The sequence below is a fragment of the Bombus fervidus genome, chromosome 11 (genome assembly GCF_041682495.2).
Source record: "Bombus fervidus isolate BK054 chromosome 11, iyBomFerv1, whole genome shotgun sequence".
Taxonomy (NCBI): Eukaryota; Metazoa; Arthropoda; class Insecta; order Hymenoptera; family Apidae; genus Bombus; species Bombus fervidus.
The window spans coordinates 7452638-8025285 of NC_091527.1; the positions used below are offsets into that span (position 1 = coordinate 7452638).

Below are 572648 nucleotides of genomic sequence, written 5' to 3' on the forward strand. Positions count from 1 at the left end.
TTTTAATCGCGGTTGATGGTACAAAATAATTTACGCTTTAATGCTTCGTAGGATTTACTTTTTTTTTTTTTTCGTAATTTTAAAAAGCCGACACGTCATTCAAAGCAGAGGCAAGGTAAAAAAGTAAAGAATCCCACGGCTTGAACGCTATGTCGTGATCCTTCTTCTTGTTCTTTTTTTCCATCGGACCGATTATATTTCACCCTCCACTGGGCGTCCTCCCTCCAGTCAGGACTAGTGCGTGCGGCTCCAGGTAGTCGGCTCCGTTCTATCGTACCTTGCATTCCCGAATGTTACGTCTGCGGGGTAGTCGCACCACTTACATACGTCTGTGCATTACGGCTATACCTATATTCGTTTCCGTGAATTACGTATCGCATAGGTTGGAAAAGTGGCCAAGTAGTGGCCACCTTCTTCTACTGAAACTCATAGCGGGCTTCTCCGACGTTGGCGTTGCTGGTAATCATGGCAATTAAGTAAATGAGTTCTGCGTATAGGGACGTCGATAACAAGGGCGTCACGTAGTTCGGGAGGTACAGAGTGGTTTTGCGACCGTATCCAATTCAACCCTTGCGAGTCTTTCTTTTTCCGTTTCCTACACTCGTACGTTCGCCGCGCGTTACTTCGTCGACATCTTTTCCTTTTGTTTTTGTCGTAACGACAGACTGACCGACGCCGTTGATCTGGTGGTTGATAGCCCTATTTCACCCCACCGTCCTTACACTCTTCGTCAACGAGATTGATATCGAGAAGTTGAAACGACCGTTGCGTTGGCCCTTTTATTTCCAGCGGGCACATCGGCCTGTTATTTCTCTCGTTGCGAGTGTCGATTCGCCTCTTTCGGCCGGCAATTTCGTGTTTCTTGCCGCGCAATTCACCGGGTAATTTGGTAATTTGGTTTCGACCCTTCTCGCCCGGTCGAAGAAGAATTTGGTCGGTTAGCGGTGCGGCTGGTATAATTATTCGAGAACGAGCTCGAAGGCTTTCTGCTCGGACGAAAAGAATACGCTTAATCGCGGACACGAAGAACGCGAGTAATTTTCCATTTTACTTAATGTCTTTTCAACTTCCAGCCTGATAGTCGTCTAAAAATAGTTGGCCACCACAAAATTAGTTCGAGATCTTCGAGGCTGCCGGTGTAACGGGCAACGGCGTTCTTTTCCAAATTGCACGGATGTAGATAGAAGAAGCGAAACACGAAAAGTCGCCAGTGAAAATGTAACAATAAACAAGTACACGCAATTACAGAAGCACACGAATTTCCCAGCGCGATAAATATCATTGGCTTGCGCGGTGTAGCGAAGTTGCGCTCATTAAAAGTGGTCTATGTTATTACGAGGGATTCGACAATACTCGTTTCTTTGCAGGCGGATTCTGGTGGCGACGTGGGGGTCATGCAGCCCCGACTCTAAATAGGCGGGTTGGATTTTATGTCTTGAGGAGTGTGGTACCAGTGGCCCGCGTTTATCGATGCACGACGTGCTGAAATCCCCGTTTATTGTTAATTAATGCATTTAATTGTTATTTCATGCGGAATAAGTATGACGCATGCAGTCCATTACGGGCAAGTTTGTCCAGAGGAAATTGCGGAACAACTCTGTAAAAAGTATCTCTCACCAACTCATTTGGCGAACACGCCGCCCGAGATGACTTTTTTATCACCTTCGTACCGCATCGTTGAGAACGCCCATCGCGCGTTCCTTTCGTTTTTGAAGATGTAAATTTTCTTGCTGGCTAATGTTCGAAGAAACGCGTTACCTAACTGCTCGGTTCGTGGCGAACGAACACCGAAAGTTCGGCTTGCAAACTCGTGCTCGTATTTGCCAAAAGCTAAGCTAGAGATCATCGTGCTCTGTTAATTTTTTAACGCCCATGTTTGATTTATATCTGAAGCGAACCGACGTATCCCCATCGATTGAAACTTTTATGGTATTCCGAGATATACATCGTATTATTTCTGGTATCGTTCGAAGGGAAAGGACGTCGATTGTACAACGTCGTTGTAAATTTTTAAAAAGAGCCATCTAGAAAAGAAGGAGCGGAGCTGCGTGATATCCAACCACGGAATATAAAACAAGCCGCACGGCGTACCTTTCTTCGTGGATGTCGTGTCCGGCCATTCGACCCTGCATAAATTTTCGTCAAACCAATTTCTTCCGACTGTTCTCTCTTGAGAGAAGCATTTCTTTAAAACGTCGCTGCCTTACCTCGTGTTATGTGCACAATTCGATACTAATCCCATACAGATCAGAAGACGAATACGAATTTTTATCGTTAAATTATTATGTACTATCTCGTCGTTGTATTTTTTATTATTCAAAAAGGGGTTACACGACGCTCGCCAACATTTAATTCAATTTCATCTAATTTATTTCACAAATGCGACTCTTGCATTTAGCCGTAATTAATTTGAACGACGTGTCTTTAAGCAAAATGCTGTATATGTAAGGGACGATTTAGAAAGGCGCCGTTTTGGACACATTAGTCTCCCTTCATCCGGAAAATAAGCGGGTAGTTACACATGCACGATGCGTGATTTACAATGTCAGGCATCTTTAAAAGATGGAGTTCTCTCTCCTTAATCCGACACGCGTTATTGCACCTAAGGAGGAAGTACGTATCTTCCAGCGTTCCTCCTTCGTTCGTTCCTTCGCATCCCTGCTGGTAGGTCTTCAACCGCATATATCCTCTCGGGGTTCCTGCGGGGAGCAGGCTTCATTACGCTGCCATAAATCACGGCCAATGTACCTTATACGGATCGTACCACCGGTAGGCATCGCACTATTATTAATTATCATCTCCGCGCGATATCAATAAAAACAAGGGTCTGTGCGCTAGAAGAGTCGCGTTTGAAAGGAAAACAGCGAAGTGTGATGAAAACCGCGTCGACGGATATCACAATATTTTATCCACGAAATTCTACATTCAAATAGTTTCACTCGTGACCGGTAGAATTATCGTGTTCTCAGTTTTTACGTTAACTGTCAACAATCTGAAAGGACATTTATTTCGGTAAACGTGATGGGAATTTATCTCGCATACGGAATTTAGCGAAATAATGCTCGCCCCTGAACGGTTTTATCAACGAGAGGACGCGAACTAGACTTCTTTATTTCGCAGGAAATTCTCATTAAATCAATCAATCGATTCGATCGGTTGCCGAATTACGTTGACGAATATTTGTCGGTGTGCATAAATCAGCGGTGCGTTTGACCGTGCACACATTCTTTGTTGCTTCGTCACTTTGACAAAGGGGTTTACATCGGTGAGTGCGATCGGAAAGCACGTGGAGGCCGGTCGCGATCAAAATATCATTATTTCCGTTTTACACCCTTCGAAACTCGATAATGCTTTCCCGTAATTGACTCGCCTCAATGAATGACCGCGGCATAGGTACTATCGTCATTGTGGGTAATGACAGGATTAAAACAACGTTCGGACCAATCCGGCCGGCATTTAATTATTAGCGGTGCCTCCCACCCGCGTGACATCGGCCCCCGTTGCCAGACATATATTCAGAATACAGCATTTTATTGACCAACCGGACAATCGAAGCGCATATTTACACATACGAGCGACGTGGTTCGCGTGAGCTTCCCTCTCGATCTATAATTGGAATTTAAAACGTTCCGAAATCCGGGGATTAAACTACGCTTGCACCGCGTTTCATCCAAGTTCCCCCTGCTTGTTGATGCTTCTTCTCTCTGAATCTGGTTATATAAACGCTAGTGGTTGTGTCGCGTGCTATACATTTGCTCGTTGATTCGTTTAAAGCGATGGATCGGCGAGATTCGCTTTTCAGAATCGAAGCGTCGATAAAATCGTCGAACGAGAACGAACGCCAAGTTTCTCGTATCAAACGAAACTTCTCTCTCGTTGATTAAAGATTTCAGTCGTCTTTCAGGATCTCTGGGAAATTCGGTTATACTAATGCGAATCGCGTTCTTACGCGAACAAGGATAACGTAGTCTGCGTTTTCGTCTCCGTGGCACGGTCGAGCAGTGATTATCGCGAGGAAGTGTACGAAAGCTTCATTACACCGGTGGTTACATTATGCGAGGCACTTGAAACGGCCAGAACGAGTACAGTGAACCGCAAGGTCGTCTGTAAGCATCTGCATTCGTCAGTTTCCTTTTCAGCTAGCTCCTTAGTACGCGAGAAAGCTGCTCTAAAGGGTCGCTACTACTCGGCCATTGCGCAATTAGCGTCACCGCTGGCTTTTCTTTTTTCGTACTTGCTCCAGCGAGTCCATCTCGGTCCGCTCTTTACTCCCACGGTCAACACGCGGAGATGCGCGCATTCACTGGATATATACACACGCAGAGAAGGAAGGCCGCGTGTTAATTGCGGGTCAACCCTCGTTTGTCCAACGCTGGACCGATGTCTCTAATCTTCCAAGCAGGAAAAACGAAAATACGAGAAAGACAAAACTAGGCCACGGTGACCGAACATTTTTAAAGACGTAGAACCCTTGCATACGAAAATTTGTTCTAGCGCGCCACCCCAATCCACGCCTGGAGAAGCTTTCGCCCTGAAAGCTTGCAAAGATACGCTTCAACCGGAGATTTCCCTCTCTGTGTTTTTCTTTTTGCCCTCTCTTCTTCCTCTCGGAGAATCGCGACCACTTAATTTCATCTCCGCTCCCCATCCCGATGGTAATATTTTTCTTTTCTGCCCTTCTTCGTGTCTATCTTACATCGTATCTTTCCAACCTTCCATTCCAGCTTATTTTCGATTCTTCCTCCGTCAACGACTGTTAACAACATCTCCCATGAATCCTCGTGTTCGTTTTCTTAAAGAAATTATTTCCGCTTTGTTGAAACGGTTCGTGGAATTGTTTTTAGATCTTTTGTATTTACTCGTACAAAGTACCAAGAATTGACCAAGGGGTAAATTTTATCAAGAGAAGAAAATTCTACTTGTGGACGAAGGGAATAAAACGGAACATCGAGGAAACGAAATTGCCACACTGTTTGTATTCGATATCAGACTCCAAGAGTTTACCGTGTTTAATTTATATAGAAACGTTTCTCAAGGAACTACCAACTATTTAATTAAAGAGCAGCTTAGCATAGAACAAAACGCTCTGGTGTCGTTGGCAAAATTTAATTTAAGCTGAGAAATATCGCGAAGTTATGATTAATCCAAGCGTTGAAAGAAGAAAACAAGCTTTTATGTACCAGTACGTTCACGCTACTCCGCCATCGCGTCTGATTTTCATTAATATCGATCATCGCGACTGCTCAGTCATGCGGTTCTTGTTTGCATCCAGCTGGCCGTTTCTCGCACCTTCAGCCCTGGACGTTTCATTTTCCGAAGCTTCGCGAGATTTCCCGTCATCCGTTGTCTTAAGGAACGATAATTAATTTCTTTCGCTTTTACCTTAATTAATAATGTTTCATTGCTTCAAAGTTGATGGTAAGAAATCTCAATGAAAATTCACGGCGAATTCATTCCCTTTAGAGCTCCTTAAGCGCTTCTTTCTTTAGGGAAATCTCCGCCAAGATTTTTCTCCTGCTCGAGAAGCCATTTTCTCTTTTTACATAAAAAACAATATTATTACCCTGGAACACCGGGGTTTTCTAAGAAGCTTCTGCAAGCAACGAGAATCGTTTCGATACGACTATAATTATTGTGTTCCGTTTGTCGCGATCGCGCGTACACCGACGAACGTTGGGAATTGGGCTACATTTGCAACTAATTAGCTTCATTTTCGTCGCAATCGTATCTCTTCTTCGACTGTTTTTGAAGTGGAAGAGGAGAGAAAGGGAGGAAGAGGGAGGGTGATATGTAGAAACGTATATCTAATTAGATCGCAGTGGATCTTTTTTCCGATGAAAAATCACTCCGCAGCTTTCACGCGTACGCGAAATTTTCGCTCTAGCATTCGACGATTTCGAAACTCAATCTCGAAGCCGATAACAATGTAATTTTGATTGGATTTTCGGTCGCGTGATTCTCGGCCGAACGTGGAATTTTGTATGGTAAATGCGTCGAGAATGATGAAAAGTTTATACCGTGACAAATGATTTCTCAATGAAATTTACATTCATGCTAACCGATGCATGCTTAATGGAAAATATGCGCGCAAAATTGAACTTACGATCGAGTTATCTCTGTCATTCAGTGTTACTATACATTACTTACGCGCGTTTGTTTCCGCCGATCGATTAATATTTAAATATCAGCACCAGGTCCTTCTTACACCTATGTTCAACGATATTCAATGAAGTGATGTTCGATACGATATTTCGTTCGAGCGACGTCTTACAAAGGATAGGGTGAAATCACATAGACATGGAGTGAAATTGAATAGTAAATCGTTTATTAGTACGAAGGTGTGATAGTGTTTCGAGTTAGCCTTGGCCGACATTCGTGATTAGAGTGAACCTGTGATACCATAAGGTGAACGAGTGTGATAGAGTTTTTTTTTTTTTTTCTTTCTTAAGTGATGTAAGAGATAGATGTTAGAGCTAGTTACCCTGTTCTGCGAGCTGGTGTTCTCCCCATCGATCGGGCCGATTTCGCGTGCTCTTTTACACGATCACGTCACGATTCACCGACTTTCGTGTCTCATCTGCTCTTCCTTCGGACGATCGATCTCTCGCCCTTTTCTATTCACCCGCCGATTCACCCCTCCGAGCTTCCTCGTCGTCGTTAAATTGCAAGGCGGCACGATGGAAAAGGAGAACGTCCGTGCAAGCTAACTTTCAAGAGTGCTACTTGTTATCTTTCGAGGTACTCTAGTGCCTATGATTTTTTTTTTCTCTGTCTTCTTCTTCCGTTCTGCCTATATCGCTAAATCGCAGCTAAAATTAGCGAGATTGAAGGGGAGGAACGTGACACCTCCGTTCTCCCGTTCGAACGTAACAATAAATTAATAATCTCGCGACTCGTATACGCGTTCAAAAAGGGAAAGAGATCTTCCGCTCTTTCGTTCGTTCCGTTCCCTTCTTTCTTAGATATCTATAAGTACTTCCGCTTTTCTTTGTTCTCACGTAGTAGATGGCCGGCCAACGAAATTTTTGGAAGGGACGAAAAAACGAAAGAACGAAGTCAAACTACCCCAGTCTTCACTTTTTCTCGTGGTCGCGATACGCAACAGCGATAATAATGACAATAATAATAATAATAATAATAATAATAATAATAATCGATACGTTCTACACGCTCTTTGTTAATGTCAATATAACAACACTTTCGACTGCGACAAAGTACTTGGTTGCGAATATAGAATTGCAGGGCGGGATACAACGGCATATCCCTGTCTCGTTAAATAAGAACAATGATAATAAATTAGGTTTCGTCGTACCTACTGTACACGCGCGTGTATATATACTTATATATTGTATATATAAAAAACGGTCTTGAAAAACGTTTGACTAACATGGACGTAAAATCGTACAAAAAGCGTTTGTCCCTCTTCTAGTTGTGTGGTGCGCGCCCATTTTTTGCTTTCACGCGAGTTTCCACGTCGAGAACCGATCAAACGTGACTCGCCGTTTTCCGTTTCTTTCCTTCTTTCTTTCTTTCTCCTTTCCCCTGACTCTCTCTTTTGCACTCTTTGATTGTACGCATCTTTGATCGTACGTGACTGGTCGCGCGCTTTCGTCCCTCGCGATAAGTACGTGTAACACCACCTACAGTTCACCTTTATTTTCGCCCGTGAACTCGTTCCCTCTCGCGTATCCCTGCTGCTCTCGCGGATCGATATCGTCGAGCGTTTTTCGCGGTTTTGACATCGCGTGGAAAAGAGGAACGGCCGAATACCACCGAATATCAGGTCATTAGAATTTTAAATTTCCCGTTGTTGTTGCGCCAGATTCAAATGGAGATTAATGCACGGAGAAACAAGAATCACGAAAAGTATAGTTGTTGCGAAGTATGTTAGGTGGTTAGTGGTTATACAATCTTACAGAACAGACAAGGGAAGATAGATTTCGAGAGTGCAAAGGTAGTCGAGAGGGTAGCTTTCTCCCCGGGCGAACGTGTCCAATAGCGTGCTCGCTAAGCACACACCTCATTTCTCGGCTTGTACATATAAAATTATATTTACAACAGAGTGATCTTTTCTTTTTTTTTTCTTTTTTGTCGTGAGGTATTCGCCCTACATGCATCTAAAGAGTGTACAGTATCAAGAAGCAGAAGGGAGATTGGCGAGAATCTAAAAGAACCGCTTATTTCCGTCATTGTTTCATCTCGTTCTTTCTCTCTTTGCTCTCGCATTTTGCCGGCTCACTCTTATGTCAGCTTGTACTCGTGCAACTCGTCCTCGGCAATATACGACGCACTCCTCGTTATAAATAATTTAAAAATTATATATTTTTATATATTAAATCGTTTCTCTCTACGATCTTCGTTCTTCTTCTTTTATATTTTGCTCGCCGTTCGGCCACACATACACGTCACACACGCACGCACACGTGAGAAAGTTTGATAACGATATGATACAGCTATGCTACAACGGACTGATTCGGACGCTTCTCTCTTTTATTTTCTCTCTCCATCTCCCTTTGCTTCTCGCATATAGTATTTACACGGGGTCATTCGCGAATAGTTTATTCGTTTGTCTTACACCTATAGTATGTATATCTATGCTTGCTTCTCTGTATATATGCATATGTACCAGCGTGTGCCTGTACAGCTTAATAAGAACACTGTTCCTTGGTTATCCGTCTCACCTTGGTCTGTCTCTCTGTCAGCGTGATCGAGGTGCATCGCGAGCGGAAAATCGTGCGACTACCGGCAGTTAAGAGCCTCAATTCTGATACGCGTGTATAATCTAGAAGACGCGCGAACGAACGTTAATAAGAAATTACAAAGGGAAAAATAATAATCGTTTCTTATGACGGGGAAAGAGCAAAAGGAGATCAAGTCTAGGGAGAATATTATTAACGTAGCTCGACGCGTATTCTTTCGTTCCTTCCGCGAGCGCGCTTCCTCAAATACGATTTCGGTTTCATGAAAAGAATCCTTTTACATCTATATGCAAAAGACGACCGGCTACCACAGTTTGATCCGTCGTAGAAGGATACATCGCGACACACGACGAACCGTTGTCTCTGTGCTTGCAGATTATCTTTCGTCGCGGGATTCGGCTTTGAGAATGTAGGACGAGCTAGAAAGGGCTTGCAGAAGGAACACTATATATTCTCTCTGCAGAAGCATCAAGGCTTCCGCGAAACCCACCTCTCGTTCTTTCTTTCTATTTCTCTTTCTTTTTCTTCCCAATGGTTCTTCTGATCGAGTACGCGTCGCGACCTCGTACAGGCATTGCGAAAGTAGGTGCTCCCTTTGATCGTCCGAGTTCAAAAAGCCCACGCGTTTCTGCGTTTCACACTGTCCGGTGTACGACTTATAATCGTAACTTGGTAATTGACGAAGGAAAATTGCAACTCGATTAAGTGTACGCTTAAATGTTTAACGTTACTCTGGTGAACCTACTGTAGTGTGCGTGTATGGCTACGACACTCGTTACGAGCCTTTTGTTTCTCTCTAAGTGCGCGTTTGAAAGTGTTGGTTAGATGCTATTTTACAACCTGATGCGATGTTATGTGTGTGGAGGTGCCCGCGTGGGACGAATTATACTACTAACGCGTCGTATCAAATTAGTCGTATGAAACCAGTTGTGGCTGATCCCTTTAATCGGGGGCAGTGTTCGCGGTATTATATATTGATATTGCGATTCGGCAGTAAATCGGATCACCCGCCTCGTTTCTTCCTTCGATTCTAATTTACAGAATCGTCAGATGGTAGTCGCACGTCTCGCACGAAATTCGTCAATGTTAAAAATCATCTCTACTTTCGTATAAATTACAAACTAGAAGGCTAAAAAGTCGAAGTTACTTAGTAGCTTTGGTACCAGCCTGAGTCTCATTAGATTACAAATAATTTGTTAAATAGTCTTACTAAATCACTAAGAGATCACTGTTTCCGTTAGTGTTCTGTTTTCTATAATATAATCGTCGCGTTTATATAGTCTCCTGCTATTGCTCTGCTGATATCTCCTCCGTGTTGTGCGAAAGTTCTTCCATGTACTTGCAAAAATCAAAGGACAGACCAACAATAGACCAAAAATATTAAAGTACTCCTTAGGATACTCAACGATACGTCTCTTAAAATATTAAAATACTTTCTATATCACGCGCAACAACGAAAAAAGAAACAAAAAGATGACACGCCGTCTAGTGTATGAAAAATAAAATACTCTCGTTCATAGTAAAAACAACAAAAAGAAAAAAACAATTTACAAAATAAATACGCGAAAGGAAACACAAGGTCACTACCTTTTAGAGAAGTGTTACAAGCTTGTTTCGATCGGACGATCGAACTACCATCTAAGTTTCCTTTTTTTTTTTGTCTCTACTTCTTCTTCTTCGCAGACTTCTTCCTCTTTGCCTTTCGTTTCACGTATATTAAGACACGATGTAGTCCGCGGAATGATGGGAATGATGAGAATTTCGATGCTTGTCCTTCCTATGATTCGTCCTTGAATTACTGCTGCGCGTGCCGGTAGTTCCGGTGGTACCGGAAGTATGATGACTGTAACCACTGTCGCTGCCGAAACTACTGTCCGGTTGACCTTGGTACAGCCTACCGGAGGATATCTGGTTGCTGTCGCGTGCCGCATAGTACACCGGCTGCGTGTACTTATCGTCGTTATACAGACGGTCTGTGGGTTGCGAGTAGGTGTCCGAGTATTCGCCACCTACTTGCGTGTATACGGCAGCGGTGTCCTGGTTTTGTAGTCCGTAATACTCGGCGCCGTATTGCGCCGAGTACTTGTACTTGTCGTTTGACTTGCGAGACCTCTCCTTGTTGCTTCTGCTTTGGCTCGAATAGTGATGGAGAGGGCCGAGCACCGGCACACTCTCGTACGGGTTCTCCTCAACCCTGAGGGCTTGCGTCGCTGGCATCGGTGGCACGAAATATGGTAACCTGTGGGCCACCGATGGGACGGACTGTTGTCGTTGATTGCTATTCGATCGGTTGCCAGCTACACCTGAAATTATTTGCAAACGTTAGCTGCGTCTTTGAAGCCTGTACTCAAGCAATACACAATTTAAGTTCGTAAAAGCTCACCCGCGACGCTAGGGTAGAGCTGCAGTAACGCGTCCAGCAGCATCCCCTCGTGGAACTCTCCAACATCGTGATTCTTGTCTCTCCTATGCCTGTCCAGACTTCTGGGGCTCCTTCCTCGTCTTTCTCGCGGTGGCCTGCCACCAGCCGGACAGGTGCCCCAGGTTGGACCCGTCGAAGTGAGCATCCTCGCCTCGGACGGTTCACCCACGGAAAGCTCGTCCTCGGCGAACTCGTCCTCGCTCGCCGGTTTCGACGACGAGGGTCGATGATGATGGCGGTGATGATGATGAAGACGATTCCGTGCGTTCAGCTCGCTCTCCTCGTCCGTTTCCGGATGGTCCCCTGGAACGAATGAATAATTCATAAGTATCGGTGCATGAACACGATAATTAATTAGACGCCTCGTTAATTAATTAACAGACAATCTCTTTCGCGTGTCAAAGTTACGATCATCCGGCGTGGAAATCAAGTGGAATCGACGGGCGTGCTTTCAGTACTCAGCTGGGTAATCGGCGTCAGAATTAATTAGTTAGAAAGATCTGCCATTGTCGTAGCCGTTGTTTTATTTAAATGCGAGGACAAGTTTGCCGGGAGAATAGCGAGTAACGGGGCGATTGTTAAGCGAAAGTCTCCACGGAAAGCAAAGCGTGCTGTCGTCATTAGTCGTCGAAACACAATCTAACAGGCACGATGCATGCGACGCGATCGACACCTTGCCGTGTTTACAATCGCGAAACGTTGCCTATTTCTGTTTCTTTTCTTATGCCCGTGCTTGACGCAAAGTTTTTCTTTCTTCCGTTATTCGGTCGATCGCAGTTTCTACTTTTGCATTCGATAATTGAACCGCGTTACCTCTGCGATTGTTAACCGATCGTATTGTTGCCGGTACTTGGTATCAGTTCGACGCTAACGAGAATAACCGTCGTTTATATCGGGGTCATTAAAAAATGAAGGAACCACGGGTAGCTTGGTGGTTAAAAATCAAAACAGCTATTTTAACTAACGAGCTGCTAGAATGCTACGTCGCTATTCGAGTTTGTATTTTCATCTCTTCAATTATATACGGTCCATTCAATTTCACGTTTCGATTCTCTCTACACTTTTCGTTCTTTTTTGTTCGATCCATCGCATTTCACGCAAAAATGTGAAGCAATATAGAAAGGCGCGCAATACGTTCGATAAACTTGACGGTTGACGATTATCAATAAGAAAAGTGAAACGTACAAAGCGAGAGCGTTCGATTGGCATGCCGAAGGAACGCGAAGAATCGCGAGATATTTCGGTGCCATTTCGTAAAAGCAAAACGCGAGCGGAGCACGAACGAGAAGACGCTTAACGTTAAACGAAAGTTTATCGGTTCGCTCTAATCAACGTTACAGTTTTCTGTTTGACGATCCCTCGAGACATCGGAGGTGTATCGCCTTCGCTTCGTTCTACACACAACGTCCTTATTTACACAGAGGAAAAAGAGCAAAACGATGAGAAAACGATGGAAAAACTGGAGGATGCTTCACGGATTACTGCGGTTGCACTTTTAATCTCCGTTATTTTATATCTTGGCGTATTTATCATCGGTTTAAGCGATAGCGAGTAAACTAGGATTTTCCCAGGGGATAAAACTTGAATTCCGCGAAGCGAAGTGGTATTCGTTGTCGGGCGAAATCATTTCGAAAGCGTAAAATATACGTTCCCTTCGAACAACAGCTGCCAGTTGCATTCTGTTCCTCCATCGGCCCGCGCGATTCGAGTGCCGTACAAAAACAGCCAAGGTCTCCGATGAGATTCGACCTAACTTTTTAATGAAAAAGGATCCGCGTAGATAAGAGACCACCCCGCGTGACGTTAACCAAGACAAATTATTCCGAGGCAGCGCAGGAATACGATCTCGCATAATATCGCGTATGCTCGTGTGTGAGTATACAATAAGTTAGAAGCGAGGCGCATCGAGTCGCGCAGCATGTAGTGTATTCGATTACTCCGTCCTCGTCAAACGTCGAAAGTCTCATCACCATGCTAATTAGCTATCCGACTAATGGGAAATATAAGTCAGAGGTCGTGTCACGCTTATCTCCTTGCACCGAAGGTCGGGCGGTGAACGGAGGAATAGATGTGGAGTAGCGTGGATCCCTTGCGCGACACCCAAAGGACCAGGCTATCAAGATACTCGCCACGTGAAAGGAACAAGATACACGGGGAAGAAGATGAACAGCTTCCGATTCCGTTCTGACGGAGATTAGACGCCGACCCGGCTAACTTCATCGCCGACAGTTCGTCGAATTAATTGGGAGATAAGCGAGCAGAGAAAAATGATAGCAACGAATAAATCGAGCGTTCTTTCGTCAACCGTGTCACGCGAAGAGAGAAAATTCTCTCGGCAACGAACAGCAACGAGGAAAACTCTCGGAAAGTTAGAGGAATAGAGGGTGAACTTTGTTTTCCCTCGCCAATATTTGGAATCGTGGTTTAGCTTGGAGAGTTAGGAAAGGTAAACAACGCGATTAATCGAGAGGCAAAGAAGAAGAAGAGCTGGAAGAAGCTTGCAATTCAGTGTTAGCCAACAGCAAAGAACACCCAGATTCAACTCTCTATCGTGGATTAATGGCGACACGGTGCACTCGAATTCTACCTACGTTCTGCCTCAGCAAGATCGAGCCCGAAGATCGCGCGCAATTCCTCAAAGTCTTCACAGCTGTGTCTCATCTAGAAGGAGATCGTGTAATTGACGTTTATACGCGGAACGTTAAGACGTTTACCAATAGGAGATGAGGAAATTGGAATATCGCGAACCGAGGAATTTCATTCGTTGTGTTACTTACCGTTACTGAGCTCCTCGTAAACAGGATTGTAGAGGTCCTGCGACGTGTACGGATCAGGCCCAGGACTGCTACACACGAATACGCCTCTGTTGGTGTCCTTCACGTCCAACATCTGTCGTGAAAAATAGCGAATAAAAATAATTAAAATCTATCGCGTTTCCAGGTTTTTCGCTTGCTTTTACAGCTATTACGCGCGTATGTTGAGAGGACGATTCTTCGCGCAACGAAAATCACACGCATGTCACGAAAATTCCGTTGTATCAAGAAACGAGCGAATTAGACCAGTGAAGTTCTTTTAAAAAGTTTTGCAAATTTTTTTAACTTGTCACTTGCTATCGACGTATATACTTCTGTAAATTTCGAAGATATTTAGTCAATGTGTTGGGTACATGTTAAAGGTTGCTTCGAATGACAAACTAAATGTCTACTAAAATTAGCGTAATAATCTCAAGGAGAAACAAGAGTCCCAGGGAGAATAGTAGTAACACGGTTTCATTGCGTTTCCTCTCGACGATTAACTCGTTCTTGCCCTTAAAGACCCTCGAGATCATCCACGCAAGCTGTACCTTCGGGCGAGCCCTGATCGAAGAAACGCTGACTCGGTGCGAACCACGCGGAAGCGAGGGAGTCGTAAGTTAATCCTTAAATCGACGAAGATCCTGGCTTGGGCAAATAATAAAGAACGATCTTGACGTCAGTTTTATTGGACGCTAATTTTATTTCTCCAACTACTTTGTCGGGCAAACATAATCTGATCGCCCTACCTTGCAACGACGTAGAAAAGTTGCGATGAATTCAAGAAACTTGGAAGCAGTAATTAATTCCTCGAATCATCCGCTCAACTCGACGAAGAATTCAAGGAGTAAGAATGGCGGAGCGACTGTGACGAGCTGATCGATATGGCATAGCATGATTTAATCTTTACTTTCTATTAACGTAGATATCCTGAAATCCTGAAACAGAGATCCCTAGATAGGTAGCTTCCAGGGATCTGATATTCGTGCACCGATGAATTCTACCTAATGAGGGGATAACTGTACGCGTTAACAGGAATCGAATAACGTATTCGGTCGACAAATTGGCAAAACGTAACTTTGCCAAGTGAAATTTCTCGCTCGCAAAGTTTCCAGCTTCTCTTTACAAGTTTTTACGAGATACAAGGACGATGTTCCGGTGTGAACGAACGTCGAGTGGTTGGAAGGGTTAAATCGCGCTGCTTTGTAACAACGCAACGATGACGGAAGAAGACAATAGCGTGAAGAGGTTCAAGCACTTTCCAAGTACTTCCTAATAAAATTTGATGGAGCCGATTTTCCGCCACTGCATGTACGTAGCCATCGTCGAGCTGGTTTCTTTGCAATCTACGGAGCCACGTTTCGTGCACGGAACGCGTGGAAGATTGCAAATTAGTGGTTGACAACGTTCACGCAGCGCCTGGTTGCCTGTTAGCCCGAAAATTGCTTGGCAATTTCGCGAAGAAAATGGAAGGCGTTGAACGTTCTGCGATCGGGTATCCGGAACGAACTCGTCGTCCTCGTGACCTCGAATCGCCGAAATCGAGTTACTCCGGTAATCTAGGGAATCACGAGGGAGCCAAGGCAAACGAAACCGGTGAGCTTCCCTCGAATGAATTGAAGTCCCGCGGGCGGCGATATCAGCCACAAAAGAGAATCACTCTATTATATTTGCTTCCTTTTTTTCCGTATACCGTGCACTCGAGGGCGTTTCTCCCTTGGTCCTTCTGTCTGTCTACTCGCATCTCGTCTAATCACGCGTCTTGCCCTTCGTCTTCTAACTTTCTTTCGATTGCCTTTCTGACTACTCGATAACTCGATTATTGACCTTTTTTCACAAAGGTTCCTCCGTTGAACGAGATAACAGACTACGTGGAAAGTAGTTCAAGTTCCTTTAATATACTTCTACCTTCTTTGTTTCATATTCGAAATTCATTCTCGCAGTTGATCTTCATTAACACAGTTTGCAAAGTCATAGCAGAAGGTGCGAAGAATCGGCTCGTGATCTCTTGCGAGATCGCGATTACATTTAACCTGGGCGCGATCGAGATGCAGCCGGATGATAGACGGGCAGAGCAAACGCCCGAAGCTCTTTGCTCTGAATACAGATTCCAGGGGGGCGATATTATCGTCGCCGAAAGAGGATCACTCGATTACCGGCGTCTCGTTTAGAACGGCGGCTCCGGACGAAGGTAATTGTCGCCCTTAGCGAGTCATGGCTCCGGCGCACCATGTACCTCGAGGGTTCTTTCTAATAGCGGCGCATCGCGAATCGAACGATTCCTCCTTGAATCACGTAAATTTCGCGGAACTCTCGCCGTTTCGAATTTATCTAAAACTGCGAGAATCTTCTGTGGGAAGGAACGTACAAAAAAAAAAAAAAGAAAAAAGAAGAAGAGGAAACTCGCACGGAATCAACGAAAGCGAAAAGATAATCGATTTCAGCCGGCAGCTTTCAATTTCCCCTGTAAGGATAGCCTGTTATTATTTCCAAAGTGGAAACGATTTGGATGTTTCGCCGATCAGCTATGGTATCGGCGCGAACGGTAAACACTTTCGTGGAATAATAGCCATAAATTTGCTTTCCGCGTGATTCGCGTAATATAAGGAATCTCTTATATGCCTTTACTATATACAACGAAAGGAAACGAGGAAAAGAGGGAGAGGGGAGAAGAGGATGGAAAAGAGATGAAACGAAAGGGTTACGAAGAGATGAAACATTATAGATAAAGAGTGAAAGCGGAAAGCCTAGATCAAGCCACGGAGGCGCAAAAGAAAACACGAGAAAGAGAAGGACGAACGTTGAGTGAGATTGAGATAGAAGCTGAAGCCATCGTATCCAACAGCAGGAAGCAATATGTCCGTACCGTAATAGCGTGGAGCACGGAGGTTAATGGGTTGTCCCTAACGCGCCTAACCTGCCCCACGTTCTCCGTGTGTCTGCTCATCGCGCGTCTGATCCACCTAGCCGTCACATTGTATCCTGATAACGCGTTCCTCTAATCGACTAATTTACTGCATCTCTTCCAATTACCGGATATACTCGAAGAATACGACGCTATCGGTCAGCCTGCCGATTCTACGAACCGGACCACTTCCATTTCCTGACGTTCCGTCGTGTCGTCCCGATAAACGTAACGAATCTCATAAATTTTGACACCACACGTCCATTAATTATGACCGATCTAGCGCTATTTGGAGCGATCCGAGTCACATCGATCGTGCACGATTTCGCGGACAAGTACGTCGAGTATTCGAACGATTCGAATATACGATGCTTCGATACGATTGAACTTAGCGTATCCCGATCGAATATTCGCGCAAGCGTGTTCCTCGAAATGAAGATCGACCGTCGTTCTGACCAGGTAACGGTAGGACGTACACATGATAGCGATGGTCACGGAACGTTACCGTAACCTGCTAATTGTTAGTTACGGTGACAATTGCATTAGCTTCCTAAGTTCAATCCCTCCTTTGCCCGTTGGCCATCGTTATATCGTCATTGCTACGATGCTAGCGCGGTTTCGTGGCCTAACGACGTGCCAGGATATGGATTAGAGCGGCGTAATTGAGCCAACAACAGGTGGGACAGAGAATCGAGGGCCAACAGCCTCAAGATTGGATATTTATTGGCTTATCTGACGCGGTCTAACGAAAAAAGATCGTTCAGTTTCGAGGTGGGCGAACGATCGAAGGTTTCCAGGATGATTTAAGTTAGCTTCGAGTGCGTCAGAGATTCTTTTATGGAAGAATCGTTCGAAACGAAACGTCCGAGTTTGCGAACATCGAAACACTACGTTCGATGGCTTGCAACAGCCCTGGTTGTTGGTTAACGACGTGGCACGACATCGATCGTGATTAGCGATCGATACAACAACAGGTGGATATTAAGACGTTCGACTGCCGGTTGCACAAATTATTTTGTTATTCGACACTCGGTCTACGTTTGAATAGAAACTTAGAAATTCGAAAGGAAAAGAAATCTTGAAATTTCGACACCGGTTGGGGATAGCGCAGAAACAAGGACAGTTTCCGAAGGTGAACTGTCCAAATTCGGGCGCCACAAGGGGAAACGGAAGATGTATTCGAACAATTAAATTACGTTCGAGAGAGAGATCATGGCGCGGACTCCATTTGCGAAATTAGAGAGGTTCGAGGTTGCGCAATCGGTCGGAGAGGCAACGGTGACGCGGCACAATGGTAACTCGTCAATCTTTCCCTTGATTTCTCTTCGGCTTTCCTTTGGCCTCTTTTTTCCTCTTTGCTTCCCGTCTGCCATTTTCTGTCCGTGACGTCTCACTCTTTTTCATTGACCCTCTTGTTCTTTTTCTTTCTCCATCCTCCTCCTTCACGCGCGTCTTTATCTACGCGGAAAAGCCTTTCACCTCCTACCGGGCCTCCTCTAAAAAAGGGAAACCGGACGTACATTTTTCATTCCCTTTAGAAAAAGTTTGAACACAGAAGTGGTTATTCCGTGTCCACGTGTATTGTGTCGGGAGACGATAGGTCCGCGCGCGAAAATATCTTTTTCATTAGACATAGCCGGCGGTCTCTATTGTCGCGTGGATTACGTTCGCGTTGTTTCGAGTCTGCCACGAGAATCTAGCATAGATTTTTCGCGTATCGCATCGATTTTCTTCTCTTTTTCCGTAAATCATCGAGCGATTCGCGCCATCGATCAAGATTCAGCGCGCGTTACGAGGGATGCGGGGGATGGGATGGGATTGTGGACCGGGTCAATAACCACTCCTCGTCAAATTTTTCAGTAAAGTAATTTTATTTTCTCAAACTCTCCTCCTTTTCTCAGTACTTCAATATATACAGAACTTTCTCTGTTTGTCGTATCTTCTCGCTGTTTTTCTATCTCTCCCTTTAATTCTACTTTCTCGAACCCGTTCCGAAAGTTATTTACAAGACACAGCTTACCGTACACCGGCTACGGTAATTGAATAATACGTAACGACAATAAATAATAATAATCTGCGCGACGATAATAATTAATCGCGATAATCGTCTGCCGAACGTCTATACAAACGAGAAACACAAGCGTGTCCGATAACTGCGTTCACACGGGTGCACAGTTACTCACGGACTCTCCACCATCTGTTTAATATTTTATATTAATATACGATTTCTCTTTCTCTTTCTCGCTGTCGCGTAAGTCTCTGTCTCACTCTGTGTATATTATTTACAATTTGCCAGTTGCACGATCTAATCTATTTACAACCATGGAGTGCATCTAGACGCCGTGCTCACACAACCAAAGATGGATAGTAAGGCCTTCAGTTCTTATCCCTTAAGCTTTCTTTTCTATCCTTCCCTCTCGGCCCCTTGCAATTTATACTACCTCTCCCCCCTTTTTTATTCGATCTACAGCATACTTTTAAAGAAGATTGTGCAAGCACGGTCGCGTAACAAAATAAATACTGACTAGTCGGCGCTAGTGTCTTCGCCTCGTCATCGATGATAGCGAGCAAGAGGAACGAGAGCTTGGCCGACCAATGTGAACGAAACAAATAGGAAAAATCTACGTGAAACGGAATGGCCGGCGGCTCTCTTGCTCGTGGAATGCAAAATAACGGAAGAAAAAGGACGACTGTACTCTGGCGCGAAAACGCGAATGAAAACGAAAGAAAGAACGTCGAGGCGGTGGCTCGTCTAAGAGGAACACGCCTCGTGTCATTTGTATCTGTTCGCTGAACCCGGAAAGACACTAGACTACCTTAAGATGGAACGTACCTACGACGAGTTTATACGGAAAACGCGGGGGCCAATGATCGTGGCCAACGATATCACGGGATATGTAAATAGTCTCTCGTTCCCGTGATCGGGACGTTCGAGAATGCTTGGAACTAGTCGGGGACAGACATCCGAGACAGAGCAGTCTCTATAAGAAGATGTCGTTCGCGAAAGACATGTGTCACGTGGTCTGTACGTTCAAATAGATGTCCTCGGGCTTGCTCAGGAGGTTGTGTATCTGTTGCATGGTGCAAAGCGGGCACACTTCCTCCTCCGTGCCCTCGGCCACGATCCTTCTGGCTGTGCCCGGCGCTTTTCTAGATCCAGAGTCCACGATGTACGAGTAACCGTCCGAATCTACCGAGTTCGACCTGGGCGAGGACGAACGGAGCAACTTGGGCACCTTGAGTGTGCTTATGGTTTCCGAGTGATTTCTCGAATCGTACCTCGTGGACTCCAGTTCCGTGTCTTTGAAATCGATGTACGAATATCCCTCGGAATCGACGGACGGTCTTCTGCCGTTCGAAGCGTCATCCCGAGATACGAGTCTTTGAACAGGTTGCGTCTGACCGGAGGAATTGACGGATATCTGAGAACGATCCGAGGGTATTTGGAGTCTGGGTCGGTGGGTCGGTGTGATGGGAAGACGAGAATCTATCGGTCGACTAGATGATACGCAACTGTTGGCCAGATAATTCTCGTTGGTCAGGTTCGCTTCGATGTCGGAATAAGTTGAGATACAAGGAACACCGGGTGTCGGAATGGGGGGCAGAGGCTGTTGGCTGGTGATCAGGGCGTTCTGACTGGCCAGTAGCATGTGACTATTTCGAAGAACGTTACTGCCGTTTTGCAAGAGCGGACTGGTCGCGGTGATGCATCGCGAGGAAGGCGTGTGCGTGGCTATCGAAAGTGGAACACCCTGGGACTTGGCGAGCAGAGCTCGTGGCGTTCGATATCCGCCTAAGACCGCCCTCGAGGGCTTGTCCTGGACGCGAAGTATCGCCCTCGGGTCCCGGTAGTCGAGATAGTCGAGATGATGAGGCGCCGGGGCGCGCGCACGCTGCAACTGCTGCGGCTGTCGTTCCCTTAGGCTGTGTCGCTGATCGGGATTTCGTACCTCGATCGTGGGCGCCTGGTTAGGGTGATGGCTGGGCAGGTGATTCTGTCTGTGATGCAGCTGCGAATGCGTCACCGCTTCCGGCAGGTCCTCGTACAGCACCGCGCCACCCGCACTGCCGGTTCCACCGTGTGACTGTCCGTCAGCCAGCACTCGACTCCGACCACCGGCCGCGGCTGCGGCTGCGGCCGCTGCAGCTCCTGCTGCGCTCTTGCACGGTAACAGGTTCTGCACTTTCCGCTTGTGTCTGCAACAGAAACCCAATAACCGCCGTTAATGCTATGTGATTCGTAAACCAATTTATTGCGAGGACTAGATGCAATTCGATGACGGGGACATCTAGTAACACGCGAAATACAGTCGATAGCAGCTCCAAGAGTAAATAGACGTTACTTGCAAGTCGTATCGTTAATAGTATAAGTCGAGTCGAATAGTCGAGATAATTTGAAGGTAACTGGGCAGTGTCATTGACGGTCACGATCACTCGTACATCACCGGCTAGATAGACGTGTCATAAATGTACAAGATAACTCGAATGTTTCATCCTGTTCATGCAAGAGAAAAAGATTTATCAAACGCGAATAGAGGTATTCGAATAGACGAAAATCGGAAGCAAGTGAAATATCACGATTTCACTTCGCTTCTACCAGATTGAAAATCGAGCGACATCGAGGACACCGGCGGCAGTCGACATACTTTGGAAAGCTATGTTGATATTCTACTCGGTTGGCTCTCATCGATTCGCTTTTGCGCTCGTTTCCTTCCCTTGGGTTACGTTTAACCATCGACGTACCAGATTAGTCGGATGTTTGTTGCGACTGTTTTCGGTCGTGAAGTGGTTCGCGTCATTGTAAAATATATAGTTCGAGGGTTTGTCTGATATTTCATTTTATCTGAGCTATATTCGCGGCATAGGTAAACTTTCCACAGACATGTCGCCGACGATGATAAAACGTCCTTGGAATTAGAGCGAAATCTCTTCTGCTGGTGAAATAAACCAGAAAGAGGCAAACAAATTTACCAGCGTTCGTAAAAAAAAAAACAAGATCCAGGAATTCCTCGTTAAGGATACCTCTATTACGGCCTGTGACCAGGTAGATCTTGGTTTCATCTACGTCTCTACGGAAAGTTGTTCGGTGGATGGTGGGACGTGGAAGAAGCTCGATTTGCGGTGCGCCGTCAATCTCGCCTTCCATCTTTCGAGGCGCACCCGTATACGAGCAGAGGATCGTCTCACGGATGGACCCTGGTACGTATACGCTGGCGTGGGTACGCCGCATGGCAAAGTAGTTTACCCTTCAAGTTTTAATTATCTAATTAACTCTATCAGTTCGATAATATTTGCCCGTGTAATTAAACCACCAACTAAGGTTAACAACTTGTGGCGCACTTTCAATAGTAGGTCGTCGAGGTGAATGGCTCGACCGAACCGAGAACGTAGTATATCTGTATGTATTACGCGAAAATAGGTGGTAAAGGTATAATAAGCGATTTAATTACCGAACTCCTCTATCTTTTTCCTTTGCGGCCAAAGGTTGATCGAACGAACAGATACAAGAGACGAAGGGAAGTCGTACCTTGCTTTCTCTATTACTCGTAAAGGCTGCAAAGGAGGTATCATTTCCCGAAAAACGACCATGATTTTGGTCTTAATTCAAGGGACAGGATAGTTACCTAGCCGGGTAGTATAATGAAGGTCGCAAAGACGTGGGGGGGCGGGGGGGAGCAAACAAAATTAGTTCGAGAGGTGGTCGAGCCCTAAAAGATTATTCCAGCCCGGGCAAAGAGCCAGTTACGTCGTAAAACAGGAGGCAAAGGCGGTTTAAATGAGAAACCCAGAGAGCGAGCGAGAGAGATCTCCCTTCCGGTTCCGGAGAGAACTCGTGGCAAGCTGAGGTCGAGCCGCAACAGAGCAGACGTTCCTCGCGGACGTTCGTGGTTTGATGTGCTTCGTGTTTCACGGTCCACGGTCCGGGAGCTGAAACCATCGTGGCAGATTCACGCCGAGCCGGGTCTGGACAGAGAGACGAGCGTAAACTAGGTATTCCTCTGCTTCCTCTGCCGGCAAGATTTCAATTTGCCTAATGCCGTCGACTGTCAGCCATAGCGCGACCGCACTTAGCGATGCTCTTAACGCACGCAGACCGCCAACACGCTCCGTGAGCTCTCTCTCCTCGTTGCATAGCTGCACGCTTGTGGCACTTGCTTCGTTTCCCGATGAAAGCTGCGTACTAGATGCACGTGGAAATGATGGCACCCGGTGCAGTTTGGTTCTCAATCGTACGTCCTGTTTCTAAACGGATTCATCCACTTCCCTCGCCTCGCTCTCTACTTTCAGACGTGTGGTTAAATAACGTTCAATAGGCAGCGACTATTTTGTTCCGCGTGTGTAGGACTCAAAGTAAATCCCGGAAATCTCTATGCCGATACGATTACTCGAACGATTGTCAAGGATATCGCGTGCGTCTGTTGGAATATTACGGCATTTCAAAGACTCCGTCGTTCGACGAATCACAGAGAAGGCGAGTCGTAAAGCGCATATTGCATGAGAGACACTGGGCCCGTTGAATGCACCTGGAATAGGCTAGTCGTGTTCGTGATCCCGTACCCGTGCTAAACACGGTATCGCGAGCTTGCGGTCGTATAACGGACCATAAAGCGCTTTGTGGAGTGTCGACCCTTCGAGTATACGCGCACGCATTCGTCCAAGAGCTTTCCCCCCACCCCTCGGTGATCGTGTTGGACACGCGCAAGCTCGTGTTTGCGTTTCTCCCTTTTTCTTTTTACCTATGATGATTTGCGAAAATCCACGTACCTCGACGCTATTGTTCGTGATATCAGAGTTATTGGATTTTCGCTCTGGAAAATTCTAGGGAACCCGTTAATTAATAGCTCATATAAAACAGGCAAAGTTCGAATTTGCCCTTTGGGGATGTCGAAGAGCCGCGCAGGGATTCGTCCTGATGAATTTCAAACTGGAGCTCCCCGTCGTGAAACAGCTTCCACAGAAACAGATGAAACTTCCGGCGTTTCTAATCAATTCCGGTGGGCTCTAGAGCGGTCAAAATCCAGCCCCTGGCTTTTGTCTTTTAGCTTCTCTCCGCTCTTTATATTTCTCCATAAATAGTGTAACGAGTTTCCATTAAGCCTGAAATCTGTTCCATTTTCTTTTACCATTTCTTTGCTGCTTTCTCTCAACGACGCTCCATCGGCCATCTTCAAATGGATTTCATTTGGTTCTACCGGAGAAGCTTCTTCGCGATTAGTTTCCTAGGCGCTAGCAGGAAGAAGAAAGCATCGAAGCACGAGGAAAACGTAGACGGCACACAAGCGTGAAACAAAGAGGGTTGAAATAAAGGGATTCCGCGTTGCGTAAGGAAGTCGTGCGACGTTGAAACGCGTTTCAATGGCGATCAGCTTCTTTCTCGCCTCGATCCTCGGTCTATTTCTTCGGAAAGCTGCGCTTCAAGCTCCAACGAATTCTCTGTCGACCGAACAGTGAATAGGTCGTTTAAGCGAAGCTTTTAACTCGAGCTAATTAACTGCCTTTTCTATGTTTCTATCTGGTTCCGACGCGTGCAGCTGGATAGCGCCTTTCGTTTCGTTCTGTCTGCTTTCAAGGCTCGCTCTTTCTCGCCATATTACGCGTCGCGCGTAACCAGAAACGCGTGATTATTGCAGACTCGCTCGATAATTCTCTCGCTCATGTCTCCCATCCACGAATGAACAAAGAGATCCACGCCGTGTAAAGACTCGCTCTATCCCCGATCGAACCAATCAGATTTGGAAAGTGAGGCTGATAGGAACAATGCAAAGGAAGAATTTTATTAGAAACGAGTCAACTTACGGCACTTTCGACACTTGCAAAAATAACAGAACATTTAAAATTACGTTTTTACGTGGAAGGATACTCGATCATTGCTATCCGTTCGAAGGTATGCGTACATGGTAGCTGGTAACCGGAAGCACGAACCGGTTAAACCCGAGCTCGTGGAGCTCGGTGTAGCGACCCTCGCCGACAAGCGCATAGGATTTTGAAGTTTACTCGCCGCTGCAGTTTCTCGTAAGCTTCTCGAAACTACAAATTTTGCATATCAATGCGCATAGATACATCCAGCCCCAGCCTGTCGACTCGATAAACGACTTACCATACCTCGCCTCTCTCCACCGATATCCTTTTACCTTCCATAACCCGCAGGATTCCTCTTCCCAGTCGGTAATATCGTTGCTCCTCCGCTATTCGTGGATATACGGGGTACCGCCTACCCTTTCCGTGTTACACTACCGTAGAACGTTTTGTACGAATGACACTACGTCCATAGGAAATTCAATCAAACCAGACGACCTTTCGTTCCGAGAATTACTTAAAAATCAATGTCCGCACGATACACGTATCACCGTGCAAAAACTTAATTACACGTGCTAGATACTTCCGTACGCAAACGATATATCAGACTTCAAAGTTTATGGTCCCTTCAGGAGAGACATAAATCCCGACGATTTATCTCTGGAGGCTCGACGTACGCGTACACCGTCGTGCAAAACCAAATCCGACCCCCATGTCCAAGTTGTACAAGCAGGGATATTGTTTTGCCGCTATCGCGACGGTCGTAGAACGGTACACACGCTTATCAGGAAGGGTTACCATGGTGGAGGCATTATTTCCGTCCGGTCAAGTGACCTCCCACGCGTTGGTTATCGTCCACGAACTGATCCGGGTCCTCGGCGTCTCCGACTGCCCTCCCTGGGCTCGTCCATGCATGGACGACCCTTTATGGCTACGGTATACGTCGTGCAACGACCCGGGCCGCCGTTTTCTCCGACGATCGTAGATAACACGGGGACAAAGGTGGCATCGAAGAGAATCGCCTTCTTTCGTTTCTCGAGCTCGCCTGCACAGGGGCGAAAAATGCTCGAATTCAGTGAAGGAATAGAAGATATGAAAGGGAGGCTGGTTTCGAAGCTGTTGCAGAAGTTCTCGAGGGGACGATGGGTTCGCGATGCCATTTAATATTTAACGGCGTAACGCGCCGACACGAAAATCTCTTGCCGTTGGTACTCGAGCACCGACCAGGAGGGGCGAGTAGGGGGTGAGGAGTCGATGAAAGTCTAAAGGGGCAAGAAAGTAATCTCGAGGGCTGTATACAGAGGCGCGTAGGTGTGTACGCGCACGTGCCGCAACGTGCGGCACCGCTTGATTGAAACACCGCGGATATTTAAATTGCGAAAGTTTACGAATAAATTTGTGTGCTAAGGTACTTCTCGTCGTGCTGCTTCTCCGCCCGAGTTTACCCTGCTTTTTTGGGATTTACCTAATGAGCTGCTGCCCGCCGCCGAACAAATACAACCGACTCGCGCCTTCCGCACCACCGTCCTGTGGAAAGCCATTGAAAAACGTGCGGATTGTCCTTCTATCGAGTCGCTTAACGCCTGCATGTTTCTATCGCTTCTATAGCGACTTTAAGCAAGTCCAATACGCTTAAATCGCGCTTATTCGCAGCTCTAAATCTGATTCGAAAGAAAGAGCGTGAACGTTAGAGAACTAGAGCTCGATAGAACAATTCTTAGAGCGGACTTAGTATCTTCTCGATTTCACCATCGATTCGATTTTTCAAGAATCGTCCAATATTCAAGCAGCAAACGTGGTAGTTTGCGACTTAGCCGATGTGTTCAATAGGTAGGCGGTGGCAGGTGCGAGGGTCATTGAAGATGCGGAGAAGTTAGCAAACGGGAAGGCGAGCGAGAGTTTGCCCAACAGGAAGAGATACTAAGGGAGCGGCGTAGCAAGGGGGTTAGTAAGTGAAATGGAGCTTGATTAACCAGCCGTCTGACTATGAGGCTGTAGCTCGAGTGCGGGTCGAAACAGGACGGAGGATGGCGCCGTAATGATCTCAAAGGTACTTGGATTCGCGTGGAAGGTGTGCAGTCACGTCAAACGTCTCTGCAGTTGTAGAATGTCCCTCGAGTGGTCCCCACTTGGCATAACCAGGCACATTGTGCATTACCAGAAGATAGGCACGTAGATAAAGTGGAGACCCCTTTGACGGAAGACATTAACGTCGTTTCAAGCATCTTCGGACAGATAAGGTTGACCAAGTGGGCTGTTGGAACTATTCTCCCATTGTTCTTTCGAATTCGAAACGATCGACTCTCCGACAGGTTTACGATACCTTTTAAAACTAAAAGAATCTACAGGCTGATCTTTGTTTGGATACTCGAGACAAGATTAACGCCGTTCTAACGAGAGAATCGAAATATCCATGATGTTCTCTCGTCTGCAGGGCGGGTTGGGGCGCGTGAAAGGGATGATCGACGAGCACGGTGCACGAGGTCACTGTTTGTCGTGGCTAAAAGCATCGGCAATATTATATGGATGTAGTATCGGATGTCCTGGCGTCTAGCATATACGTTTCCCGGTGTCCGATTACCGTTTACGTCCCGAAGGAGCATCATCCTCCGATTTCGAAGGATAACGCGGATCTCCTACCTTCGAACGGAGATTGCGGTCGGATGAACAGACCGTTTCCTTTTCGGCTTTCCTTTCCTCTCGCCTATACTCTTCCTCTCTCGCTTATCTCTTCTCTTGATTTTGTACGGTCGATCGATGAGACGCGTTTTACAAGAAGGACAGTCCGGTAACAAACAGAGAGATTTCAGTGGAATCGTGGCAATTTTAAGGACAGTACGATCGAAGAGAAGTAAATCACGTTACAGAACGTTACTTGGATAAATCTTTTCTCGTTCGATGCTCGCTTTAATGCTATACCTCGCGCGATCGCCTGTTTCTTCTGGGAATTCTGACGGCACTGTTGTCAGCTCCGGCATTGTTGTCGCGGCAATATTTGACGCGTGGATGGAAATTAATAAAAATCCAGATATCGTATATCAACGAGGCTACGTCGATTTTTATCAGCGGGTGACTTCGATGGATTTTCACGAGAGCGATTCAATCTTCGTGTCTGCGTGAATATGGGTCAAGGGCCGAGCGGTTGGTTGGAAGGGAATTCGCATTTCAGGAGCATCACGTTGACGTGTTGGCAGACTTTAATCGCATCTGCAGCGTACGTTCAGCGGCCTGTCACTCGTCATGCTCGAGCCTCGAATTCGATTTGCTCGTCCCGCACCACCTCGTCCCTCCTCTTCTCTCTCGGTCGCATCGGCTCTGTCCCTTCGACCAGAGAATATTTCTCTCCTCCTGCCATTCCGGTCTTCGCTGAATATTCAGAAGGCGTTCGTTCGATGGATGGCTTAGCGGCGCGATAAGAGGGAAAAAATCGGGAGAAAGAAGCCGAAAGAAAGAAGAGGAAGAGGGTATTCCGATAGGTGGAGAACGGGTATTATGGTTGGGAAGGCGAGGAAATTAGCTCTCGCCAGTTTTAATATCCGTTTTATTTTATTTCGAGCCAGGATGCTCGACCGGACCCGTTACGTTGCGTGGCTTTCTTCTCTCTTTCTCGGCTCGCAGGATGCCGATATCTCGTGAAGGTATCGTCGCGAGGGATCACGAACATGGAAGGGAGAAGCGAAATCGAAAGGGTGCAGAATTCACCGACCAATTTCCTACGTAAGGATTATTTTCCGCCACGTAGAAATTTAATTTTCGTACGCCTTGAATCTATCAATTCTACGCTAAAGCTGGATCTGTCGACGTAACTCGAGACAGCGCTCACATTGTCGATGTAAGCGGCAGAGCCGCGCTGCTTTATCCAGCTTATAGTTTAATTAGAATTTTTAATAATGCGCTGTCATGCTTCGAATCCACTTTCGCGTTCACAGAATATGCACGATTCGATCTTCGTGCAGATACTCTCAACGACGAAATGAGTGTTCCACGAATCGGACGCCACTTCGCAGTCTCCTTCTATCCGCCACTGATGTAAATTCGTGAAATTAATTTAAGTAACAAACGTCAAGGCGAGTCGGTTGTTCCCTCTTAACGTCGTTCCGCTCGCTTGTATTTCTTGAGATTACTAAATAGACCGTAACCAGAGGGTAAGTTGGACGCGCCGCAACAGAGGTAAATCACCTCTAAATGATCTTCCATCTCGTTTGTTCTCTCTGGCTTGGTACCCGACGACCGGCCTAAATGACGATCTCCTTTGAACGAGGTCAGGTACGCTGCCACGGCTTCTCATTATTGCTACGTGAGGGAATAATTAAGCGACGAAGAGATTAAGAGGCTCGTCAGTATTGCCGTCCGCGCGGTCTTTAATTCGTCCGGAGGATTTCTATCTTTATGCTTTCCTGCGCGAATCGTCACCCTCTCGAGACCAACCGGAATTGCTTTGTACTCGCAAGTACCTTGGAAAACCCTGTCGTTTCCGACGCCGTTGAAACAAGTTATTAACCCAAAAAGTGAAAACAATTTCAGCCGAGAGTTATCAGTACAAGGAACTATATTAGATAGGAAAACTCGTTTGCAGCGTTGCCGTAACGATCGTGTTACTTCGACTCGTCGGTCCCTTTCATTTTTCCAAGAGACGAGAGAAATCGAGTAAGCGGCAGCGGCATCGCGATAGCTGGAAGACGAGGAACGCTGCATTAACGAGAACTTGCGAGTGTCTTCTCGAGAAGGTTCAACTCAGTCTGAATTCGATTTTCCGTCTTATCTCGCCTCGCTGCCACGAGTAGTTAGCATAATTCTGTTTATGAAACTCCACCAATTCTCCACCGTTTTTCCTATTTCTTCCCTTTTTCCGCTTTACTCGTCGCTTCCTTCTTCGCCCTGTTTTTTCCCCTTCCCATTATCGTGCACTGCTCGCGAGAAAAATTTTCGCTCGGCAATGTTCAAAAGACCCAGAAACGTTTTCGACGGCGTGCTCGATGCGCGATCGCGATCGAACCCAGTGTTTTCCATGCCGTAATCACCGTCGATGAGGTGCAACTACCGATGTAATCGAATTCCATTCGAAGCCGGCGCTCGGTATTAATTCAATCAGTAACTTGCCAAAGAACTACTCCCGTCAAATTTCCATTTGTCGCACAGTTGTGGTCGCTGTAAACGCGTGTGCGCGACAAATGCCAATTTTCCGCGGACTCGTAGCCGGCAACTACCGTTAATCAACGTCCTATATATTACGAATCTAAATCGAATAAACTCGTTACTAGCTACTTGTGTAACGGGAAATATCCATGAACGCGGTCTCTATACTCTTGATGAAGCACCGGGGGGGTTCATTCGTTGCTTTTACATATGGTTACAAATTGATTTTCAATCGAAACGATCGGCAAAATACAGGACAATACAAATAAACGTTCAGACGTTTCCGATCCCGGCGTTTCTTTTATGTACGTCGTCCATGGATTCCTTTACGAGAGAATATCAAGAAGGCGATATAGTCAACGTGCCAAGGACAATACGAGACGACGATACGAACCATTCTTGCCTAATTGGCAGGGAACCGAGACCTTCTCGAGGTTTGCTTCGATAACCAAAGGAATTCGGGTCTGCCGGAAGACGGTGGTCCGGCTCGCCTCTGTCTCGACGTTTCCTCCAATGGCCTCGAATTCTGCACGGGGAGTAGAGTGCAGGATCGAAATTGCCGGCGATACGCCAATAATTCGCGAAATGCAATTGCGCAGCCTTCGTGGCGGCCGGACCACCCGATACAGTTTGGTATTGCTTGTCCGCAGCACATAGAGTCTGCGGTGCAGGCAGATCAGGACGCTCTATGGGGCTCCATCTCGGGTGCAGCGTTCCCCTGAGTGCGGTTCGCATACTCGACATAACATAACTGGCGTAACGTCGCATTAGAGCGGCCGCGCGTCGCTGCATGCACCAACTAATCGACGCCGGTGCGACCGGCTTATATTAACGCGCGCTCAGATCCCGTCTCTGTATTAACACAGAGCTACACGCTATCGGAGCATGCACTCCGCGCCAGATATGCAAGCGGACGAATACCATCGACGCGCAGCTGCATCCCAACCGCGCTTCCTAGCCCGCCGACGATCGGCGCCTTCGCGGATATCCCTGGCCCCGTCTATGAATATGGATGTCCCTGTGGTACGGCCTCGAATCTGATCGAAACGCGCGCTGCATCTATCCGAATTTCACGTTACTCCACTTGCTGCTACTGGTATACGTACAATTTTGTTCATAAGTAATAGCACACCTGCAGAAAGCGACGTTAACCGTAAAAACGATTAAACGAATATCGAAAGACTCAAGAGCTGTTTAGTTTGGAATTTACGCAAAGGCTGTAGAAACTTAAGTACATTCGATGATCGTTCGTATCTATCGCGGTTCATTGACACCTGACATCTCGTACCTTTCATTCAGTGACATTTCGCACGTGAGAACAGAGGTTTTTTAAAGCAACGGTCGCGGTTACGAGGCGACGACCTGCGTAAAATAATAATCTAAAGTATCTAGGCTACATATGTACGATTCCGTGTTCCGCCACGTCATTCCCGTTGCTTTCTCGCAGGAAGAGCTCCTTTCCGCGACACTCGACGCTTTTTTCGTCGGCTGTTCCGCGCGCTGGTTGACGATTTTCTTTCCCCAATTACGAGCTGTGAAAGCCGGGGACAAAAAAAAGTCACCGGGTGAACGACCGTCCGCGCGAAAGCGTCGAGTGCGCGAATGAAAACGTAACGAGCCAGCTACACACATTCAGCCGGTGAATGGAGTGTGTGGAAACGGCTCCGCCGCAAGAGTCACAGGTGCGCGGAATAAACAAGCGAAAGAGAGGACGGAGGTTACAATTTCGGCTGCAACGGGCGGCAACCGTCGAAAACGAGGCGCGCACCGTGGAAATCCGCGCGACGTTTATGCACGTACAGCCTCGCTGGCCCTTGCAAATGAGCCAGACCGGGCCGGGAGAGAGAGAAAGAGAGACAGAGAGAGAGAGAGAGGAACAAGGGATTGAAAAGCAGAGAGACGACCTCCTGCGCGAAGGGGTCGGAGCTGGTGGAGAAACGGCTGTCTAGCATTCAATGGCGATGTATGCGAGGAGACAATGACGATGACGTAATTATAGCTAGTTAGGGTAATATTCCAGGCTGCGAAGCTGCAATGGAATGGGATTAGAACGATGGTAGTCCGGCGTGTTTCCTCCGCTGCTCCAGGGATTCTCACTCTCCTTCGCTATTCGCGGACCCATTGTCCTCGTTGTTTACGTCGATTAATGCGTTAAAAGCCATTGATGGCATCATTGTTGCAGTTTAAACGTTACGCGTAGCTACTTCTCAGAGGAGCGCAAGATTATGGATTTTTGACTGTTGTAATTTGCAATCCTTGAAGCGTATTCGATCACAGATATGAGAAACCCTGACTGTTCTCTCGAATGCTGCGTTCACGAGCATATCACTGCTAGAATGGAATTATGTCTACTCGCTTAACCAATGGAGGAATCCGACCGTAGGCCAGGGTTACAGTTACAAAGGGAACGGAGGAAGTGCTCGATGCACCACAGCTCGAACAGCTGCTATAAGGTGCATCGTTTCAGGAACAGAATCCGTTCATAACGCGGGCCACGGTTACCTCTCAACACTACCTTCCGTGAATTGGCTCTCCACCATCCAATCTAATCGAATTATCCGTGCATCGTTCAAAGCCTCTGTTTCTCGTCGACAAAGTGGAGCGTAATAGACTTTCGATTCGGGCAATATGAAGATGGATCGCAGGCAAGAAGAGGAGAAGAAACGATGGAAGAGAGAGAGAGAGAGAAAGAGGACCTCATCAGAGGCGATTACACCGCGAACAGCTCGCGTCTAGAAACTGACAAGCCATTCAGGGATCGTAACCTTCCACGGTACCCGGTTGAATCGACGTCACCCACACGTACAGAGAGAAATCCGGCGGGTGTCTCCGACGTCTGGCACGACGAGCTCATCCTCGAGGGCGACACTTTCGCTGCGTTGAATGCTGCCTCTCCTGACGGCCTGTCATCACCAATTATAACCCATTCAGGGCTGGCACGGGTTAAATTACCCATGGACTACCGTTTCCCCCTCACGGGTATCCGCTGCTCTGCATATACAGAAACAACGAGCATGATTCACTGTTCCCTGAACGAGGCATCGTCCAAGTCGAGGAAGGCCCGGCCGAAATTATCGAGTGATGTACGCGTTCCGTGCAGCTACGCGTATATGCACCGGACTTGGCCGCGTTTCGTACCTCCGTGTACGTCCGTCTAATGGCTCCGCAGAACGCTCACAATGGGCCCTTGATTACGCGCAATATCGGGGACGCGTAGCAAAACAAACGCAAGTGAAAAACCGGAGGAAGCGTAAAGAAAACACGAGCGGCGGCAGAGAGAACAGGCTTTAAAGCGCGACCCAAAGTGGTGGAACGGCAACTAATTCCCGGGTAAACAGAAGAAAAAACGGTTGAATCGGTGGTGGGTGACGAGAATTTTTGTCTTCGCTTAATTACCAGCCGGTGTTCCATGGAACGACGAGCGAGGTTTCCCGGCAACTCGAATAGCGACGCCTCTCATTTAGCAGGATCTTTGTTAAGCGGTCCTGTTATGAGTAAATCGTCCATCCCTTTAAGTACGTCCTTCTCGATTTCCTCGCTTTCAATTAGCTCGATGTTCCATTTTAATTTACTCTGAATGCCCCCGGGTACCTTCGAGCAGAAAGATTTTCGAGACGTGACGCAGAATCAGCAAAACGCGTCACGACGATTTACACCGCGAACGCGTACGTTTCCCAGAAGATTTAATTCTTGCCAACCGGGTCCCTTTAACAACGAGTCTTGCGACGTTCGCCCCGTTTCTTACACCGGCTGCGTTCCCCGGTAATATCCGTAAGTGCATCCCGCGATTTTCTTGCACGTGCACTTCTTACCAATGTCTCTGGCTCGCAACAGAAGCCAGCTCCGAGTCTTCCTGCCTCTGCGATCGAGAGGGATGAAATAGAGGGGTGAGAGAGAAAAGCGGAAAGGACTGCACACGTTTCCAAGACACCCGAGGCACAACGTTAACAAGCAACGACGCCATCGTCGGCCATCGACGACAGCGAAGACGAGTAAGTGCACGGCGAATGCAGCGGCCAACTAGACCGAGTCGGTTCAGACACCGGCCACTCTACATAATTGCTGACTGTTGTATAGTGTGTGAGTGCTGTATCCCCTCTGCGACTTGGCATCAGCCTCTACATCGTCTCTGGGGGCAAGCGTATTTTTTTCCTGACATGGGACGTTCGTACGGTCGCAGTTACGCAATGTTTGGATTTAGGCGAAAAACACGCACAAAAAAAAGGGGGATGTTTCGCGACCTAAATAGCTAGAAGCTAGCCAGCGCAAAACAATCTTTTAAGCAAAAGAGGCATAGATTTCGTTAGGGGATTTTAATAAATTTGCTATAGTATCGTTTCGGGAAAGGTCCGTCTCGCCTTTTCGATATGGTTCGCGAGAGAATTCCGGCGAGAACGAGCGCGGTACGTCCCGATGGAGCGAGTAATCGGATTTCCCCGAAATAAACGCGCGCGCCACCGAAAACGGGAATGGAAAGGGATTCGGTAACCGCTTGTTTGCCATGCGAAATAACCGGGGCTTGTTTGTCAGGCATCGTGTACAAGCCGAAACTGTGACGACGCCGGCGGGGGTTGGGTGCAGTGGGTCGCAAGAACATCCGAGAGAAGGAAGAGAAGAGTTTCTCGCCTCGTCGGAGAAACGAACTGTACAGAGAGGACAGGAGAAAGCGAAGTGCTCATGCAATGCAGATCGTTAAAGCGTACCGGCGCCCGTTGCGCCGGTGACCCGAATGTGGCTTACGGAGACAAAGCGAGGGCCAAAAAGGTGTAGGAAGATAGAGGAAAAAGGAAGAGGAAATAGAGGAAAGAGTAGCGAGTGGCCCCCGTCCGTTTCCTCGGTCTCGCGATTCCCTGTTTCTCGTTTACATCGTCTCTCGAATCTGTGCCGTGGCAAGTGGAACGTAAGTAATGCTACCCTCCCACCGCGCAACTGAGAAATATCGTTGAACCGACCGTTCCCTGGACTGTCTTTTTCTGCCCCTTTTTCTCCATTCCGCCGGCTTCCAGCATCGCGTTCGTCGCCACTGGCTCGCGCGACAATTCGCCCTCGGAACAACCCTCTGATGTTTATCGTTATTACCACGGGGGCAATTTCTGCCCGGCCAATCGAAGATTCGAATTAACGAGTATGCACGCCATGAGGAAGCGGGCTTCGTTTCACCGAAAAGCTTTTTCCTGCCTCGCGAACGACCCTCTGAAATCCTATTTTCTTCTAACGATCCGATTTGGCGAAGAAAGCGAACATTAGCCATTGAGTGGAAAGGTACGGTGATGGGATTACCGTCGTCTGATTCAAAGCCTCGTCGAAGATCATAACTCGAATCCCATTGGAATCGATTATCATCGATTTACAAAGAAGTCGTTGGAGGAAAGTAACATCGAAAGGCAGCTAAAAAAAAGTTCCATGGGACTCGTATCAGGCAGTTCGATCCGATTTTAAGTGTCGGATCACCCCTTAATGGCTATATAGGGATGTGTTTTTTCCCTCAGACGGCCGCCCGTTTCGTTGGCGCGAGGTTTCGCCAGGATTTCGCAGCGAGCATTGAACGCAACGGCGCGTTTACGCGAAATGGAGGCGTTACGAGCAGAGTTCTGTCTAGACGTAGTTTCGTTCCATAAGGGATAGTTACCGCAGAAAAGGTGCGCAAAGGCGGCCGATAGTCGGCTGCTCGGGCGAAACACTGAAAAATATAGGTTAGATTAGGCGAAGAGGTATTGCCGGGAACCTCGTAGCATCGGGAGACTGCCGGTTAAATAAAGACTACGGGATCTCTTCTCCACCCCCTAATCCCCCTTCCCTCGTTCGCTCGGTTCGACGCGACGGAGGCATTTCTTTCAGATTTTAAAGCTTGCCACGCCGTTTCTCTTCCAAGGATGGGATAAGGAAAATAAACGAGGGAAAGAGGGACTATTCCGTGGCCGCGGGTATCGATATCCTCGAGCGGTTGTCCCCGGAATGCGCTTCCGCGTGAGACGATGCCGATACAACGGTCGGGACTAGGGGTGGGATCGGTCAACGACATCAGAATAAAAATTATCGCGTGGCCTTGCGTCAGTTACGCAACGCGCTCGTTTCTTCTATCATTGGTACATTTATGTCCCGTGTACAGCAACATTTTTATTATTGCGAAATATCCACCAGTTGCGATCCATCGAGATGTTTATTGCCAGAGGAAATGAAAACGAACTCGTCGTGTCTAGATAGATGCTAGTTTTAGATTGTAGCTGCACATGAGCCAATGAAACTCATATTTTTGTGCATTGGAATATCAACTTTGTTTTGGTTTGCTAAGTTCAAAGGTAAACGAATGGACAGAATATTATCGCCGTTATTTGTAATCGTCAACCGGAGTTACATTTGACCTTTTTATAATAACACCGGTCGATACAAATGGACGAACGCGCTCTCTAAGACAGTCATTATAGCGAGTCATACAGTCGAATAGCGAGCATAGAGTTGAACAATAGCATTGAACGAGCGACGATTATGTACTTGTACTTACAGTGATTTTAATATACACTGACTATTGCAATTTTATCATTCGTCTCTTTATCAAACCAATCAACACGTTTAATACCCACGTCAGGATTAACGACAGAAATGTGTTCCATTATTACCAGGAAAAGGATATTCGATACGTTTCGTCCTTTGCTATCAGCCTCTGTCCAATTGTCGCTATAAATAATACCGACTACTACTGTCTTCGATCCAATACAAGCTACAACACGATCGAATAATTGCCTCCGCAATAACTCAGTCGACGCTGACCGACTGATATCGTGGCTCGTTTACATCACTTACAATTTGTCGCGACGAGCGAATGGAATAGGTTCGACGGTTAAAAGCGGGAGAAAATCGGTTCTCGACGAATCGTCCGGTTCGCGTGGCCGTTTAAAACAACGGCGTCGAATTATCGCGAATTGGTTGAACGACTGCGACGACGCATCGGGTCAGGCAGGAAATAGCATAGCGGCGTAGGCAAAGAGCGACGACGACGACGACGACGACAGCGAGGACGGAACGAACATTCATGGGACGAAGAAGGGAGAACGCGGAGATGGGAGTGAACACGGCTCTGATTAGCATACAAACTACGCGTGGTCGTGTTGGTTCTCCGCGTTTGCCTGGAACACGAACAAGCCGAGAGCGTTTCGCTCTCCCGTCCCTGCGCTTCTTACGCTCCTACACTAATGCACCGGCTATCCAAGATCGTGATTAAAAAGACACGCGCGATTTCGATCAAGGAAACGGTGACCTACTGCGTGGAAAAGTAGGCGAGTTTTACTTTCACGCTGCAGGGAAGAAAAGGCAAAGCAATCTTGTGTTTACAGGTTTATGGACACAGGTTCGTGATTACTTTTACTGCGATATATCCATACATGGTGAAAGTTCAAGTACGACAGGGATACTTTTTATAACGTCGTGCACCGAATAGAGGTAACGCGAAGAGAGGACAGTTTGTAGTTTATCGACGTTAAGGTTAAAGTTATTTAGTACAATCGTTCGAGTGGCTTTTATAAATTTTTTATAAATCAATTAAGGAACAACAAAGGAACAATTAAGGAATTCCAATGAATTTTTATCCTTTGCATATTCGGTAGAAACGAGATGAAGAATATACGTTAACTCTTGAGACACCAGGTAGAATAGCAAGGTTTATTACACGAGGAAATGCACGTGTCGTTCGGCGCGTTGGGTGAGCTGAAATGCTGCGAGGCGACAGAACACGCCGTTTGCCGTCACGTCGAGGAGAAGAAGCTGCTCCAAGCACAATGTAGAGGAAGATACCACCCACAAAGTCCGGCAACTCGACGCCGAGAGTCGGCGAGTCGCAGAGCGGTAACACTCGAGATACCACGCTTGTGGGCTACGATAATGGCCGGCTATTACGATAAATTGAAAAAACGGAATACAACAGAGACTCGGTTGTGCAAACAGACGTTGCTTTCGAATGGCGTGGAAACAAATTATCCACGTGGACGTCCAGTTGATCGAGCGCGAAAACCTTGTGGAATAAAAAGCTGCACTGCTGTACCTACATCGCCGAGTAAGGTCGGGGCCACACGAGCGTTGAAACGGCGCGACGTCCGTCGCGTGACGTTCGTTGTAGAAATATACTGTCCTACGATGCAGTCCACACGCTAGCAACGTGCGTCACTTCGATATACAACGGACGTCGTTTTAACGCTCGTGCGTACCAGGTCTAAAACGCAATGATTCATCTTGCTCGTAACAAATAATACACTCGCGAGAATTCAGGAAAATTCGACGCGTGAAGAATCTCTCGATTTTTGGAGAAGAGAGGAAAAGGGGAAAATAGGAGTCGCTCAGTACAAATACCAGAACTATCAATAGAGATATCACCGAGAGCTAGCGATAACGAATGTGCGTTACGATAACCGCGCGAATAGCGAAGCACACAGGGCCGGCATTGTCACGACCGGTGGACTTTCGAGAGGTTTGTGTCGATAAAAATACAACAAGCCACCGGTGAATCCTGAATGCGGGCCTCTGTCCGATCCAAAATCGTCTTGGCCCGCTGCCGATCTCTCGGCCAGAGTTCATCGATCGTGGCATCATCGCCCGCCGCGTCTTTTTACCGGCGACTCTCCCGGTGCACGCGAAATTAGTCGTCGTGCCTCTTTGCCAAGCAATTCATTTCGTTCCGGCTTTTTCATCGATCGATACCTCGACTGATTTTATTTTCAATCGTGGGAATGTCTCGAAAACACGCGGCGCAAATAAACACCAAGCGTATCTAATTCGAAGGTTTCGGTATGGAATTGGAACGTCTTGAAACGTTCAAAGTGCTATTTTATTGTCTGAGATACGGAAAATGCGACTTATTTTATTTTTACCTGTGATTTTGAAATATAAGAGTCGCGTGAATTTGTTAAAATAAAAAACGCGTCGAGCTAGACCTAAACAAAATTTCGCGCTTTATTCCTGAAAATTGCTTTCTTACGCGCCGCTGCGAGAGAATGTCCCAATCTCTGCGAGCATTTTTTCCCAGTCGTATTTCATATTTTACTACGTCGAGCGGACGACTTGCCGCATAAAGCAACGAGAGACAATGTCCGAATGGAGGTAAAGCGGGGCCCTGTAAATCTCGCAGCCGCGTTTCTGCGGTGAATGCATATTTCTTCTCTGTACGAGGCTCGATAGTCGCGCGGATCTGCGGCCAACTTGCTTACGCGGGCACAAAAGCGAGGGAGTTCTGTACAGCCGCCGTACCGTGTCGGAAATTATCAGTGTAACGTTGTTCTCTCGTTACCGGCGCGTAACACCGTCTCGACGCACGCCATTCCTTCAATGCCCTATTTCTGGCTAATTTAGGATTCCCTGAAGTGCGTTTTACCTTCTTTGGCCCTTCGTCCGCCTCGTCCAGGAAAGGCTTCTTTGTGATCTGACTTTCTCAACATTGTTGCAATTCTAAGACGATTCTTGTCAACGAATATGGTATGGTGTATTTTATCGTTTATGGTGTATTCTGTATTCTGTCGTTGTTGACACATGTCGCACGACTTAAGCTGTTCTTACAGTTGCTATTAAAAGTACTCGACTATCGTATTTATTACGCCATTTACAGATACTAATTAGATCCAAGTATATTAAATCTGATTTAGTAGCATTTTCGTGCGAAGATTAAACGTAGAATCAGATAAAAAAATTAATGTTTTGTTGTAAAATAAAGGTAGGTACATTTGCGAAAAGTATATTTTTTCGTAACCGCTGTAGTTACAACACGATTAAGCAATTCTAACGATGGTAACGAGCTATGGTTCGATAGTTCAACGCTCACTGGAATGGCAATTAGCTCCGCTTCCTGCATACATTTTAGATTCTTTTTACTATGCATTCGCGAAGCCTATCTGATTAGTTGTTGACAAACTTTCTATGACAAACGAGACAAATGACAGGGAGCCTGGAGTAGGGTTGGTAGATTGCGCGTAAACGAAGCAACGATGTCATTTACACGCGAAGGCAGTGAAGCGAAATGACCTATTTTGGGCTAATTTAATGGTCACTAGAATGTCAATGACGCGTTCTTCCTTTTTTCTTCGTGGTATCTACCAGACGTTTTCTTGTCCCTCCTTCGCCCTCTGAATGGCCACTCGAACCCTTGAAATATGGTTACAACCCGAGCGACCTCGAACCTCGAACACGTTACGATGCCCAGCCGGAATGAAACCTAGTCTTTATTACTGTGGAGTCACAAGCTCCTCCACGACGCGACCCTGAAGAGTTTTATGCCGTCAAACATAGCGTTTTGTTATTTTCTATCCTGTCCTATGTCGTTCTATACCGTCATCGGAATTACTTGTAAACTCGTAGAATTTTAGAATCTGTACTCACTTCCAGAAAACGACGGACACGATCGCTGCCATCAGGAGGAGCACCACCGCGCAGGTGATGATTAGGGCAGTGCTTTGTAGCGATGGATTCGTGTGGTAGGATGCATCGATCATCTGGAAACAAAACAGATCGTTCGTTAGGTAAATCGTGCGATTTATGATTGCCCTGGTATTAATTTACTTCGTAATGAATATTTACGATCTTCGTTCACTGTATTTTAGGATATGTTAGGGAAAAGTGTAGAGTGAATATGAATAATAGCGATGAAATATTCGTGCCATTAGAGGCATCTTAAAAGCGTGTACCGGTTTTAAAAGCTGTACAACATCGACCGATCCCTTTCAACGAATCATTGATATCGCTAAAAGTTATAGGAACTTCGTTATAGTAACTTTCGTGGTATTGATTTATGCCCTCGCTTTCAACAAGATTGTACGCGAACATAGCTTTTTTGGAAGTTGCATTCACTTTCAGGTGCATACGATATTTCGAAGAGTTATTGGATGCTTTTAAATGGTTGTTCAGATCATTGGCCTCGATAGATTTTTTAATAAGCGTTCAAATTATTAAAAAGCCATTTCTGCAATAAAACTGCAAATAACTATTTCTCGCTACCGATCGATCAACAGGACGTCGTTAGCGTTTCCTCGACAGAGATAGCAACTCGGCCAGTTACGAAACCGGCGTGTAATCACGACACGGTCGAAAGCCGTATGACGAAACACTGTTTCTCGTACTATGCGGATGCGGTAATAGCGGAAAAGGCGTATTAGCAGCCGTGAAACCGGATTTATTCTTCAAACGTTGCACCATTGTTTTTCTCTGCCAAACGCTAGACACACGAATAACGACAGTCAAATCAACGAGAAAATCTAGCGCGCGAGAATCCAGCTCGGAAAACACGAGATTCGCATGTAACGTCGTCTAACATTCTCCGCGAGAAATGCGCCTAGACGAGGGCGGCCCTTGGAAAACACACGCGACACGTGCCTGGTTTGCGCGAAGAGGAGGCAGGGAGAACAGGGCGTCGGCTGGCGGCGTTTTACGCGCAGCTTCGGTGAAAAGGGAAAGTGATTTTTGTTGGAATTTCCATGGCGGTGGGGCGGAGGCCAGATTTCCGGTGCCATTCTATCGGCTTTCTTCGTCGGTTCGTGGCCATTGTCGCGAGATCCGTGCGAATCGATCGATGCGTATTATGAGTACGAGACTCATTGACTTGGAGGTGCGAAACGCGTGGCTGGAAAGGGATGCTGGATAAATGGAAAGAACGACCAGTCGCTTTGGGACTGTGGATTTAATACGTATCGATAAGCTACCCCCGCTATGGCCCCGCGCCCGCCCTATATTATACTCGAATCGCGCATGTTTCGGGGGTTGGCGACGCGCCAGCGATGCGCTCGATCGTCGGACGATCGCGGGCGAAACGATGTTCTCTTGCGAATCTTTGCAATTGGAAAAATCTATTTCCCTTCTTAAAATCGTTCCAAGAAATTCAAGAGAATCGGAACCAGTGCGGAGCAAACGAGTCGTTCCATTTTGTTTTCCATATACATAGGAGCCCGGGAACAGTGGCGATTCGATGTACATCGATAAGTAGACTGCCTCGCCGAGAGTGGGAGTATACGCGCGATGGAATATTGTGCTACGTGTTGTTTGGCAGCGGTCCAAGAGAAGCAGCATTTATCAAAGGTTTCGTTGATGAGTGTATGTGTGAGAGTCTCGATAGGATCGCGGTTTCCCCGTGCGCGCGAGCATGTAAGTTGCTCTTTGTCGAGAACCACCCCATCCCTTCCACGCACTTAGAAGCGACTCGACTACGCGATTCTCTTCCTTCTCGCGGTGGCTCATCGCTCATCATTACGGAGATATTAATGGCGTCAGCTAATGGATTCAGCCGAGAGCTTAGCAGCCGGCTGGAGAATTCCCTACGCCCGGTCTCCACCACTTTGCGTCGCGTTTTTCCTCACGCAGAGGAAATAAAGCCAACGGAGATGATGTATCGTCTGACTGAGAACGTGATTTCCTCCCGAGATTTTGGGACGCGCCTCCCTTTCCAGACATTGTCCGTCGAATGCTCGTGTTTTACGCCACGACGTCGAGACGGTACACCAAGGGTTCGTACGTCCAGGGACGATAAGAGGAGAAAAGCGAAGGTGGCCAGGCGTTTCTTCCCTCCTCGAGATCGACTCACTTTTATCGGAAACCGACGCAGAATCCGCAGGCAGGCGACGTCCTGTTCGATAAAACTGTGGAACTGAACGTCAAACAGAACGAAAGACCTGCCTCTGTTTTCCTCTTTCTACCCAGAAAACCGGAAACTTGTGGGTCGTACGAAAGATAAAAAATAGGATTTCTGTTAAGTTTTCCAGGTGCATGCGATCGGCACACGCGCACCTCCGCAATATTCGATAAACCCGTGCATCTTTCGTACGACCAAAGTACAGTGATAGGAAGCGTTCCACAGCCGATCGTCCACGATCTTTCATTCTACATGTGTAACTGCGTGCAAGTCATAGAAAGAAACAGTAGCACAAGGCCTATATCAAGTCGGAAGCTGGACGTCCAATTAGTACGGAAAAATACTGCAAGTAATTACGAGCTTCTGAGAACTAAGAGGAAAAGAGTAATCAAGCGGCGGACAAAGGATGCACATAGCGTTGTTAGGTTCGGGATGGAACGTAAGCCGCTGTCAGGTTGTTACGATACCCTTCCCGAAGGGAAACCATACGTTTCCTCCGCGTTGTACACGCTACTTACGATTGCTCTGATTCAGCATCGCCCGGTACAGAAACCCGTAACCCGACTCCAGATCCAATTAATGGAATCCTAGAGCATAGTGGAGCGCGTGGCCCTACGAAATGCAATAACGACCTTACGTTTCCAATGGAATCGTATCGCGGGGGGCTGGGAACGCGTCTCGGTTGTCGAACTCGGAAATAGGGTGACTGGTCCGCGATGATTTCATCTCGGACTAGCCTTCTTGCGAAAGTGAGTCATCAGAGTTCTCATCGATACCCGATAATGTCGATTAATTTCGGTTTAGCTACTTAGTATCGTTTGGAAGAAAGAGCGGCACAGATTTGTAATAGGAACAGGACTGTTCCCCTGGACGAGACTTGGAAATCTGCGTCTACTCGGCGGTCGAATGGTAAACTCGCTAATCTCCGACATAATCTACTTAAACAACTACTCGGGAGAAGGGTCGCTTCGCCGAATTATACTTCAGGAAATCAAGGCTCTCAGACGGTTCTTGGGTTTAGGCCCGAAAGTTTGCTATCGGATTAACTCCAAGAAATCTCTCGCCGCGGTTTGCAACGCTATGTGATAGACTGCACAGACGATAGTCAAGCAGAACGTAGCATCACCATTGGGAAACATAACGTTAAGATTTCTCACGTTCTTCAGTCGATCTAGAACACGCGCTAGATCCAGATTTCCTAAAGTTTCGAAATGTATATGAAAGGTGGAACTGATTAGTCGTTGATTCGTTCGCGCGAACTGTACAAGAAGTAAACGTAACAGCATCGATTAGAGAATTCCATCAACCAGACACCGTTAATGATAGACCGACTATGTCATAGTTCTATATTCGTTTATGGACTACTCTAGCTCTGTGTTTTCGAGCTGCTATCGTAGATTTCGACTAGCACGGACCTCGACGTCGTCCGTTTCCTCTATCCTCTTCCGAGTCCCTTGAAATTCCTCGTAAATGCGCGAGACGTTTCGGTGCCTCGTGAACAGACAGCAGCGCCTTATCTGCGAACCTATCCTGCCAGTTCAGGAATGCGCCGCGATGATGAGAACGTGACAGAGAGTTACAAACTTGCTGCGTTTACTTGGCCGAGTATCGTTTATGGTGACTGTAAGAGCGCTTTGTATGTGTTTCGTTCAGAGGATAAAGCGTATTTTACGAGTTCGTCGTGGCACTCGTAACTTTCAATGATAATATTTACGCTGTGGCTTTGAAGAATTTACGATTAGAACGAGCAAAGCATGTTTCGTTGTACGTAGACGTTGAAGAATTCAACGCGTGCACGCACATGTAATTCGCAGATATCGCGGATCAGCGTTGACTCTGATACGGAACGAATTAACAGGTAACAAAGCGTGCGAGATGGACATTGAAAATGTCGCAACCAGATAGCGAAGCAATTAAGCGAACGCTTCCATTTCCACGGCGAAAATTACTTGGAGATTCTTGGAAGTCGGCATATGCCCTGTGCGGGACACGTTCATCCTGCTTTATGACTACCAGTTTATGATGTCCTTCGTCGTCGAGCAGTAAATGCGGTCGTACAACGGCGAGAACGCGTTATTACTCGGTACGCTTAATTTGCATAGCGACACACGGACGTTGCATCGCGTTGTCGACCGCGGAGCTCGTTGTTTTACGCACGGATTCGTCGTTTCCCACGGATCGAACGCGAAACTTAGATCGAGCAACGGAAACCGGTTGCACGATCGCTTCTCCGACGAACTCCAATGTTTGGCGAACGAGTATAGAGGTCCCACGATAGAAATTAAAAGGCCGCATACATAACCATTAGACGTGCCTGTTGCAGATTGCCCTCCGGTCGGATCTGCTCGGAAGCTATCAGAGCGACGAGCGTATATAGGCGAGGCGATCAACGCTGGAAATCAAAGCGAGGAGGTATCGTTCGGTCTCGAGCTCGTCGCAGGTAGAGTCAAGGGGAATATCAGATCATTCGGCGACGCAAGGGCGCCTCGGTGGTTTCGTTTCCATCGAAGTTTCGGCCTCTCCCCGCGCCAGCACAGAGAGAACAGACACAAACGGTTTCGTGCCATCTTGATTCCGCGGCAGAGTCTCTCGATTAATTAGCGTGCCGTGGTTAATGAAGCCAGGCCGAACAACAGGGCAAAAGGGGCGAGTTTGAGAGTTCGCAAGGGCCATAGAGGAAAGGAGAGTAGGAGAGAGAGAAAGAGAGAGGGGGAAGGAGAGGAAGCGTTTCTCGGTTCTCTCGGCCTTGTGGAATCGATATCGCGTAATGCGATCTCTTTGGTCGAGAGCGCGGATATTATGTTCGTCGGACTGTGCACGTATCGTCCACTGTTCGAGGGTGGAAAAAGGGGGCCAGAGATTCGAAAAGCGCAGTTCATTCCGGATATAAATAACCGTTCGTGGCCGGTGTAACGTATATTTTAATGTCACCTCACGTGACGTATATGCCCGCCGCTTAAAGCGACCGCTACTTTCCAAAAAGCTCCTCCTCATTTATCATGCGAGTGATTCAGCAACGGGACGCGGCCAGTTTGAATTTCACTTGATTCCGGTTATTAATGGATTCGCGGCGCCCCGTATAATTCGCCGTTCGACGCTACGATGAACGTACATCGTAGTTTCACCGAGCTTTTCCCACCATCGCTAGAAGAGGGAGGACTCGAACACTAGTCTCGCTCAACGTCGCGACATCGCTTTTCACATCTCGCGTCGATTTCCAACGGGAATCGAGGTATCCTACTACGATTGGCAAAAATCGACCCGCGCGTTATAAAGGTGTCGCATCGACGTAACTATCGCGGAATTACGCCAACCGCCATCCCTTCGGTCCCTAAATCTCAGCGCCACGAAATAAATATGCGCATAACAAGGGCGTGGATGTTCCCCTGGTGCGTATGAACATGCATGAGTCTGTAAAACATTCGATTTGCAAGGGAAACATTAGCATGAACGGCACGTTCGTAACAATAGCGGGAGACGAGAGCAGACGCGACGGCACCGGTTGGATCGGTCAATCGAAAATCGTCTCTCGTTGATTTAACAACTATCTGCTGGCCGTATACAGCCCGAATGGGGTCTGGCTTGGTCGCCACTCGTCACCGGAACACGTCTCCATTCGACTGGGACACGCTAATTACGCATTTGTTCAGGAATTTGCATGCGTTACGCCATCGCGTTACCAAGAGTTTACGTGTCCCCGCGATTCGTCGTAACGATTCGTTACGAGCCGAACGATCGCGCCGGACGACTCTCGAGCTGGCTCGTCCGATTCCTGTTGTCCCGGAGGGTCACGATCGCCACGTTTACCGTGCATTTGTTGCCGTGTCGCTGGCCGAAATTGTCCCATTGAAAATCGTCTCGTTAGAGCAACGATTCTGTCCAACGCACCCCGCTGAATCGCTGATGTTCCGTTTTTTTCCCCTCTGTGCGCTCTTTCTTCGTGACGATGGGCTCGCCTAACCAAGTCTGGGATATTCGCGGCATATTCTACTGATTGCTACCGCTCTCGTCTGCCCACCGACGGGTCTATACTACTGCGCGAAGTAGTCCGTAATTCAGAAAGAATAACCGGTGCCTTCTGTAAAAGCGGCCAAAGCAGAAAACGAGACGAGAGATTCTTCGCAGGACGACGGCAATTCTAGAACAGTCTCGCTCGTATACGCCTCGGGTCTTTTCCAATCAGCTCGACGCTCTACCCTCTTCGAGACGAAGATTGCACGCAAGCACGAGGTTGATTCTCGTTCCGGTGGTCGTCGAGCGTCCCGTACACGGTCGCTCTTCGTTGTTTCGGCCCGCTGCCGACCGACTATTTATCGAGCAAATATTTCCCGGTTATTTTTCCATTCCGTTTCTTCTTTATTGTTTTCCAATCACCGTCCGACATCGATCGCTCCTTTTATCCACGAGGAACGCGGCACGCTCGCGTCTCTATTGTTCCGACTGTGTGTCGTTCCCTCGCGTGTCTCGTCCCTCCGCCGACGAGTAATTTGCAGAGAAAATTGCTTGCGAAACATTTTCAACTGTCTCGATGCTGCGAGAAAAAATATTTGCAAGGAGGATGAATCGATCGTTTTCCACGATTTCCTCGCATCGTATCCTACGATCTTCGCGATGCGACATCGCCGTTGTCAAAGAATTATTTATTATAGATAATATCGAAATTGAATCCGATGGAAAAGAACGTCTCCACGGCTTACGCATCCACGGGAAACACCGGCCGTTTTTCGTCGACGGATTAGCCGACAAGCAGAAGAAGCAGGGGATCGTTGACGAGGGGAGACGAAGGTCGAGAAGCGAGAGTGGAGTAGCTTCCAGGCGGTCGAATGATCGGAAGAAACCCTTTTTATCTCGGGCCGGAACGAAAGGTCGGTACTTGGAGCGCTCTTGTTTATTTGCCAGCCTCCCTCCATCCCCTGTCGTCCCCTTTTATCTCTGCGGATTCGTCGCGACGAGAAAAAGCCGAACCAACAGACGCGTAAAATCCGTGTACGCTTTCTTCTCTTCGTCTGCCTCGTCGTTTTCTCTCTCTTTCCGTCTTTATTCTCTGTTACATCGCTTTCCACGCTACTCTCTTCGCGTCTCAATAAAACAACGCGCGTTTTACTACCGTTGTTTTCTCCGCTGGCGACGGAAGAAGTTCATAAATATTTGATGCGCGTAATGAAATGTCATACAACTGGCGCGAGCCCGCCGCTTCGATCGGATTCAAACGAGATCGAACGTTAAACGACCACGAGACTCGTTGTTTTCGCCGAGGCGCCGCGCCTCGATTAATTTGCGTCCTCTCGCTCGATTTGCCGCAAACGCCAGCAACTATTTGCACGTCGATCGTCCCGTTGACGGTCGTTGATAAAAACGTATTTATTTCGAGCTGTTCGACGAACGTTCGCTGTCGATATGCTCGATGATGAATGGAATCCAGTCGCTGCTGAATATTTCCATAAATATGCCCCCGTTCTTCGCGATGCTTGTCACTGGACCAGAGTTTCGAGTCGATTCTCGGTACGCGGCCCGCGAAACTCCCAGTTTTATCTTTAAAATATCTGAAGTCGACTCGGGAAACGTATGAATAAATCATCGTGAGTACGCGAGGATGAACGACGTTTCGAAGGGATATCGAAGTCGAATCGAGTCTGAGCTTCTTAATTCCTTTTGGAAACAATCGACGACCAAGGGGCTGCCATTTTTTCTTTACCCTCGCCTCCGTCGGGGTTAGAAAACGCCCGGGGCGACACGTTCGCAGAGGGAGGCAGATGACAAAGATTATGTGCCGGAGCAGCGTTTAACCGATCTCAACATTCCGAACGCGGGTTTAATATCGACGCGTCGATGAGTCTCGTAAATCATTTCGCCGTTAATGAAATTCGAAGACGACGACTTCACGCAGAGTTTACGACGACTTTCCAGTTGATCGTGACGACGTCTACGACATCTTGCCTCTCCATTCCCTTTTGAAAACCATACTTCACCAGCCTATTTCTACGTTTAGCAGAGAATCTCCTTTATTGATGGGAAACTTGTTCGAAACGAGAGAACTTTCGTCGATTCTCCGACCCTTCGTCGAATCAAGTAGATGCACGATTAGCAACGAAACAACACTCGAATCGTTCCAGTCTTCGACATTATCGCCCGGATCGTTTCAACCATTAGATGGCACATTATTTGGAAGAGCTCGCGGAACGGCAATTCCAAGCGTATAATATCTGGTCCCCCGAAATGGCGCAATATCATAGGGGATGAAAGCACGGGGTGGAGAAGACAAGACAGGGGGATGCTGTGTGTAGGAGTGTTTAACGACACGGAGAGCAACATTCCGGACGTGCTTTAATATCGCCTACCGTTTCATTCAGGACGCGCGACGCTTCAGGATGGTCTACCCTCGCCTTCTACCCTGTTAGGTATTTCGCCTAAAATCTACTCACCCTACCTCGTCACAGTTAGGAAGATCCACTAACCCTTCTGCCAGCCACGTGGCACCCGTGGGGCGAATTGTTTTTGATATTCGAAACGGAACGAATTGCGGTGCCGCTTCGGTGAATGCTTCGCGGCAACCCACTCACCCTTCCTGCCTCCTTTTACAATCCTGTCTCTGTTGCCTCTGGCTGACTCGCCGCCGTCCGAAGCAGTCGGAATTATCGCGCACGCCTCCGGGCTTTGGCCGATTTTTCCACCGGCTGTCTCGACGAGAATGAAAATTTGCTGCTCGACGATGGTGTCTCGAGCAACCAGGTTTTCCTTTCAATTAAGTCACTCCGTTAAGATGGCAACTTAGTTAGCTCTGTGTTCCACCGGTAAACAATGTTTCTCCTTTCTCCATTTCCTCGGAGGTTTCACCCTCTGGTATCGAGGTTGCTAGCATTTCTATCCTATCGCGTGTACGCTCGTGAGTTTCGAAGAAAGAGGGTAAAGAAAGTCGACGTTTCGACGCTCGAGTTCGCCGAGCTCATCGCCGGATACCGATAGCGATTTTTATTAGGTTCGACGCGAGGAGAACAGAAGAGCGATAACCTTCTTATATCGTTCAAACGCGTTATTCTCGCAAAGCAAGCTCCGCGTGCTTTCGTAGCTTATAGCGACGCAGAGAATGAGAGCGGAGTCACGAATTCGGCTCGCTGTTGTGGAAAAATATTATTCGACCGAGATTCCAGGGTAGCTGGAAAAATGCAGCGAAAGATTGAATTCTGCGTCAGCGGCCGCGTACGGAAGACACGGGCTTCGAGTGGGATGAAATTTTCATTTGGAAAAAGCTCGTTATCTCGTACGTCAGCCAGAGCCGAGAATCGGCTAACGTTGCATTAATATTTCCCACTTTATTTCGAGGAATATTTACTCGCTAAGGGAAAATAAGTCCGCCTCTAAGCGAATTAATTATACCTCTGTCTTAACGCAGCCCGTAGTTGTTACCTCGGCCGGCTCGATTAAATCTTCCGTGCTATCGTTACCATCCGTTTCTTACCGCGTCTTTTCCTTCCATTTTCATCCGATGCTCCATTCGTTTTCCCGTCATTGCCCTCGCGTCGCTATAAAAATAATCGTAACAGGCAGAGAATGATAAACTGACGAAACGAAGCTGGTCTTTCGTTTGTCGAGTTTCCAGCGAAGTTCGTCAAAAGCGATTGCTCGCGAGCAACGAAATTACCGGAAGCGCGGTTGCTGCCGTGCGTGGCTGGCTTTCTGTATCGGTAAGCTCTATAACGAGCGGTAAGTCTCTATTCACAGGTGCGTAACGGGAATCGAAGACAAATGAACCTTCTCCATGCAAAGTCTCTCTCCCTCTTCGCGTCCGTTTCTTCTCATAGACTACTGGAACGAGGTTATCGAGGGAGAGAAAGAACGGCAAAGAGAGAAAGAGAGAGAATGGGGAGGGGAAGAAAGCCGAACAGTCTGTAAATTGAACGATGTTATTTGCCAGGAAATGGAAATCTTCGCGAAGATGCACGCTCCTGCAATCTCTCCTCTTTCTGTTAATTTCTCGTTTGTTGTAGACTCACGAAGTAGGAAAAAGAAGAAAGTCGGTGAAGCGGCGACTCGAAAGCCATAGTCTGTAGTCGATGAAAGCTCGGCGAAAGCGTTTAGCCAAACTCGCGTTCTCGAGTGGGGTGGAATATTCGTTCGTGAGATTCGAATATCTTCCTGGTGAAAAATAGAGTGCTTCACCTTTCTCGGTCGCTTCTTTTCTCATCGATCTCGCGGCAACTCTTTCGTGTAATCCATTCGCCGGTTTCCAGGTTAACAGAGAGGGACGAGAAGGGAAAAAGGAGGAGGGGGAGCGCGTTTTTACAGGCTTGTTCGGCTTCTTTTCGAAAGATCGACGCCCAGGAAAAGTTCCAATTTCCCTTTTATCGGGGATTCTGTTTCATTTCGGGCGTCGCACATAATATTCCCCCGAACCGCGGGATTAAACGGCGAAGCCGAGAATTTCCTTTCTTCGCCGTGACACCCTCGATCGTGATCGAAAAATGAATCCAACAATGGCGACACCTCGACTTCGTTACCCCTCCGACATATCAAACTATTCGAAAAACCAATCTCCCGTGAAAATTACACGTAGTTTCCAGGGAATTTTCATTTAATCTCGGGTATCGATTATTCGTTTCGCTAGCTGATCTCTCGTTCTAAGCCGTAAAATACATTCAGAAATTTCCCTTTGCCATCTTACAATCGAGTCGTAATTCATAATGATTTAAAATGTGTCAGTTTTATCGGGAAGATTCGCGTTGCTCACCGTGAACCGGCAGCATACGCGGCCATCATTTTCTCTCACCCTCTCCTTGTCTCGTCAGTCGGCCGCCGGGGTGGCCATTATTTAAATTTCGTCCCCGCTGATTCATCGTTTCAACGTCAATCTCTGCTAGCTCCGTTCACCATGGAAATTTATCTACCGCGGAACGAGAGAAAGAGGAAGAGGAAGAGGACGAGGACGAGGACGAGAACGAGAAGACGAGACTCGTCTCGTCATCCTCGGAAATCGATCCGATGGTTCGTTTCGAGAAGCTGCTCGTCCAGCAACAGAAGAACCAGAGCCACCCAAACTGTTTGCGCGTCATCCTTTCACAAAAGGGTTCGCGTGGTTTCAGCTTTGATCCCTGTGGACAATGTTACAGGCTTTCACGTTCGTTGCTCGCAACATGTAATTTTCTCCCACCTTGTACCTTCCCAGGGTGAACCGTTTCTCGTAGATGGGTAGACCCGCGATATCGCCGGATTCGTTTGCTTTCGAGTGCCGAAACGCTTAACCAGACGCGCTCTTTACACCGCTATCGATCCACTAACCCAGTAAACGATGTATTACCTGTGTCAATATCAGTCAGAAGCTCTGCGGCTTACACAACCGGTTAACCAGTGGCTATTATTGATCTTAACAAGAATTCCGCGCGTTTGCCGATGCATATTGAAACGACGCGTGCACGCGACCGCGAATTCGCGATTTTCTGCTTTCAGAGCAAACGGCGAATTACCATCTATTCAAAGTCTACGGGACAAGGGAAACTAGAACGTTGGAATCTCGCGAGATCCAGAACGAACGATGCGATTTTCCGTTGGAAAGGGGCGGTCGCCGTGTCCAGCTCGAAGAAGAATCGAATATCGGATGAGAAATTCTTGTCGTCGACGGGATTAGAAAGTTTTTTGCTCGGCTGGAACGGGTAGGTGGGCGGCACCCGATAATGAAGTAATCCGAGGAAGGAAACGGTAGCTGTCGCTGCCGGATCCTCCTTTTTCACGAACGGCGACGATTCGAGGGGTGGACTCCGCGTCGTTCACGTCGAGGTTCGCCGTGTGTGACATTCGAGCAGCCGCCAAAGGGATCGTTAGGCCGACCAGGGACACGATTCTCATCGAATGTATACATTCACCCTTTAATCTAGCCCCGGCAGACGATGTCTGAACCGGAACGGGGTGAAGCTATGGCTCTGCTATTCCCTGCGTTTCACCCCTGCACCGCACATTTCGATTCTTTCTTTTCTCGTCGGATTGGCCGCGTTTAGCAAGATCATTCCCGACCAGTTCAAAGATAGGAGAAAAAGATTCTTTCTCCTATCCATCATATTCGAACATCAGCCTAGAAAGGCTTCCACTTTATCATCGTTAAAAAAAGAAGGTTATCCATTCAAACACACGCACCCAAGAAATTGAAAAAAAAAAAGGAAAAGAAAAATGTAGTTTGGAAGGGTCGATTTAAATTTATATAGCCGCGAAACAGAATCAACGATATCACCTGTGGTCCCGTTGTTGCCTCGAGTCATGAAGCTTCCCTCCGGAAAAGCCCGGAATAACCCAGCTTCTCGCTAATCGTAGCTCTTTGATACCCTTGCCCTGGGAAACGATCCCTTTTCAAGGAACTCTCGCTTTCCCCGGAGGAAACGCGTTCAGCCGAGAATGGATGACGCGGTCTCGTGCTCGCCGCGGCGGAACTCTCCATGGAGTTTCGAAGTAGCCTCGTTTACGGAGTTCGACGCGACATTAATTCCCGGGCAACCGCGGCCTTTTTCGCACTGAACCGCCGGAGAATCTGTGCCATGGTGACACGAAGGCCGAATCGCGAATGAAAACGGAGCGAGCGCCGTGAATATCAACGGTATTAAAGTTTAAGCCGTCCTTTCGTTTGATGCTCGGCCGGCAGCCGCGAGATTAAAGCGCGAAACCGAGGAGGTCTGCAACGTGGTGAAATTGTGTTTTAAACAAAAAAAAAAAAAAAACTCGGGCCATGACTTTAACGAAGACTCGAGAAATGGGAACGTCGCTGCGAGGAAATTGATCGTTGACTAATATTCCACCCCCTTTTAACACCCGATAGAACCGTTCTCTCGTTAACTATCCGTTAATTATTTAACGCTTACAACGTGTAAAATTCCAAAATTCTTGAGAAAATTTATTAAAACATCTGTCATTGTTATTATTCCGTTTGAAGTCGATTCAGATTTCAGCAGACTCGTCTGAATGTCCTATCTAATTTATTTAATATTTTCGCAGGAAGATTCAAAACGAAGCTCGATTGTATTAATCGTTCGACGTTGGAGAAACGTTGGTACGGTTACCGAGCAGCCCCTCGTTAGTCTCTGCCGCCTGTGACGAAGGAAGTTGGGCGTCGTTCGAGCGTGAACGGAACTTTCGAGGATTTCGAGGGACAAAGCTCCTCCTTATCCTCTTTTCGTCGTCGCCCTCGCCACTTGTTTTCGCCGATCGTCTCGTTTACCGCAACCTCTGGGAATTAGACATTAGCAGGGATAGAGAAGAGGCTGGCATATTCGATGGGACGCGTTCGTGCTTCCGGTCGGAAAATTAAACACGAACCCTGCTTGTGTGCGCGTTGAAACGATATTGTTCTATGCTGCGCTCTCTGCTATCGGTTAATGAAGGTATGGCCTTTCTCCGACCCTGTCATCGACGCTGATTTCACGTCCTGGAGACGTTCCGAATTTCGTCGTCGCTTAAACGAAGGTTGAGAAGAATTTAACGGAGCTACCGTTCCTATTCCAGCGAAAAGAATGTTTCTGTTAGCCTAGATTTAACATTCCTGAGGGATATTTCGCATTTGGCTCGGTCGATCGTCACGCCCAAGGAATCCAAGTTTTCTAGAAATTTCTAGGGACAGAGAGGTAGCTCGTTAGTCATTAAAGTTCGCGCAAGTGTTCATTAAGAGTTAATGATGCCATTAGACGTAACCTAGGGCCAGGATCGTTAACGATGCGCTGTAAGTACCGCGGAACCAACCGAGTACAGTCGGCGTGGCGTTAAGCGTAATCAAAGTATTCCAATGCGGTTACTTTCACGAGAAAACGAGGTAATCGTTTTTCACCGACGACGATCCTTCCGGAAAGAAGTTGACTCTGGTGCGCTGCGAATGCTTTTATTTCTCGAGCATTCGGGAAAAAGAAGCAGACGACGTTCGCGCGACGCGATTACCATCGTCATTCTCCACAAGATTCAGGAGATTCCCAGAAACGTCGCCTCTTTTCTAGCCTCTTCTTCTTCCCTTCGAAACGCGTTTCACTCCGTTTGGCACGTTTTGACGCGCGCCACGCTTCCGCGTTGCTCTCGTTTTGTCCGTTTTCTCTCGCTTTCCCCCGGAAGCTGCGATTAAGAGACACGTGTCTAGACAACGAATTTCTTCCATTGCTTTTCTCAAACCTCTATTCTCGTACAACTCATTCCTATTTACGTTATCCTATAGCGAAATCCGTCAACGTTTTTGTTTCACGATTATCATTCCAATTAAGGATTTTATTCTTCTCTCATCCTCCTTCCTTCCGCTTGAACAATATACTTCCTAGAAAAGCTCACGTGCAATTCTCTTGCGCGATATTATTGACCTATCTTCCAATTTTACGTAATGCCTACCTTTCGCACTTTCGCCGATAAATAGCAGCGCGAATTTCACCACCAGACCCTGCAAACACTCGTAAACACGGGATGCGTATCAGCAGATCCTAACAAGCAGGAGGGCAGAAGGAATCGGAATCGAAACACGAGGTTCCTTAGCACGCGACCGATTTTAATGGACCGCAGAGTTTCGAAGGGTGGAAGCCCGCAAAATTTTTCCGCATGACCCGGTACGAAGCGACGACTAACGACGCCAGGGACGTGGATCCTGGGTGCAAAGGGTCGTTTGGTTCGCGCGAACCGAGTCCATGTCGGTCGGTGGAGCGCTCGGCTCAGCGGCTGCGGTTTCGCTACACCCTCGTTACGATCCCCGACCAGTCCTTGATTATTCCGGATACGCGTAAACACGGCTCGTCCCGCGAAACTGGAGAAACCGTAAACCTCGTCAACATTTGGACTGCCAGCGATCCGACGACGACGAACCCCCGTTAACGCCGGAATTCTCTCGCTGACCGCAAATTCTCTCGCTGCACGCCCCGTTGCTTATTTTCCGCTGAATTATGGATACGCGAAACGAGTTCTCGAGGAAATTTCCACGTCGTCCAGAGGATGTGCGTTCAGTCGCGGGGAAATTGCTCGTGTAAAACGTGTAGGAGAAATTTTTCGTTCTGCATTTTATCGGACGAGCGAACGAAGCGGAAGCATGGAACGAAAAGTGATTATTTTTCCCAAGGGTTGGTCGTGACCCGTGTTCGTTCACAAGGTCGAGAAAGTTTTCACGTACTCGTTTCCACGGATGCGTGCTGTGTAAACACGCCGCCAGGCGACGACAGGGAGTCGACGCAGGCCTGCACACTTTTCTGGTGTCTGGCATCTTCTACGATTCCGTCTTGTTTCTTTGATCTAATTATAATCGACTGTTTGGTCCTTATTTGACATGGGAAAACCATGTCCTCTTTTTTTCCTGAAGCAACGAATGCGGAGGAACGTTACCCTTTCGGTCGTAGAGTAGCACGTTATGCACGAGACCTTAAAGCGTGTAATTTATAAATCCCGTAGATACTCGACACGAGTTTAGAAGGATTTTGCCTCATAGTCTATGCTACGTCGCTTATGGCGATAACTTCTCGTATCTATAGATTATCCGACAATCTCGTGGAAGTTTTACTACGGTGTTTTACTTCCATTACTACTCTTTAGCGTTAAATTGTGCTTCCAATGAACGAAGCTGAGCCCTCGCCATTTGCCTCTTATCTTAATGAAATCAAGAAAGTTATAGATGGTTCGAGCATTCGTGTGAAACACGATCTTTATTGTGAACCTCCGCGTTTCTATGCCTGGACTGGTAGAACCGTCCAGTTTAAAGCTATACACAGTACACGCAACGAAAGAAATCTTTATGAAACGACCAGCGTCTTAGACGCAGTTCTCTCTAACGCCAAGAAAATTTTCATTTCTTTTAACGAGAAATTCTCTTCGTATTCGAGTTCGCTTTTGTTTATATTTCTCATATTGCGAGAGTTAAATATGCCCTAAGTTCTTCTTCAAGTTCCATCGAGATTATCGCGTAATACTTTCCAGAGTCCCTTTACGAGAGTCATTGCCGCAGACTAAACAGTTTCGTAAGAAACGACCACTTGAACCGCATCTTTTCAAGTAGAATCTCTTTTATTCTGGAACCGAGACAGGCAAGTTCTATCATGCGGCGTTTATTCCGCCGAACTCACCGTTCGTTCAAGATGATTCTATCTTGGTGGGAAAAAGGGGTGGTTGCTGTCGCGGTCGATTTATCGCGCCCTTTCAAGGACAAGGGAGCGATGTTATTACGCGGTCGGGACGGTTATTGGTCGCCTTTATGTCGAAGTAAAACCCGTGAACAGCGATGGAATCGGGCGGAACGCGGTTATTCGCGGATATAATAATGGGGCTAACGACGCGAAGCGATATCAGCTGCCGGGAAGAATCTCGGCTAAGGGCTCTCGTCGATCCCCTTCTTCGTCGCCTACGCCTAACGAAAGAATAAGAGCCTCGACACACAGCCTTACCATATATACCGCATTAAACGTCGACTTACCTCGAGTTCGCACGTTGAAATCGTATTTAGATAGCTCTTGAAACATTAAGTTATCTCAAAATCGTTCATAATTATGGATACCTATATTTCAAGGATATTAACGAGAAAGCTGTGACAGTAAAAAAATTGTTTGTTCGATTGTTTAAAAAATTGTCACGTTTGCTTTCGTCTCGTGCTGGGAAGGTTTGTCGGTTCGTTAAGCGTGCCACGATCCTCGCGTGATTCCTACCTAGAGAAATCCCGGAAAGACCAGCTCCTATCGTCGAAAAACAGGTCTTCCCTTCCAACGAGCTAGACAAACAACAACAACGCTATCTAAACACGTTGTCGAGCCAGCTCTCCTGGTACATCTTCCTCGTCTCTCGACAGAAGATTAACTTGACGCGTGACGCTCACATTACAGCAACCTCTCGTCGTTTCTACCTCGATGTTTCTACGGTTCTACCGTGCAAACAGCCGCCCCGGGCTTCCGACGCTTCTTCACCCGCAACTACCGTTCACCTACTCTGTTCGAACGCTCCTCCGATCGTACGTCTTATCGTTTGCAGATCGATCGAAATTTCGAACGCGAAAACCGTCGAACGAGCAAGGAAACCGATAACGCGGTGGGCTGTGGCGGATTAATCGGTGATTTACGCGTAGTATGCAGCGACGTCGATGATTTACCGCGATTTTCCGGGCAAACTTAACGCGTTCGCGGGATACGCGTACGTGCGCGCGCATACCGGACGTTTCAACCGGTACTTTACGCGCTTACACGCTCGCTGATTACGTCACGCTCGATCGCAGCTCAAACGGACGCGATACTTGCCATTTAATATCGACTCTAATCCGAGATAACGAACACGTAGTTCGCGCCACGGGTATCTGCTCGCTTTCCGTTTAATAGCCATTTAATAACCAACTGGCTTACACCAGAGCCGGATTTATTGCGCCGAGATATTTCTCCAACTATCGCGTTTCTTCGCTTATCAAACCTTTTGCTTTGCTACGCGACGATCGGAGGATAAAAATAAATGCTCGGTAGCAGGAGAAAAGTGACTTTTACGTTTATCCTACGTGGAACAACGGTCTGTTTCCTTGCTCGTTTTTCTTGTTTTTGCTTCGTTTGACCATCAGACGTGGAAAAGCTTCCAGGATCACGTGTTTCTCTTTGCGGGGGATTTAGTTGTGACATCTTGATGAGATACGTTCGTTATTCGCAGAAGAAGCGCAGAGAATGGCGGATGGATTGAAAAGCGGAGAGGAGTATGCTAAAGAATTCCTAGGTACAACGATATGCCGCGGCACACACGAAGCGGGAAAATATTACGTGCGTCGCGGAACGAACAGGGTAAATCGGTGCTTTGTATATACGCTGGAACAAAGCGTGTAACTGTCTGCCTCGAGGTTTTATCCTCAGTGCGATGGAATCTTCGGACCAGAAGGGAGGACGACAGAAGACCTTCGCTGCGATCAAAGGATTTCGCTTCCTGCTTTACTGACTCCACTCTATCTCCAACGATATTGTGATTTTTCAATGGCCATGTTCATGAGCATTTCACGAGCTCCAATTTGATGACCGTACAGCGAAACATCTGCTCTTAGACGGCTCCAGGATTTCCATATCATTTGGTAAATAAGAAGGTGGTAAACAGTCGTCCAGGTGGAGCGAATAAATTCGATAAATAATCGTGGAAATTAGCGTGGTGTATAGAGGCTCTGGTTAGCGAGCGCCGGTTATTGCAGTAGCCAAATCGGCCGGACCCCTGGCCACGAGTCCTCGGACAGACTGACAGGAAATCCGGACCATCGACGAAAGAGAAGAGGAAGAGACACAATCGGTTCGAGATAATCCGGACGAGAGTCCTCTGTCGATACCCAGGAGGAGAACGTCGACGTCTGGCATCGATTTGCTATCCGGACGCTCGAAATGACGATACGTTCCATCGAGCTCTACCCGATAAACGAAACCAATTCCACTCTTGCTGTAATTAACCGTAGCTGCAGCAACGATACAGCACCAGCCGGAGGATAGCCCACCTCCGCTGCCGTCGCCGCGAAATCGACAATAACTACCCCTTTTCTTCCCATTTTCCAGGCTGGTTCACTTTTTAGTCCTCTCGGCGTGCTTCGTCGCCGCGCAAACTTCTGCCTAGGGGAACGCGGGCATTCTTTCCCCCCCTTCTCATCTTTCTTCGCGTCCCTTTTCTCGCTTTTCTGCCTCGCCACTGCCACGCTGTTCTTTGTCATCCCTTCGTCCCCACCTATCGCCCCCAGCACACCGCCAGAAACAAAGCGGATTCCCAGGCGTAATAAAGAGACTCGCTCGATGCAAAAACGCCATCATCCAAGACTTTTTCCCTTTTCCACCCTCCCTGCTCCGCCCCTTTCACCCTCCACCCTCGATGTGGCCGCTCCTCGATCGAAGGTTACCCGAAAGGGAAGCGACCCCGATCTCGCCGCGACTTGCGGCTAGCAGTTTCTTCTCGTTTCCTTTTCTTCGTTCAACGGCCGGCTCAGCTTTCTCCGTTTGCGCGTTTCGAAGCCGCGCATCCTTAAACGCGTTGCTTTTCGTAGCCAGATGGTGGCGGATGCGATCTCGCGCGACTCATAATTCAAACGCAGAGTCGTCCAATTGGTCGCACTATACCGCCGCATTATACCGGAGAGTTAACGTAATTTTTCACGGTGGTTGATAAAGAGGCGGACGCTGGATAGCTGATGGTTCCTCGCGTACAGAGAGCCGTCATTGCCACCATTGTCGTCCTCGAACACGCGAAAGGAAGAAGATATTAATTCTGAAAATATTCGCTGCAAACTATCGCTATATATAAGTGGCGATAGAGTAGAAAGGACTGACGTTGCCATCGATGAAAGATGGCGAAGAAACGCTCGGCTAAAAGCACGAAGTGAAGCAGCTTATTAAATATCGCGTAATAAACTCGAAACGACTTACAGAAGTTGTATTCGCCAACTGCTTTCTAATTACTGTCATCCGGTTCTCGTCCTCCGCCTGTATCTCCATCTTTTCAATTCTCTTACGCTCTTTACGACGATTTCCTGCACGACGACTTCTTTCTCTCCTTTTCTCAAACGAAGCTTCTTCGAAGTTTCCCTTACAAGACGCATCCTTTGATATTAAGCGTAGGAAGATGTAATTTCGTTCGCGGGTATCAACCGGGACAGGCAAGAATCGTCGAGAGGGAGAATCGTAATATGATTCTCGGAACAAATCGACGGATCGTTGGTAGCTAAAGACCGAGAACTGAAAAGGCAACGCCTCCCAGTGCAAGCCCGCAGATCGAACGTCTTAAGAGGGGTTGGAACGCGCAGGGGAAGACAAAGACGGTGGCGAAACGAGAGACAAAGGGTTCTCGTCGTTCTAATTTCCAGGTCGCGTCATGGAAGCTGCAGAAGCTCGGTCAAGGAGCGTTGGAGGACAGACAAAATGTTTACTGCAATTTCGGTAGTTACTGCTGGCGCGAGAGGGTGTGCGGGGGGGATAGAGAGGAGCGAGAGAATTCAATTAAGGACGCCCGATGCGTTTAACACCCCGTAAAGCCAGACGAGAGGTGGCAAAAACCAGAGCGGGGCTTTCCTTCGAAACTCGCGGGATTTGCATGTGCACTGTGAAACGTTGGCAACCCCCTACCCCTAGCACAGCAGCGGATGTCTCGTTCGGCGGAGGGCAACCGTAAGCTGGCGTAGCTTACCCGATGGTCGCCTACCTCGTGCCGCTAAATAATTATTTTAGATTAAACTCTCGCTCGCTGCAAGACACTGGCCCGATATTAAAGTGATTTAATAGAACGCGGCCGGCGCGAAATTAGAAATTATAAATGGCCGCTGTTCGCCGCTGTAAATAACGCGAATTTTACGGGCCAACCGATTCGCGATTAAAACGATCGTACCTCTCCGCCTTTCCTCGGTTCGTCACACCACCAGCATCCTTTCTCTCCTTCCCGTGACCCGTCCTTTGCTTCGCCGGTTTTTCCCTCTGGAAATTCCCGCGAGATTCCGCAGGCCGTTTAATCGAAACGAAACGGAAGATAAATCTCGAGGCACGGCGCGGCCGGCAGATCCTCCAATTACGCGTAATGATGTAAAATCGTCGGGCGATAATGGGTCCCCGAGTTCACGACGCTGCCGAGACACGTGTTCTCTATTAATAGGCCCGCGCCGTTTTTATCCGGCCAGCGCACCGGTCTTCGCCACGCGGCGAGGAAAAAAGTCGAGAGAGGAAGAGGATGGGGAAGACGATGAAAAAGAGGAGGCGCGGTGGCAGACCGATGGCGCCTGTCACGGGTAAATACAGTTTTTTAACGGGCCGCTAAAGACAATAACAGAAACAGCGCGTCGTTCTATCGTCCGTCCCTCTTTTGTTGGTGCACCGAGAGAGCAAACAGAGAGTTACCTCTCGATCCGGAGCAACAGACCGGAGGAACAGCAACCCGAACCGATTACTCTAACCAACTGGTCTCACTTTTAACATCCGTCCCGATGATCCTACTCCCCTTTCTCTACCCTTGATTCTCCTTTGCGTTTCCTTTTCCCAACGTTCCGTGTCGCCGGCTCGGCCGATTTGCTCGACGATAAAGCTTAACGAGCGAGAGCGACGCGTACACTAAGCTCCGTTAGAGTCTCTCGCATAAATGAAATTTTAGAGAGCGTGTGCGGGGATTACGGGAGGTCGTAAAACTTGGGCATATTTTAATAACGAGTTACCTCGTTAAAAATTATAGAGCCAGAGCCGGGAGAAATCGTTTAATTGGTAGGAACGAACCGCGCTCGGTATCACTGGTGTGCTATCACGTACCGATTCTCCGATTTTCTTCAAGACGGAAGAATCCTCAGGAATGGTCGCGCGACGACGATAATAAAACGAGCGACGGGGATTAATCGAGCCGCTGGCTAAGATTTATCGCCGTGAAAGAGGAAAAATGAAGCCTTTTGGTGTCCACGGCATCCACGGAGAATTGTAAAGGCTGGTTGCGGCAAACTACGCGTCGCAACTTATTCGAAAGTTACCTGTACGGTGCACGAGTGGAGAATATTGGCCGAACTACTTTAATTGGAATTCTTTCCTCATCTTCCGAATCGTTTCCAACCGAACGGAAAGTTAGAACTGCTATACGTGTTCCCGGATCGCTGTTAATAGTTGCCTTTCTTATTTCAACGTTTAAACATGGTACAGTCGGAACGATCGTTTTTCTCTTTTAGGAACTTCTATCGCCGAGAGCCGAATTCCAGAGGGATATTTTGTCAAGAGATGATTTCTCACGAGAAAGAAGTTACACGACGACGAACGAAGAAGAGAGGAGGAAAGCACGAGATCTCGTTTTTGTCCCCGCACGTTCCCGATTCAATTTGCTGGCGTCGGATAAGGAGTTCCGGAATTTATCCCGCCTTAAAATCCCGTCCTTTCGATATGAATCGAGCAACCGTGGCTCCATGCTCTTTCTTCCACCGGTTCTTTTCTGCCACCTGTTCCGCCATTTCGACCGCCCTATTCAGGAATTTCTATTCCACCGGACTCATCAAACTCCCGATTCCGGTGGCCGCCGGTTAGTTCCATCGGCTTGGGTTATGGCTTTTCGAGGAGAAGATTACTTTGCCTTGCTCGTGTTTGACGGTTCATCGTTAGGATACAAAATGGAAGTTAAAATGGAATATTCGAGTAGATACTTTCGGATGCGTGGATTACGCCGGGGAGTACTTGATAGGTGACGAAGGTACGCCAACTTTCTCAAAGATGGATGACCGAAGCAAACCAACGTAAGACTTCAAGATCAAACAGGAGAGTTATGAATGCACGGGACGAGTTGTATCAAGAATTAACGAACGCGGTGATGTGCCACGACGCGGCAATCCCTTTACAGGTTCAAGTACGAAGTTGTACGAATCGTACGAAGTTCCGTAAGGAAGCTCGATAAGAATCCTACATCGACGTTTTCGCACGATCGCTCGCCAATGATCGAACAATGGTTTTGGTCAATTGGAGAATTCGCGAGAATTCACGAAACGTTGTAGGAGTAACGGGAGGGATAATCGAAGGAATCGAACTTACCGGAATGGCGACGCAATCTTCGATCTCGGTGAGGGGCTCCTCCGAGCAAAAGGTGCCGTCGGTGAGGAAGGGTGGCCGAGGGGGTGGCGGCAACTGGAACTCGGGGGGTGGCCCGGGGCACTCAGGGCACTCCGTGCTCTCCAGCGTTTCCAGCTCCTCCATCCTCCACCTCAGCGTGCTGAAAACCACATGGAAAATCAACGCTCGATTAATCTTATTGACAGAACTATTAATCGGCACGTGGGAGAAGCTTTATCTCCTCCCCAAGGCTGCGCCGCCTCTCGTAATTTATTCTTCCTCTTTTCCTCTCGCGTGTAGGAGTAGCTTCCAACTAGCGCGGCATCGATCTTTTTTTCACTCTTTTTCTCTCCTCCGAGCCCGAGTTGTTCGCGGGTCGAACGTTTTCCCCGGAACCCTGGAAACCGAGTTACCCTCGGTGTTCCTCCTGTCTATCCTTGGAATGCCGTGCAAAACGCCTGCACGGAAAACAATCTACGTGCGCTTCGCGGAAATCTCGTTACTCGGTGGAACAGCGATCGTACGTACGTGAACCGGACGTTCTTCTAACGAGAGACAAAGACGGAGAGCAAAGAACGAACGAAGAGGAAAAAAGAAAGCGTCGAAGAGAAGCTGCGGAACGGAAGGGACAGCGCTGGGCCGTCGGTCGGATAAACTCGTTAGCAACGGGTATCGTCGAGGGAAAACAGGCGGTGGCTACGGCGGTGGTCTAGGCGAAGCAAGGAGAACCGGAGCACGAGACTGGAGACTCCAGGCTTGAGAGAGGGAGAGAGAGAGAGAGAAAAAAAGGAGAAATGCCGGTTGACCGAGAAAGTTCGCGGCCGGGGGTTAAATTGATAACGGGCCAGGCTCCCAACGGCGGCCGGAGAGTGGATTTCGCCGGCTAATTAAGAGATACGCGTCTGGTAGCCGGTTCTAATGGCCGCTGACCAGAGAATAGAGAGAGGGGAAACTCTTGACCGGTGCAACTCGTGCGCCAACGGGGTAAATGTGTTATTTTTTCTACGCACCGCATGCACAAACGCACACACGTGTCTATACACCGACTCATGGGGGAGGTATCTCGTTAGCATAGGAAGCACCTTTGGGTCAAGTCGTTCCAGCCGCTGCCGACTAGTTGTGGAACGGTCTCCATCTAGTCGGTATGCTAATACAGGGACTTAATTACAGTCTCATAATGAATCAGTCACGCCAGCGGTTCGTCTGCTCGCTACCTCCCATTCCTCCTCCCTCGTCCGGGCACACACGATTGTATTCTCTTGATTAATTGTTTCGGCCTCCCCGTAAGCACCGACGCCGCGACGTTCTAGCCGAGGATACACGGCGTATATCATCGAGACGGAATAGACGATCCGCCGATACGACGCCACCTCTATTCGTCATCCAACGCGTGATTTCGCTGATTGATTCCTCCCCTCATGCACTCTGACTTTCTTTAATCGACGTAGCGATACGCTGACGGTGAAAGCCTGCCGGAAACTCCGTGGGTGGGTGGCACGACGCGGCAGTACTTTGTGCGATGAGTTTCGTATTTTTTAACACGCGCCAAGTCCAATGTAGCGAGGTTCTCCGTTTCTCGTATAATGAGACTGTTCTTGTTCAAGTGGACACCGGCTGCGGCGTAACTCTACGCTTCTCAAGCCGTTTGCGTATTCGAGGAACACTTGCCCGTTGGTAGCTCGTTCGAGTCGACAAGTGGAGTGACTCACGAAAAGGAGACGCAAAAAAATACCCCATTAGGGCTTGGCAAAACAGGGGACCTGTTAACCTTCGTCCGTCATACTGTGAGTTTCGACTAACGATCGTTCGAACGTTTAACTCGATTCGTCGCCAGTTTAGGAAAACTGAAAAAGAAACATCCAGCAACCCTTTCCAAACAAACCCTCGGAAGGTTAGATGATTTGTACGAAAGCAAAGTTCGAAACAGCAGCGTGGAAACAGAGCGAGGCTCCACGATGTCGTTGACATTCGCTTGGAAACGACTTTGCACGGAAGTTAGGGCTCGTTCGAAGGTGTAACCAGAAGAGCGAGAGAGACGAAAACGGCGAAAAGAAAAAGGCATCGATGATGAAGAGCGTGTCGGGCCAGTATTTTGCACGTGGCGTAGCTAGACTAGAGGCAAAAGAATGGGAAGAGAGAGGTGGATCGAATAGAGGGAAGTGGGGGCGAGCGCCGTGTCGGTGGATGAAGTCGAGGAAGCAAAAGAGGAACACGTCCGCGCACAGTTTAATAAACGCAGCGTTCCTTCCGTTCCGTTTCTTGGCTCGGCCGATATTCCAGCTCGACGCTGGCGACGTTGGAACCCCACGATGCGTCTCCGTTTCTCCAGCATCCACTTGCTCGCTCTCAACCTCCGTTCTCCTCTCATTCATATGCAGAGCAGAATGCGGACGAGCAGCCAAGCGAGCGCCGTGAAGCGCTCATCTCGTTTCTGGCTCGGTTCCGCGTTCACCAAATCTCCAGTTCGCGTGATTTTTATTTAATTCTGCCCGATACAATCCCTTACGGCGTCGCCACGCTGCTTTTCCAGCGCCGCTTCTCGCCGTGCTACGGATCGCATTCTGTTCTCGTGTTTTCACGAACGCCGAAACTCAACCGATGGAATCTCGACGTGAAAATACGATTACGCCGTACAATTTCGAATAATTTCGAATTCCTCCGTTGTATCCGCGCGAGGTTAAAATCGTGGTCGGCGAAATTTGCGCCACCGTACATTGGGACGGAGAATACGTTGCGCAATTTGCCAAGAAACCGAACGTCGCGAGAGATGTAGTTTACCAGCGCTTGCACGACGAGCTTTTCGCACAACGAAGGGTCTGCGGATCAAAATATACAAAAGCAAGATAGGGGAGTGGTGGTAGACGGGGAAATTGAATGGCGGAGACCGGCACAATACCGTCTCGTGGAGCCTATCGGTATTTTCCAGGCGAACAGGAAACCGCGTCTTCCGCGCGTTAAATATTCGTCGGCCGACGAGGCCCGATGGGATTGCGGCTTTTCGCAGATAGAAAAACACCGTCTGATATCCACCAGCGTAAAAGCGACCAAACACCCTTACCCTACCTTCCTCCCTGTCTCTGTATTATAAGAAAAAAAAAAAAAAAAAGAACAAAGTTTGATACCAAGTTTGATAAATTTAAGGACAAGTTACGAGCCGTAAAATAGAATTATCGAGAATTCGGCGTCCGAATGATAGAACCGCGGCAAAGAACAATATGTCATCCATTGTATTTCGAGGCAGAAGAGGAAGCATCGTTGACGGGGCAAAAAGTCAGGCTGAAGCAAGAATTTATTCGAGGGTTAATTGGAAGTGTGCCGCGCGATTTCGCGCGATAAATCTCACCGGTCGCGTCTAGGAGCCACGAGGGACAACCTCTTTCTCAAAATAGTCTGGAACAACGACCAAGGCTGGACTGGAGCCGGACCGCGGCTGAAAATTCGGCCGGGCCCCGGAATTAGAAATGATGCGCGAAAAACAGGAAAGTGGACGTCGGTCTTAATGAAATTGTGCGCTCGAGAGTGGCCGTTCCTGGAAAAAAGCGCACAGTCCGGCTCACGCTCGCTGTACCGACACCCGCTACGCTAATAAATACGAATATACCAACGGCTGGTCTAGCCAGCGGTGGCTAATTTTGACGGAGAGAAACGCGATTTGGAAGTATGGCGATGGCCAGTGAATAAATAATACCGATACATGTACATAGTAGGAAGAACAGGCCAGAAGTAATTATCACGTTAATTAAGTGTCACTATAAACCGCTGCGTCGAAGCGATAAGAGGATTACGCGGTGAAAAAATTCGAAGCGGAACGATCGTTGAAAGGTAGTGGAGAAAGTTTCTGTAACTAGATTATGTTGGCGTATAAATTAGAATCTGGGCAAAACCGCATCGTTTGGAATTATACAACGTAACCAAACGATCTCGACGATCTCCCTCTTTTGCAAACAGAGATTTTTTAACGTCTCCGTGATGAAATGACGAGAATTGAGTGACTTTTGCCGCATGCTCTTGGCCATGGCCCAAAACGAGCACGTAAAACCGTGTCTTCGCACCACTGACACGCATGGTAATTTCATTATGAAAATCCGACGAACCTTACGCGTTGGTGAGCGACACGCAGGAAAATATATTCGCTGTGTGACGGGACTGAAACCGTAACGTGGAAAAAGAACGGCGGTTGCGATACGAAATAGCGGACATTCGGTGGGACGGGGCGAGATTTCGTGAACCGCGTCGCGCGAAATTTCATAACGTTGCCGCCCTTGCACCGAAATTCACCGCGTTCACCATTTTCCCGAAACGAATGTCGCCGTGACTCGTATTTATAGTCGACCGTGGCTTCGTTTAACGTACTTCGTTGGGCAACGAACAGCTTTCATTTACGAAACGAATCGCCATGATCGATTAAACGCGAAGCATCTTGGAAGATTCAGAAAATCGATCGTTAAAATTCAACGACGAAACAGGGACTCGATTGGAAATTTATAGACGACATAAAAATGTTTGGGGAATGAAACGGTATCGGCTCATTCCCATGATAATGAGTTCTAGCAATCGCTTAAATAACCAATTACTGTGAATCAAATACAATCTTGCAACGTTGCGGAAATTGCGTTAATTTATTTTCGAGATTGTTAACTACCAAAATTTTCGTATAATCGTTTAAAAAGGAGGCTATGGAAAAGACAAATGCCTGCGCGTTCATTGATCCATAATTTAGCTCTTGGCGAACAAGTTTTGGTGAAAAAAGGAAGAAGGAAAGAAGCAGAGAGAGAGAGAGAGGGGGGGGAGAGAAACGGTTTCCCCAGGGACGGCGAAAGTAGACGAGATTAATTTGGAACGTCTCGAGATTTTGACGCGCGATTCGACGCCAGAAACTTTGGGCGTTAATTATTATCGTTGCGCTCTCCGGCTCCGGCACGGTATTTCGTTTCATCGCTGCATCCATCGTTACCAGCGGAGAGAGCAGAGAACTTTGAAACATTTACGAGCAACGTCGATTCGACGAGCTTCAAAGTTCATCGCGACTACTATAAGCTGCAGGCAATGGAAAAAAAAATGTACGAGAGCGGACCTTGGAGCGTAAAGTACGGTTTCAGTGACGCGTTTCTTCCTTCGCTTATGTCTGCTCCAACAGACAATTACAGCGGTCAGGAATCCAATACTTTTTGCTCCGAGAACCGCAGAAACGGCGTTAATCTCGTTCGATGTTCTCCAGCGAAACAACGGTTTGCAAGTGCGTTTGGTCTGCGTGGTAATTGCGCAAATACGCTCGTTAACGAACGAGAATGGAAAAGGTAGGAAAGAGAAAGCGATAGAACGCCTAACGTTTCTTCTGTATAGAGCGACGAACGAATAATTTCCTGTCGGTGGTTAAAAGCAAAAACAAGCAAACGTTTAATTGCAAACAATAAAGTAACTAAATCGTCGTACGAGTTAGCACGGCTGCCGTTGATATTGTGAATAAAGAACGTGAAACGTATACGGTGCGTTGGCCTAACGCTGTGGAAACGTCGAAGCGCACGATCGGAAATCGGCTCGCGTAGGCGTGCAGTCTGTCGACAGGGGACTGGCATTTGCGTTTTCGGTTGGCATACGCACGGCGAACACCGACCAGTGTCGCATTATTTCAGCATTAGCTTCGCTTACCGAGCCCCGTATCCATCCCCAGTGGTTAAGTGATACAAACTCTACCAACGCACGCATTCCCTGTTCCTGATGCACCCAATCCCTAGCTGCACCCGATACACGTCACAAAGATGATTATTGCTGTTTGCAAACAGCCGGCACGCCGCTAATGCCAACGATGGTGTCGACTTTATCGTCTCGTTCAGCCATCTATATACGCTTTTCTCTCTGTCATGAGAACACTTACGGGTTTAAAAGTATTCCTTATCTTCTCGACGGCACAAAGAGCCACGGATTCGGAATATCATCGGAGAGACCATAAAGGCCAAAGCTGAACGTTTTTGAACGATATTCTCCACCCACAGCGTTCCCAATTTGTCCGCTTTCTCTCGCGTCCAGAGACTGCCATCAATTGTTATCCTCGCGAACGACGCGTGGCGTACTCGACCCACGCTGAAGATCCATTTCGTCGAGCTTCGAGGCACGCGGTCCCGATTTACCATTCTTGGCGACTCTTTCGAAACTCTGCTCGACCGATGGAAAATTTCCACCGACTTGCTCCGCGAATCCCAGTCCCGTGAAATCGTTCGAGGAGCTCGCGACTCGCTCCAATTCAGCGCGTAGTATGGTTACGTTTCAACGATTCTTTTCTTCACTCGCCGGCGGAGCTAATCCGGAGTGGCAATTAATCCCGGAGGACGGTAACCGAGTTATCGGTACGTCTGGCGTTGCTGGCGAGAAACGAGCGAAACATATCATCCCCCGGAGCGCTTCTTCTTAGTCGACGACGATAAAAGGAGCTCCGGTGTTCTATGACGCAATGTTTAATGCAACGTAATTCTGCTACGTCATGCACGCACGGGAAAGGGAGAAAGAAAGAGCAGACTTGCGCATGTAGCCATGGTGCACGGTCACGGGAACATAACTCACGCGGAAAAGACTCAAGACGACCTCATCTCTATGTTAATCTTCCCTTCCCCGTGGCCCAGCGGCGTTGTACCGACGCGCGTCTCCTTCTTTCTTCCCTTCTTTCTCGCGGCTCGTTTATACGAGGATCGCCGATTACCGGCTTCAACTGGTCGGACCACACCGAACAACGCGACTCGCGGAGGCTGAACGTTCGCGAGATGCTTGCTGTACCACGCGAATAAAGATCGGAATAGGTGTTCCTTGGCGCGCGACTGGTATGGTTGAAATTGGCGATAATTGCCGAGAGCAAGTTGCCAACGATGAAACCCCTTCGCGTCGACGCGACCGTGTACCGGCTTATTATCTTGCGCGACATTCTGTGTCGCCAAGGAGCCTCGTCGCGCGTATGATAATGCGATCGCCCATAATGGCTGATGAATTTGCACCTTAAGTGGCTTTATTTTGATCGAACGAGGTCGGGCTGGTATAATGAGTGGAAATTAAGATGGAACGACTGGGACAAGTCCAACGAGTAGGTACTTTTCAAGACTGGCAAGAACGAGTGCGACGCCAAGACATACAGTACTTGTGGTAACAAGCGAAGAAGTTAATCCGCGCGAAAATTATTATTTAGCGACTAGAGGCTGGCTACGCCACGAGGCGCTACAAAAAGCTCGAACAACACGCTGTAAGGTTCGTTTTATGTCCTCGCAAAACGTTCCCATAGCGAACTACACCTGGCGTGTAATAAATATTTATCGCGCTATAAACGAAAATCGTATCGATCCACGCCTGGAACGCCTGTCGCGCGAATTCCACATTTTCTGTCCATTTACCAGTGCGCGTTAACGCGCGACTACCAGCGCGGAACGTTCAACTTTCCACTGACGGTTTTTGCTCGTGTCTAACCGCGACTCTGCCGCGATTTCGAAGCTAGAACCGAGGCAGTGCGCGATTCCAGCGTACCGAGGCCATGTTTAACCGCACGAACAGCTCCTGACAATGCCTATTAGCGAGTTGCGAGAGGGCAGACTCTCGCACGAGAGCATTTTTCGTATCATCTGATAACGAGGCAGTCGCGTTCCTTGTGCACCGGCCCGGACGCGCAATTATTCCAACCGAATTTTCGCCCGGGCCCCGCTCATTATGATTATGCATGCAGCCGGGATCGTTTCCGGCAGTATCTCCGCGAGAAAATTGCTGCAACGTGCGTAAGGGACGTTATTTATAGGTGGACGCGGACGGCAGGAAGGGTGGCGGTGCGCTTACGAAACGAAGGGTCGAGCGAAGGGCGCGGCTACGCCCGCAGCACTCGATTATTTCTGCGATGGCAGCGCGCGTGCAACGACCAACCCTTTCTCTGCTTCTTCTCTTTTTCTCTCTTTGTCTCTTGCTCTTTCCACTCGCTGCTGTCCGCCTAACTTTCGTGCGATTCCGAATCGGCCGTGGTTCGCTTTTAATTAGGGGACACCGACGAATTTAATAATTCCGCCCTTGAATGGCCGCGCGACACCGGCTGCTCTCGATGATCCTCCGGTTCGTTTCTGTCTGGCCTGACCTGCACTATTTTTCCTTTCTTTTCCTTCCTTGCTTTTTTTTTTTTTTTTTTTTTAATTTATTGTCACTGTTTCGTGGGATTGTGTCTCTTTTAAGAGGAAAAGAGAGAAGGGAGAAACCGTCGTTGGGAAAGTTGCCAAGCTGAGGCAACTTTTGTACCGAGGAACTACCGGTTGAAAGGCAGAAACACCGATAATTCCTCTAATCGAATAACTAATCAACCTTTATGCCTCGTTCTTCTTGATGGAACGCTTCCGTCGTTCTCTCCCCCGGCATTAATTCTCCGTTAGAAGATCGTAATCTTTTTACGAGATTACGACAGGGTAGGAGGTTGAATAGGTGCGGACGCGAAATTACCTGCCGCGTGAAAAGGCTTAAAGCGACCCTGACTGCGAGGAGCGTGTCTGGCGTGTAATATTTCACCGCTCTACTTCCTAGACGCGTGTAATACCTGCGGTGCATCGCGCGCGATCTGCCCCGTCTAATAAATAAATAATGGCGACAATTTCTTCTGCGGGGGATCCAAGTTTCTTCAGGATTTAGGTCTCCTTGGGGCAGAGGTGGACATACAATGGAGGACGAGATGAGAAAAAAGTAGCATCGAATCGAGGAGAAGAAGAGCCGACAGTCGGATAGGACGCGAGGTACCGAAGTATTTATAAGGCCAATAAGCTATCAGAAAGCTATTAAAAGTTTTCCGCGATCCAGAAATAACCTCTGCGCCCACCGTTATTCCCTGGCGGGTGATTTCTCTCTTTCGTAACATTTCCCAAGATCCGTCGGAGTTACGCATTGCCGCGATGCGTACCGTCTCACGCACAGTTTTTCCCTTTGTTCCACCAAACGTCTCTCCTTTTCCAGACACGTTACCCGACGTCGAATCGAGGCGAAGGATATCCAGGAAAATCGTACGTTCTCTTGGATACCTCACCTTCCGCTTTCAACCCCATCGAATTGCAGACGATGGGATATTTCGAACTCATCCAGGCAATTTTTCATTGGATTCCTTTGTACCCGAGGATCGTTCCGCCGCGTCGACTCTTCTTTTCCGTCTTGGAAATTTTCCTCTTCGAGTTCGTGGCAGTAAAAACAATAAAAACCCAAGATTCCCGCTTATCTCAAAATGGACGGATTCTATTATATTCTGAATCATGTACGTAGCTAGGAAGAAAGAACTATACCTGCTATTTATTATACCGTCTGTCAGTATTCGAAGATAAGAAATATCATCGATCCTCGACGAGATAGATCGATAGCGGCGCCTGTGAACGAGCAAGAACGTAAGCGCGAGCGTAGGCGCCCAACGTACAATAAAATCTGGGCATGGCCGCAAATAGCGGTCAGGGGGAAAGAAACGTGTAAATTCGTAAGACTTAACGATCCGTAAATCTGTGGCCATCGGGAAATACGCGGGCCGCCTACGCGCTATAATTTTCCCTCGTAACGATCCGCGTTCGCGCGAATTCGCAAGTAGACGACGCGAGTCGTAAATAAAGCGCGTGTAAACGACGTTTGTCACGGTGTCCTATAAGTCTTCGCGATTTAATACCAGCTCGATTTCTTTCTTCGTATCGTCTTCGACCGACTCGGTGTAAAAGGCGTGGAACAAGAAATCGATAGGAATCTCCACCGCGGAGTGCAGCGATCGTTCGTTCTCTCCCGCGAGATCGCATCGAGATCATCGATATCGATCGCTCGAGTTTCGGAATAAATTTATGAAACGCATTACGCGCAGTCGTGGACGATTCCGCGCGTCGAGTGCTCTTTAAATATTTGTAGTTTGACGAGTCGCCATCGATTTGCCGATGATACAGCGACAGAGAGTGTTTGTAGACACGCGAAGACAGAAGAGAGTGCGCGATGGGGGTTAAAATGACAGTCGGCAATCTCGCAGGATCATCCCGTCTCTCAACCGGCATCGATACTCTCGTCACGAGTGTCGCCAGCGTGGAACGCCGGTGTTCAGCCTCCCAGAAACTCGCAGCCCTCGAAACTGTCGCGAAACTCCCCTGTTCGCGGGCCATAGAAACAAAGTTCGCACCCTCTTCGGTCAGCGGTTGTACGAAGCAGCGAAATACGACGAGGGTCGTCGGTTCCCACCTCTCTCGTTTCGTTTCGTTTCCTTCTCGATTGCAGGCTTCATTCCGCGTCGTCGTGGATATATCGTTTAGCGCTCGCGATCAAACGAATCCGGCGAAACGAATTTAGAGGGCGAACGGCTGAAAATCATAGCCGTACACGGTAACGGGAGAAAATCGTTCTACTCTGGCATAAGTTAACTCAATTTTCCAATATCGAAGTTTAGCGAGCGACCAGGGAGTACGGCGTACCCCGGGCCACTTTCGCCAAACTCCGTCGTTAAACCGTTGGCCCCATTACCGATATTGCGCCCCGCGAACCAACGCCATCGTATTTCCATTTGACGCGGATCTATCGGTATAATTTCACCGCTGGAAAATTCGAGCGTGCTCCGCGGCTCGTTCGCCTCGCCCCTTGCGAGTAAAGCATCGCGATAGAAGGGAAGGCAACGGGACATCTAAAACTACTCTCGGCCACCCTCCTCCACTCGTGCGTCCTCGTAACCACCCTCGTAACTTTCTTCCATCCTTCCTTCCTTCCTCTTTCGGCCGTGGAACGTCGTTACACGCTCCATGGGGAGAACTTTTGCACGCACGTGTTTCGCGTTTCTCACCGGCGCGGTGCTTTATTAAACCGAGACCCTCCGGCAAGGGTACCGACTTCCAGAGAGTCCTCCCCCGCTAATCAGGTATTCGGTGACACGAGGGTGCGGGAGCAGGTGTCGCCGGCGTCTGAGCGTTGCATGCCGGTTCGCTAACCCCTGCAAGATTTCGCTTGAAAAGTTTACGATCGGAGAACCTTCGTTGCAGTGTTTAGCAATTGGAACGTCGGTTTATCAGACTTTAACTGCTGGCTCGTTAACGTCTCGCATTTTTTACCAACGCTGTTCTACCGAATCATCGAAAACGAGGAATTCCAGCAGACTCGGGCAGCGCTGTTCGTTCCCTCGCGTTGTCAATTGAGTCGTTTAGTTTCCAACCGTTATCTAGCTAGGTATTTGCTCTAGAAACGAGAAAACATTAACATTCCTGCGTGACGTGTCAGACCGACGAGTTTCAATGACAATTAACATTATCGGGAAAAAGAACAATTCAAACGTTACTTAGCGATAACGACTATCGCCGTGGGTATTTCGGTATTTCTTGTTTGCGTCATCGAGGAGAACATGTGGCTCTGGGCGAAAAGTCGACCCGCGTGGCTCGATGGTACACCGGCTGTGATGTGCTTCCATCTGCCGCTCATCCCGTAGACTATCCACTGCCAAGAGCGCGACCAGCTCGTCTTTTCGAGCGGAGTTCATCGTGGAATATTTACGCGCAACCGTGGATTTATTCAACGAATTTGACGCTCGATTATGACGCGCCTTCTCTCCGCCAAGCAACGGAAACTTTCCCACGATTTTGCCAGGGAAACGAAGGCGGAGAGATTTAGATGCTGGAGCGGTCATCGAGCTCGTCTCTCTCGGATTAACGCTAGAACTACCACACCAAATTGACTGATTTCATAATTTTATTTTAAAATTCCTACTTCATGTTATTTTTTTTTCCGCAGTGATGTCATGACTTTCGCAACGATAACTAAAAGAATGATACAATGAATTTTATTTTGTTTTTTGTGTATTCAAACTGAAAATAATTTTGTATCAAAGCTATTTATACCAGTATCAGTCAAAATGATATGTACTTTGCAAAGTGCAAAAGGTCTTGCGATCTGTTCATCGAAGCCCGATTGAACAGTTTCCTCGTTTTGTACAATTTCCCACGTGTTTTTTAAATTTTTACCGCGAATCATTCGATACTACGATATCAGTTATCAGAAAAATTCCGGACTGATCGTTAGATCGCTAGATGCTATCACTAGAAATACCACAGCAGACGAAATGACTGGTTCTACAATTTTATAAATGTGTGAACCCTCGTTTGGGGATTCCAGATGGATTAATAATGCTGAAAATGTACTACATAACATGGAATTCCTTCTGTAAGAAACTAATAAATCAATAAATATTCAAATATTCTATTATTACGTATTTTTTAAGGACCAAACCATTTTGACTGGTTTTGGTTGAAATAGTTTCCTGTTAACTATCGGTAGTTCTAGTGTTAACGCGCTACACGATGCTTTGCAACGAACACAAACGAGTTTATATTTCCAGCTCGATTTTGGCTGACGCGGTATCGTCTGTTCTACTGTATGTATATACGAACCAGCAACTTTTCCAACTGCGATCGCCTTTAGAAATCTGATTCCAATCGAGCTACCCTGTCTGCAATTAGAGACCCATTGATGTCCATCAATATTTAAGCTTTGCAACGTTAGAACGATTTTCACGATACATACGCATACAGTTTTCTTTCTGCCTTTAATTATCGACGCGTGATCGTTTTCGAAAAAGACATACGCGCAAAAAGGAACGATCGAAATTCGAAGAAGGAACGGGCGCAAAGTGATGGGGAGAAAAAGTGACGTTCGCAGAGGGTCGAGACGCGGTTTGGTGCGCAGTCAAAATAAACCGTGCCGCGTCTCGAACAGAAAACGAACTCCCCCGGTGCTGGTCTGGCTCGAATTTTCACCGTGAACTCTCGCCCCATAAGTTCCTAATAACTGTCAGCGACAGGCGCGCTCGCTACACCACCCGATCCTGACCGAGTTCGTGGGAGTCTCGAGATTATTTCTAATTTCATCTCCGTTCGTTCGGTGGCATGACCTCGTGCACATAGAGAGCAACTCGCGTCGTTCGTCGTAACTCGTTTAAATCGTATCGCGGCGGAAACGTTCCTCTTCGAGCGTACCGGCGAGCACGTTTTAACGGTTGCCAGTCCGAAAAGTATCACGATACTGCTGCTTCGTTCCGACAGTCACGGTTCCGGTAATTTCGCAAATGGAACGAGCGCATTTCCGGCGCTGCCTGGCCCCTGGATTCGCTTAATTATCGCGATGAAAATTCTCCATTACGCTGGGTAATCGAGAGTAAACATACCCGTGATTCGATGGAAATTAACCAACAGGTGAACGAACACGAGCCCTCGTCATTGAAAAGGCCGAACAAGCAGAGCCGAACTGAACCGAACCGACGACGGTGTCGATTTAATTCGTCGGAGAAGGAACAAAAACGAAAAAAAAAAAAAAAAAGAAAGAGAAGAGGACGGCGAAAAAGCGCGAAAGAGTGCGCGGGACCGTCGACGCGTATTTCCGCGGTAGCCTGTGTTAATCTCGCTCGACGTTTCGCTGCGAGTCGCGAATATCGATCTCCGTGGCACGTCGACTCTATTCAATCCTCGTCGGAGATGCTTTATTTGTTTGCTCGCTGCATTAAGTTCTGCCTTTCTCTGCCACCCACGAGACACGCGCTCGCGGAATTTTTCTCTATATCCTCCACCTTTCCGCCTCTCTTTTCACCGTTTCGCTCGTTTTTCCTTTCATGCGCCATCGTCCGCGCGCGTCTCACGTTGAATTGGATCCGCAGCTCGCAGAGATATCGTTTTACGTTAACCGCAGAAAAATGTCGGTCCTCCGAATCCAAGCGAGATACCACGCTCGCGCTGGGAACTCGTCGAATTCGCGAACGGTAACGAAACTCCGCGTCGCTGTGACGCAATCGTTAAAAGAAAGACGCTCGCATGGAAGCGTTTTAAATTGAAATAAAGTACTCGTTGCGTAACGCGCCATGATCCCGACGATGGATAAATTCGAAAATTTTCACATCCAGCGAATCCGACGGACGCTTGCGAATCCAAAATCGATTTATCGAACGACTATTGCCATTTCGTGCTCCAACACGATCGTAAGGCTTTTACGATCGGGATGATATCCGGCGGAACAGCCGGTTTTTAGAATGGTATCCAGGGTAATCCTCTTGCGGGAGAAAAATCTCACGGAACGGTGGCAACTTTGCGGTCTCTGTATCGGTCGAGGTCCACGTGCCGACGCGATATACACCGATCGTAATTTGCACGCACCTCGGAAACCTACGTTTTCAGTGTAACAGGCTTTCAACCTCGACGATACGGTCCATTTCCCGACGCAATTACCGTACCACTCACGCACGTTTTCACGAATAATTGTAGCCCCGTCCGTTCTCATATTCTGTCGTCGCTTTTACCAGCTATTATTTCGAGCTTGCAAAGAGCAATAATGAGAAGGATGCCTACCTCAAAAATTCGGGCGACACCTTGCCGATTTGCTAGCAGCGCATTTCCTTCGAAAATACGGACACCCTTCTTCTCGTAGCTTGCTTCCCCGCGCACCACTCGTATCACAGCAAACACAACGATCTTTCTTTACTCGCAAAATGATATATCCGGTGCGCCAATTTCGATCACTCTGTCGCTTGCTCTCACGAATCACTGAAGCACCGTAAGCGTGTCTCAACGGCAACGATCACTTTCCTCGAAATCCGTCGACGACCGTTCCTGCTCGTCGATCGTGCGCTCGTTCCGTTTGCGGAAAAGTTACCGAACGGCGGCTCTTTGTGCCGAAGAGTCGTTACGGATCTGCACGGTAGACGAAGCAACGGGGTCGAGCGATCGCGAGCCATACGCTGTCAACGAACACGATGATGAACCGGAACCACCGTCGTCGACAACGTTACACTACTATTCCTCGCACTGTCGATCATTCCCTTCTCTCACTCGTAGACACGTCGAGTATGCATACGCACGGAACCCACCATAGGAAACCTCACACCGTTTCGCACAAGTCGAAGACTTCCACGGGCACGATCGAGCTCGTATCCTCCGGTGTCAGCTGTCCCCTTGCGCTTCCGACGTTGCTGCGGAACATGTGTTCATGGAAGCTCGAACGCACCCGCGTGACCGAACACGAAACGTTCCTGCACGCCAGTCTCACAACCCTGCAACACCTTCCAACTCGTCAAGACACGCGCTATCTCTCGCGCTACCTCTCGCACTAAATTCTCAACGACTACGCTCGCTTGTCAGCGGCGCGCGGCACACTGTTGCTCGCCGTTTCGCCCGACCGCTCGGAGGCTTCGTTTCGTTTCTGCCCCCACCGTTCCCACCGAAAGCTTCCTCTACCACGTTGCCAGCTACCCCCATCCGATGCCTGGTCTCCCTACTCTCGTCGCGTTGCGCTACCAACCCCCCACTCCTTCGGGCCGCGACTCTTCTTTCTTCGTATTCTGCGTGGCAGACTCCTTTCACGAGGGTGAAAGCGAGATCGCCAAGGGGTGGAGTGGCGATGCTACACCGGACAAGGATGGAAACCGGTGTCGTCCTTTTACAGCGTGAACACAACGGTGACTCGGCCTGGAAAAAAAGAAGCTGCACCACGCAGGCAGGAGGGTGCACGCAACGAGTCCAGCTTCTCTCCGTGGTTTTACGTGGTACGCCCTTTGCTACGAGCCTGCACCGTGGTGCCCTCCACCGTCCCGTGCTGCCTTCACGGGGGTTGTTTCGTGTCGACGAGCTGACACAATGCGCCGACGAGCCGCTCACCGGGTTCAATGACAGGACTCTCCGTGTCGGGGTAATTCCGCGGGGGCTGCAACGAAACAAAGTCGTCGAGTTAAGTGACGCGCGTTGTTGCTGTTTGCACTGGCGAGCATTTAGCTCGAGACTATACAGATGATTTTACTGTCTGTTCTTTCCAAGAGTCTCTATTTAACGTCTATCGCGTTTCGATTAACCGCGCGACACTGTAAGCTCTCTTACTAGTTCGGGTTCGCGTAGGCTTTCGCGAAGGATTTGGGAGGATCAGAAGTTTCTTTGACGAAACATCTGTAGCTTATCGTAACACTGACAACGAGATAGCGAGCATAGCGTGGCGTGTGAAAGAGGAACGGAACTCACGCGTAAGATATGGGTCAGGAGCACGGCCAGCTCAGCGTTTCTCCTATCGCGAACACCTGCAATCCTCCTAGGACCGAACTGCGAGCTCTCGTCGTCGGAATATCCAACTCGCGTCGTTAGCGTAACCACTCGTTCCCCCTGTTGTTGTCAATCGCGATTTACGTCGATTTAACGGAATAAAGTACAACGCTCTCGCCTAATCCAGCGATCCCAAGTTTTCCGGAAACCATCAAGCAAATGTCTAATCATCTCGTAGCGTGCGAGCGCGGTTAGAGAGCCGGAGCGGCGGCTTGCTTTGACCAAACACTTAACCACGCGTTCCTACGCGCATATAAACGCAACAAGGCGGACGTATCGTGAAAACGCAGCCGGAATTGCCGACCATGTTCCAGCGGTGTACCGGCATATTGGACGGAATTAATTAAACGCTCCTTCTCCAAACCCCCTCCCCTACGCCTGGCCAGCGTAGGCGTATTTACTCGATGGGCTTTGAGGATCGGATTGCAAGCGCCCCGTGAGAGAAGGTCCCGTCGTTTGTTCGCTCCTCCTTTCCATCCGATCTCTCTCTTTCCCTCTTTCCCTATCCTCATCGCACCCCCTGTCCTCATACGCTCATCGTTCCTCTCACGGTGGTTGCATGCTTCCAGGCAGCGGTATTTCGAGGCCTAGCGGGGACTACCGGCGGACATCCGCAAATACCGCCAACGAGTATTTAGAAATCCTTTCGTTCGGGCCGATGGATTGCGAAAGGGAAGCAGAGTGGCCCCGGCGCCTGGCGTCGGTAACTTCAAACGGGCTTTGCGAAACAGGTTGATGCCGAAATAGTCCATTGTGGTTATCGTATTACTCGCGATATTGTACTCGTCATCGACCTGTTCGCTGGTAAATGGTCCGCGTTTTGCCAGAGGGTTGCGCGCCTTCTCTCTGTACCTAAACCGCCGCGCGTCAACCGCAGACGTTGATGGAAAGAGTCATCGGTGGAAAAAAGAAGCGAAAGAAACGAATAAGGTCTTTGGAGAGCGGGTAGAGGCGGATAGCGATCGGATTCCGCGGAGCCGGGCCAGACTCGAGCAGATTATTCGTCGACGATGCTCGATGGGCGGACGCCGGCGCCTACGCCGAGCGGCGACAGCTTTTCTGGAAGCGCTCCAACCGAGGCTTGTTTGCCGAACGCCGAGCCGAAAGGTGATGCAGCGAATTTTCCGAGTGTTTGCTAAACATCCTTCTGGAGCTTGTGCACCGTGACGGCGAGTGGATGCTCGTCGACGGGCCTTCGCGTGTCGCTGCAAAGGCGTTAATGCATTCCGTGAGAAAGTGGACACGGCTTGACGGAAACCGTGGTACCGTAAGTGGTCGTTGCCGTGCTCTGTTCCGCGATTTATCGTCGGTAGGAACGTTGCGTCGTAAGGAAGGATTCGTCTTGCTTCGCGAGGCACGACAATGCTTCTCTCGACACGGCAACGTTAACAGCGCGATTCGTGCGGGTAGCTCGTATTTGTATACGAGATCGTTCGCGGAATATTCCTTTTCTTCCGAAAATTAGCGAAAACGACCAGGACAGCGGAAACTTTCGAACGTTATCAACGTACCTCGACAGACGGACCGAAATCGATGCTTTGGTTAAGAGTTTTAACGCGAACAAATACGGTTCTCAGGCTGGCCGCACCAGTAGATTTCATAGTGAAGGAAGATTGCGCAGTCTGTTTGCAAGGGATGATGCATCGTTCGACAAACACGGGTAATCTTCGTCGGTTTTCGGGCGTCAGAAGTTTGTTTAACCTTCCTCAAAAACACGCGAGATAGCCGGTGTATCTAGCCGGGCAAATAGACCGAGGAACTTGTCGTATCTCTGGAGAGAGGAACCTTTCGACAAAAACACGCGATAACCGCGTCGAGCTACGTGAAGTTCGTTGCTCTCGGAAATTCGTCGGAAAAACCGGCGATAAAGCGCTAATACCTTCGAACGACATTCTTTCGCCGTTGCTGGGAAGCCGAAACAACGCCGGTGAGCACGAAACTCCCCAACACGAATCACAAAGTATGTATACTCGCTGAGTTGGACTCGACCGCGCTTTTCACCGACTTTCCACGGTTTCTTCCGAAACTCATCGTGAAACTTATCGACGCGTTATCGGTCGACGAACTCCGCGTTCAACCGCGTGCGTTTGCTCGACCGAGGTGATCAACGTTCTCGATTACCACCGATGATCGTTACTTGCTTTTAAATAAACATGGGACGCGTCGTGGAGAGTTACGACCGATTCCACGTTCACGTTTGAACGCGATTACCACAGCAATGGATACGAACATCGTACCAGATCGTGTAAAGACGATAACGGGAACGTCGATAAGATTAAACAGCACCGGTACAAAGAGCCGTGCTGTCCCGAACCCGTGTCGACGCCGAAACGATTTTCCCCGATGCTGTTCGATCTTCAAAGGCGGCACCGTGTCAACCGGAACGCTGACCCAACTGTTTGTCGTGTTCGTGAAGGAGACGAGAAGGGTCATTAAAATATCGTCGCTATAAACAGCCTGACTCATGACGACCCGCGCACGCGCTACCCTGATCGCGACAATAAAATTGATATTAATGGAGTTAGGAGCGGTATACCTCTGGTAATTCATCCCGGTCATTTACAGAGCGGTTTCTTTAACTCCTTTGTCAACGTCGATGAGAATCGTATTCTACCTAAAGATCGTATCTCCCCTTGGGATTGTTTCTTTATCTTCTTCGATCGGTAATAGCGTTCGTAACTTGAATCGTCGTAGATTTTGTTGCTTAGAAATGCTAAATAAACTATTCACTCTTCCTGACATCTGCGATATGAGATCCGTTAGAAGAGCGTGCCAGATTCCATGAATTTCCTCTGGTTGACGTGTTAATAAACGGTCATCGCGAGAAACAGTTGCGATTTTTCTTCGTTCTGAGTATTCGCGATGCTGGCAAAAAGCGGACAGGTTGTGTAACCGATGCACCGGTATCCGCTGTTCCTTCCACGTGTTCTTCGCTCGCCGCGTCTACGCGCATCGTACCTACACGCAACGTGACTACACGCACAGTGATGGTTACGCGAACGTCTCCGTATGGGTTCCGAGGCGCAACTGATTTATGATCCAAAAAGAAATTACGAACGTAGGTGGACGATGATTTATCGCCCGGGAATAAATTGCGTATACCTTCGGCTGGCAGGGGTCGTCAGTCCGCGGAGTGCAGCGCGAACGTAGTCGAACAACGATAAACGCGAAGACTGTCCATTGAGTTCGCAGTGCTCGCTATCCACTCGTTTGGCCTGATAACGGTTTCTACTCAAACGTCCAAGGGAAATTTCTCGACCTTTGCTTATTACCGTGTTTATTGCCTTCGACGATGGAGAATCGCCGATCTATCTCCGCTTTCACCAGTTCGTCGTAAAGCAATCTCCAAGAACCGAACAATCTGTCCTCCGCGTTTTTCAATTCGCTTTCCCGACGACTAAAATCGAAATACGACGACCGAAAACTATTTCAGCGCGTCGGGATACTTAGAATTCAGTTGATAGTGACGGATGATTAATTCGCGAACGGTCGAAAGGAAAGTTGGGAATACTGGTGGTTAATCAGCACGGCGCAAAGTGGCTGTTAATATATCCGTGGAACGCGCGACGCGATCGTGCGCAGGTTTGGTGCGACGTTGGCGAAATTATTTCACGGCGAGATACGCGCCGGCAGCTCGTACGTTCCGCGGTCGCATACTCGAAACGTCGCCGCGAATTTAAACCTCGAATTCAGCGGCACGTGCGCCCGGCCAGGATTACGACCGGAGAAAAACGAAGATACCGCGGCGAGATACGCCGCGACATAATTCATTCCGCCGCGTTATATGAAGTAGCTCTCGTGATGAATTTCAAAACGTCCGGTTGCCACGCGCTCGGGAAATATACCAAGAAAAATGCGATGCACCGCCTCGCGTTTAGACCCGTTCCTTCGCTTTTCCATTGTTCTCGTTCTTGAAAAAAGGAGAAACGGGCTTGAAAAGGGCTGGATGCGTGATGAACAGGCGGATTTATTTCCAGGATTTCGAGTTACGCTGTGACGTGAACGTGACGTAACCGAAAATTTCCAGCTCGTACGCTGAATTTTCCGAAACGCTATTGCCGTTATGCTCTCTAGAATTCTTCCATCTAACCTTTTTTTTTGGGGGCATAGAGCTTGGTATCTTGTAACTCTGTTGCCTTTATTTATACTAAGTATACTAAGTATTCTAGCGTTTCACGTGACTAAAACGGACGAATTAAAAAATTTACCCGGGGCTAGGTAGGCGAAGGAGCAAAAAACGAGACCAGAATGGACGATAAGTCGGTTTTCAACGAGCGTCGCTATCGGCGGTCCAATAGCCGAAACGGCAGTCGCGTTACGTGGAATGGAAACTTGAAGCGTGTTTACCTCTAACCGTCGTACGTCTCATTAGCTTATCTCGACATGGAAATGCTAGGCGTTGCAACCTAGAAACGGCCCCGTTGCTTTTTCTCCACGCGTTTCCAACGCTACGAACTTCGACGAGGACCGGTTCTTTCATATTCGTTCGGTGTGAACGCCGCTTCAACGAGGAGAAACTTACGCATCTCGTTATCCAATCTTTCGAAGGAAGATCTCTCAAACGGTTCTCAACTCGTTCGATTAATTCCGAATTCGTAATGGCCAACAACCTCCGACAAGCATTTCAATCCTCCGATAAATCCGTTTTCCGCGTTATATTCCCACTGGGTCGCGCGCGATCTCTCGCAGGAAGAGCTCCGAACAACAACGCTTCTGTCATACTCGGCATGTCCAGATCGCGAAAGGTTGGACGAGCAATTATAACTTCGCCTCGGTCTGATCTAATTCTCCGAGAGAAGCCATTCGAACAGAACGAAACGGTTAATGAATCATAATCACGAGTCGTTAAAGGGTTACGATGACCCAGCTGAAAGGTCTGCCAGGAAAACGACGCGAGATGGTGGCATGAAAGGCGAGCCGGTTTCAGGACCGACCTTGACGATGCTTAGGAAATGACGGCAATTATCGCGAGGACCGGTTGCTCGCGAAACGAAAGGAGACTCACATACACCACCGCGTCTCCACTTTCCTCTTCTTCTCTGGATTCCGACCTGGTCGCTTTACGCTGCCACCAATTAACCCCCTGTGGATCGGGGTGACCGTAAATTCATAAATCCATCAGTCAGAGTCCGGAGGACGTCTTGGAGAGCTTTGGACGCGATGAGTGCCTCAACGGGGTGCCGGAACACGGAGAACAATGCTTTTGGATTTCGAGACGAAATCGCGCATCCGCACTCCTGTGAGTTCGTAACGCTTGCCAGTCACTTGCTGGCTCCATATCCGTTTTCGGATGTGCGAGTCTTCTGGGAAGCTGGTTGACCGAGTCGAGACAATTTCGTCACAGTTGCACGTCGTACCCGGAGGCCTAATCGATGGTCGACCGTGCAACAATACTTACGGCCCTTGTTACTACGTACGTATTATAGTTTAGGGTAGTCTGAAGGCAGAAAGTTGAAACGTCGGCATTTATTCGAGGCCCGGTTTATTCGGCTACGGTTACAGCGAACGTATGCGACGTATTGTCGTTCCGAATTTGATACGTCGAAGCAGCGAAATATACGTACACACGGCTCTAAATTTACGCGATAAGAAAATATATTCTTCCACGATTGTATTTTTATTGAACGTACAGACTATGTTGTCAACAATGACGAGGTTTCCTGTGAACGTTTATATACGTCCACCAAGGTCCTAAACATTGACGATCAACGCATCGGTAGTAGGTCTTAAAAATAAATCAAGCGATGACGTCGTATCGAATAAAAAGAGAACAACGACAATGAATAAAGTTTAGTTTTAGTTTTTCTAGAATTGATCGCGTAATGGATTTCTATGAATGCGTGTTATTCAGACGCGTCTTATTCGTTAGAACTCCAATTATGAATCCGCCGTAGCCACAGACTAGTCCTTGCAACGAAAGAACGTTTATTGTCGCGCACTTCGTTGGACGCAACTGTGTAACGAAACTCGAAGGTGTAACGATTAAAGCTACGTTTAATTAAAGATGCCAGGCGTCGCGAGGAGATTCTCCCGCGGGTACACGCCGAACGACCGTGGGTAATTCGTGGCTTTCGCGGCTGGAAGGAGAAGCGGTAGAGTTTCGCCGGGCGATGAAACCGGAAAGTTTTCTAGAAGTTAAGAGTTTCGGCCCGGAGATCGCTCTTCACTCGGATTAACCGAAAGTAACCGGCAGCACATCCTTAATTGGACCATCGTTCTTGCACGCCTACCGCGCGCCGCTTCTCGCTCAAACCTTCGCCACACGTTATTTAGAAAGCTAACAAGCAACTAAATCCTCGCTTAAACGAGCTCCCACGATCGAGCGTTTACGCAGTGCGGAATTTTTCCTTCTGTGTCTTCTCTTCCCGTTCATTCTACCACAGTTGGCAAATTTTTTCGTCAAGAATCATCAGGATGGGAAACGCGCGAGAAGAATCTGTCGACTCGAAAGCTGCGATCAACGTCGAAATTTCCACGAAGCTTTTCGCCTACTCGTTCGATACACGAGCGTCGCTACTTAATCGGCCGTGAAGAAGCCCATCCACTCGGTGAATCCGAGTTCGAGAGCCCGTCTCGTCCCCATGATCGAGGATACCGGAGCCCTGCCACGCAGGAGAAATCCCTAAAGATCGATTCGAGCGTGCGAGGCTTCGCGCCTCGCCGTCACTGGGATCGGCGTACTCTCTTAACGCTTTAATCCCTTGGCCGTAGCTCCGGGGTTTGGGACCGGAGGCTCCTGGTAAGAAAAAGAGGCTTTCTGCCTCTCTCGCGCGTTTATCTCGTTCGCCCTCTTTCTCCAGTCGTCCCGAATTCGTCTCGGAATTCCCAGTTTCGTACGGAAAACCTGTTTATCTCACACTCGGTCTCGCACCATGCTCCTCCCTCTTTGTTTTTCCAGCGAGGCTACTGATGCAGCGGACCTACTCGCACTCGGGATTGGTCCACGATCCACAGTTTATAATCTGGTCCGCTTTGGGAGACGTCAGTTGGCACGCGAGCCCCTAAGGCATCCCCTCGTTCGACCGTCGACGGGTCGATCCTCGTTCACCGGGATTGCCAGATATATCGAAGGGATGATATCTGAATTATCTTCGTAGGCCGGTGTTTGACCGTGGAGGTCCGTTAAAACGTCCGAAAAACAACAGGCAGCGAGGCGAACAGTTGGGTGAGACGCGGAGATAATTGGTGGTCAGGTATGCCGGCTCGTTCGATCCGCTCCGATGCCTATATTCGCTTCGCTCTAACTCCCTCAGATTTGTATTGTTGAAATACGTCGACTCGTTAAAGACGCGCACCTCCTTCGGTCTACACGTACGTGTACTTTGTTTTAACAGTACGCTCCTTGTTCCTTTGCGTTCGCTGGCGCATTTTTCCCCTCGCTGTCTGATTATTGCATCTTTTAAATAATTCTAAGAGAAATTTCCAAAGCGTATCCTTTCCACGTATCGGGATATCGTTCATTTACATGTACACGTCTGTTCGTCGTTTTCTCGATCTGCATTTTGATAGCCAAGGAAGAGTTGCGTTAGCTTTAAAATGCTACGGCGAATCCTCGTTATCCGTCGAAAGCGATCAAGAATCAGCGATTCGTAACGCGAACAAGAGTGCCGGATTCGGCTCGTAATAAACGGCTTCGCGTCGTCCAGGCCGAATGGAAATAACGCTCTCGTTCCAGGAGGCTCGCAGGGCTTCTCGTTTATTCGGCTACCACGCGGGCTGTCGTATTTGCATATACAGAAATTCATCGTAAAAGACCACAACAGAGTCTGCGCAAACATTTCGGAGTGCATTTAGGCAGGGCCCTCGTCTACAAACACGTCCCCATACAGCGGCGTCGGTGTAAACGCGTCTTGTACATGGATAAAGCCGTCTCGTTCGAAAATCCTGTGTAAACTGTGAGCGGTAAACGGCTTCCTGGGACGATGACAGGGGCCTGCTTCGATGTCCCCTTTGCGTCGTGTCCGGAGGAAACGTTGAAAACACCTGCATCCAAAACTCGAGCTTCTTTAGCCATAGAACAGATGTAGAGGACACATCGAAAGCTAACTATTCTGTACGTAGTTGCGAGAAAATGCAAATTAATGTCGACCGCTATGACAAGTTTCGTTCGAACGTTAATTCGTATTCGAAGAAGTTCGTAGCACGTTACTTGCTCGACTTGCATTCACGGGACTCGACGTAAACGGTGTAGCTTACCAGGTTTGCCGCAGGAGGCCAAGAATTATTAAAGCGTTACGGTCATTAATTATCCGGAGATTAAACGGATTAGCGGTCGAGATCGGAGTTAAGGGAACGGGAGTATGTTCTTTGAAGAGACAGCACGCGGCTCCGAGAGGAGATTGAGCGGTCTTCATTACTCGCCGGCCGCTCATTATGCTCTCAGCTTGAGGTCCTGGCACCTTCCCGCCTGGCCGTCACCTTTCGTGGCTCGTATCGGATCTTAGCTTTTCGGGTATCTCTCCGCCACCTTGGCGGCTTCCTTCATCCGAACCTCGCGTCAGCTTGCTAAACGATCGTTTAATCCATCGCTCGTCTATCCTTCTATCCGGAGAAGCAGCGACTCTATTTCGTTTAATTCTTCCTCGAGAACGAACCGTTTCTCTGGTTCTCGTCGAATGACCGTACGGCCATGTTCCTTCGATAATGAATCGTCGTAACGAGCAATGCAGAGCTGAGCGAAACGCCAGACAATTATCATCGACGAAAGCTCGAACGCGGACACGTTCGATCGAATATCCTCGTATCTGGACGCGGTCTGGAAATGCCGGGATATGCGAATAATCCCGGTCAATTTCGTCGATACATGCCGCTTATGAGCCTGCAGCTAGCTCTTGCCGCGCATAATTATCGTCGGCGTGATATTCGAACCGTTGGCCGAATTACGTTTCCGTTCGTTCGCTCGTTCGCCTGCTGTCAATCATTTCCAGAAATCGTGCCAGTATTGACAACAAGCGGATTTCTCGAACTGCAGAAGAAGTTATCGTTCGAGTGGCTGCGTGGAAGGTGGCTGGCGACCAGCGAGGATGTGTAGCGAAGAAAAGAAAGAAAAGTGAGCAAGCGGAAGAACAAAAGGAGAGGACAGACGCGCACCTGACCAAAGAGAAACAGCGGACAGACGAAGTAGCTGACGTGACAAAACCGTGGACTTGTTCCCAAGGCCGAAGCCGAAACGCACGCGCGTACACACTGTTACACGATTCCGCTCCGGCCAGCATGGGATTTGCCTCTTCCTCTCTCTCTCTCTCTCTCCTTCTTGCTGTTGTTGCTGTCGGTTCCGCCAACCTAGTTTCCCGGGGTTCGCGGCAAATTTCATAATAGCAACGGGAGAACCGCGGGAACCTCGATGTTGATTGTCCATCCCGGCGATCCAACTTAATTAAAGAGTCCTCGAGTGCTGCTTGACGCTGCGCCGACCAAAGTCACCAGGCTGAACCGGACGGTAAATATTGAGTTTGCGTCGGGCAGAATGTAGCCCGATCTCATGCGAACGTAATAGTCTCCCGATCGAACGTTATTATGCGCCCGATAGCGTGGTTTTCTGCGTGATAAAACGAATCGCGCGAATATGATATTCTCGACTAATGGGAAGTTGTTGGAAAAAATGGGATATCGTAGTTACGCAACGTAACTCGGTATATATCGTACTTTGGAATACAGAAAAACGCGGAAGGAAAACAGCTTGTTATTGTTTCGCTCGTAAAACTACATATTTTCCTATATTTTTTCGTGTTGCTTTGATTTCGATCACACTCGTTCTGAGTCAGCTGGTACAATAGTCCGTCTTCCATCGGTTTCCCAGTTTTCATACATTCCGACAACGAATTCGTCCTGCGAATCGAATCGTCGAATTCCAGTCTCGTCTGAATCTCGACAAACGAGTGTGCGTAGATAAAATCGCATGCACACGGAGCTTGGCGCGACCGTGCAAACGCGAGCAAACGGAAGAAACTCTCGAGTCAAGCCGGTCTATTCGAACGCTTTATGCCACGGTAAAGCCCGTAAAAGGTTCCCTCTTTGGTCGCGTTCGCGCACATCCACGGCCACCGCGTATACCTTATAAGCGAACGCGCGAAGGAGAAGCTCGTGCCAGGACGAGGGTCCGGAGGAAAGGCGGACGCCGAACGGGCCAGGAAACGGAAAACACGAGCAGCCATTGTCGTGGAAGACCGTGGCTGGCCATAATCTGAAACTCGCCGGTCCATTCACCTTCCCGGAAACCTTACGTAAATACTTCGTTATTTATGAAAGGATTACCGGAGGCCAGTCTATTCCGCAATAAATACAACTTTCTCGACTTCTGCCAAGTATCGAGGGATTTTCGAGGTATTCGTTCATCGACGGATGCAAAGTAGAAACAAATACGCTGCGAAGAGTAAGTTTGGACACCGAGATGGACGAGCCGACATCGTGTCCCTGCGAAAGAATAAGGAACCGAGCGAGATCCGGTCTACCTGTCTCGGAAGATTCGTGTTTCTAGCAAGTCTACCTTTCCAGCGCCACGTACAACCGCTTTCTTTCGGCGATAACTCGTCCGGTACGTGCGCTACACCCTTCACGGGCCACGCCATTAATATTCTGAACTCTCTTCTTCGAGGGTTTTGGATCAACCTTCTCGACGTTCCTGACGAAAAGAATTGGCCGGTCGCGTACGTGAGGACACGCGCTGTAAGACCGACAGACCGCTTATCCATCGCGAACAATTTCGTTTTTGTCACGTCTGTAAGACTCCACGGAGGGAAAGGGACTGAATTACGACGACGCGACTCGCTTGTGATTTATATAATGGAAGATGAAACAAACGCGATCAAACGTTAACTTTATTTTTTTGACCGTACCTCTGCACGGTGTTTCGCGCTGAAATCGCGTCGGATTGCGGCACACCTGGCCCATAAATTCGGTATCATTAGATCCTCTAAATATCATCCGGACTGTTGGAGGATTCACCTCGAACCCTATTATTTTTTATGACCGTTATTATCCCTGGAATAACCTGGATGGTTGGCGAGTGAACGAGGACCGTGGCGACTCGCCTCTCTTTTAGAACGTTCACCGAAATCACGAGTCCGGATACACCGAATTTCGTTTTCGACCGAATCGATCGACCGTTCGAACAACGACGCACAGACTCGATTTGATCGGATTGCGCGCCGTTTTTCGATTTTCCATGCGAATCACATCGATACACAGCCACGACACGCAACGAAACTTTCCCCCTTTTTCTCCGTTATCTGGCGCACGTTTTCTCGAACAATCCGCCAACAATAGGTTCGTCATTTTCAGGTCGGAAGCTCCTACTCATCCTACTCATTACCCGAACCAGTTGAAACACCCGAGCGACACAGTGGCTTTATTCGCGTTTAAAATAATGTCGCGTTCTATTGTTGGCCGTGTTTGCCGAGTAATTATAAATTTCCCTCGATGGCATCTGTTTCTTTCGTCGAAGGACGCCACGGAATCTAACGATTTCGTTGCGCATTTAATCTCAAAACGGACGAGACAAATGCCTGACGCGAACACTCGAAACAACTCTCGCTAAACAAGAGAAGAACATTCGACCAATGGAAATTTCGCCGTTTGTATAATCGGACAAACAACGAGGTCGCAACGTTGAAAGAAACACCATCGCTGGAACTTACTAATTTTCTCGACGATGAGATGGTTCGTTTAATTAAATCATACCTAATATCATGTCGATCCACGATAGGTAAAACGCGCAAGGAAGATTGGGACAGCGCAGGGAGAGGAAAAATATAATAAAAGGAATCATCGTCGTCGTCGTCTAAGGCGCACGTGCGAGTACGAATATACGAAGCCCCTGTGTGTTTCTCCGTTGTCTCTGGGCAAAACGTGCGAACCACGGCGACCGACCGAGTATATACACACCGACAACGATAATGCCACGGCTCGGGCGAGAAGCACGTTCCCGAGTTCCTGCTGGTCAGATATTTGTAATTTTCTTCCTGGTCATTGGCGACCGAGGTGGACTGGCTGCGCGTGCACGTGCGACTCGTTGATTCCCAAAGAATCTTCCATCGAGGACACTCCACCGTGATACTGTCCTTCGCTCTCTTCCGTAGCCAGCCACTTACCAATTGCCATCCTCGTACAATATCAACGCCTGACTGTTTCACGCATAATTCGTCCAACGAGGATTTCTTTGAGAAAGAGTACAAAGGTGCGGACAGTTTCTTTTTGCGACGAAATACGAACCTTAACCGATATCGTTGAGGGGGAAACGAGAAGAAGATCCAACAATTTGCAATGGAATTGGTAGTGTATTTCAGTGGACGTTTGTTCGCTCTGTGTAGCTCTGTCTCTGTTTAGGTAGTTTGCCGAAGCGTCATCGGGAGACCTGGCAGTTTTTCAGCGGGTCTCCGAGAAAGTGACAGTCACGGAGTAGTAATCGATCGGCCACGCGTTAAAGACCCGATGTTCCTCGAGTTGTTCGGCCCGCTAATTACTCGACTGTCCTCGACAGGCTGCGGTTTGAAACCGAGAGAGCGGAGGCGAAACGAGCGACGCGTGGAAAGTTCATAGCTCCGGCTTCCTTGACAGGAACAGGTGTCGGCTGCACAAATTTCGAACAACAACCAGACCAACTCTTCTCTGCCTGCTCCTGCTAATGAGATGCACCGATAACATCCTGTTCTCGTTAGCCGGCCAGGGAAAGACGCGTCTCGCTCTTTCAAAAGTGTCGTAACCCATAACGGAAGTTAGGGAAGAGGTTTCTTCGTGTTTTCGTATTCCACACGATGCGTATGGTTATCACGGGTTCAGATTTGGCGGCCGAGATTGTACGAATTGGTTCAACCGGTCCTGGGTCGACGCGACGTTTCCAAGAAGTTTCGTTTATCCCGGCTCGATCTCGTTTTCGTTCGTAATTCGTGGTTCGTGTGAGAATTGTACGGAGCACGATAATTTGTATCGTCGAGGACTATCCTGGAGAATGATGTTACTGGGAGCTAGAGTTCGGGAGAAAGATACTCAGTCGTTCACACGTTGCACGACTTACAGAATGCTTGATATTCAGGTTAGATCGTGTCGTGCGATATCTATCTACTATCTAGTATGCGATACACGACGATTTAATTAGTAGAAATTCTAAACTTCGCAATAGATGGTGAACGATTCGATAAACTAAGAAGTGAAAATCAAAGAATAGAATGTGAATGTGAAGAGTAAGGTTGAAACTTGGAGACAAGTTACGAGACAGCGTTCAGATCGAACATATAACACGTGAACTTTATCGATAGAGGACCGCACGTATTTTCACTCCAGAAAGATCGTGTTCCGCGATTTCTTTCCGACGAATTCCTGGACGACTTTCGAGTATCCGAGTGTCATCGGGTCGACAGAGCGCCAGGGACTCGTAATTCCGACTAGGAAGCGGTAGTTTCGAAACGGACGGCAACGTTTCCCTTTTCTCGTCAGGCCAAGAGGTAACAGAAGGTAAGGAAGTCTCGTTTCGTTGGTCCGAACCGGTCTGGATTTTATTTCGTGCGCGTTTGTCTTCCGCTCGGATTACTCTCGCGGCCATAAGCGGAAGATAAGATACCGTGCAGGATACCTACGTAAGGACCCCGTGACATATGGCGGGCGTACTAGGTCTCGCTTCTCTTTCTCTCTTCGTCCTACCGTCTCTGTCGTCGTTCCTTCCCGGTTGCCTGACTTTTCTCTTCGACCTGCTGTCCTCGCCAGCTCTCTCCTTGTCTGCCGTCGACCAGCGGACGCGTTCGACCTCTCGTTACTCGGATCTCGTTCTATCGTTGACGAGCTGCTGCACACGATCGGAAGGAAGTTCACACGGATACGCCGATTCCTTTCAGGAAGGACGCTCCGAACGGACCGAACATTGACCAGCGAGCGAGCCAGTCACAGCACGCTCGATTAATAACGAACAGATTTAATCGATGAGATTTCCCGCTTCCTGCAAGTTCCGCGCGTTTCGTGTTTCCTACGTTCGGTCCCGCGTTTATTCTTTCCGACAGATCGGATGCTTCCGCTTTCTCGGTTAGTTTGGGCAGGTGCGCGTCTAGACGAAAAATATGTTCACTTGCTGTTACTACAATTGTGGCTAGCTGTTGTGTTCTCTAGGCGCGTCCAAATCAACACAATTTTTCAGAAATAAAGAACTGTTAATTTGCAAGTGTTGCGAACAAAATTATATATCATATTGTACATCCTGTGAAGCGCGTTTATGCGATTTCAAGCGTGTCTGCCACGGGATAATCGACACAACCTTGTGTTTAGAGCCAATTTCTCAAAAGGAAAAGTGGTCGATGTTGAAAGAAGGTAACAGTTAGAAGTAACACGTTATCCCAGAAGTAGGCGTGTCCAGAAGGGGATACCACAGAGAAATGAGAAAATTCTAGTTTCCAGGTTCATCGTCTAGCCGGGACCATGACCGATCGTTTCCGCGACGAGGTAAAAATCGGGGAATTGCCGTAACGCGATAATGACATTATCAGGTTCGACGTTGACTGTTCCAGGCCTGCAGCTCGGGGCAAGCTGTAATTTGTCGGAGTGTATCTCGGATCGAAAGCAACGGATCGGTAGCACCAGGCCGCGAATAGGCGGAGAAAGTCTCTCGGAAGCGAGATGTCGGAGATAAAGGAGGCGAGAGTAGAGCGCCTGTTGTTCCACGCTTCACCTCGTCTTCGATGCTGATTTTTCTTTGTCCTACGGACGCCTCGTCATCGGCGTCCGGTCAGAAAAATTTTAATGGGCTTCTCGAGAGCCTACGTTGTCCGAGGTATCGCGCGCTAGAAGACGTATCTCTCGCTTAAACGACACGATATGGCTGCGAGCGATCTCGAGCACGGGCTTGCACGCGACCGGTTAACCCACAATCACGGTGAAAACGCGTTTCACATTGTTTTTCGGAAAAAATTCCGATCCTATCTCGCCCGACTTTGTATACATAGCACAGAGCTAGATAGCTATAGGACTGGATGTATTCTTGCGTCGCTCTTCCGCAACGATAAACCATGAGAAATTGTGTTTCGAGCACGGTGGTTAGCGAAAATTTATGCGTCCCGTGTCATATTTTCGAGAATCGCCCGAAGAGGGTTATCCTCTCTCGCCCTTCATCCACGCCAAAAGTTGCAGTGTGTAGAATGCGATAAACATAGGAACGCAGCGTTGCTGTTTACGGACAAGCTGTGTAACATTTTTTACGTGCGTAAATATCGAAATAATACGCACGCTCGTGCAACGATAATGTTTGTTTTTTTAGACAACGAAAAAAAAAAAAAGATATATTCCGAAATTAATGTACTTTTCAACGAGGGTGTGGGAATCTTGCGGGCAAAATTGCCAGGCAAGGGTACGCGAAGCAGGGTTGCTTTCGTAAATTGCCCTCGAAAACAAACTTTTCGCAGAATATTAATTCTATCGGGAATGTTTACGCACGAAGCGGCGGCGTTTCGGTCGTCGAAGGAAAAATTCGAGAATTTTCGTGGTACAGTTTGGTCCGGGGAACGCGTACGAGCCTAGTAAAATACAATAATAACGCTGGCCGGTAATTGGAATTCCGGCATGGACGTTTCCGCGACAGAAATAATATTTCTTTCCGGCGTTGTAATTCGTTACAGCCAGCAGCGTGGTCATGGCGTTATCTTCGTCTGCATGGAGGGAGCCGCGTAAAAAAGGAATTAGAATCCGCAGAGAGGTCTAGTTTGAAAGCAGTCGTGCAGGGTAGAAAATAGAAAGGATAAAGCGAACCGCAGAAAGAGAGAGGAGATAAGGGCGAAGTGAAACGCGAAGGCGTAAGAGAGAAAAAGAGAAAGAGAGTCGGACGAACGTGGCTAGTAAGCATCGCGTAGGTCGGCACCGGGAGGAACGGCCGGAACAAAAACGTAGCCTTTATTGGTCTTTGTCCGCAATTGGAACGCGATGCTACGGCGCGATGCGTCTACACCGGATGAGATAATCGCTTAATTACTCTCGATACCGTGCTCGTACTCGTACGCACGCGAACCGTCCGCTAACCCAACTATATACGGCGCAACACGAAGAAGATGAAAAGAGACGAACACATAGAGTTTGCTCGGAGACACGATTCAACCGAGTCACGGTTTCCACAGCATGGTATCGAAATTGTTCGCTTTTCGAGGAAACGACGCGAGCAGAAGGGGGTGGAGGTTAAGGGTAGCTTTAATAAATACTCGTGTTGCGTGAGTTCCGATCATAGGCACACCCTAGTCGATCGTAGGCCACGCAATGCAACGAATGGTATTATCAGCGGGAATGTGACGAGTATCGGTGTCGCGTTTGCACGATCCCTGGATTGGTTCTTTCTGTTTCAGCGCCGGCTGTCTAGTCTGGTAATCACCGGTTTCGCGTGTTAATGTCTTCATGCAGAAGGAGAATAAGTGGGATATCCCGGGGGCCGACCGGTTTACCACATGGCATCGTTTCCTAAAATAAGACGTTTCCTCGTGGCAGAGACAAGGGGAACGTCACGCCGTGTCTTTATTAAAGCATTAGAGAGCTGGCGATCTTGCTACGAATCGCTGACCGAAATAATTACACGCTTCGTTTCTCCCTTCTATCGTACGATAGATCGCCGTACGGCCGATCGCGTTCTACCAGTTACGCGGCCCATTAATAACCGGTGTCTGTTGCATGATACCCGTTTGGTCCTCCCACGCGAATTTAATACGCTCTCGCGCCTTTTCGCTTGTCGCGTCTTCGACAGTTACTTACTCGACACGCACTTGGCAGCGGAACTTGTCAGATGTCCGCTCTCGCTTACCTGAAACATAAAAGAACATCGTTGCGTTATTTATCGTAGCGATCGTCATGGATTAACACGAAGCTTATTAATGTTTCGCGAAGATCTGCAAACACTTGAGACGATGTGGAACGTTATCGTAACAATATTCACAGGAAAATGCATGTGTAAGGGACTCGACCATGAGGAAATCATCGTTCGATCACGACGACAGCAACGAGTATGTACTCGAGAGTTCCGCAGGCAGGAATATCAGAGGCAACGTTAGTTAATTCAGCGTAGTCTGCGGGCGGTTTGCTAGCCACGCTCGACAGGAGCGTGCGAGACTTGGACATACGGTAAACACGAACCGGGGTATATGGTTGTCGCGTGGCTTCGGGCCACGTCTATCTTTCAGTCAGTGACCCCGACTCCGGCCAGTCGGGCAACTTAGTCTTCTTCGAGGCGCACCGATACAGCTAGCACGATAGCTACCGTGTCGCAACTGGTCTCGATTCGTATCTCTTGAAACGATAATAATCGGATTCGCAGTTTGATGGCGTTTTCGCCACACGAGCCAGAAATCTTTTCTTCGGAACAGGAAAATTCCGTTTACCGTTCATCGAGTCGAAATCGAGGAAACCGTTGCCTGGAACAGTGTCGAGGACGCGTCTGCTACTCGTCAAAGGAGAGACATTGCACTGCCTAGGAGCAAGAAAGAAAAAACAAACGATCTCGAGGAGACGTAACAGAAAGACGTTGTATCGGCGGGAGAGTCGGTATTTGCAAATGAGAGGTTCTTTCGTAGTCGACGGGACGCGAAGGGAAATTTAAAGATGCACGCGGAAGAGCTCTGCTCTTTCCATCGAGCTTTGTCTCCGAGATTTTCTTTCCTCTCCGACCTCGTTGCAGTCGAAACGGAGATAGACGTTCCGCGGTAATAACAATCGCGGAGAAGTTTGTTCGGACATAACAGGAGACGAGCAATTAATCGAGTTATTCTTTCGCAATTTTCACTCGTTTCCTTTGGAATTTCAAGTGGCTCGAGAACGCGTGCATAAAATCGCGCGGTCGTTCGATAGACCAAAGGAAGCTTCTTATCGAGCAAAGAGAGAATGAGAGAGACGAAGTTATTCGCATCTCGACGACTTTGTCAGTCTAATCTGCGACATCGAGAAATAACGCCTATCACCTTGGCTATCCCATTTCCAGACTTTCTTCCTATTCTTCGAGGGCTTTGAGTAAGTACCCTGTCAGGAATAAGGAGAGTTTTACGTCGATGGTTCTGGTTCGAATAAAAGTTCGTGGAGCACGCTGAATCTTATGTCACTTCGTTTTCTTCTATTTTATCGAGGATACTCCTAATCGAACAAACATGTTTCAATTTTCGCTTGAAACTCTTCTACAGAGTGCATTCATATTTTTAGACAACCTCGAGACAGATTTGTGGCAAAAATTACGGTTCGCTCGATCCTCACACCGTTGCCGGTCGATTGGAGAAAAAGTTTATTGCGACAAAAGCAGCGGAAAGTCGAGGATTTTCCGAACCGGCATCTGGTTCTTCGTTTTTCTTCGGTTTGCTCGCGCCGCAGACCCATCGCGTCGTCGGAATAAATCAAGATATTATTCTTGCGTTGCCGGAGTATGCAGCTGCAGCTAGATTCAGCGACTAAATTTCGCTATAAATAACACCAGCGACTTTTCCATCTTTCGAACTCAAGAAACTTCGCGCGTTCCATCGTCCACCAACTTCCAATTTCCCGTCTAATCATCTTTTTCTCACTCTTATCGCGATAAAGGGTCAACGAGTTTCATTCCACCTCCTCTTTTTCTCTAACTTCCTCGTTGTTATTTGCCGCGCGGAGCAGATTTCCCGTTCGTAAACACAGAATCTTCTTTCTACTATCTCCAGCTACAACGTATCATCCACTGGAGAAACCACGACAACGAATTCGCAGCTTCCACAGATCCGAGATTGCGTGATAACGAATTACTAGGTACTAGAGATTGTTCCTTCTGTTTTCAAAGGAAACCTCTTGCCTCGGTCGACGTACGTACGCGAACATGGAGCTCGCACCTAGCATGCATCGAGCCCTAGGGTTGTTTGAAATTCCGCGGAGATATCGGCGTTACGTCGTTGTAATAACCCGACGGACCAACGCGTATTGTCGGAGCGTGCGTATGCGTGTCTGCTACGTACGTGGACTACGAACTTGTGACACGAGTGCTCGGATTAATCGCGCTCTATGGCCCGGTGTAAGATTTCGTCTGGAAAGTTTGTGAAATAAATGGGCCTGAAACCGTAACGATACGTAGATCGTCTGGGGGCGGGGGGAGGGATGATTAATCGACGAGAATAGTTTGTCTTTCAACTCTTTTAACTTTCGTAATAAAAGATCTTAACACAAAGCGACAGAAGTTATTAAGATGCACGTGATTCTTTGTTATGAAAAATTCATTCGTAAGAAGATCCTGGAAGAAGATGAGGTAGGAGACGTTTCTCAAAGAAACACACCGAGAGACCTTGGGATACGAGCTCTTGGAAGCGGACGTTCTTGACTTTCTCGAAGGACGAACACGAGAGGTACAGTGCGAACGAACGCTAATCCCATTGTCCTCCTTAGAAGCTGACTGCCGAGAGCCGCTAGGATCTTCTTTCCGCGGAAGGAAGACGTACGCGCTTCACCGGCGAATATACGTGTGTTACCTGTGGACAGGTAGACCGCGATGTACATACGTCGACGCGAACACGGCTGCGCTCGTACGATATTAGGCCGATGTTTACATTTCTATCGCGTGCAACAGCCACGGAGGAACAGCATCATGTAGCTTGTTCTAGACAGGATAGAAAAGAGCTGCGGCGTTCGTTTCTGGGATATTTGTGGCAAAACAAAAAGAAAAAAATCGCCTGTGCAATCACGGTGAAGCGTTCCATTAAAAATGGCGGTTATGATTGGTAGAAAAATGTTATTAAGATGAAGAAGGAAGGACGGCCGTGTCAGAGCATTTCCGTCTCTCGGTGTTTGATATTTTCATGGATGACGGCGTCGAGCTAAGACCGCTGGCGAAGAACAGGGGCGTCTGCCACTTTCCCGTAGAAAATACTGCAGCGCAAACTAAAACTCCGCCGGAGATCGCTGGCCTCATAGTCCTGTCTCGCTTACTTATGTATGAAAGTTACGTGGCCCGCGTTCAGTTCCGTCCTTTCCTCGATCCCCGTCCGCCTTTCCTCCACACTGAGCAAACTTCTACGTTATTCATACGCCGTGGATGAACGATGAGTATCTGTCCGCCGCGTCTACTTCTGGACAACTCGTCCATCGGGGAAGGTCGTCGGTTGAACTTCGCGGAAACTCGACGGAGTCACGGACTTGGTCTTCAAGGACAGGCTGCACGAGACCCAGGTGGAACAGAGACACCAGTTTAATCCCCTTCCGTGAGGAAAGAGCACCTCTCGGAACGTAGAACTGGGAACACTTTCAAGCAAGAGCGTTCGTGAACGCGCTTCGTCAGTTATTCCACCGTATTGTTTGGAATGACGTGTTTGCCTAGCGGTGAAGTGTTTCAGAAAATTAAGTTCCCAAGAGGTAGAGACCACTTTGGCTTTTTTAACGACTCAAGGCTGTATTTTTTCACCGTTGCTACCTTTTACAGCGATTCTGAAATTACTTTTATTAAAGAAGTTTAGTTGAAGAAGTTACAACGTTTCGGCAATCGAGTAGCCGATGTTAACGGCGAAACGATTTAATCCGTGAACCGGTCAAGTGGCGCTTTCGTCATGAGAAGCCACGCGCGGTCAACGTGCTCTGCATTTTCAGCGAGGCTTTACTCGCCGTACGTGGCTCGACGAATTAACGAAAGCAAACAAACTGGTCAATCGGTAGAGTAAGCCGATCGATCGTACGGGTCGTCGGAGAGAAAAGTCGAGTCTGTTGGCGCGCCGCGAGAACAGCAGACACGCTTCTCCTTAGATTGTCCGAGGGTGGCTCGGAGGAAGAGGAAGTGGCATTCTGGGTAAGGAAGAGCCTTGTGCGCCACAGTTAGCCGCAAAAGTGCATTAGCGTCGGTCGTCTGGCCAGCTTCACGGAAGTAACGGCTCGTGATAGCGTTTCCGAAGCGAATGGCGAATTTACGGAAAATCTGATGCGCCTGTGGACCGGTGGCTGAAGACTTCGCAGGGTACAAGGAACGGAATCAATTTCGAAACAAAGTTTTTTAAATATCTTGTTCCACTTCAAGTTTCTGACACCGTTTTCGCTTGCAAATTAACGCCTTGAAAGCACGTATGTATGGATGGATATTCACACAGATTAAAAGTCATCGAATATCGAATTCGACGAGTATAAAATCGGGCGACTCGAGCGTGGATCCGCGAGAAGAATAATCGGTCTAGACACCGAGCAGGAAACAGAGACGGTCGTGTCTGTGCAGCCGCGGTGCGCGAGGGAAGACAACGAGGCAGAAGCCAAATGTCTGCTGCGTACACGGGGGATGCTGGAATCGAAAGAAAGGACAAGGAAGAAAGAGGAGGCAACAGCAGCAGCGACGAAAAAAGAAGAAGAAGGAGGAGCTGAAGAAGAAGAAGGAGATGGAGAAGAAAGGAAAGAAGCAGCGGCGGATAAGCAGAGAGCAACGTTACTGCCGGACAGAGTGAATTATGGGACAATTAGTTCCGGCAGATATATAAGCCTCAGACACAGAACCGGCCTCTCTGTCTTTTTCCTTGCTTTCCTCGTCCACGATTCCGTTGGTTCTCATACCAGCAAGGGGGTAGGTTTCTGGTCTTAAGGGACGCAAAGGGCAGCCCGGGGCTTTCGTTCGGTGTCCACGCGAACAGAAAGCTAAGAAGAGCGACTGGACGACTCATTAACCACCGTGCTGCGCCGTTCTTTGTGTCTGCTTGCAGTCTTCGCCGGCCCTTGCCGCGTTTTCCACCTTTTTCCATCCCTCGTGTTCCGTGTCTCGAGGATTCCGTTTAAACTCGTTCGAATTGTCGGCCGCGAGGTTCTTAGTCGCGTTTCCTGCCGCTCTTTTTAACCGCTTTCTTCCATCGAAGCAACCGTAAGAGAGACACCGAGCTTTTCAAACGTTAAAAGACGTATCTTTATCAAGTATGTATTCATACTTCACAGGGGGGACGTAGCAATAGCTAAAGCAACGAGAGACAACGTTGAATTTCAGGCTCGAGCGAACACTGATGCAGTTTCGGACATGTCGAATCGAGTTTTGGCGGCCGCGCCGAGCCGCGGAACGAGCAACGCTGGTGATTTTCACGGTAGCACGAAACCGTGCAGTAGAATTTTCGATTTCTCGTCTGGATGGCGCGACCACCGACGGAAAAAAATTCCGCGCGAACCGCAGCGTCCCGTCGCGCCGACGAACCAGCGGATTCGGATTCGTTGCGGTCGAATCTTGTGGTGGCTGGTCGAGAATCAGGTCGTGTAAATATAGGGGCTGTCGTTTAACGAGCCGTGCGCGCCGTCTCTGTTCGCAAACGAGCGCCGTAGTTTCGGAAGAAAACGACTCGCTTCCGCCGTCCCCGAAACGGCTAAATTTATGCGTCGAACTGGATTAAAGCCGATCGAATGTTTGCCCGCGCGCTTCAAACTTAATGGAACGCGATTGCTTCCTGACATCTGGAAACGTCGTTCGTTTGGAAACCTCGTGCGTCTCCATTTCCAACGTTTACGGATGCGAGTCGAATAAAAACACGAGGGACGGTTGATTAAACTTTATCGACGATATCGATTTTTAATCGAGATTTGCTCCACTTATAGAGCGTCACTTATTGTTAACAGTTATCTACTCTCCTATCCAATCCAATCTTCATCCGCGTATTAATTTATCAGAGAAACGCGATAAATATACCATAAGGGGCGTCTTGCCCCCTCATAACGACAACGTAGACATCACGCGAGCGTAATCGAGAGGAAGCTCGAAACGAAGCACGATTCACGTAAAAAGCATTTTCATATCTGTCTGGCGGAGCCAGGGTAGATTCCACTCGCTCTCCCCTGGTATTCTGGTTGCAATAAGAGAAAGGCGGACGCTCCTATAGCTCGTTAATAGGACGCACCTCCGCTTCAGGGTGGCTCCGGGCTTTCTGATTAATGGCCGTGCTAATCAAATAAACAATCCTACATCTGTCGACCGAATGTGTTACCAAGCTGCGGGTATATAGTATATATCCCTGGCTCTCCCTAATTCTCCCTTCCACCCGAATCGGTCAAAAGAAGCCACGGTTTGTTTTCGTCCCCCATCCTCCTCGACACCATTCGTCCTCGTCGGATCCGCGGTTAGAACGGGTCGAAAGAGACCCGAGCGAAAGAAACCGATAGCGGAGGGAAAAGATAGACCGGAACCGCGAAGAAAAACACGGCGTGGCCTCCGAGTGGCAATTAGAAGGATTAATGATTCCGTCCTGGGGACGACGTCGTTCCATACGGCTGTGTTCCGTTCGACGTGTTTGTCGGTCGGCGTTTGTCATCTTCCAATGGCGCACAGAGGCAACAGCCAGCGGGTATTGTAGCGATTAGACGGGACTTGTACACACTGTGACCGACTACCGTTCATAAATCAACGTTCCTTCCGTTTCACGCCGTAGTCCACCTTCGCGGATCCATGGCTTGTAGTCGTGTCAGCGAGACCAGTGATAGTCGTGCTCGGTCCTTGCTACAAGCTTCCGTACTTCCATTGAAAGATGTGCGGTGGATAATGGAGTTCGCGCGGGAAGCGCGGATGTTACGCGCTTTCAACGTTCGCGACTTAATCTTCAAATAAATTACACCTTACGCGAGACGTTTACAATTGCGCGCTTTGTATCGCGCCAACGGATACACCACGGATCCTTCCATTGATCCTTTCGTCGATCAAATCGCGCGACAATATCGCCAGTTCTGTGTCTCTTCCTGCTGTTGCTTCTTTGTCGGACAAAGGGACCACTATACCAGTTGCGTGTTTATTCGCGTCAAGGCTAGGCGAAGCGCACACGAATCGCGACGCACGTCTTCCAGCAAGACCGCGCGCATAAGTCAATGTTACGTTCGTTTAACGTCTCGTCGTTCCGCCGAATGGGACGCGGCGTTCTCGACGCGCTATCATCTCGTCTTGCGATTCTTTCTCGGTGCGCTATGTACGGCGTGAATTGGTCCGGCGACAAGATTCGACGAGTCAAGCAGAAACGTGACAACTCGCTATACTCTTCGAACGAATGGGAATCAGATGCTAGGAGATAAACGTTTAATCCCTGGCTGAGAAATATTCCATTCTCATCTTGTTCTCCGCTATAACTTTCATTTCATTCTTTCGCACAATATAGTTGATACGTTGCTCCATAGACCGGTGATTTTACGGTGAGCATCAGGTAGAAAATAAAGGAGATCACCGAGAACCATACTCGTAAACGGGGCAATTTTCACGGTTCCGACGAGCGTATCGGGACGTCTCTGTTAGCCGAGCTCATCGTGGAAAGGCTGCCAGGTCGGCGCGGTGGCGTGACGTCTCAGTTCGCGACGACGTACCCGGAACGAAATTACCGCGGGGCACGTTCCTCCGTCGAGCTTAAAGTAGATTTATGAACGCGGAGATCAACGCGGAACGACGATATATGGGTAATCTCGGGAGCTGTTGCAAACTCGTTCAAAAGTGAATACCAGCGAGAGGCGGTCGCCGAATTTCGCAGTGAACTCTCTACCTCTTAACGTAATTTCTTATCGATCTCTTTGACCCGGCGGTGATGCCTCGTTGCTCGAGTATCGAAGATTTCAACCCGGCTGGATCGATGCGTCGGTGGAAAGAAGGATTTCCAGTTGGAATCTGACACGCTGGATTCTTGTTGCTTCTACGTTATCAGAGAGAACAACGTTATCGCATGAACGTGAGGCAGAAAGCTACACGGAATTGCCGTGGATCAGAGTGTGCTCATTTCCTCCGCTTCGCGCGTAAATCACCGACGTTATGGCGACGCAGTCACCGATCCAAACGTACACACCACCGATCTGTAGGATCGCGTCCCGCTCACACCGACACGCAGGCAAACCGAGGAACACCGCGACGCGATCTCGGCGAAGATCGATGACGATACGTGGAAACTAGGAGCCGGCTGGTTATACGAGTGTCCAGCTGTCGCGGTCGTGTCACGGCTAGCTACATCTACACGAATTTAGATATTCGAGACGATCGACTTAAATAACTTGTTCCGTGCGAGCACATTTTACACGAATTCTTTTGTCACTGTGACAATAATTTTGAAATAAAATTCTTTAGAATTATTCAAAATATTGGACGATCGCTCCAGTTGCTTTCGCAATTATAATAACGATTTTTCTATTAATAATAGTCCTCGTCTTACGATCCAGTTAATTATCCATGAAATTATTCTTGTTTCTCAACATCAAAGATCAAGATCAAACAGAGTTTAAAATCTATTAAACGCGACACCGAACTTTCTTTTCGCGATAGGGTTTTCCATTCTACGCGTGTATCTCGCAGAAGCTTGATTTTATCTCGCCTTCATCGTGCTATTTCGGTGACTGGCAAGGTTCGACGATGGGCGGGCGCGTGGACGCGAGCGTGAGCGTTGCTCGCCTAACCGTGTCGTACAATTTAGTAATGAACGTTGTAACGACTGGTCCAGCGGCGTAGCTATTTGCGTGGGTGCCGCGAGATCGACGACAGTCGGCCGGGAATCGGGAATAATGTATTACCGCTGTTCCGTGCGACGGGGCGATTTGTAAACGTATCTGCTTTCCGACTGCCAGCTGAACGATCTATTAAGTAATAGTCCCGAGGAACACGACGCTGTCCATCCGTCTGTTTCCCGACTCCTGTGATCCCTTGCTGTCGCGTCGGAGGATCGTAAACGGGTGAAACGATGAAACGACGAAACATCGGACGAGTCTAAACAAGCACGATCGAATTAACTACAACGAAAATTCGGAGTCGACGAAAGCGAGAAGCCCGCTGGAGCGTACGCGTTCTCGGAGACAAGCCAACAACGTCGCGAGTTGTCTCCCAAAGCGGGATCAGGCGCACACCGTCGTTTGCCAGTGACAGTGCCGGCTAAATATACTCCGTGAGGCGTTTAAAACTGGAGACAACGTTTTGTGCGCCTCCTCTTTGCTCCGTCCCCTACGACAAAGTATCAGCGCCTCGTGTACACCGCCACGTGAACACGCGCGAGTCACGCGCACACCGAGTATTTCCGCGAGTTCTCGCGATTGAATAGAACGTCTGGAAGGACCAGGTACAGCGCACACCGTACATCGCTCGCAGTTCCCACTCGTTCCTGGCTTTGTTCCGCTCCAACTCTCGCGCCATCAGTCCATCCTACAGTTTCCACGACTTTCACGGTAAGCACACGCGACGTTTGTCTTGGAATTGGAGGAGGATCTGTTAATTAACGGCAGGGTTGAATTGGAAACTTCGGATTAGAAAGTTCGGATGGCACTACGGCTGAAGAGAGTATGTGGGTCTGTGACCCGGTTAAACCAGTCCACTCGGCCCTTTTTCAGACTTCTTCTGGGTCGACTTCTGTTTGACCAACGACCGTTTCGCCAAGTGGTTCCTCTGAGTCGGTACCTTTGAGTGTCGCGTACGCGCGGGGCCGATCTTGATAAGATTCACAGATGCCTGACCGTACACACGCCGACGAAAGGCGCTTTTCTTCGAGCCTATTGACTCGTCGGGATTGGTGCGACTTCGAAAGGAACTTTCGCAAGCCTGGAAACTGGCAAAGTGTGTCACGCCCCGTTCCATCGTTTTGTAACGAACGTTCGAAACCATAAACGGCCGCGCATGGAAGATTGGTTGCGTCATTCTCGTGAATCTCGCTGGTCTCACGGAAATCGACGCTGTCGTCGCTGCGAATTGATCGCTCGTACGCGGATCCAACAGAGCGGCCGAGTGCCGATTAATTCGCGCGTCGCTCTTCTAGTAATCGTAATAATAATAAGCATTTTGACGGACGCGATGTTCATCGCGAGAGCGTCACGTCAATCGCAGATCGTTCGCGCAATGACGGGAGAGCCATGCGTGTCGCGCGTTGGAACAACGGCTCGTCCGCGGTGGCCCGCCTATAATTAAGCTGACAAGCTTTGACGACGTACGAGGGCAGGAACAATGGCCGCGCTAGGCTCCGGCCTGACCGCAGAACGCGTCGAGTAAAGCGCGTCACACGACACGATGCGGCCGTGTCGCGGCCAAATGTACTCCGTGGAGGCTGGCCGCGACGCCGTTATTTCGAATATCCGTCAGCGATAGCCCTGACGCGACGCTTTCAAAAATACGCGCGACCTCTCGTCTCTCAACGACCAATTCCGACCTGTTCCCGGTATTTGCTGTCGTTTCGTCGCGCTCCCGTACGCTCCATCGTACGTTTTATCGATTTCGAGGTAGCGGAAAATGGAATTGCCAGCCGACGGCTGACAGAGCATTCCTCGTATACTGGAAGAATCGATCACAGCCTGGTTTTCCGTATCGAAGTATCGTTAATGTTTCTTTAAACAGTGACCAGGTCAGAAATAAATAAGCGACGAGACGCGAATACATCGATCTTCCGCATCGCGCGTAGGTGGTCCCGGGGGCTCTTGCCTGGATATAGCGCTGTCGGTCGTCGATCGATCGCGTGTTCGCTTGGATTCCCGAAATGGCATTGCTCGCGACCGTAACGAAACGTGTCATCTTGCAAGATTGGCGGACAACTCGTTCGACTCGCGTGACGTTTCCGGTATGAATACGACTTTATTTCGAGCTGGCTGGTATTTTAGAAGAGAATCGCATCGATCCGATGAGAATACGGCGGGTGATAGATAACCTTTCCACGTATCGCGATTCATGCATCCGTAATCAACAGCGATTAAGAACGGAAACGAATCGACAACAGTAATGAAACTTTAATATTCCACCCGACCTTTCGTCCAGAACTTTCTACGAAGATCGATCGTTTACCAAGAATATTCTTAATACCTGGCGCATAGAAAGCAGGCGAGAATACGACTACCTGCAACATCTAAGAATATACGAGCGAACTTCAGTCGTAATCGGATTTTGCGTAAATATCGCAGCACGAGAATTGCCGACATACACATAGCCACACAAAGGTATCTCGAGAGACACGATGCATTTTTCAGAGACTTTAAATATACCTTGGATTGTTCGCGAGTGGCGAAGGTGAATCGCATTCTGTGCAAGATTAATTCCTTTTTTGTAATAATACTGCGAGCCACGGAACTTTCGTCGCCACGAATCGCGTACATTCTCAAAACACAGGTGCTTGCGTCTGGACGCTATCGTTTGACTTTGCACGCGTTTGATCGAGCCACGCGTAAAGAAAATCGCAAGCAATGCGTGGAGACATTTTTATGGTCCAAAGTAATTGATACGACATACGACGAGAAAACGACGCGAGGATAAATGGAAAAGTAATGGCAACTAATTCTCAGCACCTCGGAGAGCGAAAGTCGATGTTTCTTTGCGTGGAAGTACTTTGCGATGTTGGTGAACTTTTTCTCGGCAAAGCGGAGCCAAAAAGTCGGTGAAAAAGCGATATTACAGGAAAACAGGAAGCCGATGTCGATGATTAATTGCTTCTCATTTACGCAAGCTCGTTTCCGTTAACATCAAAAACCAATCAGCTAGAACTTTCGTTCTGACCTAATAACTTGCCACACTATCAATCCTCCCTTGCTGCTCGATCAGCTTCCAATCAGTCAGAAGGAGTCAGAAATAATTGATTAGAACCTCCTTCTATTATGTCCACAAAGTTTCCTTAAATCTTTGTTCCGCTTCTCTCTTAAGTTATTATCATTTCTCCAGCGAACGAAATCCAAAGACGAGTAAAGTTAAAGAACCTTCGATGTTCATTTTCTGTTTAACAAAATTACCGCGACACGGAACGACGGTTTCTCTCGGTTTTACTGACCGGACTGCATCGGCGGAAACAGAGAAACACGGAGAAGTAAAGGGAAAGATTCTGGAACGCGACGAAACCGGAGCAGATTTTGAAAGAGTGCGACGTGGATCGTCTACATCGAAGAAAGGGCCTAGCGGTCGCGACCTCCCGCGATTTCTATTGTCGAAGCGTCGGGCACTGTCGGAAAAAGAATCTCCGGGAACGAGGGACAAAAGAGGTGTCTGCCAGGAGTCGGAGACTGGGTAAAAGCTGCGAGAAAGCGCGCTGGCTCTTGGCAGTTAAGACGAGCCAAGTTTTCCGCGCGTGGCACTCGATTGTTTTTCCGTGTGGAACACGCCGCCACCGGGCCAATAAAACCGCGTCGCAGCTCCGAAGCTTGGACACGAACGTTGGTTTCTGTGGCAAGTATAAAACCGTAAGAAAGACCGGCTAATCCTCGTTCTACGACGTGGTGCGACGAGCCAGACAATGTCTCGGATTCTTGATATCGCGCGGAAAAAAGACACACGCGATTGTCCGGATAAAACGTATAGACAAACGTCTTTAGTTTCGTGTCTTTCGACCTGTCATCGTGACAGCAGGAACACGGAGTGGCATTGTTCCACGTGCAATCGAGAATTCCTGACGCGTGTCAATAAGAAAGATGTTTCGACCAAAGAATGTTACTTCTACGTCTGCTAACGAGAAAGCGTTTAGGCGTTTGTACATTCTTTCCTTTGGTCGATTAGTGGAACACGGCAAAATTCGGACGAATCTCTCGAAAGCATCTCGTTCGACGAGGATCCTCGATGCGATAGAGTCGCTCCGAAGAGGATTCCGAGGAACACGACGAACGCACGAGCGTAGACAAAAGGTACTTTGTCGAATCTACCTGCTGAGTCAGTGTTGCCAAGCGTTCGTCGTTCTAGGACCACTGGTTCGAGCCACTACGCTCGTTCCTGGCCCACCTACGTGGATCTTAGGAACTGGTTCTGACAACTTGTTCTAACGATATCTAAATACGGAGTGTAACGTGTCGCGCGGAAGGTATCGTCTCGTCTCTCGTCGCGTCGCTGCTCTGTTTGCCCGGAGCGGCGTGCAAATAAACGCCACGTGCAAATAAATGCGACGCCTCGCTAACCCAGTAACATCGACATTCTCTCATTGTCGTCGCCCTTAATCCTCGCAAAACGCTGATAACCGCAATAACTTCGATTCTATGGTTCCGAGCCGGCTTTATCGGCGATTCGTGGTAATAGCTGGCAATTATTCCAGCGGCGGTAGCTCCAACTGAAACCAAAGAGGCGAAACGGTGAACGTCGATTTTAGAGAGATAGGCGATTCGAGGAAAAGGAATCGCGTGCAGTTAACGAGAACACAGCCCACTGTTACGTCGAGAAACCAACGGTTCGTCCCTTCCAGCGACACGAAGTTTCTGGGTTTTCCTTCTCTCCGCGCCCTTTTTCCCTCGTGTAAGCTAAGAGTCGTTAAGCCCTCAGCGATCATGCGACTTCTTAGTTCTTTCTTGATAAGTTCTTCCCCGTTTCCCTTGTACGTTCCCTCGATTCGTGTTCGCCGATTCGAAATATGCCACTACGTTACATCGAAATGGCCGAAAACTTTGCGACGAGGCAACCCGCGCAAATAAACCTTCGAAATCTCGTTAACCATATCTGGCCTCTACTTTGTCATCAAGGGAAGCTCCCTTTGATCCTCGTTTAAGGACGTTTAAGTTGCTCGCTTCGTTAGGACCGCGTGATTTTCTCCCGTGATCTTTCATCTGTATTTCCAGTTCGCTCATCTCAAGCGTAGATGTCGAACTTCTAGAGATTCGTATTTCTATCTACTTGAACTTTGATATTCGTTCGATGCTATTCGTTTCGTGGAGAGGTAAAGGTTCGTTCGAACCCAGCCTCGACTTTATCGTGTTCCACGTAAATCACGTCTAAGTTTGCGCGAAAAACATCGCTCGAACCACGACTTTGTTCCACGACTCGATCATTTATGCTCTATATTGATCCGGTGCGTCATAAGCCGTGACGAATACAGCGTCTATGACGTTCCGGCTCGATTGAATATTCTACGAGCGAAGGAAAGACGTCATAATGCATTGGCCATCGGAGACGTTCGCTGGATGGCCAGCTATTTCTGCATCCGCAGACATTTCAAGCTCGTCCTGCTTTTCCACGCGATCTTTTGACACGCTCGCGCGTCACTCTACGTGTCGCAAGTAATTTCTCGGAAATTATATCTCTTGGAATAGAGCGTCGTTGCCCGCGGGATTGCGATTCGACCGCGAAAGACACGTATCTTTTTGCCCGACTGGCCAAGGAAATTGGGTCATGATTCTTTGCCGCGGATCTGGGCCAATTAGCCCACTTTTCGATCCATTCCTCTTTATTAGCCGCCGTTATTTGCACTAGATGAGCATAATTTATGTCCGAATTCGTCGCACTCGTGGCAATTTTCGAGTGCACCACCGGCCGTGGTTTATTATCGTCCCAAATAATACGCTGAATGCACTGCTAGTAGAATCATATTTTTTCGTAATTTTGGAAAATTCCCCATTCCTCTTCGTTGGAACAAGTACACACAAATATAAATCTCATCATTTCTCAAACGTAGAGTGTTCGTTCCAGTGTATCATCATGTTAACTCTAACTTTGCCACGATCCAAGCAGACGGCATACGACCGCTCTTGCACGCTTTCGTCGAGATTCCAAGAACCGCCATCACGAAGTTGGCAAACTCTGACAAATCGATTAAGAGAAGTGGCGATTCGAGGATGAGTTCGATTAAAAACGCGGGACGATAATAACGTGCGGGAAGATAGAGCGGCGTTCGTCGAGATTCTTCTTTTGTCGGGATCCGTGGCGGAAAGTTTCCTCGCGCGACCGCAATGCGGACTCGCATTACTATTAATATTCCGCTCATCGATTCCTCGCCCATTCATCATTGTCTTCGCTTAGTTACCTATAATCCAACTTTCCGCCGGTGGCGGCGGGCTCGTTAAAAATTTCATAAGAGCGTAACTCGCCGCTTTGCTTTCTTTATTTTTCGTCTTGGCCATGGACGGACCTTCGTCTAGCTAACTCCACGCTCCGTGAAATATGTACGCGCCCAAGCGGGATAAAAAACGAGCGAACGGACGCGGACGAGCGGGCAACCGTGCCGCGATAATGTATTAATAACGAGCTCGTTCCACGAGGACCCCGTTTCTTTCCTTTTTTCCCCTCCATTCCGTTGGATCGGCGTTGGCAATATATTTCTCGTTTCACGGGACACACCCCCGTACATAGACGCGGCTATTCTCTAGGAGGCACCGAGGAAGCGACCGCCGCAATCTGAACAGGAACATTAAGCGAAATCAATGAACGCGCGTTCCGGCCGTTCTGAATGGCCGATCAATTATTCAAATGATCGACCCGCACGTGATTTCCGCGGAGTAGAACGGCAGGTGACGCGAAGCGGTCGCCATATGCGAGTAATGTTCTCGCGGAGAGACGAGACTCACCCTCGACGAACACGCCAGTATCCAGCTGTCGAAACGATACTTGCCTTTACGGCGCTGCGACATAGCTGTCAGGACGTTCCACCGGACTGACGCGGTTACAAATTGCTGTAGAGCTTTTTTTAGAGTCAACCTGCTACCCTTCGCTGAGGGGTGAGGCGGTCGTTTAAACACTGCGGAAAATCTTCTGAACGCTTCTCCGTCGATGCAACTTCGTTAATTGTAACGACAATTTTTTTAGAGCGCAGTATTATTTGGTTACGCCACTGGATTCGAAATAAGTGGAAGCTGTACCTTTTTCTCGATTTCAGATTATCCCATCCCCTCACTGGCTTATCGTATTGCCGCTCGAACGATCGTTGCTCGTTGTTCTCATGCCGACCCCGGGCTCCGTGGCCGCCAGCAATTAATTATGCCAATTGATCGAGTGGGGTATCGGTCCGGCACGGTCATGCATGTTAATGTGCGAAAGGACATCTGTTTCTCCTTTCCGTGCACACGCACGCTGCTCTCCATACTCGCTATGCATCCAGACCGATCGCAAAAACGTAACTGCCTCCGCTTACGAAGAAAAGTCTGGCCTTATCATTCTCTAACTAACTCTGATTTTTTACCAGTATGCGATACTAGTCACTGATATACTAGACACTTTTCTACCGTTATATGTAATTTACAAGCATGTTAAAAAAATGCTTGGAGTTTGGATTATTTTATATCGTGTGACCACTAAATGGCTTATTAAGAAAACAGTCGAAAGTTCAACGAATAATTTTAAAAAGGTATCGCGTACGCATTATTAGCGATAAATTTTGTGTCATACGTTGACAAAAAGTCAAGATTTGTTTTTGTCGCAAACGCGCGGATAATAATGGGAGCTGCCCTTTGGAGAGGTGGCTCGATGATACCAGTCGGATCGTCGGACGATATTTTTTCATATTTTCCCGTATCGTAGTGGAAACGCCATTCGCCGTGGTAATTTCACGCAACGTGTGCAAAAAATATCATGGCTGATTCGAGCTCGTTTCCGCTTTTAATCGGCCACTCGACGGACCGCTCTTCACAGGACGGTCCGGTTATTTTGTCGGTTTAATCGCGGCCGATGAAAACAAAAATTCCTCCATTCCGGCCAATTGATTTCCCAATTGTCATACGGCGATCGGTAATTGGAAAATCGGAGTTGCCCCCGCGAACGTGGCGCGTGTACATACGTCGCACGATGCGCACGGTACACACACGCCTATGCGCGCATAATGCGAGCACATGTGCACGTATCTGGCCGTATTTGTAGTGACAATGCCCGGGGAGAGAGAGGAAGAGAGATAAAGGGGGAGAGGGAGCAGTTAGGAGGCAACGTATGGTCGGTGCAATCCCGGAGATCAGGTGGATTCACAATAGTTTCATGGGGCCGGCTAGGAAGTCCTCGAGCCTAGGGACATATGCTGCGGATTTTTATGGGGGTCTGGCTGGCCGTGGCGTTGCCATCCCCCGATTTCAACCCTCGCCAGACCCTTGCCACGCGAGCGAACCCATGCCAGTAAGGTCGTTTCCATTGTACCAGGACAATTCGCGTCGAGACGCGGGATCATCAGCGCTCATTGTCACCGACTAATCGAATCTGGCACCGACCGAATCGTTCGCGCCAATCGCTCGAACGTGCTCAAACGCCATGCACGCCGTCGCGTCCACGTTTCGCCCATTGGGACAGGATTGGCAAATATTTCCTGACGTTTTTTTTTCTGTCCGCTATTCATCGACATCCTGGGAATCGTTTGTCGATAATTTGACGTCGTACACAAGCTTTTACGCGGATATTATACGTCGACGGCTACCACCGCTTGAATTGTTTCTTTATTTCTGTTAAATAGTTGTAGCTTTTTTTGACTGTCGCTCGTACTCGACCAAAATGGTATTGTACGAGCATTCGTCACACACTTTTCGGTCGAAAACCTCTAACGAGTGTTTGAAGAGCATGTTACGCGATTCGTTGCGCTCTCGAGGCCACGCGACACCATAGCCGAAAAATATCCGCATGGCCTCTTGATTCGTCGAAATACCATGGTGGACGCGTGCCACGTCGTGCTGATCGTGTTACTTGGCGTGGGAGAAGTCAACGAGACGGTCAGTTTACCAACGCGTATGCCAGGGACACGCTTGTCGACACGATGCCACGCTTCCGTTCGCAGCCGGTGAAGATCAAACGAGTGGAAGCCGGCTGTCTGTCCTGTGGGCGCGACGCCTGGCGTCTTTGATCCGATCGGTAGCGACCGCTGCTGCGTACGACGTGCGTCGTGACAAACCTAATAATCAGCCTACAAGTCTGTGCTCTGTTCAAGGAAATAACCGGTAGTCTGAGGAGAGTTGGAACGGCGCCTTCGTGGTCGGCGTTTCATTTGAAATTTCTATGCAAATAAACTTTCTAACGCGAAGGCTAACCATTACATTAGAATATTCCGTAGTCGTAAACTAGAAGATTCATGGCGAATGAGAAAGAAATGGTAGGAAGGAAACAGGAATCATGAGACAGGTAAGCGGATGGGTAAACCTGATAGGCTAATGCGTCCCCTTCCACGTCCGTTTTATTCCCATTGATCGTAGAATAAGGTGCGCCGTTCGTTACAGACGCCTCGTGCAATTTTTCCGATAGTTAACCAATCGATCCAAGATGATGTAGCCGGATGAGCGAATTGACAATGTCCATCGGGACAAAGGTAGAAAAATAGCCCTGGTAAAAAATCTGGCCGTTTGGAAGCTCTGCGTACCTCCATAACGGGAATGACGTTAGCCAAGTTATTCGGACGGCAAAGTTGTCTTTGTGCGGACTAACGAGCGCAAAGAAAGAATGAAAAACGCACGTAGCGTTGCACAAAAGCGCCAAAGCGTACTGGTAACGATGAAACGTTCGCTTGTAAATAACAGCAGAAACGACGATGTGAAAGCTGCGATTCGGCCGACAAATCGAACTTTAAAACGTTTGGCGTGCGACATTTTTGCGGCCTTCGAGGTCGCAGTGTACCAACCTCCGGTCAGTGGAATTCCGTCGCATTCCACGCGGCGTACACGTCGCCATATTTATCGGCAGGTGTGCGGGATAGGCCGCCAAAAAATCTACCATCCGCGTTCGTGCGAATGTAAACCGCGCGCGTGTACTAATCGCGACAGAGTCGATGATTCTAAGAGAGATACGACGCGCGCGCAACAGCGAAAGATAAACGCGTCGACTATCGCGCGGTCGTTAATAAGTCCTCAACAGATTCCACGGAAGTGGCTCGTTACGATTTTTACGCGGTTTCGCGACAGAATGAATTTCTATGGGGGTGCAAGACGCTGGTCTTGCGGTGTACAGGCATGAAACATCGGCAGGGAGCCGATACGCCGCGCTCCTTTATGGAATATCCATGGAAGAATGTTATGGAAGTCGGTGGTGCTTAACGAGCTCGGGCTCTACATATACGTACTTCCTCGCGAGCGTGCAGATCTTTCTCCCTTTCTTTTTCCCCGCCGTTCCTCTTCCTGCTTCTTCGATCGCCCACCCTCCGAGTGCTCGCCGGTCCGGTGAGGCGCGCGGCGTACACGCGCATACACGCTCCTCGTGCAGGAATTCTGAATGCTTAAAGGCTGGCGTATTCTGCGCTGGACCTTCCCGCATAATACACAACAACGCTGTATAATACGCTTCCGCGTGCGGTAGCTATTAAACGACTGGTTACACGGCCCGATAGGCGGACCATCGTTACTTCCTGGACGGAGAACAGACCGGGGTGTTCTTATTTCTCCTCTATTCTCTTTCACACGTTTTCCAGCTCCGATTAATCGGTCTATTCAATTTCCACTGTCTCTCTTTCGTTGTCCACTATACGTAATGCATAATCTGAGAGATTCAAATTCGCGATTGAAAATTCAACGCTTCGACGGTGCACCAGCAATTAGTCGTGTATAATCCAAAACGTATCCGAAATAATTCGGTGCGGTTGGTGGTGGTTCGGTGGCCGCGAGCCGGGATTCCATTTATTGAATAATTGGTTACGTGACCGGACGCGGCGCGGTCGCAGCCGTGAATCGGAGATGTTCCCGGGAGAGCGGAGGCAGTAACGGGGACTCTGGCCACTGGTTCCATCGCTTCGGCCGGTTCTCCGTCCCCTCGCAGCGTATCTGTCTGTAGCATCTCCGTCTCGGCGAAGAAGCGTTTCCGAATCTCGAGAGCGACTCGCCGGCCGAGGGGTAACGAGATCCTCCAGCCCTTCTCTTCGTTCCTGCCGTGGAACGTGCCGATTTTATCTGAGAAACTCCTTTCATCCCCTTCATCCTGCGATTCGACTCACGTATGGTATTCCTAGGTCGTCTCTTGGTTAACGGGCTCTCACCGGTCCGCGTCACCCTTCCTCGCCCTTTCGAGCTTTCACTATTTACTCCTGGAGTCAGAGATCCTGTAGATTCCGGCCGGCGATTATATTCGACGCGCGGACCGTCGAATCCGGCCGTGTGTCGACTAACCGATATACCCTGGAACCTTGACCAGGGACCCTTCTGCCGAGGGATCGCCTATTGATCGCGAAATAAATATCTCGATCCTCTTCGATCCCGAGGGAAGCAGGTAGGCTCGTACGCCGATGGCGAGCCCTTTCTGCCGTGCACAATGGGCCGCGACGCGAGAAGAAGATGGAAAGCGTGATTTTCGTCGATGGAATCGTGGACTCGATCGCTCCTGCTTTGGCGCTTTGACGCTTTGACGCTGGTCCTCGCTTGACACGAAAGGTGCATTACGGAGCGCGTAGAACGGAGGGTGATGGTAATGGCGCGTCGGGAAAGAAAAGGAAAAAAAAATATCGTTGTAGAGCTGCGAGAATTTTATTTGCGCGGTCAGATCGGTTTGATCGAGAGCACGAACAACGGTGGTTCGTAGGTGGTTCGTGTATATAGTATATACACGCGTGATTCGTCTATTCTACGCGATTCTACGGAGACACAAGGAGTCGTTGGAGGATCGATCGTCACCGTATTCCAACCCCCAGCAGCTATCTGTTCGCTTGCGGTTTCCATCCGCGGAGGGTAACCCTAGGCGTAATCGACCTTCGACACCGAAGCTAGGATCATTTTGTCCTCGATATCTAATTTCCTAGGATCCCCTATCAGCCGAGTATCCCTCCACGACCGTTTCCTATTTCCCAGGAATTTTCACCTGTTTGCGCTCTCTCGGTTCGGTCTATTCTGTTTTACAAGCTCGTACGAGTGCCCCTTCCGTGTTCCATAGAAACGTGCCCTCTCGCGATTGCAAAGGCACGTCTATTCACAGTCGAAGTTAATAGGTTATCAACGTGAAAAGTTAGATGCATCGATCCTAGCTGCAATCTTCCTGTCGGTGTTCGAAGCGAGCGTATCTTTTATTCCGCGATTCTTCCACGTTGAAGGGTTTATTCCACTGGACGATAAAGCATCGTCCGAAGCTGTACGGCGCCACGACACGAAGTACGTCGTAACAACGATTCGAAGCGATTCGATGTTTCCCAGGAACGTCACGGTTCTCGCATTCGGAAGCATTATTCATCGTTAGCTAGCTTCGCCGAGACTCGGTCGGCTAGCCGAGCGCCACGCGGTGAGCGTTTCTCCGAGGTCTCGTCATCGAATTATGGAAATGCGCTTGGCACCCATTCTAATTCTTTTTTATTATTTCCCAGCTGAATTTTCCCGCTATCTCTATGATAATGCGGGGCCAAGAAATTTTTCCATTCTCCGCTCGTCCCGGACAACCCTCCGCTTCCCAGTTGTCGTCGTCGCTGTTCTATCACGCCATCGTTGCATTATTCTCTCGCCACGACGCTCTATCACGCTCTTCCTGCGTCCGTCCTCTCGTGGATGCCCGCCGCGCGATCTCCCGACGCGAGCAGAGTCCCATTGTCTCCGCTCGATATATCGTATCGCGTCGAACCCAGCGGTCGTTCTCGTTTCTCGCTTTCCGATGAAATTTCTTCGCCGCGCAACCAATCACCGAAACAGATGACACGGTCGTGCCGCGTTAGCCGCCGCGCCATCGATCTTCGACTCGCCTTTCGGATATCCGGGTATTTTTATCGATGCTGCACCGGCTAGGCCGTGCACGCCTGTACTCCATATCTGTGCGTTCATCTTCCGCCCCGTTGTTTCCACGCCGGATTTATGAAGATCGCAAATCTCACCGGTGTACGCAAAAGTCGCCGATAAATTACGGATATCCTTGTTGCGCAGTAACTCTCCGCGAGCAAAGAGAGCCGGAGTTTATTACCGATCGAGCCGACGGAAAACCGGCATCTGTCTTCCGTGATCTACTCCCATTCGCCGGAATTTGATAAACCGAGATTCAAAGCCGATGTTCCTTCGGTTTGCTTTTTACGTCGTATCGGAGCGCCGAGGCCTCGTATCCTTGTCGCGAGATTTATCAACGCAGTTTACGTTACCGCATGTGCGAGATCATCGAACACGTGGACGTTTCGGCGACGAAAGCGCGAGATAATAAGGGGAATTATGGAAATCGGGTTCGAGAATAAGATTCTAAAAATATATAACAATGCGCGTGATCGATCGACCAGCACAATTTTTCCTGCCGCACGACGTCGTCGGTTTCGAATAATCGTTGTTTCGCAATGAGCGCATCGGTGTCACGGAGCAACGACGTAATTACATAATGCGACGTTATCCTAACGTGGAGGATTCATCGAGCCGTGACATCGACCTTCTCTCGCATCGGTTCCTAGCGATGATTTCTTTGGATTGTCCGCTGCCGTACGGCCACCGCGAAACAATTTTCCGGCAATAATATCGTATCGGTGCCGCGTGATTAAGCGCTTTATTAATCGTGCAGATAAATTCGGCAACAGTCGGAGCAGCCTGTTTGCGCGTAATATTGATGCGGTGCCGATCGATATCGAGCAATCGAGTCGACCGTCTGTTAGCGGTTAAGGGGGATGGCGCGCGTAGAATCGGAAGCTCTGGCCACCCCTGGGGGATACGCCAATGGTGATATATCAAATTATTGTCAAACCGGTAATGTTATTGCCACGCTAACGATAATCGATGGATTAGCGACGACTATTATCGCAATAACCGATATCGCTGGAAAATCGACCGAGGTGTCTGCCGACCGCCACTGGTAATCGCTTCGTTCGCCTTCCATTCCTTCGGTTCTTGCTTATCGGGATATACCGCACTAATACCGCGTAATTTCCGTTTCTGCGAAAGCGCGACGAAAACAACGCGAGCAGAATTCGCTGAATTTCCAGAGTTGCCAAGCATCTGAACACCATCCCTTGGAATAATTCGGATACATCATCGCGAAATACCGAGCGCGTAACTTGGAACGAGACAGAAGATGATCGACGTTTCCATCGATACGTATTCGGCTGCAGGCAGCCGTCGGAAGTGCAGCGAGTGCACGGGTTGCTCGGCTCTGACGTTAATCCAGTGCCGAAGCGGAGAACACAACATGCGTTCGATGGATGGAAACTCGGGCCAACCCAATTTTCCATGATTCGTCGAAAAGCTCGTCCGACCGAGGAACGGACAGGGTCCGAACGGTCACGTCAAAAGTTCGAAACAAGTTGCCCGATATCGCTTCGCCAGATCCTTGTTATATCCGGACAGACGCATTCCGGCTCGGAAAGTTTCTTTCTTCGCGGTACAAATGTCCAGTCGTGTACAACTTCCAACGTGTAAATATCCAGATCCAGTATCGCGCGCGTTTCCGACAAGTTATTGGAAACGACATAAGAGCCGAGTTTCTCCGTTCGTACCGTCGATCAGGGTTTTACGATCGACGAGCGTCCCGGATTCGACGAATGCGTGCACGTTCACGGAATCGAGCTATCGAGTCGGTCGCGTGACACGGGCGCGGACGTTGCCTGCCAGCGTCCACGAGATTGCGGAAAATTATTGGAAATCCGTTTCTCAGGCCGCGCGACGCTATCTGCGTGGTAATAAATTTCCTCGGCCTTCCTCCAAAGTTCGTGCGTCCCGCGATCTATCGATACCGTGACCGATCGACCGTGTTCCACCTTTGCTTCCATTGGGACGATTCGTAGCCCCAAAAACGTTTCCTCTTTTCTTTTTATTCGATTATTTTTCAAAATCGTCTCGCTTTCGTACGATTTCGCCTGATAATGGAATTAATTAACCACAGGCACGGCAGCAAAGTTAAAAGGAGATAAGTCACGAGGCGAATCGCATCGGTTTTCGAGGATCGAACGTGTCGACGACGATCGAACCGTGTTGGTACGCGTTGGTAAAACAAAACGAAGCAGCGTGGAAAGACTTGCTGTCGCGGCTCGATAACGTACAGGGAAAAAGATGTTTGCGGATCGTGTCAACTGCACGCTATTTCCAGATATTATCCAATAGGTGGAAACTGAGAAAAGTGCTGAGAAATTAGACGAGGGCAGAAAATCGCACAGGTAAGATCGAAGATTGCTTCCTCCTTTTCACCGATGCAATTTATGCCAAGAATTTTCGAAACGACGTGCAGTTTTAGCTGCAACTGCGAGAATATTGAATTCCCTTGCGAGTTGCCTTCCGATTTGCCCAATAACGAACTGAGAACGTCTGACGCGATCAGTCGCTTATTCGAAACACTTTGGAACGAGGTCAGAGAACCTGTCGTTCCGATCGTGCTGCCAGAGTTTATCGAACGTTGCACCAAGTAGTACCATTTACAATAAAACGTCCAATAGTTACGTTTCTCTTACGCTCCATATACTTTCTCAGCAATAGCTGGCGAGCGTGCCACCATCGACCGCTCTGTCCTCTGTTCTCCAACGTACGAACGAGAGACAATGGCTTTCAGCAGCACGTTCCTTGCGCGGTGGCACTCGAAATGCCGAACGGCTGAAAGAAACGAGCTGGTTCGGGGCTGTTGGTGATTTATTCGCGGGAATTAAACGAGCCGGCTTTGTAATAGCCCGCGTTCCAAGGCGAGCTCGTAATTGCGCGGAAGAAAGACGAATTCTCCGGAACTAACGAGGCCCGGGTCGCGCGCGCTGCTTGCCTAAACGATCGGATCGGTTCGTTGGAAACCTATTTTCGAGCAGCGGCATACGAAACCGCGGCGACGCGCTCCACCGACCGACTCTCCGTAGACTAATAGGACCTTGAATATTTTCACGAACCCCTCTCGTCTCTTGTCAACCAACTGCAGCCAATTTACACCGCTCCTTCGACGCTTGTTTGTCGCGAGGATCGTGGGTTGGATAAAGCGATGGGTTCGATGCTTTCGAGGCTTCCGCCCCGTCGCTGAACTTTCGGCAAATGCCAAGCTCGTGGTCTATACGATCCTAGCTAATGACCCGGAATCTCCTAATACAAGTTTTAATAACGACAGACATTCTACGAAATGCGTCTCGCGTCTGACATTATATCTCGCAGCGAGAAACTATAACGTTAGAAAATTCTTAATGTGATTCGACTTAGCGCCAATATGGCTGACTACTCCGAGCTATTGCCGCGGGTTGATCGACAGAAACGCGATACCGCGTTCCGCTATATCTTCTCTTGTTATCGGTGTAGGAAAAATTGAAAGTCGAAAGATTGGTTTAACTCGATGAAAAAAGCTGGTACTTTTAGGGGCACGGACCGATGAAAAGTAGATTTCGGTTGTTGCCGCGTCATCCACTCGGAAACGAGTTCTGTTTAGTCGACGTTTAGACTGCCTCGGCTCGGAATATGCGGCTTTGAAATCGGGTTAATTCCTTTCTCAAACTTCCATTAAACGAGATCGTGACAAAATATTAGGTGGCTTAACGGGATGTCTTTGTACACTCCGTTTCTTCGATGCTTCGCGTAAAATTCGCGCGAGCTGTTTTCAAGAAACGATATCAGGACTTCTAAATTGGCGGTGCAAGAAGCTTCCAAGGATAAAATAGAGGAAAATGTACGTTTAGCTTTCTCTTGAAAGGTCTTGTATCTTCGGGTTTGTTCTCGGTTGAAATAAACAGGGCAAAGTAAAAGCTGTACTCACGCCAGCGTTTCAGAAACGAAGAAATTTCCGAGCGAAAACTTGTCAAAGCTAAGCTTTAAAAGAAACACTTGTGCTTGTTTGGAAGGGGAAAAGTAGCGAGAAGCCTGTCAATGAACGACTCCCGATCACCGCGGATTGGCTTTCAAGCGTCGTGATATCGTTTTTATCGCGCCTGAAACTCCCGCGAAATGAACGCGTGGCTGTGAAGAACCTTAATGGAATTACTTTCTGATTCGTTCCATCAAAACCAGACCGATATAATCGATTTGCGATAGACCTTTTTACACAATTCAAAGACTGCGTTCTACGTGCGTCGAATCTCACCGTACAATTTAGCGAAAGCGAATCGAGAATTAACGCGTTACGTTCATCATCGGGACTCACGTAATGGCATCTTTGCAGCTTTCGGGGACAGGTGTTTCGCTGGTGAAAGAAGTCCGAGTTGTCGAGGCTACCTCGCAGCCGTGTCGGTATACATCGTGAAATTAATTGTCTCGCTGGTTGCGACGATTATTCGGTTTCTCGAAGCTGGTGAAATTAAAGCGAATCTTAGCCGCTTTTTTTCGCCCGACCTCTCCCTTCGAATCTATAAATCGAGTCACGACCCGCTTCCTTTTTCGTCTCGTTCGAATCACCGCGACGATCTTCCGTCGCTTCATCGACCTTTCCATTCATTCCAATTACCGCGAAAAGTACCGGCTTTGTTCCGGCAAAAAGTGGCCCGCTCGCTCGCACCACGCTGTCGTTAAAACGTCAACGATCGTTCGTCATCGACCATTTACTTGGTCCAGTTGACATCCGCGAATCACGGTTCTCGATAATCATATACAACACGGACATAAAACTTTTCAATCGGCAAGTGTTGAAATACTTTTTGTGAACCGATGGATATTCCGATTTAAAGACCCGTAATTTTCAGAAGCGCAGCTTCGTAAAGTAGAAACCCGCTTCTTAATTACTACAATCTGCTGCTGTTTCATTATTGTTATTACGGCGAGTTGCTTGGAAAAACAATACGAACGACACGGGACGGACGTGGGTTTTTACGGCGATGGATCGTTGTCGCGGCGACGAGATACACTCGATGCGGCGCGACGATATCTCGAGGTTGTACTCGACGATCTGCAACGTGGTGAATTCAGGCCGGTCGTTGCAGCGCGCTAACAGGAGCGGTGCTCACGCGGCGAGAGTGCAGATGCTGCCTCAGCAGGATCGGCTTTGCTAGTTTCTCGCGTGGTTTCTTCGCCACTGCTCCGTTCGGCGTATGGATACACCGCGAGTGGAAAAAAGCTGGGAACATCGTGGCACACAGCGAGAACACGAAAAAGAGCGAACAGGGTAGCAACGAGGGCATCGATCGCTTCTTCTCGAGACGTCGTCTTTGCTTCGCCTATCGATAACGTACTGCATCTGATTTCATCGCGAGGAGATCGATAGATGAATCGACGATGATTTAATTAATACGTAATACGCGCCAAATTCAAAGTATTTTCAACTTCATGGTTGGAAGAAATATGTAACATAACGCCGATACTGTATCCACTGTATGCTTTAGATATTTATTTTGTATTTCGTTTGTTTGTATTTTTCATTTCTTGTTTATTTGTTTATATTTTCTATTTGTTTGTTAATACCAGATTTACTCGATTTCACAGCATTCCTGAGAATTCGCCAAACAATGGAAACTTCGGTGGTTTCGTGGCAACACTACAGGTGATACACGGTACACAGAGTTCTGTGTTAGGGTATGGAGAATTCGAGGTTGATGGAAAGAGTGCACCTCCACTTGTCCGTTTCAATAAATAATCGACGAATCGGGTATGAAATTTGCAAGAGACAATGGCACGATCGGAAGAAACGTCTAGACGGATTAATCCGCGGAAATGCGTAGTCCGATCCAGCTGTCCCTCGGCCGGTCTCCGGCCGAAACGAACTGCGGGATTAGCGAGGCGTTGAACGAGCGCAGGCTGGACAAATAAAAAGAACCGAGAATCTCTATTCGGAGAACGAATCGACGAGCGTCGGTGTATCGGCGTAATCTATCAGGGAAACTCGTTCTCTCCTTCTCTATTTTCCCTTCGGTACGTTTCTCTTTCCGGATCCGGCTTTCGGTGGTCGCTCCCCAGAACGCGAGAGCCCAACGAACGTTCACGTTTCAGAATCTCCGAGCCACTTTTCGTCCACTTGGTTCGTTCGTTGGTACGAGCGAGTAGGTGTCGACGGTGGATCACTGGTTTCTCGACTGGTCAGCTCGTTCCTTTTCACCCTTTCTACCGCGCCACCACGTTTCGTCTAGACGGCCCGAAGAGAAGGTGGGAAGGTGGAGGCGAGCATCCCACGGGACTCAACGGAGGACTTTGGATAATCCTCGTTTCGCTTCGCCTAAGCGTCTCTCACTTATCGGACTTGCATCTCACCGCCTTCCGTGGACATCGGATCTCTCTCGACTCCGCTGTCTGTTCCCTATCGGATCTTTACAGCCGCTGCTACCGCGCCGATTTGAATGGATCGAGCTCTGCCACCGGTGAAAAGCTCTCGCGTCGAGCTATTTTTATCAACTATTCCCGAATCAATTATTCCGCCGCCTCTTTCCCCGAGATTTCATACAAGCGGCCTGGCTCGCTCTGAAAGAAGAGATTTCGCGAAAGGAATCTCTTCTCAATGGGGGCAAAATCTCGCAGCCTAGGCGTGTAAAAGTAGAATGAAAAGCTTCACTATTCTGGCCTTCGGCCTTCGCGAATCAATTACCCGCGCGTCGATTTCATCTGGCGTCGTAAAGCGACGCGAGCCTGGGATTCCGTGTCATTCAATTTTTGTCCCGATCGACTTTTGGCTTGGTGACAAAACCGTGCACGCGTAATCGCGCCAATGCCTGACGGCAGAGGGCCGTGTCGTAAAACGTTTGATAGGCTGTTTCACGGCGAGCGAGTGTCGTGCAACGAAATGGCCTCGCGAAGAATGGCACTCGCTCGTTTCTGTTAGGCACCTCAGACCGACAACGTGTAACGTGTAACCTCGTCTCGGCCAAGACGAGCCGTGTTTACTGTCTGAACGTAAACCAACACTTTGCTTTGCTTTTACAACGCATCTCGCTGTTCCTCTCTCGATCACGTCACGGATACGAAACGCGCAACGACGTCTCCGTGGGATAAACTAGCCAACGACGTAAAACTAAACAAGGAATGAGTTTATCGTTACTCGAAATGAAATTTCGTCTCCATTTCGTTTCCATTTCTTCTCTCGCGTACATCGGAGACTGTATTCAAAGCGAGCGACCTCCTGGACAGACAGGCAAACAGGTCACGCGGAAATTCTGCGACGAGAAAACGTTTGACGAGTCTGTGAACACGCTCGACGTCAGAATCTGCGAGTTCCTCTTATTCTCGCGGCTCAAAGCCGCTGCTTCGAAACGCTCCTCTTCTGCTCAAACCGTCAAAGACGCTGCGATATATTTGCAAGATGCTTCGGATTTTATAGCAAGACGTTGCTATCGTTCGGAAGAGACACCTCGCGTTGGTCTACGACGGTTCCTTCGGTTGCCGCTTTGTGAGATTTAGAAGCGCGCGCGTTTGACGCGCGTTGAAAAACAGCTTCGATCCTCTTTTCCTATGCGAACTAAGAAACCGGAATGCACATACACACGCATACACGCGATGACTCATTTGGAAACCACCGTGCGGAAGGGAACAAAATTTCTCAGGACTTGAATTTTCCGCAATCGTAAACGCGACGTTCGCATAATCGAGCATGGAACGTGAAACAGGGCGTTTCAGAGGAACGCGATTAGAGTACCCGGCAGTTTCTCGGCGGGCTGAGACAGCTGCGGGAAAAACACAATCGAGTCTGTGCCGCGCGAACGAGAAACGGGGCGGTGGAGAAAAAGGGAAAAGCCGCGGGGATAACGAGAAAAGGAGAAGGTGGATCGTGAAGCGGAACCTTCTGGGATTCGTATTATTCTTTCGCTGAACATCGTTAAGAGAAGTAGAAAAAGAGGAAGAAGAACGTGGCCGTGGCGTGGTTCCGCTGCCGAAGATACCTACATTTCATGGATACGTCGTGTTTATCGTAGTATAGACCGACGATGATCGGTCAGCGGTGGAAAGCTGCAGTTAAGAGAAGACCATAACCACGCCTCGATTCGTAACGCGATAAAAATCGAAGAACGAATGGACGAAGAAAGAATCGATCCACGATACGTTCCTCTGTCGGAGAATGGAAGCTACCGAGCCGACTAATCGAAATTAATAGGCGAACCAGCGTGAAACCAAGGATAATAGCCCCGGGTTCTTTCAGCACCCGTGAACCACCGTGCCACTCTCAACGAAACTTGGTGAATTTATCTTCGACACGCGCCTCGTTAAAACGATGCATCGCGGAAGCGTTAATTAATTAAGTTCGCCGAATCGTTCGTTTTCGACAGAGTGTCCGCTTGTGCGCCGGACAAGATCGTCGAAGGGTAACCGAGCGTGAGACCGGAATGTCGTTGGCAAACTATCCTCTTCCCTGAAATATCCTGCTGACTCACACCGGCTGGTCTCGCGAGAATGAATCTTCTAATAACGCTCGTCCACTTCCAATTTCGGTGCCGGGCTTCCCTTTGAATCTTCGGAACGATTAGTTGCTCTCGCTCTGTAATTAATAAGTAATCACGAGGTCGATTCGAAGGGTGACGCGGCCGTTCTAACTCGCGCCACCTTCGCGCGGTATTCAACGCCGAGAAAAGCCAGCCGCGCTCCTTTCACCTCTTTTCATCTTCTCTTTCCTCGGCCGTCGCTAATGAGCGAAACTCTCTCGGTGCTTTTCCTCCGGAGTCAATGCCGACACCCCTTTTCGCGCTGGTCCGCTTGTTGTATAACCTTTTATCGCGTCAATGAAAGCAACACGTTTACTCGGTGGTTTACAGTCGCGCGGGTAAAGCGGAAGTAACCGCGACCACTTCTCTTTATCTCCACGCAGTTGCGAATGGGTGGCCGCGACTCCTTTCGCTCTCGACAAATCGCCACCCCTTGAGACATTCAAAATTCTAGCAGGGTTTCAAAGGGTTTCCCGACTGTCTGTTCGGGCAAAAGCTCCTTTCAATACTTTGAGATCCTTCCGTAAGTTAGCTTCGAGGCTCTGTACGTGTAGATGAATTGGGAAGATCGAATGAAGAGAAACGATAGCCGTATGTATGGCACTCTTCCATCGATCTTCGTACGCAAAAGCGACATCGAAAAGAAATTTGAGGAAATTGTTTCTGCACGAACGTCGCAAGCGTCGAAAGTAGAACGTCTTTCACTGTACTCGCTGGCCTATTCCGTTTCAGGCTTCCCGATTTTCCACGAACAATACCAACCACCCCCTTTCAGACAGTTGCACCGAATATCTTAACTAATCCTACGTTCCTCCAGGGAAGATGGTAATTCTAGTACGTTTTCGAGTACGATTGTAAATTGCACCGATCACGAGGCCAACCACGCCTGACGGAGAACAGGGAACTCCTCTATTCGCCGCGGTCTGGTCGCGCAAGTTCGCCAGCCAAGGGGAGGAAAAGTGAGGATCGTCGATCTTCGTTATACGACGGTTCCGGCCAACGACGATTTCATTCATCGATCGTGGGAGTTCGCTTCCTCCTTCCTCGCTCCATCCTGCCCGTAAATGGCAATGTGATTTAGGCAAGCACGGGTCCAAGGGTGGAGTCCGAAGTTGCCGGTGGTCGGAATTCAATTAAGCCTTAAGTGTATCTCGAAGCTATCGCTCGGCAAGGCTGTTGGATGACCGGAGACATTCCGGTTGAATTCGCGAGTCTAGCTTCTCCATTAGCGTGTGTGTCGTACGGCGTAACGTGGTTACGCTTCCACCCAGGAAAACGCGCGTACGTCGAGAGCGACGTTTCGTTATCGACTCGCACGACCACCGAGTTCTCCCTGCTTCTGCCTCAGGTAATCTACCCTTCGTCGAGGAACATTCGCCTTATCGGTTATGGTCGAAAAACGACCGCATATAAGGCCGTTAGTCTACAGGCTGGAAGTGCCTTATCGATTCGGAGGAATATTATCGATACGAGTGGCCGCGATAGCTTAAGAAAAATGTTCTTCATCCGCCGTCTTCGAGCACCGCTCCCAAATTCGTGCAAGTTTCAAATATTTCGAAAGTCACAACTATTGCTCCGTATAGAATACAAACTAACGGTACCACGAGCTTATCGAGAAGCGCTAGATGCAACGATACAAAGTTGGAGACTTGCGGCGTTGTTTCTAATTAACTTGTTACTCGGCCAAGTGAAACACGGCGAGATCTATGCGTTGGTAATTAACGCGACCATCTCATGTGTGTCTCTTTATGCATGGCAAACGGGGAATGGAGTAGGTGGATTCGTAGACTCGCGGTAGCTCGCTAACAAGCGTTCAAACACTACTCTATCAAGCTCTTTCCTTCATTTCCATTGCACCTACGCTGTACAGGCAATTCACGCAACACGCCCATAAATATTTTTCCACTTCTCGTTGGGTGAAAATTCTCTAACCTTGAATTCTCTCACGTTCTGCTTCGCATCTTACAAAATTCTCGTTCAACGTGCTAAGAAAGTTTCATTAACTCTACACCTCGGTAACACCTGAGACCCTCGAATTACGACAGCTTCGTCAAACACCTTCGTAGACTCCATTCGATGGATCCAGCTTCTATCGAGCCGTCAGATAGCAGCGGATGGGCCTGACGTCTACATCGGAGAACGGAGGTAGGTCCAGTAGGCGGATCAGATAGCCAGCGCGGTGTATGGGCGATAAGCACGTGAGAACACGCGAGACTGGAAGGTAGAACGAGCTAACCTGTACCTGCGACTGGTAGCTCGCGTTTCAGTCGGGGCGGGTTATTAGCGGCGGCAAATGGGTTGACTTTGCTGCGCTAACTACGTTACGAGCTGTTTTGCGAGGATCGCGTTACTCTGTTTTGTAGCGACCTTCGGGACGTGGATGCGCGTCCACGAGTATTCAAGTTCGACGGCGAATCGTCTACGTGATTCTATTACATCCGTTACAGATCGTATCTAAACGCTGACCATGCTGGAATTCTCGATCCTCGAGCGGAAGTGGCTACCGTGTGACACCACGTGAGTCACCTGCTTCTTTCTACAGGTACAATTCCAGGTAAACGATGCAAGTTGATTTTGCTGCGCGGAACAAGCTACAATTTATACTACGCGCATTATGGGAAGGTTGCGAGGTATCGAAAGTAAAAATTAAATCGAAAGTAAACACTCGAAACAGATGGTTCGAGGCGGACGAAATTTCTGATAAAGCGGAGGAGGAGCCGTATATCGGAGCTTTTTCCCAAGCTTTTCATCTCCATCAACCGAGATTCTCGTTTCAACCGATCAGCCGTGCAGAGAGAGGAGAGAAGAGTTCGGAGCCTCGAGAGTGACACAGTCGATAATTACTTTTTATTTCGTGTCTCCGTCAGCGTTATTTCTTCTCCGTTCACGCGGTTCGATCAGCATCGCGGTAAATGATTTTGTTCTCGAATATCCCCACCGACGGCGATTAAAACGTTCGCGCTTACGCGAATCGGTCGATTAATCTTCCTTCCCCTGCTCGTAATTAGTTCGCCTTTTTGCGCGTCGTACGAACTCGACTACGCCATCTTGCGCTATCAACGTGGTGAAAGGAACGAGATCTAACGAGGATCTGATCCTCAAAGGATCGAAACGGAGACACAGGACAAAGCGTGGAGCATTTTCGAGCTTCGTTACTCGTATAATCGACCCGTTGCGCCTTATCAATCGAATTACCAGGGATACAGATACCATAACCTTCGGCTTAGCTCGCGCGCACACTTGAAAGCTCGCTCGAGTAAGCACTCGAGTGGTGAAATGGATTAGTGCGATTGGTCTCCTCGAACGTTTCGCTAGGATAGTGGAAGCTCGATACGGATAGCGAAACGAAATTCGATGTCGCTGTTGAAACGAGAAAATAGTCAACGAAATGTAAAAATAGAAAGATATTAAGGAGAAGCTCTCGTTCTCCGGTATATTTTTTTCTCCATATAAAAGTTGTTCAACGTGTTGCTTGTATGTTCGTATATGAATTACGTATAAACGAAAAATAATAACAGTAATCCGGAACGAGCCCCATTCAACGAAAACCTTCGGAGCTAAGGGGCTGAAAGGCCTCTTGATGAAATTCAATCCGCGATGTTCAACAGTTTCCACGCTCGTTTCCGCGGGAATGCGTCGTAGCCCGTGTTTCGTCCCGCTATTAAAAAATAGCAGCTCGTTACGAATCCGAGACGCGGCCGGCGAACATTTAATTTCGCTGTTCTCCCCGTGCGAGCGAACCGGCACGGCGTTACTCTTATCTTTATTAACGCGGATCATCCCCGTCGAGGCGTTCCTTCGCTCGTGGAATATTCCGTGCTCGTTCCGCCCGCTCGTACGCTCGATGGCTCGCGCCTGTACTGCAGCTTCTTTGAGTTTCTACCTATGTAACGAGAGATTCTGGGCCGTTCCTCCAGTGCTGCTCCACCTCCGACTCTTCCTACTCGTAATACTTAGCCGCAAAAAGAAAAAAATAAAACACAGAAGATAGAAAAATAACGTCGGGACGTCGCGTAGAAAGGAACGAAGAGGAAACGAAGGGGAAACGAAGAGAACGGGGGCGTGTGGGTTGGAAGGCGCAGCTGGGGTTGAGGCACGCGAATTGCACAAAGAGCATCCACGCAACACGGCTCGCGCTGAGCTTCTTTCAGGTACATCCGATGAATTCTACGCAAGTGGTAAGCTCACCGCTGTCGACCGGCAGATACTTTGTATTTAAATGCATGCAGTAATAAAAGACTCGTCCGCATCGGCACGCCGAGTTTTCCCGCTTTTCCTTCGTCTTCTACTTGCACTGTGCTGTCGGGATTGGACAATTTCGCGTAACGAATTAATAGAATCGTTTGTATTTTCGGTGGTCTGGTCCGGTTCCCAGGACCATCTCTGTATTATTTCGAAATTTCGATTTATCTTGGCAAAGGGAAATTCAATTTTGTTCGGCGTAGTCGCTGCCTAAAATCACGTAAACGTTTACGAAGCTCGTGAACCGATTTGATCGGGTCTAGAACGAAGACAGGGTCGGTTTGATTTTAATTAATAAAAACAAACAAAGCGGCCTCGAGAATTCTGGCTACAGCGACCTGGAGTAATGGAATTTTTAAGCAAACGAGCAGAAATTCCTCAGAGCGACGACCGCGAAGCAACCGCGCGTCAAACCGCTCGCGGTGCAGCGCGAATTTTCGAGCAAACATCGCTGTAAATTAGCTCGCGTATTTGCTCTGTTCATCCGGTGGCCGAGCAGGAAACAATGGTCGAAAGCTCATTCTACCGCGGCAGCGTGTTTTCCTTCTGCTGTTTCTCCAAGTAAGCTGATCAGCCGGACCAAAGGAATTCAATTTTCGCCAAACAATCTCCTTCGTTCGATTTTCACGATGGAAAAAGATTCGGCAAGTTATTGACCTACCTATAGCAAGGCCGACCTTTCTCTTTCAACTACTGACGTTTCGACTCGAGAAATGGCACTAGGTTGCAGCGTTTAATTTTTAACGGGACGTCTTAACAGGTGTTTCTTGCATTCTAAATCAAGCACTCGCTCAGCCGCACGGTAGAAAACTTTCTCCGCCGGTTTCCCGAGGGAACGAGTGGCAGCAAAAACCTTTTCTTCTAACGTGAGTCTTCGCGAGCCAGTTCGTAAGCGGACAGTAGTGCCGTATTAAAATCCGACCTGTCTCGTGTAAAAGATCGTGCTCGAGATCGTTATCGAACGTCTGGCGATCGAGGAATTCACGGTCGTGTCGCGGAAATAGCTAAGCATAGCTCAGATTTTATCCGACAATAAGAATGCTATCAAGTTCTGTTTTGTTAATTCTCTCTGCACGAGAATCCAATTCGTGGAAGCAGAAAGTGTACTGTTACGGCTGATGGTGGATTAACGTTTGGTTAAAACGACCTGTTTACTCGGGCAGAAGACAAGTAGCGTAAAATGTCGAAAGGTGGGTATCTGTACGTTTTTCTGTCTGTTTAAAATCGTTTAGAGGCGTCGCAAGAAGCGGGACTAGTAGACAGTAAACTTTCGTTCGTCGGAAAATGTCAGCGTGGATGGAGAAGTTTCGCCGTCTACTTTGCAGAACCTCGACTTTGAGTTCGAGTAATTTTATTCCTCCTTTTTCCCTCTTTCTTTCTCTCTTCGTTCTTGTTGGACGCAAAGAAAAGTGGAACGACGGCGTGGCCATACCGGGAGTATTATCGACGTTTTGTACTTAAAGCCGCGATTCACGTTCCACGAAAAATCCCCGGGAATTCTCGAAACGTTTCCGCCAGAAACCCGGCTAAACTACGACCACTGCTGAAAGCTACGGGTAGGAAGGGAGTTGTAACAGTCGCGAGGAAACTTCGCCTGCCACCAAAGACAATGGAATTCGACGAGGCGTGCCAATTGACCATATCGACGTGATATACGTGACCATCCACCGAGAGGAGCTACGGAATCTAGGTCAAAGGAATCCCTGGATTATTTCTTCTTAGAAGATTTCGCCGAGTTGGCCGAAATTCGTTCGCGGTTCACACGAATACCAAGGTCCGCGAGCATTCGTTGCAACGGACGCGAAACTCGAAAATTTTCGTGCGCTAAGACCGGATGCGCGGTATATTACAGCGGAACACGAAGCAGCACGCTTCCGATGATTGGAATTCCAAGGCAGTCGTATAAACGTTCACCACGGTACTGGCAAACAGTTAGCGAAATGGAATTACGAGATGAATATAACGACTTCAATTTCCCTGGATAAACCGGAGTTATCCCGATGCTAGGAAACCTGCAGCCAAGGAATGTGTTTCAGAGTCGGAGCTAACTGGGGAAATAGTTGGACGGATGCAATAAGATGTGACTATAGATGTTTGGAAGGATCACGGTAAAAGGGTGAAGGGGTGGTGGTTTGAAGAGGACTAAAACTTAGGATAAACGCGTCTATCGGAAATCGGTAATTTACTTGCAGCCAGTCACTTTAATACACTTATCGAGATCGCGCGAATACTCGCTAAAATAGTAACTGCGAACGATTTACTAGTTGTAATCGTTAGGCGGGACAAGTGAGGCGAATAAACACGCAAACTTTCCCATTTCGTCTCCGTTTCTGCCTCGACGTCGCAACTTCGGCAAACAGTGGCGTGTATAGAATGCGAGAGTGAGAGAGAGAGAGAGCAGGAGAGCAAGAGTCGGTGAAGGGTAAACACATGGAAGAAGTACGATTCGAGAAATACGAGGAAATTGAAAAATCGCGAAAGAAGAAGATGCGAGCACAACGAGCGGGCGAGCGACTTGGCTCCGAGCGAAGCGAATTCTACAACCGTTTGGCTTCTTTTCGAAAGCTCTTCCAATTTTCCTTGTACACATCCAGCAGCGCATGGCCGGACAGGAGCTTGGAGCGAGATGGCTCGGAAATAACGCAGCCAATCACGTATAAGACACTTCTAGTTGGAACCAGCGAATAAAGAGAGAAAGAGAGAAAGGTCATGGCCCCCTTAGCAAAGTCGCCTTCCTACGGCATTACTTTTCTTCCTTTGCTGCGGAATCGATCTCGCCAGGGTTGACCGACAAATCGGCTTTTCCGTGCCGCGTAGCCAGACGTCTATGAACGCGGCAGGCCACCTTTAAGCGCTAAACTCTCGGGCAATTACGATTGATGCGATTACCAAGAGCACCAACGGAAACGGTGCTTTACCTTCCTTCTCTTTCTGCGAACGGTTCCAGAAGTCGAGCCTTAATTACATCTTCAACTGATTACCAGCAAACTCGTGCGTAACACGCTTTCGAAACGTTCAAATTTATCCGACCGCAAAATTTATCCAAGATGTTCGTTCGTTCGTTCGTTCGTTTGTTCCTTCCGCGCGTGTTTTCTCGCTACCTACATCCCTCTCGAGGATAAAAACTCTATCCAACGAGGCTATTTGTTCCGTAAAATGCTAACGTTCCCTGATAGTTTCCCCGATTCTTCTCGTTACAGCGACGCGAAGCCTTTTTCCGTGAAAATTCCACTGCCGACTAGTAGAGAAGAAGGTTAGAGCGACGAGGAGGAGACGTTCGTTGACAAATAGCCAACGATTATTGCCAACTCAAGTCCTCGAATGACGAGACGCGATGAAATTATAGTATCGCCACGACTCTGACAAATTATTCGAGGATGACGCGTCCCGTTGCTTCGTTCAACGTCACGACGCCCGTCTTGTCAATCGCCGCGATCATCTACCGCGCATAAATCTCGTACGAGCCGCGGATAACGGGTTCGTAGCCCCGTCGTTTCTTCGTTGACACAAGGCTGCGGAAATTAATTCGAGAGTCAGAAGCATCTGTCGGGAATCAATTTCCAAGCCACGAGGGGCTATTCTTCCTCCATAATCGGTGGCATTAATCGCGCGCCACCGGCAGAAAAATAGACGCGACGAGAGGAATGGCAGGAGCGTAGGCGCGTGCAACATCTGACAACGCATTAGCCCGACCATCGGCTCCACAGACGTTAGCCTCCGTCTCGCTTAGCTTTCGAGTCTATCTACAGCGAGCGTGTCACTGGGCTGTCAGAACGTTCGCGGCGACATTATATTTAGATGGTGAAGCACTCTCTGAAACGCCTCGTCAACCAGCTGTCAATGGACCGATGAAACCGAAAGCGGGTCTCGAAGCTCGGATCGCTAATGTAGCAGCATCCGCTAAATCCGTGCTAAAAATACAGGCTCTCTCTGGCGCGCGAATTCGCGCCAGTTCCCCATCTAGAACCAAAGGATATTAAAGAACGATCGGTGGAATCCATTTCGGTTTGTGAATATTTCAATTCGGTGAATCGAAGTGAGCCAGATGTATCGGGGTGGCCGACACGCCGGATAATACGATTTCGGTGAACGAACCGCAAGGATCGTAGCGCGAGTGGAGGCGGCTATCGGCTCGGATGCTGACCGAAACGAAGCGGATCGAGGCCGACGGAATAAAAATTTCACGCTCAAGTTTATTTTTCTTTGCCGGACGATGTAACTCCGACCGTGTACGGAATACGAATCCAGATGTAATTCCGATCTACATATAGCAACGAAATTATTCGCCCTGCGATAAAGGGATGCGTATAAAACTTCCATGTCCCATAAAACGCGGTTTAAGCACGGAGGATTCTATTTCGCCAAGATCTTACGAGCCGATCGACCTCGGTATACGATTTCTGGTTGGTAATATGCACGCGCCCAGCCGATCCCGTAAGTCGCGCGCTATTTATTTACGACTGGTCGAATATTTCGACGCGATGCGTCTGTAATGGGCCGCGATTTATTACGCGGACCTGGTTCTCGTTTACGCACCCCCGAACGATCATTGCGTACGACCCTGTTGAAATTACTCGTGCGAGCTCCCGTTCGTTGCTGTACCTTCCATCCGAGTCGTTGTTCGCTCTAACGCAAAATTTTTTCCCTGGGTCGTTTATTTGCCCCGCGTTGGGCCAAGCTTCGACCAGGGAAAAAATAGAAAGCTTTTAGCCAACCTGGCTGGAACTCGAATAGCTCGTGTTCATCATTAATTCAAGGACGCGACGATCCGCCACTTCTCGTAGCTTTTACGCTCGCGGAGGCCGATTTTTGACAGACAGTTGACCGCTTCTTCCGCCACGACAGCCACGGTCACGAGGACTTCGTTACTCAGCCGAGCACGACACGAGGCGACGGATTTCGTCGTATCATCGTGGCGCTCGTGAGCTCGTGCTGACCTTTTCTCTACGAGGTGCTGACAGACGGACGCGACGATTAGAGCCGGCTGGTTAAAATACCGACACCCAGCCAATAGCACGGAATAGAAAAGAAAGAGGAGCTCGTGAACGAGATCCGTCGTGCGCCAGATCTTCGTTCTTCCGAGAATTCTCGCTTCCCGTCCAGCCAGCATTCGTTCCCGAGCGAATTGAAGTAATCTGCGCTCGTCCACGCCTTTGTTCCTACTCGAAACACGTCAGGTATAAAGGAGAATATCCGGTTAACCGTCGTCAAAACGTTTTCAAGAGAAATTCAGAGTATTCGTCGTATTCAAAAATTATCTTAATTTTTTGAATTAAAATTACTCTCACTTGGGCTACACGTTCGTCGGCAAGTTTCGCGAAATTAAACGAGAAAACGCTTAGTCGGTGTTTAGACGAGGAATAAAGGCAGAGGGGACCGGCTGGCAAAGCACGCGGCGGACGTTCTCGAGTTGGTGCGTTGCAGCGCGCGTTTACTTTAAACTATTTGCGAGAAAATACGGTTCACTCGTCGCGTAATAGCGCTCGTAGCTCGAGAAACAAATCCGACAGCAAGGCGAAACCGTGACCAACGCGGCATGAACGCGGCAAATGCAAATACTGAAAATCAAATTTCTGTCGAAAGCTCTCGCGCTCCCCATTCGATCTCTGCGGCCATCATCTTGCATCCGCTAAGAGGTTTAGGATTTTGCGCGTATCGTTGCCTCCTCGCCTTTCAGCGAAGAACTCGTCGTTTTACGTAAACCAATATGCCGAGGCCGTCGCGTTTAGCTCGAGATTACGCTCCAACCGGCACCGCCGGGAAATTGATTTTTCGTCCTCCCTTGTTTCCCGCTTTGTTCATCATCTCGACAAAGAAAGGAATTTCGTCGCGCACCGGATTCGAGATTTAGCGCGATAGTCGAGCCTACGGGAACCATGAAGGATATTAAGTTTTCTTTCTTTTACGATGCCGCCGCCCACCTCCGCGACAACCACCTTTCCTTGCGTCGCCTCTTTTACGACTCTGCTTGTCTTTACCGTAAATCCCTCAATCCCGCGGGAGTCAATTGACTTTCTCGCGGGTTACGAGGTGCCGAGACCTTCGTCCTACAACCACCCTCGTTCGAGACTTCAAATCCTCCGCGCTTGTCTGTTCGTCCGTGTGCCGCTTTTTCGGCTCAGCCGTACGTCTGGTAAACACGTCGTAAAATCGTAAAATCGGTTGGTAGCAAGGCAATGTTACGGTAATTACAGGAACAAAGAATTTCCTTTGATTCGTTACGTTGTATATACGCTAGGACTAGCCACAAACGGAGAACGTAAATAGGGCAAATGGAAATGCAAATAAACAAATTACGTAAACGATAGATATACAAGAGGTGCGAGGGCGTAGCAGTGACGTTAAGCGATCGTAATGAAAAATGAATAGACGCGTTAGCTCTGTGGAGATTTCCTACTGCTATTTCGCATTTCAAATGACCGTCGACAACGGCAACTGGCCGCGGAAGGATCATTTGTACCGCTTGAACTCGCGCCTCCGATGTCGCTGAGGAATCAGCATTTTAAAGCCGACTGCTTGAAAAATTCAGTTACAGAACTGCGAAGAATAAATACAGACAACACACTGCGAAAACACGAAATTTGCGCAAATGTACAGTGCAATCCCCGACGGTAAGATCAATGACTGGCAAACGACTATCGCGCAATTGTAATTTGGCAAACGTACGCTCGGATTATATGGTATAGCAAAATATAAAATCATCTAAAGGTCCAGTTACGTACAATTCACGGTAGACAGGTTCCTTCCGCCCCAATTTTCCGCGTTTTCTTGACGATCGTGTGCGTGGCAGTGGAGAAATATCCCACGGATGTGACGTCGTCACCGGGCACGATGCCGGAGACAAGAGAAGGAAAGATACGGAACCGGAGAATGGAATGTAAGGAGAGAAGTCGTGGCGAAGAGAGGCGAAGGAGAAACGTCGGAACGGTTGTAGGCTTGGGTCTGGCTGACTGAAGCGAGGGTGGTGGCCGGGGGCGCATTTCCTGCGTTATAGTGGCTGTAAATTTCATATGCGCATTCCGCTTCAGCCGGTTCGAGCTTCTCCCGCTTGCATATACATATCTACGTGCAATCCGACGCGGTAACGGCCACTGGCTGGCTCACCTCAATGAAAGTCTCCTTCCGCGAGTGGTTGAATTTAACCAGCTCCCTCGAGAACCCACCGGTTTCCTAAAGAGATCGCCTCCTCCCACGTCTGGCTGGATGGAAAGAAAATTTTAGGTAACGCTGCTGGCCTATCGTTCCCTTTATTCACAGCTCTTAAAGGCGGGAAACGACTAACGAACCGCGCCACGCAGGATAAAAAGCCCGGCCGCGCATTTTTCCACCGCGATAATCGTACGTTCCGCCGAACGATTCCACCGGCTACCCTTTTAAGGGAGTTCCGTAAATTGGCTGTCTTAATTGGCCTCGTAGGTGTATCGTTCCATTGGCGCGGCGAAAGGCCGCACTTTCGTGCCTCCGATGCAGATGTTTCGATCGTTCGGCAGGTAAAGATCGTCCGCGTTCGAGCAAAGGCAAGGGGAAAGAATAGGAAAGGACAAGGGAAGAACGATTTATTTTAGGGGTTGGACGCGGTACGAGGCGTTGCACAGGGCAGCCCCTGTTCTCTTTTCCCCGGTAGAATGGAAGGCAATTTAATTCGCAGGATTCCTTCGATGCGTGACGTACAGCCGATCGTTAATTTTTAATTCAGCCGTTCTTTATTTCCGCGTTATTCTCGGGCAGATTCGGCACGCGCGGCGTTATTTTAATCCCCAGGGCGGCGGAACTGCCACCACGGGAGCAGTCTCGTGCCGCGGTATACGAGGGGGTGGCGACGACAAAAGGGAACCGGGTTAGACCCATAAATTAGGGGTACGAAAATTTCGACGGGAATCCCGTGTGTCTGCGTGCGCATGTGTTTTTTTTTTTTTTTTGTCTAGCCACGTTCAGGTTGCACCGTCACGTCTCTCCGTTCCGCGGACAGCGAAAAATGTTGCTCTTTGCGCTTCCGTGACTCCGTCACGATGAACTGCCGCGTGCCTTTTTTTCAAAAACAAACGAATCCGGTTTCCTGCGTTCGCACGTTCTCCACGCGCTATTTTCCCGATAGCCATTTCAGTTTGCATACAAAAGAGCAAGAGCACAGGGGGGTTGTAATTTCAATACACCTTTTTAATTCAGCTGTGCGACTTTAGAAAGTAACTGCAAGTTGCTCGGTGCTGAGAACTAGGCGAAATCCCCCTAACATCTCCCCGATCGGTCGTCGATGCACGGATCGACCGAGAAGCGAAAAGAATTTCTTGAATATTTCATCGTTCTGGATCGCATCCCACGTGGAGACCGTACGCGTCCACCTAGAACCGAGATCTCGACCTTTTTTCGCGCGAACAAGTCGATCCCTTATTCAGAATATCTTGCCTTCGCAGTTACGGAGGTGTCTAGATCGCATGCAAATTTCGTGAAAAAACTGCAAAAGCCCGACTCCACGCCCTAAGAAAGTATCTCGGATACCCTTTTCAGACCGTTTTCGAGGTTCTTTCACCCCAGGACCTAACCCCTCAAATCGGGATCTTTTCTTTTCACCTTTATCATCGCATCATCCACTTTACGAACTTCTCTCGTTTCGCGCATTCCCCCTTCGATACCGCTATATACGCCACTCCCTCGCCTTGCCATTACGAGTTATTATGGTTTACGGTAACCGAGCAGTATCGGCCGCAACCCGACCGGCATTATACGAGATCTATTCAGGATACAGATAGGTGAACGGCAACTAGTATCTATTATGCCAGCCGTTATTACCGACGCGAAGTAAGTATCTTCCTCCTGACGTAAGCCGACATCGTAACAGTACGAATCCGGTTATCCGGTTATGGAGCGTACGCGCCGTTAACAAACGATCTCCCTGCCAACGAATGTCAGAGAAAGAGAGAGAGAGAGAGAGAGAGTAACGCGCACGACCGCGAAGAGCAGTTCCACCGGTGTTATTCTTCAAGGGCTATTCGAGTTCGCGTAAAACCGCGATTAACGGCGTAAACCGACGAGTTTTACGCGCCTGTGCACGAGCTCGAGTATGATGTTCAAGCGCCATTCAGACCGTGTATCGCCATTAAAGATCCGACTAATCGAGGAAACCAAGAGTTCCGTGTCGCTTTGGTTAGCTTCTTGAAGATAGAGATTAGACGTAAGCGTTAAAATCCGATCTAGGCTACGGCGTTCTTTTGCAGCCAAGAAGCTTTTGAAAAGTTTCTAGAATGAAGAGCGAGTTGGAGAGTCCTCGCCAGTGTCCTCGATCGCGTATGGAACCAATCCCACGCGGACCATAACCGCTGCCGATATGCCGTTGTTAGCTTTCCCGTAACGTCTTCGATCGAATTGACTTCTGTTCCCGGCGTTATTTCGTTTTCCACGAGGATAGACAGCGCGTCGTCATAAAAACGGAAAGACAGGGGAAAGTATCGCCGCTGTGAATCCACCGTAGTCAGTAACGATTACCCGGAGTGCAGTAGGAGAGAAGAACGACTCGAAACACGATTCGGTGAAATGAACTTTGAGTTGGATCTAGTCGATAAACGGAACGGATTTTAATTCTCGTAAGATGGACGTCGAACGGTAGCTGTTGAAAATCCGCAGAAGATTTCTCTTCGATGGTCTCACGCTAGTATCTATACTCGTTTACGGGGGCGTTTAAGTAGCGCGCGAAAACAGATCACGATCGAACGATAATTCTCGTAAATCGAACAACGCGGTGCCCTTAAGTACGATTCCGCTTTTCAACTTCATGCATATGCACGAGGGAGCCTTCCGCCGTAGGATCTACGTTATCGTGCCATAAAAATGGTAATTCGAAAATAGGAGATATCAGGGAATCCTAAGTGTGGCGCGTTTCACCATCCTAGACACGATTATAATCGAGTTTTCCGTGGCTGACAGCAGTTCAGCGAACATCGGACTAGAAGAAATTAACGACGTCAGGTAAGAGAGACGGAGGAGATCGATAGCGTACAACTACGGTCTGATGTCTCGCACGGAGAAGAATCGCGGCTGTCTGCAGCTCGATGGAACGGTCGTTACCTCATCGACAGTGTCCATTACGAGGGTCGTAATAGCCGAAAGTGTGCCGGTAGATCGTGCGTTAGCCCGTGGCTTGTTCTCCAACTTAGCCGCATAAAGGAACACGTATAACCATCACGTACGAATTATATTCGAGGACGATCGCGCGACAGCGATAATTCCTGCCGTCTGAGAAGTTTAATCGAAACGTACACTCTCGACGGCTATGTCTTTACGATGTGCCCGGCACGAGTAGTCGTATCTTGCGCCGCGCCAGAGCATCGAACGCCAGCGTCTGCACGCACTGTTTTAACTGCAATTTCAACCATCTACCATCCCCTTCTACTCTCATTCCCTGTTCCTTAACTTCCCCATCCTCGTTCGTTCCTCGTTGTTCCCCGCGTCGATCCAACCCTTCCCCTTTTTGTCTCTGGTTCTCGCATCTCGGGGTTCGGTCGATCGGCCAATTATAACGGCACGGAAACTTCTTAGTTCGAGGCTGTTTTCGCAATTACGTAAACGCAGAGGCAGACTCGCACCTTTCTTTCGCGAGTCGGTCGGCGCGGAGCACGGAAGGGCATACAGGCACAGAGAGCGGAATAGGCGGACGGAAAGAGGAAAGTTTTGTCTTCGGGCTAAGGAGCAGCTCCTTTTGTCGAAGGAATCAAGAGAGCTCGTTACCGATCTTCGCTGCACGGAACGATGGAAGTCACTTTGCCGAGAATCGGTCGTCTTACGGCACAATTCGCGACAATAGAGCCGACTGTAGCCCGGAACAAGTTTCTTCCTTGCCGCTCGACTCCTCTCGGAATAAGAGTCTGTCTCTCGATTTGCCTCCCTTCGTGATTCTCTGTGTGTACGTTAACTTCGTTACGCCGGGCACGCTTCTCTCCCCGATTCTATCGAGCGTGTCTCTGTCGCGCTCCGTCTAGCACGAATCCAGAAATTATTCGATCTTATTTATCCTGGTGCTCGAGAGTCGACTGGAGACGAGGCGCGACGGCTTCTCCGCTCGTTCGTCGCACGAACCCTGGCTGTCGATTATTACGAAACTTTCCAGTTGCTTCCTGATTTCTTCGACGCGAAGGCAAAGCGACACGGTGCACGGTTTTTCGAAACTCGTTTGAAAGAAAGCGTACATACACAAACGAGTGAATTCGAGTAAATTCAAAGGGAACTAGCGACAAATTATTCGTATTTCTCTCGATATAAATTTCATTCGAGCATTCCCCGGGGCTTGGTATACACGCGGGCAACGTACGGTTACAAGGCAACAACAAAACTTCCCCCGCGACTCACCGTGCCTATCGTCGTGGCTCTCGCGTCGTCTCCGTCCTCCTCTCGCCGCTTCGCTTCGCGGTAGTGATCTATTCCTTAATGCATGTAAATGAGATGCGATGCTTGCCAGGGGTACTCGTTGAAATACCAGAGGCCGTCTCTTGCTCTGGCAACTGCCGCGAGACAACGGGCAACGAGACGGAGAAGATGGGGCTTGTCAGCGAACGTAAAAGGGGGATAAACGAGGAAACCGAGGGAATTTCGAGAAGAGAAAGACACCGTCGGTGGTTAACGTTCCCGTTCGTCGACCAGGAGGCGGGCTACATATCTACGCGGAGAATGTATCACGAGGGATATGGATCACGGTAAATTCGCGGACCATTGCGACGTGGTCGTCCTCGTTTTCTTCGACTACAATGCGAGGGCGGTCGGCACGTGTCCATCTGGACGTAAACTCGTTGCCGAATCTGCGACGGTTGGCGAACGCAAAGAGTGTACGACCGAACCCCGAATCGAGCTCGGTCTTCTCATCGAGTAAAACGACCGTTCCGAGAATTCGTAATTTACATCCACCGTCCTCGAATAACGTGTCCTACGCTCTTACCCCTTTTGGCGCAGATTTCCCCATCGTACAAATGAATTTCCGTCCTTGTTCGTTAGAGAAACGGTGAGCGCCGTTGCAGTCTATACGATTTCTTCACCTTTATTTGCTTTTTGTTTCGTTGCGATTTACGCGTAACCGGGATCCTTATCGCGGTCAGTTTTCAAGAGTTACAATCGCCGTTGCACGATCGATTCACGGTGTTGCGAGTTTTTTAAATCCAGGTTTGCCGATTTGTCACGCTATCTGATACTTTGCATCGAAATACTTCAATGCGGCTCGCGTGTTTTGCCACTCGTAAATCGCGAGAACCGGTGAGTATCGCGCGCCTATCGCGATTTCGCGTTGCCGAGAATGTAACAACAAACAATGCCGCGGACAGAGGGTAGAAGGACGATCCCACGTGGATCGACCCAGATTATTCGCAACCAGAAGCCCGCTACGTGTCGGAGGAATTTTAATCGAAAATCAACCGCGAATAACGGCCGCGATACGCGAAATATCCCGACTTCGCCGGTCGGAGAATCGAACTGGCTGGATTCCCGCCTCCGGGTTGGAATAGCGTACAAAAAAAAAAAAAAAAACGAAAAAAAATAAAAAAAGACTAGAAAAAAAGAGGGGTACTTTTTTCTTCGCCCTTTGCAGCTGAAATTCCCGTGGAATTAATTTTTACCCGGGGCTCGCGTAATTCTCGCACAACGGCCGGGGCAAATTAAATTTGAATTTTTTCTCGGCGCCGTTATCATGAAATGTGTCTCCCAAAAGGTGAAGCGGCCCGCGTATGAACTTTTGCGGCGGAGTTAATCGTAACTGTTGCTTTAGCGGGAACGGACCGCGGATAAAAAATTCACCACTCACCCCGCACCGTTTAAAGGAAACTTTTGCTCCGCCGCGGGAAGGCTGAGTGGCCTACGCGAGACGCGGATAATAATTAGAATTCTGTTATATCCTCCTTGTTAACGATGATCTTGATTCGTCCATTTTTTAAAATCTTCCACCGTTAACACTCACGTTAATCACGGAGTAACCAAGGTGAAACCAACGAAAGAAATCAGCCTTTTATAACTGTTACGACTTACGACTTGGACTTCTCGCAATTCCGTTCTCTCCGATACCGTTTCCCGGTTTGAAAAACGGCCACGGGAAGCTGCCATCGTAAATCCATCCTCGTTAATTTTATTTCGTTCCGCCGTTTCACGAGGCCGGTCCGTAGCAAGTGAAACGTGGCGCTTGGTCGCACCGGAGAGTGGGGCCACGACCACGCAGAGAAATCATTCGCGCGAACTGCGCGTAAACGCGGACACGAGTGTCACGCACCACGTGTAAAACCGACCATTAACTGCCAGGTAAAGTTGTTACAGTTCGCGTTTCGTTGCCCCATAATTCATGGTTTCGTCGAAAATGCCACCTGTCCCTTTGCGGCAACAACGGCGCTCGATCCCACGGAAACGGCGATGTTTACCGTGCAGCCACTTTTTATCCAACCATCTAGAGGGCGAAAGGTAAAAAAGACACGGGGGTGGAGCGACGAAGAAGCGCGGATCAATTTCGATCGCGGCGAGGGGTGAATTTCATCGAACAAAACCACAAGGCGAGCGCGAAATTACGCGGCCAGTGCATTAACAACGAATGCATCAAAAAGCGATAAACGCGTTTCTATTCCGCGGCCGAGACCCATTGTTTCGGCGACGCGTAAATACGAGCCGTGGCTCGCCCATCGAACATTATAGAAACGTGGAAAAAGAGAAAGGCCGGCTTCATAACGTTATTCAGTGCTTGTTTATCGACAGACACTGCATACGGATGGTGATGGATGTGTTTTATTTCGAGCCACGCGACCCTTCTTCCCCCGAGAGAAAGAAAGAACGGGAAGAAGAAAAGGGGCAGGAGATGGGGAACGGAGGAGGGATAAAGCAAGAACGAACAGAAGCAAGCAGAGGGTGCGAAGGGGAAAAAGTTGAGCGGAACGAGGAGGCACGCGGTGATGGATTGGCTGGGGCCAATCACCTCGTTTGTATCCATTTGCGCCGAATATTGTTCCTAACATCTCTTGGCTTGTGCCTTTTTTCCATCCGACGAACGAGACCTCGTGTGATTCATCTTGGCGAAAACAGACGAGAAGCGGGGTAAACAGAGAGAAAAAAAAAATCATTATGGACCGTTCCTTGGCGGAACAATGAACGATGACAATGGTAAAAGAATCTGCGGCGTCACGACGGCGTATTATCGTCTAATCACGATTAATTGCTACCATCGGATCGTCTGCCGGTTCGATGGTAAATCTATCACCGTGAAACTGGACGTTTCGTTAAGAAAATCAGGAGGCAAATTAGGACGAAAAAGCTTGCGTTGCTATCTGCAGCCTCCCTAAATCTTTCGGTCTGTAGAAGCGAAAAAGATCGATCGGGAATGCGGTACACGACTCCAATGCAACAACCAGACACCCCGTTTTATATCTCGTCGACTCGGAATAGAATTTTTCGCTTGTTTGTTTCGCATAGTTGTCGCGGTATGGTAATTCCGAGACATTAGCATAGCCGACAAGGTTGCAAAGTTGGATGGAAGTTTCGTGCGCGGAACACCGAAGAGGGTTGCCCTCACGGGACAAGGGGAGCGTCAAATAGGCCGAGAATGGCCTGTCTAACGTCTGCAAGACGGGGGTGGAGGGAGGTGGAGAGTGGCAGCAGGAGGCGAATGGAAATAACACGGTGGAACGCAGCCGGAAAGGGGTCTCGTAGTTACCAGTTAACGAGTCGACTGATTGTCTATAAAACTTACTAACAAACTCTCTTCCTCTTTCCTCGTTCGCTCGAGCGTGTCTCTCGTTCACTCTCGCTTTCTATTCGCGGCTCTAACTACCATTCCCGGTGCGACCGTTATCACGATCTTGGGATAAGGCGGGGAGGACAGGAAAGGCCGTCTTCTCGAACGACCCAGACAACTCGCTGCAAATTGGAAAATATAAAATGCAAAGTCGCCCTCGATTACACCATCCTTCCGACCGTGTCTTTCCGAGGGTCCTCGCTCGATCAGTGTTCTCACTCTCGTCGCATTACCCTCGTAGTCGACCCACGAGATCCTTCGGCAATCTATCCGTGACATTATCTCGAACATGTTTGCGAATTCGACTTTCGATATGGGCGCGATTCGAACGACGTTTCGCAATACCTTTATTTGCCAGCTGGAAAACGGTGACGGGGAGAGGGACGCGGCTGCGATTGGCAGGACAAACATCGGCTCGAAGGGCAAACAGCCGAGCAGAAAACATTTATATCGGCGCGATCCTGAGAGAACAAAGAGGAAAGGCAGACGTCTGGTGTTCGATGGTAACGAGAGGAGACAACGTCGACCTGTGCCGCATCCTGTGTCTCTTGAAAAAGTCTAAAGTATGCGAAAATTCACTTATTCGACGCCAACGGGACTAGAATGGCCAGGGACAGGCGAAGGGGAGAGAAAAGGGACGAAGAAAACCGACGATGTTGTCGCATCGTCTTCCCTTTCTTCTCTTCTCTTTCGTCTGCGATTCTCTCTCTTCCTCCGATTTCATGCAAAGCACTGCTTTCACGGTGCGGTAATTTCATTTTCGCAACGAACTTACAGCTCCTCTTGCTCCCCCGTCTTTCACTGTTATTTCCCCCTTTGGTAAAGCCACCCCTTTCCTTGTCGAGGGTCGAGTTAAGCGTACACTTTCATTTACATGACCTTCGACCAATCGGCAGACATTGCGTCGCGCGTGGACTGATGCGTCCCGAGAGGTCCTTTCACGACGTCGCGACGCGCAGACATCCACCTTCCAGACAGGCTGCTCGCAATGCTTTCACCGATGCGACCCAATACATAAACGCAGCTCGATGCTTTCGCATAGCCTCACGATTTTTCATTTCGTCCATTTCGTCGTTACGATGTCCACCACGCCATTTTGTAGCTAGCTCTCATCCGTAACGTCTCGTCGTCACGCTGCTCTACTGTTTCAACGTTTTCTTCTCGTGCATTTCTTGGGAACGCTACCTGCCTGAACGCTATGAAAGACGGTGGTAGAAAATGATGGGATACACGTGGTGGAAACCTGTTCCCGCGTCAAATTACGGCATCGAATTAATGTAAATTCGCGTAATCGTCTGGACGCAAAGCTGATGTTTTGTTTATGGACGATTACGCGCGTGGATCCTCCGCATCGTGGATAATCGATTTCGCATAATTTAGTGCGCACGGGATAGCAAAGTAATAATTTACCTTTAGGATACCGCGATACTTTGTTATACGTGTTTCATCCCTCTTCGGTTTAATTTAGTCATTCGTTACACGAACGGGAGATTTCTTCGAAGCAAACATAAAAACGCCACTCCTCGCGTTTATAACGCCTCGGCGTGTTAAAACGTAACAACCTCAAAACACGATAGATGGTGATTTTCCTTTCCACGAAGTTACCATACGGAGTTATAATGCATATATTCAACAGAGTCTTTGCTACGTTTGTGGGTCGGATTGCGTCACGCGTGTAACGATCTATCACACATTTGTCGTCCCTCTTGCTTCCCATTTGCAGACATTGTTTATCGGGCCGAAGAACTCCGAAACAGACAGAAAGGCGTTATCAGAGACGTAGTGGAGAAAGAGAGCCGATGGTTCTTTGTCGAATGCAATCGCGATGCAACGCGTCTCTCGTCGAACGGCCAGCAAACGAGCCACGAAACACACACGGGCCACGACCAGAGAAAATTGACCGATGGCAAACAAAACGGCGTGGATGTAGGGAAAACAGAAAAAAGAAACAGAGAATCTAAAGAGCTACGAGCCTCAAAGGTTTCGCAGCCGGCGAGGCTGACGGGTTGTTTTACATGATAATTTTTTACCGCTTCGTCCGAGATAACTTCTAGCGAGTTAGCTCGAGATATCCGGCTCGACTGATGCACTCGCGGCCAGACGGTTATCATGCAAAATTATGTTAACGAATAGGATTAATTATGCGCCGGTATCACGTGCCTGGCCATTACCATTACTAATTGCTATCACGAGGGGTTCGCATAAATGAAAGGAAGCCTCGCTTTTCCTTTGCCCTTTCAAACAACTATATTTTACGAGCGTCTAGTGCAGCAACTTCAGCGCGCAGCTCCTCCTCTTTTTCGCGAAGGAGATTGTTATAGGGGAACTAGCTCGGTGACGACCATCTCCGAACTCGATTTATTAAATCCGACATTCAGCCATCTCTGTCGGAGAAGCTACGTTAGTTAATGGAAATTACGCCTTTTATCAAAATCTTGACGTCGAAACGTCTACGGGATAAAATTGTGTGGGAGAGAATGAAGAAGACAGTGTAACGGGGCGGTAGATCCTCCACACGGCGATATCGCGCGAAAGTGCGAAGTTGTCTGTTACTCATCGATTATGCAGCATCTCGCACGACTGACACCGCAACGGAAGGCGGTAGGGAGTTAGATGGCGGACAAAGGGGGTTGGAGAAAGAGAGAACCGGCCTCGCTCGTTCGATAGATACGCGGAGAAGGACGTGTCGGTCGATTAGTTTGGCGCCGCGCGACTACAATTCGAAGCTCGAACTCGTTCGAGGATCAGACCGTAAATTAACTTCCACGCCGTCCGACGCAATTTTTCTCGAGAACGCGTTTCCACCTTACCACGTGAATTCAATATTCGTACCCGTTTGACAGGCTACAGTTCCGGATACGTCCTTCGTGGCGCACGAAGCCGGCTAACGTTTCCGTGTAGTCTAAAACATACGGCTTTCTCTCCTCGCCTAATTTATATTCGCAGCCCTTGCGCGAGCTCAAGGGATAGAGCGTAGGGGAAGAGAGTCGTTGAACTTCGGGGATGGAAATATCCCGCACCGTTGAACTTTCGTATAAGATACATCGCAACTGGGAAAAAATGCGTATCATTTGCAGAAAAGTGGGGATCCTGAATAGACTTTGATTCGATGTGGAACAGTCTGTATAAATAATTCCACGCGCTCTATATATCACGAGCTCTGTTCTATCGCGACCCATCGCGGCCCTCACCCTCCTGCGTACTTTTGCCGGCAAGGGTGACGCGGAAGTTTTTGAGCAGCATGACTTATGCACGCAGTGATTTTGAAATCCCACGGCAGAGCGAACAGAGAAGACGCGAGGCTGAAAAGTTGACGGTGCCAAAGTTTATACGCGTCCTTGCGTAAAGCGTCGTTTTCCAGACTTGCCTCCACCGGCCACAACATAATGCACGCCGATTAAAAGTTGCCGCACTGGGTACATCTGTACTTATTAAAGGAGGCGCGTTACATGATGTAAGCCTATTCGGGGACGGAAGAATCGCCGGTGTTTCGGGACACTGTCCTTCGATAAGTCGATCTAATCTAGCAATTGGACGTCGTGGTGGATGAAACTTTAAATGATTTGTGGCGAGCGACCAAGAACTTTGAACGTGAATAATATAGTTCGCAGATCGGATGATGATCGAAGCGGTACACGTCGGTACCGCTTGAAAATGCCAGTCAGGCGAACGTGTTCCCTGCCTGCAGGCGACATTGATTATTCGATAAGAGGAAAAAAGGCGCCACGGTTTATGAGATAATCCTATCCAGTCGACGATAGAAAGAGAACAGAAGCTCGGGGCAGACTTTGCGATGGAGAAGAAGGCGAAACGAACGGAACTACGGGGTTGGAGGAACAATATCATAAGCGATTCGAGGCACGCTCACCAGTCCCATCCTCCCTACGACTCACCCACCCCTTTCCACCTCGCACCCCACCGTCAGACTTTCATCCTTGGTCCGACCGCTCTTAATTCCTCGAACGTTTATCGAAGACGTTCCGTCGAAATGACACCTCTGTTTCTGCACCTCTTAACAGAGATCCAAACTTACCCTTCGCAATCGACTTCGAACCACTTCGCCGAATTTAAGGCCGTCGTTCGAATCCCCCGCATAGCAAGGGAATTCAGTGAAGCTGGTGGTTTTATACCGATCATCGACCATTCCTTCTCGATGCTTATTCGTAATACCACGTCCCGGCGAAGCTGGAATTCGAGCTGAGAAAAATGCCACCGCGAGAGCGAATGTACGCGATGGAGATCGTAATTTTCGAACGAACGGGTTTTTCCAATAGCTCGCTGATTCGAGTTTCAAGTTCGAAGAGACAGCCGAGTGGTAAAGGGGTATAAAACCTTAGAGGGAACCTTAGAGGGATCGTACGAAAGAGAACATGTAAATTCACCGAGTTCCATCCGAATATTCCTAACGTTAAAGATAATTCCGACCAGACGAAAACGATATGCATTCGTTTCCTCTCTATCTTTGGATATTCCAAGTCTGTCGTTCTCGCATCGAAGCTGCGACTTTCATTCGCGCGAAACAACTTTCGATCTGGAATTCTCTGAGAACCAAGACACGTATCGTATTTCCGATATCGGCCGCCGCTACTACGCCGACGGAAAACGTCCGAACGATAATCCGGGCGCAACCGGTGCAAGCCGAGCATGTCCCGTTTCTTCGAACGAAAAATACGGGTGAAACTTATATGCTATAAGTCTTTATTCTCGACCGTGTCGTGGCCCTGATATCATTGCGTGGAAATGTATCCGCGGAAAAAGGTGACGAACTCGTAAACGTTTGCTATGCGAAGAGAAGCCTGCGCGCGCAAGAACCCGACCGTGTCCATTTGTAACCCGCTATTTCGCGGAGGAAAGTTGGAAAATACGGTTGAAATTCTTGTCGACGACGCGAGATAAAACACTCGTCGATCGAACGTACGGTTAGAAAGAAGCATGAAAAGCGGTCGCTTGGTTTTACTCGAAGGAACACCGCGAGCTTCCATACGCGTAGCGCTTTGAAAACTTTCCATCGAGAGACGAATTCTCGTCGTTTTTGTTCCATGGTTCGCAAGTCACGTCGCGTTTCGCGGAGGTTAAAAAACGCGAAATTACGATTACGACGTAGGCGGAATTGAGATTCTCGCGCGGGTTATATCGCAACGCACGGAATAAGCGTGACTCGATAAGCCAGATGAGATTTTAGTAAACTACTTCGTTCGTGGATGCTGTGTATATACAAACGACTTTCCACGGGGTACGGTACAAAAGGGTGGGCGGCGTATTTTACGCTCGCAAGCTGACAAGTTGTGGGGTGCGGTTGCTCGGTGAAAAACATCCCTTAAAAAATATCTCGTTAATGTGTCAGAGGGACTGTAATATGAACGCACCTCTCAAATATTTGCCGTGTATAATTTTCATTAAAACACGCTGATGGAAGCGAGGGCAAACATCGTTAAACAATGAATTATTTCACGAGACCAGTGAGCGCGATCGAATTTCCTCGAAAATTAAAGGGTCGATGTACACGTTCCCACGTATTAACGTTCCTTTCAGGCCCATCTTCAAAGCGTAGCAACGTAACAGCACTTACCGACCCAGAGATCGATTACTTAAGTTCTTAAGTTGAACCGTGCTCGTCGAATGGTCTCTACCAGCCATCCTCGACGACTATGGAAAAGCCAACATTTGCCTTTCTACTTTCCACGTATTTTGTCCATTACCTGGAAAATTCGACAGGCATCGTGAACTTGCACGAGCCGATCATGCGAGACGAAATGGTGAAAAATGCGCGAAAGCTGGAAAAGCTAACGGCGTTAAAATGTTCTGCTTGATTTCAGAGATCCTGCGAGTGGAAAGGCGTAAACGGACTAAGGGCTGGCGCTTGCTTCCAGTCAGCCGAAAAAGACGAGAACGAGGGGTTAGAAAAAAAGAGGAGGACGCGTAAAGCACCTCTTCGGGATACAATACATTGAAGCGTGAAGCTTCAAACTTTCAGTAGCAACGTAGTCGGGTGTACGTAAGAAGATGCAAGATGGGAGAAAGAAGGTTGGAGAAGGGTGATAATAGCATCGGAACGGCGAAGGCTTTGGGCGGCAGACATGCAAGAGTGTGAACGACCAACATGCATGAGCAACCCAAGAATCCTGAAAGAGCGTGCAGGCAGAATGAAAGAGGGTGAGGAAGTGGAATCGGTCGGAGAGCCGGAACGCGCTATCTATCGGGATACGGTAGTCAATCGATATTCTAGCCGTCGGTCTGTACGCCCCGCTGGAGATGGAGTAGGTACACGTAGGTATGCCACCGAGGTGGCCTCCGTCTCCATTTTCCGCCCTTTTCTATCGCCGCCCTTCTCCGGGCTGCGCCAGCTGTCTTCACGGTATCCGAACATGCTCTATGTTGCTCGCGTAATATCAGCGGGAAAATCGATAAGAACGGCGCGAGAAATGTTTTATTTCGCGTTCGGGCAACTCAGTTTCATTGCAATTAAATTAAACGAAATGTTAGCGATTCGTCAGCATGAGTTCCTATCGTTAGCGCGATCGAACGTTCCCGAAATGCGCGCAACGAGACTCGTACGGATGCAGGTTCGTGACGCCTGTGTTTCGTGCGTCGCTCGATAAAAGGCCTGGTAATCGGCGCGTGCGTTCGAACGAGCTGATTAATCGCAACGTTAATCACCGTCTCCAGTTAACCTGTCGTGTTATTGCTTTATAAAGCCGTTGGCGAACGTGTATTTAGCTTTAGTTGCACAGACAATATTCTTTAAAAGTCTCTACAGCGAGATCCTTGCTGGTAACGCGGCGTTCTTACGTCTTGGAAATTATTAATACCGTCCGGGGTCGGAAGAATTTTTAATTTCAACATCGCTGCAACTTCTTGCCTGCAGGAGAACGTAAAAGACGCCGCGCGTTCTACTCGTAAGCCTCTGATACAGAGTGAATCGTTTCGAGGTTCTCGCATAAAACCACGCCGCTTTGATGACACAGACAGTCGCTCACCTAGGGGAGTAGTCCTAAAGATCGGGCTTTACGTTGTCGCGGTTACGAGAACCCCCTTGCTTCGCGAGGACCAGAAGAAGGATCGTCTTAAACATCGAAGCGTATCGCCGACATAATCCGGCAAGACAAAGGATCAAGCATTCGTACTCCCGCGAGAGACGAGCGAGTGCGAAGGAAGAAAGAACGCAAACAGCAGAACGTATAGAGAGAAGACAGAGACGGTACAAGGAAAACGAGATGGAAGAAAACCGCGGGGAAGAAGCAAGGCGGTGTACGAGTTGTTCCGGGGAAGTGGGGTCTCGGGTAAGATAGGGGAGAGGCTTTCCCGTGGGTCGCCAACAAAGTGGGAGTACTCATAAAACCTGGAAGCATGTGATTTCCCCCAGGAGGGGCAGAGGTGGAATGCTGTTCTGTTCTTCCACCCTTATTCTTCTTCCCTTTTCTTCTTCGCTCGCATCATCCTACCGTTTTCTTGGCACCACACGTGGTTCGATTCACGTTTTACAGTATCTCGTATAAGTAGACTAAATCGAGACAAACGTTCGTTGCGTTATTCGTCCAAGAAAATTCTTCTACTCGCGTTTTCGCTGACGAATTTGACCTCGCGTCTCGGTTCTCTGTTATGCAAAATACAAAATTTCTTTCTTATCTTCCTTTCTATGTGGAGTCTCGATTCGAAGAAATTTCCAGGTCTTTCCACTGGTTTACGCGTTGCTACGTACCAATGTATTCTTCTTACAAACTCTATTCCCCAATTCGATCGTCGAACGTTGGAAATTTAGGCTAAAAGGTTCGAATCGAATAAAAATGTTTTATCACGAGCACATTTCGGTCGTGAAAACGCTTAGGCACTCGTAAACTACGTTTCAACGTTAATGAAACTTTCTCGGTTCCCGTTCCACGGTGCTCGAGATTTTCGTGCGTTTTCTCCATTTTATCGCTATGTGAAATTTACAGCAGTAACAAGCAGCGGTACGTTAAAATAATTATTTGTAAGATATTTCGTAAAGCTCTCGTCGATGTACGAGCGCTCGGACACGCGTGCCACGATGAATTTTTGAATTCCGCGTAATTCAAGCAGCTTTTTTCTTCGATAGCCGTGTCGGTCGATGCTCTTCTGATTAAATTTCATCCCCGTGTGTCCCTTGACGTACGAATAAATTAATACGAATCGCGGATGAGTTTAAACATCGCGCGACAATTCGTCTGCCTGCTCGTCTGTTGGAAAACGAAAAGAAAGAAAAATCGAGAGGAAAAAGAATGGCGCGGCAGGTAGACGTCGCTCGGATCGCGGCTGTCGAACGAATAAAACAGCAGCATGAAAAAAAGAGGAAGGAGACACGAGGGTTAGCTAGAGCGTGGCGCAACGATTCAAAACCGTGAAATGCTCGCGGGAATCTGAAACGCCGCGATGTTTGCAATTAAAGCCGATTAAGCGCTCCCTCTTTTCTACTCAATTCCCCGAGTAGTCTCCCCTTAAAAGGCGGGAGGTTTCGCGCGCTATCCACCGACACCCTTTCCTCTCCCCCATTCGTCCCTTTCGAACCGACAGACCGACATGTATTTCGAAATGGATGCAAATTTACTGTTGCGTACCTCTTGCTCTCTCGAGGGCGAAAGCTTCACGCTTTAACGATCCTTTTCCCTCCGCGTACCTGCGGAACGCATTAATTGTCCGTTGGTTTCGAGTCCGCGGGATTTTCGTCTCGCATTAAATGTAAATCGGATTTCCTACTAACCTCCGCAAATTACTTTCTTCGACCCCCAGTCTCTCTCTCTCTCTCTCTCTTTCTTTCTCACTTACTCTTTGTGATATGCTTTAACTGAAACGTTCATCTTTACGTAAATTACCGACTCTCTTCTAACTTTATCTCGTTTCTTTCCCCTCTCTTGTACGCGAAACGTGAAAAAACGTTGGCGCGAGGATCCCCCGGTGAAACGTTCGTTGAGTTCGAAAACGGATCGGGTCATCGAGGAGGAAAACGGATGTGTTACAGAGCAAACGTCGATCCATCGCAACCGGTGTTCATCGTTTCGGGAATTTAAAGCGCTGGCTGTCGATATCGCGATAACACGATGCTCGATAGGGTGTACGATGAAAAGCTGGCTCTGTTCGAAACTTTCTCTGCGATATCCACGATAAGCTCGCTTCTGTTTGAACGTCCACCCGATGAGAAAAGTCGGCAAGTTTCAATCGGTTGCGCGACTTCCATGCACATAGCACTTACACGCGACAGACCGTTATATCTGGCATGTACACACGGATTCTGTGGCACGTATGTACGAGACGACAATAGTGGATGGTGAACGACGGTAAAATACTTTTAAAGAGCGTCGTGCACAATGGCGCGAAAGGAAGAAGTTAAAGCGTTCGTACTTGGCCGATGATAGAGGAATCGATGGAAGTGGATGGTCGTTTTTCGTGGCTCTATCTCGAGATTTTTGTCAATCTTGTTCGTCCTATTTACGAGCCGTTCTTCTGACACAATGCGTTCTACGGCCGAGGGTCCTTGTCTCGCGCAATGGCATCGAGCTCGCGGTCGCCGTTAGCTTTTTAACGAAGCGATTGATTTCGCGTGTCTTCTGAACTGTGTCGCGGTCGTTCGCGTTTCATTGAAACGGCTATCAAGAAAGGACGCAACATAGGTAAGTACTCAAAGATATCGACGCCACGACGGTTATCGGTAAAATTCGGAATACCAGGGTTGACTCAATTTCGCGGAACTTCCCGTAGTTCCGTAACACTTCCTTGACTCGATCTACAATTTATCGTCTTCCTAATACACTTGCGCATGCACTTAGCAAGTTCGCAGACAGGATTTGCATACATCGGCAATGAGAGAGAGAGAGAGAGAGAGAGAGAGAATGGAAGAGCCAGAGAATGGTACGATGATTCGCATACACCAAGAAACACGTTCTGCGTACGTGTACACGTGCAGAACACTGGCTCCGTCTTCAGTTTGGCCCTCGGTGACGGAAATGACTGACCGTACGCGAGAAAACAGATCAGAAAAACTAACAAGGCCAGCGTGCAAATAAACCCCAGTCCCAGCAGGAGAATATAACGCGTATTGTGTCGCACATTGTGACCGTATGCACCAGCCGAGATGCCTCGGCACAGCCGCCTACCTCGGCCCGCACGAAATCTTACTGGAATATCGAAAATTAATTTATTCGACTATCTATATTCAACGCCTTGACGAAGCCTTGAAAAAGTTTCGACTTGATGAATTTACGAGAAACGGATAATGTGTTGGTACGACCAAACTGCGACGATTTATAAACGCCACGTCCTGCTATATTTACACCGCCATTTGCCTCTAGTTGAGGCTCCGAATATCTCCGTATATAATATATTACGTCCGAAGTAATTTCACGACTATGTACGTAATCCGGGTCAGCTGGTCGCTGGCCACCGTCTGGTGTAATTAATGATCGCTGTTGGCGTGACCGAGACCCAGCTATAACCACAGAACACATCGAAAACGTTTACTATAGTTACTTAAGCTTCTTCCCTTTCACGAGAATTGCTCCTCGAATCGAGAGGACCTCATCGTCAGACCGCTGAGGAGCCGGCGCATACCTTTGTGCCGGCCACTCCAGCAACTTGATTCTTCCACTGTAACTTTCTCAAGCAGTTCGCCACCTTCTTGGCTCGTCGACTTCCAAAATTGCGGAATTCACCCTTTCGTCTGCCCTTTCCGAGCTTCCGGCTCTCGGAATTGTTAAGGAACCGTTCTTCGTTCTCTCGCTATACCGAGCCACGATCACTCGTCAGAATATTAAACTTCCAGCTTCGAATCCCTTTATTCGCTGTCTATAAGATATTCCAAGGATACCGAATCCAGCGAAACCGGGATAGCCGCATCCCCCGGTGGCGCGAGTCATCGATAACTCCATATCGAATAAATACGCCGTGTCCCTTGATATTTCTCCGTGTATTCCTATGCGCGCCTACAGCCGTATGCTTACAGACAGTGCAGAGAGTAGACCAGCGAGTGTAACCGCGTACTACTTCAGGGTGATGTTCGGTGAGTGTCTACGCCAGTGTGTGCAGTACGTTTGCACGGTCGACGATGTGGCAAGTCTCGACGCAAGATACACGAGCTATAAGACGCTCCGTGGAGACTTGTACGTGGTCGGTGAGCTCGCGAGTATGTGCACGTTGGGATATACATGAGGAAGGCTCACGGACCATTTCCCAGGAAGCCGTGCTCGGGTTACGGAGCTACCTACGTCCCGTGCTGATGTTTCCGCATCTTCCGCTTTCCCTCCGGTCTCTCGCCAACACGAGAGACGAACGTTCCCCGTGCTCTCTTTTTTCGCATCACGCGACGATGGATAAACTTGCGCTTAATGCTTCGATCTTCGCCAAGATACCGTGCTGTTCGATGTAATTAACGTCAACGTTTGCACGACGCCGGCTGGATGAAAGTATTTGGCTCGCGATCAACCGTCGCTACAACCGTTTAAGCTGGATCCTGGTGTCAAAGGCTCGTGGAACGGGGCGAAGCTTCGGGAAATAGGTTATATATTGGCTTGGCCGGATAAATAAGGGAGAGGAGGATATTCGCATCGTTTCCATCATGATGAGCGCAGTTAGATGCACGTTAAACGAAGATAATTTCCTTAAATTCGCGGAGGTTAATGGCGACGTAACTGTTTTATGATCCTCCTCCGAGATTTAGGAGACTCGATTAAAACGCGATATCTCGCAGTGCTCGCGAAAATACATAGGATCGCGATAAAGTGGTTTACGTTCTTCGGAAGTAGACGCCCTTTGGTCGTTCACCGTCGTAAATGAACGACCAATTGGGGCCGATGTAGAACGTAACGCTTCGGCATGATCTCGAAACATCTCGAATCGATGGTTTCATTGCTTCCTTAATACCAGAACGAACGAACTTCGTAATTCTATTTTGAATCGTTGGCTAAGATACGATCGAAGCGAATGGCTTCTTTACTTTGCTACAGCGTTGGGATTATGTTTGTTCGTTTCTAAGAAGCGGCAACAGAGTTTCTCCATAAATGGAAGGAAAATGGAGTAACTTATGGTTCACTGAATTCACACGTAACGGATTTAATTGGCATGAATGCTCGTGTCTCGCCACTTAGCGCGTAAGTGAACATCCGCGCGAACGTAAACCTAGGTAAACGCACACTTTATACGTGCGAAAGACAGAGTCGCGCGGCGTACAATTATATGCGAATGTTTGTACACGGTGACGAGGGTAAATACGCTTTTATGCGTATATCTTACACTTCAAACTTATAAGCGTGGTCTGTACGTTTTCTAGAATCCTCTCTCCGACAGTCCATCGCTGAGCCATCGATCTTACCGAACGACCTCCCCGCCCACGAGTCTTCAAACGCGTTAAATTATCCCCTGATCGACGATCCTCGAGACAGCGAAATTAAATTTAGCTCCGGGACGAAGATCGACGGTTGTGATTCGGATGTCGCGAATAATTCCACGCTTCTAAAATTTATCGTCAATTAATGTCGTAATCTTTTCAACGATAAGATTTTATTTACAGATGGCCGATACAAATGTCGATTGAAACCGGCCTTAATAGCTGCAGTCACTTCGTTAAGGCGTTTTAAACGAATTATCCCTACTGTAGCACAGTGGCAACGTGAACGTCTCGTTTTTCAACGTTGTTACCAGATACGACTGCCGGAATTTGCCTGGAATTAACGAACATCGAAGGCCAGGAATATCGTAAACGTGGAAGATAAAATTCAGTTGAACGAATCGCGGTGGCTGGATAAATCGATCGATCGGCGAGTAATCAGTCACGTTGCGGAATAATCTGCTTCGATCGGGCGATCGAGCGTTTGGACCTCCGACCTCTGTAGCTTCGTACGACAAGTTACTAGCCACGTATTACCGGAGTATCGGAAGATCGTAATATGCCTTTCGAGGTAAAACAAGCGGTTCAAATACTCGAACACGATCGGAGCGCCGTGAAACGAGCCGTGCTTCGACTTGTAGCCGCTTGTCTATTATGCGCCGCTACGATTTACAAGCAAAGACTCTCGAGAACGCCTCTCTGGATTCCAGCGCAGTCTTTAAGTCGCTTTCAGCGGGAAAAGAGAGAAATCGAAGTGGAAGAAGAGTCAAAGGATCGAGTTCGCGCGAGACAGAATGGAAGTGGCCGCGGCTCGATTTAAGCCGACACCGTGAAGAACATTCGAAAGCGAAAAAGAGGCAGAAGCAAAGGGTGAAATTCAAGAGAAACGAGTTCCGCGAGAATTTTCCGCGAGAGCTCCGATATCTTTCGGTAGAGGCTGTTCGTCGCGAAACATCCAGGAGTGTTATGCAGTCCGGTTATTTCGAAAACCTTACGAGTATAGAAAACGGAAGAGCTAAAACGAGGAGAGCAGGGTTCGAGCAGAAAAAACATTCGGGTGTGTATGTTAATTCGAATCGGTTGGTATATGGATACTCGAGAAGGGTCCCCTAGAGCACCAAATACAAACGAAATAAAAGGGAGAAAAAAGGAAGAGGTAAAGAAGAAAGTCTATAAAGACGTTCGTCCAGGACCACTTGACTTCAGACAGCGTGGAACACCGGAACTCTGATTCCCAATCGTAAAAGCGGAGGATGCGAGAGCTAACCCATTCCGAGGGGAATCTATTCCGAGCCTACCAGAGCGAAAGAAGTAGGTACATTGGTAGGAATGAACAGAGGCAAGCAGAAGCAGAGGCAGCCGTGCCAGATGCCAAATTTTACGAGTTCTCCGGTTCCATCTCTCGGCGAAGCCACGATCCCTATCCACGCTGGTCTCTCCTTCATCCTTCCTTTTCATTCTCTTTACCTCCTACCATTTGCCGCGGTCAAGCGGAGTTTCACTCATAAATCCTAACGTAGTCTGGCCCTGTACGTCGCTAATCCCGATGCGTGCGATGCCAGGATGCCAGAAGAGCAGAGGGCGAGAGTCTGACTCTTGGCAGAGAGTCAAAAGCCTCCCCTGCTGGCCCACGACACCACCCCCACGCCATCACCCCTCAGGCTAGACAGCACGAGGACTCGGTTTCGCGCGCCAGGAAATCCTCGTCCCAGGAGCACCTAGGGTCATCTTTCACCAGGATTTATCACTAGGGCCGCGACACCGCACCGAAATTCCCATTCTCTTTCGTTGCGTGGCTCTCTTGAAAAATTTGTAACCATCGGGACATCCTGACTTTGCCTTCGTTGTTCCGTTACTCTCGAAACCGACCATTTAGATCTCACCGTCCCTTGGGAAAGTCCGATATTATTTTGGAACATCTCCACGGCTACGGGAATTGTCAGCGCTCCGTGTAACAGACACCAATTAAACGTCGGTACATCAAAGTTTTGTCGCTTTAATTCCATAACAATTCGTCTGTAAACCGGACATTCTAGATTATTAGAAGGAGTCAGGAGTTCGTTGAAACTTCTCGCGTTCGCTGTGATCGTACTTCACGCTAGCAGACATCCACGAGAAAAGCTAGCACGTGTACGCTGTCAAACGCAGAACTGACAAGCCACCAACCACGTGTGGTAGGTGCACGTGACACGGTACAACGACAGGGGTCACGGTGCACGGTAACCAAGCTGCTTCTGTATCGCGGTCAGCTTCATAGTTGATATCCCGGTGACCACTGGCACCACCACGGCCGCAACCACCGATCGAAACTCGGGAGGTCAATGTTAATCCTGAATTAATTTTGCGAAAGGAGTTTCGTCGTTTCTCTTCCACCTTGATTGAGCTGTACTACATCGTGTATATCCGTAGTTCGTATAAAGTAATTATTTTGTAGCTTCGACGATACGTTTTTCGCAGGAAAATCACGGGCCAAGAGCGTAGAGGTATGAACGCGTACGTTTATTTCGTCGAACGATAATCAAATTAGCAGAGATTTTAATTTTCCTTTCAGCGCTTGAATTTCGAACGGAATGAGTTTAGCTGGATTGGGTAGCGACCTAATCCATCAGGTTGATCGTATTTCCGTTCAGTGGTCCTGGACGTGTTGGCGTGCATTTTAATCGACGGAAATCGTTGCAGATCGAAGGGGAAATCGAAAATTGTCACGAAAATGGAAACGATAACTACGAGGACATTTTGTTTTTTATCGTATCGTGGCTTGGAGAGTTTGAGAGAGGATATCAATACCCAACACGTAGAATTTTCAACGCAAATCGCAGTAACGAGAGCTTATAAATACTGTTTCACTCGTGCAATTGTATTAACAATTATGTAATTGCAGTGTCAATTGCATCGGGGACGATTCTCAGCTCCGTTGGGAATTTTTTAGTTCAATTTCATCCTGTCATAAATGTGCTTTAATCGTTGCACATGCTGTATCGCATGATCATTAATGAATTAATAAAAGTATCGTGAAAATGGGTCGGTTAGATGTCAAATTTTGTACTTTCTAACATTTTAATAGGCGACTTAACAGAATTTTGACAGGATAAGAGCTTGAAAGCATGGCCAGGACATGGTCTAGATCTGGTCTTATCCAAGGTAGCAGAATGTCTCGTTAATACTTCAACTTGTCTCGGTATATCGCATAGGCTACGTATGTCAGCCGACTCGAGATGGTCAAAAATTTATCGATCGACGATGCACCTTATCGAAGCGTCGTCGTCGCGTTCAACGTCGAAGAACGTTCCAATCGAATTCCTAACGAAGTAAATTTCCGTCGGCCATACCGTCCAAACCACCGCGACAAGTACTTGTTCCAAGCCTCGCGAAACTTGAGTGGAGCTAACGTGAAAGTCGAGCCACACAGTTCCCGTCGCTGAATTATCGATACAAGTTTAGCCGGTGGCAAAAGCATCGAGTTCCTGTTGGATGCCAACGGCATCCGTTCTCCACCTGGGAAGGTATAGCGGCTCGTTTAGGGGTGCTAGGACGATCGATCGTACGACAAAATAGCGGTCGAGGCAATCGGTCCGCTGACACACCTGACAGGTAATACCGGCTGACGAAACTTATTGCTAAGTCCGATCGAATTGTAAATCAAGTCTCGTACTGGGAAACGTCTCCATTAGATCGGAGCCAGCGGCGCCTTCCAAGACATCGAACGTCTCGGAGACGCCACGAGTTCGCGTGTCCCCGTGTTATACGCCAGCTCGAGCCAGTTCAACCCAATTCACGTTCGGGATCAAATCAAAACGCCAATCGGGGCTCGCGTTCCGTGCAAAGTCGGCACGTACGCGTCATCCTGCACGCCATCGCGATTTATATACCAAGGGGAATGCTTTCGCCTATTTTTTTTTCATTCTACTACCCCATGCAGCGCATCTCGACCATTTGATGCGTATTAAACTGTCGTCCGGCGAGGGTCGCGGTCGGATTGGCCATACCGTTCACCGCCGGAACGAGCCCGAACGAATTTGCCGTGATATGGCGTGCGGAACGCATCTTTCGCTCGGGAACAATGGGAAGGAATATAAAACAGGCTCGTGCTCCGTTATTACCGTTTCGAGACACGCTTTTCAAAAATTTCAACCCACGCTCCGCCGCTTTATATTCCTCCTTTGTTTCGCGTTACCGATTCCGCACGAACGGATGTTTCGGGGAGCGGAATATTTCCATCGACCGAGAATTCGGTTCGTAAATGACGAGAGAGCGAGATTGTTATCGAGGCGAGGCGGCAACTTCTGATAACTAGTAGCTAGCTGAAATCGTTGAGTTCGCAAAGGCGTCAGTGACATACAGCGCGCAAGTTACGAACAGCCGCGGACCGCAACACTTCGTACTCTCGCGATATTTCGCGGAAACTTGCTGGCCGAAATCCCGAGAGATCAGCGACGTTATTGTAATCGTCGCTTGGCGCAAATTAACGTAGCTCGAGCCCAACTTCGACGTAATCTAAACTTCGCCGACAACCTACTTCTCCGTTAATCCACTCGCTCGTAAGTTGGGTCGCGTCACTGCGCGCGCGAATGCGTGCTCGCTTTTCGTTAGGCTAAAATGGATTTTAGCTAATAGACGACCGTTCCTGACCGACTAGATGGAACAGTATCGTATAATCTAATGGAATCCGGTAGAAGGGACAGATCGAGCCATCGCTTCCAACTCACAAACTAATAATAATTCAGTATAATTTCGATTATCGATAACCAGCTTGATATACACACCCTTCCCATTGCTTTCCATAAAGCCACCGTGTGTTTCAATCTGTCCTCGCCATTCCGCGCTCCCTTTCACACCGATAAACGAGCTCGTTTTCCATTTCCTCCTCCCGTTAACTTCCTTTTTCCTTCCTCCTCCTATCTTCCCATTATATAATATTGGCAAATATTTCCTGTCCCACCCTCTCTCGTTCATTGTTCCTCTTTCTTGCTCGAACGATCATCGAGTTTTCGATCCAAATGAAATATCGTTTATTTTCACGCGTACGTCACGCATCTCTGCAATACAAAAGGAAACCAATCGCCAGGAAGCGACACGAAACGCTCCACAATCCACTTATCCTACCGCTAAATTGTATCATCAAACTTCCGGTAAGTTACGAGCGACCACTCAACGCGGTTTCAAGCGTAACTCTAGCGATTAAGCCGCGTAAACCAGCGAGTAACGCGTGCGCTGTGGCAGTGACCTTTCTAAACGAGTTATCGTCGTTCGGTTTACGCGAGTTAAGCCAGTCGGTGAAAAGCCAGCGAGCGGCCGAAAGTACAAACAGCGAACGGAAGAGAAAAGACGCGAGGAGGTGGAGGAAAGTCGAAACTTTGGCGTAGAAGGGAGACGCCTAGGACGCTTTTCAAATATCCTCAGGTTCCCGCAGATCCCACCGCCTCTCGCTTGTCCGGACTGTGATGTACTTGACGTACAGCTTGTCGGATGGACCGGTTCTCGGTGTCCCAAAGGATATGCGCGGTTGCACACAGTGTGCGGCTTCTAACTCTATTTCGCATGGTACAGCGTTTCGTAACTCTGCAAACAATGTTCGTTTGATTATCCGGAAGTTAAGTGCATTAACCATCAAAACAGATCTGGTCAGGCCAAGAGACGGGAACAGTTCGAGCATACACGACACAAAAGTTGAATTTTCAGTCGTAGATAAATAGACGTTTCGCCAACGTGTTAAAGTTTTTGCCTCTACTCGAACGCCTTTCACGTCGGTTCGTAAACGTGGTTCGTGTGTTTATCGAATAACCATCCTGCATCGTATCGTATCAGCGATTAAATTACAAGGGACATCGAGGAATTCCTAATGCCTGAAAGTGGACACCTATTTATCCAATAGCGGAAACAGGAGAGACGCGATTGCGCTGCGAGGCAACGGAGCGCGAGCGGCCAAGCTACGTACTGCTCTTAATTAACGGAAACAGCCGCGCAGAATAACCGAAGAACGAAGTGGAGCGTTCGAGATTATTCGAGCCCCTCTTCTCGTCATTCCTGGTGAACGCTCGCTCTTGTTTGTACGTCGGAGGAGCACGCAGCGGTTTGAGGATTCGGTAACGAGTTAAATACGCTCTGGTTACGTAGCCGATAATCGACCAACAAGATGCACTCGACTGCGTTCCCGCTTCGAGCTTCTGCGATTCCACGGAGCCTGTTGAGTTTCAAGCAAAGGGAATGCAACGCGTATATCGATTCGCAGGCTTATCCGTTATGCAAGCGCGATTTCTAGCTGCCGCGTGCTCGATTCTCCAACTACCACCACCTCCTTCCATTCCTCACCTCATCTCGCTCCCACCGCTATCGAGTTCCTCCTCTTCAGGAGGAATGCATAATTTAAATGTCCCGCGTCCTAGTTTCCTCCTCCTTTTCGAGAGAATCGCTGATTGCTATGCTGGTCCTTCCCCGTGAATTACAGACACCCCTTAGTATTCATACTTTCCAACTGGCAGGCAGCGTCGCCTTCCGCGCCATCGGGGAGATAACTTTAAAAAGCTTCGCGTCGAATTGCGCATTGTCCGCCCGAGCGATCGGTGATTCGCGAGAAATGAAAACTATCGTTGGATAAAACTGCAATTTATTTCCTGGTACAGTTTCCCAAGCGCCCTGAGTCGGATCCACCGTCTTTCTCGCTGATGAGATGCACGGTACGCAATTAAGTCGAAGAGGAATTCCCGACGCGCGTCCTTGCAACTAACGGCAGCACGATTTTCTTTGCCGGTAAATACTGTTCGCGAAGCTACTCTCTCTTAACTCCGACTTCCAACGTTCCAACACCCCACACAATCGGGGTAACGATCGTTCTCTACGAATTGGTCCGGCGAGGCTGCTGGGAAGATTGTTGCATAATAACGAATTCACGGGTAAATGAATCGATTTAATTAACGAAATCACAAGACCGTTCGACGCGTTCGTTTCGTACGTGTCTCTCGTGGGGAGAGTTACTCCGATAACCCAGATACTAGTAACGTTACGTAACGACGAAAAATTATCCGACTTTTTAAAGCGTCCCTTCCAGCGAAACGATTGAAAGCATTTGCGAGTAGCAAACGCGTTTATCCATTCTTCGAACTCGTTGCCGACAGCGTAGAACGAACGCGGTAAAAACGTAACGAGAGTTGCGACCAACGATAGTTATCGATGAATCGTTCCAGGACACCTTGCACACATGGGCCCCAGGAGGACAGCTTGGATTCTCCCTGGAACTACGGTCAACCGTAAAGTCAGTTAGGTAAGCCGCGCCTTTAACAATGGCAAGCCACGCGCCATATGCGTCCCCACATGCTGCGTGGTGTCGTCGTTCTGGGTTGCACTTTCAGCTTATTCGTACCCTACACCAAGTAGGGTTACGTTCCTCGAGGGTGCTGCTTTTTTTTGTACCATCCACTACCAAGGGTTGCACGTATAACTAAGACCGTGCCAGTAGGTCACGTCGTTTGCCACGCGATTCATGACTTACCGTCGATGATCATCGATTACGTAATCCCCGTAATCGAATCATGTACGGCTTTTCTTCTTCGAAGGAACTCTTTCACCGTAACATGTTGTTAACTATATAGCAACTTTTCTATATCATTCGGACAACTAATCGGCCGGGAATCTTTTCAACTGGAACGAGTAATTCCGATACGGTTCGATAGTAGGTCATTGTGTTTGCCCTCCGACACGAGAAACGTCACGCAAAGAATACCATTGAGAACGCAACGACGTGCACCGTGATAACGTCGTTTTCGGGACCTTTCCTTATCGAGGAACTATGGCGACGCATATTCATAAAGCGTATATCTTGGCACGGGTTGGTGAATTTATGAACGGAAGGTCTCTCGTTGGAGATCGGTCGTCTAGATCGCGGTATCGGTCAAGGAACGGGCGTGCTTCGAGGTCCCCCTTGGCTCTAAAATATCACGCGCTAGCAGGAGGGTGGATGAATCGGGTAACACGGGTGTATGAATCTCCGCGACGAGGCACGATGGGGGCGAAATCGCATTCGAACCAAGCTAAAGCCAGCTATGTATTCATGGGCATAGAGGAGACGTAGTAGGTGTGAGTGTACGGCAAAGTGTCGCGGTGTCGGCTACTGTTAGAGAAACAGAGACAGGGTTCGAGAGTCGGAGGGGTGGGTATTACTGTTGTGTCGCAACCTTTATACACGACGATATCTCCCGCGCATGATAAATCTCCCGTCGCGGTTCAAGCCTCTATCGTATCGCCGTAGCTATTTTAATATTTTAAAGTTCTACCCTAAATGCGCAGTATATCAAAACTTCTACCATAAATTACCGACTCGTCTCTTTCCATGGTCCCCTGCACCCCTTTCGCTCGCTCGTCCTTCCTTCTCTTCCATTCTCTTTGCCCTCTCGGCCACACACACGTTTCGCACTTGCCCTTTCGGTCTACACTCGGGAAAATTAACGGCCAGCGGCGTCGGTGACGTTCACCCGGCCGCTTCCGGACAAAATATTATCCGCGTAATGCGGAAACGCCGACCGCGTTCGGTCCCTTCATTGTTGCGCCCCACCGCGGCTTTTCAATTAATACGAGAGGATTCACCTCCCACTGTTTTATGTTCGCGATCAAACGCGAGATTCCATCGAGAAGCGCTATTCGATGGGCTTTTCTATCGGTGATTATCAACACACAGAGCAGCTACCCTGGAATGGGGTCAATTTTCAATGCTACTTCTACACTTTCAGTGGATCTTATTTGATTAGCATCTGCGATAACAGCGACTGGTTTTCGTCACGCTGCTGATCGCTACACCCGATTTATTGTCCTCGTTTCGTCTCACTTGTCTTCCTCGTCAGGCCGCTGCTCATATCGAGCCGTGTGCTGCAATGCGCAATTGGGAACGATGCTACGGAGAAACGACGATGGATACTGCAACGTTAATTAGGAAAGCCAACTTTAATTACTTCTCGCTCGAATTCGAAGGAGCTCAGAGGAAGCGTCACCGTTTCGCTCTTCCGTCCCGCATTGATTGTCTTAACGATCAGTTTTGTTAGAACACAGTCGCGACACCTTTGGAGAGACGGAATAAATAGTCTGGCGAAAAATTAGTACACGAACGACTGCTCATCAAGTAAGCCGAGTGGGTAACGTGTAAGAAGTCGGTCCGAAAAATTGCCTGCTTGTCGGAGCAATCGTGAGTCACGAGTCGGGTTTTACGAGCGTTAAAATTAAGGGAACCTCGGGCCGCTTTCGTGCATACGAAATCACTTATCGCGGAGCGCCGCCATAGAAAAAGATAGGGTATGGGTTAGAGAGAGGTTGGCAAGGACGAAGAGCGGAAAGGGCTGTGGAAATGGAAGTCGGACGAGGCGATAGGTACCTGCTCTGCGTTATCCGAAGGGTGAGTATTAAAAGCGATAAAACAATACTCGAAGTTTCGGGCCGACAGCGTCCATTATTGCCGCCGAAACTTTGGTGTAACTGGAACTCTACGGATTGGGGCGAGGCCTAGCCTCTAGAGAGCAGCTCGAGATCTACGTTGAATTGCGCCGTTCTCGAATCGCTCCCACTTTTATTGGGAACTTAATACCATCCTATTTACGCCGACAGAGGGATGGAGTGGGTGGAAATGGATGATCGATCCATCAGGTTACTCGGATCGCTAAGCATACACCAGTTTACGAACTCTGCCGGCGGCTCGAGAATCCCAGGCATACGAAACGAAGTCTGTACACCAGCGGTGTGTAATGGACGCGGTGAAATCGATTAGTCGCACGAGGAACGTACGACGGATCGTCCGGGGCGAGATACAAAGGTCTCGCGAAAATCAATCCTGACTTCTAATACAGTTGAAGTATGGTATCTACGGACCGAACAAAGCCACGACTCGCCAAGTATCGAAATAGGACCAAAGAGATCGTAATTTCGTGAACGTTGATGGGTGTTCGCGTTTCCGAAAGATGTACCAGCTAAGAAGTATAAAGGGAGTTATTATCTGCTGTTCTCTTCCATCCTGGAAGACTGAACAGAGAGCCGAGATAGCAGGCAGCGGCGTTCAATGGGAAGAAGCACCCTCTTCCGGCATCGACCTCGAAGGGGTCTGGCTTTTTGCGTATTCGAGTCGGAGGACGATGGCGAGGCCGTTAAAAGGGGGCAGAAACACCTTTTAATTCCCTCCGCTGAGACGCGCGTTATATTTTATCCGGGGGTGTTGTCGCTATCAATACCGACGGGGTTTCTTCTCTCTTCGCCTCGACCTTTACCCTCTTTACAATCAACCCTTATCTCACCCTCCACGTTTTCTTGCTCTCATTTCTTTTTTTTTTTTTCTTCTCTCCACCCTTCCTCGTACCTTTTCCACCTTCCCAACAGTCTATTTAATTTAAATAACTTTAAAAAGTCTTGCCACCCCCGCGGATATCAGATTTCCGTCGCACGCCGTTTCGTTTTCTCGTCTTTCGTTCTTCGTCGTACTCGTCTGGAGAATACGCGCAGGGGGCCGCGGTTTTATCCGGGTAGGCTCTGTCTCAGACTCTTTGTCTGCCTCCTCGTTGTCTGCTTTTCCGAGTTTTCTGTCTTTCAAGCTTACTCCTCTCGTTTCTCCTCCCTACCTAGACCAGCCGAGCTTTTATTCCCTTATTTTAATCTAAAATAATTCTACCAATAATAACTTCATCTCGGCAGCGCATCTTCTTTCGCGCTAATTCTCGCGCGAAAGCAAGAGACGGAAAACACCCTGATCTCTCGGTAAAAATAATACCAAACGCGTCACGCTTTGTCGTGCGCGTTGCTTTAATATTCAATTGAGGGTGTTGCGATTCGAGTGTCCTTCTAGGAATCCATCGAAGACGTACGTGAACGTGAAGTTTTATAAAACGAGACTGTCGAATGAAATTCTCGCCGTTTTGAATTCTGAACATTCGCGAGAGATCCCTTACAAGACTATTCACGGCTACTAAAGCACAAATGAACGTTTGTTCACGTTGTGAATCGTTCTTCTTTTAGTTGTTCTTCTCGCTCGTGAATTCAGGTACTAAAGAAGGGAGCTGGATGAAATTTGTTAAGGACAAGGACCGATCGATAGATCATCGAAATTGACCGTGCAAGAATGTGGCCGTTTCGCGAACGCAATATCGATTGTGGCGTCGGTATCTTGGTAATCGGCCTTGACGAGAAAGTTCATCGTGGAAACGACGGAAAGCACAAAGTACATCCGAGGAAAATTGCATTCCTTAGAGTTCCCTTCCTGACCCAGCCGAGAATCTGGTGAACGCCAGGCATCGTTGAAACGCTTTCTACACGCTTCGCTGCTCGCGCTTTTCCGCTAGGAGTCGAACTAACATTCGAGAGCGCTGTCGAGACCTTGGACTTTTCTTTGCGAAATTTTCTTCTTTGTTTTCTCGAGATACGCGTGAAAGACCTAGTCAAAGACGATTGCTTGCTTACGCTCTCTTTAATTAGTTACTAGTTATTCGCGAAACAAAAGAATTCACCAAGGACCTTGAAGGCGTTTTTAATACGACGCCGCGATCGGTTTAGCTGGGAAACGAATCCCGGGCAACGTAGGATCGAAACAACTCGCGAATAGATAATTAAACGTTTGGCAAGTTTGCTCTGCCATTTCAACTACCCTGTTAATGGTTTCGCTTCGCTTCATCCTCTGTATTAAACGCGTTCAACAGCCATACGAATTACAAAGCGACTATCTTTTCCGTCCGCTAAAGCTCGAATGACACACGAGTCATTGGCATCGCGCCGGAGAAAGCGTTTATCGATCCTCGGGCTAATTGCTTTGTCGAAGAAGCGCCATAATATCGCGGAATTATTGCTAATAATATCGTTCGGCGTTTTCGTCGACGAGATTTATGTGAACTCGATCGAATAAATCGTAAAGGGGAAAGGGATAAAAAAAAGTGAACGCGTGGTGCAACTTGGTTTCGTAGAAAACTAGAGTTGCCAAGTGGAGAACGAACGAATTCTCTGCGGTTCCGAGTAGTCTCAAATCGTGTTATCTGTTTCGCGAGCGTTCGGTCGGGAGTGATTCCTGTGGGAAAGTAACCGATCGAGTGTGGCGCCGGGTGATTTGTGCGTGCAACGACGTGCAACTGCAAGGTGAAAGTAACAGACAACTTCGGACGGTTCTACTAATAAACTTTGCGGCCAGATCCAATGCACATTCAGTTCGTTTCACCGTTTCACGAACAACGCGTCCATTGGAACGTTGTTTTATCCTCTACTTTTTCGAATTTGCGTTCACAGAATTTTCTCGTCCGTCAGAATTTCGTTCTTCTACGTGTAAAACAGCTTTTCGATTTCTGACGTTTGCCACTTGATCCTGCCTTTAATACGCAAACGACGCGAATATTAAATTCGATATCAGCCACGAAACATGAAAAAGTCCACGGTCCAAGAACTGGATCTTCTCTTCCATTACAGGTCAGTGGAGGGTTCAAAGAACAACTTGGACTAGGTGTTTGAGACTTCGAACGGAAGAATCGATCAAACGCGGCCGTGGAACGAATAAAGCTGACGGCACGCTAAAGGCTGCCCTTGCCCTTTGCCCGGCATACTGAGAGAAACACCAAGGAGACAGATCCCTGTAATCTGCTACGGCAAAGGTCGATAAATAGAGGCTGCCAGTGTGAAAGTCGGATCATCGTGAAACTCGGCAGATAGAATATATAATCGAAGTCTGTAATTTGGAGACCGTAATAACCTGACAATTTCGCAAGTTATACGTTTTTAAATATTCAACTTTTCTATAGGTACGAGTCGATGATGAGCCGAACACGAGCGTTAAAATGCTCTGACTGCTGTCTCAGTAAATGTAACGGAAACTTTTCTAAAATTGAAATGGAAATTTTGTCAGAAGTTAGCGAGATAATGAAAAAGGTGTACGCAATGGAGGGCAACGTGTCGTAAAAGGGATAAACAGCGTGCTAGGCTATGAAAACGCGAAACTTGTCTCGATAGCAAACAATGAGAGTGCAGAAATTCGCGACGGAGTTTGATGAATCGAAAGAGGTAGACGGCCAGAGAGGGTGGAGAATGGGCAAGGATGAAGAGGTACAGCGGCAGTTAGCCTACTATCTAGCGTGTTTATGGTAATTCGGGCCATCCCGTTGACCCAGGAGTAGCATGCATATACATCAGCCTCCCTCTTTGACGCCGATCTATCCAGTCACTCTCCGGCAACCAGACCCTCTTGCACCCTCTCTATTCTCTCTGGAGACCAAACAGTGCCTGGCACGCCCATGTCTACCTCGTGCAACCTTCACCCTTCTCTTCCTTCTCACCGTATCGCAGCCTGACTCTCTCACCCGTTTCCATCCTCTCTTCCTCTCTCGTTCTCTTTCAAATTCGCCAGCGTGCAGCACTCTTTCGATTCTCTGTAACACTCCTTCCCTTCGTTCTCCCGAATGCGACACGAAGAGCCACGCAATTTGGTTGGCGGCCAATATTTCCATTGGCTGGACAAAGACCTCTCGGAACAAAGAGGGCTATGCTGGAAAATTTTTCTGAGATTTCAACGTTTTCGCGAGGGAGGAGATGGAGAAGAAGGACAAAGAAGGGCGAAGAAGCAAGGATTTTCTCGACGTGAGCTTGGACTATGTCACCGGAAAAGGTTGGGGACATTTTCGGTGGTCCATTGGAGTTATTGGCAGAAAGCAAAACTCGAGGAAATCGTTCACATAATGGCAAGGGGTGGACGATCGATGAAAGTTCAAGAGCGTTTCCGGAAAGAGCGCTTCTCATTGGGAAGTCATGGTCTTTATGGATGAATACGAAATGCCGAGCATTTTCTTGTTCGAAAGATGTGACCACACCCTCCTATTCAAATGAATCGACGGCGAATTCGAAGCCGAGGCGAGGCTGAAACGGCTAGAGGAAACGATTCTGACGTTCGTTTTGCCAGCAGGTTTATCGATGCGTTATTTCGCAAATGGCGAGCCATTTGTCGTGTCCCGTTCGGACCTCGTCGCCACGTTATATCACGCATGGCTTCGGTCAGCTATTCAATTCGCATGTTTCCCCTTTTTCGTTGCCATTCCGCACGCGTTTCCTCTTTAACGCACGCTTTTTCCGATTGCACAAGCTTACGCCGCGATTCTATGCGGTGAATTGCATCCGCGGAACGTGCGACGGTTGCTACGTGTATAATGTCGTGAAATTTATGCTCATTTTCAGGATCGTCGAATCGTACGCGTTATCCATTAATTTTCATTGAAACAAAAGTACAAAAAAAATTCACCGCTGCAACGCACTGACGATGAATCGGCTATGAAATTCCATTATCGCAAAATGTTTGTTAAACGATTTCGATCGTCAAAAGTTTTGTTCTCGGCATAACGTACACGTCCATTTCATTCGCCCCTCTTTGTATGCTCCTACATTTATGCGTGTTTCCCGATGTAGAAATTTACACCTCTCACTTTTAACACACTCTTGGGCGCGTGTTGGCATTAGCCATGAAAATTTGTTATACCATCAACTACCTCTGGCCATTCTGTATTTTATTACCCGTTTTACTACCTTTGAATAGAGAGAGTCGCACGAAATACTCGGCGTTCTTCACCTTGATGCATTTGAATTATCAATTTTGCACTAGTTGTGGTTCTACCAATCTCCATCTCGTGGCGTTTATTTTATTCCTACAGTGCGATGGATTTTCGCGCGGAGCAAACCTCAGCTTCGTAGACAAAATTTCAAACACCAAATTTACAACGATAAATTATTCAAAATCCTGGCATCGTATTTGATAGGTAGTCGCGAAAACTTGGAAGTATCACTGGAAACACGTTCGCCTAAAAATACACACTCTTAGCTGTAAAAGCCAGAATAAGCGCTACAGATACGAGTGCACAAATTTTTCAGGTTGCCGGCAAACTGTGGCGCAATGGAAGAGACCGCGAAACGCGGTAGAGGATGAGCTAGCAGAAATTGGTTGGCCAGAAAGCGCTTTAGCAAAGTAGATGATGTCAGAGGTTACGTAGCTAAAGTTTTCGAGCGCGGACACGATGTAAGCTACTTTACAGCGGTCGTAGTGCAGAAATTGCAAAGAGAACGGCGCGTAAGCTCGTTCGTCACGCGTACGAAACAGTCGTTCTCGTTAACGAGAAAATTAGCTGCCTGCGACCTTTTATCAAGAACGTTGTGCGCCTCGAGCGAAAGGAGACGTAGTACTTTTGTACTGTAGTTCGCTTGGTAAGTGTGAAATAAGACAAGGAACTTTGATTCCTACTCGCGAAATTCGCGTCAGCAATGGCGAAATCGCGTGTATTTTAGAGCTTGGTTCGCGAGCTCCACGCGAAGAACGATACCAGCTTTATCCGGATTCTCGAGCGCTGCGAATGGAGCTGAAAACGAACTTGCAAAAACAAAGATTCCTTTGCAGATGGATTAAGCTTTTTGCTGGCACGCGAGGATCTAATACGGAGAATGCAACGCTCGAGAAACGTCAAAGAGAATCCAGAGTTAAACCGCAACGCAGGAAACCGTGAAATGGTAAGAGCAATTGTGTTAGAGGAGATGTCGGACGGTGATCTAACGTCACGCGTGAATTTGTCGGAGCCGCTTGTCGCAACGCTTTATCCGGATAAGCTGATTGGAGGACAGTACGAAGGTGCGTCCACCTCCGGATTGGACGGACATTATCAAGATTGACCAGCGCAACAACAAAGAGCCACATCTTCATTCACGAAACACGAGGTCGAAAATAAATTAACACGATGCAACGTCCAAGATTTCGACGAGTCTTTTGCCTCGACGAGGTAGAACAAACAATTATACGACAGCTTCCTGAATAATTCATCGTCCCGATAATCACGTTTAAGAGCGTGAAGGCTGTGCTCGCGCGCGTTGACGAGTCGCGAGTGGCAGCTGGGCATCGCGCGGTTCCTCTTCTTGCATAATTGCGTGGCTGTAAAATTCACGTCTGTCCATGAGGCACTCGACAGGTGAAAAAGCGACCTGGCTCTGTCAAGACCTTAACCACTTCCGTGCATGCGCCGTGCCGCGTCGGTTTTAATTGCACCCTCAACCGGCGACCAAGTTGCAAAAAAAAAAAAAGAAGAAATCAGCGGGGGTTTGGCCCTTGCGCCAATTGGCAAACAGGGACCGAAGAATATTCAGGGGAAAAATGCGTTAGTCGCGAGACCGAGTTTTGGATGAAAGGGAGAGGAAGAGAAAGAGGAAGTGAGAGACGGGGAAAGGTCGCGGTCGATGGTAGTGGTGACCGAGGTCGAGCCAAAATGCAAAGCCGGTAATCTGATTTGGCGGCTCGCAGAAGGCAGTGTAGCCTTCAGCCCAGTAGCTTTAGCCCGATGGTATGCGGATTCCCGTCAATTATACATTATAAACAGTCATAAATATGCAAATTCCACGACGGCGCGAGACCAGGGGTGCGTTATGTTCGCGTGCGTGAGCGAAAGCACGGTCGCGCGATTCCGAACCTGCGAGCATCTCCCACGCGGATTTGCACCTTCCCCTTACGACAGACAAACGCAATCTCCACCCATTTTACGGCGCAATTGCGCAAGGGATTAATTTTCCACGCTTCGCTTTAGTCTGACTTTAATGCCCTTCGATTTCACCAAGCTCCTCCGCCTCTCCTAATCAAAAACACTTTATCGTTATGTTTTTCATGTTAGATCTTAAATGGAAGTAAATTTGAGTTTCATTATGTTTCATTAACCTTTGCATACATTATATATAAGTGTAATTTTTAAACTTAATCAATCTTCGATACGAGAAGGTTAAAGAAAATTGATATTTTAAGCACTTTCCAGTAATAATGTTTTAGCGATTATACGTAATATATAGCGTTATAAGATGCCTTTAGCCAATTATTAAGGCCACCGAGGTAATCTCTAAATGTTACACGTCTGCCGACATATTCACTTTCTCGCTTCCCGGAGCAATTACATACATACAAGATATATTATGGTTGCGCAGAGTAATTGCTACCACCCCTTACTTATCTATGTAATTTCTAAACATCGAATCGAACCTTGGGAAATTACCGTTTTGAAAAAATGTACTCCGAATTATACTACGATTATAGACCTCATTTGCGCGATATGAATGCAATCAGAACGTATGGAAATTTTATACGTTTTTAAGATCGACCATCGATATTTTTAGAAATATCGTGAACAAATTTCATACAGTGGTTCGTTGCAAATTAAAAAATCAAATAATCCAATAACAGAAACGTGAGCGAGTTTTATGGAATTTTTTTTTTTTTTTTTTGGGTCATAAAATATAGTTGGTCGTAATTTCTCATTTATACGTTATACATACGGGTCATAGAGCTATCATGAACGGAACATTTTCATGCAAATCAGCCCCCTTCGGTATTCACCCTATGGCTTTTCTTACGAGCACAGAAATTTCATGACGGACGGTCGTTAGCTAGCGAAAACAATTTCTACGTACGATAAAACGTATCGACGCGGAATCATGGGAATTCATGACCAGTTCCAGTCAGTTTACCGATTCAAGATCAATGCATTGGCGCAGGCTGTGTTGCACGTTGCGGCCCATTGCACCGAATGCAGTTCGTGCTGATGTACACGAACACGAGTTTGCAGTGGATAATGCGAAACACTCGAATTACATGCCACGAATGGATCCATTACCCGCGCTCGTTTTCGTGTACATCGAACAGAGGATGAAAGTCTAGTGGCAGATATCACGACTATCACGCAATCGTTGACTTCCCACCTAGTATTTACCGTCGGAATTACGCTCAATGGAATACCGCTATTACTTTTATCGGATACACAGTCGGTGTTACGTATATGTATATACATATGCACGTAATTTGTATTTTTCATGTTAATTCTTTGCTCGAGATTGAAACCGACTCAAGATTGTTTCTTACGAGAAATTGAACGATATATATATATACGTTATCGTAGTATTGTATAATTATGGCGAAATAGATTTCGCATCGGGTACAAGGGAAGTAGAATATAGCAATCCTGAACTTTGATATCAACTCCATCTCTCTCTTCAGCCCCTTCCCTTTACTCCCGTTCCTCTTGCAGATGGAAATTAATTAATACGACTTAATGAAAACGGATAAATATCGAACTGTTTCCAGAGAAGCCATTTTCCAGAGAAGGTAAACAAGTAAATGAGAAACGTACAATAATGTACGATAAAAAGTCATGTTTATTTTAACGTGCAATTGTGCACACGAAGTCTAATTATAGGTTTATAGGTCAGATATAGAATTGCATCGTGAGATAAAAGCAGCTACGTTCGAAAACGAACATGACGCCATATGCATCATGGTGGCACAAAAGCTACGAACAATAAAATCACGAAACTCACCGAGATGTTGATGTTTATTCATTCTCCACACCACTACGCCGTCCATGGAATGCTCTCCATCCGCCTCGTTTGTCGCGGTCACTCTTATTTATATACCGCACATACTTATTTCCAATCTGTTAAATTTAATTACGCGATTACGCTGGTAGAAAGCGCGAAACTATTATCGAACTAAACGACGAATCGTTATTTTTGAGGTCGAGAGATGGCGTGAATTACAACTCGAAGGGCTTCGAGTCGACTTTCGCGACTCTTACTTCGACCACGGTTTCGAGTGAAATCGTGCACGATTGACGCGCGTTCGTGTAGCGAAGCTTAAGTTTAATTGAGACGTCGAAGTATGTTTACGCGATCCGTATGTTTAGAATACCGTGTCCCGTGGAGCCGAACTGTGAAACATTAGATAGTGTGCGTGTATATAAGCGAACGTGGTTGAACGGTTGTGTGAGCACGCAGCGGCATAAATGTATTTACGATCCATCGTAACCTTTGTGAGCAGTTGGATACAACATGGATGCGACGGAAAACACGAGTTCCTGCGTTCTCGCGTTGCTACCAACTCTCTCCTACGGATCGCAGGTGCGTCGCATACGTACACCCATGTAGATACACAGTTACGTACAATATAATACAGTGTTTGATGATCACTTTGTAATTGTTCGTGGTATCGTGTAATACTGTAATGCATCGTGATTTCGAGACGTCTGTTTTATTGAGATGAGTACGGAATAATTATATACAGTATTATGCGATGCCATTGTGTATTGTACGTCAAATATACATAGCACAAAAGAACAATACGATTTAATGGCGTTTGCACCTAACGCCACGACAATGGCGACAAATCCAAGAGATATGTATTTAGAAACAACGTTGTAGAGTTATTTGAATACAGGAACGATGAAATTGTCTTTGATTCATTACAAATTGTTCTTCTTGGTTATACATATTTGCAAACATATAACCTAGCTTATCAGAAGCAAACACCTGAACAATGTGGTCCGAACGTGAGTCTTAACCTATCACTGATAGCGTATGATGTAGCTCGCTCGATATTTTGCTTCTTTGTGTACCTTAACCCGGTGTTATGCTATCATATTTCTTTTCTCCCGAGATACGGATACATAAATTCGATCGGAAAATTGGTATGCCAAGGCTGAATGTTAAAACACACGGTGTACTACGTTTTGGAAATCGTTTCTACTCGAAGAAATTTCTCATCGATCGTGTTCGCTATGCTCGATTAATTTCGACAGGTGTCAGATCTCCGGCGTGCCGACTGACAGATATCAAAATAGTCGAAATACGGCCTGTAACGTATCTATCGTTGTCAGTGACGTGACATCGGTCGTTCATATCCGGCGTCAAACTGCGTGGAATACCCCGAAGGTATCGGACTGGATTCAGGATATTGAGTCCACTAATAACGCGGCCCCTCGAAAACCCTTTGGCCATCATTCCCTTGACTTAAATACACGGTAAAAAAAAAAAAGAAAAAAAAAATTCGCCACTAGTCCGACAGCGTACGATACAAAATTGCGACAACTGGAACGAAGCCAATGTAATCATTTCTCCTCCTTTGATACACACTGTGCATGTACGTATGTTATGTAGCTACATCGCGCCGATTGAAAATCAGCAAAGAGAGAAGCCGCACCGTTAAGGGTAATTATCGTAATTATTCATAGACGAGATCGTTCTAGGCGTCATAATCTCTAGAAATTAGCTTGCTCTGTATTCTGGATGAATCATCGTCTCTGAGAGGCGTATGACACGCGTGCAAATCACGATGTTCCACGATTTTCCGCCGCACTGGACTTCTCTATTTCCATCCTCGATATCTCCGGTCATGTTACATGCACTCTCTAATGTAAGAGAGACGTTGCACAGCATGCGTGCGGACGAGCTAAGCGGATTACTCTTTCTCTCTCTCTCTCTTTCGATGTGTTTCTCTCAGGATCTCTCCGTCCTTCCTCAAACGCTGCCCTCGTTCCTCCAACAGACTCGTGGGAAACAAGGCGGTACGACACGTCACGGGACCCCCTTGGTGTGCGTGTCAAATGCGTGTACAACGTCGTTCACGCACTGTTGTTGATCGCCCCCGATGCAGGCCAATTTCGCTGCTTGGCTTCGTCCTGATCGGCTGCCTGCCGTCGATGTCGATTAAATCGCTCTCGGACTCAATTCCGTGGAAACCTGAATTTGAGTGTCGAATAACGTCACTGAAGGCGATGTTCCTACGTAGATGGACTCGATAAAATCGTACCTTGCTATCGCTAGATAGCCAGCGAATGGTCGTGTTTCGATCGATCTAAATACACAGCGATTCACCTGTACGTATGTAAACGAATTTACACGATCCTTTGTCCCTGCTAAAAAAAAAAAGGATGATCCAATTTACGGAGCGTAAATAAAATCAGGAAATCTAGCGCGGAATAGTTTTACGATCGAAAACCGATGTAAGAGCCTCCAGGCAACGGGAGATTGTACGTTGGATAGATAGGACCTGGCTGACTTTTATAGGCCACCGCGAGGTGTTGGTCGATAAGCAATTCATTTCACAAAACTCCGTTTATTCTCTTTTTTCCTTTCCCTTGCCGAATTTTCCTTTTCTTACCGCTTCGCGTTCACGCTCGAAGGATTACATCGCGATTGGGATTGTAGGAGAAGTTACCGTTGTAGATAGCGCGAATCGGCGGAGTATGCCACGATGGAAAGCACTATTCCTGCTAAGTCGATTGCTGTAAGGAACATTGCGAACAGCTCGAAATGCGTCGGTTCTGCGGCGTCCTTTGTGAGTGTAATCTCGTGTCGCGTGCATGTACGAATATGAATACAGGCATATGTAGGTGGCGTATACATTAGGGTATTAACCTAGCCACACCTAGCCATCCCGTTGTAAGACGTTTCCTTAATTAAAGCCATCGATTCGCCGACTGACTAAACTCGGCTCTGGCTCGAAGAAACTCCAAGGATTTCCGAAGACTTTCGTTTTAACAAAACTCAACGTTGCTCTGATAATATTTCCGTCTGTGTACAGGGGCATCGTATAGGAAAGGCGACGGTGTTAAGTCACGCTCGTTAAGTATGCTTTTTAACGTCGGAAAGAAAGTCGTTGGTAATGGCGGATAATGACACGCGTTTGCACAACTCGAAGCGAAAAGTAACGAGGGGCTGTTACGCGAAACAAATGGCGCTCAAAGTTCGTCTCTGTCGTATACTAATTAATGCCGAAAACTCTAATAAGCAAGGCTCGTTTGCTCGGTCGAAATATCTTAATGAAACCCTCGGGACTTAGCGAGTTTCTTGCTGCGTCCGAGAGAGTATTTCCAGCCACTTGCTCAAGTTCACTGGAATATTAATTTACAGCCCCTGCGGATACACGTAGACGTTTTTAATCGCCGCCGATATTATTATGCAGATTAGCTCGGGTGTTGCAAAGAAATGACATCGTTCGGTAAAAGCGGTTTAAACTGCCACTTAATCTCCTGATTCGAATTTCGTTTCTTTCGTGAATTTTTTTGTTTTCTTTTCTTCCTCCCATCATTTACGAAAAACCGTTAGCTGGTTGGTAGGTACGAAGGTAGAACGATCGTAGAGGGTTGAAAATCGGGATTTTTAAACGACAGGCTTAGATCTAGCGTTCGCTAGATTTTGTCCGGGTACTTAGCTCGCCGGAATGCGACGCACAGAGAATGAGGAATGAGACTAAAATATATTTTACTCGCGGCGACTGGCGGTTCAAGTGCTTCAAAGTATGCCATTAGGGCGACTTCTCCAGCTAATAACCATGACGTGGCTCTCTTTACGGTATTAGCATCAATTAATTTCATCGACAAGTTTCCTGATAATATCGATCGAGAAACTTCGCACATGCGGTAAACTTGCTCGGTTACGGTAAGTACATGCCACGAGTGCTTATAGGTCTTTTGCATTCGCAATCGAAAGTTATTAGGTCGAATATACTGTAGAACCGTCGTTTCGTCGGAGCAGTTCTCCTGCTTGATAAGGTATTCCTGACGTTTAAGAGGAAGCGTTCCCCGTTATTGAAATTACATTTCAAATCGAGTTTCCCGACGTTTACGTACATAGGTATATTCTTCAGAGGTACAAGTGAATGGCAAAGCAGCGCCGAACGAAACAGATAATTCGCATCAAATATTGTCGAGAATTGTGGATCTTAATCGCCGAAATAAATGTATAGGAATACTTAGATTACACTTACAATTGATATCAAAATAGTTTCACACTTATTTAATATGTGATTTACAAGATCTTCGTCGATACACGTTTGCGCGCTTCTCAGCACTCTCTTTGCCTCACCATCTTCCATACCACACTACCAACGGAACAGTTGCATTCATCTGTTTTACGAGACGCAGTGCACGCACATACTCCAACACACTCATACTCATATATGTGTGTCATTACTACGCGGCTAATCTAGTGTAGCACACAAAATTACACATATCTCAATAAATATAACTTGAAATAGTTTCCGCTACCGAGCGCTATCAAATATAGCGTTGATCTTGGAGAAAATTTTGTTGCGTTGTCGTGTCGAACATTTTTACCCTACAAAACGGTGATGATCTATTCTGGACGTTGTAACGGCAATTATTAACGGTCGTAAGTAACGCGAAGTCAACGGGGTGACTTAAATTAGATCGCGAAATAGATCGCGAGCGTACAGAGCATTCGTGCTGCTCCTACCAGGCGAATAACCTTTGATAAATTTGACGCAAACGCTTAAACGGTGGCGCTAAAAGGGTAAAGATCCACGCGGGATGCACCCCTTGAAATTGGATCAAAGCGATGTCTTCGTAAATTACTCAACTCGATAGATTTAAATGGCCCTTTGGTTACAAGCGAAGGCGCACCGATCTCGATCACCTTATTTTCGCAGTCTGGCGCCAGGCGACGAGTCAAGGTTATATCAACAGGGAAGAGGGAAAGGGTTCGGATCTTTACTTACCGCCGTTCTAGGATATCCGGGCCAATGGATCGGGACATGTCCCTGGGATTTGCGGATTAAGCCGACCAACGACCAAGGAAGGGCGTTATGTCTGCGTCTGGCTTAACCACCGGGATAGATAACGTTGCCGAAAGATATACGGAGCCGGATAGTTATGGCCTCACATTTTATTTCAACCTCGCCTCCGTCTTTCCTTCGATTTTCTCTGCGGCTCTATTCTTATCACTCCGAAGGGTATCGAGCTCGTCCTGCAGCCTTGGCAAACTTTTCAAAAGGCTACATGAGGCTATGTGATTAATCTCGTGATTAATCTTGAATCGTTAGAATTTCTAGCTTCCTTTTAAGGTATCGTTACATAGGTATCGATCGTATATGGTGTACAGCTTTTCATTTCAAGAGCTTCATTCGAAAGCGAGAGAGTATTATTTACCGCGGTCGTAATACCTTATAAAATATCTACGGTGTCATAAGTATTCAGATTGTAGAGTCAGTATGGCACTTGAAATTCTAAATTCGTCATCGGCCCAGATTTCGTTTGTCGTTGGAGCCGTGGTTCAAACGGGATCGACCCTTAAATCGAATTGCAGGAACTCGCTGAGGCGTGATGAAAGAAGTTCGAGGTTTCTTCGTTCCGGCTCGAAGCGTTGCGAGCTTCCGCTCGAACGGTGGATAGACCGGCTTGTTACACTGATTTACTTATGGGACAAGTACTTGGTTCGTTACCTGCCCTCCAGATTCTATAATATTATGAGGAACTCGATCGTGTGCATGTAGCCGCGTACTTCTTTGCCGAAGTTTGCGGCACCGTGAAGGATTTCGCGTCGACTGTATTCAGCCTGTGTTAAGAAACGGGCAAGGGAGGGGGAGGAAGGAATGACGAAAGGACGAGAACGTATCTATAAATTGTAACGTCAAATTTATTTTATCGACGACTCGTTATCGCTGCGAATTCGATATACCTTTTGCCTCTCGAGAACCGATATGGCTTTTCCACAGAAATTCTATTTTCTAAGAAGCAAGCGATTCTTCTTATTCTTGCGACACGACCTACTTTTCCAATGATATTTAACGACTCGAGATCGAGAAACGGTGTAACTCCATTTCTCAGATTTCCGTTTGTCGATATGGAGAAACTTGCCAGGTGTTTATACTTTTCACTGTCGAATATTATGAAAAATCTCCGCAATTTTATTGATGACGGACGTCGACGTGGCGTAAAAGTATTAAGTGGAAATTCTCGATCGCTGTTTCATCGACAATGTAAACGCGATCCATGTTCCACGAAACACGTCGTTCTTTGTCGTGCAACTTTCTTTCGCGAAACGTCAATTTACCTGGGGTGGTCTGCGAACGAACAAAAAGACCATTCGAACGCAGGGTAAAGAGCCAAAGTATGGCGGATATTACAGAAACATAAATTTGAAAGCAACCATCGACCGGATAGTTTCTGGCTCGTTGCCAATCTGCTTCTTATAAGTCGCAATACGTATGAGCTTTTACATGGCGTGCGTGCTCAGTCAACGGTTAACGATGTGTCAAAACTATTTTTGTTTCTCGTATACGCGATACATTTATGACGAGGCGTTCATTCCTGATTTCTATTACAGTCACAAAATCACAAAATATACAACTTGTTATCGTTGGTGCTATCTAAAGGTTTCTGGATGAAAACGAAACTGTAGAAATGCAAGAGAATCGCATTTTATCACTTTCGAGTATAGGTCTATCAACGGTTTTATGTGTTCGTAGCCGGTGAGCATCCTCAAAGGCTTTTATAATCATTTCGTTAAACTGGCAAAATAACGATTCGCTGCTCCCAAGCGTCCAAATTGTGGCACAAAGTGGAGAAAACGGCCGTGTCGCGGGTCACTCACTGGTATTTAATTCGTGTCAACATACTCCCCTAAAGGGACCAATGGTTTCGTTTGAAGGGAAAGAAGGTAGAATTAATGTATCCACCGGTTAGTTAACAATACCTGTGCTTCCCCTAAATCTGTGAACTCGGTTTCTTCAACCGTATCATTCCGCGAATGTACTTCGTGATTTACAAACCCCTCTGGCTATCGTATCAGCAAGTGAATTATTGCGACAAACCGTGCAATGTCAACGCGATTAGAGAAGCTTTTATCAGATCTATTCGTAGCTCTCTCAACGGTAACTCGACGAGTATTGGAACACTAGCGTTCAAAATTAAAAGCAACCGTAAGAATGTCACGGTCTGACGTTTACGGATTATTCAGTATCGCGCAAATACGAACGTGAAGATATACACTGAGGACTTTTAAGGTTACACCGGCGTGTAAACTCTTTAAACGTCACTTAAAAGTAGTCAAGTGGCGAGACAAAATTGCCAAGCGTTAATGTCCAAGATTGAAGAGTCTGGGTGCTCGACCGAAGAGAAACACGGCAGATCGAGCCTCGTGACGGGTTTGATGTTGCGAGGTCGATGCACTGTCGCGATTCACGACGGAGTGCCCTAGATATGGAAACGGACCAGGAAGGGAAAGAAATCGTGGAGGACTCTCGAAAATGGTATTGAAGCCGGATGGAACACGAAGAAACAGCCGTGGTAGCTGTGTACTGGCAGGATTTTTGCGAGCTCAAGTATGGCGCAACTTTCCTAGGAATATAGAAACGTTCGAGAGCGAAGTAGCTAGGAAACGAGGTCTTTTCGAGCGAAGCTAGTAACAACCAGCGAAATCCAGCGCCAGACCTCGGTAACATCTCGCTTAACTTTACAGTCGTTGAAAAGGAAAACGCCTAAAGCAGTGGCAACGCTATGGTTTCCACTCCACGGTTTCTAGTTTCAATTTTCGCACGGGATTCAAAGATTTTATTTAATACACATCGCGCAACCGCCGTTATCATACGATTTTTCATTTAGTCTTTTACACTACTGTACGCATAGACATGTAACATATTGATCGACGTTACATATTTTGTATGCTGCAACTACGAATTCGAAAGATTCATTTACACATATCTTAATTCGATTGCTTACATTTTGAGTTTGTTTGTTTGTTTACATTGTAGAATTGCTTTGACAACAGTTGGGAATTGCCATTCTCAGCTTTCTTTGTTTACATTTCGAAGTTGTTTATTGACATTTTCATGTTTATTCGTTTATATTTTCTACTTACAATTAGTTACAACATTGACCATTCGTTTATACTGCGACTAGTTGGCGTACAAAAATCGATTACTACGTCACACAAAGCGTATTCAGTAAAAAAAAGTAGCGAACAGGAAGTCAACAGGAAAATTTATACTCTAGCAACGGAATTTATAATCCATAGTCGAAACGTAACCTCGTTTCGCTCGAATTTGATCGAAACTAATGTTGGGAAAAGAGGGACGTGGTAAATCGCGGGAAATTGCCAGCGATACAGGCAAAAATAGGACGGAAGACTGTGTACCTTTGGTGGGATGGTATGCGTTACGTTTACGTACTCGTACGTTAAGAGAGAAATAGGGATGGAAATTCGCAAACGTCTAGCGTTGCGCTTAGGCCGGCGGCTGTATATGTACGTGTGTACATTTGCCATCCAATCTCGTTGCGCAACCCTTTGCTTGCTTATGAAATATCACAAACTCCTGGGGTTGTTAATCAAACAATAATAAGCTTCTACCCGCATGCCGCGGAGCGATACAGCGCTAACGGTGCCAATCTCCTCCGGTGGCATTGTCGTGATGCGTCTTCAACGACGATTCAATTACGCTCCTAGTATCATCTTATTTGCTACGATGTTTTTTTTTTTTCTGTCGGGGAATTGCGAGGAAGTCGACTGCCGTGATACGCTAACTTCCTCGTTTAAGATGCAACGCGCCGATAATTTTCGTTCGTTCAACCTGTGTGGCGATTCAGCGACGACGGCGACACGAGTTACTCGAGAATTTAATGCAATAGGAAAATTACATTGGCGAGGTCTGGATGCAGCCGAAATGCACGTACATGGTATCGAGGCCTTACCAAGCAGAACTCTGGCAAGACTAATTCAACAGGCAAATTGTTTGAGGCCAATTGAGGTCAGAGTGCCTCTCTTCTGGCCGATCTCCCAGCGCCTTTCGCGGAGGCGAGACTCTAATGAAAGTAACTGAAATACTGCTACTGAATGTCGTGCTTCGGCTCTCATTCTCTTAAGCAAGTGCCTTTACCTCCTGTCTCTTTGAGAAATTGCACGCGGCCTTCCTAATTACCGAGAAAGGTTCTAATTTCCTTGGGTGCGTTTCATCTTGATCCAGATGTTCCTAAGAAATAATTTCTTCTCCATTAAGCAGCAAGCTAATATAGCGCGTCGAGAATCACTTGATTTATATCTAAACGTATTCTCAAGCGACGCTTCAACTCGGTAAATTTCGGTTCGACAACCCGAGAAACTTGAAAAATTCCAGTGAGATAAGAATCGTGATCGCGTAAAGTCGATACCTTTCGAACGGAGGAAATCTCTGGCAATAAAGTGCTTGGTTACATTACAGTCCCCCCTCCTCGGGTTCCAGCGCTTTTCCGCGTTTCATCGAAATATCGACGTGGAATTTTCGACACAGAGCAATTATCGACAGCGGTCGCGTGTCCGCCGAATCTTCCCCTCCAGAATCGGTCCATTACTTTCGAATGGGCCGACGATATGTGCGAACCGATGCCTGGTCCCTTTTCGAGCGTATTGCCGGCGACGAAGCGGCCTATAATTCAATCTTGTCAAATCCATTAACGCCGCCAGCCGCGGTCAGCTCCCATCGCCACGAGAGACATCCTGACTCAGCATGGCGGTGCGTTCTTCCATGATAGCTAAACGTGCGTGTCGTCGGCTTTTTTTCCCAGCTATCCGGTCATTTGCAAATATATACGAACGAACCGTAGGGTTGTCGCGCAAGAAGTCCACTTAGCAGAAAGGAGAAGGATTTACGGTGAAAATTGTTCTATCGTGAAATAAAATTGGATTTTACATTGTGGGAGAAAAGCAAGCGCGATTTTAATTGAGCTCGCCGAGGAATGTGCTCGGCGTGGGTGTGTCGTTCACCTTCTATCTAGCTGGATAATAGAGCACAGTCGTAAAATCTGTTCCGCATTTCCTCGCTCTCTTTATGGCATACATGCCGTGCGTCGTTCTTTATCTCGACTCGGTCGCGTTTAATTCGTGGAAAAAGCAACATTTTCAGGTGCGGCACCAGTGAGCCTGTATAATTGTCTCTCGAGCTGTTCACTCGTCATTCGGACAATTACGTGCTGCTCGTTTTGCGGTAGTAACTTTGCGTTAAGATTAATTGTATAAAGAAGCTCAGGGCGAGTTCTAATTGATACAATCAACCAGCGTTGCGTATACCAGCGAATGTCGCTCGTTCGTACGGTCTCGCGGCCGTTGTTATTCATTTTTATCGCGTCAGGCCGCTTGTTAATTCAGCCGCGATGATGTTTAATCTCTCGGAACTTGACGTCAGTTTAACGAACACCTGTCACAATTAGGTGGAGTTTATTTTAATCGCGTCAGAGAGTTTTTCTGTTAGCGGCGTCGTTCCCTATTAGCGTGATTCGCGCCAGGTGCACTTGTTATTCGTTAATAGAATGGTCGGCCGCATGTTTGTACCGCGTTCGAGATGGCCAAGAATTAATTAAGAGGAACGTTTACGTTATTTATCGAGCAATAGCGGCGCTAAGCTGATATCGATTATCGTTCCCGAGACGACCGATCGTGGCTCCGCGATTTAATACGGCGAATCCGCCGGGGTATTTATCAAAGTAGACAAGTAGAGCGATGCAAACGACGGTACACTATCGTTCACAATTAGAGCGATACGCGTTCGCTAAGCGCACGACGACTGAAGGAACGTTGCATTCACGGCGTACCACCCATTAACACGGAGCAGAGATCCACTCCGGAACGCGGTGCACGATATAAGTAGATCCATCATCATTGAGAGTAACGCAGCAGGTACTTCACTCTCCTTGCCCATTACCGAGATTTCTTCCCACGATGCGCTCCGCGATTCATCTGCTTTGCTTTATACAAACGTTCTGAAATCTCTGAAAAACCTCTATCGCCACGCGCCGCTTGTTCCCTTTGTTCGTCAGTTCCGATGATCGTGCCTCTGATTCGTCAACTGAATAGCCACGTTACGATATTCTGCTCGTTTCTATTCGCTCTGCACCGTCAACTCCGTATTTCTACTTCGTTACCACCATTTGCTTGAATTTTAAATTCGACGAAGATAGGTATGCGCGATACAATATTTTCAAATATACACAGATCCCTTGCGATATAAAGACGACAATTTAATAAATTCAAATTTGCAGAAATTGTATCGCGTAGCGAAAATATGATCGAACGATATAATGGCGTGGAGAGGTCGACTTAGCATGATCACTTTACGCGAAACGGCAGGGTGCTAGAGTAAACGCATGCAAATGCAGGCCCAACCGTTGCACAGGTATACCTTTAATTCAACATCGCGCCACCGTCGCACACGGCTGGCCACGGTACGTTAACAATGGGGTAAACAGAGAAAATTACCGCTTGCCACGAGCATCGGGTCTTTCCACCCCTCGGCCCCCCCAGCAGAGGTCATTTGGTTGGCGTGACAACCCTTCCACGCCCTTTCCCCCCGCCGTTCCTTTTCGACATTCACCTCCAACCCCTGTGTGACGAGCCACCCCCAGCAGGCGCACAATGCGCTTAATGAAACTCGATATAGCTCGACCGATAACCCTACCCACCCTACCCATTGGATCCCGGCTGAAAGCTCGTCCACAGCCACCCCTTTGACGGACGTTTCGTTCGGGTGGGGGTGTCTACGAAAAAGGCAAATTAAATCCGCAAGTAAAATCGCGTGGTCCCCGAATAGAAGGGCCAAGAGGGAATCCTGGCGGAAGACAGCGAAGGGTTTGGGCGACAATGGCCTTGTTAAGGCACCCACTAATTGCAGCCAGCTCCTTAATGGATCCTTGCGAAAATTGCATCGACCTAAGCCGGTTACCGAGAACACGCTCGATCCTTTCTTCTTATTCTTCCTTGGCTGCGCCCTCTCCGCCCCTGTTGGTTTTGTCCTCGTCATAGACTGATTCATTCTTTTGGCTTGCGGCTTACGAGGGTATCAGGGGCTGTTCGATCGAGCACGCGAAATAAACCATTCTTCGTGTATCGGTAAACGACGAAAATTATTTCTCGATCATTTGTACCGGAGATTCTTCTTATTTATTCTTCTTATCTCGGTACCAATAGTCGTCGATATTACAAGCAAACTTGCGACACTGTCTCTTAATAAACATTCTAGCAGACGGTCTTCTAAATTTTGTAATGGAGTTCTCTTCGTCTCACTTCGCTCGTATTCCCAACGTACGGTCCTTGCGAGTCTCAGGTATTTTTTTCTGTTTTTCGTGGTGGCCGGGTTTAATCGGCTGAATCCCCGTCGACCCCGTGCTCGCCGCGCGTTAAACCTCTGCCAACGGCTCAGGCTATTTTAGCAGATCAAAGACAGCGGCGGAGAGATTGATACGCGGTCCGCGGGACACGCCTCGCAAGATCCTCGTCGGCTACGTTCGGCCGGCCGATAAATAAAGTTAGGGCTGGCGCATTCCCCGTGGAATTGTTTTGTCGTCGACGTCTCCCCGGGTGCTCGTTAACGCGGCCAACATTTTCGGCATTCTGTCTCACCTTCAGACGCTCCTCGGTGCAGCTGTTGCGACGAGCATTCAGATTTTTCGGCCCGCCTCAAGCGACACTCTCGTCGCGTCTCTCTCGGCTCGCTCAACCAGAGACGCCTTTTACGCCGCGCTACTTCAACTTGTTCCGTCGTTTACCACCTAACCGGATAACAATTGCGTTTCCGACAACGTTGCCGCCGAATCAAAGACCTTCTTAACAACTCGATTCAACGTGGAACGCTGCGTAAATACTTCGTTAACCGAATAAACTTATTCTTTGAACATCTCGTTGAAAAGGATCGTCGGAGGTAACTTTGTTTTTGGCGCTATTCTAAGGCAATTCATCGTATCGCGGTAACGAGCATTTACGTTCCAAAATGTGTGTCATATACCGCTTTATGTGGAATATTTGTCTAAGCGTTCTTGGCGTGCCAAACGCACGTGATTCCATTCCGAGCTGTCGTTTGAAAGGATTTGAGGTAGCGCGAGAATGGCGGGACTCGTAAACTAGACCTTATAAATCATATGGCATAAATTACGCGGTGGTTTCGCGGAATCTACGGAAAATTGAGCGATGCTAGGTAAATTTTATAGTTTTCCGATGATATCCAGTCGGCGACCAGAGCGATAACATCGGAGACGCGTGGCGTTGCGGTTCAGTGGCGCACACTCGACGCGTTCCGTCGACTTGAAAATATATGTCCCGCAGAGATCACAGACCGCCATTCGTTCTCTCTAGCGGCGCTAAAATTAAGCGACATTCCCAAGCCCGGCCCACTCGCCGGAGCAGAAAACGACAGAGAATTCGCGAAGGAAATGAGCCACCTCAAAAGAAACGGCTATGAATGCTACGCATTCTTGAATCGACGGCCATCGATCACCAGGCTGCTCTTTATCCTTCTTTTTTCCCCGCTTCTGATCCTTTTCCAAAGAAATCCCGCTTTGTTTAGGTGGCGCGTGAAAACGATCTCGATTTCCAGACAATGGATTTTCGTTTTCTCAATAATTTAACCTAGAATTCGGTTTGTTCCATTTAAAAAGAACAAAAATCTTGAAAGAGGTATCAAGAAGAGAATACAACAAGGAATGTACGTACAAGAGATAATGTACAAGGGACTAAAAAATCTAGTTGCACTTCCTTCTCCCGGCAATTCCATCTCCGTAAAAAGGAAGAGCAATTGTAGATTAACCTGGTATTTGTAACGGTGAGATTGGAAAAGTTTCTTTCGTGACTTTATGAAAGAAGCGGCCAAAGGAGAAAGAAAACGAAACAGGGAGCGCGATACGATCTCTTTTTATTCTTACTTTAATAAAGCTATACTACGTCCGACATCGCGAAGCTGTGAAAATACTTGGAGCGTTTTGTGTATCGACTGCTCCCAGAGGTATCGAGCCGGCCATCGATACCATCGGGAAAATATAAAGGATACTCCCTTTTTCTTAAACTTTTATCAAGCCAAATGTAATAGCCAGTCTTTGCAACTTTGCGATATTTCGCATGAAGTTGCGAAAGAGCCAGCGTACCGAAGAAGCTGTGCTTGATCGATCGTTTTCGTTATTTCGTCACGTGAACCTGCAGCTCTCATCGACCGTTCTTTACCACGAGGCCTCACTTTCTTCTATAATACGCGATACGATCTTCTTCATGAAGTACACGTGCCAGGAAAATCTTTGTTCCATCCTGAACGGATCCATAGGGCCGTACTTTTATAACGACATCACGTGGCCACGTTTCGACCCAAAACTGGTTCTCGTGGTGCCATTCTTTCTTCCGTACCCGGCAGAAAATTATCGATAAATCCTAAGCTATTTGCTTTAGGAAGACAAATTTCTCTAGGAACGTAAATTTCCAATTTCCAAGAGTTTCGCTTTCTCCAAGCATTTTCTGCATTTTTTCTTTAATTGAGTATAACTGCAATCGTAAGAAGCATATGCTGTCTAACTTCGCAGGCTCCAGCTTATGCACATTAATAGATTTCAGCTGTATATCGATAAATAAAGACAATAATGTACTCGGAAGTGTGAAATTCCGAATCTCGAGCGTAGCAAGAGGGAGACGAAGTACAAAGTCGGTAACACGAAAGCGTGTTACGATATACGTAAACAGTACATTCCACTAGAAATGTACTTCATTCGTCTTCCCTCCTTTTTCCTTTTCTTTCTCTGCTGTTTGGTTTAACCGGCCCGATTCTCCTCGCCACCCACGCTTTTCTCGCTCTACCGAGCACACAAATACACGGTCCATTATCGACACGCCGTGATCGACTATCGGTTCTTTGTCGCGTGGCATGTGCTACCGATCGTGCATCGAGCTGTGCTCACGTTTACCTTGTCCGTGTCATATTATTGGGGGTTTGGGAGCAGGAGGCGAGTTGGGGCAAATTCTGCAAAGGAAATTCGACGGTAAATTTCAAAGGAAGCCGTTTCAATTAGTCGGCCGGAGAATTTGGGTCGCAATTTAGTCGTTGCCGATGATCACGGGGAAACACGGAAGCGATGGTAATAAGTAATTTGTCATTCACAGCCACGAATTGGTGTAGAAATGGGAATTCCGCCATTGTTATAATTATCTTCGAATCTGACAAACCGGGACGCGTGCGAACGAGCGAGCGTATGCATGTACGTAAAGCATTGGACAGATTCCCTTTAAAGATGGAAAATTTACGCTGTTCCGTTAGCGACGCCCGTTTGATATTTTCGCCCGGAGCCTGGCTACAATAACCGCGTTACCTGTTTTCATTCGTTAGAACGCATCACGACGCGATTTTCCAACAGTCTAAACGTTCGTTTGATGCATCCGACGATCGTTCAATCCGGCCCAACATTACAAATCGGAATTCTGTTTGCGATCGGTATGTAAACCACGCGGCGGCGTAACCGTTCGAATTATAACTAACGATTTGTTTGACCGTGTGTACGAAAAACATTGTGTCCGATGGAATCGGGTAAATGGATTTGCTGTTTCGGCCTGCGAGCGTTTCAATAATCGAGTTTTAAATACCGCATAATATCGGCTCCGCGTATCGTTCCGTTGTAATCCCCGTCGCCGTTTATTTTTATTCCGTTTCATTCTATTTCGCGATCCCGGAATATTACGTATCCACGTTCTAGTTTCGTGGCGGTCTTTTTCTCTGAAAAATTTTCTTCCTTTTCGCTCTCCTTTATTTCTCTTCGCTTTTATTTTCTTGCATTTTCCAACGCTCTGTGCCGTTTACATCGGTGAAAAAGTTGAACAAACTTTACCGAGAGACGAGAATCGTAAAAACCCGAAACTCGCGTGATGCGGGCACGACAGGTGGAGAGAAAACAAATCGAAACATCGCAATTTCAATTTTCTCTTGGTTAATCAACGGTTTTTCTCTCGGACGTACGTTACAGCAAAAAAAAAAAAAAAAAAAAAAGAAACGACGAAAGTTTCGCTTTTCCGGTCTGGATTTCGTGTTTATATACCGATGGACAATCAGGAAGGAAAAGATTTCGAGCAAGGGATAGATTTACGCACCTTTCGCACCATTACTCTCTCGAGGTTTGCGACAGCCAATAATTGGACGTGTCCTTTGATCCTTCACTCTCGACCCTAATTCAGACGTCGCAAGATTTTTGGGAGAACGCGGTTGGATCATTGGCACGCAGTCTATTGACGAGCAGTCCAATCTCGTTTCTCTCTACCAGCATCGTCGCAATCTTTTCCATGGCAAGATTAACGATCTACGCCGATGACCTGAGCGCACGAACCACTTGAACGCGCTATTCCACCAAGCAGAGAGAAACCGATGATTTCTATGATATTTGTTCCCAAGTCGACGACGACAAAAAGCCATCGAGTGCGCGATAGAGAAAAGACAAGAAGAGAGATTATAGAGAAGAAAAAGCCGATTGCGGCATTCCAATTAATTTGTTTAAGTTAGCCGACGCCCTTTCCAAGTCGTGAATCACTGTTCGAAAGCAGATTAGAGATCTACCCGATCGAACGGAGATTAAGTCTCCCCGACGTGACTTCCTTTTCTTCCTCGTTCTCGTCTTAACACTTTCACCCTTGGAAGAAAAGCAACGCCGTCATGGAGGGGTTTACCTAACGCCGCGCGGATAGAACGAAACGAGAAATTTTCCAGTAATCTTCGACGGCCAGAGATTGAGTCGAGACGGACTGAATGGCCGTCGGAGATCGGAGTCGTTGAAGATTCTCGGATTTGGACTTTCCTCTCTCGAGAGAAAAGTCGAGTTCTCGTTCTCGACCGAGCGGAAGAAGAGAAAGAAAGAAGTGACGAATGAAGAGGAGGAGGAGATGAAGGAAGCGGTGGTGGTGGTGGTAGTATCAGAGTAAGAAGTCGCATAGAAAGGGTACGCGAGAAGGATGAGAAAACGACGGAAGAAGAGTCAAAGGGGATGAAGACGATAGATGGAGGTGGACGAAGACGAAGGCGTGCCATTGTCACGTGGATTTCCAATTAAAGAGGTTCGATGGGACGAGCAGGGAGAGGGTTGGGCGATGGATCAGAAATCCATTGCGTCTTCTCGCGAAAGTCTAACAGGTTTCCCTCGACTTACCTCCTGCAGTAATGGAAATATCCGTCGATTCGTCGCGTCGTTCAGTTTCCTTCGATTCGGTCAGCAGACCGGGGTGGAGCATGCGGCGATGCTAGCGGCAGCGGTGGCGCGTTTAGTTTTATAATTGAATCCAGTTGTTACCGTTGATGGGCAACTGATTGCTTTCGTTTGGTAAACACTAACTTTTAATTATTTCCTCCCCCGGCCAGAGACCGAAGCAGGGGGTGAAGGGGGGTGAGAGGCGTCGGTGGAGCCACGTGCTGCCGGGAGATTGATTCGGCTAAACAGCCCGTAACAGTAGAATAAACGGTGCCCGGCTAAACTAGAACGATACAAAGAGAAAAAGAGTGACCGTGTGCGGGGGTGTGTGCACGCGAACGCGCGTTCGCCTGTACGTGGAAAGATAAAAAAGAAGAACGGGAAAAGCAAGCGAGACAAAGAGCGCAAAAACAATGCGCATAGTCAGCCTAACTGCGCAAACATTGTCGGCCAGTGATTGCTTCGATTCACCAGCATTTTTTGCATTCGAAATTGACCGATCGAGCGTGCTAAAAAGAGGAAAAGAAAAAAGAATTGTGTACAAAGGGTAAATTAATGCAACCGAGGTAACCAAGTTGCACGCTGCGAAATACAACATTGGCCTCTGCGGTACGTAATATGGTGTGTCGCTCCGATACTATTTTCTCTCTTCGTTTCAACGTCCGCTCTGACGTCATTCACCGATGTTAAAGCTTTCTTTTTCCCGTGAACGCAAAATAAAGGGCCTCGATTTTGGTCGAAAACGCGCTCGAAGGAACGTTGCGTTCGAACGGGCTTCCGGCAGTTAAGCCGTTGCACCGGAAATATCTTCGGTTGCGCGGGAATTCCAAACTCGCGCAGCGGATGGACCAAACGCGGAAGCTTGACGGATTAAAGCATGGCCGACGCAGCAATCGCAGTTTCGTTGGAATTTTAAATAATCGCGGGGACGATGAGGTGATGCGCGTACACGTCATCCCGGAGCGATTGCGCGCGTATCACAGCCGGATGCGTGTGGACCCTGACAAATTCCGGCGCATACTTCTGTCGCGTTGCTGACTAATTAAACAGTCAAATTAGCGACAATTACTATAATTTTCGGACGGGATAGTGCGCAGTTTCCGCGTTTATGGCGCCACTAACGGCGACATCGGTATATTTCGCCGTTCCACTGCCTGTTTTACGAAGCGTCTCGTAATTCGCGCCGCTCTGCGGAGGCTGAAGTCCGATTGAAATTTAAATTATAGTTCGCGGCCGGTGTCGCGCGAGTAGTAAAAACGACGATAAAGTCCGGTGCGCACTTTCCGCAATGCAGCGTGCGATTAAAAGACCGCATTACTCGTGATTCCCCTAATTTCCAGAACAATAAAGCTACCGTTTATTGGCACGCGTGTACAGACGCGGCGTTCGCGTGTGTCCCGGTAGCGCACGAGCCAACCAGGTCACCGTTATTTTTAATTCTTTCCTCGTTAACGGCACGGTCCAGTTCATGGCCATTTTTGTTCGTAACGCGCGAATCGTCACCGAAATCCTGACCACAATTACGTCGCGGATGGCCGACTGTCATTGGAATGGGAACAAAAGTTCAACTTTGCCTCGCTCGGGTTTATCGAATTTGCTCTGTCCGTAAAAATTCGACCGTGTAAAACTTCGCTAAACGTGCCTTGAATCAACGCGGATCAAACTGCACCCTCGGACCGTCGTTAGACAAACTGAAACGGCAGGTGTTGCGCGAGACGCTGTGGCACGATGGAACGACGAGGTTTAAGTAACGGGACAGTAATTTCTTGCGCGTTAGAGCTCTGATCTCTATCGATTATGACATGTGCGCAAAGTGCTGACAGATTATTTCTGCGAAAGCTCAGCTGCCGTCTGCCGACGAGTTAGAACGACACGCGGGATGGCACGGTTCTCTCTGATTGTCCGCTGTGACAGACACCCCGATAAATCGAACGTTTGCGAGCGAAAAAAAGAGCCACGCAGCACACGCACATAACCGTCCTTTCGAGCGTATGACGATTAACGAGCCAAGCGTTTAGCATAGATAATCACTCCCGGGAACGAGAAGTGTAGGCTGAATGGCATTCAAGCTCTCCACATCCGCGATCCCCGATGCAATTATCAATCGAGAGTCCGCTATGCATTAACATAATCAGATCAGCCAGCCGTTCGAAACCCTGGCCGGTTGCTGGGGCTCCCCTTCTCCCTTCAGCCAGCGTCATCAGCATCCACACTAAAACCAACATGGCTCCTATCCACGAGGCGCGACATGCAACAATGCAATTATTCCTAAGTGCAATGCCGAAAGATTGCCTAAAACCGCGCGTAGGTTATCGGACAATTATCTTGATTAACAGATTCGATCGATGATAACGTTTCGCCCCTTATCGACTATTTCGACTTGCCTGCCCGATCCCGATGCTTTCCGTAAGATTAAAACGCCGGAGAAAAAACGCTTAGCCGATAAACTATCGTATGGTTTTGGGGGAGAATGATCGAGATACGTTCTCGATTAACGCAGGGCCACCTATATTTGTCTTCGACGGACAACTTGCTAAGTTTAATTAAAACGTTTGTACCATCTGATCGCTTACATCTACGAGATTACGAGTATGATGGATGGCTACGTGGCACCCTTCGCCACGTCGCGTTAGTTTACCGATGCCGGCAAATAATAGACCGACTCGCTTTGATCCATACCACACAATGTTTACCCAGCATGTAGTGGCGGTTAAAAGAGTGTTTGGCTTACGACGCGATCTCGTTAACAGAGATCCACTCGCAACCGGATAAATTTAGAAAGCAATATGTTCGGTTGCTCGACGATCGACAGGCTCGGCGGGTAATTTGTCCCCGGTAGAAAGTTACGCCGCGGCGGATCGAGAACACCCAGGCCGAAACCGAACGGTTGGTCGCGCCTTCTCCCGTTCGGCAAATAAATTTAAAATAGAACGTTATAAGAAGTTGAGGCCTGTGGAACGCGTGGCAGGATAATGAGGTGACTAATTAAGCTTCGTTAAGCGAAGAAATTCTTCAAGTGGCACGACCGATACTTTAATGGTTTCCACTTCCCGTAACTAATTAGTATCACGTAAAATGTTTCTGTGCTCGAGAAAAGAGTTTCACGGCCTTCGGTCTCGTTTCGAGTAGCTAGATTAATCGAGTATTCCTGTTTGAGAACGAACCGTTTCCTCACGCAATCGGGCATCGTTCGCTTGTAAAATCTTGCTTACAGTTTCCCAACCGATGAACGGCGAACGATACTTTTATCGAATTACCCGGCAAAACGTTACTTGCGCAGAAACTCGACAATTGTTCCGTCGAGAGAGTCGTCGATGAAGCAATTTCGGCAAATGTTTTTAAGTGGCAAGTAACTCGAGTTTCTGTTTCTGGGTCAAACTCGTTGCCTTTGACGTTGCAAGGGAAATGTACGAAGGCTCGATACCGAGCACGGGACACTCTACAAATGTCAGAAGCACGTTCTTATTTGTTGCCATGCAATATTTTCATGGTTGCCTCTCTGCGCGAACCGGAAGCATTCGCCAGAGAATTGGGAATCTTCTCGGCGGCGAATTCTTCAGCGTCGCATGTAGCGGCATACGTTTCGCTACTGAGAACTGCTCTTCGTTCCTCGAATCACGTGATACGCGAGCTTTGTTGCTCGCCGGATCACGGTGCAGCGTGTTGGACAGGGAAAGAGATCGGGAGCGAGCGACGGCGCTGTCGCACGCATCTCGACTACGTTCTCTCGTCTTTCGGTAAGTTGGAACGGGTCTCACTTCGATTTCTTCGCGACGACGACGTATTTCTTCGTTTCTACCGAATAGACCAAGAAAACGTAGCGCATTTTGAGACGCTCAGCTTCCACTCGATGAAAATTCGTTTCAATGGTCGAGATATTAGTGGCGGATGGTAACGAGGAAAACGGGAATTCTAAAATCCGACGAAAATGCAACGACGCTACGAGCTGCTCCGTGGGAATGCATTGTGGCGAAAGGGTAAGTTGTACCCTGACTTCCGACTAGGTTGGCTTTGCAATTCGCGAAATACCGGCTGGCTGCACTTCCGTGTCCAATATTCCACGGCAACGAGACACGTCATCCGCCGGAAACGTTCTCGCATTTCGTAGACCGAGAGTTTGGGACTAAGTGTTGACGTGTCGCGCGTCCGATGATATAGCGGCTCCGTGTGTTTGCCATTGCGAGGATCTGCGAGGATGTGCGACCCGAGCGAATATCCTTGTCCATCCGGATTAATTTGGTTTTAAGGGGTGAACTTGGTGTCCGCGCTTGTTTCAAGAATTTCCTGAAAGACGTTAACGAAGAAATAGCTTGTCAGCTCCGACCGCTTTATCGGACAGTTCACGCTCTGGCTGGAATATTAAATTTGCGTTTCTCGTTTCTCAGACCATGCAACATGTAAAGGTGAAATCGTGTCAAGCTTCAAAGCCCAGAGCTGCAGAACACTCGTGGATGTCTGCCTGTCAGGAGAACGTGTTCGTTATTGAACGCCGTATAGGTGATAGAAAGCGGGGAGAGCGTTAGCCAGTTACCGTTACAGTAATTCAGAGAACTAACGCGGCATTTGATGCGCCGATAGGACGCTACAACAGCTGTATCCAGCTACTCAAGGCAGACCGGCCGTACCAAAGGTCGGCCTTCCTTGTGGCAACCCATAAACGACCTTCCGATAGCTCATCTCATGAATCGTGGAATACTGATACTAACACGGACAACGTCGGTGATGAAACCATATCCGTGTTTAGTGTACACAGTTTGCCACTAAATGCTAATGCCTCGTGAACTCTGAATTACGAGGGCTAACTTCTCTCTATGAACGGCCTGGTTCTGCCGTAGGACTTGCTCGATACACACGGAACTGGCTACTCCTGTAACTCCAAATATACAGTCCTTGCACGGCTTACAGTTCATTAAATTCATCATCTCCGCTTAGCGCCAGGATCAACTTCCAATGATGAGTCATTGACAGGATGTCGAGTCGAATTCGTGTCTCGAATGCGATTAACGAAAATTTCGGCACAGTTGGAGTATTACCACGTGTTTAAACCGATAAAACACACGCGTAAGAATCGTACCACGTAACACGGATACGAGAAAATGGTTGTTGAACGAACGAAACAAGGCAGAAGATTTATGGACGTGTAACGAGCGAATTCTTGAGGGCCGCTTATTATAATATCCGCACTGGGTATTATGCGCTAATGCGGTATTACGATAACGTCTTGCTTAATGGTCACGTGCCCGTGTCACGCACTATTCGTGTACTTATGTACATTAAGCTTGTTATACACGATTCAGTTGTATAGACGAGTTTCTATGTATAACACGGTAAAAGATTTTCTGTAAGTTTGCATGTTAAAGAGAATTTCAGATTTCTACAAATCAGTAGCAAGAAACACAGTTCAGTTATTATTTCACCACTACGCATAATTATTTTGATAAACCCTCGATTTAGGTGCACTGCGTTAACGCGTTCCGCGCTTTGGCTAATCTCTGTTATGGTTGCGTGCACGTGGCTCGTGTACTCTCTTCCGTTCACGATTCGATGCGTGGCTGCGTTATCGTAACGCGACCATTCGCAGTCAGCTTGGCGAGAGAGAACGAGCGCCGAAGATGGATTGAAAAAGGAGAAAAGGACATACAGCAAGAGGAGCGGAATTATTTTAAGGTGCGACAGAACGTCGTATCAATTTGCTAAGCTGATTTCATATGTTTCTTCTAACTTTCCAAATAGTTTCGTCTGCTTGCTTCTGGCAGAGACAAGGTCGACGACAAGCATGATCACAGCTTTAAAGAGATTCGATCTGTTGAAATTTAACGATTCAATCACGGAACAACTCGTCCACTGGGAGATTCCCTGGAAGGGCGAAAATTTATCTGACGAGCGGGAATTTATGTTATTCGTAAAAATCGGTAAATAGAAATTAAAGTGTGTTCGCGACGGAAAGAGGGAGACGCGAGAATCGGCCACGTCGACTTCCTGCAAGCAACCTTTAGCGTCTAGACACGGGCCAAGTCGTAAAAAGCCGCCGTCTTTCGCCGCCGAGATTTTAATATTTGATCGTGCGCCGCGGCGAAAGTCCGGCTACCGCGAGCCACACGAAAGGTACGAACAGAAAGGGTTGCGAGGGTTAACGTTAAGAATTACGAGGTCCATCGCTTAATTATTCATCCGGCCGGCTATAAGCCAGCCTTAGCATTGGGTAAACCAACGCTGTTTACCTGGGAACGGCGGCATTTACGCGCGAATCGATTTTACATTCTACCGAACTTGACGAAACTTTTCGTTCAACTGCGGTTAATTACTTCGCCAATCCTGGTGTTTGCCGAAGAATTCTGGAATTTGCACAAAATACAGCGGGATTGCGGGGAAAGATTTCTGGACAAAATGATTTCGAGGCTGTGCACGAAAGCTTGGTCGCTCTGTCCCCTTTAAGAATTTCCGGCGGTGTGACTTTCCCGCCGCTGGAACCGCCACGTTGCGACTTTTTCCCAGTGCTTGACTCGATTACGCGATTACAAAGTGGAACTAACCGGGTGCAATGGAACATTGACCGGGTTGGATACGAGGTCAGGTCTCTCTTCGCGCGCAACCTTCGTCAGCCGGCTAATGCGGATCCGAATTTGATTTTCCGTGTAGCTGGACCGATAATGGGCGGATACGTAGCCGTTAAACCAGAAGTGTTCGCATTCTATATACCAGCGGCTGACGGCCCAACCTTCCATACCTAACGTAATTAAAATGTGCATTACCGAGGCCGCTGCATTATGCAAGAGTCGAACACGCTCGTTGCAAGCCTCTTTCAACACCGGCTGCGTCTGTCTTTATTACGAAAGACACCTGATCAGTTTCACCAACGTTTCCATACTCTAACAGGATACGTTTTCCTTTCCTTCTACCAAAATCGAGGAATTTGTTTCTGGAATATCGAAGAGATCCCAGAGAGCAGGCCGAGTACGAGGATTTTATATCCAAAGACGGTCCGTTTTCACGAACCTTAGCAGAGGGAATAGTTGAGAAGGGGAACGCGTTTACGCCTCGAGTCTTTCGAATCGCGATATCTTATCCGTAGACACGCACGCTTTCGCCTCTGTTCGATAGCTTTGGTGCGTTCGAGAGTGACAGGCTTTGAACCGGTGTAACGTTGAAAGACGTGGTTAATGTTTCGTAAAAGGAGCATTAATTAAGAGCCTTGATGTAATCGCTTTTAACAAGGACAAACAGAGGCAAGACCACGACGAACGCGGTACGTACACACGCGATACCGCCGCGCAAACCGGCGTATCTTTATTATTCGCAAGTTGGCTGATAAGCACGGGTTCGGTTAGCAGATCGTGGGTAGCGGAGGCTGCAAAGACGCGGGCCCATCCATTCGAAACTCGTAACTCGGCTTATCGCTCGTAACCGCGACGCGTTGTAAATGCGTCGCGACACTTGGCGAAAACACGCAACGTACGTCGCGGCGTTATCTGCGTGCGATATTGTTCGCGGTGGAGATTTAATTGCGAGCTGCGTAGACACGTCGTGTCGCTTCAAGTTTCTTTGCCGGTTGAAACGTTGTTCCCAGAGAAACAAGAAGAAAATATAACAATCGCGTTACGTACAAATGCTCGTTGAAGTTTCCCGTTCGATCGAGGGGACACTCGAAACAACGAGGATAGAGAAAGAGTAAAAGAGATTTCTTTGGGAAAGATCGCGTAGAGTACGCGCGAGCGTAATTGCTTCGGCAGCGAAGCACAGTGCCGTGAATTTTATCGAATATACCATGCTCGAAGCGGTTTCTGTTCGAATAACAAGAGTTTGTTCCAATAGAGACGGCGGCTGTACGCTCGCCCGCTCCTCGTTTTTCCTCGTTCACTTGGCTCGCTCCGTTTTCCCCTTCTCTTCTTTTGACTTTTTAAGTCAACTTTGCACGAACTTGCATGCCCCGTGGACGTCTCTTGCCCTCGTTCTCTTCCACTCTTTCTATTCGCGGTGCTCGTCAACACAGAAGAGAGTCGACGCTGGAATTTCCTTCCCGAGTATCCCGTGTCCCGGGGACACGTTGCTCCCGGCGCAGCGCGATGAAACGGGGGCGAGATGTTTTCATTTGAAGGTAGCACGGCCGCCCCTTCAGCTCTTCGCTTCTTCTCGCGTTTCCCTCGCGCGCGACCATCGCCATTTACGCGTTTCCGCGAGCACCAAGAATCTGAGTTGATTGTAACGTGTGGGCTTATTTAATAAAGCAACGAGTGCATCAGTTTGTAATAATCAAATGTATTAAAATACAAATACAGAGATACTGTGCGCCGGATTTAATCGTTGCTCGCTCGATGCTACTATACCAATCGAAGAAAAGATAATAATGTCATAGGGAGAGCGTTCATACATTTATATCAACAGATGTTACCACAGAAAGTTAACCTTCTTGTGTAACTCTAGCTGAAAATTATAAGAAACAGTAATAACAACCTATTCAAAGTTCTTTCGCTTCTAGACCTTATAACTCAAAATACTGTTAGTGTTCCAAGGCACAATATTATGGATCTCTCAGTTTTGAATTTTCGCTTTCAATTTGAAACTTTTTTACGGTCATGGACCGCTACAATTTGTCCATCGTGTAACAATAGTTTGTACATACTCGCAGCTGAAGATTACAAGAAACAGCAATAACAACCTATTCAAAGTTCTTTCGCTTCTAGACCTTATAACTCAAAATACTGTTAGTGTTCCAAGGCACAATATTATGGATCTCTCAGTTTTGAATTTTCACTTTCAATTTGAAACTTTTCTACGGTCATGGACCGCTACAATTTGTCCATCGTGTAGCAATAGTTTGTACATACTCGCACCTGAAGATTACAAGAAACAGCAATAACAACCTATTCAAAGTTCTTTCGCTTCTAGACCTTATAACTCAAAATACTGTTAGTGTTCCAAGGCACAATAGTATGGATCTCTCAGTTTTGAATTTTCGCTTTCAATTTGAAACTTTTTCCACGGTCATGGGCCGCTACAATTTGTCCATCGTGTAGCAATAGTTTGTACATACTCGCACAGTGTCGCGCGGTTTTGCCACGTTCTACGATTCTACGTCAGTTAACCAACCACGTTCCAGATTCCCACTTTCGAAGCTGCTCTCTGCGCGACTCTTCCTGCTCAACCGCGATACGGAAGCGCGAGAGAATACGAGCATTGTCCGCGTTGTATTTCACGGCTCCATTTAGAAATTCAGACAGGGCAAAATTAGAAATACGGTGCGGTTTTTCGGTGCTCAGTAATAGTAGTAGTGGTGGTAATAGTTTCCTCAGGATTTTTCGTCTGGTTTGGTACGTGACGTTTTGCCTTCTTCTTCGACTCGGCGAATTTTCTTTTGCCTGCAGCGAACGTGGCACAGGTACTCGACTGCGGAATGCATAAAATTTCCCCCCTATTCGACAAGGACTTAAAGTTGAAACGGACTGGAAATTTATGGCGCGTTTTACCCTCTTTCATTTCTAATGGCAAACACAGCGTACAATAGCCACACGCGTGCGTGCACAAGAAAGATCGTGTACGTGGCAGGTCATTCGAGAAAACTTTCTTGAAACTCACTTCCACGTCGTTCTCGCGCGATCTAACGGGACTTTAAGTACCTTCACCGCGGTGAGGAAAAAGTTTCGCGGCGGATTTTTCGCGCAAGTAACGTCACCTGTTCGAAGAATAGAAGAACTTCTCTTTCTCCATTCAACACCCAAAGACCGATAGAACGTTCCTTCGGATTCTCCATGAAATTCCGTCTATTCTCCGCCGTTGACGGCTTGCTTCGAACTCGAGTTTCGAAAATCTTGACGGAGAAATCCGGTGGAATTCAGAAAAAAGAAAATAAAAGAAAACGATATTTCGGGCTGTCTGTTAATCTTCGATTATCCTTTTTTTTTTCTTTTCACGCGGAAAATCAGCTACCCACTGGACGCGTCGTTATATCGATTTCTTCAGCTCTCTGTGTGGAATCGTTTGTACCGCGAGAAACAAAGCGGTTGGCCGCTCTCGGCGGAAGGAGAGAGTATACAAGAAAGAGTGGAAATTTAAAGAAGAGTTTACGCTCCCGATACGCTTTGCCGGCGTTCGCCACCCTCTCGGATTTTCGCTTTGCAACCGGAGGCGTGGTGGCGTCTTTGTTGAGAAGTCGTTGAAGGAAGGAAAAGAGGAAACGGGGGAAAACAGACGAGAAGGAAAAGCCGCTTTCCTCGCTACTGGGAAACAATTACGTCGGTCGAACGAGACTCAGCTACACACCGGTCCTTCTTTCTTTCTTCGCGGATGTGGTAGAAGCTTTCAATTAGTGGGTTGCGGGTGAAATCCTCGCCGAGGGTCGAAAGATGATTGCGTGGCAGGGAAAGGATCGAAGGACGACCGGTGTACCCTCCACGGAGAGTCGCTAGAGATCATCGTCGCACGATTCGCCATGTAGGACAACCGCTAACCCTTCGTTGCTTCGACATTATCTCTGTGTACCCAGAGATCCCCGACAATACGGCCGGTTCCAAACTCTGTCGCGGTATAATCTAAGCCCACGGTCGTCGGCCGACCCTCCCTTGGCCAACTTCTGCCCTGCTAAACTCGCACGTATTCACCACGCAGCCCCCTCTCTCTCTCTCTCTCTTTCTCCCTCTCACTCTCTATCTCTTTCTCTGTCGTCGAAATGAATATTTACACGCACACGTTTGATCGTCCCCGCTTGGCTTTCCCGGCTTTGCATATCCGTGGCGGGACCCATAAGCGTGTAACGGCTCATAGGCAGACAGCCCACGGTCCAGGAAGTTCGGTCGACTTGCCTCTTTGTATGCGTTCACGCTCGTGTACCCCTTTCGAGGGCAGAGTCTGTGATTACGCACCGAGTCGTCCTTCGTCTCTTATGCCGGGGTCCTGCTTGGTTTCATCTCCTTGAAACCCACCGACCGGCAGAAAATTTAGGATCGCCTTTCCGAGTGGTTCCGCATCCGGCCACCCGTGGGAGGAAATGAACGCGAAGGGGTTGCTATAGGAGAAAGCGGAGCGTAGCAATGGGGTGGGCTCGCGTGACGAAGACAAAGCGATCGGGGATAGTTGTGATCTTGGTAAAAAGTCGGGAAGAATGAAGAGACCGAAGAGGTAGAAGCGGGGAAATCGTCGTTACGATTTTTCTTCACGACTTCCGCGATTATCGAGAATGAAAAGTCGCTACGCTTTCCTTAGATCGTCGTGCAGGGGAACGTCGGTGCTTGTTTCCGCGAAATCCGGTTCGATAAGATGGAAGATGTTACACGGATGAGCGTCTAAAGGCAGGCAAATAAAATCTCCGGCTACAATATCGAAATGCATCGATTGGCTGGCCCGCGGGGAGATCTAATAAACCATGCGACTGGATCACGGCCAATCCAAAGTTTGCGCGTCTGTCTGCACCAGAGAATGCAACTTCGATCTCTTCTGCAAAGGATGTACCTCGATGAATCGTCTTTCGTTTTCTACAAGAAATCACCCTTTTTCATCCCGTTCTTCTTTTCCTTTCTCTAACGGAGAAGCACGCCAAAAATGTTCGATATGGCTGGGATTAACCGTAAAAAAGAGAAGCTTATATTCGTGGCAGAGAAACGAAACGTGCCATCCAACCGAATGACGAAAGTTCGATAAATTTCCCTGGCATCGAAGCGAACGAATTTCGAGGGTGACAGTCGCCAGTCGAGCGATCGTTTCGAAACCGTTTCCGACCAGAAATTTCTACAAGCGGAATCGAAGCGTTCAGCGACGGAACGCCGGTTGAAAAATGATGGGGATCCGCGCGAGCAGACAGCGGCAGATAGCGGCTCCGATCGAATTAATAGCGAGATAACTTTGACCGAGACGTTCACGCAACCCTTATGGCAACAGCTGCACGAGGAGGCGTTATCTCGCGACTCTGATTCCCTCGAGTGGCAAGTCGAGTGGGACGCGAACGAAAGGGAAGAGTACGCTCGTAATACCCTTCCGGATTTAAGTCGCACGATTCGCTGTCCCCAACAAGCACGCGCCTCTGCAAACAGCCTTCTGCCTGTATTGTTCGCTATTGAAAACGTGGAAATCCCAGATAAGGATCCTCGCTCGCGAACAGCTATGAATTATCAATCCTTCGTGGCTTCGTTTCCCTTCCACGCTTTCCGTGACTCGATATTTTATCGGATAATCCAACTAAATACGTATTACGATATAAGGGACAGAAAAAGTTGCATGTGCAATAGTATGAGTATGACTTGAACGAACACGAGTCGACGTAGCGCAGAGCGCGAGAACAGAGAGAAAGAGAAGTAGCTAGTCGTCGTCGACAACGCGTTCTAGGTGGTAAGCAACGTAAATAGTGGCGATACGAAGATCTCCCGCAGGTAAAGATATTGTTTCCAAGTCGATAAGTTGGTCCCCGGGGGTGAAAAGAAGTGACGTTACGTCGAACAGGCGAAGAGGACAAAGCCGTATATGGAAGGTTGGCAGAAACCGCGATGTCACCTAAGGGACGACGCTAGAGCTGAAGGAAATGGCGTCGAAGAGACTAACGCGAGGTTAGCCTTGGCTGGCGTGACGATGTATACGAACATGCGCCAACGTATGTTGCCACGGGGGGATGTTTTGTAGCATAACTATTTAGACGGTGTATGGAACGCCGTAACTCGAGGATACGAGCATACGGGAAACGATATCGAGAAGGTTACGAGTTAAAAAGAGAGCCGAAGGATGCGGCGACAGGGTTAGGGAGAATGGAAGAGCAACGGATTAAAAGCGGAGGGCGTTTTCGTCGAAGAAAGTTTTCGCTTGGCGACGTTCGCGTTTTGTCGCGTAAACAAGTACGGTCAAGGTAAAACGGAGAGACCGCTTTTAGTCGAAAGAGGGTTTCGCAACGCGAGTTTCACCCTCCTGGCCGACGTCGTAGATCGAGCTAGACGACGGCAAAGAAAATCAGGGAGGAAGAGACGCTGGCCTCTCTAAGCGAAGGGTGAGAAGGAAGGAAGCTCGAGCCTAGCGGGGAGAGTCGCGAGACAATTTATGGCCACTGGAAACAATGTGCCGCCGGCCGACAAAGGGTGCCACTATCCTCCTTCCCCCCAAGAACGACGGCGAAGTTAGCTCGCCCGGTAACCCTGGCCAACTACCACCACCCTCTCTCGCCCGCTACATCCACTGGATTCCCATTCGATTCTCGATACTGATTTTCCGTTTCCTCGCGGACCGTTTCATCGGGCGAAAGTGGATCGAGGTTAAACGATGGAAACGGTCGGAGTTTTCAATGGAGGAACACTTTTATGTGAAATTCTCGGTGATCCTCGAACAGTAAAGCTACATCTTTTCGGTTGATTCGGCGACGGAATGGATGTATCGTCGTAACCGATCGACGAAAACCGGACTTGGGCCGATGCATTCGTGATACATTCGTTGTAAAGGTATCGATGCCGATGGAATCAACGGAAAAGGGAAAATAAATCGGCAGGAGAATGTTTGACCCAAATCTAAAATCCTTCGAAGAGATCGCGGCATCGAATCGAGCCATTCGAACCTTCACGGAGGATCTCTCTGCCGCCAGCAACCGATTCCACAATTCCCTTTAGAATTTCTGTTAACGCGTCTTCCTACGTCCCTCGAACCTCTAAGTCTGGTTGCATAATTCTGTGCGGCGGTGCACGCGGTACGCTACCCTCCATCTCTTTAATAATAACGCCGTACTTCGCGCGACCGCGTTTAAATCTGAAATAAATTCGGTCGCGTCCTCGATGCTGGCCCGATGACTCTTACCACGAGCTAAATCTCTGATTGCGGATTCAGGTGTTTCATAGGTAGGGCAAAAGCTGTATCGGGAACGATAAGGTAGCTGGCACTCGCTAGGTATCTGGGTATATAGGTAGAAAACGGAGGAAGAGACTGAGACCACGTAACTCGGTGTATCTACCTCCATTCGTTTCAACCCCTCTATTCGGGGAATTGGATCGTACCTGCAGATATCTGGAGACTGAACGTGGCGAGTTTTAAGGGAATCAAAGGGCAGGATATTGAAATCTCCCGCTCGCCAACTCGAAACTACCCAGGAACGAGGAATTTCGCGTACGGAACTGGAAGGCGTAAAGTATCGTTACGACATCTCCACCGCGTTACGAACCTCTTGTGTTTTATGGATAATACGCCCGCATCCGTCGACTCTTCTGGTTTCAGCGTTACTCGCTGCTCTAATCCACTTTCGAACAGTCGAATCGCCTTTATCCTCCGCTCTAATTCCTCCTCGCGAATCCAAGAAAATACGCGCCATTGCGTTGTATGAAAATATGCTTCGTCGTCCTATGGCCGACTGTCGATCGAGTAAATTGTATTGTACGAAACTACCATATGCTTTGTTATTTGGAAAACGAAGGAAATCCGCGACAACTCGTTCGTTAGCTTCTACACCAAGTACCGCGATAATAACATTTTTTGGCATTTGCCAATCTTTTCTGCGATTCATCGACGAAGAGGAAAGCGAGGATGAAACGAAAAAGCAAGAATGCGGGGGGAAGTTATTTAAGAGAAAAGGAAGCTGGAATCGGCGAACGATTCGCCGATATCGCCTTAACGAGCGGAATATTTATAAAATAATTACTCGGTTGCTAAGCGCTGTGCCAGCCATTCTCCGCGAACTGGGACCAACTTGAACGAGGAAATCGCGCTACTTCCTTCTTCCAGACTCTCTTTAATGCTCGAGACAATGAGCATCGCGGTACACCGGCAAAAGAATAATCCGAAAGGAATACGTACCCTTATAATTGCTGCCGTGGAAAGCGGTGATCTTAAGCTGAATTTAATCCACTCGACGTCGATTATCTAGGTCGCCGGGAAATACTGCCATGGATTATCAATGTTTAACGAGTCGCGTGATTGATAACGAGACACGTACACCGTGGACATTTCCGTATTCCAATCCCAAGCGTTCTTAATATTTCTTTTCTCTCGAATTACGATATTACGAGTGGCTTCTTGATGTATCTTCTGACGAGTAATCGATCTTAATTGCTGCTGATCCTGGTTATATGGTTTTAACAAAATCTAAACTTCGCGCGCAATTCTTGTAACTATAAGCAACCTGCGTCGTATTCATTTGTCAGGTGCACGCGTGATGCTTGTTACACGATATTCGGTATAGTTAAATTTTGATCGTTCGACGACATCTCCGTAGTCTATATTCGTAGCTTGGCGAAGATCGTAGGCGAGCGACGAAACGACGCGGAGTTCGGTGTCACACGCAGGGCATAATTCAGAACGAGTTAGCGTTCCGTGTCCGCGGTGCCGCGATGGTGTCGTTTAACTGGATACGCGTTGAGCCGGAAACGAAAGATTTGCGAGCTGCCACGGAGCAACGCTCTCGTTTTCTATCGTAGGCGTCGCCAGGCCGACAACGAGCGGCAAATAAAGCCGAGCGACCGACCGACCGAGAGGGCCTCGCTGTTGAAATTGATTATTATTACTGGTGATAATCCGCGACGAGGACGGCGGACAAAATAACGCGGGTTGCCCGCGGCGGGGACAAGGGCGGCTTCAAATTTAGCCGTGGCGAAGTGGAATTCAGCACGACGCGATTGGCCACGTGCGCAATTTAAATGGAAAGTTACAGTTTTAATTCAAACTCGTTGGAAACTCTGGTTTATCGGGCCGCAACCGGGACAACGCGACGAAAACGAACGTCCGCGGGAAACAGCTAATGGCGAAAGAATACTACAAAGCCTGAGAAACGGCTTGCGCTTTCCAGAGTTAAAATTTTACGATAGACTCGTCTGTCACTAAAAATACTCGAATGCTGTTAATTATTGTCCAGGAAGAATCTAGGTAACGCGGCCGTAGAAGCAGTTTGCTGGGCTATTCGTCTACCTGACGCAAGCACGCGCTCGCTTCGGCTCCGTGACAAACGTTTACGAGCCGGAGCTCGCGTTTGTCTCGCGGCGCAGCGAGACGCGAGCGACCGCAATGGTAACGAACGTCTGACGGTGTAAAGAGGAAAACGCGGCTAGACCGAAGCAGAATTCTGAGAAGATAATTTTCGCCGAAGTAACAATAGCGGCTAGAGAATTTCGTGGCTCGTTGGCAGCGAAAGCTACACCCTCGAGGCGAGCGCCAGGGTGTCTCGTGTGTGGCCGCCGAAAACATAACTCCGCCATTACGCGGCCGCATTAAGACAGACGCATAAACAAAGAAGGGGTTGAACAGAGAGCCAGCGAGAGTCTGCAGGAGGGTAGCGGATCACGGTCGGTGAGTGCGTCGTTGGTGGCGGGACCCAAAGCTGTCGCGAGACAGTCCCGAGTCATTAGAGAACCCAACAGAAACTCGCGTACAATGCGCTCCTACAATGAGCTCCTACAATGCGACGTACGCACCGCGACGACACTCATTCGGGACACGATTGTCGAGCGGAGAGTTCGGTCGCGGGCACCGTTTCTCGCGTCTTCCTTTCTCCAGCTGAAATTAGAGCGGTGCCGTGAGTTTCAGAACAACCACTTCCGAGCTATTCATCGGGCTTCGTGTTCCCTTTTAACGTTTACTCGCTGCGGTGGCTTCGTTTGGATCTTCTACTCTCGTTTCACGTATAAGCACAGCTTTGTCGGGAAATCAGGAAATACACGATCTACCGCGTCGCTGATATCTCAGGATGATAACAATTTCTGTAGGATCAGAGTAAACGTATGGCGCTGTTCTTTTTATCAAATGTCTTGCCTCGTCGTTCACCGTATCCTTCCCACAGGACTGAAAGTACGTTTCCTGGGACGTAAGATCGCCCGTAACGAAGGGAAAGTAGATATAAGTGGTTTTCGTTGGCGTCCAGATCGAATCAAAGTCGAGTGGCATTATGAGCGTGACATTTCCGACGCAACTCCATTTCATCGGCGGGAAACAACGAGACGAGTCCTTAGGAGGGTGAGCCTCGTGGCGTGGACGCGCCACTTAAGAGGCGAATAGGGTGAGCTCGAATAATACGCGACACGAGTCGACGTAAAGATCGCGCTGCAGATATTCGACGATGTTTACGCGTGTCGAGAAGATCGATCCGCGCGTTGTCATTTCGATAAGTGCTTCAGACGCTTCGTCATTTCCCCGCGCTGCTTATCCATCGCGAAACGTAACAAGGCGAAGATTTTACCCAGACGACGACGAGATCGCCGGATTAAATTCCGCCCAAGAGTCTCGTCAAATCGAACAGATGGCGGCCGTGTAAATAGAAAAGCAGACGAACGTAGTGGCTAAGCCGGAAAGTATCGCGCGATGCGCTAAGGGTCTCGTCGACCTCATCGTCGATGGTATATTTCAACGACGTATGGACGGAAATGACCTAAGGGAAGAGAAGACGAGCCGACGGTGGTAGACGACTCCCCGAGGAAACACAACACCTAAATTAACCGTCGAACACACCCCTGTCGGGTTTGGAAGTGCGCGCAACGCCTCGAGATACACCCTCGTTTGCAAATTGAAGAAGCGGTCGCTTTATCCGCTCTCCCCGCGAAGCAACCAAATGGAACGAATAAAGGAACGCGAGTAGGTGAAGCGGGGCTGGAGAACGGCGCGAGAGCGAGTACCACGAAACAGGGCCACGCATAGGCTTTCCATCGGCCGAGAATTACTCGTGGAAGCTGGATGAAGTGCTCTTCTCCGTTCGAAGAAACGACAATTCAATTTGGAGGGGCGCGACCAAACAGGAGAGGACGAATTGCAACGAAGGGGGACACTAAACAGCCCATTGTCGGGGAAGTGGCGGCTCGGGTGGTTCTTAAATCGACCGCCTTACCCCATTTTACCGCGTGCGCCACGTGTGCGCCACGGTTGTGTCGCGAAACGAATGCGAGAAAAAAAGAGTCGCAGAGACTGGGTTGGAAAGACTGGCGATCGAAGGGAGAAGGACGGTGGATAGAGAAAAAGGGAGAAGCTCTTGGTAGTAGGTTTGTCGATGCGAGACGCTTTGTTGGAAATCGTCGTTTCGCGCTGTTAACCGCGTCGAACGGACGGAAAAGAGAGAGAGGCGGGGGAGAGACGAGAGGAAATAATATCCGCGCTCGTGGAGCCAGATAGATGCGCGAGAAGAGGCAAAGGACAACGACGACATGGCCGAAGAAAAAAGGGAACGAAGGGCAGAAGGAAGACGGACGGACGAACAAAAAGCGCGAATGTCCGTTGGCCGTCGTTCGCGTTCGGCCATTGAGTTTGCCTAACGGACTCTGTGCAAACACTGCCTGCGAAAGTCTTTGTTCTGAACCGGAGATTTATGCCCGTTTCACGTCGTTGTCCGGATTTATACTCGGGCCCGCTCCCACCGCGTGCCTGCGCCCTTTTTTCCCAACTCTCATCGCGATAGCAGCGCGAACAACGTGCAAATAAAGTAGTCGCGCCGAGGTTCGCGAGCACATCCCTCTACGGTAATCAAACCAGCGAAACGAAAGGGACGACGAGATTTTATGAATCTCATCGCGGAGCACAAAAGGCTAACTTGCTTTCGCTGTGTAACGTGTCTCGTTACCGGGCCGCGTCAGCCGCCAGTCGAGAATTTATTCGCGCGTGTTGCGATTCTTTCCGCGGACCGAGAGAATCCATTTACAAAAACATAACTACCGCGCGCGCGCGCGCGCCAAACAAAGATGCATTCAGCCTGCTGGAAATTAGTTCTTTTGACCGTCGTTCCACCGTTAACAGCTTACGACGGCCGCAAGACGCGAGCGAGTTGGTTACTCTGCTAAAACCTGGCGCGTTTGTCACTTGTTACGAACTTATACGTTGACAAAGAAGCAATGTTTTTTTTCTTTTTCTTTTTTTTTTTTTTGCAAGTACGCGAAAATCGCGAAAGGGATTCCGTAAGCGTGGCACGTGCGAGCAGAGGCGAGTTAAGCCACTGGAGAATCGAAACTCCTTAAGGAAGTGTATCGGCAAGTCTCGTTTCGCCGTTTGCTACGAAGCAGCTCGCGTTCGTGTTCAACGATCGTGTACGACTTCTGTCGACGCTGCGAAAATCGCGCCTCGATATCGTTTTGACCTCTCTCGCTGTGGCAGCGTCTCGTTCACGCCACGCTCGAACCGTCGTCGTTATCGCAAACATTTCGGAACTCGGCGAGCCGAGAATCTCGTGAAATCACGGCAAGAGCAGGACTCGGTGAAGTTCTCGTTGTACGAGCGATCGTTTGCGAAGATTCGTCGTGTGCCGCGAAAAATGACGGAAAACGGCGGAGATAAGGAAACGAAGGATTCGACGGTTAACGTGGTCGGTTTTTCCACAGTACCGCGTGTCTCTGTGTCGCAACATTCGCAATCTCGCGGGTGGTCGTTTTACATCGTTTTATACCATCGCGCTATGCACGCTGCGTCGATTGCCAAAATAAATCCGCAACGGCCGTTTTCGAACGCGGATCGTTTTCACAGAAAACGAACGGAAAACTGTTAAACAACGACCTCGTTGCACCAGTGCGAGAGTTTTCAATTAGACGAAAAGTTAGTTCGTTTCGGCGAAATGACTCGGATACGAGGTACAAAAACGCAGCGAACAAGGAGCAAAGGCTTATCAGTGGTACGCGAGACTGATGAAACGGATCTTTGACCAACGGATTAAAAGAACAAGGCTGATTATCGAGAGAGAGAGAGAGAGAGAGAGAGAGAGAGAGAGAGAGAGAGAGGAAGTCGCGTGGCGTGCAGTTATGCGTCTCGTAATTACGTTTTCCTGAGCCACTGTTCGAAACTCGAACCGGACTGCTGCTCGTTTTTCAGGCGCATTTTCATGCGAGCTTTTTCCACCGTTAATTTCAATTTTGCAACTAAACCGGATGCACGCGCTGATTCGAGCCGAGCGTCGCTCTGAAAGACCCGTAGAATTGACCGAAATGAAGCCAACGCGACAAAGTTCCAAGCAAACGAAAAATTCACATAATTGAGAATATGGCAACACGAGTATGAAGCGAACTCGCGACGTACGCGAACGCGCCCGTTTCGCTCGTCCACGATTTTTACGAACGCAAAATAGATAAATCTCGCGAGAACAAAATTTTTGTCTCATTTCGCATACATTTTTCGCTTTCTGAATAGCAACGGCCCAGGCAAGGTAGTAACTTGAGCGACGTCTCGACTCGGAAAGAAGGCAATTCCGAACTATCAAAACGAACCAACGACTAAATTTACGCGGAGACAAGGTTGTAACCGGCGGCAGCGATGGAAGGAAGCTCGCAGGGAGGTGCAAACAGTTTCGTTACAGAATTAGTGTCGCCAGCGAGCAAACGCGGTGGTGTTTCGGCTGGTGTCGCGACAGCTCTTTCTCTTTTTGCGATACCGGAAACACGACGTGGCGCGGATGAAAACGCGACGGAACCGACTATGAATGAGTAAGAGAGAAAGTTGCAACTCGTAGCTCGAGAATAGTGGTCGTTCGCCGCACGGCCGGTGCCGAGGAAATGGCGACGAGTTAGCACTTACTGTCAGTCCCGAATATTATATAGGGACGCGAGTGGCGTGCAAGCACGAACACGGTTACATTAATATCCGCGTTAACGCCATGCCGTTGCGCTCTGCGCGTGTTCGGATTTTCGAGATGTGCGAGCGCCGATAGCGACTACGACATACGTAAAATCCCGACAGAAACAAGCAACACCAGCGGCTGCTGATTTCCCGAGCGGATACGACTCTGCGAATGATTTAAAAGCGGCGTGAAATCGACCGATTTTCGACCTACGCGCATCTACTATCGGCTTCCTAATGAAATTAGAAGATATTCTCCGCGAATGGAATCGCATCGAAATGCTATAAATTATATATCGAGGAAAATAAATGTCAACGTACGATTAACACTGTCCTGGGGTAGTTTGCAACGTGGAGACATACCGCGTCGTGTGTACGTGGTACACAATTGTGAGATTTCGTTATGCCCCAGAGCATCTTGTAACTTTGCGCGATATCGTGGCGAAGTTGCGAGGTGTCAAAACTCTTTGCAACTTGGTTCAGGCGTCTCGCATTTTGACGGCTTAGGGGCGTGACGGTGCGACATCGTTGCGAAATTTCAACAACGGTTAGGACGGTTTGCGACCACGTTACAAAGTAGAAACGAAAGAGAAAAGCTCAAAGAGGGAAGATCGAATGGAAGCGTTTAAACGGTCTACTTTATTCTGGAGGATGGTCCGGGGGCGATACAATCGCGCAACAACCAGCTTTATTTGCCAGATGTTCCTTCTTCTCGAAACATATCGCAGCGCGAAACAAGCCGAATCCACTAACGCGAGATTGGATAGCAGCGTAGGTGTTCCCTCGACTGCATCGAGCTCTCATACACGGTCCTACGATTCTTCGAAGCGATAAAGTTGACGGGAGTCAGAGAAAACGCGTTAGAGGAACCTCTTCTTCGAGGACGAAACGCGTTTCTCTCGATCTTGCTTCTTCTCATTTCGCCGCGATTCACCAACGAATTTCTTCGTACGGTCGTCCGTTCGAAATAAATCTCTGTCTCGTCGCGTGGAAAAACTTCGCTTCACGATATCGCGCATCTTTCAGTTCGAACGGACCGTGCCTGATTCCATCGGAACGTTTCGCCGGTCACGATTTTATCGCGCTGCATTTTGACGGATATTAAAGTTTTCTTTATCATCCTGTCTCTCATCCTCGTTCCATATTTCCCTCGAAACATCCAAGGATTTTTAGACAACGAGACAACGCGTATCCTTGGGGGAAAAAAGGCTCGCGAGTCCATTATTTCCGATTGCAAGGATCGGTATTTGGAATGCGAGCGTTAGCTGAGTTTCAGTGTGTCACGTTGAGTTTTCCGGGCCAACGAGGAAACAAAAACAGAGAGACCGAACTAGAAGCCTGTTTCGCTTCGAGAGTTTTTTGACTTGCCTTTTTGTTGCCTGGACCAAATGTTCATGTACACGCAACGCACATATCTATAATATACGATACATATACAAGGTCGGCGTACAGTGCACGCATCTGCGACATTGGCAGAACGAACAACGTTCGATTTTCATGCGACGCGGTGGCATCGTAGCAGGTTGCACTCGGCAATTTCATTCTGGTCCCGGCGATTTTTCTCGCTGCTCGCTGCAGCCACATCCTGTCGCGAGTCCTCTTTTGGCTCGCACGCGAAACCATTAGCCGCACGGGGACGATCGGTGGCTCGCTGCCTCGGGCTCTCCGTTTGTACTCGATACACTTGATAAAAATCAAACTCGCCACTCGTCTGTAGGCGGGCCGTGACGCAGCCGCAGGCTACGCTCGGCAAATTTGGCTCATTTTAGTACCGCTGCAACCAGCAAAATAGAAATTAATTTCATGGGGAGAGCGGAGTCGTGCAACGAATCGCCGCACACTTTACCCCTCGTTTCAACGAAACGCTGTTCATAATCGTGAATTTATTGCTCGTTCGCTGACAGATATCTATCTATAGTTGTAAAGGTCGACGAAGAAAGGGACTTTGACGACGCGACGTACAATGTAAACGGGAAATTCGAGACGAGATTACGGTGTATCTGGACGGTGGAAAAGTCTGCGAGCGAATGATGTGGAAATGTTGAAACAAGAACGATCTACATATAGCCGTCGATTGGATCAGTTACGTGCAATTTTAATGAAAAAAGCGTCGGCCCGTGTCCCAAAAGGAATTGTTTTCCATTATAAAAAGCGACGTTTGAGTTTGATTAAAACAACAGCGAGAAAAATCAAATAGCGCGGCTGGGAATTGGCACGAGCCTCGTTGTTCGTATTGTTATCGAAAATATCGGTTAAAATTAATAACAGATCGATTCCTTGCTCGACCGCGGCGAAATCTAGAAATCGCCAAGCTTAGAGCAAACGTCAAACGCTGTACATATTACGGCCCATATCTCCATATTCACCGCGGCCACTGCAATTTTTCACCGACTCGAATACTCGTCCACATATATTTTATTAATCGAAGAGCAATTTAGCCGCGCCACGGTGACAGGGTAAAGGTAGCGAGCAATTTTCCCAACGTTCGATTCCAATCGCCAAAAGTATCGAATTTTCCGTATCGAGTGAACAAAGGCCAGCCAGTGACGCGGCTTGAAGTAGTTCAAATAACGCGGAAGCTGTTCCATGAAAATTATACGATTCTGCGCGCCAGAGGACGCGATTAAACTCGTTGAACAGAGAAGGGTGGCCGGCTACTGGCAGCATTGGGTGGCTGAGCCGTGCACGCCACTGGGTGAGCGGGCGAATGGGTGGCGAGTGGGAATCGAGCAGCGTGTCCTCGGCATAGATTTTCGTCGGATAAAATCGTCGCTGATACCTTGATCACGGATGCGTATGGATAGCTTTCACAAAGCGATCGGCCAGGGTGCGGTCGTACGGAAGTACAAACGGTACAGTTGCAGGCTTATCCGTTCCGCGGACCGGTCATTGTCACTCGTATCGTTGGCGCACAACGCCGATATTCGTTCGTGCATTAGATTAATTGCGCCCAGTGCCGCATCGGGGAGTCATATCAATACGCGCCACCTTTGCGGATAATTCGCGGATGAGAATTTTGTGGCCGGTCGAACGAGTCGATAATTTTCGACGAGAACGAACGTCGGCATGCGGGTCGTTACGTCCACCAGATCGCTCTGGAAAAGTAGAACGAGTCTTTGTTTTTGCCCTTCATTATCTCTCGTCTATGCATCAGCATGTATTATTATAACACAATGCACCGTTGTTATCGTTGTAAACGTTGCAGCGTATCGCGCGCCCCTATAAATATTGCCATTGTTCCGGTCAGCTTGCAATCACGCCGAATTTTCCACGGGTAATCGAATATCGCGCCATTTCCTTGCTGGAATTCGAAAGCTCGGGGGAGGGACGATCCGGTGATCGAGAAAATGGAACGCGATTCTTTGACGTAGCGGGCGAAACCGAATCGACACCGAGCCAGCCCCGTAGAGATCCACTCGATTTTCCATGGATGTTGTTTTTCATAGTCAATTACGCTTCCATTTAACCGAGTCTGGTTTTCACGGATGTCGTAACCGGCGAAATAACTTTCGTTCGTCCGTAGTTCGCTACGGTGCCGTTCGACTGAAAATAACGAGATTACTCGAATCACGTGTTTCCTTTTCTTTTTTCCCTTCCACGTTTCCCGATCGTTCACCCGTGTCCTTATTACATCAACATGGAAAACTAGTAAACGGAGACGACGAAAGCTTCGAGCCGCGACTCGACTTCGGTTTCGCCAATTTCGAATTCGTTGGTCACACGAGCGGCCCTGTGTTACGTAAAATCGCCTATGCTGCTAGTTGCGTTTGCGCGATACGCGTGCATCGCCGAGATGTAACTTCAGAAATTCGCACGGTAACTGTTGGAATACAACGATATTTCACGCATAGGCACAATACCCTTACACAGGCACCCGCACAGGCATTTGAACAGGACACTCACACAGGTTATACTCATTACTGTATGAGAGAGTGGGGTTCAAAGTATTTAAGGGATCATATCTCTATACGTTATTAATTATATCACTCATCAATCAATCAGGTTCTGTAGCTCTGTTTAATAAACATCACTGAATATTATTTCAACATAAACATTGTGTCTTCCACAGATTATTAATCTGAACTTCAAGATTAAATTCTAACAGTAACTCATCGAGCATCCTACTTTGTCGGATCTTTCCTCGCGGGGGGAATTAGCATCGCTGTATCGTTGCAGGTAGTCGGTGATCGCGTATCGTACGAGTTATCGAAATATCGAAATTTCGATTGTTATGTTTTGTCTCGCCTTGGCGAAATTACGCACAGAATCGAAGGATCGTAAACGACGAAGCACTCGAGGGAGACTGGCAAGGATGAGGAATTCCAGGGGGGAAAGTATGACTTTTAATGCACATCCTCGAGGCGTCTCGCGATTATTCCACGTAAACGACGAGATTAAACTGTGCTCGAAATCCAGTAATGGTTCAGGGATGAAAAGTTTGAACGCTCGACTCTCGGTCGTTGGCGCTGGCGAAGTCGAAATTTAAAGTCTCCGAAGGTTCTCTCTGCAACCGGGGGTGGCTGCAGCCGGAGGAAGAAAACTTCCCTTCGCCGGTCGGTGCTGGGATTAAGTTCGAACAAAAAGGATCCTCGCGTTGGAAGTTCGCCGGGCGGCGAGCATAAAGAGAAAAAAATTCACGGGAATTATTCTGTCGAGCATTAATTTCATCCGATTGCCGTGCCGCAGCAGATTCTCGCGGATTTACGATCGGGGGAAGTCGCAAACACTCGAATCCTGGCCGGTTGTGTCGAAGCAATTTACCGTTTCTCACGAGATAAAACTTCGCTTCTTTCTTGAAAATGAAAAGATCTCGCGTCTTTGGCAGTCTCGCGATTTTAATTAAGAAAATCAGCGTTCCGATGGACTCGGATTGTTGCTGAATCGTCCGCTTTCGCGATCTCGGTGACACACATTTCGCGGAACAACAAAGTCCGTAGAGATGGTGCGCGTCCACGATATCCAGCTTCGTTGTTCGCCGCAATTAATTGCATTGTTCCTTCCACGGATCGAGGAAAATCGCTGAAAATTACCTGGCGGCAATTGTTGCGTGCGGTTCGATTGAAAGGCGGAAACGAAGACGCGAGTTGCAGTGTGTTTAGCCGGGGAATCGGCCTTCGTTACGTCATAATCGCACGCTGCTACTGCCGAAGGCCATTCACTGATTTTCACCAGTGGATTTCCGCGATATCGCAGCTTAATCGCAGACGCCCGCGTTTTCGCGTAGCAATCGCGACTTTTCGCCGCGGTGTTTATCGATTCCGTGCAACACCAGCTGCCAGCTCGTTATTCGAAGCACCGGGCAAACGTTGGCTGTTACATTTTCCACGCATATACGTGAACAACGCGTACACGTGTCGTGTAAGTACACACACTGTTACGTACTTGCTATAACGTTCGCGAGCAAACCAAATAAACGGGTGAGCTCGTTCCATGGAGAAACGCAAATGTTCGCTGACGAGTGTCCGAAACGACGAACCGATGGTCCAAGAAAGCGTGCTAAGAAGCAAACGGCTTAATTACACGCGATTATCCCGGTTCACGCCTACGAAATATCGTTCCCACGAAATTTAACGTTGTGTTGCGTGACAGGTGACTACGCACACTGCCTATGTAATTATTTACTCATTTTTTTACGGGATGGATCGCTTCTGTGCCGAAGTAGAGAGGCGGAAAAAATACAAAAAATACGCAGTTGCGGTGAAAGTATCGATCGATAATGAGTCGGAACGAATCGACTGGCGGATGAAGCGATCGGGAATCGGGTTGATCCGAAGGGTGATTCCACCACGAGGTGGTCGGCCGGTGTTGAAATATATCGCCGCAAACCATACGCGCGATATTAAAAATGAAATATAGGCCTTCGAAAGTCCGGTGGAACCGCGTGCAAATAAATCGCGCGGAAACGTTCGCGGAATTGAACGACGGAATCCGGAAGAACCGGCGTTTTTTTTTTTTTTTTTTTTTTTTGAAAAGGAAAGTACACCACAGAGGAATGCATTATACATTCGACTAAAAACTTTGTTCGTCATGCTATAACGAAAATTGATCGGATCTTCGAGATGAAACGATGCTCGTTGATGAAAGATAGTAGTGAAACCACGGTCGAACCTACTGGAGAGATTAGTCACGCTGATTAGAGAATTAGCAAGAAATAGGCGGTGTAAGTGTGTTGTACAAGTTTCGTATTTGTGCTTCGTCATCGCGAACCTAAGCGTGGAAACTTATCATCGAATATCTTGGATCACGACGAAGTAAAACTAAAGGTAAAACGAACTAAGAAACTGGAACAAAGAACGGTCTCTGAATTATTCGGAAATTCGTGCAACAAATTCGTGGCTTCCCAGCTGGAAGCCACGTCTACCATCGACTATAACCTCCGTTTGTTGGATAAGAAAAATTACGGGCTGCCGGTTGAAATTCTCATCTGAAATTCGTGTACACCGATGCTCCGGCATTTGCGTGGGTAAAGTCAGGACGGAACACGGCACGTCCGGTACACGTAACGGTTACTCCGACATAAATTATTAATGAGTACACACACCCACGATAAAACAGCATCCAAAAGCAACGGCACCGGCGACAACGGTAACGCTAACAGATAGCTGTTCTCCTGGTTATCCCGGACGTTCAAGTTGCATCGAGTCTACGAGAACGGGACTAAGTCGACCAAGAGTGGACAAGTTGTTTTGGGAAAGTTGCCGCTTCGATAAAAAGACCACGATGAAATTGAATAGCGCATCTCCGCCCCTTTTCATATTTCAAACTTAGCGTTTACTTTCTATACACCGTAGAGGTTTTCCGTGTAGTTTACGCGTTCGCCCGTGAATGAGAAATTGGCGACGCGGGTCGTGATCCACGACATGTCCAATATAAGGACCGCCAGTGGTAATAACTATACGAGAGACGCGTGGAAAGCGAGTCCAGTGCCGTAACTAAAACCAGCCAGCATCTGCCAGCGCTATTTTATAAATATTTATACTCGCGGTGGCCTGGTATATTTAGTCGTCGACCAATCGGTTCCCGTGGAATCTCAGAATGAAGAGCGGCAATAGTTTTGCCGACCGGCCAGGCCAGGAAGGACCACGTTATTTTTAACGGCGCTCCAACTTTTTCACTCTCACCCGAGTTACGGGTTACTTACTTGCCGCAGTCGCTGCTCGTTGTTCGCTTTTCCTTCGCTTTTCTCCCAACGAACGCTCGTTTGTTTGTCAAAGCTTCTACCAAATAATTACGACGATCGATCCGTCGACTCCGTTCGTAAAACTTGTATCTTTCCGTGAAAATGTCTGGTAAACTCGGTTGTCGCGACCGAGTATCTGGCTGTTTCGAAACAACGAGGAACGCAGAAAATTTCCTGTCAGGCTTTTCTCTCGATTTATCGACAAATATTTAAGAAGACAGGCTCGGGCGGTCTCGACGGCGCTACGTCAAAGCCGCGAGAAAATTCCTTCGAGATCGAGGAGAAACTTTTTAAACGATTAAATTACCTGGCGTGTCGCGAGCCCGTCGCTATCGACTTCCCGTCTCTCGGCCATCGCATCGATACGAACGAGCATCGATTATATGCGTCGCTCTGTTAATGGAGGCGTGCATTACGAGGACTAACGCGAATCATCTTAACGACCACCGTGTTGCGCAGGGATACAACACTTTTCGCGATATAAAGGTATCCAACTGTTGCTAGGTCACTCGATTCCTCGCTGATGGATGAATCTCTCGATAATCAAACCGATCAACGTCGCTTTTCACCACAGATTCGTCCAAGAGCATGGAAATACCCCGATGCGAGAACGAGATGTAAGTTGTCGGGGAAAAACTTAATTTTTCGAACGACAAAGTTATCGTGCCGAAGTATCGATTTCTTGATCGAGCAAAGTTCATGGAAAATTCGAAAGGAAACTCGAATACTCACAGCTTCGACGATAAAATAGGAGAATCAGAATAACGTCGATGGTTGAATCGAGTCAACGTGAAACGTCGATAACGGAAGGAACGTTGAGGGAGGTCACGGTGAATCGATTAATCGACTGTCGCCTGTCGTGTAGCAGGTCCGTCGAATTCTCGGAACGCGTGCACGGGTGCAGGAACGCGTGTTCGCGCTGACATGTTGAACGATGTTTAAGAAACAGCAGCTGATGTCTGCAGCGTCTCTAAAGCTACGTTACCGATGTCAGAGATCAGCCACGTCATTCATATACGCTCCACCGCTACCTATGCCCTCGTAATTCGTGGCCCTTGCTCCCCGGCCTAACTCGAATCATCCTCTTCGTTCCATCTTCGTAGCGCCAGACACAACTGTTTCTGTTCGTTACTGGTTTCTGTATGACATACTTTTTATTAGTATCCTAGCGCCAGACTTCTTACATACGTTTGAACATTGATTTATTTCATCGTGTTCCACTTATATGTGTACCTCTCGACTTACGTCGTTTCGGAGATCTTCACGAGCAAACAACTTTACGACCCTGTTTACACGATCCTCGTATTAACTTCTTACGCTGCGCGTCTCTTCGATTTCTCTCTACTTCAAACCTGAATTACACCGAGAGATTAAAAAGTCTACGGTTAGATGAATTTCTGGAAAATTTGAAAGCGCTTCGTGCTTAAAATGCTGCTATAATTGAGAATGAAAATAAATAAGTGGCGAAGACAGGATTCGAAGAGGAAGTACGAGTACGCAGAGGAAGTTGTTTGGCAAAGTATCTCCGTAGTAACGCGCGTGAACGCAACATTTTTGATGTTTTGCACGCTTCGCTTGGTTCCTGGGGGCACTTCCATCCACGAGAGCCCAAGTTATCGTCGAGTTACTGCGCGTCCGTTGCAACGACGAACTTAACCAAACCTGGAGCGGCGGAGTCGAGCGCCATGCGAATGAACTTGATTAATTGCCCGACTGAGTCACGAATTAGCGTGTGAACGAGAGAAGCACGCCGATGTGTCAGTTAAACGAGTGACGAGAAGGATAGGAAGGATAGGATAGAAGAGAGAGAAAGAGAAAGGCCGATGGAGAGAACCAGCAGGAAGTTTCGACCCGGCGACCCACTTCAATCGTCTACACGGTGATCGAGTGGCAATAAAAAATCGATTTCCAGTTGGACCCGTATTCGCGTGCCGTCATTTCGAGCGAATTTCCTAGTTAACGCGACGCGATGGAACTTTTGATCGCGAAGCCTGCTTTCGAAAGCGATGTGGTTAAGGGTATGCAGCGCGTGGAGGGTTCGTCGGAGAGCGAACGAACGACGTCCGATGGCAGACAACGGGGCCAATTAATCTCGCCAGGGAAGCCAACCTCGAGAATCTTCGTTTTCTCGGACAGGTTAATCCGAAAGGTGAAAATATTCGGGCGGCTTTAAGACGAGTCGTTTCAGCGCTTCGGGGAATTCGCAGCTTGCTCGTATCGGGTTGGAAGAGGGGGCGAGAACCGAGGGAGAAACTGAAAAAAGTCTATCTTCCCGAGAGCGATATTATCGGTCGGAACTATTTTTTATTCGAAACGACAGGGGTGAACGAGAGAGAAATCGTTCTTGCCTCGCGTTGATTAGTTCTGTTGCACGATATCTCTCGACCCTACCTTCCAGTCCCCAGAGGAAACTAGATCGAGGAATGCACACCGTCGACACCAACCTACCCTTCTATTCTCTGTCTTTCTCTACCATCTTCCATTTCGTTTCATCTTCCATCGCCGTTTCACTCTTCTATTCTCCCGTTTACGTCGGTTCCCGCTGTTTCTCTTTCCGCGCCCTTTCGCCCGTTGACTCACAAACTCTTGTGGTAAATAACCCTACGCGGAAAGTTAATGCCGCTAGTCGACCGCGCTATGTAACTTCACGCCTGCAACATCGATTACAGATCGCCTCTAAAACGATGTGCCATCGGCCAACTGGAAGAACGACAGCAAATCCAGTTCCGCGACGTCCTCAAATTTTTACTCGGATTAAACACGTACGAACGTGGTTTTTAGCTCGCGCGAAAACCAAATCCATTCGTTTACCAGCTGAATTAAAATCCTCGACCAACTCTGTTCGTAGCTCTTCGTTTTGCTTATCGCTCGCTGCCCGACAACTTTTTCCCCGCTATAGTTCGCCAACATAAAAGTGGCGGGTTGCCCGAGTCGCCTGCAAAGTTTTCGAAAATCACCGCGCACCGAGAAGAAATACTTTCTCCGTGGAAAATTCGAACCTGGAACTAGCGAGTTGTCAGGCCGAGAACATACGCCGGCGGTTGGTTTGCAGAGATCTGTAGCAGACAGGCTGCAGGGAGAAAGAGCAGAGCGAATCCGGGGTGATAGATAACAAGATGGTCGTGGCCCCTGCTCGTACACCCTGCAACTTCGGCCCACCACCGATAAATTATTCGACGCGCTGTTTTCCGCCAAAGATTGTTTTCCCTTTGCTGCGCTCGTCCGCGACGCGCCACAAGAAAGAAGAACGTTGCACGCGCGCGTTTGTTCGCCGGGGTGCCTGCTTCGGGGTGGTTGGCAAGTTGAAGAGGGTGTAAAAACTACGGGGCTGCCAGTAGGGCGTCGACGATGGGGATGGGTAATCCAATGTTATTCTGCCTTTCAGTCAACGACACGCGTCACCCTCGCGCGCATGTTTCGCGTCAAGAGACCAGCGATTTCGCGCGTTCGAAAAATGACGAAATTCTTTGCCGCGTGGCATTTGCCAGTCGAAGCTAAAACCGAGACGCGAGCGAAGAAAATTTCGCTACACGGTCCCACGATCTTGGCGAAAATCTAGTGCCATTATCCGGCTTAGCGCGGTCCAAAGTTTCGTAAATTTGTCGCAGTCCCCTCAACGTCAAGCAGCAGACGTCAGCAAAAATAAAGACAATCTGCGCTAATGCTCGTATTCCGTTGATTTGCGATCGCGCCCTCTCGGAATAGGAAGAGGAAACGAGGAGCCAGAGGGAATCGAAGAATTTTGTCCTCCGTCGACCCAGTCGCAGCAACTACGTGTATCCATGTACAAAGTAGTCTTGTTGGGTGCACAAACGACCCGGTTGCGAACCCGCGCCAACAGAGGGGTGGTCGCTCGCGGAAGGGATGGGTAATCTAATGTGATCGCGCGACACAGTCGGCGGCAGTAATTTTAAAAGGGGGATGCCGAGAGTCGCGGCACACCGTGAGCGAATTTGCGCATGAAAGAAGCAACGTGCTTCCGAGTGCCCTACTCCAGACTACTCGAAGGGGGTGGAAAAAGCGGGCCAACGGGGCGTGATCCTTCGGTGGGAAGGAAGAAAAAAAAAAGAAGCGGGTTCTTTCCCCTGTCGTTCAGTAGCCAGATGCGCATACATCGGATCCAATCACGTGCGTTTATTTAAGCTGTTTGTTCACCAGACCAGAAGAAAAGTGCGTCGAGGGGTTCGTTCGCTAGCCTCGACGCCTTCGTAACGAAGCAGTTTCGATGCGAACCGTATTCTTCCCTCTTTGATCCTGTTTCTCTTCGTCGACTATCTAACGATTGCACTCGCTCTCCAACCGTAATTCGAATCGCCACAGATCGGAAAATAAAGTTACAAGAGACACGCTCGAATAACTCCGGTGAGAGAAAAAAGAGAGCGACGGAGGAGGGCAGAGTTCGACGTAACAAATTCTGACCCGATGTTCCGATAACGCACGGACCGAGATTACGTCATCCTGGTCGGATGGTGGACGATCGGCTCGAAGCGACACGGCCAGATCGGAATGCAACGGGAGCGTAACACCTCGAGGAACGATCGGATATCGCGACACGCGCGCGTTTGCACTCCGATAACAAAGTTGCGCTCATGTGTAGCAACTGTGATAAACGATTGGACTACCGGGAACCGTCGCGTCGAGACGGCGATAGTCGACACCACGACCTGTCTAACCGATAACTCGTAATCGTTTGGCTCACGAGCAATATTTACGGAGCGAGGCGAATACGCGTCGCCTCGCCTCGATAGGGATATCGCAGCCTGTCGACGAAACATCGATCCACTGCCTACCAGTGTTTACTTTCGATAGACGGTTTTACACATCTACGCGAGATTACAGTCGTTTCGGGACTGTAAAACCAAGAAAAATGCCAGGATATTTCGGCAAGCCGACCGTATATATCCTTTCTTTTTTATATCCTTTTACGACGGGATTCGTCTGATCGCGATGAAAGAAAAAGGCGAAGAAGAGGGAAAGGAGAGGAAAGATAAAGAGAAGGAAAATTGCAAAGATAAATACGAAAATTCGAGGGTAGGAAGGCAGTCGCGAAGAGGGGAAATCATTTAGCGGCTTTGATATCTCTTAATACGTCGTGAAGGACCACCCGGCGGGATTAAAAAGAGGATCGACCGGACCCGGGGATGCCGGCGTCGCTTATGTCACTTAATTGCGCGTACCACCGCGTTAAAGGGACTCTTTGACGAGGTCGATAATTACTGTCTGGACGAGCGTGTGTATACCACGGACGTCGGTGACGAGGAAGAGGCGTACGACGATGCGATTTCGAGCATTCAAGCGTCGTTACTTTGATTATTTCCCAGGTTACTGGGTGGCCGCGGTTAATTTCACGTTCGTTAGTTGCCTAAAGCAGCGAGAGTAACGGGAAAGTTATTTACCGATCCTACCAGGAAAGGCATGGGAACGTATGCAATACGTTACACACGCTCGATCGACGAAATTGTTTCGGCTTTTTTCGATCGCCGCCTCTTCCGCTCCGTTCCCGTTCCTCGTCCATTTCCCCGTAACCCCAAAACAATATATACAAGCGAACAGAGTGGGCCGGATAGATTTTTCCTACATACTCGGTTAATTACACGAGCTAAATAGTCGCATTATACGTAACGCTAGAAGTATGTATATATATTCAGCTGCTGTGGCAGCTATCGTAACGCAAATAACGCTATCGCGACTTCTAGATTTCAGTCGACCGTTTGCAGATTCTTGGCGGGAGGTGACCAAACAACGCAACTCGCACAATCTCACGCAACTTCGAAACTGGTCCGTAGAAATCCTCGTCGGTTGATGCACAAACAGACCCGTTGATACGTTGAATTCCGCGAACGCATACGCGCGTCCATTCCATCGAATCGCAACAGTGTCGCAAGGAAAACAGGGATATCGCATGCATAACAGGAACGACCTCGTAAGCGTTTTACGGAACGTCGTAAAGTCGCGAATCTCCTAACGGAAGCGATTTCCGAACGCCGCGCGGATACACACGGCAGAACGAAAACACACACGGAACACCGGCCGCGGAAATAATCAGCGTTTGATTTATGGCGAGAGACTGAAATTCCAGCACGCGAATTGGAGCGATGAAAGCGGCACTCCTGTCGCGTTTACACGCTACCGAGAGGGTACATGGGACCGGGAATCGACGGGATTGTCCGCGGACAAAAGATCCGCGATGCAAGGATCCATCGCGGCTTTGCAAGCCAGGATGGTTGATGGCCACGCGCGCGATGGTTACGGGTGATTTGTGCGCGATTGTTCGCGTCCCGCCGCTTGTACACACACGACCGGCGTGGCAATCGGCGAATCCCACCTCTGTCTGCTCCTCTGTCTCTCTGCGTTTCTCGTTCGCTTATGCAGCTCGATAAATCGATCCTCTCGACGAAGGTCAAATTTGCCTAGTAAATATTTTTCAAAATCCGTGGCGAAAGTTGAAACGAATACCGTGGTGGCTTCTCGCGGCGACGTTTCTCGCAAGAGAGCGTGGAAAGTTCTCCGGGAACAAAAACGCCTCGGTTCGTAGTCCCGAATCCGCAGCATGGAACTTCTCGCGATTCCATGTTGAACTTGCTAAATCTTCGAATCAACTTGTCACACCGAGAACCGTATTATTTCCGTGTTTTTCCAAAGCTGAGAAAATAAGCGCAGGATGAACTTGTTGATCTAGCGGCAGCGAAAGGCTTGCAGCTACCGTGTTCGACGAGACGACACGTTTCCCTCAGCCAGTCGATTTTATCGATCGATTAAAACGTCGACTATGACAGAGCGGATGCCCGGTTGGACACACACACGCGTGTAAACATATAAAATTGTGTATTATATACGGTAACGTAACGTTTCCAGCTCATACATAGAGATGCGAGTGATTTCCATACATATCAGTTTCATTTCGTTCGACCGCGCTACCCTACGGTGCCACTGCATAGCTTCCACGATATCGCGCAACTATGGGGGAGGCATTGTAACGTAGGCGTCTAATCTATGGGTATATCGACGCGCTCCGCGTTTCACCGGAGCCCCATCGAGCGACAGATGTCGGCCTTGCACTGCTCCTAACGACCGCGGCAAATGTTATTACTCCTTTTTAATTCGATTTCGTCTGCGTTGCGCGGGGGTTCTGCCGCTAAAAAAAAAAAAAAAAAAAGAATTCACCCTTCCGAATAGGTTCGTGACCTGTTTGGGAAAACACTATTATTATCGCGGATCAAAGTGCTTACGCGCGTTGCGCTTCTACAGGCTCCAGTTTTTCGATTCTTTCGAGCGTGTGAGTCCGAGGAAACGCTGTAGCCGTCGAAGCAACTGGTGATTTCGAGTCGAGCGAAAAAAACTCGATCGTCCAAGACGAGGTTCGATGTCGCAAGTCGAGTTAGCGGCGGATTAAATGACCGCGGAAGTACAAGACGCGCGTTCTTAGCGGAAAACTAGAAAGTCAGAGATATATATATGAAGATAACGAGTAATTTTCACAAGCGTCGAGCATAGCGGCGAATGAGTCAGTGCTTGGATAATACGATCGCACAGACAATTTCCATAATTGGAATTCATCTTTACCTTCTACGCTGGTGTTCGCGAATCCGGCGCGATCGCTCCGAGTTTCCCTCGTTCATTGCCGCCGCCATTCGATCGTCCAGCAAAGACCGTCCCACGGTGAGAAACCGAACGCCTTCGACTTAAATCTCGAGGGGTCTGACTGCAAAGGACGGACAGACGAGAAATAAATAACGTTCGTAATCTCGGTCCGGCACTCGCTCGAGTATTACGAAAGTTTTCGGCGCAGTCCATGGAACTGCTGTTTGCTTTCGAATAAGCTGCTCCCCCCGAAAACATCGTGGCTCCGCTTTTTTTCAAAATCCGGTTTCCTATACATCCGCTCGCTAGCGATTTGTCAGCGAGCTAACGGTGCAACGTGAACCGTAACGCGAATCGCTGCGCGAGAACCGTATCGCGTTATCGCAGACCGTCGTTTGCTTGTTCATTAACCCTTTACACTGCTATGTCGCGTGTGACTCAACATGAGTTTTTATCTCAGCAGCTCCTTTGTCGAGTCTCACTCGACGTTCTTTCAGTCCCATATTTTTTTCTGAAACGTGCGAAAGAAAACCAGGATTGCATTATGAAAATTGTTTCAAGATATATCATACACTTAAAAATTACAAAATACAATAGCGTAAATAAAACTGGTATTTAAGCGAATTTCTTTCTTCCTTTATTTACTTAAATTGTCTTACCTTTTAATTAAAGTAAATTTCAAATAAAATACTCAAAAGCGCTGAGAGCTGCTGGTAACGAAATTGAAATAAAATTCGCAGTTCAAAGGGTTAAAACGTATTCACGTTGTTTACCATGAAGCAACGCGAAACTTCAGATTTTCCATCGAAATGAGAAATACGCAAGTTGCGTTTTCGATTGAAAGTCGATCGAAGCTAAGCAAGGTTGTTGTCGTTGCTTGCTAAGCCGCTCCAAGTTCAAGGTCGCGTGAAATTTCGTACTATGATTTACGAGGCTATAAAAATATCCGAACCACCTTTAAAAGAAGAGTGCCTGAGTTTACAACAGCGAACACGACGTTCATGGTGGCGATAAAATCGGCCCGCGTGTGATTGATTTCTTAATGATTGCTCGGAGGACCCATCGCCCCGCCCTCTCAAGTACGGGGGGCACCGATAATGCAAATTTCTACCGCGAGGGTTAGGCATAGCGGTGGACGCAGCAATTATGCATAGCGGTGTCGGCGAGCTAGGGTCTCGCGTTGCTCTGACAGCGGCAAAAGTTAGAGAGAAACGAGGAGAGAGGGTTGCGAAGAGCGAGAGAGACAGAGAAAATAACGGCAGGACGAGATGTGTACAAGCGGGGGGTGTCACTCGCAGCTGTTTCAACCCCGTGCCACGACCACCCCCAAAACGAACGAAGGAGTAACAGCAGTCACTCGGTCATTAAGGGGCGTGATCGTTGTTTGATTGCGGAGGTTGAACCTACCTTTTTCGCCGTTTCGATCGTTCAGTTTACCCCTCGTTGCCTTTGTCTATGTCATAATATTATAAAACACTTCCATGCCTCGAAAATTACACGTTGTCCGAACGGGAAGTTGGAAAGAACGAACCGTTGTAACTACGTGTTTCATTTCGTTACGTTTTCAGCGTATGACGTTCACGGATGTATCACGAATCTCGCCAACGTCCCCTAATTTCCAACGCATCGTTTAAAGAATTCCGCGTATCCGACTGCAACGTTGCAGTCGATTCGGCACGAATCAAGAGATAAGCGACCACGAGACGACCGCGGATTCGCATTATTTTTGTCCGCGATTTAACCGGTAATCGATACGCTATTTGCATAATTACCGGGAAGCGTGCGGCGATCTGTTCGGGCGCGTCCATCGACCCGCAAAAACTAACGCCGTAAACGCAAGGTTCTGTCTGGTGGCAGCTGCTGATTCTCCAGCGTTCGGCAGTGGTCTTTTCTTACGAGCCTAAAAATTCATAAAAAGAAAGAGAAAAATACAGTTGGCTTGAAATGAAATTCGCGAAACAGACGCCGCCGTATTTCTTGTCTCTGGCGTTTCGGTAGATGATCAAGGATAATTTAAACGCAGGGGGACGTGCACAATTTCCGATTCTCCCTCGTGCCTGCCGACTCGATCGCGATATAAAAGCGAGGGTTTCGACCTCCGAACGATGAGGTGTTGGAACGCCTCCAAAGGCGTCTTTGAGACATGACAAGCTCGTAAACGTCCGCCGCGTGGATGTTTGGTGAGACGTCGTGTATTCCTGCGAGCGACCGCCCCCGCGCGAGATATAAATTAAATCGACTTGTCACCGGCCGCCGCCACTAAATAATACTTAGCGCTGGATTAACGCGCCGCCTTTACCAGCGAGAATCAGCCGGCAGCGCAGCTCGACCTCCTATTTTACAAGAAGACAGGCGGCCGCCTTCGAACACGATATACACGCGCGAATCATAGCGGCCAACTCGCGCGTGATCGCGACCGGTGGAAAATAAACACGACGATATTTTATCCGAAGCTGGTACAGTCGCTCGAAAACAAGCTCGCAAGTCTTGGTTTGTTAGACGAAACGCGATCAACGGTGGCGAGAATTAGGACAGTCGATTTGTACTGGTCGTTGGAATTGGAAAGCGGGGGCGTGAAATGATCGCACGAGTCGAGCCACGGAAGAGAGTCTGCGAAGGAACGCGTCCGAGTGTATAGAAGAAAGAAAGATGGAAGGAACGTGGTCGGCGAGTCGCCAAGAGCGAGGAAAACGACGGCGGAAAGGAAGAATAAAGGCGAGGAAAGTTGACTCGTAAAGGGGAAGGGAGAAGGGAGCGGAGAGGCAAAGGAGATCGCTGCTAGGCTGTCGCGACCAGACGAGCCAGCCTCGAGATCCGAAGTTAAAGTTTTCTCGGTGATGACCGGGCCATCGCGGCACCGTCGATAGAACAGGGAAGGAACGTTTTACGATAAAACTGTTCGGATCCAATTTATCTGACGCGCCACGCAGGAAGAACTGGGTCGTTTCCGGGCCATCGTTCCCTCCCATTTTTCCGCCGGGCTTCCCTTTCGTACGTTGGCTCGCCGCTCTGTCCAGCGGATATATTCCGCGACTGGTTCTCCACTAATGACAGACGCCACGCTGCTTTCCATCGCGGGATATTTAGCCGCACGCTGTCCGAAATCGAAAATCAACACCCCAAATTACTTCTTTCCTGTTCGTTTTTCTACTTTCCTCTCTCCTTCTTCTCAAACGAATGCCCGCTCGTTCCGATTCCGATCTTTTTGGAGATTTTCTCTGTCAAGGAATTTGCTGCCGCTTCGCCAGATACGCGGTAGCTGGAATTTTCAACGTAATTCGTTCGTGCGACCTAACTTCCACCTCTTACAAGTGGATATCGTTAGTGGATATTGCCATATACACGATTCCGCCAATATTCATTTTGCTCGCCATGGCGTTCAGCCAGGAGCGTTTCCCGCGAGCTCGGTTATTCTGCCGGTTGAAATCGAAGCCCGATAGCGTGTCGTTCGAATAGCGATCGTTATCGTGTCTCGGGGACGCGAGCTACCGTGAAATCTCTCCGTGAAGCCCGAAGAGACTCGTTTTCCCTCCGTAAGCGAATTTTCTTTAACGGCGCGGATGGAACTACGATCAGAAGCACCGCGTGTCCCATTATATTCGCCGTTACGCGGATATCTAATTAATTCGTTTCTTTCGACGGCGCGTTAAAAAACCGTTAACGAGAAGGATGCGCGATAAAGCAATGATTTATGCGGTAACTTAGCGTTTGAACTCGCGGAGAGTCCACGGAGGCAGTATGAAATTACGACGGCAACGGTAGGAAGCTCGGGTGACGTTGACTAATATCGGAGGTGGGAAGCTTTTGATTAAGAGCGTCTTTACACCTTGCCGCGACCTCGGGGCGGATCAACGGCCGAGCGGAGCCGAGTAACAACCAGCGGACACTTGGATAGCCGCGCTTAAGTGGAAACCGTTTATTTCTCAGATTTTCCCTGCAATCCGTGGCAAGCCAACGATGAAAAATTTGATGAATTTAGGGTCGACGAGACCAGAGCGAATAGGTGAGCCGAAAGGGAAAATACGCGAAGTGTCGGGAGATCGTGTTCGATATCGCAACACAGTGGAGTTTTGGTGGAACCGTGAGCCGAGAATTGGTAAGTTACACGCGACGGGCCTATTTACATGCTTTTTTACACGGCCCTGGAATTTCAAGCGATCGTTTCGCCTCGTGTACGAAGGACTCGCGTGGGTGTCGCTGTCTCCTATTTACCCGCGCGGGAAAATTCGAATACTAACGAGCGCGTTACGCAAATACGTTCGAGAGTGTGAATCGATTCCGAGAAATATCCGACGAAAATAGGACGCGTCGGTTAATTAACGCCAATGCGTATGTAAGTGTTTACGTTGGAAGGTGTAAAACCGCGTGGCGGATTCAAATAATTTATAGTAGTATTACGTGACGCAAATAAAGACGATACGCAAAACACGAGTGAAATCGCGTTCGATTATCGTTTGTCTGCTAATTAGTCTGGCGCAAGCTGCACACCGCTTTGTGTCTGTCACGTCTATCGCGAAATTAATTTCTGCCGGTCGAGTGTCTCGAAAAATTGCACGGTTTGCGGAAAGCAGCGGCGGAATCACGGGACGGGAAACGCATTATCCAAATCGAACGGGTACTGCCGTGGAACGCGGCACGCGCTTTAGGTGACTTCTAATTAATTATTTTGCAGTTGCCGGCCACGCCATCACGCTGACAGCCGCACGGATAAACAATTATCGAGCGCTTTAACGAGTACCGAGTTCTTTGGCAAAGCTACGCCTTCCCTTGTCGTTCGCCACGCGTCTCTTTCTTCCTTCCTTTTCATCGAGCTGTATTTCCATTTGATTTCGTCGCGATGCTCAGTGTCGCGTCGCTCGACCGTAATATCACGAGGATACCGAATCTTTCGAACGCGATCGTTACGAGATACCTTAACGAATTCCACGACGTTTCCCCCGGCGGCAATCAGAGCGACCGTTCTCGTTAAAGTTGCCCGATCGAAATACGTTTAAAGACGTCTTTAATCGTCGCCCCTTATCACGCTACAGTTCTACAAAGTTTCCGCGTACGGTCTGGGTCCCGCGAACCTGGTCGCATCGGGGGCGGACAAGTATTTATGTCGGTGTTCGTCCGCACGCACTTAAACCGCACGATATCTACGTAATTCGGGTCCGCCTAATGGAGATAAGCCAGAACGTACGGCGCGGTTTTCTCGGATGGCGTAATGAGCGAAGACACGAGGTCCTTAATAATGCGCTCGAACCGTTTCCTCATGGTCTTTGCCTCTCTGCCTCTCGCTCTCGCGCGCCTGGTATCTGGTCTTTTCCCTGTCTGGCCCCCCAGCGGCGCACGACGGACGCAGGTGCACCGGAATTGCCAGACCGACTCGCAAAATCTGAGCCTCTCTACGGCTTTACGACCGGCTAAAGCCACCCTCCTCGCGCCACCGGCGTAAAGTTACTAAGTACTCGAGGGGGATTCGATAACCTCTTTAGAGCGACATCGGTGACGAAATAATTAATCGTCGTTGCCGCAGGAGATCGGTCAGGGGCGTTAAACTTGATTCGAGAGGCATCAGCCTCTCGCGATCTTCGAGCTTAACGATACGAGTAAACGGAATAATTTGCTAAGAATAATTCTCTTGGGAATAAGTTGGTCGCGTGGGAAGACGAAGCGCAAGGCGAGGAGCGGGGAAAATCAAACCTGTTTGAAGAGCGAAACGCAAACGTATTTCCTGGAAAGTACCCATAACCGAGAGAGAATCCCGGTCCCCGTGGAATACGAATTAGTCGGAGATATATTGTAAATACGAAAGTACTCCCTGGTTTGATGTTCTCGAAATTATTAATTACCGGCAACTTCGCAGCGCGGGAAGTTTTCGTTTGATCATCCAAGTTAAGCTGCGTTAGACACGGTTAGCGCTTAGGTGGTTACTTGCCTATAAACGTTATACGCGTTGCATCGCCGTTTCGCATCACGTCCTACGTGTATATTCGATCGTCGAATGACCGCAGCGCTCCTTGTGTCTTGTTAATTTCGAAATACAAAAAAAAAAAAAAAAAAAAAAGAAATAAAAGAGAAGAAAAGACTAACCTCCCGTGCAATTCCGAAGAGCAATCAACGGAGTTCGTTCAACTTCAAAGAACACGCGAGAATGGTTAAATTACAGGATGAAATGCGCGATACGGCTCGGGTTAAAGGAAAGAATAACGCAGAGCTATTACGGGGGCGATACTCTGGAAAGTCTGACGGTCGTCGAGGGTTAGAAAGTAATAGACCGAGAAATTCCTCGGAGACGAGCGAAAGGTCGCCAAGTCAGCCAGCTAGCGCATAAAGAAATTTTTGCTTCGGGCTTCGCCGGCATTTCCCGTGAGAGTCTGTTCCCCGTCCCATTCCCTTCCTTTTCCGATTCTTCTCCCGGCATGGCTATGGTGCGCGCCTACAGCCAATCTTGTCCGCTAATAAAGTGTACGTACGTCGCAGCGACTTACCTTTCGATCCTGGACGGAAGCCCCGTTTGTCACGACTGCGCTGCCAGCATTCTTCGCTGTGACAGTTGGCGTGTCCACTTTTCCCCTTGACTGATTTTCGTCCGTTCTCTATGGGATCTCGCGACGTGTTGTTCGGTGAGCAACGTGCATGCAACCGTCAAGTTCAGGGTTGACGACGTTTCCACGGAAAACCAGCGACGGACAGCGGGTTCCCTTCCCTCTATTCTCGACCATGTAATCCGGCTCGTTTCTCGAAAGTGTCTCTTCGTTCCTTCACTTTGAACTTCTCCAAGATTCAAGGTCTTCCCGTAACTCGTTCCGCTATTCTCATCGCGTTCCTTTCATCCTCGTCTCGAAACAGGAAACCTTCGCCGACTTCGCACAGCGGATCAAACGCGTTTCATTCTCGACGATTTATATCTTGGCTCGACGATCTCCAGATTGATCGTCGACGATCGTACGAATCGTCGTTGCTCGTACATGGGACAACGGTCGAGAGAAACGCGTGCAGCGGTTAATCGTTCCTCGTTACGCGGTAGCTCGATCGTCGTTCTACTGGATCCGCTGATCGAAAGGAGATCTCGCAACCTCTCGCCAATCCCTTCCCTCTTTTCTTGCCCGTTCGTCTAACTCTAGGCTGGTCCGTCGACTACGGCGATTTTATTGCGTCGAGAGGATGCAACGTGGCCAGATGTTCGATAAGGCGCTAATGCGCTAATTGGCAGCCGAACACCGCGTATCCTGTCGTTCGAGTTAATTATATTTAATTGTCGGGCCATTAATCGTATCTTTAATTACCCACTGTACGCTACGTACGCCGTGCCTCGAATGTCGTGCGAGTTGTACGTCGAAATCTCAACGATCCGAACTGGATAGATCGAATTCACCGTTCGACGGGCCCCGCGATCGGCCGCGAGCGAGGACGAAAATCGTGAGAAATCGGCGACGGCGACAGATGAAGAGGCGATTCGATCCCTTAAAGGTAAAAGGGAAAGAAGAAAGGCAAAGCTACTCGTTTGCTCTTCGACGCTCCCGGTCTCTTCGACAACGGTCTCTTACGGTTCTCCGATGCGCTTCAGCGGTTTCCCGAGAGGATCGTTCTTTCTCCTCAAAAGAGTTTCGCAGACGGGGAAGGAGCGCGAGCTCCAAGAAGGGTCGTCCACTTTCTTCTCCTTAGGGTGGCGAGATCCTTTTTCCACGGATTCACCAACGTCCCTCCGGGCCGCTACCGCTCCCAACGCAAAGTTCCCTTATTACTGGGATCGATCGGTCACTTTTTCTCTTCCACGCTCGCTCCTCGTCCGTCGGAAAAAGGTCGCGCAAGATTCCCGCTAGCTTTATCTACCGCTTTGCCAGGCGGTCTTCGTTAACCCGGGACAGAGAGGCGCGGATCCGCGAAATCGCCACAGTCGAGTTCCCACCTAACGAACTCCAGGCCACTACGCTCTGTTTTGGTAACAGGCGCGCTTTCCACGCCGCTGCACAGTCTCTGGTTCGCTGGCACGAACGAACGGCAGATACGGTTCGATCGAAAGTCACGTCAAATTACGCGAGTCGAACCTGTCCCCGGGATTTCCAATATCTCGTCGCGCGATGGGTCTCGCGGAACGAAATCGAAACTGTGTTTATCGGCGATCGTAATCGAACGATGCAACGACGGAACACGAGGTTTTTAGAGATTCACGAGTCCAGCGAGCTGTCGAGGACCGCGCGATCGGTCGGTTGTTGTCGCGACGAAAGTGTTCGCGAACACGAATGCCAAAGGTAAGCTCACCGAGAGAGGAGGTGATCCCGCAACGAAGCGGGTTCTCGGCACGACTGAGAGGCTCGAACCTCGACGACGAGAGCCACCCCCACGGGAGGGTGGCAGAGCGAGATACAGAGAGCGAGAGGGAGGCAAGCCGCGGGCTGAAACGAGAGGGCGAGCGGCCCAGAGCGAGACGGACTGTGCGCAGTCGCAAATTCGAAAGCCGGGCGACGATATTAATTACATCCTTTCGACCGACGGAAACGAATCGAGCGCAGCACACCGGAATATAACGAGACTGCGGCGTGCGCGTTTAAAATCTATCCGCCGCGTGTCCTTTCGAAAACTTGAACGTTCTAGCGCCGCCGTACGGATTTTCGCGGCTCACCGTTCACATCTTTCCATCGAGTCGACCCTCTCTCGATCTGCGATGCGCTCCCTCGGTAAGCACCCCAAAATAATGGATGGATAATCTGTTCTGGCGTGGTCCGCCGGGACTAAAAGGTTCCTACGAATTCGTCGATCGTTCTCCTCTGCTCTTCTCCGCTGTTTTGTTTCCCTTCGTTCCTCCCCCTCGTTCACCATTTCCCTTCGTTTACCATCGCCCTTCGAGATCTCTCGGGACGCGTTTCCCCCGAAGCCACCCTGTTGATCGCCGAGCTTTCACTTCGTCCAAGCGTCGCTCCGATCGCTCTCGTGGAATATTTGCAACAATTCTACAAAATTCACATGAACGTAATGAGAAAAGAAAGAGGAAAAACGGCTGCAACGGAGAACGGGAAAAGTCGATTTCGTAGCGAACTGTCGTCGATTAGAAAACGCTGTCGCAATGACCAATTCGAGGGATGACCGTTCGATTACTTGGCCGACCGTGTTCGGCGATCTGGTCGAGAATCTGGTGGAAAACTTTCAACGTTAATTGCCGCGAATTTGCATCGGATTTCCCTCGGCGTTGGTTCACGCGCGCGCGACGTACAAACGTCGGGAAACAAGCGGAGTCGATACGGCGCCTTTAGTGGCACATTGCGCGTGTCGTTTGCATAGAAACTACAGTTTATGGTCGCCTCTTCCGACGTTCGATGCTACGACTTCCGCTCTACGGATCCTATTGGCGGTTTCGGTAGCAAGCTCGGCAATTAGAAGCGCTCCGACCGCTGCCACGCCATAAACGCAAAACTGTTGGACGCCCACGCGTCGCGGTCACCTCGCGCGTGAAAGTCCAAGGGAATCGCGGCCATACGTGTTCGTCTCTCACTTGAACGCGGATAAAATCGTCGCGTCCCTACGGCGGCACGTCGGATTTACGATGGGAAGAACGCGAGAAACACTCGTGTTACGAGAGTGAACATCGCCGTGAAGAAACTCGTTCCAGTGACGGCCTCGGTCGATGGAGAAAGTGACCGTGGACTCGATCGTCGTTTTACCATTTCGAATCGGGATTCGCGTGCTTCTACGCCACCGTTAGAGGTTTATTAAACGGCCCGCGTGTGTGTTGACTCGAAAATGGATTGCAACGATTTAAAAATGAAAATTAAGGTAAAGTATCGCGATACTAGATTTCAACGTCGAATCAATCACCTCTTAAGAGAGATGGATCGATCTTTTTGCCGGAATCGGCCCTTCCAACAAACACCTTCGAATCCCGAGTTACACCCTCGTTATACCAGGTTAATGGAATTAGTTATCGGAAAGTTTGACGGAAAACAGAGGAAAGTGGTGGTTGCGAGGCGCAGCGATGGCTCATACACGTAATCCGTGATACAGAGCCCAATTTTTCGCACACTGCGCGCCGATGGTAGGGCGAACACGCGTTGGCTAAGTAAAATATTGATTTATTGAATATTGAATATTGAGGCAACTAAACGCTTCGAATAAAACAAAAAAAAAAAAAAAATAAAAAACAACGAGCACGCACTATCGGGACAGGATTTTTTCCCGAAGGATGGAGGTTCTTTCGAAGCGATCGGGACGAGAACTGTATAACGCGACGAATTTATATCGTCGATAAGATTTCTCGTCGCAAACCCCCGCAGACACTCGTCAACTCGATCGGGACTTTAAAACAATTTTGATATCTCATCTCTCGCGAAGGCAGAGCCCCAAAGCGTTCTTCGAGCCGCGAGCGAGCGAAATCTTTATCAGGTCTGGCACCCCTGGAGGTGGAAGGGAGTGGAAGAAAACTTTTCAATTTCCGTGGAAAAAACCGCATTACCGTTCTCGACCGATCGACGATTCGGCGATACGCGTCGTCGCCGCGCTGTCGAAGGAACATTTATCACGAGACGGTTTATCAAAGGCTTATCTCGCGAAACCGAAACAATAATTCAGGAAAGTTGTCGCGCGTACAGACCGGCACAAAAGCGACCGGGCAAACTTTGGCCACCGTTATTTGGGGATGTTATTACACGACGCTTCGCAAACCATCCGTCCTCTCTTCCATTCTCTCCTCCCTTAATCCGAATAAAAATGTCCCGTTGTTTGACAGCATTCGCCATGATATTTTTATTCGGATTAAACGCGATCGGTGCCCGTTGAGGGACCGGCGCCATGTTTACCAAAAACCTTTTTTACGCTTCTTTCCGCAAACATCCGAACGTTCTCGAAACTCGACGACGGCTCTTTTCCACTTTTTCACACCCGACTGTTGTCCCGGGACATCGTATCCACGCTCGTACGCATACACCGGCCTTAATTAAACTCGTTTCGAGGTTCGATATTAACTAAATCCGCGTCAATGTAAATTCCGACATGGTCGCGCCTCGCCGATACTCTCGCCCGCTGTTCTTCGGATAAATTAATATCGCGGAGGTGGCTGGGAACACGTGTTCCGGACGCCAACGAGGATTCACTAGCAAGTACATGCGATGTTCCTGCTGGCTACATACACCTGGATGTCCGTCCCCAGGCTATTAATATACTTTACATTAACCGGCGCACCGGTTCACCGCTGATCAACGTTCGAGAAGAATTGTGCTTAATCCGTGTGTCCTTTAAACTTGAATAACGTAATCCCACGAAATCGTCTTGGAAGAAGAGGAGGCTGTAACTAACCGGTTGGCGGGTAGAAAATTTCCTGCGGCGCGGCGGATCGAGGGAGAACAAGGGCAAAAAGAGGGAACAAAAAGAGCGGGCTAGAGCAGCTCCGGAGGAGCGAAATCTGGAAAAGTGCTCGATCGATTCCTTGGGCGAGGGAGGAGCAATCCTTTTCTCTCGCGGTAGTCCACCTTTCGATCCAACGTTTCCCCTTCCTGTCCCTTTCCCGTCGCCTGCCCAGTTTCCCCCGGTTCCTTTCTCCCGTGGCCAAATAAATTAGTTGTCACGAAGGAGGAGAGCAGAAGCCGGCCAGCTGGCTGGCAGACGAACGATAAAATTACCCGAGCGAGCTTAGCGCCAAGGAACAAAGTTGAGCGTTTGCGGAAACGGTTTAAGGGCGCTCGCGAGGCTACCGAGGTTAATTCGCTGCACGAATGGCCGTGGATTGGCCACAATTTGGCCAGCGAATGGAAACCGTTGGGACGAACGATATCACGCGGCAGTGCAGCGTCGCGATGAAGGACCGTTTGATGGCTATAAAGCTCGGCAGCTGGTGAGTTTCAAAGGTAACGAAATTTATCGTCCCGTCGCCTAGACGGAAGACAGCAAAGAGGAAGAAGAGCCGGCGCGAGGAGAGAAATAAATGGGCAGGGATAAGTTCGGTTTAAAACGTCGAAATTGAAATTCTACGTCATTGCGGCTTCGATAATTCCGTTTCCGGGGAACGGAAGTCGGCGTTGCGGAGCGCGCGCAGCTTCGTCGTCTCGCCGAGTGCAGATCGAGTGACACGTAGTTAGGAAGGTGCCTCACCTAAATCTCGATGGCTGGCTTTTCTCGGAACCGGAGGTCCATAATTCTACGAGAGCTCGTCCGACGGAAGGATTCCCAGGAAGAGTCCGTGGCCTTCGAATCGAACCAGTCTGCAAACGGAGGTGAAAAAATCAGGAGACAATGTAGAGGAAAAGGACGGAAGACAGAATCCGCGAGAAGAAATGAAAAAATAGAGGAAAGCTACTTTTCAGTCGAGCGAAAAAGGGAGCACGGAGAAGCAGAATTATGCATGAAAAATAGCGGAGAAACGGAAGAAAACGGTAGGAAGAAACGATAGGATACGAATAGTCTGCAAACCAGGATTCGATGCTTTGGGAATGCAGGAATTCGCAGCAAAGAGACGCGAAAACGGAGGAAGATGCGATGCGCGTATACGGCCACAGGCGAAATCAGCATAGAAGCGACATTAATATCCATTATATTCCCTACTGGCGTCCTTCCCCGTCCGCCATCGTCCGTTCGTCTTCTTCCGTCCATTGCCGCAGAAACGGCACATCCGCGAACCGTTTCGTGATTTATAGAGAAAGTTTAGCCCCGTGATTACCCGACGAGGCCCCGTGTAGCGACAGTTGGCAACTCACCCACACACCGTTGTCGCGTCCATAGCGAGCCACCCTTTCTCCTATTTTCCGTTATCTCGCTTTCCGTCATTCGCTCGAATTAGTCGAAATGCCGTGTTTCCGGTCACGTTGTTATCTGTTCCGGGCGAGCGTCGTAAAAATCCGAGCGATCTCACCGGCAGACCCTCCACGAGAATCGGCGACAGACGCCTCGAGAGATTCTTAAGCGGTGCGTCGAAGCGTGGTTATTAGAAGCGATTCGTCGTCGAATGTTCGACTCGCGCGTAGAATTAAATTCGAATTGCTTCGAGCGAGGGATTGGGTACTTTGAAAACCAGCGACACACGTCCCGACGCATAGCGCAAACCCGATTCGATTCAATGTTCCCGAGAGAAGGTAACGTTTCCCGTGACAGAATCGGGACGCGAGACGGTACGGTCGGCGCGGGGAAAGCGCGTGCGCGTTACTCGATAAAAACGGTCACGGAGCGGATGACATTATTTGAGAGATAAACGGAATCCTCTGTTCATTTCGCATTCTTTCGGTTTCCAGGACGGTGAGCGCATCGCGTATCTGTCCCGGCCACGGAATTCTGTGTGCGCAGAGACGACGGAATTGCCGCTGTCAGACGGCGTCTGGGCCGCGTAGTCGCGTAAGAAGGAAACGGACGAAAGCGCAATCCGTGCATAAACGATCGAGATATTTTCCTCTTTCGACCGCGAGATTAAACGCCGTAGCAAGAGACGCGCGCGAGACGACGTAATCTCGCCGTGCGGGTTCTCGCGTTCGAAAAAGCGGCTCGAGTTTCGGCCAACTGCCCCCAAACAGCATCGCCTTTGACGTTCCTTGCCACGCCGAACGACGCAGGAATACGTTACGAGGCGATTATTTCATCGTCATCGCGCGACGATAAACGAATTACGCGAGCGAGGAACGCTGCAGGGCGTGTAAAACCACGAAAATCATGGCATAGCCGTTGGTAGAGAGAGAGAGAGAGAGAGAGAGAGCACGGAGACGGGGTGTTTTTCGTGGTACGACACGTACCAGCGTCGAGAACGTAATGCCTTGCACACGGGATAATGCGGTCTCGGTGTCGTCGGTACTCTCTTCGTCTTCTTGTCGCGTGAACCGTCTCATGCTCCGATGCAGATGCGCCAAAAACTACGTACTCTCTCGACGAGACCGCGCGCCGCTCCTGCCCCTCCCCGCTGTTAACCTCCCTTTCCTCCTTTCGCGTCGTCTTTATCCACCCCCGGAGCTCGAATCTCGCTCATCCCAACCAGATGTCGCGTTATGACTCTTGCACGAGCAACTACCGCCTACAATTCTCCTTGCGGCGTCTACGTTCGCCAGATGTCATGTAAAAAGTTCCGCGAGCTCGTCGCCTAAGAAGGCTTTCGCGATTCGTTACCGAGAGCGCGAGCGATGGTACTTGCGTCGCGCTTAAACGTTCGTGTACATTTAAATTTCGAAGTTAATGGCGTGTGGTCCGAGCAGCGAAATTGATGGAACACAAAGTGCAGAAGAGCACGCTGGGAAGGAACGCGAGAATCTGCCGAGCATTTGTAACACGGTATTATATTCTCTTTGCAGGCAGACTTTGCAGTTCCTCCTCGTCTTTCGGTAGGGTTATTCACGTTCGTATTCTCCGAGCAATGTGATATAGACAAAGCCGCGAAGTACCCTCCATCGAGGCGAAGCATCGGTGGAATTACGGTTACTTAAAAAAAAAAAAAAAATACTTAACTCGGTAGAGATAGGACTATTAAACCCCACACGATCCGACCGAGTCTCGTCGTTTTAATTGTTCGATTGATCGACGGAGAAGGAAACAAAGTACCACTTCGGTACCCGTCGATGCACGTTGTTACGAGTCTCGAAACACGGAATCCTTCAGCGACAACAGCACTCGGGCTACTTTGCACCCTTCTCCGGCGAAACGATATAAAGCTCGTCAACTTTCCCCCTAATTGATTCGTCTGTCCTTTATCTCCGGCCTTCTATCGTCGATAAAGCTCGTAGAGCAATCGTTACGTCACCCCGCCCACGAAACACGCGCGAGTCGTTTCCCCTCGATGACCAGCCCCTGGAGAAAGAAATTAGCCGTGAGTTAGCCCCATCCCCTACGAGTTCCCGGCACCGTTTACACGCGCGTGATTAATGTCCTTAACGTTGATCCCGCGATTTTAATAACCGTTCGCCCCCGGTCTGCGCGAATATTTACGAGTGCCGCTAATAGGTAACGCGTTTAATGTCAGTTGCGTTGCGGAAATCGAGGAACGCGGGTGTCGAAGGTATCCCGCGGTGCACAGACGCGTTCTTCCAAGGGAAAACGCCGCTGGGCACCGCGGGGGTGCTCAGTGTTCGCGCCAAGGACGAAACTTTGATGAGATTCGAGCCACGTGACTGACTGTCAGGTCGATGGGCAGGTCAGGTCGAGCCGTGTCGCCGACACGTGTCGTGGGAATGTCTTTCTATCGCAACGATGAATTCGTTCAAAGGAAGATCACTTTCTTTTTGACGATGGATTTTAATATGGGGGCCGCTTCGGTCTTCTGAAAACCTGTTCATATTGGGAGTCGATAGAACGAGATTAATTTTATTGGCTGGCAACGCCACCCCCATAAAGGGGAGGTGAGTGGGGATAAAAGGGCGCGCCACGGATGAAAGATTAATTCTCGTGGAAATTGGTTTTCCCTTAAATTAGAAGTTATTAATATCGTTGATAGAATAAAATATGAAAATGTGCGACGGGAGAACGTATCGTAACAATAACCAGAATATCGATGTTGCGGGTATACGACGACACACCCTTCCCCCACTAATTCACCCGTTTAAAGCCGACATCTCTGTAAATCATTCCATCGTCCCGTTTCTGGCAACAACGAGCGATTCCTCGCCGGTTTTTTTTCTTAGGAAAATCCGTAGATTGGCGAACAGTTGGGAAAAGTAACGAACAAAGGATTACAGTGGCCGTTCAATTTATCGACAACAAGGAATACTCGGGTCGCGAAACTATTCGAAACGGATCAGGCGGATCTCGGCGAACGCAGGTTTCACAGGAAACGATAAGGAAAAGAGAGAGAAACGGTGGCTACCGTAAGCGTAGTTCGATTTTTTACGAGACGGCATTTCGCGCGGCCAACTTCTCCAACAAATTCTATTACACGGCCGGTGTAACGATCGTACCGCGGAACAGTAACGAAAACTTTCGCTCGGTCAGAACCGCAGCTCCGACTCTCTCGCTTAAAACAAGAGCTGTTTGGAAGGAGCGAAAAAGTGAGAAACAAGAAAAAGAAGAGAGATAAAAAAAGACGCGGAGAGCGGTCGTGCGAGGGATTTGGTTTAGGGTAGCGGTGATGGTCGAAAGAGAGAAAACGGAGACGAGTGCTCGTATCCCTGGCACCGATGAGCTACTTTTCCCCCTGGGTATTCGTCACCGAATTCGATGAAGCTGTATATAGAGCGACGCTTTCGGTGAACGGAGTTAATGCAGTTCGGTGCTGCCGGGCGATAAAGTTTTTAGCGTCGCGTCGGCCGCAATCGGCGTCGCGCGGCACGCTCGCAATTCCCTGCTGCCGATTTAGACTACGCCATAAAACGAGGTTCGAGCGTCGCGCGATTAATTTCGCGGTTATTCTTCCGTGTCGAACCGCGTCCATTTTCCCTCACCAGCTACCTTTGTTGCCTCGACCCGATCTCTTTTCAAAAACCATAAAAGTTACGCCGGATGAGTGTCGTTGGTACGTTGGTTTAGTGCCTGGTAAATTTCACAACCACCGTGCTTGCAAGAACTGTGGATTATTAGCGTTGGAATTCTCGCTACAGAGCAGAGACCTTTACGAGTCTAACAATAAGATCTTAGACAATTGTCCACGTCGCATCGTGCAGCAGATATTCAGCCACGATAACATCGCTGTTTGCCTCAACCATTTACCGCTGAAACGGCCAAAATTCCCTTTACACGCGATGAACAAGTCCGAATACGCTTTACGAAGCTCGTGTGAAAGTGTTAACGCAGGTTCAAACTTTATCAACAGGCAATCGGACGAATCGAGCGTCGTTACGAGCAATCCGGTTTCAGAATAGAACATTCTCGTGGCGCGAAAACCCGACGAACGATATTTTTGGGTATTCGAGGGTTGTATCTACGCCTCATCGCTTTGTATCTATGCTTGTGGTACGGAACGCGTCGAAAGACGTTCTTTGCGCGCAGTGTCAAAGAGCCTTTGCGCCATACCAAAGAAAGAAGCGAGAGAGCGCGGGCGACGAAGGAAGCTGAGACATAGCGTACAATCTCGGGACAAAGAGCTCGTCAACTGCATTTGCTTTGAGTCGCGACGGAACGGCGCTAAACACGTTGTAAACCCGCGAAACCGTGTTACTTACGTCCGCGCGTATGTAAACTCGCCGTATTACGCAGAGCTGCGCGATAGACGCCTGTTAAAAAGGATCTCCTATCTCGGGGAATACCTCTCGAGATTTGATAAATTTCCTTGACGCGTTATACGAAACGATGCGAGTATAGAATAACGCGACAATGTGGTACCATTCGGCGTTCACAATTCTGGAGCAGAAAAGTTTTAACAAAAAACGTGACCTTACTATTTTTATTCTTCTTTCCTTTTCGAATTAATCTTTGAGAATCGTCACGGCAGTAGTACACGCCACAGCACGCTTAGGAAAAAATGGCAAATTTAACGAACCAGTTCGCCGAAGGGACGAACACATGGTGGACGACTCGATTCGGGCATAGTTAGAAGCGCGACGATACTAGAGCTGCCGTGGCAAACCCAGTTACCGGAATACGTAGGAGAAGTTGGTGGTAGACCGAAACTCGCGATAAACGCAAGCTCACGGGGACTCGAGGGATGAACGCGGCAGCCAAGGCGAGATCGAGAAGTTTCGCAACAAACAATAACAACAACAAGAACGACAGCAACGGGAGGAGCGAGAGCGGTAACAACGGCGGCAACAGCCACGCTGCGAGTGCACGCGTCGACGATAATTACAACAATAACTGCAACTACACAGGTGGAGACGGAGGACCGCGCGGCTGGTTTAATTAGAATCCTCTCTGTCGCCCGGCTTAAACGTGGCCGCGCTTTGAGCCGCCCGTTAAACCCGCCAGACAACGGAACCGTAAAGTGCGGATAACGCGCCGCTCTAGCACCATTCTCGCCGTGGCTCTTTCACCTTCCGCTCGATTCCACGCCATTCCGCCATCGTTCGTCCCCAAAATTCACGTCGGTCGCGCGTGTCTTTGCGAATTTTCTCCGACGAACTAACCCGTTTCGCGGCTGTTGCTCGCTCACGCCGGCTTGTTGCAGCGACGTGCGATTAATCAAGCTCCCTAATTAAGCGCATAATTAATATGGAGTCTCGCGCGAAATGGTCGCACGGCCGCGAGTCTGTTGCGTAGAATAAATCACCGGCAGGGTGTTATTAATTTCCGACGAAAATTGTCGCAGCAAAAACTACCGGCTAAGACGATCGATCACATTGACAGGGCGACTGCGTACGCTGGATTCTCGGCGCGGGACAACCGGATGAACCGGCACGAAACGAAGCTGCCTCGTTTCGACGTGAAACCATAGGGGAGAGAGTGTCGAATCGATATTTCTCGGGCGAACGAATAGAGACGCAGCGAGGTGCGTTTTAAAGGGACCAAGATGAGACACGGGGTTGCCCGGACGGGGGAAGAGCGGTTTCTTGTTTGCCGCGTCCATGTCAGGATGTTATTTGTCCTGGATACCCGTGGGATACGGTGACACAGCCCGTACATCGCTGTATCAAGCACCCCCTTCCAGACCGTTCCTTTTGGTGGCTAGCACTCGAGACGTGGAATTCCCTCCACGGCGACCCGATCACCGAAACTCGCGGCGCTCACCCTTGCTCCTCGGGGTAATATTTAATTTCTTGCCCGACTGATTTCCTCCGCCAAACCCTCCGAATACTTCCCCAAGGACTTGGAATCGTGCGCCTGCTGCGCCACCGACCGGCCTCCGCGTGATAAAATACCGAATGAATGCTCTTCTCCGAGGTATTGCCATTTTTTCCCCCAGCCAATCTTCTGACCATTGGACGCGTCACGTCTCCCTTTTCCGTGCTTTTCCTCTGGTCTACAGGACCGATCACAGCCCGGTTGTACGTTCGTGTACGAAGGTTTGCTGGGGAAACCGCGTATGCTAAGTTTCGTCTTACCTGCCGTAGGATTTTACAACATTTACAAGAAATTGATTGATATCAGCGAAGGCTGCATCATCTGGCGTGGTACGTTTCCCTGATTGAGCTCCGACCACTCTTCGAGAAACGTTCTGTACAATGTGTTCGATTATGCTCGATCCGTGTTTCAGTATGCGTCCTCCGGGAAACGCCGGACAGAATAAACGGACTTCTGCGATCTTACTCGTGTATTAAGAAACTACCTGACGCGTGTTCCTGCATGATAGTTCATGAAGAAAAGAAGGAAGCACGATTGACTCCGCGAGAAACAAATTACACGCGAGTTGTCATCTTGTCATGGACGGACTTTTCTCTGGAGGGATGTAGGCGATTGTCTTTCTTTACGTTCCCTTTATTCTCCGGCGCATAATTGATTCTCGAGCCGAGACTTTCCTCTCTTCCTCGAGTTTTTCAATGTCTAGCGGAGTGGAAGCAACGAAAATTCGGCGCACCCGATATCAGCCTCATCCATGACTCACCCCGCTCTCACTCACGACTCTTTCACATTCACTCGTTTCTCGTCTTCTCTTCGTCTCTTCTGTCTCCTTTCGTTTCCCAGCCACTCCCCTTTCTTCTTCTTTTATCAACCTTTCGATGCACCCTCGTTTTACGCGCTACATTTGCTAATAACGAACGATAAACTCGCATGTTCACGACTGCGTCGCCAAGATACGCGGAGAATCAACCCCTAGTTGTTACGAAACTTCGTGATATTTCTGTGAATGCGGTCGCCCGACGGCCATCCGCTTCCCTTGTCTTTCATCGAGAAATCTCGTGTCTCTTTCTTCTTCTCTCGCGTCGATCTCGGCTTTCAGTTGATTTTTCTAAGGACTGGACGATGAAATCGCGAGACATCCGGGACACAATGGGCTGGTTCGTGAAAAAGTTGCTTGCAAACTGTTTACACCGCGACATACGACGTGGAGGGCCTCTTTCATTCGAGAAGCTTTATGCCCAGGGAAACCGTATAATTGTGGCACTCGCGGCTCTGCCGCTCGCGGAAATACTCGGGGAAAAGTTCGTCGTAGCTGCTGCGGCGAAACTTCGCCGTGGAAAATATCGCGGCGGTTAAAGACCGCGAAGAAGCCGCACCGGAGAGTTGGTACGATAGAAAGAGTCGTTGATGTTACTCGAGTTCTCCCGTGGAAAGAGCTTCGTTGTTGCCGTTTTTATTGTCGAGTCGTTTGCCAAAGAATCGTCGGATGGACGAGGAACTCCTTTACATTTTTGTCGGCTACGGGAGATACCTTGGCGCAATGAGCGAGAGAGAGAGAGAGAGAGAGAGAAAAAGAGGAGGGGAGAATCTCGGAAAACATTTTTCTCCGCTTCAATTATAAATTTATTATTCGTCGCTTTCGCGCGTGGGTTTCGAATGAAAAATAAATCGGTAAAGGGATATTTATCTTTGAGAAGTAAGTAACGATCCCGTGGGAGTTCTTCCCTGAACGTAAGATAGGTATAAAGCGTTCTAAACGATTTTGCGGTTAATAATGTCTTTCAAAATTAATGGCCTCCTCGGGTACCTCTTATATTTCTTACATCTCCTATGGACAACGGAAAGTAGGTTATAGAAGTTCACGTTTCTCCGTTCGACGACGCGACGTTCGAGCTCGTTCCGGTTCTTGTCTTTCACGTTCATAGCCGTGAATTTTTCTTTGTCTTGGTTTAATTATCGCGTAATTACCTCTGCGAGTCTGGAAACGAATTTACCTCGCGTGTCCCAGGCACCGTCTAATCCCAGCGAGGCGAAGGTTTTCGTTTGAAGAGTTAAAAAAGTCAGAAGGAATACAAGCGTCGACGAGATTCTCGCACTGACCTGGTATTTCCGCGTTTCTCGATTAATGCCGCTCCGCTGATCGACGTAAATTCGGTCAATTCGACAAAAGGAAAAGGGAGGATGAGATGCATGACACTGTATCGTTAACAAGGCAAACGATACAGCATACGACGCTTCTAGAGAAGATAAACTTTTCTTTGTACCTGGGGAAATCCTCACGAACACTCCGCTGCGTTCTGTGGATACAGCGGAGTAGTCTCGGACTCTTACGGACTAAAACTCCACGATGGCCTATCTACGCGTTTGACAGGAGTGCCCCGGGACTTCTTGCGAATTACTGGCGGTGCACTCCCCGCGTCCTCTCGCTGAGCCAATCCTGTAAACTACCTAACTGATTAACCGTGGCGTTATGGGAGGCCATTACCCCTAGCTACCCTGCCTGCTAGTCGTCGCCCGAGGGGGGCGGCGGTAGCGTGGGCCCTAAACCACCTGACCGTCACTCTGCGCTACGGTACTCTACAAGGGTGAGAGCTTCTTTTTCTCTCCCTTTCTGCCCGCTCCTTTACCATCATAACTTGCTCGCAAAAGGAGCGAACAGTCTCGTACTCCTACCGCCAAAAAGTTCTTTTTTTTTTACGCAGAGGAAATCTTCATAGACACCTTGGTTCCTTGCGGGGGAGGAGACGCGAGGACACAAGGTAGTGCCGGATTTTTACCGGCTAAAACCTCCACCGGATGGGACAGTTAACACCATGAAGATAGGTCTGTCGACCTGGTTTTGTCTAAATACGCAAATGGAATCGTGGAAAAGGTAGGGAGAGTCCTAAGTTTCCTATATGGGGAATTTTTGGAAAAACTTCGTGTAAGAAGACACACATTGCAGGGACGGCGAGATTCGAACCCGCGTCGCACTACCATCCAATCGGAGCCCAATGAGCGTAGCTGTTTGCCCCACCAGAGGAGATAAACCTGGCACGCAGACAAGTCCACCAGCTGGAATAATAGCGGTTCTCGTTTCGTTAACACCTTCCGCTTTATTTTCTTCTTGTCTACGCGTTCCTTTCCACGTCCCTCCGGTGTATCCACGGGCCAGAAAAATTCTCTTCTTTGTTTCGCGACTCGCTTTAAACTCGTACGCTTTACGAGGAGATGCGGCGCTGCCTGTGTTCCACTGCCAGCCAGAGAACGTTTGGATTCAAAGCACCGCCTAGTCCTGAAGGTGTTACGGATTAAGACTCGCGAGATAATATTTTTTTCATTGTCCCTTTTCTCTCTAGCTTCGTTCTCTCTTTTTCTCTCTCTGACCAGAGCTCGTATTGACCTCGTGAAAATTCGTAGCTGCCGCTACGTAATAAATCTCGGAGCGGAAACGACGGAGGAAAGAAAGACAGGGCTCGAGACGAGGAGGAACGTGACGAGGGGGAGACGGGACGGGTCCAAATTGAAATAAACTTACGAGGCTTCTGCAAGGACCAGGGAATAATTCAGACTGGCTGCAAGGAGTTACAAGTTAGCCAATAAACGTCGGCCTCATAACTCCGCGAGCCGTAATGGATACAAGTGGCGGTTGTGTGCGCTTCTGCTCGACCCTCTGGCATCATCGCCATCCTCCGGTACTCTATGCCTCGTGTAAAACAAAGAAAGAGACTCTGGAGCTCTCTCTGCGCGGATGAAAGGAACAGCCAGCCCGCGAAACTATTAACGGACTCCGCCGATCGATAAGCCGCCGTTCATCCGTCCCGCGTTTCCGTTCCATTTTCTCGGAATCTACGGGATCTTGGCCATCTCGGCTGTGTCTGCTCTGGCAACTTTTCGCCGATATCTCCAACGTATACGAATATTGGCGCGTATATTTTTTCGAACGTCGCGAGAACATGCAAATAGCCGAAAGCTGGAACGAAAGCGACGCTACTCCTTTTCCGGATGAAGAAATGAGAAACATTCTCCAGCTTCGAACGGTAATGCGATCTGTTTGTTTCTCTGGCGGAAGTACGGTAACTTGGAACGAGCCATTACTTCTTTTTTTCATTTCGAAGATACACGTACTCCGAGGACCAAGCTAGCACCAGTCTTCCCTTCCAATAAAACGCTTTATCAAGATGGCAGAAACAATTGTCTCTAACGAGGTATATCTACGTCTGACAAACATCGCCAAGATAATAGACACTGTATTCAAAATAAAGTATGTGATTTTTCTATCGCTGTACAGATTATTTCTGGTGAAGACTTTCACCGGCGACGATAAAAATTGTCGCAAGTAACCACACAGTCGTGCAATCATGCACGCCTCGCGATTGTTCCGCCGCGACGAAAGCCAGCGGAGAACGGAACCCGAGTAATACGTCGGAATATCCAAAAGGGTTTCTATTGCCTCGAGGATTATTGGCTTTTACCAGAGTCCGTCGCGAGCCAAGACGCGGCCCACGTTGTACTCGCGTCCCATTTGGCAGCGCAGTTTCAATTCGATGCGCCGCGCGCATCTCGTGGATACTCGTCCATCGTATTCAGAGCTTATCGTCTTTCCTCTTTCTTCCTCTATGCGTTTCTGGCTTAGATACTGCTCGCGGTCTCGAAACTGCAAACTGTCTGATCCGCGGACTCTTTGTTTCGATCATCGGTTTATTTCTCGGACTGCTTCGCGTTTTCTTTGGCCGTGATTCCGTGGAACGAAACATTCCGAGTTTCTTTTTATATACCAGGCAGCAGTTTCGTTAAACGAAGACGACGATTCGGTGGACGATGACAAAGAGGTTTGTCGAAAGTTGTCCGAAAATTTCGTATTTGTCGCTGGACGATAAAATATCGCGGATTTAAGCATAGCGTATTTCATGCCGCAGGAAGAAAAGTCGAAGGAAACTGAGACGATCGTAGGAACGAACGTATCGATCTTCCGTGGCAGAAAATTTCTATTTCGACGCGCCTTTGTGCATAGAATCGACTGGACGTATCTGGAACGTCGAATCGCTTCGACGAGCTCGCTGGCTCGATTGATCGAAGATTCTAACAATCCGTGTCGCGTAATGCCCGTATCGGAGTTCGGGGGTTGCTACGTGTCGGTTCTGCCGCTTTAACCCCGTAGTTTGCTATTTGTAGCCGCAGTTCATACGGGTAGGTATCGAACACACAGCCTCGCATATCGGAACAGCCGGTTATAATGCAGATTGAATCGGTGAGCGCGAGCGGCGGCGCGCGCGTTCGAGGCCAACAAGCGGCTGGACCGTGGAGTGTCATTTGGAAACCGTAGCACGGCTCATAATTGAACCGACAGTACAGCCACGGACATCGTTTACGACGGAATAACTAGCTGGCGATAATGGTACGTTGTACGAAAAATTCGGCAAATGATCGCAGTTTGGCAAAAAATCGAATCTGCTTATCGAGATGTACGTTGGTGTTCGTTAATGTACATCGTTAGTAATCGAATCGCGTGTATCTGCAATTTTGGGCAATAGCAAAAATGAGCAAAGATAGTAGAGATCAGTGAAAATAGTACAAATTTTGCAACGATATAACGACGTGTTAGAGAATCTTTTTTTAAATCGATCCCCGTCAACGTTGCATAACAAACAATTATCGCAGCCGCGTATCGACGGTTTACTAATCAAAATTGTTGTAGCGTAATCAAATTTATCCCGAATTCCGTTATCGAATCATTACTAATTATGACCTAATTAACCGCGGATATTGTTCGAATAAATATATTATCAATCACAGTTCCGATTTCTAGGAATTACGCCCGCATATATTTAACCGAATGCCGATCGACGACGCTATATTTGCATCGGATCAATCGAACGCGGCTTCATTATCTGCCAATCATTTTTCTATAGAAATCAATTATATCGTTGCCGGCGATTCTGACAAACGATCGATTGATTATCGTCCATCCTGCTCCCTCTCTTCTATGTTCTCTCTTACCCTTTCCCTCTGCCGTTCGTTTCTGTTCCTCTCGGTAACGTATGATCTCGCGGCGGAAAAATAGCGGCCGCTCGTTGCCGGGTAAAAAAAAAAAAAAAAAAAGAAAAAAAATTAACTGAGCCGCGGGGCGTAGCGTCGAGAGAGCGGAAAAATGTTGCGGCTTCCAGCGGAACGGGGGCTCGTCGAAATTAATGGAGATTCGATCCGCGAATAGGACCGGGCTGCTAGCAGTGTATTTACGCGCGCTCGCGTGCATTCACCATCCACGGGGAAACGGTAATGTCGAAACCAACACGGTTGGTTACGAGACGGGTACGAGACGTCGATATCATTGAACTCGTTATCGGCGAAGTCGAGCGTGTTAGATACGGGACCCAGAGGACGCGCTGCCACATAATTAATAGAGTTATTATTTGTCAGCCGATGACGCTTTGTTAACGCAAATTAAAATCCCATATTTTCCCTGCCACCCCTACGTTTCTCTCAATCCCCTCTTGCGCTCTGTGTTCCGAACTTTTCCACCGTGCCACGCCATTCGATCTGTTTTCGTAGTATCGCTTTTCCACAGGAATCAGGCGTAAAGTTCGCTGTTTGTCGCGTAAACATTTACTTGCCAAGTTATTAATAACCCAAACGCTGTACAACCGGCGATGGTTTTTCCAGCCCACGGCCGTAATACCTATGGCAATCGAAAAGTACACAACGATAACACCAATGCACGGGCTAATTCGTTCCCGTCTGTGAGCAACGAGCCGATTGCGTTCGACCGAAAAACGCGTCGTAGTTCTTTCAATTAGCAGTCTCGTACGTGTGTAAACATCCATAAAACGACGATTTCGAAGGCCTTCGGCTGCTTCGTACGTCTTACATCAACCTACAAAGTCTAAGAAATAACCAGCCATTTTTCACGATGCTTCTAGTGAATACGAACGACGTCAGATGTTCGGTTGCGGCCGCGCGAGATTTCCAGCACGCCGAAACCGGCTGTTTCTGAAAATGTTTCGCTAAATATTTCATCGCGGGAAACAGCGGTAAACAGGATCGTGCGCGGACTCTCTTCCAGAATAACTGTTTTCTTTTAGAAGGTGGCTGGCGTCGTTGCAGCGGCGCGTGCACACGCCCTCCGGTTCATAAATATACACGCGATTCGAGAAGTACGGCTCTGTTCGCCGCGCTGCGCCGTGTCCCGTATGTACGACACTGTAGCAGCTACTTGGCATACATAATCGAAGAAACCGTAGGCATCCCGGCGTGGTTCTTTAAATTTACCTACCGCTTGAAAAACGTGGTCGCGCCAGTTTTCGCGCGTCTTAAACACCCTCGGCGTTTTTCCCTTTGTTTCTCTTGGCCGAGACTGTTCGGACGATCTGTTGCGAGCTTTTTTGCACAAACGATACAGTAACAGTGGCAATAGCTGTTAGATTAAGTTAGTTAGATAACGATTATTATGGAAAAGTTGGCGCAATACCGTTCGCTCGTTATCGCTTTCCGATGAAGCGATTTCTCGTTAGCCGGAGATGGCCGGAAAAAACAATTATTAATTTCATATACTTATAGGGAAACGCGTTATTTACGGTCAACGGTAATAATAATCGATGCGGCGGTGCTGTGAGATTCGAACAATTTGTCAGACTTACGGCAGCCTATTTCCATTCCGGAAAATGGGGCACGTTCGTATAATCGGCGCGGCGTGCCAATAAAAATAACCGCGGTTCGGGAAAAAAGACTTGGCTCGATTAATTGCCCCGTGGAAACCGGCGAAACGTGGAAAAAGGAGAAGTCGTATAACCGAACGAGCCTGATAACAGAGGAAGGAATGTGGGTAAACGAAAAATTCGAACGAAAGAGAGCGAGGGAGGGTGTAAGAAATGCAGCGACGCCGCCGATGGCAGCTGCGTTAACGCGATAAGTCGGATTCCGCGGGCTAATGAAAGGGCTGACGATCAGTTCACGATGATCGATCGTCGATATTTCTGGAAGCGACGCGACGCGGGGAAGACGTACCCGCCTTATCGCGATATCGAGTAATTTACAGGGGGCACGTAATGGAGATTCCTGAGGCCCGGGGATTGACTGGTCCGATAAATTGCCATAAGGCGTACAAAGGGCGCCGGAGAACGAAGGGTGCGTCTGGCTGCTAACGAACGACGGAATGGCATCGCGGGACGCGTCCTTAATAATGCCGGAGTGCAGTTAGCGACACGTTTCCATGGCCCCTCCGAAAATGCTACGGACGCAGAAGAATGCGAATGTGAAGGGAGGCGTTTGCACTGTTGGCAGGGTGTGGGGATCGATCGTTCGCTCGGCCGTCGCACGACAAAAGTACAATCGATACGTTTTGCTCCAGCGCGAGATTAAAGATCGATGGAGACGGTGACAATGGAGTTGGCTATAGAGTTCCGTAAACGTACGCTTTGCTCGTATCGCCGCGACACACGAAACCAACCCCCGTGACAGTGACACGATCGCCCGCGCCATCGCCCCCTTCCGGAAAACTTTACGATCAAGTTTCCTCTGGAAAAACCGATACCTCTTATGGCCACTGTAAGAAGTTCGTTAAACTAGGATTTAAGAACGTTTAAGGTATATACGAGGTCCATTCGTAGATCATTGGATTATGGACGATTGCTCTGGAAAGGAGATCGCCATTACCCTATCCCTCGTCTCGCAAAATCTGCCAGCGCTGCTTTCCCTAAATATAGTCTTGGCAAACCCGGTCCTTCTATTCAATGGGCACAGTTGCCTTAATATAACGAGCATTAATATAATCTTGTCAGGGAGGACAAATCGCGCCCACGTTTCCTGGCCTGGACAAAAGCGCAGTTTCGTGAACGAGCGATTTTAAACACAATAAGGAGAGAGACGTTTCTTCTCTCTTCCTCTTTCCGTGTGTATCGTTGCGGCTCGTGCCACACCCACAGCTCGTGGGGTCCCAGCCAACTCCGGGCCCCCATTATGCTCGGAACACAATCGCTAAATTGTCAGAATTACCGAAAGCAGCAAGGGGGCGGGCACGGAGCCGAGCTGGCACGGGGACATCTGTCGTGGCGTCAGCTGACGGATTCCTAGCCGGTTCCACGGGAAAACTTGTCCCCGTAGTTCCGTAATTAACTGGATGTCTCGCGCACGAGTCCGCCCTTCACAACTTCTGCCGCGAGTCGTTCGCATTATCTCGGTCGCGTACAGCCTGTTATCGATGCCATTGTTCCGCGAGACTACGACGAGAACGCGATTCCCGCCTCGACTCCGTCCTTCGCGTCTTCGAAACAATGCCGACGACGGTACGTCGATCTTGCGCGAGAACTAGTGTCTCTTTGACGAACCCTCGCCCCCGTTTCTCCTATAAAACGTACGGTTTAATTACCCCTTTTGTCCAAGTTGTTGGTCTAATCGCGTTATATATACACATATATCTTTAATCGACTATTAAGTTGAGAAAATTTGTATCCGGTTGATCGAAACGATCGCTTGCATATAACTTTTGAATAAGTTTTGTAGAAATTACGTTAAACTACTATACTCGATGAATGTTACACGCAGAGTTGAACGTTCCTTTAAAGGAATTCCAAATATTTCTCCTTCGTTCTCTTTATATCCAACTACCATTCTACTCGCTCGTACGATTCGTTATGCGATACAAGTTGGCGAAAGAAGCTACGAACTTGCCAAACAATCGAATGTTTTACGGTGTAACGAAACGATGAAATACCTACGAGTGTCGGACGCAAGCTTCGTCTCAATACGTTTCTACGTTCAACGAGAATTTGCATTTCACGAGCATTAACGCCTGATAAGAACTACCCTGCATTTCAGGCTACTGCCAAACAACGTCTGGTACAAATTGCAACGACGTATTCCGTGCGAACGCTAAACAGGAAACGGACACGACCATCGGGTGAAAACGGTCGGAAGAGCGTGGTGTATCGCGCGTCCGTGTGGCTTGAGCGTTTAGAGACGAAATTTGCAAAGGGTCGAGCGACCGTTAACGAAGGAATTCAAACGCTTTACGTGCACGAGCGAGCGGGAGGGAAAGAAATTACGACGATGGCAGGCGTAAGAGCATCCTTTTCCCCAGGGGGATTATAATATTCGCAGAAAGACACGAGGTGACCGCGTAGGTCGGTGTTACTGGAAGCGTTGATGGCAGTCTCACGGTGGGGAACGCGTCCGATGCTCGGTCCAGACTTTACGAGGGTCAAGCATTTTCTAATTAAGCCGGTCCTAGCGCGTAAAACGTTGTGCCACCGCTCGAGCAGCGGCCTCGCCACTTCAAGGACCGTTCTCGCCACCGTTTCGCCGAGGGTTAATTCACTCAGCCACCCTCCGGCGATAAACACGCGTCGGAATACCGCTCCGTAGAGACTCGTCCACTTGGCAAAACCGTGAAATCGCGACGGAAATCGTCGTTGCAGGCGACCGTTGCGAACCTCGTCCACGCGCCATCAAAAAGAACAACACTCTTTCATTCGTTTCTTCTTTGAAAGGGAAGAAGCTCTCTTTGGAAAAAAGAAGTTCGGATGAAACGAGTGTTTAAAACGATTAAAACGACGGATCGCCGCTGGTCGAATGCGGCATTCGTCGACCTTAAACCGCAGCAAATTTCCAACTTCGCAGACCGTCGAACGTTAGCTACGCTTCGACAATCCACTTAAGCGTGGTTCGGGATTCGAACAATCTTTCGGAAATTCGATTTGGCGCGCACACGACGCGACGGGATCGAGCGTGGAAACGCAACGGTGAGCGTACGTCATCGTCAAACAAAACCAGCTGAATTTTCCGTTCTATTTTCGCGCGATACGCGGCTCGCGTCGAGAGTGTGGTCGCTTTTCGAAATATTCGTTAGCCCCGTGGCCGTTGACCGACCAGAGTGTAGGTGAAATATTTACTTACAGACGGTCAACAAATTATTTTACAGCGCAGTTGTGCAGCTGAAAGTGGGTTGTAGGGGGTGGTGAAGGGCCACGGGGATCGGACAAATTCGCGGAATAACCGGGCCCAGAGCGAGGCGCGTTCGGAACGTCTATTAGCCGCACCCTCGTTAGTGTCTATTTCATCTACAAACTTTATTCGCGTCGCACGGAAATCGAATTACGCGTGTCGGGCAGCCGCGCGGTTCGTATCGATGGCGCATGGATTCTCATGCCGGTTGAAATGTTAATGAACGATGGAAATATAACGACGCACGGGGGGTTAAAGCTGAGCGGGGCAGGTGAGCAACGACCGAGGGCTGGTTTGGGTAGAGATGTGCGGTGCATGCTCGGGAGAATGGAAACGAGTGTCGAGGCAGCGGGTAGTTAGTCGGGTCGGTAAATTACGCGGGGGCGGTAGGACGCGTGGCAGATGAGAATGGAAAATTAGCGAAACGGGGGATGCGGCGCTATCGTAGGCGCCATCCGTGCGTTTGTTTATTATTTACATCGATATATTTCACGCAGGGTGAGAGCGTGTGCTCGCCACGCATGAAGACATCCATCGGTGCAACACGATCACCTGGCGATTCGTGAAAACGAAACAACCAACGAACGGCAACGTGAAAAGGGAGAGAAATGGATGCCGGGGCAACGGGGAGAGGAAGGTAATTATCGGTGGTCCCTGGCGATACGCTCGTGGCGTTTCATTACGTTTTTTAATTAACTTTTACCCGGCCCGTGAATATATATCGGCCGGCAACAGCAACCGCCCACATATTCGTACGTTTATGCATGGATTCACCGTGTCCATTTGTTTTCTTTCGCGATCGCTATTTATTTTTTTCGGTTGCCAGTCAGTCGTCGTAACAGCGCCGGCGGGCTCCGAGTCGAGCCGGCACGACGCGACGCGGCGAACCAAAAGAACGCTTCCGTTCCGGCCAATTTCAGGGGTAGCGCTCCTCCGATGACTTCTACGGGAATTTAATTAATTCGTTCTCTTACCAAACGACCTCCTTCGAGCCAGGCTTTTAAGCCTGCTCTACGGAATCGTCTTTCCAATGATCCTCTTCTTTCTTCCGTGTAATTAAGAAAACAACTGCGAGGGAAACAAGACGAAATCGTGGACGGTTGATGCTCGATCGCCGAGGGTAGAAAAGAAACGGAGCGAGCAAACGGTCATCGTGAAAGGGATCGACGAGGGGAAGAACGGTGGAAAGGAGGTAGAGAAGGGTCATTCAGCGGAGGATTATTAAGTAAGAGTTCCTTTGGTTCGAAGCCTCGAGGAAGAATGGGGATTAAGCGGACGCTCGCCTTCTTTTGTACATGTGACTTTCCAATTAAACCTAAACTATCCGTTTAAGTAGGTCAAGATGGCAATTTCAATTCCTTCTACGCCATCGATACCGTTGCAACCGCCAAAATAGTTTCCAATAAATCTCAATTTTTCGTTGAACGCGGTTCAATGGCGCGTAACGTTTTATGCTTTACACACCGAGAGGATTAATAAGTTCGTCTATTTTTGTGCACAGGTTAGCGCAATCGCAAATACAACGATCGTTCAGCTCTACCGGCCGTGCAGCTAATTTTTCCAACGACGTAATCGGACTTACAACAAGTGAAGCGACGTCGTCGTTTCAGGTGTTTCCCCGTGACCGGTCAGACGTAGATGCGTTCGTTAAACTCGAAACGTGACTGCACCGGTCGATAGTGAGAGGGACAGAAGCAGGATCGAAGAAGCGAGAGAACGCGGAAAGCTGAAAATCCGCATATTCACAAAGAGCACGCACTCGCCTAATCGCATTAACAGGCAATGGGGATCGGTCAAAGGACTTCTTCTCGCTGTTCCGGTGAGTTTCGATCCTAGCTACGTCTTTCTACAGGGTGTCTTGAAAGTGGAATGTATCGATACGAAGTTTGTTGCTTTCCGTCTTCATCTGGAAACCTAGTAATCGTTATAAAATTTAAAAGCTCGTGCGATATTCTCGTATTGCTTAGAATAAATGTACCAGGAGATGTACTTGGCTATAAGCGATTCATAGTAAAGGCCAACGTCGACTCGAACGACATTTCTTATCCTCACTTTCGGAACACCCCGTACATCGACTATTTGTCGATCAATGAACGTCGACCACTCGATGGTTCCGTTGTCGAACGACCACAAGAGCGTCCGCGAGTTTTCATATTTTCACGCTAAATTTGTCCCATCGCTCGACCGCACAATGCGTCGCGTCTAAACGGTCGCTTTTCCGGTGGATTTTGGCCACTATAGTCATTGACGGATTACCATCGCCCTCGGGGTCTTCCACCCTCTGCCTTTCAAGTTCTTAACCACGGAGCCGTCTTCCCAAAGACGACAGGACCTGCTTTTTTGAATATTCACCTTGTAAAACGCTGATGAGAATCGTTTAAGGCGATCATTGTTCGCGAACGAAAAAATACGTCGGTTTTTCTGTGACCAACTACCGAGTGCCATTCTTTCTCCTTGCGATTGCCACTCGTCCAACGGCTCACCCCCTTAGCCTCGACGCTTTGATCCCTGTTTCGCTTTCTTCTTTCCCTCGACCTTTCTGTTCCCCCAATAATTCGATCAACGTGCTGTCACTCTTTGCTACGGAAAATCTCTTTTAAAAGATGGAATACAAATGCGTTTTGTAGATTTCTAAAAAGGCATTTCTGTCAGAGGAAATAATTATCTTCCAACGTTTCCTCCATTTTACTGTCTTTATGCGATAAAGCGAAATATTCGAGTACATGAAAAACAAGTGGACAATCTGATTTCTTTGTAGCAGCATCGGCGACTATTTCCAACAGACTGTCAAATCGTAGAAAGGGACACCTCGTTCGTAAGAACGTTCATGGACTGGAAGCAGAACAAAGGACAAAAGAACTGCGAGCTCTCTATCCCTCTCGATTCCGCGAAAGTCAAACGACCGCGTTCTACGTTTCGTTGCACCCTCCTCTCTGAATCTTCTTCCACTTCCTCCTCCTTACTATTCGAGCGCACAAACTATTCCTTTCGACAACCTATATCCTATTCCACGGCGAATGGATACTAGTCATGAATTCCCTTTTCTTCCTCCAACTTGTCCGCTCTCTTATCCGCTACTCTGCTGCTGCGATGTCTTGCCGCGCCACCGAACTTCCGGCCGACTCCTCGACTGACCGTATTTCCACGCGGCTGACCTTCTTACTCCCTAAGACTTCAAAGACTCGTTGTTTCATCGTCGATCGTTGGCTACGAGCGAGTCGAATCAAGCGATGAAACGTAACGTCGATCTTTTCTGTCTCGCGTTAACGACCAGATCGCTAGGTTTCCAGGACAGCTCTTTCCAAGCGATTCAGACCCATCCAGAATTGCTCTCTCAACTTTCGAATTCAATCCTTCGCGTCGTCGATAATCCCAACGATCGTAATAGACAGGGCAGACACGCTTTCGCATGCATTCAGCGAAAAATTGCACGGATCGAGTCGATCCACCGACGAGAATCGCGTCGACGATCCGAGCGAACGTTTTCATAGCGCGGTGGCGCACGGCTCGACTCGGCTCGGCTCGGCGCGAACGCAATAACGTTCGAAATATTTAATCTTTATAATCCACGAAATGGCGTGTCAACCGGGAAACGTTGGGAAACGCTTTATGATTATCTGCATACGGTTTCAGTGGATGTTATCGCGATGCCTGTTCCCGACACGGCCGGTCGCTCGAGGTATCGTAAAAAATTCCTCGGCTGATTCGCAGATTAAATCGCGGCATAATCCGAGCCGCGTTCCATTTTGCGCGTGAAGCATTAAATATCTCTTCCGGGAGGCGCGTTCTCTATTTCGACGCTAGGCAGAAGCGCAAACACCGACGCGGGTAATAAACCAAATAAAGTTTCGCGGCTCGTTCGTTCGCCGGCTCGGTCGCTCGCGTGATAATCCTGCGTGAGCTAACAGACGAGGGGCGAGAGAAGCGGAGTGGGCAGCAGTGGGTGGCATGGCTTCCGAACAGGTTTCGAACCAATTTCCAGCTGAGTACGCTCGTGTCCGACGAGTAGGATTCTTTCTTCTTTTCCCCGCGTCCCTTTACTCTCTCACGCCTGTCCACTGGAAAATATAAATTATTTGGGAATTAAGTTAATTAAACGACCGGCAATGGATACGGTTAAAACGGAAGCAAGGTAAAAGTCACCGGCCGAAATAGCAGCGAAGGACGCTCCTCTATCGTGTTGTTATTATCGTTCGTTCGTTTGCACGCTTTCAACATTTTCAGATTATTCCGCGTTTCTCCGGTTTTCTACGTGGATATTTTTCTCTGGAAACGAGAAACGCTTGTTTATTCTATCTTTTATGCAACTCTCGTCGATCATACTTACGCAACATGTCGTGAGATTCTTTGAAAATTGTACTCGGAAGACTTCTCATTTATAAGTCTTCCTGTTTTATCGTTGTATCATCCACCACATTCTCCCCTCTATTCTCCTTTGCGGTAACAATTTATTAAAAATCACGTACAACTTCACTGACATGGAAATACAAAATACCTGCAAAAAAGTCATCGCAAGCTACTCATTCTCTTTATCGTTCAGAAGCTAAATATTCTTCTCCCATCGATCCTTTCTCTTCGCACGAACTCTATTATCCTCTATCCCTAGTTGCCCCAAATCACTGCAGGAACAAGCGGTGGCTACGCCAATAATATGTATTAACGCGTGCTTTACGAGCGGACAATTTCGCTCCAGAGGCTTACTTGGTCGCGCGCGATCCCAAATCCCCAAACGGTCGAATCACATCAAACGCAACTCCGCTAGGATCCTCGGAGTGAATAGGGAACCGATCGAAATCCACAATGTAACTTATTACCCTCCTTCTATATACAGGGTGTAACGCGTATACAGACTAAATGTAACTATATAGAATTGCGACGGATTAAACGGACGTGGATTAACCAGGCTTTCGAAAAACGAATCTCCTACCCGGCCCCTTCTTTCGGCCCCGCGAATATGACGCGTCAGTGGGTCGCTTATAAATCAACGGACCGGAGATTACGAAGCAAATTGCGCTGGTTAACGCGAGCCAAAGATTCGTTGGGGCAGGAGGATGAACGTTTGACGAGGATGTAACGCGAGTCGAAGCTGCAAACCGTTCGAAGGTGGATCACGGGGGTTGCGCCCGTTAATAGCTACGCGATCCAGCGGCGAGGGAAACGTGCGGACGGTGGCTTTCTCGCGAAACATCGCCCCTTTTGTACACGGTGGGAATTAAACAAAGCACGCGCTCTGAAAACGATTCATCAGCAAGTTCTCCGGTAGCGCAAAGAAAACGCCTGGTAAGCCGGCTCGCTTGAATCCGCAAATTAGAATTCATCGCAACGGATGAATTAGAGTCGAGAATTTTTTTAATTTCGTAATATGCAGATTAGCCATTCCGAGGTCGAGAAATTAATTCCGACCGCGTGTTACGCTCGCGCCTAAGTTCCCGCTGATACCAGCGCGAACCGGCGCGCTGATGAAATTTTTATGACCAAAACGAAATTCCGGACGTACCGGTCAGTGTGCGCGTGTTACGAGTTGAATAACGCGTCAGGCCTTTTTTTAACGTTGCCTAATTTTATCCGTTTGGCGCCTTCGTTGATAAAAGAAAAAGCTTACAAATTTACGTTTGGCGGCGCGAGAAGTAACGGCCGGGCGACACTCGAGGCAAAATTTATTACAGAACTTTACAGGATTCCGCGTAAAAGAGAACGAGTAGCAGACAATTATCCAGCTTCCGTTTTAACGATATTTATGGCGCGTTTTTTGCACGTAGTGCACGAGCACCCAAGTGCGCGTACACAGTCGGTGGATGAAAGTAATACGCGATGGAGTCTCTTGTTGATTTACGGGCCGTCGTAAATTTAGCACGCATAATTAGCTCGATTCACGATACGCGACGTTTCGAGAGATTCCCGTTGCTCCATCGACGTGCAACCGGTCGCAATTTTCTCTTTATACGCACCGTTCTGGCTCACCGTCGTCGCTGCAACACGCGGGCGGACTCCTCTTTTTCCCCTCCGCGTTCCTCTAGCCGCGCAGAAATAATATTTCACCGTTCTATCTGGCCTTGTCGCGCGCCCCTGGCATTGATCAGTACTCGATGTCGCGGTGCGCCTGATACCTCCATGTACTGGGTGTCTCCTGTTCGTCGATAAGACACGGCCGATACGCGGCTCAAATTCGTGTAATTTTTCGCGCGCTGTCAGAATTTTGAGGAGATTCCTATCGGACGAAACACGACAACTGCCGTTTGTCCCGTAGATCGCACGGTTTATCGCGTATTATTCTACAGTTGCCATTCGTGCGTAATCTCTGACGAATTTTCAAGCGATCTCCAAATCTGTCACTAACGTAACAACCTATTCGCAATAATACACCAACTACGCGCGTCTGTGTCGACGATCTCCAACTTTCAAGTCCTTAATCTTCGTCAACAGGATTCAAAAGCCAGGCTCACGAGATTTTCGCGTCATCCGAGCAAAATCCATCCCGAATCAGCCAGGACGACGGGTTCACCGGCGAGGCGCATTAGTTTCCTCGCAGACACGTCAGGCCGAGCTGTTTCAACGTGGTTGTACGTATGGAGTGCGTAGATAATGCGGAGGAATGCTTTGGCCGACGGGATAGGGGGTTGAAACAGACAGCGCAAGAAGGGTCCGCTGGCAACACCTTGCGCTGATACCTCGATACACCATAAATTATTATATTCGTATTACGCATCGTCCGCTGTCCTTTGCCCGTGCACGCGTTTCCCTTCGCGATGCTATCCGATCCTCGTGGTCCGCGAGCAGGCTGTGGCGTCGGGAAAACTGCGTCCCATCGTTTTTGCCGCACGATTTATTGCCAGCCTCGTGCTGCAACTGATCGCGGTTACGTGGCAGACAGGCTGACGTTACGAGGTGTCTTCCCTCGGTTTACCCTTGTTCTCGCGTCGCTGAGTTTTCTCCTACACACATTACTCGAGTTAATTGCCGAGTTACACAGGAATGCCCGGAATTCTTCGAAAATAACTACGGCGTTGAATTTCAAGTTAAAGTACGATAGGATCGTTCCAGTTGTTTTCTCGTTTGTCATATTTTTTTCCCCGCTCGTACCAAGGTACGCGATATTTTCTCGTTTTCTCGTAATGTCTCGTAACACGCAGCAAGCTTGGCTACTGCGTACAAACTGCTGATTCTTGAAACATCGAAGCTCGGACGATTCGAATAATTCCACCTTACCCTAATGGGTAACCGAATGGTGAAACCTTCTTGGAAAGTTTGAGAAAAGTACACTCGGAATAAGCGTAGTGTGAGCTTTATGAATTGGAGATTGCGATAACCGCGGCTCGCCTGTAGCACCAGTAAATAAAATTCCAGGTCTCTAGACCTTCTCTCGTTTCTAAATCTCATATGTCGCGTTCAGAGATGGAAGGTGATTTCTCGATATCTCTGTGCTTCTACAATTTTCTCCCTTCCTTCCCTTCCTTTTGCTCTAGATCCACGTCTACGTGGATTCTTCCGGAGCAGGCTGCCGCTGACTCCAACGTCATCGCCTCGTCCCGACCTACCGAGCACCGTCTTTGTACGCGTGCTACACGACTTCGATATTACGGCAGATCCTCCTTCTGTCGGCCACCGCCCACTGTGGCCTATTCAACGCGGCTAATATTTTGATCCAAGATACGTGCTCTCGGTAGTTGTTTCCGTCGGAAGAGAATCGAGTACACGAGCCGTGGATGGGAGATGATTTTATTCAAATTTTAAATCCGTAGGAATAGACGACTGGAATCTTGGAAAGAATCGCGCGAGTCTCGAGACGCGTTTAACCGATTCGAAGTGGCGAAAATCTCGCGAGCAACGAGTAGAGGTTGGTCGTTGGTTCGGTTCGGCGAATTTTAGGGGCGATCGATCAACGTCCTGCTACGTGGAAAAGCGTTCGCGTGCCAGAGTGATCTGTTCGTGACGAAGTTAATAGCATCCAGGCGAGAGCGCGTTCTCCACGAAGAAATCATGGAAAAACAGTTAGCTTGCTGCTGCTTCGTCGTCGCCGAGAAAACGCGAAAACATCCATTAACGCGTTCGACGAGCGTTTAACTTCGGCTGGAATAGCGCTTGCAGCACCGCCGACTCTTCCTTTTGGCGTTATAAAACGAGAGTCTTTAAGTTGTCTCTAGCCAGCCCTGAATTTCTCGCGGACTGACTTTTTATCGGTCCCTCGCGTCTTTTCGAGAACTTGTCGAGCATCCTTGGCCGGGTATCGTTCCTCGAGGATTCGGAATTCGGAAACTTGGAAGCGCGAGTAAAAAAAAAAAAGCGAGAGTTCGAAGCATGAATATACCGGTGGACGTTTCCGCGTCGCAACGATATCGTTCGCGTTCAAGTGGCCTCGAGCGGCCACTTTATCCGCCACCTAATTTTCCCTCCAACTATCGAACAACAACACCGTCGTCATTCGTGCAAACGATTCTTCGATAATCCGCCTGTACGTTGTAATTGGCCATGATACGAGCCGTTCGGAGCTCGCTTTCAACGACCAAGGAACACCATGGACTGATTCGATGGCGCGGCGAAAAATGGTAGTACGAAAGGGGGAACGAGCAGACTCGATGGGATTCCTTTCATCCGGATATCTCATATCCTTTTGCCGAAAAGTTGGTCGCGTCGCAACCGGCCGCCAGAACGAGGCCCGGGGGTAGAAAATTAGGCGGAGAAGCAGCGTTGCAAGGGAACCCGTGTGGCTGAGGCTCGTCGACGACGGGGTTGACGACGGCGTTTCGTCAAAGAGCAGCCAGCCTAGACGCGTCTGATAATCCTCCGGCAAGGACTGTCGCATAACTTCCCGCAGGAAGTCGTTCTGTTTACCGTTCTAAAGACGTCTTTAATATATAACGGGCAATTTTCCTCGTTTCTATGGCCGTAAACTTCTTTGAGAAATTGGATGTCCCGAAGAGGGCGGAGTCTCTGCCTTTCTTCCAACCGCCAACCCTTGAATCCCAGGCGCGTCTCCATCTCGGAGACGGGTTGGTTGAAGAGATCACCGGCTAAAAAACAGGCAGCTCTGATTCAACGAGCCTGCCTTCTTCGACTTAATAATCCCCGCATAATTCGCGCGAGCAGTCCTCGCAGCCGAGCCAGCAATTTCATATATTTTTGGAAGCAACTGTCACAGTTTCCGTTTACCTAACCCCGCCGGCTCTGCAGTTGTTTTAATATCTGACCTCGTCGGAGTTCGGTCCAAGTTTTCGACCTCGTTGCGCCCTGTTTACTCCGGATTCTCACTGTCTCGTCGTCCCTCGGCCTCCCCTCTGCACCAAGGAAACGAATGCCACGATATTAAGCTACGATAGCATTGTTTACCGAGACAATCGTCTGTAACGTACGATCTCGATTCGTGCAACTCCTTCTGGAAATTATCGTTTTGCGATTGTAATGTCTCGCTTCGACGCGTTAAATAGACGCGTCTTTCGCCGAGCGTATTCGATGGAAGAGGAATGTGTCGGATGAGACCTCGAGGAGTATCTTGGAATGTACGTGGATTCGCCAATAGGTGTCATTATCGGAGCAGATGTCAGCGAGGACGGAAGCATCTCAGTGACGCAACAATCTCGATAGCATGAGCGTATCGCCATTGTCGTTACCGTTATCGTGAGATACTGTCGCCTGCTCGCGGCTATTGTTTCACGAAGGAGGGCATCCTATACATCGTTGAGGCGAAGCCATTCGTCGAGTGACCGACTTTGTCGTGGCTTTAAACGCGGCCGTATTTATCGCTCGAATTTGTTCTATCTCGAGCGGCTACTCTCGCTGAAGCGCCGGATCCTGCCGAAAATGGCCCATTCTCGGTAAGCAACGAGTCTTCCACTAAGCTCTGCTAACGCATTAGGACGTTTACTCGCAAGCGAGAACACTCCGAAAACAGGGAAACGTCGGTAACGGAAGCGTTAACAGAGATCGAAGGCGATTGGTAGGAAAAAATAACAGTGACCGTCTTCGTGTACGGCAGAGAATTTAACGAGGCTATTTCATTAAAACACCTCTTGCCCCTGCAGCGAAAGGAACACGTTCGACACGGTCGTGTATCGTCGTTGACGGAGAACTTCGTCCGCATAGTTTGCATACTTGTGCCACTTGCGCTGTCGATCCACCGCGCCGGATACCTGAGACTCCAGACGGCAGACGTGCCACAGCCTCATTAAGGACTCTTAGGAACGCGCGTAGAACAAACGATATTATCCTAACGACATCGATACCTTCGTTCCTAAATTGCTGCGCGAATTCTTCGATAAACCGGATAAGTCTGCAAGCGGAGCTGTGTAGGCTGCGTTTGAATTTTTGAACGACGACGACCATCCATTGTTTCTTCCAAATGTTTCTACCACGGCAAACAACGCGTTACCATTCGAAGATTCGAACGGATCGAGCGATCGACTGGGAGAAGAAAGCACGGTTTAATATATTCCGTTTTAATTAGGTTCGAGGCGACAAGCCTAGCCGGAGGCATAAAGCAGAGTGTCTAGACTCATCAAGGATGCATTGCGCGAGTCAATCAGCCGCGATTCGCGTCCTTATCAGCGCGATCTTCGCAACGAGATTACGCGGTTGTCTGAACGGCGCCGCGGATTCATAATTGACTGTCGGCTGGGAATTTCGTTTTCCCAGGCGTTTCCGCGACTCGACGATCGCGACGAAACGCGATTAACAGTCAATCAGAGTTTTCTACGCCGCCCCGAGGCGAATTCACAGTCCCGTGCTATTTTAAACAATTACCAAGTCGACCGTTCATCGACTGCTCTCCACTTTCTACATTTCATGATTTCCTACAGTTAATCTTCCTTTGCGATTCGCTGGTTTACGTAAACTCGAGAGAACGACTATTCTGCGAGAATCCATCAAGGTGTCTATCGATCGCGCCGAAAAGAATTCCAAGGGAATTCGATGCAAAAATCGAAGGGAAGACGTTCGTCCGTGGTCAATCGCCGAACGATGCGACAATGGCACGACATAGTTCACCGAGAACGCGTACCCTCGTCGGTTCCTTTTCCGTGGAGATCGTGGAACGAGACCCTGGTCGATTGTGTTTTCCCGTATTACCTACAAATACGATTCGATAAATCATCCGCCGATTCTTTGGTATTGCTAGATCCATGACGGCTCTTCATTGTCGGTAGTCCACAGCTTTGTGCGCGTTCTTCTCTTCGACATCTGTCCGACACCGCCGCTCAGTCGCCATCAGGGGCGACTTGTCTCGTCTCCTCCTCATAAAACTTCGTTTCCCTTCTCTCTTAGTTTTTCCTTCGTCTCGCTTTTTTTCTTCCATCTTGCTCGCCTTTTTCCATCCTCCAGAGTTCCGCGCTAGTTACCCCCGTCTTCTCTCTCCTTCTTCTTCCATCTTTCTCCAGCCTGGTTGACCCGTTTTCATCGTACCGTCTCTGTCTAAGGTACAGCCCTTTCTTCTCGCCCCTATGGACCTTCCGGACGCGAATTATTGCTAAGTAACGGCGGCAAGAACAGTCTTTTTATTACACCCTCGGATTATAACGTCTCTGTCATCCCCGGGATAATTTATCGAGCCTAGAGGCGGAGTGTGGCAGCGTTCCGCGTGAATTTATCGACGGGTGTCCTTATAAAACATTCGAGCGCTGGCGAACCGCAAGGGTCAAAGAAACACGTGCGTTACGTCGTCGCTTCTTCTCGCCTGCGATACTTCTCGGCTCCAGAGGGGTGTCTTCTATGTGGTTCGTGTCTTTGTACGTCGAAATGGGAAAAAGAAAATTGTCGCTCGAAGCGCTATTTTCAAGCAGGTGGCGCGTGTTTCCCCGGTCAACATATCGGACGACGAATCTACGTGGATCACCCGTCTGCCAGGTGACTGCCGGTATTAATTATGCTGTCCAATCTGTCGACGACTTCTTTTCTTCTAAATCCTTACCTCGAAACTCGACCCTAATCCCATTTGTATAAGAAAAGATTATAATGTTCCAAATCCGGTGTATACACAAATAGGTCCTCAAAATAGTGGCAGGCTACTGCGAAACCTAACTCTCACCGAGCGCTCACAATGAAAATCTAGAGCACCTTAATCCGTCGCAATCGTATTATCCGCCTCGATGCTCGGACTTTATTTTCTCGTTACGAATCAACGGTAGACCCCTGATCGTCAGATTTAAAATCACATTAGCTACCAAATGGCCACCTCCCTGCCATGGAAACTCGAATCAGCATTCGAGCCATTATCCTCGAAATCTTGTTACTTTCGTCTATCTTCGTGTTTCAATAGTATTCCGCCAATGGTTCCGCGCGACATTTCAGTTCGGAAAATGCACCGAAAGTTGTCTGGAACGTGGAACGTGGTTGACCGATATTCCAACTTTCGGGTAATAGTCGGGCGAGTAAACATGCGAGTATTCTTCGCGTATCCGGCACGTGGCGCGCTCCGTGACGCTATATTCCGTTGGCTGCCTGAGATTTTCCCCAATTTCCGTATCCATCTCCAGATCTTCTGGTCCTAGTTTCGTCGGCCACAATTCGTTGCCGGAGGATCTCGGGACAGGTGGCAGCCACCGAAGCTTCAGACGAGAGCCACGCTCCAGGAAACGTCGCGGGACATTCTTCCCAAAGACGACGTCTCCTCGTGGTAACACGTGGTCGTCGTAAAGGGAGACGATCATTCTCCCGGAAACGGGCTGGATAAACGCGAGCGAGCAACTTCCGCATCTGCAGCCGGTGCTTTCGTTAATTTAATTATGCCGCGGCTCGTGTTGCAGGGATTCGGTTAAAAAGTTACAACGCAATTGCGCTTTACAGCGGATGAATCTGCAGATTTGCAAACGAGTTCACGAGGTTGTTCGGTCAGTTGAATTGTTAAAGGGAAACTCGATGGTTTATTACAAATTCATTAACTGGAGCAAAAAAGAGAAGCAAAAGTTGGCACTGGATCACGAAATGGTAAAATAATCAGAGCGGCGTTGGTCGAGCATCGACGATCGTTAACCAACCAGAGGTGGCGGTGAATCTTTATCGAGCCGGTGATCGAGTAGCGTGTTGGTGTAAAAGTTGGAAAAATGGAGCTCGATGCGAGTAAATTTTCGCAGCACCGCTCGCGAACAAAGATCGCTAGCCGACCGAGCTAATAACAAAGGTTGCTCCCAGGTAAAAACTACAACGCGTTCGCGCGTCCACGTGAAATAATACGGCCGCAATGGAGCATTCGTTCCGTCGGTAAAAGGCTAAATCAAATACCGTTCGAGGTTCGAATTAAAAGCGTCACCGTCGCTTTATCACCGTTTCCCTTTTGCCGCGCGATTTCGCGTCAACAGCCGGCTCGCGTTCCGCGCCGATTCGCTCCTCTGCCCGTCCAATTGCTCGGCCCCCTTGTAACCTTTTATAATCGGCGCACGATCCCGGCCCTTCTCGCACGCGCGCGCTCGCGATTCAAACGAGGTCGCTGTATGGATTTAGTATTTTCTCTCCGCCAACATTAATAAAATATGGCTTCATTGAATTGGTTATCCTGTTTCTGCGAGCGCACGCCGCTCGTCGCGCGTATATCAATCCTATCCGATAAAGCATCGCTGCATAGTTGTACGAAACGAACGGCTCTCGTGTTTGCCCACCTCTCAGGCTATTTTAAACCCCGCTCACCCGGTTCAGCCTGTAAAATAATGCCGCTGCCGTTGCCTCTGCTCGAGTCAACGAATTTCGTGTCGTGAAATTTGCTCGCTCTGTGTTTATACGGTTTATACTACGTAGCCGCATGTAACGCATGAACAAGACGAATTTTTCCAAAGTTTGATCGCGTACGGTGGAAAACGTGAGGTAATCGTTTGTCAAGAAGCTTGGCCTTGATTTATAGAATCCACAAGGTTGTAATTCAGGAGAGTGTTGAAGGGAGCGCAGGAAACGCTAATAGCCGTTAATTTCCTCGGGTGCAGTCCTGGAACACGTGGTACACATCATCTGAAAGGAAACGCCGAAGGATTTTTGGTTGCCACGTGCTTCTGCGGGAACAGCGTGCGATCGAAACACGACGAGGCACATGGCACAAGGGATCCCAACTTTTTCCAAGGCGTTCTACGTCTTCCGAAAACGAGCGTTGATTTTGAAACCGAATAGCGGTATCTGGTAACCGGAGGGATCCAGGAAATTGTTTTCGCGGAAGGACTCGGCCTCGAGCTGTCGTCGCTTCGATGTTTTCGAGCTTGCGAAGTTATTAAAGCGTGGAACCATGGTACCAAAGTACGGATCGAGGATAGAAGCGAGATAGAAGCGAGGTGGAACCGTGTAGGGAACGATTTTCAAATAAAACGAAAGATTAAAGGAAGCTGCTGAAATTTCGGAATAGTTGCCGCGTGCATCGCGTGCCTGCCTCCGGATTAGCGCAGTCGAAGCCAAACGATAACCGGCGGAATTCGCGTTCCGCTCACGAGAAAACTAATAAACGTTAATTCAACGAAACAGAGACGATCGCGGAGGAAGTTGGCGTACGATCGCGGCGGAAACTCGCCCCGTTGCCTCCGACAAAGTGCACGTGCCGCTTAAAATCCGCGCGCTATTACGCCAACGAATTCTACTAAAATTAAATCCGCGTCTTTTATAGGCGAATCAATTTCGTTATCCCCGATACTTTCCACCGTTGGTTATTCCCCGATTCGATATCCAACCATTTCACTTTACAATTTTCTCTGGAAAATAAAGAAACGACCAGCGAGCAAAGATCGTACGTGTTTCCACTGCAAGCTAAAATTACCTCGGTCGTGTTTCCAGCTGGTATTCGCCCTTCTTTAATCCTATTATTTCCGACGCTAAGGAAATACACATTGTCCGATATTTACAAGCAGTAAATTGTAGCATTTACGTTAAATTGATGGAGATACGGATCGCTCTTGTCTGCGTCGTTCACAACCATATAGTCGCAATAGCTCTGAAGCAACATAACGCAAGAGAAAATCGTGGGAAAAATATAAATTATTTACAAGAAGGATCATTTTCTCTCGAGTCTCCTTGGCGCAGAAATAAAAGCTGTGTACTCGATATCTTGTCATGGGCGATCTACGATGTACGTGTATCAACCCGTTGTACACAAAATGTACACAAAATTCCTCAAAAATTCGTGAGAGCGTGACACAGCCGGAAGTTTTTTTCGTTCGGAGGACAAAGCGTTTTTCCTTTTGTCGCTGGTAAGAAAGTAGTATGATCGGTGCGCGTCGTTTATGGCCCTCAGCCCGTAAAATAGCCAGCACCGTCGTAACCTTGCTAGTTTCACTCCGCGATCCTAAATCTCTCGTAGTTGGAAGTCGCTACCGTGTCCATTATAGTCGGTGTCGGGGCATTGAACGGTGATTACGAGCTTGGAAATCGTTGCGAACAAAGCTACCTGAAACGTTCGAAAACACACCGTGACATCGTTACCTCCCTACCACCCGTCGACCGGGACGGGTTCCATGGAAGTAGAACTTCGGGTCAGCCATCGATTTCTCGTTTCTCCGAGTTATGTATCTCTTTGTCATAATCTTCGCTGTTGGTAACGTGCAATTGTAAGACAAGGTTGCGAGTGTTTCGCGTTAACGTAACGCTCTGTAGTTCGGAGTACAGGATGGAGGAAGAAAGTGAAACGACGGGACGTTGACAGGCTCCTGATGCGAAGTTATGGTTCAATAGAGTACCTCCCACGGTCAAGGGCTACGCTTTCCAGACTTTTGTTACAGTGTCACGCTTAAATGCCTGTGTTTTCAAAGAGACACGTTATAGACTTTGCTCCCAGAAAATTTGTCTAGTACATACTTTCCAAATTCCCGAGCGCGAAGAGGATTTCTCTTTAAAGTAGCTACGATCTTCGTTTCGCTTTCCAAAAGTACATGCCACATTTTCTCGGGAAAAAGTTTATCTCGGAAAGGTTGCGGTCGTACTACATCTACTTGCTATCGAGAGGCTTTCTGTCGATGATCTAATCTCTGTAACTTCCTCGACTGATTTCTAAGCGATTTCGATTTCTATCTACGTCTTTTCACCCGCTTGACGTGAATTATTAAGCGTATTATTAAACGTTAATTATAACGTTAATGACGGTAATAGAGAACGCGCCATAAAATCGACGCCGTACACCTGCGCGAGGATGCAGACCAGCGAGACTGTTCTTTTTCGAGTCACGAGGGACCATTAGGTGCAACGATTTTACGATCGCGGGCCCGGGGCCCGGAGGTTCGTTCCGAGTCAGGTCGCTCCCTCGCAAACTCTGGACGATGCTCAATTTCGTGATTTACAGCGGTTCCTCCTCGAGATCCATTAGCGTTGCCATAATTGGCTGGTCGCAAATCGACACCAAGCGCCGCAATAAATAGCACCGGAGAGATGTTAAGCCGTATTTAAATTCGGGGGAGTGTCGTTCCCATCCGGTCGTCACTTAGTAGGCCTGAAGTTTTCGTTCGACACGCAAATACCCGTCACGGTTGCTCGTTAACTCTTTGCCGTACTCTGTCTCCTTTCGTGTTTCTCTCTTCGTTGCATTCGCAAACGGTGTCGCTACTCTAAAGTCCCTGGCCCCATTTCCAGCGAGGATTAGCTCGCCGCTTCAAGAGGCAGCGTATTAATCATCATTGCCTCGCACGGTCCCGTTTCCACCTTCCTTCGGGACTATCCGACAAATCGCGCATAATGATGATCGAGGACGAGCCCTCGTGGATTAGCGAATTAGCCTGTTAGCGGCCCAAGATCGTGGCGCAGTGATCGTGGCAACGATCCGTTGTTTTCACCGACTTCCGGCTGCCTTCCACCGCGTGTTCCTGAAGATTAATGAGCTTAGCCGCGGCAAGGGGATCCTGTCGCGCCAGATAAGGTACACGAGGTTTGCTTCGTGCAATTCGAATCTCGCTGCAAAGTGGGACAGTTCGTAGTGCCTGTCCGCGTTGCTTGCGAAAGTTTAGGCCAAACTATAACGTTGGCGGATTCAAGGTCTGCCGCGAAAAATTACGTACTCTGACGAACTCTTTTCGATACGTATCATCAACCTTCGAGTTACACGTTCCGGCCTGTTAACCCTGCAAACTTTGCACCGAGATTTACGAGTGCAAAAGTCGTTAATGGAGCGCCGAGTATATTTCCGTCCTCCCGCGTTTCAACGAACAAATACAATTTTGTTTGTCTCGATGGAAAGAAATACATACGAAATAACAAAGCGGTAACTTCGTAATGAACGCGTTAATGTGCAAAGCACGCGTTTTCTCCAACGAGAATGGTATCAAAGCCTTCGGCCGTCTTCGGTCGATAAAAAGCAACGGCGGACAGGTTTGGCCAGAGTAGTTAATCGGCGCGATAAATCGGCGAAAATTCCAGACCACGGAGGGGGACTTTACCGCGTAACGACTTCTCTCGTCGCTTGGCGACGGCGGCCAGGCCAATGATATGGAGCCGCGTGCTTACGGGAATCTGGGGAGCTACACGTTAACCGGAGGGATTTATATCTGTATAAAGGCGTGACTAAAAATCGCCATATATCACTGTTGCACCGTGTTGCATGCCGGTTACGACCCTACTGGGGTTGGTCCACGAGGCTAAGCCAGGGTAAACCACCAGTCGTTTGTCATGCTTTTTACTAATAAGCTGTTCTCCTGCCGGTCTTCTGCCGGTCTCCTGGCGTTCCGCGCGTTTTAATACGGTCACGATATCGTTTCCGACCCTTGAAAATTGGCCACGCGTGCTAGCTGCCCGATCGACGCGAAAATACTACAGGAAGGTGGGAGACGCGGTAACGCGGCACGTATCGAATAATCCACCGAGTTTATCTCTATAGAATCGAACGACTAAGCACAGGAAACGTTTGGACACGTTTTTTCGTCGGCTGATCATTATCAGCAATACGTCGTCAGGAGAAGATGTATCGTCGAATCGCGAGCTATCTGGAACGATCGTACGAAGCGTGGATGCGCTTTAGCGTGGCTTTGGATTCTAGCGAATGGTCTGTTTTCGTGGTAAATCTTCGGAATGGGATAGATCCAGCGTTACACCACTCCGACAAGGTCTCGAGGGCGGAAAAAATTGAGCGGTAAATAATTCGGGCTGTCGGAATGAGGCCGCGTCCACCGGTAACTGATACGCTCGAATTTCATCTGGACATACACGCTTAGCGGGTAAACAAACGGCACTTCATAAACCGGCGCGAGCGATACGATCTAGCCATTATTTATTGACCTTTCGGATACACCGTCATACATGCGCACTCGTGAAATTAGTTTGCCGTGAATTATCTTTCGATGCAGCCGACCGATCGGTCACCGATAACCGACCGTCGAAATTATTGCGCCATTGAAATCCATTTTTCGACCACCGCACCAACCATTCGCCGAGGAAAAAGATTCAATCTGCGCGTTTCCCCAGATGTATCGCTACATCGGAGAAAAAAATTAGGTGTTTGGAAATTGTACAACGTACAACTTCGATCCATCTAAGAATCCACAAAGGCGCTCCACTATCGCGCGATAAAAATGGACGGCTTTTAATCGAATGCAAACACCACACCTCATGTGGGCGAGTCTCGGGGTTAAATACATATTTGACGTAACTTGTAACAGGCTTGGGCCACGTTCGAAGGCGAAATTTAAATATTTCTTCAGCTCGGCCGTTCGTCTCGGTCGCCTACTCCGCACCGGTGCAACCCTCTGAAATTCGTTCCGCTCTGTGTCCGCGTTTGCCGGACGTGAAATATAAGGCAATTTCATGAACCATTAAGAATGGAAGTTCATAAGTCGGCAGCACGTGTTTTCGGTGTTAACCCGTGTAGAAGGCGAAATGAGATTTTTCGAAGGGTGTTGCCTGCCTCGTCCTGCCCTCGCACGTCGGCATTGACGTATAACCGGTGTCCTGCGGGGTGGATGCAGGCAACGCGGGAGGAAATATCCGTCTTCCTCTCTGCTCGCGGCCGGGACTGATCTGCCCCCGAAAAGCCAACCTCACCCTATCGTTTCGCGGGGTGGAAGCGATTTTTTACGGCATCGCGTGGAAGGTTAACCTTATGGATGGGCTCAGATTCTCGGAGGGTGCTCCCTCGCCTTCTGTCTTCGCCTCTTTTCTTTCTTCCCTCGCTACACCCTCTGGAACGCGGCGAAGCTAGCACGGGAAGAAGCCTGTACGTTGCTGTTGTCGGTGAACGTTCCGAGGAACAGTGGAGGGCGGTGCGACGTGGCAGGAAGCCGCTTTATAATTTCACCCCTAATTTATTTCACAACGGAGCTAATAAAAAACTGAGCTGCACGACGTATTCCCACCACGGGCGAGGGTGACAGGACAAGGTGGAAAAGTTACGCTTCTCGGATCTTGCGCAACGAACGTCGAACAAAGAGCCACACTTTTCCTGCCTTTTCACGAAATTGCTATCGATCTCTCTGGTCCTGGCCGTAACCGAGCCTGGCCGTCGATTGTTTCATCCGCTCAATCATAGTAATTACAGTCGTCGTTCCGGTTTCGTATCGATACGTTGTCCGAGATTTTTCTCCGCTTGCGGGATCGAGTACGCTACTTGTCAGGCGAATTCTATTTTTTTTCTCTTTCTCTCTCTCACTCGCTCTCTCTCTCTCTCTCTCTCTCTCTCTCTCTGGTTTTCGGTGCCTCGTTAATTAATTGAATTAACGTTGAAAATATAACAACGGATCGGGCCACGGAACAAAGAGGGATGGAAAAAGAGCGGAAAAGCGAAAGAGAAAGGCAAGCTTTAAAGTCTCTCCGGGCTTGTATTTTATTTCCGCGTTCGCGGGGCGCGATGTTTAATTAGTCACGGGGTTTCGAGCAAGCGGCTCGTTCGCGGCCAAAGGTTTCGGCTCTTTCGCAATTATTCGCAATTACATTTTGCCGATCGATGAAGCAGGACCAATTTTATTATTATTCGAGTAACATCGGCGGGAATCGCGCACTCGCGTTTGTACAATGGAGAATTCCAATCGTTCACGCGATACGTACTCGCGATAAAAATTAATTAACACGCCAACCGTCCTTCGTCCCAACCCACCCTCGCCATCTCACCACCACCGGCCGTCTCTACGGATGCGCCACAAATATTTTACGAATAATAAAATAGCATCGGGCACGATCGTTAACAGAAATGGTGCGGATAACACCTGCGCCATGAGAAACACCATCGTTCACCGTGTCCTTTTTTAACGGCGCGCAGCTACCGACCGCTAATAACGATAATTCTGTGCGACCACTTAAAGAAATTGCTGAATCGTTAATAAGCGATCGCTTATCCTCCCGTTATTGGATTCGCCATAGAGCGCCAGGCTCGACCGAAAGCGAAAGGTGACTGCGCCTCTCTTTTTATCACTATTATTTGTTTGTTACGAAAAATGCACGATTACATAGGTATTGATAAAGTATAAGATAAACGTAGCGAAAAAAGAAGAGAAAAAGATTAATTCGCAGGAAATTACGCAACCGATTTTAAGAGTTACATACAACGGTGTGAACGGTGCGCCTAAAGGTAGTTAAAGAGTCGGAGAAAAAGTTAAGTGTGTCGCAGAAATTATTAGCATTTACGAGATTAAGCCAGTTATATTGGCCATAAAGCGTGCGATGGGTTTCAGCTACAAAGAGAGCACCGATTCTTAAATGACGCGCTGCAGTATAAAAACTAAGTTTGCAAAGAATGTCTGGAGAGCAGATGAGCCGGGGTTGACAAGCTTATATCGGTTACGGTGCGATGTTGCTCAAGGTTCATTAATCCCAGACACGATGCAATAGAATGATAATTATGACTATAAATAGACTGTATGTATCGCGATATCACTGTGTTACGAGGAATAATTTTAGTCAAAAATATCGATGACGAAGAAAACACAATAAATAATTAACGCGTAATCAAAAAAAAAAAAAAAAGTACAATTTGTATAAGATAGACGATAATAATGGAAAGATAAGTATGATAAAACGACGTCTTGTCCAAGTAAGAAACGAAAAAGCAATACTGAAATAATCTTGTCCGATATGGCTGGTAGCCTGAGTTCAATTGGTTTTTTCCTCCTTGGAGACATTGTCTTCGGTCCCACATGTGCGTCCATGGAAAATGGATGGCCACCGTATCTACAAGCCCGGTCAAACAGTCATGGCCAGACATTGTTTTAGCCACAGAGCTTGTATTCTGTGTCTTATATTTCTAATTCAAATATCGCCTCGTTGGCGATACCAACATAGACATAAGTGAATCGATCGTATAAGAAACTAATCGGATTTATGCTGGACGCTTTCGATTAACGCGTTATGACGCTCATAATTTGGAGACGAAATAATAACAGAGCGATATCGAAGCACGAGACGCATCAAAGAATTAAAGAGAATCACGAGTGTGGAACTGTGTTAGAGAATTGCTTGAACAAATTACGTATGAAACAACGAGAGGTTTTTAAAGGCGGGATTAACTGTATTCTGATAATCGATCTTTTCGTCTTTTTCTTTTTTTTTTTTTTTCAGAAGAACCACGATCGTTGCCGAAAAATTTAATCAATACGTTTCATCGCGTTCACGATCAACTTTAGAAATTGGAAATCATTTCATTATCGATCGGTATCTAGAGACCAGCCAATAAAAATTAATATGCAACTCCATCGAGGGAAGGGGTTGGCCGAAAAAATTCATTTTCTGGCCCATAAACGGGCAGATAGCTATCGTCGTGCAGTTCATCGCGAGCTGGAAGTTTTCCAAACGGGGCGGCTTCCGGAACACGGTCGCGATACACGGGCCTCGCTTCCCTATAATAAACGTTTACGCTTCCGCGGAAACGTCCAAGCGCTGTGCAGGTACCGGTGGTCCTTTGGCCGGTGCCCTCGAACCACGGACAAGCCATACCCGTTAATATATTCTATTCTCGTGGAATATGTGCGGCATTACGGTCTAGCCTGGTGGGAGGCACGCGGCGTAAAAACCAGGGTATGAATGTCTTTAATAGTAGCACCGTCGGTTGACGCTATGAGTTTTGACAGACAGCTCCTCGGGGTACAATGGGGGCCGAGCTCGGAGCACAATGCCGCCCAGCCCGGTACAATCGCGTAAAATTATACATGCACGTACGAGTTCGTTTAGGTACGCGGAGCATTCAGCGCGTTAACGGAATAGGAATACGAAATTCGAATACAATATACGCGGTTTAACCTGCCAGCTCTAACCCTTCCTTTCCTTCTGCCTCTCTCTCTCTCTTTCTCTCTCTCTCTCTCTCGTGTGTTCCATCGGAGTTTGCCCTCTCTTCCTTTCTCTCGTTTGCTCCGCCTGCTCCGTGCTCCTCACGATGAATGCACCGAACGTTCTAATGAAGATAGACACGAGCACCCCGTTGCCTGTCACTCGTCTCTCTTCCCTTCCTCCTTGTTGGCTCTGTTTTCTTTTCTTCGTCGCTCGCGTCGTTCCCATCCCTCAAGGATACCTGTCCCTCCGCGCTCTCGTCTCTCGATTCCCGTGACACTCGACTGGAGAGTTTCGGTCCTGTCGTTTAACTTCGTTTCGCGGGCTCGATAGAGGAGGGACGCAGGTAGATGGAAAGGGGGTTGTTATCCGGGAAGACTCCTCGTGACGCAGCTCGACGATCTTATTATTATGGCCGTCGTTATTATTATTAGTGTTACCGTGAAAGGATAAGGGGCTCGACCGGTCGAAGGGATGTTTAACGAGTAGGATCGCGATGTAATTCGATAGCGGTACAGGGAAACGTTCCTTCACCCTTCTTTTTCTATCTCTTTTAGACTTTCGGTGGTAGAAAGGTAAGTTTTGTGTGACTTGGCGACGTAGGCCGGTTCCATCGGATGTTACCATGTCAACCCTTTGACTCGTACCTTAAATCGAGCAAATAAAGGGCTGCACGTCTGTCTTGCCCTCTTATTGTTGGATAGACTTCTTGGTAGACACATGGCATTTACCGTTTCGACCAATGACACTAGTCCAATGTCTGTTCAATGTCTAACCTGCTGAATTAAACTACTACCGGTGGTAAGATATATGACATCACGTACTCGATCCGGAAACAGGGACGTTCTCGTAGAAAGAAAGGGAGAAAATAGCAATCGTCGGCGCTTAAGTATGCACCAAGAGGAACGTCGCGTTCAAAATGCCGGTTCTCCACCGTGGTCACGTGTGTTTACCTGTATATCTGCGCAGGAAATGTATTCAGTGGTCGCATAGCCTTCACCCGTGACGCCAGCTGGTTCATTTATCTTGTAGGGACACTCTTGCCCGTGTCCCTTTATTTTTCACTGGCTATGACGATCTCCGACGTGCTGCGCCTTTTATTCCCTGGAGGAAGACGCGAGTCGTCCAGCTTCCTCCCCTATCGACGTCACAGCGATCGAGAATGGCTCCTTTGTCTATCGAGATCGGCTCTTTCCTTCGGGCCCTCTTCAAATGCTCTCTTTTGCTCGACCGTGAGAACCAACTTCCTCGGACATTTCGAAAACCGTGTCCACGTTGGGATTCGCGCGGTGGAATGCGACCGGATAGTCCATCGTACTTTCCGACTGTGCACGAGTCTCCAAGCGAGCAAAAAACGCTTCACGCTTTACACATCCAAAGTGTAGAAGCCCAAATGGTAGATTGTTAATTCGCCTTTAAACGGAACGTTTCAAATTAAGGGAAAATGCGGCGAATTAAACAAAGACGAAGGTATTCTTTTTCTCGAACGATTTCCAATGTACGAATTTTTCCATTGCAACTGTAGAGCAGCGAAACTGGTGCTAGACAACGATAGCTTCCGCCAGCTTCTAGAGATTCATCGTCGCGCCGATCGTCGCGGATCGATGGCCAGCCAAAGCCACTTGAACAGGAGGTATCCGCCATGGGCGTAGTCGACGGATGAATTTCGTAATTTATCGCCACCGTTTCGACTCGTCTGCCAAAGTGTCGATTCATTCGTTTATTCTGCCCCCTTTCGATTCCTATCCGGCGCTTCTCCTTCCTCCGACGCTTTCTTCCACATCCCTGCTTTCCTTCGCACGCTTTTTCGCCTGTTTGTTAATTTTCTGCGCCAACAGGACGAGTCGATCGTCCGCCGCATCTTCGTTCCTCCTTTTCTGCTCGTCGACATTCCGACAGATGAGAATTTGATGAGGTAAACACCGTATACCCTTCTTCTTTTTACCCTGCTCCTTCTTTTTTCAGAGTTTCGCCTCCCCCTTTGGCGCGGCGTTCGTAAACGCGCGCCCTAACGGAGATTTATGCACGTCGATCGCAAATTAATGTTGACTTCGCTACGCGGCTCTCCCCTCCCGACGCAGTTTCTTTCTTTTGTCGCGTCTGCCGACTCGGTCGGTTCCTCCTGGCGACGCGACGTTTTAATTTCTCCTCGCCGGAAAGAGATTCGAGACTTCCTCCGCGTTTAAACGAGTTCCGCCACTTTCTCATACCGCTCCACCTTCGTTTCGCTTGGCTGAAATATCGTAGGCTTCTTCCTTTTATTATTGTAGAAACATCGTTACGCTTTTTCCCACTAAATCGAAGATATTCCACGAAATTGATTTCAGCTTAAAATCTGGACGACACGTGGGAAAATTAATTTCACATCAACGGGCTATGCATATTAGAAAGGAGTCAGGTAACCTGCTCGTTCGATATTACGAATTCACGAGACCGGCAAATTAATTATCAGCGTCCAGCTTGAATATTTAATGGACGTAGTATCAGCCAGACGGTTTTTCGATCGGCCGTTCGGTCAGTCGGCAATAATGGGAGAAATCCTCTTAAAGGGAGGAGGGCCATGCGCCTTGCAACCAAGCTTTGGCGTTTTGCTTGACGGTTGCTTCGATCTTGCTTCGAAGCTTGTTCGTTCGGACCGACCGTGTTTAATTATTCCTCGTAAGAGGCTTTACCATTAGACACGTCCTTCGGAATTGAAGCCGGCTTGGCGTCGCTCGAGTGCGTAATAACTTGCTCGTACCATGTGGCACGTGGTCGTTGCCCAGGAAGATCAGATTTAGTGGAACCGCCTGTCGGTTCTTCTCGCTGCTTCGCTTGTACGAAGCCGAGTCGTCGATTTCTAAATTAGAAATTTATAAAAATCGAAGAAACGCGGACGGAGAAATGGTTCGTTTCGATGGAACTTCTTTCTTCCTGGTTTCTTGTAACTTCCTACTCAACTTCTAGAATTTCCTCGTTAAAGGAAAAAGACGGCGGAGGAACATTCGCGAAGAAACTGTTGCGAAAGCAACGACGTCGTCCCTTTTTCTTTAAACTTGTCCTCTCTATGCTTGATCGATCACAAATATCCGCTGCAGAATCCCTTTCCACTCGGCGTCGGCGACCTTCCAACGCGGAGAGACAAGCACGACTTCTTGCAAGCGCTGACTCGTTTAGCGAATCGAGGAAAATTAGAACCAAGGGAGAAGTTGAGAAATGAAAATTTTGATCGCGCAGAAAGGGCGTCGCTGGAATAGAGAAACGCACCGGGGTATTGCGAAAGTTTCTTTCGCGCGAAAAGTCGAATCTCTCCCCGCGCCCGGATCCAACGTTCCCTAGATTAAGGGTTGGCCGTTCAACGAATGCGGATCGTGCCTCTGGATTTTTCGCGCGTCTAAAAACCGTCTACCACCCCCGCCCTTTCACTTCCCTTTCGCCAAAGTTTATCCTAGCCACGATGTTTTTCCTATTTGTCGGTGCTGGGCGCGGGGGGAGGGTGACTGGCGAGGTTGCTGTTTTTGTACTGGTGGCCTCAACGCAGACTGCACATTTGATTGTGTCGAAACGTGACCGAAATAAAACTGCCATGGCTACACCAGCGTTTCTCGAGAATCGAGCGTGTGTGTTTAACTTCGCATTCTTTCTTCCTTTTCCTGTCTCCTCCCCCATGAACGTGTCGGAATTTATGGGCAAAAATGAAATTTCGAGGGCTCGAGTACGTATTCCCTTGTCTGTAGGGTGATCCACTTTGATTGAATATCTGGAGACCAGCAAAGTTATACATCGGTGAAATCGATTTTCGCGTGCTCTAGCGTCAACGAACAGAAGGCAACGCCATTTGCGTCTATTTCACGGCTGACGTCGACCAAGCGACGATGAAACGTTGCCTGTCCGCGAAGTCGAGTCACCTGTGAAATTACTTGGAGGCACGAACGGACATCGCGGAATTTTTATCGAGTCGGAGTGGAGGTGCAACGGTAAATCAATTTTCGATGGACAGGCGTTGATTCCCGGGTCGTCTCGAGGACGTTTTCCTCGGTCGCTCGGCATATTTCATTACCCGTTCCCGCTCGTAATCGCGGTCGTCGTCGATCGAAGCGTAATTACTGCTACGATTCCCGATAATACCGCTCGATGGAAAAAGCGGTTTTCCGGTGGCGCGGAATCGCCGCGATCGTTCTTATCTCGATCGCAAGACGATTTCCAAGTGTTGCGAGTGTTCCGCGTAAGAAAAAAAAAAAAAAAAAATAAAACAGCTCGTTAGAGGGAAACAATTCTTTTCTTTAAAAAAAAGAGAAAGTCTACCTCGAGGGATTGTGAGATCGTTCGGCGGAAGACTGATTGAATTCGAAGCGTAATTAACGAAAAGTCGTCTCGAGCTGGCCAACAAAGTTCAAAGGATTTAATCCGGTCGAGCAGGCCCGAAGGAAATTAAATCGACGATCGAAGCGGCCAAAAAACGGACAACGGTTCCCGGGGAAAAATAACGTTAAGCTTGTTTTCTCTCGCGGCGATTGTTCGAGGAATGGCGGCAAGACGGAATCGGCAGGGGTAGTTTTTGCGGGTGAAATCGTCGATTAGAAGCCGTTCACCCGGCAAGCATTAACGTACGATCGCCACTACGTTTTCCTCGGGGCAGATCTCTTAGCGGAAAGCGTTACAAGCGGCGCGTCCCGATCTCTTCGAACAAATCCTTTCGCGCAGCTAACCCCCGGCTAACGAATGGAAAGTTTCACCCTCGGAGGAGAACGTTCGCTGGGGCTCGAACGAAATTTTACGGCCGGTCGTTACGTTCTCCGCGATTTTTCAGGCTGGCTAACGAACAACGAGCAAAGTAATAAGGCAGCTAAAGTTCGACCCTGTTGTTTTCTTTTCCGATAATTGTTTCTAATAAATATGTTCGGGCCCGGGCAATTGATTCGAGGAGGAGAAAAACGGGCTCATCTCGCGCTCCCAATATACTCTACCGCCTCGATCCTTAGTTTCCAAGACGAAAGAAAACCGTACAAAGCAGATGGCGATCCATAAAATTCCCCGTGATTCGTTCTGCTCGGCTACCACCCCCTCTAAAACGAAAGGGAAGAGAAAATTCGTGGAATCGGCCAGGCGTGCTCCACCCTCGAGTCCCGAGGTAAATAGCTGGTTAACATGTGGGGAGAAGTACATAAAAAATTGATGGGCCACAATCAGAAGGTTATGTCGCGTCATATTAAAAGATCTATAGCTGGTCGTTTGAAGCGGCGTAGTTCCCGAACGCGCAAGGGGCGACAAAGGCCGCGTGTCTTTGGTATTTCGGCGGAGGAAAATTGCCAGCTACTTTCTCGTACATCGCGGCCCCTCGTTTTTACTCGTCCCGCCATGCCATATTCTTTTTCACGCTTACCAGGACTTCACAGTCTTGGAAATTAAATTTTCCAGCCGCCGAGTCGGCGCTGCTTGCCGCGATCCCCATTGCTTTGTCACGAAATTCAACATTCGTATCCATGCAACACGCTTTCTCCTTTATATTCGATTTCTTTAATTCCTCTACTCTGATTTGGACAAAGGTTTCGCCGTTTCCGAGAATTCCCCTTTCTTTCGGACAATAATAGCTATTTTAATAAATGAAAAAGAATCGAAAAGAAATTGCAGATTTTCCGTGCATGAAAAAACGAAAAAACTGGAAGAGAACCGGCAGAGTTCGCGGATAAAACACAACGAACATTCTCGTCGAACAAACGAACTCATCCGATATCGAGTTTTCCGCGTATTTTGCCGCGAATTCTAACATCTACTCGGCCGATAGACGTCAGCCGACGATTATTTCCAAGGTTGGTAACGTTCGAACGAGAGAGCATAGTCACGGACGTATTTCGAGCGAGTATCGGCAGCGTGCACGAAATACTTTCTGTCGGCTGTTTGAAATTTTTTCCATCTGCCTGCCGATGCTGCCGCTAATTAAAGTTCCTTTTAAGCAGCTTTTCAAACTGCTATCGTCCATTGTTTTCGCTGTCTTTAGAGGACGTAACTTCCGCGGAACGAAATTGCCCCGATTTCGCTACGTTCCCGTTTCTGCCTGGTAGCTTATTTTTGACGTCGAAACACCGAGTGACGTAAAAGGAAGTTATAATCTGACTACTCGTTTCCCTGGTGCAATTCTTTTCGCGGCTTACGAAGATATCGCGAGTAGCAAAGTATGTCCGGATTATAATCGCAAAACCTTGCAGCTGCGGTTCTACGGATGCAATTGCAGCGGACACTGTCAATATGGATAGTTACAAAGCGATTAGTTTTACCGCCGATGGCTTCATATCCGAAAGCAATATCAATAAATAGCCGGAGAGGTTCGAAAATAACGAGATTCGTGCTGCGAAGCAGCAGCTTGCCCGTCGATAATTTGTTTCATTCGTACGCTTATCCAGCGGCAAAATAAATCCGCCAACGGCCATCCGAGAATTTCATTAATATTTATCAGGGACCTTTTACATTCGAATCAGAAATTGAAAAAAAAAAAAAAAAATCTGTCAACGATAAAAATGAGAACGAGGGAAAGGCAGATCCAAATAGAAACTATAGAGATAAAAGTTAATCAGCGGGAACGTTCCTCGGATATTTTTGTTGATCGAGTACTATATCGCAACAATTTCAAGAGAGCGGTTGAAACGCACTCTCGATGCTAGCTTTTCCGACTAAAAGCTGCTGCTGCTGCTATTGCCTCGTCTACCCTGAATTATTTCGATCGGGCATCGAGCGGTTAGAATATTTCGCCGTGCAGAGGAACTCGCCAATATCCGAGCACTGCCATTCCCCCGTCGAATTTCGCGTTCACCGTGCGCCAGCTCGAGCCTCGGTCCCTTCAGGTTTCGAATACCATTGGAACCATACGTTTCGATAATGCCGGCCACCGGCAATAATTACGACCGATATTGTGATCGACAACGGCTGCTGACACAAAAACACGGGTCTAATAAAACAGTCCAACACCGCCTCGTAAATCCTCGCATATCGCATTTTCGGCTGGCCGTATCAGCCGAGAAAATACGACAACTCGGCGTTAACATCTTTCTGGGTTACTTCCGTTCACGGTTAGAGCGATATTGTAGGTTATAAGCAAAGGAGCCCGATTATTGACCTTTTGCTTTATAATTTTTATTCGCATTCGCGTGATCGCAATTTATATAACGAAATTAATAAAATTAACAAAGAGCGGAACGGATCAGAGTGGAGCGACCTTCAACAGGTTTATTTTACGATAGGAGATTTTTCTACGAAATAATACGGAGGATTACAAAGGGAATAACGCAAAGGAGAATCGAATTGCGCGAAATTAGAGGACCTTTTCATTGTTTAGACCTAAACAGGGATAGTCCAGACATATTCGTATTCGATTCAACTGGGCGCGTTTATAATTGCAGTCGAACGTTCTCTCCAGACTGGAATTACCGCTGGAAGCACTCGGAAATAATGGAGAACCGGCAGAAACTGCGGTAAGCACACGGGTGGCGCGCGTATAGGCGCACTTAATACGCGCGCCGAATTTACTCGAGTTAATGAAACCTCAAATCGGTTACGCTGTTAGCGTGCATCGTAATTGATCGCGATCGCTTATTTCCCCGGTACGGTGCTCCGTTAATTATCGCGGGGAAAATTCGCGGCGACGCGGGACAATCGCGATACCTCGACACGGAAAAATCGAGTAATCGGCTGGAAAGCGCGCGTTCGACGTATTACGCGACTACTTGCAAACTTAGAAACTTCCCTGAAACGTTTAGTAGAAAATTTCACCAAGAGTAGTGCAATAAATATATTAAAGAAGCATTCTGTGTAAAATGATAGATAAAAAAGAGTATAAAAATATACCTACTGCAATATAATTTCTACTTGATGTATATTAAAAACTGTGCTTGGTAAGGTACAACGGAGGATTTAACGATCGGCCAATGTTAATTACGCGAACGAAAATCGCGCGTCTACGTCGTGATCGTCGTCGACATCGTCGAGGGTCGATAGACGCAAAATCCCATGGCGCTAACGCGTATAATTCCAGGACGATCGCGAGCGTATCGTTCTCGAGCGATCGAGCAGGAAATCCGCGCGCGTCTGTTCCGGGCCGGATTTGTCTGGTAGCAGGGAGTATACGCGGGTCCGTATCCGTGCTGGTTAAACCCGATATAGCGGTAGGAAAGCTTGGAAACGGGAGATTTCGTACGTTTATTTGTCATATCGATATCGCGAACGGCGCGCGATGCACGGACGCAGAAGCCGTCGATTCGCACTGGATTCCGCGTCCTTTCTGGCCGTGTCGCTATAAATCTCGCGACGCAATATTGCGGCAGGACGTGCCACCGAAAAAAGGGGGCACAACAGACAGAAAAAGGAACGAAAGTAAAGGGAATAAAAAAAGCAAAGAACGAAAGGAAAACAAGGGACACAAGATGGAGAAGGATAAAAAAGAGAGCGAGAGAGAAAGAGAGACAGCAGATAGCATTACGCAGCGACGATAACGAGAGACGGAAGCTGCAATTTACATCTCCCGGCTGGCAATCGGCCGTCGGCGTGGCCCAAATTTTTGATTGCGCACAGGCGATAACGAACGCTGCCGCACGCCAGCCAGCGGCGGTAATGCGCGTTAATTAGCCGACGATAATTAGCTTCGAACGTATCGTCGTTTCCGAGGCTGGCTTCCAGTCGACACACCAGCGCACAAAGCCACCTGGCTTTGCTCTCGTTGCCCGGCATCGTTTTTCGTGGCTTTAATCCACGGTCCCTGGTTATTTTCCAACCTGTACCTTTCTATGGATTCAGCCTGTTCGATGGCCATGATTCTTTGAAGCGCGTCGCTATGAGCCGCGCTAGATCTTGCGGTTTCGGACGAAAGCAGCAGCCAGACGGTCAGAAACACGCGCGAATCTCTAGCGAGGAATATTTTCTGGGAAAAGCCGGTCGCCGAATCGAGGCAAAAGGCGCCGACAACTCCCCTTCTCTGTCGTATTTTCCATTATGTCCCGCAAGATTTCCCGCATCCACGGCGGTCCCTTCGAACAGCGGCCTGTGTAGCTACTGCACAGCGTAAATTGGCGGCTTTCGTCGCGACGACGGGGGGTAGTCTCCCCTCCTGTTTAATGGCGCGCTTACAAGAGCGGCCCGTTAAATTTTGTCACGCCGCACAAAGAAGCAAAGGGTGAGAGCATGTATCGCTTAACGCGCGCGCCAGACACCCCGTGGAACTGTTCACTCGCGTACCTCCTCCTACGGCGTGGTTCTCTTTTCGACGCCGCGTTTCGGGGGACTATTCCCTCGCTGCGTGAAAGTCTCTCATTTTCGCCGCGCCCTTCGCCTAACGAGGTTAATAATAATTACGATTTTAAGTAGGAGTTTATGAAATTTGTCAGGGCCGCGCTTCAAACGGCACGCCCTTGTCTCCAGCTCGAGAGCACGTTGCTCGAATCACACGAAACTTTGTTAACCTTCCAACGGATCACCGTCACTTCCGTCATCATTCACATCTTCCGTCGAATCTGCTCCTATAGATAGTCAGAACGATTACGGATTCTATTCCCATAGAAGTAATTGACCCGGTCGGCTAATTTTCTTGCAGCATCGGAAACTACTTGCACACCGGAATTCGGTATCCAATTTTCCTCTCTGTAATCTCAGACCGTTCGAATCAAAGCTCGTTGCACGCCACTCCCAAGGTTGTTCGGGTGGCGTGGCCGCGCACCCACTGGCTGTATTATCGAATTATCCAGTGGGTATGGGCCTTTGACCGAGGCGCTCGGCTTCTCGAAAGGGCGATACAGGGCGCGAGTCGTGGCGGGGCAGAGAAAAAGAAAAAGATAGAAAGCGAGATAGGGCGAGAGGTCGTTAGATCGGGAGTGTTATTTTACGATGGGCAGTCTTTCGGTCCTTAGAACCGAGGATTTCCCCTCTAGTTTGGTCACCGGTCGGAGACGTCGTCGTGGCGATCCTTTCATTAAGGTGCCGATCAAAGGGAGCCCTTCTCGCTCGAGCTGTGGCCTCGTTTGCTCTCGCGAACGCGACAGGATAATCGTTTTAGTAGAGTTGCACGGACCTGGCGTGTTCTTCTGAACGACAAAGCGACCAGGAAGAAGGGCCACCTAAAGAGCAGGGAAATGGCTGCAGCTCTGGGACAAAGGAGTCGAGGAAAAGAAGAAAAAATCTCGGCCAACGCCTCGCTAATTTACGCCCAGCCTCCGAACAATCCGTCCCGTGCTTCAAGAAATATTTCGAATTTCTCTGCACTGTGAAAAATCGTCCGGCTGATCTCTGAACCTTGAAAAGTATCGAATACTGTTAACAGTATAAATACTGTAAAGTCCAATTTACATAAGAGACTGGGTGAAATTAATTTTGGTTGAGGTGAGGTTGCCAGAGTGCACGGAAGCGAAGGAAATGTTCGACCCCACCTCTAGCGGGTAATTAACAATAACGATAACCCTTTCTTGCAAGGCTGTCGTGCGTTAACGAGCAAGAACTCGCTCGATCGGTCGATGTGGTTAGGGGTGAACGTGCTGAAAACAAGTTCCCTTCTTGAGGGTCCTGCCAGGTCTCGTTTTGTGCATTCGGGTGGATGACTTTTTACACGTCGATTTTTTCTCGCCCATTTCCGCGATTTTGATATATCGACACTGGAAAGGTAGTCTTTCATCAGTCAGTTTTTAACAATACACTGGCTATATTATGGAATACGATGTATACGATGCTGTAATAGAAATGATCGATTACGAAGAAACATTTTTACAACGGTGAAACTTTACTTATCATATCCGAAAAGATTTTATTTCCAGTTTGTGGACGGTACCTAGCTTCCCATCTGTCGACAACACAGTTAGCCTTAAACGATCGTTAATTAAAGACGCGTGGCTCATGCTCATTCTCGAGTGGCATTTCAGAGCAGATCGATTCATGCGTAATGAACGACCGCAAAACTCGACCGCTGTCCGGTGCATATGTGTCGATACAGGTGCAGCTGACCCGACAGACCAGAACGATCCTTTGATATCAACCGATTATCGTACCGTGGTGGATTTCGCAATAGCCTCGCCGCATCGCACTCGCTTGCAATCGACAGGGTCGCGGTTTATTGGTCGTACCAGCGTTTCCAATATCCTAATGTGTTCTTAACGTTTCGTTGCTCTTTAACGAGCGCTTTCTCCTGCCGCTTTTTAGAAATTCCGTCAGGTCTAAAGATAGCTGCACGCTTTATCCTTACAGGATGGTCGAAAGCTTCGTATTTAAACCGAATGGAATCGATGGCTTTCAAACAGATCGACTCAACGAATTTTTGCGATCCAACCTTCTAACCTGCTTGATGAACTCGTTTGGAGGATTGCTCGCGTCCAAGCTGATCGTACAGAGAAAGAAATAAAAATTTATCCTTGTTGGTTGGAAGATTGGAAGAGATATTGAAATGGATGATAAACTCCGGTACGGAAGAAATCCAGAAGAGCGATGTACTGCTCGATATCTGAAATCGAAGCGCGGCGGATGAATCGACGCTGGTTTAAAGCACGCTACGGTACAGACGTCAAATTCGGATGTGGAAGGTCGGCGCCGTACGTAACGCCAAGCCAGGATACCTTCGCATGATCCGAAAGTTGCGACGGAACTCGTGCTTCGATATTTTACTTCCCTCGGAATTTTTCCCCACTAAATCGCGCATCCATCGAAAATGGCGAGCTTCGTTAATGTTTCATCTCGCTCAATTGGAAATCGTAGTAAGAGAGTGAAAAATTCCCAATGGTTCGAAGCCTGTGTCTTAGGAGACATCTTAATTCCGAGAAAACAGGAAGCGGCGCGTAAACACGGAAGAACGTTTTCGGTCGTTTCCTCCGTGGATGAATTATGAATTTGCAGCGGAGCATCGCGATCCTTCCATCGAGCGTAATGCTTTCCCGATATCTGGGCTGACTGCGAGCGAATAAACCGTGCACGACGACGAACGTTCCCCCGGCTTCTCAAAGGAGAGGTATGTGCCACGCTTCCGTACCAACTTCCGGGGAAATATTTCAACGCGTCGCGCTCTTTCGCCGCGACCGCCAGACTTCCAGCAACGCGATCTATTCCGCGCGAGCGTTTCCACAGATCGATACTCAATGGATTCGACTCCCACGAGTTACATTCCCCGTTAACGCGGTCCTCCTCGCCGATGTTTTGTTTTATCGATTTCAACATCGTCGAGGACGATTTTCCATTATTTTCTTTTTTTGGAAACGAGCAATTCGCACGGTGAACCATCGTTTCGAAATTGCAAGTCGCTACATCTTCGTAAAGCGAATGAACAACGTCATTCGTCGAATACTTTTGCGTCGATTTACGTTTTCGGAATAAAATTCTGCTACACAGCTTCGTAATATTAAATCTTTAAATATGTTAGAATTTAATCTTGAAGTTAAGATTAATAATCTGCTTAATTAGATTAAATTGTTTATGTTGAAATAATATTCAGTGATGTTTATTAAAAAACAGAACTACAGAACCAAATGTATATCAGCGAGTGATATAATCGACAACGTACACAAGAATTGTTGATTGTTGGCCAGTTACTCTCAGACTAGACGTAGGTAGTGACCCATGATCCTTTAAATATTTTGAGCCCCACTCTCTATACAGCAATCAGTATGACCTGTGTAAGTGTCTTGTTTAAATGCCCGTGTGGGTGCTGTGTAAGAATATTTGTGCCTATGCGTGCAATATCGTTGTATTCCAACAAAATACGTAGTTGTACTGTGTATAGTAATATGTATTTACAAAATACCTACTTAATGAGTGGACAAACTAGTCTTTAAATCAAAATCATTAATTTATCGGCTAAATTGCAACAGCCACGTATCCGGAGGACGATTTTTGTCCAGTTAATGGCCACGAATTCTCGAATACAAAATTTTTCATCTTTCGAAAACATTAAATACACCGAACTCTCTACCAACGTTATTTCCTGTGTAGGAAAAATGAATTTCACACTGGAGAATTGATCGTCGACGAATTTCGAGCTCGAGTCCATCAAGCACGATTCGCGCGGGTAATTTCGCCGCGGTCTCTCTCTCCCTCGGCCAATTTCGTCTCAATATCAATTCGAGGCTTTTTAAAGCTCGCCGGCGGCGCATTCTCGACGCGATTTCCGCGCTTCCTCCTTTCGTCCTCCCCGTAGCCGCCGGGTTCCATGGTAAATTAAGCAATTTCGCCGCGCCGTGACGTAGCCACGCGTCACTAACATCCTCTCGTTCGCGAGTTCCAATGCCGGGGACGCTTCTTCCCCGCTGTTGAGAATCGTACAAACCCCCGTATCGGCAACCGCGATTCCAATGCCTGAGGATCACTCGAATGCCTCGATATCATATATCTTGGCCAGCCTTTTCACTGGGGAATTCGGTTTCTGGATTTCGAATATCCGCGGTGATAGCTTCTCAAGCGAAAGTAACGTTCCCTGGCTATGAGTAACTTTATACATGGACAAGACACTTCTTTTCGCGTAACAAATGGTTCGTACGCTTTACGTAGCTACAATGTGTTTTATTAAACGACCATAAACGAGCAAGATGGTCGATCTTACGATATCAAATTTCTCGTGTGTTAAAAAACTATAAACGAGACGTATCGATACAGCAACGATTATTCTAAGAAAATCCATAACCACGTTCCTTGATCTTAAGTAACGGGTATAATGAACCGTTATGTAAAACAGAAATCATTCATTGGTACAACATACGTCCAAAATCTCGAATAATTCATACTTGAATTTTTCATAATTCATTCGATAATTCTAAGGATAAGAGGGAGATGAACGGTACAAGCTTATTGTACGACCTATGTTACAAAAGATTGCCCATCCGTGATGTTCGTTAAAAGATGATGTCTAAAAATCTGCGAGACTCTACAACGTATACTCGCTATTATACAAAATACTGTTACAACCCTCGAACGGAATACCGCAAAGCTTCCACATCACAATTCTCAAATTAAAGCATCGTTCCGAAAACCTACGACAAAGAAAGCCATCCGACCTATCTACCCGAGGAAGGAAGGTCTGCTTAAAGCTTCCATTGAGCGGAACCGCGAGCCAAAGAAGGGAACTGGTTTCCGTCTTCCAGTCCATCGCATCGGATTTCAACGCACGATGATCGACAGAAGCCGCGGCAAGATAGGCAGACTTCAATGGAATATCATCCTCTTAGCGGCAATCTTAATCGTATTTAAAAGTTATTCGGTGCAACCTGTCTGTCGGAGGGTTCGTTTCGGGCCTCTACGCTCCCTCGCGTCCTCTTCCGAGATTTCCGCGATCAACCCCACCCACCTCGTCGTTCTCGAAAGCAACCGCAGTACGAGCTCTTTGAGAGCTCACAAAGGAAATTAATTCGTCGGAGCGAAGCCCCCGCGCAAGATTCCCGCGTGTCCGAGGCTGCATCGAACAAAACCGACGCGATCCGCGACGGAGGCTGGTTAGAAGGCTTTGGAAGAAAAGCCTTTACAGGGATTGGGGAGGAAAGCGGAGCATGAGTGAAAGAGGATAACATTGGTAGCGATTCGTGCGTCGCTTCTTTCGTAATTCGAAGCACCGCTCCCGTTACCCTTCGGCACCAGTCCTTGCAAAGATATCGCATAAAAGACTCTCGATATCGATTTAATTACCGTATCTTCTTGCGCTTCGTCTTTCTCCGTCTTGTTCTACTTCGTGAAAATTCTCGCAACATCTACTTTAAGATTTTTCGAACTTGTTAAAGGGGCAAGTTTCTTTCGTACAACGGAATGGTCTAACGATCTTTGATCGGATGAAATAGAAGACAGTTAACGGAAAAATCGAAGTCACTTTTAGCGATCGCACGCTATCGATGGATTCTATTCTACGGCTCGATCGGGAGTTGGAAAATTTTCTATGGAAATTCGCGCTAGCTCCCCGGAGATCTTTGATTGATTTCGTGCTGCGACGTACTTTCTCGAGAAGGGTCTCTCGCGCATCTAAAACATATACCTCCATCGAACTATTTCTCTTCGCGCGAAACAACCTTATGGGGAAATAGTTGTTGGAACTTTGCCGGGAAGTTTGTCAGGAAGAAGTCGGTGGCGTTCGAGGCACAGGCATGCGACGTGGCACGCGCAATATCGAAGTTACACGATGAGCAGAATCCTCCGATGTTACGATAACGGGCGCCAACGATGGCATGGATGGCCGATTGTGCTTTTAGCCGGAGAGAACGGTGCGTTACGGTGCCGATAACGCGCAACTACCCTCAACCGCATCGCACCGCGTCGTTACGTAAAAATCGGCGACTTTCTGCTAAAAGGCCAAACACCACTCTACTCGTACAATGTATCACGTACTCCGTGTAAGAGCTTCTTCGTGTCTAATGAATAAACGAAATCGACCATCGAGGCTAAGTCTTCGTACGGATAAAAATTTCTCGAAACCTGTTGTACCGTTAATTTTTAAACTCGTAACTCTAAATCGTAGATGGCGTCTCCTAATTTTTTAGATAGTTAATTTCGCTATTGCAAAGTGAAAATTCCCATTAATATGATAATAAACGCAGAATTAACTATCTTACAGCAAGATCTTAAGCTGGTTTATGTATCGACGATCGAGCGATTTTCCTCGGGAAAGCGACTCGCACGATGGAGACGGAGCGGCACCCACGTAGGCAGATGGAGTCAGGACAGCGTGAGATGCGCGTTATTCTCATCTGGCTTGTCCCATAGACTGCATCGAGGTAGGAAGGATGCCAGGCTGAAGCTGTTCACCGGAGGTTCTCGGACCTCCCCTCCTTCTCTTTCTCTCACCCTCTTTCTCCCTGTTTCTCCTTCAACTTCATCCGTAGCTCGTCCTCTGTCATCGAGAATCACGGATGCTTCTTCGGCGAACCGCAGCCACGATATTACGTAATTGGATTCTCGCGGTAGATTCTCTCCCTTTAAAGGGCCGAGCGATTCCATTGACACGGCCGATTCGAGGATAATTCGAAAGGGGTTCGAGTGGCTCCAGATGCTGTTCCGCGACTCCGAGAGCTTCGACAACGGAAGGTACAAAGGAGACGAGGAGAAGAGGATGGCCCTTGTTCGAGAGTCGTCCAAGGGCTCGCCGTACCCTGCCGCAGATTAAACGGAGCTTAATTCATAGATTAATAATAAGACCGGGCAGACACACTCGACTCCGCTAACGTTCGCTCGGTCCGATTAATCGGCCTTCCTGATTCGATTTGCCGATTCGAGAGACGGTCGTGGCTTTGGCCTTGCCCTCGACACCGACATCGACCGTCGCACTCATCCCTCGATGTCTCTTTTAACGGTGAATCGGTGAAAGAGAATTTATGGAAAGACGAGAAGGCTATCGGTCTTCTGTCTGTCTTTCCGTCAACTTTAAAGAAACTCTCAACTGTATTAACATTTAGAGTTTTCAAAGGGATACCGAGGTTCGTGTATTCAACAGACAAATGTTTCCACACTTTTCGACCATTAAGCGCCACTAGAGTCCTACAGCGACGATCGGCGAAGAAAGGATCGCAAAATTCCCCCCTGAAACGGCCTGTCGTCGCATCCGCCGGACAAAGGAACGTCTCTCTCGTCTCGATAAAACCGTCACCGGTCGTTTTCAGTCAGACCGACGACCATTATGCCGCTAACCGCTTGTATAAAATGTCGCGAGCTACAAAAGTGGTTCAATTCATCCTGTTCCTATTAGACTAGCTACAAATTCGTTGCTCCGTGACGATTATATCGTCCAAGAGCCCCGCCCAGGCTCCTCGGACAGCGTAGATAATACAAGCGGTAGAACGCGAGGGAGGCAAATTGAAGAAGAAGAACGGGGGTCGAGAGAGTGGGGAAGGATGGTCGGCCAAGCGGAAGCTTATAATTGTACCGTGGACGTGGCTTTCCAGACAGAACTAGATCCAAGGACTGCGACGAATCTGCGGGACGCCATTATCGGATGGACCAGGTGTCCTGCCGACGCCTTAGACGATCGCCCTCCTTTCCATCGAGAACTGGTTTGTGTACACGTCGTCGCCGACATAAAAAGAATTAACTTTCTTTCTTGCCGACACAAAGGTGGTTCTCTTCTCCTTTCGTGCGGTTACGCGCCAACCGAGCAGCGTCTGGGCCAACCCGCCAAACTCTGATATCTCGAAAATGCCCCTAACTAGCGATAACAGCTCGCGTAAGTTAAACGGTTTCGTGAGAGAACGCGGTTTCCAGGGACTATAATTAGCCGTTTATCGCTCGATGTTCGATTCGTATTAAGGCACTTGAACGCTTCTCTCTTTAACGAGATAGCGCAACAACATCCTCTTCTCGGTCGTAGGTTAATCGTATCGCGATGTAATTCTCGAACAGATCGCCACTAATTCGAACGCAACTGTCGCGAGAAAGGAATTTCTCGCGTAGAAAACGAGACAAAATATTTGCTACAAGTACAAGAGCGCGAGAGTGCAAACATCGTACACCGTATAAATCACGGTCGGATCATTCGGTCAGCGGTGCATCGATGAGAGCCCTGAAGCGTGACGCCAGTCATTGTATCGATACCAGCTCCGACCTCTCGAGCTCAACCAAGCCGAAACCACGTGTTTTCGTCGTTTATCCACAATGACCAGTGTTTGTGATCTCAGAGAGGGACCGTGTGTTCTCTCCAGGCCCCTTTCACGTCGCTCCTTCCACTTGGCTGTCGAAGCGTGAATCGAACGCGGCCGGAAGCCTGCGGTGATCGCGTAGCCGTCAGAAATTTCGGCCTCTGTCCGGTTTCTTTCAGTCGTTCTGGCCACCAAGGAAAAATCGCGACGGAAGTAAATGAAAAGGAAGGGAATGGCTCTCTTGACGCGCGCAGAATGCCAAGGGGAAGGTAAGTTATTGGCCACTGTTCGTGGGATGCTGTTTGCAAAGCTGCGTTAACGCCGACCAGGGATATATAAAGAAGACGACTCAATTGTTCAGGGAACTGGGAAGCAATGGAAAGATTCCGGGGTGGTAGTCACCGAGGGTTGAGAAATTAGTCTCTCAGATATAGTGTTATGTAGGAAATTGGGGAGCTTTTTTGGCAAGGGAGAGTAGAAAAAGTCTACCTTTGTAATGATATCAGGGCGGAAATTCATAAATAATGATGATGAATAAAAATATCTACTTCTATTTAATCTTCTACGTCTGTCATAATCTTGACATTATTTTGAGATAAATATAGAATAACGTCAGAGAAGAAATTCATAGGCAAAGGGAACGGTACAGATAAAAATATTTCTACCATCATCGTACTCTGTATGAATAAAAAGGCGACAACGTTTTGTCTGAAATTTGCGACTAAATAGAAGCAGCGATGTCTAAACGTTGCCGAGGACTCGTACCCAAACTGGTATGCAAAAGGATCAGCTTATTCACGGTTACCGGTTCGGCAAGCCGCATAGAAAAAGTTGCGGTTGAGTCACGCGGGGAAAAACTCGAGCGTCTTCGCACCTGCGGTTCTCCCTCACGGCCGGTGGGAATAGCGGGAGATCAACGATTTCGGCGAATCATTAATGACACGACGCGTCAGGTCGTTAGAGGAGTTAGCCTAGCGTGATCGAATCGGTGAATGCGAAAACAGACAATGGGCGCCGAAGATCCTGGCTCGTGGGGCGGCGAAGAAGCAGGGGACACCTGGATGTCTAATTACCTACATCCCCTGGCTATCCCGTGGACCGTAGGCAATCCTGTCCTCGTTAAAGAGGGTGCTCATCCTTTTGCCGATCGAGTATTTGCCTTTCGACTCGACCACGCGTACCTGCATCATACTCGTCTCTTACCTTGCTTCCGTATCGTTTCGAAATTTAACCATTTATTTTTAAAGTATGCCACTACACGCATAAGCGTTAGATACGCGGCACAGTTTCGATAGAAACTTTATTCAAAGGAACTTTTCCGCGGTCCGTACAAAAGCATCCGAACTTCTGGTATATCTGGAAAAAGCGATTCAACGAAATAGACGATCGATAAGATCGGCGATAACCGGTGCTCTTCCGAATATTTCCCATCGACGATCACCAAACGCGTTCTTGTTCCTCCGGTGCACCTGAGACTCACTCTTTAACGACAACTCCCTTTTCCCCAAAGACGATCGAGACCGAACAACGGGGAGGGCGAGAGGAATAAAGAGAACGCTCGTTATGTGGACAAAAACAACATTTCCGCAAAACCGGATCGTCCATGCTTCTGGTGGCAATTTTTCGCGATTTTCGCGGGTAATAACGTGTCCACGGCTGCGACAGCCACAAGATCCGTCGCGGGGCGTTCCGATTTTTTCCCTTTTTTGTTTCTCGCCGACAAAATATTCCGTCGGGCAGCGCGACGTGCTTTACGACACGGCCCGTCTGACAATGCAGGTGCGTCCTATATTCACCGACATTCTGCTCCCAATTCCCATTTCCCCGTGGCTTTTTCCCATTTTTCCGAGGTTCTTCGTGATCTCGAATAGCGATGAGGGGTAAGAGGAACAGCGTGACGGATGAAATCGGTGAAAGGGAGGGGAAAAATTAGTCGAACGCAGGAATGCCCGCAGGACAAACAGTGCGAACGCACCGCGTACCTGGCCTCGTTCGGGAATGCGACAGCGCGCGTCCTGAAGGGCCAATCAATTTTTCTCCTATCTACGCCCCATTCCAATTTTTCTCTCCCTCTCTTTCACTTTCTCTGCCAATCCATCCCTCTCTTCGTCTTCCCTGTTTTTTTATTTCCTATTTTTTATTCTTTTATTTTTTTTTTTTTTCGCGAAAACCCTTCGGCAAGCCACGGCGACACAAGGGTCGAGCACAGAGGAACCATTCATCCATCGAAATGACCCCAGAGGCGCCAATCAAACGCGTCGCCTCACCCTGAATACTCAATAGAGATATAGAGATACTGCAGCCAGTACGTCAATATTAATCGGAGGATGCACCGTACTCTCGATTCCTCATCGATCCTAGCCTCGCCCCTTGCATTTCTCTCTGTCCTCTTCGATTTCTATTCTCCTATTTCTAGCCGTTCCAACGCTCGTCGTGTGCTACTCTTCGCGTCTTTCGAGTGTCTCCGATTATTCGTCAACCGACGTTTCGCGGCAACCGTGTTTTTCTTCTTTCGATGGTGAGTTCGATGAACTCGAACGAGACCGACCATCTGACATTGCGTTTTGCGTAGTTTAAAAATCGAAGTCACCTTTCTTCTTCTTCCCATATTTTCTTTTTTCTTTTTTTTCTTTTAGTGAAAATAATAATCGAATGTTTCGGTGTAAACAAGACTTTGACTAAGTTTAGTCTTCTACGAGATCAACGAATACTATCGAAACATCATCGGACGTCGGTAAATGAACGGAGTTTGGAACTTCCGGCTGCGGTCGAATCGACAACTCTTGGGAGACGCGAACGAGACGAGCGTCGTAAAAGTGAAGAATAATCTTTGATTGAATCTCTCTGCACGTCATTCGAAATCACCAAAGAATAGCTTCTCGTGTTTGTAATTTCCAATACTAATAAATATTTTATTATACTGTTCCGATCTATCCGTAAAATATTAAGCGATGGGTCATCGATTCGCGGGCACGGTAGAGGGGAGCAGGCAGAAATAGATGACCATAATTTCGATTCTTTATACACCGAGAATTTAAATGTTCGCGATGGAGGTGTTTGCATACGCTGGTAACGAAGTTATTCGTGACTCGCGCTGGAAATCGAGCTTTCACGCGTCTCTTGCACGCGTGAAAACTCCGATACCGTTCGAAGATTCAATCTCGTCGCGCTTAATGGTCGATCAGTTTGCTGCCATCTCGATCTTCGTGTTTCACGCGATGTTCGATCGTTTGCGACACATCGACACGAATCACGCTAGAATTATCGCCGTATTAAACGAAGATCATTTGTTCGATATCCTCTGTCTTTTAAATTTCCCGGAACAGACGAGATAGAACAAAAGGGATTGTCATTTTTATGATTTAGGCGGAAATTTTTATATTTCCAGGGATCCCGCGTTGCTATTTGTTATAATATTCTTCCGGAATATTAAAACCGTCCACGTGTATGGAAATGGCGCGAAGAGACGAATAGCTATGTCGGTGAAATTGAAAATGCGTATGTCCGACCAGATTATTAAGGGCCTTTGAACGAGCAACAACGACGATTTCACGTAATTGTAAAAGTATTAAGACCATTTATGTTGTTTTTTCGCATCGTCGGTTACAACTAACCCATTTCGTTAACCACCTTTTATTTCCCACGTTTTCAATCGATTTGCACAAAGGAACGATTGAAACCCGCAGCTTTACTCGTTACAGAATAAACTTGAACATTAATTACGAGAAGATGCTGAAACTTATATATTCTTTGGGAAGACTCCGTTTTAATCAAGCGCGTATAGTTAGAAAAGTTATCATTTGCAAGTATATACTTACTTGTATCTACTTTATTTATTTAATTCTTTGCTTCCTCGCGGAGTTCGTTTTCTTTTGGAATTTCAAGAATCTACAGTGATTATATGATTATGTAACAAATACCTAAACATTGTGGCTTGCTAATCTGGCGAATAATTAATGTTAGAATTTTATCTTAAAGTTAAGATTAATAATCTGTGGAAGACACTATGTTTATGTTAAAATAATATTCAGTGATATTTATTAAACAGAACTACAGAACCAAATGTATATAAGCGAGTGATATAATTAACAACGTATAAGACTCTCAGACTAGACGTAGGTAGTGACCAATGATCCCTTAAATATTTTGCACCCCACTCTCTATACAGTAATTAGTATGACCTGTGTAAGTGTCCTGTTCAAATGCCTGTGTGGGTGTCTGTGTAAGAATATTTGTGCCTATGCGTGTAATATCGTTGTATTTCAACAATTAACTGCCTAAATATTCGATGATCTTTGCAAAATATATGCTTGCGACAAATATCTCGTTATTTCTAATAATACATCTCTTCGCATTCGTCTCAAATTTTTCCTATGTAATAACGATATGTGTCCCTCGTTATGCTGCTAATAAAATTTCAAAAGGTTGCGTATTACTCACATACGTAGCCAACACATTTGTAAAAGGCTTCCGCAAACGTTTAAATACTTTCGTGAGCCACTGTGTGTATACCGACGGTTCGATATCGTTGAACCGAGTCCTCGGTGGAACGCGAGGGATAATGGAAAGGGACAGGCCGTGTCGGCGCACGGAGGTCGAGATCGAGGCCGAGGTGAAATGTCATCGTGACTCCGGCGAAACGTCGATATCCATATTAATTGAAGCCCGCGTATTCCCCGCCGCTATTATGTACAGTTATGGGGCGTCGCGATGCAGACAGGCACGTAGCTGCGCGTTAGCTGAAACGAGCCATACAAAGCGATTTTCCGAGCCCCTCCGCGGATCCCCGCCGCATTATCGTCGAAGCCAGCGCGCGCGCAAGACCTCGTAACGAGTTATTTAACGTTATCATCGTCGTATAGAAGCGGCGCGGCGTCGGCAAACAGGACGATATAACCTCCGACATCGACGTTGCTGAAACGTTCTGTCGTTATTTTCACCCTTCGCCTCTGCATCCTCCCCCGCAACCTTGACTATTTATTAGCTAATTGCCCCGCTATTTTTCGCCATGCTTTCAGCGAGACCCGGATGATAACGAACACGAGCTTAGCCGAGTGAACGCGGTTAACGGCCAATTCCCGCCCGATAACCCGACATTTTTTCCTGATCGCTTTCTATTTCGTCGCTGCGGGTCTTGCCGTGCCGACACCACGGCATTTTATGGAGATGTTGATCTTCTTTCGAGAACGAATAACACGATGCGTTCGAATTCTGATATTTCTACGAAGGACACGTTCTGGAATTCTAAATTATTAGGAAAGCTTCTACCCTTCGTAGAAGGTTTTTAGGTTTCCGTCCGACATATAGAATCGAAAGTATACACTGTCGTCGGATTCTATGATACTTTGCCCCGGCCCCCTTACCCCCTCGTAGCTGTCGGAAGTCACGGTAATGTAACAGAAAAGGGATGCCGTGTAACGGACACGAATGTAACTTACTGCGGCAATTTTCCCCGAAGCTTGTACGCTGGTCCTACCACTACTTTCTGCACTGCGACGTCTCCATCCTCGAAAAGGACTTCCTCTCCTAGCCGGCTGGCTGCTCCAAGATTCTCGCGTCGCAAAAATGTCGTTTCCGGCACGCCCGACCAATTTCCGTCCTTCGCTACTTTCTCGCGTTTAAACGACGATCATGACGCGATAACGAGGACCGAAACGCGGCAGAAGCTGCACCCTAACGTAAACGATCGTAGCTTTCGCACCCTTTATAGATCCATAACCCGAGTCTTTGTACATCTGCGGCTTTTCAATTCCATTCACGAGTTTTCCCTCTGACTCTTTTGGGCGGTGGCATCGCTTCTCATCTTCCGGTTCCGCGACCTTCGTTAAGGAGGCCTTTGATGACGTTTCAATTGTTTCGTTGTTTGAATTTCAGCGTAGTTACGCGCATTCTCCAGCAGATTCTCGAGAAGATTCTCGACGAGAAACCGGAAACGAAATTACAGAAATTTGCGATGGTCAAGAGCAACGAGCTATAGTCGAGTGTCCCGTTGTCTTTTAACGCGACTCTCGACAGTTAACTACCAGGCAGTCACACGTGTCCAGACGGAGAAAATCGCGTTGTGAATTTAAGGTCGTGCGAAAGGTGATCGGAACGGAGTAAGCCTCTCGAAACCACTCACGGCAACGTTACACTCCTCTCGAACGCGTATCGTTTCCGCTACGGCAAATATAATGGAACTGGCTGCAGAGGTATGGCGTGCGGTATTCTGGTCACACGTCCGGTTACTATCGCATGACCAATGGGCAGAAAGCGTTGTCGGATCGAATCAGTTGGAAAAACCCTCTGGAGACACGTTGTTTCGTTCGAGAGATACCGGCTCTTCCTTTGAAATTTCCACGCGGAGACGAATACGTGCGAGTGACGTGGTTAAAAATACCAACGGAAGGTTTGAGCCCTTTTGTTCTCGCGAGAAGGTAACGGGAATATTCGATAGGTGGAAACGTGGTAAAAGATAGAAGTTGCTCGAGCGAGGCTGCAATCAAAACTAGCCACGAAATGCCTCAGGGCTGACACGCAATCAATATTCGCCGAATATCCGAGCAAGTTGTCCGTGGGAAATTGGTCTTGGCAACTTTTCGCCGGCGAATCTCGATGACTGTTCCCTTTTACGAGCCGACCTGGTTGGTCCTTTTCAGATCCTTTCGCCGGATCCTTCCTTGAAACCTGTGCCATTGAAGCGCGAACGTTCTTTCGACGCTTTACTTAATGGCAATAGAAGGAAATCGATTCTTTCCTCGACGCTTTATCGGTTAAACAGGAAAGGTGAGAAAAAAGGAAATATCGGTCGAGATATAAAGCTTCGAGCTTCGAATACATCTATAAACTATATAAGATATACACACCGTAAAATTAGGACAAATTCCAAAGATATTCGGCCACACTAAAATCATTGTTACAGACTATTGTCCGCAGGTATTTGTACATCTGGAGCAATTCGTCCAGAAGACTGATGTTTTTGTTATATGTGTGTATTTTAAAAATCGTCATGCAGAAACGTCACTTTCAATTATTGCTATTTTGTTCGTAGATGAGATCAAAGACTGAAATAAGCTTAAAGCGTTTCACTCGGGGCATATTTTACGTGTTTGTAACAATTTGAAATTCCTAGAGGCGGTACCGTGCGATGCTCCTCAAAAACCTCGACCAGCGAACTCTAACTCCGTAACTTGACAAGTGCGTTTCACCTGTAAGCGGCCTCTCAGAAGATCGGTGGCCCAATTTGTTGCCACGAATCGCCTCGAGAATGGTTCCAACGTTTTCCATTGATTGTTCGACGTTTGTCGGCACCGGCTTCTTAGGACACCCTCGACCACAAAGGCGAGCCGTGTCCTCTGATGTCTCCGCAAAGTCATCCAGTGGCGGTATTCTCGCGTGAAAACCCCCGTGGCGACCAGCGCAACACTCGTATCCGCCCTTCGGCCCAGTTTCTCCTCTCCTTTTTCCTCTTTCGTCTTTACGAACGGAAACGCGGACGAATACCTGAAGCTATCCATACAGAATCAAACCCGCGAACACGTGAATGCGTTTACGCGACGTTACTTGACTGAATCCACCCTCTCTGAATCTGTCTCTGACGTTTGTCTTCCATGTACACGATGGATCATTTACGAGCCGCACTCTGTCAATTCCTTTGCGCCTTTGAAGTCGAACGACCCGAAAACTCGAGGAAATCCTGATGGATTCGACGAAAGATTGGTTGCCGATTCCACTCCTTCTGGATCCCCCGTATTGCATCGTCGTATTAGAAGGAAAAATTGCTTACACACGGTCGTAATCGCAGCAGCGGCTTTAATTGGCTTCTACCATTACTGGACGCGTATATCAACGACGGTACGACAACCGATCCGACTTTATTGTTTGCGCGTAACGAACGAATGTCGAACAAATAACGCGTATTTGTCCAAGGAAAATACTCGCTGGAAATATAATCAAAAAGCCCTGGCAGAGCTAACGGTGTCGCAATAATGCTCGGTGCATAATTACATGCAACATGTTTGCACGGTGACCCGTAACATCTCTGTTTGCTAATCTCTTTTAATTACGTTTTGTTCTCGTGCTGATCGCTTTTTAATCAGTTTCCTGCCAACCTTTGCCACTCTTTGACGTCTTTGTCTCTCGATAGTTCTATAACTCTAGCGCATCGTCACGTCTCTGTTCCATGGATCGTATGATAGACGACGCGTGTTCCACAGATGCTCTCTCATCTACGAGAGCTGCTATAAAGATCGGATAATTCCTGGTGCTTGGCACGAGAATGATACAGGACGAGGATTATCAAGGCCGATGTTTCGCTCTGTTGGTGAACAAATATGCGGCTAGCCAAATGACAACTTTGCACGTTGCGTCCGTGACCGGCAAGTGCCGTTTAGGGGAGACGTTGCCTCTGTTTCGGGACAAGTTTCCGCGTAGAAGTTCGCTCATCCGCGCCGGTTCACGAGTCCTTATCTTTCCGAGCCCGGCGCGAGATAGTCCGACCTACGACTAACGACCGCGCAACTTCGTAAACTTTGCATCCGTTCGCCAAGTCGGCCGCAACCTCCGCCCCTCGTTTGAACCCCTTCACGCTCTCCTTGCGTTGTTCGCGTTGTTCGCGCGGCCGCGATCCGCGGGGAAGCTTTCAACTCGGAACGTTTGCCGAAGCTTGTTCTCACGAGTCAGCGACTTAGGCGAACGATCATCCGACGAAAATTGAGAGAATCGAGGTCTTTCTTAACCGTGCGGCTTTACGAGTTATCTTCCTCGCAGTCTGACACCCATCGGTTCAGAAACGGAGCTCGTGTTTCGTGAGTTTATGCTTTGTCCTTTAAGTTTCCTCCGAGTAATACGGGAATATATTTGCTTTTCAATCGTCCCGTTTTCGAGCAGATCTTAACACGTGTACGATATCGAGTAGAACTCGGAAGTTGTTAGACACTGATTTACAACGAGTCTTCGTGCTGCATTTACATTCGAGTCGCGCAGAAATCACGGTTAACTCCATCCGTATTGATCTCTTGCTATCCATAGATATAGAAATTAATAATTTTAATCGCGTGTTCGACGAACGTTATAAACTTGGAAATTTGTAGCGAGCGTACATTTTTTGAAACCGAATGTTTCATTTGTAAGAGATATCGTGACATTCGTTTTGAGTATTTTTATATATAAAGAATGAAAACTCTGGCTAAAGAATGGAAGTTACATTATTCGAGAATCAGCCACGCCTCCTAACGCTGTCCATTCTCCATTCCCAAACCCTAACATTCTCTATCGAGCGAAACAAAGCTGAACTCCCTCGTTCCATCTATTCAGACGATTCCCGGCATGGACACCCTTAACGGAGGGGCATAAAAAAAGGGGAAGCGGAGGGGAAAAAGGCGGGCAGGTCATGGCGACCTCGCGACAACGGTTACTTCGATTTCGGAATAAAACGAGCTCACCTTTTTTCCTCTTTTCTCTTCCTCTTCTTTTTTTTTTCTTTTTTTTTATTCCGCCACTGCGTCCGTGGCTCTCGTATTCACGCGACGCAGGTTCCGCGCGCGCGTCCTCGCCGCGCAAAAAGGGGATCGAAGTGTAAAAGCTGGCGTGCTCGTTTCAAAAGAATCCCTCTTTTAATTCGACTCGCTCGGATCCGGTTGTCGGAGAGTGCGCTTCTGTGTACGTGCCGCACAGCAGCGGAGTAGAGTGGAGACGCACTCGATAATGTTTCGCGGCGGACAGAGAGACGCTTGCGCGCCCAGAGACCGGAAAATTTGCTTTTTTCCACGGAAAATGGCCGGCGACAAGACTCGGTGATCGCCGACTTTTTAGGTGTCCTGCAAAATGTTTCCCGAATTTCTAGGAATGCGAAGCGGATGTTTAGCGGAAATCAGGTTTTACCGATACTAATCTCATTGTAATAGATTGCTTCATTTTGCATCTTAGAATATTCAAACATTCTACCGAGGTTTTAATATTATTTATTTGTATATTCATTATAGATAGCCTTATCCTTTCAGGTTTGTACGGGCTTCTAGATTTTCACTATCGTGAGATTTTCATACAAACGAATTTTTCATTATTTTTCTCGTTATTTAGAGTTGGTGATTTACAAAGTATAACGATAGGTATACGGACTGCCAGAAACTGTGAAAGGGATTTTAAATAAACGATAATAGGATTTCCACTCTTATACTTAATTTCGATCGTTTGTCTCAGAGACACCCTGCAGAATTCGTTTCTCAAAGTAAAAAAGGAACTAGCACTCGTCTGCAGTTTTCTTCGCCAGCGTCTGTGCGTACAAAGGAACTATTTTCCTATTTCAATGGGTGGTTACGCTCGCTTTAAGACTCCTCCACGTTCGCATGAATATTTAAATGATCGGCTACGCTTTCAAAGTATCGAGGAAGCTTTTATCGTCACGAGGAAGAAAAAGAGACGGAGACAGAGAGAGAGAGAGAGACAGAGAGGACAAGTATCGGAATTGATTCGAAACGCCAAATGTCGTTTGAAGAGTCGATCCCGTCGCGATCGACGTATCTCGTTGGCGGTACGTCAGGGAAAACGTTGTTAAACGAAAGCTTTCGAAGGATCGTTGCCGGAGAAGAGATATTACGCGAATCCGCCGACGGGAAACCAAGAGGAATGAATTATGTCGCGAAGCTGGCAGAAAGAGGCAGAAATTTCCTGCTTAATAACGCGTTAAAGCCGGAAGGAAGTATTCCGGAAGCACTGCGCCAATTTTCGACCGACGGACTCGGCCTGGAAATAAACGTAGCCCTCGTGTCCTCTCGAGTCAGGCAAAAAAGGGGTAACTTGTCTCTCTCTCTCTCACACTCTCTCTCTCTCTCTCTCCCTATCTATCTATCTATCTATCCATTTATCTCTTTATCTATCTATCTACCACTATCTCTGAATGGCAAATTAACTCAACTTTCTCGCTGTTGAAGAACTTTTCTTCTGTATAAAAGCATCGATGAAATACGTAGAGACGTTCCAGAAATTTCGAATAAGAAATGTACCGCTTAGAATAATTAGGAGAAACTATGAACGTTTCTATTGTATTAAAGATATTAAAGAAACTAAAGAGAACAATCTTGAAAAAAAAATGCGTATTCACCTAAAGTAGATATAAGAATCAAGGTGACAAAGACGATACTATAATTATTTTGAACAATGTATGTGTATCACCAAATTATAACGAATATTCCTAAACATTATCAGTCTCAACTTTTTAGTCCCAGGATGACTGCGCAAAGCGTCACTCTGTATCAGCGATTCGTAAACATCATCGGCAAATCTACTTGCAGGCAGCAAACCGCAACACCGTATGATGCAAAGAAATAAAGCGACCAAGTCGGATCGAGTCCCGTACGACTCAGCTCGTTCGCGTAATCGAGTCTATTACCATTTTCCCGACTTTCTGTCGCCTCCTTAACTCTCCAGTGTCTTCCCCTTCGTCCGTTCTCTGTCCTATGCTTTCTACGCGTTCTTACTCCATTCTTCGGCTCCTCTTCGATCGATGTAAATCGATTAGCCGGAAATTTCGGTTTAACGAGATCGTCTTGCCGCGATCCTGGAAACGTACCGCGATGCCAAATGGTTCGACGAAACAAAAAAGAAAAAAAAAAAGAAACGTCGGAATGAAAGAGATCAGAGCGGATACACCTCGATTTCGATTTCGATTTCGATACGAAGAGTCGCGATTTAATCATAGACTTCGAATCTTATTTATATGTTTGATGGGCCAATGAGTATAGCTATAAATAATTGTTTCGACTTTTGTATCGTACATTCTTGTCTACTCGCGATGATCGATCGAACGTCGTCGAGTTCGACCGAGGATCGAAAACGCGTCCGTTTTGGATGAATCGGTATGCCGTAATTAAATCGTTAACTGGTCACGTTACGTGCAATTAAGCACGGTCCGATATACGGGATGAATTATGCCAGTTTCGCCAGGACGACGAGCCGGCCGCGCTGTAACAAATCCGTTTTTAAAGGTGGAATTTGATAAATGCCATGGCAAATTTCGCAGACATGCCGCGCGAAATCCGATTAATCACCAACCACGTTGAAAATCGTTCGGTTCGACCTGTTATCTCGCCACTCTGTTTGTTCGGCACAGCTTAAAAAAAAGCTCCGAGGGAATGGTTGCTGAGGAACGAGCTTCGCTTCGTACCATTATCGAGGATCGTGCTTAAAATAATCCATACGTACATAAATTTTAACCGATTTTTGAAAAACTCTCTGCATAAGCTTTATTTTATTCTCACTTCCATAATAACCATTCGTAATAACCACATTCATCCTGATGTATATCGCTAAAATCCATTATCGAAACCACACGCCGTTTTACATTACTCAGTCCGTTTTCAAAGATCATCCACCGATTTCCCTCGAAAGCATTAAAATTCCCCAATCTGTATCATAAATCATCGTTGCCTAATTACCCATATACTCTTTCCCATTTGTTATACAATGACCCAGCAATCGCCTGAAGAACCATCGAATTCTATCCATTCCATCGACAAATTCTTTTACGTATCGTTACGTTCGTTCTATACTCTTTACAATGCTATTGAAATTTCAAACTGTTTTATACAAAACACGTGACACATACGTACAATTTTTCTATGGTAAGCGTTCACTCGTGAGCCACTGGATAACGATAAATTACTCACGCTGCAAATGCGAAGTTTCCTTCGTCCTTTCGAAAGATGAAAGTAAAAAAAAAAAAAAAGAAGAAGAAAAAAAGAAAGAGCGAGAATAAAATAGGAAGCCCAGTTTCTGCTCGTTGGAAATGCTGCACGTATCGCGTTGGACGCTTGGAGATAGAGCTTTAAGCTCTCGTCGCGCGTTCCCGGCAGCCTCTCGGCCCACGGCCAACCGCGTTTCCGCTGCTAAATCACGTAATGGCCGAATCCTTGCCAGTAGTTACGTTTCCAACGATACTGGAATTCCGTGGGGCCGAGTTGAGCGGTTATCGATGATTAACGAACTCGATATCGCACTTTATAAAATTCATTTCTGCGATTAGCGAGGTTCAGAGTCGATACGGTGGTTGAACCGTGAGTTTCCATAGTCGAATGATCGGTCAGGGTAAAAACCGCGAACGTTCATTATTTGTGAATCGATATGACGCCAATAAAACAGCCATTGCGACTAACGAGCGACATTATCCGATCGGCTCGCAATCGATTCCGGTGCCTCCTCGAGACGCGCCGCCGCGCTGGCTGGGGAACCCGTCGAGCACTTTCTTGTTTGCGTGAGATCTTAAGATCGAGGGATGAGACGATTCTCCGGCGATTGGGAGTTGTTATCTTGAGATTGACGAGCTTTGCTTTGAGATAATGCTTCTGGAACAGTTTCTTCCTTCTCGGATTCGTCCCCATCCCCGTCCACGATTCGCTTTTACTCCATCGATGGCACGCTTCTTTGTAAAACTCGGCAAAAATTTCGAAAAACTGCGAACCAATTGTAAATGACCGAGATTGTTGGCGACGAATTTACAAATTTCGAAACGACTTGGCCACGGGCGAACAGCGAGACAGGATATAAAGGAGAAAAAGGGAAAACACGAGTAGAGCGGGGATGCAAATATTATTCGTTCGCGGGTAAAAGTCCATTATTGATTTATTCCGGCAGTGTTTGATCGGTTTAATGGGATTATTAATGGCGTGGCATTCTCGCCGCCGTTAGACGCGGTTCGGATTTCATCCGGGCCGATCTTTCTTTATTACGGCGGTTCGAAGGAAACGAAGGCTCGATCCGGAGGAAGGTAAAACACTGCGTCAATATTATTTCAACCCTCCTCGGCTTGATTCGGCCGGTGACTGCGGCCACGTCAGGGGATGGCTCGGCGGAAGAGGGATTGTTTTCATAATCAGAGACTAAGAGAAAAATTTCTTTTTCTCCCTTTGGGAAGAATCTTCTTACAACGACCTTGAGCTTTCCTCGAACTCGAATCTGACCAACCTGCCTCTGTTCGCGAATAAAGGAAGAAAAGATACGTTTCGAATTAATTCGACCATGTAATGGTCCTTCTATAGACCTCTTAATCTTTCCCCGTGAAGAAAATTCGACCGACTCGGTTCAGTTTACACACTGGGGGAGAGGAACCATTACGGTCGGATGAGAGGAGCAGCAGGGAATCGATTTTGAAGCGAACGCGGAACTAGATATTGCGCGGTCTGACCTCGGAATGCAAAATTTCTATGGTCGAAGGAATTCTCGCGTTCTCCACTTCCTCCACCCGCTTCACTCCCCCGCAGCATACGGTTTATCCCGATAGAACCCGATGGAACGGAACCCCCGTGAGCCGTCCAGGAATGCCTGGTTCGCCGATTCCTGGAACTTCCACGGAGCTACCGTTTCCAGCCTACGCCTGGAACAGGAATGCAGATGGACGAACATGGAACCGGGATAAACGAGCGGCGACATGGCAGACGACAAATCTCCGAGCGAGAACGAATAGTTACAGGCTGTAATCTGTGAGTTAGGACAGATCGATGAAAGATCTTTGAAAGATCGTTCATATTTCATCGTCATTCGCGTATGCTTACGTATCGAAGTAATTTACGATTTCGCCACAAAGACTTCTAAGTGTATTTCTTCCAAGAAAACGATACGTTAGATTAATATTCGTCTGGGAAATCAGATAATCAGTGACCAAAGTTTTATGATTATTTTAATATTATTGTAGTAATGCCTTCGAAGATCTTCCTGTCAAAGTTAAACTTTTCTTCGAGTTTTCTGAAATTAAAAATTTGCAAGTTTCTTACGCGAATAGCAATCGGTGGATAATTAAAAAGTTTCGAAACGATCTTGATCGATAATTGGAAAAGGGCATGCGTCTACGGTTAGACGAATTAACTTGTATAAAATAATTAAAGCGGTTCGAGACGACCATGTTGAGCACGTTAAGGAAGTAAGTCCAAAGTAGTTACATGGATAGCTCTATGACCTGCATGGATCGGAGCGAGCAGCTTTCAATAGCATAAGCGTTCGTTTCAATGTGACCGATATATATCGACTGATGAAAAAGATGCACGCTCGTTAATTGGATTTCCGAGCAGCAATTTCCGGTATGCCGGTTTCGACGTCCTTCTCGATTCCTACGTTGCTTCGCCTCGTTTCAACCCCCGGTCGCCAGCAAGCACGCCTGAGCACCCGATCAAATCGACGTTACAAAACCGGTCATCTATTTCTCCGGTCGAAGGAACGCGTCCCTTTCGATCGAAGACGGACCGATGGTCTCGTTATTCGACTGGATGTTTGTATCTACGTTTGAATTTATGTTTGAATCTCGAAAACTAAACCTTAAATGAGCAAATTTTCTTCCATATTTTGTTCTTATCTTTTCGTAAGGAATCACCTCGTACTCGCTTGTACATGTTATTCGACCGCACCCTGCTGTACGTAATTATATTACGTTTGATGATTAACAGAGACAAGTAAATTGCGATCGTGTGAAAGGACAGTAGTGAATATTACTAAATGAAATATTACGTAGAAATTAGTAATAAAATGGATCGAGATACACGTTTATACTCGCGTATAAATGTAAACGGCCGCGTAAGTGAACGTAGATACGATTATTGCCTTCTACGAAACTAAGTACGACAGAATTATAGATGAAGAAGATACTCGTATACATAACAACGGCTGAGTAAATGAGTGCAAATACGAGTAGTATCATCGTACGTACGAACGAGCGAACGAAAGGGAATGAACGTACATTTAGATACATATCTAAATACAAAATATGAATAGCGCATTTATAAGTGAATTGAAAAGAACGAATAAAAGGAACGCGAATGGAGTGTTTGACTAGGATGATCGTGACGTACGAAAACGTCAGAAACCCGACTGCTCGAGAATCTTCCGTCATAGAGGTCACGGGTCGAATAGATCGCCACCGATTCTTCCAACTGACCACCGAAATACCCTGCAACCATTGAGAAGAATACAGCGACGGATTCCGGGAAATGTAATTTCAAGGATCGGGCCGGTTCTTGCCTCGCCGTTATCTTTCGCCTGGAGGTAATAAAACGCGACATGGTCGAATCAATCGCATTCCTCTTCCCGGTCAGCGGAGCGGAGTATCGCGTCGCGGCGGAATTTTTCCCCGCGAGCTCCAAACCGAAGACAGCGGCCGCCAGTAAATCAGCTCTCTGTGACACGAAATCGCCGACCGTAAGTCGCCAGCTGTTCCCTTCCTTATTCTCCACCACCCTTTCTCCGAATCTGACAAACCGAAATTCTACGGTGAAAGTCGTTTTACGATCCCACCCCGAGCACCGGATCAAACTTTTCCGCGCGCTGCTCCGGCTGAAACATTTTCCCCAACAACAAAGATCGGCAAATGGCTCGTGCGCCCTTCTCTCGAGGAACGCGAGAGTTACGACACGCGCTCAAACGTCTCGCGTTAGATGACAAAAGCTTCCGCGATTTGGCGAAAAGTTTCCGAGGTTCGAGTTCGAGCGGACGTTTCTGGTATCGAGTGAAGATTATCGCCAGAGGATGCGTGGGAAGAGAACGGAAACAGGATATAAAAGAGACGATCGTTTAGAAGATGCGTTAAGAGCTGATCCTGTTCAGCATGGTTTTTCGATGATTCCTAATAAAACAGTAAAAAGAAAGCAAAGAAATCGCCCGAAAGCATTCTTCGGACGATCAATCCAGAAACGAAACAAGGCTTCAGGATACATACACCGGTATAAGGGGTAGTGACCGAGGTTGCAAAGTAAATCACGCGTGATCGCGTGATCACCCTCGAGTTCCTCGAAACGGAGGAAAGGGTTGGTCAGGCGTTTTCCAAAAACTCGAGGGATTACGTGCAGTCACGCGTCCAAGTTTTCCCGTGAAAGCGTGCGCGAGTCTCGCGTGTCCGGCAACGAATCGGGAAGCGGAACAGTGGAACGGAAACGAGGGAGATCAGCGACACCCCCGGGTCGGGTGGAAAAGTTGGCCTGGCAATTAGCAGGCAACGGGCAGAAATTAAGTCGACCACGAAATAAACTTTCGAATCCCATGAATTAGTTGCTGGCCGCCCGAATTGTTGCCGCTTAAGTACACAGGAATTTCTTTCCGCGAACCCAGCAGTCAGCGATTTGTTAACTTTTTCAAGTCCGTGCAAGTTAATCATCGTCGGGGATCAACGAACATTCCCTCTGGCTCTAGCCACGCTCGTTCCTCCGTTCTTTGTTATTTCTCCGAGTCTCATGATCGAAGAGTTCGAGGAATATGTGATTAAATGAAGCGTTGTGCGATAGTGAAAACGAGTTTCTTTTTATGCTGGTATGATAACGTTGAGCTGCTTGGACGGTTAACTGGGACCTAGTTTTCAGTGGTGAATACAGTTTTGAACGGCGGCCAACGAGCACGGCAACAAACGTAATTACGATGCTGCGGAAAAGTATCTCTAATTGTCGAATCTGCGCGGCACGCTAATGCTCGGGACTTGGTGACCCTCCAGGAGATCTTCGTAGGTAAGTCTCCGCCACGTCCCGTTCTAATTACGTTCAGCGACTGGATGCAAAGTTTGCATACATTTCGCGAATGGTTACGTAAAGCGAAATAAACGAATAACAATTTATATCTCGCATCTACTCCGCCAACGTTAAAAACAACTACGAAAGGATTCTTTTCCTTTTTCCAAGTCGCCACCGTTTCAGATTCGTACAGGATAGATAGACTGCAAGCTTTTAATGCGAGTAACGAAAGCTTCGGTTCAACGATATTATTAAAACCGGTGGTATAAAATCGAAATCTCCTGCACCGATTACAGCGCTGCTTGCTAGCTTTTCTTCTCGGTTTTTAAATGAGGAGCGCGGTACGTTACCGCGTTTCAATGATCGCCGGTGTGCCAATCTACGCTCGACTTGGTCGCTTCTGGCTTTATTAGGGATCTACGAAGCCACAAAACGCAAAGCTCCGTCTAGAGCAACGAGAGAAGAAGTTGGGCTACCAGCCGGGCGGACAGGCGAACGACGACGTTCAAGCAGCTCTAGGTAATACTTCTATTAAAATGCAATCTCGCGTCTTAGTCTGTGAAACTGAACAGATTCCTCCGGTATTTTCGTAGCATTTTCTTCTTATGTTCTCCTCTGTTCCATCGTCCGGTCGTCTCCACGGTGCCTGAACATTGTAAGACGCGGCTGGTTCCGCGACTTCGCTCGCGGGTTACCTCCCCCTGCCCCCCTCGTGTTTCTCGTTTTATTCATTAAATAACCGTGGCGGAATTTTCCGTGCAATGTGCCAGAGTAACTTCTAAACAGTTCTTCCGGCGAATGCAAATGCGCGTGCCGTGCTTCTGCTTCTCGGAAACGGAACGCGGTAATTAAAAGGGCACGCGCGGGACGAGTTTCCTGATGACTTCGCGGAGCGCGCGCTCTTCGTTCCCTCGTTAATGGGGCGCCGTTCAAACGAGCCCTGTTGCGGTTTTCGTTCGAACGACCATCGTCTCGTTCCCTCTATTTCCCTCGCCTTTCTCCTATTTATCGCAAATTTTTTCTTCCTCCCGGTGGCCCTCTCGTTCCAGAGAATACAAAGCGCCCAACGTTTCGAATTTACTCTTCCGATGCCGTTGGCTGTTCCTTTACAGGTCGGCTCTCTTTCGAAATTCTAACGAGGAAGCCTCGCGAGCTGCCGCCTCCTTCGAAACTATGGTCCGCTTTCCGTTTAATTAATTCGCTTAATTAAAGGAGGACACGGGAACGAGTCTCGACGAGGGCCGAGTTTGATGGATCCTCCTCCTAGACTCACGACCCTGCCTGTTTACTGCTAACGAGAAACGGCCCGGAAACCGATATCTACCTGAGCGTTTCTAATTGCTGTAACGTCGATTCGCGCGGAAAACGTTCCAGGCGAATTTTTTTCTACGCTCCGCGTGTATTCCTAAGTCTTTGATTATGCATATTTTGTGAATCCGATTTACCTTCCACTCGTGCGTAACGTTATACGATACGATATTTCGAATAGTATACAACGGTATATTGTACAACGTTATACGATAATCCTTAGAACGCACCTGTTTCATATTACAACAATCTGTAGAACGTGACTTTTCCAATATACACGGTGTTCTGCTTGAAGCTTTACACGCATCTGCCGCACCGTCTATTCGTTATTCCAAGAAGTGTTTCGAGTAAAACTTATTCCGTTTCAATGAATATCTAACGATGGCCAGAAAATTCTTATGCAGGTGGACGTATCTTCAAGATTCCACGGTAACATTTGTACTTGTTGAGGTTATTAGATGTATGTGAACAAAGGAACGCGTGGATAAATTGTAAGGTAGAAAATATATTTTAATGCAGAAGTGTTCCCACCATAGAAATTCTTCAACGATTCCAATCGAAAACCTTAAGATCCCTAATAGGTGCACCTTGGTACGTCACCAACGAAACGATACATCACGACCTCAAGATACTCATAGTCAAAGAAGAATTATCCAAATTCAGCAATAGACACAGCACAAGAGTTAACGACCACCAAAACCCTCTAATTACTCAACTACTCGACACGTCGGAACAGATCCGCAGGCTAAAAAGACATTACACCTTAGAGCTAAGCACTAGATTCAAATAGAACCAAACATACTATAAACACTTATTAACTATGTCATAGTACCACGCCAGATAAATTTACTTAAAATTCTCTAACGAGAATTGATTGTAAAATAAACGCAAATAAAAAAAAAAAAAAATGCAGAAGTGTAAATACAAAACGGAATATAATTGAGCTGGTTACCCTATGACTGAAAGCCCTGAAGCCATCGTCGCCTGTCTACTGTTAATGGTTTGCCTTCGTCCCATTCTTTTGTCTATACGCTGCCGATGGCTTCAGTGCTAGAGAAAACTCAAAGACCAGATGTAGAGTTTTCTCAGAAGTGGTGACCACTTCAACAGTACTCATAAATGGAACTACAGTTGACCACGCAAGTATTCTCGTTCGATTAAACGTGTAACCCGCTTCGTGATAAATTCATTGATCTTAAAATGTCTTTCGAAGTAATTAAATGTCATTTATTGGCGCTCAAATAACCGATGAATCTTTAGAAGCTTCCCATACTAATTCCACGAGATCTTTCACACTCGTTCGTTATAAAGTTCCAAAGCCTGGATGTTTCGTAATTGACCGTTGATCCACTTAAGCTCTGAGCTGGAATCAGCCACGTTCGATACACGTCAGAGCTTCGTAAACTCGCAGCCGGGTAATAGGTCGCGATCGATTTTATTATCGGAACACGTACGGGATGGAGCATTCCGTACAGCGAATTAACGCGAAGTAATCTCAAACGAGCCATTTACGCCGCCTTTAACTCGGCCCGAATCGTATCCACCTGTGGTCTCCGTGCTTACGGATACACCGAGAACGAAGCAGCAATTCCTGCGACGCGATCGTCTCGGAATTCATATTGGCGATCGCGCGTTATCGATGTGCGCGACGTGCCGCGAACGCTCGGCAACCGGCCGCGGAAGATGTCGTCCTATCTTCCGATGCCAGCGACAGTCGCGACATTAAAAAGAACAAGCTCGCTGCTTGTCGAATACCGTTGGAATTTCGCCGAAGAATGCCAGCTACGTGGAAATACATGGAATTGGAATAACAACGTTATGGGAAAATATCCCAGATACGAGCATACTTGAATGCGTCGTAATTTACGAATCGGCAAGTCTGAGATTTGAACTTTGAGTTCCAACACGGATTGCTCGCTTAGTAAGCAGAAACGAAGATCTTTCAAAGTAAATGTGTTTTAAGAAATGTATCTTCTGTAGCAGGTTCTGTTGGGATAGAAACATCCCGTGAAATTTTTCTCTTACAAAGTTCATCGAATACGAGTACTTCATCCTATAAGAAAAGTAAGATCCGACCGGTTCCTTTCGACACTTACACTTGAAAAGGTTTTGTACGTGTTATATTAAATATTTTGAAACTCTCCATTGGCACTGAAATGAAACGATCGTCATGATTAAATTGCTAGGTATTTCTTTCATCGCTGAATCGATACATTGCGATTTTTTTACGATGTGTTTCCCTGTTGATCAATCATCGTTAGAAAAGTCTCGAAGGAAGCTAGGAGGAATAAATAAATTTGAGAGGGAATTTAATTCAGTTTACTGTATTAAAGCTTTATCCGGACTGCACCGTCGGCTGTAAAAGCGGGAACGCCTGCCTTTTGTGCCAATCTACCGATTGATTTATCGGGACTTTTCTGTATCGTATCAAAGATTTCCGATAACTCGCCTCCTGTTAATACTTCACGTCTGTCGCCTTGTCTTCGCGAGTAAATCGACCGAACAACAGCTCGTTTAAAATTCTCTCCTCTCTATTAAACAGTCATCCCATTTTTTTCAAACAAGGGACACTTTGTACCTACCGTTCTCATCTTCGCCTCATTACTATTCTCGAGCAACAATTTGCACCAACAAATTAGCACCAGTAATTTTTCACGATCGCGGCAAAAACGTCCTCTCCATTGTTTTCAGTGGCGTTCCAATAAAACCAACGGAAAGTATCCGCGAAGAAGAAGGACGTATCGATCGACTGTCGCGATAGAAATCGGTGGGAGTAACAATTTCGTTAGCGATGCCGGCAAATCGATCTGTCGTTGGGCCAATTAAAGTTTCCTCGAGCGAAGGACAATGCGACAGCGGACGGTCGTAGAGGAACCGCGTCTCGAGGTGAAAAAGTAGCCTGGCCAGAATGGCGGCAGAAAAAAGAAAGGACGAAAGGAGGAGGAAATTAAGTGGTGGCCACGGAGTGGGACAAAACGGACCGCGCCGTGGTGGCGATCGTCGAATTCCAATGTAATTCTTTCCCACCCAGCAGGGAGAGACTCTTGCATCGCGTGTAGATGCCGAAGAGGTACCAGGATTCGCTCGATCGCTCCAGGTTGTGAATCGGCGCAACTTATTAAAAGTATCTTTAATTTCACGTTTGCCATCGTCGTTATTATTTCAATGGGTCCGAATGTTTTATTTATGTCTTATTTCGTGCAGAGTGGTTTACAGAAGCTTCGCGTACCGACCCAATCGTTCGGATTTCATTAATCCAATTAAAAAAGATATCGTGGTAACGTCGAGTGGCTTGATCGAGGACAATTTTGCGCGATTGACGTCGAGATATCGAGCACCTATTTAGCTATCTATTATGCGGCTAATGAATGGGAAAGCAGTTAATGAGGAACGACGAAGAGGCAGCTGAAACAGATCGGATTGAAGGTTGTTGCTTTCAATAAATACGGTTTGTGATATCGTCGATGATCATAGCGAATAATGTGAAGCCTGACGTTACGATTACTTCCGTTCAAAAGTCATAGGACAGTCATATTATATTACCCGAAAAATCGAGGCTTGAAAAATTCTTGCAATACGTTCACGTTTCGAACGATCGAATTTAATCGGTCAATCATAGTCAGTAGCCATGTTGCTCTGACAATAACGATCGAAAATTCGGATCTAAGGGGTGTGATTGAGGTACAGAGACGAAGCGAGAGGACGTAATGGCAGAGGAGGGGACGGTGTGTCCCAGATGGACGCACTTCCTGGCTCGGAGGTGCAGATGCGAGAGCAGCGATTAGAGACTAAGAGCCGTGCGAACTGGAGATACGATAGAGGAGCTGCGTGTTGTAATAACATGCCGTGCGCGTCTAACGGGTCCTCACGCGTGTGCACGCCAGTGTATTGGCCGGTTGTACAGGTTCGGCGTGTACAATGTACACTGTACAGTCTCGCTATCGGCCTTTCACCTCGGTCCCTCCCCCTCTTGTTCTGCTGGCCGCACTCCATTACGCTCGCTGATTATTCGGCATTGTCCACCTGTAAACGGCGCATATCGACGCGTCCGTTGCCGATCCGGCCCCGCGAGTAGCTTCTCCTGTTAAGGGGAGAACTTATGGACGCGCACGCCACCGCCTCTGTGTCCTATCATTTATCTAAGGACACGGCCTCGTCGACGATCCTCCAGGGAACGCACCTATACGCCGATACAAGGGAGAACAAGCGAGTTAAGCTTAAAGCTTGTCGCGGATGCCGTTGGTTTATGGACGCCATGTGTACGCGTGTTAGAGATAACGCGAGGAATTCTTCGTTGCATGCGCGCCTCTATGAATAGGAGCAAGTTGAACGAGTGATTAGCGGGGAATGCTTCCTGACTGGTTAGCTGCTGGAACGATCTTCGCGTTAAGAAATATCGTGGGAATGAAGGAATTTTTTCCAGAGCTTTTGAATCGGAGTAATTGACACGAGAACGAAGAGTATTTAGCCTAGAACAACGGAAATTCTACGAGTACGAAAGGTCGCGAGGTCCATGGAACTTGAATGGACACGCTTCAGCGTCTCCTTGCAATGTACAGAGAAACGCAAAAAGGAAGAAAATTGCCATCTTGCGTTGCGATAGAAAGAGATACTGCACCAGTTGGTCGAAAAATACAGCGCATTGTTAAGATTTTATTTTGAAATTAGCCCCAACAGTTCCGAACTCTGATGGATGACATGGTGGCTACTATCTGCAAAAAGCGTAGCGGAAATTCTCGTTGGAATACGAAACGAGCCATTATAAAGGAACAAACAGGATGCGTCTTTGATCCTCGTAGGTCCCTTCGTAGGTAACCACAGATTGTTGCCGGTCCCTGGCAAATTTGGGGGCCTGATTCTGTCAATCCACGTCCCTTCTGTTTGCCTAGAGTATCGCTAATGAGTCAGTCAGGGCCGATGGACCGCGACCAAGCCTGGGAGGATATGTGGGATGGGCCGAAGTCCCTACCATCAAAGCTAATATAATTATTGCGCGCAGGCCACGCCGAGCAAACGGCTCAGGGATACAATCAGGACAATCAGCATGATTGGCGGTATCAAGTGTACACACGAGAACCTCGAAAGCTTTTGGTCACGAACCGTGTCACGTAGTGAACGTTGTCGTCTTCTTGGTCCGAAGATGTCGTCGCTCCTATGAATTTCCGTAGCATTCTTCCTGGAATTCGAGGGTAGATGACGAATGGACGAAAAGGTAAACTGTATAAGAACGGTCGAATTGCTTTTGGAGACGAACCGCGTTCAAGAAGGTACTTTCGGTCAAGGAACCGCCAATCTCGACGAAGATCACGGAATATCTTCGTATTAACGTTCGTACGTCGGATAATAAGGCAGAGGAGTGACGGACAGAACGGGGTAGCCGCAAACAGTCAGCAGAGGACTTGTCGACGTTAATGAAAAGCCGCAGAGCTAACGAATCGAGATGGGAGAGCCGTCTTGTGGATCGAATCGACTGTACGCAGAAATTCGATCCTGTCGGTCGGTCAGTTCGCCGAACCGGTCGTGTCCATCGCAAAGGGATTCTGGAGATTCCCTGGGAGCAAATCCGTGGCTTGTTTACGCGGCATATTTGCGCTGATCGATCCATCCGTCGTACGCCTAATCGAAGGGACGCTTAATGGAATTTGCCATACAAGGGAATAATTTCCTTAGCATGGGAATCGGCCTTCCGCGATCGATGCCATTTGCCACCTGCGTTTGATTAACATCGGTCGTGAGACACAGCCGTACTCGTCCGCTAAATTGTCGAATTACGCCTGCGTTGGGTTATCCTCCCTTGAATCGGTCGAAGATGGACGGCTCCAATAGGACTCGTGTATTTTCCTTCGCCATTTATCAATACCGAAGTCTGGCTCGCGATCTGCTACAGTTCTAGGCCAGGATATTGGCAACGATTCATTTTATCTTTGAGATTTCAAGGTTACAATTTCCGATTTTTTCATCGATTGCTCATCTTATTCGTCGATAAGAGCCGAGCCCGCGACCTTAAGAAACTTGAAATCGGACATCTCGGCGAAAACTTTTACTCTTGACCTTGGAGTCGAGATAACGGCGTTCGACTCTTCCGTGATTCTTCGTTTTCTATCGAAAGTAGATTCGAGGTCATGATTCTACGAAGATTGAAATCACAAGTTTCTACCTTCGATTTTTGATGTTAACTCTTGCAAAAAAATAAGAACTTAAAAATGTACGATGGCATAACGTTTTAGTCTTTTACTACGATATCGCCGCCCAATTAACACTCAGAGCGAGCCTTTGTTCCGACAACTCGAACAACCAGTTATTAAAAACCGGCGGCGGTTATTTGTTCGCTGGTGGAAAAGTTTGCTGGCCACAATGGAGGGAAAATGGCGAAACGCTGTGTAACTCGTGTACCGCGGAAGGCAAACACCGAATCGCGGTCCCGCGGCGCGCTGGAAAATGCAACTTATTGTTCGGTACAATTGGCGCACGTTTAAACGCGTGCCTCGTCGACGGAACGCAGGAATTTCCGTTTCTATCCCAACGAAACGCTGGGGGAAAACAAATGGAAACGATCACGTGAGAGAGTCTTGTGGAAACGCATCGCTTCAAGCTTTTTTCCGTGATGGTTTGTGATTGATACGCGTCAAATCTGAAGGACTTGCATCGATGACGTGTACTTCGTGCATTTCCCGTGATGCTCGCTATCATTGCATTTTCTTCATAGCACTTTTCCAACAATGCTATCGCGGATCGACTTAATTATCGATAAATTACTTTATCAATAAATTGTTCAGAATGTTCCTAACGTTGAAAGCTTTCGTACTTGTGTATGAAGGAAAAAACGTATCTTGGCACGTTTCTATCGAATTAAGTCACAACGTAAAATAATGATATATTATATTTTATACGTGAAAACGAAAAAAAGTACTGAAATAAAATAGAGTTCCAGTTTGTCATGTAATTAATAAATCATAAAAGATTAATTCGGAGATTTGCTTTTAAATCAATCGAGAATCCACCGAAGCTGAATAGAGATGAGAAATCACGTGGCTATAGATTTACGAAAGCAGCAGAACTGTGGAGAATGTGAAGCTGGTGCGTGCGGAGCAAATATCGACAGGCGGCTAGTTAAACGAAAACCATTGAAAGTTGTAGGTCGGATATCCGCTGTAAAGCATCGAGTATCGTTAAGCTCCATCCGTTGAATTCGGCGAGAATCCTTTATCCTGATTCGCCGGAGAAGGTGGACGTGAAGCGTAGGTACTGTTAAATAGACGGCGTGGGTGGACTAGCCGCGGCGCGATCCAACCAGCTGGAAGCGGCGATAACCACGTAGCGAGTTCGGTAGCCGAATTCGAAATTTAACCAGTGGCAATCTCGCGAAGGAGCGCCGCCATTTCTTCCAGTTCTCGATGTGGTTCGGTCACGTATTCTCGCTACATTTCCCGAAGTCTTCGTAGACTGGCTGCTCGTCCTTAAGCGCGACAAGGAAAAATCGCAAGGATCTGATCGATCGGTTCGCGCGAATCCTCGTTCGATTGTCCCCGTTGCTTTAATCCTACGAAGTTGACGATGATGATAGGTCTCCTCTGCTTATCTATCATATTAATGGACGATGATATTTGTGTCAGAGATGAAACATTCTGGCATGCAGAAATCCCACAAAGAACATCGATACATCCATAAAGGAGCAAATTCGTCGCAAAGCTCGTCATTTCCAATCGATCCAACACCTTCACAATGCACATCGGATTACAATACCAAAGACGAATATCCGTCTACAATCGCGTTTGTTGGTCGCACTTCGATCTCGTCGACGATTTACGATTTAGAAATTCGGCATCTGCCGACGAAAATCGGATAAAACGAGCGTGAAGGGGGAAGACGATGTTGCAGCTGGGAAATGAACAAAACCGTGCATCGGTACGAGCAGAAGCGGCTAGAAAAATGCGTCACGGTCGGGCTTTCCGTGAAAAGCAGGAAGGAACGATCCTCAGTATGGTAAATTCGTGAGCGATTCCGCGATTTTACGGTCAGAATTCGTCACTGCGTGACCGGTCGGGGAGGAGTTGGACACGGGGCGCGAATTTTCAATACGATTAACTCCCCCCTCTCGTTTCTCTCTCTGCCTTTCCATTCGCGGAGGACAATGCCGGACCCGTATTATGCACGCTCTTTTCGGCGTTGCGTTGCGACGCGAGAACCAGGCCAGTCCTCCCTCTTTCGCCTCGAAATCTCTCGCTACGATCTTCCACGATGAATCGACTACCTGCTGTGCTCGAGGTGCCGAACCGGTGAGGGCGTTAAGGTGCGTCCGACAGGCCCGTACATAACTTCCAAGGAGCCCTTCTCCGCTGCTTCGTAAGCAAAAATTCAAATATCCCATCTTACTCGTTGCATAGTAAACGAAATTAAAGATTTTAGTTGGTTAACGTATTCGAGGCTAACGTATTCTGACAAGACTGTCTCCGGTAGTCGAGTTGTTTCGTGCACATGGTCCCGTGGATGTTTAGCTACTGGAAAAATATCACTCAATATCTAAGTTATTATTTTCGAGCGAATCGAGACTTTGGGAAATCTTCGTCAATATTGGTTAGCTTCTTCTACGATTAAAGTTTCAATATGCTGACGAAATTTCAGGATATAATTCTTATCAAAGAATTTCTATCATGTATTGAATTGAATTCTCTATTCACGAAACCGTAGAGTGGCACGACCTCGGAGGAACTTTTGTTCGAACGCAAGCAATTTCTCGAATATTCGCCGATATCGAGAATTCCCCTTCTTCAAAGAAGAAGTCGCGATGATCCGAGGTTCCTGAAAGTGTCTCGAAGTGGTGAACCTAAATTACGAAGTTCGCAAAGTCATTGGGTACGGCGTATTTCGCCTAAAGACACCGCGAATAACCTTCCACGATAACCAGCAGAGTTGATAGAACGATGGAAAAGAAGGAAATTGGTAAATATGAAGACAGATTGCTCGTTCCCCCATAAAGTACAGCCCTGTCGACGAAGCGAGGTCTTCCGTAGCGGCGAGAGTGGCAAGTCACCGCCTTTAAAGGGCTGAAAGACGATAGAATGGGAACGTCGATAAAGGGCCGTGAACGCGGACAATCCCCGATCGTCTCGATGATCCCTTTTCGAAAGGGCTACGTGTTTTTTGCCCATAATTGGCGACGATATTCTTCCTATTCTTCTTCTGCCACGAATCTTCTCAACGAAAACGTTTAACAACTTCAACCACGGGAAGCAATAACGACGATTAACGACAATGGCGTGCATCTGAAACAAGGAGCAGGAAGCTGGATCGTCTCCCAATGAAAATACGTTTTCGTCGAAGGAGAGAAGAGAGCACGGTCCCGTGAAGATCCTTTGTCACCAGGAAGAGTCGTCGCATCCACCGGCTTCGCTGGCGTGTTATGAATCCCGAGCCGCTTCCGCGCTCGAAAACATTCTGAAATTTTAATTAACATCGTCACTCTAGCGTGCTCGTCGCGATCCCGGCCTCATTGTTGTCTATACAATGAACGCATCGAAAATCCACCGACCTGTATCGAGAAGCTGATTCTAAAGACACGGAGGGCTGGACGCTGTTTCCTCGCGAATGCTCTCCTGGAATCCCAGTCCTTTGACATTCACCACCACGGAATTCGATAAACTTTCCGCTTCCGTGTATACGTGGAATTCTTGCAAGCCGCAAAATTTACACATTTCTACGCTTCTAGAAAATAAACGCGAACGTAACAAGCGAAACGCACGGTTTACTCTTCGCTGTTCCAAAAATACGGGCCAGTATAAACAACTCCTTCATAAGCATAACAAGCTAGAATTATTTCAGTCATACGAGCTTCAACGTCCGGCAATATAATTTTGCGCTTTGCACAGAATAGTCAAAATTACGTAATAAGAACGAGAAAATATCGCGTACTTTAGATCCAACAAGAAAAGACATGAAAATCGAAAATACAGTTCGAGGAACTGTGGCAAAAACCGATCAGGTTCACCGAAACAGCCGAATCCGTAGAAGACGCCTCGTTCCCATCGCTAGAGCGATCCTTATTCGCGATCACGTATGCATGTATGCAACTGTAATGCATACATACATATATGCAGCAGGTCCCGATGTACATTACACATACGGGAGCCATCCCTACCGTGCGAATTCTCGCAGGTGTCGGTGGGCCGTGGGCCACGTAGGTGGACCGATAGCATCGCGACTCTCGCGGTTCCCGGAATGGCCTCCCGCGAGCCTCTTGAGGAAGAAATGTTTGATTCCGAGTGCGATCCACCAACGCCACGTGGTAAATCGTCTTCACGGGAAACCACGCGAGGCGTTATCGCTCGCTTACACCGCTCGTAGCGAGTCCAGCTGCCGACCCGAGTCCCTTCGCCTCGAACAAATTGGAACGTCCGTTCGCCTATCGCGACGAGATGCAGCATGAAAATCACGCTAATTTTCAGGGCCAGCCTCGTGTGCCTCGTTACATCACCGCGGGACGCCTGGCCCCGAGCCATTCAGAGGCAGCCAAGGTGTGGTCGTGGGGATTCTTCCGGCCCCCGGCTTCGTTCTTGATTTCTTATCGTGTTTGTTGGGTAACTGGGTTGTGCGGCAGTAGAAAAGGGCCTGGGTGATGTATGGAGGATGTTACGAGTCAACGCGAACAATGTTGGTAGCTTCTTTGGTAGTTAAAGTGGAGATGCATCGGTGATCGAGTTTCACGCGTGTACTCCCTCCAATTGTTTGATGTTGTAGGAGAAAGTGTGTGGTTATCGTACGATCGACAGCTAAAATCTTTGGTACTTTTTTAATCAACACCTGCTACAAGTTTTGAGAATTTTGCCAATGATATCTTTCTGTGTTTCCTTTTTATAACCGAAGAAAAGCCGTGTTATCTTCCTCATTTTAAAATTCCTCGAAAGAAGTCAACCTTCGGTTTGCGATCGTATCACGATTGCAGTTCAACAAGATTCGTTAACCACTAACTTTCTTGGCCGATTCGATGTGGTACGGCAAATGGTTAATAAATGAAAGTCTACAGGTACGAATGTTTATGGCGACGATGAATGCGCAAACATGGTCGACGGTTTGCGAAACAGAAAGCCAGGTGGTCGGTCGTTCGGTAGCCTGGAGCTTCGGATGGAACATTGTCGAAATTCGAGCTCGAAGGGGAACCTGTTCGAAAGCCACTCTAATTTTCTGCGATCACCGATCCCTTCCTCTTTCTTTTTCGATGTCCGTTGCAGCGAAACCGGCGACCGCAAGATATGAAACATTGAGATGTCCATAATCGAGCGTGGTTCAGCGAAATTGGGAGGTAAACGACGCGCAACATATGCCACGGATTCGATTGCACTGCCGCTGCCTTCAAATTGAAATCAGTCTCACGAACTCGTCATTTCGCTCACCGTCGGCTGGTGCCATTAATTTTTTGCTTGCTGCAGTATATCGCGCTCGAATTACTACTTCTTCCGCGTGCAACGGCGAAGTCTCCACTTCCGTGTTGCGAAATAACGTTTAAGTAGAGGATTGGGAGTTCCTCGAATTTTATATCCTCCAATTTTGTGAGTTGTATTCTTCTTGCAATCCGCATAATCTTAGAAGTAGTCTATAGTTACTCAAATATATACCGCACTAAACTGAGAACCATTACGTATCGAAATATTACTTGTCTTAATAATCACACCTTTGGCATGCATCAAACTTTGACAATTTGTCGATCGCGTCGTATTAAAATTCCCCTGTTCCATTATAGAGCGATGTTAAAATCAGAAAATCAAGAAAGCTCTATCTCCATGTCATGTTTCGCCTCTGTAACGTTTATTTATTTCAACACGTACCGGATCCCTTTTCTCAACCAAATTCAAGACCTTTCAAAAGCTTCCTCCATCTCAAGTCTCAAAGGATCTCTTTAAGATGTTCGAGAGATCGTAGAAACTGATATGTGACATCAAAGAAACGCGGTTAAACGTTGTAACACGAATGACCGTGTCACGTTCGGCGATCGACCAAGTGGAAAAGCCAAGGAACAGATCGAACTTGTTTCGTTCGAGCGATCGAGGAACGGATCTAGGCTCGGCCTGAGCGCGCATTTCGCAAATCCCGGCATTGTGACCCGGTTAAAAACGGTCGAACAACGACACGCCAGTTCCCCCCGACCGATCATGGTGACACAATGCACGAGAATCGGTCGGGCCTGTTTACATAACCTGGCATCTGTCACAACTGTTTATGCCGGCAAAGCTAGATTCGTTTCTAAGGCAGCCTTAAGCTCTCGTCTGGTCTTTGTAACGCGACAATCGCACAATGTCCCCGCGCTTCAGTCACGCTCGAGTGGCTCGGATCAGCAAACACGTATCCTCGTTTGTTCCTCCGCGACCCACGAGATTGTCGGGAACACTCTTTGGTTTTCGTGACCGTCAGGACTCGTTTCTGTGCATGCGAGAACGTGAGGATGAAACTGGTATCTGTCAGCGGCACGACGATTATGGCTGTTGGTTAAAGAATGGATTAAGGTTCAACTATGATTACATTGGATGCGTCTTTCGACGAATTGAATACATCGAAGCAACCAAATATGTATACATTTTTACGAATGTATGCGTTTCCGTGCTTGAACGTTTGAACGACAATTCGTCAGCATCCACTGTAAAAGATCGGGAAGATCGTTGTGAAAAAAGAGCAACTTACCTTTGAACGATTAGCCAAAGTACGAAAGTAAGTATCTCGGTAATTAGTTAGGTTGCCTGTATCTTGAAAGATTCGGAAATAAGATGACGTTCCTGAAAAAACATTTGAAAGCTGATCGAAGTTGTGGTTACAGTGGACGCTGACGAATCGTCGTGGATAACATTTATAAGAATCTATATACATATTTCGTTGCTCAGATATATTTATCAAAACGACAGTTCGTCATAAAACGCGTCCGCTATAATTCTATATGTCACAAGAAGTTGAAAGGAAATATCTACATAGTCACTCGAGTTTGTCCTGCTTGTCGACTAACGGTGAACCGTAGCAACAAGCTAGCGAGAAATTCGCCATCGTGCTCCATCGGTGGTCGTCTTGATTCACGATTCGCTTGCAAAAGTAAATGGCAGACAGGGGACGGATTGCGAGTGAAATTACAAGCTCGCCTGTCCCATATATCGCGTCGATGGAAAGACATGCTATATCTATACGGCCTTCATTATAGCGCAGCAACGTGGAAATTATGCGGATGTCCTCGATGGAAAGAAACGCTAGGAACAATATGCGAGGAATAAACAGGCTGCAACGATATTTACATCGATCGCGATATCATTGTCTTGGAAATTGCTCCAATGTTCTCCTTCTAGCTCACGAATTGAGCGCATGCAAGTATATTTTCGAACACTGTTCTTTCGTAATCGATAAAAATTGCTGCTTCGTTCGACCAATGTATCACTGCAGATTTACTTTAGATTTTCGCGTAGCGCGTAAATCTATCATGGAAAGGGAGCAGATTATAGACGATTCGTTTTACTCCTTCCTTGGTTAGTGGTACGGTAAACAGCGCCTTCTTCCCGACGATTACTCAACCCAGGCCCCATAACAACAAATCAACTACTTCTGCCTCTCGAGATCCATCTGAAATTCACATCGTACATGCTGCGTGATCGGTACTTGGTCCAGCAGAAGTATCGCAAGTTACGCGTTTCCGGGAGCCACAAGTTTTACCACTCAATTCCGGGAAGAGCTCGAAACCGCTACGCCCACCGTCTCTCCATCGACTCGATCAATTTTCATGATCCACCGTGTCTTAGTTTGCGAGTATAAGTTCGGCCAGGAACGCATAACTTCCGCTAACTTGCAATACCTGGAACCACGATAGTTCTGGAACGAGTCACGGACTTGCTGGAAATGCAAGTTGGTCGGTCACCATGAATGACTGCATTAGTGGTTGCTTCTCTCCGCCGGAAGCGGCGCCATCTTCCATTACGCGTAGTTTTACGCCAGTTCCCATGACGAGCGTAAATTCAAATAAGAAAGAACCAACACGGCGGCTTATTACGCCGAATATATTCCACCGGCTAATAACAGCCAGCCGACTGCTCCTTTTTTCATAATCGCGAAACCCCGTCTGGGAACTTCGTGCGCGGCTCCTGCGTCGGCCGAACACCGACCGCCATTTGCAAGGGTAATTGCAATAGGATAAACGAGGCTGGCCCGCGTTATTGGATTGTGTCGAATCCACCGGCGCACCGAATTGCCCGGTGACGACCGATTCGCGATGCTACGAGGAAATAATATCGTCGATTCAGTGCGATCATTCGTTAAGGAGGGGAAACCGTATCGGCGAGATTATCCCGGTGATTCGCATTTGCTGTGTGCACGATGGTTTGATCATCAGTTTGGCGAAGCTAAATAGTTGTGCGGTTCGTGGAGATCCGAAGGGGTTGCGGCGAGTTATTGTCTGGATTTTAATTAGATCTTTCGCCGCGGTGAAGAAATAATTGGAAAGAGTAAATTGGTAAAGTGTAGAGGCTACTAAATTTGCTTTTAGGTCTCTTTGCAATTGGAGAGTCATTTTAGTCTTTGTTCTGCCGAAGTTAACCTCGTCATTACCATCTAATTATTAAAGACTAAATTACATAGAGGAATTGCGAGCAACACGTAATTGGAAGCACAACGTAATTTTTTCGTGAAATAAATATACGATAAAATGGAGTGTGATTGAAATGTACATGTTCCGTAGACGAAATATTTTCATCGTGCAAAAGGAAAATTCCTATACTCCCACGAGACGTGTAAATACCAATATGAGGGCGACAGAGGCTTGACGAGGACCATTGCAGCCATGGTGACGCATTGTTCCGAATATTATTCTTCCAGTCAAGGAGACTTATTTTTCTCTCTGCCTCACGGCGTCCTTCTGCTCTTGAGAAGGCCCTTAGAAATAGCGATGGTACGATAGAAACAAGAAGAGAACACCGTCGTGTCTTATCGAGACGGATAGGCTTGTTTATCTTTCTGGATGAACATCTTTGGAGCTTGTCCTCGTTGAAGGGAGAGACGAAGACATCCTTGGGTGGTTTAGCTCCATAGTTATGATGACTGTAAATTGAAGAGGTTTTATTAAGCCCTTGGTATCCTCTTTATACGTAAACCTTATATTAATCTCTGTAGAATCTCATAGAGACCAACGTTAATAAAACACAATATCTTACGAAGCTTCAACAATTTCACGATATTAAAAACTACCCTCTGATTAAAACAAAACAACCCACGCGATAGAAGTTCATAAAGTGCAATCGCGTCACAGAGCAGCACGGTCTCAAAATCGCTTCAAAGAACCAGCTTGCCTTTTTCCAACAACCATCAGGCGTGCGAAAAACAGAGACATCGACGATATCGAATCAAAGTACGCGCCGCACAATTCGAAAACATTTTTCCACAACGGTGATTCACACAGAACCGGCTTTTTTTAACAGAGAAAGGGCTGAGAAAAAGAAATATAATTGAACTCTGTGTCGCGTCAAAGGATGGAAGCGCATCTGCCACCCACGCCCCCGACCAGCGAGATAGATCTTGCTAATTCAGCTGCACTCAGTAGCCGGTATATACCCGCCGGCGTATACCGCACTCTTTAACGCTCGAGGCACACCTACCGTCCGGTTCCTACATAATTTACGGAGATTAAAAAACGCGAAAAAGTTAATCAGCCGGCTTCAGCTACACACTTTCGACCTTTTATTCAAACTTTTCTCCACCTGTAAACCGCGCTTCGCCTTTCGGTTCGCCATACTTTCGACTTTTTGGCGTTCTTCGTCCCTCTTTCGATCAGATAGTCTTTTTCTTGGTTGAACGTTGTTTCGGGATACATAAAACTTGTGATTTTTTCTTTATAAATGATACGATAGTTTTGGACGAAAATTCGAAGGTACAAGTTTTACGATGTCGAGATCATAACTTTAAAAGTTACGCGTAATACGCGTAAACTTGCGTACGTCGTCGCGAAACAGATTAGGTGCAATTAATGTTATTCAAACTGGCAGATTTCGTTCCTATTCTTCTAAAGCTATTATATGATTGAAGAATGGGCCACAAGTTCGGCGTTAGGTCCCATAAGCAACGAGGTTGCACTCGGTAGTGATTCGCAAGAGACCCCGGGTGCACCTCTGAACGTCGGGTTGACCACCGTGGGGTTTTAGTCGGTAAGAGTCCGACACTACACGGTCGTTGCTACGCAGCGCCGAGTGTCCATGAGGATTTCCCCACGATAAAAAAAAAAAAAAAAAAAAAAAAAAAGGTCCCATAAGCAAGTTCAACTTTCTCTTTTTTTGCTCCGCGATTCACTTTCGCTTTCTATCTATGGAAGCGTGGCCTCTCCCTATTAGCAGCCTGGAGCCCTGGTTATTTATCGAAGCAGCGTCGGGACGTCTAATTAACAAGCTGCACGGAGTCTGTCGTGAGATTAGGATTTACAGCGGCGCGATCCTGGCTCGACTCGGGGACCGCTGATCGCTCCGTGTCGACAAGATTGCGTGTTCTCGCGTCGTTCGATCCTCCTTTCGTTTGACAGAGGGTCGAGGATGGATTGACGGAATGAAAACGACCGATGGTGGGCACAAGTGACTTTCTGCCGATCGAAATGGCTCGGAATTGAGCAATATAAATATACGTCGGGGATCGGGTTGCCTAAGGTTTCCTGGTATAAGGTGTTACCTTTGGCAAGGCTGGTTTAAATGTCGTGAAACGTGTTCTTGGGATCGTATCGGAGTTTGGAGAACAAGCTTGCAAAGAATGGCTGCGTTTCTCGTTAAGATATCATGCTTTGCATGCGGCAAACAACGGCGATCGATCGCCGGTGGAGATTTGACCGGTGAAACACAGAAGAGGCGTGGACGAGAGGGGTCGCGAGTCGAAGAAGTCGAAGGTGTTTCACAATGGTTCTTACTGTGACCCGGATCGTCTTCACGCCCACGAAAATCGGCTCTTTAAATAATTTTTAATCGACGAATCTCTTTCTCTTCCTTTTACCCTGTAAAAGTATCTTAGCCAGGGCAGTTAAAAAGGAAGAAATATTTGTCCAGGTAGAGTTCGCGGTCGTTAGAGCGAAATATAACGAGACCGCTGGTTCTCAGAGGGCAGTAGCTGCCTGGTGAGGAAAAGTTTGAACAACCGACAAGTGGCTATTCTCACGCAGGCGGTTTTGTTTCAGGAAATGTAGTTACCTCTCTCACTGAACAATTTTTTGCAATTACTCGAGGTACAGGATTTAGACGCTTAATAATTATGCGATTAATTACGTACAATTATCAAGGAATACAATGCATAAAGTTATAATTACTCGGAGAAAGTTAGAAACGTAATAAGCTAGGGAAATGCGATTCATCCTTATTGCAGGTTTTCTTTTATTGTAAGGATTTGTCGCAAGGAGTGTTTAAGGTGTTCTCGACCCACGAGCTAATACCCGTCAACAGATTCTCGTTTTGAAGATCGCATGGAGGAAAATCTCCAACAAGAGATTCAAGCCGGATTATTAGTTGGCTTTGCGGGCAACGCTTCCAGACTCACCCTTCGGCTTAAAGACAGATCACGCACAAATAAATTTTCGTTCACCGGGACTTCCTGTTTACCTCGATCGAGTAAATCTTCTAGTTGAGAATTTGTTCGAGATTACTAGACGCGAAGGGAAATTTCGGTTACCGTAATCCACGATAGACAGAACTGTCGAGGATCGAGAGTATTTCCCCTCGTTTTCGTTCATTCCTGCTACATAAATCTTCTAAACCTCTCCGTATCGAGAATATGTTTATGATTTCTGTACGTTTGTTAAAATATTTTACTTTCGTTGCTGCATTAATTCGCTATTAAAGGACAAAAGTCGAGGCGAGCCACACAATCGGTTAGAAAAGTGATTCGAAAGAGAAGGAAAAGGTTGTCGGGAGTTTTCACCAGCGAGAAAAGGGGACAAGAGTAGAAAAGAGAGGAGTCAGGGCCAATTACTTCCGCTCAGTTACACTAGACGTAATCCCAGTTAAACTGTTTGTCGAATCATATTGAATTACCTAGCTCAGGGCAGCGATCCTTTGTGCCAGAGGCCTGAGGGATCGCCGTCCAGATTAGATTAATTCGGCTGATTTTATTAGGACGTTTCCAGCGGCTTGATGCAGCATGCTCGATGCCAAAGCGAGGACAGTCCTCCTCCACCACCCTACGGTTTCTTCTTCCTCTTATTCCCTGTGTTCGCCTTCTCGCTCGCCAGGTGCTCCCTTGCCCGGTTTGTTCTTTATCTTAAGGACACGGTGACATTCCCTTCGAGAGAAAATCTCATTTCGCTCTCCATACAGAGCCACTCTCTTTTTGCTTCTCTCTGACAGAGAGCCCATCGGTTTAAACCTCGAGAAATTAGTACCGCTTTACGGTTGCTTGAGCCTCACCAGGATCCACCCTTCGTCGTTTGGCCATCCGCATTTAATACCGACGAAAAACTCCGCTCACTGATTCCGTGTATACCAACGTATTACTGCCTATTTCCTTTTGATTGTATCGGTGAGCTGCAGGTAGGCGAAACATCCTGGAACTAGGACTCTCCTGGGGACAGGCCTCTTTATTCCGCGTTTATCCAGCGACAAAGCATCCCCTCTTGTCGCGTTGCGTTTGGCCGCGCGCCGCTTCAACCAAACGACGAACCCTCGCTCCGTATGGAAACAAACAGACACCGGTCGATCTGTGACGAATAATTTTTACGCTAATTCCGAACCGCTTCCAATGCCATTACGGGCTACCAGATGTCTCCTAACGGAGAATTCTGCGCCCCAGGCTTCGAAACGGTGGAACCAGCCTCGTCCTTTCGTTACTCGCCCCGTAACCACCAACCGTTCGAGAGAGACGTTGCTCTGTCGGTGGCAAGTTACATTCGCGAACGGTTTATAATTGCACGGTTCGCGGCCAGTTCTTTCGCGCTTCTCCTTTTTGGCCACGTCAAACCGGTACTGGTTCGAGTTATCGCGTGGCCGCGGGCGTTCGTTCCTTTGACGATGATTTAGCGTTTCCAGCGTAGCGCACCGCTGTGGTTGTTCCATCGTACAGCCGTTCAGAGGATTTATCGAAACGGTCGATGCGTTTATGGGTTGTTCCAATTTGTGGAAAAAAGATGTCGCGAATTGGATCGGCGACAGTTGGAGAGAAAACGTCGTTTCCGTCACGAACGACAACGACGATCTTCGACTGAAACGACGCGGAACCCACCCTGGAGAAGCACAATTTAGCGGCGGCAGCAAGGTTCGTGCAACCGCGAGGTACAAAGAAGCGGCGGGAAAACACACCGATCCCCGCCAAATATTTTCATATTCCATTCGCGACTGCTACTTTGCTCTCCTCCTTTTTTCTCGCGGCCGATACCAAAGGGTATTGGGATTTATAAGGAATGAAAACTTCGCCAGCCCGAGAGAGCAGTAGCCAAGGAAGGAAGGAAGAGGCCGGAAGAAAAGGGGTTGGTAGGTGGAAAAGCAATTTAAATTCCGATCGTTCATAAAGCGAAAGATCTCGCTTCCTTTCCCTCTTTCTCTCTCTCTCTCTCTCCCCCCTCCCCCCTCTCTCTCACGCTCACTCTCTCTCTCTCACTGACTTCCTCGTTCCTTTTCGCCACTCACTCTGGTGTTCTTTCCTCCTTGTACCCCACACCCTCTGCATCCCTTTCTTATTTCCAAACCGCATTCTATTGCGATTGCCGTTCTCGAAAAATGAACGCTCGCAAAGGAAACGCGTATAGAGGCATTAAACGATTGGCTGCTGTGTTTGTCGTCAGCTAGGACTTCACTGGGCTGCAAGATTCGCCACTGTGCGAATATTGTGCGGAATGTTATGGCCTTTGTGCCAGAGTGAACCATAAGCGTAGGTGTAACGTTTCGATAAAAGAATCTTGGGCTTTGTAATCTCTCGCCTAACGCGAGTGTAGGGTAGAATATCCACTAGACGTTCATTTTTGGAAATAAAAATAGGGGAATTTCTCCCTTTTGTTTCTTTGCTGTGACGACACGTGTTTTCAATCGCTCCGTTTCTTAATTTGATTTCTCAACTCCAATTCGAATTCGCTACAACGAAAGAAAGAAAAAACCTTTACGAAGATCTGCGATATAAGTTAGAATGGTTAGAATCTCTTCGAGATTCCCCTTTCGCCAATAGACATCGTTCAATCGAAGAATTGTAATCAAAAGTACTGGAAATATAATAATTATTTGAGAAATTTGATATTATCCGATCAATTCGAAGGGAAGTTTGAATTTCCAAATTATTTCTTCGATAAAAAGTTTTAACCTTCCTGTTTCAAGAATTCCTGCCGGAGGGATTGGTTCGAAGAGACACATTTATCGGTCGATAGATGCATCGCAGCGGAAAGAGGAGGTTCGAAAGCCACTTTCAGCGCCACTACTTACCGCAGTTCGGAAAGTAGCCAGCAGCTTACGCGGTCCATCCCTAGAAACCACCCCCTTTCGCGTGAATATGTAAACGGGAGAAGCAAAACGTGCACGTTCGTCTGTCTTCGTCTTACTATGTACCACGAAGAGGCGAGACAGAGAGAGAAAGCTGGTATACGGTGGGGGAATAGCGATTACGGTTATTTCTCGTGGGACACGCGCCCCCTCGTTTCCTTGCCCAAGAGCCGCTGTTGCTAATGGATCACATCTCTGAATTTCCCTGACATTACGTCCCTCATGTAAGATTTAAAGCAGAGTCCGTTTTCAGCCGTCGAGGCTACAGGCTAATCTCCACTACCACGATAACTCTCTCTTTCTCTTGCTACTCGTTCTGTCCCACCGTTTTATCCGTCTTCGTCCGCTCGTCCCTCTGAATGATTTCCATGTAACACGTTCGAATACGCGAAAATACGCGGGTGTTTCTAGAAAATTACATCGTGGCTAGTGTAAGATAATCTACTGAGACTTGTTGATTTTAATCTCGTATGTCTTTATGTGTCTGTGACATTGATTCTTTTGCCCTTCAGAGAAGTAATATTAAGAATATATATCTACAAATCACGACCATTAAACACAAGGATAGTTTCTTGACCTGTAAGCAGCTTATAAGAAAAATGTCCAACACGAAGAAAAATTATCGTATGGAAATCTTCGATACCGTAAAGATCTGTTTCCAAGCGAAAGATCTGTTTCATGAAACCTAACGTAACCCCATCAAGTCGATACAAGTCAACTGACTACAGTCTGAAGAACAGGAAATTCGATTGGAAACACCTAGTACATGGACTGTAGCTATGTTTAAATTGGATCAAATGTCAGTCGCGGTGAGTAACAGCGCGCAGGATGGTCGCGAAGGCGAATTAAAAGTGAAACTTCCACAGGAAACGGTAGCAGTGGGATGGAACGGGTGGTCGGTTTCGTGAGATTGATATTCACAAACTCATGCGGCTCGTAGCAATCTCGATAATCGAATCGCGGGCTGGCATCGTGTTAACTTCCGCATCTCCTTTCCTCTCGTGTCTTAATATTTTACTCGGACAGCGAAAACAAAAGACGAGGCGGGGGTTGAAGATATCAGAGGGGCGGACAGAGCGAAACGGAGAAGAGATTTCTTCTACCAGTCGGTCTGCTGGAGCTGGCGGTACGACCGGCAGGATTTTCGTTTCTCCCTGACGACCTCCCGAGGGAGAGCGCCACCAGGACGAGTTTCTGGCACTTTGCAGCTCAGCGTCTGTTGAATATTTGATCGTGGACTTTCCAACGCGCCCCTCGTTTTCTGACTGACACTACATGCGCTCTACACGCGCATTCTCCTCATCCGCTGTACCAATAATCAACCTTCTTTGATATTTCGAGCGTTCTCAAACTACTAAAACGGGAGTAAAATGAAGCAGGGTAATTTCAGTCAAAAGGATATTTCAATCAAGCTACCTTGTAATTCGTTAAATTCGATTATGAACAATTTTTACGCGTTCTACATTCTTCCTTTGAAAGTACAATAGGTCGAAAAGGTAGGAACGCATGAATAAGTTCAACTAGGTCGAGTGATGTCAGGATCAGGTTTGTTAGTTTGTCAAAGTGAAAGAGATATTCACGTCCGTAGGCTTCGATATCGTAGATATTCCTTTGAGCTTGAAGCCTTATACTACTGATCGAGGACAGTTTCATTTGTCTGGTCGGTCGATTGGAATATTAGACTCGCAAAGGGAACAGCTGTCGATGACCTGGATCGCTGTCCATTCGCTCTTCTCTACATATCTGACACAGTTCCCATCGCGGGAATGTTGATAGACACCCACGAAAATATGTCCGTTGCCATCGAGACCAACCTCCGATTATCCGTTTTCATGCTCGACTATTTGCATCCATTCACGCAGTATAATAATCATTTAACCCGTTCGGCATTGCGCCTCTACCGTTATTATTATTTATAATTGTTCCATTATCACACTTCAAACGGTACATCAATTCACGCGCTGTTATTACGAAGAAACAAGAGAAAGCTTTAGTCGCTTACGAAAATATTCGAATATTTGCAAAATTTTATGAATGTGTATTTGTATTGTATGTGTACGTGTATTTTATGATTGTGTATTTTATTTTTATTTCCGTAACTGAACGCAATATACTATCATAAAGCCGTGTTAGGAGATTACAAAGCTGAATATTTTTCCCGACAGGAAAAGAAACACGGAAGCGATCGGAAAATCACGTTTTCTTGTTCGTGCTGCTAAATTATTTAAGAAATCTCATTGGAAAACGGGTTGGCAGCTGAGTGGTTCTCGTGGAGCGGAATCAAGAGATAAGAGTTTATCGGGCAGATAGGCCGGAAGCCAGGTGGGCGATCGGCGGCGTTAGCCTGACGATCGTCGAACGCCGTTTCAATTTCAGAGTCATCTCCGTCTGATCAGCTGACTTGGCGGTTTTCGCGATGCGGAAATCCCGCTCCACTTTTCCCGCCTCTCAACTGGGATTAAGAAAATTGCTGCTCCCTCCCATGGAACAGAAGAAGAGGAGAGTAAGAGCTTGGTATTTGGTTACGTCTCGAGTTCACGGCGAACTCCGCCGTGCTCGCTAGACACTCGCTCCGTTCTTGTTTTATTCGACGCCAAAGTATCCTCGCGCTTGGACGAAAATTGAGCCGTCTCTGTCGTCGAACAGCAGACGCTGCTAATTCCCTAGACAAACAAGGAAGCTCGTTCCGAATTACGGAAACTGCGAAAGCGATTACAAAAATGAAAGGAGTATCGATTGGTGTGGATGTTGACTCCGGAGCGAATTCTCGAACGGAGGATTTCGAGGATCTTTCACGGGAAGACGAATGGATCGAGAGGGACCAAGGAAGTATTTTAGGTAGTTTGGTTTAATTGGCGCGGTAAATTATAGGAATGGATGGCACAAATATATTTCGTTCTCACCTGTTCTATTTAAGACCGAATCGAATCGGTAAATAACCGTAAAACAATTTCCTCCTTCTTTTTAATAGTTCATGAAACATTCAATAAAATCGCAGATCTCGAAACCCTTTGCTGCGATAATGGAAGATGGAGGGAAGGAAACGTAAAATACAAACTCTACGTACATTTGCCAGATGAGCACTCGCATGTGATCACAATGATGGAAATAAACAACATTATTTACTAGAAATATACATTCACCAAGGTCCAACATCGTTTCTGCACGAGAAGACGCCTGAAGAGATCCGGGGGAGCGCTGCAGAAGAGATTAGCCAGAGGTAAGACGAATAGAGAGAGAAAGAGAGAGAGAGAGAGAAGAAATCATTTCTGGGGTGTTAATGAGGCCCGTTGTCGCGTGTCTGCGCATTGTCGGATCACGACTACTTGCGGCTCATTCGCGCGGCTGCTTCTCTCGCCAAGGTCTGCCAAGTACATGAGCATATATGCGATCCGCCGCACCCTTCCGCCCCACTGCCCAAACATTCGCGAGACTACTTTGTAACCGTCTCGCGTACATAGTTCTAGCCGATCGACCTATTCATCGTGCTTTTAACCTCGGAATGTTTTCCCCGAGGGCTAAGCTCATGGTCCCCCATGGCTGCTTTTTTTGCGAATCCCTTTCATCGATGATCCTCGATGGACGTGAAGGAAAATTGAGAACCAGAGATGGCCAGATTTTCGAGTCCGCTATCGTTTTAACGGAAAGGGTCTCGCCTTTGTCGGCTGTTGATCGATGCGTCGGCGTTGATGTATTATAGTTCGTGGAAGGAATCAGATAAGGTCTCTTGGTATCGAGGTATACTTGTTGAAAAGTGTATAGCGTATAGTGGGGCAAAGCGCAGGGCGGGGATGATAGCACGCTTAGGTGTCTAGAGTCCGAGAGTTCACGTACGGGGACGCAATCCTTCGGTCGAAGAACAATATCAATTCGCCATCAACTAGGAAACTCCAAACGACAGTGTTGGAAATCTGGAAACCGCCAGGGGCCGTCTCCAGAAACAAAGACGCCGTTCACTTCGACTGGGTGAGCATCGGCCGTGTGGTTGACTACAGAGGGTAAACGGTCTCGCATACGAGTCCCGGGGTGGGAAAAGTTCTTCTGGAAAGAGCGCCGTACCCCCATACTAATCGATAATAAAGCCTTTTCGATTTGATCGGAAACTTTTTTCATCTAGCCGCTGGCTAGCTTCTGTTGTCAGGGTTGGTTCGCTGACCTCCAATGACCAACCCCTGCTTTCTCTCTCTCTCCCTCTCTCTCTCCCCTCTTTCTTTCTCTTTGTAGCCATTATTCGGTGGTATCGACGAACGTAAGTGTTGACAGATAAGCGAAGGAGGAGGCTGCGAAACCAGCGTCGCCGACAAACGGAACCAGCGGTGAAAGGAAAACGCCGAACTCCGGTAGCGTTTTAATCAATCTCCTTCTCGCGCATGTTCTCCATCCTCCAGTCCAGTTCTATCCCTTCTTCCGGCGCGTTTATCGTTCCTGACGCTTTCTACGACCCCGCTCCAACCCGCTACCGACCGCATCCCACGATTTTCGTATCCGATTTGGGGTCCAAGCGAATCTAGTAAACGTACCCCTCTGTGCAATACCAGTGGCCGATTCGGGAGTTGGTAGTGGGATGAGGACAGGATGGTATCTTTCTGAGAGCCTCGTTGGCTAGTAGTTTGTATAGTTTCATTGATCTTGATACGACGAAGCAGCTGGTCGAGAATGGATCTGATACGCTGCAAGTGCATCTCGCGCCGAATTGAATGGAGGACGAATTGATGGAAAAGTCGCAACTTTCCTCAGGAGTAGTTGAAAATTTGGTTGAACTATTTAAAGTAAAGGTGAAAGACGGTTCGGAAAAGGAGCGAAGATTGAATGGAGTGGGATCAGTGTTTAACTGTGACGAAACCTTTTACAAGTATTTTAGGATTTGCCGCGGTCCAGTTACAGACTGCCTCCGCTTTATTTAACGATGTCTTTCATGAATGTTAAATAGATAGTTCCGACAGAACTAGAACACGAATGAGAGAAAAGAAGATAGTAGACAGGTTGGGCCGACGGGGAGTAAAAGGCTAGGCTTTCGCAACAAATAATGGGCCCATGTGTCCGGGATAGACAGAAAAGCGGAGAAAAGAAGCTGGTAAATATTCTGCTCCTTTCTTGGAGGGACGCGGCCACTCCATATTCGTGGTCTTGATCGATCACCATCGAAAAGAAAGAAAGCAATTCGGCTTAGGAAGCGATAAAAGAAAGCTGTCATAGCCGCAGTAATTTTTCAGCGTGAACCAACGTGTCTGGCGGTCAGCCAGATCTCGTCTCTGCTGTTAGTTGGCCATCTCTTTCCGACCAAATTTAATTTCCACCGGCGATTTCAACCCCGTGTCTTAGGGGAATCGTCAAAGCTGCTCCAGTTTCTCGTAAAAAAAAAAGAAAAGAAAAAAAGAACTGTATTTTACAAAACGTGTTCTCGTTCGTTAATATCCGTGGAGAATTGCTTATTAAACTAAAATGTTTGAAGCACGTGACGTTTGATCAATACTCGGCGATAAGAGGATTAAGGAACACGTAGTTTTCTTGCTTCTCCAGGAGATAGTTACTCGTTTGTTTCTTCTAAATGGAGCAATTTGCTTGTAGCGTAGCGTGTTCCCCGCCATCATCATCACGAACTTCTTGTTTCTCGCAAGCTCCACGTCTAATGACTAATTATGGGACAAAACATACAGCGCAGCGTCTCTGTTTCTTCTTCCTTGCCATCCTGCGAGACTCGTCCTTCTTTCCACGTCTCGACCCGTTAACTCATTACCGTTTATATTCACCAACTCGAACGTACTTGAAGATTTTCCAAGCTATGCAAAAATCCGAGCCAGTATGTCTTCGGAAAAAGATTCTATCAAATGATAATTTTAAAAGCGAATAGAATCGAACGAATTGCCGGCTTTGATGACGATAACTTTATCAATCGCTCGTCGACGACGACTGAAGCAACGTCGGGCTGTCTCACGCGAGGATGTCAGACCTTTTTAACGGGACGCGCATGGCGAACTTCTTAAAAGCAATTAATTCAATCCCACGGGGGTGGAACGTTGCTGACTAATTCGAGACAACTCCGGCCTGCTTACGAAACGGTAACGAAGTTACGATTCCCCGGAAGTTAGGCGCGCCACGCGAACTCTCCTCGTAACCGGCTACGAGGCTAACTATAACTTCGAACGTCCGCCGGGAGAACGGCGCCGGCCGGGAAAAATCTTTCGGTAACTTGACGTCTCTAACCGACGACACGTTCTTTACCATCGAGCAAACGATCGAGTTTCTTATCTGGGCTGCACATTTAGCATGTAAATTTTGCTTTGTAGACCGATGGGGTTCGTGTGATTAAAATACAAATTCTCTTGCAAAGAAACTCACGCCAATTACACTATAACACTATTCTACCCAAAATTAATTTCTTCGCTCGTAACTACAAACAACGCAATTTACTGTACATTCGAGTACAAAAACGAATAACCAGCTGCGGAGATACGATCGCAAGTAAACTTCAATCCTATCCCCCATTCCAACCACGTTACACCACGAGATATCATCGTCTGGCGTCCCTATCTCGGACAAACACCTCAGGTCCTAGTAGCTCGATAACTGTTTTCCATCTGTCGAACGTATCCGAGGAATAGATTCACCTTTGAAAGCGTTGGGCCGGTTTATCGATGTTTCGAGCCGAAGAAAACCGATTGGTCGCGCGAGATAAGGCGATGGCTGTGCACGATGGAATGAAAACGGTACACGGAACGAAGCGCGTTGAAAACGCAGACAGTATCACAGGTCGAGATCGGACACATTCGTGTCCACGGCTGAGACCACAAGTCTCACTGATACGTGAAATCAGACGGACATGTGGTCTTCGGCTTCCATTTTCTCCGACGCGTTCGCACCTTTCCCTTCGCGATGCTCTTCTTCTTCTATCTCGATAAGCGATCTAAATTATCGCCTGCTCTTGGGTGTCTCGTGCTGCCTGCCATTATTCCTTCTGCCGGTTTAAGTGGCTTTTTTCGAATTCCCGTGGTGCGATATATGATTCGGACGTGACGAATAATTTTTGGTAATTGTACGAGCGCCGTCGGTTCTCGGGCCATTCCCACTTTTGGTCAGCAAGAAAGTATCCTCTCACGTGTCTTGTAAGGTACAGCGAACGTGTCGTATCTCTCGATCTGCCAAGTCGGCTGTTCGTGTAAGAGGTATTAATTCGTTGGCACGTAATTCATTCTGAGACGCCCGGATCTCCGGGACGCACAACTGCGATTCATCGTTGTTCTTTAATTTTCCTCTTCTTTTTATACTCTTGCGTGACCACGTAGCTGCTCCGTGACGACACAGTAATTCCAACTACTGTTTGGATGACGCCGCTATAGCAGCGATGTTGATAATATGGAAATTCTATTATATTTTGAATTTTATTCAAACGCATAAAATGCATGAATGTGGCTTATCGAGTTTTTCATTTGTGGTCTTCGATTAATTAGTGTAGATAGTCGTACAAATGTTATAATAAATACAACCGTGTGCCAGTACTTTTTGTCGCCATTGTACGTCTCATGAAATCCACATCAAAAATAGATCTAGCACCATTTCGAACTCCAACAACCCTCTCGCTCCGCGCAAGTCGTGATTCCAACGAGACAAGAGATCCGAGAAATGATCGTAGTAAATCGCGCGCTGTTACCCGTCCCTAATTGCTCATTCCCCCATGCGTTTCGGTAACTTTGGTTTGTGGTTCGAGGGGGCGGACAGAGATCGCGGCTTTGTCGCGGCCCGGCTGCGTGTTTATTAATGACGCGCGAGAAATCGCTGCATTTGGCGCGGCTATTAGTCATCGAGAGACTTCTCTCGTAGAAAGACGGTGTAGGGGGAAATAAGAGATTGAAGCAGAGAGCAACGAGGACTAGACGCTGGTGGAAATCGCGGATGCGTAATTTCCAGCCGTATTTGCCATCGTTGTTATTAGAGGGCCAGTGGGAACACGAAAAGCTTCCGGTTTCCGGCATGATGAATGGCAAAACGCTTTTGCCTCGGTTGGACGTTTTCGTTTAAAACACTGACACCCGTGGGAGTTTTCTTCGAGTCATCGTGACGTCGATTTGGGTCTTCGTGGTAACGTTTCCACGGTGAAACTCGTGAAAACTTGAGAGCTAGTCATTTGGAGTTGACGAGAATTTCGCACACCGGCCATGAGTGGGTGGTTTCTTTTCGAGAGCTGCGAATAACAGTTTACCGACTCCGCGGTCGAACATCGGTGCCAACTTTCGCGCAGAATGAGTTTGCATCGTGACTGTGTGTGGGGTACGATACTTTATCTCGTGACGGCCGCGCCACGATGCGCGCGCGTTGTTACGCGTAAATCAAATTTCGCGGGACTCGCTGGCTGGCCAGGAGAACGTCCTTCGCATTGGGAATCGATATTTCACTTCGCTGACCATTTTGCACCGCGATGGGTAGAATTGCAAATGCGAGCTTGCTGCAAGAAGAACTCGAATTTGAGAATTCGGCTTGCATGCATCGATCCGATGAGTATTCCACCGTGCTTCGGGACGATCGCGCGAAGTCGGCTATCTAAATGTCGATCGCTCCCATGCTTCGTATAATGCACTGCACTCCTTCGTGGAGTCTTGGACCACCTACTGCATTGAGATCTTCCCTAGCAAATGGATTTATTTTATTTCCTATGTTCCCCTTCTTTTAATAAAGTAATAGTTTTTTCGCGAATGTTATCGATCAATTGTTGTTTTTGACTTTCTCTTGAGTTTCCTTATTTATACACAACCCCGTATATATTTTACAGTACTCGCGATACCTTTCTTAAAGCACTTGCGATGCTGAGGGGGTTTTATATAGTGTCACATGTAGCAATCGTTTCGAAGAAAATTGCTCTGGATCGACATCGATCCGAGAGATCAGTTAACTCCAACGGTGGCTGCTATATTTCAAGGAAGAAGACCGGGCTGGCTATCGTGGATTTAGCGATCGAGAGATCGCAGCGTCAATTAACCGGTCGGTGTCTCCGTATCAAACGAGCGACGCCGGCCTAACAAGGTTTTTCGTCGGAGTCGGTCCACATGGAAGACCCACTAGGCTGATTTAAATAAACCATTACCGGGTGGTATCTTTCATCGGCTGGCCCACACCTCCGGTCGCTTTCTGACACTCGTTCCTCCTCGACTCCGGTATGAACGAGAATAAGAATACGTCGAGGAACGAGCACGACGAAGAAAGGAGAGAAAGAAGATCGAGAAGGGAGGAAGAAAAAAAGAGGTAGAAAAAAAAAGAGCAGACGGAAAGCAGCTCAGGAAAAGAAGAAGAGGGAAAAAGGAAAAAGAAAAGAAATAAAGAAAAGAAATAAAGAAAAAGGGATGCAAGCAACACCTGCAGCAGAAGCAGCATCCTTGAAAGTAGCTCGCAACGGGCTGCCAACTGCTACATAAACGCTAACGACTGATCGGCACAACCTGATAGACCCTGTTAGCCAAACGCCATGCTCCTTATAGAAAACGAATATGTTCGCGGTTCGGCCCTGTTAGCCATTCGACCAGCCACACTCTTCTGATATCTGTGTTCGTCCCGCTGCCGTGCCACCGACTTCGGTTATATAGCCTGGTACACACGTCGTGTAGCGCTGGATATTCATCTCCCGTAGCCTTTGTTCGGAAAGCATTGTTCGTGATGTACCCACACAGGGAATTTCGCTAGAACCGTGATAGGCCTCGCCTGTCAATTTAGAGAACGTTTTATGGAACACGCGCGACGCGGCCTTATAGTCTGGACCATCCACCGCGATCGATTCTACAGAGTTTGGTCTATGAAACACACAGATCGTAGTACCGTTCTTGGGAAATCTTGAAGATCGTGAAAGACGAAGTATCGTCTCGTTCTTTTAGGATACATATCCATGGATTTTATCGATCCATGCTTCGATCATAGTTGATTCTTTCTTCCTTTTACGTCAATGCCAATACTTACGGACGAACGAAGGCACAAATAATTAGTCGAAAGACGATCTCTATCGTACCGCCAACCTCAGACCACCTCGATAAACCCAGAGAATCACTCGAAACACACCTTGACGATCGCCACTCCTATCAAACCCCCGCCCATTTCTTCAAAAGAACATTCCACGGGCGTGCAAACTCGACGACGTCATGGAGACTCTCGAAGGAGCGACGAAACGAAGGAACGAGACGAAACGAAGAGAAAGAGTCGGCGAGGACGAGCCTCGGAGCTGGTCCCGGGGCTCGAACGAAGATTACCATTCAATGGATGATCCATCAGGCCCCGGGGCCGTCACTAAATCACGTTGTACGCAACAGCACGCCCGATCCGCGCATCCGGCGCGCTTATAATATACGCGTCTCTTCGCGAGCGGGTACATGCGTGTACGCGCGATGCGCGCACATTGCACGACTTCGAATCCCCGAGAAAAGAGAGAGCGGCTCACGCACACGCGAAATTTATACGCGCTGTCCGGTTACGCCCAAAGTTTGTTCAGTGACGCGTCCCTCTCGGTCCGACTACTGACAGATCTGGCTTATTTATACGTCGGGACGCCCTCGTCGTCGTCGTTTCGTCAGCGTCGCGGTCGGATTCGACGGTTGTTACAACGATACAAACGCGTGAAACACGCTGTTACGTGGGTATAGTATCCGAGTTGGGGTTCCTGATGTTGGGGTTCTTGGAACTTGTGATTCTTTTTATAAGACACGATACTTTACGATGAATAGCATTCGAGAATACTTGCTTTAAGGCGCGCAGATTGTTTGCTTTAAAACCTGTGTCTTTATAAAGTTCATGCATGTTGCATAGTTTCCTGGGCGTCTGTTGACTTTGGTCGATTAAAAAATAGGCCACGAATTTTGTGTGCCACGAAACAAAGTTTAACCGAATATAGTGTTGCGGATGATGCGAACCAGAGAATTATTTAAAAAAAAAGGATTACATACAATAGCCGGTTTTCGGGGAATATCGTTACAATAATATGTTGCTACATTGGGAATTGCAGAATGTATAGTGAAATATCCTATTCGTCGTTAAATTCAATTTAATACAATGATGGAGGAGTTCAGGCTTAAAGGCTAATATTAGAGGATATCACGTCATGTGAGAAGATCGAGATCGTTAGAAATCTTCGAAGGTAATTCAGAGATAGTGCCAAAACGAATTTGTTAGAGATTTATTTGTTTACCGAGGATGTCGTGTTGGAGCTGCTGGAGGCGGTTTCCACGGGCTCGCGCGAGTCTGGCCCGCGATATCTATAAATATTGGATGTGTCCGGGGACGCGGTTTGTAATTATGGGAATAGATCGCCCCGAGTGACGCAGCTGGCCGTAAGTCAATGGCAAAACGCGCCGGAGGCGGAATCGAATTTGAAATTTCGGGAGGCGTGGAGCTTCTCTCGAGGACCCCGAAATTTTCACTAGCCCCGCGGACAACGAATTGCCGCTGTCTCGACACACTGGGGCGGGTTCTCGTCTCGCTCTTGGTCAACGCCGATAATTAATACTTCTGATCAATTCTGGAGTTACGATTTCGAATCATCCGTCGAAAAGCAATTATCATACAGTTCTTTTGATCATCGATATCGCTATCAACGAATCTCTGTATTATAGCATCGAAAATATTTTAAGCTTAGCTTCCTTTAACCCTTTCGGTATGTAAAATACCTGGACTTGATTAATCGGAATATAAATGCTATAACGAATGTATATGTGCGATGTGTCAATACTTTTTGTAGCCACTGTACGGTATAGGTTGGCAATTAGGTAGAATCAAATGCCGATGAATTATTGAAAAACACGAAGAAAACGCGTTATCGAACAAAACTCACGCGTGTACGTCGATAAGCGCAGCAGAACCGATAGGGAGGCAGGCGTAATTAATATATGACCGTGCGTCGAGCGAGAGGCCGCGAGCGCAACGCACACGCCCACCGCATCCGGCATACAATGCGTATAAATCGTCATGAATTTTGAGAGGGCTGCAATTTCGTATTGAATCGCATTCGTACCGGGTCTGCCCATCCTCTCCGTTTGCCATCCACGTCGCCACCTTTCCCATCTCCCGTCCCCTCCTACTCAAATCGTCCTCGAGAGGGAACCGTATTTCCTCTGATTGCAGGTTCCAGTGACTTAACCCTTGGACGATTCGCGATCCACACGTGTGCTATCTCGACAGGCCGAGAAACTGATCTGCGATTATTACCAACGATGTTCGCGTCATCGATGACCGCGTTCTTCGGCTGGTTTCGAGGGAACCATAATGACCGCCTTAATTGCGACGTTTATAGCCCCACAGCCAAGATTGATGCGCGTCTGCCGCTGCAAGCTTCTGGCGATTTCAAGCTTGATAGGAACGCTCGTGTGAAATTTAGAATCTCTCGGAGAAAATCTTAGATCTTGAAAATTTGCGGATCGAAGATTTAAAAGCTTGTAAACTCGAAAACTTGAATGTTTGATATTAGAATATTCAAAAATCCGTATAGACAAAATCTGAAAATTCGGAGGATTTTAAGAATATTCTTTTAACATTTCTTTGCCCCTTCGTTATTTCTATGAAAAGTTTCACAGTTACGTCATAATCATAGCCGGCTCGTCGTCTCGACGACGCGACGGCGAGACAGACGTTAAACTGCGTGCGACTTGCAAGAGCCTCCTGTTCGGTGCAAGCACGTCGTTCAATTAAAGATCGTGTAATAGCATTCCAACCCTCCTTTTCACGTTCCTCTTCATCGAATCCCGCATAATGCGACACGACTTTTTTAATTGATGCCTTTGCGTTCCATCCGCATGTACGCATCCTCGTGTACCATGTCGCGAAACCAAGGGAACTCGATAGCGTCATCGAGACGGTCTTTCGTGTCGCTTTATGTCGCGTTATTAAACCACCGTACCGTAAATATCGGAATAGTCGTGCTACAAGTTACAAGCAGACGAATCTCGATATCGATAATCTTCCTTCACCTTTAAACATTGCTCAAACGCTAAGAACAGAGTTCTAACGATCGATAAATACATCCAGCTGACTCTTAAGGCAGGTTTCTGGCTTTCGCTCAAGCCAAGTCCATTTGAAAGAAGAACTACCGCTTTCGAAAGTGTTCCCTTTTCGTAGCAATATTGTGATTTGTCTGTAATTAAATAATACCGACAATCTGAACATTTTGTTGCACGAATAGGAGAAATTGAACGAGTTATTCGAGACAATGTGCATTGAATCTCGTTCTTCCTTTTCAAAGGAGCGCACAAATGTTTCGTAAGACGACGATCTCAAGAGGGTAGCGACTATTTATCCGAAGGATGGGATCCAAGACGTAGACAAGGTAGAAGCGTCGCTTTTGATGGGTAGGAAAAATGCGTCGGTGCGTCTCGACGCGGCTTTATTTCCTACGCGACCGGTGCGCCTTTGGCTTTTCACGTTCACCAGCGACTCCTCACCCCTCTCGACTTCCGCTGCCATGTCGTGAAACCGCGTCGATCCGTGAATCTCGAGGCGTCCCGGCTCGAGATTTGGAAAATGACGTATCGGGGTCGCCTAAGCCGCCGGATGAGATCAGGATGATAGATGGTGTCTCCGGTTCACGTGGACGGCTTGACTACATTATACGGTTGCGTACGCCTACGTACAGGGTGTTTCTTTCTCATGATGGAATGATGAGAATACATGATGGAATGAGAATGGCGAGAATACACCGGATCGAAGAAGTCGAGGATTCGTGGAGTGAAATTTGATAAATTTAAATAGAAATGCAAAGTCATTGTGTTTGTTAAGCGACCATTTTTTCGATCTATGTACATTCGATGTATGTCGATCGTTTTTTAGAATAATGAAATTCACAATGCGGAGCGATGATAAAGTAAAAGTATAATACGCAAAGAAAGATAAATGATCTTCAACCGCCAGGATACCTCCATTTACGAAATTTCCCTCGCGATACCCGAATCATATTAACCCTCTACCCTTGTACCTTCGTCTTTTTCGACTCGGTGAACCTTCGTATCGCGCATACACCTATTTATATTTTAAACTGACACGCCTTATATATCCACGTTTATCCTTTGTTTTACATATGAACGCGAATATAGCCACCTGTAGGTCCAACCCCCAATCCACCGTGCTACTACTAAATTCTGTTTAGAAACAGTCTATACAATTTAGCGTCACAGTTTATGATCATAAAATTCAATATTTTGTGTAGCAACGCTATGAACGAATCTTCCATCGTATTAAATAATCGACTAACTTTCCTCGACGATCCTTCTTCAACAAGTTTTCCACAAATCGGTCCCGTTCAAGACCACAACCATATTTCTTCCTCTTCCTCCAAATCGCTTCGAAGTATTTTGATGTTCGATACCAAGCGATTTCTGCGATCGATCTCTCCAAGCGGAAAGAAATCAATCACGACGCCGGAGAATACGTTGGAAAAGTTCACGCGTAGACGCACCGAAAGGAGAGAAATCGCAAGAATGGAATCGGGTCGGTTGTCTATCGATTGAAATATCGCACGGTCGTATCTACTCGGGACTTCCCCGTAAATTCGAGCGTGTTTCGCTTCTTTCATCTTCGGCGCCGCTTGCCCGCTAAGAACTTGTAAATTGAAACGACCAGTGGAACTTTCTTTTATTTATCGCAGGGCTGGAACAGCGGCGACTTCCGGAGCTCCATTTTTCCGCAGGAAACACACAGGATTTACGTCAAAACTAAATTTTAAAGGGTGTCGATCGCGAAAAGTTTCTGCCTCTGAAATATTGTCGTGATTTGTATTTGCAGGAAGGAAATGTGCGAAGACAAGTTTTGCATTGTATTACGGAAACTTGGAGCGACTGGAAAAATATTAAGTCGTTCAAAACGCCTGCTAATCGATTCAATAAATTGATAAGTAAAAAAAGATAAGATAATATGATTGTTTCTAGAAAGTCGTCTTGGAATATGCAATTATTTATGTCATCTTCTTACGGAATTCAAAAATATAATTAGTAAGACCAGCAATATAATTTAATACTTCCAATATCGGAATATTATAACGAGCGATACTTTGAAAATTTTAAACAGAATAAAAAAGCACATTTAGCCACAGAATCAAAAGTAAAAACAGTTTTGGTAATATGGAATTAACGAGGTGCTAAATCTTAAAACTCTGTAAAACATATATAAAATATGTTCTATCATTTTCTTCCTTTAGATTCTCCGATTTGTAATATAGACTTTTCACAGCTCTAGTGGAAAAAGGTTACATTCAGAGTCTGGTATGAACTAAACAAATTCTCAGACGTGTTGAATGGATGATCTATACCCGGCAATAATTCTTACGAGCCGCGGTAAACGTACAGGAGACCCGTCGAACAGCCGGGAAGAATTATACGAGAGTACCGAGGCGAATCGTGCCAGGCGAATTACAGGCGTTACCGTTGCGATCAGGTTAATATAGAGACCACAACGAGCCGTACGCGTTAACGTATCGATATCAATGTCTATCGCGCGTGTTCCTCGCTATTATACGACGCGACCGCGCGTATTTGTTTCCTGCACGAACGTTCGCGTGGCCAGACGTTAAGTTCTGTACATTTGGTATCGCGCGATCGTGTCGTTTCACCGCTTCGAAACGATAGCCTCTTTCAACGTACGTGTTCTTCAGGCAAAGCGTGATTCTTGGGTAATTAATGGCGCCAAGAGTAAGATGTATACTATATAATATCTAAATTTGAAATAATTCTACGAAACGAATGGATTTTTACGACGATGGAACTGATCCAACGTTCGTGGTATATTTTAGAATATAACAAGTTTTGGCAAGTTTGTAGCCGTAATTTATTATACAATATATTTTAAATTATGGGATGCTTGATACTCGGACTATTCTTTGACGAAAATCTAATAAACGTATATTTCTCGATTTAAAAATTCCTTTTACAGATGTCGGCGACCATTAGAGATCGAACAAGCTGCGGAAATTAGGAGGACTACGAGATCGTCAGCTCGGAGGCGAGTTTGTTTTCCAACCAATCATCCTGGCTGAATACACCTTAAGATTCCGAAGGAGTCGTCGGCGTTTCCTTCGTGTTCAGAGGTCGGCAATTACACGGCGGACAGGTTACGGGAAAAGAGTTATGGCGTTCAAACGAGCCACGGTGTCTTATGGCGGAGGTGGGTCGAGTAACTTGACCAAGGCATTAAGTCGATCTCCTGCGGTGAGCGTGCATACATTACGTCGTTTATTCCCCTCATTCTTTCGAACGATCCACGCGCGTCCCAGAGAGGAACGGCACCAGCTCGATTAGCCATCGATGATCTACGATATTTCCGTTTCTTCGGAAGAAAAGAATACACAGACCTCGTCATTGGTTGGGTTTGAGCCAAGAAGAGCCAGCGTTTTCGTATTCTTAATAAAAGCAACGGTGTTTTCATGCTAATGCTGGGATTCATAGTTAGATTCTTTAATTTAGCTTTTTAGGACCGCTATTTTGTTGGACATTTGTTATTTCCTTCGATAATTGAAGTCTGTTAAAAGGCGTATTATTGCTTTTCTTGGCGGAAAGTAAACTGAAGAAAAATTCTTGTCTTGGTCTCACTTGGACAATTTGTAAATATTCAGTCAAAATTACCTCTTCGTTATTAATTGCTGATAAAAATTAAGTCAAAATTGTAAACGCTGGACAGACAGATTCGAAAGGAATTGTCATAAGAGGATTTGTCTCGAGTATTCTAAGATACAAGTATGTATCTGGAGATCGTACTTGTCGATTGATTTCAAACGAGCTGAACTTCCATCATCAGGGTCCGGTAATTATCAGCCAACCCTCTTTCACCTGACTCTGTAGGTCGTTTTAATCGATCGAGCCGGAGGTTCAGGGCTCTGCGATCAAAGGAAAAAGTGGCGGCCGAGCAGAGTTGTATCGACCGCGAAAAAAGTCGGCGACGACAAAGGTCGGTTCGCCTTCTGGGTGACTGGAAGATCCGTACTTGCCCGTACATCAGTCGAGTCGTGCTCATAAATCGTGATTAAATCGAGCAGCCATCGTAAATACCTATCAGTCGGGCAAGGACCGAACGAAAGTGAAACGACGAAGGAGCTTGAAAATCGGAGAAATGCTCTTTCGAATCTTCGAATCAATCCGGCGCTCTTCTTACGTGTAAATAACGAATCTCGCATCGTTGGCTTTAAAATATTCCACTTTCCACACTGACATTGTTGGCGGAGAATAGGAGGAAGGATAAAGGGAATAAAAACTCGAATACATTAACGTCTGGTCTTGTTAAAAGAAAACAGATCACTGGAGATTTCGCTGCACCACGCGGAACCATCGCCATCTTCTCCGCAGCGACAAATTCCTCCGGTTGTCCGATGAAAAACGTTCGCGCGACAAGTTGATTCAGCAATTTCCCCGGGCGTTATTGTTCGCTGTAACCGCGCGAAAGTCGAAGAATGCCGTTCGCGCGAGCACTAATTCAAAACCAGCCTTGTAACGCAGAACGCCACGCCGCGAATAACAAAGAGACGAGCGTAGAAACAAAAGGTGCGCGGTGCACAGGAAGGGAAGCAGAAAGAGGAGAAGAGGGCAAAAAGGCGTTCGCGCGTCCACGCCGACAGGCTGTCACGTGCAATTATCCCGTCTTGGCGGGTTCAAAGGCAGCGTGAGAGACCCTCTCGGGTATAAAAGTGTTACAAAGGTGGTAAACGCCTATGAGGGAGTTTGACGACCTAGATCGAACGACGACGAAGAACCGCATAGAATCTATCCGCTCCATCAGCGGGATTATTCTTGGAACGGCAGAGCTTTGTGCATGGAAAATTTTTTAATCCTTCTTTTATTTTATTATTTATTCTTGTTCGTCGCTGAAACTTCAAATACCTAAATCTAATGCGTGTGTGTAAATAGGATCGGCGAAAATTTATCGTTATCACAAAGAACTAAGGTTGTGGTTACAGTTGATGCGCGTTCTGATAAACTGTCGTTCCGACGGATCAAACCTTTAAAGATCGAAATGTATACGCTCATAAAAATCTATGTACGTACATGCGTATTTGATTGCTTCGACGTACTGGTTACGATTCGTTAAATATGCAGTAACTATCCGCTTACACAAACTTGCCTAAAGACGAATAGTTCATATAATTGAAGTCTACTGATTTTCCCAGTACCCGTAATATTTCACATATTTGGATTGTACGTTTTGCAAAGCAGTTTCAACCGACAGGTGTTGTCCCACTCGATCGGCCACTAAAATAAATATTTACCGCTAAGATCAGACACGATCTCGAGCGGATCGAACGACGGAAGTGTGTCCGTTGACCCGGGAAATCCACAACGAATAACTGGTGGCAGGTTGTCGATGTCGCGGAGGCTTTTCAGAACAGGCTTTTATTCCGGCGGAGTCGCGGGATATCGAGGGTCGACAGAGATTGCTGGCGCGTCGCGGCCATAGTCTAAGACCTCTGATTGACAGGACCGCTACACACCGATGATACCGACGTGTCTGTGCTCTGACTTCCATTTCACGCCACTCTGCGTCTGCCTGTCGTTCCGCTTTTCCACCGTTTCCAGAATCTTGGATCCATAAGACCTCGTGGATCTATCCTCTCCTCTCGTTCGAATCGCGTAAAAGGCTGCTGTACGTTCGTAGCTCTTCGCTTTGGTATTACGGTGTTAAATGCCGGAATATTCGTTTAATTTAGACTCCGCTTGTAGTTGAAAACTGGCATTGAGGTAGCAGCGGAATACTTGCAACGCGTTACCAGAAAAAGACGAGAAAGTTGCGGCCAGAGGCCACTTTAGGATCTCGAGCTTCGTTTCGCCTCTTTTTTTATAATTAAATTCATCAAAAGTTGCGCCAGACGAGAGCCCTTGTTTCCAACTTTCCGCCAATTATAAACACCCTGAAGACCGTGTATCGATGTTCATACGAGATGCACGTGAGATTTCATTTAGCGGTCGACCAGCACACCGACTCCGTCGTAATACTTCTGCTCCCAGTTTACGCTGGATTAATATCGAATTCAGGGGCCAACTTCAACGTTATTGAGCCTCCACGCAAGAAACTTCCGCTGGCTTCAGCTGCATCGCAAAATCCACGGTTCACAGATTCGGAAAGCAACCGATAAAATAATCGTTGGATAATCTGCAGTGTAACGATTTTCATCGCACGAATAAACTTCGATGGTAGCTACCGCTTCTTTCAAAAATTGAGATTTAGATCTTGATAATTAATTTCAGATCGCGGATCGAGCAGTCAATTACGTGCATGTGCAAGCATAACGTGGATCGTCAGCTACCAATTCCTACCTACGCAAATATCAATTTCCAACTGTCAAATCGACGACAAGCAGTTGCTAATTGCAACAATGCTACCATAACAGATCGCTCCTCGAAATCAGTTGCAAGAACTGGTGGGGATAGCGACGATCTGTTCATCATCACAGACATGCCACTACTGCTGTCAATACGCCAATCTTCACCCTTCGCTCGCCAATTTCTACCGATAAATTCCCAAACGTGTCACGTTCACGATAAAACTTTCCAACTGCGGTACTCACCGCCGCTGAAAGAATTTAACCCATCGTTTAACCGTCATCCGTTAGTCGAACAAGATTCCTCCAGTTAGATACATCGCAGAAATTGAATCCGAGAAAAGGCAGGATCAAGCGGAGAAGGGTAGGAGGAGGGAGGTCTGCGACGCGCAAAGGGAGCAATTTCTCAAGTGATTACCTTAAAGAAGCTACGAGATATTCGAGGTATCGTGCGGCCTGCGGCACCGGGAACCGTCGGAGTGACATTGAGCCTTGGTTCGCGGGGACGAGGGCCAAAAAGAAGAGCGAGGAAGGAAAAGCGGCCGAACACCGACGGTGGATAAGGCGAGACACGTTGGTCGGAGGAACGGTGACTGAGGGAACGAAAGAAGGAGCGGAGGAGGAGAACGAAGAAGAAGAAACTGCCGGTTCCCGGAGGAAATTGAAAAATCCGAGTTAAAGGATGGGCCGATGCAGCAGCGCGTGTCTGCGCTCGCCACCGACTGCGAAGTATTTAATTTAACTTTTTCCTCTTTTTAGCCGCATTTCCAATTTTCCCTCGGTCCCGTTCCTCGCGACGCCGTGCCACGAGTCACGCCATCAGAGGCCGCGTTCTTCCTTCTTCTGTCCTTAAGACGGCATGCGAGCAACTACCTTGAATCTCTCTACCACCGCGTTAGTACTATCTTTCTATACGCTGAATATCTATTCAGCCCAAGTTCAAGCGGAGAATCCTGGAAATTGACCGTACAGATATTTTATTCTTCGCTAATGCAATTCCGCTACTTTAATTTCTATCTATCTCGTAGTATACATGACACAAAGTAATCGAAGACATTGAGAATTGTAAAGTTAAATTGATTTTAGTTATTGGAGATGTTGACAATGTTGAAACCATCCGAGTTGATTTCGTGGATTTATCATTTTCTACTTGGTGCTATTTAATCAAGTGACAATTGGTCCATGACTTCTCTTTAAACTCAAGTTCACGAATAGAGCAAACTTCTCAAAAATAATTATAAGAGTAGAGTAAGCGAATTTTTATCACACATTGAAAGTGCCATATCTACAGATCACATCGTACAATATTGCGTAGCGAAGAAAAATGAATCCTATCGGAATCAAATGGTTGAGATCAAATCCCTATTATTCACTTACCAACCTTGATAGACGTCTTAATTCCTTACAACCACCTCAACTCTAATCAGCTGGATTACTCTATTTCCTAAATACTCGAAACTCTTCCTTCATCAACTCTCAAATATAGGTATCATCTTCAACCCTCGTTTTCTCATCGAGGAAATGGTAGATCATCGACTACTATGCCGTTACCTATAATCTAACGTGACTCGAAGACCCCTTACGAATCAGAAGGTAGAACTTCCGGAGAAACCGGCCTAGACAGGTGTGGAGACGGCGCGATCAGAACGGTCTGGCCTCGATAGAGTCATTAGCGAGCAGGTGAATCCGTGCACTGACGGAACTCGCGTAATTTCTCGACCGCAGAAGGAAAGGGCACAGCTGCGCGCGACCAGGTAGACCAAATTGCGTTCCCGCTAATAAGAGAAACAAAATAGGTTTCTCGAAGCAAACCTTCGTGAAACGAGGTTAGAATTAGTCAGGAGAACTCAAGTTTGTTGCGATTCGGCGAGATTTGCAACGTGGCGAATCGATAAACGAGGTCAGAAGATGGATGATGATGTCGGTGGTTTAAGCGTGAAGGTTACGGTCGAGGAACGAAATCTTCTTCAACGCGATGATCTTCGCTGAAAGTGGTATTACACGAATTGTAATCGTGTTTCGAAAGAAGGATTACTGGACTATTACGTAGCAACGTAGTATCATCGATCGTTGGAATGTTCGCAAGAAGAAATTTCTAGATACGCTATTTTTAGTCCGACCGTTTTAATTCTACAACTGGACTGTGAATATTTATGCAAATTCATATTTTTACAGACACCCATAAAGAACTGAGAGTCGGATAAAAGCGTGCCTTATCTTCTAAATACCGTAAAATATATTCCATTTTCTGGTGATTTAGTTATTTTTTGCATTTGCGCCCGATCGTCTTAGCTGCAAACGTCGCTTCGTCCATCTCCACCTGAAAAAGATTTATGAAAGTGAGAATAGATGAAACCATCCCCTGATGTACGCGCAAGAAGATTTGGAACGAGTGATATCGCGGGTGTATCATCCTGTGCGGCTCCCAATTACGCTCAAAGTAAATCTAGTATAATTGACGCGGGTGGAAACGCAGTCGGGAAAAACTGGTTGTTCTTCGTGGCAATACGGTAATTACCGGTGGAAAATAGGAGACCGTGCTTTAATCATCGGCTTCATTACCGGAGCAACCTTTTATTCAACAGGTAACACAGATTTCCACGTTAAAATTAACAACGTTACCGAGCTCATTAACGAGCAACGAAACGAACGAAACGGGCAAATATTCCGAATGGCATTTTTCCTGACTGGCATGGAAAAAGTTTAGCTCTGTTAACGCTTCCAACCAGTCGTTAGGCGATTGTTCCTCGGCAAACGTTCGCGATCATCGACGTGCGGTCGACGTTGCGTTCGGTCATTAAAGAAACCTGGAAAAATTAACGAACCGGTTACCTTTTTGTGCCGAGTGTTTTATTCGAGAGGAACGAGTTTGTAGAGCAGACCATGCATAGATACTCCGACTATTAAGTACATTGGCAAATAAAGCATTATTCCTATTCCAGACAGAGGTATGTTTGCCAAGACGTCGTAAGATTTCCAAACGTGTTGAACATTGGACGGTAATGAGAAAAAGCTGCGTAACGGAAGAGTCTTGAAAAAAAAGTTGAAGAAATTGTGTCAGCCAGTTTTGCATCGACTTTTCTTTTTCCACTTTCTTGTTCTTTCACCGAAAAAGTTTATCTAATGAAACGTATCTAATACGATGTCTCGCTTTGGAAGATCCGGATGCACCTGTCGTAATCTAATTTTTTATCCAAATAAAAATCAAGGATCGACGATTAGAAGGATCAGTGGTTATAATTCACGGTATCTATCGGGCACGAACGTATAAAGACCGGATCCTACCTGGCGCCACGGTGATTATGGCCTTAACTGTCAGATAATAATGGCATATATCACCTGGCGCGCGGATGTCGAAAAAAACGAACGCTTTTCCACTACCTGTTCGCCGCCCCAGCCAAAAAGGGACTGGCATCTCGTACGTGGTAATTAACCCCTTTCGTAACCGGCGATAAATCCGTTCGACGAGCAGAACGAACGTGTCTACGCTGCAAGAGAATCGACCGTATCTTTTTTTATCCTGGAACAGAGATAAGGGCAGATAGGGTGTATTTATTCTAGGAGAGGCCAAAGAAAACCATGTTCTCGTATTGTTAGAGAGATTAAAAGGGTCGGTCAAAGGTCCAGTGAATAGATTGGCGTTTAACAGAGTCTCGTTTCTCCGACACCGACGGCAGGTGTATTAATCGTTCGTGAAACTGTCTACGGTTCTCCGGTATATCGTCGACCTTTGAACCGATTCCATTCCCGAATATTTCTCTCCCTTGTGGAAGCTCAATTTTCCCCGCTGCAAACTTTCCACTTGCGGGAATTTCCAAGATCCGGTTCACGTAGTGGCAATTGCTTTTCCATGACCTCGTTTCGGACGATTGTCAGCCAATTTCAGCTGCTCTTCAATCCCTGACGCGATCCTACGTGATTTGTGACTCGAATACTCTACGTTTCCGGCATGTTCCCGCGCCTTTCCCTCTTTTACCTTCTCAAAACTTGACCAAATATTTCCATATATATGTGTACCAAGATCAATCTGTCACCAGGAATCCCTCTTATGCTATATTCCATATTCGTTCTTACAACTGCGGGAGGAAATTCGTTCAAACTTTAAGATCGTAGAGCTTATATCCTAGTAGAAAATATAGTCGTCGAGCTGTCAATGTACACGATATGAATTAAATAGACTGTTCTCAAATATAGTTTAAAAATATTGCTTAAAAATTACATTATCTAGCTTGACTCTGGCCGATCGTTTCCCTGGCTATCCGGATCGATCATCGCGTTCTGTACGAGACCAGCAAATGTCCTGTTACTTACGAACGGGGGTGCACTATATCTCACTGGTTTCTCTCCTTCCCTTCACTCCGTTTCACGGCCAGATCGTTTTATTCGCCGACAGCGGGCATCGTCGCCCATAATAAAGACATTAACGGAGCCGGCCGCGGAACGATGAAGGCCTTCCGTTCCAGGAGGCCAGTTAGTTCGAGCAAAGATCGCGCGGCCTGACGCCACCGCCACTCGTCCCGGCCAGCACGCTTTCGGCGAAGTGATTTACGCGCTGCAAACTATAATTATTGAAGCGCCGCACGAAATTGCTTCCACGTATTTCTCTTGGCCGTTCTGGTCGTGCGACTCGACTTAACAGCCATCGTTCCTCTTATTCTTCAGTCTTTTGACAACCGTCGGACGACCCGCCGTCCTTTTCCTCGTGAATCGTATATATTTATCCGTAGAAACGAGCGCAATTTCGAATCACGTCGAACAGGGACGGTGTAAAGATTTCAATTCCTCTCTCGAGTCGAGACGGGAAAGGGGAAATCGATGGGAAGCCCAGGGACGATAAAGTCGAACGAAGGACGTACTCGCGGTAGCACGCGTCGAATTTCCCTTAGATTATGTCCGTCATAACCTGGATTTAGAAGACACCGGTAACGAACAAACGACACTCCAGAGAAGGTTGCTTCACTGTTCAAAAGCTGGTTTATTTTTCGCTTCTTTATTCCGTGCAGTGCTCTCGGGGATCAAACGAATATCGACGCGTTGCACGTGGCGAAAAATGGCAGGTAAACGAGATGAGAATGGTAAAATAATATGGATTAACGTTTCCTATTGTCCGTATCTTCTGATCCGATTTCTTCTATTCCTAAATGGATCGTTTCGAGACGAAAAAGTCGCCAGAAAAATCCAATTACCATGAAAGCTACGTTGAAAGCTGACAAAATTCTTACAAACAAACAAATTTTGCAGTAAACGTAGAATCTGTTCAAAGGCGCATAGTTCGCTTGCAAGCAGAAAGGTAGAGAACGAGCTAAAATGGCGGGTCATAGAGGTCCGCGATTAGCGTGTTTCCCTGGCTGGCCCGAAGCTACGATGCTGTGATGGATAAACGAGAGGCTCGTTTGGACTTTTGACGACTTTGTCTGCAACACTGGGACCCTGACCCTCTGAAATACCTCAGGATCCCATCCTCACAGCTGTTCCCCGCCACGAATTTCTCCTCGCTAGTCTTCGCGTCGATTCCTCCCATCGTGGACGCGGTAATTATGCTAATTCCACGAAAACCGGTCGACCACCAACCATATCGCGATTAGGATACTTTCCTAGATACTGCAAGAGATTCTGATTTACAGAATATCCGTGGAACGTGCCGAGCAAACACTAATAGCGCTTCGAATTTTTCATTCTTGGGTCGTCCGTGTTTTTATTCGACCGCAAAGTATCGTTGAATTCTCGTTTCTTATACCTCGACAGCGTCGCAAACTGTGAAACGGATGAAAATCTCGTAAAACGTGTTCTTGTAAGGCGAGCGTGCATTATTAACGCAACACTGCGCAGAGGGGCATCTTATTGTCGAGTAAAAATATGCTCCATTTCCACGAGCAGTTTCTCAAGACGAGGCTATTAATGGCCTGACGCTGTGTTCCAGATAGCGGGACGATTAAGGCAATTACTCCACCAGTCATCCTTTTGCACGGAAAGAAAGAAAAAGAACAAGGGAGCCACCCTTCAGAGGGATCTTTGAAGAATTAGAAAAATTCATTTGCGACCTTCTGCAAGCAGTCTCGAGCTTATAATCGAAAACCTAATAAAGTAGAATAGTCTGTCGAAATAAATCATTCTGCTGCGCTTTACATTAAAGATGTAACAGGGAAACAAATGAATACTTAACAAATGTATGCAAGAAGAAAGACATACTAATTAGAATTTAACTACTTGCGAAGCAGTAATTATACACGAGAATGCATTTCCAGTGCGTGTATTTACCATCTCTCCTCATTTATTTACATTCTCCACTTGTTTATTTATATTACCCGTTGTTTGTTTATGTTCCGTATCTATTTGTCTACTTTTTGTTAATCTTCTCGTACCGTAGATATTAATGGAGTAGCTTCGAGCGAATAATATAACGTGAACGAAGAGTCATCTAATTGCAGTAATTATCTCATGATTAATCGAGACGCCGGGACGGTACGTTTCGAGGAAGCGGATTTGTCGCCAGGTACCAATCTGCTAGTTTTCTCGTCGCGCAACTAGTAACGGTGCCTGAAAAGAGACTTGCGAAGGAATTCCATGGTCCAGGAGTTGTAATTTTCCCATCGTTACGCGGCAAGCGCGCAACTTGCCAAGAGTACAAGGGAAACCAGAGAAATACTTTCCAATAAAGGGTCCCTGGGGATGGCATCCTCCATCTCGCGGTTTTCTATGTTTTTACCGAACTGAGAAGGTACGAAGGAAGCAGGCGAACGTAAAAACGTGCTGACTAGAAGCACGAAGCAGAAATGGGAAGAATATCGCGAGAGTTCCCGAGAGCTATGACCGCTTCAAAGGAAGAACGGGATGGATCGCAACTTAAACCGATCTCTAGGGTGATACGTTCTACCCTGAGTATTGAATGAAGAAGGGCTTGAAATATTTTCCGTCTTATGATCCCTTGTAACCTCGATTCTCTACAGATTCGACTTTCCAAAGATTCCTACATTATTTAAAGACGCGAGAAGAACGAACATTTCCTATTACAACAAGTAAAGAACATCTGCATTGTACTTTATATTCAGCTTAATCTAGCTTTCACGAGCCTGCAAACTCAGCTTCCAACATTCTGTTTTCCAAAGACTTGTAAATTATTTACTAACAGAGAAAAAGCTCGAAGATATTTTTCTTGCAACAACTATGAACAACGCGTCTATTACACCTGATATGTATAGAAACACCGACCACGAGGCACCAGCTATCCTCCCTCGCTCTACACTCCCACACCGCACTCGAACTTGATCCTCCCGATCAAGAAAGAACATTATTAAATTCTTGCCCTCGATATTTACGATCCTCCGGATTTGCTACCGTTTCATCTCCAGCAGAGAGTTAATATTTAGCATACACGCCGACTAACGCCAGTTATTATACTCAATCTCCGTTCGAAATCTCCGCTCGATAAAGCAATAATCTCACCGAGAAAACCGATGGATCTACAGACGTAGACTCGCGAGGCTAACTCGAAGTTAGCCCGAAGAGACTCGAGAGTCGTTCCCGAGGCAGCATAGGCAGACGGTTTCCAGCATAGGGCAGCCTCGTAGTATTAAGTCATTACGTTCGGCCCCGGTCCTAATAATACCCTTCGCCTCGCTACGAGTGAGCCGACCGAGCCAAGTCCCGTCCATCCATCCAGTTGTCCGCCACGACGACGTGCCGCATCCTCCGCGTCCTGCAGAGGTTCTCACGCGAGTCCTTCCGCGCCACCCCGATCGACTGTCTTATGCAGATTGTCCAAACGATCCGACGCTGTTACATAGGCTACCGTATTTACGGCGTTGACTCGGGATGATGGGAGAATCGTGACTGACGTTTAAAGGGATCATGAAGTTGCTTGTTGAGAGAAGATACTAGGTATTAATTAGGTTGGTTGACTATCGTAAGTTGACAGTGTGTTTACGTGTTTATTCGATGTACAAGGGGAACGATGAATGATGATCTTTGAAGTTAGTTCATTGTGCGTTCAAACTGGTATTGAATAAAGATAATTAGTTTGCCGCGAGATAATGAGATTAAATTCAAAATTCTAATATCAAAGTTTCGAATTATTAACAAAGATAAATCCATAGACTCTCGATATTGAAGATAGACAAAATCGAAACTTTCTCATCTGTCACCACCATCTTCGTTTCCTCCCAAGACCCACGAGTTCATTAACGAATCTGACAAATTACAACAGAACAAGTACTCATTGTACGAACTTCGCTGAAACTTTGGATGAAACCGGGCTAATTAACCAAGATACTTCGAATAAAGACACATAACGATTATTAAACAGGATATATAATTCTAGAAGAGACACGAATGTTCGCAAGGTATCGTAGCTATAGATGACAGAAGACAGGGTTTCCACGGGCACGAGAAGCAACGTAGAATCGGCAGAGACCACCAGGCTCGTTCTCCGGTTATGCCCGTCGGCCTCTCGTGGCTTTGCTCTCGTAATATCTTATTACACGATCGCTGCATGCCTCGGCGGTGCACATGCACGCGTGCACCTACACGCGTCAGCCGTGCTCACCCACGTTTACCTGTCACCGATCGGTTGCGATCGTATCTTTTTCCAGGGAAATTTGTGCCGATCGGCCCGAGAAAATTCGAGGCGTGTGATTATTCCGCGAGCCGCCGGGACATTTTTATGTAACGTAATGATCGGCTATCGTAATCTCTCGCGGGCAATCACCTCGCGACTTGGGCGATATTTTGCTCACCCTTAAATCTTCTATTTATAAGTATCATTTCAATGTATCACTACTCCAATTTTAAATATTTAGATATTATTTCGTAACAACCTATACGATATAACTTCTCTAACGCAGCTAATATTTTTAATCTTAAAAGAAAGCTCATTCTTGTTCGTTGTTCCGAATTGTATAGGTCACGTGGATGAGAAGATTTCACGAGGCCACGTTTCGAAAGAGGAAGGATAAGTATACGAAAAAAGATATTGAGAAATGCTTCTACGTCGGGTGGATCTTTGATCGACCCGCTGGAACGTGGGTCGTTGATTCGAAGAAATAAAGGGCGAGGCTCCTTCACGCGTGGCTCACTGATTCCAAGAAGAGAAACAGGAAGATTTGTAGAGGATGGATGGACTACAGATTCGGTGGAATAGGTTATCTTACTGCAAGGTATCGAGAATGTAGAACGGGAATCGGTCGAACCTAAGAGATAAGGAAGATGAACCGTAGTCATATCCAAAAATGAGAAATAGTAGAAACTTCCCACCCTAAACTATCAAATAGATCTCGTAACTATAGAAGCACTCTGAATGTTCCTTTAAAAAAACATCTCGCATCGAGTTGCAAATTCAAAATTCAAACCTAACTCAAAGCCATCGATTTCGATGTGAAATACGCTACTCTCGTCAGTTCCTTTTTGCTCGTTTAGGTAATATAAAATAATTGCCTCGAGTCAGAGTCGTTAATTACAAGGGCAATCAGGTACCTTGCGATCAGAGGCTGCGTCTCCCTGGCGGACGCTTTGTTCCGTGGCTTTGCTTACGTCGATTTCGCTCTGTTGTACGGCTCGTACGTAGCATGGACCACCAGCGCATCGTATGAAGTTATTATCTCCGGCGGGTTCTCCGACACAACGGCGCATCAGCTCGACACACTGTCAGCTCGTCTCTCCTCGTGGCATCTTACGAGTCAACGAGTCCTCGCGCAACGACGAACGAGCACACGCACAAGGCGTATCCTTGGGAAAAGAAAGCGAGTGGAAGAGGAAGAGCGTAGACAGCCCTTAAAGTCATGTTCTAGACAAGCATCGCTGGCAATGGTATCTTATTACTGGCTTATCGACGTGTACTATACCGAACCTGAAGCCACGGGAACGCGTACATCGAATCCGGAATCCGTACGAGGGGCTCGCGTCATTTTCAGAATTGCAACTTTTGCTCCGAGCTATGCAGCCGCTCGCTTATTGAGTACGAAGCCACTGAAAGGTACCGATCGTGTTCGATCGCGCGTACCATAATGAACGGAGTACCGAACGGGTATCCAGTATGGTTCAAAGGTTGCTCGATATTGCTACCTTTGAGAAATCTCTGCCCCTGCTCCAAGAATATTGCTCAACCTCCACAGCTTCTGTAATTTCTTCTCGTTTATATCTAAAGGTTGTCCCGGCGACTTCGATGACTAAAGATCGTATTTGTAATCGAGAAACATAGTTTTATCCCAGCTGTGATCTTTTCTCAATCTTTTTGAGACTAATGGTACAAGAAAACTAACAGTATTGTTACAATCTTTTTAACACCTGTGCTGAGAATATTCCGTACATATTTTCTAACACGAAGGGTTAATATTCTTAAAGGCTTAAGAATGTACAAAGTATAGGGGAACAGACGTCTCCAAAGAATCCTTTTCTGTTCAAAGGTAAGAGATTCGGATGCGCGATTGGAAAATTCCTAAATTTTCCACTTCAAAGAGAAATCAAGCTGGGCCAGTACGCACAACGGTTCTGTGGATAATTTCGTTGGTACCAGAGGAGATCGAAAGAAGGGAAAAGAGAAAGAGAAAGATGGAGCAAGAGGGAACGTCAGTTGTGGTAACCGCGAGCGAGTCTCAAAGGCAAGCGTGCCGGCCGTAAATCTTGTCGAGTTTGCCGCGGAATCGATACGGCCTGGTTTTCTCGGTCAAAGCTCGTTAGCGATTCTCTCCGCGGTGAAGTTGCTCTAATTGGAGATCCCGCGCGCGCTCGGGATCGTCCTCCGTAAGGAACCGGCCAGCCGGCTGTGTATACACGTTGCATTCGAGAGGCGCTATTATTCGAGTCGAGGGGGATTCCGTGAAGTGCTCATTGTCGCGAAATCTAGTCTACGGGAAAGGCAGCTTGCCGGAACAGCCGTTCGTTTTCCCGTCCTACTTCATTAACCGTGTCTTCCACGAACCACCGGCTTCCTTCGCCTCCCTGCTTCACCTAAGGAATCATCAGCTTTTCGGAATTTCCGTCGCGTCTTCCGTTCTTCGTGTATTATCACGCTCCTTCGATCGATCGATGTCCACCAACTGCGTCGTGGAGAATCGATCGTTTAAAGTCTGATATACACGGGCTGCCGAAAGTGTTCGAATACTTGTATCCCGCCGCCACGCTCTTTGGTCAAAGCGTACTTGGGAAACTTCAGAGTCTTTACGAAGCGTAGGACGAGGAAGTAGAAAATAAATTGGAGTGCTTCTTCTGTATAGATATAGCGAGGAGAAGGGAGGATACGGTGTAAGGTGTTTATCTCAGCAACCTTGTCGTTAGAAAGTCCACAAAGACTGTAGAGGGTTAACACCGTGTTTCCGAACGTGTGCGCGTTCGAGCGTAAGTTAACTGGAATCAGGGAGGAACGTTACGTCAAAGTCACCAATGGAGGAGCACTCGTAAATACCAAGCTAGTGTTGCTTTGATCATCCTGGATTGAACGTTCATCTAGTTAGCTGGAAGACATCTCGACGAGGCCGACTTTGCTGCCAGCGGCTCCCACTTACGAGGCATCTTATTTGTCGGAATTCTTACGAGCGTTTTATTAAGCACCGTTTCATAGCTCGTTTCCCGACCATTTTCTTCCTTATTCGTCGGCCATAAACAGCCGATACCTCGAAGAATCGAGCTACCTTCTACCCATGTTTTCAGTTTCTAATTAGAAATCCGATGCTCGTGGTAACCTTTCACCAAGGTAACCTAGCCTCTCATTGTGGTTCGTTTTATTCCGAGTCTGACAGAGGGGTAAGAAATGCGTACCGTAGTTTCTAACTCCGTAGTTTCCTAACGATATTCGGATCCATTATTAAAACTTTTTTGCTTATTTCGATGAGCGCTACATGCCCCTGAAGTTTGGCATAAACTTTCTCACAGTCTCTATGCTTGCAAACTATGAAACATCCATTCGTTGGAAAACAATCCTGTAGACGAACATCGTTGACGGAATATCGAACGATAGATCTTCATCGAACGACTATCAGACTCAGGGAAAGATCGAAATATTTCATTCGGCAATTTTGATGCGTCTTTCATAGCACATGGAAGAGACGTTCGAATACGAAGCGAGAACACAGGCCGTAAATGTTCCGGTTAAGAGCAGCTTCGTCCGCGTTAGCCGCGATAAAGTCGAAATCACCGCGCGAAGGAAATAACAATGGAACGCTGACGTTACGGCTTCTATCATCGGGACGGGAGCACGGATCGTTTGAATCTTACTGCGGCCCAGTTGCATTAATATCGCATTGCCTCGAGATCCTTTCCGTATAAGACGCGTATCGATCCCCGTGACGTTTTCCAGTCGTGCCAGAGGAATACCAGGATTGAAATGTACACTATAAAATCTCAATCAACGTCTCTTACACTTACTGCAGAAATATGGTGTGAAAACATTTTACGATAAATAACGATTTTACTTGAGTCTCGTTTAAGCAACGAAATATTTCATAATTTTAGTTCAGTAAACGAATTTCCAAAAGTTCCAATCTTCACAGCAGTCTCAACAGACGATACTTGTTTACTCTTTCCGGAAGTCAAAGATCTGGAGCCTTTGTCTTGAGCACCAAAAGGGAAATATATCCTCGGGAATGGATATCAGACGGTGGTAGAATGAAAGGACCGGTAAACAGAGCTCTATGTCGCTTTCCTGATCCATTTAAGCGTCGAATCCCATCCCCGTTATGAACGATCGTATCGCTAAGTGGCTGGAGGCTCGCATCCGAGCATCGGGACCCCACCGAAGCACAGACGCCTACAGAAGGCGAGAGTAAAGCGGTCCTGGCATGCATCTTTCATCTTTAGCGAGGCAAAGGGTTTCAACGGGTAGAAGAGACGGAGCTAGTTTCGTCGTAAGGGTTGCACCCGCAGACACTGACTCCTCTCTTCTTTTGTTTGACAGAGACCGTCATGAGAGGCTGCTCATTTGCCTAGTCAAAGGCTGTGCCTTTCTGCACACCCCTTTCGGTTCTCCCTTCTTCCTCTTCCTGGACATCTTCGTTCGCTATTATCTTTCCTTGCGGTCTAGCGCCTCTTGCTGCACGATATTTGCTCTTGTATCTGACATTTTCAAGTAAAGGTAAGTAAGTGGAGAAAAATAAGCCTACTGCTCAAGACTAAAGCGATAAAATAGTCGAGATCTTTCTTTTCTCGTAGAATATTCTGATAGTATCGAACAAAGTTTATTAAAAACTCCAAGATTTTCGACTCTGAGTGAAATACGCCAAGAAATTTCTGTAAGAATCGAAAGGGGCAGGAAATTGAACGGGTATGCTATTTCAAACTCCTTATGATTCGGATATAACGTTACTCCAAGGTAGTTGAAATTTTCCACTCGTTATCCGAAACTTCACGTAATCCAATGTGTCGGTGCTATACAAAATATACAGCAGATATCAAAAGTTAGTCGTCTCTATATCTATAATTGAGTGCGCGCCGAAGTCGATGAAAGCTCCTTCACTTTCTTCTCGTGAGGAGAGGTCTGGCAAAGAAGAGTCAGGCTGGCGTGTAATCACTCGGAACCGCATGCTTCGGTATTCCGCTTTGAGGATGGGATTCGAATGCGACGCCGTCAACGTCGTCGTCTCCGATGGGCGAGTAGAACCTGCTAAATTAAACGCAGTGAACCGTGATCCTGTAAACAGACCATTTCCATGCCAGGAGGTTCGCCAGGCTGCGCGACTAATGGGCTTGATGATCCACCGGGGGTTGACGTCGTGAATTAACATCAACTACGACGTTTTCCTGTGCAAACGACCTTGGAAGTGGGATACATCCGCCCCTCGACGTGGCCCTACCGCTATATATACACGCAGTCCGCCCGACGAGAGTTAATGCCAAGGACGAGAGAGGGCCGAGCTTCGATCTCCAACCCTCCTTTCCCAATTGTTTATCTACCTTTCTCCCCACGTTTCGACGAATTTCCTCGTCGCAAGATTTGGAAGACGATTTGTGGAGTGTGTCGGATGACTTTCATTATTCCTTCGTTGATCCCTAGCTTTATTATTCTTCTGGTAGTTACTTAAGTGATCGTTCGCCGTTCACTCCTACAACGATGTTACGTTTAGCACAAAATATCGAAACATTATATGCAATTTGTATTTAGAAATTACAAAAAAAAGAAACTAGATTTTATTATGAAGACAATATGATATCGATATTTGTCTGTGACAGTATTACAAATACAATAGTATAAATGTAGCAATCAAAAATATAATGTCAAATCAAAAAATGTGTAGACAAATATAATTTAATGCCGGGATGTTAAACATCAAAGGACAGAAAAGAATAAAATATCTCGGAAGATAATTTACTCTCGCCTGTAACAGCGCTAATTTGCATTCCTATAGCCAGCTACTTCATCTTTGAGCTCAGACACTATTCACGATCCGTTTCCAAAATTCATCGTGTTCTTTACAGACAATACCAGTACTATATATATCATGTTTCTTTCATTTAAATACTTAATCAGCAAGCGATTTGCCAATTAATCGTAACGAAGAATATTTCGACGAGTATGAACAGTTTGCGTGACAGATCAATGCATAATCGTCCATCGAGTCGGAACAAAGGGGTCCCGAGCCCCTTTGCCGGCCATAAACCGCCTCTAACGTCATTTTTAAAGCGGGCAAGTTAAGCAACAGTCCAGAGGATGGTCGATCCCCGGTTTAATCTCTGCCTTTTTGCCCGCTAAATTCCAACAAACTCTACGCAACACTGTGCTCCTTCCCCTGGTTCGAAACGAGCACGCACCGCCCGGTAGGCATATTTACTAATCCCCCATGGATTTATGATTCCAACCTGCAGCGATGTTCGGTCGTATCGCGCTCGTTATAAGCGCAGCCATTTATTGTTTCCCCCGCCGCGCGAGCGAAACACGGCTGTACCCTCGGCCCTCCATCACCTTTCTCCATCCCTTTTATTTGTTTTCCTGTTTTTTCCGTAATTCCATCGTTTCTTGTTCAATGAAACTTCATCCGCTGTTTCAACATGAAAGTTCACATTCCTGATCCATCTGATCTAAAGTTACGCTTTTCATATTTTCGCACACCGTATGTAATCATCAGTTTAGGGAAAAGATCAAGGACTTGATTTTATTTTTGTTCAAGGACACTTTGAGTTACATCCTTTTATATATTGTATATTATATTAACCTTTGGTACACTAATGAGATTTTACTCAATCTTTTTTTCCATTTGCTCTCTGATCCATTCCATTTCGACTTCAAAGAAGTTATCGAGGATTCCGATCTCTGAGTGGCCCACAGTTTTCGGAACGTTCCAATATTGACGCCTAAATCGCTTGCTGTAGGTATATTACCGAACGATATATGATCGACAGAGGTTCCCCATAAAATCGACGAATGCAGGGAAACACGGCAGAAAGCGGGCGAATATCGATGAACTTCCTGAGAAGCGGTTTCTTCTGACGGAACATACTCTTCCCTCGAAACTTTCAAATTCACGTCGATTACTCGACATCGTGGCTACCACTACTACCGACCAGAAACATCCAGCTCTTTCCTCTGATCCGATCGATTTCCGTGTTTCTCGTTCCTTCTATATTCAGGTCCTCTTTCATTCCAATAACACTATTACATATTGAGTGTCGTTCGATGACGATTGGTAAGATTATCCGATAGAACCATAATGTACGATGATGTCATTCCGCTCATGATCGTGTTATAAGGTTGACGTCGCGTGAAATTAGCATAACACGAACTGGAAAATCTACTAATACTATCAAAGGAACATCTAACGCTAAGGAGGCTCAGACTTTGGCTCAAACTCGAAGAATTACCGTCGAAAAATATCTGTGACTTTCTCAAATATTTTTCCCCGTAATCCATCGCTTGTTTGAACATAATACGTATCTTATGCCGATTTAACCTCTCAAGAATCTTCTCTCCACCTAACGCAAACCGTTCATTCACAAGGAATAGATTTAACGTTCTGGCAAATCGTCCCAGAAGACTCGTTTAGGTACGACACGTGACCACAACTCCATTCTCTTCCACGAACAATTCTAATTTACGATGAAAATCGAGTTCACTGATTCTACTTATAGACGATAAGCAAATAGAAGGAGGATTAATTTCCGCAGGTACGTTAAATAAGCCGCGGTGCGCACGTTGCTTTCCAAATTGTCTACGGTAATGCGTTCGTAATTTTGGATGCTACCTGGTTTGAGAGAGCTACCTGAACCGAAACTTCACCGTTGCAATAACGGGCGATCCGCCAAACCCCGATGGCTTCAATCCCCGTACTAGCAACAACGAATCCGAGTACCTCCGTTTACCACAGCGCCGAGCGCGTCTGACCAGCGAGGCAACTTTCTACTGGCTCGCTGCGATATTAGCCCAGCCGAAACTGTTTCGCTATGGAATTCATGCAAATGCGAATTCACGATTCGCATCATCGTGTACAGCTTGCCTCCTTGTCCTGAAGATCCTTAGGGCTTCCGTACACGCAATACAACGTGAAGCTGCTTGGATTTTCACATCTAAGATTTCGTCTTTTGGGAATTTTTCATAAGTATTAAGCAATGAGTACGCATCTCGATATTTATGGCCGTCGATGCGTACTTAACACGATTTTGAAGATATCAACGCTAGGAAGAAAAAATAGTTAACTTTAAAGAGATATAGTCGAAAAAGGAACAAGGAACTGTTTATGTTTAAGTATTCGCAACGAATAAAGTGAGATCTGTAGAACGCACGAGATAATCCAAGTAACAAGTAACAACGTGTAGCGCAAGTATCAGAAGAAAAGGAACGAGAAAACAGAGTCTAGGCAGAATGTAAATCGCACGCGGTTATCATTCAGGGTGGAAGATCGTGAAATGCAAATTGACGAGGGTTCGGGCGTAGAAAGCGACTGGTGCATTGCAGTGGCCAGCTAAACGGATAATCGATATATACAAGGCGTCAACTCGCGACTTCCACGTCGAATTTACAACGAACGCCGGGAACCCGGCCGTTTTCACATTATTGACCCCGTTTTTCAGTGATTCGGCCTCGGATCGCTCAAGATGACCACTTGAGCACGTCTCGATCGGAGGATTTACGATAAAGGAAGATCGCGACGCTGTTTTTTCATCACGAGCACTATGGTCGACCCCTGATCGTTCTTCTTTTCTCCTTTTTTACTCTTCTTTTCGAACGACACCACGGCTAGCCCGTTGAAAGCTCGTTTTCCGGCTGACTCCACTTCGAGTGTCGTTCATCGAACTTCGACCGGTTTCACCCGTGAAACCAACGAGTTTATTAGGTCGCGTCCAGACGACCTATGGCTCTCCAGCTTCGCGAAATTTCGTGACTAGAGAAGCCTTTCCCCTTCTGTATAACCTTTTAAAGTCGGTCTGTGAAACTTCGAAACTGACCTTAAAAACCAAAACTACGAGGAATTTCTTCACGATTGAATTCACTGCAAGCCCTGTTTGAACGAAATCCTAATTAAAGACACGTTAAAACTTTCGTCCCATAGTGGTAAAAATGTGGAAATAAAGGTAATTATGAATATAAAATTTCTAACAAGAAACGCATATACGTTAAGTTTGAACAATATCGACCTCTTGCACAACGATTTACCAATTACAGTAATATCAATGAATTAACAAGTTACAAGTTGTAAGTTTTAGACTTCCTGCCCACAATTTTGCAATTTTACGTTAAATATGGTAATCAAAAAATTCGTAATTTGTAAAATTTACTACTGAACTTCATTTCATTTCCTTTTTTTTTTTTTTTTTTTTTTGTACAACGTGGTACCTAAAGCTATCTAATTTATGACACCTTTTAAGTACTTTTTTACTGTATCCTTCTAAAGGAACAGATTCCCGAACGATCGCTCTCAAAGTTCATAACTTTACTTACATACATAATACTTACGCGGTTCTCTCTATCCGAGATAACTCGGCTTATTTACTTTGAAATTCCGTTGAATAGACGCGCGAAATTCGCGAGCTTACTCGGTCGATTCAAACAGAGCAAGTTGGTAGAAAAGGAAAGTCCGAAGCAAATATACAGTTAAACCAAACGAACGATAAAGTTTCGCTGTTTACGCACGCGATGCAAAAGGAGCAGGATAAAATTACATTTAATTCGTGAGATCGCGTGTACGTGCAAGATATATAAACCGAACCGTCTTTTCATCCACTGAATTACTAGCAGGTATTCGAAACTATCAGCTGCCTTCTCGAGTACGCTTGTGCAAACTAGTCAAGACTATCAACGTTCATCAATTAGACCACTAGGAACTCGTGGCGAAATTACCGGACTTCTAAATTGCTATTTAATTACGATAAAACGTCCGTCTATATTTATTCCTTCTTTGATATTCCTCTGTTAGAACGGGATAACGTTACTCAAAAACTAATAACTCGCCTCGTTTAACAAAATTATTCTACGCAGCTTTAAGTCACTGATATCGCCATAACAAATTCGCGGACACGCTATACTTACAAAAAATTTATTCCGCGGTTCGTGTCACTGAAATTGTGTCTCGTCAAACGACGACACGTTTGAAGATCAAATAACGCGTGTCTCGTTAGCAAAAGCGAATCGAACTCGCGGCCACACCTATTTCCCTTCCACGTGCTTCCTGCACTGGTATAGGCTGGCAGGTTCATTCACCGTCCATAGAAATTTCAGAGAACTCGAAACGGCTGCAGATATTTTCATGCAAATACGGTTACCTTTTTTTCAGCTTGTACAGCGGTTGGGGATCCTGGGAACGGCAACAATACCGGCCACATTCGCTTTCGCCGGAATCGCGCGTTGAAATTGCGTGAGTTAACGCACGCGAGCCACCGGTGGAGATCCGCCTTGGTGGAGAGGCGGATTCCTGGACAGCAAAACGTTTTTCCATGCGAGGCAAAGGGGACGCATAAGAAGAAAAAAAGGTGAGAAGACAACTTGAAACAGACAGAGGGCAGCCAGGTGAAAGGGACGTAAGGGTGAAACGAAGAGGATGTTCGTCCGTGAACTCAGTTGGTTTCTTCGCTCGAAGCAAGCAGGATTTCCGCGTAATTTTACCGGGTAATAAGATTATACCGGTCTCGAGCTCGAGGCTGCCTATTGTTTTCCTATTCGCGGCCACGAGGATATTGTATTCTACGTTTCATCCCGGTCGTCTCGAATTTCCTGCTAATTTTTCCGTGCCTACGACCATCGCCACCGTCGACTTCACCCTTCCTTTCCTTTGCCCCCGTTCCTCTTCGTCTCTCCGCTAGAGGGGAATATAGTTAACATTGTAGGAGGAAGATGGCCACCTCCGAAGTTTAGTCGTCGTCTGTGATGGTCCATAAAGAGCCGGCTGAAATTGCGTCTCGTACCGCCTCGAAAGCTGTACGTGCCCGCCTCGCAGACTACCACACCAGAGCCACCCTTTCCATCCTCCCGTTTCAACCCCTTTCTCCTTTCGTTGCTGTTGCCGTTGCTCGAAGCGGCCACCAGCCTCTACCGCCTTCACCCTTCGGCTGTAATAGCGCAGCCGAGCGTATACAACACGGCGTGGCATAAACTTTACGATGATGAGGAAGAACCGAGGCGAAGGAGTCTCGAAAGTCATCTGGCGAACCTTCGCAGTACACCGGCTCCTTCCCTCCCCCCGTGATACCGGAATTAGATACCCGTGCGCTTCATCTAGTCAGCCTTTGTACCTTCTTACCCTCGAGAGATCGTTTTTGCGGGCCACGCGTTCTCGCTTGCGTTCTCCCCTTGAAAGTTTCAGGCGTCGTTCCCTCCGTTGCGCTGCCACGGGTCAGCCTCTTCACCCTCCGATCCGCGAATCTTATTTATCTGTTTGTTTGATGAGAAAACCGTGGTTTCGACCGCCTGCTCGAAATGTAAGCAATGGTTTTGATCAACCTTCCTGGATAAATAAGGGAAGGTGTAAAAGGTAACGCGGGAGGTTCCTGAAATTTCCTTTGCTTTTTCGGATGATATCGACAGGGAGAGAATTGATTTAGAATACCTACAATAGCGAGAAGATCGTAGATAGCGGAGGAAGAATATTTTGATAATGGAATGTCTAGCAAGAGAATTTTCAGCAAGTGCTACGCATCGATTTTCGAAGAAGCACACTATCCTATGAATACCGAATATGCTGCATAGTGTAAATTATAAATGCTTAGCATATTAATCTGTTATCAATCTATCATTCCTACAGAACATTCTTCGTTAAAAAAATTATCTTTCCAATTATCCTCGCATTGATAAAGACAAGTCCGATGAATAAAAATTTACCTTCAAAAGAATAAAACGGGATTTCTATAAACGAAGGAATCTCTCATCAAGTATTCTCTGTCATTCCGAAATCTAAGGTCGCCTAATCTAATTAGGAAGCCGAGCAATCACGACTGCGGAACCCAAATCCATCATAATTCAGAGTTATCTCAACCACGAATCTTATTAACCCAAAGACGACATAGGCCAAGCAGACTGGGTATCTCGGGTCCGGTGTAATCCACGAACGCCACAATCCCCCTGTGTCAATATCTCAACCACCGTTTGAAAACCGTCAAATCGAATCAGGATCGTTTACCGCGAGTAAGTAATTAAACCGACATCGAAGGATTCTATCCCGTGAACTATTAATTTCTTGGGATCGTCCCGGTTAGCCAGAGGAGTCATGGCTTGGCCGATAAACGTTACAACCGACGACCATCACGGAAGTGTGTCCCTGGCAGGATGAAACGGTCGTAAAAGCGAATGGCGGACCGCGGCTAAGTTATCGTTTCGTTTCGCCAATTGATTACATGAATTATAGATAGCCAGCACCGGTATCTTGTATCACGTACCGTTGCTACGTGGTTATCCTTTCAGGGCTGTTAACGTCCGCCCAGGAAGAATTAGAGTCCGCCGCCTTTAACCACTGTTTCGCGGCCAAGCCTCGTAACTCACGTAACCCGGAAAAAATACGAGGAGACTCGTGACGAGGCTGGACGCTTCGGCTAACCTTCTGTCGCGAACCTGAACCCATTGTGAACTGAAAAATGATATAAAAAAGAAGAAAAAAATAAACACATACACGAGCCGGTAGATAGAGGGTATAAAGCCAGAGCTACGAGGGAGTTGGACGAGGGAAAAAGGCAGAAATGTCACCGATCCAACGGTCGTTATTGCTATTTCCAGTTCAGTGGTATCTACATAATACGCAAGGGGGCATCGCGTATGCGCGACGCGTCGCAATATTTCAGCCGAGGGAACACTTGGAAACGACGCTTTACGTCCTAACGCGAATATTGTATCGGCCCTCGGGCCCCGGCACGCCGCACCGCGCCGGCCAATTTTGTTTCCATCAAAAGTGGGATTAGCGACAGAGATGGTATCCGATTGAATACCGCCGGATCGAATCTGGGGATCACCGTTTTTCAAGAAGCCATCCTGGATAGATCGGTACCTGGATGGGTTTTTTCATTCTCATCCACCGACGCGACGTCGCTACAAATTTGTCACGAATCCGCCACGTGGAAACGAAACTTGGCATTTTGTTCCAACATACGTGTTCATTTTGGTAAACTATTGTAAGAATAGGAATTTCCTGTGATTGTTTACAGCAAATGGTTGACAAGAACCACTAGGATTTCGAAATGCAGAGATATGAAATAAAGATAAATGGGAAAATGAACTTTCTAATGTGGAAAAATATGGAACATTACATACGTCCAGTTAACTCCAGTGTTACAAGTCATTGAGTTATCTTATCCTATATCGTGTTACCATGTATTATACTTTTATGCTTCGGAACTATTTTATTACATCCAACTATAGTTTTATTTCGCGTCGAAATTATACTGCAACTTTTTTAAACTAAAGTTGAAATTGGGGAATTAAAAGAAAATACTGTTTTTCCAAGAAAAACAAGACGCGTTAAAAGAAGGCTTAGGCGAAGTTGTAAGGTTCTATGGTTGTTAGAACGAACAGCCGTCACGTGCAAGGTCCATTCTCTCGAGACGGACCTTCGAGTAGGCTCGATCGTATTTAACTTACGATCTCCGCACTCTATTTACGTCAACGACTTTCTAAGCGTGCAACAGTATCGACAACCTTTTTTCACTTCCCTTTTTATATTCTTCGTTCGGACGATGAACGGACCAAGTTTCTATTAAAAGTGAAACGGCTACGAGACGCCCTGGTTTTATTTTTTCAGTGTGGCCGAGGCGGAAGGGTTGCCCGTAAAAGCGAGAACGTAAGCTACCGCTGCACCGATTTCGCTAATGACCGGGCGTAAAACGCTCCGTAAAATTTCGACCTTTATGAGCAAGAAAATAGCACGGCCCGTTTTCAGCCTGCGAGGGAAAACCGAGCCCATCGGCGCAATTATTCAGGCCACGTTCCTTGATAGATCAAGCCCGGGTCTACCACGCGCCAACTTCTTCAATTTCCCACGAATATTCTACCGTAATCAACGCTCTTTCACCTTCGTTTCGTTCAAATATTAAAAAATCAACGTCACTTTGCTTCTTCAAATCCATCATTCGATTTTTCCACGATGTTTCTCTCATTTTATTTAGAAAATTGTAATATTGTAGGTTTATATTCATTGGTCATTATTCGCACCTTGTTTCTTCTCAACACCTAACACGTTGGTATCAACTTTCCATTACCTAATATTAACGTATGCCACATGCAAATAAATAATGTTTCTAGTTTCGTAACAATAAGTGTTAACCATATCATGGACTCCAACACATTTATAACCCTCCTAACCAGTTTAGCCAATCTTCGAGCCATATTCTATCCCTGGAAACGTTCTTACATATTGCCAGCCATAACCGATATAAAAATTCTGGGCTGTACATCAAAGAACCGTAACATAGGCCGTTAGAAGCGGAGACACGTTGCTCCGAGAAGATTCCGCCCCAATATCCAGGCTTACAGCGGTCCGATGGAATTAACCAGACGCAGTTTAGGGATGAGGATAGCCAGATTGAGAGATTTACCGGCTAGGGGTAGCCAGGTGGGCGGTTATTTATGAAAAAATCGATGCTCCATGCTCGAAAGTATATTTTAGGGGGATGACGATGGCTTGTGGGTATACGTGAGTGTATACGTTTGGGAATGAGAGGAAAGGCGGCTTGACACGGAAGGAGGAACCAGGTAGAGTGGGTGGTAGAGGGGAGATGGAGAAGGGTCCATAAAATAGTTCGCGTTACGATATAGCGCGGCGGTTCTCTGAGCGAGTAGAGCGGACTCCGCGTTAACTTAGTCCTATGATTGACGGTTTCCGGTTCCGGCTTGCCTCGGCCGGACTGATATATCGCGACTCGCCGGAAGTCTGTGCAAAAGCATCGCCGCAGAATTATTGGCCGGTCAGGCGGGCTGCCCTTATCGAATTTCCACGCTCGAAACCGAGCCTAATGTTTCCCTGAAACGCGAAAACGTTCTTCTTCTTCTTCTTCTTCTTCTGTCATCGGAGTAATGAAAAAGGTATATTTTGTATTTTAACTTCGTACATATTAACTACTTTGGCAATTTCACTGATATTTCGTTGGCTTTACTATAATTCCTGTTGAGGTTATTAGATGTATGTGAATACAAAGAAACGCGTGGATAAATTGTAAGGTAGAAAATATATATTTTGAAATACTAAAGTGTAAATACGAAGTTCGGAATATAATTGAGCTGATCCAAATCCGCACACTAGCAGTGTTACCCTATGACTGAAAAACCCTGAAGCCCACGTTGCCTGTGTACAATTTATGGTTTACCTTCGACGCAGTCTTTTGTCTATGCGCTGTCGATTTCTTCAATGCTTGAGAAAACTAAAGACCAGATATAGAGTTTTCTTAGAAATGATGACCACTTCAACAATTCCATCAAATTTCACCCAGGTAAAAGGTAGAAAGACTCTAAGCGTAAATCAAACCAGGTATTTCATATCAATAAAACAACGCCTCAAACGTTGTTTGTCTTTCGGAGAATTGTTTTTGAACAAACAGCAAATCTGGTCGATCATTTCGGATAGATTCAATGCAATCATAGAAATTGGTACATGTATTAGACAAAAGTTTTACACCTACAGCTAGCATCGTATAGCGCCGCAAGCTATATAACAAAAGAATTTCCTCTCAAAGGACTCACAAACAAAAATCAGTCTCTGTGAACTTGGCAAAGTCTTTTTATCCTGTCAATGTCAACGCAAAGTTCAAGAAGTTTACAAATTCACCACTTTGCTTCCAAAGAAAGTCTACAAGCAAGTTAGCACATAGGAAAGTAGACATAGCACGCTTTCTCTAGAAATCTCCCTGTAAAAGCGATGGTAGAACATCGAACAGGTGCGAGTATCGTCGCGTTTAGCGTGGCTGAGCGAATAGCGCGAGACAGAAGCCACGAACAACAATGTCGGCCGGCGCGTTTCCTCCTCGGCGAAGTATTCAATTACTAACGAGTGCTGGGCCATAAAACAGCCTCTCTGGCTACAGCACGCGACCAAGTCGCGCCGTGTAAAGGATCTTGTCACGCGTGTATTTTTAACGAGACTTCGCTTACCCCCTCCGTACGAGGTTTCTTCCACCCTCGAGCTTAACGTCGTGCCCGCTCCCATCCGCCTGTAACCACCGTCCTCGTCCTTGCTCGCAGACTGCACCTGCGACGCGTTTCCCATTCCCTATACCATCTCCTCGTTTCTGATCCTTCACCGAAGGAACCGAGTCGTTTGTTTAAATTGCGTAGCTTCTAAGTATCGTTATATGGTCGTGAATCGAATTGTTGGAATATTAAGATTTGCAGACGCAGACTCAGAAATATCTTAGATATTTGTACCCAGAATGGCTTTGGTTTAAATTTGAAAGCTAATGTCCAACTTTCATTGTAGAAACATAATCTAATTCGTTCTAGGGAAATTATTTGGTTTAATGGAATTGTGTCAAGAAGCAAATTTCTTGATTTCACTTCATTGTTCCATCACTCTTTGACGTCGATGTTAAGCACTTTTTTTTTTAAATATAACGTAGTCCACGTGAAATTAGGAAAGGTTTAAGTCATCACTTTGCTGATTTCAAATTTTTTCAAAAATTTTTCTCCAGTCATATAAAAACTTACGTTTTAAGATATTATCAAAGAAATTATGAGCGTATCACCTCTATTATGGAATTCTACGCTTATTTCGTACACTTTGTTAACCGTATTAAATCTGTATTAATCTAATTGTTGTTGAAGGTTATTAAAAAACACGAACAAAGTTTCTACGTTAACGTTAAACGCTGCTCACTTAACAAACTAAACGGATAGCAAACAAATGATAAACAACATTCATATTCCCTATTATCTACTCCAATAAATCCCTCCACCTCGGTCTAAAAGATTTACCCCCTGTACCACGTTTCCAAACCCGTCTAGTATCCACAATAGCATCGTCGAGTTAAGGAAGGAACGTTCCCCGCGAAAACTCGCTGACGTTTTTTTTTTTTTTTTTGCTCAGAGTTCGTTATTACCAGCGCGGCATTGAGAGTGGCAGACTACGCGACGGGGATTGCAGCCTACCCTCTTACCTACCCTCCGCAGTCGCGGCCGAGTGGTAGGTGCTCCAGAACGTCTGAGCGTCGCGTTGCACCTGGTTACGCGTGGTACAGTCGACGAAACTAGTCGTTGAACCGCGGCGAAGTTCAATGTCCGTGTTGTTCGATTCGCGTCAACCCCGGGAAAAATAGGAACGCAAGGGGTTGGAAGGGTCGAGTTCTAAATTTCCCGGGAGATCCGTCGTCGCTATTTTATCCGACACGCAGCCGCTGTTTCGCTAAATTGATTTCGCGGCTCGCTTTTCCGACATCGTAAAATTTTCGCTACGATTCGCTAGAATTCGTCAGAGCTCCAGTCCCTTCGATTATCCGCGCGCAATTTGCGATACGCGATGACACAGACACGGCCGAATTTGTAAATCGCTTCAAAGCTGAATTTCTATACACTGGTTTCGGCATATAAAAAAGAAACGAGGAACTCGCACAAAAAGCAAGAGAACTTCGAAATATAAATGTGGAATAATCGATTCCTGCAAATTATTCCTTAGTTGAAGATCGAACTCGAGCAAGTTAAATTGCTTAATTTAATCGTGTAGACGTAAATCTTCAATTTAAGTTCCTAACTCAAGTACCGTGATTTCATCCCGCAAGTGATAAATACTCAAATTGGATACTTCAATATTTTCTGAAATATATATTTCTGTATCTGACGTAAGAGGTTCTAGACATATCGCCAGAGTGAAAGTGGAAGTGGAAGGAACTCTTCAGCCGACTGTACGCAAAGCGGTCGCGATCTCGATCGCGAACACAGGACGCGCACGACGTGGAGTCTCGAGGAGTCGCGTCGTTTGATCGAGCTTCCATCCAATCAACACGCCGATTCCGCTCGAGACCACTTCGATAACCGTTCATAAAGATAGTCAAGCATCATCCTTCCTCCTGCTCTACCACTGAATCGCGCCGCATTAATTTACAACTCCAACTCCATGCTCACCTTGAAATTTTAATTTTCGCTATCTTTTCCGGCGACCGAGGCCAGCCACGTCTGAAACGACCACTTCATTTTCCATTCGCGGTTATCGAATAAAAAAATTCACTTTCTCCGTGTTTCTACTTTTTATTGCATCGAATCTACGTAGAGGCCAAGGTTGACACGATACGAGCCGGCCGACTGGAAATTTACGACATCATACTTGGTAGCAGTTTTATTAGCTCTGGAATGGCCTGGTTGACGCTTTTCCCTTGTCTGATCAGTGTCTCAAACTCTTGAGTCAGTTTCGTGTACAAACTCATCACAGACGTCATGGTGCGAAGCAGCGAGTCCTGACCACCGAATTTGTTCATCAAATCCACAATTTGCAATTGGGGAACTGCTTCGGTCTGTTAAGAAGAGAGCCAAGTTTCTATAAGATAAAAATGTCTTCAGTTCTTATAGAACGATAACAAACAAATGTTGCATTCACGTTCGCGTAGAACGTTATCGTATCTCTATGGTACCTACGTGAACACGCTGAAAATGTACTTTTATTACGATTGGACTCCGTGGATGTACATCGTACGATATCTAAATCTACGATAACTGGCATTTTCGTGTATTTGTTGGAAATTTAAAGATTCAAAGCTATACATAATGCACGTAATACCCAAACGTATATAAAACATCTAAAGATATAGTAGTCGTTACAATATTAACCGAGCGAGACTGGTAAATTCACTAGCCTTTTTCTTAAAATATTTTCTTCTCCTATCATCTTCAAAAATAAAGACGCCAATCATAGAACTACGAGAATTACTATATTCTTACCTGAACAAAGAGAAAGGCTAGGCAGAAGATAGCAATGGAGACAATTACGAGGGTCCTCATAATGCGAAGATTCGAACGATTTAAGAAAAAAGTTGCAAATATTGGAAATTCGTAGGTGAACCAACGTTTGGCGATCATTAATCACCGACTGGCCAGGTATCCGTATTTATTGTGCGGATCAGTCGGTCGCCGGATGCTGCCGCGATTATCAGCCGTCGGAATTACCTGCCATCAGCAGTAAATTGCAGCGAGCGGGGCCGACATTGTGTTGGCCAGTTCCGGGTCGCGGCAGCACGACAGCTCGTTGCAAGTTACAACGACAGCGAGCAGGGACGAACGAACGCCCAGCCAAATCCTGAGACGAGATATGACTCGATGAAGGTTTAACCTCTCCCGATCAGCGAATAGTAAATTTCGTCGACCGACGTGTCGGCCGTGTTGCGATCCCAACGATCGATCTGGATCGCTGGAACGGGATTCAGTTTGGTTCACAAGGTTTGCTTTGATTTTCGGGAACCTCAATCTCCGTCCAGTTGACACGTGTCCCGTTCAATTCAACTCGTCAGAATATTAACAGAAATTTGAGCTGTTGAAAGATTTTCAACAATATTATAATTTGGATTATCTGGAGCATGAAAGATAGCGTGGCGTATCTATGATTCGAATTATTAATTTAAGAAAGCTGTCTGAAAGAGATTTAATTGTAAAAAAGTTGAAGAAACGAAGCTGTATAGCAAACCATCTACCAAAGAAACTACTTCTATCTAAAATGTAATATTTATTTTGAATAATCCTGTATACATCGTCGCCTCGGCGCCTGTGTTATTGCAAATGCTCGTGAATTTGCATAATTCATCGCGTGATCGCTTTGACACGTCTACGAACGAGATAATCGTGAATCTCAGATTTACAAAAGAAATCCTGCTCTTTTCAAAATATTTGCGCGGAATATTGACGTTTCATCGTGGCTTTGTGCGATTCATCATTTAACAACACTCTAATCGGTCGATAATTATCTACCAACACGAAACTTCAACGTGATTTCGTGCTGGAAAGCAAACAACACACTCGGTATATAAATCAACGTTTTCAAGTAGACCAACTTCGTTGTTTCGATCAGTTCGAAATGTACGAGTATCTGTTCTTCTATTTTTTTGGTTTTCTTCTCGAGAGGAAACATATTTAGTTCGAGAATTCTGTAGAAAATTTCACGAAATTCTACTATTGAAGTTTCGTTTACCTACCTAAGTTATATTTTGTTGGTTGTCAACAAGAAAATTAAACGTCACTGGGAACATTTTACGACAGTGTGGCGCGATATCGAGCCATCAACGCGTCATTACGCAGAGAAATAGAGCGAACAGATGGGCTTCCGGTTGTCTTCGTTCTCAGGTCGCTTCCGTGGCGAGCGCCATCTTCCACGGATCTCGTCGCTTCGCACATTATTTGTTCGCGTCTTCGACGTTTCGAAGCCGTTAAAAAGCGATTTCCCTTTGCGAACGATTCATTTCTGACGTTCTTGGTCCGCTGCATCGCAAACACGTGTCCCTATCCAAAAGGAACTGTCCTTCCTTTCATTCCTAATCTACTATATATTCTCTTTGTACAACTGTTCTTGTTTCAATATCTCGAGGAAAAATATCTTCTCTAGTTTTTTAATAATTCATACTTTACGCGTCGTTTAACCGAAGCTGCGGTTCATTCGTTAAAATTTAATTGCAAAACCAATTTGGACGTCAAATATCACCAAGTATTACAAGAGAAATATTTGAATTTCGCTCTCCAGTCGATACGAATAATCAGAATATTCAGCCGATTTTTCTACTAAAGATTGAATTCAAACAAAATCGCCAGGAGCCGTTGAAAAAATAAAATTGAAACTAATTAAACGACGGGATGAATGCATGAAATTCCCTCTATAAAATTAATTTTCGTTAAATACATGAAGTTTTGAAGAAAGTACGTGTGGTTGAAGTTTTATTTAAAAGAACGTCATTTTATAACATTAAAAATGGTAGAAACGAATTCTAAAGAGCATAATGGTAACAATAGCCACCTTTAATGCTTAACCCAAACGTTCTACATATTTTAATCGTATAAAATTCTCTTTCACGAGAACTCTTATGCGCTCTTATGCGCTCTTATGCGCTCTTCTGCCGTTTCTTTCGCCGATTCAACGCAAAAATTATGCGGAGGATTCACGTGTTCTAAACGTCTTTTCATTCTGGCTTTCGAAATGTTAATTCACAATTGAACGTCATCGTGCAGACTGCGAGAAACAAGCAGGCATAAAACGAACCCGATGCAGAGGCGAACGCGTTTATTTCGTCACGTAGCGAACGGGGAACGAGTCGCGAATTTCCCCGATCCGTCTGCTCGCATGCGGCTCGAGCTGCGTCTTTTGTCGTCGCGAAGAGCACCGGCGTTTCCCCGAGATTGAATCGTAATAAACCGGAACGTGACGAATTTTATGAAAGGGACGCACGCCGCGGCGTGTACTGGCGACGAACACGCGCACAATGAGCCCAGCTCACGTACAAGTTCAAAGGAATTCTCCAACGAGCAATTAAGTCTTCGACAACGTTAACAACGTCCCAATTCGCGACACCAGAAAAAAAAAAAGAAGAAAGACAAACTCAGCCTGATGTTCGTCTCTCGTCGAACCTCGATCATGGTTTCCAATTATTTTAATTCGTCGGTTCGATATTTTTCAGAATTATATGTATACGTGATAATGAGAAATTGTTGCTGTTAATTGAAATTTATACGAGACAGTTATAATGGTTATAAAATAGATGATAGAACTCAGATGTTATTTGAGACATGTGCTATGGAAGCGAAATTGGGAGACTTTATTGATTAATCCTTTCATGCTTTACGTAACTAAATTCGTTAAACGATAAATGTACATACGAAAAAGTACTGGCACATAACCTCATTTGCCAATGAAACGTTTTTCAGAAGAGTATCATGTTTTTAAAATCGTATAAAAGTACTACTATATGATACGAGATTTAATCTACTTCGACCTAATTAGTTAATACGCAGATGCTGTAACTGATGTGGCAATCGTTATCGTAGCCACAGTACTCATCGTCGGTGAAATTCTGATCTGAAGGTTTAATAGTACTATACCCTTTTTACAAAAGAAGACTCAAAAATGATTTGTTTCTACGATCAGAAATCGATAAAAATTTTCCTACATAACTTGAAAAAATTCAATCTTCAAAAGCCTAATCATTTGGTTTCTAAAAAAATATATTAATTACACCGATGTCATCAGGTGTTTAATCGAGTCGTCAAAACGGTCAGAGCTATGAAAGTCTATATTAACCGCTAACCATCCCGCCAGGATTAAAGCGGTACATTTGTCAAGCTTTAAATATTCCTCTGACCCCATCAGCATTCCCGTCAGACAAACAGGTTACTGTGCTCATCCGAGAACCGCTCCTCCTTCTTCCTCCCTTTCCAGCCAACGAGCGGAACGATTCCGAAAAACAAATAGCCGCGTTGGCTCGTTTGATTTACTCGCGTCAATTTGTTCCCGGCCTTATTAAACACGTGCATCCGCGTCCATCCTCTGGGAACGAGAACCGAAAAACCGGCCACCGAAACGACCGGGCAAATGGTCCAGATGCAACAGAGAAAAGACACCGTCGCTTCGTCGTCGTCGTCGTCGTCAGACAGGATCTACGAACCGCTTTGATCGTGCCGCGAAACAGACGTTGCCATCCCCGACGTTAATCGAACGAATCAGCCAGTGAACGCCGCTGACACGACGATGCCGCACCGATCCTCGAACGCAGACAGAACATTTAACATGCGAGTAACCAGCACCGTGGCCAGAAATAAACGAGCTTAGAGAGGGCCCTGTCGACGGCTCGTCGTGTAACGCCGCCTCGCAATTAAATCGCCACGCGATTCCTCCCTCGGATCACGTGTTTACGAGGCTTCGCGGAAAATCGTCCATGCAACGGTGAAAGATTTATGGAGAGCCTCGACAGGGTTGACGACGTATCGGGAGCGTTATTAGCCGTTTAATGGAGATAGGTGCGATGTCGGTGAAACGCTGAATTACATTTCCCAGAACACAATGTCTGAATACTTATACGTACACATCTATGTGTAACGATCTTTTTGTTTGTTGAACTATAAATTTGGAGCATAAGTGTTTCGCAATCGTTTGTGCTTTCATTTTAACACCTGATTTTTTTTTTTTTTTTTTTTTTTTAAATAACAGTTGTCTTATCTCTCTAATTTGAGTACTATATCTATATATATAGCGGTATTTTGCTCTGTTCAAACTCTGACGGAACAGTGAACGGTGAATCGAAGCAAAAGAGAAAGAAAGAAAAGCTATGGAGAAAGCTGGGTAAGACGCATTAGCTGGGAAACAGTGGCGACGCTCTATCGTCTGGCGCGGCGCAGTTAAATAAACCCCGAGAAAATGCATTTCTCCGTGTGTCCCGGATAGTACCGGATGCGGCTGTCATCCCCGCAAGCTCGTGCATCATCTTCCAGAGACTCTGGATCACGCCTTCTCCTTTCCTCACCATCCTTACCACTCCACCAGACTTTCTCCTTCCTTCTTCATCTTCTCCTCATTTTCTACTTTCTTCTTATTCTTAAATTTTCTTCTATCTTTTCCTTTCTTACTCTCCTACGTCCCTCTTTCCGGTAGAACGACAGGATTATTAATCCTCTGTTTCGAAGCAGATATTTTCGTTCTCCTGCGCAACGTTAATTTATTTATTTCAACCGGTATACCACCCTTGCATGTTGACTTATTGCTGAATCTGCTCGTCTTTCACACGTGGTCGCCATTAAAAACGTTTCCGTCTCGTTCCTCTGATATTATACGATTCGCGTTTTCAATTTCAAAGTTGACTTTTTCTTTTGGAGAAAAGGAAAAAGAAGAAAGGTTGATGGTTAACAGGACACGGGTTAAAAATATTTCCAGCAGGTGTTAAATAATATTTTTAACAGAAAAGAGCGTGGCGTGTGCGAGGATCTAGCTGGTTGTTCGCTAGGTGGACGACTTTATCTACGCGTGACATTTATTAATAGCCTTTCTATCTTTAAAAGGAAAGATGACACGTCGTCGTGTCACCTCGACGCGCGAACTAACGAGACTAAAAGCTCGTAATTGATTCTCTTCCGGCGGGCGCGCGCTCGCGCGCGACACCCATCCTCGGTCGCGACACGGTCCCGGCAAAAAAGAAACTACCTATTAGCGACGTTCATCGGCTGCCATTAAATTATGGCCCGCTACTGTCCGGATAACGATGGCGTCGCTTCAAAGCCGTCGCGCAATTTTTTCCGTCACCATGACCAACCTGTCTGGCCATTTCCTTCCCGCTTTTTTCGACCATGCTCTTGCACTTTACGCACAATGAAAGTTTGTTCCACGAATCGAGACTGCATGCAGAAATTCAAACGAATTTTGTTTTCATTAGAAAGAGCTTGCATATTAATTTGCTAGAACTAAATTTTTCTTAATCTGTTATATCTGTTATATTGCTATCGATATGTAGATATCGTTAATATTTCAAGATTTTCAACTAAAAGGATAGATATGTACTGTCAATAGGATATGGCCAATATTTATTCACAAACCGCATTTTCGTTGAGAACCTTGAAATATTGACGATATTATGGATCTTCCGAGAGCAGCCGTAACAAACAATTCGTTGACTAGACTTTCAAATTTTCAAATATTTTAATGGCAGAGATATAGAACCCTACAAAATCATAAATAATATCCGCCTTTAGCGATCTTCGAAGTAAACGCTTACAAAAAATCTTCATCAAATAAAGTATATTCCGATAAATCAGATTTTTTCCTCGCAAGTCTTCGCTTCCCAAGTTTACCTGAAACCACCTAAAAATACCACATACATATTTATAACACGATAATCTTCCTTGCGAAACCAAAATCCCAAAACAATATCCCACGATGATCAATCCTGCGCGTCGAAAACTTCCTTCCGTCATCGATTTCGCATTACAAGCACAGCAGTTCTCCTTCCAAGAGGGAGTTGCAGCGTCTCAGGCGTCGCGTACGCGACTCCGTGATTAAATCTCATTCAATAACAGAAACTCACGGTAGAACTCGACGAAAGTTTCGCGCTTCCTCGCAAGATCTAGCAGAGAGGAAGTAGGAGGAGGAGAAGAGGTGTCGTTGATCGCACTCGCAAAATCGACGCGTCACCGTCCCTCCGCCGGAAGCAGCAGACGTAACTGTCCCTTCGGGGACGTTAATGTCATCTCCATAATCACCGTAGAGCCGAGTGACAGGAACGTGATGCGGAAGCTCGAAAGCCGGTCGCTCAGCCGACCCATTACTAGTCGCGCCATCAATCCCTGCGATTAGGCTAATAATTTCTCTCGGTCGCTACCCCTCTCGATGGTAGGAGAACACGTCCCGTTTCCGGGCCAGACCGCGGTGTTAACCACGGAAAGGACACCGTGAATTATAACGCGTCCGTGTTCCGTCGTGTTCGATCCCCCGGCGAATTATCTACGTATTAAGGACGCCTAAACGATCCTCGATCGTTTGCTTGTTCTTCGTGTAAGCCTCCTGTTTGCAGAGGGAAGATTTGGTATTCCTGAATGTAAGTGGAAACGAATTGCTCTTAAATATCTATAAGTTGATTTCTATGGATGGCGCTGGAAGTAAGTGGAGTTAGTTCTTCGAGTTTCTTCGCGATTTATTTTTATCCCATATATAGTATAGAAACTAGGAGAAATTTGTAGCGTGGATCAAATCGTATGGATATCTACGCTGTGATTATTGTATTGTAATTACGGCACGTTCCTGAGAAAACAGAAAATATCTCATAGAATAATTTCTAAAGCAACTCCTTCTAGGAGAAATTACCGAATTGGACTCTTCGAATGACAGAAGTATCCCACGGTGTTTCTCGTGAAATCGTTCACAAGAGGATTTTGTCCGTAAACGAAAGAAACGGGAAGTCTAATTAAAGCGGAGATTAAGATTCACGTTGACTAATAGCGCGATTAGCGTTCGCGAACGTCGTCAACTGCCCGGTAGCGAGGAGATTCCACGACATATCGTTGAGCTGGACGCAATTCCTCGTTAAAGATAATACCTTCTGGGCCGACAATTGCGCTCGTACGAAGACGTAAGAACGGATTGTGAGACTGGCATTCCTCTTAATTAGGATCGCGGCTGGTGCCGGCCTGTGAACGGTAAAATACAGTCCTCGCGGACTGGTTTGTTAAATAATCGCCCAGCCTCTCGTAAACGTGTCGCTCAAGGCTGTTCACCATCGTTTCGCTATCCCCTTCGAGTTTTCCATGTAATCGACTTTCACACTAATTCACCGCAAACTCCTGATAAAATTGAAGTTGTATAAGAATAAAACTTATAAGATAAGACTGATAAATTTCGATAAAACTGTTTTCAGTGATCCACGATGTTCCTGCGATTGTAACTTGTACGTTATATTTTATATGTACTTTGTACGATGTTTACATATTAACAGCCCCAATTGTGGTTATGTATTGTTTATTCGGTTTTAAAATCAAAGGTAATTTTATTCTTCGTCTTATTTTACTTATATTGTCTATGAATATTTTTCTTTGAGATAAAGCAATGGTTACAGTTACAATTTTCGTAAATCTCCCACAGTGAAATTCTTTCGTAAGAGGATTTGTTTATTGATTTGTCGTGTCGCGCGAGTACTCGAAGGAAGTAGCTGAAGCTCGATGGAAACAGTCGCCGGAAACGTACACGTACGATGTCCTTCGGCTCTCGTAACCATCCACTTTGCAACTCTCGAGAGTGTCGACCGAGATTGGATGGCTATCGTTGCCATTTGCAAGGTCGATTGCACCAGTCATTTGGAAAGTCGAATGGTTCTTCCGATGTATGCCGCCCAACATTGGGTGCCCCTCAAACCGAACATCGGATCGACGTTTCTCTCTAACATTTCTGCATATTTCAGTATCACGACATCTCCGGACTTGTCGCGCGGATCTGTTGAATTATTATCAAGCATAGCGTCACTCATGAAACTAGGCAAACGTTTTCTACCTTCTCCGATGGAGAACAATTGCAATACTAGTTATAAAATGATGCTCCTGTTTTACTAGTTCGGATACAGTTCAGATATAGCTTTGTATTATTTATTTAGCTTTTCGTTCGCCTATTCACGTTTGATTCATTTATTCGTTGTATAACACGGAACATATTAAATCTTTTGGGAATAGTACAATTTTTGTATTGTTCCTACTTCAGAATTATTATACCGTGCTATGAAAACCGTATTACCACTGTGAATATTGTAAATGTAAATATTCCTATGAAAAAGTAGTAAAGCTATTCTTCCAATTATTAAAAATGCAAAATATACAAGATACAAAAGGGAAAGACCGAATATAATTATTTCTTGAGCCAGTAATACTAAAGCCTGAAGAGATAATGTTAAAGTTATTTTCGTTCCATTAAATTCTTTTCGAAATTATTCATCTAAGGTACCATGGCGCCGTCAACGAGGCCACTCGCAATATCTTAGCATTCGTCTTTCTAAATATTCCAGGATATCCCTTGAAAAACCAAAGCTTGCTCTCTCGAGTCGCAGCTTTTCTTCTTGCACACAGCGTTACAACAAAGGAATCGTAAGAACAAACGAATGTAGGTCGAGCGGAGACCAAAAAGGCCGTCTTCGGAAATTCGAAATACCTTTTTCGAGGTATCGATCGGCCGTTTCAGCCGCTCAAATAGACGTTTTTCCGGTCGCGTTTCGTCGCCTGAGTCGTTTCAAACCGAGCGTGATTGTTTTCTGCGAATCGTACGATCTCGATCGTGGACAGACACACCTGGCCGCGTGGATTGCTCAAACCAAGTGGTAACAACGCCGCTCATTAACGGATGCCAGCCGGTCTTTGGACCAACGACGTTTTGTCTCCGTGTTTTCCTACCACGTTCCTTCCGTCATATACGACTTATAAACAGGACTGCATCGATCATCCAGTCCAACAACCCTGTATTCTGATATTATTACCTAGACAGTTGTGTTATTCTCAAGCTTTCATAAGCTATATATGGAAAAAGTATTTCGATATTCGGAAGCGTAGAGATTTCTTTATTAAAATTTAGCTTTATCAACAATTTTCTCCAATCGAAGGTTTTATCACTGGTATTACCTTTCTTCTGAGTTCCTCATATTATATCCTAATCGCTAAAAACTGCGCACTATGCGGATGTCCACACAACTTCTCAATCTTCAGGAGGTTCCCTGAGGCTTCAGGAGGAGCATTTAATAAAGCATTTCGCTCGATGAAATATCAACTGTAATTATATCTGTAATTATATCTAGCAATAGAATCCCATTGTGAAATAGAATTTAACCGATTAATATATCTTCTCGGAGATATCAAAGAATTATTTAGGTTGAAAGAATCACGAAAACAGCTCTGCAGAAGTAAACGAGCGAAACGATTTACCATCCAAACAGGACACCTGCAAGCAGTTAAAACCACCGGCTATCCGTCTCTTGACGAGCCACCATCGAACCAGGCCGTTTGTATCGGTGTTGTTGACATAGAATAGTGACAACAACGACGTCGACAACGATGATGACGAGGGAACGAGGCCCGACGACACGTAACCAACGGCCACAGCAGCCGCGGAAACCAGGATGGCCATGGTGGAATGCTAACGTCCGCATTAATACAAACTCCGCGTAATTAGTAGCAGCTTGGGTACAGGGGACGTTATTCTAATGTGCTCGCCGGAGTCACGTCGCGAATCCCGTCGTTTACTTTCGACACCCTCGTCAGCTTCGTCACACGTGCCTTTACCTATTCCCTCCACTGACATGTCACGTTTTCCAAATATTTCTCGGCTTATAAAAATTCCCTGCTACTGGAAATTATTGTGGGAAAGTAGAAGAATCTGCTGAGTTTTACTTAAATAGAAAAATTGCGATCAAAAAGATATTAGGTGCTTTTATTAATACGTTAACCCATTATAAGCAGCAATGTGAAAATTTAATTTTCAAGCTTTCAAATCTTCATTTCTGAAATATTTTGTCCATCATTATTTCGTCCACAGTAATCTCAAAATTTTACAGGGTCTGAAAAATTTTACACGCTACATAAATTCGTACTGGTGAAGTCTCTTCTAATAATACGTACGCGCAAAAAAGAAACACAGCACTACGGTAAAACACAGTCTAAAAACGATCTTCGGGTCTACAAGCATCCGTCTTTAAAAACGTCCATCTTAATCTCTAAATCGAGAGAAAGAATGAAAAGCGAACTCCTGGAAAAGATGAGCGAAACTCGTGCACGGAGTGTATCATAAGTCGAGGTCAGTTTCGAAAGACACGGTTTCTCAAAGGTGTTTCATTTCTCTACGTTCGAGATCCACGATGTAACAAGAAGAAATAGGGAGGATGAAAGGATGTTCGAGGAAAAGTTTTGATTGAAAGACTGGGTCACCGAAGGGACAAGTCTGACAAGGACACACTTTTGTCAACGAGTATCTCGGAAAATTGAGCGAGTCGTAAAAAAGCTTGCTCGATGAAACTGCATGGTCCGCGACTTACATTTTCCGAATACGATACCCGGTTTGTTTTTTTCCTCCATGGCTGTCATACGACCCGTTTCCTCGAGATTTTCGTCGTGGAAAACAGAAAAGCTAACTTAGATGTGCGTGTGTGTGTGTAAGTTTTCAAGCAAAGAGAAAACAGTAGACAAAAAGTAACAACGACGAGAGGAGAATCTTTCTCTTGATTCTTCGCGTTTCGCGTTTCGCGTTTTTCCCCACGGTGCGGTGCCCGTTTCCTCTTCGAGGAACTCGACGCGATCTCGTGTTCGTTCTTTTGGCGCCAGACTGGAATAAATGAATGATATGTGAGACGATTGCGAGCGGAGGATACCAGCCAACCCGTTTAACAAGCCCCGGATGCCTGGACTTTTCTTTCGCGAGGCAAGTTCGTTGCCTGGTGTATAGTCGCGGTGTATACTAACTTCTGCTTAAGATCGCTGGATCCAACATTGAGAATTCGTTCAGCGACCAACCGTGACTGCTTGAAATATAATTCTTATAAAGATAATGTAAACGGTGCTACGGAAAGCGATTGAATTGTTCGGAAATAGTTCATTAGTTTGTAAAAGATTGTGACTCGACACAGAGAGGGACAAGCGCTCGAAGGAAGAGAGAAATTCGTGCAACGAGAGGCTAGAAAACGGTGATCTCGACGAAAGCAATTTCCAGGAGGCATTAATACGTTGCAGATAAGATTGGCAATTCCTTGGATCTTGGTGGTGGTGGTGGCGGTCATTACGCCCGGCGCGATATCATAAAACAGAAGCGATTTTCAATAACGACCGGCGATAATATTGGTAGACAACGAGTGTCTCGTCTTGTTCCCTTCCAGCCTTTTCCTTCCTTTTTCTTTTCTTTTCCCCATTCTTTTTCTCCTGCTTCTTCCTCTCTACCGCTAATATTCAGCAGTCTCTTCTTTCGATTAAGCGTCGCCTTTTCTCGAACAAACGTTCGAGATTTCTCAAAGAGATCAGGCCAGAATCGAGAGTAAATAATGTCGTATAAATGCAAATTGGTAGCCATCGAGTCGTGCTAACGAGGAAATATAATCGCCCTGTTCTCCCATCGTTTAATTGTTCCGTACAATCCGTAGACATCGTTGTCCATCGGCCTCTTCTTCTTTGAGAAAGTGTTTCCTCTTTGTTCGATGCTGGCCGTTGACCTTGAGACGAGTCAGCTCTCGCGTAATTAGGAAAGATCGATAGGGGACCATTCGAAAATTTAATCTCGAGCGAGTTGATCAATGCCTGGCCAACGTTGAAAGAACTTACTAATTATGCCGCGCCTAAAGCCTGGCTGACTCCCTCTGAAACCGAGGATAAATGAAGATTTAGAGCGGACGGGGCGAGCGAAAACAAACTGGCACCAGCTCTTCCTTCCCCGTTACAAATTGCGCTTCATTTGACGGACTTAGCGCCGGTGAATTGCGATCCCTCGCCTAAGATTCTTTTCAACGAAGTCAAGACAGAATTTTTCCCCGAGATTCTCCTAGAAACGGATATGAAAAATTTTTAGCATCCGCAGTAAGGATATGATTACAAGTTGAAAAGTGGCGATATACTTTGTACGAATGTGAGGAATTTAGCTTGGCAGAAAGCTTGCTTGAAGAGATGTAAAGGCAGAAAACAGTAACAGGAAACTTGTTTGAAAAGATGAAATAGAAATTGGAGACGGCTGAAGTAAAAAATCGCGGATTCAATTTCTGATGTTTAAGAGTTCTCCCTTTTGATGACCTCTTTGTATTTAAATGTTAGAAAATTATAACTGAAATAGGAATCGCGAAACATCTGAAAGATACTGAAATAGTAAAGAGCAAGTCTTTGAACCAAGGTGCAAAAACATTCTAGCTCCGGACAATCTCACCACCATTTTCGAGAGCAAGAAATACCACTTCCCCGACCCAAGGAAATTAATTTTACGGATAAAGGAGTTACAGGGACCAACTACAATAAACAAAAAAGAATTGGATGAGAAAGGGTAAAAAACCACATCTTTATGACTAAAACGGTATACAAAGGGAGTGCAAAAGTATCAAAAGAAGGACAAACGAAGAACCGTAACAGCCGCTTAGATTGAAAGACAAAAAAAAGTTCGATAAAACGAACGGCTAACGACGATGTTCATCCGAAAGGACGAAGAAAAAACGGTGGTTGGAGAAGTGGAGGAAATTCCAGCGGCGATCAATGAGAACGCATTGAATTCACGGGAAAAGAGAGCGAACAATATACATTACGGAAGAACGGTTCCGCAAGGGGTGTGTACTGCGAAGAATCGTAAAGATAAATACCAATTTGATAATGTACAGCAAGGGGAAAAAACGCGTAAAAAGCATTCTCGTTGTACGTCTCACACACACGCGCCCGTGCGCAAACTAGGCAGTGGAACACGGAGGATGGAAAAACCGAGAGAAATGCGAATGGCGGGCGAACTGGTGGAAAAAACGCGCGTACCTTATCTGCCGGCCGCGCCGCTACCGTTACGAGCATTGTTTCAACGCGGGAGAAGGTGAAAGAGGCTGATAACGCGAAGGTTGGCCGTGTACGTGTGCTTTTAACGAGCAAACTTTCCAACAAATAAATTTCGCAAATCAGCGAGCCGCTCGACTCCTGAGAAGGAACCGACTCTCTCGTACCCGAGGGCACGAGTCGGACATCGTATCTCCCAGCTAGATGTAATTCGGAGGAATAAAGCGAATAAACTGTTTCAGAGGACGGAGTGCTCGACGCGTGCCACGTCTCTCAGCAAATATTCCGCCTCCAATCTGGAATGAACCGCGTGCGCATTTCCTCCTTTTTCTCCCCTTTTTCACTCTGGGACGCCGATTGGATTGGTGAAAGGATGGAAATAATTTCCACCAGTTACTGTTGGATAGGTTGCAGTGGTTACTTGATACTAGGGTGGCTCAGAATTTTGTAATGATGTATGGAGCACCGCGCGGTGGTAAATTACGAGTTTAACTCTTTCGTAACCTTCTCGCTAATTAAAGGGATTTATATGCGTATAGATAATGTGATATATAGTGCTGAAGTGTACTACTGTTACTGATTACGTATATTATTATAATCGTAAAAAATAGAAGGTTAAGTTTTGTTTCTAGAGAAATTATTAGTACAGTAAGGAAACTTCGTGCAATTCTCATAGAACGAATGAGAGATCCCTGTTCGCAGATTAACCGAATAAATGGCACTTAACGACACGGTTCATTCCTTTTTCTGGCAAAATTTCTCTTGGTGAAATTGATGCTATCGAGCTTTAAGGGTCGCTGATTGTTTCCAGGGCGGTGAAAAGGCACGGTCCGCTGCTCGTAACCTATTTCGAAATTAAGGTTGAACGGCTGGAACAGAGGGGTAGTGGTAGTGGTTTAATTAACGAAAGTACAAAGGTAAAGCGACTCCCTTCTTGTAGCTCTCTGCCATTCCACGCCGAAATCTCTTTCCAGGTCTGGGTTAGGTCTAGGTTAGGGTCTCCGTGATCCAACCAACTTTCTCTCTACGATTCTTCTTCCCTTTCTTTGACCTTTTCCCTATCGCTTCGAGAAAGTTTCCCCGATTTGACATTTCGGTAACCGTTTTATCGAGCGCTGCTTAATGTCCTATTAATTAAAGAACTTTTGAACAATGGCTTTATTTAACCTTCGATCTTGGTTGTTCAATTTCAGGGCGCTACGTCACCCGTTCGCGGTATATTTCCATTAACTTTAATGCTCAAATGATTCAGACGGATCGACGAATGCTACGTAATTCGTTGTTCAAAACGATAGATCCAGTAAGCTGGAGAAAACACGAGGCTGCGCGTTAATTATCGTGCTGTTAAGGGGAGCAGGGCTTCGTTCGACGAAATCTGTCCCTTTCCACCGGGATTTATTTGCTCCTCGTTAATTCCACGGGGATGCAAGCGGCTTAAAAACTAATAAGTAACTTCCACGGGGCCCTTTCGTCCTTCTTTTTCTTCCTACAGCCTCGTCCTTCTGCGTTGAACCGAGTTATACCCGTACTTGAATAGATCGTTGCTTAAATCTCCGATGAAGAGACGTGTTCGTACTCTTTTTACGCAGGGTCGTTCAACCAGAACATTTCTACACATTTTTATACGAGATCCTTGATATATACTTTCTCAGTTTTCACCAAGAGACGCCGTAGGGAGCGGTGCTTTTTTTTCTAGACTTCTTAAAAGGTCAGAGCCTCGATGTACGGATCGATTAATCTGCACCGGTTGATCCACCCTTGTAAACGTTCTTTTTGTCCCAACGCTTTCTTCGCCCCTTTTTACTCTCGCCTCATACTCCCTTTACGTAGAATGTTTCTGAAGTAAATGACTAAATTTCGGCGGAATATTCTGTTCAGGGGATGAAAAAAGTCTTATGGACTTGGCGACTCGAGAAGACGCCACCCAAACCAAGTTATTTGCGACAAAGTTTCGCTACAACGTCTGACAAGTTCGCTTGGAAAACCTTTCTCTGATGTGGCTTAGGCTTGCTAGAACTCGAGGACGTTTAACGACCTCTGTCTGAAAGACTTCGATCAGTCAATCGCCGAACAAAGACCAATTACGTACCTGTCTCATAGAGAATTGACTTTCGTCTACTTATTCTCTTATCTATCGATTTTCAGGAATTTTTTACAGCTTTCCAACTACTTCGGTAAATCTTCGTTAAACCAAAGAACGAGACATTGCAACGCTGATTTCGATACGAACGAAGGTCTTCCAACTCTCCGCCAAGATAAATAGGGTACATTTCCCAAAGGTTTGGCCAGCGATTTTAGAAACACCCAGTACATCACCGGCATACAGACGGACATAGAGGCGGGGTTAGCTAATTGCTGGGAATGTGTCTTCCCTTGGTCACAAAGCCCGCTCGCGGTCGACAAAATGGCTCGACAAAGTTAATCCCTTCGCCGAGCTCCGACCCCCTTCCCCCTTCCATTCCGTCCACCTCTTTCCCCTCGGACTAGTCGCGCTTCGAAACCCGAAATCTCATAAATTCGACGAACTTCTCGATCCGGCTCGCAAGATTTAGCTGAAAAAGGAACGAGGAGGGGTGACAGATCTTTCTTCGCCCTCGTTACGCCCGGCCCCACCCCCGTGCGTCCAAGCTGGATTATCCAGCGGAATTAACTTTCATCTTGGAAAACTCTGGCCCTGCACCGCTCTCGAAAATCCTTCCCCTACCGACAACCGTTTCCCTCCGACTAATTCCGAAAAATTCACCGACGATTCGTCGATACCTGTTTCGCAGCGCTCTAATCGCCTTGTTTTACTGTCTGGCCTTGGTAGCTTCTATTAATCTCTCTTTTTACTCTTACTTCTCTCTTTCCTAGTTCCTCTTTCTTTCGTATTTCACGATAACCACTTCGAAATTTCGACGCGATTAGTCTGAAACTAAAATTCTTTTTTAAAGCAGCATAGTACGATCGAAGAAGGGTTCGAGCTTTTTCAAGTAACAACGACGTATACTAGTGGCCACATGTGATACGAGTCGATATAAAAATTAATTTCCGTTTTGACTGATTGCAGAATGGGGATTCACGAGTTTTATAAAAACAATATCAATCATGAGGTGCACGATTCAATTAGAGACAGCCTATCCGCGATATGTTGACAGCAATTATGAAAAATTAAAATGCATTGAACAGACATTAAAAATACTATCAGTATTCTTTCACTTTCCTAAAAGGAGACGGCATGTATCGTTTTTATCATGAACGCTTCGATTCTCTAGAGTATGACTGGTACCTTAAACCAATCGCAATCATCATAAAAATCCTCTTCTCCCAAAAGAAACAAAAAGCTTCCGGTTATACTGCATGAAGCACAAAAAAGAGGTGCTAGTACTCGATTGGGGACGTCATGGCCACAAAACACGGGTATGTACGAGGGGGGACGAACGCGAGGGTAGCGAATAAATAGCAAAAAAGTTGGTCCTCTCGGTGCACCGCGAAAAGAGGGGTCGACTGCGCGGGTTGCTGGCCCTCGCATTGGTTTTTATTCGGTGTTTGTTATACACTGAGAAGACATAAGAGTAGGCAGGCTACCGGTAACCGTAGTCAGACCGCCTACCTACAAGCCAGAGCAATAAAATGGATTTATCGATGCCACAAAATGGCGGCTCCTTGCCCGCTCTCCGTCGTGCTCGTACTTCATTTTGCCGATATTAAATGCTGTAAATTCAGGTCGCCGCCACTTTCACTATCTCTTTCTCCCTTGCCCACGACCCTTTTCTCTCTTTCTCATTTTCGTTTCATTCGTAGCTTCTCCCCTCCTCGGTGTTGAAAAAACTGGGAAAAAGAGTACGAGCAACGAACGGGCGTGGGTGGGTTAGAAAAAAAATTCGGCGAAACTTTGCCCGCGCTTAATCCGCTCTCCCCCACTCGATGTAAATTCAATCTCGTTCGGAAGGCGCCAGACTGAACCAAGAAATGGAGAAAGTTGCGCTTGGTCAATGCTTTAAGGTTCACGGACGGAGCAGCAGCAAAAGGATAAGAATTGGTGTCAGTAGAATCGCCTGATTGAACTTCTTCAACTCCCCTGGAAAGGTAGTTGTATTTGTAGAATATAGATTTATGAGTTGAAAATATTGTTTATCTGGGAGGGATTGAACCAACGTGAAAGACGATAGTATAAGTTTCACCAAGGTTGTTGGATGGTCTGTAGATGTCTCGAGTTATAAACTATCACGGTAACTCTGTTGCGATATTGGCTAGCTGGAAGTATGTTTAGTGTCCATAAGGGAAGCGTAGAGTCGAGCGTCTGACAGGCAACTTCAACTTCCACTTTCAAGTAGTTTATACCGCCTTAGAACTGTTCTTCCTTCACTATCCTCACTTCTTTACATATACGTGTATTTCTTATTTCAACATTAACCTGAAACAAAAACAAAAGTAGTTAGTATCAAATGTATGTATGTCATTAATCTACTTGAAAAATTTACTAATCAAAGTAATGAGTTTGCTGGCGAATTCAAAAAATTCGCATCTCTTCATTTCCTTTCCAACAATCTCACAATGCTTCAGTAGCCGCGAAACCAGCATTCCCGGTAGCACAATGATGTTCTAGTTTTCTCCTTTTTCCTTTCTCCTTTCTTTTTCCACCGTCTGAAACGAGATGCGCGAAAAGATGAAGAAAAAAAGCAGATCCGCGGATCTTTCATTGCCAGCGAAGGCTGTTCGCTACTTCCCTCTTTGGCTGGTTCACATATCATAACTCATCCGGAGCAGTCCGATATTAGAAAGGTGACACATCGTCGTGTATTGTCAACCGTCATTGAAAAGAAGCTTCAGAAGGGGAAAAGAAGTCGAGTCTTTTGAAACCAGACACGGGAATACCTCCAGTGTAACGCGTGCGATATATTATTCGAGCGTGTAACGCGACGAAACCGAGCAGTCGCCTCGGTGTAAAGATGCATTAATCCCCTGACAGCCGCGTGCCTCATGGAAATGCTTCCAGCAGAAACGCGAAAACACGCGGTCCACACGAAATTTATTTTGCCAGTCTGTCCCGACTCATTTTTTATTTGACACGACCGCGTTGAAATTGACCCGACTTCCAGAAAAAATATTAACATTCCCTCCCTGTAAGAAGAAGAATGGTGTAATATCGTTAGAGTACAGTAATATTTATTGCAATATTGTGAATATTTTATCAAAAATTCGTCCCTCTTTCTGTTCCTTAAAATTGACTCGACTCGCTGAAAAATGTTAAGATCGTCATAAATTATTTTAACATCTTTTTTCTCCGAAAAATTCATCTTTCTGCTTCTTAAAATTGACCCGATTCGGCGGAAAATATTAACATTCCCATCTTTAAGCAGCAGAGTACCGTAATATCATCAGAGTAGAGTAATATTATCGTGACATCGTGAACTTCCTTCGAAGAATTCATTCTCCCTTCTCTCGTGAACAGACTGAAATTGACTTAGGATAAGAAGAAATAATGAAATTGGTTGCTTTAAGAGAAAGTCGGAGCTTGTAAGCTTGAGAGACAAGAATTCCAAGCGAGTCATCGTTAGGAAACGGAATACAACATTATTTAAAGGTGGAAATGCGTATATTCGGTCGATAAAAGACACTGGTTGTATAATCCCTGGTTCGAGTTACATTACGATCAATATACTGAAGTTCAAAAAGTTATCAGCGAATGTCTGAAACAAACTTATTGGAAATTTACTTGTAAATTGTTCATCGCGCACTTTTAATAAAAGCTATGTTAAAGCACAGTTATCGCGAGTAATATTCACATTTACGGAGCAGTAATCTAATTTATACGCATTTTTCAACGAAGCGTGTGTGGAAAACTTTGCATACAGGAATATTTCATTTTCTATTTGGCTTCGAAGTTAATGAATACGTAATATACGCATTTTATTCTTAGTCATAGCAATACACCATGTAGTATTTCGAATATTATATTTTTTATAGTACAAATGATCTTCTCAACCACCACCTCCATCCAATTTTTGCACTCCACGTTCCTTACGATTAGAATAATGCGCAGTTCGTCGAAAACGAGCAGCTGCAAGTTGTCAAACAGCCAGTCATCTCGCAATAAGGGGTTGCGTCGTTATTGAGCTCGTAAACGAACGCTTTACGATCCTCCTCTTACGCAAAAATCCAATCGTATCCGTACGGTGGCGGTAGCAACACGTATCTCCGACATAAAACGCGACGAAAGCAGCGTATGAGCAGAAGGGTGGAATTTTGTTCCTTTTCATCACTTCTCTCTCTCTCTCTCTCTCTCTCTCTCTCTCTCTGTCTCTCTGTCTCTCTGTCTCTCTCTCTCTCTCTCAAACCAACGCGAAAGCATAGCAACAGTAATAAATTTCGCGAGTGTACGTTTACGCCTCGGTGTGACGCGTGTTGCGTAGAGGCTGCTCTCGAATTTCGAGCCATCGAACCACCCTTCTTCAGATGCAAATTACGCAGAGGGGTTGCTCGTTTGTAACGCGAGCAACTCGCTTTTTGGAGCAACCATAGCTGTCGTGTCTTTATCGATGCGTAGAAACTTCCCTCGCAGTCAGGAATATGGGACAATAATTCGAGCGTACAATGGAAATCGATGCGGAACGTTCGCGGTTTCCTCTGTTTCGTGGTCAGAACCTAGTTCAGTATGACATATACAAGGATTCGAACTGTATCTGAACTTCAAACAATGAGATAGTTAAACGATATTTGTATAAATAGTGCGTCTCTCTGTTCTATAAAAACGAAAGATTATTTCGCTCATAGAAATTAAGAAGCTTCACCGGTATTAAGTAATACTCAAAATCGCAGAAAGTTCGAATTTACAACGACATGTTACATGCTCAAAGGCAAGTTCAGAGCGGACATGTCACTAGTGCCGAACACAACCCGCTGATAATTTTGATGCAACATGTTCTTCAATTGTTCTGCGTGATCTCGGTCTCTAGTCTCGCAGACCACTTTCACGTCCACGCTGAAGATGTCCGACATAATCCAAGCCCGCTCGTGCATGATGTCCTTTATCGAGACACCGATGCTGGCCAGCATTCTACAGAGCTCTGCGATTCCGCCCGGTCGATCGGACACAGTCACTGTAAACTTCAAAAGCCGGCCTTCCGCTGCTAGTCCACGCTCCAAACACCTACCTAGAATCGTTGTGTCGATATTTCCTCCGCATAGAAGCAACACCACTCTAGAAAAGAAAAGCAAAGTGAATGTTACGGTTATTGTTAGAATTATCGAATTTGCGACATTTTTTGTTTTTAGTTGAACCAATTATCTTTTCCACTGATAAATTGAGAAGAAATGTTGAAGAATTATAGCTTGAAATGAAATAGAAGGAAGGAAATCGAAGAGATATAGAAAACGCGACAGAAAGGTGGAAACGCTTTTGTTCTTGAATTAACTGTGTGCAACATCAAACGACCTTTTGCCTTTCAGTTCTTCCAGCTGACCAGCCAAAATAGCGGCGAGGCCGGTCGCTCCAGCACCCTCGACGATACATTTCTCGTTCTCGACCAGCTTCAGGATCGCGATTGCTATCCATTCTTCCTTCACCACGACCAATTTGTCGATCAACGGATTCGCGGTAGCAAAAGCGTTGTATCCAACCTTAGGAACAGCAAGGCCATCGGCTAAAGTCGAGTCTATACGAGTGTAGGTAGGTCGATCTGCCTTTCGGGCCTTATAGAAACTGGGACATCTTTCCGACTCAACGCCCTGGAACCCGACAGAAAAACGATATTGGTTTATATCGAAAATACGTTCCATACTCGTCGATGTGGAAAAAGAAGCGTTAAAAAGAGGATGAACGAGCTTGAACGTTCGTTTAATTCCCATGATAACTCACGATGATCTCTACATTTGGTTGGAGAGTTTTCACGGCCAGAGCTACCCCCGCGATCAAACCACCTCCTCCGATGGGAACGACCACTGCATCTATGTCGGGTACCTGCTCCACGATCTCAAGACCTAGAGTTCCTTGCCCTGCCATAATATCTGGGTGATCGTATCTGAAATAATATAAACGAGACACTCTTCTCTTCCCTATTGCATGGCCAACTCTTGTAATAGACGATTTTCTTATTTTCAAAATTTAGATACATTGTCGCTAACAAAGGAAAATCTCTGAATACATGTTAATCCCGCAAAATAGATTTTTTTAATATCGTAAGAGGAAGATGTTGGACGTCGCTTTCGCGTAAAAAAGAACCAAGCAAAAGACATTTTCCATTCGCTATAGGTTCATTAATAACACGTGTCGAATATTCTTTTTATTTTACGTTATCCGCGAATGAAACCAGCAGCAAACTGCTATCATCGCAAGTAGAATATGCCTTTACCCATTTATATACGTCAGCCCATTCTCTTTCGCCTGTCGCAGCGCGATACGCTTTGCCTCACCCATATCCAGACCATCGACAATTACATTCGCACCGTATTGACGACAAGCGGCGATCTTCATGATCGGTGCCAGCACCGGCATCACTACTGTCACTGGTATATTAAGCTTGTATCCGTGATAAGAGAGAGCGAGTGCATGATTTCCCAGCGAGGCCGAGATCACGCCGATCTTCTTTTGTTCCTCGGTCAGCATCACCAGAGCATACCTCGCGCCACGTTCCTTGAAACTTCCAGTTGTTTGGAGGAAGTCTTTCTTCAAATACAAATCGATACCCATCGCATCTGACAGGCGCGATTTCTGACAACAAATAGGAAATATTTTAATTTTTTCTTTTTTTCCTGTTAAATCGAGCAACTTTCTAGTGAAGTATCCATGAGACGAAATGATGAATTGAACAAATTGCGTTGGAAAATTTGGTTCCATTTTCTTAATAATAATACTATTAATTTTAATAGTTCAGAAAGATAATTTATAATAATTATACATGATCTATATATAATTTATAAATAATCTATAGAGAATTCATAATTATTATATAGACATAGAAGCCTTTTTTCAGAAAGTTTCTCAATTTTCATTATACTGAAAATTGAATATAATTTGAGTCGAAGCTATTTGTTATGTGAGAATGAATTACGAAATAATAGGAAAAGAAGAATTTATTTGAAATTGTGACATAAAGATTCGAGTATGGTGATAGGACTAAACATTTTATAATATGGAAATAAGAAATTTTCAAATTTCAGATCATACCACACAAGGAGTGTTGACGATTCCACATTTGATTTTGAACGCAGCGGAAGTGATGTCCTCGAAAGTAATCTTTTGGGGATTTTCCTCGACGCAGTATGGATCGAGCATGTCCTCGTTGTTCTGTAGACAGAAACGCACACGATTCGAGACTTTTCGGTTCTTTTTGAAGCTAACCCGTTCGAGTCGATTGAAACCGTGCACCAAAAGAATGGATATCGCGGGCAAACGCGATCTTGTCTTGTCTTTTAAAAACAAGATCACCGAGATGATCGTTTGATAACATCACGTTTTCATCCCGATGGTATCCGAATTCCACCTCGTGTTCCGAACCGTATCAACTCGAATAAAGCTAATACGGCATTCGACGATTCTTATCGCGATTATTGTCAAATGATCATGATATTATAAAGATAATTACGTAAAGCGTCGATGAGTCGATATCGTTGTTTCTACTTTCCGCGATCAAATCGAAATCTTGACCGTTGCTATGGTCCTCTCCGTTAGACTTTCGGTTGAGATCCCTCATGATCGTCAAATTGGAAGCGGACTGACATGTGCCAAAAATCGACTGCACATTCGCCGATCGTTCGAGTTATTTATTCGATCGGGAAACGTCGTGTAATCGCGGTAATGTGCTTTATCGTCGCAACCTTCGACCTCTTTTCCACGAGAAGAGAGCTGAAAGTCTCGTGATTGTCATAATTCCGCGATGATTTCCCTTTTCTTTTTTGTCGATAACACAGCTCGTTATTAATATTCCACTCGCGATACCACCACGATCAAACGCCAACCAATCGATCGTTTGTTGTCGTTTCGAAGAAATAAATTGCACGAGTCGCGTAATGAAACGCGTGAGAACAAATGTGCACGGATAAATCGACGAACTTTGACTCCGGATTCCAGTGAAGAAATAGTAACGAACCATGGTTAACGTCTCGAAACTTTTGTTGCAGTTTTTGTTAAGTTCAGGAAGAAACGTACTCCTCGACGTACCAAAATCAACTGATGATCATGAATCGTGATGGTAACTAACCCTCAGTTTATAGATAACCCCGACTGAACCGATAATACTCAGAGACTGATAACGAACGAAATTATTTCGTCTTCGAGTTTTCTCTGTTAAATGTCTCATCTATTTCCCGCGATACTCTTCTCAAGTAAAAGTTCAGACCCAAGTTAAAATTTCTACAAAAGGTACTTTGCTTATCTTTTCAGTTAATGTTATAATTTGTATGTATAACAATACGACGAATAATTTATTTGAGAAAAAAAGAAATCAAACTGTTTATAAAATGTAACGGTTCCATAATTGTCAAAGGTAACGAATTAAGTGATTATGCAAAACGAATGGAATTTGGCTATATATATAATGATGTTTATCATAGATGATTCTTACAGACGGCAGCCTTATGGCTTCTCTCGAATCTCGTCACGTGTTGAAACGAACTCGGCTGCGCTCACTGACACGTCGCTATCTATTGTCTAATCGTGAAACCTTTTACGCGATAATTTCAGTTTACAAACATTAGTAAGAGGAGCAAAGTCTTTGCGAGTTAGCACTGCAATAACGGAGCCTCTTTCGTTTCACGATGATCACGTCAGCCTAATAACTTTGGATCGCTAGAATGCGACACCGTTTGCAAAACGGTGGTTGGATATTGAAATTCTAGCGACCTAGAAGAGCTCAGATAACAGAGTCACCACCTCTTTGCGACATGCACTCAAACTGTTACTAGAATTGATATACTAACCTAATTTCCCTTATCTGTACTAATAATTGTATCTACCGGTGGTGGGTATATAAGTCGCGTATATCGTGTTACATTCTCACATCGGTAAATTTGTAGTTCGACTCCACATCATTTAAATGTATTATTTTCAGAGTTCTAACACCATTCGCCTTATAAAAGTTCCAAGGAATTCCTAATGAATATGAAATTCGCTTCCGTTGGAGGACATTTTAGAACACGTTCATCGTATTTGATGTCACGACAGTTGTTCAACGCCCGCTCAACGAGGGTTAATATCTTAATTCAAAATTGCTGAATTACATCATGAAGAGTAGAATATGTATAACAATAATCGTTCAAAGAATTAATCAACGATCCATAAACAAATTACCCCTTTTCAGCCCTAGTTAATATTGCCTTTCCTGCTTCTTTGCCCTGTCTGAAACGGTGTATACAGAAGCACAGAATAAGAAAAAGAGTGAAAATTGGCACGTGTTCCCCGTTTGGTGCGTCGTATTTCTCTACAGTGCTGATGCAAGCGTAACGATGCCTGTTTGCGAACATACACGAGAGGATATTCGACAAAAAGGCACGGCCCCAGTGTAACTGCATCAAAATTCTATTCTCGTCGATTCTTATAAGTTTACGTTTTCTTTTCTCGCCTATTGTAGCTTCGCCAGCGAAAATCGTGCCGTGCGTCAATCTTGTAAGAATATCGAAGAAAAAAATGCAAAATTTGTCGTCGATGGTGATATTTCTCGATGGAAAAGCGCGATCATTACCGTCGCGATTATGCCATCGATATCCGTTTCCATGTTCCTTGGGATCGAGGCGACACGTGCGTCAGCTCTTTGACCAAACAAAGCGCGAAACACGGTTTGTGTCAGCTGTAATTCACTCACAGCTCGTGTCGCGAGCCTTCTGGACCGCGAAATCGTCGTTAAAACGTTGACGAACGCGCGTCGATTTCTGCCAGATTGATCGGTGAAACGAAAATAAAAATATTGTTGTTCTGTGATTCAACATGAAAAAAGAAAAAAGGAAGGATATTAAGATAAAATAATGGATTCATTTGAAAACTTTGTTCGATTATCGCGCAGTTCACGAGTTTCAGAGTAATTATCTCCTAATTTCAAGTTGCACACGTATCAGCATTTAATCGCATCAGTATTTCGTAATACCCTCGAATTATGCTAGAAGCTAAAGGGAACGTTTCCAGAGAGATTATTCCTTAACACCCCATCTTAACCAAAATTCGTGAACTCTGCCACATATAGAAAGTGTAGGATCATAATGGCTGTAAATCAGTTCACTACGTAATTGTCTAGGATTATCGTTATAAAAAATTTATTTTATCTTTCCAAATTATAAGAACGTATCACGGCATAGAATCGGATTATAAATTGATGAATTATAAATCTAAGGAAATTAAATTAAAATTCTCAAAATCTGGATTTACGCCACTATGATTTTCATACGTATGTGCCTGTCATACACGTATGAATCACCATCTTAATTTTTGTCTTACCACAGAAGAAGAGAAGAAGAATCATAAAGAAAGTAATTTAATATTATGAACAGGAGCGAATTACACGATCTTAATAGAATACTCAGAAGATAAATAAGTTAAATTTCATCGTGGGTGCGGTGACAAACGTTACAAAAGGTTCTGAAATCTATTATTTACAAAGAGGATGTCGTCGTCGACATTGTGACGACGCGTTACAATAGAAAAATACATTTTACAGTTGAAAAGGGACGACTAGGGAAGGCGCGTTCAAGAGGCACTCGTGCCACGGCTGCACTCGACTATTCGTCGCCTCTCCCGAAGAAGCTCCAGAAATCTTGCCCTGGGACTTCCGGGATATTTCAATTTATCCCTGAGATGCATGATTTCGCCGGGCGTACTCTCAATATCCGAGTGATCTTTCGAACACGCGCACATCCTGCAACATCCGTCCCTGGTTCTTCGCGAATAATCGTCCGTTTCTTGAAATCTTTTCCGCGCGCTGTCGGTCAACACTCGTTGCTTGGGGAAGCTTCCCCTCATATTGTACATTTTCCCCAAAGAGTCAGTGGTATCAGAGGTCCTTGAATCGTTTACTTTGTATTTCGAAAGAAAACTGTACTTGCTCGAGTCGTCCTGTCTATCTGTCCTAAATGTTGGACGATCTAAATCAGTTGACCAAGAGGAACGATTAAATCTTCTCAGAGGTAAGAAATCTTCTTCCATAATAGAGTCCAAGTCATCGTTCTTCTGTTCGGCGGAACAAGTCTTCTCAACGGATAGATTCCCTGTTATTTCGTACGTGGTGAGATCTTTGCGATCGTCCGAAGTCTCTTCCAAACTGAAATTTCCTTTAACATCTCCGCAGAATGGTTCTTTCATAGCGTAACGATATTTCTCGCGAAATTTCGAGCCACAGCTAGGACTCCTCGAGTTAGATTCGGATGAAGCGAGTAAACGAGATTGAAGTTTATTAGAATTTCTGTAACGGATGGAATTGGCGACATTCATCAACTGATTGAAGATTTTCTTCTCCAAATCGTCTTCTTCTTTCTGTTCTACAACACTGGAATCCCCTCCCAAGGGACTCTCCGTTTCACGAAGAATCTCGAAGTCATCGTTCGTCTTCGACGCGCGAGGCTCTGTGCTAGGACTCGCTAGATCCAGTCTAGCGCCAGCAGATTCGCAATTAATGCCATATTTTTTCCTAAGCAGCTCGTTGTGCTTGTCGACTCTTCGAATGCAGTGCTCCAACCTCTGGATGCCCCTCATACACCTCTCGTAAGAATCCATGGACATCATTGTATCATCGTCCTCTCTTAGATAGTCATCGTCGTTCTTTGGATTGACCTTACAACCTATGAATTCCGAGTAATCGTGATTCCGGGAGGAGAGACAGCTCCGTCGACGACCACCTCGTTGTCCACCTCGCCCATAATCCAAAGATGTCCATGACAAGGGATTTCTTGAAAAAAAATTGATCGATTTATTTATTTAGAATATTTCCATTAAATTTAGACTGTATAATATAACATTGAAATATCATGTATAATTTGTATTAATGATACTCCCATATTTCCATAATTAAATAATATTTCATTAATGTCAAATTATACAATAATATTGAAATATGATACATAATTAGCATTTTATAATATCCCATCTAAAGAATTTAAACTAAATAGAGTTCGATCTAAATGTAGATAAAAATACAATGTTTCTTTATTAAATCAGAGCTGTACCACGGGTATCTAATTAATAAATCTAATGAAATAAAAATATATTTTATAAATAATCCACGCACGCAATCCTACAAAAACAATCGCTGCAGGTTCTTTAATCTAAAAATCGAAACCAGCAGAGTCAAGGGAGAATCTAAAGCACCGTCAGAAGTTCTCGAGAAGACTCTCGACCTATCAAAGACTCGGGGCCGAGAATGTTTCCCTTCGCGATTGTTCCTCACCTCTCGAGCATGCTCGTCCCGTTCACGTACTCGCTGATAGAGTTCAGATTTCGCATGAAGGTCACCGCCTCGCTCAGATACTCTTCGAGAACGTTCCTGCCCGTACGATCGAGCAGGATCTTTTCTGTCTCGTCGTTGTCGTCGTCGTCATCGTCCTCCTCCTCCTCCTCCTCCACATTCTCGTAGCTGTCCGACTCACTGCACGTGTTCTCTGATGATTCTTCCACGGAGAACTTGACCTTCTTACGATTCTGCTTCGAATTTCCCTCGAATTTCATCGAATCCTGGTCTTCTTTGTCTTCTTCTGAACTTGCGGACTCACCTTTCCGTTCGCTTTCCAAGGTTAAATTGATCCTTTCCTCTTGCTGAGAATCGTCAGTTTCATCGTTGGAAGAGTTTAGAACTTCGGACATGTTTTTCTTCATCCTCTTTTTAATGATAGACTTCAAGGTTCCTGATGGTTCACAAGTTAACTTCTTTTCGAGGACATTGGAGTTGGAGAAGGATACTTTCTTCTTCCCCGAACTTTTCACATGATTCAAGTAAATATTAGATTCGTCATTGGTTTCTTCATAGTTATAACAAGGCCTACCCAAGATCAAAAATTTGTAATCGTGTATATTAATAGCTTCTGTTGACTCTGTAAGATTCTTCTTAGGGAATTCCACTTGATTGTCTTCGAAATCGTTAATAGATTCGTTCTTCTCTTCGATAGATTTTGAACAATCTTTTTTAGTATGCGCCACTACGTCAGGTGGACAAAAATTCTCACGCTGTTCAACCATCTGTTCGCTTTTCAGTATCATCGACTCGCTACATACGTTACTCTCGTTATAGTCCAAACTATCATCTGAGAAACCATGTTCATGATCCATATTATTATTTGATTTAATATTACAAGAAGGAGACTTCATCTTCGAGATCTCTTCGATGTTATCCACCTCAAACTCCACCTGTGATTCCTCAACGTAGTTTCTATGCGACAAACTTTGTTCGACCAGCGGAATTTCGCCGACTTCCGGTTGCCAAGAAGATGGGATAACTCCCAAACCCTTCGAAGAATCTATCGGATGGATCGTGTTAACCAAGGACACAGGAACTTGCCAGTTCCTCCAAGGATCCTGGTAAACGGCCGAACTAGGTGTTCTTTCCAAATTAAAACTGCGCTTCCGGTTGATAAACGCCTCCGTGATTAATCCATCCCTGATAAATCCTTCAGCGTGAACTTCTCTAGGAGAGGACTCGTGCTTCTTCGACTGGGGCACGTACGATGTCCCTAGGGAATTCCTGAAAGTAATGGAATTCCTTATCCTCGTCCCCTGCATTCGATTCGGATCTGTTCTCGAATACTTGGCCGCGTTGTTAGGGTCCTGAAAGATGTTCTCGATTCGGAATACCCTGCTATCGGTTTGGCTAGGCGTCGATGTGGTCTGATCCTTCGAACAGAAGATCTCGTTACGAAGATCGTTCCATTCGTTGGTTTGAGCTTCCTCGTCCTTCGTAGAACATTTCGCATTTTGTTGCAATGTCTCGTTGTCCGGCACTGCGATCCTAGAATCTACGGTATTCATGGTTTCGATGGTAATGTTGATGGTATCCGGTAATGAAATAGAAATTACACTTTTCTCAGAATTATTAATCGATGGATGACTTTGAGAATCTTTGATGGAGTTGCAACATCGTCTTGCGCAGGTAGGAGCTTTGTTCTGTGGTAATGATTGACCAAAGACTTCCGGTCGCGGTGTCTGTACCGCAAAGCTACGACAAGAAGAGAACATACTCGTATTCGTCGAACTTTCTGCGTATACCACTCTTCTGTCAGCTTCTTGACATAGATCAGACACCTCTGTGCTACTTAAATTGCTCTCCGCGTAATTTTGAGTGTCGTCCGAAAGAATTCCAGAGTCATTGCGCGGAGAGTGAATTTCGTAATCGTATTCTTCGAGATCGTTCGCCAAACTTCCCACATCTTTACATCTGACAATGTTCGTCTTAGGTTTCTCCGTCGAAGTAGCAGTCTCTTTCACTCTCAAAATAGGTGTCTTTTGACCCAAAACGTATTCGCAGTCTTGATGATAATCTGTTAGAACTGCAACGTCCTGACAGACTATCCGTGGCGTTTCTGTAAGAGACGCAGTGTCCTTCATGCGAATAGTCCTCGAGCAATCCGTCTGAGTGTCCACGCAGACTCGTCTACGTTTACCCAACATCTTCCTCGAGATCTCCTGCAGCTTCAACTTGGCCACAGACTTTACCTCGCCTGTATCTGGAGGAGACCGCATCCCTGGAACATCCTCCGCGTTTTTTCTACTCGAATACAATCTCTCTGTAACTGCCGCCACGATTTCAGCGCGTTTGACTCTTTGAATAGGCGTGTGGTTCCTGATGGAAGGTTCTTGGTCTAACGAATTCTTTCTACGCAATAGTTTATCTCGAGCCAGACTCGAAATCAGAATCTGTTCGTCTTTCGAACTACTCGAACTGCTATCCTTGCTAGTCTTTCTCTTCAGGTTCTCCAAACTAGGCTTCCTCGCGTAGTTTTTTATCTTCGATCCAGGTTGGTTGTTGGATTCTTTTAGACTCTTATCCGAATCGTTGCTACCTTTTCGTTGAAGCTGCTCTTTGGACCAGTTACCTCTATTCGATATCTTCTGATCATCGATCTCCCGGATATTGTTTAACTTCTTCACTCTATCAGGAACTGTACAACGTTTCTCTAAATTAGTATGAGATCTTTCCAACGAGAATACAGGATCTCTATTCTTCTGGATCGTTTCCACCGAACCAAATTTCTTCAACGTGTGTAGATTGGAAAGAACAGAGGTTGGAAACACGTGCACCGAGTCCTGCTTACGAAACTTCGGCTTTTGCTTAGGTTTGGAAACTGATTTTACTTGATGGCTTTCGGAATTTTGATACGTCTCCGCTTCGATGTCCCCAAAAGTGTGACACGAGTTCACAGAGCTGCTTCTATCATCGTGATCGATACTGTCCAGTTTCTCAAACTCGCCGAACGTTTCGTGATCGTCGTTAGCCGCCTCGAAATCCACATCGATCGATTCTTCTTCCACAACCTCGTCCGAACAAATCTCCTCGATCTGAACCGAGGATTCTTGCAGATTGTTATCCGGTTTGATCAAAACCGCAACCAATGTGGGGATGTCGACGAACACGGACTCGTGGATCTCGCTCACTTCGTCTTCTTCGTCGTTCAACTCCGTCACCTTTGCTCGGTTGAAGCGATCGCTCGTCGCCAAAAATTCTAGCGAACCGAATTTCTTTTTGGACGAACCGACCTCGTACGTGGTAACGCTGTCGCTGGAATTGGATCTTCGAACTGAAACGACGCTCTTCGGTCTTTTTTCTTCTTCTATCCTCGATCCAGCTACTATTGCTTCCTCCTCTTGGGATTTTTCTCCCGAATTTCGCAGGGTGGATCGTTCAGTTGATTCTGCCTCGGCTTCTTTTGATGATCGATCTGTATTCGTATTGCAGTTTGGTCGATTCTTCTGGCAACAACACAACGCGTTCGTAGCTGCTTCTGCGTTCTGTAAAATATGATTTTTTACGACGAAAATATAACGTTGGAATGTTAGGCAACGACGTTCATCCAAATCTTTCAGTGCCCATGCGCTTCTCTCTTTTATATTCAAGCACGCATACTTACACTCAAGTGCGTAAACACATAAATCTCTGGAATTTGAAACTCAATTACTCGCAATAAGCAAGCACACAGAAAATTCTTATTCTCATAATAATGAACAACGTGCATCGAGAACCCACAATTGCTAAATACCTTTCATTCGCATATTCTATTCTTAAGCACTCGGTTCTTCCACATACATAGGTATAATTCAATAAATCGCAATCACTCTCAATCAGATCCAATAAACAATCAGAGGAAATTCCTGTCCCCAGAATAATATATGATTGGCAGGTGTCATTTTGAAACTGTTACCACGAAAGCACGCGCGAGGCATTGATTAAGATAATTACGCGTCCGAAACGAATCGGGGAAAATCGATGACTGGCAGGAATAACGGCGATCATAACGACCGAGGGAAATTCGATGAGGCTAATTAATGACCGATTACATAACGCATAGCATGATCGAAGGATATTGTAAAATCTACTCATGCCGGATAGGCGAAATGGAAATGCGGATCACTCGTTAAACGCACGCACCTGCGAACTGTATTTTATCAGCAATCGTTCGACCAATCCACAGGAAGGATCGGGCGACCGGTCAATGAGTATCAAATAAACGATTCATGCATTTCATTTGCGTAATGACGATTCGACGATACGAGTTTATGTTCGCTTTGGGGCTCGATAATAAACTTGGTCGATTTATCCTCATTGCTTCGTGAACCAGATCCTGGACTCCTGGGCAACGCGAGATTTCCCGTAATGGCGAATCGATTTCAGTTATAAATAAAACCCCGATCCCGCCCCCCCCCCACTGATTTTATCCCCTTCCGCTCCTCGTCTTCGGTAACTGTGAATTTATTTTTCTATTTACTCTGGTTCCTATTAATATTCATGCCACGAAAAATACTGTTATTGCCGTTTATTTATGAACACACATACCGGTATAATGTGGAGAAACGGCATCGTCGATCTACCGAGAAACGATTGAATCCGAAGTCAATTTGGGGAAAATTGTTCGCTCGTATGATCGATGGAAATGGAAATTTCTTTCATACAGTTCGCATTTATCTCTATTATCTCATCTACATATATAACGTGGACAAATGTCATCAAAATAGAAAATCAGTTCCGATGAATTTTCAGATGTACGATCAACTACGAGATGCGTGAGAGTGCTTTGAAAAATTCACCGTCTAGTACGTACAGGATGTCCAAGCTTTCCTCCATCAAACTTATCTCAAAATATTCTATGGGTATAAACAAAATGTTTACAAGGAAAATGCATCTCCAATATGTATTCGAATCTTTCAAATCACTTCGCAATTTTTCATTTATCGTACGTTATAAATTCGACTTGCCTTTTCTAACAATAAAGACTTTAATCGGGCCACCTCAGCACTCAACTCGCGGATGATTCTCGCCACGGGATCCTCGTTGACCACCGGCCGATTGACCACGCTTTGCGCTCTCTGCGCGAATCGCAGCGTGTGCGCGGTCTCGTTGTAACTTCCGCTTGCTGGCGAGATCGCTAAAAACCAAGCACAGAAGATAAAGCTCGCTGTAATCAACACCTGTACACCATCGCGTACGTGTTCATTCATCTACCGTCGGGTTTTTGATTTGCCACCGTATAATCCCTCACTATTTTTCCCTTATAATTAATCGCAGCGACTAGTCCTCCCACGGAGTAAAATGTCATCAAAAATTGTTTTCCCTTATCTTCCAATCCGCTGCAACACCGATTAATCGAATTTCAGGGTGGAATCGATCGAATAAATTTGTTTTAGTCGTTGGTCTGAAGCGCAAAGCGACGCCCTCGAAAAAAGAGGCAGGCAAATTTTCCTCCGTTCTCCATCATTCGAGGCAGGTCTTGCGCGAAATGAAAAACGTCAACGTTTCAACGGAATTTTAAATTCGATCAGGTGTCATGGGAGAAAAAGGGCCCGTTCGAACGTCTATCGTATACTATATCCGCGGTCAACCATTAATGCAGACACTGAATATTAAACGTCCTTCTCCCCTCCACCATCGACACGATAATAAGCCCCGAATGCTATTAGCAATTCAATTGGACGTCGATGATCATCGGTTTGGAATATTTCGCCACGATTAATTATACGCATCGCGGCCGGCCTACGAATATTTGCCGATTCTTCCGTTTAGGTGGTATCGAGCCGACCGTGCTAATTAGTCGATCGTTTTTCCATCTGGATTCCAGCGATTATATACCACGTTGGATGCATTAGATGAATTTCCAGTCATCCGGAAATATTGGAATAATTCGAAGAAGAGGTGATCACCGTTATTGTTTCACCAGATAAATTCTCATTTGCCCGTTTAACCGAAAAGAGAAAGAGTAAAATGTTGCTTTAGCGAAGGGCGAGTCGAAAATCGTGGTAGAGCGAAACAATGACCGGACAAGCAGGGGGATCGGTATTTTTCAGGTTCAACCATCAGTGCACTTGTCATGTATGAATATCAAAAAAAAAAAAAAAAAAAGGAAATTTTTCCATGTCGATAAACTGGAAATTGCGAAACAAAAATATTTTTCAATTGGATGGAACTGAATCTCGAAACTGTTTGACGAGATAAAGAGTTGATCCATGACAAGGCAATAGTCGCGCTCTTCCGATTCGATTCGATCAGTAAAGTATTTTGTTATAAAATAAATCAAGAGATCTGCGCTCTTTTCTCAGGCTACACGGGATCGACGAATATTTTATTTTACGTTCCAGATCTGTGGTCAGATTTACGAAGGACTCGGTCTGTCCTAATGTACAACTCACCCTTCGTACGGATGGCTACGCAAAAAGAGTTTCCTATTCTGTACCGTAATTTCTCTACATGCCACATTTACTACAAGACTCAAATTCTACAAGACTTACGGTCGACCTATTTACAAGAGTTACTACCGAAACTTCGTTTTTCTACAAAAATACCGACTTTCATTGCTACCAGCCACTACCGAAACAGACCTATCGCTGATTTTCTTTTAAACAACAAACTGATCGAAACTGGTGAAAGTGTGCCGTGATAATATGTATGCAAGTATTAGGTTGTCCCAAACGTTCCTTTCGTTTTATAAGGAAATAATAGGTGCACGATATTTTTTGTTTTATATTACTTTATTGAATTATGCATGATCCATATTGTTCTATTACTACAAGTAGAAATATATAATAATTCGATAGAATGATATAAAACAAAAAATGTTATGCATATATTATTTCCTTATAAAACGGTAGAAACTTTTGGGACAGCCTAATAGTACAGGTCTATCTATGAGTAACCTACGCGCTAGAATTGTTGCATTTCGTTCCATCGAGTGGACATTTCAACGTCAGCCAACAGGAGTGGAACGTTCAAAGAGCAGTGCGGAACTGCGACTTTGACAAGCTTAAAGGATTTCGTATTTACCGATTCCCGTCAGTACGCTTTCGCACCGGTTATCGAATTTTAATCTCCGCGCCTTAGCTCGCCTGGAAAAGCATTTAAACCAATTACCATCCGGGCCGAGTCCGGACTCCGGTATCGCCGGGATAATTTCATGAATCAGAGGCTCGCGATAATAATTCTCCTCTGGCAATTAACTGGAATTTATGGAAAGCTGGAGTTAAGTAGTGACAAGGGTGGCAAAGGACTGGGTGAGTGGGTGGTAACGGAGACTGAGAAGATAAGGAGAGGATGGAGAGCGTCGGCAAATTTTTTTTTGTCGCGTCCTGGAAGCTGAGTCGTCTTCCCAAATTAAATATCGCGATCCTGGTACGACCGGGCCTCGGGAACAGGAGTGAAATGGAGCAGTAACTGCGTTTCGAATAGAACGGGACGAAATCTGAAGGAGCGAATCTGGAACGAACGGTATAAACGGATTAGCGACGAATCAAAGTGGAAAGAAAGCTGTTCGTTCAACGTGTAAATCATCGTTTAACTGGATACACAACGGAAGAGGCGTCTAATAAAAATAAATACGAACGAACGAGGGGAAGAATGAAAAGCAGAAGTAAGAGGAAAAGAGATATAAGGAGGGATAGCTCGAAGGCTATGGATATCGGGAGGGTGAGGAAAAGTGAGAGCAGAAGAAGGGAAGATCAAAGGGAAGACACTTACTGGCGAGCATAATGGTAGTGGCATTTCCGCCAAGTGCGTCCTTCAACAGCCAAGTAAGCGAAGAATCTCTATAAGGGATGAACCTCCTGCCCGAACCACTTCCGGTCGTGCCTCTCTCCGCAAGGGCTGATATTACGTTCCCTAGAGCCACTAGACTCTTGTTTATATTCGCGCCCTCCTGCAAAGACACGTGTCACGCACTGCTTTTTTATTTCGTTCTTGTTCATACGAGCAATCGGATGAAACCACTAGAACTGTATCTAAAGTATCTTCGTTCAGATTGATCACTTATTGGACTTATGTACTTAAACTCACACGACTTGATTAACGAGGATGAGCATAGGAATTCGGGAGTATATTTCAAGTCAAGTAAATAACAGATTTACGCTGGTAAAGTGATTTTAAATTGCCTGAATCCATCTGAACAAAAAATAGATTATTTCAACGATTCGATTCTTTTTCCACGTTTCAATTCATCGAATTCCGATTCGTCGAAGATAAAAGCATCCTATACGATCGAATCATCCGAAAGGGAAATCCCGATCATGTAGTTTCCGATTTCTACCTGCTCAAAAAGCTCTATCGATCGGTTCGTTCGTTCGCGCCAACGATATTATTTTTAGCAAGTGACTCACTTTCAGTCGATGTACGCCGCTGCACGTGGCCGCGCTCTCGCTGCCCGCCAGATCGACCAACCGTAATTTGCTACCACCGCGTGGCGAGATCTCTTTCTTCCTCGAACAGACGCTGTTACCGACACACTGCGACTCCTCTGTAACGGCGATCGTCAACAGAGCGTGGCTGCGACTGCTACTAGGATTTTGCAACGTCGATGCTGTCTTCCGGGCTTTCGTTCCCTCCTCCACATAGGACATCAACGACCCCAGCGTGCGAACCGCGTGATGGGTCAATCCTGTTACGGAAGATATTGAGAAGAAGAATTACAAATGTGGAAACTTGAAAGACAAAAGAATGGATAGATGAGCAGATGATAAGGAGTTTCATACATTTGAAGAGAAAAATGTTAGAAATTGAAAACGTGAATTATATAAAATTAACAATAATAGATATCCTTAGAAAAGCTTGTCAAATGCTGAAGAAACGAGTCAAGTGGCAGGAAATCTCCGTGACAACAATTATTTTAGATAACAATCATCGAAGTTGTAGGATTTCGAAGCGAACTGAATGTTCGATTGGCGGTACCTTGAACATAAGGGCCGAGTCGAGGATGCTCGCGAACTCTCAATCCGCTCGTGCTCGAGGACGGCTTCAAAAGATCCCTCACCTTCTCGTTATATATCTCCAAGTAACTGAAACAGAATTCAGCCAGCGTTACGCTCCAACTATCGCGTTTGATTGATTGCATTCATTTCAGGACGCCGCTGATGGATTCGCCCTCGATGTCGAATCCGATCGATTTGCGACGATTTTACACATTCACCCTTCCGAATCAACATTCCAGTCTGAAACATCTCTAAAATACCAACTGCAACGTCATATTTAAAAAATATCTTTCTCACTATCGTAAACCTAAGCCTAACAGCTATCTATTTTAGACGTATAGACAGTAGAATAATAGCTTCTAAACTCTCTACCAAAACAATTCACACCAAGAGAATTTTCCAAAGTCCTCGTCCAACAATCCCCTCCATACAAATAGCTCTTCTGACCTAACCTTTACTACCCGACGTTTAAGAGCCTGGTGTGCTACTTTATTGATGAGTCCACTAGCAGCTCTCAAGCACGAAACACATTTTCCTTTTCTTCCCCTTCATTCATACATCCTCTTCTCTCCTTCTTTCTCCCCTTCTTTCTCCTCTTCATTCAGAACCACAATAGCAAATTGATGGAGTCTACTTTGTCGTCTATCAGCAGAATATATAATAACAATTCGAGTGATATATTGCAAACAACGTGTCACGTTTGCCTTGCTCCGTCCAACACGAAAATCCATGAAAAGAGCTGTCGCGGTTAACCAATAAATAATTCCATATCGTCGACAACGGCGTATCGCATTAGCCATAGATATTCAACAAGTAACCAGTGGCTGGTGTAATCGGCAGTGACCCGCACGCGACACACGCCGAATATCAAAGAGATAAACTCCACGTAACATGTTCGATAATACGATTCACTAAACTGGACACGTGAATATTCAACGACCATCTAAACAATACGATTTCGAATTGTAGGCGCGCAAGAAAATCCGCCGGGGACCCCGGGGAGGTCGGGCAAATTTATCGGGTGCACAGCCAGCACGACGCATACTTTTCGTCCGAACGGTGCTCGCAGCCAGGCCACCGCAAGCTCTCGGATCCTCTTAACGTCATTATCTGCTCCACTGTGCTCGTGAAACGTCCGCACGTGCCATCGTAAATCCGCTTAACAGCGATCGGAGTTTCAGAAACACTTTCCACTCCTGGATCTCGTCCCACACCTTTTGTATCTTTTCACTCTTGCTTAGTTTTTCGACAAGATACTTTGTACGCATGTGTACGTTTTCTGACTTCTTTAATTTCTCAAGATTTGAATAATAAAGGAAGAGTTGAAGTATGTCAGGATTAGAGTAATGCGATGTTGGACTATTTCACTTAAACTCTCTCGTCAAGCAATCCAACCTCCGAAACCCGACAGCTCTACGTGTTCTTGAATCGCTAAAGTTATCCCCGGATATCTGCATTTTAATTGGCCCCATACGGTTTAATTGTATTTGCCACAAATCGTCGAACAGCAGAAAAGCATGCATCTATTTCCCACGGCTCTTGAAAATATCTACATCATGATTACACATCGAATAAACGTAAAACGTCGATACGAAAGTTCCACGTATAAAGCGGTCACTGTTCAAAGAGCAAGAACAAGCACCGATGAAAATATTTCTGTTAGAAAGAGTTGAAACACGGTTTCACAGGATCCCGATATCGTTCGTCGACTAATCAAAGCTTGCAGGTCGGAAAATCAGCGGAACAGGCGTTGAAAAATTGAAACTGTTTCGAATTTCCTCCGGAACCGTCTGAAATTCTCATCGTTGAGCTGACCTAAAGGATTCGGCTCTTTTAACGTCACGTATCCCATCCGTAGATCACGAACCGGGCGTGGAATTGGACTCCAAGTAAATAGGGTCGTCGGTGGTCTGACTTCAAGCCGCTGCAAGTATTCAGGAATGCTTGGAATACCCGTGAATAACCGTGGCCCATCGTTCACCGTATGAATGAGTTCGCGAGCCGCCATGGCGTGGCTGACCAACACGCTTCCGGAAATTAGAAAATCGAACGGACTCCTAGAATCAGCCTGTTCACGCTGCTTTCCTTGACCTCAAAAACCATTCCACCTAAGCCTTTTGCGCTGGTTCGCACGCGTGCAAGATGAGAAACGACGAGGAGCAACAAGAACGAAGAGGTGCATCTAAATTTACCGGGATCTTCTCCTAACTTTCACGGTTCACACGATCGTGCTTGGGTCACACGGACCGTGTACTCGTGTAGTTATTTATTTAGTTTCGTTTCTTGGTTCGAATAGATACAATCTTAATGTTTTTTGATAGAAATATTTCATCTTTAAGGATGAATATGATATAATCATTTTTATTAAAGGACTACTCGTTTAACAACTAATTTTTCCACGACAATCATTGGTTCTGTGTTTCGTAGTCGGAATAGCAGAGTAATTTTCTTGTTCGTGATCCTTTATTTCATGCTTCGAAAGAAAGTTTTGCAGAATAAGGTTATCTTAGCGAAGGAACACAGCTGTAAATTCGATTTTCGAATAACGATCGAATGCTCCGATTGTAAGTTATTTGCATTTACGATCTCGAAATTCGCAAGAGCGAGCCAATAAGAAGAAAACTGGCTCGGCCCTTAAAAGAGTAAACCAGTAGCTTCGCGAAACTCGGTTGTTTTTATCGGCGTCGTCGACTCCCGCGGAGCCGAGCGAAAAAGCTATTTAAAGTTTCGCCAAGATAACCGGCTACCTTTGTCCGTTCAACGTTTAACCCGTGATCTGTTGCATTCTGTTTTTCTCCAGACACGTTTATCTACGAAATAATTCTAGTTAAACACACTGTTGACGAGTCAATATGTTTAAAAAAAATCAGAAAAAAAGAAAGAAAGAGAAGAGAAACGTGTAAATTGAGTCGAAGGAAAGATCGACAGAGATAAATAAAAAACGCGGTAAATACATTTTACTAGAATTTGGGGATTTTTCTACTGAGAAGTTTGTGCCATTTTCTGACCTTCCGGAAAGGTTAGAAGCTTTCGTCCAGGTACAATAGGTCAAATCTATCGTGCATCAGCTTTTCTGTTTTAGAATTACGCATGGATGACTCAGATCTAGTCGTACTAAATTTACTCGTGTCCGAGAGTATTCTAATCTCCACTGAGAAAAAGCGAAATCAAAGAGCGAAGCTGATTCAAAAAACAATTCGCTGAGAAGTTTTTTCATTCTTTCAAAGTAATTAAAATACTAATGAACGATATTAACATACGTACAAACAACACCTACGCTTTTAATCTAATAAATTATATAAATTAACGACAATTCGTAACATCTAATTATGTTTACTAAAAGAAATCGATTCTGATAATCGTAAATCTTGAAGCAAACAGAAAGGATCAATTGATTTGTGTTAATTAACGAAATTCAGGCGAAAACCTGAGGAAGTCGTTCGTCAGAGGCTTTAAAGTTGTCGAGTGGCTCTCGTTTTCACCGGCGGGTGCAGAGGAAACGAAAGCTAGCTCTCGTGTTTGCCGGATATTACGCTGGCGAATGATGTCGAAATAAGAATCGATCCATCTTCTATCTATTCGTGCAATGTCAAGAATATAGGAAGATTTCTCTCCAGACTATGACTATCTCTAGACTCTAAGATTTTAATAAAACAATGAATATGTTGATTAATCGTAATGTAAAAGAGAGTCCCGTCTAATTGAGAAAATGCTCCTTTCTTCGATGCCGACTCGATGCAAAGACCGAGCTATGACTTTTAAATCTCATGCATAGCCATACTGGACTCGATCTTTTGGCACTCCTTGCTCAACGAGTTCTTTTTTGAATTTCAAATTCGAATAATTCGGAAGAACCCAGTCGGTCGAAGGAATTCCGCTGGATAACGTTTCTTTAAATTCAACCGGCTGATTGCTTCATCGGCCGGGATCCACAGATTCTTCGTAATCACGCGACGTTTAACGAGTCGTCGACCCACACCACCCTCGGTTGCGCGAAAGCCTCGAATTCGAACGGAGACACACGCGGCGGCGTTCACGCGATTCCTTGTAACATTAGACACCGTTAGACACCCGCTCCGGTGAATATCGACCCTCGATTACTGGGTCACTGGGAGCACGACCGCGAATCAGCGTGAGAGCTCAGAAATCCGCGAGCTGTTGCAATTTTCCATCCCAACGAGGATAAGAAGGTTCGCCGAGCACCGTTCACTGAGAACTTGATATTTTTCTAAATATTTCCCAAGAATGATAGCAAACCGAAGAACCAAATCTACCGAAGAATTTTACTTTCAAAAATAGTGTAATTTTCGAATGATTCGGTAATACTTTCATACGATTACCAAAATTTGATACTACGAAAATGAAATGTGGACCCTGATAAAAAGACGCTCAAATACATTTTATAGCCTCTGTACATCGTATCTTAAAATCAAATCTTCTAAGAACCAGATTAGGTACGTCTCAACAACTTTGCTACATTTGTCCGAGGGAAAAATGTTACAGTGCAGAATGTTTGAGTACAGCTCCTCCGCCAAAGTCCTAGTTTACTCTGCTCCAGCCACTCGGTTCTACGACAATTCAGAGCTAAGAAGATTCCATGTATACACGGTTTACGATAGCTTTTAAACCGGACATAACTAACACTCTGCAGCAGGTGGGCGTAAACCGGCGAAACGACGCAACCGGTCGACAAACAGAAACTGCGAAATGCAGGTCGAATTTAATTTGCGATCCAGACCGAGATCGTAATGACTGGGAATCGAGAGTGTGGTCGTGGTTGAATTAAAGCTTTTGCGAGGCTTGCAGGGAAGATTGAAACGGGAAAGAGTAAGGAACAGACGACGTGAATATGAGAAAGAGAGAGAGAGAGAGAGAGAGGAAGAGAGAGAAAGAGAGAGAAGCGGTAGCGAGCGGCGGGGCGAAACAGAGAGGAGGGAGAGTGTTCTATCGATCAATCAGCCATAAGTAATGCGGAGCTTTTGATCGGTTACCGTTTCATTGCGGATGGGAAGAGCAGCACGGCATGCTATCGCGTACGAATTCGGCGACTTAATCACGTTAAACGCCCGATGCCTAATGACGATGGTTCCTGATCAATTGACGGCCAACGAATCATCCAGCACACCGGCCGTCGGAACATTTCTGTACGGCCGTATCAGCATGGGGCCGGTGAACGAACGTTCACCGTGCAAATTGATTGCCCGGCCGCCTGATAATTGGCGAAAATGAAAATGTCGCGTAAACGGCGATGTAGCCGATACTTTGATTTCCGACCCCCAGCTCCTCTTTGACTCGACCCTATGAACTTTATGTATATGTTACACCTTTACCTTTTCGTCCAATATTTTAACGTTCAAACGTGAATGAAATCTATTTGGAGAAGTGCAACGATTTCTTCTCATAATGAAATTAAACCATTAAAGACCAAACGATAGTTTATGTTAATAGATGTTTATATCGTATAAACATTTCAAGTTCTTTAAATTTTATATTTCTATAAGTGAAACATCCATCTTCCCTGATTTTATTATAAATTGATCGTTAATTCGTATCGGAGAAGAACATAAGTGACGCGCTTAGTGTGTCGTCGGTTTCAAATTAACCTTAACCCATCCCTCGATATTTTGAAAATCGTTGCAAAAGAAGAAGTTGATACACGGAGCAAAAAGAAGAATATTATGGACACGGCCCGAATTTCTCCTCATCGCGAATTCACCCTGAGTCGAGGAAATCACGCGTGAATTAACGATTGTGCGTGAAAGTGCGACAATTTTCGCGCGACATTAGCCAGTACCGCGTTTATTACCAGAACGTGTCAATTGTAACAGAGTGGGATCGTTGTTAGATCGTAAATTAAATTATGCCCGGGATCGTGCTGGCGCGTTTATTGACGAGAGTACAACTCGCTAATAGGTATAATTAATTGCACAACAAAACCTGAATATCGATCCGGAGGCGCGTGCATATTCCCTGCGTGTTTATTAGACGCGCAACGTGGAAGCCGATCGCACGAAACAATCGTGGAAATATTCGCGGAGATATTCGCGGAGATATTCACGGAGATATTCGCGGAGATATTCGCGGAGATATCCGCAGAAATATTCGCGGAAATATTCGCGAAAAATCGGTTAATCAGTCGACGCGTTCCTTTTCGCCGACTGGCTTTTACCCGCTGATTAATGAATAAATGTTTCGTGCTTTCCTCTTTGCCCCGACTGCCAGAAGGCTGATGTTCTTTAAGCCCGTTGTTATAGCTAACTTTCCTCTATCAGCCATTTTTTTACCAGTCAATAGACCAAATAACTGTTATGCAAGCTGAGATTTATGGAACTTGAGGAGTTTCTTTCGTTTCTTTCCTTTTGCGTTGAGCAACGGTGTAAGGTGATGCTCAAAGTCATTTCCTCTGCTTTAGAGAAACTTTACAAGTTTTCTGCTTTTCCGGAATTTTCCTATGTTCTCTATAAAAACAGAACACGTGAATAAAAACACACGAAAATTCATGTTCGTATTATGAATATTCGAACTTGCGTATGTCTCTTTCTTGATTCTACCCGGTAACAATCTGATCGCTGCTAATTCTGCTTACTGTGATTCCCCTTTTAGTTTTTCTGCCAGTGCAGTTTATTTTCCTATCGTCCTGCACTTCCCGTGCTTGTGATTCATTTTAGTTCCCTGGTTCACCAGGCTATCGACAAACTTCCTTTTCTCCATCGTTCTGTTCCTTTCTCTCTTCCTCCATCGTCTCTATTTTCTCCCCATTTCTTCCTAATTTTTCTTACTTGTTCTCTACTCCTCTACACTCTGAACTTCTTTCTCATAAACTTTTTCCTATATTATTTTCATTTTTATCTCTTTACCGATATAAACTTTTACGTTCTGCTTCATCATGGTCGTCACCTTTTGAAAAATATTTCCAAAACTTGGTCATACCGTCGTTATCGGCGACACTTATTCTTTTTCTTGTAGCTTTTACAGCCGTCATTGCGATAGTCCGTGTAAACGTTACCGTAACGCACAAAGTCTCGTTCTTTTGTGTTTCAGATGCATAAGAGAGAATTAAGACAGCCACAGGAAGCTCGTAAATTCGTTTATACACCGTTCTCGACGTTCACGGTGTAATTCGCGACACGCAGCAGCGTGCAATCGTAAAAAGCCCGTTTTCCAAGTGCAGCACGGTTGAAAATGATTCACTGGGCGAGAAGTTAGTCACGTAAGGAACCAAGGAAGCTCGCAGAACGACTGTCCTTCCCAGGGGAATGGCTCAGTTTCGAGCGTAAAAGCGGCAACATTCTATTATTCGCGTTATTAAGCAACGCGAGATTGGCTTTAATTGCGTCAGAGGAGCTCGCGTTTTAATGGACAGTCGCGACTCGAAAACGGCAACCGCTTTGACCGGGAAGTCGTCCCATCCTCTTGCGAAAAGCGACGACGAAAAAAGAGGAGACTTTTATGGGACAAAGTGATGGTACTTTGAACTGAAAGCGATGAACTTGGGTATATTGAATCTTGAACGTTAAATGGATCAAAAGAGAGTGGAGTTCAGCAGAAAACGTATTAATATCGCGAACAATTGGAAGCGCGGAAACGTTTCTTCGATTTAAATATCGTAAATTAGAGATAAACTTTTGGTTTATCGTTTGGGCGGCCAAGTTACATGGCAAAATTTAGTCATTTTGTTATACGCGTTGCGTACAACGCCAGCTTTCAAGTCTGCTTCACGAATAGAAACGAATAGAAGATAGAATGCCACCGCGTTTTATCGTTCGATTTCACGAGATTACGAAGCCGTGATATAACAAGGCATGGTTGCTAATATTCGATGACACGGACAGCCTCGAATTCGACGCGAATCCTCTCTTTACTTCCAACTTCCTATTTCTTACTACTTTATCTCACGAAAACGAAATAAATGTAGAAAATCAAGACCGAAGTCCCATAAAGATTAAAAGCTTGAAAGAAAATATTTATATGTATACGAATCTTTCACGGCTCGGTCTACCAAATTCTTCACGCACAGGCCCATCACCATAGCCAAATGTAAATCCTTTAATCGTAAAGAACCCTAAAACCACAGGACGTTCAAAAACTCTCCCGTAAAAATGTATATTTTATGAGTCGGTCCATTAGCGCGAATTTTTTACGCGAACGCAGTCCTTGCGAGCTTTTAGATGCGCTTTAATTTAAAGGGTGCGCGAGATATTTTTCAGGAGACGCCGCCATTAACACTACTAGGATAAACACAACGGATGAGAATGGCGGATCGGTGACTGCGTTAACGTTTTGAAAAATTTCCATCCCTAAATCCGTCATGACGAGGCTGTATTTTCGGTTCGACTCGCGGCAAGGAAACACGAATGGACGATGTCGGTAGCTTTATCGTACCAAATCGTAACAACCGGAACAGTCGCGACACGACGCATATTTTTGCCTAGGCGAGCAACGAATTTCCGTGGCACTTTTAATAACTGCCGGTGATCGTATAAACGCGGATTTATAGTATTCGGTCGCGGGGATGCCGGCCGATTCTACTGGACGTGCGTAAATCTGTCGTTTCTTTCCCCGACCGGTCAATACGGAACAAAGAATGATTCACGATGCCAGTTATAGATGATGAACAGCTTAAAGACACTCCTCAATGATAGAAACGTTGTTTCTTTTTAATGCTTCCGGGGACGGCACTTTCTTTTTAACCTGCGCTGCGCGGGAAAGAATCGGTCGTCGATGTTGATCGACGTAGGATCTCACGGAGGAAAATATTTATTTGATTTGAAAATGGAATAAGTCAGTGTTAGAATATTGTTCAAAGTAACGACGAATTGTCATCAACTTTTTAGGGATGGAAATTTTAATAGTTACGTAGCAACGTAATTATGTACCTGTGTACAATAGCTTACGATACAATAACTCGTAAATGTACAATAGTTTAAACGTTTGGTGGAAATACAAAAACGGCATAGCTCGGAATATGTAATTCAAAACATTTTAAGGACGTAGAATTATCCTTCAATGGTCGGCACACAGAGTTGTCACGAATTTCATTCACGGTTCAAAAGGGAACACGTAGATACGGAACTTTCTTCGTCGGCCCACTTAACGATTTTACGTCGCGAACTGACAGAGAGGCGGCCCAAAAGAGGAAACGCCGCTCGAGCTGACCGATTCGCTTATCCGGCAATACATCAAGCGAACTTTCTCGCGATTCTTCGTGCACGTGAGCGAAAAAATCCATGCAGAGAAATACAACGAACAGATACGTTGCTGTCGTGGAGCTTTTCTTCGTCGTTCTCTATTCCCCCGGAAAGACGATTTTCCCCTGAAAAGTGCTCGAGTTACAAATGCAGATCTATTCAAACACGACGTTGTCCTCGGAGAATGTCAGAATCGTCTGACGACAGTTATTTGTTAATAATTTCAAAGATTTCCATTATACAACAATTAATTACGAGGTAATTCGTTTATTATTTTTATTTATCACTTTGTAATAAATGATATTATCGACAAGATTCGGTATCAAACAAGAAATGGGACAACGACAAAGTGATTTACGAAGACACGTTAAATTCGGAGCAACGTGTTTCCAAGGGGAATTTTATGGTGGTCTTGCAGTTGGTTTTACACGGTCCAAAAAACCACGAGCAATGGAACAATTTTCCGCGGATCCATCCTCGTTTCGGTTACACGTACGAATTTCAAAGTGCCGATAAAACTTGCGTGGAACGACTGGTACGCGGCAACCGTGCGTTTTCCTTCGTTCACCGATGAAACGACCAAAAAGAGATAGAGAGGAGGAAAAACAGAACGAAAAGAGAAACAAAAAAAGAAACACAGAGGAAATGGCAATCGATATTTCTCGTGAACGGTAAATACAATTTTTACGAGTGTTCCAGCGCAACGAAGCTCCTCTGCTTTTTATTTTTACACCAAGCTCAAGGCAATCCGGCGAACGTTTAATACAGGAATAAAGCCGTGTTTACGAGGGAAAGTGTGAATCGAAGATCGGGGGTGGATCTGTAACGAGGGAAAATTTGTACACATGGAACGTGTCTATTTCTTTAGAAGTCTATTTCTTCTTACTTTAAAGTATCTTAAATTAATGCAGTATGTTTAAATAACAAGATCTCGCGTTTTACATTCTACTATCGGACACTATTTACTATTGAGAATTAATTATTCATTGACAATAAAATTTCTAATCTACAATATCTTAAGAGTTTTATAAGACATCTATAATATCTGGAGATGAAGTTAATATAAAAAGAAAGTTAATAAAATGATGGAAATCGAACTTTAGAGGGTAGTAATTTGAATATTGTCGGAAGAATCCTTCTAAAAATTTCAATAACCAAAACACTACTGAATTCCTACGTTCTTCCCCCGTTTATCGTACGATACTTGGGCAAAACTGAAAAAATTAAATTGATCAACGAGCGAAACGTTGTCATGGGATGAAAGTGCGAACGAATATTGAAACGGTGCTCTGCAAGGGAAAAGATTCTTACCCAGGTAGAGCAATGCTTATACGTCCGCCTACGATTGCGAGTCACGGGGCACTGAGCTTACAAGACACATCCAGGCCAACACGGCGCTCGCGAACCTCACGACTCCTAAACTCGACTTACACGTTTACCTACCCCCTTCCAACGGCGTCAAACCACCCCTAGCCATCCCGTCGACGTATAATATTTTCACAGCTACTGGACGCGACCTCTTTACTTTGATGTCTGTTCACTGATTAAACACAATTTTGTCTAGTGACACCTAAATTTCCAGTTATTCGATGACTCTTTCATTTTTACAATATAAAACCTTCGAAAAGGATTTCTTTAACAGTTCGATGTTCGATACCAAAATCTATCTTGTAAAGCAAAAGAAAATTAACAGATAGTGACAACATTGATAATGACGCATTAAAACACATTGCAAGATAACAGTTACAATCTAACAAAAGGTCGAAAGGAGAATCAATTGCATAAGGTGGAAGCTATTATCTCCAGAACAGATTCTATTAAGAGTTTCCTCAGAACTAGAACTTATCCTGTTGCAACAGTGTTCGAAGAAAACGATTCCACAGTTCAAGATAAAGTCAGGTCTCGGCTAGTGTTATTTAAAATCAAAGATTCCTCTTCCCAACTTTACCTCTTCCTAAACGGAAAGACCTGCGATTACCATTTTCAATTAACCAACGCCGGTTGCTTCGGCAAACTGGAGGCCAAGAAAAAAAGTATAACGAAGGGGACGATAAACTTTTCATTCCAATATAGTACGACGTAGTACGACAGAAGCGCTCGTCGATAACGATTTAGGAATGGATTCTTGAAACCCTATAATCGCTGGAATGCGAACAAGACGCACAACAGAGGGATTACATTGTCAACTTGTCAATCCATCTAATCATTGATTTGACTGGAAAGAGGCGAATGGAAATTAAGACGACCATCGACACGGAACAACTTTATCGTGCGAAAATAACGAAGAAAATTGACCCGACAGCTGGACCTTGACCGACAACCGCCAATGTCTTGATCGTCTATTGGCGTATAGCTCGTCGATGCGCCTCGTTTCGCGAAAAGACGCCGCGAATGGCAAGATTCCCACACTTATCAATCCGGATGCGCGTTATCGCCATGCTGCTTCGCATCTACGTTCAGTTGGCTTCGAGTAAAATTCACGTGTTTGTTCCGTAAGCCGAGTAATTGGATCGTAGAATATTTAACGTGATACAAACGAATATGTGAATGTGAATATTTACAGGATTCATCGCTTTCAACAAGAGATTGAATATTATAAAATTGTTTTCTTTCAAATTGACAAATGAAATAAGATCCTTTGTCAACCTACCAGCTATTTTTAGAAGATGACTCTTTTACATCTTTCAATCTGACAAATTTAATCATAAAGTGATATTAAAAACAAAAATTCAAGAGAGATGTACTTATCATGTTTTCGTCCTATCACTCGGAAGAGATAAAACGAATTATCTTCCATTCTGGTTACCTGACAGAAACACTATAGTTCCTCTCGTTTTTCCTTTCTTCCTCGATCCTAGCGAAAATTCCTTCGCAGAGACGCGGCGTGAGTCCAGGATCTTCCTACGGACGAAAAAATGGAAACATCGTTAACCGTTGTGCTCTTTGTTCCGTTTCTCAAAAACGAATGCACCGAAATCGCACGGAAAAATTACGTATCGTTAACTCTATCGGTCATCGAAATGTCCCGGAGCGATCGAACGACTCCGTTCCCATAATTGAAACTGAACGTGCTCGACGTATAACCGCAACACGTGCTTCGCTTTTAAAAAAATCGCTCGGTCGTTGTCCCTCTCCTCGTCCCTCCTATAATGTAGCCGCGATCGGCTACGGAGCCACAGGGCAATTTAATTAAGCGCCGTCCGAGCAAAAACAGTTTCAATTTACCGGTCGAAATTTGCCGGAGAAACCGGAAAAAAGAACGCCTCTCTCCGTTGCCCGCCAATTAGAGGCCGACCTACCACGGAAATCGTTACCTCGTTCCGAATTATGCGCGTTACCCTTTGATCGTTTGCCGATTTGCTGTTTCCTCTTGGATTCCTAAGCGAGTAAACGTGCCGTGACGCGGGTTATCCCAAAAATAATTCAATTAAACTATATTATAGGAGGGAGAATTTTTGTGGATAACGAATAATCGAGGACTGTGAGATTTGACGTACATGATATCACACGAAGATTTACAAAAGAATCATAGGGTACATACATAATGTAACACATTCAGAAGTCATAAAGTCAAAAATTTTCATGCTATAATTCTTTGCGGATGAAATTTTTTAAAAACCAAGAAATAGTAGGATACCTTGGTTCCCATCACGGTGTAGGTTTTTCCTGACGCGCTTTGTCCGTACGCCACCAGACAGGAATTATAGCCAGTGAAAAGAGCGTCCAAGACGGTTTGGCCAAGCGTCTGGTAAATCCTTGCCTGGTCCGCGAAACTCTGTGCCTCTGGATTCGACGAATCGAAGCAGTAATCGAAACCATATTTCCGTGTTCTTTCGCGACTATCTCCAGCTTTGCTCGAAGATACCTTCACGTTTGTTAAGGAAATCCCGTTCGACTCCGTATGAACAACCACCTCTGATCCAGTTAAATTCAGCTCTCTGTATGAAAGAAAAAATGTCTTATTACTTGGCTTGCTACGAAAAACAGAAATGAAAAACAACAAAGAACTCGTAGGCTTCTGTACAAAAGCCACAAATTCATTTTTTATTCATTTTATCGAACAGAGAGGCACAAAGATTCTTTCTCCTGCGTGCTTCGTAAAAACATTTTTCCACGTTCCCTGAGTCGAAATCGACTCATCGATGCATATACCATTTACACGAATTGCTTTTGTATTCGAACGTGTTCCAAAATTCTCTCAAATTCATATCGGTGGTCCGATCCTTCCGCTATTTTCCATTAGCGTTTCCGGTTTCCTTGAGGTGCTCGATTTCGTCATCGATCGATCAAAGCACGGTCCATTAACGGATCGTTCAGCCTGTCTTACCAACATCGGACAATTTCTGCAATTTAATCCTCGCCACGAAACAACGATCCTCGTCCGATTATACCACGAATGGTTTTTCGATTCGGCGACGTACTTCCATTCGAATCGCTCGGCAGGTCGAGCAGATGGGATTGCTAATTCGTGGAAAAAGATCTTGGAAAGGGAAACCGATAACACCAAGTTAACTGTCACAAACTTCGGTTCTTCCAGGCCAGATTCGGAATTTCCAGAAACATTCGAGCAACTTTCTCGCGGGATTATCAGATCCTACTGCGGAAGATCTATCGGAAAAACGCGTCTGGTAATGTTATCGATGATTTTCGTTCGCGGATTTCCAGCCAGTCCAAAGGTATACTGGATACGAGGGCAACCGATTCGAACCACGTTCAAATGAGTTTTTGGTTTCCCTTCTGTCCTGTTTAACGTAACGCCAGATAAGTAGTAACAGTAGCCTCCATGATAGTTATATTAATAACTTTGGTGTTCTTGCAGTACCGTTTTTATTCCTGGAACACACCATTTTTAGACCTTTTTACGTTATTACTTCCTTTTATTTTTGAAATGATTTTTTTAGAGTTCCTGCGCTACCTTTTTTAATTTCAGAAACTCCATTTTAACGTTTCTACATTGCCTTTTTCATTGCAAGAGTTGATTTTTCGAAAATCTTCCATTCTTTCATTTATTATTGCAACTATATTTTTTGCGTTAGTATTCTTTTTGCATTCTATTTTATTTTTTCTTTAGATTTCTTTATTAGAGCAGAACCTTCCTTAATATACACACCTTGTTATATTTTCCTGGTTGAGATTTTTTTTATGACTTTGTAGCCTCTGAACTTTCCTCGTAATAATCAATCAATGTGGAAATTGTCGAAAAAGTTATTTAAGAACGTGGAATACAGTATGCAGTCCTGTGTATCACTGGATTAATTAGTACAACACTGTTTTAATTTTGAATCTACTGGAAGAGCGACGATTGTACACACGTGGGTATCTCGCGTGCGTGTGACGCATTCGAGCAGAGAAAGCAGTAAAGTTAAAGGTACTTTAACCCCGGTCCTTGCGTGATCCTATCATGGCCCTGTTCGCTCTCTAATCGTCACGATTTCGTGCCCCGTATCCGCGTTTTTGCGAAATTAATACCTACTACCTGTTCGGTAAAACGCTTTAGCTCGTACGAGTTATTCGTAAAGATCAGAAATGATTTCCAGGTTTGTTCCGCCGAAATTGATCTATCTAGATCCTGTGCAATCTTTGTAGCTACGAATGAAGTAGGTGCGAATTGTTGTAGTGATTTTTTAGTAAATTTGTACGTGATTTAAATTATCTACACATTTTAAATTATCATCAAATTAAACAAATTAAGATATAGCGTGAACGAATTTTACAAAAATATTGAAAATTAGTGAACTAACTCCCTCATCAAATGCTTTTGCACAGTTCTATAAGAAACCTCCGCAGAATTCTACGTTTCAACTTTTGTTTCACTACTTTCACCTTACAATTAAAACGAACCTAATCATATGTTTTTCCTACACAAACTCAATAAACAAATCAATTCCGAACAAATAAAAAATATTCGATCCTCGACAATCGTATCATCGATCCAGTCAATAATTCCGGAACTCTATTCAACTCGGTTCAATACAGGGCCACTTCACATTCGCATCGATCAACTCCATCAATCGTCGATTCGCAGGAAGCTCGTGACAGAGATCCAACCCGCCGATCCATCCGTTCGTGGATAGCCCTTTCATCGTCGAACAAAATGGCCGACCAAACAGCTCTGAATGAAGCGTACAAGCGTACACGTTCAAGGGAAGACCGTTACTCGTTCTGATCAACGCAAAAAGCGTCCAAGAACACATATGGCTCGGTTCAAGGAAACCTCGATGAAGAGAGGAGATCTTGAATGAACCAAGGCAGCGTACGCGAATAGCAGCAGTCCGCTTGTTATTATCCTCTTGGTCCTCTTCCGTTGCGAGAAGGCGCCGCTTCAAGTGTTATTCTCGAACGGATGCTCCTCTCTTTCTCTCTCGCTATTCCTGTTTCAAGTCGTTAAACTGTCTGGCCGTGTGTCATCGGCGTATCGTGCTGCTCGTACGTCACTCCACGGATCGGTCGATCCTTTATCGCGAGAACATCCCCCGGATCGGCAAGGGCTTCCTTAGGAAATTTGCTGCTTTAAATAAACTCAGCGACGACACTCTTCGCAGTGGTCTTACTCGCTGCAAAGGTGGAAGCTTTATTATACTTTATTCGGTCTTATGTTGAATTATCGAGGAGCTTCTTTTTGATCTACATCCTTCATACTTTTTAAACTACATCTTTTAGATCATTTTCGATCTGATCACGTTTTAAATAAATTTGAGGAGAACACGTAAGAGTCCTTGTTAACGTGTACAATTCCTCGCTTTTTCTTATAAAACATTAAAAATTTTTAATTCGATAACAGAATCGGCAGTCTATAATAGAGTTAATCATAACGTCGTTAACTTTACATCTCTGCTATTATAATAGCATGTTAATTTATTTATTTATTCAGGATGGTCGAAAAATAAATAAGTTCAGAAGCTTTTAAAAATATATTTACAATAGTTTGTCAATGACCCTAATTTCATTCTCTTCGGCCAAGCTTATTACGTTTCCTAGCCGAGAGCAATTGTTAGTTTGTCTTACTTTCGCGTTCTGGCCTCGTCTTCTAAGTATAGAAACGAGTTCATAAGTAGCGACTCAAAGGCGCACCGCGTATCCCTATAAATCTGCCTCCAGATTTCTGTCCCCGTTCGTTTCTCGCTACGGCCGTCTCGAAATATGTAATTATTGCCGAGACGGGTGTTTCTGTTTGCCTTCCAAACAGACGCCCGTCCATTACCGAACGTTCCTCATAAAACCGTGGAACGAAAGAAAATTGAATTTACAAAAATGAAATTGCGGTGTATAAGGAAGCAGTAAACCTTGACCTTAAGTTCCAAAGAAACATGTGCATATCGAGAACATGGGGAAAGAGAGAACGTGGCTTCCGTCGATTTTTTCGCCTATTCCTTAAAATACATTTACAACTTACCAACAGAAATGAGTTTAGTGGCAAAAGCAACTCGCAACGTAGAATTTTCAGCTAATATTTTTCATTAGTCAAAGCACCTTCCTACCTTACAGTTTCGTTCGATTTTCAAAAACGCTTCACTCTGTCGCACGCAGACCCAGTCTGTTCGAATCTGTGATTAACTTCAATTACAGTTACAAATATTTTCTGATATTTCTTTTTATCATGCGATTAATCCGGTCTAATACTCACCTGGCAGAGATCGGTCTTACACGAACTGCCACCTTGATATTCGCCATATTGCCATCGCGTAGACAACAATAATTAGCATCAGCTGGCTCCCATCGTAGTTAAGTGGCTTGTATCCGTGGTACGTCCAAGCAAGAGCGATCGAGCGAAACCGTCCAACAGACGACGCAACGTCGAAAGATCGGCCACGTTACATTTTGTACCGTCACGTTAAACGACCGAACGACGATGCACACGGAGAAGAGAAGTCGAAAGGAGCTGTACGTGCACTGGCCGGGTGCACGTGTTGTACTGTTGCGATGAAAATACCCTCGAGTCGCTTCCAAGACCATACGCCGCCGATGGTTTACCCCACCCAGAGAGAGAACTCGGCCGAACTCGTAACATTTTGCCTAAACTCCTGCGGACACTCCGCTGCTGTGGTTTAAGTGATGCCGCATTTTCTTGTCGTATCCTTGCTCGCAAATTGTTGCGAGTTATTGAAAGTAACGAAGGATTACTGCCCTCTATAGTAGATACCCTGGATTCAATCTTATTTTGATTATAATTCTATTATTCTCTCCTGAAATAGCTTCGTTATTCGATCGTAATCTTCAGCGTTCATAAACTTCTTGAGATAGATCGGTACTACTTGAGGTAATTAAGGAACCACACGTGGTCTAGTAAATGTAGCGTGTCCCGCGATACGTACATATATACTCATAATAAGCCGGATGTTTGGTAAACACGCTTACGTAAATATCGTGTTAGATTATAAGCATTAGTAGTAGGCGCGTCTAATTTGTTCAATCTATGCGCGTTGTACTACATCCTCTGATCTTGTGAGAAAAAGGAAATAGGTCTCCTTGTTGAAGAAAGATGTAATAAATAAGAAAAGACGTTTTCAAAAAGAATAAATAAGAAAAATAAAAAAGAATAATAAATAAGAAAAGATGTTTTCATGAAAGGAAATATTCCATCGATTAGTATTAAATCAGTTATCGTTAAAAATCCTAGTTTATTGTAAGAGTTACTATTTCGATTCCAATTGTCTTTGGATGTAATCTACACCAGAAGATATCCATCGATCTTAAGAACGAGAAAGAAAACACGAACTTTCCGTCGACACTTTGTTTTACACGGATATTTTTAGGCTAGTGGAACGACTAAAGTACTTATATTCTCTGTAAGTTGAGTCATCATGGGATGCCGTCTACAATCGTAAAGCTTGTCGTACAAACATCTACGTTCATTGGTGAGACCATTAATCGCCTTCGGTGGCTGTAAGGACCGTGAAGTATGAGAACGACGTACTCAGAACCTGCAAAACAGGCAAAATTCCATAAGAAAAAGCTTCAGGTGCTCGAGCGAAACGACCATCTCTTTCTCATAATAAATAACGCGGATCCTTCAAAAAATTTTTATTCACCGTTGAGAAGCTCTCCAAGGACATGTCATAGAACTTTGCCGCGGTTATTTTGCAGGGAACCCTCGCGCGCGTCATCATGATCTGAAGATTCTGGCTGAATCTGCTGCCGATCCATCCACTGCCATAAGCGGAGTCACCCACTGCTCCGCTCTATATTATCATTGGTCAGTAATCATTTCAATACGACTTTATAATTTAAATTCTTGAAATTCTTCTGAATTTTTAATACAATTTTTCAAACAGCTTCTTTTGTGAAAGCGACTGTAATTTTTAAAATCACCTCGTCGATCAAGCCATTTCCACTGAAGCTGAACATGAACAGCTCAAGAATGGCCGAGTTCAAGAAGGTCGAATATTTCATCAGGCGACCCTTGTCCTTCATCATCTAGAAAGGTCACTTTTTATCGACGATGCCTTGACTCGTGAGCATCGAACGGACGCACCGAGGTAATCTGGAATCCCGCGAAGCAGATCAGGCCGGTGCTAATGATGAATTGCCCCAAAGCCAGAACATTTATGATCCTTTCCAGTGCATCTGCGTACCTGCGAACAGATTATTCCACGCGAACGTAGAGCAGTACATCTTACTAGTAATTGATCGTCTAGAAAAATGTCTGTGACAGAATTACTAAAAAAGAAGCTCAATAGATATTATTACAACGATGATTATAGATAGATGTATAGACTGAAAATGTTTATGCATTTATGAGAAATTTAAATACACATAATATGCAAATTTATACAAAATATAGAAAATAAATGTTAATATATGAAGCAAATCTTTATTTAGATTTCATTTCATTAATTATATTCATAAAAGTGGGCATTTGCATAAACATTCATAATCTGGCATAAATTGTAATTTAATATAGTTCAGAATAATAGCAACTGATATTGCTCTATCTACCGTGCAACATCATACATCCAACAAATTAAAGTGCAAATTCGTGATAGGACAAATGACGCCCACTCTATCGCTTTCTGGTGACGAATCACGTAATTGCTCATGGTAACAGTAGAATTAGGATCTTCTCCACTGAGAGCCTCCAGCCTTTTCCGCAAAACTGCAAACTTGCCCGAACCGTGCATTATTACCACCAGATTGAAACTGGTAGCACCGGCAATCATACTTCCGCCAAAACCACCCGCTGTTACGTTAAAGAAATAAAGGCACTCAAACACCGGTGATATGGTATGATTGATAAAAAAATAGCCTCGAAACGGAAGTACTCTTTCGTTGCTACCAAACAAGTAAATCTGCAATAAAATTGTGCTTGTTATTATTATTTAATGTTTCATCGAACGTTATCAGTATATGTAAAATTACACAGATGTAAATCTAGTGTATTTTTAAGTTGAATGAAAGTGTGAACAATCTATCTATGTAAATCAATCTCATTTCGTAGCCAGCAGACGGAAATTAATAATATATACAGTACACGTTATAATATTCAGCAGGTGAAACAAATTTGTGCTCAAGTTCCATTTCCTTAATTATATTCATAAAAATATGAATTTGCATAAGCATATAATTTATCCATGAGCAGTTTAAGTGAAACATTTTCAAACTTTAAAATTCTGTCATTGAGTTCAGATATTTTCAAACTAAAATTCTCCAATTGAATTCAAACGCATACCTCTAAAAACGGGATACACATGAACAGTACAATCGTTATAGCCACGGTACTGATAAAATATTTCGCGAGACGAAAGGCAAACATCGTTTTCTTCGCTAAAATTGTTCGATCTTCGTGAGAGGACAAGATCCAATCCTCTTTCATCGTCTTCACCACGTAGAACATGTCCTTCTGATGGAGCGAATACACTAGCAAACGGACTACACAGAGGTAAAATGCTGAACAAATCAGTGCGCATTCGGTCGCTTCGTTCAAGTCATCTATATTGTGAACTACGTCGGCTGTCACCGCGATGGACATCACTATCGTCTGAAAATTCAATCTCTCAATACCATTCTCTTAATTCTGATGAAGTATTGGATTATTCGGAGAGTTCGTAGCGTTTTGCAGATTAAAAGTAAAGATTAATCGATTATTCTACTTGAACATCAGATACAGTAATGAACGGGAAGAATTCGAGATTAGTCAATATGAAAGGTATTTAACGACATAACGTTCACCAACGTTAACTCGCAAAAAGCTTTTTTTCAATAAGAAGAAATAAAATACTATAGAATCTATAAAAACCACTTGAAACCATTTATCGTTGAAAGATTGTTTGGAAAAGCAATCTTACGAAAGAAATAGGCTGGATATAAATTGTTTAATAAAATTCTAATTCTATAAAAAAAAACATTATTTTTAAACATTTTTCTAAATTTCGCTACGAACATACCGAACAAATTAATAAATTATCAACTAACCAATTCTCCACTTTAAATCTCGGGAATATAAATAGCGCCGAGACTTCCATTTAACTCGAAGTTAATTCTACTTGATCAGAGCTTACATTTACTGTTTGATTTTATTGCATCCTAATACCTTTGTTAAATAATACATCGATGTATTGCAGCACTTACCAGAAAAAACATACAGAACAAGTGGAATCTCCTAAATAATATTGCTCCCTTGCTACTGTCCTCCGCCAATGGCCAGATGGAAATTATTTTTGCGGTTATCATGATTGGTTTAATCAATTCATCGTACTCTTTACCAGAGAATTCTTGATCACTCATTTCCATGGCTCGATGCGAATTTCCAACGAACTTGTTTCTTTGCCAAATCGTATGACTTACGATAAAACAGATTTATTCTAGCACGAGTTCTAGCACGGCTTCTAGCACGAGTCGCTTGGACAAATGCGACGACAAAAAGTCGCAAAAAATGTCGCTACAGTCTAACGCAAAATCGATCGAAAACATAAATGATAGTTATCCTACTGCAGTGGGAGAATCGTGACAATTCACAGTGATTGAAACTTTATGATAGTTAGATACTTCGTGTAACTTCTTTTCACTGGGAGTGGCGAAATAGCTTACCGCGTGGACAGATAACCGTAGTTACGAAAATATGCAACTTTGTTAAAACTACTGTATATGATTTTCCTTCTATATTCGATGTAATGTTCTTCCTTTTCTTTTTTCTCTCTCTCCTTTTACAAGTCAAATTGCGGTCTTCGCAAAAGTTTCAGAACACATCTATAATTTCGATGAAATAATATAAAGGACGACACATAATCGTAATTATGATATGCAGAATGTAACTAAGAATGCTGAGTATATTTTTCTTATACCTCGTGATATTATTTAAAATTAAAATCTGCAATTTGTATTCCCGGTTTTAAAATACGAATGTCATGCCATCTTACACAGAAAGTTAGAAATTTCTGAGTATGAAACATCATATTGATAACCATTTCTATTGATATCCATGAAAGTATCACGAATAATATATAAACGCACATATATATGTATCGATAAGATACAGAATAGATGTGACGTTTAATGCTTTTTCGTGTCTCGTGTTTTGGGAATCACTTGATTCCCTATACCATTTTCGTATCGCATGCGACGTTATCGATCCAGTATAGTAGCGATATGTATACCATCATTGACTAAAAACAACATAAACGCGATATTAAATAAGTCTTCGTGTTTCGCGTTCTGAAATACCGACTTCGAAAAAAATTAGAGTGTTTCTCACGCCCTCTGCAATGTATAACGTCGCGTCACGACGATTATAATTATATTAGAGTAGGAATTTGTTTACTGATCCGGTGAAATTTTTACATCATATAATTCAAACATATTGATATATCAACTCTCATTTTTCTTGATATACAATATATATGTATATATATATATAAATACGAAATAAGATAATATAATATAATAATTTTAAATAATACAACAACAAATTAAAAATATTCATCGGTATCGAACAGATATATTGTTCAACAGTATTTCCATTAACAAATGCCCAGAGGGATGCTGAAAAAGAAATAAATCCAATAGCCAGAAGGGCGATCCACTCGATAGAATCCCGAACATACCGCGAGTGGAAAATATTTTTCTATTTCGCAACGCTAATTTACTAAATCCATAATCATAAAATAAAAATTTCTCGAAATAAATCGCGAGGAGTGCTTTATAATTTGTTAGTGACAAAAAAAAAAAACAAAAAAAGGAAGAGAAATGAAAAATTCGCGGAAACATACACCGCAGTACGGTGTTTTAATCATTCACGCAACACTAATAAATACTAATTTATGCACTCATACTACAACAAACGCAACACTAATATCGAAATGTCGAAGTGCAGCTACATTCGAAGCTGTCGATGCTTGACCACCTTTTTGCAACTGTTTCGTTGCACCAGGTGATCCAGGAACAGGAACAAGTTTCCACAATTTCAGTGGAAGAAGTTTGGGCATTTCATAGACGCAACACTACGCATAGAAACGCGATCATTCATCAACGCAACGCTAATCGAAAAAGCTATTGAAACAATCTCAATGAAATATATCGCAACGCTAATTCTTAAAATGAATCTAATGTAAAGTTACTATTTATAAATGAAAAAAGAACTACTTCAAATATGCGCGATGGTGACAAATCGCAACGCTACGAAATTAATTAAAAATTAACGTCATTTGAATTCAACTTAAAATAAAACAAAACGCGACAAATTTAAATTCTATTCTTTAATAAATTCTAACAATTATTCACAATAGAAAATACTGAATACAATCGCGACATCTTATAACTCGCAACACTAAAGCAAACGCGGTCCTCTTTTCATCGCAACGCTAATCCAAACCGAAGTGAGTATTTTTTCGCAACTCTAATTGTTAAACACGAAATTTGGGTTCGCAACTGTAATTGTTAACGCGAAATTTAAATTCGCAACTCTAATTGAAAAACCGGGATTAGCCCAATATGACGATGGGCCGACATGTACGTCGGCAAATAAACAAATCACAACTAATACTACTACAAATACTAAAAGCGAGTACAGTGACGAAGTAGTAACGAGAATGAGTTTCCATCCTCTGGATGATCCAGAAGATGAAAAGCCATTAGTAGTTGCCCTCTTGCGTGACAATTTGTCGGGCCTCTTCGGCTCATAGCCTCTTCTTTCTTCGGGCGCGATGCCCGCTGAAACTTACATCTAAGCTCGAGACTTTCTAAATCGCAAACCAAAAAATAACGTACAAAGGTGAAATGAAAACATAAATCGCGGAAGCTGATCCAAGTACATGGATGAACAACGATCATATAGAGATCGCTGTCCGTTCGCATGTGCATGCTCGAGCAATATTAACGTTCGTGTCGAAACCCAATCGCGACCACGACCGCGGAATTCAAAAAATCGATGGGTAAAGCCAAAGACGATGGCATGTTCCATTCGTGTCAGCTTCACCGTCGATTTTTCGAATGAAATTTCCTGAAACAGGTTGGACACGCGAAAACGCGCCTACCCGACGAGAGACTGTGCCAACCTGCCCGGCCCTACCTACTTATAGTTAACATTCATACCAAAAAATATACTACCTATCCTACCCGGAAACCTATATTTAAAATTAAAAAGTAGCAAAACAAGCATACCAACACATTCACTCCACGGTTCTCACACATAACCCGGGCGCAAAGGCCTACACTAGAGAGACGTCCCGGGACGCCTCCGACACCCGAGTTTGGTATACAACATGCACACTCTAATGTTACGTACCATTTTCCTGAAATCGACTGACGAAGGCTAGCGACCATTGCGTACAACGCGATAAAAGTTAATCTCAATTTTAATTACAAATATTCCTAATTCAGAGAATATGTTTATTTTTCAAAGAAATTGTAGAATATGGTACCATTTATTATAATTTAACAATAAAATTAATGATACTAATATCTCTGATTCCCTGTATTCGATAACGAATCTTTGTTTTTACAGGTTGTGATTGAAATGATATTGGTATGAATTTATTTTTTATTATTTAGATTTATAGTAAATAGGAAAAGTACCAAAACGACGCAATTCCACAGCCTAACCACACACACTATGTGGAAAGTACGTCGTGCACGATACGCTAACTCATCGTCAGTCGCTTACAAATTATTATAAAATCAATGGTCATCGTACTCATTGCCTTTCTCTCATCCAAGTAGCACCTGAGCACGTGAGTGAGATCCTGGCATTGAATACGGAAGGGGTTAAACCTGAAAATCCTAACTAAAAAACGTATTAGTGCATCTAATTTGTATTTAACGGGCTAATCTTTCTTTATTTTGCATTTTCTAACTTTATCTCTATTATTATCACTATATAGTCTAGATTATTCATTTAATAGTCTACCAAAATATTAATATTGAATTTATTTATAGGAAATAGCACAAATAAAATCAATGCAATATGATTTATTCAAATAATTGATACTATGAATTATTAAAATTACATTACAAAAGAAAAAAACTGATACTGAATATTAAATTTATTTACTAATTGACTCAAAATTAAATATTAATGCAAACAACCTCAGGCAATCCCTTCATCAAAGCACATTTTCGAAAGTACGAAAGCAATGTTCAAAACTTGTTGCCTTGGTTCCAAAATTTGCCTGTCGCGAAATTTCTTCTTGCACATAAAATTCAATACATTTTTGACGGCAGGATTGGACTTTAATATCTCTATATTTATATTTTAAATCAATACCCAAACTCGAAAATGAAGGGCAAACAATTAAATCCTTTGAAATAATGTCATCAAAAAACAGAAGGTGAAATAAAAAGGACTTATTATTATCATTATCATTAGATATGCAATAATTGCAACTTTTGATGCAACGAAGTCGGAGGATATCCGACTTTATTACTACGAAATATTTAATTAGGTCATTGCAATTCTCAGTAAATACACATTCCGACTTTAAAAATAATTATAGTGAATATATCTTCAATCACAAATATTCAAATTAATTATTAATATAATATCGTTTATATCAGTTAGTACCATTATCGATATTATTAATATAAAATTTGTCAGTATCATGTAATTGATAAAAAAAACGCGATATGCAAGAAGACCTATCCTGAACTAATAAATAGTACATAGAAGAAATGTTACTACTCACGGATATAACAAATATCCGCGATCACTGTACTCGCAAAAAATTCTACGTAAATTACAACCAATCATCCGTGTCGATTCGGACCTTTCGTCCTACGACATGATTGAATGACCGGAGGAACAAAAATGCATGCGACTTACGATATGATGCGAAGAACGTAATCATCGATGGAGGACCATGGTGTAGAGAAGGTCATGGTATAGATCGTCATCAAGGAGGAGCCAAGTAATGCCATAGAAGAAAACTGTAACAAAACATGGAATATTATAATTTGTTCTTAAGAAAAATGTAAATTATTTGAAAAATTTGAAATAGCGGAATATTAATCTCTATTAAAATTATAATAACAATATTCAATTCAAGAATAACAAATTTAAATAACAAGGAATAAAATTAGGTACAGATTACAAAATTACTTACATTCTTGGCTTTTGAAGCCCCACTAGGTTCTTTTCAGGAAACAGGAAGAAGAGGAAGGAGTGATAAACCTTTAACAAAATATGAACTATTATATATAAATGATGATTGATCAAAAAATTTGAGATAATGAAATATGAAATACTCTATGAAAACTTTGAACTTTAATAATAATAGAAAAATTAAATTGCTAGTAAACTTTAAGTACTATAACAATTAAAATTCTGATATTAAAGTTTAAGGTCAGACCTTATCTTTTAATTACTAATAATTGAAGCAAAATACAAAGAATGAAATTAATTGGAAGATGACACGCAAAGATTCTTACATGCTTACTTATGAAGCATCACCGCATCCTTCCCAAAACACAGGAAGAAATGGGAATTGTGAAAAACCTGAAACAAAGCAAATGAAATGTTACAATTTGTTCTTAGAAATATATCGTTCATTATTTAAAGAGTTCGAAGGTAATGAAAGATAAAACTCTATCCAAACTTGAAATTTTAATAATAATAAAATTCGAAATTCTGTTAAAATCTAATTATTACATAAATTGGAACGCTAAAATAATATTTTCTAACCTAGGACTGATAAGAATCTAATAATTTCTGAAGCATGATAAACATTTTTATTGTGTATTTTAATATTGAAACTCTAAAATTTTATATCAATAGAAATTAATAATAGTTCAATCAAAATATGAATAACAAAATTAATTAGAACACAGTATACAGGAATACTGACATTATTGAGTTCCAGGAGAGGCTGTATCCTCTTGCGAAACCTGCGACTCTACTACCGAAAGCGAATGTTTAAAAAGATATATAAAAAAAGAAAAAAAAGGACTATTAACACGTCCGTAGTTAAATAACAATCGGCGAACACACTGACTATAATTTCGTGTACAACTATTGTAATTGAATTTATAATTATTGAGCTATTGTGCTCTAGAAAATACAAATGTTATTATGCAACTAACACTGACTCTACCAACCGCATTGCGCGCGGTCACAAACATTCTCTGAAAAAAAGTTGTGTTAGCAAGGAGGCAGAGTAGGAGGCTGAACATTTGTTTACGAAATACTGTTGCTTCTCGAAACTTATATACTATATGTTATTTATTTTTCATCAATAAACAGGTATTCCATATACATATTACATATACAAGAAAATGGAATATACGTGCAATATTTCAAACGCTGTTTATGCATTGTAAAATATTTTCTAACATATTTCCAAATATTTATTACTATTCTAAAATATGAAACCAATTCTACAAGAAAAATTCAATTGTGAATGTTCGTTATCAGAGTTTGAAATATGGTTTTTATTAATATATTACGTTGTACTTTATGGAGATTCGACAATGCTTGTGATAAATTAAACTTTCTTAACTAAACATGACTGAAGTGATTATAGTATATATATAATCTTGCACCGAAACGTATTTGAGCAAATTTTATTCGGTCTCTTCCAAGAAAATAATAAACTGATTTTCTCGTACAAATATATAAAAATATAATAACATCACGATAGACTATCTTCTAATAATACTTAAATGATTCGTATAATTTGCCATACATTGATATAAAAACATTAATTATTTAATGATATCTCTTTTTCTTTTTTTTTAATATTTTCAACAAATTATACAACTATTTATAAAATAATGTCATTATATATCAATTGTAAGTTATATAACAATTATGTAGCAAATATCGATTACCTTTGATCCAATAAAAGGGAAAAATAAACGTGTACATACGTTTGGCTTATTGTAATAGCTCAATCATTACCAAGTTTGCATAAGAAATCGATGAATTATTAATTAATTAATATCTGTGGCGTCCATTATCTCTTCCGTAAACCCCTTTTCTTTGTCATTACTAGTGATCTGTAACCATCTGTAATCAGTAAAGAAAACCAACAATTTCAAATACATGTATGATGAAACCAAGAATTTATAATAATAGAACAAATTATAATAAAATAAAGAAATAATAGAACCCAAATTCTATTTCAAAGGCCAGTAATATGAACTATCGATGACTCTAATCGTCAGATATGCAGTCAACGATAAAAGTACAGGGAAAGTTTCGCAAAACCACTTAATTTTATTCAAATGATAATTAATAAGTAATTAAATAAGAACGTAGTATTTAAATGAGAGTGTAAAAATGATGATAAAGTCGAAATGAAAGTACTAATAATGACGAGTACCGATACAATATTTACTCCACAAATTTCAGCAATAGAATGTCACCCCGCACCACACGTCTCCTATGAATAGCGAGTGACGCAACATTATACGCCAATAGAAATGCTCAATTTGAGTTTGCAATATTCTGCGTCAATAGGAACGCTCGATTTGAATTCGCAATATTTTGCACCAATAGGAGCGCCTGACTATTCTATATAGAAGCGCGCACAAATTTTATCTATTCAAATAATCTAATTGAATTGGTAGATAGAAAACATATTTAAGATAATATTCGTTAATAATTATAAATAAAATTATATTCTTAGCGAAAAGTTTTTATGTGTTATACGACCAAAGCTACTATTATTAAATAAAATATCGTATTAGTAAAAATACCATTACGATACATTATTTAATTATTCATAATATCATTAATAACGATATTTCAATAATTCAAATATTTTAACAAAAAAAGTACAAAATGAAAGAATTGTTCTATCTTGTTTTATGAATGTCTTAATTAAAAATAAAGTTCACTTTTAAAATTATTTAAAATGCAATTATAAATTATAATTATTATAAATCAATTAAATGTTTCTAATTGGGAACAATTTATTATTACTGCTTATTTTGCTATTAATTGATGTATAAATTATAAAATTTTTATTTTGTAACACATGCTAAGATTATTTTGTGTTACAGTGATTTTAATTTAAACCAATACCACACACACACATCTATATGTATAGATAGGTACCTCTCTGGGCTTATGTGGGTTTCATTAAAGCGACACTCGCTGTGCAACTGTGGAGCTAACCATAAGTTGAAATTATTCTCTTGTTCATAACCTATCGAAAGTAGAATGTAATTCTTTTTTCGTTTTAGAAATATTAAAATAAGACATGCAACATCAAAATAAAAGTTTGAATCACTTATAATGATGGCTGCACCACCTTCTTTTGGACTTAGTGATATTGTACATTTGAACGTTGGTGGAACAAGGTACAAACAAAAGCGTTTACTTACTTTCAGGCATAGTATGATAAATATATAATCTTTTTTAATTGTTAATCGGCAACTAAATGCTATTATATAATTTAGAAAGTGATACATTTTAAGCTATTTTTGTAATTATCTGAAATTATTCATTATTTAGGTTTTCAACATCAAAACAGACGCTAACATGGGTTCCAGATTCATTTTTTACAGCTTTATTAAGTAACAGAATTGCCAGTCACAGAGATGAAATTGGTGCATTATTTATAGATAGAGATCCAAAATTATTTTCTATTATATTAAATTATCTTCGTACAAAGGATATTGATTTAAAGAATGTAGATCTTCGAACATTGAGACATGAAGCTGAATATTATGGTATTACTCCATTGGTTAAGAGATTAATGCTATGCGAAGATTTAACTCAGTCTTCTTGTGGAGATGTTTTGTTTTATGGTTATTTACCACCACCAAGTAAGATTAATCAACCCTCTTTAATTAAAAAAAATATATATAAAATGCAATTGTACTTAGATTTTATATATTATAATTGGAAAGGTATACCATTGCAAGAACCTACCACTGTTGCATCAAATGTAGGAGATGTGTCTGTTCATGGCAGAAGTCCTGCCAATAATACGAATTCCAGAGCAGATGTACCATCTACCTCCCAAATTACAACTCCTGGAACTTCTAATAGCCACAATAATAATGGTACAAAACATATATTCATTAATTTTATTTATTTAGTAATTATTGCAAACATCTAATACACATTTACTTTAGGACAACAAAACCATAAAGGAGTACTTAATAGTCATATGCGAAATTCTTCATTAGATTATAGAATCCAACAAAAAGGCTTACCACATTCACGTACATCATCTCTAGATTTAAGACATGTTAGGAATAATTCAGCAGATTTAAATAAATTGTATAAAAATGATATAAGTTTAGTATTTGGGCCTCAGCAAGGTAAACATATAATTATTTTATTTGTGATTCTAGTAAAAAAAATAGTGTTAAAACATATTTTTTTATATAGTTTCATCATGGGTTGATCCCTTAAGAGTTCAAATCATAAAAGCACATCATAATTGGATTGTAATCGCTTATGCTCATTTTATAACATGTTATCGACTTAAAGACTCATCTGGTTGGCAACATGCATTTACTAGTCCTCACATTGAATCAGTAATTGAAAGAGTGGCAATAACATCAAAATTAAGTACCAGTGGCGATGTTAAAATGGTTGCAATTTCTTATGGAAATCAGGTCAGATTATGGAGTATTTCAGCAAATGGAATGAAGAATATTGGTACATTTAATCTAAATGTTCGTGTGGAATATTTATTTTTTATTGGAAGCCAGTTAGTTGCTCTATCTCCTACTGACAAAATCGGTGTATGGCATGCTATGACACATCATTGGCAAATACAAGATGTAGTACCTATTTTGTCATTTGACACAGCTGGTTCGTTTCTTCTATTAGGCTGCAACAATGGATCTATTTATTATATTGGTAATAAAAAATTATAATACTTTTACAATAAAATAGATTTTATAATTATGACTGAATAGACAATTAATTTTCAGACATGGAAAAGTTTCCTTTAAGAATGAAGGACAATGACTTACTTGTAACTGAATTATACCGCGATCCAAACTATGATCCCATTACCGCCATATCTGTATATTTAACACCAAAAACATGTAAGTTTTATTATTCATTTTTCATATTGCAATATTATACTGATAAATATAAAATAGTTAAATATAAAAGTTGTAGGTAAATGATAATTAACTTATGGTTCGTAACATTGAATATTACAGTATCTCTATTCCAGAAATATCTTTTCCAGTGACGTACAAATAAGTGGACTAAAATTTAATTATTAAATCTGCTTGTGTATTGAGGAATGTAATAACAAACGTCACTTTCATAATATATTTTTTTTACATTCTTTAATGATTGTACGACTTTTTTTATTATTTATATATCATTAATTAATTCTAATCACAAATTTCATTATGTATTTGTTCTTTGTAATAGAAAGTCTAATTTTTTTTTTACTTACATCAATAAGTGTCATATTTATTCAAGTACAAGTATTCTATTTTTCATTATAAAGTTCAATGCTATATTTGAATATTAATAAGAGTTTATTATTACATTCTTTGCTTCATGATTTCGTACAACTGGATAAATAGCACAAGGCAAGTATGGGTCGATATGACAATGTTCTACAATATTTTCACATTCAAGTCATAGTTCAAATTGACATATACATATTTCTCTACATTTTATATTGCATTGAACATAACACATTATTTTGAGTACTAGTATTCATACCCTTCCTCTCCAGATATAGTATATCATTTTGTATCAAATCAATGCACAAGTTCATATTCATATATTGCTTTTAATAGCACCTTTAATTAAGGTCCTTTATCCATATATTTACATACATCAAAGAAGTAGCTTTTATTTATATTACTTTAAATTAGAACATACAAAAAAATAGTAATATATATCCAATAAACAGTCAAAAATACATTTAAAGCACTAATAATTATTTTTGTCTTAGACTACACACCCCGCTATCCTTATGCATCCAGTTGTACTTATTAACACTTTTATCTTTTTTTTACTTTATTACGTATGTCAAGTGACATAATAATATATTTATAGCAGCATCTGAGAGGGGAAGGAAAGGGAATAAACAACATATACCTCTGCTTGCATAGTTATCCTTTATTTTAAACAATTCCAAATGCATATCAATATTATTTTATTTACTACATACATCGTAATTATAATTTCGTTATATGCATTGTAAATATTTATATACTTACCGTTTTTTCTAGTATATATACATACAATTTTATTAAAATATAAATAATATACATTTTCTCCTAGTTAAAAAACATTCGAAATGACTGTTTATGAACATTTATTCTTTTTTAATCGTCATGTTATAACGCATGTAATATGTACATAGGTCAATTATTAACGAAAATGAACATATTAATTAACAAATATGACATATATTATAAATGTATCTTCTTTCATTACTACAGTTTTCCATATATGTAATGTTGGTATCGTGTCATTTACATTTTATATTAAGACATGTAGTTACATTAAAAGATTTTAATATTTTAAAGAGAAATAGTGTAGAATAGTGTAGAATACTGTAATTTTATAATTTTTTTATGCAGCTGTCTGTGGTAATTGGATTGAAATTGCATATGGTACAAAATCTGGCAGTGTTCGAGTTATTGTCCAACATCCTGAAACTGTAGGACATGGCCCACAACTGTTTCAAACATTTACTGTACATCAAAGTAGTGTAACGAAAGTATGTATTGTATTTACTTCTATTAAAGTGAATTTATAAATTTTCTATGTATGTAATAAATTATATTGTAGGTAACGTTGTCAGAAAAATATTTAGTATCCGTTTGTTCAGAATATAACCATGTTAGAAGTTGGGCGGTAACGAGGTTCCGAGGAATGATTTCTACTCAACCTGGTTCAACACCAGAAGCTAGTTTTAAAATTGTATCTTTAGAAGCAATTGAATCTTGCATTAGTTATAATGCTGGAAATGACTTTGGTATGTTATATGAAAAATTATTGTGATGTTATTAATAAGCAAAAGTTAATTACTTCACCTCAAAACTTAGGACCATTTGGTGAACAAGATGATGAACAAGTCTTTGTTCAAAAAGTTGTACCTGAGACAGATCAATTGTTTGTACGCTTAGCATCAAATGGAAAAAGAGTCTGTGTAATCAAATCAGTGGATGGTAGTATTATAAGCTCCTTTTATGTGCATGAATGTGAAGGATCCAGCCGTATGGGTTCAAGACCCAGGCGTTTTATATTTACTGGTCATTCCAATGGTACCATTCAAATGTGGGACCTTACAACAGCTTTAGAACCATCTTTCTCTTCTACTCAAAGTAACATTGTTATTTTTTTCTTTTTTAATGAATATAATAATACCAATTATAATACCAAACATGTTGATTGTAGATGTCTCTGGTGGCCCGACGCCAGAAGAACTTTGGAAATTATTAGATCAATGTGATTTAAGTAACAGCCATTCCTCGACGCCATGTATTAGTCCATGTCCATCACTTATATCTACAGGCCCAAGTATAAAAACTAGCAATGTACTATTTCTTAATCAATCACAAAGTACTGACGCAACACCTGGACCTAGTCAAGTATGAAGGTAATACAGAAAAATGTATTTTATAAAAACTTTAAGAACTGATTTTTTATATTTAGAAATGATTTTTTTTATTTCGAATCATTAACAAAAGAATATTTACAGTTACAGTTCCTAATATAACAATTTTAATAGTTATAAATAAATATATTAGTTAAAATAAGGAACAATAATATGCATTTTCTTTGCATCACTTGAAATTTTACATTACATATTGTTCTTCAATAAATGATTTAATATTATACAAGATACAATTTATAATTTCGTTCTAAAGTAATTTAAGAGTTTTACGATTGTATATTCTATGTTACTGTTATAAAAAGAATGAATTCATTCATGTTATAAATTCAGTTCTTTAAATATATTCAAAGTATATCAAATATCAAATTTTATCAACAATAAATTATGACTAAAATGTATGCATCAAAATGTACAAGATCAAATACACATCTGTTTTTGATCACATTTATGACATACACATGAGTTCTAAAATGGTTTTTCCGAATAAAAGAATGTTATCTCAATATATAAACTTTTATATATTTCCTTGTATTTCTTTACTATATAAATACTTATACACATTTATGGCAAATATTGTAATACTGTTATCTGTTATTTCTGTGATTTAAATAAACATTAAATGTATGTATTGCTAGTTCTTATATTAATGTAAATATGTTTCTGTATATGTAAGTAGAAAACAGTTAAGTAAATTTAAAATAAAAACTTTTTCATACTTGTACATTATATCAGAAAACATTTCCAAAAAGATATATTTTTATGGAAATAACAATTTTTTTATCAGTTCAAAATAACACACTGTTTATTGTAACAATGTCATATCTTTTTAACTATACAATATTTTATTAACATCTTTATTTTAAGAACTTCGCCTAAAGTTCTATTGGCATTCATGATTATAACTATGTAAATTGAATTAAATTTGAGGCACTACGGTGATTTTATATTAGTCCTATATTGCATGATTAAGTTCCCTATGGTAACTTTTTTGCATAATAATTACATTATACAAAACATGTTCACAAAAATTAGAACTAAAAAATCTTGTATTACACGAATTTGATTAGCTTCTAACTTATAAAAGTACGTCTGTGTTTGATAAAATTGCACTTATATGTAATTATATCTATTATGTAATTTGCAAAACAGTCTCGTCAACTTGTATGAGATACATTTTGTTAAGTAACAAATACTTCTTAAAAAATATCATGCAATATAAATTCTTAAAACGATATCAGTTCAAGTTAGACTAGTTTTTTTATAAAAATTTTACATAACATTAGTGACATTGTTGCAAATAAATCACACTCATATAAAATTTTTATGCCAAAATAAATTATTATAAAATAATCTTGGATTTGTCATTGGTGTCAATAAAAAACACCAGGCTACTAATCCAATTACAAACAAAGAAAACAATCCAGCTCTTTTTAAAGGATCTTTAACTGCAACAACTTCAGAAAGATCAGGACATCCCATATGATTACAAAAAGAATGTGCCGTAAACGGCGCTGCTAAATGTCCTATAAAAAGTTATAAATTAAATAAAAAGACATATAAAATTAAATAAAAAATAATTGGTCAAAATACTACACCTGTTTTAGCAAAAAGAAAGGCAGCATATGCACCAAATAGTGTCGTAAACGCAAATTGGAAACCTACATCAAAAATATATTATGATAAATTTAATAGTATACTTAAATTGAAATTAAACGAAAGTACTTACAAGATATAAAAAGGGCATGTTTCAGATTCATGCCTGCTTTCACCCTGTCTACTACATGATGAAAATGAGCAACACCAAAAAATAAAGGACATACAAATATGGCAGTAGTTGGTGTAAAACATTGCAAAAGCAATGGTAACATACATGCTCTAAATGTCCATTCTTCAGCTAAAGGAGCAACTACTAGATTTCTCCACCATATTATTGTTCGTACACTCCCAAGCCAATACATAGGCTCTAAAATCATTAAATATATATTTATAAAGTAATCTTTTATAATTATCAAGTTATTTGATTTAAATATTTAGGCCCTTATATAATTATTCCAAGATACTAACCAGTATATAGTCTCCAAAGTCCATTGAAACCTTGTACACATATTGGCCCTAGAAATAGTATCATTGTTAATAATAATGGTATCACAATTGCTTGAATTAAACCAGGCCATCGCAGACCCAATAACTCCCAAATTGTTGCCTAAAAGTTGTAAATTACAATATGGACTTTACTATGTAATTAATTATATCATTGTATGTAATTACCTTTTGAAATATTTTTTCATTTATTCCAAAATATAATAAAGCAGGAGATATAAGGGACATAATAAAAACGCTAAAAAATCTTTTTTTTATTACAGTAGGATGTTCCCTGCAATAAAAAAAGTTTCACTAGTGTTTTATTGATTTTGCGCTTTTTCTTAAAGTATTACTTTTTAATTAAAACTTTCGATTAACAGTAAATTATCCGAAAAGAATTAGGATTTTAATGTCAAGCGGAACTATAATAAAATTTCCAATGTTTAAAAAATATATAGTTAAACATTTAAAATCAATATTATTGACAGTAAATAGTTATCGATATAGTGATTTGACACAGTCGATTTGAAATGACGCGCCAATTATAGAAGAAATCGAAAGAAAAAGTTGGCCAATAGAGGCGCTGTAGATTCGATTCTTGTCCAGAAAAGCGACTGCGTGAATGGGAGAATCAAAGAGTAGACATATTCATGTTCTCGGCCGACGTGAATACAGTTACACTTTGTTCGTGGTTTCCTGTGGTTCACTGTTAAAGGACCGATAGAGAGAGCATACACGGTTCAACAAAATGGACATTTAAAGATTAACGTTTATCCGGTTGTTAATCGGTATACATACCTACTGTACGGAGAATTCCATACATAGAGACTCGCGACATACATCACCGATAAAACGAAACATGATAGAATTGCGGTTATGCAGGATAAATCGGTATTTCGGCCCATGGTCTCCATAACTCCATACTGATGTTGGTTGCTTGTGTCGCGATCCATTGCAGAAGAGGGAATCGGTAAGGGGTAGAAGGCAAGAGAGAAGGATCGCTTTGGTTGGAGGGAGGTCGGCGAGGAAAGAGGGGAGAACAGAAATTCATCCGATTGGCGGTCTGGCACCAGTCGGCAGTCCTACCGTCAATGAGAAGATGGCCGCTGGGCTCGGTGGAAGTGTCGCCATTGTTTAGTGTTTAGTTGTTTTACCGTTTCTCGCATAATTTTCCGGGAAGCACGATAAAAATGCCAAGTGCGTCGTTCACATCGTCGCGCAATTACGTGCGAAGATCCCGAAGAAAAGGTGCAAACAGAATTCCCTTGCCTTCGAGAACCACCTCGGGTAAGAAAACTGCATCCGGAGCTCGGTTCACTGCTCACCTGTCTCAACGAAAGACTTCTTTGCCTTCACCTACTTCGATATTCCCTGGTTAATCATCCAAACGATTCCGCATGCTACGAATTCAAACTTTAATCCTTCTCATCAATTCTATTTCCATTTTAGAGATTAGAACGAACGACAACTCCGTCAAACCCACTGCCCACACGTCTTCTCACACGATTTTCTCAGACTCGGGATGGCCGAAAAACGTAGAACCGATGCCTCATTGATGTTTACCCAAAATCAACATACGCTCGCCAGTTTTATCACCACCCTTCTTTTTACTAACATCGATCATGATATCGCGTACTTCACGATCGTCAATTTTTACTCTGGAATGTCGGCTCAAAGTCTATTCCTCTCACCCCACTCCCCTTTTTTTTATAATTCTCATTTATTAAACGTTCAACTGTACGAAACTTACAACCGATTCTTCTGTGATTTCGATAATCTCTCTGTAATATGAAGGCATAAGGTCAGGCATCTTCCAATCTGATATTATACTAACCATAGATTTTCTGTTGAATTAGTATAATGTTCTACTTTCCCAAACCACATTGGGTACTCCTAATACATAATTGCAGATGTTGCTATTGTTTTCTGAATATAATAATAATAATACTTTTGTCCTAAAATATGGTTGATTAATTAGTTATATATAGTGCTAATAGGCAAGGACTATATATAGTAAATAATAAATAAAATTAGTTACATGTATACATTGAACATAGAAAATGATATATGTTCCAAGATTTACAATAGTGTCTTTCATAAATTGTTCGTGCTTTTTACTTCTGACTTCATCTCCTACATATCATTCCTTAAATTTATCCTTTGTAATCAATCTTGTCAATTAAATAGTAATTCATATATTAGTGTCACTCTATGTTTCTAATAATTAATTATGATTTTAATGTAAATCTGCCAATGTGTATGGATGTCAAAACATGTTTAAATCAATTATGATTAAAAGACCCAGAATAAATATGCATCCATAAAGCAGAACAAATTAATATGACTGTGATTATTATCTGTGTAATATAAAATATGCAATTATTCTTTCATTTATTTTAAATTAATTATAAATTTGATAAATACTTGGTATGTATTATATGTATTAAAATATTAAATATAACAATATTAGTAATTGTAACATTGCGTGTTTCCAGCCGAGCCATGCGATTTGCCATGTTCAGCATCAAATCAGATACCTCCTGGGGGTGGAGTTGGTGGTGGAGGGGGAGGAGGAGGAGGTGGAGGTGGAGGTGGGGGTGGAAGTGGTGGAAGAGGATCATCACCCAGCGTCTCTGGTGTTGCAGCACCATCACCTTCCCCGTCACACTCTCACTCATCCCCATATGATCTAAGACGTAAAAGTCCACCTCATCCAGATCCTGCTCCTGGTACCAGTTCTGCCCTACCTCCTTCAGGTGGCAGTAGTATAGGAGCCACTCTTGGTTCTTCCTCTTTACCAGCAAGAAAACGACCTAGGCGGACTTGTTCATTATCCACAGATGGTGTGTTTTCTAGTAATTAGATGTCATCTTAGATGTTACATTAGTGAAAGAATCTTTTAAAAATCTTTCATTATTTTACAGGTACAAATACAAATACTGCAGCGCATTATCTTCAGTATGAGTTACCGGATGAAGTGCTGCTTACTATATTTAATTATCTAATGGAACAAGATCTATGTAGAGTTTCCCAGGTTTGCAAACGTTTTCAAACAATTGCAAATGACACTGAACTATGGAAGTCTCTCTACCAGCAAGTCTATGAATATGATTTACCACTATTTAATCCTGCACCTTGTAAATTTGAATTTGTTTCCCCGGATGAATCAGACTATCCAAACCCATGGAAAGAAAGCTTTAGACAACTATATAGAGGTGTACATGTTAGGCCAGGATTTCAGGATTTGAAGTTTAAAGGTCGGAATTTGCCATACTTTAATACAGTTCAGGGAGCATTAGATTATGTAGATGAATATAGAAGCAATAGCGGCCCCTCGTCAAATAATAGCACAACTACAAGTGGTCAAGGGAATTGTTGTGGAAACAATTCCCAGGTAACAGAAGAAGCACCCCAACATCTGGTTTTCTTACATGCTGGAATATATAGAGGCGAATTTCTTGTAATCGACAGCGACGTTGCATTAATTGGAGCAGCACCCGGAAATGTGGCAGAATCTGTTATATTAGAACGAGAAAGTGAATCTACGGTTATGTTTGTAGAAGGAGCAAAACGAGCTTATGCCGGCCACCTCACATTAAAGTTTACCCCAGACGTTACTAGCACAGTGCCGCATCATAAACATTATTGTTTAGAAGTTGGTGAAAATTGCAGTCCCACGGTTGATCATTGTATTATTAGGAGTTCGAGTGTTGGTAAGTAACACGTCTAGATTGTAAAATAATTTGTTTATTGAATTCTAGATTTATTTATTTTTAAATTTACTATTGGTTCTCCAACTTTCTAGTTGGAGCGGCTGTTTGCGTGTCAGGGGTAGGAGCGAATCCTGTAGTGAAGAATTGTGACATATCGGATTGTGAAAATGTTGGACTCTATGTCACTGATTATGCACAAGGAACTTACGAGGACAATGAAATTTCCAGAAATGCATTAGCAGGAATCTGGGTGAAGAATTATGCAAATCCAATCATGCGAAGGAATCATATTCATCATGGAAGGGATGTCGGAATCTTTACGTTTGATAATGGTCTCGGGTATTTCGAGGCTAACGATATCCATAATAATCGAATAGCAGGTTTTGAAGTAAAAGCTGGTGCTAATCCAACCGTTGTGCATTGTGAAATACACCATGGCCAGACAGGTGGAATTTATGTTCATGAGAATGGTTTAGGACAATTTATCGATAACAAAATTCACTCGAATAATTTCGCCGGTGTTTGGATTACCTCCAATTCGAATCCCACTATTCGTAGAAATGAAATTTATAATGGTCATCAAGGGGGAGTATATATATTTGGAGAAGGAAGAGGCTTGATCGAACACAATAATATTTATGGTAACGCACTAGCTGGTATACAAATCAGAACAAATTCGGATCCTATTGTTAGACATAATAAAATACATCATGGTCAACATGGTGGTATATACGTGCATGAAAAGGGACAAGGTTTAATCGAAGAGAATGAGGTATATGCAAATACATTAGCAGGTGTTTGGATAACTACAGGATCGACGCCGGTATTAAGAAGAAATCGTATTCATAGCGGAAAACAAGTTGGAGTTTATTTTTATGATAATGGACATGGGAAACTAGAAGACAATGATATTTTCAATCATTTGTATTCAGGAGTACAAATAAGGTAAGATATTGTATCACAAAACAAATATTATGTTTTCTTATTTCTCTATATTAATTGTTTTGTAATGTTAGGACTGGAAGTAATCCAGTAATACGCGGGAATAAAATATGGGGTGGACAAAATGGTGGCGTTCTTGTGTATAATAGCGGATTAGGCTTACTCGAACAAAATGAAATTTTTGATAATGCAATGGCTGGAGTTTGGATTAAAACAGATAGTAATCCTACGTTAAAAAGGAACAAAATATTTGATGGGCGAGATGGTGGAATTTGTATATTTAATGGTGGCAAAGGTAAATTTTATATTTATTTTTAATTTTAGTAAATTTCTCTAATTAAAATAATCATGTATTTCATTTTGCGACGCAGGTGTCCTCGAAGAAAATGATATATTTCGTAACGCTCAAGCAGGAGTGCTTATTTCCACACAATCCCATCCTGTCTTAAGGAGAAACCGAATTTTCGATGGATTGGCAGCTGGTGTCGAAATAACGAACAATGCAACTGCTACATTGGAATTTAATCAAATTTTCAATAACAGATTCGGCGGTCTATGTTTAGCAAGTGGAGTACAACCAACAACTAGAGGTTAACATATTTCTCTTTACATGTTTAGTATTAAATCATATGAAAAGAACAGATGGTCATTGATTTTTATTTTTTCAGGCAATAAAATATTTAATAATCAAGATGCAGTTGAAAAAGCGGTCGGAAACGGTCAATGTTTATACAAAATTTCGTCATATACCTCTTTCCCTATGCATGATTTCTATCGTTGCCAAACATGCAATACAACAGATCGTAATGCAATTTGTGTAAACTGCATAAAAACCTGTCATGCTGGACACGACGTAGAATTCATTAGACATGACCGGTAAGTATCATTGATAATATTAATGTCCACCAAAAGGAATTTATAATGTTAAATATGTTGCAGTACTATAAAGTTTTTGCATGTAACAGATTGGTAATTGACTTATGTTTTCAGATTCTTCTGTGACTGTGGTGCTGGAACACTGAGTAATCAATGTCAACTTCAGGGTGAACCTACACAAGATACAGACACGTTATACGATAGTGCGGCACCAATGGAGTCACATACACTTATGGTCAACTAGGAACTAACATAAACTAAATAAAACAATCAACACTGAGTCTGTAAGTCCCATGCATTGCAAACAAGGAATAGTTTGTTGCAGAGTTCTTTATTATGACACTTGTTCCTTCACGTCCCTCATTGTGATTGTTATTTTATAAAGCTACCGTTATTGTTAACATATTCCAATTAATGATAATTTCATTATCATCATTATTATTATTATTGTCATCGTCATTGTCGTTATTCGCTTCATTTTCACCATCATCGCGGTGATTAAAATTATCACATCCATTTTCATTATTTTGTAATATTATATTCGTGAGTATATAAGTGAAAGAACCGTACTATTATCATTATCGTCATCGTCATTATTATGAAGAGATAGTATACTTATGAAAAAATTAGTACCCTCCGTTCCGATGTATATCTTAATATAAACAGATATACGTTAATTGATATTTGTGTTTGGTCAGAGGAACAACTTTATTTGATGCAACACAAGTTTTATTTGGAGAAAGGAAAATTGTTAGGAAACTGATTTCTTCTCTTTTGCTTTTTTCATTGCTCTTTGTTGAAAGCAATTTCACAAGATAAAAATAATATTTCTTGTGATTACGTAATAAAGAACTCCGCAACGAAGAAGAAAAAAGACGTCAATGATCAAGAAAAATAAGTGACAATGGATTTCTTATGTAAGCAAATTATTAATTAGGTAACATCAAATTTATTTAAACATGTAACAAAAAAAAGTACTGTGGTTAAACATTAATCAACCGAAGACATGCTATAAACTTTTGATGTGATTCTTTCCATTAAGTTTCGTTAATTCTTAACTTCATATATAAAGCAAAGAAAGTGCAGTGAATTTGTGTAAAAAGATGAAATTAAGAAAAAACGTATGTGTATACGCCGTTAGGAGAAAGACACGTGACAATCGTGACGATATTTAAAGAAAACTGTTTAAACAATGAAAAAGTTCGTGCAATGCAACAGCATTGATAAAAAGGAATAATTCTCTAAGCTTACGATAAAACACAGTGTCGCGGATGTAAATTGTGTATAATCGTATCGTTAATAAACGCGAATAAACAGTAGCATTAAATAAATGACTTGCTACTTGAACAAAAACACTTTGACGTCATATAAGTTGTGAGGAAGGCCCATTACAAGATTTCTCACTCACGATCGAATGAAACTTAACACGCTAGTGCATTAAAACAAAGAAAACCATGAAGAAGTGCATATTGTGTATTCATAACGATGAAATTGTTGGTCATGCTGAATGAAGTCAGCTAGCTTCAAGATAAAAATTGGAAGAACAATTAGAAGCAGTTACAATAATTAAATGATAGGACAAGTGCGGCTTTGATAAATCTGTGGTACAAATTTTGAAGCATGGCAGGCGAGCGCAAGCAAAATGAAGATCAATGATGACATACTGAAACGGATGTCTAAAAAATGTGATATGTAAAATTCACAACTGGAATAATCAAAATGAAACTGAAAGACCTGTACAATTCTAAGAATCTTTTTTGCAATGTAAGTGTACCTCATAATACACATATACAGTTCTTCAATTCTACTATCCATATTGTGAATAGTGATGGCTCTAAGTTGCCCGATGGGGAAAGTGCATAATAAGACGATACTATATTTAAAAAGTAAATTTAAAAGAAATTTACGTCATGTGTATTGATGTATACCAGTGAAAACAAAGGAAAGGAAAAGTTTATGGAGAAAAGTAAAAAAAAAAGCGATATACTGTCCAAGGAACAGTTTTAAAAAAAAAGTAATCTCGAATTTTTAAAGTAATCCGATTTTTTTAATATTATGTTAGCGGTAAAATCTAATCATATTATAATTGTATTTCAAGGGCTATTGGCTCTTGTACGAAGAAAATGAACAAAAAGCGCCTATTAGCGATAATTTTAGACGCAACCACATCCATTTATTCAAATGATACTATATTAAAATAAGTAGGCAAAATATCTGAAACCATTGTGGTAAAATTTTGTTGCAGAAACAAAATTTTACAAGTCAGTCCTATGTAGTACATTTGTATATCATTTGGTAGAAAATGGATAATGGTACATGAGAATTGCCTTTGAACTTACTCACCTAAGGTCTGTAGTATTATACACCTCAGTGTCATACTATACATAATATAACTATATATAATATCTAACATGATATGTTCACTGAAAATATTAAGGGCGTATGTCAAAGGCATTTTTCATATGTGCACATTAGAACGCAAACTTTTTACGGTTTTTTTTCTTTTTTTCTTTTTGAGTGATAGTCTTTATGCTCAGTTGTTTTGTTTAAAAAAAACATTTATCTGGAAGATAAGCATTCTTTTTGTAATGATATTTGAAACTTGGAGAGGAACTACAGAAAAAAGAAAATTTCCTTATAAAACAAAGACAAAGAATAGAAAAGAAAAAAAGTAAAAAATCTATAACACTTGAACATCATCAAACGGAAATTGAAATTTTCTTGTACGCTCTCTATGTTGTAATATAATTATCAAAATTCATTTGTCGATTGTTTTTTAGTACTATCTCGAGTATTATTTACGAAATGTTAAATATGTGTTTATGTATTTACAAGAAATGAATATTGGATTATAAAAGTAGAACTGGCGACCTCTTTATGTATGTGCCCTTTTTGTGCGTTTCATAACACCGACTCTCATGGATATTATTATTATTGTTCGATTATTCAAGGGGGAATGAGCGTTTTTCTGTGATTTCTCCATCCTCTCACAGTTTCAAAGTATGTTGAATTATAATATTCTTATTCTGAACATTGATTTGCGCAGCAGCCGTTTGGAACGCGTTTTTGAACGTGCAACGAACGATTTTACTTTCCTAAATGCTAATCTCATGGAACGATTCTGTGGCTTCCATTCCGGCTATTTTTGAAATCTCACAGGCACGTCCAAAGTTACACGAGAGATTAAATCTATAAAGAAAAATTTTTTAAAAAAAGAGAGAAAGAAACGAATATTACACAATGTCTTTGCACAAACGTGAAACTTCCAAAACAAAGAGGGAAAATACAAAAAGAGCGAAAAAGAATCATCGAACGATTCACTGCTCGGCTGCAGCACGATTCAAATGTTTCTTCTGTTTCTTGTTGTTGGATGTTTAGAATGTAAGATTTGAGATCAGCAATAGAAATCTCTGTTATGTTTGAATTTTTTATAAGTTCCGTGATATAAAAACAGGCGATCTTCACTGGATATAAAAAGAAAGAGAGAAAAATTCCAAAGAAGAATTTATTTATTCTGTTGTCTGAGAAAATCATTGAAATATTGTAAAACTTTGGTATTAAAAAAGTGGTAAAAAAGGGGAAAGGAACAAAGAGTAATGAAATTTAACGTTGAATGTGTACACATATATGCATTCGATAAAGCATTTAGAGCTTAAAAAAAAAATTGGCGCATATACAAAATTCTTCCTGTGAATATTCTTGAAAAGAGAATCTGCGATAGTTCTATATATATTACTTTTTAGTTTCGCTCATTATTGTATATTATCCGATATGTTTGTTTGTCGAATTATTGTGAATGTAAAGTGTTTTTAACTCTTTTTTTTTTTTTTTTTTTTCTTTTTCTTTATTATTAAGTCGTCTTACGTTAATGCGCATTTTATTTATCAAATCTTGTTTTCCTTGTTTTTTTTATTTTGCCTTTTTTGTTCATTTTGCATTATGTCGTAATATCTCTATTTCTTTTCTCGTCGTTTCATTCCATGTGTACACTATCCACCGAAACGTTTTACTCTGATCTTTCGAACAGCAAAAAACTTGCCATTAATTACGTTAGTTGCCATAGTTCTCTCGGTTTCGTTTTTGCGGCAGGGAGAAAAGCTATATGTAGAGATATATAGATATAAATAAATGAAACTGTGCAAAGCAGAAGGGAAGAAAGAATAAAAAGAAAAGAGAACCAGAGTGGAACATGAACCCGCAAAAGCTAATGCCACAACGTATTCTGTAAATATTAATTTGCCCATTATATATATAAATATAATTATATATATATATATATAAATATATAAACACCATTGATTATACTATTATAAAAAAATATATTATTACCAATTGTAATTTTTATTTTATTTTTTTTCGTATCCTTATTATGGTCGATGCTGATAATTATTGTTGGCTTTTTTTGTTTTGTTGCACTTGCAGCAATATCATGTAAAAGCGCAAATGAAATCTTTCGAGGAGAATGCAAATTTTCAATAGCCTCAAAACTTACGAAATCGAACAGATCCAATGATATCCCAACCGGAAAAAAGAGCACGTTTTCGTATTTTTTTTTTTTTTTTTTTTCCTTAGAATTTCCAGTGAATCATATAAGAATTACATTGTCACGTATAATATAAATTATATCCGTTAACTTTTTGTGCAATTTCGTTCACGGACTATGAAAAGAGGGAAGGAAATTGTTAAACTGTGTATTGTTCGTAGGTATACGATTGCGTAATGCTATGCTTGTTCACGGATGGAAACAGTTACGATTAAGACTATACATTAGAATTGTAAGTACATAAGTGACAGAGACAGACAATTTTGCGAGACTAAAATAATCCCGAACTTTTTTGAAAATAGTTCTCACTTTTACTTAATACAAAGGAAGATTTACAGATGCCATGGCCTTAAAGAAACGTACACCTAAAAAAGCTCTTATAGTATACATACAGCGGTATCTAACAGATATATGCCCTTAGCAAATATTACGTATAATCGATACCGATATCTTACAACGGAAAGTTGTGCCGGGGTGAATTTTTCATGCAGCTCAAATATCATTCAGAGAAGTTTCGGTGAAAACACGCAGTTTTATTAACAGATGTGTATCGTTTATTGCATTAAACCTCCATCGGATCCAATGTATCTCTTCTTTTTTCGTTTCCCTATGTCAGTTATATCTTATTTCGATCAAACGCTGCGATCCTCTGTAAAAAAAAAAAAAAAGAAAAGAATATATAATGGAATAAGAATATTTTTGAAATTTAATCTCTGTAAAAAAAACAAAGTAAGAAATACAATAGAAGTGCAGGATAATTTAAACGATATTGTTAATATCATCGCTGTTATTCGGTACATTGAAATCGATGAGGGTTTAAGAAGCGGCAAACAGGAGATTAAGTTGCGATTTCGCGGGTGAAACGCATAAGCGCAGCCTTATATTGTATTTTCATATAGTACAACACGCCGATACGTGGAAATGATAATTGATAAGTTAATCGTTTTTGTATTCTCGGGTCTACTTGTTATCGATCGCGGTCGAAATGGATCGCCGCGTTCTCGATGCATAGAGCGTTCAGTGCTTCCGAACCGAACGAACTGTATATTCCTTGATTCGATGATCACGTTCGCTGTATATCGATACATGGTAGGGCTGGTATTATAATAATAGTGTCTTATAGACGAGAGCGTCTTACGACTTGCTCGATTCGTATTGAAACGATGATGAGGCTAAATCTAGGCAACAGAAAGTAATGCGCGAGAAAGAAGAGAAATGGCAAACGCCCAGAGTTGCACAGCATGCAAGTGAGGGAAGAAAGACAAGATATCAGGATGGGGAGATGAAAGGATTTTATAAGCGAAGAGGAAGAAGAGAACATCTATTTTTCACGAGACGTCGATCGTGAAAATGTACAATAAGTTCAATTTGTAAATACGTCACGCGTAATTATCTTACTTAAGTATATATAATATCGTTCGAAAAAAGCGGCGAATAACAATTATTATTATTATTATTATTATTATTATTATCATTATTATTATTATTATTATTATTATTATATCGATATACAAGCCGTCAAACGAGGAACTTTGCTCCTTAAAGATACTTTTCTAAGTAGACAAGAGAGAGGAAGAGACGCGCGTTCAAACGATTCGTTGTTTCTTAGCTAAGTAAGCTCGATTTCCACGCTTTAACGTTGCATAAGAGAAATACCGCGAAGAAAAAGTAAACGCGGCAACAATACTGGTAGAAGGGATAAGATGTTAAATGAGTATTCAATGAGACTTTTTTGTATGAACAAATAAACCGAACTAATTTTTTTCACATAATTCGCGTTTACTAGTTGTAAGATCGTCAAATCTAATACGTTGCCGCGACACACAAAATGATCAAAGGATATAGCAAAAGGAGGAAAGAAGAGGTAATTTAAGTCGATGTATCTAGAAACGACTCTATGCTGAAGATATTAATCGAAATTAAATTAAAGCGACACGATTCCGCGCGTAGTGCCAATGCATTGGAGCGGAGGAAGCAATACGACGTTATGCGTATTGTAAAAGTATTAAACATATGTGAATTTGTCTTAACTATTTTTCGTTTCACACGATAAAAGATTAAAGAAAGAAAGTAAGGACCGGTGCTAAACGATGTATTTGTACGTTCAAGGTACTCATACATGCACAGGAATGCGGAAATTCATAAGAGAAACGTCTGCACAGGAATTGAAAGAATGAATTTTGTTTTTGGATACATAAAGAAGAAGGTATACAATGATATTATTTAATTACTAATTTGAACAAAAAGAACACAGAAAATCAAGCAATGGCCTATAGATATAGAAGAGAATCGTTCTTTCTTTTTCTTCTAGGCGAAACCGACGGACTGTATAGCATGTAGACGTAATAAATTTAGTGATCGAAATGTCGACTCGAATTCTACAAGCGAGGAGAGAGGAAGACAGCGTACGCACGATCATTTCCTTTTCAAATATAAAAACTCGCACCCGCACTCGATCTTTTCCTGCGTTCTATAATGTTCGCGCGGTGACAACAACTGTATTATTCAACTGTATAATAGATCCCTTAGCCCGTAAGCAGATATAAAAGATATTAATTCGATAATTGAATTCGATCGACTCTCTTGTCCAAGGCGATACAGCCAAGGTATTTTTACCAAATCAAAAACGTCTGTGCGTTGCGACGCTAAATCAGCCTCGAACAAGATCTATTCTTGATCTATTCTTTCTTCCAATCATTGTTTTCAATTTCTCATTGAAAGAAACGGAAGAAATGGAAACTTAAACAATAGTTTGAAATAATAAGTGTTAAAGATAAGATTTATAAAGATTAAAAAGACTTTGTAGTAAAAAGTGTCTGATTAAAAAAAGAAAATCGCAAAGTAAATTGACTGTATCGCCTTGCGCACGCCTGTATCATAATGAAACGCACGAATTATCATGTGTCATATAAATATATATATATATAAAAAAATTATATATATATAAATACAAATATATATAAATAACTAACAATAATGATAATAATTAAGTACCTTACACGTATAAGCAGTATCCAAGAAATCCGAACTAGTTGCACCAAGTGCCATAGTCCATAGGTCACAGTACGTTTAATATAGCGAGAGAGAGACTACTCGTAGTCGTTGCTAGGGGCAAGAGGAAAGAAAAAGCGTAATAAAAAAGGAAAAAATCGAAAAAAACACACGCATATAGAGTGAATATAAAAGAAAGAGGGAAAGGGAAAGGCAGATCGAACACGTGGCGTTTGACGACTGGCTAAGTCCTGTTCTTATTGCTTATTGTTAAGGTGAACGAGCGTGAAGTGGCAGCTAGCAATCAGCTAAAAACACGCGAGAGAGGAAAAAGGGAGAGTTATGTAGTCCGTGTGACCCAAGATTTTCGATGGGCCGGTTTCGCCCATCTTCTGGAGAACGTTTTAGAACATAAAGCAGACACCAATATGACAATATACTAATGAAATTAATTTCCGGTCCTGTTGCTCGGTTACTATTGTCCATTGCCTCCACCTCCTACCCCTTCGAAGGAAACTTGGAAAAACGAAAACAAAAAAAAAATGAAATGAAAAAGGAAACACCGAACATCCATTTACTGTACAATTTCGCCGTTTATTTTTTGACACGTTAGTACATGCGATTAGACGTGGATCCCGGCTCGCAAAATCCGTGCATTCCCCGACGAAAGAGTTGAAGGATGCGAGAGAGAGAGAGAGAGAGAGAGAAAGGGCGAGCGAATGTGAGAGAGGGAGCGAAAGGGAAAGAATAGACGCAATTGTAAAACACGTTACGACCGTGAATGAATCGTGAGACAAAATGCGTGTGACCGTTCTTTTTTTTTTCTTTTTGCGAGAACATTATCAATTATCTTAAAGGAAGAAAAAGAAAATGACAAAAAAATACTGTAGTAACGTCGCAATTGTATGTTGTAAACATTACTATTTCAAATATAATGTCATTATTAACAGGAGAGAGTTTCTCACTTCCCACCACCCGTGGAGTTCCTCGAACACGGGGCGAAATCTTTTATATTTCAGAACATAATAGATTTCGGGTAAAGAGTACGAAGATAGGTGGATATCCAGAGAAGGTAAAATACTTTATTTCTAAATTTATCGATCTATTTCATCGTCTGACTAAACAGAGCTATATCTACTTAAATCTATCCAATACATCGAAATGTTTCTAAACGAAAATTGTCAAAATGTCTATAAACTCTCTATAAAGAGTCTATAAAGTACCAAAAATATATCGATCATTCAACATATCCTTAACAACCATATTGTTTGGGTTCACACACAAAAACGTTAAATCAACAATCAAAAAAAAACCTTTGGTTTTCTGAAAATCGTCGTGAGGATCAAAGGGTCTTCCCGATCACGTGATGGTCCAACTGTTATCCGAACTCGATGAACATCCCTGAACGTAGCTCTCGTATCGTTTTCTACATAGAAAGAAGGGGTTGCGACTCGTCGTGAAGGTTCGTTGCTATTCGCAGGCTGTCGCGTGTGTGCGTTGCGCGGAACAGGCTACACACAGGGGTTATATATCGTGCGGGAATCGAGAGCGTCGAAACACGAAGCGAGATCAGACTGACTTTACGAAAATCGATCGGCGCTCATCGTCGTCGGGTTAGCGACGCCTGCAAAGCGTGTCCATTGCAACGACGCGGTTACGAGGAAGCACCGCTGGCCGGCTCTCTCTTTCTCTCTCTCTCTCTCTCTCTCTCGTCTTGCTCCCTATCTTACTGTCTCCTTCCTTATCAGAGAACAACCCTCCAAATGTCGAGAAAGCTTTCGCGTTATCCGAAACGGACGAACGTTTCTTCCAGTCAGTTCGCGAAACAGTGCAAGAGAACGGTGCTCGCGTAAAAGTTCGCGAAAGGTGATTCGTCGAATATCCTCCCCGTGCGTTCATTTTTTCCTTGACGAAAATCGGAAAACTGATGATCGAAGCTCCAGCAAGGTGCTATACGCTGGGGAAGAATGTAGAACGAGTACGAATTCCTTCTCGAAGTGCGGTCAAAGGCTTCCATCGTGAAATCTTGACGAGTCTGCAAGATATATTATACCCACTGTTCACCCTTGAAAGCGGTGATTTCTGTGGGAGCATACGAGGGTGTAAGAGAAGCATAAAAGTGTTCTCCTAATCGTTATCGCCATTGACGAAGCTCATCGGTGGTTTAATAAGAGCCGGCGCTTCTACGCTCGTGAATCGACAATAATTTTAAACACATTTGTATTACGACCTACTAAACTGCCACCCATCGAGATCCATCGGGGTTTTGAATTGCAGCCTTCTCACGCTCTCCAACCTCCTGAGAATCGATGTAAGCAAATGAATCGAGCTAACTCAAAACGAAGGCCGTATCTTATATTCAGATTGACTTGATTCGACAACAAAAAAAGAATGCGATCAAGACGACGAGACTAACGCGAAAGTATCTTCATATCGCTGGTCAATACGGAATTCATTGGAATTACGAACAACCCGTTCTCGATGTACGCTTTAAGCAGAGAACGGGCAGAGGAAAATCGGCCGAAAAGTTCCTACGGCGGCAGAATTAATCGGTGAGCGTGTCCTGCGCCCTGTCCCTTTGTCACTACTCCAAAAAGAGAGAGATAGCGTGAAAAAGGAGGAGGGAGAGAAGAAGAGAGTCGAGACATCGTACGTTCGTCGAGGGCATCGCACACGAAACGGAGGAGGTGGGAGGAGGCCGTCTACCTCTCGACGTGGAATGATAATAAAGGAGAACCACAGGACAGGCCGGTACGGGGCGACATTATGCAAAAAGCGGATCTGAATGTACCGAACTCACCCCTTAAACCGTTCCCTCTTGGGATGGCGATAGGGGCGCTCGCTGATATCGCGATCAAGCTCATCATCAGCGGCTACATACTTGCTGTGGTCGTGTACGTGAACGCCACCGGGAACTGGGATAAGGACGATGATTTAGGTACGTTGTTAATATTATAATTAAAGTTATGCTGTGCAGTGGAATAGTAGAATGGGTAATATTCATGAAGAAGAATAGAAAATTCTAAGACAGAATTTATAGGTTTGAAGAAACAGATGAATGATCCTATGGTATTATTTCCTTCTTATTATTTTTAGAGTAGAAAAAAGAGTTTCGCAAAGAAAACATTTTATGTAAGTTGTTGATGTATGCAACATTGGTCGGAAGTATATGTCTGACCAACTAACTATAGGTCGCATCTACTTAAGTCGATCTCCAGCAATATGAAATAGCTTAGAACGTAGAGACGCTAGGTATTTGGGACAAATACTTAAGATTGCCGTGCCTTCGGTAGATTTCGTGTTCATTGATCAGCCACATGTCTGACATATTTACTTGTACTACTTGCTACATAATAATAATGTACATAGATATTCTGAAATCGTTAATTTATAAGTGATCGCAACCGTTTACATTAAATTTCAGTAAATTTACGATTATTCAACAAACAATTAACGAGGTACCACTGAAAAATTCAATCTATATATTTGCTATATATTTTTGAGAAACCAAATAAAAATATAATTCTATATTTATCTTCTTTTCAGTCGCAACTTTTGAAGTTAGTGCCGTTCTTGGACGCACCGCTAGATTGCCTTGTGACATTGAACCGTCCACGCGTGAAGATCGCGTATACATGGTGCTTTGGTTTCGCGATGACGCCGTGAAACCGATTTACAGGTATTATTTCTGTTAAAAGACGATTTAGTTAGAAAATTCATTTGAAATAATGAACTTCATTTAATTTGAAAGACATATTGAAACGATTGACTGTTTCAGTTTCGACGTGCGAGGAAGAGCATTTAACAAAGCTCTGAATTGGTCGGACAGCACCGTGGTTGGCCCGAGAGCTTACTTCGTTACCGTGACGAAACCGGCCACTCTTTCTCTGGAAGCGGTTCAACTGGACGATGAAGGGATCTACCGGTGTAGAGTAGATTTCAAAAATTCGCCCACGAAGAACTTTCAAGTGAACCTAACCGTAATAGGTAAGAATTCGCGTGTATAACATAGAAAAAGCGTTTAACGTTCGTGAGGATATCTTCAAAGTTCTTGGAATTATTTCGAAATTATTTTCAGTTCCACCTTATCAGCTTTTAATTTACGACAGCTCTGGCGTGGTTGTGGGTAATACCGCAGGTCCACTTCAAGTAGGCGTCGAATTTGGTCTATCTTGCGAAGTAAGAGGAGGTAATTCTTATTTTGTTAATTATTTAGTACTAATAATATGGTATTAAATTTGTGGAAGATCAACTCTATTTCGTTTTCTAAACATAGGCAAACCGACACCGGTGGTTAGTTGGTTGGTCAACGAGAAAGAAGTGGACAGTAAGTTGGAGGAAATTGGAAAGAACTTAGTCGTCAGTAAATTAACAGTACCTCAATTGAGAAGGGAACATCGTAACACAACTTACAAATGTCGAGCCTGGAGCACAAACCTCATACCTCCATTAGAAAAGACTATTCTCCTAGATGTTTATTGTAGGTATTCAAAATTTGTATCATAAAAAGTATTCATTTTACATAGTATATTGATATTTTATTGTTTCAGTAAAACCACTGTCGGTGAAAATTTTATTAAAACCGACGATACTAGAAACGGAGAAAGACTACTCTATCACGTGTGAGACAACAGGGTCGCATCCTCGAGCACGAATTACCTGGATGGAAGGAAACGCCATTTATCACAATGGCAAAGTATATGTCGATGATTTTGCTACAAATTTCTAATTAATGTCATGATATTTTTATTTATGAAAGTTCTAATCATTCAGGTAATCGATGGCGGTAATACTTCCGTGGTCTTAAGTACGCTCATGTTTTCACCGATTCCCGACGATCACGGGAAAATCCTCAAGTGTCGAGGAGAGAACCCATCACTGCCAGACGCGTATCTAGAGGATTTCTTTCAATTAAACGTAGTTTGTGAGTACTCCGAAATTTGTGGTAATTATGTTTAGATAAGAATTTCATGTTTATTTCACAGTTCCACCTAAAGTACAATTACACTTGGGTAGTACACTAAATGCAGAAAAAATAAAGGAGGGTGACGATGTATATTTCGAGTGCAAAGTTCGGGCTAACCCAGAACACCATAAAATTACGTGGAGGCATAACGTAAGCATCTTATTTGTTATATTACCTACTTACTTGTTGTAATATCAGTTATTAATAAGCATTTATTGTAAGCAGTTATTGTGAGAATAATTAATAATATTATTAAATAATCATAGGATGCGGTGTTAACGCAGAATTATTCAGCTGGAATAATTATGAGTACTCAGAGTCTCGTGCTGCAAAAGATAGGTCGAGACAACGCCGGGAATTACACGTGTCTTGCTAGTAATGACCGAGGCGAAACTACCAGTCCAGTAGTAACTTTACGAGTACAATGTAAGTTTTAAAAAAACTATATGTTCAAACTATAAATATTATAAAAGATAATTGATAAATTATTTCACTACAATTGTTCTCCTTTTCAATCTTTTCGATTCTAATGTTTAGTCGCACCAGTGTGCAAAGCGAAAGAGGTATCCATCATCGGAGCATCGTTAGAAGAATCGGTAAAAGTTCGATGCGAGGTGGACGCTGATCCCAACGAGGTAGAATTCGTCTGGGAGTTCAACAATAGCGGCGAGAATTTCGAAGTTGCACCAGCGAAATTCGATGGTAATAACGGAACAATGAGCGAACTTGTTTACACGCCAGTGTCTGAAAGAGATTACGGAGCTCTAACGTGTTGGGGTAGAAACATAATAGGAAAGCAGGAAGCGCCTTGTATCTATCAAATCATTCCAGCAGGTAACTTGTGTGTATAAATAACTCATAACAGATGTTTGTATCGTACAGACAAGAAACCAATTTGATTTACATTCCCAGTGAAACCAAATCCTCTGAACAATTGTACGATAAAAGCATCCTTGAATCAAAGTTCCGAGATCCTGGAAGTGGAATGTGTGCCAGGATACGATGGTGGATTAAGGCAAGAGTTTCGATTAGAGGCGTACGAAGTTCTTACTGGTAATTTAAGAGTGAATGCATCTAGTGTGTCCGCAGACGTACCAGTATTTAGGATTGCTGTAGCGGATCTTCTACCAGCGACTCATTTTTATCTCGTTACTTATGCCGTAAACGCGAAAGGAAGAAGCGAAGTGAGTCTGTTAGAGGATATAATGCTAAGGGACTCCGATAAGCACACGGGTAAGAAATTGTACTTAAAAAAATTATCAGATAATTTCAGCGTTCCCTAGCAATTCAAAAGGATAAGGAAATATCATATATCGAATGTATCAAGTATTATTGGTAATTCGTTATTTTAGATAGCGGAGTAAGCATGGTTCCACTTATTCTACTTCTTATCGGTTGCTTAATGGCGTTTGGCATTACTGCACTTTTAGTAATGTTGATGATGTACCGACGCAGAGGTACCACTTCTCCGGTTCATATTGAGCCTTACATGAAACAACCGATAATTACTCCTCCAGATTCGAGGAATAATTCGATGCTTGATGTTACACACGGGGATCATACTTATTTTGTCGAGTACACGTTAAAACAGGTCACTGACTACGCACTCAACAATCAGCCAGATATCATACAGTCGCCACAAGGTAAAAGTTTATCCGCTTTTATTTCTGTTATAATGTATGCATAATATGCATAATGTATGGATAGGATAATGTATTGAGTTTGATTTTAGACCAGGAAAAGATAAAACGCGAACCACAATTATTTTTACCTGTACGACCAGATACGCTGTTTGCACCGTACGATATTCATAAGCAAGGACTTCAAAGTAACAGATGCAGCGTGAGTAATACTATATAATAGTATTAGTAATAATTAATAATTTTAATGTAATTTGTAAATATTTTTCCCTACTTTTTTCATTTCTTTTTTCTTTTCTTTTTTTTTTTTATAGTTGAATCCATTCTCTACAAAGTCTTGGGAACCTATTAGTTTTAAAGCTGATCGTAATTTAATGAAAGAGATCATTATCGCCAACTCTATACCCGGTCCAGAAAGTTGTGTGTAAAAAGTATCTGAGAGAACGAATGAGCGAAACATATCAAGAGGACCGATATTTCGAAGCCTAAAAAAACAATCGTACCGTATAATTGTTATGTTGGGTACCGAGGATGAACGTCAAACGAACTGCAACTAGTCTCCTCGTCGAGTTGGTGTACATTGCACGAAGGAATGGCATAGTACGAACATGACGACGTGTTACACTGCTTACAAGTCAAATGTCTCATCATTGAAAAATCTATGGAACTGAAAAAAAATCTAGAAATCGTCAAGACTAGTTGCATACTAACTAAACGCTACACATGGTGTATTATTCCAAGTTTAATATATTTTGTGTCAAGTCTTAGATGGTTTGCTTATTTTGTTGAGAAATTTACCCACAATCGCAACAATATCCATTATCTTCTCCAACGATTTATCTTAATATCTCGTGTTTGTCATGCATATTTAAAATAATGCATGTTTAACGTGAGTGTACTGAAGGGATGTGATGCAAGATTTCCCATTATTGCAAAGATAAGCGCGGAAATAAATGCCGTAAATCACTGCCATCAGTATGATGATTCCAGCAATTAAAACTATCATACAAATTTTTTTTCGAATTTTTCCCAAGGTACGCAGACACAATGCTTGACCATCTGACATTGTACTCCTTCTCGGTACATCAATTGCTTCTTTATTTGTATCTTCTGTTATATTCACTCCGCGCTTTATTATATATGACATATCTGGCGATTCTTGCATGTATCTTGTTTGCCATCCATTTGATATTGAAGATGCTTTGTACTGGGGAAAAAAATCACACTATTCCTCTAAGATACACGAGTGTAAATCCCAAATTAAATATTTTCATTGATATTTAATGTTACTTGAGTATGATAAAATTTACGCATTTGTCGACGAACTAACTGAATTATTTTGCACTTTTCGTGTTTCAAATTTTTTATAAATTCATCTTTGTCAGAGTCACAGGTATCCTGTCCGAAAAATTTTTCATCTACGTATTTCTCAGGACACGTATTTCCGTCACATATCATTTTTTACCTTACATGCCATTCTTTTTCGTAATAGAAAATTACAAATGAAACTCTAAAAAATAGTTGAAACACTAGTATATTTTATTAATATCATTTTGAGGTCCTAAAATATTTTCATAACCATTTCCTTAACTAAAAATTTAACGTAATGCATCATATTAAATCGATTGTACAAATTAATATGAAAGTTTGTAACAAAATACTTCTCAATTTCATTCAATAGTTATAACAACACAATGTAATTTTATAGATCAGATCAATTGCTACATCAAGATATTTTTGGTTAATGCAAGCATATAAACATCAAGGATTTTTCCGTCATCCATCATCCGAAAAAGAAACAATTAAATGTCCAGATTCTACCATTTGTCGTAAATTTAATAAAATAGGGAAGATTAAGAAGAAAAAGACTCCACGGATGAAAATAAATGTAGAAGAAGAAGTGGATAATCCAAATTGTCCATGGTGCAGAAAAAAATAAATACTACCAAGTGACAAATATTTTCTATTTTTTATTTTTAATTTCATACAAATTCTGTAGTTTGCCAAAATATATTCACATGCACACCAGTTCATCACATTTTTTATTTAACGAAAAAGATATAGTTAATAATGCTAAATACCTATTTCATAAAATAAAAATTTAGATAAAATACAATATATACATAGAACATTATTGGTCTTATATTCTTATTAAACCATTATAAACCCTTATTAATTAACTTTCGGTTTCTTTTCTGGTGGTGGTTTCATGTCCTTCTTTTCTGCTTTTACTTCTTGTTTAATTTCCATTGCTAAAAGATTAACAAATTAATTTTGCTTTGATGCTTAAAATACTTCAAAAGAAACTACCAAAATAAGTATTTACAAGGTTCTATAGCTTGGTGCACTGGCTTTGGAACAGGCAATGGGAATTTCCGCGTAAGTTCAGCAAGTAACATATCCACCCTTTGTCGCTGAAATAAAGAACTTGGTTCTTCACGAACAGGTGTTTCTTTCTTTGCTGCCATAGCTTTCCCATTTTTGAAATCCCAGTAGTAGCCCTTACTAGGATGATATCTTGAACATGAACTAGCTTCTTCAAAAGCAGATTGTAAGTGATGTACTGTAGATAACTATAAAACAAAGTTCCATAAATTAACAATACGTCCTGATTATACTCATTTTTAATAAATCTTAAGTACCAATCTGGAGCTCACAACCGATGCCAAATCAGGAGCTTGATACACAACACCTGCAATGATATAATAGTCTGCAATTGGTACTGCAAAAGTAGGATTATGGCGCTGTTGCTTCCTGATCACATATAAAATAGGTGCTTGAACGTGTAAAAGAATATATTCAGGGCCAGTCATAGTTCTAAAAATAAATATTTAATTATTGATATTTTACATTTAAACAATGCTTTTACTCATATTACTTACTGTAACTGATCAGGACTTAAACGCTGCATTTTGACAATTTCATTATTACATGTTCTGTCATAAAAAGGATTACTTCTTTCAGAAAAGTAATCCATTATATTGTTTGGATTTAATACAGGAATCCATGCACTATCATGCCAAGAAAGTCCCAAAAGATTTTCTATTAATTGTATGAAATAAAAAGTAGAAGGTTAGGAAGAACATAAACAAGTTTATTATATTAACTGTATTAATAAACTTTACTTCCGTATGTTATTACCTGTTACAGGAGGTCTTGCAGACAACATTTTTATGTTATGAATTATATGTTTGTTAAATAATTAAAATATTTGTTTCATACACACAACTGATATAATGTACTATTACTTGTACGTCTCGTTTCCGTCAATGGAGTTTATGTGAAATATATTATTACTTGTAATTATAAATATTTCTAAATGATCTGTATGAATATTATTATTTATTTGACTTAAATACTAAAAATAAGATATTAGAAACACAGGAACGATACACGTAAACAATTAACGGGATCAACAATGGTTCTCAAATCTCTATTAGAAACACAGGAACGATACAAGTAAACAATTAACGGGATCAACAATGGTTCTCAAATCTCATTAATCCTTAGATTTAAAATTCAAAATAATGACAAGTAAGAAATGAGAAATATATACATAATCATTTCCATAAACACTTATTTTGTTTCTTTTCGTGAGTGATAAATGCAAAAGAATTACTTTTTCTGTAATTCCTTAAAATCGTATCATTCAGAAACAATTATTGACCATCACTGTCGAAATAAAGAATGCAGGACATTGTTCACATATATATGTAGAACGGAGGCTATTTAAAAAAATGGGTCAAATGCAAAAAAGGAGACTCGCGTTCGAAAGAGAATGGGTCATGGACATGTCCCAGTGAGATACTTTAAACAGAGAAATAAAATAAATAAGCAAAATAAATAGAATAAAAAAGCAAATAAAAAATGAAATTTTTCTTATCTAACATTCCAATAATGTATCACATTACAATTTATAACATAAAAAATATACTACAAAACTTTTTGTAAAAAAATAAAATATGTAATTGAAAATTAAAAATAGTACAGGTATTTCCCAGATATTTTATATATAGTATAAAATTCCTTTATATTAAGATTAACAAGTAAAGACATGATTATTATATAAAAGACGTATTAGTGGAAGAATGAGGTGATGTACTCTATAATACCACTGGGTGCTACGAAAATTTTATGTAACAGTGGGGATATGTTCAACAGAAGTATCATTCTTGGCTCAAGATGATATTAATCTCAAAGCTATTTCCACACGGGATACATATAGGTGAAGCACAGTGACCTTTAAACTTGTGTGTCAAGTTCTCATCATCCAGTTAGAAAAATACGGTAAGGACATCTGCACCAAGCTATTTATTACACTTGTTTGCATATGTTACCTTCTATTTTTCGATACCTGTCAATCACAGGTTGTTGCACGCTTTTCCTTCTAAAAGAGTCAATCAGTCAGATAGATCCCAATCTTCGACCATCCGTCCGTTTTACTCGAACAAATTTTGTCTCATATATTAATATGAAATATGTATTGTTTAACCTTCCTAGTTGCTTAATGGATTCTTCTCCGATATCTTCATGTCATAATTTATATAAAAATAAAACAATAATTCTTATTGTAACGTTACTTCTATGATATGAAGAAATTTTACCTTTCATATTTCATGACAAGTTATTTTTAATTCCTCTCCCCGAAAATATGAAAATTATTATGTCCTGATTATAGCTATAAAAATAGATATTTTACGTAATATTATCGCGAAATCTATTTCTGTATGCTTTTCATTACTATTATCTTATTACAATCTTTTAATTTTTTATATTAATTATAATAATGCAGAACTTTTACTATTCTACTTTTTGAAATATTTCGAACTTAAAAAAGTTAAATTAAATTGCATAAAAATTATATTATCATGATTCATTATTACAGAAAAGATATGACTGCTATTGAAAAGGAATATAGAATAGTACCACTTCATAAAAGACCAGACCTAATTCCAGACTGTTGTACATTACTGAATTCTGAATGGCCAAGAAGTGAAACTGCACGGTATATCATAATACTTAATTTAAACAAAATCCTATTTAACAATTAAATGAACTTCAATGTAAAATAGGTTAAAATTTCTGAATGTATCATGCGATGAATTTCCCACATGTCTTATACTAATAGACAAAGAGGACAGAGTCCTTGGTCATTGTAAAATATCTTTAATACCTCGATTACGTCATAGTTGCTTTATACAATCAGGTAAGTATAATTAGTTCAACAAAGAGAAAAATATAAAAGTGTACAAACAAGAACCAAATTTAATTTTCTATTTCATGTCTTAGTGATAATTGACTACCAGCATAGATCTCAGGGTTTAGGATCTAGACTACTACGTGGAGCTGAGGAACATATAGCAAAGAAAGGAATTAAAAATGTATATTTAATAACTAAAGGCCAAGAACTTTTTTACCTAAAAAATGGATATAAAACCTGTGATCCATTTAAAGCATCAGGCATCAATGATGTTGTATATTCTAGTGCAGCATTTACTAAAGCAAAGCTTAAAGAAAAAAGTACACAATATTGTGGTCCACCACCACCTCCAATGCCAAACTTTCAGATGCCAAAGTTCTATGATTTAGGTATCTTAACACACAGAACACATATGGTAAAAAGATTATCATCACAGTGACAGTTTTATTTTTTTCAAGATTCTTTTATATTCCACAAATGTATATTATTTATTTATTTATCTAAAAAATTATTTTTTTAATTGCTTTTAAATACAGAAACACTTCTCATGCACACACCCTCATATTTTACAAAAAATTATAACCATTCCAATAGATATTTAAAATCACAAATATTTTTCAATAGCTGCATACTTCCAATGTAATACATTTTGTACAAATTAGAAGGTGCCTTTTCATATTACCTATTTATTTTTTTATATGACTAAAGGCTGAAAATATTCTCCAAAATATTTTTTAATTCTGACCAAATTACAAAATGTACTTTTTGTTATATTATGCAATGTTAGCAATACCACAAACTTTTTGATAATGTTCTGGTTGTTGAAGACTTTCAATAAGAAAATCTCCTAAATCATGTTTGGAAATAGACCGACCAGGAGACTCATCATGCTTTACTACATATTTTGATCTTTGTACATCTGCAAATAGACAAAATATATATACAAATTATTATCTGTAATTGTGAAATATATGTCAATAATTTCTTCAAAGTTACAAACAATGACATACTTGTAAAATGGGGTGGTAATATTGCAATCCATTTCAATTTACTTTCTTTAAGAAGGTCAAACATTCGCTGGTGATCTGCATTTACATCTTTAAATATATTAGGCACTGCTTCAGGTTTGTAAAACAAAAATGCTGCAAGAAACAAAATAATTAACAATACATGAAAATTATCAATATGTGTTGTAAGTAAGAAGATTTAGCAAAATTTACCAGATAAACAAACAGATACTATTTCTACATTGTGCACTTTCATAGCATCTATTATATTTTTCATACCATTGGACAATACTGTAGTTGGACCTAAATGAAAATTTGCAATGGATATTAAGCTCATATTGTAGGCTGAAAAATTAACATTTCATATAAAATTGAATATTTACCTAAATCATGTCGTGTGCCAAGCACAACAACCACTGCATCCCTATTAGATATTGCATTTGAAACTTGTTCTGCATTAGTAACATCTCCAACAACTATTTCAATTTTATCTTTTAAATTTGTTGGTACTTTGCTTTCATCTCTTACAAATGCTCTTATATTTAATCCTAAATTTTTTAAAATGATCAAAATAAAATTAGTTTTAAGATTTTTACAAAAACCTTTCTGGCTATTTTATATTTTTTATTAAAATCAACGTTCGCGAATATACCGGAACGAGAGTATAAACAAAACCAAATACAGTGATTGATCATAACAATATTACCTGTCTATAAAATATTTTATATCTTTATTACATTTTCGATAATTAAAATTTCTTTCTAATATATATAAAAGAATAGATTACAAAGTTAATTGGTAAATAGTAGATAAGACTATACCCTTATTTACAGCGCTATTTAAAGCACATAGTCCGGTATTTCCTGTGGCTCCAAATATCACTATTCGATTCATGGCGATACAACTGCTATCAGATAGCTACTGAAAATTCGTTATCCACTTCAAGTACTCATAAGCGATTGTCTAATCAAAAATGCTATGTCATGTCTAGAAAACATTTAAAATTGCAATTTCAAGAAAGTTGCAAACAAGAATATGACGTATATTTTTCCTGATTTATCCATTGCATATAAATGAATCGAATTAAAAGAATAAGTTACTAGATTTCTAAATAAGTTTTATCGTATCATATATACATACTCGAATTTTCCATAAAGCCTCAAGCCTATTTTAGTAGTCTAACCTATTCTCTAGAAAAACTTTATATTTAGCGTAAATATTTTTTATACTTAAGGAACATATAGTCATTATTACATGATATAACATTTATTTTTTTGTTTCATATATATATAAAAATAAAAATATTAATTAAGGTATAAACATAAAATATTTCACAAACATTTAATTTGAGATGTAGTCAGTAATAATTTCAATAAGTTAAACTTTTTAAATTATAGTGGCATTTACCATTTATTGCATGAAACTTCGTAAATTATTATTTATTTAATATCTAGCTTAATTAAAATATTTAAATTTGTTGTTTTAGCAGAAACATATATACCGTATGTATAATAATTCATATTAAAGCTGTATTGACATTTAGACAATCTTAAATAAACAAATATGTATATAATATTCTTTCATATATTTTATATTATATCTTGTATATTTTCACAGCGAAATACCAATACATTTTTTGTTAAATATCATGTACACGACTTTTATATTATTATTACTAAAAAATTCTTTACTATATAATAAAAATGTTAACTTTCTGTTAGGCATAATAGGATGGTGGCATTATTAAATCTTGCAATACAGATAATTGTTCTTCTGTGAAATGTTGCATATACTCCTCCACACCCCTCCATCCATTATGAGTTCTTTTAAAATCATCCAAAGTCTCTTTAATTGTCATCTGTAACTCGGAAGAATTTTATTATTTAATGAATTATTGTATCGTGTTTCAAATTTATTTTGGATACTAACTGGTATAGGTTGTGGATCATTCATATGAGCACGAAGATGTTCAAAAATTGGAGGAACATATTTTGGTATATCATATGGATGAGCTTGTACAAATGCACACATTCCTATTATAGCTGCATGACGAATACGTAAAGCATCAGCTTTTAGATTCTTTTTTGTTTCTTCCTTATTACTATTCAAAGCTTCTTTTTTACATAATTTAATGTTTGCTTTTTTCTTGAATTCATCCTGAAAAATTAGAAAAAATCTATAAATATAACTACTGGTAATAATTATCATAAAAATATTTCAAATATATTTACCAATAAAGATTCTAATTCGGGTATAAACATACAATGCACTAATCCGCTAAGTAATTCACCAGCATTTTTTCTTACTTCAACTCGTTCATCTTCTAATAAACGTAAAACTATATCTTTAACAGAATTAACCCATGATGGATTGCTTAAAAATGTACACATGTTGTAAAATACCCAAGCTTGAAGGAATTCCAAACAAGCAGATCTTGTCCACCAAGATACATGCTTTGACATTTTTTCTACTGCTTCTAAAGCTATTGGCATATTACATGGCAATGTGAATGCTTGTGCATATATTGTTAAAGCAGACGTACACGACTGTTTCAATTCTTCGTCTGTTTCGCAATTTTCCATCTGATAGATGATTGGAAATATTTGATACAATTCTGGCGGTAAACCATACCATGGACGATTCATATCTACAATCCATTTACAAATTGTCTTAAGTAATCGAATCGCTCTTTCTTTCTCTTCTTCATTTATTCCTATTTCTTTTAGATCGTTCGATTTAACAATAGATACATGTGCAGGCAGATTTTTTACATCATTGTTGAATTTCGTTGCATTTTCATCTACAAGAGGTTGTAATTTTGGCACTATTTTATTTAAGAAATCTTGTATTTGTGGTACCGACTGATTGTTTGAAGTTCTTAAACATGTGAACACCGTTACTAAAACAGAACTTAACCGTTCTCTCACGTTTTCAAATGGATTTGCTAATAATCTATCTTCTATCCGTTTCAACAAACGTTGTAATAATTCCAAAACCCGCCATAGTTGTTCAGTAAGAGTCGTTTGTAAAATAAACAATCGTCCCGATTCAATAAAAGATGATTCTGATTCGCTAACAAAAATTTCTTCCATCAAATGCTCCAGTAACCAATGTTGTCTATTTGGATCTCTACATTGTTGAGCTGTGGAAAAACAAAGGACCCAGTCCTCAAGAGTTTCTGGTGTCATATTAATTAAGGCAAGTTTTATGACTGGTAATAAAGAATCCCACATTTCACAAACCATATTAAATGGCCAATGTTTTGAACCTTTAATGATTCCCGCAATAATCTCGGCTGCACACCTTTGACTACTTTCTTGTTTATCCTTCACTAACTCATGTAAATGTGGCAGAAAATTTTTTAGGAATACTATCCCATGATTACGAAAAAGGGCTTTAAAAAGACGATATTTATAATAACTGAATTTGTCATTGTCCTTTTTTGTTTCAAGACTATAAAATTTTATGAGTTTTTTGATATTTTGCAAATCGTTAAAAAAGAGATCGATTTCTTTTTCATGATCTGTTAATTTTCGTACATTTGGATCTAGACATGGTTGTTGAGGTGTCGGTGCATACATTTCAATTTTTTTTGGCCATGTGTAATATCCTACATATGGCTTATGAATAAATCTGGGTTCATCCCATTGCTCTGCAGTCAAGGGCCGAGTTTCGAAATTATATTGAAGCCAAGCATTGTCTGGTCTTTGCCCTCGTTTGAACTTCATAGATTGATTTTCTGATGATTCATTTTGTTCTGGTGATGTTGGTGGATCAATAGTTATCTTGAAATTAAAAAATTTGTGTTTAAGTTATACCAAAATTATTTGCAAAATAAATTTTTTCACTAAAGTACTTTACCTTTGGATGTTCTCTTTTTTGTTGTTGCAACATACATATAACTACACGAAGAGCAATATTTCTTTCACTTAATGAATCGTGTATTAATGCTCCTACAAAGTAACGAACTACTTTTGGTGGATAAATTTGTTCTGGGTGAACTAAATGTCGAATAAAGTCTATTGCCATTAAACGATGTCGCCAATGTAAATTTTTTTCCAAAAGGGCATTTAAGAGATCATTTATTAAGCCATTATAAGATGCCAAATTACTTTCATTAAATGCTTGTGCAATTTTTGAACCTTCCACAATTTCATCCTCTGTGGGCTGCGATAAAGTAGGTTGAGGATTAGTCTTCCATAAAGCTGTTGCAATTTCCAAACATGTATTCGGTATTTCAGACGTAATAGCGATTGTTGTAAATTGTTTACTTATATATTTTACAACATCCTCTTTCAAGCGAATTATAGATAATTTCTCACATGGTTTAGAAAGTACCAAAGTTGTCCATAAATCTCTCAATTTATTCCAATCATGTTCGATAATTGTTTCTTGAGAATCAATTAAAATATTCAGAGCACCCTATGTAAGATAAAATGAAGTATTTAAAAAAATTGTATTAAACGTTGCTTGTTATGATTGTTGTCGTTCTTACCTTATACGCATCATGATCTGCTTCCGGATCCGTCCTCAATATATCAAGTAATTTTGGAACAATGATTCTAGATGACAACGTCAAATGATGGAAAGCCCGAAAAAGGATGCGTTGAGCTTGACATCGCACGTCAGAATACCTACTAGTAGCCAATCTAAATACTTTTAACATTATTTTTTTATGAGCTTCAGTTAAATTAAAAAACTGTAAATATGAACGAGTTTTGTGTTGAACTTCTGCACATAGCAATACAAAGGATCCCATTATTCCCTTTTTTCTTACTAACATATCCTTCATCATTCTGTGTGCTCTTTTTATATTTCTATAATTTACAACATTACTTGAAACAGATGCAGGTCCTAATAAGAGATAGCCCCAAATCTAGAATAAAAGAATTCTTATAATGTGTTTAATATTCTTTAACTTATTATTCTAAATAGTATATTTAAATAGATACCTTTATCAAAACAAATAAACTTTTTGTATCACCCTCTGTATTTTCAAGTATTACACTTTGCAATTTATTCATAAGTGTTCCAATGTAACGTTTAACGTTACTACCATTAGGCATTAATATTTCATGTTTCATACCAAGTGTTGGCCTGAAAGGTTGCCATTTTAAAGACGATTTCACTAAATCTAATGGTTTCCCTTCATATATAGGTAAAACAGATTCACAACCTTCAATAATGGTGCTTACAATATTTAAGCTAGTCAGTAACTCTTCTCTAAAATCATATAATAATTTTATTTCACCTATTCTTAATGAATATTATCATTAAATATTATATAGAAGTGATCAATAGTTAACCTCCTTAATGTGATCAAGCGTTTACAATATGTCTTTAATTTACTTGTTTCAGGAATAAGATATCTTAAAAATATTCGATTTATTGCAGCCATTTCTTTCTTATCAGGAATGTACCATTTGACATCTAAACTATTAATATCCAGAACTTGACCCCAGTATTTTATTTCATCAGTAGATGTAAAGTGATATGGTACCATAGTAGATAATGAATGAAGGACTGATCTTAATAATATACAAGCTAAATTGTTTCCTTCTCTAGAGTTTAAAATCACTACACGGTCAAGAACTGTTGTGAGTGTATCTATATAAGGTAATAAATTGTTCCCTGTTGTGGTAACAGTTGCGGATAAAAGCAACATTGCATATAAAAGACGATCATCCACATGTTCTTCCTTAATAATATCATTACTTTCGCCCGTGATATCTAAGATAGTTCGTGAAAGTACAGGCAATAATGTTCTTAAAGTTTCTTTGCCATTAACTTGGGCAAATACTCGACACAAACCAGCTGCCAACTGCCCAGCAACTTTAATTTCGAGTGTACGTTCAGTTATAAATGTGCATAATTTATCTAAAGCCTTTTTAAATATTGCATCATTAATATACATTAACAGGATCATGCACACATTATACAGAACGGTTTCTGTGACCTTTTCTAATTTACTTTTCTCGCCACCAGCAGAATTTTCTAATCTAACCAATTCTAGAGAACTGTGATCTATGAAAGAAAATATCTTGTCCAAAAATTGTAAAACAAAATCTTCAAATCCAGACGCTGTTTCATAATCTAATCTATCTTCTTCATCTATTGTTGTGATTGGTTTAGAAGTATCCACAATAGGTATGAAACAGGCATAAACTGAGATAAGACGAAAAGCTAAAAAGCACTTTTCTGGATTGTTTGGATCAATGCTAGATAGAAGCAGAGAAAGTAGTGGTAAAATATGTCTTGGTCCTTCTGGGTATGTATAGTCTGCAAAAGAAATTTATAATTCATAAAAATGTAAAATAGTAAATCATGTCAAAAAGTAGCCAGAAAAGCATAATCCACACCTGTATTTACATTTTTAGACCCTTCTGCCATTGGCCTAGCTATAGCTTCCATACAATTCAATGTAGCAATCAATTTATATGATTCTATTGTGAGAGAATCCAATGTAGAAGACACTCTATCCAAAACATATGGAATAACCAAATTGGGCCTCATAGTAGCAAGATATTGTAAAGCTTGTGATGCATGATTAACACTTAATTTATTAAATATTGATGCCATAGTTACTGGCAACATACTTTTGACAAATGCATCAACATGACTATCGGTTAATTTATACTCTTCGGGAATGGGAGTTTCCCAAGTTGGCTCAGCATACCTTTCTCTATAATATAAATAAGACATACATTATAAATTTATAAATACTTATAAAAATTAATTTTAGAATTTGTTATTGATTCTCACTTGTGCAAACGCGTAATAAAATAAAATGAAAGCTTCATAAGAATCTCTTTTAATATACTCAACCAGTAACCATTATTAGCAGGATGAAAATATGTTTCTATCGTTTTCAAAAACTTATCAAGATATGTTTGAGCACTTGAACCATTTCCCTAGAAACATTATACAATATATGAAATGAAACTTTATTTAAATATACTCTTTAATTCTCAATAAAATTTTACCAGAACTGCTACTATCCATATTGTTATAGAACTTGCATCTATTTCATGATGTCTTTGTATTTTATTACATGACACTGGTAATTTTAAGCACCGTATAAATCTAGTGAACATCAATGGTATATAAGGTTCCCAATTAATGTATCCAATGTTATAATTAGCTACTGCTGCCATTAACTCCATCATTTTATTTTCCCATGTTGGTGCATTGTGACATATTTCCCATAATTTCATAAATTCTTCAAACCATAGTTGATATCCAATTGAATGGTATTTTGGAGGCAATTGTACTGGTAAGAACCACCGTAATAATTGTATACTTTCAGACATTGTTATGACATCAGTGAGGCATAAAGTTGGTCTTAATTCATCTAATATCTCCTGTGTTGCACTTAACTATTATAAAGGATTAATTTTCATTCTTTTGTTAATTTACTTAAGAAAAATATTCACTTACAGGAAAATAAACTTTTGCATATACAATAAGTGATTCTGTTGTATTCTCAAAAAGATGACAAATATGGTACATTTCAGGACGATTTTCTTTTGCTTTCATTATACGAAGAATCATATTATAAAGAGGTCGCCATGGCAGTTCCAATTCATCAGGAGATATAAATTTCTTCTTTCTGTAAATATATATTAAAACATGTGAAATTCATTTCATATAACAAATGATAATCCTATATAATGTTATGAATAAAAGTTAAATCATCTTACTTTAACAACACTAGTAATGCAACAAGACACTGAAATGTAGAAGCTGTAGGTATTTCTGAAACTGTAACCAGTTCATATAATAACTTTATAAGTAAGATGTGATCTTCTTTACTGAAGTTAAATCCATACATGTTTATGTAACTAGAAAAAATATTCATGAATCCAAATTACAAATATATTTTCTAAAATAAGCAGTATAATTAAAATGTAATTATTGCCTTTCTTTCAAATAATGTAATAATATAAATAAATATACTCACTGGCCTAATTTATTAACCCATACATAGCAGCCTGGCCATATTTCATTAAACATAACAGCACGTCCTAAATTTGCTTTAATTTCGGCAAATAAAGCCTGTGCTTCTGTCTCTACTTCATCTGCATAAGGCAACAACTTATTGTATATAAATTTCTTAGATTGAACATCATCTATACTTTTGTAAATACAAATATCTGTGAGATTCTTGTTCATTGTCACTTAAACTGTCTTACTATTACGAACACAAGAAGCACAAATAGATGCAGCCTACGAAAGAGCGCACTGTACAATGCAAAATCATGTATATTATTAAGTCAGTAACAACTTGCTTATTCTGCTTCGATTTTATTGAGTCATGTTTTGCATTTTAGGATGCCATATTTGATGGATAAAAAGAAGCATAAATTACTATAAATCTAGAGAAACATCGACCTTTTTATTCAATATATCGATATTCAATATGCTTGTTAATATTATCGATAACAAATTCGATTTTTCATTTTAAATACTTTTCGTAATATCTCATGTATAATTAAATAATTACCTTTTTTATGCTTTTCCTATAAAAGAATATAAGAAAGTTAAATCAGGAATGATTGATAAACAGTAAGTGGTGAAAATGCATTTAAGTATGCTTTGAATATGAAAAACTGAAACTAAGAGAAATTTAAGTACATATTTACTGTCTATAGATTATTAGCATACGTATAATGTAAACATATATTATCCTATATGTACTACATATACTTTTTATACTTTATCTTAGGCCTTAGACTATATATGGTCTAACCTTATTACATATGTGTATACTTGACTACATACAAACATATGGCGACGGCGGTAGTTGCAAGAGATCACATACAGACTATACAGTGTAATCTTGAAGAAATGTAATATTAATAGTTAATGTAATGTCGATGTGTTATTTTATATGAATGAACAGAATTTTATATTTCTTCAATTTTTTCTTTTTAATAAAGATTTCTTAATGAAATAAAATAAATATGTAACTTTTGAAATAAACATACATATAAGGTTAAGATCCAGTTTTTGTACTAAAAAAAGTTATATTTCTTTTCAAAACCAGAAAGATTTTATCTTTAAATGTTATTGATAACTTAGTTCATCTGAGAACAACGGTATATTTAAATAAATAAATGTGTCAAAATGAGGACTAGGAAAACATTAGCAATCATCAGTGCAGGCTTAATTCTTGCCTGCTGTATTATGATATATTTAATAATGGATTTAACACTTTTTCCACCTGGACAAGGGTCTAAACTTTCTGTTAATGATGTAAGTTATTCAATAAATATCCATAGATTATAATTTATATATAATAAACAAAAATAACTTATTGTTTTATATTCTCAGAATCAATGGCTACATTTTGAGAATAGATTAGCAAAGTTAGAAAAAGATTTCAATAAGCATCATGAAGTTATGAATGCTTTAAGGGAAGTGGCTGAAGCAAAACATTTTGTACCTATAGCCCATTCTATAAATCATCTTGATCAACCTATGTCATCTAGTTCTTCCCACTTAGGAAAAGTACTTAAATGCAATTTTAACATACAGAAAATTCCTGAAGTTGACATTCAAATGTTAGAGATGTATAGACAATTAGAGTTTGATAATGTGGATGGTGGAGTTTGGAAACAAGGATGGGATATCACCTATGATGAGAAACAATGGCATCCAAATAGAAAGCTAAAAGTATTTGTTGTTCCACATTCTCATAATGATCCTGGTTGGCTTAGTACCTTTGAGAAATACTATGCATTTCAAACACAAAATATATTAAATAATATGGTAACAAAACTGGCAGAAGACAGAAGACGTAAATTTATTTGGGCAGAAATATCGTTCTTTCAACTTTGGTGGGAAAGTCAGTCTAAGATAACTCATAATTTAGTTAAACGTTTGATTCATGACGGTCAATTAGAAATTGTATCAGGAGGTTGGGTTATGCCAGATGAATCTGTTTCTCATTGGATGTCTCAGCTTACACAACTTACAGAGGGTCATCAATGGTTAAAATATAATTTAGATTATATACCAAATTCAGGTTGGGCTATTGATCCATTTGGTCTTTCTCCAACTATGCCATATCTGTTGAAAAAGGCAGGATTGGAAAATGTACTGATACAAAGAGTTCATTATTCAGTTAAAAAAAGATTAGCTAAGCGAAAACAATTAGAATTTCGTTGGAGACAATTATGGGATAATGATGGATCAACGGAAATCTTTACACATGTAATGCCATTTTATAGTTATGATGTGCCACACACTTGTGGCCCAGATCCAAAAATATGTTGTCAATTTGACTTTTATAGACTACAAAATTTTGGACTAAGTTGTCCATGGAAAATAGCTCCAAGAGCCATAACTAAATCAAACATTGCGGAAAGAGCTGCTCTCTTACTGGATCAGTACCGTAAAAAATCTCAGCTTTTTAAAACTGATGTGGTATTAGTACCACTAGGAGATGATTTTAGGTATACTCATTTTACTGAGTGGGATGCTCAGTTTAATAATTATCAAAAACTTTTTGATTATATGAATCAAAACTCACAAATGAACGTTCAAATTAAATTTGGAACCTTAAGCGACTACTTTGATGCGATCAGGGAAAAACACACTTTAAACGAATTTCCTACTTTATCTGGCGATTTCTTCACATATTCCGACAGAGATGATCATTATTGGAGCGGATATTATACATCAAGGTACACTTAAATTAAGATTAATCATAATAAACTATCAACAACATGTTTATTAAATACATTTTAGGCCTTTTCACAAACGATTAGATCGTGTATTATTGAGTTTACTAAGGGCATCGGAAATATTAACTACTACAGCTTGGACTAAAGGTAATGACAATCTAGTGGAAGGTACTCTTGCACAACGTTTAAGCAAGGCAAGAATGTGGCATTCTTTGTTTCAACATCATGATGGTATTACTGGAACTGCCAGAGATGAAGTTGTTATAGATTATGCTAAGAAGATGATAATGGCCTTGAATAATTCTGCGCATGTATTACAACAATCAGTGGTTCATTTATTAAAAACTCCACAAGAATCTTCTGTCAATGTAGATGCTGTATATATTTCACTTGATGAATCTAGGTTTGAGAAAAATTTATGAATATTTTATGAAAAATAATAATTTTTAAAAATAAATAAAATAATAATTGTAAAAAAACTCATGTTTTAATGCTTTAGATTGCGTCATACCAGTGTAGGAGACAAACATGTTCTAATATTAAGGGAGGAAAATCCTTTAAAAAAGGTTATTCTTTATAATTCTATTCCAAGACAAAGAACAAAAGTACAGACATTGGTCGTATCCACTCCGTTTGTTAAAGTTACCGATCGTATGGGTCAACCAGTACAATGTCAAATTTCTCCAATTTGGATTGGACCAGCTGCATTAACTGTTGCTAGATATGAGTTATCTTTCTTGGTTACCGTACCTGGATTTGGTATTACAACATACATAATTCACGCTTTGTCGAAATCATCGTTTCCACCGTACGTAATTTCATTTTTTAAATTATTAAATATTTATTTTTACAATTCAACTTTTTACTATTTATTGTATGCAGGGAAGTGCACGTTGCGAACATAACTGTTTTTAATACAGATATAAACCTTCCAAAAATACCAGGTTTTAATCAAATTCAAATAATACCAAATGCACAAGAATTTTCAATTACACAACGACCAGAATTATCTGCATCTTTTGGAAAATCAGGTCTTCTGAAAGCTTTAAGAGTCAGTAACATAACAGTACCTGTTCATTTAGAATTTGTTAAATATGGTACCAGAGGTTCTGGTAAAGATAAAAGTGGAGCTTATTTATTCTTACCTGATAAATCAGAACCAGATTTAGTATATATGGACAATAAATGTATTATACACTTGATAACTGGACCCATTATATCTAAAGTATTTGTAGAATTTGCACATGTACGTCATACTTGTATATTATACAACTCCCCTGGTACTGATGGACTTGGTTTACGTGTTCATAATGAAATTAACATATCAGAAACGCAAAATTATGAACTTGCTATGAGACTAAGTACAGATATAGCTTCAGGAGACCAATTCTATACAGATCTAAATGGCCTTAATGTAAGTAAAAATATCTAAAATATTCCATCATCACTAATAAATATTTTTAAAAGGATGATTATTATTTAGATGATTAAGCGTCAAAGATTTCCAAAGCTTCCTACACAAGGTAACTATTACCCAATGGCGTCAAGTACATACATAGAAGATAAGAAGCTTCGACTAACAGTTGTAACAGCACAACCATTAGGTGTAAGTTCTATGGCACCTGGGCAAATTGAAGTATGTATCTAATATATTGTTCACTCGTGTAAGAATATATAATATATACACACTGTATATATATAATATTTTATATAGATTATGCAGGATAGACGATTACTTCAAGATGATAACAGAGGACTTGGACAAGGTATAACTGATAACTTGTTAACAAATCATATATTCACGTTTGTTCTCGAAAAAAAGAAGTCTTTTTGTATATCTTCGACACCACCAACAAATCACCCATCAGGGGTACTCTCATTATATGGCCATTTAGCATCAGAAGAACTATTACACCCTATAATTGCAATGCATCCACATAATTCTTTACCTTTTAATTTAAATGCGTATTTCTCGCCACTTCGTTATGATTTTCCTGCGGATCTAAGCGTTGTTAACTTTCGAGTATTTCCTATCCCAGAAGGAGCTGGTAAAGGTATTGGAATGGTTTTACATCAAGCAGCTTTAGACATGTGTTGGAATGATAATTCTTATTCGCGTTATTTTAATGTTTCCGAATCCGTAGAAGTTGATTTAACAAAGTTTCTTAATTATATAGATGATTGGGTTATTAGTAAAGCTCCACTTACATTCCATAATGTAGGACCATCGTTGAAATCGCCTATTGTTAATTTATGTCCACACCAAATATTACCAATCTTATTTCACAAGACACAATCTTAAACGTAGAATTTAATGATCACTTAGACTCATTGAAAAGAATTAAGATTTCTGCTCATTGTTCCACTATCAACGGCCTTACTCAAAATGATATAATCCAATTGATCAGATGCTGGTGGACTGGTTTTATCCATCTTGTAGCTGTAACAATATCAGTTGAAAAAAATGATTTACAATTACAATTTAGTGTTATTTTTATATGCTTTTAATTCCGTATTGTTATGAAATTTTTCATACATACAAAAACTATAACTTGTATAAGGCACATATATAAATCCTCTTTTACATAAGATATTTTTCCTTACTGTGATCTACTTTTTATCAAGAAAGATATTTAATTATGATATTCAACAGAAAAAAATATAAAATATTTTTTGTAATTTTGTTCATTATCGTAGATATTTAATTGATATTATTATTGATTATCATTATTATTATTATTATTATTATTATAAATATAAATACAAAAATACAGAAACATATTCTTGCAGTTATACTGAAAAACAAAATGTGGGTTTTTATAAGATATTACATCTCCATGCTAGTCGTACTATTACTTTAGAAAATGTAATTTTATACATCTGTATGTATGTATATTCTAAGTATTAAAAATTCTGTAATAAATTTAAAGGTGTAAAAATTTACTTTCCTTATATTAATTTTAAATAATACTGTTGTATAGTTATTAGTTTTTATATCTCAATAAAATGATATATATTTATAAATTATATCTTACTTACCCAAGAGAATAGAAAAACTGCATAGCTGATGGGTTAAGTTTAAGTACAGTCAGAACTACTTTACGCATCTTGTTTTCTGATGCCATAGCTTCAAGAGCAGACATCATAAAATGGCCAAGTCCTTTTCGTCGTATTGTGGATTCCAACTGCATTTCATAACTGAAAAACAATTATAAAAAAAAATTATAAAATAAAACTTGTCATCTTCTGTAAATTATAAATATATGTATAAGATCTATATACCAATATAGTACTTCTTCTCTATAATCTATATCAAAACGAAAATGGGAAAATCCAACAAATTTCTCATTGGAAGTTGCTACTAAATACCAAGCTGTTGGCTCTGTTAATTGTTTTTGTTTGGCGACTGAATCCCAACCCCAATCACTTTGTTCATACAGAGACTTCATATTACGTTCCATAATATCAAAAATCCAAAGAATACATTTAGGTTGTGCATCTATGGCTTTCATGCAAGAGAGTTCAATAGTTTGATTATCCTTTGTCACATATTTATGAAAGAAATTTAAGGGCTCTAAGGGATTTTTCACAGAGTTTGCTTTATCAACTAAGCTTTTAGCAATAGCTTCTTTTTCAGCCAGAAGTTGACGTCTTGTTTTCCTTTTCTGTAAAAAAAATAACCTAATAAATAATTGTGTATACATGTCGTATATAATGTTTTTAAGATTAAAATAAAATTAAAAGTAAAATAGATATTTTATTGAGTGTTATTATGATAGATTAATATTCTAATAATAAATTATTTTACTAATTTACGTCGTTAAACAATAATAAAAATATTTCATAAGATTGTTACCTTCATGATAATTATATTTCCCGCGTATATTGAGTAATATGATTTTAGGCTATATTCTTTCTTGTAACAATTATGATATGAAATTAACCAATTCAGTTTATATAAGGTGAAAGTATTGAAATTATTCTATAATTTCAATGTACTATATAAATAATATATCATTTATATAAATAGTAAATTCTAAATTACGATCTTTTAACGGGAATCGATGTCTTTACTTTTTTTATAAAAAGTTAAATACATTGTATTTAATAAGTATTATATATATAATAAAATGAATTATAGAACAGTCTCTTGGGAAGATTGACACATATAGTGCTTTGTTACAGTAACAGCTTGTACGATTCGACAGTACCAAAAGCCTATGTGTTTGATTAAATCAACTTATTAAAAGAATTGGTTGTGTGGTATAGCGTGCAAGACAACATTGTGTATCATTATATGATCAAGTGCCGTGCATGTATAATGTTTTTGTATTAGTTCCAAAAAATATTTAGTAAGAAGAAAGTACTACGAATTTATTGATAAAATATCTTTATATGTATACATATATATATAGTCATATATCTCAAATGATCATATACATCATTTATAAGAATACGGATTTTGACATCTTAGATTAATTGAAAGCAGTTTTAACTGGTTGGCAACAAATGCATATTGTATCTTGTTGTTAGTATCTAAAAAAATATCTATATTATAATATTTAGTATAAATTCATGATAATATATTTCATTTATTTCTCAAATTACTATGGTTAAGTAATTTAATCATCTATCATATATACATTGTTTTCTTTGTATCATTATTTCAATAATAACTAAATGTAATAAAATTTGATAAATATTGTCACCTTTTTTAATTCTTTATGTTTATACTGATATATTTTTCACAATGAACAACATATATTTTCTATAATTATTATTATTATTTTTTATTTCAGATATTGCAGTTAAATATTGAGGAATGGCTGAAAATACTACTGCATCAAATGCAGAGGAAAAAGCTATTTCCTCAGCTATGACACAATGTTATGAGAATTATATCATAGTTGATGTTGGTGCCAATCTTACTAACAAAAAATACAGCAGAGATTTAGATAGCGTAATTCAAAGAGCAAAGGATGCAGGGGTACAAAAGATTATGGTAACAGGTGCAAGTATTCGTTCTAGTAAAGAGGCACTAAGATTAACTAGGATATATCCTGGTACTCTTTATTCTACTGCTGGTGTGCACCCTCATGATGCAAAATCATGGGAAAATCCTGATACTTTGCAAGAACTTGAAAGCATAGCTAATAATCCTGAATGTGTAGCAATAGGAGAATGTGGCTTAGATTATAGTCGTGATTTTTCTGATCCTGAAACACAACGTGCTGTATTTCATAAACAAGTAGAACTTGCATGTCAATTAACTAAGCCACTTGTAATACATGAAAGAGGAGCTCAGACAGATGTTCTAGAAGTTCTGAATCACTATAAAAATTGTTTACCACCAGTTTTAATCCATTCATTTATCGGAACTGCGAAGGAAGCACAAATTTATTTAGACCATGGTTTTTATCTAGGAATTACAGGATATTTATGCAAAGACAAATCTGATAGTGGAATAAGACAACTGTTGGAAAAAAGACTTGCACCTCTAGACAGAATATTAGTAGAAACAGATGCTCCATTCATGTATCCTAATACTAGAGCCAGCAAATTACCTGTACATGTTAAAGATGCTCTAACTGAACGATCCATGACATTTCTTCATCGTTACTGTACTTTTCAACGTAACGAACCATGTGCCTTACCAGCAATAGTAGAAATGGTAGCAGCATTTATGCAAATTGCTCCAGAAGAGGTTGCCTTAGCTACAGCTTTCAATGCTTTGAAATTATTTGGTCTAAATCAGTGATATTAATAATTGTTTTTTTATTCAGAAAATGGTGCTACTGGGTGCTATTTTACATTTTAATTATTCTGTTATCAATATATTGTCTATGTTTAAAAGCATTACTTGTGTGTTTATCAAGATATGTCTTTCATAATAATAATACCAACTTACATTTATATAACTTATCAACAATTATAGGAGAGAAACATGTCATGAAATACATTATTTATACATTAATAACTATTATCTTCGATATATATGTTACTTATATTTACATTATTCCTATGCAAAAATATTCATCTATACAAAAGTTCATCAATACATTAAAATTAGTGCTATATAAATTATTTGATTTATAATACAAATTTTGTAGAAATATATTATGAAATATATGATTCTGAAATTATACATTTTAATTGTTGATGTTATAAATATTTTCATATAAATAAATTGTTACATAAATGAAAAGTTCATTGTAAATATTTCTTTAAACTTTTGGAAAGTCCTAGTTTTAATAATATTAACATCTTTGAATAGGTCATTTGAATATTTCCACTTTTATTGATGATAGAAAAAGATATGTCACATCAAACTTGCATGGTATCGAGAGACATATAATTTGATGTAAATAGTTCTTTGATAGGTAGACCCATAGAGATCATATGAAGGTCAATTTCGTTTTCTTTAGTGGAACTATATGCTTTTTTACATGCTATCTAGTAGAGTGTTTTAAGACGCGCACAATGATGGCGCACTATAATTTGGGGTCATTAAAGATTAATTGCAAGAGAAAATAATTTTATTTATGTAATGGTGACTTTTTACTGTACCAGTACACTGCTAGTTTAAATGTTAAAAATAGTGATCTTGACCATCGATGTTCATGTTAATACATTCTTTCTCTGGTTATTGATATTTGCTGCTTTTGCTGCTTTAATTTTTCCCATAAATAAAAATTCGTGACTAATCCGGACGAAGTTTGATATGCCGTGATTGATTTCTTGCAACGCTTTAGAGCATGCATCAATGGTCAAAATCACCATTTTAAGTATTTAAAGTAACAGTGTACTGGTATATTAATAAATTACCATTACATAAAGTAAATTATTCAACCGTTCTCATAAAGTAAATTATTTTCTCATGCAATTGATTTTAAATTACTCTGATTTTGTCTGGTCATTGTATGCATCTTAAAACACTCTACTGGATGGCACGTAAAATAGACATCATTCCATTTAAAAAAACGAAATTGGCATTCATATGACCTCTACGGATCCACTTATCAAAGATCTACCATGCAAGTTTGGTCAGACATACTTTTTTCTATCATCAATAACAGCCGAGATATTCAAGCAGCCTGTTTTAGGATAAATATATTATTAAAACAAATATATTTATCTTAATCTTATAACAAAAATACCATAATACATGGAGTATGAAAAATGATTTTATTTATTATTTTTACAATTTTTTATATTTATTAAATTATTTATTTTTTATAAACAATTTATGAACTACTATCATTTTGAATTGTACTGTTTCAATTGTATGACTTTCTGAAGATGTAACACTTTTTCTTTATCAGAGAACTTTTCCCAGAGGTATGGATTTATAACAAAGGAGTGAAAACCTGGTAATGTTTCTATTACTTTTAATTGTATCTTCACTGTAGATAATAAATTTCCTTTATTAATAGAATATGCCTCTATTGGGAAAGCGAAAAAGAGAATTCTGTAAATTTAAATAAACATTATTTTTGGATTAATGGAATAATTATTAAACTACTTCAAAATTATTTCTTACTTGCTACATTCTGTTAGCGATGCTAGTTCCTCAACAAATGTAATATTATCATAATTATTAGTATTCATAAAAGAGCCATCTGGTTGTATGACAACAACGTAATCTAAAATAATAAAAATCAAAGATTTTAAGCTGCAAATCATTGCTGTTAATGTTTGGTTATGATTATTCACAAATATGTTTACCAACAAATTTGCCGAATTTTGTTCTTAAACCACTTTTTATGTATTCAGTACCTCCAACAGCTTCTTTTAGACTATCTATTAAATAAGGTATTTCACTACTGTCACATTCAATTTTAATTTCATTTAATTTGCTTTCATCTGGCACAACTCCATTATATTCAGGATAAAGCTGTTTTACACACCAATATAATTTTAAAACAGGTAATGTAATATCTTTTATAAAAAGAAATGAATTTCTTTCATAGAAAGAATTATATGATATGAAAATCTTTTCTATTAATTCCGGACAATAAAAATTTAGTGAAACTAAATGGAAAGCAGTAGGCACTGTATTAGGTATTGAACAATCCATAGCGATAATAAGATCTTGTAATTTTCTGCCTACAGTTTCCCAATTATGCGGTATATAATCAGCAATAATAAAGCCTTTGATAAATGTATGTATATTAATAGAATATCTTTCTAAAATATTTGTATTTTCAAGACATTTTTCCATTAAACAGTTTAACAAAGGAATATTACTAAAGCGTATATCATTTAAATGCTGTAGGATGATTAAGTTTTGTTGGAAAGTAGTATTGCTAATTAACACAGTAGAACATAATTTATCTATTAATGCTTCATTATAGAACTTCTTTTCTCTAGAAAAAAAAAAATTACAAATAATATAAATATTTGTACGATATAAGTAATTTTAATTATATAATACTTACAAATTTAGAACTTTTTTAGAAATGCAATGAAGTAAATGCTCGATTTCATTGAAATTTAATCTATTACAATTAATCAATATCATATATTGTACATAATGCAGAAGTTGCGTAGAAGGTGTACACAACATTGGTAAACTATATATTGCATTAAAAACTGACATTACATTGTCTAAATTTATTCTGTTCTTATTTCCCTGTAAAATTTGAAGAATGTGCCTTTTTACAGTTGAACTTTTTATTATAGAACAGAAGTTAAGGGCTTGAAACAAATTAGTACTATCTGAATTAAGTTCAATTAGAGCTTGCTGTTTAAAAGTACAAGCTAATGCATGAAGTAAAGATGTAGACAGAAATGATTTTTCCATATTGCATAACATACTATATAGAATCATTATCTGTCCAACTGTGAAATGATTCAAGGAAACACGTATCATTTGAAGCAATGTTTGAATTAATACACTGTTAGCCGAAACATTAAAAAATAGTAAACATTGTAAAATGTTTATAGTATCATATCTGCTTAAAGATCTAACATCTCTGAGTATAACTTTACAAATATTTTCAAATCCTTTGGAATTTGTGAAACCCATCTGATCTAATTTTTTATTTCCATTGAACTTTCGATATAAAATATCTATAGTTCTAACAGCAGTTTTTGCATCCATGTTTTTACTATTTTCTTCAATGTATTTCATAGTGTTTTCATAGTCCAAAATTTCATTTGTCATTACATTTTTAACAATTGGAACATCTATAAAACATATGATATGTATACATGACGTATAAAGATTGTAAAAAGAGAACTAGAAACTTCATTACTTGATATTGTTCTAAAATTTGATAAAATAGTCCATTTATGGAGTATCATTGAATCTTTCACTAATGTTCTAATAATCTTACTCATTGTATATATTTTTTACAAGAAAATCACCTAAAAATGAATATTAAACATTAATTTAAAGTACGATAGAAGCATACAAGTATAGTATAAATCATATAATCTGAAGCATGATCTTATAAACAGGTCACGACACTGACCTAAACATCCGCCCCGAGATTGAGTTGTGTCTAGTCCACGATCATATGAAGTCTCGACGTTCGTTAGTCGTTTAAAAATCGAGTTGTGTCTAGTTGTGAAAAATCAACATGAAAGGTCAACATTCTTCAAAGGTCCACATTCTTGCGAGACAGACGGAGATGAGTACAGTAATTGTATTTTATTTATTGACAAGCATTCTAGCATGTCATGCATGCGTAAAATGAGAACCCCCTTGTCTTCCATGTTGATTTTTCACGATTAAATTTTTGGACAATTTTCCCTAGCAAGTGTCGATACCTGTTTATATGATCATGATTCAGCCTCGTACAAACTAATTTTCGGTGAAATTCAGTCCAATGCTCATATGTGCGGATTACAGTCATATAATGTTTATTTGATATAAATTATATAATATAATGTCGTATAATATTTATTTATATGATTGGTGCAGACCAATCAGATGATGGATAGGAGCAATATGGCATTAAAGTTACATGTAAAATACCTTAAAAATGCTCAGTTTGACAACTTAATCATAACCTTTTGATTAATGGAGTCCTCGCTGTAAAACTTGTTTTTTGGGATTCTATACATCAAAAATTATAAGCTTGCAAAAGAAAAGTCAGTAATTTTTGAGCCTCTAAAGTAAAGTTTAACGGTATTGTCAATATGTGATGTATAACTGAAATACTTTGTGCACTGTGGTTATTTTTTATAGTAACTAAATTTTAAAAACATGTCAAGAGAAACAAGGACATTGGAGATAAATAAATACATTTTATCAAAATTATGGTATACGTCTCTTATTATTTACCGGAGAAATAATAACAAATCTTTTTTTTCACAATGTAACAATGATATTGAAGATTTTGTTGAATCAAAAACTCTGATTACAAATTTAATGTAAGTATATATAATGAAATTTTATATATTAAAAATGTTTTATTTATCATATACAATATATGTATATACGTAAAACTATCTAAAATATTTTTTTAAACCATTTAAAATAAATAATTTTTTGTATTATATATTTTTACAGTCATTCTCAGAATGAGAATCAATATCAATGGATAAGTTATATATTATTGCATAAACTTCTTGACAATATAGCTTTAGATACTAAATATGTAGAAAAACCACAAAGTTATGTTCAAATGACATATGCTTTGCAATTGTACAAAAATTTGACGATATATTTACAACAGGTATTTTAAAATTTATACAAATTTATATATTTTATTTCAATTATATTCATAATTCATTTTATATCATGCATTTTGCAGGAATTACTAGCATTCTATAAAAATAGTTTAGAACGAAGAAGTTCAGAAGATTTTGAGAAAATACAGAATGGATATTTTATACTTTTGAAACAAAATGTTTGTGATAATCCATTTATTACATGTTGGATTCTTAACGAATTATTGTTAATTTATCCTAAGTCATCAGTTAATATTATTTATAGCATACAAAATTTTTATTTTTTGCTGATAAAAGAATTGATGGAATTTGAATTATCTAAACACAAATCAGACAATGACAATTATTTTGGATGTATATTATGTATTATTTCTAAAATGAATATTGTTGAATTTAATGATCCTACATTGTCAAAATGGCTTTTTCCTATGATGTTGAAAACTAAAAATATTCAAGATATTGAATTTGCATTATATTCAAGAACAGATCATCACTTTTTAAAAAAATGGTGTACTTTTCTTAGTGAATTTTATATACATTCCAAACCTAATAACAATTTGAATCATGTATTGAAAATTCAGAAAATATTATTTCATTTTCCTTCTGCTTCTGCCCCTATTCTAAATAAGAATAATCTTATAGAAAGAATAAGTAATAATAAATTACATTGGATCATAGACATTTTGGTAAGTAACAGAATATAAATTACTATATAAGATATTATAAAATATTTGTATGTAATATTAATATTTTTTTAGGACATGTGTTATATTTTAATGATAAATGGACGATATAATGATGTTTCATTAATACTATCCTGTACATTATTAAAAGCATTTTGGCCAGTTTTGTTATTTAAAGTTTTGCATGAGTATTCGCAAGAAGAAATATTTTTAAATAATGCTAAGAAAGATTATGATTTCATATGTAATTCAATTGAATTTTTAATACCTAAATGTAATTTTGATGTATTATGTGATCCCACATTGAATGAATTACAAAATGTACTATGGAAAAATGTAAAAATTTTAAAATATATCCTAAACTGCATAAGAGAAGATGTTAAAACAGATAACATATATCATGATGAGATAATAGAGACAACTGACTTTCAGCAAAAGCTTTCTATACAGCAGATATTCAATCTTTTACAACATTTTGATAGTCTTTTAGTATTAAAAATGACAACAGATATATATGAACAAAACTATGAAAAAGTAAAAAATTTATTAAAAGATGTTTGCGAACCTGAAAATGTTTTCATAGCATATTGTAGCATTTTAAGTGCTTTGAAAGGTGTCTTATTGTGTAATAGTTATGATGCAAAGCAATCTATTATATCAAAGTATTTTTTTGATATGGATCATTATATAAAAATGTTATTTCCGCTTAATCTACGAATACAAGTAATAGAAAATATATTCTGTTTACTTTTTTTGCGATATGAAGACTTTGGTCCTACACAAAAAAATTATGACAAAAGCTATATAAATAAATCCCATGAGCAATTAAAATTCGAAAGTAAGTGGATGAAACAACATCTAGGAGGTTTTATTTGTAACAAATATGTTGTGAGAGATATATTATTCCACCTAGAGGATATTATCTCAATAACAAAAACTGCATGCACAGAAGAATCTATAGAAAAAAAAGAACAAATTCAAAACAATATTGCTTCTATCAATGCAGCAATAACAGATGCTAAATGGAGATTTGAACTTTATACAACTTCGGAATTTACTAAAAATATTAATATGAAATATGAAAATAAAAGTTATTTATCTAAATTTAAACCTAAATCTTTATTAGGTGGAAAGTTACCTTCCGATTGTTCCAAAGAAAAGATATTTTTTTATCAAGAAGGTAATATTTCAGATGGAACAGAGACAAGATCTAGTAATAGTTCTGAATCAGAACTAGTACATAATACTAAATGGCGAAAACGTTCTAATAGTTTAGTATTAACAACAGATGATATAACAACTAAAGACATTATCCATAAACCATTATTTGTGAACTTTATGCTAGCAACAAAAGAAAGCTTAATTATTAGATGTTTATGGAAAAATGATTATGCAAAAGCACAAGCTATCATAGAGGTAACTTTATTAATATAATTTATTTATATGTTTTTTATTGCAGCTTCTAATTTTTTATACATGTCTTCTTCAAACTCAGTAGGCTCGTATTTAGTCGGTCCTTTTTCTTCTTCTTCTTTTCTTTGAATTTGTCTGAATATACCAGGAGGATTACTTGCATAATATTGCTTTGCAAATAATATTCTTTTTTTTGGAAAACAAAATTTAAAATGGAAACACCAACAGCACCATCCTATAGAATAATGCACTGGCATGTATTTAAAGCTATTCTTATTTTATGAAATCTTTAATAATATAATTTACCTCTATGGCACCAACAAGGAACTGCAACACATACATAAATCAAAAACCAAACTTTAATAGTTAGACCTATTTTGCGTAATGTTCTTTTAACAATACGTTTATCTTTTTGTTGTTCATAATTGTACATTAAACAATTTAGTGGTTTAATATGAAATGTTCCAGTTAGGTTTGTACAATTTTTGAAATCAACTAATTTTTGTAATATCTCTTTAGGATGTTCTTCTAGTTTTCCCTCATCAGTAAAGTTCAAAGTTTTGTTAGAATTTATATATTTTTCAATTTGTCCTTCATATTCTTTTTTGAACTGATCATAGTCATAGGCTTCTTCTCCTGGTTCTGTACTGTCAGCATATCTAGGATCTTCTTCAAATATTTTTGCAGCAATTGATCTTTTATTCTTATTGATATTAGCAGCAACATTAGTTATCTTTGAAAAAGAAGAATTATTTTTCAAATTTTGAATTCCTGTCTTTTATAATCTGAAAGTAAATATTAATAAAGCTACATTTTTATTATTATCTAATGATAAACTAGTAGTAATTACTTTATCAAGATTTTTCTTAAAACCAGCAATAAATGGTGCATCATCTTCCCTTATATTAGAGTTCTCCCATATTTTTGATTCTAAATGGAAATACATATTTGTATGCTGTATTTTATTTATAGTTTCATGTTTGTTATAACTGTCTACATATGAATGTAGTGGTCTGTATCTATTTTCATCTTCTATATAAAGGTTTAAATTTCTTAATTCTTTAGGCTGTATCATTTCATTTTCACTTTGTTCATCATAATCTTTATTATCAGAGGCAATCTCGAATACTTTTTTATCTCGGAAATTGATCTGCATAGAAAAAGATTAGTAAAAAGATTGTAATAATAGCAATTAATAAAGTATTAATACTCAACTTTATGCAATGGTAATGATAAAACAGAAACATTCAGTAACAACCATATAGAAAATATGTTTTGAAATAACATATTTAATTAATGCCTATATTAATATGTTCTAATTTTTAAGACATGTAATATGGAGAATACCCAGCTAACTGGGGAAGTGCAGTTTTCCAAAGCATTACGTACACTTAGGGAAAATGTATGTAAACAAGCAAATACGTTGAAAAATAATGATCAATCTCCAGAGAACTCACAATTTTCTACACTAGAGGTACACAGTAACAATTAATTATTATAATCTATAAGAATAATAATTAATAGTAATTGATCTTACAATAATATTTTTGTAGAATATAAGGCTAGTTACACAGGAGGGTATAAAATCCTCTAGACAAACTAGTCAATTTGAAACTTTTTTGGTATCTCAAGAAATGAATTTGCGATTATTATCTATGGAAATTTTCACCAATAATGAAATATTAGCAATATGTGCATTAGATTTGGCTTTAACAATGAGTCAAACTTACCCAATTTCACAGAATCTTTGTGAAATTGCAGTGAAATACTTAAAATTGTGTAAAACATTTGATAATACTGAATATGTATACTTCTTTCATAAATTTTGTCAATTGTTATATGAAAAGAAAGATGTGGCTTCTGTAGAAGATATACTCTGTGATGCAAGAATTGCATTATGCATAAAGGAATGTAAAGAAAAGGAAAACTTTTGGACTGATATTATGATTAATCATCACGAATTTAAAGAATCGCAGACTGATAAAGATACAATTAATCAAATATTAAAAGATAGTAATTATTTGCCTGGTTTAAAAATACTTAGCAAAACGGTAACAGTTGCTTGCGGATCTCAGAAATATATGCAAAATATGTGCTCTCACTTACAACTTTTACATTCAATTATTCCAACTGAACATACAATATCTACAGTTTCTGATTTATTAAAAATTCCATTACATTATTATTTTGGTTACCAAATATTTGAACTTAAAATTGAGCCACAAAAACTTGAAGCAATTGCACATGATTTACAAGTTAATTTGTCATATAGTATCCTTACAAATACTTGCCCTAAACTTTCTTATCAAGAAGATTCAAGTTATACTATCATTAGTAAGGAAAATGGATGTATTATTTTGAACAAAGCTTCATCTAAGTCGGTGTGTATAAAAAATTTTCAGAGAATTGTATAATAAATTTAAATAACCAAATAATAATAATATCTTAATTTATAGGATTTAAATTATAAGCTTCAAAGACCAAATCAATGTGTTTCAGAGATATTAACAGAAATGTTGCAAATTTTGCATGATTTAAACGTGAATCAGTCCCGTTTGGATCCTGATGTTTGTAAAACTATTTTAAACTATCCTGAAATTCAAACTGTATTAAAGAAAACATCTCGTCTTGCAAGTTTAGATTTGAGTGAATTATCTGTGGGTAATGAAACATTAGCATTTCTTTTGAATACATGGAATCTGATGTTTCTACATACTGCTTTAACTATTTGGGGAAATCGTCCTCCTTTTAACAACTTACAGCATGCAATTTCATTAATGTCAGTTGGTTATTTAATTGGTGATTTGGGTTTAGTAACAATTGCTGCACTTAGATCAAAATTATTAAATAACATAATGTTAGATAATAAATTTTTTATACAAGTTGAAGAACTTAATGAACCAGCTTGGCAAGATTTGGACATTACCCACGATCCAAGAATAATTTTTGTAATGGCTAATGAATTTTTAGGGTCACCTCGTATACAAGTAAGCTATTTTTTCTGTATGACTTATTAAAAATACTTATATGTTTATACAGTTTTTTTATTGATATTTATATTTTTAGGTCTATAACTCAGACTCATTGGATGAAGATTTAACTAATGCTTTCCATGAATATCTAAATTATTACTCATGTGAGAAATCTACTCAAAGAATAGAAAAACAAAAGATAATGTTACTTCCAAAAATTGTAGAACAATATCAAACTTTCATTTCTCAGAATTCGAAAAATGATTTACAGATAAGTAATAACAGTAACAAATTATTTTCAATAAATGATTATTTTAAATCTTTTAATGAAGATATAGTTATACAGTATATGCCACTTTCCTACTCATACAATGTAATATTGAAATATTCAAATTATTTCAATTCATATAATCATAAACAAATTAATCAGTATAATACTACCTGGAAAAATCATAATATAAGACCAAGTTTATTACAATACTTAGAAGGCCAATATTGGGTCGTCTCGTATCTTTTACAAAGGATAAATAATGAAAATCCTACTATTTTAAGAAACAGTTGTGATAACTTGAAACGCACTGCATGTCTTGAAAATCTTTTAACGTCATATTGGACGAAGGAATTGAAATTATTATTTGAAAATAATCAAACTCTTGCAGCCATATCCGAGGCGATATCAATACAAAAATTGTGGTCTCATTTTGAACTTATGTTAAAGGAAGATGAATTGGATGCTTGTTTGAGACTTATAAATGCTTTACCAACCCATATTGCTTTAAACAGTGAATTGCAATGTTTTCGAGATAAAATTCTCAGTCAAATAATTTCGAAAAAAAAAGATACATTCAACACGGAGATATTGCAATATTTATATCAAATTAAAGATATATATATATTAAGCCAGACAGTATTGTATAATGTTAACAAGTGGCATATAAATATTTGTGAAAATGCATTACTTCATACAGTATATCATGTAGATAACTACAAATTACCTATACATTGTAAGTTACAATTGAATGAAATCTTGCACAGAGTGCTAATTTTTCATAAAATGCTTCCATATTGTATAATTAAATCCAACGAAATTTCGTATAATATTGCTTATTGTACAGAAAAAGTTGACCCATTACAAATTATCAAATCACTAATCAATGCAGATAAATTTGAATTGTGTTTGGAATGGATGGAATGTCAAGCATTTTCTTTAGAAATACATCCTTCTGTAACACAAGATTTTTTAATTGGTTTTTTAAAAAATGAATCTCAAAATTTTAAACAAACTTTAAAGGTATGTTAAAAGATACTCTAAAATTAATATTATAAATAATAATTTTTAGCTTTTAATAAAGTATTGTTCTTTCCAGTTTTTTCAGGCATTACCTTTGGGTCAGTCAATTAAACTTTGCAAGATCGTCTTAAAAAAATTAGAGTCTATTGACTCATTAAGATTTATTTGCAATTATTTATTACAGTATTGTAAAGCAACAGAAACTATAAAATATAGACGAACTCTACTAGGAATTGACATTTTAAGTATGTTAAATGTTCAAGAGAGACCATTATATATTCATCTTATCAAGGAACCGTTATTAATGTTAGAACAATTGCTGATGAATTGTAAATTTGAAAGTATTCAAAGGATATTAAGTAGAATTCAAAACAAATTAAATCAAACAGATATCCCAAGAAGTAGCTTTGACAAACTTATAAGATTCTATGCTCAAAAGTCATTGGATTGCCGTGTATCTCTACAATGTGATTCTATTGAAAACAAAACAAAAAATGTACAACATTCTGCTTCAGAAATAGAAAACATTGAGTTTGTTATGCCTATAGTAGTTCCTACCAAAGAAGAATGGATACCTAATGATAAGGTATTTAAAATCACATATATTTCTTTTTTAACATTACTATCTTATTAGTTTGTAACATTTGAGATTGTTCTAAATGTTTTTTGTTTAATAGGCCAGGAAATGTAGTTGCTGCAAAAATGTTATATTTTCAATGTTTAATAGACGACATCATTGTCGTAGATGTGGCCGGGTTATTTGTGCAACATGTTCTCAACATCGCATGCAAGTATCTGGTTATCCACCCTCTGTCCTTGTTCGCGTATGCAACGACTGTAAACGACAGACCGCATTACAAATGCACACTTTTCAAGGAACAGAGTCCACTCCAAGTAGTGAAATATTTGATTATTGGCGATTAACAAGAGACCAGAAACATAATGATACTATCAGAGAAGAATTTTCATTTGAATATGCACCAAACATTTCTTTATGTTTAGCTATTCTGAATTTGCATTCCGAACATCAAACATATGCTAGGTAATAATAACTTTTAAATATTATTTCATTTATTTCATAAGGCTTTCATATAAGAATATGTAACAAAATGGATATTTATAGTTTTCTATTAGATTGTTGTGACGAAATGAAACGTCTTCTACAACCTGTTAGTGGTGGTAGAGTAAATCCTGAAGTTGATCACACAGTTATTATTAAAATGATACGTTCCTTATTAGTAGCTGCAAAAGTTAAATGTGCCAAGCTTGGTCTTAATACGGGACTAGCTCATTGTGATCGTTTTCTATCGCAAGTAGATCTTATTGCAAGTCTTGTTCAATTTGATTGTTTACATTTAATACCTTCTGATAGTCTACATGATTACACCCTAAGAAAGTTGAGAGATCTTTTAATTAAAAAAGAACAGTGGACTCTTGCTTTAGATGTAAGCACTAAAGCAGGTTTAGAATGTTTAGATACACAAGGAGTTTGGGCAACTTGGGGTAAAGCATGTTTAAAAATGGGATATTTTAATCAAGCACGAGAAAAATTTTTCCACTGTCTTGATAAAGTACAGCCTGAGAATTTTGATGATTGGGTAATTCTGTCATATCCAGAAGAATCAGAAATTTTGATCAAAAATGGAACTCAGAAGCTAATAAATGAATCTAATAAAAACAAAGAAATTAAAGTGGATAAATTAAGCACAAAGAAGATAGAATTTTCAAAAAATCGTCCATTAAAAGATCCGCCATTACTTATAGAAATCCTACAAATATTGGATAATTTAAGCATATACAAGCAATATGTACAGCATCCTCATCAATACAAGTTCAATACCTCGCAAGAAATGTTAAATAATTTTGGAAGCTTTAAAATCGCTAGTCAAAGACAGCTTGATATTAAAAATACATCTGTAACGGTACAAAATATTTGTTATCATGAAAGCATTTATTATTTATTAACTTATGGAAGTTATAACTCAATTTTAGAGTTCTTTTTAAAACACGAGGAATTTGATAAATGTCTTATTTTTACTTTAGAAAACGATTTGGAACCCGATTTATTTTTCAATGCAATTTACTTATATTGTTTAAGAAATGGAAGTATTGACAAACTTCATGAAGCAATGATGAACAAGGATTCAAATTTATTAATTTGGAAGAAATATTTAATATATATTTGTCATAGTTTAGAAAAAAGACAATACTTGAATATTTTATATCATTTGCAACTTTTTATGAAAGATTTTATACGTGCTGCAATGACTTGTATCCGCTTTTATCTTAACGATGTAAGCAACTATTCAGATTTAAATGCTAAAATTAATTTCTTATTCGACGCTCAAAAACATTTGGAATCTGAGTTGCAAATTGAAATTTTAAGTCGTAAAAGAAAACGAAGTACGAGCTCCATGCATAGTAATCAAGGAATTCTAACAATGGAAATGGAACCATCAGAGATAGATAAACATATAAATTCAATTTCCAGACAAATGGAAATTACAAAGTTTCTAGCAAATTGTGAAAAAGAAGGAAGAGCTCCTATTCACTTTTTAGGCATGTTTCCAAAAAAAGACTCTAATAATTCTTCTAATCTAGAAATACCAACATTATTTGGTGATCAACAACAAAAGATTGACTTGGCTGTTTTAGCCATTCTTTGTGGACGGAATATTGAAGAAGGATTTGGCATAGCATTTAGAATAATCCAAGGTCTCTTTTTTATTTATATATAGTCTAAATACCTCGCAATTTTACTTTTTTATTTAAGCGATGTTATTATTTTAGATTACAATTTACCACAGCAAAAAGTGTATTCTCTAACTGGACACATTTTGGCAATGAAGAACAATATTTCCGCAATAGAACAATTAATTAAATGTTGTCATACTTCTGGGATTGCAAATTCATATATTATATCAGATTATGTACTGACTCACTGTGTGAAGTTGTTATTAACTCATCAACATGATGAAACTAACTCACTTTTAAAAAATGATATTTATAATCTTATTAAATTAATAACTGACATAGAACTTAAAGTAAGACCAAAAATTGCATACACAAATGGATTTCCGATCTTTTGCAACAAAGTTTTTTCATCCTTCTGTTTTCAGATAAATGCGTATATCGAATGCAAGCAATTAAAAGCAGCCTACCTATTAGCTGTGAAACATTCAAGAGCACAAGATATAAGAAAAATTTTGAAGGAATCAGATAGGCTTGGTCGAAATGCTATTAAAGCAATATGTATAAAATGGCTCCAGCAAGAACCAAAATTATAATTTTAGGTTAATCTATAAGAGCGAGTAAACGTGCAATATTTCTCCATTTCGCCTTTTTATTAAAATAAGATATTTTATGTACCTTTTCTATTAAATATTTAAAAAATAAATCTTTTATAAATTCTTTTAAATGATTATTTCTAAGTATTAAATATAAAAGTTGAGATTCTAACCACTACATAAATGTTTTTAAAATAATATACAAAAACATTTATATTTTGAATGATTTTTTCATTCTTTATTTTGCAATTAAAACATAAGATATATATATGTATTTAATTTTCAATAACTTAATCATGATTATATTAAGTAAATGTATAATGTAATCGTAAAAGAGAATATAATAATAAAGTTAAAAGAATTTATTATTAAGTACATTACTAATAATAAATAATATTTGACAAATTGACATCTCTTATTATAGGGATAAAATATTATACACTTCCAAAATAATACTTTTTATAATTTTTTTCATATATTTTATAAATTTTTTTATAATTTGTAAATATTACATTTGTATATCAATATTGTAAAAAAAAATTATATGCTTGTGAATAAAGAAAAGAAAAAATATGTTCAGAAAATAGATGTTTCAAAATAATTATGGAATGCATATGTCAATCTCAAATTCTATTGTATAAACTATTGTAAACCTATTACAAAATATTAGAACTATTTCAATTTATATATAATGCATTCATTATGCACTATACCAAAATCTACATCAAATATAAATATCAAACTGTATTGTACTGTCTTTTAATCATATATTTTTTCATTTTTTTCTATTTTAGACATTATAGAAGTATAAACCTCTTCTACAATAATAAAGAAGATTATATGCTCCAAGGTGTCTGTTTATGTTTCCATCCTGCCATATTGTTTTTCACATTCATCACGTGTTAATGTTAATAGCTTCTCATCATATTTTTGTGCAAATGCAGCATCAGTGCTTTTGATTGATAGAAGCAAAAAATCTTTTTCCTGCCGAGACCAATTATAACTCCATTGTCTAAAGAGTTGTATACGACATCGAAATAGAGTTGGTCTGTCATACTCATTGTCATTTCCTAAATTTTCCATCCTAGATATCAATCTATGAACAAGATTCATAGGTCCACATTCTTCGATAAGTATATCCAGAAAGTCATTTTTTTGCATTTCAGACCATTCTTGAAACCATTCTATTACATAGCGTAGTTTTGCTTCATTTGTAAGGAGGGTAGCCATGTTCTACCTGTAATAAAATTCCAATTAATTAACATAATTAAAGATGGGAAAGTTACAACTACTTTGTAACTATCATATATTGTGATAAGTTTACATAATAAAAAAATATATCATTTTACCACTCTTTATTATGTTTTCTTTATTATAATGTTTTCTTTAGTTATTTTCAGATTATTGTTCCTAAACATTACAAGTTTACATAATAAAAAAATATACTTTTTTACCACTCCTTATTAACAATGTTTTCTTTAGTTATTTTTAGATTATTGTTCCTAACCACTACAAGTTTTTATTTGTGAGCACACATAATGTTGTGACAATACATTATAGGATAACGATTAATGCAAAAAAATATAACGTTTAAACGCTATATAAATTTTACAATATCAAAGAAATCTTACAAAATTATTAGTCCGTTAGTTTAGATTTTTTAGGGTTAACTTCAATTTTGTCTTCGAAATCTGAATCGCTTTCCGATGCCAGCCGATCTAAAACTAACAACAACACTATTAGTTCCTACAGGCTTCCAGCTAAAAAATTTTTTATTCTTATTGACTTTTTCTATTTACTTCCTGTATCAACAGAACTGTCTTGTTTCTCAACGAGGTTAGTTAAAAAATCATTGATTTCAATTTGCGTGACATTTAAACAAGAAATTAAGTGATTCAGATTACTTGCATCTACACTATTATTCTTTTCATAAATACATTTGACGCTTTTATAAATTTGTACATGTATACTGGTATTATTCATTTTGCCGGAATATTTTTAACAATTTTCATTCACGTAAAAAGAAATTTTTATACATATCAAAGACTTGACTCAAGAAAAGTTCAATTTCTACAAATCAAAGGTGTGTTACATTTCATTACGATATTTCTTTTACTATATAAATTTTTAAAAGGAAGTATTTAATACCGATATAATGAATTAATTACAATACATAGAATTAATCTTCCTATTCTGAAAGCATTCATAAAAATATATAAAGCGTTACAAATTTTTAATAACAAACCATACATTTAATTGTGCAAAGTTAGGAGCATTTCGTCGTTAACATGTAAATTCGCCATTATACTAAGTTTGTATATCATTGTCGTTGTCATTTAGATAGACCGAATGATCGAATACTAATAGCATAAACGTGTTACATTACTACATTTGACAAACCTTAAAAACATATGTTGAAATTACCAAAATGGTTCTACTAGAAAATGATACGGTAATTTTTTATCTATAAAACATTATATATATTAGTTTGAAAGGGTTTTATATTAACTTTAATTTTAGTTTTTAGTGGAATTAACACGACTTTTCGATAAATCTCGACTTTCTGGTTCTGTAGTACTTACTATTAAAAGATGTAAGTATTTGTATTGTTATTTTATAAACATAATTGGAAAGTGAAATTTTTATTTGTAAAATGCTGTCCTCTCAGTTAATGGACACAACAAACCAGTACCAAGAGAAGGCAGGCCTGCGTTACCAACACCAACTGAATTTCTTTGTTTAGTAAGAGCTACATTAAAATCCAAAAAGATTTCTACTGTTGTATGTATTGTGTACTTTATTATGTAATATTTATTATTTTAATTGTCATTAATGAAACCTATCATCATTAATGAAATATATTTTACATTTCAGATACATTCTAAGGATGTAAATAAGTTCCAACAAGCATATTGGAATTTGTTAAAGTCAAATATCAATGGCCTTAAGAAACTAAAAAAGGTTAAATCCGCGAAACCTAAAGTTCATTAATATTATGTTTAACATTTACTTATTATATATGTCATTAAAATTTTTTGTATAACGCAAAACATATTTTCCCTAATGTATAATGCAATACTGCCTAACAAATAAATCATAATGTAATAATTTACAACATAAAAATACATGTCAATACAAATACATTGTTGAATTTTTGTACGTAAATATATATAAAATATAATTATTATTAATGCGAGTAAGACTCAATTCTATGATTTCTCGACGTACGCGATTTGTTACCATAGAAAAAAAAAATATTTAAATTCACCAATCATCGATCGACAACGAATAAGTATCACCTCTGGCATCACGATACTAAATTTAAGAAATTATGTCAAGTAGATAATAAGTAGATAAGTCACTACATATATATATATATATATATATATATATATATATATATATATATATATATATAAAATTTGTACGTACATTTTATTTAATCGACATTTAATTTAATAATTATTGTACTTTCAATAACGTTAACCGCATCGAGTATTTGATAATTATCTATCTTTAAATATTATGCAATAATTATTATCTTTTCATTTTCCTTAAATAAATAATAAATTAATTTCACTTTCAGAAAAACATAATTGTATGTTAAAACTACTGTTAACTTAGATTTACAAATAACTATAGGAAGTATGTTAATTAAAAATATATACTGTGTGCCCCTTGACATAGGCCATTTTGATGTGCGTTTGGGCTTAAAGGGATTATTTCTTCAGGGGCAGGTAGAAGTGACTAAGAAGCTTGTAGTGTAAAAGTAATTGAAAGATTGTCAACAATTTCGATTGTATTTTTCTGTTCCTTCTCAATAATTTTTAATCAAAATTACTAGTGTTAAATTAATGTGAATACAGGTGCTAGAGTAATACTGTAATTTATATATTCAGTTCTTAATCGTGAACTACAATTGCAGAAAAATATTTAATTTACGAATAACGCAAACAATTGCCTTGTGGTCTAATTATCAAGAATAAAAGTGATGGAAGAAATAATGGGTAGGTATCCGTAGTTCTCCAATGAAAATAATGTACTTCGTATGTTAGTTAGTACGTAGCATATGATACGCGTCATTTCTGTTATAGAAATCGTGAAAGTTGAGGATGCAGTGTTCTTAGAAGATACAGCGCTAGAAAATTTATTTGGTAATTGTAATATATAGTCTATGATATACAGAAATTTTTAATAGTTACTATAACATTGATATGTGATTTTTATAGATCCAGAAAACGTACAAGAAACTATTATAATGTCTGCTGAACAAGGAGAATCCACTGACACAACAGGTATACAAACTAGAGATAATTTTTTACTTACTGTTTGCTGTTTTTGCGATATATTCTTTTTTTTTATTTATTATAGCCTTTTTTTTATTATGCTTTTCAGTTATTGCTCATGACGGTCAAATTATACAAATTATAACAGATTATGAATGTGTTACATGTCATCGTATCTTTCAATCACAAGATGTAAGATTTTAACTTTATTTTGACATTATTATTAATAGTAGAAATATTAAAAATTACTTAATTGTAAAATGTAATTTGCAATATATTTTGACAAAATTATTTATTTCGGTAGATGCTAAAGGAACATTTAGACATATGTAGAGAAGAAGATGATTCCAACATTTTGCAGTTAAGGAGTCTTGAGAATTATGAGTCAGATGATGAGGAGAAAGATAATAATCCAGACTATATTAATAATTCCAATGTGGAAGGTATATATTATATAGAATTTTGTCAAACATATTTCAAAGAAAAAACTTTAGATAAGGAAAATGACCATTTCAGATGACAGTTCCAATAATCAAAAAAATTATAATGATAAGCCAATAATTATACCTGTACCTGATACACAATGTCATTGCTGTGCTGAAGATTTAAGCACTGCGCACAGTGGAGGTGAATTTAAATGTCAACACTGTAACCTATCATTTAAAAAGAAATCATCTTTAGAAAGACACATTGTGGTAATTCATTGGCAGTGTGATTCATGTACCTGCAAAGATTGTGGACAATCATTTCGTGATAGGAAGTCATTAAACAAACATCGTTATACTACTCATGCTGATAAAAAAATTTTCAGGTAAGTGTACATTTACTATTAGGACGAATATTTCATTAAATAGTATAATTTAAAATGTTTTAGATGTGAGCCATGCGATACTTATTTTTCACGAATGTATCATTTAAATCGCCATATAATGCAATCTGGATGTCATGGAAATATTCTTAATACATATAGTTGTCAAGTAAGTTTTATGTATAATATTTAATTAGCAAAACAGAGTTCGAGACTAATTGTATATGTTAATAGGTTTGCCAAAAGATTTTCACGCGGAAGGATAATTTACGTGAACATTTACGAACTCACGCTGGAACTCCTCAAAGACAAAAGAAACCTTGTAGATATTGTCCTAAGGAATTTTTTACTAACCAACAATTGTTAATTCACGAACGTGTACACACAGGAGAACGACCAGTTCAATGCGATTTATGTCCAAAGTCTTTTCTATCTTCTCTTGCATTAAAGAAACATAGACGTGTACATACAGGAGAAAAACCATTTGAATGCCAATATGTAAGTTTTGAATGAAATTCAATTTTAACAAGTTACGTTTCTTTTGTGATTGATATTATCTTATTATACAGAGTGGGGCATTTAAAACAGGTCACCTGAATAACTTGCTTGTTTGTGAAGATAGAAGAAAATGTATTAAGCCAAACTTGATATCAAGAGGCTCATAATCTGATAGTACTAATTTTTTTTATAGGTGGAGGCATCAAGGAGATATGAAGATCAATTCTGTTTTTTTAAATGCAATAGTATGGTTTCTTATTTATAATTGATAGAGTATTATGAAGGTCATTCAAGGTTACCCAAGGTCAACTTCAATAGAAAATAGGTTGTCTCAGAGCACTCTTCGATTACTTCAATGATTTACATACAACATGTTATATACATACTTAATGCTAGTACAAGTGTTTAAAATGACAAACTTGAACATGGATACATAGTCTAAAACATTGCAATACTGATGGCACTGCCTGACAAATTTCATTTGTATCTATTATAGAGCAAGTTCTTTTTATATGTTCTTGCATCCCAAGTTTGATTGTTGGTTTTTTGTGGCATACTTCTTCCTTTAATTTTCTTCAGAAATAAAGATCTAGGGGTCTTGCCAGCCATTTGTTACTTTCTGATTGACCAATCCAACGATCTCCAAATTTTCTGTCCAGAAATTCAATAACATTTCATGCTGAGTAAGCAGAACATTCGCCTTATTGGAACCACATGAATTGTCATATATACAATGAAATGTCTTTTAACAATTCTGACAAAATGTCTTCTGAAATTCTCTTGTATTTACGACTATTTAGCGTGGCATCAATAAAGTAAGAACCAATTACTTTACTATAAAAAAGGTCGCATCAGACGTTTATAGATCAATATCTCTGTTTGTCCACTTCTTTCAGCCATCGTGGATTATCTACTGACCAGTAGTGCATGTTGTGATAGTTAACTGCTTCGTGGTTTGTAAATGTGGTCTCATCTGTAAACAAAATTTTACTCAAGAACATTTCATTGCCTTGCAGTTTTCATAAGTCCCATTCACAAAATTGTAAACGTTTTTGAAAATTATTTTCACTTAATTGTTGATCAAGTGAAATGTAGAACAGGTGAAATTTGTTAATATGAAGTATTCGCAAAATATACAAAGATATAAGAAGAATACAAGAAGTATTTAAGTAAGAAGGAAATAAGAAACCATATTATTCCATTTAAAAAATCGGAGTTGATCTTTGTATCTCCTTGATGCTCCCACCTATAGAAAAATTAGTAATATCAGATTAAGTCCCTCCATACCAAGTAAGTCTGGCCTAATGCATTTTCTTTTATCTTCAAAAACAAGCAAGTTATTTAGGTGACCTGTTTTAAATGCCCCACTCTGTATAAATTCTAGTAGATTTGTAATGTTAATCTCTTCATATAATTTTTTTATTACAAGCAAGCACTATATACAGGAAAATTAGTGTAAGTTTTTATTACAGATTATGTACAATTTACAATGTTGTACTTTATATAATTAGAACTTTAATTTATATTGTAGGTAGTATATTAATTAATTTTAACAGTCTAAAAATATATGCGATATATTAATTGATTTTCGAATTATTTTAGTGTCAAAAAAAGTTTGCTGCTCGGGAAACTTTAAATCGTCACCAAAGAACTCATACTGGTGAAAAGCCTCATGTTTGTCAATATTGCTCTAAATCATTTATTCAGGCTGCTCAATTGAGAGCACATATATTTCATCACACTGGTGAAAATGGTTTTTACTGTGAGGTATGCGGGAAAGCATTTAGTAGAAAAGCTCGGTTAAATGTTCACAAAAAATTTGTTCATGAAGGAGCCACCCCATTTGCATGTCAAATGTGTGAAAAGAAATTTATAAGAAAAGAAGATCTTGTTAAACATGTAATACTTCATACAGGAGTTAAAGGTAATGGAATCGTTATAATTTTGACATTATAATTTTTGTGAACTTTAATTAAACAATATTCTCTTTGTTACAGCATATAAATGTGATAAATGTACAAAAGCTTTTTCTACAAAATCTTCCTTACAAGCTCATTTAAATACTCATAGACGAGAACCACCACAATCTTGTGTTGAATGTAATAGAGTTTTCATACGTCAAGATTGTTTAATGAGGCACATTAAAGCAAAACACCGTGATCTATTAGAAGAAGTAATGGATGAAGTCGAAAAAAGGAATTTACAAATACAATTATATAACATTGCAACAGTTGCTGCAGAGAAAACAAAGAAAGGAGAGTCTACTCAATTTTCCACTGAAGAATTGTTAAAAGCCATAGCTGATCTTTTGAAAATATTAATTGATGATGATACTCTTCAGGTATAAATCACAATAATAGTATTTATAACTATAACAATTGTATTACATCAAATATTATTTAATACATGTTTATATGTATGTATTTTACAGCTCTTTGGTTGGCCTGATGCCCCTATTGAAGATATTGTACAAGCTGTAATTAGACGATGTGGGCATGAACCATTAACATCAGAATGTAGATTACCTTTTGATGAAAGATTAAGGGAAAATATAAAGTGTTTATTTATGGTTGTTATAGAAGATAATATGGTAAAATCTCTTTTAACAAGAAAGACAATAGATGACGTAATTGTACATATTTTGAAACTTTCAAAGGAAGCAAATTTATAGTTATGACAAAGAAATAATTATTAACTAAGTTTCTATTTACATATGAAGTGTTTATTTTTTTCTCCTAATATTAACAAAACTTAGTCGTTGCATTTTTTCTTTTCAAATTATGAAAAAGATAATTAATGTCTTTTTTATACATTTACTTTTTTATGTGGATAAAAAATTCAAACATTTTGTTTAGGTTTAATCTTTTTGATTCTTTAATAATATATATCCATTAATAATTGTTGTCACACATTAATATGTAGTTGAATCTATTGATGCATTTTATTTTAGAGCAATTATTTTTTGTATAATATACATTATTTACAAAATATAGTTATGTACTGCTCTAGATACCTATCTTATAAGAATTTATTTATCAAAAATATTGTTACTAAATATTGAATGGGCCGGCTAAATGGGATTACCAACATATTTGTCAACCTGTATACATAAAAGTCAAGTAAAAGAATAGAGGTTAATTTATCACGTTACATTATTTGTACATTAAAGAAACAAGCAATTATGAATTAATTATTCTTCTAAATCACTTTAACAAATATAAAGTTATGTTATGATATATATATATATATACACGTATATATAGTTGTATATTAATATAACAATAAATAATGTATATTGTTACATAATATTATGTTTAATGTGCAATTTATTTTTAATTAATTTAATGTAATTCATTTGTTTATTAATGAGTCATTACAATTACAATTTACCGCGTATTTCGATCTGTCAATCAAACTAAATATCACACACTGTTACTACTACAGTTATAAGTTATAAACAAATTTAAAAATCGTTCAGTCTGTGGACCATATATCACTGTAATCACCTAGCGGTGATACGGTGAAACTAATCTTTCATGAAAAAATTTAAAAATCAAATTTTTCAGACTATAAGGTGAATTCTTGAACTGGTCAGGAATATATAAGTACATATAAGCAATGGGTAGTCATCATGTTAATTATATTTCGTGAAAAATAATATTATTTTATTTAATGCATTTCTCGTTGTTAGTCACCATAATGTTTACTTTCTCATATACATATATTATTCAGAAAAGAACGCTTCGGATATTTTTAGTCGATTATACATATTTATTTTGTCATGCAGAATATTATAAAAAATAATTTTCTTTCCATTAATATCATTTTGTCGTAAAGTACAAGAAAGATATCGGATGAGAATATTTCTTTTAAATACTACAGAAAAAGATGCATTAAACGCGGTGGCAGTGCTAACAAAGAACATTATTTAATTTCTTGAAATATTACTATTTCTCATGTTACACCGTCAAATTACTTAAATATGATCTATTAAAAAATTTATTTAAATACTTTCTCTTTTTAAAAATATAACATACTTATATTATTGTTCGATTGCACATAATGATATTACATTTATATTAAAATCTGTAATCCTTACCAAAAGCACATATTGCACAAGTGAAGAATAAGTGAAACGTCGAAACGTGTATAAAATGATTCAATATTATACATTTTTCTAGGTATGTATGTTTCATTGTTACATATCTCACGCTTCCTTTTCATGGAACTTTGTGTTTATACTATAGAATAGTACTCGAGTTTGTGTTTGATTACAGATTAACATGTTTGTTAAATAAATATTGCATTTGCTTTATCGCGTACTTCTTGTACGCGTAGCTATATGATTAGGAAATACATAATCTGTATTCTTATACATTTTTCCTGTTCTATATATATTTAGAAAATTAAAGTTGATTATTTATATATTATATATAATATATGTTATTATATGTAATATATATATAGAGTGGCAATGAACTTAAGCACTTTTTTTTAAAGATAACGATAATAATAATAGTAATAATAACAATAACAATAATATTGTTATCAACAACTGTATTCGAACAGGAGAGAAATATATTACACACACGTGTACAAATACACATTCATTCATTCATTCGTTCGTTCGTTCACTCGTTGAGTGTTTATATGTAGTTGAATATATCCAAATTATTGTAACGTTTTATTGCGTAGTAATCTAACGTTAATTTTTGATGTGACATTAAAGGAAATAAAAGAAGAATATAAATATAATTTAGATTTAAAAGATTATTAAAAATCCAAGAGTTTTAAACATAGAAAGCTTAGCTCGAAAGGGTACGTAGTATACTTTGAGAATACCGAATAGGCAATTTGTGAAAGATAACTTGTATTATAAATTAAAGAAAACCGATTTGTTATGTTGCTTTTTCCTTTCTATAATAAAAACTGTCGGTATTCTTTATTTTGTCTCTGACATTTTCACATTTTAATTAGACAAAAACCATGCATACCCGAGTGTGATATAAAGATATTTATTGAAAAAAAAATACGTGAATATCGCGTACTCTTTCGAATATTTAAGAAATATATTATAGCAACATTGATTGATGTGTTTGGCGATGCTGTGTTAGCGAATTAATAAATATAGTCGTATAATGTGCGCATCAAATATGTACCAAACATATGTACATCAAACATATTAGTAAACTGACACAAAAGATGAATACAATACTGAAGCTAAATTATGTATCTCGCTTCGACGGTGGTACCAAATGATCTGGTAATTCTGCAGGTAGATCGTAACCTTCGAGTTTTACATGAATCAAATGCATTGCTAAAGCAAATTCTTCGGAGTCCAAAAATCCATCTTTGTCGATATCAGATAACTTCCAAATTCTGCCAAGTACATTGTTTGGTAATTTTGATTTTACCATTTCCGATTTTGCCGCTGAAAATGTGATTCAAAATGGATATTATTAATAATAGAAAATAAGAAAAAGGTAAGAATATCATATAATACGAAAATAATTTATATTGCTTCAAGCTTCAACTATTTCGCTTAAAACAAAAGCGTCATATAATCAGAAGTCTAGTTGAACTTTAAGCATAAGAGTTAATACATTATATGTAATAAGAATTTACCTGCTCCTGTGATTTTTCCATCACATGGACCGAGTTTTTCAAACATTAAATTGTATTTATATCTTTCCTTATTGACAATCCATTCTGGTTCACCTGCGCCAGCATCGATACCCTCACCTCGTTTATATCCGAATGGACTCACTTGATCTTCCACGCCTTCGAATGCACCGCCTATCATACAAAATATCATGCAACTTCGTAAAATTTGTATCATATTATTTGAATATCAAAAAAGACAACAAAAGAAAGGAAAATTTGATTTTCATAGAATCTTATTTTCTTCTAAAATAGTATGTGGAAAATAAAAAAATATGATGAATAAATATAAAAAGTCAAGAAAATAATAGTCCCGTTCATCCCTATTTTCTGAGCATGTAAGTTAACATTTGGTCATACTGAATGGAATGGTTTCAGAAAACCGTTTATTTACTGAAAAATAATTAGATCATACGAACTTAAAAAATTAATAAATAGATTATAAACGTTTATGTATTTGTCTTCCAGTCCGGTATATATTTTTGTGAGTCATATAACTGTAACAAAGATAAAAGATATAAATATGGAAAGATACCTTTAACGAGTGAATCTGATGTTGTGCCGATTTCTTCATGAGGGATCATACTCATGAGTTGGGCAATATCTTTAACCAGCATATTATCAACTACTTCTAAGAGTTTAGGCTTCAAAGTGTTAAATTTACTAAAATCATGATGAGCTAAAGATTCTTGCATCTTTTTCAAATCTGGAAAGTCACCAGGTGAAATTTGTTGTTCCCTTTGTATTTGATCATAAATTTGGCCCAAATTTTTGATAAGTTCTTTCTTTTTGGTATCTTTACCGAACACACTAGGCATATCTTTTCTTAAAGCACTGATTATATAAGCATGCACCTATAAGTCAACATATCGTTAGATTTTATCGTTTGTTGAAACAGTATAGCCGATATCGATCGATTAGTAATAGGGTGCGGTAATCAATAGGCTGTAATTTTTGTTTCCTTACCTTTGCTAACCGTGCACGTTTAATCAAGTCGTTGAGCTTTCTAAGTGCCGCGTTTCTAGGTAACGATTGCATATCTTTGAATAAATCTTGTTCCTCGTCTTCAAATAGCCTAAAAAGAAAGGAAAGAAGAAAATGTGAAATGATAAAAGATACAGAGCTATACAAGTTTTTATAACACAAAGTGTAAACCATATAATGGCTTTATATAATAAGTAAAAAATGCTTATGTTGCAATAACATAACAGATAATGTAGTATTCGTATAAAGTAAAAATATGGGAAAATAAAGACAACTCACCGTTTATTTACATCATATCTTAAAGGTTGATCCCAAAATGAACCAATATATACCCTAGCTACTTCGGGAGTTTGTAAAACTTTTCCCAAGGACCACATCAATGCTCCGTATACTCTCATGAGTTGTTGATGATCGATCATATCAGCTTTATTGAGTACAATTCTAATTTTATCATCATGACCGCGTAATGCTTCAATTAATCTTCTGAATTCATCAGAGATGTCAAGCTTATGTGCGTCAAACAGTAGAATGATTCTGTCTACTCGTTCAGCAAACCATTCCATAACACCAGTAAAATCATAACCTCTGTCAACCTAACATAAGAAAAACTGGTTTTTTAATTAAATATACAAGCTTGATTTGCAAATAGAAGTTTGCAGAGATCCATACCCTTTGTTTCTCGCCTGATAGGATACCAGGTGTATCGACTATAGATATGCCTTTCAGAACAGGAGACGCAACAGTAGAACATTGAAATCTATTAAGAAAAGCATTCCCAAATTTGGAAAGAGGACGAAACTGTTTGTTTGGATCAACAACTAAAGCATTTCCAGGGATCACACGCTCATTCTCATTGTACATAACTGCAATGAAGCGATCTGTTGTTGGTTCAGGTCCGATTCTTATTCCAGGAAAGTCTCGTTCTAGCAAATACTTGATGAAAGTAGTTTTTCCAGTAGAGTATTGACCCACCAAAAGGATCATGGGTTTTGCATCAAAATCTGGATCATCAAGTTGAGGCGAATGAAAATCTTGAAATTGGTAATGCTGCTCAAGTGGCAATAATTTAGACTTGTATATTTTTTTAAGGCCATCAGCAACATTTTCAAAGAGATCCTGTTTTCCGCTTTCTACTCGGCTTAACCAGCTAAACATTTCGTATATTAGTCAAAAGATGGTTCTGCAAATATAACAATATATTATAATCATTATTGTAAAAAGTCACGTATGACTAAACAATGTTATGTTCATATGACTTCGATCGTTTTTTCTTTGCCAAACAAAATCATAATCTTAATACAGATTTGATGTTGATTCACAACTTTAACACAACAATTACGAATATCCTTCTTCTTCTCTCCTATTTTGAATAATTTAAGTAGATATTATATGTATCGTATATATACTTATAATGAAAATAAATAAGGAAAGGCGAAAGAATGATGAAAATTTGAGAAAATAACATAAAATAAATCTAACCTCCTGTTCTGATTTCAATAAAACACACAAGTAATGACAGGCGTACTCAACACTGACACTATCATACGGCACGACAGCACGACGTTTACCAGCCCATATGTAATTTATATGTATGTGTTGGAACGTAACTAGAATACTGCTTGTCAACGTATTAAGTATTCTACAAAAAATTTAATCTCGAAAAACTTAACAATTTAATTCTATTTCTGAAGCACGAAATGATCGATCGAAACAGGAAATGTGTATCGCTCGAACACGTTAATTGTAAGAAAACAACCGGCGATTACGCGCGACTACTCAACAGACCACGTCGCGAACAATTCTATATCGATACCGCGACTGCGCATCTCATAATTACTATATACCTCCTTCCATTCTCTAGTACTCTAGTTTATTATCCCTCTCTTTTCTCTGCGTTCCTTTTTATTCTTTCATCCTTTTTTCTTTCTTACATATTTCTATCTTTCTCCTTTTCCTATTTCTTATATGTGGCACCTTTGTTCTTTTCTTTTGGTAAATGTTTCTTTTTCGACAGAGTATTGTCAATAAATACATAGATTTGATAAATGGGAAAAAGGTTATACAAATATTTACAATGATTATTGTATATAATTAAATCTACTGAATATATATTTATATGTATATAGTTGAGAGTAGTCAATTTCAACAGATCAAATTATCTTGAATCGTTCGAAATTAATTAAATTGAAAATATATTATATAAATTAAGATGAGCAAATAATATGGAGACTATCAATCGAAAATTTCAAATATAATTGAAAGAATAATTTATATTTAAGGTAGATACTTATTAAAATATAGGTATAAATATATATAGGGATTTATTAAAATATTTCAAGTAGGTATCAATCAATGAATTTAAAAGTGCATGATATTTGGAGCCTTTCTCTTTTATAGAAGTAAGGAATCCTTTTCCTGGCAATGAATGATTTACGTATGTATTTCTGTAAAGTTGCGTACTAAGAAAAGATACGCATACTGTCTACATTAAGAGTCACGCATGTGTTTAGCTTTATCTCGAAATGAGCGCACTGTTACACGTCACTGTTAGTCGAGGTCGGTCATATTCCATCTATGATACGTTACATACATACATACATACATACGTGTATATCTATTCGATTACTTATCCACTTACTTATCTATCCATAAAAAAAGAAAATAATTATAGATAAAAAAGAAAAAAGCTAATGTAAGGTAATGTAATTTCATTGCTAGTCAAATAATTAATAATAATTTATTTTCCGAATCATTTCGTTCAAATAATTGTTAACATTTCATTGTTGTGAATTATTTTTCGATTTAACATAATACCAACAGCGATATTTGGTAAAAAATAATATCGTGTCACATAAATATATATAAATAGAACAATGGAATTATATGTACATATATACAAATTGAATATTAATATAAAAATATTGTGTCCATTTATTTATCTGTAAAATAGTATGTAGATGTACATATGCGAAATAATTGTGATTAGTGACCAGTAGGTAGGGAAAATTCGACCGTTCAATGATACGTATGCATATGTGCATGAATTTAAAGAAGTAATTACTTACATACTAGAGTTACTAGGTATATCGGTCGATACGGTACGATCTCGATGCCATTTAATTGACGCATTCACGCATATCTTCCATTTGAGTATTTGAATTCAACGGAAAGAGTGCTTGAAATAATCGTTCTCGTATTGCGTAACGAAACATGCAAAACATTCAGTGTCACTCGTTGCATAAGCAACGCGGACACATCCTGGTTAAACGATTTTATGCCAATTTAGTAATCTTAACCAGCTTCGCTCGAATTAGAATTGATTCGTATGATACAGTATACTTTGTTTTACGGCTATATGCATTATCACTATCACGGACGTATATGAGAATCGAGAATTTTGACTTTTTTCTTGCAAGATAAATTATCGAGTATAATCAATTGTAGATAGATAGATATATATTTTGTGTATTAATAGGAGAGACTCATAAGAGTAGACATTCATCGTCCCAGTTCTCAGGAAGCACGTCCTTCCATAATTTGGTTAAGGTTTTTAGTCGACAAGGGGTGCCACACTTTGGTATATTCATATGATACAATGTCATTTTTTCTGTATCATTTAGATACATTAACTATAAAAGAATAAAAAGAAAAAATAAAAAAGAGGAAGGAAAAAAATATGAAAATGGATTAGACAAAACAAATATTAACTAGATTAGAAATGATTTTTTTCAGTAGGAAATATATAATACCTTCAGTTCTGTGTCCGCAGAATTGGATGCAACATGCAGTTCGAAAATAAGCGTCGAGCCGTAATCAGGTTTAAAGTATTCATTTGTAAATCCCATGGTCCTTAATAAATTAACGAGAGTTATGTCATGAGCAGAATAAAGATACGTACGTCTTGTATCTTGACCATCATTAAAAGCGTGTAAACGCTCCAAAATTTCTTTCAGAAACGGGCCTAAAAAATATTATTTATATAAGCGAATAACTATAATAAGATAAGAATGTTTAATAATAAGATAAGAATGTTTCTTGATCATAATTGTTATAAGATATAGATATTCATATATGTGTACCTCCTCGAAGTCGTTGTTGTAATGTATTGCTTGTAAATATAGCTAAGCTACGGGCTGCAATTTCACGCATATGCTGATTGTAGTATTTGTTTGTCCATTCAGGTAATTTTAAGCCATTACGTTCCTCGATTTCCAAAATATTGTACAAAAATTCAACATCGGTGATTGTCGAGATATTTTTTGCGGTATAATTGGAAAGTTCTTGAAAATATTCGGCTGATGGAGATTCTGGACGTTTAGATTCATTTGCGTACGCTTCTTTCAAAGCTTTCTCTAATCGTGGGCAGGGAGCCTTAACTACGATTGTCTGAAAATTGTGATTGTTGTTTTATCTTTCTTCCTCTCTCTATCTGTTTTAATATCAAAAACATTTTTCTGGCGTACGATATGTATACCTTATCCAAATGTCTAGGAGTGGAATGAACAGGAACAGGGTGCCACATTAATCCTGGCACAAATATTTCCTCTGTGTTTGGTGGATATAAAGCAGCTAATAAAACTTGAGCAGACATTATGCACCGATCCGCGTAAGTACTTTGTGTCAAAGACAAACCGCTCTCATACTTGTTGCCAATTATTGAGCCGTATTCATTACGAATCCACTGACCAATATTGTACATTCGTACCATACCTTCCTGTGCATGAGATCGAATAATTATATGATTATGTATAATGTTTGTATACATTGAAAACTTATTTATGTGATATCGACGTATTGGGTAGCATGCATTTTCAATAACATTCCACTTATGATAATAAATAATAATAAACGGTTATCGATTTATAAAAAACAGATTTGGAAATTGTTAAACCTTGGTTAAAGCTCCCCAGCCCCCTTGCCATTTATAGTCCCGATACGGATCGTTTGGGTAACTTTCGGTAGGAGTACGATCTCCATGTCGAAAAACCTGCCAAGTCATTAACAGATTAATAATCATAAGAGGAAGGTATGCCGATTACTGTATTACAAAAAGTGTATATTAAAAAACAATACATATACTTACAAATATCACCTGTCGTACGGAATTTTGTGGAGCTAACAGTATAAAACTGATACCGAGAGTGAGTATCAAAATAAAAATCGATACGCGAACACTCATCTTATTTCGTTGACATTTGTCCCGTCTGTTGTTATCATATCATATCAGCTCTGTATATATCTATGATATGTAAGAAAAAATGATACGTATATCGCATGATACATAAAAGTACGTGTGCGTGCATTGTGCACGTATAGAAGAACGAAGAAAGGAAAACAACGTTATTGGAAGACATGAATGATATACAAAGATGAAATATAGGAATCTACTGCTTGGCGGAAACGCACGCGATGTCTTCCAATTAGTAAATACATAATTACGTACATAAGTAGAGAGTTTCTTGTAACAATACACAGTTTCTTTAAATGCGCGTATGGGTACAAGTAGAAATATCAGCAGTATCAGTACTTCGTTCTGATTTCTATGTATTCCATCATAAAGATCGTATGACATATAAACACTAGAGTGCGCTCGTATCGTTGATACATCATGAGTCGTATTTCGACATTTTAGACCACGATTATATAATCCGGTATTGTGATTTATTGTAAAGTCCCTGAAGCCTTGTCTTTCTTTATTTCTTTTTAAAAATAAAGAGAAATTTTCTGATTACTACCGCTTGTTTTTTGTAGTTGATCCAATTTATTACGAAGAGTGTGTGTCCATTTTTTAAAGGATGCTTTTCTCTTCCTGACCTCTCTGCTGCATTTAGAGTCCCACTATTGATAGAATTCCTGGTCTTTGTGGGATTTTTTTCTGGAGTTATTTCCTGCAATAGTTGTAGTCATGGGATGATGGTAGTCATAAGATATTCATATTTATCTATAAGTGACAAGTCATAATATTCTTTGCCCATTAATAGGTGATAGTGTGACTTCATTTCTAATCTATATTTTGTTCAGTTGGTACTGATGGAGGAAATTCTGTGTGATTTTATGATATGTATGTGTTTTTGCATATTTGCAAGGCATGCTCTGGAGGAATGATTTATATTCATACTGTCATCTAATTGGTGCGTTGATAAAATTACATTCTGCAACAACTATATCAGAACATCAACCTACAAATCAAAAGGCACAGGTTAGAAATGAAGCTAGATTTAAAACTAAGACTGAGCACTAGGTTAAGGTCTAGTATTACAAATTGTGCAATCACTCGGATTTTTAGTTCTAAGCTCACTATTTTTGTGTCTTGATATTGTTGTTATATTATTAATATAGTGTTAATGTGGCTTATAGACCCATAAAAGTCTAAAGCTTGTATTCATTAAAAAAGATATCTTGATATTCTTAGTCATGGTGTAATATATGTTCTCGACACGTGTACCGAAATGGCGGGAAATGCGCTACCAGGGAGGAGGATATTTTGGATAAAATGAGTGAAAGGCAACTACTATAGCAATGTTTCAAGATCCTAGTAAATACTTTATTTGTCTACTTTCTGTATTAGTTTTTCCGGTTGATTTAACGGAATCCTTGCATTCTTTTGTTTATGATAAAAGAAGGAAGGGAAAAGAGAGAAGCGGGAGAATAAGGAAAAGATAATAGCAAAGGTAATGTAGAAACGAAAGGTATATGTATTGGATTTATTTTCGTTAATCTTACATAAAACAGCGTATTGACACGCTAATAGTCGAATAGCATTCGTTCGAAAATACAATATGATGTATGTAATTAGTTGAAAACAAAATAGATACAATGTACAAGTATTTAAGCTGCATGTACGACAGGTATTGATATCAGTTTACGAATGCAAAATAGATGCACGATCGGCTACAATTTAACGGATGAAACTGTCGGTACATAGATATTAAATTTTAATGACGACAGATGTCGGTTTAAGCGAATCTATAAGTGACACGATCGAAAATTAATAGATTGAAAGATAAATTAAAGAATTCATAGTTGACCATTTAAACTTGTGCGTTTCCAATAATTATTGTTGGTTTCTATTTTAACGCTTGATTGTGTTATATGTATATCGTATCGCCGATGGGTAGGTTTGTCGTATTATTTTACTATTCTTTCCACATATTCGTATATATGTTTGTAAACGCAGGAATACGCACTCTGGTACGTAAATATGAATGGAATAACTTTATGACTAGAACAATGACTAGAATGTAACGGACATTTAACTGTCTTGATGTTTTAAATTTTAAAGAAGAAAGAAACGGAGGAAAAAGAAGCAACAATATGTTTTATGAACAAAAATTTTCAATATACCGCGTATACGCGAGAGATCTGAGATAGAAATGATTGATTGTACGCACGAACGATAATTTAAAAGAGAAATCGATTTGACTCAAGATTAATTTACTAATTGATAAGGGCTAAAGCAGCCAAAATTTGTCGGATTGCAGGATCATCTTACAACAGGGGCATAGGTAAGAAAAGAAACGAACGAACGAACGAACGAACGAACGAGCCCGTGCAAGTAATCATTTATGACGTTAGAGCTTAAAGTCGAAATGAGATTAATCAAGCGAACCAGTACGTTTTTGAATTTAGGGCTGTTCGGAACGACGTCGTCGGCCAGGTCCTCCGGCGTAATTCGCTGCTGCTAATCCCATCAAATGTTTTGCAGCTTGAGATCCGCTGAATCCGCGATTCAAACCTAAGTCCAGTCCCCGTTTGTTACTGTAAAAAGAAGCCAAGGATGATGATTAGAGTACGAAACTTTTACAATAAATTCCAAATATGTATGTATTGCACTGGTATTAACTTTGTAAAAATGGCTACTTTTCACTCACTTTTCAAGCTCTGGATTACGTATCATGGTGTGACCAAGCCGACTAATTATTTCCATTAGAGCTTCCGGATCTTCCTCCCAGTAACCTTGTTGTCTATAATGTAGAAGTGTCAATGTCTTTTAACAAAAGCATTTGCGCCTAGTTGTGAAACATTGAGAGCTTTACTTTGCATAAAGCTAACAATGATTTTCATTAGGTACACGACCAAGTTTTTTTCGCTCAAATTGTTCGCGGCATTCTCATTTCATTTAACGACGTTCAACTATCGAATTTATAACTTTTCCATTCTGGGTTATACACGCATACGCGATACTCTATAACAGTGGAACAGAAAGACATAACAATGGCAGTCTCTTTACTTTTAGATAGACGGAAGAACCGTTTCCTCTCATTAAACGACACCTCGTCAAATGAAACTGGGTTAAACTTTCTGACACTGCCAGATGCGTCTTTCGTTCACCTTGTGTATGCGTATCTCTTTTTCTCTGTTTCTTAGACACATTATACGACTGTGCTTATTCATGTTTCTATCTATATTGTTCTGCTATGAATCGCGCATTTTGCAGTATCTCTTGTTTCATCTCGTCTCATCTTGTCTAGCGTAGTTCCGTGCCGTATCATACATCCGTTTTCGCCTCAATATATTTCGACTAGCGATACTACGAAAGATCGATCGACCAACCAAGTTTATAGGAAAAACTGAATAAATTGATTGCCAGAGATGAGAGACTTACGGCGCGGCATTCGTCGAGAGGTTCGAAGATACGAAAAGAGCCATAACCACCAACAGCATATAGAACGATACCATCCTTTGATGCATTCTCGAAATTTTTTCAAATCTGAAAATGAAGTGGTTTCATTGTAATATTAATTGATTCATTCAAAATTGATCAAAATATACGTTTTTCGAGTTGGAATTTCAGTTAGAACTCCAGTTGGAACGTTGATACGTGCCGATGAATATAAACTAAAGGAAAAATAAGGAAAAGAAAGAAGAAAAAGAAAGAGAAGAGAAAGCGTAAAGTCCTTAGTCTTTACTATTTTTCTTTTTCCAAACTACTGAAGAGGGAAAGGTGGGCGCACTCTGCGGCTATAGCGACTAACAAACTATTCAAGCCACAATCTAAGAAGGAACACTAGGAAGGAAAGAGCGATCGTGGCAAACTTTTCGAGCAGGTCTCTGCATTGTAATTCTTACGATTCTCAACAGACAGCTCCATACAGCAGCATACTATCGTAACATTAAAAAGGTTCATTTGCGAAACGTTACATATACATATATGCACATATATGTATACATATGTATGTCTTTTATCCTTAAAATGTGTTGTAAGCAGTGATTGGGATTATTCGAAGCTTGTAAGGTCCAAAGAAATTGTATTTTCATTGAAACAAATACCCGAAAGTTTATGGCACGCTTCAGATTACAGCGACGCTTTCCAATTTCTCTTAGTATCGATGTTCGTTCAATTAGTATTTTATTGGAAGGCAATCACGAGTTGCTTTCAGCGTGCCGAATGGCCGTAACACAGGATAATTGGATTCAGCGCTTCCGATAATTGATGTTGACGATACGTTTTCACGCGTGTACTTACATTCGTTAAGAACAACTCGATACTCGAATACACAAACATTTTCAAATGTTTAAATATGACAATTCTCTGTGGGATTCTAAAAGAACTATCCAACCCACCGTATTGGAACTTGTTTAAGCCGGGAAAAATCGAAACAAAATATTGGATTTCGAGAAAAATGAAAATAAAAAAAGAAGTGAGATAAAGGGATGCGCAGATAACGAGAAATTAAAAGAATTGTAGCAATTACTTTCGCCTCTTTCGTTTTTTTCTATTTTTTGCCACCTTTCATGCTACGTATTTCGCAATTCTGTTTTTTTTTATACCCCGTATTCCGATTTCCGCTTTCTATTTTCTGCTTTTCATTTTCCGCTTTCCGCTTTCCTCTTTCCGTTTTCCGTTCTCCGACGACTAAGCAGCGCGGTACACTCGCAACAGGGTGAATCGCGTTCGTTCAGCCATGAAAATTCAACCACGAAGAACAGCTGCGCGTATCGTTTTCCTTATCCAACTAAGATTCGAGAAGTGGAAATATCGTGTAGATTGCTATTTGAGAGTAAATGACAAATCGAACGGCTGTAAATTGGAGAAAATATCACGGTACCCGTTTGCCATAAACTCGATTGTTTTTTTTCAGTCTATTAATTTGTTTATGAAGAAGGAGAGACGTTTATCGCGAATGCAATGGCTCGATGTCACGAAAAGAATGGAGCAACAAGTCAAATTACCTGTCGGCGTACCGCTTAATTTTTGCATCGTGAAACGAATAGATCGAACGTGTCGCGAATTACTTTCATTCGAACATCGAAAGAATTTATTATGTGAAACTGAATATTTCTTCGTGTGTTTATTTCGATAATCATTGCAACGTGGAGGTTTCGTTTTAGCGAATTCACTCACGTACTTATTCTAATTTCGAGTTCGGTTCGAAGTGTGCATAAAAATCGAATAATAGGAAAACCCGAGAAATGACAGAGAAGAAGAGAAACAATGGTTGGATAGTGGTCGGAGACAGTGGAGGTACAAGGAGGAAAATAGATGAAGCAGAAAAAAAAGAGTAGGAATTATAAATGCGAAAGATTTGTTAAACGGGGATGACAAAAGGAGGAAACCGTATTCTATTTAAACGCAACGGAGTTGGCAATTTTTTCAGTTTAGAAACGCGTCGTTTCCACAATGGAATGATTACGAGATTTATATGAATAGAAAATATTCGTAGAGCGAATGATCAGCAGAATTGTAGTTCCTGATGAAATTCGTTCTTCGTACATTTATTTTCTCTATAATATGTCTGATATTATGTATCGATACCGATCTTTTCTTTTCCGTTCGTTTTTTTCTTTTGTTGAAAACTAAAAATTTCCGTATACTTTGCGATTCGTTTACGCCGCGTACAAGTGTAAGAAAGGCCAAAGGGAAGTGTGCAGAGTCAGTTGATAAAACGGACACGCGTATTTAATCTCGTGTTAACATAAACGAACAATCGAAGAAAAAAGAGAAGAAAAGAAGGAACAAAGGAAGAAGCTAATGTTGAACTAGGTAGTTGCACTTACCTTATTGGGGTACGATAAACGAACAAACACCGGTACAGTTGTTCTTAGATAGATTGTTAGCTAGATTGTTTCTTCGACGACGGAGAATCCCGCTCTGCGAATTCGACTCTGCTCCTCGCGGTTTATATAAGTCCGCGGCTTTACGGAACTTGTTTCATCCCCCATTTCCATCCCCATCCCCACCCCATAGTACCCCTAAAGACTTTCCTCGACCAATCAAACGGATCCCTGTACTACCCCGTCCGAGCTTCCTACCCTCGATTCTCGTATATCGTTCCGCTAACCACCAACGAGCGTAACGCGAACTCAACCGCGCGCACTACTATCGCCGAATCAACCATTCTTCTTCGTTCTCTTTCTTTCTTTCTGTTTCTCCTTTTTTCCTTCTTCTTTTGGTTTTTTTTTCTCCCCTTTGTTTTCAGAGCAAGCAGAACAAGCAAAAGTCACAAGTTGAATCGCCTCGTGTACCAAACTCGCAAAGGTTTCATAGCGTTCGAAGAATATTGCGATACGTGTCTTGTACATGTAATCGTATTATGTTATATAAAATGTTAAATAAATGTAAAAGGTTCAATGAATCGATTCGAGTCTTTTTGAAAGAAAACAGGAAAGTCAGGGAAGAAAATACCATCTGATTGGTCGTTAGTCACGTTTGATTCATCGATAACAACTCCTTGGACGTAGAGGAATACACAACTGGAGCGAGTTTCGTCCATTAAGCTTACCATTTTATTGCCGCTACTGTTTACTACTCTATGAAAGTCTCGCTATGATAACAATCATTCGGATCGGTTCTTAGTTTCAAGTGGCGTGCGTACGAAGATATTAATTGGATTCTGTAATTAGTCTTTCATGGAAAAGAAGAAATTTGAATGTGAAGCAGTAATGACAGCTGCTAGATCGGTGCCGATTTATCGAAAAATATGCTTACCAAGAATCTCATTTGTACAGTCATATTCGGAATCTATGGTAAACGCACTTCTTTTTGCTTCTGCGCCTGATCGATTCGATTAATCTTAAGATTAAGTTGGAAATGACAGTCGAAAGAGGAGGAAAGGAACAAGTATCAAAGCGCAACTATTATTCTCTGATCGTTTTTCTCGACTAGGTCAACCTACGAGAATCTTTCCTTTTTGATCTCAGTAATATATGCCCATAAATATACCGTTACTTACACTTATCCTTTCTGTCCATCCTTTAAAACAGAATAACTTCTTCAAAATTGGACCGAATGGCGAGCTTCTTTGAGAAACTAAAACAATTACTTTACTAGGTGAAGAAAAATTTGGAGAAAATTGCAATTGGGATGGCGGAGAAAATAGTAAATTTCGATTTTTACAGCTTTCTTGTCTGAGCCTGTCGTGAATATTTAAGAAATATGTTTCGCAGATTTATATACCTATATCAGTTACCTACATACATGCTAAAAATTTCATCGAAATCATTGTGAAACAGAATTGATGATACAGAAAAAAGCGACAAGCATCGGAAGATGTAAGAATCTTTAGATCTATAAGCCGAAGGTCGTGAGCAACCGACCATTTTTACCATTTTTAATCGTTTGCAACTCATAGCAACGTCGACTGATCTCGACGAAATTTTCAGCAGATATACAGTATACATATACGATATATGTAACATGTATAGGTAACTGAGATAAATCTACAAAACGTATTTTGTAAATTTTTATTACTGGCTCGAATAATCAGTCAGTGGCGATTTTTACGAAATCTTTTTTACGCGTATCTAATAAACTAATGCAAATCGTTTGGTCCAATCTAAAAAACAGTTATTCTGCTTTAAAGGATAGACGAATATAAGTAGAGTAACTGTATATTGTCATATGTTAGACTCCATTTCGAAACTGAAATCTTTGTGAAAGAAAGAACGACCGCGCGATTCGACCCTCGGATCTCTAACGATGAAGCGGCTGTTGCGATCCACTCTGTTTTCATCAATTTCTTTCGCATCGCGAGGATCCTAAGATAAAAAACGGAAATACTTTCATATTGATTCGTCTTTTCGCGTTTGTTTCTTGTTCCTTTTTCTTTCTTTTTTCCTCCTTCACTTTTTTCATCCAACATACATATTTACAGGAATTCAAGAATCACCTTATTACCGTTTATTGCGGCGTCTATACATAATTCGTCCCTTTCGTAGGGCGCCGTCTACCATTGTCGGTCGGCATGCAAATCACCCAATATGTAGTCCATTTTAATAATATCTCTGAAATGGTGGTGCTTACTTTAAATAAATGATCGTTACGAACCTCGTGCGTTATAAAAGAGTGAATAAATTAACTACATATATATATCATCAATGGCGTGTACGGTTTGCATTCCTATACAGGATACGTCCGACAATTATGTATAATCGAGCGTGAGGTGATTCCTTGTCAAAAAATAGGAAGAAAGTATAGAATGTAATTTTGTCATATGACGCTTCGTTTTCGAGAAAATGCAATTTGAAAATTTGTCAAAGCGAAGTGTCTATGGAAAAATTTTATTCCATATTTTCTTCGTATTTTTTTTTATCACGAATCACCCAGTGCTCCGCTTCTGTATAACGAGAGGACTCACCCTCTACTATGGCGAGGACGCGATGGATCGTCCAGAATATTGCAACATCGAGAATTCTTTATTTTCGCGAAACTGCAAACTAATGAGAGGTAAGAGTAGACGAGCTGTGGAAATAACGGAAATAGAATATACGAGAGAGAAAGAGAAGGAGAGGAAAGGAGAAATCTTATTCATTCGCTAAAGTAACCTTTTAATCACTTCCGATTACGTAAATCAATTTCAGTGGTGCGCGCGACTATGTCTGTTTCCTTTTGGAGATTGATTTATTGGTTATCAATTTGTTAGTTGGAAGCACGACGAGAAGAATTCAGATGAAACGAAAGATCGAGTAATACCAATAGAGGTAAACCAAAAGAGGCAAACAGTAAGTAAACGGAGAAAGAAGAAAGGAAAAAACGAGGAGATAAGAAATTGGAAAAAAATCAATCTTTTTCGTTTACTCGTGGCTTTTTCCTATTATTCCAAACATTATTCTTCTTCCCTTTCTTTCTCTCTCTCTCTCTCTCATTCTTTTTTTATTGGACGCGTTTGGTTCAAGAATTTGCACTTCTCGTGCGAATCGAAATATCGTAGGAAACGATATCGTTAGACGTTAAAACGAAATAACCCTCCCGGTTTTATGGAATATTTGTCGAGACATAAACTAGAAATCAATCCGATACGGCCAGTGTGCTCGCTCGATTCATTTCAACGTTCGAAATCGTGCTTTCAGAGAAGTTGAAGTTAAATTGAAATATATCGCAAAAATTATTTCGTTCGAACATACGATGTAAAAATTTTGTAAGTTAAAATTTCTTTCTAACCTAACCCCATTTCTCTCTGTCTCTTTCTTTATGAAAAAAAGAGAGATCTCTTCCATGGTTCTCTTCAATTCAGTACAGTTTCCTTGATAGAATTGCTTCGGCTGATTGTTTCCTGGTTTGCCCGATGTATCACGTTCTTTATGTGGTTTCGAACGTTTCATCGGGATTGAGACGATTTGGCGCCAGGAGAAGTATACGTGTATGTACATCTGTTTAGCAAGATGACAGAAAGCCTGTAGGCTGTTGCAAATGCAGTAAGAATGGTAGTGGTATTACAGGCGTATCCCATACACTATTATTCACTCACGTTTTCACGTTTTCTTTAGGACAGGCGATTCGTGGATTCCTCGATTTCCTGTAAAATCAAGTGGTCGCAAAATCAGGTACTCCATGAAGCAACTTCCAATTCCGAAATGATAACTTCCGTTCCCTAACCTCTCACTCTCCGTCATTCTCTCTCTCTCTCTCTCTCTTTCTCTCTCTCTCCCTCTCCAGGGAACGAAGAGTCGATCTAACGATTTTCCAAGGATCAAATCCTATCGAGAGGAAACCAGTCGATGGCGAAGTTAGGAGAGTTACTCACAAGCAAATGTCGATTAGTTGATCGTACATACTTGGTTCTAAACTTCATCTCCAATCTATGTTATACCTATCGCATATTATAAGTTGGGTTAGCTTCTTTCTCGAGAGACCTGATATTTCTCGTGTGTTCATGCTGGTGTATTCGTGCTGTATTTCTGTCGTATTCCTGTCTCGTTATAATTAAAATTTATTGTTTTTGTACTCGACCAAGCGTACGTGATCGCGCACGCGGTCGAAAAGAAAGGCAGATAGGGAAGGGAAGGAAAAGAAAAGGGAAGAAAGGAAGTCGAGGGATATATATGTATATGAGTTGTAGAGATAAACGACAGAGATCAGTGATTACAGGTGACACGGATTGTCCGACTTAAAATACGCGGTAAAATAGTCAAATCGTATTGATTTGAGAAGCAAACTGGTCGATCTCAAGGTAAGAGAAAAGGAAGATTCGTATGTATCGTGAACTACGTATTACGTGGTGTTCCACGTGTGCACATGCGATGACGTTCGCACTCAACGACCTGTACAGCTTTTAAAAATTACGATACTCTCGCCTCGAAGAGCGTTAACGTTCTAACAGAATTTCAACTTGGTCTATTCCGCTCCAAAGAAAATCGATTATACGTTATTCGTTATCCGTTAGCTGCTCTGAAGAGGAAAATTAATGTTTCGTTAGAGGAAGATTCAGTGAGATTTAAAACAGTTAAAACACCTTCCCCGTTTAATAGAATTTTACGCTTAAGTAGTAAGGAAGTGATTCACTGATACATATATAGTATCTATGCGTTGTATATACCGTACTATGGTGTCGGCTGATTCGTAAACGATTTTGGATCGGTCGATTTGCAAATCTGAAGACAATGCACGATGTAAACGAAAAAAGGGTTTGAAAAAAGAATTGTATGACTTTTACCGTTTCTATTTCTGTCGGCCTATTTTCAAATGATCCGCTCTGGATAACGACGATGTTCTGTTTAGCCGACTGCGACTGTCCCGAAGTATTCTACTTTATCGGTCGTAGGAAAACGCATGTAATTAAAATCACAGATGTTTCGACTTTTCGCTACTAGATACTGCTGGTTAAGAAGGAAATTGGCTAAAACGTCGTGGAGATAGTTTCGGATACGTGTATACTCTCTAGAACGTAATATGTATATACGTATTTTATATATGTACATACCTATGTATAGTTGAAAAAGTACACACGCTTGAGAGAAAGGATATAGGATTTTATTCATCCGGGTACCCGCAGCAACATCCATGGCCACTTTTACAATCGCCGTGAATAAACGTATCGATATCGTATCGCAACGCATCATCGAAAAGTGCTATCGCACAACCGGTGTTTACGGTTTTGTCATAGAAAAACTCTCGTGTGAGACAAAAGAGGTGCGTCACGTATCAAATGCATCAACATGTCGCGATCGTTGTGGTAGTCGTCGTCCTCGACGACAAACGTGGAGTAAATGTGCAAAGATGCGAACTTTACTATTTCCTCCATTCTTTTTTCTTCGTCTCGAATTGCATGAATAAATAATGCATTAGATTAATAAAACATATGTATTTGCATCGAAAACAGGAGAATCCTCGACACGAGGCATAACAGTAGAACCGATGTACGGTTATTCGCGCAGGTGTAGCATCGTTGTTTCACACCTGTTCTTTCGATCTTTCGAACGAACCGATAACGCAAACTTTCCCATCAGGTAAGGCTCGTATCGCACACTCGTTAGTCGCAGGGAAATTCGTCTCGTTGCTGCGAGTCATCCATGTACTTTTATCCTTTGGCCGATTAGTTTCAAGAAAGGAAAAGGTAAGGACGATAAAGATAAATACCACGCGGTAACGCAAGGCAGGTGCATGGTTCGAGAATCGAGGCGCGACTCTCCACTTCTCTTTAGCTTCGATATCGTTTGTCGTGTCGTGTATCCGCAGTAGCGCCTCGTATTCCATCATTTTCTTTCTTTCTGCTTCTGTTTGTTTACCTACTTGACAACTTACCTACCTACGAACCTACGTACCTACCTACCTACCTACTTATCTATCTACCTACCTACCTATTTACTTACCTACTCGCTTGTCGGTGTGTCCGTCTACCTAATCACCGACCGATTCAACGATCCTCTTCTTTGTGTTCGTACTTGCCTATCGAAGTTATTTTGCAACCTTGACGAGAAATGGAAAATACATTGGTAGAGAAAAGCCTGTCGCGTTTCGATTAATGGTACGACCTCGTTCGAATATCCATGGAAACGTCAAATGAAACTAGTTGATAGAGAGAGAGAGAGAGAGAGAGGGAGAGAGAAGGAAAGGAAGAACTCTTCCTTTGAAAATAATACTGTTTTTAATTTCTTTTCATTTTCTGATAGCACTCGATAAATAGAGATGAAGTATGACGGTTTTGAGTTTAGGAATTCATTTGGGAAACAGGAATCATGCGTTTTTAATATTTTGCAACTCTTCATCCACTGTATAACTTACCTTAACGTGATAATTCAGGCCATATTTAAACGATAAATTTTATTATTTATCTAACGCGTATCGTGTTCAAAGCAGCTGAATATCTCTTTATTATCAATATATGAATCGATTTGTCAAATAACATTTTCGATAAGGATTACCGGCCGCCCTCCGGCTGCCAGAAAAATATTTGTACGTATAACCTAACTAATACCCCTCCTACTTCTCCATTCCCACGAAACAATATCCAGTTACGTTTGTAGTATCAACAAAAAAGGGCGATCTGTCTAGCACGCATAAGGCAGGAAGGAGGCCATACAGGATTTTGCAATCTTTTTCGAGTAATAACTTTTCAACAGGAAGATTCCTATATTTAATTAATTCGGTATCGTTGACCTCTGCTCGATAAGTACGTTCGGTAAATATAAGTTTCGACCAAAAAAAGATGGATTCCCAGAGGCAAAGTTCGCATGTAGGGTGTATTACGATGGTTGAAACAACCGGAAACGTAACCATGTAAAATCGTTGTCTCTCGACCCGTCTCATGTACCGTGAACCGTGCCTTAAAACGCGTTTCTCCGTGACCGGTGTAATTTGTCTGGAAATCACCTTCCGATGTTCTCTCAACAGCGAGAAGGAGGAAGAAGAGAGAAGTAAAATAGGTTATGTGGAGTAATGGCGTAAGCAACAACGCCTCTTTCCGTTGATCCCAAAATACGTATCCAGTTAAGGGAAACGCGTAAATTTACAAAGTCGAATCCTCGATAAGTGATTCGAGTTGGATGTGTTAAACTGGTGCACGGCCGAATAGTCCGTAGCACGCACAGTGCACGCGCACAGTTCAGACAGCTACAAACGGGGCAGGTGAAGTGCACAGCTGCTGGACAGCTGGACAGCTGGACCGATATTCGTTTCCAGGTAGAGTCGGTTCAGTCGCAAACAGTCGCGGAGCAAAACGATCGGTCGAAGTATTCGCGACCAAAGGGAAAACTCGCACCCTTATCGCACGTTTGCCCTATAGAGTATAGAATGTACATAAGCGCAAAAAGGAACGGCACGGAACGTAGGAAAACCAGCTGGTTTGGTTGTTTCGTTCGACCGGATCCGCCGTTTCCTCCGAGCAAAGCGTCGTCGAATGTTTCAGACGGGATGCGAAGTGTTGACCTGCGCCTCGATACACGCGTGTATGCTTACACATCTCGGCGTTTACTCGCCTAACCTTTACCATGTATTTTGAAACCATTCGGATGCGCGTACGTATATACGCATACATATATACGCGTATGTATGTGGGTCATTGGAACCCTTCGAAGACGGATCGTTTTTCCTAAGGTTCTCACGAAAGACGGGTGCGGCCGACGCGACGTATCGAAACGGTCGATAAGGAGCGCAGATTTCCAACGATCTTGCTATATACATACGTATAGAGATATACGCGTAGAAACGCTGTTTCGCACCCCTACTAGCGATAATTCTCCATCGTCCCAAACAGCACTGCAAGCAGGAGAATTGCGCAACGTGTCGCGCGCTACGCTGACTCAGACGGGTGAAATGCAGAGCGCGGGTGTTCCGTACGATAGTCGTACATCGTAGAGTTTCGCAAGGCATAACTCGCGGTCGAGTAGGCGGCCGCTACTTTCCTCTTTGAATCCCAGTTCGAAAGCGTTCGGTTGACTCGGCTTGGCTTCGATAGTCGCGTACGAATGGGAGATATCGGTATCGTTTATCGGCATCGATACCGGCAATCGATAAGCAGAGAAGAGCGAAGCAGAAAAACGGAAACGAAATAGCCGTCGTTGCGATTACGGCCTATGGGTTTCGTGTTGTCCCGTCTATTTGTCTTTTTCTAAATACATACATCGAGAGTACGTACATACATCGAGAAGAAACAATTAGTATTCTTGAGCTGCGACTAGCATCCGGTTAAGTGGCGACAGCCGCTCCCATCGATCGCGTGCGCGCACGACTCCAAGCTTGTTTCTTCGGCTCCCTGGCTCGATTCCATTTTCCGCTTCTCCGTTCTGGTCCTTGACGAGAGAGGATGATGGGTCAACGGTTTCACCGCTACTCACGATCCTAGCGATCGGATCGATGCGACGCGGCGTGGCACGGCGCGACATGGCGGTCGCAGCGATCGCAAATATACGCGCCGTATCTTACTTAAGGTACGCGTCCATTTGAGAGCAAAACTATCGTGTATTATACCGCCGAGTTACTTTGAGAATGACTACCCAATCTGAAGTGACTCGGATAGTCGCTCTCAAAGTAGCGTCCACTTGCGAGAAATAAAACTCGAGAACAAGTGGCGATAGTTTTACTCTTAAGTGTGTACGTACTTACCTTTACTTTTGATCCGAGTATTTTTCATCGTACAGATCCCTACCGTATGTCGTACGTTCGATCGGTTTTATTCCTTCTCATTCAACGTAAACAACGCGTTTCTTCGATAACGCGCGACAAGATCGAAGATGAAAATTAATCGATCGTCGTGCAGACGATCGTAAACGCGATAAGTCGCGTCGAAAGTCGGACGGGTCGAAAATCGAATATCGAGCGATACGATAGCGGTCAACGATCGAGCGCGTATTAAACGATCGCGGATCTTGTATTTTGTACCAAGATTGGGACTGATAACGCAAGGTAGAAAATGGGAAAGACGATTAACAAGAAACAGAAATAACTCTAATACGATCGAAGCGATGGATGTTTTGATGATCGAAGGAGTGAAAAAATAGTAGGAGGTTAATAAATGGATAAGGAAGAAGTAAAGATCTATGTCTGGTGCAGCTACGTCGTACGAGTACGTAAACAAGCGCGCGCGTTATATGCACGTACGTATAAACGCTTAGGAGTGTGTAGTATGGTTAGTGTAGTATATGCTTAAATGGTTGGAGGAGGAAGGATAGAGATGGGAAAGGAAGAAAGAAGAAAGAGAAAAGGGAGCAACGTACAGGGTTTCAGGGTTAAAGAGGGAGAAAAGAGCGGCTGCATCGCGACTGGCTGGAAGTGGAAAGGCAGCGTGTTTACGCGAGTTAGTGGAGGGAGGTGGTACGTCTCAGCTGAGCGTAGTATAGAGGTAGAACGCTGACGCGAGGGCGAGTTAGTTGCGAATGAGCGCTCGTCGGGCGAGCGTCGTTGCGACGTCGGTCGATAATGTCATCTCGTGATCGACGAGCAGCCATCGGATTTTGAGGATCATCGTATATGTGCGCATGAACGTGATCATTCTACGCATACACAGAAAACGCATATGATCGAGAGCATACTGCTTGCTACGCGTAGTGTTTTGATACGTGTTTTGTAGAGTGTGCAGTGCGTTGAATAATAGTACATAACTGTTTTCTTGTTGTTGTCGCGCCGCATCGTGTAGCGCGTAGACGCGCATCGCATCGAAATCCTATCGTATTTCTCGAATACGGCCGACGCGCAGACACACGGGCACCGACGATCGAGAAGAAAGGAAACGCGTGCCCGCGGCCCGTGCGTGCGAACGTTACGGAAAACCGCTGCTACGCTTACGTTTGCGATTCTGCCTGAAAGAGTGGTCGTTATCGTGCGTCGCAAATTCGCGGTTTGCCGCCAATCTCGCGCGATCATCTGTCTACTGCCTCTCTGCTAAAATCTAAAACTATCTCTCGCGTATTTACGCCGAAGCAAGCGTAGTGTCGCGCACAGTGCCGTTTCTGCCAGTGATCGCAGCACCGCTAAAACAAGCACAGATACACACGGTGTAGTGGTAAAAGAAAAAGGAGAGAAAAAAGAGGGGAAAAGCCGAAGGAAGAGGAGAGGAGAGGAGAAGAGAAAAGAAAGAGCTGGTCGAACGAGGTACAGAAGAAGGATACAGTCGTAAACACGGAGAAAGATTCAAGGTCGAGGAGACGCGAGACGCAAAATACTCTTGGCGCGGGAGGTTCGATTTTCTACGAATCGATATCGAATCGATCCAAGTGTAGTGCATCGTTCAGGGTATCGGAGATCGAAAGTGAAGTGATAAACGAAATTTTCTGTAAATCTCGGCACAAAAATGGTGCCGCAACAGCAAGATAGTCCCTCTAGTTCCGGGATTCCTATGTTTGGTTCGTTGCTTGTGGATAAAAATTCAACGACACCGTATTCGGATGCCACACAGGTATGTAATCTTCGTTTTAAACTTCGATATCTCGAAGAACGCGTACGAACACGACGTTTTTATTTGTCTCGTCCTCCCGTACGTCTTAATGTCTTCCGTAGATGGATATTATCAATAACAAAACGATAGTCGAAACACTGTTTCCTGGTGATATACCAACGAATATATATACATATACGATAATATTTGTAATGGTTGATTTTATACCAATAATCACGGTAGAAACAACGTGCCAGAGCGAGAGAAAGGGAAAAAGGAAAAGGAACAAGTAACGTGTATCACCTTGTTTCGTTAATTTCCAATTCGTGGAATTGACATCCGATTTTAAATGTTACGTGTCGTCGACAAATGGGAGGAAAAACGTTCGTTATAGATTTAAGAAATAAGGAGTAAAAAGTCGTCGCGAATCGTGGATTACAGCTCGCGTCTTCTACAAATTGCAAAGAGGCGACGTGTTTTTTTTCTTTTTTCACTTTTCTTTAATTCTTTTCTTCTTTTCCTCGAAGAGGGGAGAGTCAGAATGTTTGCATGCGCGTGGCTAGTTTGATCGTTGCACGGTTATTCCCTCTAAACGTTTTTACACAAAAAAGTAGATATGCTTATTTATTTCTGTAGCGTTAAAATATTAAGAAAACACCGTGGCCGAACGGAAGAATAGATTATATATTTTTCTCCCTCTCGTTTATTATTTCTGATGACTTTGGATTTCGTTTCAATTTTTCTTGGCGGCACTCGTTGAATTTTTCCAGCTTCTTTCATCATCCTTATTTATCTGTGCACTTTTGCCCGACAACATCTTTTTCTTCCTTTCCGTTCGTCGCGATCGCCTTTCGATAAATTCGCCAAGTTATTTCTATCGAAAATATTTTCGAAAATATTTTGCGCTCTTCGCTTCGCAGAATCTAAGAAAGCGTATATGTATATATTTTGGGACGTCGCTTAAAGTGTTCGCTAAAGGTGAGAACGATAAAGGTTAAGCGAATCTGTATGCTTTTACAGAAACGATAGAAGTAAAGAAATATCTATGTGGAATTCGCTTTTGAATAGGCAGAGTCTATTTTTTGATTTTTCGGCCGTGAATCGAGACACGATCGATCATTTGCGATTGGCGACGTAAAAGCGTCGATAAACGCGATTGACGCGCACATACATGCATCCATATTATAAATAGGCGAGGAGTTGGACTATTAGCCGAAAGCTCGGTTCAAACGATCGTAAACGTGTGTACAAGTATCGACGCGTTAACGAACATCTCTCGGAATATAAATATATCCGATTACGGTAATAGTTTAACTTTAAGGAAAAGGAAAAAAAATGAAGAGACATCGAGGAACGGTTGGGTTCCTATGATGTGTATCACGTGATCCTTATACCGCGAGTAGAGTCGTTGTACTCGCGCACATCACCTTCGTAACCTACATTCTGCCCTTTCGATTTCCACTCTAGTGCGTGTCGAGTAATCGACGCAATATCTAAAAGTATAATGGGCAAGAGATTGCTCGCGCACGCTACGTGTTATCTACTTCTCGACGCTTAGCTTACCATTTAATGAGGTATGTAAATTGGTATCAGTGTATAGAACGCACATGGACTTGCTACACGCTACACGGACGCGATCGTTGCTCTCTCTCTCTTTCTCTCTTTCTCTCTCTACGATGCGCATACGCGAACGCGACTACGTCTCTTCGTTTGTACGTTTATATACGAATTTACGAGCATACACGGTCCACTCGAAATACACGGCTTTTGGTACGCGAGACAGTCAACGCATGGCGTAAAGCGAATACATACGTAGGGAAATTTTCCCAGGATCTTTTGATCATTTTCTTTTCTTCTTCTTCTGTTTCAGACGAAGAAGAACAATCCTAATCATATTAAGAGACCGATGAACGCGTTTATGGTCTGGTCACAGATCGAGCGGAGAAAAATATGCGAGATTCAGCCCGACATGCACAACGCGGAGATTAGTAAACGGCTAGGAAGACGTTGGAAGACGTTGGACGAAGCGGAGAGAAGGCCTTTTATCGAGGAGGCGGAAAGACTTCGACAGTTACACATGGTGGAATATCCGGATTACAAGTACAGACCGAGGAAAAAAGCATCAAAGCCAACGGGAGGCGGTGGTGGTTCTATAAGTACGAAAGTAAAAGAAGGCAGCAAAAAGTCGCGAAAGTCGGCAGGGGGTGGTGTTTCCTCGTCGTCGATGGGAGGAACGATACTGGGCAAGAATCACACGCGTAACGATAACAACAATAATACGCAGACGACGAGCGGTAGCGCGAACGCAGGAGTGGTTGGTACAATGGTGAAGAGGTTGCAAGCTCACTCCAGCAGTACCAAACCTGTATCGCGTTTGAAGGTCAGACTGGCGCTTGACAAAAGACCTTCTCTCGACTATACACCCACCCCTCCGATCGTTACCGCCAAAATACCGAGCAGTCCATCGTGCGTTACGCCAGATTCTCCAGAATCGGCAAGTTTTTACGAAGACAATTTTCTCGAGTGCGGTTCGACCGCCTCCCGACTTGCCGCCATATCCTCCGCTCCGGCCTCGGTGGAAAACACCGAGCGCCGTACTACGATCAGACACGGTACTACAGTTGGGAAAATCAAACGGGAACCTAGTTTCGAGATGGATTATGAAACGACGTTCGAGCCAAAAGATCGATTGCTATCGTCGGTCGGTCCTGCTGCCTCGAATTCAGCTAACGTTACCTTCTCCACATCCGTCGATGATATGAGTCTACTTTCGGAAAAAAGTTTTCGTACTCGAACACCTTGCCACGACGATCATCATCGCCACCAGCATCATCAGCAGCAACAGCAGCACAAGCACGACCATCGTCATCACTCGCACCTCGAACGTCGATCCAACTCTTTGGTCAAAGAGGAATCGGACACGACGACAGCGGCTCCGACGCCGACAACCGCGACCACCCTCGTCAAGAACAAATCGATCGAGGATATGGACATAGGAATGGAAATGGACATGGATATAGAAATCAAAATGGAAATGGAAACCAATCCGCCGTCGTCTGTCGCTAGTATCGGTGGCGGTATTGCCAGCGGTAGTACGAGTAACATCGGCAAAACGACAGCGATGCTGAATGAGCGCGTTCAACGTGCGTCGTCAAAATGTTCTTCGACCATGGTTACCAGGACCGCTACCATTCCTACCGTCGCACCTTCCGCGATTCAAAATTCGGATCTAGTGACGACGAACCCAATGGTCAGCGACGCGATGTCGAACGATGACTCGCTAGATGCTAACAGTAACAACATCGTCGTGAACTCGGGGGATGCGACTATTGCCGCGACGGTCGTCAAACTCGAGGAACCTGCCAACAATCCGAGCTTGGCGGATCTTTACTCGCTAACGGATCTATTGCAGATACAACCATCGGATTTCAAGATAGATCTTGACATGGAAACGATAACCACCGATTTGGATACTTTCGAAACGGCCAGTTCCAGTAGCGGATCACACTTTGAGTTTTCTTGTACACCGGATGTTACAGATATGTTGTCTACTATCGGTGTAGGCAGCGACTGGGTCACGTTTTGAGAGACCGAGAATGGGGAAGCTATCGCTGAACGGTGCAAAGTCCCGAAATCTCTTCGTCTCACGCACACTGTCCGCATACTCTGCACAGTCCTTCTTATATCGTTTCTACTTTCTCGTCTATACTACGAACGTTTCAGACGAGGCGGCTGGCTGCGGCTAATTCGACGATCTCGAGAATGTGCCGCGACACGACATAGATGCAGCAGCAACTCGTCTTCTTTGTATATCTCTTGTGTAGTATATTAGATTTAAGAACTATATTTTCATCTCAACGGCATTACTATAAACGAATGGTAGAACAGGGTCTTTTCCCACATCCCTGCGTATAAAGCGAAAGCAGAAGAGAGGGAACAGAGAGCGTGTGGAGAGTGTTCGCGAGTGTACAGTTAACGACAAATACAAAGTGAGACGCGTGCAATTTTTCCAACTAAATATTTAAATATTCGTCATTTTCTCGTCTTATATTTCTTTCTCATCGCTTTATATTTCCGTTTCTTGTATTCGCGTTTGTTACCTGTGCCGTCTTCTTCGTATCTTCGGTTCCCTGTTTCATCAATGGTACCACACACGGTATACATCATAGCGCTATCCGTTAGAACGAACGTGAATCCTCGATACGCGTAAAACGTTTGATCTCATATTTTCTATTTACCTCTAGAGATACGCAACGCGGCGGTATACGCTTTCAACGAGTAATTTGATTGTCGATATAAACGCAATCGTTAGATCTCTTGTATCTTCGTCAACTCTTTTCAACGGGCCAACGCATATCGAATCGCCAATGTACCTACCAAGACTTGTTGATGACTACACTGCCGATTAAAATATCTTTTTCACACCGAGAGTCTGCATCGGTTTGCTCAGCAACGCGCATCAAATAATTACCAAACGAATAAATTTACACACGATATCTTGCGTCTTTGTCTTTATATCTTCGATTCTTCGATCGATTATATTACTAATAATAAGTTGTGATATCGATGCGTATTTTCTTGACACTGCCAATCATTGCCGCGATAACATTGTCTTCGCTATTGGGCAATATCCAGGTTCGCTACATCGTTTGAAATGTTGATGCAACGGATGACACGAATATCAAGGAGGGACGTTGATAGTACTGTGCATGTTTTCCAAGTGGAAAACGTTGAGAGGGTCAGCGAAAGGGAAGTGGAGGAGGAGGAGGGGGGGGGGGGATTAAGAAAGAGCGAGCGAGTTACTTTTTACACATTGAGCCCGACGACTAATAAATAGGATAAACGCGCGTATAATACGAAGGACCAAAGTATAACGTATAACGACCTCTTTTGCCCATTTTCTACTCGTTTGTCCTATCCTATCCTGTTTCCTTGTCCGTCGTGCCTTGTCCGATCTGTAATTCAATAGGCTGTGAGAATATTTTTCGATATAAAGATATGTCCTGTAACTGATCAATTTTCAAAAGTTGAGGGGGGGGGCGAGCCAAACGCGAATCACGAGAATCGCAGGAAGAGAGAAAAGGTTTGCTGAGTCGCAATGGCTGGATCGTGCCTCGTGTCATATGTTGTGCGAAGGTAAGATTTGTTCGATCAAATTGGTTTTCTTTTCTGTTCTTGCACACCGTAATGAAGCAGCGCGAGCACGCGCATCTGCCAATAAATTTCCTCGAATATTCGCGTTGCTGAATGACCAGCGTTACGCGACCGGCGACATTGCGTTCTGTGACTTGACCGCGTACACCGTAAAAATCGTTGACAGTGAACCGTATCGCGACGATAGAAAGAAAAAGATCATGCCTGCTTGTTGAACGAACGGCGAAAAAGTCACAACCGTATACGAGTCGTCGACGAGCGTTTGTAATTTATTCCCGTAGATATATAGAAATAAACGAAAACACACCAAAGTGCAATATTACGCGTATGTGGCTCTGTAAATGTGCAAACGACAAAAACAAAAGAATAAATTGTTAACGAAATACGCGCGCAGCAAACAACGGCACGAACGACGCAAAGGCCATAACGATCGTGGTCGAGAGTAAATTAATTTTTTGCTATCGTCGTCGTCGTCGTTGTCGTCGTTGTCGTCGTTCTTGCTGTTATTGTTATTGTTGTTGGGAAGTGATGTTGTATCCTTGTATGTATACACACGTATATATACGTAATGCGAAAGAAACTTGAGAAAATGAAGCGAGAAAGCGTGGCCGATATTTTTACACGAGATTAAATGTTATACGAAGGTTTATAGCGATCGCATTTAATCGGAAATTCGTTTGAAATCGACGAGTAATGATGAGAGACGCGGGGTCAATGATAACGATAACGATCACTTTATTATATTAATTCACGAGTATCAAGCATTAGTTACTATTATCTTTCTCATTCTCTTTTCCTTTTAACAGTTCGATAATTAATTTCATTGTTTCTATTTTTTTTTTTTTTTTTTTCTATCGTTTTCGCAGTTTCTTTAGTATATCGAATATTTTTTACTATCTATTACGTACGTAGCTCGTAAGAAAATAATCAGTGTGTCAATCGCTCGTGCATTTTCGTCGATTTCAGTAAACGAAGGACAAACGATATACCATGTATTTTGCACGGATACCGAGGAGAGAAACGTGGGGCGTTGAACGCGTCTAAGAACAAACTATCAACTGTATATCGTAGATTTAAGTTTTCATCATACACGATAGTGAACTTAGTTGAGTTAATAACTAACTTTATACATGTATAACAACTGTACATTTGTATTTAGCGCTTTGTTTATAATACCTTTCACCTTGTTATTAAGTATCCGATTTATATAATTTTTTTATCGAACTTATTAAAAAAATATTTAAAAACAAAATAAGACGTGGTGTTTTCAATTTCGCCGAACGCGAAGACCTGTTTCCTCCGATCGTATCATCGCGTCGTCGCTTGATCGTTCTCCTTCTCCATTTCCTCGTACGTTCTAGATGCGTTCTTTCGCGCGATACACTGCGACGAATCGAGTCGGCCACCATGCACATACATATGCATGCCGAATTGACACGCGTTCCGAGTCGCGTGTACAATCCAGTCGACCACGACGACTTCTCTCTACGTAGATCTACGTGCGTATAATCGAGTTTTCGTTTCGACGAAATCATGCTCGTCGCATTATGCCGTGCATACAAATCCGCAGATAATAACGCGCAATAAAATTATTAATAGTTGTTTGTCGGTGGATGAAGAACGTCGTAATGTAGCAACCATTAACATTGCACGGTTGCATTAGCATCGAACGCCTTTCTATTTCGTTGATATCGTGCTAGTCGGCTTGACAGTGATTCGTCCAAGTCTTCGAAGAATCTCGTCGTTTCGTATTCCAGTCCGTGATCGCTGTTTTTTTTGCAAATCCCCACCAACTTGGATCGAAAACTAGATTACTAGATAGATGGTCGTTCACAAGTATGCTGTGACATACATATTTATTTGTGTTTTATATTTCTCGAGGTAACGCGTATGCTACGACGCTATTTAACGTACAGCGACACGGTATCGTATAGAACCAAAACGAAATGCGCGACGATCTGTCTCTCTCTCTCTCTCTCTCTATTTCTCTCTCTCTCTTGCCTCAACTCCCGCATATGGAAAGAAGAAAGAGGGAAAGAGAGAGGGAGCCAAACGAATCGACCGAACCGAGTTGCGAGTGGTAAAATAATCGCTCAAGGTCTGTGGTGGCGTTGCACCCACTCGTGCGAACAGGCTTGCCAACAGCCATATTCTACTGTTTACATCGCGCGAATCGTACTCATGGTGTGTTGCATCGGCGTCGGCAACCATTATCTATCGGTTTTTCACGCTTTTCTTCCTATCGTAAATGACTCGAAGAAGAGAGAAAAGACGAGGAGCCGCGTCCGATCTTGGGAACAAATAAAACGTCGCATGCGAAATCATCGTTACGTGTACGTAACTAGTTGCGTTTCACCTTCGACTCAACTTACATCCTGCTGCTGCTTTTCCTTCGTCACGTTGTAACGGGAATTCGAACCACGATAAAATAGAATCGTCTCGATTCGAGTACGTATTATGTACTATGTACACAGGTAAGAAGTATCGGCCCGAGATAAGACAGGTGATTTACGACGTAATCGGTTCGATCAACGAACTGAAATCGTTGCTCCCGTTTCTTTTTCCTGGATTACGATCGCGATTGGACTTGGCGTAAACGTAGCGCGGGTCAGTTTGCGAGGATCGACCGATGAGACCGATGATACGTACACGGTTATCGAGGAGAAAGAGGATGAGGAGGAGGAGGAGGAGGAGAAGGCGGACGGTTCTTTGAAAGAGAAGAATCGTTTACTTTTGTTGTAGAAATAAAATCGATAGATGGAAGATGGTAGAAAAGAAAGAAATGAAATAAAAAGAGGAAAGAAATAATATGGGGGAGAGGCGAAAGGAGAGAAGGATAGATCGAACGCGAACGAATCGCGCTGCGGGTAGAGGATGCTGCTGGCTGCTGGCTGCATACCGCGAGGTAGCGTATAGCTATCGAGGTCAATGGTTAGTCCAAGGTCCTGAGTTCGAATCTCGCGGTTGAGTTGAACGCGACTCGGCATTTCCTCTCGCGAACAACGATCCCCGTTCGTGGAACGCTCTCGAGGTCGTGATTCGCGTGCGCAACTCGCACAACACCGACAACCATGAGTTTTCGTTTTCTCGCTAGCCGGTTTGGCTGTCGCTTTGTTCGCGACTCAAGATGCGAGTCGCTAAACACCAAATACGTATCAGCTCGAGCCAACGGTCCAGCGAAGGATAACGCGACACGAGGACTTCCTGGTGCTGTGTTTTCGCTGTGCAAAAAAAAAAAAAAAAAAGGCGCTACTTTACGTTCGTTCGAGTCGGAAACGAAGCAACGACGATTAACAATCAAGGATAACGTTATCGGAAAAGGCAATGGCGACGACGAAAAGCGATTGACGTAGGAAAGATCGGCCGGATAGCGAGCAGGGCGATCACGGAGATGACAACAACGACGACAACGACGACGACGACGACGACAACGACAACGACGACGGCGAGGTCGAATCGACGAGCGTAAACATCATAATCTCGCGATAAAGTCGCGACTGATTTATTCGTCGATAAAAGCTTATTGGAAACACGTGTATCGTAGACTGCTGCCAAAACCGGTCGCCCAATGGGAAACGATCTCGTTGAAGCGACGCGGTACGCGGTGAACGCTATGAATCACTCGGACGGTTTTAAGTCGGACGTCGTAAACCCGACTTGGCTCGTTCTTCGTTCTCGTTCCCATCCTTGCCGTTCGATCTTTTCTTTGTTTTCCGCCTTTCGTTAGGTGATTGCACTGTGCACATCGTGCTACGTTTCGTCTCGTCTCGCTTTCCTCGTCGTTTCGATCGGTCGCTTTCACATCGTGTTTCTCTGATATTCTTCCATCGGATCTCGAAGCGCGACGAGCAGAGTAGCGACGCGTGTCGTTATGTTGCTAATTTTCTTAACGTTAGCGAAACGGAACCAAGCCGAAGCGAATTGCATCGCGTCGCATCGGATTGGGTCGCGTGACGACGAGTCGGTTCGAACCAAAGCGTGGGTGTACCCGGTGTTGCAACGTATCACGTTGATAACCGAGTGCCGATAGAGCGACTAGTTTCGCGAAGAAAAATCGCGTCGGTTAGTCAGAGCTTGCGACATTAACTCGCGCGGCGTGATGCATGAGCGACTCCGGGCCGGAGTTTGCATGGTGCGACCCACTTATTCTAGTCTCGGCGAATAAAAGATCGGACGTTCGACCGCGTGCATCGTACGCGTATTTACCGTTGTATCGAGTATAAAGATACGTTCCTCGTACGCGAACCATGCTCAAATTCTCCTAGATTAGCTAAGATTACATAGGAGAGGGAAGAATCGCATGGGTCGCGAGATTCGCAATTATTATACTTTCGATTGGCGCAACGACGATCGCGCGAACGCGAGAAAGGAAAGCGCAGCTCGCGCCGAGCCGACAACAACTTCCTCTCGGCTGTTGGATATCGCGAACCAACGACGAGCTCCCTGACGAGAGTATTTTATCGTCGATTTGTTCGACATGCTCTTATTGCGCCATTAGTAATCGCGAAACAAGAAAGTAATGTAAACACTCGGATAACTTTGATTTATAGAAACAGGCTATATACCGACTGTCGAAGGAGAATAATTGATGGATAGTAGGCGTTCGTGCATGCTCGCGGTATATGTACGTAACTTTTTCGGTCGTAACGTCGCGTCTGTTATAATACGTCAAATCGATTCCGGGACGCGAGCAACGTTTCTCGGTTCGAGATCGTTCGAAGCTATGTAAATGTAAACCAACCCGTTGGTTGTCGGGAGCCTGATCGATCGTTTGGAAAAAAGAATTACTCGGTCGCTTTCGATCGGATAACGATCGGTATCGGATACGTATAGATGTAGTAGAACGAATCGATCGATTTTCCAGGATTTTTTTCCAGACGCGAGAAATCGTTTCTATCTGGACGTATTTTGAGGAAAAGTAACGACCACACGCGTTGTCCGAGCAGCAGGCAGGCACCCACGAAACCGAGCGCGTCTTGCCTTTGAGCGGAAACGATTCGAAGGTCTCTGAAGAGAGAAGTCGAGGCCATGCCACCCGGCTAGCCTCGAGGCTTTTTCGCGCTGCTTTCCCCTCCGCCGTGTCCCGCCATCCATCCACCCCACATGCCCCTCCGTAGCACCGTGCCGCCGCGCGCCATCCTTCCTGCACCGATAGCAGGAAGCTGGCACCGTTGCCGTGGTTGTGGTGGTGGTGGTGGTGGTGGTGGAGGCGGCGGCGGTGACGGTGGCGGCGGCAGCGGCGGCCCCTTCACTCGTTCCACCTCTAGCGGTTTCCCTTTTGCATGCGAAACCACGTGACACTGCCATTGCACGCGAATCTTCGTCTATGTAAAATCTTATCTTTCTTCTTTTTCTTTCTTTCTTTCTTTTTTCTTTTTCTGTCGTTCTCTCTTTTCTTCGATTGGTCGATCACGTCGAAGCGATCCGAGCGAAACATTGGAAGAGAAATTCGTTTCAATTGCCTCGAATGCGATGGGATGCGCTGGACCGGGTGCGGTTTGGGGATGCGAGCGTGGGTGTCGGACGAAACGATCGTTCATCGGCCGAGGCTAAGGTTGCGGCTGCGGCTGCGGCTAATGGCTGTTAACTTGAAAGAGAAACGAGATCCGTGGGGTTAGCAGACGGCGAGCGGAGCGAACAGCAGACGGCAAACGGCAGACCGGAACCGATAGCTTTCGCCGGAGGACGCTTGGAGAGCGCGTTGATCGGCAGCCGGTGCTCGCGACACACGATCAAACTTGGCTATCAAGAACGAACGAGTAATACATACATATATCGAACTGGGACTGGAACGTACCGTAACTGGCGCAGGCGGGTCGAGGAAAGCGAGAGGCAACGGAAACGAAAACAAGTAGAATCGGAGGACGAAAGCGATTTGCACAAGCGTTATTGGAAGAAGGTACGAGCATTCACGCTAGCCGCATACGGTCGGATTCTTCCTTTCGATCGGTCGAACCATGACCGCGCATGGAACACGGCGCGTACAGTTTCTTTCCCTTTCGCTTTCGATTCGCGCGACTAACCGAATCGGCGCGTTACGCGACCATGTTCCAAGGTTTTCCACGAAACGAAAATCAATGATCGCGCTAGGAGTCGGAGCGAGCACGATTTCCACGATACTCGAGGCGTTCGTCGCGGCACGGTGGCACACGCAATGACTCACGTACGGTGATTCACGATTCACGATCGTGCCGCGCGCCGCTGCACTGCTGCGCTGCGACGTAGTCACTCGAGAAAGCCTTATACGCGACGAGACCTCGACGAGATCGTACGTATAATCTGTACTTCCAATACGATCGTCACGAACGCGCGAACGAGTCGAAGGAATCCTCGAGGCTCTTTGGACGTTCTCGACGCTGCGTCGTCCACAGGGAATATGCAATTGGAATCGAAACCGAAGGAACGGTAACGGCATTCGTTTCCGTTTGTCGCTCCGCGAGCGAGCAAGTAGCGAAAGCGAGTAGCGAATAGGAATTACGAAAGCACGAGTAATTTTAATAGAAAACTCGTTGGACTCTGATGTCGAAATCGACTTTGCGAATCCGTAGACATCTTTCAATGCCGATCTCTTTCGTTCGATTTCTCGCCAGTATCGGCAACAGTACCACCACCACCTGTTCTTACGATTGCTTTCGTCGATGTAGAACTTCAACCCCTGAACGATAGCTGTCGTTATCGTGGTTACGCAACGACAAACATCGGGCGGACGTCTGCGAGCCGATTTTGTTACGTATCTCGTTTCGTGGTTATCTTCTTCTCTGGATCGCGATCGGGCGATAACGAAGTAGCGAAGAAAGTACGAAAACAGGATGGGCACGAATAACGGAATCGAGACAACATCGAAAGCGTCGACGAAACGGGATCCGGTTCACACGGTTTTTCGAACGAAAATGTTCCTTTTCCCGTCGTGTATTTGTTTACCAGGTTTTCGATAAAAACAGAAGAAGAAAAAGGAAACAAACGGGATAAAGTATGTACATATTCGAAGCAAGTAGCGCGCGTGTAAACGCGCCGTGTAAATTGTAAAGAACGATGAGAAAGCAGGGAACGAGAGTGCTTCGTCGTTGCAATGACGTTTGCTTTTGACGGCAAGGGCAAAGTACAAGACGCAGTTACGGTGTTCGTCCGACTTTATCGCGACTACCGTGAATCATTTCGATCGTTATTGTCTTCTTGAACGCGGACGTTGTACGCATTATCTGGGTTTTTAGGTCTTTCGCCTGGTGTGCCGCGATACGAACGCGAGTAGAGTTTATGTTTTCTTTTTCGTTCGGAAGAATAGGACATGCCGTCCGTCCGTCCGTTCGTTTCGTTGCAGCCAAGGATAAGCCAGTGTCTAACGTTGATCAACGCGCGTTCCCCGTCCATCGCTGCGTCATGCTAAATTCCTACTTCTCGTTTGTCTCAGATTTCAATCGCTGTGCCGTTTCCTTTGATCCATGAATTTTCATCGTTTTTCTGCGTAGCACGATCTACAGACCAAGAACGAGGAATCGAAATCGTTCGATGAATAACCGCGGGTCATGCATCGACGGAACGCGTGCGTCCGAGATAATCTCCTCGGAAGGTCTTATCTGCGATTCGCGTGGATCGTGTTACGCGTTGCGTCGCAACGGGAAGCTAAACAACTTGATTGGCAACGGGACGCGAAGAGGAGAAGGGTAACGATCGAGACGCAAGCAACGTTTCCGCGCTATCGGCGATTCGGATTGCCGGTCGTCGAACAACTGCTACGCTCGTGCTACGATGTATTGGTAAAGTAAAGTGTACGGCGCAATTAGGTTAGGTCGTTTAACAGCGAGGCTGATTGCAAAATATCGCATCAGCGGCGAGGCTGGCTTGCGTCGCGTCTAAACGCAGAAGGTTCGACCGCTCGTGTTAGACGCTGTGCCGTCGATCGAATTATCGTCGAGAGATAAATTAAATAATACGCATATACATATGCGGCGGAAAATGGCGGACGGTGGCGGCAGTGATAGCACGACGATAAGAAAAATTGATTCGATCTTGCGAAACTGTGGGGAACGTGGCGAGGTTCTGCGCGGAACGATCCATCGCGTGACGACATCTCCTTCTCTCGATGTAGTAGAGGACGTAGTAGAGAAACACGTGCACGCATCGGACGGCAGTTGCGAGTAGTCACACCGAAAGCAAACTCCGATCTTCCGCTACGGCGCAATCAAGGCCGTACTACTGACTCAGCTCGACCAGCTGTTCGTTACAAAGAAAGAGCGCGCGAACGATATCGGAGTCTCGCAACCGCGTGTGCCTTAGATAGCGGCTTCCTGGTGACCTCGGTGCATTAGCACTTCGCAATGCCACGTGTATGCCGTGACAGCGTTCATTTGCCAGCTGCGTTTGCTTCGTTTGTTTGCCGTTTGCACGCACGGCCGACCGCGTGTCGATCGTGTTCAGCTCGTTTTCAGCCTCCGTTTTCACGGAAAAATATTTCGAATCCCGATGCATACCGTCGTTGGCGCTTTGGTTTGTAGGTTTCTTCCTCGGCGATCGACGACTTGATCTCTTCGCTTTCTCTTGCCAGAACCTACGGTGAGGAAAACCAGACGACCACTTCAACGTTCCAAGCCTTGCGTTTTCTTATGTACACAAAATACGTGTGTAAATAGTGGATATACGTATATATCTGTTTATATCTGTACACACACACACGTATGTATGTATCTGGTTATGGCAAAGTGGCCAGATTTCCGAAAGCTAACGGACAAGTGGACGGTTGCCACAGATATTTCGACAGAGATACGGTCGAATATAACCGCCGGTATTACGCGCAATTGCAATCGCGAATCGATCGGCGAATCAACGACGCCGAGTCCTGGCGATTTCGCGAGCCTTTCGTTCGTATCTTATCGAGCGTCGAGCGAGAGAGCAGACGCGTCGTCTCCGTCTGCCATCGCACGATGTTCTATGATCGTTAAGAAGCTCGAGACTACTCGAGCACGGGGGAAAACCTGTTCGTTCGCCAAAATCGTTTATTCTTGGAAGAATCGTTGTAACCAACGAGACTTGGCTGCGATGATCGCGATTACGTATTTAATTTCGACAACTTATACCGTATCCGTATAGTCGTTCTGCGCACTTCGTTCGTAAAAAGGGAACGTAAAACGCAGAGAGAACGAGATAACTGCTGTAGCTATAGTACACGTGGCCGTGCGAAAGGTGTATGAGATGAAAGGAGAGAAAGGAGAGGAGGATTGGCGGAGTCGAGCAAGCGGAAGAGCGAAGAAGAGTAGGAGGGAAAGGTGGTGCAAAGGCCCAGGGCTCGCGCATACGTACAAGCGCATAAATTACGATGTAATTACAAGCCTGGCGATCGGAATCGCCGGTCGAGAGGAGCAGAGCGAATAGATCGGATCTCCGAGGAGAGGAGAAGATCGTATGGCGAGAGGCCGTCCGTGATCGGTCGCGGCAAGCAGAGATTAGTTGTCCGAACGGAGGAAAACCATGACGAAGGGTTCGTCACGGGTACCAAGCAAACGGTATATACGCGACACGAGTCGGAAGCTACACGGTGAAACAACACGCGTGAAAAAGAATCGGCTTACAGGTGTATGCGAACGCATCCTGACTCGTGTAGCTCCGGTAAAATCATGGCGTGTAACCGCAAATCGGAAAGAGTCGGCCGAACTGCCCTGTTTTCGCTGCGAATCGAATGCGTTCGAATTATGTAATATAGGAATTACTACGGAGCAGACCGGAAGCGTATCGAGCGGTATAGCTAGAAGCAAATGAAAAGGGCAAGTATACAGACTCGAGGTATAGAGCGGAGGGTGAAGCGCGTATAGCGTGAATCGGACGCAACAAAGGTGGACGAGACGAGGTGTCGCGTGACCGCACGGTACGCTCACGCGCGGCCAACCATCCCAAAGCCCTGCGCCTCGCATCGTGCATTGCCTAGCCGATCGTGAAGCGTGATACGTTCTACGCGGAGAATCGAGCAGAGTTTCAAGCTCGCTAAAATATTGTCGTCGTGGTAGGATCGTCGCGTCACGCCAGTCCGATCGATCGGAATCGCGACGGACGCGCGTATATTCCATCGAACCGAATTTTGTCGTCGAACGTGATATATATATATATATTTTTTTTTTTTCATCGAGATCGAATCTATGTTTAGCGTGCGAGCGCGCGTGGAAAAGCGTGGTAACGCGGAAAGTAAGTACACGGTCCACTGAACCAGACCAGACTGTGACCCAGACGCGCGTTGTACTAGGGTCACTGGAAAAACGCTCGGTGCATAAAACACGTTGGCAAAACTGTGGCGGAGATTCGCTCGGTGTATTTACATACCGTATTTATATACCGTATTTCGAACGTGAAACGGCGACGGCGACGATCGTGGGTGGTAGCGGGCGGCGGTAGCAGCCGCGATGCCGATAGAATCGCTACACAGACATTCGCACACACAAAAGAGAGACAAAGTTGCACGAAGCTTGGTGTTGTCAATGGCCTTGCCCCCCTCGAGCGCAAGGCCAAAGTTCACGAGCGATCAGTCCTCTTTGCACGGTAGTTGGCAGTTTGCGACGCGTTCCAACCCCACCGAATCACCTTTACCTCGCCTCTCTTCCTCTCTCTATTCCGCCTCCGTTCGGTCGTTGTTCTTTCGTTGCCCATCGCCACTTTAGAAATTTTATTTTTCGAATAATCATTGAAAACATTGTCGGTGCTACGTGCGACTGAGAACCAACGTGCGCGCTTCGAAAGTTTCTACCTAGAACCGGTTTCTTTCCCCTTGTTTTGCTCTTCTTTCTCTTCTACCTTCCTTCCTTCCTTTCTTCCTTCCTTTCTTCCTTCCTTGCTTCCTTCCTTTCTTCCTTCTTACTAATCAAGTTTCTTTTTTTTTCACTTCGTCCGTCGTCATTATTTGCATAGATGCAGTACCCGCCTGTCCTCGATCTGCGAAGCGACAAACGTTCGATCGCGTACAATTCCGATAATACTTTGCAAATTGCAATGAAAAGGAAGGTTGCGGACGCGAGGAGGGAAAGCAAAGAATGAAATGTGTATAGCCGAACACGACAAACGCTTACGCGACATCTGAACTGGAATCGAGTTGCATCAGTTAATGAACACCGACGAGCGAAAAAGAGTCGTTCACTCGCATGCGTTTAGCCTGGACAAATATCGCGTCGGTGTTCGACTTCACCCGCTATGTAATAGCGAACGAAATTCTGGTGCGTTTGATCATAATCCAGCTGCGCCAACGAGAGTCGTGGTACATAGAATTGGTACATAGAATCGGTTCAGCGCATCCGTGTAATCTTGAGAGTACGCGGTGTACGGCTGACCGACACGATCGAAGGTTCGGTTCGCTTTTGATGTTTCCGCGGATGCAATCGCCGACGCGGAATATCGCGGTGTACGCGCGACGCTGCGCTGTGTGCGTGCGTGAGTACGCGCGCGCGTACAGAGAGACGATAGGATAATCGCGGATCGGTCCGCTCGCTCTCATCGGCAGCTTCCCTCGCTTCCTTTGCCGAACACGCTTTACCGAGTTTGTCCCTCTTTGCTCCGCTAGCCTGCATTTCGTCGACCCATTCTCCAGGCGAATCTCCTGCCCCTACCTCCGCTTCGTCCTGCGCCGTGTTTCACAGCGATTCGTCTCGACTCCCTTGGCCTCGCTCTATCCCGAGTCCAGGCTCTGCTCGTAACGCGGCCTCTGCTTACCTCGATTCGCTCGCTCGTCTCGTTTCGTCTCGTTCCGTTCCAACCCATCTTGTCCTACGCTCTTCCCTCTTCTCCACCCGTCTGCCGCGCTTCGTTTCCTCTCATTCCACCCTATTTTCGTTCGCCTGTCTCTCTTTCTGTGGCGCATCGTGGCCAACCATGCCTCACCAAAGACGCCCCCCGTCGGCTTTTGCCACGGCTACGTTTACCACGCAGCTTTTCGCGTGCACCCAGTTTTCCATCGATCCTGCTGCACCGATCTTTCTCGGTTGCTCGCCATCTTCGTCTTCGTTTTGCGTTATCCCGAACGTTTGGTTTTGCCGTGAGACGGCCTGCGCGTGTATCGAACAGGAAAAGAGCAGCGTTCGGCGATGGTCGAGTCCTTGAACATATCGATCCAGGAGACGCGACGCGATGAAATGACTCGACCTTTACCAGAGAGAGCCTCGCCGTCGCCACTGCCACCGCCACCACAGCCCGCTGTTCGATTCTTTCCACTACCCTGCTTGTCCGTCTGGCTACCTACCTACCTACCTACCTACCTACCTAGCTACCTACCTACCTACCTAGCTACCTACCTACCTACCTACCCATCTATCTACCTATCTACCGATCTGCTTATCTTCTACCTATCTACTCATCGATCTAGCGACGTAGCTGGTTCTGTTTCTCTAGGTGTCTTCGTTGATTTTACATCTTGACAAGGAAAAGTCGTGTCGCAAACACGTGACGCAACACATCTTCTCTCGAAAGACAAAACGGAGGAAAACACGTACGTAGCGTAAGTCTGGTTCGCGATGAAAATGATACCGCGGCTGAGGGAAACGTTTTTGCGCGATGGTATGGATAAATGGAGCCCGGCTTGTGGAAAATTGGCGAGAGGAGTTAGGATGTCGAGTCGCGAACAGATGGTAAGAATCATCGACGAGGTGGACGCCGAAGAGTAGGCGAAGGAGGAAGAGGAGGAGGAAGAGGAGAGAGGTTGAGCGAAGACGGGTGGGAAGTGCGAGACGCGCAGGAGGGTGACGGTCACGGTGGTAATGGTAGGGTAGACGGTTGATAGTGGTAGTGGTGCGGAAGGCAGAGAGGCAGGGACGTAGAGCGATATACAACTCTGGCGGAGGTTAATGCCGCGATCCGGTTCAGGGGGCAGCCTCGGTGCCTTGCCTGAAAACAACGCTTGGCTGGTTGGCTGGCTGGCTGGCTGGCTGGTTGGCTAACTGGTTGGTCGGTCGGTCGGTCGGTCGATCGGTTGGTTGGTTAGTTAGTCAGCTAGTCGACTGACTAGGACTAGGTTATGGCTGACTGACTGAGTGACTGACTGACTGACTGACTGGTATCTGGTTTAATCGCCCACACCTTGGTCGTCTCGCGTGTTCCTACGTGATGGTCCGGTTGCGAATTAAATTCGAGCCGCGGGGCGATGCGTCGATAGAGCGCGACCGAGGCGAACGATCGAGTCGTTGCGAGTCCCTGGCACGATATCAAACTCGGAACCGTTTACAGGGTCGAACGAGAAGCGAAAAGAGAACGAGGAAGTACTTACACATACGTAGGTTTGTGTAATTGCGATTCTATTCTAGAAAGAGGGAATCGTTGAGGCGCGAGCTCGATCGAAGGTAAATCGCTGGGTCCTTGTAGATAGTAGCGAGCGCGTGGCATCGTGTTTACACGGGAAACGCGTTGAGCGCGTAATTTCGAAACCGAGTCGAGGGGAACGACGTATGGTATTTGAAACGCGTAGCGCTGGTAATGCGTTTAAACACGGAAATTACTGCGTCGACGAAGTATCGCGAGGAGACGTGACGCGTCGTAAAATGAAAAAAGAAAGAAAAAATTCGAAGCGTGTAGTAGGTGAGATAGCGAGGGAAGAAACGCTAAGCGCGGTGCGGCGAGGTGAGACGAGTCGAGGCAAGCCGGGGCGAGGCGAACCGAGGCGAAGCAAGACGCGGCGATCGCGCGCACTGCCAAGCAAAGAAGTTGGTTTGTCGTTGACCTCGTACCGACGACCCTGACGTGAGTCAGAGTCTACGAATCGAGAGTCGAGAGCCGGAGAGTCGCGAGAGCCAGGAGTCGAGAACCGAGGGCAGCAACGGGAAGACGGGTCAAACGATGTCAATTCCGATATTTAACGACATACGTGAACGAACGAGCTCGAGGCTCCAAGCCCGCGCGCGTCGCGTTCAGGGCGACATCCGCGGCCGAATTCGATCGTTCGATCGCGTCCGTTCCGTGATGCGTTTCTCGCTTCGTTGGCGAACCAGTCGTCCCGTTGTTGGAAAACGCGACGTCGCTACCTACCACGCATAAACACAAACGGAGACAGAGCGAGTGCGCTTAATGCGTGCGAGAAGAAAACAGGCAGAAGAGAAAGAGAGAGAGTAAGAGAGAAAGAAAGAGGAGTGCGAGGGCGGTCGGTACACATGGTTTACCAACCAGATCGCGGGTCTCTGACCTTGCCAGCTGCGTAACCGATGCTGCGATCTCGTTGGAAGCACGTTGCGCGTCGCGTATCGAGACCTCGAACGCGACTTTGCCGTTTTCAGTTTCCCTCTCCGCCCTCGCCTAGCGATAGGCAAACCCGTGAAATTCGTTCGTTCGAACGAACGAAACCCGTCTACCGCGAGATTATCGACCGATGAAAGGATGTTTCCTCCGTTTTTTGACCGGTTAGCGAGACGACGGGATGTGACGGCGGTATGGTCAAGGTCGGTGAAACTCGTCCGTTTAACGTTTAACGCGAAATCCTTGGATATCGAGCCTGTGTGTCGAATAGATGGCACACGGAGCTGCGAGACCGTCTCTCTCTCTGGCATCGAGCAAGCGGAGAACGGCCGTGGAGACGCGAGAGGAACGCGCGAAAAACCACAACGAAGAAAAGAGCAAACGAACCGAAACGGTATGACTAAGAATCAGCCGCACTGGGAAAACCTCTGGCAATTGTATGCTAATGTCGACGATTCCGTTCCAAGCGAAGGTAGTAGCGTCGATCGAAATTCGTTTCAAACACGATACCGCGTTTCTAGCTTGTTTCTATTATCCCGTCTGCGCTCTTACCGAATTCCGTAAAACGGAACGAAACGATGCCACGAGTTTATCGTTAAAGATGGACGATCGGACGAGGCGAACGACTTTCTACGGATAATCGCATGATCGAGGTTGTTAAAATCGAGAGGGACGTCGTTAGATTTTCGTCGAGGCAACTACAGATTACGCCGCGTACATATAGCGTGGCAGCATTCCCGAATCGAGAGATTCTCGATATTCGTATACTTGACATTCCGCGCGACTCGGCGTGTGGCGTGGCACAGCGATTCACCAAGGGCGCGTAGCGGTAAAGAGATTCGTTAACCTTCTATGTGTGCTGCGAATAAACGAGGTCCTCGGGGACGTCATTACGGTTCGGCGAGCGATTCACGCGGAGCTTGGTTATTAATAGAGTCAGCGATTCGCGCGTGCGATGAGAAACGAGAATCGACGATGACACTGCACGGGGGTAAAACGTTGACGAAAAGTTCGCTCGTACCAAAACGCGGTGGAATGGGAAACGCGTTCGCGGAAAACGTTTGATCGTCCGACCGTCGAACGTTGGCGGTCGATGCCAGAAGCGTTGCACGGCGCAGCATACCTAGACTCGCCTCGTTTTTATTTTTTGAGTCATGCCGTTTTTTACCGCGGTCGAATGAATCAGCTTACACGCGAGGGACCAAAGTACCCGGTAGCTATATAGCGGGAGAAACACCGCCGTACGTATTATTTTTACGGCCTTAAAACGTCTGTCGTCATTACCATAATCTCCCTGCAGGATTCGGCTGGGAGTACCATCCTCGACTCTTTCGTTCTACTCTTCTTTCTCTGACTCTCGAATTTATCTTTCTCGGTACGTCTCCCTCTCTCTCTCTCTCTCTCTTTCTCTCTTTCCTTTTTCCCCTTTTTCTCTTTTTCTCTTCTTCTTTCGTCTCGTTTCGTGTCGCGTTTGCTCGGTGTCGTCGAAGCAGCAGAGCGAGGTTAGCGCGCGCTCTCTTTCGACGGATGATTGCGAGCGCACGCGCGTTCGTCGCGGGATAAAGGAGCGAGCCACGGACACGGACACGGAGAGATGGATGGAACGATACGAAGAAAAGGACGGGGCGAGAGAGCGTCGGAGGTCGAGGAAAACGGAGAAACAACGTCGACACCTTCCAAGAAGAGGAGCTGCGTTCTCGAGACTCGAGACGACGTAGAATCGCCGCGTTGCATCTGCGTTCTCGATTTAATTCGTGGAAAGATAAGGAAAAGATGGTGCGCGACGACGCGAACCCGATACGGCGGATCGGCCAAACGGAGGTTCCGTAGTCGCGCGCGATAACCAGCCGCGTCGACGGATCGTTTAACGTCACGCGGTTCGTTCGTTCGTTCGTTGCGCCCGAGAATGAGAAGACGCGATTTTTCCTACGACCAGACACCGTCGCGCGTTTACGAAACACGTCGTTCGATCACCGAGATCAAGAGACTCGAGAGGTTGATGCCTGCGCGGTCCTTGCTCCTTCCAGACCGTCTAAACGTATCCGTCACCGAGAGCAAAAACATATGTACGTACGTATTATGTACATACGTAGTGGGCGAAACGTGAAACGAAAAGCGGAGAGAAAGAAAGGTAGAGAGAAAGAGAAAAAGAAAGAGAGAGGGCAGAGAGTACGTTCCTCCTCGTAGAAATACCAAACGCCGCGAATCACCGCGATATTCTCTCGAACCGTGAACGATATTTCGCGTTCTCAACTTGTACGAAACGAGACACGTGTTGCTAGCACTTTCCAGCTCGTAATATAGTTTTATATAGGTTTTATGGTCTCGTAATTGTACACTCTGATTTCGCTATGCTACCAGCTCTCGAGATACTCGGACACTCAATGCGATTCGCTCTTCTCGAGTCTTGTCTATTCTTATTATATAAATGGAAGGACCTCGTTGCCCTCCTTTGACCGTTAATCTACGGCTCTGCATACGCATGTATAGTACGCGGTATATAGGATAATTCAGCATCGTCCGTCCTGTCCAGGTATCTTTGGCAAGGCCGTGTTGCGAGCCGATATAGCAAATACTTGATCTTTACGTATACGTGATCGTAACGCGTTCCGTCGTAGAGTTCGAACACGAATATTCCATCGTGCGTGGATCGACAGAGAGGCGCCAGGAAGAACCCGGAAAAGGCGGAGACGCGATCGTTTTTGGATACGAGGAGTTACAATCGCCCGCTCTCGAGGCTACGCTCTTCCCACGAAGGAGCAGCAGAGCATCATCGGGGACCGCGCGAGTTTCGTTCCGGTTAGCGGTTCACCGCACGGATGAGGCAAACTTGGCCCCGCTGTTGCGGTCTTCCGACCGAGGACCCCTTTAAATTCTGGTTGTTTCGTGTTTCGGAAACTCTCGGGTCGATCGGATCGAAATGCGCGCGCGCGCGCACGCATGGCAATTATGGGAACCAGGTGATGGAGTTTGTTGTGCAACCGTAGCCGGGCGAGGCTCGAGTTCGTAGCAATCTCGGTGAAAGCCGACGATTCTAGCGATCCGAGCAGAGTGAATAAGTGGAAAGAGACGAAATACGAAAGCATCGCGCACGAATTACACGGCACGCAACAGATGTTGGGAAGATCGCGCAAGAGTCACTCGAACCATCTAATTACTGGCAATCGTTAATTAGTTAGACGGTATCGCCGGTTGCGTTTGCTTGTAAACTGAGTATTCGAGGGTAAGATTACTAGTACCGAGCGTAAGACTCTTGGATTTATCTTTAGAGCGTCCAAGTTCTTTAAGAATGTCCATACTCTTAGACTGTTGTATCGTACTTCGGTAAGACCTCACTTAGAGTACTGTTCTATCGTCCGGGCGCATTATTGTCATAGTTATATATATATAATCTGAAAGCGACATAGGCTAATACTCGCTTTGGTTTGTTTTCGGATCTTAAACTTTTTAGATCCGGCGACACTTTTTCAACGATGTCTGTTTGATCGACCTATCATTTGCACGTAAAATACCGAATTTCTCGGTCTTTTACTCTTCTGTATTAAACATCGTCCGCTTCTGCGACAGGAATTGCACCAAAGTCGCAACGACCAATTAATTGTATCGATAGAATTATAATAGAATTATCAAAAGTACCACGACAACTAGTTTACTTTCTCTACTTTCATGCTGATTACTTCTTCCATTGTATCGATCGCTGTAGATCGTAGGCCGGCGCAGCGCGCAGACGAATGGAAACAAAAATAAAATAAAAGGAACGGGCCGCTGGGAAAATACATACGTGTTGTTACTTGCAACACGTCGAATCAATTGGTCGAATGCTTTTATATCGTACGATCGAGTCGTAAACTGTGACCGGGAAAATAAAAAAGAAAAAACACGCAGATCGCGGTCGTGTTTCTCATTGCCGCGCTCCTACTCGCCTTATTTTCGCGTTAAATACCAGTATATTTAATCGTTTCGTCGAGATATCCATCTAACGAGACATTTCCCGTTATTACATCTTCTTACGTTATATCCTGTTTTGCGTTCGCGTTCAATTTTCACTCGCAATGATTTGCTCCAACAACTTTGTAAAGCGCGTTTGCCACTCGTTTCCTGTCCTCGACAGAGATAGAAGATGCTCGAGAAACGACGATATCGACGGACCATCGAATTTCATACCGCGAGATGGAACGGCTACTTTTTCCGCGTGCGTAGCGTCGTATCCTTGAAGAAATACGGCGCGTTCGAAAAAGCGAGCAAACGGACGTGCAGGTAAACGGACAATCGGACGGACAGGTAAGTTGGTTGGTAGGTAGGTGGGTAGATAGAAAGGTAAGTAGGTAGGCAGGTAGGTAAATAGGGAGGCAAACGGACAGAAAGGTAGGCAAGCTAAGCAGGCAGACAGGCAGGCAGGCAGACACATACACAGATAGGTAATCGTATAAAATGTTAGGTATATAGTTTCATTAATTTTTGCGTAAGACGGACAAAAACGTCGGTAAAAGAAAATAGATAAAATTACGATCGCTGTAACTATAAAAGTACCGTTGATATTTACGTTTCTATCGGCAGCGGTAACGTCGTTTGAAATTCGAAACAACAGTGACGCAGGATCGCGTGATGTCGATCGATCACTTTGACTCGAATCTGTATACGTTCGAAGAAAGATTATGGTTTCTGTAGGCTGGGGATACGAGGGTCGTGGTACGCGAGATGGAAAGAAGCAAAGTCGAGAGAAGGTAATTTTGTCGCGGACAGAGGGGAAATATCGACGCGGTGAGAAACATGGCAAAGCGATGGGAAGGCACGAGAATCCGCGCGTCGCGTCGGTGCGGCTCGGCCGCCACGATCCGAAAGGGGGTCCCGAACGATCGTAAATCTCGAGGCTTCTCCGACGGAACTGGTTCTACGAAATAGGCTTCGTCCTCGGCAGTTATACCTGCCGCTACGGCGAATGCAAAATTGTGCTTGGCAGACGGCGAAACCGCAAACACTGGTGGATGGCGGACGTCAACCATTTTCGGCGCGCGTGTGCGTGCAATACCATTTGCCGTTGCCGTTTTCTGAACGTAAAACGTGCAAGTACACGCAACGACCACGAGCGACGAATCGAACGCGCGTATTCGACGTCGCATCTGCACGCACGCTGACGAAGCAAAGAGAGACGTTGGCATGGAAATGACACGAGGATCGCGCGCTCGCGCCATTTCCAGCTTTACATTCGCGTATATCGAGTCGAACAGCGAGAACGGGTAGCGCACCGACTTTCGATTTACCATCTAAAAATATAATGGGGTGCGGTCGAGGTGTAACTCGTAAGGTCGCGAGTTCGATTCCCTCCGAGGGAAAATACACCGCTATTTCTAGAATCTCCGGACGAAATGCTCGGGTCACGTTGTAAACACCTACATAGCTTCGGAATCACGCGCCTTTCGTTTCGTTCCGTTTCGTTTTGGCAACCGAGTTTACCGTTTATCGCGTATTCCTGATTTATCGCCATTCCGACCCGATGCACATTTACCTTTATGGACAGGAACGAAAAAGAAAGACCCTCTGTGTAGGGTGGAACGAGGATTAAAGATCGAGGAGGCAAAGCGATACGGCACTTCCGTGATAGAGTGGGATACACAGGACCCAACGCAATCAGAATGGGGTGAATCTTTGAGAGGGGACCCGAAGGAGCTGTCAGTACTTTATGGGTTGCGAGTTTAATTGCAAAAGCGCAAAGGAATCGTCGCAACGAGAATCAGCTTTAGATTAATAATACTAATTCGAGCTGATTATCAGATATTTGCCTGTAGGAGCACGACAAAATCTTTGGCACGATCTCGATCCGATTACTGGTAGGCACAGCCGAACGACTCGACAATCAAAATTATCCGAGTCTCGGACGAAAACATCGTCGTCGTCGTCGTCGTATTCGAAGCGAAAAAGATAGGCGGCAAAGGCGAAGGAAAGAAGACTTAATCCACCCTCTGCTCGATCGAGTATCGAAAAGGGAAGGAGAGACGTTATCGCGCGATTGAAATCACGGCGCAGCGTGGTCGATAGAATCGGCGGCGTGGCACGGCATTACCGTCCCGGTTTTCGGGATCGTTAAATAAAGCCACGTTGAAACGGTTGCGACGCAGCTGCCGTCCAAGTACAATGGTACCCCTGTGTTCCGTTGCTGCGAGGCAAGCTCGAGAGGCATCGTAACGTCGAGACGCGCGTTTTTTCAGCCTAGTAAAGACGATCGTAAAGCGAACGCCACGTGTTCGAAAAGTGGGTCACTCGAGAAGCTGGGTAATCGGAGGAGCTCGCAAACGAATTTCCATCGGCACCCACGAGACCGTGAAAACTGTGCAGGACGTGGTATCTCGATGCGACGCGACGTGACGAAACTCCGGACGATTCGCGGCCGTTCGCTTCGAGAATTCGCGTCAGTTATATTTATCCGATCGTAGCGGGGAGTTTCCTCGCGACTCGAAAACACGGTACACGCTATATACGCGTGCAGCCACGATGCGCAAAAGGACGACCGACAAAGAAGGAAGAGGAGTTTCCCCGTGCGTCAACGTGCTCGCATGGACGTCGTTTCCCTGAGAAAACGAACAAAGTGACGCTCTTTCTCTATTCACTGCCTGAACGTTATATTTTTGCAGCCTGGAGAAATTTCTTTTCCACAAGCATCGTCGATAGTCGACTCGCGAGGTAGGATTTTCGTAGCCTCGTCGATCGGTCCAACAGCTTATCCGGCCGCAGGTAGGTAACCAGTCTCCCTCACGGCGAATGTCTGAACGAGTAAGTTGAATACCGCGCGCAGAAAGGACGCTCTTTTTTTCGATCCAAGGATCGAGATTCTCGGTCCCTGCTTCTTTTTAAAAGACGTTTCAACCTTATCGAGAGGGAGAAAGAGAGAGTCGGGACGCAGCATGGAACGTTGCGCGCTTTGAATAGACGACCGTCTCGCGAGGATCTCGAGTTTCAATAGCCGTGCCATGTCCGATTTCGTGACACCCGAAAGACGTGGAAGAAGAATACGAGACCGGGAGCTGCCTGACGCATAAAAGGAACGATGATTTTCAGCCGAGGACGTTTAGGAGCTCCGGTGCACGAAGGTTGGGAAATCCTGCATCTGTCGCCTCGGAAACGGCTAGGAAAATCTTTCCTTTTTCTTAGCGACCTTCGAGATACGAGCGCGAGACGTACGAGGACACAGATCGACACGCTCCAACGGTTAATATCGACTAATAATATACTGTCGCTTATTTCGACGCTCGTCGGTCGATCGGACGGCCCGCGGAATGCAAAGCTCGCAGTTGTTCCGCTCGTAATTTACGAGCGAATGTTTTTCTCCTTTGGCTGGTCTGGTGGATTAACCGGGTTCCGGGAGCGTCGAGGTCCAAACGAGAAAGAAGAACGCGCGGCGCTGTGTCGATCGAGATGCCCGTCAAAGAAAAATCGATACGCTCGCGATTGAGAAAGGTCATGCGCGCGCGTGCCTTTCGATTCGATGGTTCGTCGACGCGATTCCGAATCGATCGCCGCTCATCGTTGCAATTCGAACGCGGTTGCTGTTGTTGCGACAGCGTTGGCGGCAACGGCGAAATCGGTGAATGCCGGGGCCAGGATAAAGGGAAAAAGATAGATGAGGGAGGCTAGGGGAAGGGTGCCGCAGGGTCAGGAAAGAAGGAAGGTGGAGCTGCGCGGCGGCCGAAGGGAAACGGCGGGAAACGGGAGAGGATCGGAGGGCGTTCACGATAATCCAGTCGATCCTCTTTCGAATTCTCCGTTACGAATAATAAACTTGCCGACAAAGTGGCCGACTATCCCGGCAGTTGAGCGAGGATCGAGCATAGACGCCTTCCACGAACCGCTTTTTTCCGTTTCGACCTTCCACGCCGTAAAAGGAGAACCGAGCTCTCGAGGAAGGACGACCGCGCGCGAGGTTTACGCGCCTCTGCGTCGCTTACTCGCATAGACCGCATTGGCTTTTATGCTTTTTCGATAAAGATAGAACCATCTTTTCCCCATCTAGCCGATCTAACCAAGCTTCCCGATTTCGATTTTATTACGATAACGTGAAACGAGGCCGATCGCGATACAAACCTATGCAATTTTCTACTTAAACGATACTTTGGCATCGCGGCATTGCTGCTAACAATGGCGTTGCATTGTCCCGATCTCGACTACTTCGTTTCTCGTTCATCCTATCGATACGAACCACCGATCGAAACTCTCGCTCTTCGAGACTCTCGCCCTTCGAGACTCTCGATCGGTTTTCCGGTCGAACGAACATCGCCGCTTTACGCTGAAGCTTCGCTAAAAGTCATCGGGTTTTCGAAACGTAAACGCGTTTATACCAGAAGACACTTTTGGATTTGACCACTCCGGCGAGAAAATACTAATCGTCGTCGTGCGGGTTAACCAAGCGCACGTGCACGATGTGTGAGGAGGAGATTTCGACCTCGTCGAAGAAATAGATTCTCGTTTCGTGAACGACCGTGTATACACATGCTGTGCGACATCCCTGCTCTCTCGCGTCCGGTTCTCTTTGAAGGAGATAACTGGGATAAGTGTATCAACTCCGCCGCCGTCTCTTTTTAATCTCC

At 44.1% G+C, this 572648-nt stretch overlaps 25 protein-coding genes, 2 long non-coding RNA genes and 1 pseudogene across 50 annotated transcripts; 11 read left to right on the plus strand and 17 right to left on the minus strand.

The window, feature by feature from the left end:
• Positions 1-6303: 6303 nt before the first annotated feature.
• Pxb (putative Hedgehog signaling attenuator pxb) lies at positions 6304-235737 on the minus strand. 4 transcript variants are annotated; one of them, XM_072012976.1, is made up of 9 exons: positions 175162-175274; positions 95577-95625; positions 77133-78483; positions 62791-62968; positions 40108-40220; positions 20769-21015; positions 13899-14010; positions 11083-11424; positions 6304-11002 (listed from the first exon to the last, which is right to left on the minus strand). In XM_072012976.1, the coding sequence occupies exons 4-9, from the start codon at positions 62950-62952 to the stop codon at positions 10416-10418; spliced, it is 1563 nt and encodes a 520-aa protein (XP_071869077.1). In that variant the 5' UTR covers positions 62953-62968; positions 77133-78483; positions 95577-95625; positions 175162-175274; the 3' UTR covers positions 6304-10415. The 4 variants fall into 4 exon arrangements, with proteins under 4 accessions (XP_071869077.1, XP_071869076.1, XP_071869075.1 ...); XM_072012975.1 differs by lacking the exons at positions 95577-95625; positions 175162-175274 and adding an exon at positions 234054-235737; XM_072012974.1 differs by lacking the exon at positions 95577-95625 and having other exon boundaries at positions 175162-175287.
• LOC139992274 (uncharacterized) lies at positions 175529-376673 on the plus strand. Of its 4 annotated transcripts, none has more exons than XR_011801061.1 (3): positions 175529-175740; positions 258584-258901; positions 373885-376673. It is a non-coding gene; the product is annotated as an uncharacterized lncRNA (long non-coding RNA). The 4 variants fall into 4 exon arrangements; XR_011801063.1 differs by lacking the exon at positions 373885-376673 and adding an exon at positions 364097-364488; XR_011801062.1 differs by lacking the exon at positions 373885-376673 and adding an exon at positions 361119-361438.
• Positions 376674-381738: 5065 nt separating this feature from the next.
• Positions 381739-382732, minus strand: LOC139992162 (uncharacterized). The gene is made up of 2 exons (XR_011801036.1): positions 382446-382732; positions 381739-382021 (listed from the first exon to the last, which is right to left on the minus strand). It is a non-coding gene; the product is annotated as an uncharacterized lncRNA (long non-coding RNA).
• Positions 382733-401349: 18617 nt separating this feature from the next.
• Positions 401350-405657, minus strand: Srr (Serine racemase). 2 transcript variants are annotated; one of them, XM_072013540.1, is made up of 6 exons: positions 405560-405657; positions 404638-404757; positions 403823-404181; positions 403330-403492; positions 402907-403199; positions 401350-402672 (listed from the first exon to the last, which is right to left on the minus strand). In XM_072013540.1, exons 1-6 carry the CDS (start codon positions 405560-405562, stop codon positions 402315-402317), a joined length of 1296 nt encoding a protein of 431 aa, XP_071869641.1. In that variant the 5' UTR covers positions 405563-405657; the 3' UTR covers positions 401350-402314. The 2 variants fall into 2 exon arrangements, with proteins under 2 accessions (XP_071869641.1, XP_071869640.1); XM_072013539.1 differs by lacking the exon at positions 405560-405657 and adding an exon at positions 405056-405495.
• Positions 405658-407916: 2259 nt separating this feature from the next.
• LOC139992587 (uncharacterized) lies at positions 407917-436466 on the minus strand. 3 transcript variants are annotated; one of them, XM_072013536.1, is made up of 9 exons: positions 435631-436466; positions 431644-431944; positions 430813-430907; positions 418799-418905; positions 418231-418508; positions 417596-417773; positions 414847-415016; positions 409838-413385; positions 407917-409339 (listed from the first exon to the last, which is right to left on the minus strand). In XM_072013536.1, exons 1-9 carry the CDS (start codon positions 435675-435677, stop codon positions 408145-408147), a joined length of 5919 nt encoding a protein of 1972 aa, XP_071869637.1. In that variant the 5' UTR covers positions 435678-436466; the 3' UTR covers positions 407917-408144. The 3 variants fall into 3 exon arrangements, with proteins under 3 accessions (XP_071869637.1, XP_071869638.1, XP_071869639.1); XM_072013537.1 differs by lacking the exons at positions 430813-430907; positions 431644-431944; positions 435631-436466 and adding an exon at positions 429318-429458; XM_072013538.1 differs by lacking the exons at positions 418799-418905; positions 430813-430907; positions 431644-431944; positions 435631-436466 and adding an exon at positions 429318-429430.
• Positions 436467-436617: 151 nt separating this feature from the next.
• Positions 436618-442868, minus strand: LOC139992090 (odorant receptor 13a). 2 transcript variants are annotated; one of them, XM_072012622.1, is made up of 7 exons: positions 439572-442868; positions 438673-438981; positions 438006-438292; positions 437479-437578; positions 437316-437420; positions 437036-437185; positions 436618-436927 (listed from the first exon to the last, which is right to left on the minus strand). In XM_072012622.1, exons 1-7 carry the CDS (start codon positions 439731-439733, stop codon positions 436871-436873), a joined length of 1170 nt encoding a protein of 389 aa, XP_071868723.1. In that variant the 5' UTR covers positions 439734-442868; the 3' UTR covers positions 436618-436870. The 2 variants fall into 2 exon arrangements, with proteins under 2 accessions (XP_071868723.1, XP_071868722.1); XM_072012621.1 differs by having other exon boundaries at positions 437958-438292.
• A 4643-nt stretch (positions 442869-447511) lies between these two features.
• Positions 447512-453995, plus strand: LOC139991950 (BTB/POZ domain-containing protein KCTD3). Of its 2 annotated transcripts, none has more exons than XM_072012360.1 (11): positions 447512-447734; positions 447889-448202; positions 448287-448442; positions 448515-448703; positions 448774-449250; positions 449325-449441; positions 450951-451090; positions 451162-451348; positions 451419-451697; positions 451771-451972; positions 453742-453995. In XM_072012360.1, the coding sequence occupies exons 1-10, from the start codon at positions 447670-447672 to the stop codon at positions 451968-451970; spliced, it is 2124 nt and encodes a 707-aa protein (XP_071868461.1). In that variant the 5' UTR covers positions 447512-447669; the 3' UTR covers positions 451971-451972; positions 453742-453995. The 2 variants fall into 2 exon arrangements, with proteins under 2 accessions (XP_071868461.1, XP_071868462.1); XM_072012361.1 differs by lacking the exon at positions 453742-453995 and adding an exon at positions 452075-452618.
• Sras (Ras converting CAAX endopeptidase Sras) lies at positions 452714-455025 on the minus strand. Its single transcript, XM_072012367.1, has 6 exons — positions 454871-455025; positions 454259-454364; positions 454055-454193; positions 453717-453953; positions 453586-453648; positions 452714-453513 (listed from the first exon to the last, which is right to left on the minus strand). Exons 1-6 carry the CDS (start codon positions 455023-455025, stop codon positions 453299-453301), a joined length of 915 nt encoding a protein of 304 aa, XP_071868468.1. The 3' UTR covers positions 452714-453298.
• Positions 455026-455225: 200 nt separating this feature from the next.
• Fbxo11 (F-box protein 11) lies at positions 455226-468089 on the plus strand. Of its 4 annotated transcripts, XR_011800979.1 has the most exons (10): positions 455226-455359; positions 456568-456915; positions 456997-457785; positions 457878-458730; positions 458802-459022; positions 459099-459317; positions 459396-459603; positions 459718-459887; positions 464308-464378; positions 464449-468089. XR_011800979.1 is itself a non-coding variant. In XM_072012356.1 (9 exons), exons 1-8 carry the CDS (start codon positions 455263-455265, stop codon positions 459845-459847), a joined length of 2865 nt encoding a protein of 954 aa, XP_071868457.1. In that variant the 5' UTR covers positions 455226-455262; the 3' UTR covers positions 459848-459887; positions 464308-468089. The 4 variants fall into 4 exon arrangements, 3 of the variants coding, with proteins under 3 accessions (XP_071868457.1, XP_071868455.1, XP_071868456.1); XM_072012356.1 differs by having other exon boundaries at positions 464308-468089; XM_072012354.1 differs by lacking the exons at positions 464308-464378; positions 464449-468089 and adding an exon at positions 460541-462807.
• Positions 468090-468236: 147 nt separating this feature from the next.
• Positions 468237-474510, plus strand: Side-iii (sidestep III). The gene is made up of 14 exons (XM_072012357.1): positions 468237-470075; positions 470684-470816; positions 470916-471124; positions 471216-471326; positions 471414-471617; positions 471688-471833; positions 471911-472061; positions 472123-472253; positions 472370-472529; positions 472641-472937; positions 473016-473336; positions 473456-473746; positions 473836-473945; positions 474058-474510. Exons 1-14 carry the CDS (start codon positions 469904-469906, stop codon positions 474169-474171), a joined length of 2550 nt encoding a protein of 849 aa, XP_071868458.1. The 5' UTR covers positions 468237-469903; the 3' UTR covers positions 474172-474510.
• Positions 474511-475693: 1183 nt separating this feature from the next.
• Positions 475694-478402, minus strand: Med6 (mediator complex subunit 6). 3 transcript variants are annotated; one of them, XM_072012370.1, is made up of 5 exons: positions 478098-478402; positions 476626-476785; positions 476386-476560; positions 476070-476316; positions 475694-475995 (listed from the first exon to the last, which is right to left on the minus strand). In XM_072012370.1, exons 2-5 carry the CDS (start codon positions 476718-476720, stop codon positions 475916-475918), a joined length of 597 nt encoding a protein of 198 aa, XP_071868471.1. In that variant the 5' UTR covers positions 476721-476785; positions 478098-478402; the 3' UTR covers positions 475694-475915. The 3 variants fall into 3 exon arrangements, with proteins under 3 accessions (XP_071868471.1, XP_071868470.1, XP_071868469.1); XM_072012369.1 differs by having other exon boundaries at positions 478081-478402; XM_072012368.1 differs by lacking the exon at positions 478098-478402 and adding an exon at positions 476885-477178.
• On the plus strand, positions 477255-482108 carry Naa80 (N-alpha-acetyltransferase 80). 2 transcript variants are annotated; one of them, XM_072012375.1, is made up of 4 exons: positions 477255-477978; positions 478629-478748; positions 478816-478949; positions 479033-482108. In XM_072012375.1, exons 1-4 carry the CDS (start codon positions 477926-477928, stop codon positions 479380-479382), a joined length of 657 nt encoding a protein of 218 aa, XP_071868476.1. In that variant the 5' UTR covers positions 477255-477925; the 3' UTR covers positions 479383-482108. The 2 variants fall into 2 exon arrangements, with proteins under 2 accessions (XP_071868476.1, XP_071868475.1); XM_072012374.1 differs by having other exon boundaries at positions 477258-478030.
• LOC139991958 (flavin reductase (NADPH)) lies at positions 479368-480909 on the minus strand. The gene is made up of 5 exons (XM_072012373.1): positions 480772-480909; positions 480334-480498; positions 480164-480253; positions 479954-480085; positions 479368-479862 (listed from the first exon to the last, which is right to left on the minus strand). Exons 1-5 carry the CDS (start codon positions 480842-480844, stop codon positions 479717-479719), a joined length of 606 nt encoding a protein of 201 aa, XP_071868474.1. The 5' UTR covers positions 480845-480909; the 3' UTR covers positions 479368-479716.
• LOC139991941 (proteasome activator complex subunit 4) lies at positions 481526-488274 on the minus strand. Its single transcript, XM_072012343.1, has 13 exons — positions 487911-488274; positions 487651-487791; positions 487388-487559; positions 486934-487326; positions 486713-486861; positions 486310-486632; positions 485257-486229; positions 484903-485173; positions 484446-484826; positions 483812-484372; positions 482182-483735; positions 481880-482107; positions 481526-481808 (listed from the first exon to the last, which is right to left on the minus strand). Exons 1-13 carry the CDS (start codon positions 488120-488122, stop codon positions 481668-481670), a joined length of 5499 nt encoding a protein of 1832 aa, XP_071868444.1. The 5' UTR covers positions 488123-488274; the 3' UTR covers positions 481526-481667.
• A 487-nt stretch (positions 488275-488761) lies between these two features.
• Positions 488762-493089, plus strand: Alpha-man-iia (alpha-mannosidase 2). Its single transcript, XM_072012346.1, has 7 exons — positions 488762-489205; positions 489284-490638; positions 490703-491041; positions 491138-491446; positions 491521-492052; positions 492122-492274; positions 492353-493089. The coding sequence occupies exons 1-7, from the start codon at positions 489077-489079 to the stop codon at positions 492938-492940; spliced, it is 3405 nt and encodes a 1134-aa protein (XP_071868447.1). The 5' UTR covers positions 488762-489076; the 3' UTR covers positions 492941-493089.
• On the minus strand, positions 492729-494636 carry Naa40 (N-alpha-acetyltransferase 40). 2 transcript variants are annotated; one of them, XM_072012372.1, is made up of 5 exons: positions 494495-494636; positions 493921-494303; positions 493678-493836; positions 493020-493078; positions 492729-492935 (listed from the first exon to the last, which is right to left on the minus strand). In XM_072012372.1, exons 1-5 carry the CDS (start codon positions 494498-494500, stop codon positions 492922-492924), a joined length of 621 nt encoding a protein of 206 aa, XP_071868473.1. In that variant the 5' UTR covers positions 494501-494636; the 3' UTR covers positions 492729-492921. The 2 variants fall into 2 exon arrangements, with proteins under 2 accessions (XP_071868473.1, XP_071868472.1); XM_072012371.1 differs by having other exon boundaries at positions 492729-493078.
• LOC139991953 (3'-5' ssDNA/RNA exonuclease TatD) lies at positions 494533-496843 on the plus strand. Of its 2 annotated transcripts, none has more exons than XM_072012366.1 (2): positions 494533-494600; positions 495438-496843. In XM_072012366.1, exon 2 carries the CDS (start codon positions 495461-495463, stop codon positions 496394-496396), a length of 936 nt encoding a protein of 311 aa, XP_071868467.1. In that variant the 5' UTR covers positions 494533-494600; positions 495438-495460; the 3' UTR covers positions 496397-496843. The 2 variants fall into 2 exon arrangements, with proteins under 2 accessions (XP_071868467.1, XP_071868466.1); XM_072012365.1 differs by lacking the exon at positions 494533-494600 and adding an exon at positions 495028-495166.
• Positions 496844-497855: 1012 nt separating this feature from the next.
• LOC139991951 (uncharacterized) lies at positions 497856-500096 on the minus strand. The gene is made up of 5 exons (XM_072012362.1): positions 499896-500096; positions 499077-499827; positions 498364-499004; positions 498179-498281; positions 497856-498106 (listed from the first exon to the last, which is right to left on the minus strand). Exons 1-5 carry the CDS (start codon positions 499978-499980, stop codon positions 497896-497898), a joined length of 1791 nt encoding a protein of 596 aa, XP_071868463.1. The 5' UTR covers positions 499981-500096; the 3' UTR covers positions 497856-497895.
• A 299-nt stretch (positions 500097-500395) lies between these two features.
• Sptz (zinc finger FYVE-type containing 26 spastizin) lies at positions 500396-511010 on the plus strand. Of its 2 annotated transcripts, none has more exons than XM_072012342.2 (13): positions 500396-501018; positions 501158-501323; positions 501402-502004; positions 502077-503417; positions 504742-504888; positions 504968-505795; positions 505871-506401; positions 506481-507677; positions 507754-508263; positions 508355-508719; positions 508801-510392; positions 510468-510721; positions 510797-511010. In XM_072012342.2, the coding sequence occupies exons 1-13, from the start codon at positions 500852-500854 to the stop codon at positions 510962-510964; spliced, it is 7869 nt and encodes a 2622-aa protein (XP_071868443.1). In that variant the 5' UTR covers positions 500396-500851; the 3' UTR covers positions 510965-511010. The 2 variants fall into 2 exon arrangements, with proteins under 2 accessions (XP_071868443.1, XP_071868442.1); XM_072012341.2 differs by having other exon boundaries at positions 500396-500736; positions 500834-501018; positions 510468-511010.
• LOC139992312 (uncharacterized) lies at positions 503441-504743 on the minus strand. Its single transcript, XM_072013050.1, has 3 exons — positions 504265-504743; positions 503721-504189; positions 503441-503649 (listed from the first exon to the last, which is right to left on the minus strand). The coding sequence occupies exons 1-3, from the start codon at positions 504568-504570 to the stop codon at positions 503441-503443; spliced, it is 984 nt and encodes a 327-aa protein (XP_071869151.1). The 5' UTR covers positions 504571-504743.
• An 809-nt stretch (positions 511011-511819) lies between the features above and the next one.
• LOC139992380 (uncharacterized protein C14orf119) lies at positions 511820-512194 on the minus strand. The gene has a single exon (XM_072013168.2). The coding sequence runs from the start codon at positions 512192-512194 to the stop codon at positions 511823-511825; it is 372 nt and encodes a 123-aa protein (XP_071869269.1). The 3' UTR covers positions 511820-511822.
• Positions 512195-513264: 1070 nt separating this feature from the next.
• Positions 513265-514103, plus strand: Srp14 (signal recognition particle 14). The gene is made up of 4 exons (XM_072012376.2): positions 513265-513416; positions 513485-513557; positions 513633-513745; positions 513839-514103. Exons 1-4 carry the CDS (start codon positions 513393-513395, stop codon positions 513953-513955), a joined length of 327 nt encoding a protein of 108 aa, XP_071868477.1. The 5' UTR covers positions 513265-513392; the 3' UTR covers positions 513956-514103.
• A 466-nt stretch (positions 514104-514569) lies between these two features.
• On the plus strand, positions 514570-519266 carry LOC139992472 (uncharacterized). 3 transcript variants are annotated; one of them, XM_072013332.1, is made up of 12 exons: positions 514570-514733; positions 514831-514971; positions 515059-515118; positions 515194-515259; positions 515360-515442; positions 515555-515693; positions 515767-516061; positions 516125-516227; positions 516293-516556; positions 518159-518480; positions 518554-518897; positions 518988-519266. In XM_072013332.1, the coding sequence occupies exons 2-12, from the start codon at positions 514956-514958 to the stop codon at positions 519225-519227; spliced, it is 1932 nt and encodes a 643-aa protein (XP_071869433.1). In that variant the 5' UTR covers positions 514570-514733; positions 514831-514955; the 3' UTR covers positions 519228-519266. The 3 variants fall into 3 exon arrangements, with proteins under 3 accessions (XP_071869433.1, XP_071869432.1, XP_071869434.1); XM_072013331.1 differs by having other exon boundaries at positions 514570-514971; XM_072013333.1 differs by lacking the exons at positions 514570-514733; positions 514831-514971; positions 515360-515442 and having other exon boundaries at positions 515055-515118.
• Positions 516612-517725, minus strand: LOC139992313 (uncharacterized; annotated as a pseudogene).
• Positions 519267-520304: 1038 nt separating the features above from the next.
• LOC139992473 (EH domain-containing protein 3-like) lies at positions 520305-526402 on the minus strand. 2 transcript variants are annotated; one of them, XM_072013335.1, is made up of 7 exons: positions 526267-526402; positions 523871-524381; positions 523481-523794; positions 523184-523292; positions 522753-523071; positions 522182-522352; positions 520305-521987 (listed from the first exon to the last, which is right to left on the minus strand). In XM_072013335.1, exons 2-7 carry the CDS (start codon positions 524354-524356, stop codon positions 521782-521784), a joined length of 1605 nt encoding a protein of 534 aa, XP_071869436.1. In that variant the 5' UTR covers positions 524357-524381; positions 526267-526402; the 3' UTR covers positions 520305-521781. The 2 variants fall into 2 exon arrangements, with proteins under 2 accessions (XP_071869436.1, XP_071869435.1); XM_072013334.1 differs by lacking the exon at positions 526267-526402 and adding an exon at positions 524681-525023.
• LOC139992474 (lysosomal acid phosphatase-like) lies at positions 526125-528775 on the minus strand. The gene is made up of 7 exons (XM_072013336.1): positions 528645-528775; positions 528285-528440; positions 528093-528188; positions 527676-527915; positions 527281-527587; positions 526951-527162; positions 526125-526830 (listed from the first exon to the last, which is right to left on the minus strand). Exons 2-7 carry the CDS (start codon positions 528378-528380, stop codon positions 526684-526686), a joined length of 1098 nt encoding a protein of 365 aa, XP_071869437.1. The 5' UTR covers positions 528381-528440; positions 528645-528775; the 3' UTR covers positions 526125-526683.
• Positions 528776-529891: 1116 nt separating this feature from the next.
• Positions 529892-534338, minus strand: Dh31 (diuretic hormone class 2). Its single transcript, XM_072013337.1, has 4 exons — positions 534200-534338; positions 531807-531911; positions 531073-531165; positions 529892-530959 (listed from the first exon to the last, which is right to left on the minus strand). The coding sequence occupies exons 2-4, from the start codon at positions 531890-531892 to the stop codon at positions 530827-530829; spliced, it is 312 nt and encodes a 103-aa protein (XP_071869438.1). The 5' UTR covers positions 531893-531911; positions 534200-534338; the 3' UTR covers positions 529892-530826.
• Positions 534339-543681: 9343 nt separating this feature from the next.
• On the plus strand, positions 543682-549229 carry LOC139992599 (uncharacterized). The gene is made up of 2 exons (XM_072013554.1): positions 543682-544749; positions 546599-549229. The coding sequence occupies exons 1-2, from the start codon at positions 544645-544647 to the stop codon at positions 548312-548314; spliced, it is 1821 nt and encodes a 606-aa protein (XP_071869655.1). The 5' UTR covers positions 543682-544644; the 3' UTR covers positions 548315-549229.
• Positions 549230-572648: the final 23419 nt, after the last annotated feature.

Coding starts and splice junctions, on each gene's coding strand:
- Pxb (XM_072012975.1), bottom strand. CDS start 62,952: ATGGAGGAGCTGGAAACGCTGGAGAGCACGGAGTGCCCTGAGTGCCCC. Junction 14,011..20,768: donor ACCAGGCGCCCACGATCGAG/GTACGAAATCCC, acceptor TTTTCACGACAG/ATGTTGGACGTGAAGGACAC. Junction 11,425..13,898: donor TTACGAGGAGCTCAGTAACG/GTAAGTAACACA, acceptor CATTCGTTCCAG/GGGACCATCCGGAAACGGAC.
- Srr (XM_072013539.1), bottom strand. CDS start 405,163: ATGAGGGATCTCAACCGAAAGTCTAACGGAGAGGACCATAGCAACGGT. Junction 403,200..403,329: donor AACCAAATGTAGAGATCATC/GTGAGTTATCAT, acceptor GTCGGGTTCCAG/GGCGTTGAGTCGGAAAGATG. Junction 402,673..402,906: donor GAAGAACTGAAAGGCAAAAG/GTCGTTTGATGT, acceptor TTTCTTTTCTAG/AGTGGTGTTGCTTCTATGCG.
- LOC139992587 (XM_072013536.1), bottom strand. CDS start 435,677: ATGGCGAATATCAAGGTGGCAGTTCGTGTAAGACCGATCTCTGCCAG. Junction 430,908..431,643: donor ACACCGTGATGGGAACCAAG/GTATCCTACTAT, acceptor TTTCGTCCGTAG/GAAGATCCTGGACTCACGCC. Junction 409,340..409,837: donor GGGACGAGCATGCTCGAGAG/GTGAGGAACAAT, acceptor TTTTTTTTCAAG/AAATCCCTTGTCATGGACAT.
- LOC139992090 (XM_072012621.1), bottom strand. CDS start 439,733: ATGGAAATGAGTGATCAAGAATTCTCTGGTAAAGAGTACGATGAATTG. Junction 438,293..438,672: donor TGTGTATCCCGTTTTTAGAG/GTATGCGTTTGA, acceptor ATTTTATTGCAG/ATTTACTTGTTTGGTAGCAA. Junction 436,928..437,035: donor CCTTGGAGAGCTTCTCAACG/GTGAATAAAAAT, acceptor CCTGTTTTGCAG/GTTCTGAGTACGTCGTTCTC.
- LOC139991950 (XM_072012360.1), top strand. CDS start 447,670: ATGATGGCTGCACCACCTTCTTTTGGACTTAGTGATATTGTACATTTG. Junction 448,203..448,286: donor TGGTTATTTACCACCACCAA/GTAAGATTAATC, acceptor ATAATTGGAAAG/GTATACCATTGCAAGAACCT. Junction 448,443..448,514: donor TAATAGCCACAATAATAATG/GTACAAAACATA, acceptor CATTTACTTTAG/GACAACAAAACCATAAAGGA.
- Sras (XM_072012367.1), bottom strand. CDS start 455,025: ATGGATCGCGACACAAGCAACCAACATCAGTATGGAGTTATGGAGACC. Junction 454,365..454,870: donor TGGAATTCTCCGTACAGTAG/GTATGTATACCG, acceptor TTTTTATTGCAG/GGAACATCCTACTGTAATAA. Junction 453,954..454,054: donor ACTTTGGAGACTATATACTG/GTTAGTATCTTG, acceptor TAATGATTTTAG/AGCCTATGTATTGGCTTGGG.
- Fbxo11 (XM_072012356.1), top strand. CDS start 455,263: ATGCCAAGTGCGTCGTTCACATCGTCGCGCAATTACGTGCGAAGATCC. Junction 456,916..456,996: donor TTGTTCATTATCCACAGATG/GTGTGTTTTCTA, acceptor ATTATTTTACAG/GTACAAATACAAATACTGCA. Junction 459,604..459,717: donor GAATTCATTAGACATGACCG/GTAAGTATCATT, acceptor TTATGTTTTCAG/ATTCTTCTGTGACTGTGGTG.
- Side-iii (XM_072012357.1), top strand. CDS start 469,904: ATGCAAAAAGCGGATCTGAATGTACCGAACTCACCCCTTAAACCGTTC. Junction 473,337..473,455: donor GGACTCCGATAAGCACACGG/GTAAGAAATTGT, acceptor TCGTTATTTTAG/ATAGCGGAGTAAGCATGGTT. Junction 473,747..473,835: donor TATCATACAGTCGCCACAAG/GTAAAAGTTTAT, acceptor GTTTGATTTTAG/ACCAGGAAAAGATAAAACGC.
- Med6 (XM_072012368.1), bottom strand. CDS start 476,912: ATGTTGTCTGCAAGACCTCCTGTAACAG. Junction 476,786..476,884: donor TGCAAGACCTCCTGTAACAG/GTAATAACATAC, acceptor TACAATTAATAG/AAAATCTTTTGGGACTTTCT. Junction 475,996..476,069: donor GCACCAAGCTATAGAACCTT/GTAAATACTTAT, acceptor TTAATCTTTTAG/CAATGGAAATTAAACAAGAA.
- Naa80 (XM_072012375.1), top strand. CDS start 477,926: ATGATATTAATCTCAAAGCTATTTCCACACGGGATACATATAGGTGAA. Junction 477,979..478,628: donor ATACATATAGGTGAAGCACA/GTGACCTTTAAA, acceptor TCATTATTACAG/AAAAGATATGACTGCTATTG. Junction 478,749..478,815: donor CCAAGAAGTGAAACTGCACG/GTATATCATAAT, acceptor AATGTAAAATAG/GTTAAAATTTCTGAATGTAT.
- LOC139991958 (XM_072012373.1), bottom strand. CDS start 480,844: ATGAATCGAATAGTGATATTTGGAGCCACAGGAAATACCGGACTATGT. Junction 480,254..480,333: donor TGGCACACGACATGATTTAG/GTAAATATTCAA, acceptor ATTTTCATTTAG/GTCCAACTACAGTATTGTCC. Junction 479,863..479,953: donor ATTACCACCCCATTTTACAA/GTATGTCATTGT, acceptor GTCTATTTGCAG/ATGTACAAAGATCAAAATAT.
- LOC139991941 (XM_072012343.1), bottom strand. CDS start 488,122: ATGAACAAGAATCTCACAGATATTTGTATTTACAAAAGTATAGATGAT. Junction 486,862..486,933: donor TATGGATAGTAGCAGTTCTG/GTAAAATTTTAT, acceptor TAATGTTTCTAG/GGAAATGGTTCAAGTGCTCA. Junction 482,108..482,181: donor CCGAATTAGAATCTTTATTG/GTAAATATATTT, acceptor CTAATTTTTCAG/GATGAATTCAAGAAAAAAGC.
- Alpha-man-iia (XM_072012346.1), top strand. CDS start 489,077: ATGAGGACTAGGAAAACATTAGCAATCATCAGTGCAGGCTTAATTCTT. Junction 489,206..489,283: donor CTAAACTTTCTGTTAATGAT/GTAAGTTATTCA, acceptor TTATATTCTCAG/AATCAATGGCTACATTTTGA. Junction 492,053..492,121: donor CAGATCTAAATGGCCTTAAT/GTAAGTAAAAAT, acceptor ATTATTATTTAG/ATGATTAAGCGTCAAAGATT.
- Naa40 (XM_072012371.1), bottom strand. Junction 493,837..493,920: donor AGAGAAGAAGTACTATATTG/GTATATAGATCT, acceptor ATTGTTTTTCAG/TTATGAAATGCAGTTGGAAT. Junction 493,079..493,677: donor CAGTTTTTCTATTCTCTTGG/GTAAGTAAGATA, acceptor ATATTGTTACAG/CTACAAGATGGATAAAACCA.
- LOC139991953 (XM_072012366.1), top strand. CDS start 495,461: ATGGCTGAAAATACTACTGCATCAAATGCAGAGGAAAAAGCTATTTCC.
- LOC139991951 (XM_072012362.1), bottom strand. CDS start 499,980: ATGAGTAAGATTATTAGAACATTAGTGAAAGATTCAATGATACTCCAT. Junction 499,005..499,076: donor TCTAAAAAAGTTCTAAATTT/GTAAGTATTATA, acceptor TTTTTTTTCTAG/AGAAAAGAAGTTCTATAATG. Junction 498,282..498,363: donor AAAATTCGGCAAATTTGTTG/GTAAACATATTT, acceptor TTATTATTTTAG/ATTACGTTGTTGTCATACAA.
- Sptz (XM_072012341.2), top strand. CDS start 500,852: ATGTCAAGAGAAACAAGGACATTGGAGATAAATAAATACATTTTATCA. Junction 501,324..501,401: donor TGACGATATATTTACAACAG/GTATTTTAAAAT, acceptor TGCATTTTGCAG/GAATTACTAGCATTCTATAA. Junction 505,796..505,870: donor ACAAAGCTTCATCTAAGTCG/GTGTGTATAAAA, acceptor CTTAATTTATAG/GATTTAAATTATAAGCTTCA.
- LOC139992312 (XM_072013050.1), bottom strand. CDS start 504,570: ATGCAGATCAATTTCCGAGATAAAAAAGTATTCGAGATTGCCTCTGAT. Junction 504,190..504,264: donor TTAAGAAAAATCTTGATAAA/GTAATTACTACT, acceptor AGATTATAAAAG/ACAGGAATTCAAAATTTGAA. Junction 503,650..503,720: donor TCCTTGTTGGTGCCATAGAG/GTAAATTATATT, acceptor ATTATTCTATAG/GATGGTGCTGTTGGTGTTTC.
- LOC139992380 (XM_072013168.2), bottom strand. CDS start 512,194: ATGGCTACCCTCCTTACAAATGAAGCAAAACTACGCTATGTAATAGAA.
- Srp14 (XM_072012376.2), top strand. CDS start 513,393: ATGGTTCTACTAGAAAATGATACG. Junction 513,558..513,632: donor AGTACTTACTATTAAAAGAT/GTAAGTATTTGT, acceptor CTGTCCTCTCAG/TTAATGGACACAACAAACCA. Junction 513,746..513,838: donor CCAAAAAGATTTCTACTGTT/GTATGTATTGTG, acceptor TTTACATTTCAG/ATACATTCTAAGGATGTAAA.
- LOC139992472 (XM_072013331.1), top strand. Junction 516,557..518,158: donor AACCATTTGAATGCCAATAT/GTAAGTTTTGAA, acceptor GAATTATTTTAG/TGTCAAAAAAAGTTTGCTGC. Junction 518,898..518,987: donor TTGATGATGATACTCTTCAG/GTATAAATCACA, acceptor TGTATTTTACAG/CTCTTTGGTTGGCCTGATGC.
- LOC139992473 (XM_072013335.1), bottom strand. CDS start 524,356: ATGTTTAGCTGGTTAAGCCGAGTAGAAAGCGGAAAACAGGATCTCTTT. Junction 523,795..523,870: donor TATCAGGCGAGAAACAAAGG/GTATGGATCTCT, acceptor TTCTTATGTTAG/GTTGACAGAGGTTATGATTT. Junction 521,988..522,181: donor TGGAAAAATCACAGGAGCAG/GTAAATTCTTAT, acceptor TCACATTTTCAG/CGGCAAAATCGGAAATGGTA.
- LOC139992474 (XM_072013336.1), bottom strand. CDS start 528,380: ATGAGTGTTCGCGTATCGATTTTTATTTTGATACTCACTCTCGGTATC. Junction 527,916..528,092: donor GCTGGGGAGCTTTAACCAAG/GTTTAACAATTT, acceptor TCTCATGCACAG/GAAGGTATGGTACGAATGTA. Junction 526,831..526,950: donor CTGCGGACACAGAACTGAAG/GTATTATATATT, acceptor ATTCTTTTATAG/TTAATGTATCTAAATGATAC.
- Dh31 (XM_072013337.1), bottom strand. CDS start 531,892: ATGCATCAAAGGATGGTATCGTTCTATATGCTGTTGGTGGTTATGGCT. Junction 531,166..531,806: donor CTCTCGACGAATGCCGCGCC/GTAAGTCTCTCA, acceptor TCTACATTATAG/ACAACAAGGTTACTGGGAGG. Junction 530,960..531,072: donor CGTAATCCAGAGCTTGAAAA/GTGAGTGAAAAG, acceptor TTCTTTTTACAG/TAACAAACGGGGACTGGACT.
- LOC139992599 (XM_072013554.1), top strand. CDS start 544,645: ATGGTGCCGCAACAGCAAGATAGTCCCTCTAGTTCCGGGATTCCTATG. Junction 544,750..546,598: donor CGTATTCGGATGCCACACAG/GTATGTAATCTT, acceptor CTTCTGTTTCAG/ACGAAGAAGAACAATCCTAA.